The sequence below is a fragment of the Balaenoptera musculus genome, chromosome 14 (genome assembly GCF_009873245.2).
Source record: "Balaenoptera musculus isolate JJ_BM4_2016_0621 chromosome 14, mBalMus1.pri.v3, whole genome shotgun sequence".
NCBI classification, from domain to species: domain Eukaryota; kingdom Metazoa; phylum Chordata; class Mammalia; order Artiodactyla; family Balaenopteridae; genus Balaenoptera; species Balaenoptera musculus.
The window spans coordinates 77366617-77943332 of record NC_045798.1 but is presented as its reverse complement, the minus strand read 5'-3'; the positions used below and the strand labels follow the sequence as shown (position 1 = coordinate 77943332).

The following is a 576716-nucleotide window of genomic DNA, read 5'->3' as shown; positions in this document are numbered from 1 at the left end:
TTACTCATCCCCAAGGGGGATCCAATTCAGGGCACTGTCACTGAGAGAATTTCTTGATTATATCACTGTGGATCGAATTGTCATCAGACTTCTTATGTCATGATTGATCTTTCAAAGTGTAGATCCTGCCACCTGATTTTATTATAATCTCCTCGAGAAAAAAAACTACTGTGTAAACTTCCTATCTCAAGCATTCATCACAGCAGAGTTAATATGCTTACGTATAAACAAAAATGCATATATATGTACTAGCCATTATATAAATCCTATTTTGTAGGGACTTTCACATGCCCTCTCTCATTCCATCTTACATCAACCATGAGAAATAAGGTATTGTTATCCCTTCTTTATAGAAGAATAAACTACAGCCCATGAGATGTGAGGTCACACAGCCAAAAAGTAGCAAGACTGGCTGAGATCAATCCAGGGTCCTTCCCACTCTTGGCCCAGCCCTGGGCTCCTTCTGCAAGAACACAGCCCTGCAGCAGACTGGAAAAGCCCATGCTATCAGGCAATGGTCCATCTTCAGTATGCATCCTTTTCCACCTCAAAATACCACGTCATCATGTACTTGAATGCACGCCTCAGCCTTAAGATGAGAAGACTCTTCCACCTCAAGGAGATTTACACTCAAATCCCATAGTAATAGATGATGCTGACATTAACTACACTTGAAGGATGCTGGGAAAGTAACTAACTAAGAAGAAACTAGATATTCATGCCTTGGTATGAATTTTTTTAGTGAACCAGTTTTCCTTTTGGCAAATGAATGGAACCTTGAAAGAAGGGCAATTTTTGTGCACTGTTGAAGAAGTAAGGAGAAATAATTTTGGAGTTTGGGTGCCTCCCCCAAGGAAAGGGCAGACAGAAAAAAATGATTCCATTTATGTTGAACTCAAATTTCCACCACTTAACACCATCATTCCTTCACTAAGAAAACACCTATAAATGTAGTGAAAAGTTGATAAGAATTAGGATTTTATTATTTCCATTTCCCTCTGAATAACTAGATTATCTTCACCATTTTTCTACTGACCCTTTTTAAAAAATGGAAATAGTTGACATCCTGCTGGCATTGTGCTTGGCTGAAAGGCATCTCACCTTCATGGTGGAGCAAAGGACCAGAAATAAACCATAGCATCTAAGCATTTTAACTGTGACACGTGCAAAACAAGCTTTGGACCCAATCCACACATGTGAGCATCTGGTCCCAACAGACTAAAAATCTGAAAAGCTGGGCTGACTTTTTTCTTTTAAATGGAAAAGAATACCACCTCCCTTGTGTTGGGTTATTTCTTACCTTGGGATTGAGATTCCACCCAGAAGTTAATCTCTTACCTGGATTTTTCAGTGTCTTTCTGGAAAACAACCTTTTCAGTCGTCGTGTGTAAAATTGAATCACGCCATCTGAGTATTCCTGATAAATTGGAATAAATGGAAATAGTGAAATAAAATCATACTTACGCTAATAGTTAGGAGTGAGGCAGTCCTGAGAAGCCTAATGAGAAAGAAGTGTCTAGTCATTTACACTGGGTGCATGTGGTCTCTATGTATCCCCAATCTTAATTAGCCAGAGACATTTCAGTGGCTGTAGTGATAATTTAGGGTATAAAATGCTTATTCGTGGAGCAGTCCATCGTTAAAACGACACAAACCTTTCTTACCAGATTTGGACGTTCCATTTGTGGAGACATCACAAGACAAATAGCAAGTAACTTTAGAGACTTCGCTGTAAAATGCTTTATTTTTTTAAGTATTAGAACCCTGCTTAATGGTACAGAGTTTCTATTTACAGTGACGAACAATTTTGGAAATAGATAGGGTGATCATTACACAACATGAATGTAATTAATACTACTGAACTGTATACTTAGAAAAGGTCAAAATGACAATTTTTATGTTATAGATATTTTACCACGATTTTAAAAAATTTTAATGTAATATACCAAAACCATTGCTGTGTGCATTTTTAATAAGTGAGTTGTATGTTATATGAATTTATACTTCAATAAAGCTAGTTTAAAAAAAAAACAGCATATAAAATCTCGTTTCCATTTTAAGAGAATATACTAATTTTGGTCAAAGTACGCTACCCCCGTCATTTTTCTTTTTTTTTTTTTTTTTTTTTTTTGGCCATGCGGTGTGGCATGTGGGATCTTATTTCCCCAAGCAGGGCTCGAACCGGGCCACCATCAGGGACGTCCCCCTCCTCCCCCGCCCCTCACTAAGCCAGCCCTAACCCTCTGTATCCCACCTTTGCCATTGGTCAAGCCCCCTCGTGTTTATTGCTAAGTATGTGGCTCCCTCTAGTGGCGAGAGAGGAAACTGAAGCCCAGAGTCGGCGGCATCTTGCTCTAGGTATAAAGCCTTTAGCCACGGAGACAAGACTTGCGTCTTTTGGCTCCAAACGGAGTCTCCTTCGGCTACGCCGCTCGTCTTCTTAAATGAGTACAATTTCATAGGCAGGTGGCCTGATCGTGGCACAAAAGACGACTTTAGAGAAGTGCCTTGAGAGGGGAGGGAGGGACTAACGGGAAGAGGAGCCACATCAAGTGCATCTACCAGGCACCTTGATTGGGAAAGACTGTCAAGGTCAGAGAGAACACCGTTACCAAACCCAAACGTGCTCCGAAGAGGGTCACGTGACCCTCTTTCCCCTGCCCTATTCCACTCAGGGGACCTTCTAATGTGTTCAAGTTGAAAACTGGGAGGAGGGCAACAGAAGGCGTGGGAGAGAAAGAGGTGGGTCCTGGGCATCCCGTCATCACATCCTCCTGTCAGAGGTTTGTGTTCTAGACAGCAGGTGAGTAATCCAGCTCCTCGCTGATTTTTAAGTAGTAAGTTATATGGTAGCTTTAATCACCGGTCATGCCTAACTCACCGGATGGATTGGGAATTCCTGCTCTCCTTAAAGCCAGTTGGCAATACTCAGGCTGTAATCAGCTTTGATCCTGACTAATTTGGAGAGAAGCTGCCCGAAGTAGCACCTGAGCAGTCCACTCTCATCCTTTTAAGACTTGGCCTAATAATAGAAGAAATAAAACGTGATCTTACGACAAGAGTTAAAGCAGGTTGTCATTTCACTTGGTTACCACGTGGGCGAGCAAGCTGAGAAGAAGAGAGGGATGGATGGAGGGTGAGACGTGGTCCCCATCCTGGCTCCCACGTTGGGATCAAGATCATTCAGGAAATATATATCTGGGGGCTCCCCAATGCACACTATATTTTAGATCAGTGTGCCTTGTTTTTCTCTGTATTCAAAAAGATTCAAGAAAGAGATAATCTCTCCACCCTCTTTTTAAACTTCCTAACATCGAGGGATAGATATATAACCTGGAGAATATCTTTACTGCTCCTGGTATAAGACAACCCATAAAAGCCTTGTGTGTCAGTACAGATTTCAGCATGAAATAAAATAGGCAAAAGTGGAGAGAGAGAGTAAGGGGTCGCTGCTCCCCCTTCTCACGGCCCTTCATCCTCAACCATGCTCCATCCTGGGGACCCGTGACCTATAAACGTAGGTGAGCCCTGAGCCTATGAGCTAAGTTTCTTTATCCTGAGCAGAAGATACTAGATCATACTCTTTAGGAAACTAGCTTACGGACAAGCACTTATAAGATGCATAATCAGAAAGGAATTGTGGGTCGTTTGGGATTATTACTATGGATATTGCTGTTGAGGACAGCCAGGACCTAATGCTGGGGGTTAAGAACTGTGACCCAGTATAGGACAGCCCAGAGGAGACGTTTGTAAGGGGGGGCAGGAGTTCTTGGTGGCTCTCACCTGCAGAGCCAGAGACCCTGTTCTTTCTTTCTGCCCTTCCAGAGAGCTGTCAGCACGCCCTTCTTGTTCTTCTCCTTTCAGACAGGGACCCGGTTCTTTGCTTTCCTTTCGGGAAACTTCGTTGAAGTGTAGTACCTGCGTGAGAATGGTATGGGGTCTTTCAGACACTGCAAACAGCAGGAAGTCTGAACAGCTTCAGAAACATTTTTATCATGTGGCAATGACAATGATTACAGAGTCAAACAAAACACTCAACAACAGTTTAAAGAAAGGTGCATGTTTCCTTTGACTAGGGCTGTGAGGTGGAATGGAGAGGAAGTAAGTGGAATGCTACTCCCCTGGGACTGCATTTAAGAATGAATGTAACCAAACTAAAAGAATATCAAGGCAGCCAGAGCCACACGTGGCTATGAACCAGCCTGAATTGACTGTGAGTGTAAAATACACATCAGATTTTGAAGACTTAGTATGAAAAAAAAGAACATAAAATATCTCATTTAAATGTTTTAACTTATTACATGTTGATATGATAATATTTTGGAGCTACTGGGTTAAATAATATATATTATTAAAATTAGCCGCACCTATTTTTACTTCCTTAGTATAGCTACTAAAATATTTTTAATTACATATGTGGCTCAAATTATATTTGTGTTAGACTGTGCTGATCTAGAGTTTCAAATCAATCAAGCAAAAGACAAGTTATCCAGAGCTTTGCAGAAAGATGGAAGACAAGGGGGGGCCTCTGGCACCACTCAGCGTAGGTCTGCTGGCAGGTGACACCCAAGTGCCTACATCTGAAACCTGGCCTGCAGGATGCCAACCACAGTCTAGTCAAGTTTAGCTAATGGAATAACACATCAAATCAAAGTAAATGAATAAAGTAGAATGACCCTAAACACATTCTGCCTCAATCCAATAATTCACTCCTCCATATTAAGGACCACGGCTGTGTTCATACTTAACTTCTGCTCTCTGGGCTAGATCCAGGGAAGTGTAAAACCAGCCTCAGGAGCCTGTGGTTTACTGGGGTGTTGTTCTTGTCACTTTCATTCATTCATTCTGCAAATTTGTATTGGGTCACGCTATAAGCCAAGCTCTGTTCTAGGACAAAGAGTCCTGCCCTCCGGGCGATTACATTCTAGTGGGGGAGGCATAGAAAAACTATGTCGTTTTTCATAGTAATTAATTACTGCATGTGGCATGTTAGAAGGTGGAAAATGCCACATGGGAAAAGCAGCTAGGATAAGAAGGAATCTTACAATGTTGGGGGCCAGGATGCAGCCTTGGATTGAGAAATCAAAGTAAACCTCACTGGGAAGGTAAACCCTGATCAAAGTCCTGAAGGAGAAAGTAAGTTATAGATCAGTTACCTGGGGGAAGAACCATCAACAGGCAAAGGGAATGGAACACGGGCCCTAAAACAGGAGTGGGTGTGGATTTCCCAAGAGAGGAGGAGGGGGCAGTGTGGCTGGAGTGAGGGGAGGGGAGGGAGAGACAGAGTCACCAGGTTATCTGGAATTCAGGTCCCCGCTTCTCACGGGTCGTTGAAAGGACTTGGGCTTCTATCATTAGGGAAATGGGAAGTCCGGGTTTTGAGTTGATGGGAAACAGGATCTGACTTCGGTTTAAAGGATCTTTCTGGCACCTGGGTGGAGAACACTGTCAGTGGAAGCAGGGCCGCCCATTAGGAAGCGTATCCAGGTTAGAAGGGGCAGACCTCAGGGAGGTGGTGGGAAGTGCCAGAGTCCTGGATATATTTCAAAAGAAAAGCCAACAGGCCTTTCTCACAAAGTTGGTGTGAAGTGAGAGAGAAAGAAAGAAGTCAAGGAGGACACCAGGATCTTTAGTCGCTGGATGCACAACTGGTGCTTAACACATTTTTATGTAATGGAATGAGTGAGAGAGAAAACACATGCACATATTAAAAATTACTGGCAATATTGGTATCAATAACTATAGAGAGAAAAAAACACCAGACATGCAGGCAGAGACAGAGCAATGATGAGAACAGCTGTCCGACTGGTGAGGTGGGGGAGGGGGGGCGTCCTAAAGGAGGTGGAGGCTTAACTGAGCCTGGAAGGATGGTTGGATTGAAGAGGAAGCAGGGCAAGGAGATAAATGAAGGCTCCAGGGCGGACCCGGCTCCCAGCAAGCCCAGGGCGCCGTGGACAGCCAGGCCTGCCAACGAAGGATTGGGGTCTGACTCTGAGCGTGGACCTGGACCACTGGATCCGCACCTGGTCAATCTGACGTGCACTGTCACTTCTGGCCCCCAGGCGGACCATGCCAAGGGCAGCAGAGAGGCTCAGAGGACAGAAGAAGATGTTCGTATGATAATCATCTTTGCTGAGCTTTCAGAAAAGATCAAAGCAGAATTTGGTATTTGCTGCAATGAGAGAGTCCATTGTGAATCTGATGACAGTCTAAAGCAAACAAACAGAATGAGAGAGAGAAAATGATGATCAGAGCACAGTAGGTAAACAGTTCTCATTTTTAATTTTTTTCTAATTTTTTTAAAATTTATTTATTTTTGGCTGCGTTGGGTCCTCGTTGCTGCGCGCGGGCTTCTCATTGCAGTGGCTTCTCTTGTTGTGGAGCATGGGCTCTAGAGTGCAGCCTCAGTAGTTGTAGCGCATGGGCTTCGTTGCTCCGCGGCATGTGGGATCTTTCCGGACCAGGGCTCGAACCTGTGTCCCCTGCATTGGCAGGCGGATTCTTAACCACTGCGCCACCAGGGAAACCCCAGTTCTCATTTTAAATACCTGAGATGCAAGCATACGCAATCAGTCAATATGTTATTAAAAACTGGAATACTAAGGTCACCATCCTTCCGGTATTTAGACAGAGATGTTGATAGTGATATTGATTCAGATCGAGATCTATTTTCATTTAGTGGTGTGAATCAGTTTCCTAGGGCTGCCATAACAAATTATTACAAACTGGGAGTCTTAAACAACAAAAATGGATTGCCCCACAGTTTTGGAGGCCACAAATCCAAAATCAAGGTGTTGGCAGAACTGGTTCTTTCTGGAGGCTCTCAGGAAAAATCTGTTCCGTGCTTCTCTCCCAGCCACCCTTGGCAGCAGTGCTTGGCTTGAGAGGCATCGGTCTAATCTCTGCCTCCATCTTCACACGGTGTTCTTCCCTGTGTAGTGTGTGTGTGTGTGTCCAAATTTCTTTTTTCTTACAAGGGCACTCGTCATTGGTTTAAGGCCCACCCTAATCTACCACGATCTCATCTTAACTTGATTATATCTGCAAAGACCCTATTTCTAAATAAGGTCACATTCACAGGTACTGGGAATTAGGATTTAAACATATCTTTTGGGAAACACAATTCTACCCACTTTGTTGTAGAACTGCCTTTATTCAGGTAAATAAAGTCAAAGGCTACCATTTCCCCAAGGTCAAGTTAACCAAGGAATCGTCATTCCACCTCTTCCTTCTAAGTCTTTGCCTGTCCTCTCCCCTCCATGTCCTACGACTTTGGATATGGCCAGCCAGTTGTCCTGGGCCATGTCCTCTGTAACAGTCTCGCCTCCTTTTGACTCATTCCATATGCAACCTGCAAGCCGTGAGGCTCTGAAGTCAGTTATTGATGTTGTTCGAGAGATAATAAACCTTGAAAGATGTTGGAGGTTTACAAGTCATTAGGTTTAACACCTTCTCTTGACAGTGTAGAACCACAGGGAACAGTGAACCCAAGCAAGAGAGTGACTTGTTTAGGACAGATTCCTTGCCCCCCACCAATAATCTATTCCAGAAGCATCAAGAGAATCTTATGTAGCTCTCACCTTGGACCTAGCCCTCTCAAACGAGATGTCCTTTCTTTTATCTTTTTGCCTATGGATATTGTGACTTTCCAAGATGGAAATGTAAGCCCTCTTATTTGTGTTTTTATCACCAGACACAAGGTACATAGTAAGCATTAAGAAATCGTGTATTGACTTGAATGGTATGCACTGGCTTTAGCATCTTCCCAGTTAAGTATAGACCTTTTTAGTCTATAAAATCTGATTCAAAAAGATAACATTGGGTAACTTTTTAAAAATGTGCCAGACATGTATTTTTTATATGTTAGCTTTAATCCTACTCTGCAAGGTAGATATTATCACTCCCTTTTTACAGATGAGAAAAGTGAGTCATCAAAGCCCACTTGTACTTGGTCCAAATTAAGTGCTCTTTCTACTATATCTACTATTTCTACTTAGTTGCCCCTCAGTGTAGTATCGGCTGATCAAACACATGCCTGCTACATATGGGTACTTTCTCCCCTTGTTTAGCTTTTGGTCCAATTTTTTTGTTTTTTGGGGGTTTTTTTTTTGGCCACACCGCATGGCTTGTGGGATCTTAGTTCCCTGACCGGGGATGGAACCCAGGCCCCCACAGTGAAAGTGCCGAGTCCCAACCACTGGACCACCAGGGAATTCCTGCTTTCGGTCCATGTTTAATGTCTCTTTTTTTTTTTTATATGGCCAAATTTGTACATAACCATATTTCTCATTTTGTGCTGTTAAAACTAGGTTCAGGTAGGCGTTTTCCAAGAAACGTATGTCCTGGTGCATCTGGAAATTCAATAATGCCTCACACCTCAGGAAGATACACTTGTGTGTGTTGAAAAGTATCTTCACCTCCAACACATTCTGTCTATAACAACAGCTCATATTAACCATGTAGTAACAAGTCTACTAAGGAAGTAGAGAAATCAAATAAATTAAAAAATATTCGAGTTGAGGGGATTTCACAGGCTTTTGTGAAATCATAAAATTTTGGATAAACGATAGCCTAATATTTTTTTAAAGCCTTGGCTGTACAACCAAGGTTGATTGATATTTGATCAAAACCTTCAGTATCAAAGGAGGAGAAGGCCATGGACATTCTGGCTATTTATTCACTGCTATGAAAAGAAGACTTGAGACATACAATATTGAAGAAAAAAAGGGATTTGGATTAAAAGACAGAATGATCCCCACCCGGCGCTTTGCTCCCAGCTGTTTGCACACCCTCACCCTTGTTCCCTGGTGCAGATGTGCCCCTGGCATCAGAGTGGCAGGGTGTTTCTTTCTGGCACGACAATGCACAGACCTCAACAATTAGTACCCTACCTGCTTTAAAAAGAGCAGGATTGTTCATGCTTGCCAACTCCCTTCTTCTCAAGACTAAAAAAACTGAGTCCAGCAGAGGCGAGGTAACTTGTACACAGTGACACACTGGCCAAGAGAAAAGCAGAGCTAAGACCTCACCACGCCCGTCCCTGTTCTCTGCTGCATATACTGCTTTTTGCACTCATTTCTCATTTTAGAACTATCCTTACTCACTCTGTGAACTGCAGAGTGCCCCTCCCCCAAATTCTCTCTGCCCATTTGCGCATAAAGAACACGGAACCTGCACACAACTTTGTGAGCTTTGCGTGAGTTCCCTAACCTGGCTCCAATTACTATCATGGTCTCACGTTCGCTGAGTGATGACCTGGTTATACCACAGAGGCCGGTTCTAAGCTTCCAAGACAGACAATGTAGCTTCACACCCCCTCTCCTTCCAAGGGAGAGCTGAGAAGGATAGTAAGAGAAGAACCGCCTGAGAGCTGCTGCAGTGAATATCGTATGACTCTGTGCAAGCATCTAGAACAGGGAAATCCTTCCTGGCTTTATACAAAACTCTAAAATATGGAAAACATGAACATTGAATAAGTTGATTAAATGTTGTCTGGTAATCATCTTCTGAGGGTTGGGTTTTTTTTTTTTTTGAGTTTTTAAATTAGAAGCTGGCTAAATCTGACAGTCACCTAGTTATTCAATAAACAAACATTTATGAAGTTCTCCCACTGGCTTAGTCACTGCCTAAGAAAAGATTAAACTGAACAAGACATAGTCTCTGCCTTTGAGAAATCCACGCTCTATTAGCAGAGCAGATACTACGATCTTAGCAGCTACAGACAGAGAGTCTAAGGAAAGGAGAGGAGTAAGATATTAATTTATAAAATGAAGTAGAAAAGACAAAGGTGTATTACTCAGGAAGATGTTTTCAAACAGTGCTTATCAAAATGTAGTTATTCTAATAATACGGATTCAAGTAAACAATTTAAAAACATAACACTTTTAACATTTAAAACGTCTTAACACTGTTTTTATTCGTTAATGATAAGCTTTGATGGTCAGTAAGAGTCATGTTATGATATGTTGTTACAACAAAAAAAAATCAAATCAATTCAAATCAAGAAATTTAAGCTCAGTTTTCTTGTCTTTATCAAAAAAATCCCTTTACATCCATACTAATTTGAAAATGGCAAAGTCTATACCACACTTTCTAAATCTATTGGACTTACAAATAGGACCAGCTTAGCAAAAATCAGAAACGGTAGAGATCTAATCATCACAATACTACAATGTAACTGTAAGAGCTATTTTTCAGAGGTATGGAGCAAAATAACTTTCAGATTTTAAAAAATTGTGTGCACAAATATATTTATAGTCATACTTTATAATAGCCAAAACTCAGAAACAACATAAAGGTCCATCATCCATGGAATAAATAAAAAACTTGTGGTTTAGTCATAGGATGGAATATTTACACCAAAGACACTGAGTAAACTGTAGTCAACACATAATAACAGGGATCTCTCAGGCGTCCTGTGGAGTGAAAACTTTCCTACTGTATGATTCCATTTACATAAAGTTCCAAAACAGACGAAGCTAATCTGCGGTTTTAGAAGTCAGGCGAGTGGTTACCCTGCAGGGGGGTCGGGGGGGAACCATGGTTAGCAACGGATAGGGACGAGGGTGGGCCAGTAAACTGACTCTCCAAAAGGCAAAAGAATCTGTGATTTGAAGGGCTTGCCAATTTCTATTGTGTAAATAACCCCACTGTGGTCAATTTCAAACTACCAAAAAGATTTCACTGCACAGGGTGGGAAAAGGAAGAACAGAATCTGCTCTCATGAGCGGATGGGAGCCGGCCCGAGGACACCGCTGGGCCCAGGCATGAGGGAGGCGTCTAGGGAGCTGGAGATGTTCAATTTCTTGATCTGGGTGCTGATTATGCATTAAATTTACACTTATTTCTTATGCACTTTTATATATGTTTTATAATATATATGTTTTATAACTATATATTTACAGACATATACATATATTTTATTTTGTTTATATAGTCTTGATTTTTTAAATTGAAGTATAGTTGATTTACAATGTTGTGTTAGTTTCAGGTGTACAGCACAGTGATTCAATTATATATATATATATATATATATATATATTCTTTTTCAGGTTCTTTTCCCTTATAGGTTGTTACAAAATATTGAGTATAATTCCCTGTGCTATACAGTAAGTCCTTGTTGGTTGTCTATTTTATATATAGTAGTGTATATACATGTATTTAAAAAGTTAAATTGTGCAATTTGCAGAAACTTGGATAGACCTAGAGACTCTCATACAGAGTGAAGTAAGTCAGAAAGAGAAAAACATATGTCATATAATATTGCTTATATGTGGAATCTAGAAAAACAATACAGATGAACTTATTTGCAAAGCAGAAATAGAAACAGAGAGTAGAGAACAGACATATGGATACCAGGGGACGAAGGGGAGGTGGGATGAATTGGGAGATTGGGATTGACATGTATACACTGCTATGTATAAAATAGATAACTAATGAGAACCTACTGTATAGCACAGGGAACTCTACTCAGTGCTCTGTGGTGACCTAAATGGGAAGGAAATCCAAAAAAGAGGGGATATATGTATAGGTATAGCTGATTCACTTTGCTGTACAGCAGAAACTAACACAACATTTTAAAAAAACTATACTCCAATAAAAATTAATTTTTAAAACAACAATTTGATCCACTTAGATATAGATGCATTATATACAGGAAAAACAATGGAAGAAAATATGCTATGCAAAGGTTTGAGTAGATATCTCTTAGTTGTGGGATTATAGGTGATATTCATTTTCTTCTTTTTTTTCTGAATTTTCCAAATTATTTTATAATGAAAACATATTATTGTTATAATCATAAAAAATAAAATATGTGAGTTGAAAAAAATAAAATAAAATTTTTAGAAGTTGTATATAAGTTTTAAAAAGTTATATATAATTTTAAAAAGTTTAATATATAATTTATACATACAAATATAATTTTTATATATAAATTATATTTATGTATATATAATTTTTAAATATACTGTAGATGTATTACTAAGCATGGCAGTGAATTTTGAGGCATTGCAAGTTTGTGTTTAACACGAGAACTAAGATTACATTAAAAATTCAAGAGTAACTTCTCACAATGAAATTTGATTCCAGATCCAGTTAGGACCTGTTCCCTAAGTGTTAACAGGATGTACTTTACCTCTACTCTGGAAAGGATCCACCACACAAAGTTACTGTTTGGCTAAGTATAAATCTAAAGGCTGATTGCTAATGCAGGCTGCCTCTTAATAAGCTACAACTTGAAAAACTTGTACGTAAATTTACTGCAGTCATCATTATTTTCAGACTTGAAATAACCTTTTAAGAGGGAAAGGTGCCTCAAAAATCTATTCAGCTCAAGGAATTAGTACTACCTTCACCCACGATGACTTCGTAGTAATAGCTATCACTTCATTTGAGCCTACAATGTGCCTGGCATTTCATAAATGCTGTCTCTAGTTCTCAAGAAATCTTATAAGTTAGAAATTATCTTTATTTTACATCCAACCATTAAGTGATGCAGCTGGTGTGCAAACCGGTCAGTTTAGCCCAATTTCAACCTACTCCACCCTCTTTCCTCCTGTACCACATTGCCCTCGAGAGCAGATAACACTCCTGCTCTAAAAGGCCGCGCCCTGAGTGACCCGCCACACAGCTCTATGGCAGGAAGATACCTCCAGCAGGTATGTGTTTGTATTGATGTCTCTGACCAGTGTCTTGGGCTGCAGAAAGGACCACCCACTGTGGCGCGCCCATCCGGGCTGTTCTGAACTACCTCTCTGCCCATGGGCAACCCAGGCACCAGTTTGTCCTTCCAAGACTCCTGTGATCTACCCAGGAGTTCTGCTCTAGATTGAATATTTACCAGAAAATCTTTTCCACGTTGCATTGAAATCTATGCAAATGTATCATAAATATAGACTGGAATTGCAAGACTGCCAACACCTTATCCCAAATCGGGACTGACTTACATAATGTCATATTTACAGTCCCAATAGCACCTCCTGCCAGCCATAGCAATATAGGGAGGGGTTAATGGGCAATATTTATTCAGGAAAGAAAAGATATCACTTTGATATCAATAACAAATTATCATATTTTTACCTATAATACTTCCCAAGTAAGTGATTTGTTATTTAACCTCTAATGAGGTAAAAGATGAACTTTTATTCTCAAATTCACATTTATTGTACAGATGGCAGAATATCGGTAATGAGGTTCTACCACTTGTACAATAAATTTGGGGATTTTTGGTTTTGGTTTTTTGTTGTTTAATTTTTATTGAAATAGAGTTGATTTACAATGTTGTGTTAGTTTCAGGTGTACAGCAAAGTGATTCAGTTATACATATATACACATATCTATTCTTTTTTAGATTCTTTTCCATTATAGGTTATTACAAGATATTGACTATAGTTCCCTGTGCTATACAAGTACAACAAATTTGAATTTTGCTCTCACAATATTGACAAATCAGTTGCAATTATTTTTGCATGTGCTTTCTAATCTTGCAATCATATGTATATATGAAACACACTTATATTTGTTCATATATATATATAAGAAGCACACACGTTTGTATATTTGTTTCCCCTTATCACTCTGTCTGTTTTTGATATTTCTATCTTTGCTTCCAAAACATAATTCTCTTGAGGGTAGGTTCCATGTTTTTCATTCATCTTTGTATCCTGTCATAAAGAATGATGGCACATACGAGCACTTGATAAGTTTTTATGGATTTATTTGCTATCATTTGCTCCTTTTTCATTGTAAATAGTTCTAATGTTTGAAATATTAGATGATAGTTCAGTATTTCATATTAACTCTGTATACATTCTGCAGGCAGCTGTAATCAATAGAGATATTATACAGTAGAATTAACTTTTGATTAATTTCCTACTATGTTAGAAATTATTCACTTATTAAAATATGGTTTCCTTTAAAGTGAAAATGTAAAAGATTAGACTAAATAGATTTTCTAACAACCCAAAATATTCTGAGTGAAATTATTCTTACCTAGATAGTATAGAAAGAAAAAATTTATATCCCAAAATTATTTCATGTCTTATAATTTCCATAATTTCCAGAAAGCTATTAAAAACCCAAGAATGAAATTCCAAGTTCACAAAGATAGATGCTATTCTGCAGGAATAAGTCTAAAACCTGGTTATAATTAACTAAATGATAAACAATATCTGTAAACAAAGAAAAACTTATGAAAGATGCACTCAAAAGCATTTCCAACTTACATTGCAAAAGAGAAATCTAAACCCATATTATTTAAAATACAGATATTCTAAGTATTATACCATTTTATATTTCAGAAATAATAAAAAGATGAAATATAACCTGTCGAGTATATAAAGATAAAAAAAATTATTCAGACATCTACATTTTTAACAACTCAATCAGATACATCAGACATCTGACCAGGAGCTTGGAGGCTGAGGGAGGTGACAGATTCTGCTATATCCTAACAGGTATTGCCACATTTACAAACAATTCAAAACATCATAAAACAAATTGCTCTTTTTTAAAAGACATTTGGGGGGGATGAATTGGGAGGTGGGGATTGACATATATACACTATTGAAACTATGTATAAAATAGATAACTAATGGGAACCTACTGTATAGTACAGGGAACTCTACTCAATGCTCTATGGTGACCTAAATGGGAAGGAAAGCCAAAAAAGAGGGGATATATGTATACGTATAGCTGATTCACTTTGCTGTACAGCAGAAACTAACACAACATTGTAAAGCAACTATACTCCAATAAAGATTTTTAAAATGAATAAATAAATAAATGACATTTGACTTAATAAAAATAAATAAAAATTGCATAGCCTTTGGTTTCAATCAAGTCTCCTTTGGGTTTCTATCATTTAAAGTAAAATTCCAGTGCAATGTTCATCGCTAAAAATGATGCTAGGTAATGCTAACATTTACATTCTTGCCTTCAGAGTTGCTCCTAACAGCCGGCCAGGTAAGTTTCAATCTGTACCCTGTCAAGAACAGAAATATATGAACTCTGCCCCTCCCACAATGGCATTTTTCCAAGTGCTATTTTGGAATCCAGGGTAAAATTGTCACTGATGACAAAAAAAAAAAAGGAATGTGTGTCACATATTTTTAAACAAATTCTCATACTCTGTGCCTTCAACTAAATTAAATATTTAACTTACTATGTTTATGTTTTCTTTGATCTTTCCAACTGGGTCTCTTTATAGAAGGCTCATAGTAATATTTGACCCACACCTTTCAACCCAAATCCTTATACCAGATTAATAAAGATGCAAAGAACCATTTTACTTCATACCCATTGTCTTGCACTTTCTCTTATACTTGAATTTCTGTAGTTTATTCTAAACTTTTTTTGATTTATTACACAAGACTTGCAAAATGTGCTTTAAGCTATTTTCAAAGTTTTGGTGTTTTTTCCTGCAGCAGCCTTGGAGTGCGGGTTGGAGATTGCTATTTAATTTATTTAATTGATTTTATTTATTCCTGAAAGGACTTTAGAGCCCCAGATGCTCCCACATTCTTCCTTTTCTTTCTTCTTTCCTCCCTCCCTTCTTTCCTTCCTTTCTTTTTTTTCTTCCTTATCTGGCTCCCAATAAAGTGTTCATGAGACAAATATATTCCCACAACTGAAAAAACAAAAGTTTTAAAACTGAACCAAATAACTTCTGATGTTGTTCTAGTTCTAACGTTCCACCATCCTGATTTGTTTATGACCCTAAACATGGGGGTCAGTAAACAGGGCACAAAGGTTGTAGCTAGAAGAGAGTTAGGAACAGTGAAAACCTTGCAGTCAACATGAGTTAGAGTCAAAATAAATACTCCTTTATGGCTTGGTTCCTTTTTTGACAGCTTGTCTTCCTTTTCTAACTTCTTGTCAGACCACACTATTATGGGAGCTCCAATCCCACAAATATGATTATATTAGACATACGGACATTCAAAAGAAAACTTTTTAAAGTGAGGATATTGCCTTTAAGGAGAATATAAGCTGTTATATATACTCTGTGTGTATGTAAACTTATATGGAGAATACAAGCTACTTAAGCAGATGGTGTATAAATGAAACAAGTGAAAAACATTTTTAGAAGGTAAGATATAGACCAATGGAAATCAGTAGCTCAACATCGAGAGGGTGTCTGAATTCTCAATAGAAACGTAGAAAATAAATGTGCTGTTAATTTCCTTTTCTGTTTAATCCTTTGTAATAAGGATTGGTGAAAGTTCATTTAAGTGGTGAGACAGAGGGAGATAAAAGGTTCAGTCAGCAAGTCCGTAAAGTGAATGAGGTGAACTTACCTAGATAATAGTCAGCACTTTAAGAATACCTTTTAATGTGAGGTGATAGATACGTTCATTATCTTGATAGTGGTGATTATTTCACAGTGTATGCAGATATCAAAACATTTGTACACCTTAAATATACACAATTTTTACTTATCAATTATACCTCAGTAAAGTTGGGGAGAAAAAGAATACCTTTTATACCCAAATATAATTGGGCATATGAATTGTAGATCAGATCTACCATCCGTCTCTTGGCCATCCTTGGTTACTCAGTTATGCTTTGAATTGTCTTCACTTTTTCAATTAGAGTTTTTTTACGGTTTTTTTTCCTCTGTTTCCGCAAACTTCTAAAAACCATCATTTTTCAGTTGAGTTTGGTCATCGGTTACGATTGACAAGGGGTTGGAGAATTTTAACCTGTGAATCAATTACTATTTCGTTCCAGTTGGTCAATAACTACTTCCTGTGGTTTCTGTGCAACATTGCCGTGCAAAAAGGGTACGATTGACATTTAGAACAGGATGATTTTTTTTGCCTGGTTCCCTGGATTTCTGGTTGTCACGTTTGTTATTGTTGAGTCACATGAGTCAGGCACCCAGTCTGGGTGCCTGGGCAGATCCAATGTTTCTTTGAGTATCTTTCATCTAGGATTGCATCTGTTCATCCTTTCAAATAATCCAACGAAGGTCTGATTACAGATGACTGTGCCCTACAAGCCTAAAAAATTTGGTGTGGTATGATTGTTCAATCAATAATGATGAAACTCTCCACTGAATGTAGCTAAATATTAGGTATTAGATATTATTAGGTATTGTGATACATCACTAACGAGAGCGGGAGGATTCATTGAGCACCCACTGTGTGTCAAGCACCATTGGGAACTTTCCATACATAATTTCACTTGGATGACTGAAGAAGGTCAGTCTCTCTAATATCAGTAACTTACGGCATCAGAGAATTAGGCTAGAGTTTGAAGGAATTTTGGAGGTCCGTGCTATTCAAGGCAAGGTAAAGAAGTTTTTCTGTGTCAACAGGCTGTAAAAATTGGGTTAGACGACTCCACCTAGATACGTGAGGACTCATCGTGAGTTACGAGACAATCATTTAACCCTTCAATAACTAGTCTTTTTCTGCCTGGAATTTAAAATTCAGGGCTGCTAGAATGATTCGCTAGTCAAAGTCTTTGCCAGCTTGTGATGCAGAACAATAAGATTAAAATTATACTGTGTGGCAAAGGCGGTATTTTTGAAATATTGTAAAGGGGCTCTTCTTCCTCTGATTTTACATTACAGTACTGAGGAAATAAAATATGTTTATGGGGAAAATATCAGCATGGAGACCTTCGATCTAATGAAAAAATGTATCATTTATCTAAAGTAAATGGTTGATCTGATGTTCGTCATTTTATCCTCCAAATGTGAAAGCCTGGGTACTTATAAAATCCAAAGAAGAAAGAAAGTTCCATTAAAATGACAAAAAGCAATAATAATAAAGACAAAACATAATAAACTTATTTTAAAACTTGGAATCACCCTTAAGATATCATGACCCTTTCAATGAAAGACCTCAGTTCTCTCCGATCCAGAACTGAAGCTTCCAAGCTTGGAAACAATGCCAACTGCCTGTCCAATGGGACAGAAACACAGGGACCAAAGACAGCCACAGCCATGGGATGACACAGAATGCGTCACAGAAGGAGCAGTACATTTGCCATCAGAGGATCCAGATCCTGGTCTGAATCTTACTAGCCTGAGACCTGGAGCAAATACCTGTTGAACTTCAGTTTTCTCACCTATAAGAAAAATGGGAATAATAATATGGCTTTCCTTGCTCTAATGTGTTATACAAATGTTAGCATTATTATTATTATTAATAGAATTAGTACTACATAAACTTGTTTTATGTCTTATCCAATTCTATATGACATATATCTATTTCTTCTATAATTGTAAATTAGGGCAGGGAGGTCAGCTCGGTGCTCTGTGATGACCTAGATGGGTGGGATGGGGGAAGTGGGAGGGAGGTCCAAGAGGGAGGGGATATATGTATACATATAGCTGATTCACTTCGTTGTACAGCAGAAACTAACACAACATTGTAAAGTTACTCTACTCCAATAAAAAAATTTTTAATAAATTTTTTTTAGAAAAGGGGGCTTCATCCTTCAAATCAGGGTTCACAAACTATAGCCTGAAGGTCAAATCTGGCCCATTGCCTGTTTTTGTAAATAAAGTTTTATTGATACTCAGCCATGCCCATTCATTTACTGCTGTCTATGGCTGCTTTTGGAGCTACTGTGGCAGAGTTTAGCAGCTGTGAATCGACCACATGGCCTGCAAAACCAATAATATATACTACCTGGTCCTTCACTGAAAAGTTTGCTAATCCTTGCTTTAAATGGTGACACAGTATAATTTTTAAAGTCTACGAAAATTTTATATCCTTAGGTATATAACCTCTCCTTACATAGAACAAATGTAATAAAAAATATGCATCTTGGTTTGACCTTTACCCCAGGCAAAACTCTAAGCCCCTTGAGTATTGCAGTAAAATAATAATCCAGACATTTATTTGATGAATAACTATGTGTTGAGTACCTACTGTATGTCAGGCACTGGGTATACAATGAACAAGAGTGTGATTGTCCCTGCACGCATGACCCCTAGTGTGATAAGAGCTTACGATCCAGGCTGTATGACCTGTGTCTACATATAGTAAACATTCATGGGGGGCCTAACATGTAGCAGGCCCTTCCAGGCCCATTATCTCATTAAGTCCTTCCAAGAAGTCAGGGAGAGAGACATTATTATCCCAATGTGACAAATGAGAACACTAGGACCCAGGCAAGCTAAGTTGCTCACAGTCATGATGCTGGAAAATAGCCGGATGGTAACTTCAGCACCTCCCTGCCTCTCTGATCCCAAGAATAAAGATCTGCAACACATAGAGCTTCAATACCAAGACAACTAGCCCCAAAAGGCACCTCTACCATTAACAGCTTGTCCAGTCCTAGCACATACCTGGAAGCCAGTGAGGACTGTCTCCTGCTAAAGTTTTTGCTCTGAGGAAGTCAATTCAAGGTCATGCAGAGAAGGGAACAGCCAAGTCCTACAGCCTGTGGAAACTAGTAAGGATGGGTGTTAAGCAAGTAATTCTATGTCTTTTAAATAATGACCATGAATCAGAATAATTAACCTGTAAGACAGCAAGGGGAGACATGCATTTGTGGTCATTAGCTCAATTAATTTTAACTTAATTATCTCTAATTCTGTGTTATCACTCCTTTAGAACAGAACATCCCACTAACACAGCCTCTCTTTACACAGTATCCCACAGCATGTCATTTCCTGGAAACCAGAGGTTACAGAGGAAGACTTTATAAAGGGCTGCTAGAAAGCCTGGACTTTCTCTTTTTTTTATTATTATTGAAGTATAGTTGATTTATAATGTGTTAATTTCTGCTGTACAGAAAAGTGATTCAGTTATAGATATATAGATATATATGTATATATATACATTCTTTTTCATTTCTTTCCATTTTGTTTATCACAGGGTATTGAATATAGTTCCCTATACTATACAGTAGGACTTTGTTGTTTATCCATCCTATATATAATAGTTTGCATCTGCTAATCCCAAACTCCCAATCCATCCCTCTCCTACCCCCCTCCCCCTTGGCAACCACAAGTCTATTCTCTATGTCTGTGAGTCTGTTTCTGTTTTGTAGAAAAGTTCATTTATGTCATATTTTAGATTCCACATATAAGTGATCTCATGTGGTATTTGTCTTTCTCTTTCTGACTTACTTCACTTAGTATGATAATCTCTAAGTCCATCCATCTGTGTTGCTGCAGATGGCATTATTTCATTCTTTTTATGACTGAGTAGTATTCCATTGTATATATTACCACAACTTCTTTACAGGACTTTCTATCTCTGTTCCTTATTCTCCCTAAACACCTTACAGAGCACTTGAAGCACTGTGAGACCCCATGAGTTCATAGTTTGTAAGTGGAATATACAAAACCCAACAGGAATGATTTTCATATCTTATCCCAATCCACTCCCGGCAAATGAATTGAATGGTAACAAAACTCTATGGTCTCAACTAAGTGTGAAGCAAAGTAAAGTGTAGCTGAGACAGAAGTCAGGTATTAGAAACTATTTTCTCTATGCCTCTATGACCCACTCAGTTATAACTGCAACTCCACAGCTGTCTAGGACGAGTCACTGAACATCTTCACCAGTGCTTATTGTTTTCTTCTGGCATCTCAGACAAAACCTAACAGATGAACAAATTTTCTTCCCTCTTCCCTTATCTCCCTGGTTCCTTCTCTTTATCTCTGTCTTCCTCATCTGCTCATTCCCTATCCCTCAGTCAGTCCCACCCAAACCTTTTTCCCGTTGGCCTCTCTCTCTCTCTGTCTCTCTCTGTCTGTCTCTCTGAGTTAGGCTATTTCAGAGCAATGAATTCACTTGCACAACTCACCAGATATTACCTATCATCATATAGCAACGTTGACTCTTTTTCAAAACATGGTTCATATTTTAAGGAAACTAACACATCCTTGGAGGATTTATGAAATATTTAGAGGTCATTTAGTTCATTTTACAGCCTTATAGCAAAGCTATGCCATTGAATTTCCATAGAAAGCCTCTTCCTCTTCATGGAATTTCAGAACGGTACACTCAGTGTTCTGTAAAAACTCATCCCTGGGCCATGACTGAGTGAGAATCATAATTTGAGGAGCAAATACTGTCTGTATTATACCCAAAATGAAAACCTATCCCACTACAAAAGAAAACCCTACAGGTCTGTGAAATGTTAAAGTGCTGAGCTCTCACCTATAAACCAGAGAATCAGAGAATCTAAAGAAACTTAAAGTAGCATATAACTTGCAAATATGAAATTGGGTTTCCATAAGTCAGCCTTAATTCACAGAATAATAATATAACTAAGAACATAAATGTAAAAGCATTAAAAGTTTTGAATTAGGGAGATGGCCAGAAATTTTGAGTAGTATATTATAAATGAATTTTAAATAATACATGTCTTTTGAGAACATTAAAGATATTTAGTAATATAAATAAAAATAAAGATAATTATAAGCCCATCAAAATTCACAATTTCCTTTTTTCCCATATACTCTCTTTTTACATAGTTGAGCTCACACTACATTTGTACTTTTGCGTCCTGCTTTTTTTTCATTTAATATTTTGAGCTAAATATTTCTCCATATTTTAAAATTTTCTGTTCATAAGAATTACTTTTAACGGCTATGTGAATGTGCCATAAATTACTCATCCATTCCCTTATTAATTAAACATTTAGGTGGTTTCCAATTTATATAAATAGTGCTATTAAAAATCTTTGTTTTTAGCCTCTTTACTGGAATCTCAGATTTGTTCCTTAGCACAGAGATCTAGGTGTTGAATTAATGGATAACATTTATGAACATTTTTATGTTCAAATGTACTCCAGAGAAATCCCACCAGTGGTACAGATAAAGGGCTGCCTTTCCACTGTTACTTGCTAACCAGTTTTTCCTCTCCTAAAACCTAGTAACTAAACCTTCACTCTCCTAAGAAAGGTCCCTGAGAGAGGAATGAAAAAGGCCAACATTCGTCACACCTCCTCTTACATAAGTCACTACTCTGCACAACTAGATGGGTGACTATTTAGACCATCTATGATTCTTTAGAGTAGGTTTGGAGCCTTCTTCAACTAGTCTCTCACTGTGGGGCAGGGACAGGACAGGGTGTGACCACCTAATTTTTTGAGTATTATTAAGGGAACACCTTTCTCATATTTTTCCCTGTGACTCTGACCCTGCTGCAATTCTCTATGTCCAGGTATTAAGTTTCTCCAGTGACCCAGGAATGACTTACATACTCTATGCCAATAGGATATGCCATTGCAAAACTTAGAAGACAAGCCTCACAAACTTAATTTAGCTGGTCATATTAGAGATCAAAATTAGACTAACAATCAAAACTACCATGAGGTACCACCTCACGCTGGCCATAATGGCCATCATTAAAATGTCTACAAATAATAAATGCTGGAGAGGATGTGGAGAAAAGGGTACGCTCTTGCACTGTTGGTGGGAATGTAAAGTGGTACAGCCACTATGGAGAACAGTATGGAGCTTCCTCAGAAAACTAAAAATAGAGTTGCCATATGATCCAACAATCCCACTCCTGGGCATATATCCAGACAAAACTATAATTCAAAAAGATACATGCACCCCTATGTTCATAGCAGCACTATTCACAATAGTCAAGACATGGAAACAACCTAAATGTCCATCAACAGAGGAATGGATATAGAAGATGTGGTACATATATACAATGGAATACTACTCAGCCATAAAAAAGAATGAAATAATGCCATCTGCAGCTACATGGATGGACCTAGAGGTTATCATACTAAGTGAAGTAAGTCAGAGAAAAACAAATATCATATGATATCGCTTATATGTGGAATCTAAAAAAATAGATACAAATGAACTTATTTACAAAACAGAAATAGACTCACAGACATAGAAAACAAACTTATGTTTACCAAAGGGGAAAGTGGGGGGGTGGGAAGGGATAAATTAGGAGTTTGGGATTAAAATATATACACAATTATACATAAAATAGATAACCAACAAGGATCTCCTGTGTAGCACAGGGAACCATACTCAATATCTTGTAACAACCTATAATGGAAAAGAATGTAAAAAAGAATATATATCTGAATCACTTTGCTATACACCTGAAATTAACACAACATTGTAAATCAACTATATTTTAATTTAAAAATTTTTAATAATAAAATAAAATATTTTAAAAATTAGAGTAAAAAGAAATAGTGCACCTGAAGATTACCTGTGTGGCAAGTTACCCTGGCTAATGTCCAGCTGGTTCTCCCTTCTACCGTAAGTATTTCGAAGAGCATTCACTACACCACCATCTGTCTCCCGGTGTGCATGGGGAATGTAACTCGCTTTAGAAAAACCCTACACTAGATATTGGTCTGACTACTCAAGTAGAATGACAGGATTTTGCTGGTGTTTTATTTGAGAGTAGAAGAGGGGGGCCAGGTAAGAAGGTGGGGAGAATGGAGAGGACAGACATCAGTTCCTTGACCCAGCACAGAAAGGAAACAAAGTCTTTGGCATTGTCCCACATCCGTAGAACACCCCTCTCCCCATATCTGGAGATAATAGTGATTTAAATAAACAAACAAACATTGTGACATGCAGTGCTTCCTAGTGCTTGCTCAGCTTTGTTGAAGTGTAAACATTTTGTGCATCCTTTTTTATCAATATATATTTTTTTAAGAGCATTTTTAGGTTAACTGGAAAATTGCACAGGCAGTAAGCGCATGCTTTCTTGTTTCACACCTCCTTATCAGCTCTGATTGGGCCTTTGGCATGGCCTTGGCAGTGGTTGCTGATGACAATTATTGGAGCTCTTGAGAAGAGCCATGATCGTAAAGAGGAAACAATGCCAGGAGAGAGGAAACACCTCTGGTAAATGTGGAACCTTGGTTCTCTTTTTCACAGAGAGAACAAGTGGTAGTCCCAGCCATCCCAGGTGGGGATCCATAGTTTAAATACTGACCAGAAATGAAGGGGGAAATTTCAAGGATAATTCATTCCTATGAAATTTCATCCGGTTACCTTGGACTTTTGAGGAAAGAGTAAAGAACTACGTGCCAAGTCAGGGGATTTGCCTCATTTAATTTGTCTCAAGTGAACCTCTCTATTTCAGATATTATGAAGTTCCCAGGCAACATCCAGTAAAGCTAAAGGCACATGGTTATGCATAGAACCCCAAGAGCAAAAAATATATGCTTCAGTCCAATTTAATAACTATGCTCAAACTTAAGAGAGGTATCAGGATACTTGCAGAAATTTTCCTGCCAGACTTTCTCACTGTGTGAGATTTACCTAGTCAGTAAAACTTATTGACTCTCAGTTTCTTCACCAACACGTACTGAGCCTTTTGGATTCTTCAAAACCAGGTGATAAAAGAAATGTACAAAGTAGACAGTCAATACATGTCAACTCCGAATTTGGGCACCACCAAAAGAAGTGGGAACTGACAGTGGAATTTAGGGTGACAAAGTAGAGAGCCAGGAGTCAAAGCTGGTGACAAAGGGATCAGGGAAGACCACATCACTCTGTTTTGTCTATGATATAACGGGAGTCTAAACAATTGCCTTGCCAAAGCCAAGATACATTTGTCCTCTGTTCAGTAATTCAAGAAATCTGATCACAACAACAACAAAAAAAATTAGGGGGTGTTTTGGGGTTCTTTTTTTTAGTTCCATATTTGTTTATTTTTAAACCACTTTATTAAGGTATGATTGACATACAATTAGTTTTATCATCCAATTAGTTTTATTATATAATAAAGTTAAACATTGATAAAAGACAAATAATAATAGTACCAACTTTATAGAATTGATTTACAGGTTGAATGAAATCATGTGTGTACATAATGTACTCCACACTGTGCCTAGTGCCCAAGAGCTCTCAACAAAAAGTGGTTTTCTTAGTCCAGGGGAGATCAGGTTCTGTCTAATCTAACTAACCACCATTGGCTGGAATGGGTCAGTAATGGAAAGAGGTGAAAGTGTTAAGCCATCTATGCTTCCTTTGTGGGAGTAGAAAAAGGGGGAAGCCCCCAATTTCTCCTAACATTATTAATTTTTTTTAATTTGCCAAAAATGTTGGATACATGTATATCTATAACTGATTCACTTTGCTGTACACCTGAAACTAACACAACATTGTAAATCAACTGTACTCCAATAAATTTTGTTTTAAAAATTTTTTTAAATAAAATTCGCCAAAAATGGTAAAAATAGAATTGCCCTGTTTTAATTTGCATTTCTCTGATTAGTTATAAATTAGTCATCTGTTCAGTCATTGGCATTTATATTTTTTTCTGTTAAATGCATCTTTGTATCCATTGCACTTTTTAAGTATGAATTGTTTATATTTTCTTATTAATTTATAGATGCTCATTGGACGCTGTATATACATATTAACTCCATCTATTGTTTTTCCATTTCTGTTATTTGACCTTTAAATTTGATTGTTATTTCATTCAAAGTATAGTCATTTTTATTTCTTATTAAATCTTTTTTCTTTATGACTTCTAGGAAAACTTTTTCTTTTTTTTTTTCAACTTTTATTTGGAACTAATTTCAAACTTGCAGAAGGTTGCAAGAACGTTATAATACAGAGAATAACTACATAGTCTTTATTCAAATTTACTAATCACTAACATTTTGTCTAATTTGCTTTATAATTCCATCTCTACCCCACCCCTGCGTCTCTCTCTCTCTCTCTCGTATATACATATACATATATCATATATTCAGAAGTATTGGTAAATAGCTGCATACATCATGGCCCATTACCCCTAAATATTTTGTCATATATTTCCTAAGAAAAACGACATTCTCTTACATAACCAGAGTACAGTTATTGAAATCTGCAACTTTAACATTGATACAATCGTTAATCTACAGTTCACACTCCAAACTCACTAATTGCCCCCAAAATATCCTTTATAGCAATTTTTCCCAGTTCAGGATCCAATCCAGGAATACATGCTGCATTTAGCAGTCATATCTCTTTTGTCTTCTTATCTGGAACAGTTCCTCTGCCCTTCTTTGACTTTCATGGAATTGACATTTTGAAGAGCACAGGAGAATTATTTTGTAAAGTGTCCCTCAGTTTAATTTGTGGTTGTTGAAGTTTCCTCCTGATTAGATTCAAGTTATGCATTTTTACAAGGAACAATACCTAAGCAATATCATGCCCTTCTCAGGGCATCATATCAAAAGCACATGAAGTCCATTTGTCCTATTACTAGTGATTTTAACTTTGATCATTTGTTTGGGTGGTATTCTCTAGATTTCTTCATTGTAAAGTCACTATTGTCCTTTTTTTTTTTTTTTTTTTTTAATGGCTGTGTTGGGTCTTCATTTCTGTGCAAGGGCTTTCTCTACTTGCTGCAAGTGGGGGCCACTCTTCATCACGGTGCGCGGGCCTCTCACTATCGCGGCCTCTCTTGTTGCGGAGCACAGGCTCCAGACACGCAGGCTCAGTAATTGTGGCTCACGGGCCCAGCTGCTCCGCGGCATGTGGGGTCTTCCCAGACCATGGCTCGAACCCGTGTCCCCTGCATTGGCAGGCAGATTCTCAACCACTGCGCCACCAGGGAAGCCCAGACAAACTGTATTTTTAATTCTACTTAATTTACTAACAACCTATGGCTAGTAGCCATCATAATGGACAACATGGTTTCAGAATCTTAAAAAAAAAAACAAAACTCGTGAACTGAAATCTGAGCTTTAAAGGGTAAGCAAACTCAAAAAAAGGGAAATCGGATCCCTACTCGCACATTAACCTTTGGAACTCTGAAAGGCTGCTAGATCAATTATAGCTCAGTAGCACCTCCTGGCCCTCAGAAAAGGAAAATGCAAATCACTTGAGAATAAATGCCTCCAGTATTCCCACAGATTAATAACAACCAACTATGGTTTTACAATAAAAATCCCCAAACAGACAAAGAAATAAGCCACCACGAAAGAAGGTTGGCAGAAAAAGGAAAAAAAACAGATTTAGAGCCCAAGGTTTTCAGCTATTGGAATTATCGCATAGACAATATAAAATAGCCATGTAAATAAATAAACATGTGAAATGTTTTTAAAAAACAAAATAAAAGTTAGAGTCCCAAGAATGAACAAGTATATATGACCAGGCATATTTGAAAAGGAACCAAGCAGAAATTTTAGAGATGAAATATGCAAGTATTGAAATTAAAAACTGAATAGATGGTTAACAAATTAGACACAGCTGAAGAAAAAATTAATGAGATAAAAGATAGATATGAAGAATAGCCTAGAATGAAGTGTAAAGATGTAAGGAGATGGAACATATAAAAAAGAAGATTAATAGATGTGGAAAATAGAATAAAAGGATGTCTATTTTGAGCCCCAGGAGCAGAAAATGGATGAGAGGCAAATTGGAAGAGACAGTGGCTGGGAAATTACCAGAACCAATGAAATACTGGGTTGGCCAAAAAGTTCATTCGAGTTTTTCCATAACATCTTACGGAAAAACCCGAACGAACTCTTTGGCCAACCCAGTACGTGACTCTATAGATTCTGAAAGCACAACCTTATCAGCAGAACCAGAGCCAAACAAAATTATAAAATAGAAGGTTTTCTTCTGTGCCCTACCCATTCTTGGAGATGCCTTTCTCATTTTCAAGCATCCTCTGCCAGGCTTCCAAATGCCCATCTCCTCCACACTGTCCCCAGCCTATTCAAGCTCATTAGACACACATCCTCATCCAAACCAGCCCCTTCAAGATACCAGAGAATGATAAAGAAAGGATCAGATAAACCAGCCACTGCTTATATATTTTCAGAGCTATTGGGTTGCCTCTCCCAATTTGATAACACTTTAAAATAACTTCACATTACAGATGTGCCTTGAGGAATTATTGGAGTCCAAGGCACAGTGCCAGAAAGGGCTGGGAAAAGAAAGAAGCTCTGAGTGTCCTCAGTTAACCTCAGTTTGAGGGCCCTACCTTGCTGGATGACTAATAAGAGATATAAGTGCCTAACTCACCCACACATAAGATTAGCCCCCAGGTATGGTGGGTCCTTTGTCATGAAAGAGAACAGACTTCATATTTATTAACAAAATGAGGAGGGTGGAAATCAATGTCTGATGCTGTCTCTCGGATCACCTCCAGCCCTCTAAGTATTATATACAACCAATATCTAAGACAACCAACATACAGCATTCCTCTGGCCACGATTATTGGTGGCAGTGAATTTGTCTCTTGAACAATTACTTATTGAGCACTTGCTATGTGTCAGGCAGTGTTGTAGACATGGAGAAACAGCCCAAAGCAAAATGGACAAGAAGTCTGTCCTCGTGGCCCTTACACTGGGGTGAGAAGTAGCCAACTGTAAATAAACAAAATATTTACATACATTTCTTTACAAATATCTCTTCATACAAGAATATATATGTATACGTAGATGCATATGTGATATGTATGTATATATCACATATGTAGTATCTATATATGACTGCAATATGAACAAACGGAGGAAAAGAAAACCAGGAGGCGATTTAAGAGTCTGTTTCTATTATTCAGAGGATAGACATGGAGTTTGGATCAAGATAGTAGCAGCAGAGAAGTAGGTGAATTTGAGACATATCAGAACGTAGCGATTGGTTATGTGAGGTGAAGGTGGGAAACTTGTGGCAAATGATATGAGTCCAGTTTGGACCGCTGGGTGGATGGTGTGGTCATATACGAAGAAAGAGAACAGGAAAAGAGAAGGTGAATTCAGCGTGGGTCCTTAACTTGGTGTGTCTGTGGCACCTGTAGGTGTCCACGGGGCGGTTGGATATGCGGCTGGAACCCAGCAGGGAGACCTAGCAACTGAAGCCAGGGCACTGTATCAAAAACAAAATGGGGCCCCAGAATAAAACTCTAAGGATTTTTCACATTTAAGGGGCAGGCAGAGGGAAAGTTGCAGAGCGCTGTGTCTTCGAGGCAAGGGGAAGCAAGCACTTCAAGAACGTCCCCAGAAAAGCAGGGGCAGAAGGTCTAAGGCACTGCCTGAGTGGACGTGTCTTAAAAGCTACCACGACTAAGTTTGAGACCCTGAGCGGCACCGTTAGAGTGCGACAAACAGCGCCATCTAGTGGAAGGTAAGAGGAACAGACGAGAGAAGACCGATTTTCTTGTCTGTTGGAGTTGGAAGGAACTTTAGAAACAATATTGTACAGAGGAAACATAGGCCACAAGGGCTAAGTTTGATTTCCCCAAAATTTACGCCAGCTCTCCAGTGAGAGAGCTAGGACTAGTACGTGGCTTGTCAGATCCCAAGCCAGTAGCCTCTTTACACTGAACTGCCTCCAAAGGGTTTGCAGATGACAGAAAGCGCTCGCACCCGGACTAACCAGAACCAAGGAGTCCTGGGGTCTCTCAACCCCTTAAGACCTGCACAAGTTTTGGATCAAATCCGGGTTCCCTGCCCTGCGAAATGTCCAATGCCTTCCCAAGGCGTATATGAATTCTCAGACACCTCCGGTTCCAGAATCTTCCTCCAGTGAATTCCTATCCTCAACTCCACTTCATAGGGCTGTTCCTTTACCTCAGCCTTGGCATCAGTGCAGGCATGGAAACAAACCCTTTCCATGGGGCCAGGTTTGAGATAACAACCGAAATCAGCCTCACTCAGCAAAAATGAAAAACACCTCACCCAAGGCCAACACGGAGATGAAGAACTGGGCAATAGAAAGCTTTTTCTTGACAGTATTTTGACTATTCCATCACATTACATGGGTTTCCCTTATCTTTTCTGTCTTTGTTGACACTTTCAGAGCAGACAATTTTTTTCATACTATCTTTTATAGAAAGTGTGACCATATAGTTAATCTTCCAAACCAGACACTTTTGAAAGTGAAAAGGACACCAAAACTAATTAAAATACAGACATACATATATATATACATATATGAAATCTTTACCTGACAAACTGATTTTATTTCATTGGTGGGCTTTGCAAGATTTCTGTACAAAAACTATTTTCAAAAATAAAATGTTATTTTAAAATAACATGTGTCTGTGCACACAAGCAAAATAGGAGAAAGAAAAAACTTCCTAGAATCGATTATCTGAGCGTTAAAAAAAATAACATAAACATAAGCAGAATCATTATTGTTGTGTAGTTTAAGCATTGTCTTAATTATATTGGTCTCTAAATCGGTCACTAGTATTTCTCTGAAGATTGTAGTTTTTCAGTATGATGTATTTTTAACTCTTTCATAAAATTGCCAGAAATTATCTTCAAAGTTGCATTTGATGATTAATAAAATTTAAATTCTTGAGAAAATAGTCTCTCTCTAGGTGCTGAAGTACCTGTTAAGCTCAGAGCAAATTCTGCTACATGAGGAATAGTCTGAATTCAGACTTTATTGCAACGCTTAAATAATCCAGCTCCAGTATTGTCACAGGGACAGTCTCTGTGTCTCTATTCAGAGAACATTTATTCTACAAGCCAAAATGTGTCAAATAAGTTATCTCAGTTTATGAGTCTCTTGAATGTTTCATCAAATTTAGATTATGCAAAATTGACAGCCTCCACTTTATTCTATTTGATAAGAAATATAAATGTATCCAATTTTTAAAAAAACAAGTTCTATCAAAAGATAGTTTCCACAAGTGCAGTTACAGAATTTCAAAATTAAATCTTGTACACATTTGAGCACCTCTTGTTCTTAAACTTGTTCAGTTCCCCCTTTCTTTTTCAGGAATTAATTTAAATGTCTTCCTGTCAGCAAGTGTTGTTTTCAGTAATTACAATTAGCCAAAAGCACCAAAAGCTGAGGTTTGTGGGGAGGTCTGTTCCTTATATGCTTTGATTAGGCACTTCCCCCAATAGTGAACATAATGCAACCAAAAGGTAAAGGAGTCATTCTCCAAAACAAGGACAAAAGTTTTAGACTATTGTAGGACATGAGTTGGTTTACAACATAGTTCTTCAAAGATTCAAGTATTTCTAAAATCCAACTGATGGTGGATTTACAAAGAATTCTGTAGTTACTTTGTGTATACATTTAAAAATGTATACTTTTTACAACTGCGACTTCTGTTTTGGTAGAATAACACAGCATATTTGGACACAATTATGAATTTTATGAAGACCACAACCAATTTCAGCTCTACTGCTATTTCATTAGGGTGTTCTTAAATTTAGAAAAGAAAATTGTTTTCATCATACCATTGAGGTCACCAAAGTTTCTATTTGTTATCACTAGAAAAATAAATAAGTTTATCTTTAATGCTGAAACTTTTTAACTAAATTTATTATTGATTCATAATACTTCAGATGTTTTTCATGTGATAGATGGAAATTCCGAAAGCTTTATGAACCAGACAAAAGAAAAAGGGAACCACGACTGAAGTTACGATAAATGATTTTCTATTTGAAACAGCTCCTGACACTGATATAAAGCTGTCATCATTTAACTGTTCAGGGCATTTGTCTTCTAATGGAACTGAAACATCTACAGCTAGTGCTTCCTTGGCCTCTGTGCACACACACACACACACACACACACACACACACACAAAACCCTTGAAATTGAAAATGAGTTCATTAATTTAGAAGAATAGTCACATGATCTGAATGAAAAATGACACTTCCCAGGGTGCTGCATCAAAGTCCCTTCTCAATGTGGTGTATACATACAATGGAATATTATTCAGCCATAAAAAGAAAGAAATCCTGCCTTTTGTAACGTGGACGGACTGGAGAGCACTGTGCTGAGTGAAATAGACAGCTTCCATTCTCACGAGTCCCGCACGTACTTCCCGCCCAACAACCAGGCCTGAGGCCAGGCTGGTCTGCCCAGCATACGCTGTTCCCTCCCTTGTTTGCCTTAATAACGCCTGCTCGTCCTGGAAGACTCAGTTCAGATCCTGGAGTGTCCCTCAGACTGAGCTGGGCACCCTCCCTCTGTGCTCCAGTGCACGCTCTAATTCCCCCACCAATCCTACTATAGCTGATTGTTCATTTTCTTTCTTTTTGTTTTGTTGTGTTGTGTTGTGTTGTGTTTTTTTGACCACACTGCGCGGCATGCGGGATGTTAATTCCCCCACTAGGTGTCGAACCCATGCCCCCTGCAGTGGAAGCTCGGAGTCTTAACCACTGAACCGCCAGGGAAGTCCCTGATTGTTCATTCTCTGTATGACTGTGTGTCTTCTTAATGTTTTTCATCCCACACATTTTGGCCAGTGTCTAAGACAATAAATGTTTATCCAATGAATAAATGAACGAATGAGTCGATGAAAGTTTTCTTGATAACTTTGTGGATGACGATAGGACATGATAGTCTGGTCAGGTTGTTTCACAGTTAGGTGGGCAAACAGTTTTGCCTACTAGATAGATGCTCAACACAATTCTATTTAATGAAGAAATATTTCATTTTCGAGTCTGACATGCTTAAAATTATTGAAAAGAGAAGTGCAAATCTCATTCACTGCCTACTGTAACTCCATTCATAACTGGTGCCCGTGGTCCCACTGGGATGAATTTTATGGCAAAGAAAACCACACTCAGCAAGGTCTCACATTCGCCAGCTCAGACAGGCTGACTCTCCTGCAACTTCGCAATGATGCCTCCCCAGGGGTGGGAAAACCTGTTCTCTACCTGGAAAGCCATTGACCTAATTATCCTACTCATTCAGTTCCTGCTTTCCCCTAAGTCAACAAAGAAGAAGAATTAAGGACAAGGGAAAACAGCTCATTCCAGCTCCCTATAACCTGCCTTCAGTGTTGGATCAAACTCAGCCATCAACTCCAGGCTGTTGAGAAAGGAAAGAGCCCTGTTTATTTGGGTGCAGGACACAAAGTGCCCGACTCCCGCAGTGTCCAGAGAACTCCAATCTGTCTTTTGATTAAAAGCTTCTCCATCCATCACAGCTGGTGTCTGGTTTGGGTGCACTGACCACAGAGGAAAGGAAGCAGAGGGGGGCTTGACCATCACTTACCTACCTGGCTCTTCTGCTCCTCCCTACAGCACTTGACTCGTCGGGGCAAAGGAAGGAGGGAGAGGTAAGGAAGTAAGGACCTAACTTGACAGGTGAAGACGTAATCCAGGATCTCGTAGAAGAAGTGTCTGATAGTAACTCTTTCTCACAGGATGCTCTTCTGGGCTCTTTGCAGACCCCACACCTTCCCTGGGCCAACCGTCTGAGCAAAGTCTCAAAATAATCAAGCCTGGCTACCTGCACATCTCACTGTAACTGACAGCAAGCAGACTCCTCTCCCCCTGGAGACCTTTGCCCTTGCTCTGACTCAGGGATCCCTCCAGCCAGCATCTGTGCTTTAGGTAGAGCCCCAGGTTTCTGAACCTCGGTGCTATCTGCTCCTGTGAGTACCATTTGCTCTGGGGCCCTGTTCTGGGCATTGTAGGGGGTTCAGCAGCATTCCCGGGTCTATCCACTAGATGCCAGTAGCACCCCTCCCTCTAGTTGGGACACCAAAAATGTTCTCGGACATTGCAGAATAACCTCTAGGGGGCAGAATTGCTCCTGGTTGAAAACCACTGGCTGAGACTATCCCAGGCAAGAGTTAAGTCCAAATTTCAGTGCTCTCTGAATTCCAGGAGACAGGTTAAGTTCCCTGAACACTTACTTGGCTTAAAGAGGCACTAATCTCTCCTCTCCTCGAAACACTCACTAAGCTTTTGCACAATCATCCCACACCTTCTATTTCACAGCCTCGAGAAGGGGGATAACAAGCCAACAGTGGTAAAACCTGGCTTTGGCCACCCCCAGAAATCCCACACAAATGGTCTTTTCTTTTTAGAATGTGGAGGCATTTGTCACTTTTTGTACTCAACGTTTATTGCAAGGGGGGGGGGGGAACATTCTATCTGAGCACTCTGCAGAGACAGGAAAAGGGCTGTGTTGAATATTAGGTTCACAGATACCATAATTGATTCAAAACAAATGTACATGACATTGACCCAAAAAAAGTACTTAATAAGAAAACATTTTAGGCATATACAGCTTAACTTGATAAAATTACATTTTGAGGTAGGGCCCAAAGTGGGAAAGGCTGGAGAAAAGTTCCATGGCCTCCTACAAGGCCTCTGCTTTCATGATACAATTTTATGACATTGGGAGTCATTCTACCACTTCCCTGGTCCTTCCCTCCCCAGGATGAAAGGGGCTGGAAGGAGGAAGCAAGAGCTGGTGGGCAGGAAGGAAGACCAGGAAATAGGGGCAGTCATTATTCTTATCCCTTTCTATTCGACATCAATCCCCGTCCCCAAAGCATTTTGTCAATGGAGGGCTTGGTTCTATTTCAAAATGGTGAAAAAAGCAAGTCATGTAATTCAATAATATTTTATTTTCAACAGCATAAAAGAAATTCAATATTGAACCTTCGGAGTAAGAAGAAAGTTGAACCTATTTACAACAAAGCCAGAGGAGAAAGAGGGAAGGGCTGTCACCAGATCCAAATCTTCCATGCTGTCCTGTTTCTGTAGTGAATTAACACGTGAACTGGTGACATAAATAACTTCTCAGAAACATCTTTAAAAACTGCAATCGTTGTAGGTTCCCAACTAGCTGTCTACAGTAACTAAACCCATAGGCTTTGGAAAAATACGATTCACAGCAGTGTGAGCATATCAATAGCTTTTGTCACGTTTCCTAGCAGCGTGAAGTTCCTCCCCCTTTCCCACTATCACAGTACACAGAGAGACAAGTCCCTTCAACACTCGTAAAATTCTTTTATTGTCTACTGTGAAAGTCCCTGTGCATTTAAGCCCTGGTGGTCAGACATCCACAAGCCTGTGAGTCGGTTAGAATTCCCTTCCAGTGGTCTCTCGCCAACCCAACAACCAGGTAGGGGTTCTATCAAAAGTGAAAGTGAATTCTTAATAAGATCTGAACTTCCCCTTGAGGTGCTGCCCTTTGGTTACTACAGGTCCAACACTCCAAAATTTCAAAAAGTTATGAAAACAAAGTTTTTTCATAAGTAGGAGGCACACTGATTTGGCAGCAAAACCTGATACTTATGGGCTACCTGGAGTCTTTATTTTGTGCGGATATTCTACATTTTGTGGCAGAAATATTAAGGTGTTGATTTATAGGGTGCTGCTCCAGTCTCTGTCAATGGAGATCCACAACATACAGTATGTGCAACATATTATCTTTCTAAAATCCACAAAAATCAGAATTTGAAGGAAATATTTGTCCCGCAGGGTTTAATGTAAGGAGCTGTGGACGTACAGTAGCCTGAACGTATGTCCAAGTTTCATTGGTGCCAAGAAAGTTTTGCAGAGCCCATGTACCAGTTTCTTCAGTCTTTCAGGGAAAAGAAAATGTCTGGAACATTCTGTATCCCAGTGATGGAAGGCTAAGCTTTGTTAATAAAATCCTCCAGATTGTCCTTATAGGAATTTTCTTTGTGAAAGACTGTATTCCTGCCAAAAACCCTAGATAGTTTGACAAATGATGAATACATATTTTTTCTCTAAGGTGATTCCTTTTCATTAAAAGTATTGTCTTTTAAGGGGGTGGGAGGGAAAGAAGAACAAACAAACAAACAAAAAATTGGAAAAAAGGCCTATTAGTGTGAATACCAGCAGCTTCCTGTTAACAATTTATTGTATTTAGAAAATGATTCTCAGTTGCAGAGTTTACAGAGAAGTAGGGTGGGACTTAACCTGGGAACCTGGGCTCTGTCACTTAAGGAGAACAGAACTTGCCAAAGAAAATGATGTTTCGAGTTTTGTTGTGCCTGATGATGTAAATAAAGGGGTGGTCAGCATTGAATTCATCCTTGTGTTGCAGGATTCGTGATCCTGGCACCTCTATGGAATCCCCACCTTCTTCAGTTATTTCTAAGCACACTCTGTGAATGACATTTGAGAGGGCCACTCCCTTGGTCTCTGACATTCCAGAGAAATCAGATGCATTCTCATTAAAGATGTTTTTCAGCCCTAGGTTTTCCAGACTAGCCTTGGGATCAATCATCTTTTCCACCTTAAATTTTGGAATGGAGAGTTTGACTTTAGCATTGGCCATGGTGCTGGGATTGGTCCACTGCAATAGCGTCTCTGAGTTGAGTTGTTTTTCAACCTGAAGGACAAAAAGGAGAGGAAATTGTTTTTTTTTATTTCCAATTGTAAAAGATCCTCCTTGACTAAAAGCATAAAATGTCATTGTGAGCCCTATTTGGAAGCAGTACAGATGGTTCATCAAAGATGGAATCAGCCCTGCAGTTTTGGCATGTGACTAGGTTCTCTTAAAAATGGTCCACCCACATAGAGCTACCATATGACCCAACAATCCCACTCCTAGGCATATATCCAAAGAAAACCATAATTCAACAAAGATACATGCACCCCAATGTTCATAGTAGCACTGTTTACAATAGCCAGGACATGGAAGCAACCTAAATGTCCATCAATAGAAGAATGGATAAAGAAGATGTGGTACATATATACAACAGAATATTACTCAGCCATAAAAAAGAATGAAATAATGCCACTTGCAGCAACATGGATGGACCTGGAGACTGACATACTGAGTAAAGTAAGTCAGACAGAGAAAGATAAATATCATATGGTATCACTTATATGTGGAATCTGAAAAAAATGGTACAAATCAACTTATTTACAAAACAGAAATAGAGTCACAGATGTAGAAAACAAACTTATGGTTGCCACGGGGGAAAGCAGGGAATCAGGGGGAGGGATAAATTGGGAGATTGGGATTGACATATACACACTACTATATATATAATAGATAACTAATAAGAACCTACTATATAGCACAGGGAACTCTACTCAATACTCTGTAATGACCTATATGGGAAAAGAATCTAAAAAAGTGTGGGTATATCTATATGTATAACTGATTCACTTTGTTGTACAGCAGAAACGAACAAAACATTGTAAATCAACTATACTCCAATAAAAATTAATTAAAAATAAAAATGGTCTACCCAGCTACCTAGCATTGGTCTCCTCCGCTCACTCCACGACAATGGTCCCTTTGTTCTGAAATTTATGAGGGCATTTCTTTTAACTATAGAGTAGCTCTATAGAAATGAATGCATGGATTATGATGTTGCATGGATAATAGCGAAATAAATATAAAACTAGAAAAGTTTTTATGCATAATATTTACTGAATGCTTATTTTAATTTCTCTACTAGGAAATCTAGAATATTCGTGCCCTAGACATGGTATCAAATTTCATAACTCAAATTAAAGCTAAAGTTACTCTTTTTTAAAATGAGAATTTGAACTTTCTAGGATCATCCTTTAAGATCATGGGTGATGAATGCATCTATTTCAGTTGGCTATTTTTAAAATGAGAGATATGCAATGACACATAAAATGATTTAGTCATAAAATTCTTCATTGAGCAAATCTTAAATTGCTCCTTGCCCTTACAGTCTCCCCACTGGCTAGAGGAGAAATACACGTACAACAGACAATGATACTACCTTGACTATTACTACATGGGGCAATCCTGCACTGAAGTCACTCGTGTGAAACCTATAAAAATCAGGGAGATGACAAGGTCACAAGCTGGTCACAAGTTTTTTTAATGGGAGAGGGAACCATTGGATTCTCTTGCTAAGCTATGATAAGTATTTTTTCACGGATACTGTTTTATTTAAGACAAATTATTAAGACCAAAAGATTGTCATAGGTAACTAGAATTTTCGAGCCAAAAAGTATAGTCTCTTGGCCATTTACTACCTGAGAGTGAGAAGACAGAAGAAAATTCATCCATAAGTCAAAAGTCATTAAGAAGAAAAAATAAACTTTTTCCTCCATTGTATGGGTCAAATTGTGTCCGCCCCCGCTCCCTGCCAAAATTCATGTATTGAAGCCCTAACCCACAGTGCCTTGGAATATGACTTCATTTGGAAATAGGGTCCTTGTAGGTGTAATTAGTTAAGGTGAGATCATTAGGCCCTAACCTAATATGACTGGCGTCCTTTTTATAAGAAAGGAAATTCCGGACACAGATACAGACACACACTCACACAGGGAGAATGCCTTGGAAGATGAAGGCAGAGATTGAAGTGATGTGTCTACAACCAAGGAAAGCCAAAGATTGCCAGCAAATCTCCAGAAGCTAGGATGGACAGATTCTCCCTCACAGCCCTCTGAAGAAACCAACCTGCAGATACCTTGATCTTGGACTTTTAGCTTCCAAAAATGTGAGACATTAAATTTCTGTCGTTTAAACCACCCAGTTTGTGATACTTTGTTATGGCAGCCCTAGTAAACTAAGACGACTGTATCCTTGAATATACCTTCTGAGACTCAAAAGATCATCTTCTTTCGTTCTGTACTTCAATTTAAGAAAAAAAAACTGGTGTGAGGGTATTTGAAGGAAGTAAAGTGTGAGACAGCTGAATAATGGCTGCAAGAAGAAAATGAGACTAAGGCGTGAAGTGCAGTGAAAAAGAGAGAGAGGAGTGAACGGAAGAATGAAGATGGGAATTATGATTCAGTTAATAAAGTGATGGATAAAACATAGAATCAAAGTAGCAGGTAGGATGGGGACCAAGTTAGACTGTCCCCTGGAAAGTCAGGGAGTAACTGAGTTGTGACCGGAAATAAAGCAGGTGAATCCTGGGTTGGTCAAAGAACCCCTCCTTCTTCCTGGCAGAGGGTGGCCCAGGTGGAGGGAGCCAGGAAGCCCGGAGGGCAGGACTGAGGGAGAACAACGGGTCTTGGGGCTGCAGGGGGCTGACAGAGCAGAGGGGAAGCTAGAAAGTCATTCCCAGGCAGGTGAAACCTCTACTGTCAGTTAAGCCTTGTGTCTCTACCTGTATAAAAGCATAATAAAACCTTGTATACGTGTGTGCATTAAAAGAACTTTTCAAAAACCCATAGAATGTGCAACACAAAGCGCAAGCCCCAAAGTCAACTGTGGACTTGAGTGAATGTGTCAATTGTAACACATGCACCACACTAACGCAAGATGCTACCAGTAGGGGCTCTAGCCTGGAGTTAAGAGCACAGATTCCAACTTCCTGGGCTCACCTTCCGATTCTACACACCACCCACGAGTTCGTGAACCTGGACCAGCTACCCACCCTCTGTGCCTCCGGCCCCTCGTTGGTAAACGTGAGTACGGTAATATTATAGTTTCTAACTCCTGGGACTGCGGTGAGAATTCGATGAGCCAGTGCGCATGGGGAACTTACAGCTCCTGGCACGTTATAAGTACCAAATAAATATTAGCTGTTCTAACATTGAGGAGAAAGGCCCCCAAAGAACCGTGAAACCCTTAGAGACCACTGAGCAAGTGAATCGTTAAGGCAAGGCTGCCGCAGCCCCACAAGCACCGCCCGAGCAGCTCCTTGGCTCCGCTGCGCCTGCGCGCTGGACGCCCGCCTCCCTCCTCACCTGTTCCAGGCCCGTGGACCCGTGCTCCACATCCTTGGGTAGTAGGATTATCATGCTGAGGTGCTTGTTTTGAAAGGGAAGCTCTATGAGCTTACAGTTGATACCGTCGACGTTGCCCATACAGAACGTGGCCTCCAGGTGCATCATTTGCACTGGTTTGGTGTCCGTCTAAAAAAGGAGAAGAAATTTGCTCTGCTTGTTTTTCTCACACGCACCCACACACCCCTCTATACACACACATACTCATAAATTCGTTCCTGATATAGTTTTACATCATTATGGCTTAAAGAGGCAGGCAGGTAATCCACACCATCAGAGACTGTCCTGTCAAGAGTGTATGACTACCTTTGAAAAGTTATTCATGTGCTTCATAATTACAGGAACTATCCATAATATAATACTGTATTTGCATATATAAAACATTAAAAATAAGACAGGATGACTGGAAATACAGGCAAACTTTAACTTAGCCTTTATAGATGCCTATAATTACAAGATCTTTAAACCATTCCTGGTAGAGCTCACTTGAAAGTAAATTCCAGTGCAAACCCACGTATCCATTTATGTAGCTTTTCCTTATACAATGCCTAATATGGAAAAGTTAACGTATAGCAGAACAAAAACCATGCTTGTTTTGTTCTCCGTCCGCCTTCGGTTTTAGTCACCCCTCCCTCGGTCCCCTCTTCCTGCTCTGATCTGATTAGAGAGAAGAACCTTGGTTTTAGTCTCAAATGTGACATAAACATACTCTGTGACCTTCAGCAAGTCACTTAACCTCTCTGGGCCTCAGTTTCCTTGTCAGTGGAATGAGGGGATTGGAAATTTCAGAATGATGATTCCCTCTGGAGAGGAAGCAAGGAGATGGAGGGGTGGTGGGGCTACACAGGACAGTGCAATTCTTGCTATATTTTTTCTTTAAAATATCTGAAATAAGGCAAAATATAAAGATTTTACAAAGGTGGTTGTTGGTACATTGGTGTTTGTTATACTATTCTCTATAATTTTCTGTATGCTTGAAATATTTCATGATTTTAAAAATTAAGAATGATAACAAACAAAATTATCTCTAAGTCTCTTCCAGCTCCTATCACTCAGGCCTTTCTCTCCAGGCAGCATCCCAGGACTTTTCTTCTCCTCTATGTCCCCATTAATATCTGACCTTGTGTCTCTGCTACAGAGGTGACTCATTTTCTGAAGAAAAATTAATTCATACTAAGGAGTAAAAGACTGATAGTAATTTAGTGCAATTTATTGTCTTGGTTTATACCTCCCATGGGATATTTGCCTGTTAACCGAACCTCTTTGGGGGGAAATTTCAAACATTGTATCAGGTCTGCAGGAATAATATTACAGTAAAGCTTTTATCCGGGATCTTCAAACAGTAAACTGAACCTTACCCAACACTATCTTCAAGCAAAGCTAGACTTTACTTATTTTATTTTTTGTACATACCTCTATTTTAACACTTGTCACAATGTTAGAAAATGTATGTATGTGCCATCCCCCACCCCAACTAGCCTACAGTCAAAGCAGAAACCATTTCTTATTATCTTGGTATGTCCCAGCACATAGTAATTGCTCACTAAATATTTGGTTGATAAATAATTGAAGACTTTGACTCTATGTAAAACCAGAAACAAAATTATGATTTTAAAATAAACATACTACTTTTTAAATTAACTGGTAATTCTTCCATGTATTTCCCTCAAAGAAGTATAGATTTGTCTAAAAATCTCCATCAGGTTAGATTACTAATAGTTTCTGAATTCACAGAAGCTGTGACCACCAAAAACGGTCATCTATTTCATTTATCAGCACTGACTATGGATACAATAATCCCATTTTCTAAAACATAAATTAAGATGTATCTTCTGAAAACAGGACTAAGTAATGACCATCCCAGAAAATATTCAATACAGTGGGGGGGGGGGGGATGTGGGTGTGTGCGCGCGCACGTGAGTGTGTGTGTCCACCTTGTCAGGATAGGTACTGTACTAAACTTTTTTTTTTAATTTATTTTTGGCCACGTTGGATCTTTGTTGCTGCGTGCGGGCTTTCTCTAGTTGCGTCGAGCGGGGGCTACTCTTCCTTGTGGTGCATCTCATTGCGGTGGCTTCTCTTGTTGCGGAGCACAGGCTCTAGGCGCGTGGGCTTCAGTAGTTGTGGCACGCAGGCTCAGTAGTTGTGGCACACGGGCTCTAGAGCACAGGCTCAGTAGTTGTGGTGCATGGGCTTAGTTGCTCTGCGGCATGTGGGATCTTCCTGGACCAGGGCTCGAACCCGTGTCCCCTGCATTGGCAGGTGGATTCTTAACTACTGCGCCACCAGGGAAGCCCTGTACTAAACTTTTAATAATATAACTTCATCAATTTAGTCTAACCCTTAAAAGAGACACCAAAGGATATGAGAAAAGATTTAGTAATATCACCCCAAAAGTTCAGGAGCTGACAAAAGCAATTCAAAGGAAACAAAGGAAAAGTAAGAGCGCCTGCATTCAAAAGCAGGGTATATCCCCACGCAGCCTTGAATAGTGTTTTATTTTTTTGTTTGGTGAACCGCTGAGAGATCAATGTCATTTTAAATCCTTATTAATTCTCTTCCTAGAGTCTGAGTCTCCAGGACGTGATACGACCTAGCTTTATGATTTAACGACAAGGATAAAGGAATTGCACACATTCTTCCTCCCTTTATAAAAGACACCCATTAACATTTTCTTAAATGTAAAAGCCGCAGATCTGAGGGTGGTCAGCACAAAAGTCCATGGTGAACTCACTCACTGTTACCTGGTTCTAATGATGTTCTGGGCTGGCCCTGCAGCCGGTATGAGAAGCACCATGTTTCACGTTTCACTTAAACATTCTCAAGGCCCCTTTGCCAGCACTTCCCAGGGAGGAGAGCCAACCCTAACCGCTCTGGAGGGGACACTCCGTGTGAGGGTCACTGGGGCCAACACTTGGTCCCCGCTCACAGCACAGGCTATGTACAGTCACGTTCAACTTTAGCTCCAAATAAAAGGCAACACTAAGAAAGTCAAGAAGCCATGTTTAAAACTCAGGGACCCATATGTGAAAAATACAGAGTCTAAAGAAGTAATTGTTTGGTGCCTGGTGTCTGAGCCAGAGCCCTGTGTGCAGGGTCAGTCCTGGCCCTCGCAGGCAGCAATGAGAAGACCACTGTGACCTGGGAAGCCAAATGGGGGCAGAGCAAGTAGGTGGGGACCTGGCTCCCTCCCTAGGACCACGGAGGTTTCGAGTAGGTAAGGAGCACACTCGGCGATTACTGTCCTCTCCCAGTGAAAACGGCCCATGGGTCCTGCACAGGAACCCATGGTGGTCCCAAAAGCCAAAAAGGTTTTGTTTGCTATTGGCTGTTTAATCAAACTGATCCTTACAGATCGGTCATTCGTTCCACAAACATTTGCTGAGCACCTACTAATGTATCAAGGACTGGGCCAGGAATTATAGAAACTGAGATGGGCAAAACATTATCCCTGCCCTTAAAAGTCCATGCACTGGTAAGAGATCTAGATAAGTAAATAAATAATTAGATTTCAGTGTGGAAAACACAGCTGGGGCAGGGGATTTGGGAGGGGAGGGTGTGGCCTATGAATACAAACGCTGTGGGTACAAACAATAAGACATGGAAACCAGTCCAGCTAATTCAGGTATAGACTGTATCTTGAAGGTCTTTTCTTCCTGGGTTCTAGCACTACGAAAGTACAATGATAATATTTGGCAAAAACAAAAGTGATTAATGCTAAGTACTCTAGGTGCTGGGAGAGACCTGAAAATTAGAGTTGATGCATAAGAGTTACAGGGTAAATAAGCTTCCTTCCGAGATTGTGCTGACTGACGCACAGTTCAGAGTCTGCATCCTTAACACAAGCCAGATCTCATCAAATGAGACCAAATCACACCATCATATAGATTCCTGGGGTTTCCTAGGTCCTCTAACGAAATGGGTCAGTTTTCCAGTCTCAGTTCTTTGGTTTCGTTTATGGAGGAGGCACTTTACTTACTTATATGAATTATTTTTGGCGTGGGATATGGCTTCATTATTCACTCAGTAGTATCCATGAGACTTCCCTGCGATACAGGTTGCTATCGTAATTCTTCCCCATAATGAGTCCCAGCACTGCAGACGAGTAAGCTATGCTTTTTCCTTCACAGCCAATGAGTACCTCAAAGCAGCTTTTAAATTAAAATATCAGAACCATTTACTTCACTATTAACAGGTGAGAAATGAGATCACAGAGGAGCTCATTAACCTGGAACAAGATTCCCAAATGGTCAATGTTTCATGATGATCCAAAGGCCTCTAATGTTGGGATTTGGTTTGTTTCTTTTCTTTTCCTTTCCTACTAATGGTCCCAAACATCTGTAGTTGTTTTCTGGTTGGTGATTTAGCTTTACCCACTGTGTTAGAAGCTCTATAAACTCTCACTCAGATCAGACCCTGAGGACATTCTGGAAAAACAGTGAGAGTCTCTGGCTTATGGTTCTTTTTCTACACTTAAACAGTCCCTGCCCCTCCCCGCTGTTGTCTAAGGAAAAGCACACTACCTCCTGTGCCTTAATTTTCCTCATTGGAGTGAATTCCTAGGGTCCCTCGTGTTGCTATAATTTTTCAGATCTATAGTTGGGATCCTTTGACTGCAACACGCAGTCCACATACCTTACTGATTCTGAAAGGACATTCTTTGGTTTCTGATTCAGGAAATTTCTTCATCCACTTTCCAACAAAGTAGGCAGCATTAACCACAAGGATTTTGGTCTGGTCTGTTACACTGTTGTCAGCTAAAATGTTCTCAAAGCGTCCTGCAAACAATGTTAGGAAACCACAAAATTGCACGGGGTTATGCTTCCAAACCACCTCTGATGTCCCCATGCAAATCCACTGACTGGGCATTTAACCCTGGCTAGAGCCGCGCCATGTACAGCCTGGTAGTCCAGACCATCTCATTTAAGAAGGACCCCTTTTTCTCCTTGCATCTTGCCTCAACCAGACTTTCCAAAGAGACCTGGCGAGGAGAGTGAGGGGGAGAAGGGAGGGGGAAAAAGACGGAAGAGGAGCAAGAAGAAAAGCACAAGCTACCCCTGTGGAACGCCCATGCTGTCCAAGGCCATGTGCTAGACATGCACATGCACGGTACCATGCATTGCTCCCCACTTTACAGATGAGGAAGCTGAGACTCCAGGTTAAGTCCCTCGCCCAAGATGATGCATGAGCAAGGGTGAATTCAGGATTCAAAGCCAGGTCTTTGTGACTCCAGAGCCTGTGCTCAGGAAAGAAAACGCAAGAAAGCTTACTTTCCACCGGGCCCTGTGCTTGGAACTGTCACGTGTCTTATCTCACTTCCCTCATGATGATCCTGTAGGGCAAAGGTCATTATCCCCATCTCATAGTTGAGGCCACAGAGGCTCAGAGAGGCCAAGTGGCTTTCCCGGTTCACTCAGCTGCCAAGCACGTCTGAAGCCACCAGGTCAGTGCTCCCCTCTTTACCCCACAGCTCACTGCCCCCTCCCCAAATCACACTGTTCTGTTTGCATCCTGGTCAGCTGTAATTACCACCATAAGCTCCGTAACAATTGTAATGACCGTAGTGCTCAAATCCCCAACAGCCAAAACAGTTAGGTGGTGATAAACCCTTAATAAAATTAAGTCCTCGCCTTTGAATAGCATTGACTTTTTTGCTAAGGATATTTCATTTACCTAATCTCTCAGATCTTCATACCACTGCTCAGGCCCAGTTCCTGAGCCTGTGACTAGGTGTGAAGGGCCCTGCACTGGTTTCATGCTCTGCTGTCACCATCTTAAAATTCCTAATGCGGTTTTTAATATAAAGGGCCCTGTGTTTCCATTTTGCACTGGGACCCACAAACGATGTAATCTGTCCTGTCAGTGCTATATGCTGGGTCGAATACGTAAGAGCATCACTGAAGAAGTGGGGAGCTAGCAAGTGCTGGCTAACTTCAACCTCGAGCTTCTGGTTTCAAATTCAGAAGTCTTTTCACTAAACTACATTCTCCAGTAAAAAACTCAAATTTATGAAGATTTTTAAAGAGAGTCCCTTGGAGAGAAAATGCAATGCATTAACAATTGTAAAAGCAAAACTGGGGAGCTTCCCTAGCAGTCCAGTGGTTAAGACTCCGAGCTTCCACTGCAGGGGGCACGGGTTCGATCCCTGGTCAGGGAAATAAGATCCCGCATGCCATGTGGGCGGCCAAAAAAAAAAAAAAGCAAAACCGTCACACAGCAATTTAAATGGGAGCTGCCTTTCACGTATACATTTTAAAATTGTGCCTAACCTGGTATTAGTTAGACCAGATTTTTCTTTACATACGAAGCCAAATAAAATTCATTTCATTAATAAATATATATCGATGTACACATTTGAGTGTGCATACGTATCTATGGCTACCATATATTATTTTGGCTATCATATATTATTTGTTAGCATATATGATCTAATTTAATCCTCACAACAACCAGGTAAAAGTTAAATCAGGTAATATATGCCCCATTTTACAGCTCAGTAAACTGAGGCTCCACATCCCACTACCTCAGTTAACAAGTGGCAGTGTCTGGATTTGAATCTAGGTCTTGAACGACTCCCAGACCATGTTCTTTCCACGGCCTCACCCTGCATTTATAGCGGGGGCTCCGGCATTCCTGAGTCAGTGCGGCAAGAGGGCCGCCCTGGCATTCTCACAGGGAGTGTATCTCTCCTGCCGCAGCAGTATGTCCCTCCCCAGACTTCGGTGACTGCAGTGGCACCTGAAAAATCCAGTTTGCTCTTTCACAGTGAGGTGCTGTGTCCCAATAGCTGCCTCCCTATACAAATACTGTACAAATACGTCCCTTGGGAAGGGGGACATGAACACTGATTTGCAACCAAACTCAGCTCCAATTCCTTTCTAGCAAGGAGCGCACCTCACAGAGAATTTTAATGGAGGGAGGAGTCGGGAAAGGGAGAGGCCTGAGGGAAGCGCTGAGCAAGAGGCAGGGCCAGGTGGAAGCTGCAGAAGAGACCCCGGGCCCCGGGGCTATCAGAGGGCCAAGGGTAAGGAGAGTTGTGAGACCTGGGACAAGCTTCCACCATGGTTTGTTTGGTTCTGTTTTTTCTGCATGTGTATTTGATTATCTAAGACCTTTTGTCTTTTTTTTCCTTGACAAAGTTGTAGAATTTTTGAGCCAAAAGTGGCCTCAGGGATCATCAAGCTATAGTCCAAGCCCTTCATTTCCAGATTGAAAAACCAGCCTCGGAACTGGCCCAGAGCCGTACTTTGTTAGAGGCACATCCAAGCCTCCAGAAGGGCATGTGGCAGCCCATTTTAGCAGACTAAACCTGAAGTACTCAGAATTTCTGCCAACTGATGATATGATGCAGGAAATGCCCAGAAATCCAAGTGGTTGAAATGGCTTGATGGGCAAGAATTTAGCTTGTATACCGAAAACATTCAAGGAATCCTTCCAGATGTTCAATCTTATACTTAGCAGATTCATGAGATGATATGGTCTGTTTATTTAGTGATTTATAGCAGAATAAGTAAAGGATACTTGCCATCTGTGAGTTCCTTAACTGAGTTGTTGATCTGACCTTTTGTTTCTTCCAATTTATCTTTGAAATCAACAGTTTCCATTTCATTTGCATAGGGTCTCTTGGTAGACCTGATGAACTCCTGAAAAACATCCAGTTCATAAAATCACAAAGCCCTTAAAGTCTGTAGTTAAACCATAATGTTTGTACACAATTCTAGCACAGGACTTTTAAATCTCTATTACTATGGATACTCCTTCAAAATCTGTAACACTATATAAATTGAAACATTATGTAAAAATCAATGAATTTTCTTTGTATTGTTTCATTTGTTCAATTCTAAGACAATATCAATTATTAAATGCCTCCATCAATTTAGCATCAGTTTTGGGGGAGAAAAGAAACATTATGCTACATGCACACAACAATTATAATATGAATTTCAATTTCAGAAACATTAAAATGTACATACAGATAAAATGTAAATTTATATATGTATGTCTTAGAATGGAAGAAATGTACAGAAAAGAGAACTCTATGAGAAGAAAAATCTTATCCACACTGAAATAAATAAATATTCTAAAGATGCTTGCTACTCAAAGTGTGGTCCAAGGACCAAGACCTGCAGCATCACCTGGGACCTTGTTAAAATGCAGAATCTCAAGCCCCACCCCAGAATCAGAATCTGAATTTTTAACAAGATTCCCAGGTGATTCATCTGCATGTTAAAGTTTGAAACACAGTGCTGTAAGGAACAGAGCAGTTCTTCTAATTATAATGCTTGTTAAAAATGCAAAACCTGGGACTTCCCTGGTGGCACAGTGGTTAAGAATCTGCCTGCCAACGCGGGGGACACGGGTTCGAGCCCTGGTCCAGGAAGATCCCACATGCCTCGGAGCAAATAAGCCTGTGCGCCACAACTACTGAGCTTGTGCTCAAGAGCCCGTGAGCCACAACTACTGAGCCTACATGCCACAACTACTGAAGCCCGCGCACCTAGAGCCCGTGCTCCACAACAAGAGAAGTCACTGCAATGGGAAGCCCATGCACCGCAACAAAGAGCAACCCCCGCTCGCCGCAACTAGAGAAGCCCGCGCGCAGCAACGAAGACCCAACGCAGCCAAAAGAAATAAATTAAATAAATAATTTTTTTAAAAAAAGAAAAGGCATTAAAAAAAAAAGGAAAACCCTAAATCCAGTCCCTGGTGATCTTGATTCTAGTGAACCAAGGCCAGGAATTTGCACTTCTAACACCCAGGTAGTTCTGATACAGGTGGCCCTCCTCAGACCACACTTGTTTGTACTGTTACTAGTAAAATTATAGATGACATACAACCAACAGGAACAATGGAAACAGCCTTTTAAAAAATTCCTTGCAACTCCCGGTTTGAAATAATTCAAAATGTTGAGTGGAGGGGCTTCCCTGGTGGCGCAGTGGTTGAGAGTCTGCCTGCCAATGCAGGGGACACGAGTTCGAGCCCTGGTCTGGGAGGATCCCGCATGCCACGGAGCGGCTGGGCCCGTGAGCCACAATTGCTGAGCCTGCGCATCTGGAGCCTGTGCTCCGCAAAAAGAGAGGCCGCGATGGTGAGAGGCCCACGCACCGCGATGAAGAGTGGTCCCCACTTGCCACAACTAGAGAAAGCCCTCACACAGAAACTAAGACCCAACACAGTCATAAATAAATAAATAAATAAATAAAAGAACGTGAATTTCTTTAAAAAAAAAAAAATGTTGAGTGGAAAGTCAACCAAACTAAACACAGCTTGATTAAATGTCATGTCACTTCACTTCCTAAGCACAGGACTCCTTGGATTTTTTTCAGAACAACTACAGGCTTGCCCAGTTTGATTCTGTCCATTGCAACCCAACCTTGGGACTGAGTGTTACCATTTACTGACAGAACTAAGAACATTCCAGACACTCAGCAAGATGAAGGGCCTCCACCGTCTTCACTGCCAGCAACAAAATGCATTAAGCATCACTAAGGACCACCTAGGGAGTTTTTAAATTCTTTCCATGCCCAGGCCTCAACCCACATCTCAGTATTTCTTTAATTCCCCAGGTGATTGTTGGAAGAAGAATGGCTGCGTATATGTGTCTTTAAGAAGTAAGAATAAACTCACAACATCTAATGACTTATGTCCTCAAAAGATCCCCACCAGAAAAACAAATACCTATTGCTGAAAGTAGTAAAACTATGGCAAAATATTTAACTGGTAGTCTACCTTTTAGATTTGGAAAGCTTGAAATTCTGACCATCCAAACACAAATTGAATCAACTCGATATTACTACAGTAGAGAATGAACATCTATGCAGCCGAGGATGTTGGCTATGTGTTTCAAATACATATTTTTTAAAGTATTATGATATACTCTGGATCAAATTTAAGAATATATATGTGTTCTTTATATGATTCCTTCAAGAAATAGCTGAAATTACCACCTCTACCTTGTATAGATACCCACCTGAACAGCCTCATAAAACAAACAAAACCAGTTTATGACCGATGAAAACTTTTAATTCATACAGTTAGGATTTTTCTCACTGATTTTGAGAAATATCAGGAGAACATTGTGTGCATGAACAAATAAGGTAAAGAACTTAAAATGCTGTCCCAGGCTATATGCCCTGCTGTTCAAGAACAAAGATGTTTAAATCATGAGCTGTCTTGCATCTATAGAGACACATTTATTAGAGAGTAATAATCCCATTCTCCATTTCTTTCAGTGAGGAAGCTAAGAGGAAGGGTGGGATCTGTGAATGTTTTAGAGGGAAAAGGAAACTCACAGCTTCTCTATATTTTAAGTTAAAATATGTGACTGCAATTGATTCCCTCTAGATTCAACCTCTCCATTAGGACTAATTTATTTTAAATAAATCGTAAATGAGCATCCTAGGAATGATTTTCACTGACAAAAAGTTGTTGGTCTAACCATGAGAACGTGTCACCCCTGATAAACAGTTGAATCTTGCTAATTGCTCTGAACCACTTACCGTGGAAAGATTCAGAGATTTGTCTACATAGAGCCGTTTGATTAGTTTCAGGGAATAAAAGGAACTAAGTTTGTTGACATCCGATGTTACTGTTTGAAATCCAAAGGGCACATCTTTGACATTTTCAAAATGCAGGACCTGTGAAGAGAAAAAAATCCATTATCTGTGAAGCACTGCCTCTTCCCACTGCGGTGGACACATGGTCATGGTCAACCTCCTCGGGGTTGGTCTTGAGTATCTCCTGGCTCTGTTGTTCCCAGAAGCAAGGCTTCTCAACCTTAGCACTGCTGACAGTTCAGACTGGATAATTCTATGTTTGGGGACCGGCGGGGGCGGGCGCTGTCCTGGGCATCGCTGACCTACTAAGTGTCAGTAGCACTCCTTCTTCCATTTGTGACAACACAAATGTATCCAGACATTGTCCAATGTCCGGGAGAGGGGTGAGGGAGGGGAGGGGCAAATTGTTCCCAGTTGAGAAACACTGCCATAAAGATACACTTCTCTTGATTTAACTGTAAGGAAATTTCGCCCTTTCTTCAAAGTGATGCCTCCATGTTCTTTTCCAAACTTGGAAAAGAAGGAAGCTGGGTTATAATTTCTATCCAATTTAGAGATAAGAAGAGAGAAATTAATACCGAGAGACAATCATTAGGCAGGTATCAGATTCCAGGATAGAGGTGTCCCTAGCCAGAGCCTATCCAGTCCCTTTAGTTGCTCTAACAAGCGCCAAATGGGCTGATATGTCATTTATGGTAGGCAGCTGCCATGCCATCGATGGGCTACAGTTAGGTAGCCTTTGCATCCCACCGTGTACCTACTAGAAATGTCATCTTGCCCAGCTCTTCAGAGCTGTACTTTCCCCTCTGTAAAATGAACTGAGAACACCTACTCTTCTGAGAAGCTATGAGGATTACAGATATTATATGTTAAGACACCTAAAATATCGTATGGATTCAAAATGTTAATAAGTATTCTTATAGTAATACTCTTAAACCACTTAAAACTAGGATGCTATCTTCTGTAAGACCTAAATCCTTTTATTTTTTTCCTAACTTTTCTTTTGTTTCAACCAACAGCTCAGCATCTCCTCTGCTCCATGGTGCCCAAAACATGATGTCAGGATAAGGTGATTTTCTCCTCACTCCTAACTCATAAGAACCATGCCCTGATGCCACACCTCAGGTGATCACTAAATGGGCACATTGCACCATTGAGTCACACAGCCTCCGTAGTGCAGGGTCAAATTGGCTGGTCCGAGGCTGTACATAACCCTCATGCCTAATGACAGGCAAAAAGACCAGAAAATTAAAGAACCCACGTAACCACTGTGGGGAAACAATTGCATGTACTGAAAAGACCTTTGTTGTTATTACTGAGGAACAGACCCACTACCAGGAAGTCCTCTTTTCTATCTCTTCTCTAGTGGGAGATGAGAAATGAGGAGTGAGAGATGGGGTAGGGATTGTGGGGTGGAGCTGAAAGAGGAGGACAGATGAAAAGGTGCAGCTCCTCTTCCCACAAAGGAAGTTTCCTTCTCAAGTCCCACTCAGTTTCAAGCGTAAATTTGCCATCCTGACACAAATAACATTTTGTGGGTCATATTTTCTGGGGGTTTATAGATAAAAGATGTTCCCTTTTTAAATGCTTATGAGCTCATGAAAAGAGAGATTCTGTTGAACTGGAATGATCAATGGAAGAATAATAATGGAACGGAATTAGAAGGGTTTTCACCTATTATCTAAAGGTAAATGGCGAGGATTGGCGGGTAGGGGGTAAGAGGCTGAGCTGCTCGAAATGGGAAGGAGGTCAAAAGGTACAAACTTCCAGTTATAAAATAAGTCATGGGGATATAATGTACAGCATAGTGACTATAATTAATAATCCCGTATATTTGCAAGTTGCTAGGAGAGTAGATCTTAAAAGTTCTCATCATAAAAAAAAATTTTTTTTGTAACTGTATGGTGACAGACATTAACCAGACTTACTGTGGTGATCATTTTGCAAAATATACAAATATTGATCATTATACTGTACACCTGAAACTAATATAATGGTACATGTCAATCATACCTCAATTTTTTTTAAATAATAAAAGTAAATAAGGACTTAAAATGTAACAGTATAGAAAATCATCTCATTTGAAGGTCTAAGAACTTTACAAAGATAGTCAACCATAGCCAAAAAGGGATTCTTAAAAATTTTTTATTTATATGTGTACACATATATATACATACTCCTATATACGTGTGTGTGCGTGCGTATGTGTGTGTGTGTGTAAAACATCATCTTAGCCCATTCTTCTCAAATGGGATATTCAAATCCCAGGGAGTATTCTAAAACATAAGTACGCACAATCCATCTTCTTATTTATCCATGTTACTTAAAGGTAGATAATTTCAAACATTATTTCTGTATTGAAATAAACATGGATATATTCTATCTATCCAATAAGGATATAGAATAGGGTAGAATATATTATAGAGTAGAATATAGTTCAGGCTGCATTTTAATATAAAGGATGATGCTGTAAATAAATTTCGTGCGTAAGACGGGGGTGTAGATTTACACTCTTTCTGGTCAGGATATTTGCAGTGGAACATTTAACAAACATCATCTTGATTGATGCTTACAACATAACGGGTAGAAAGATGTCAGGTGACTTGCCAAAGGCCACTTGTTAGTGGAAAACTCGTGATTGCCTAGCAGATCCCCGCGTTCTCCACAACAACATAGTACCTGTTCTAAACATGGGTTGCAGGACAGATAAATGAGCTTTCACATTTAAAAATAGATTAAGAGAGTGCTGGAAATGGCAAAACTCTTATTCCTGAGCAATTCTGACCACAGAGCCTCATTCCTTTTTCCCCAGGCACCACCTGTGTGTTCTTATAACTTTGCTTCCACTCAAAGCAGAAACAAGGCATGGGGCTTACCTGTCCAATTTCGTTTGCTGTGTCACCTTTGGCGCCCACTTGAACAAGTGACAGAGAGGTGGAGAGACAGATTGGAGAGAAGAGGACATTGCCCGCTGGCTCCTTTTCACACAGTTGTTTGAACAGGTCAACTGCAAAAGCCGAATTTGCCAGTCGCAGGGCATCCATTGTGGGCCTAGAACAAAGGACAAGAATGAGGTTATTTCTAAATCATCCTTAAAGTGTTCTCAAGTGCATTTTGCCAACGCAGTAAGAATTCTAGTCAAACAAAGTCATGGTCTTGGGTAGAAGAGAGGAAGGAAGGAACTTTCAATAAATGCAAATTTAAAAGCCAGTGGTAAAGAAACTCCTGCACAAATGTCCTAAGATCTGAACACCCAACATGTGAGGTCCTCTGTGTGTACAGCTCTGCCCGGAATCTTCAAATTCGAGCCCACTTGGCTATGATGGCCTCTGCACGTGGTCAGAACAATGGACAGCACTGATCAAAATCAGTTGGTTTTATTTATCCATATTGTTTCAGTTAGGATTTAGGTTAAAGCATACAAAATTGACTTTTTTGTAGATCAAAAATAGTCAAATCACAGCAGTTTTGTGTGATTCAAGTTAATATTTAGTAAGTGTTATGGGCTGCATTGTGTCCCCCCAACCCCCCCCCCCCGCCCAAAAGGTAGGTTGAAGTCCCACCTCTGGGTAACTGTGAATGTGACCTTATTTGGAAATAGGATCTTTGCAGATTGAATCAAGTAGAGGTCATCAGGGTGGCCCTAACCCAATATGACTGGTGTCTGTTTAAGAACAGGGGAAAAGACACAAAGACAGACGTGCAGAGGGAAGATGATGTGAAGACACAAGGGAGAACACCATATGGCGACAGAGGTAGAGATTATTGGAGCAATGCTTCTACAAGCCAAGCACACCAAAGTTCACTGGCAACACCGGAAGCAAGAGAAAGGCACGGAACAGATTCTCCCCTAGAGCGTGCCGAGAGAGCAAGGCCCTGACAGCACCTTAATTTCAGAATTCTGGCCTCTAGAACTGTGGGAGTATAAATCTCCACTGTTTTAAGCCACCCAATTTGTGGTACTTTGTTACAGCAGCCCTACAAGATTAATAAAGTAAGTAATGCTTTAGTAGGGCACCCGGCACATAGCAATATTTAATAAATAATAGCTATTATTGTTTTTGTTGTTAGTACATTATCTACTATGTGGAAGACACTACGAAAAGTATTATAAGGATCACCTGAGTACCCCCTCCCTTTCTCTGAGTTTTCCACCTCTTTGGGCAGATATGTATACAAATAAGCAGAATGCCATGCCATGTGAACAGTGGAACAAGTAACATGGGAGCTAAAGAAAAGAGAGGGCAGCTTCATCTAAAAATACGGAGCCGGGTAAAGTGGAAATAGCAGCAGTGAGCCTCTGGTCTTGTCTGAGAACTCTCGTTCTCATTACCCCTAGAAGACGTGACACTGAAGGTCGTCAGGCAGGATGTGCTCCCCGGTGCCAGACAAAGCATCACCACTCAAGACAGAGGGCTTCCCTCAATCGGGACTCAAGGAGGTGTTAAAAGTCGAATGCATGAATAGGATCTCAATTTTGCACCTTATACCTGAACAGAAATTCAAAATGCAAAGACGTGAGAATAAGATCAAGGAATGGGCCCTTGATCTTCAAATAGTTCTTTGGAATTCTCCCTTTTATGGGACATGTGGCTTGTGTGTAGGATGGAATCAAAAAGATTATAATATATCTTGGAATCTGTAAATACAAGCTCATTAGCAAAAAAAAAAAAAAAAAAAAAAAAGTTTTGTTGACCCGTTCATGCTCACTGGTCATCTCCAATGGCTGCTTCCTCCTTTGTCCAAAAAGTACAGCTAAGTGAACTCAGTGTTCTCACTACGCACCTACAATAAGGTAACCTGAAGTCAGGGCAGGCATCTTACATTTCTTTAAGGCCTACTACCTTATGCTCTCTCATCTGGGGAGAGCTGGGGGCCATGAGATGAGAGTGAACTCTCAGGGGAAGCAGACCGGCACGAGGAAGGCAGAGGGCAATGAGACATAAACAGAAGCACGTGTCCACCACAGGGAAGTTAAAAGAAACTTCCTAAAAGTCTGTTTGGGAATCCCAAACAGACTTTCAGGACAAGAAAACTGGCTTTCTCCAGCAGCAAGTTTAACACTGATAATGCTGAGTTCATCTATGACTAAAATTCAACAGGAGCTATTTCTCTACCAAATAGAAAAGCCTAAATGAGGTATTTCTTCACCAAATAGAGAAACCTAAACCCAAACCCCTGCGAACTTCTCAAAGCTGCAACAACTCAAGGCCTAACCACACCAATGATAGTATGAAAACATACCAACTATGTTTTAACAAGCCCAAGTAGTTCTTCCCAGCCCATATTTCCAACCACCCAGGAGGAGAAATTAGAATAATTTTGCATCATTTATAACAAACTGTGAAGTTTGATGCCTTTTGTGTTTTTAAGGCCTTGGAGTAATCTGCTGAGGGAGTTTGACGGCAGACACCTAAAAGTGGATCCCAGAATTGGATCAAAGTGTGAGGAAATGCCATTTTGTTCCACTGAAGTATTATTCCTTCATTCATTATAGCATTTTGCAATGCGTTTCATCTAAATGGCTCTATGTGAATACAAGATCATGGTGGCTTTAAGTACAGTTAATTACACAATATAATTAACACTTTGTTGCAATTCAAGGCTTAGATTCAGTCCCTGTTGGAGAATGTAAATCAGGGAACACCTAACATCTGAGGTGTCTATAGGGGTAAATGATCACCAACTATGTAATCAATCAAATATTGCCTGGTAAATCTAATCAGTTGCTTGGTGATTAGTGGCAAGTGATCTAAAAACACTGTAAAGCTGATTTGGTCTGAGATAGTTCAAGGGATGATTTTGGCCACAGACAGTTGCCACCTCACTGTGGTGCAAGATGAAGCATTTAAACAAATCTCAGCAACTTTAGCAATACACACCCAGGAAAATGGGTCAGGTTCCTATGCAGACCATTTTGCACGAGCAAATGCTATAAAAATTGTGGGTACAAGAGTAGAGACTAGCAATTCCTGTGTAGTAAATTTACATATCTAATGACCTGTTCAGGGTGCTAAAATCGCTGCAGATTCTTTTCATTGTATTATTCCATTGTTACAGAGATAACTTCTTTCATTTTCATGAAAATCTTCTAATGATTAGAACAAGTAAGGAGAATTTCATTTACAGCATCAACATAGAAAACACCACATCTTTTATTGACTTAAATGTTTAAAAGCCACTTTTAATCAGGGAAACGTGAAATGAAAGTTTAAGTAGTAATAAACAAACAACAAAGAAATGCAACAAACAAACAACAAGAAGTTGTAAGAGTTTAATTGTAAAGTTGTCTGTTTTGTTTTTATTGTTTGCAATACATCCTAAAGCCATAAACCTTTAAAGGGGGACAAGACCTTGGATGGATGTAGTCTGGCCCCATCTCTTCAGTTTACGGGTGTGGAAAGGGAGGCACACAGAGACGAAGTGATTCTCCCAGGCCACCCACGCGGGGAGTGAGAGTGGTCAAACCAGACCTGGCACTCACTCTTCTATGTTCCAGCCTGGTAGCTCCTGACCACACGTATCACCTTCCTTCTTGGTAATTGTGTCTTTGCTGGCATTTGTTCTCTCAGGAGTCTTTAGAGTTCCAAAAATCCTACGTGTCCTGGATTGCCCCTTTAGAGATACCGAGATACCTTACATGTTTTCTTCTTTTTTTTTTCTTACATGTTTTCTTTTTTTTAAATCAACACAAAACCTTTTTTTTCCTGATTTTCCAACTGGCAGAAACTCATGTTCTCTTTCCACTCTCTGTGTTGCAAACTATCAATCTTATATTGCTTTCATTTCATAAGTATTAACTGAGTACCTAATAATGCGTGTCAGGCACCTGATCTAGACATGAACAAATCAAAGGTGAACATAGCATGGTTCCTGGCTCCGAAGAGCTGTCACCTAGTGGCATGATCTGTGCTGAAGGTGTGACAGGTGATTTGATGGGGGCGCAAGTTATCATGCCGCCCTTAGGGGAGACAGCGCACTCATAGTAGAAATCTCAGTGAGCTCTCCTCAGAGACAGTGACATCAAATAAGTCGCACTACAGGTGCGTCCTAAAGAATAAGGAGGAGTTAGCCATGCAAAAATGTGTGTCAGAGAACTGCTAGTTCAGAGACAGCAAGCAGTCCCCAGATGAATGCAGACATGTGCACTGGGGTGTGAGGAGGCGTGGGGAGGTCAATTCTCTCGACTCACAGGTGCTCACTGGCCCCTGCATCAAGATTTTCTAATGTTTTCTAATGCATCTAAGCCAATATTCCCCAAACTTTTCATCTGTAGACCATTTGGTGGAAACAATCCTTAGGCAACACCTTTGCCTATTACAACAACTACAATGGAATGTCTAAAAACACAGTCTGTGCTGCTCACTTTCTAACCTCACAAGGAAAAAAGTCAGAGGCAGATCAAGAAAATAGGAGATCCTGCAGCTTCTGCCATGTGAAAGAATAGCATGAGGATTAATGAGGTGATGAAATGAGTAAAGGTACATGAAAAGTGCTTTGTCAGCGGGAAAGGACAATGTGGCTCTTAGTAATAAGGTCAACTGCTTAATCTCCAATGGCAGGGGAGCCTCTGCTTTGCTCAGATATTCTGAGCCATCGTATCTGCTCCCATCTGGTTGGAAGCCTGATCTTGACCGCTGAGCCATCCCACCGCTGCCTAAAACAGTAAAACAGGGCCAGACTCACCATGCCAGGATGACCAAGATTGCTGAGACTTCATACCTTCAAAGTGAACCCACAACCCAGAGGGACTGAAGTGGCAGAATTCAGGTGCTAAGAAGCAAAGGTATAAACCCGCCGACTCACACGTAGAGAATCCTTTCTTCAGACAAGCTTCCATCTCTCCACCCATCCAGGAACCCACCAAACACCTGCATATATTGGTGGGGACTGAGGTTTTGACGCACCCAATTCTATTCAAAACCTCTTCAGTAATGTAGGGGTGACAAAGCTGTTAAGAAAACTCACGGTGACCTGGGAAAGTCCAGGAGCCGTGAGTTTGAAGACTTGGATTCCACTTCATCCCGCCCCATATAAGCCAGGGGACTTTGGACGCCCCTTCTCCTCCGTGAGCCTCCCCTCCTCCTCCACAAAATGGGGGGTGGGGGAGATGTGAGCCGAAGGACGTATAAGACCCCTCAGCTCTGTGAATCTGAACCTCATCTGATTACGAGCCTACAGAACAGCCTGGCCTGTTAAATTAATCTTTAGGGTGACACGCTTAAAGAAAGCCATCAAAACAGTAGCTTCTATGAGGAAGAAACTATGAGCCAACCTATTCGAAAAGTCGTCCAAGAACACACATTTGAAATCTGTAATTTGCTTCAACTATCTCGAAGCCCAGGAAGAGGGAGGGAGGATACTTCCTGCCTGGAAGAACGCAGTTGCAAGTAAATGGACACCCACTGGATGCTTTAAAATGCCAAAAAGAACAGCAGTTCTGAAGTCTGAATCTTGGCCCACAGTGCCAGCCCAAGAGGGTGAGCCCGACACTCCTGCGCGTCTCCCCTTTCTTCAGGTTTGGGGCACCGCACCCTTTCCGAAACCAGCTCCGCAAAACTCACTCTGAGTTCCAAGGTAGGGCTGGAAACGTCCTCGGAAATACTCTCTCCTCCGCGAATCACTGTGGGGCCCTCCCAACACCAAAACCTCCCGGCCATGCTGTTTCTTCATGCTCTTACCTTGTGCTTTTAAGTGATTTTGCTCCCTACACGGCATGCCTGGTTCCCAAAGGGCTGGGCGCTGGAAATGCTGCCCATGTAGGGGGCGACAGGCGTACCGAAGCTGACAGCCTACTCTTGAAAATAAGCCATTCTGCCCACCGTGTTCACCATCTCAAAGAACTATTTTCTTTTAAGACTTGCCAAAAAGAGGGAAATCACCACCTTGCTACCTGCACTTTGCTTACCTGAAGTTACAGCGATCGCACGGCCAGGGAAAAGGAAAACCAGATGCGGTAGGACCTCGATGTGGGGCAGAGGCAGGCTGCTTGCTCACCTGAACGCCGACCGGGGCCACGCCCACTGTGACCACGCCCTCCCTCCCCTCCCTCCGTCCCTCCCACTTCTGCCCTGGCCCTTACTCATGCCTCTTGGCAGCTTGTCCGTGATTGGAAAAAATGATTCACGCTGAAGTTGCTGTTGTCTGCACAGCTTCTAAAGGCCTGCAACATGCTCAGGCAGGACAGGGCTGTCGGCGGATCGTGCCTTAGGCTGAATACACGCATACATACAGAAGGGCAACCCTAGTAGCCCACGTGGGACCGGAAGGTGAAATATTATATAAAATAGAAGGAATATGTGATGGTCGTAATAATTCGTACTTTTCAAGTATGGTGGTGCCACAGAAAGCACCCTCACCTCCATGGCTCATTCTGCTAGATGCCGAAGAGGTAGCTAGCTACCTATTAAACAGAAAGGTGATCACAAAAGAAAGTAAAGAATATATAAATTAAATACATTATACTTAGCAGAATATGTAACACCAAATTGATGGGACAAATTGTTGATGGGGTTCCCAATAAAATATTGTGATTAGGATTACCCAGCTTTAGGGACTTCCCTGGCGGTCCAGTGGTTAAGACTTTGCCTTCCAATGCAGGGGGTGCAGGTTCTACCCCTGGTCGGGGAGCTAAGATCCCACATGCCTCTCGGCCAAAAAACCGAAACATAAAACAGAAACAATATTCAATAAAGACTAAACAAATTTGTTGTTAATAAATTAAAGACTTTAAAAATGGTCCACATCAAAAAAAAAAAAAAAAAAAAGCCTTTGAAAAATAAAGGATTATTTTGCCCTGGAATCTCTTTGTGAAGTCTGCTGTTTGCATATTCCAGAGTTTTCCTGCCTTCCTGCAGCTCCTTCTTTCGGTGGGAACTCCTTCCTTCCTACCGAATCTGTTCTCCGGAAAAGGACCTGAAACTGAGCCAATTACTTACCTGCTGTGCTCATTTAATATTCCCTGTTGTTCATTTCCCACATTGTCTCATAATAATCTATTTTATTGTACGATCTCCTCTATCTCACTACGAGAATCTTGAAGGTAAGGACCAAGCCTCATTCATTTTTGTAATGCCAACACTTGGTATGGTCTTGATAGACAATGTGCAGTCAATTAATGCTTGTTGACTAAATGAAAGGGAGCCACTCATTTTGCTAAACTAAGAGTGACTAATAGCTTCCCTTCTCTCCATGCCCTGGGTGTTTTATTATGAACCAGGATCAAAGTCATAAACTAAATGAGTTGAACTCCTAAAGTAGAATTTTAGGCATCAGGGGAGCAAGTAGAGGTAAGAAGGTCATAACAGGGTGATGTGGGCAGGATACCACTCGAAAATGACACTATCCAGCTGTGGTGTGGAAACGTGGGTTTAAATGGGCCGAATCATAAATTTAGAAACTGACTCTACAACTCACTGCTTGAGAAATCCTAGGCAAAGTGATTAACCTCGGTAGCCTCAGTTTCCTCATCTGTAAAATGAGACACATATATACACGAAGAGACAATGCACATAAAGTGTCTGGCCCATAGCATGTAGTTATTATCAGCATTTCGCCTATTCTCCAGGCAGGCGCAGGCTCAGGGAATAATCATAATGGCCAAAAGGCTGGTGCAGGATATTCACATTTAATTCACTGCCATATTTTATTGAACACCTGGTACCTGCTTGCTACTGTGTCCCAAAGATTTAAAGAGACTTGCACTTAAATCAGAAATCTTTGTCCACTCTCTCTTTTGATGTCTGAATTCCCTTTTCAACTCTCCTGTTCAGGGCTTGTCTAACCCGGGCAGAAACACTTCCAGAGACAGGAATTCAGCAATACCCAAGGAAGCCTGAACGTAACTCTGACTCTTGAAAATAAATGTTTCTTTAAAAATATTTAGTGGGAAATGACATAACTGTTTGTAGGAAGAAGCATTTGCTTTATAATTCCAAAACGAATCTATAATTGTCTTCTCTCTCTTTTATGTGCCACAAAAAAAAAAACCAAAACATGTTATTGACTTTGTATTTAAAAGAGTAGATTTTGTGTGTGGGAGGGATGAAATACAGCTCAAAAAATGAATTAGTCATTCATTCATCATACAGCTTTATCAAGCAATAATTTCCTCTAGATCAACAACAGTAATCATCAGCTCAAATATTTAATAACCTAGGAGACTGTTTTGTTTGTGTTTTTCTTTACCTGTAGGTTGAAATATTCCAAATGTTGTAACTTGATTGCTCAGCATTCTGGCGGCGGTGGCTTGGTACACCCAACCACTCCCAGAATGACTCAGAGGAGCTTTGTTACAGCACGCTTAGAGTGATTTTCTCCCTCTCTCTCTTCTCTTCCAAGAAGATGAATTTCAGCCGCAAATTCTTAAGCACCCTCCCCAAATACCTACAAGTCATCAAGTGGATTTTTTTCCCCACTGATCAGTGTTCTTCCCACCGACGCCTATGACAGCTCTCCCGTACAACAGAGGAATAACCCGAATCTTACACGTTTTCAACAAATTACAGAAATTGCACAATAAAGGCTCCCCTCTACTCACTGAGGACTATAATCTCCTTTCCGCACATGGAGAAACTGAGTCAGGAAAGATAAGGCAACTTCACCTTAGAGTTTCTGAGATAGAAAAAAAGTTTCCAAAACCCCAGATTTATAATCCTTAACCCTGACTATGTCCATTTCGAGAATCCAACAGCTTAACATGTTTTCATACTTCCTGTCTTATCATCATCTAGTGTTTGAGAAGCCTAAAATTCCATCTAGAAGAAATTTTATATTAAACAGCAACCTTTTCTGGAAAATAATTTACATGAATTCTGCTAATGTACATGAAATTTTACTAAGATGCAAACTTAAGGGGGAAAAAAGCTAAGTGAAAAAAATAAAGATCAGGAATCCAGAGATAAACCACAGACAACCAGATGGCATAAGTGGCATAATTTGCCTTTAAAATCCTTAATACTGTGTGTAAAGGCATAATCCAAGCAGAAAATTCACATCACTTAGATTTGGTTGATGGATGTAGAGAAAAGAGAGATGACAGTGTGGGAAAGAGAATGCATCTCGGAGTTGATTCTGAGCCACACTCCACTGCTCACTGGGTGTTAATCATCGGCAAAATATTTAACTTCTCTGGACCACGGAATCCTTCACATTAAAAGGGAGGGAGGGGTTGGACTCATTGTCCTTATGTTCCTTTAGGATGTAAAGGTCAAAGAGTGAAAGCCTGCCTTTACCTAACCAAACAGAGCTCAATTACTCTTGAAAATGGATAGTATGGAATACATTGGGATGTGACATAAAAATGAAATAAAAATTAAACATATTAGTTCATTAATGACTGGGTTTTAATTCATGAGGTAACAGAGCTATACGATCTGGTGACTTCACATTCAGCTGTTCAAATATTTGCATATATACACTATGTTACCATTTTCTTTTCTTATATAATTCTTATAGGACAAAAGGAACAAATAGAAGAATCAAAATGCAACCTTTCCAAAATATCCAGTAGAAATAAGAATTTCAATACAACTGGTAGGAATGTACATTGGTCAACTCTTCTTGGAAATAATTTAGCAATATGTTACCTTATTAGTAATCATCTCCTTCAACCCAATAATACAGCTTTTAGAAATCTGTCTTAAGGAAATAATTACAGATAAGGTCAGTGATTAATGTACAGAAATGTCCATGTTTGTATTATTAATAACAGAAAAACTAGAAACTAGCTGAATGTCCATCAATAAGCAAATAACTAAAAAAATGTTTTCTAAGACTAATACTCACAAAATTAAGTTGTCTAAGAGTAGGTTAAATATATATATATATTAAATATGTATATGGAAACTTTTGTTTCATGCCGTAATGCACTTAAGGTTGTATGATTTATATTAAGAAATTACGTGTGTGTGTGTACTTAGAGGGCAAAGAAAATGCATAAAATAATTTTAACAGTAGTTATTTCTGGCTAATGAAATTAAAGAGTATTTTTATTTTCTGTCTATAGTTTCCTGTATCTTCCAAATTTCCTACAGTCATCATATGTCATTTCTATGACTAAAAAGTTATGTTTCTTTTTTTTTGAATTTTTGAATTTTATTTATTTTTTATACAGCAGGTTCTTATTAGTTTTCTATTTTATACATATTAGTGTATATATGTCAAAGGTTATGTTTCTTGACAAGTTACTTTCCAAAAGCTGTCTGCCACAACTGGGCCTTCGCATAATAAATCTCCCATCAGCCAATTACAACAGATACCTTCTATTTTAGTTGTTAATAAAGGGATACACAGGTTTAAAAAAAAAAAAAAAGTTGTGCTTCTCAAGAAGTTAGCAATTCCAGAGTTTCCCTTGATGAGGTCTAGGACTGCTCAGTGGCCCCGCAGAAGCTGATGTCACACCCCAGACCAGCAAGCAACCCCGACCCTTTCAAGATGAGCCAGGTCAGGGAAGATGGAGCCCGAGGGTCTGGGGCACAGGATCCCCCAGCAGGAAGGGAGCACAGGTGGGGCACACCTGGCCCTCTTTCTCCTCCTTCTTCCTCCTCTTCCACAGCACCAGCCCACGTGCTGACTCAGTTGCCACTGTGATCTCTGCCTCACTACCTGATGCAATAAAGCATTCAAGGAGAAGCGATGGTCAACTCTGAAGGAAACCTGGCTGTGACCAAGTCCAAATCCCTGTCTCACTCAAATGTCCATCAACTGATGAACAGATGGATAAAATATGGTATATCCATACCATAGAATTTTTTCAGCCACAAAAAGAATGAATTACGGATACATGCTGCAATGTAGATGAACTTTGGAGATACTACACTAAGAGAAAGAAGCATAATATGCTTTTAAAAGGAAACGTCCAGAATAGGCAAATCTATAGAGATATAAGGTAGATTAGTAGTTGCCTAGACTCGGGGTGGAGACTAGGGGAAATAGGCAGTGTTGCTAAAGGGCATAAGGTTTCTTTCTGGGGTGATGAAAATGTTATAAAAATTAATCATGAGAATGGTTATTTCACAACTTTGTGAATATACTAAATATACTAAAAGTTAATTCACAATTTTGTGAATATACTAAAAGTCACTAAACTGTATGCTTTAAATGGATGAATTGTACAGTATGTGAACTATATCTCAATAAAGCTGTTACCAAAAAATAAATAGATAGAGAAATAAATAAATAAATAAATAACCAAATCCCTTGTCTGCACCTGGCGAAAACTAAGCCCACAGTGTCTGGTGTGCACATGTTTAAAAGCGATATGAGTAAGACCTTTAACTACACGCCTTGTCATAACCATTTTACATAAGTTCTATTTTTATTCCATTTTATAACTGAAAAGGAAAAAACTACAGAGGCACAGGGCTGGTGAGTAACTTCCCCCGGGTCCCAACGTTAGTAAATGGTGGAACCAGATTTAAATCCAGGCAGTGCTCTTAATAAGCACACTTGTATTAAACACCATAGTCCTGTGTTTAATTTGAGATTAAATGTACCCATTTAATGAGGAGTGTGGGCTATATTACATGGGATATAAGAAATACTCCTTCCTCTAATAAGCATTAGTCCTATGTGATGACAGGACCGCTTAAATTAGAAAGAGAATGTAAGAATTCACACGTCTCAAAAACATGAAGTCAACTAGCTTCACATGGAATGGGAGGAAATTCTCAAGGAGGCTTCCAAAGAATTTGGGGGAAGAGGAAGAAATGTATGAATCAACCTACACTTTGTAGTATGTAAGGCCCCATGACAGGCTCTTCAGATGAGAACTGTTAAGTCCTGGTCTCTACCTCCTAAGATGGGATTTAAGGGTGATTCCTTCCATCCAGTGTCCTCTTGTTCCCACACCTGGAGGACTCTGTGATTTGCTTGTTGTAGCTCCACATCCATTCATTGAAAAACTTGAGACCAGACATTTCTTCACTGTGCCCCGTTCTGTACTTGTACCCCTTCATACACACCCACTTCTTATGTGCATTTGAGCCTGGTCCCTCCCTAGACCCTAAGCCACATGGAGAGCAGGACCACGTTTTATTTATCTATACATCCCTTAGAACTCACGCAGTGCTTTGCACACTAAACATTAAATAAACGTCTTAAATTTGTAAAAGGACACGTGAGAGGATATCTAGTAGTAGAAGGCAATAAATTATTTATAACAATGGTGTGGTGCAGACAGTGATCATTATGAAAGGAAATAGTGTCCACTTCCAAGAAAGAAAGTTGCTGTTTGAATATTTAGGAACGTAAAGAATTAAAAATTATAGTAGGTAAATCAAAGTTTTCTTTTTTACCCAATTAGATCAAAATATTTATGCTACTGGTTCTTCAACATCATCGTGCCTCAGAATCACGTAGGGGTGGGGAGTGGGGAATCAGGAGAGGAAGTACGATCAGATTGCACATTCCCAGACCCAAATCCCTGGAGACTGTGATTCGATGGGTCTAGGCCCTGGAATCAGAAATCCTCCCAGTAGTTCAGAACTGGTTGTTCACAGCTTGTGCTTTCAAAATTACAGGCTTCTGGAAGATTACACACTGACAGAGGCCATCCAATAGCGTTGAGCAGTGCACAGCTGTGGGATCTTAGTTCCCTGACCAGAGATCAAACCCAAGCCCCCAGCAGTGGAAGTGCCAAGTCCTAAACACTGGACCATCAGGGAAGTCCCAGTAGTGTTGATTCTGACTTGAGACTGCCTGGTTCCCAGCTCTGCCATTTACCGACTCCATGGCCTTGAGCAAACTACTAAATCTCCCTTTGCCTCAGTCTCCTCATCTGTAAAATGGGGGTGACATTAGCAACTCCTCATGAGAATTAAATGAGATAATACATGTAAAGTGCTTAGAATAGTGCCTGCCACCAATAAATGTCCAGTAAATATTAACTATCATGATTTCTACTCTCTAAAAACTGTAGAGAAGTTATAAATCTCAGAGAGATTATTTTTCCCATATAGTAAACATAAGGAAAAAAGGGGTAGATTTTATTTTAATTGGAAGAAAAACTGATAGTCTTAAAACTTGAGAGAAATTAAGAATTGACTGTATCACACACATACAAGCACACACACATACATACATACACAATTCATGTGAAATTTCCACTTTCTACATTTAGGTCTGGGTGTCTTGTAAACAGCAAAGAGCAACAACAAAGGAATAAATATGAAAAACAAAAATAAAGGTGGAATTTACTAGTAGTGAGAGAGGAGGATGAAGACCTGGAAGAGGGGACTCTAATATTTCATATTAAATAATGGACATTTTTCATTACTATCACTATGACGACTTATATTTTGATGCTTTGCAGTTCATAGGTTTTTATTGCATACCCAGCCTTTTCCCCACAGAAATTGTATGTATACTATCTCTTTCAAAGTCAGTTATGGACTATAATTCCAATTTTACAAGTGAGGAAAGTGATATTTAAATTTAAATTTAAATATTTAAATGTAAATGTAAATGTAAATGGATTAAATGCTCTAACCAAAAGACACAGACTGGCTGAATGGATACAAAAACAAGAAATTTAAATAACAAATAGTAGGAGATAGAGTCCAGCTCACACCCAGATCTCAGACTCAAAACCTGTTCAAATACCACACTGCCCTCTAATGCTTAAAAAAATTTTCTTTTAAATAAATATGGAGTCAAGAATGGAAGAAAATTAATGAAACAAAGAAAATACCTTCCACTTTTATTATCAGTTTTCTTTTCAAAGGAGATTTTGAAGGGGAAGTGACAACTCACCACAAGCTGAGCCACCATCCTGCTCACCTGGTTAGAATCAAGCCCAGTCCTGCCCCTCGGTGCTCAGCGCCATTCACTGGCAGAGGGTCAAGGCTGTCCTCTGTGATAGTGACTCCCACACGTCCCTCTATTATGGAGCCAGGATTCTTGCACACCCCTAAACTGAATTATACTGTCAGCTACACCACTTGCTAGTATTGCAAAGATGCTGTATTCACTCTCCTTGTGTAACATAATGCGTCCTTGATATGTGTTTTACACCTATTTTTTTCAAGCTCTTAGTATTCCAGGATTCGATGAGCATACTAGTATTTACCTACTGTTACCAGTCATGGCTTCACAGGAAGAGACCATCAGCCAGAGAAGGAGGAGCCTGAGGAAAGTGGAGCAAGTCTTTGAGTAGATTTGGAGTAGAAGGAGGTTGTGTGAGAATGGCAAGATCCATCCTCTTTACCTGCCCAAAAGATTACAAGGATGCCTTTAATAGCTGAGCAGCCATAACAGCAAGGTTAGCTTTCAGTTAGGAAAAAGAAAACCTAAAAAGGAATGCAGTTCCTTTAAAAAAAAAAAAAATCAATAAATAGGATTATTGGCACATGAGTTGAGAATTAAGTAGAAAGAAGAAACATGAGGTGCAAATTAAACTGAGATTTCTTACCCGATAAATCAAACCTAGCATTTGATTCCTGAATTAAAAATCTACACAACACAGAAGGTATTAGCAGGTCTTTTCAAGGAGGAGATAAATTACCAAGTCATTATAAAGATCATGAGATGGGGGCTTCCCTGGTTACACAGTGGTTAGGAATACGCCTGCTAATGCGGGGGACATGGGTTCGAGCCCTGGTCTGGGAAGATCCCACATGCTACAGAGCAACTAAGCCCGTGCACCACAACTACTGAGCCTGCACTCTAGAGCCCGCGAGCCACAACTACTGAGCCCATGTGCCACAACTACTGAAGCCCACGCACCTAGAGCCCGTACTCTGCAACAAGAGAAGCCACCGCAATGAGAAGCCCGCACACTGCAATGAAGAGCAGCCCCTGCTCGCCGCAACTAGAGAAAGCTCGCACGCAGCAACAAAGACCCAACACAGCCAAAAACAAATAAATAAATATTTATTTAAAAAAAAAAAGATCATCAGATGGGTTTTAGGTTAGGAGGTGTTTTTAGGTGACTAATAAGACAAACCTAGTGTCAGAAAGAGGCTTCTGGATTTCTTCGTCTTGAAAAACACCTTATGTTGCTTTTCCCCTCACTCTCCCACCATAGACAGCAGTGTTTGTGCTAATGAGACAATCTTATCCAAGGTCTAAGCAATTATATAGGCTGTTGGGGCAATTAATGTGGGTGGAGAACACAAATTTTGTATGTTCCAGCTCCAAAGTGCTGGCATTATTTTTTTTTTTAATTTATTTATTTATTTATTTATTTTTGGCTGTGTTGAGTCTTCGTTTCTGTGCGAGGGCTTTCTCCAGTTGTGGCAAGCGGGGGCCACTCTTCATCGCGGTGCACGGGCCTCTCACTGTCGCGGCCTCTCTTGTTGCGGAGCACAGGCTCCAGACGCGCAGGCTCAGTAGTTGTGGCTCACGGGCCTAGCCGCTCTGCGGCATGTGGGATCTTCCCGGACCGGGGCACGAACCCGTGTCCCCTGCATTGGCAGGCAGATTCCTAGCCACTGCGCCACCAGGGAAGCCCCTGGCATTATTTTAACTTCAACATCTCTACCATGAAAAATCTGAGTGCCAACCCCAGAGTTAAGAAGACTCTTCCCGAGAATTATATCATCTCTTGTTTGATGGAGCCTCACAATTACATGTGATCTGTCAGCCTGAACGGAGCATATTCAAAGTTTAGTGCAAATACTATCTTTGCTTTATACAAGAAGTAATCAGCATACACTAAATACTTCTGACTTAGAGAAAAAACAACTGTCGTCTTCCAACTGCTGGTGTACAATCATTGAGGAGTTGGGATCTAGTGGAAAGCTTTCTGTCCTTGTCACACTATATGGATACCCATAGTGGCAAAGTGTGGCAAATTATTTGTTTTTAGTCGTCTGACAAATATTTGCTCATCACTTACCATCCGTCAGATATTACAACATCAAATGTTTCATTGATAATCCCCATGGCCCAGACTGTCCTCGAATCTCTGCACACTGCACAACTTATGGTGTCAGAATTGAGTCAGTGGTCTCTAGCTCCCCTTTTCTCTGACTCTCCTGGTATCTCTCTTCCTCGGCATGAAACTTTAAATTAAGCCATACACAAATTATATTCTCATCTTTCATGGTGATGCCCACTTAGCTTGGCGCAAGTTACTCTCATCTCTTCTTCAAGTCTTCATTTTCTTATCTTTAAAATGAAGTTAATAACATCTACTTCTTGGGGAAATGGGAGAAATAATTAGCCCTGAAATGCTTTGAAGACGAAAAGTACCACATTATTCTTTGTGCTAATTGTCTGGCAGAAGATGTGAATTTTCCATTTGCATTGACGTGTTCTTCAGGAAAACCAAAGATGAGACGGTACTAAAAGAGTTTGTATGGTTAATTCTTGGCAAATGAGCAAACACAGTCTATAGTTGCATTCTTCTTAAAGAATATACACTCTCCTAACCAACTGTTTTGATCACAGATGCAAAAGAGAAAGAACCCAACATTTATTTTGCCTTTCCTATGCAAATCTCAGATAACCAAATAGTTGGTAAAGAGTTTTCTCTTTATAGACGTATTCCAGCTAATGAATAAAGAAGAAATTATAAGACTGGAACACCATTTTATAACTCCTAATAAACTAACACATCTAGGTTATGATCATCAATGGTTGATACCATCACAAAAAAAGACTTAATCAGACATTGTGTATTTCTGGATGGAAGTTCACAGCATCACCTGCGAAGCAGTTTAACCAAAATGAGTAGAACTTGAATACGATCAAGCATCTAGATTTAACTACAAATTTCAGGAAATATAAGAAATAAAAGAGAACTTTATACCATAGAGATTCCATCAGCAAAATCCAGACTACAAGAAACTCTACGAGCACATGACTTATTTTCTTCAACAATTAAACTGCAAGGACAAAAAGAGTTCAAGGGGGAACCTATTAATTTGAAGAAATTGTCAAGTAATCACAATTATTTGGATCGTGCTTCACACAAATTGTAAATAATGATAGCGATAATAAGAGGAGATTTGGAGACTAATTAGATACTGATGATATTAAAAAAACAGATGTAATTTTTTCAGGTGTGATTATTATATCAGGGTTACAATTCTTTTAAATCCTTCTCAATCAGAGATACCATCTCATATTTTTACAGATAAAATGAGAGTTCATTATAGTATTTTCTCTACTTTTAAATACATTTGAAATATTCCATACTTAAGGTTTAAAAAGAAAGAGAGAGGAAGAATGTAAGAGTTAAAAAGGAAAGAAGTATACAGCCTCTGGATACAAGAAGCAGGGGAAACTGCTAGTTATAATGAGTTAATTTTGAAGACAGATCATTTTTCCAGTTCAGGAAAGATTTCAGGAATGAGTAGCATCAGAGTGATCAGAAGTAGGCAGGAGTGGAGACGGGCTTGGTGGCGGGGAGAGAACCAGAATTCAAGAGAAGCAGTTGGGCCAAAAGCTTGACCTCTCTGAGTCTGTTTCTTCATCTGTGAAATAGGAATGATAATAGTACCTACCTCATAGAGCTATTGTGAGGATGAAATGAATTAATACAAGTAAAGTGTTCATAGTTTAGCATATTGTTGATGTATGATAAAAGTTATTGTTATTATTTATAGATTTTTAAATCTAACCAGCTGATGCTCAATGTTATTGATGATAAGGGCAACATAAATTAAAACCATGAGATACCACTATACACTCTTAGAATTGCTTAACTTAAAACAAGTGGACACATCAATGTTGGCAAGGATGTGGAGGAACTGAAACTCTCATACATTGCTGATTGGAAGGTAAAATTACTTTAGAAAGCAATTTGGTTGTTTCTTATAAAAAAATATATACACTTAGCATATGACCCAGAAATTCCACTCAAGAGAAATGAAAACATATGTCTACATGAAGACTTGTTCAAAAATATTTGTAACATCTTTATTTGTCACCGCAAAACCAAAAGGAAACAACCCAAATATTCATCAGCCGATTAATAAACAAATATTAGAATAGCCATACAAAGGAATACTACTAAGCAATTTTTTAAATGAACAATGAAGACATGAAACGACATGGATGAATCTCAAAACATACGGAGCCAAAGAAGCTAGACATAAAAGTGTACATACTGTATAATTTCATTTGCACAAAACTATAGAAAAGATAAATCTAATCTATAATGACAGAGATTAGAAGTTGCCTGGGACCAGGAGCAGCAGATTGATGAGAAGAGGCAACCTTTTGTGGTGATGAAAATGTTCCATATCTTTATTGTAGTGGTGGATACTCAGAAGCATGCATTTATCAAAACTTATTGAACTATACATTTTAAAAAGTGAGTACATTGTATTATATACATTATATCTCAATAAAGGTAATTTATAAAAATCCAATCAGCTAATTGAATGGATGTGTGATTCTGTAATGGATCCTGAACCGGAAAAAAGAAGAAAGGAAGGAGGGAAGGAAGGAAGGAAGGGTGGAAGGACGAATGGAAAGAAAGAAGGAAGGAAGGGAGGGAGGAAGGAGGTGGGAAATATTTTTTTCTTGAGCTCTATAGGACATTATTGAGACTTTGAGACAATGGGAAATTTTTGTATGAGGTCCATGGATTAGGTAACTGTATTATATTAATGGTTATTCCCTGATATTGATAGTCGTACTATGGATATGTAAGAAAACGTCTTTGAGAAAATACACATTGAAATATTTAGAGGTAATGGGGCAACATGTCTGTGATTATTCTCAAGTGGGAAAGAGAGATGATGTAGCAATATGGTAAAATGGTAACATTTGGAGAACTTGGTGAAATATATAATGGAAGTCTTTGTATTATTATTGCAATTATTCCCTAAGGCTGAAAAGGTTAAAAACAATCTATTTGAGCAACTTTAAATAGGTAGAAATTTAAAATTTTAGTAGTGACTTTATTTCACTTATACAGTAAAACAATTAAATTGGGAACAACAAATCAGATATTGTGAAGCTGAGATAGAATATTCAAATAAGCAGAGCCCCAGAACTGGCCTAGAAAGAATTAGGAGGTCCCACCTGGGCAAGAAGAAACCAGGATGGTCCACTGGTCAGGGTCTGAAGAACTGTCCCTTCCAATGAACAAGAGTGTGGTGTGGCAAATCAGGGGCCGGTCGTTCCCACCCAAAGCCGAGCTCTGAAGGAATCAAGCTCCTTTTTCCAACCTCCCATCCCCCCTCCCTGCTCTCCTTACCCCACTGTAGTGCTAAAAGGAAGCTCTGGAACCAGGCTGTGATGATAAGGATGAGAGTAAACAACGCAATATAATTTTAGGTAGGTCAAGAGTAGCCACTCTTTATAGGATATTTCTGTTTTTCTCTTCATTGTCTTATATTTCCAATGTATTTCAATTAACATATACAGTTTTTATAATTTTTTAAGACCCCATAGCACAAGTGACAAGAAGAGAAACCAATACTTTTGGCTTTCAAGAAGATATTCTAGATAAAAATTTATGTGTTATAGTTACTAATTGCAATTTTAGTCAAAGTAATACCTAGATGTGTTATAACAATGGAAAAAATCATGTAAAGCTAGAACACAAACTTACAGGAGTCCTTTATGCATATGAAAATAAGTTTTTTCTAGCATTCTCTGAGACAAATGATTATATATGAGGTTGAATACATAGAGGAAACAAAATCTAGGTCTCATCTTTACAATGCTATAGTTTAAAATGTTTAACAGCTATGAAAGAGCTATTGATGTCATAAATCACTGTATTATAAACGTGTGTATGGAAAGGTGTAGGCAGTCACAGTGATTACCCATGGATTCTCAGTATCTTTTCTAATCTATAACACATTTGTCAATAACTAAAATCCAATTTGTATAAGCTGTGATTTTCACCTAAGTTGTGTAGTGCCTTTGGGTAATCTTACCTAGAGCCAAAATGTTTAGTAATTCATAGTACTAGAAAATGTTCAAGTGTGAAAGAAAATTTTAGAATGATGAAGAAAAACATTACATAGATATATGAACATTATATATATTATGTATATATACACATATATAGTCGGAATTGTCTGCCACACAGAGAAGCACTTGAGTTAACTAGCTGCTATGGACTGAATATTTATGCCTCCCTTTCCAAAAAATAATATGTTGAAACATAACGCCCAATGTGATGGTATTGGGAGGTGGTGCCCTTGGGAGTTGTTCAGGTCACGAGTGTGGAGCCCTCATGAATGGGATTAGTGCTCATACAAAAGAGGTCCCATAGAGTTCCCCAGCCCCTTCTACCATGTGAGGACACAGTGAAAAGACAGCCACCTATGAACCAGAAAGCAGTTCCTCTCACTGATACCATGTCTGTAGGCACCTTGATCCTGGACTTCCAGCCTCTGGAACTGTGAGGAACAAACTTCTATTGTTTATAAGCCTTAAAATCTTATGGAATTTGCCTTGCTAGATTTTGGACTAGCTTGGGACCCATCACCCTTTCTTCTTTCCTATATCTCCCTTTTGGAATGGGAATGTCTATCCTATGCCTGTTCCACCATTACATTTTGGAAGCACATTCCAAAATTTGTTTCACAAATTCATCAAATGGAGCAGCACCTTGCTCTTGAAGTTCTCAGCCTCCAGAACTGTGAAATACACATTTCTGTTGTTTAAATCACCCAGTTTATGTTATTTTGATAGGGTAATCTAAGCTGACTAATACAGGTACTAAGACAATTCAGTGGGGTAAAGAATAGTCTTTTTAACAAATGGTGCTGGGAGAGGTATACATCCACATGCAAAAGAATGAAGTTGGACTCCCTACCTCACACCACATACAAAAATTAACTCAAGATGGCTCATTGACCTAAATATTAGAGCAAATGTTGTAAAACACTTAGTAGAAAACATAAGAGTAAATCTTTGTGACCTTGGATTAAGCAGCAGTTTCTTAGCTATAACATCAAAAGTACAAGCAATAAAAGAAAAATAAATAAATAAATTGGACTCCATCACAATTTTGTGCTAGAAAGGACACCATCAAGAAAGCAAAAAAGACAGAACAAAAAATTCTTCCACAGAATGGGACTAAATATTTGCAAACCAGATAAGGGATTTGTATCCAGAATATACAGTAAGTCCCCTACATACAAATGAGTTCCGTTCCAAGAGCACATTCATAAATCCAATTTGCTCGTAAGTCCAACAAAGTTAGCCTAGGTACCCAACTAACACAATTGGCTATATAGTGCTGTACTGTAATAGGCTTATAATACTTTTCACACAAATAATACCTAAAAAACAAACACAAAAAATAAAGAAAACATTTTTAATCTTACAGTACAGTACCTTGAAAAGTACAGTAGTACAGTACAACAGCTGGCATATAGGGGCTGGCATCAAGTGAACAGGCAAGAAGAGTTACTGACTGGAGAAGGGAGAAGAGGTGGGAGATGGTAGAGCTGAAGCATCGTCAGCAGTAGGAGAGGGAGGAAGCTGCAATTTCACTCATGCCTGACATTGATGGCACAGGTTCCAGTTCCTTGCTGGATTCAATTCTATCTACCCTCTTGAAAAAACGATCCAGTGATGTCTGGGTAGTAGCTCTTTTTTTCTCGTCATAGATGACATGGAAGCATTGGATTGTGTTCTGAACAACTGCTGCAACCTTTGTGTACCGTTCTACATTTGGGTCCTTTGCCTCAAAAACTAACAGTTCTCCCTCAAATAAAGAAAATCCCCTTGCATTTCCTGCATCGAGAATCTCTTCGGTTCTTCAGTTACTTCTTCTTACTCTTGTCTCTCTTCGTCCTTTCTCTGGGACTCCAATTCCATCAGGTCCTCATTAGTAAGCTCCTCGTGTTGCACAGCAAGGAGTTCAATGAAGTCGTCCTCTTGCAGATCTAGCTTGAAATAGAGATACTGTACTACTGTACTCTATACAGTACTGTTCAGTAAAGTACACAAAAGCACAACCGCTTATAGAGGATGCACGCACGTGACAATGTACACCAGACGCATGAACTAACTTACACGATTGTACGTGCAAATGCACATTCGCATCTTTGAAAGTTTGCAACTCGAAGGTTCATATGTACGAGACTTACTGTATAAAGAATTTTTGCCTCTCAACAATAAAAAGACAAACTACCCAATTTTTAAAAATGGGCTAAGACTTTAAAAATATATGTATCTCCAGGGAAGTTATACTAATGGCCAATAAACACATGAAAAGATGCTCAACCTCATTAGTGTCTAGGGAAATGCAAACAAAAGCCACAAGATACTACTTCACACCCACTAAGACGGCTATAATCAAAAAGAAGAAAAATCAACGTGTTGAAGATGCAGAAAAATTGGAACACTCATACATTTCTAGTTGGAATGCTAAATGACATAGCTGCTTTGGAAAACAGTCTGACAGTTACTCAAATTGCTAAAGAAATGACCCAGCAATTAAGACCTCAGTATATACCCCCCCCAAAATGTGCACAAAAACTCACCCATGAGTGTCCATAGCAGCATTAATCATAAACACCAAAAATGAAAACAACCCAAATGTGCATCCACTGATGAATGGAGGGATAAGATGTGTTATATTCATACAATGGAGTATTATTCAGCCATGAAAGGAAATGAAGTACTGACACATGCCACAACATGGATGAACCTTGAAAACATGCTAAATGAAAGAAGTCGATCACAAAGGACTGTATATTGTATGATTCTCTGTATATGAGATGCCCAGAATAAGCGAACCTATAGAGACAGAAAGTCGATCAATAGTTGTCTAGGAAGAGGAGAGGAGAGGTTAGAGTGAAATGGGGAGTGACTGTTGAGAGGTACAGGGTTTCTTTTAGGGGTGATGACAATGTCTAAAATTAGGTAGTGGTGATGGTGGCACAACTCTGTGAATATCCTGAAAAAAATCACACACTGAATTGTACAATTTAAAGGAGTGAATTTTATAGCATGTGAATTATATCTCAATAAAGCTATTATTTTTAAAAAAGAATCCTATAGGGAAAGTCCGAGTGACACATAAATAATAGTATTAAGCCAGCTGAAGGCTAGAGGAAATCATGCTTTGCTGGACACTCCCTGATAGAATCGGTGGCTGTTTTAGAGGCTCTGGAGAGAAGATAAGAAATGGGACACGGTAGTGCTGAGACAATCACTAGAAGATAGAATGGGGGAGCCTGTGGGCAGCAGGATCAGCCGTTCAGCCCTCAGGTTGAAGTTGTCACCTCAGACCATGGGAAGGAGGAAAGAGAAATTACACTGGACATACAGGCATTGGGGGGTGGATTGGGTTGCAATTACACGTCATACAAAAATAGCACTTCTCAGTAACGTTCTAGTTATTTGGAGCACTATTCAAAAATCTAAAACCTAGAATATTCCTAGCTCTTGGAATAACCCCAGTCCCTCTTTCAAACTCAAAGTCTACATTCAAAATCAAAGTTTTTGTGTTGTGATGCACTAAGGAAAATGCACCTAATCAAAACTTATGTGGGTGCAGAAGATATACGAGTCCTATATTTAATTGAAAGGAGTATCCCATAGAGAGTCCCTCCCCTAATAGGTGACTTAAGGGAGCAATGGCTGGGGCAGTTAATGGCGGTGTCCAAAAAGCCCCAGGCTACTGGGAGCTCTTGGAGAGTAAGCATGAATCTGCCCAAAGTCAAGGCCAAGCCCCATTAGTCTGGCAGCCAGTGACATCACAGGCGAGGCAGAGGACGGGATGACGGCTATGGTCACACCCCTCCATAAAGGTTGTGTCAGAGCAGATGTGAAACACTGCAAAGGACGGGACAAGGGATTAAGTATTCTCTCTCCATTTTCGTGCATGAATTAATGTTCCACTGAGATTCAAAACAACTATGGACTGGAGAGAGCAAGTGGTAATTGTTCTAGGCAGCCCCTACCTGGGAAGAACTGACTGGCTTTCATGGAAGGGGGTCTCCAGCAAAAGTCACTGGTATGTCTGGGGGGAACAGACCTCACTCTCTTTCACATGGTCAAGATGCCTATAAGTCAGCAGTTGACTAGTGTTGTGTCCCATTGGTTAATCATTCATCACATTACATGCACACGACCCACTTAATCTTATAAAACATTATATATGCCTTATACAAAGACATTTTGGTCATCAGTTAATTTTAATTCCAAAATTGAATTAAACAAACTTGTTCTCATTTTTCCATAGCATCTCTCAGTGGAAGGAAGCAGCAAGATGTATTAGGAGAGATCTTTGGCCCCAGAATCCAATGCTGGTTCCAACACTCATAAGATATGTGTCCTCAGATTAATTATACAACTTTTCTGAGCCTTGGTTTTTTTCATCTATTAAATGGGAACTCAGAATAGTTGTGAGATATAAATAAACATCTTAAATTGTAAATAAATACCAAGCTCTCTGAGTATGCAGTCAAACGAGAACCTCTCCCTAGACATTCCTTGTTTAGCTGGGATCCTCCTCTTTCAAGCTACATGTTAGAATTACCTGGGAGTGTTTAACAAAGACAATTTCCTAGCTCTACCCCCGGAAAATCTGATGTAATTGATCCAGAAGTGGGGCCCTGGCATCAGTATTTTTTAGAAGTTCCCAGGCAATTCTAAATAGCAACCAGGGTTGAGAATCACTTCTCAAATTGTGTGCTAGGGGTCAGTTTTGACAGAATCACCAGGGTTGATTGTAAAATGAGGATTCCAGGGTGTGGCTCCACCATGTGCCTACTGAGTCAGAATTTGTGGGAGGAGCCCCCTAATCTCCATCTTTAACAACTTCCCCAGTTAACTAGAATGTATACTGAAATTCAGGACCAGAAGGGTTGGTGGGTAGCCAATGTTTTCCAAATCTGGTTGAAAAAACAGTTCTCTGAGCCTCACCCCTAGAAAAGATGATTTTCTGTTGTATCTTTTCAAGTGTTCTGAGGTCTGGGGATCACTTATGTAGATTTTCACCACTTCCATCATTCAGATAGAAAGGACCAACTGAATGATACTTGATCCAAAATCTGTATTCAGGATGAGGACATTCCTAAACCAATTTAACTATCACATTTCAACATGAAAGACTAGGTGGCAGACATTACATGAAATTTCTAAAAATCTTATATTTGTATTTGTATGGAAATATGTATGGAAATATGTTAATATAAATGTTTCAGACATTACATGAAATTTCTAAAAATCTTATATGTTCTGGTATAATGTTATAAGTAATAATCCTAGTTATTACTTTAAAATGTATATCTCAGAAATAACTAATTTTCTTGTCAACTGCATTATTATGAACTTTCATCAAATCTTTAACCGTGGTCATTTTTAAGTCTTTTGTCATTTACAGACAGTTCTGGGTGTACTCTGATGATTTTGCAAATATGTTCCTATAAAAGGGTTTCATCTTCAAGAAATTCATGGAAAAGACTCTGACAAGTACAGGTTTCTGGTAACTGACTGTACTGCTGAACTGAATGAATAAGCATTTTCAGAACTCTAATGAAAAACTGATGAACTCATAAAAGTGCTAACAAAAGATCAAGATGAAAAAAAAATTAATTACATGGGACTGAGTGAACTGATGAGGATGAGTATAATTTTTGTGACTTTCTGTCTGAATTTAAAAAAAAAAAAATCCCACAAGGACTCAGAGGCAAAGAATATACAAATCAATTTTCACTGCAAAGTAAAGGAGCTGTTACAGTGGAGGATTACTGGACTGAATGTCAATATTATGACATAGTATGAGTGTGTTTCATGTTTGGTAATTGCAATCATTGTTGCTTTTGTTGTGGTCATCCATGTACAATGCTTGGTGTCAGTCTATTTATGTCTTGTAAAAATAAAATACAGTGTGTGTGTGTGTGAATAAAAAAAAAAAATAAAATAAAATAAAGAAAGACTAGGTGGGAGACAGAGCTGCCTATTCAGTTGGGAAGGAATGTGAGTTAATAATATGTTGGGATTCCCTACCTTCCCTCTCTTTTGAACTTCTTCCGCCTCTCCAGCTCAAAGAGAGAAAAGACACAAAAGTAATATATTTATTCAAAAAGAATATATTCACCAACATAGCCATTAGAATTACATCTACATGTATACACACACACACATATATACATATACATACATATACATTCATATATACATACATATATATCATACATATATCTATTCATTGAACTTATTCAAGAATAATTATTAATTCCTTTAGTGAACTAATCCTGCATTGAATTGGTTTTCAGCAAGTTGACCTGGAGCCCCTCTTCTGGTCAAGGGGAATGCCCCATTCCCCAAATAAAACATTTATTTTCCTGCTTTTGTGCCATTTCCTTCAGTACACCAGGAAAATTTCATTTCCCCTTCCTCACCAGTGAACACCTACTCATCTTTAAGGTCTAGCTCACGGGAGAAGTCTTCTTTCTACAGTGCCTGGCCCAACAGTCTTCTTCCTTTCCCTCTCCCCACCAGAAGCAGAAGTCATTACCCTCTGCACACCCTCAGCCGGCGTTCAGCAGAAGATAACACAAGGAGTAATTGTTCGCCTGTGGTCAACAGTCTATGTATTACCTTCAGGAAATGCTGGTTCAGTTTTTACAAGCTACTCATGGGGGTGAACTAGGCATTTACAAGGCGCTCTTTCAGTTAACAAAATATTGTCTGATACATCTCCCAAAATACTGAGAGTAGACCTAGGGAATTACTAGAACCACAGAGCAAAAGCCCAGAAAGATTTCAAAAACTGGTACATGAACTTACTGATAATTGGACAATTCTGACTACAGTGAAAATTTTAGTTGGAAGCATTTTGCAGGACCAGGGCCATTGGAGGGTGTAGGAAAGCAACCAGACATTCAAAAAAGAAAAAGAAAAAACCAAGAACATTTTAAAAGAGTCAATAAACTCTAAGAAAAACAAGATGAGTTACAAGAAATATAATTATAGCATATATACTTGCTTCAGTTATGAACAATATTTGTATAGTTATAATAATGAAAGCAACAAGTGTAGATTTAACCAGGAATTGGGAAGATGTGGACAGGGAAATAAGGTGAGGACATAAGAGATTTAAAATTCTCATCTATTATAAAAGGAAGGCATTCAGTCTTGTGGGTTGAATTGTGTCCCCAAAAAAAGGTATGTTGAAGTTCTAACCCCCAGTAATTAAATGTGAACTTATTTGGAAATAGCATCTTTGCAGATGTAATCAAGTTAAGATGACATCTTTAGGATGGGCCTTAATCCAATATGACTGGTATCCTTATAAGACAAGGGAAGTTTGGACACAGAAACATGTACAGAGGGAAGATGATGGGAAGATAGTCCAGGATGTCGGCCATGTGACAATGGAGGCAAAAAGAGTTGATAGTGGTTGCTTCTGCGTAGTAACAACTTCCTTTAGTGAGTATGTGAATACAATTTGACTTTTTAAACTATGCCTGTATGTTATTTTGATAAAAATGAAAATTAAATTTCAAAAGTAAGCAATAAAATAGGTGGTCACATTGTGGAGGTCACAGCTACCATACCTATAAAGCAGATGAAAAAGCCTGTCAGTCATGTGAACAGGTCCTTGGGCTTGGAGTCCAGCTACCACTTCAAAATAATTCAGACAGACGTCTGTGTGACTCAGGAAGTGGCTCTAGTGATGAAGAGGACGTCAGTGTAAAGATCTGTGCAGGAATTTGAATAAAATCCTTTCCAAAATGTGTTTGGAAAAATGCGATATTTCTAAATTAATATGTTGTTTTGCATAACATATGATTTTAAATATATTTCAGTAATTAAATATAAATAGAAGAGAAAAAACCAGATAGACTGGACCAGCCACCACCTTCAAGTAGACAAAATCTTATTTTCCTTACTTTACAGATGAGGAAATTGAGATCCAAAGAAATCAAGCAGCTGTCCAAGTGCAGACAGCTCGACAATGGGGAAGGATGCCTGGATCTGACTCTCTTGCATCCCAGTATTTGCAATTCACCGTTTGCATAGTACCTTTCATGTGAAGACTTATTAAGCTCAGGACTCTTTGAGACAAGGGAGAAGCAAATTTTAATCTTCATGTTAAGTCAATGAAAGAAAAGAAAACACATAGTGTTACTACTAATGATAATAAGACCTGTATGTATGTAACACCTTTGCTGTGAGAAGGCTATGCTCTTAATCCACAATCCTCCCTCTTCATGAACCAAGCAGGCAGCAATTTGCCTCCCTATTTTACAGATGGGTTTACTGAGGCCAAGAGACTCTCTAGCCACAAATTTGATAACCTAGATGAAATAGACCAATTCCCAGAAAGATACAATCTGCCAAAACTCACACAAGAAGAAATAGACTATCTGAATACGTTTATATCTATTAAAGAAATTGAATCAATAATGAATAATCTTCCAAAACAGTATGCACCAAGCTCAAATGGGCTCACTGATTAATTCTACCAAATATTTAAGAAAGAAATTGTACCAAATTTCTACAATCTCTTCCAGAAGACAGAAGTAGAAGGAGTACTTGCTAACTCATTCTGTGAAGCAAACATTACTCTAATACCAAAACCATACAAAGATATTACAAGAAAGGAAAACTACAGACCAATTTCAGACAAAACTAAACATACTCTTACCATACAATCTAGCAATCATGCTTCTTGGTATTCTTGGTAAGATATGTCCACACAAAAATCTGCACATGAGGTTTATAGCGGCTTTGTTCACAATTGCCAAAACTTGGAAGCCACCAAGATGTTCTTCAGCAGGTGAATGGATAAATAAACTGTGGTACATCTGGACAATGGAATATTATTCAGGGCTAAAAAGAAATGAGCTATCAGGTCACAAAAAGACATGAAGGAAATTAAATGCAGATTAATAGGTGAAAGAAGCCAATCTGAAAAGGCTACATACAGTATGATTCTAACTATATGATATTCTGGAAAAGGCAAAACTGTGGACACAGTAAAAGGATCAGTGGTTTCCAGGGGGTGGGGGGACGGAGGACGAATGAAAGAATAGGCAGAGCACGGAGTATTTTTAGGACAGTGGGAATACCCTGTATGATATTATAATGATGGATACATGTCATTATACATTTGTCCAGACCCACAGAATGTACAACACTAAGAGTGAACCCTAAGGTAAAACTCTGGACTTTGGGGGATTACACTGTGTCAGTGTAGGTTCATCAGGTGTAACAAATGTCCCATTTCAGTGAAGGATGTTGATAATGAGGGAGGCTGTGCATGTGTGGGGACGGGGTATGTGGGAAATCTCTGCACCTTCCTCTCAATTTTGCTGTGAAACGAAAACCATTCTAAAAAATATTTTTTTAAATGGGCCTAACCAAGGGGTTAAAGTTAACATCAGCAGTAACGGGACAAACTGAAGTCCATGTACCACTTGGTGGGATGCACTGAGAAGAACACAGCATCACTTCTGTGATTCCTGCCAAAAAATAAGTCTGAATCCTATCATAAGGAAACATCAGACAAACCCAAGCTAAGAGACATTCCACCAGATAACTGGCTTGTCATCTTTAAAAGTGTCAAGGTCACAAAAATTAAGGAGGACCGAGGACCGTTTACACAGTGCAGGAGACCAAAGGGATTCGAAAGCGAAACGTGTGATGTGCCAGATTCACTGAAGGAAGAAGAAAATCTCAGGGAAGCGCTCCCCTTGGAAGCATGGGCTTCTGTTGAAATGCTTGCATTTCACATTTACAGACTGACATTTACCACATTACATTCCTATGGATTTTTTTCCCTGAACTTGTCAAGTTTCCCCATTCTCCACAGATCCCACAAACTTTATTTTCAGTGGGATAATGTTTTTGTTGCATTATAAAAGATTTAGTGGAACTGCACACATATTAGAACAACTAAAAGAAAATAATAGTGACAACATCAAATGCTGATGAGGATGGGGAAAAAGTAGATCTCTCATACACTGCTAACGGGAATCGAAAACGGTACAGCCACTCTGGAGAACAGTTTGGTAGTTTCTTCAAACACCAAAATTACACTTATATGAGTCGGCACTCCTGGTATCTGAGTCTGTTACCAACAGGGTATATGGAAAGGGGAACACCCCTCAAATGTCTTCAAAGACCTTAGAGCAGTTCTCATTTTGATTATTAGGCAATAATCACTTTCGTATTAGTAATAAGCCAAATAGCTCCACTGATTTTGACTTCACTAATTTGAAACTTATTCTCATGTAGATATGGTACTGTGATTATATTTGCTTAAAAGTTCAAAATAATTTTTTTATATTTAGCATGTATTAACATATGATGTAGGACTCCAAAAAGTCCATTTTTCATTTAGTTGACTACTAACCATAGGTATTTTAGTTTGTTATATATGGTGTTTCAAAACATTAAAGTATGTTTCAAGTATTCCATAATTCAGAATTTTCCCTATCCAAACTCAATTTTTTCTGGATAATTCTAAACCAGTGAGGATCTGCTCTTCTCTTTCTCCAAGTCTTCCTTCCTCTCTCTCACCCTGGTCAAATCCACCCCCTCTTCTGCTCCTATAAAAAGTCTAAGGGGTGGGATAGGGAGGGTGGGAGGGAGGGAGATGCAAGAGGGAAGAGATATGGGAACATATGTATATGTATAACTGATTCACTTTGTTATAAAGCAGAAACTAACACACCATTGTAAAGCAATTATACTCCAATAAAGATGTTTAAAAAAAAAAAAAAGTTTAGGAGACCTCATTCATTTCCTGATAAGACAAGATATTTGGCTTTGGGATGCAAGTGTGATCGGGCAGCTTTTCTGCCCAGGGACTGGGCACAGTTCCCAGTGAGGTTTGTTGCAATAAAGGATCGCCCCAGCAAGCCCCAGCAAGCCCCAGCAAGCCCCTACAAGAGAATCACCGGCTTCCAGTTTCTAGACATGACTGCATTTCTGTTACTCATTCAAAAAGAACGTTTCATCAGGGTGTGGGGCAAGCCTCTCTTTATTGAATCTTGGCTCAACACGATGAACTCACACTTTGAAGAAGGGCAGAGGAAGGAATTTGGGAATACATTTTAAAAACAGATCACATTTCAGGTCCCCAGCCACCCCAGGAATGAGGGTGCACCTTTGAGGAAGGAATGCTGAGAGCACAGACCCATCAGGACATTCACTCCACCTCAGGGATACATTTGTATGTGGTGATAAGAGAGAACGCATATACCTATTCATTTTTGGAGACATGTTTACATCTCAAGGAACTAGAAGCAGAGCAACGTGTTTCCCTGGGGACTCGTTTTTCTAACTTCCTGTCAGCCTCGATGACGGCCCCCATGAGCTCACTGCCAATGAGTGACATCATCGTCACCTCAGTCAGACAGCTCATTTCGGAGAGACATTCCCTCAACTTGACCCGCTCAGACATACTGGGGGTGTGTGCACATGTGTGTGTGTGTGTGTGTGTGTGAGAGAGAGAGAGGATATTTCTATAAGCTACCACATGCTTTTAATTTATTGCATTTTCAAGTGTCTAGGCATTTACTCAGGGTTAAAAGAAAGTAAGTTTTAATGCCCAAGAAATAATAAGCAATCTGTTTCCAACCACAACACTTTCTAAGTTAAATAAATGAAAAAGAAGAAGAAGAAATAAACTTTTAGAACCATGGGACAAATGGTCCATAAACGTAGGTTAAGTTCTGTCCACTCTGAATTGTCCTACCACGATGCTTCTCTTGACTCAGTTCCCCTCAGTTCCAACACCTGCCATCGCTGAGGGTGCAGATTTCTGCCCCTGTTTCTTCCCAGGCTGGCCTCTCTGTCCTGACTAGCTCCAGTGCTCCCCGAGACCCATGTCACCTGACCCGCCAGCCTACCACGCAGGGCCACTTCAGAAGCCCTATGCTTTGGTGAACAGAGGAGGGGAGGGGGAGATTTGCGAGATGTCATTGCATGTGGCTCCCACGCTCATGTGCATCTGTCATGTGCACTCCCTGGCCCTCCCACCAGCCCCAGCATGGCCTGAACTAGAGAACAAAGAGGTTGAAAGGAGTAAGGCAGAAAGGATGTGAAAATAGAAATCATAGAGCAGACCTAGTTCCCTTAGGCCCTACCCCTACTCCAGTAAAATGAAGACCCTCTCATTTGGGAGGAAGAAGGAGGGAGGTCAGGAAAGGAAGCAAGCAGGTCACGTTCAGCTTGGGAATCCCACAAGCCCTCTAGCCCGCGGCAGGTCGTTTGGAGGTAGAGGGAGATAAAGCCTCCCTCGAAGTTTCAGAATCCAGGATCAGGCAGGGCCGGGGCCTCAAACCCTGGAGGAGGCCCAGGGATACAGCAAGCTCCACAGAGAGGTTCTCCCTGGGGTTACCAGCTTGTGGCAGCCCTGCAGGGGAAACGGCAGTCCGAGAGTGTGTGTAGGCACAGGAGGGCATCTGAAGTGCCGTGGTCACCCTCTTCTGGGGACCTTACACAGCTGGGATACAAAACCATCTCAGCCTAATATCTATCCTGGGGAATGGAAGAGTGCCCAGGGTACTCCCTGCATGTGACTGAGTTTGTTCTGAGTGTCACAAAGTTTTAAATCAGTAACGTCCCCTCCAGATTACTGAATGTAGATGAATTGACTTATAAGAAGCCAGACTATTTTCTTTTCTCTATATTTAGAGCTAAATTCAGTTGTCAAAATAGTTACAATTTTAATGTCTGATTTTTGGAAATTCATCACATTACGTGCATAATTTACCCTGTATCTTCAAACATTTCCTTGTATGCCTGTTCTAGCTCCATACATTAAATTACTTGGAATTTGCCTTTTTCCCACTGACACCACATCCCTTATAATCTTCTCTAGTGGAAGGTGAATTTCCCCTGTTCTCCCTCGTGGGAAGAGGAAAATGGAAGGAAACGGTGGGCGGGGCCGAAGTTTCACAACAAACCATACACAACTTGGGTAACACCGACAAAACTGAAAAATAAATATAAAGAGGAACAGCATTCATCGGAACCTTCCTTTGAAAGCTGCATAATATCCATTATATGGAGATATATTGTTAAGTAATTGCCTATTGTTGAATAAGTTGTTTCCCTTTTTCCCTAATAACATCAGGCGTGTTGAACAGCTTCATCCAGGAGTCTCGGTGCACCTCTGACCACCTCCACTGGAAAAGCCATGCTCTTCCACTGTAACCCATGCCTCCTTCTAATCGGACCCACCAAAAATGCCCTTGAGGACAAAGACTTTCATAATCAATAGTAAATTTCATTAGTTTAATTATATACTTATTTTAATTAGTTAAATTATATACATTAATTCATCAGTTTAATTTTATGTATGCATCTTACTGTTCGCTAGCCCACCCAGCCTCACACCCCACAAGAAGGGGGAAGGAAAGCCAGCCAAGAGTGTGATGGCGGGCAGTCTCAAGGCTATTCCTGCGGGTCATGGGTAGAGCTCTACCACTGAGGGCTGCAGCCATCCTGAGAGCCCACAGAGACGTGCCAGATGGAAAGACAAAGAGCCATAGCAACTGTCCAGCAGGAACTTAATACCCAGGGCTGGCTTGTGCCCACATTCCCCTGCTACCATTCCCACAGGTGTGAACCCTGGTCTAGAAGTTCTGAATGTTTGAAAGCTCTGGATACATGATGTCAAACCACTATCCAGAGCCCTTTGTACCAAGTATCACCAACAACGATACAAAGAAAACATGAACCTCTAAGCTCTTGACAGCCAGTTTATTCATCTTTGACGTTCCTTTTCTAAACAGGTTTTGGACAGCTTGTGAGATGTCACCCTGAGCTATGAATTGTAAATTATGAAACAGCTAATATCTTATCTCTTGCGTTCCTGTCCTTGCTATTGGAGTTTCCCTGGTCCCATGCGGTCTAATTAACAACCACCAGCCCCACGGGGCTATGGAGCACCTGAAATGTGGCTAGTCCAAACTGGGATGTGCTACAGGTGGAAAGTACAGCCCAGATTTCAAAGAATTAAGTGCAACAAAAGAATGCAAAATAGCTCATTAATTTTTTATACGGATTACAAGCTGAAGTGATAACATTTTGGGTATATTGGGTTAAATAAAAATACATAATTAAAATGAATTTTACTTGGTTTGCTTTACTTCTTTTTTTAATGTGGCCACTAAGCAATTTAAAAATGAACACATGGCTCACACCTGTGGCTTTTGCAATATTTTCTACTGAAGAGCGTTATTCTATAGGGATGCATTTTTCATTTTCATTTTCATTTTTCAGAGAGCTGTAGGCCAAGATTTCCTTCACAGCTGGCTTCCTAATCAGTGCCTTTTCTTACTCCTGCCCTGAGGCTACTACCTCAGACAATTTTCGAGGGGGTTACAACAAAAGGTAAACTGCTTACTTTTGAATTCCTGTGTTAACAGCCGCATGGGTAGAGAGCTGTAGTTTCTGTGAGTAGCCAGTAGAGGGACCTCTTACCACACTTAGGACTGAAAAACCGGGAAATCTGTTTGGAGTATCAATTATTTTAACAGATTGCTAATTGATTAACAGATAGATCGGTTGAACTAAGAAACTTAATTAATTCATATTGAGTGGAAGAATTTGTTTAAAATTTGCAGATGGACCTCCCATTGGGGAACTGATTCCATAAACTCTTAGAATTACAATTTTAAAAATGATTTGAATTTCCCTTTCAGACCTCTGGATACTGAAGAGTAAAATTCTGAAATTTCCTGATGTAACTCCTTTATTTATAAAGGAGCTTTATCCTTTGTCATTTGTATAAAATATTTACAACAAAAGGGTGACCTGGTAGTCAATATTTAATGTCCTGACACAATTAATGTTCTTAATGGTAGTTACTCTTCTGAAGCTAATTGTCCCCGGATTCTGCTGCCCCTTGGAACCTTCCGGTAATGTTTGGATAATCAATTACTTTAATTTGATATTGCTATTACTCAGAGTTCTTGCTTGCAAACAAGAAAAACTGACTTTGTCTAGTTTTAAAAAAGGAGAGGGAATTAGGTGAAAGGATATAAGGACGATGACAGGACTGAAGGGAAGCCCAGAGAATTCAGCTCAGGAATTAAGCAGGAGCCAGAGGAGGCCAGAAACCTCCCCTACCTCCCCCGCTCACCCACCCGCTCACCCACCCACACACAGGGCCATTCACGCCACAGCTGGTTGTTTATGGAGTCCACCTCGCTGCTTTGGGCCACCTGCTTAGGATCCCAAACTCAGACAAGAAAGCCCAAGCTGAGTTTGTAAGTTCACATGCTCTGTCCACCAGGGAGGCTGTGCCCCTACCCGCCAGCCACCTCCACATGGAGGAGCACGGCCCTGCCCCCCCCTGCTGCTTGGACAATCTGGATGCTGTAGGTTAAATTTTGTCCTCCCGAAATAGATGTGTTCAAGTCCTAACCTTCAGTACCCATGAATGTGACCTTATTTGGAAATAGGGGCTTTACACATGTAATCAAATTAAGATGAGGTACACAGAAAAAAAAAAGTTGTAACTATGTGTGGTGATAAATGTTAACCATACTTATTGTGATGATCATTTCACAATATACACAAATATTAAATCATCATGTTGTGTGCCAGAAACTAGTATAATGTTATATGTCAATATATCTCAATTTTTTAAAAAAATTAAGATGAAGTCTTAATGGATTAGGATGGCCCCTAAATCCAAGATGGCTGGTCTTTATAAGAAAAGGAAAATTTGGGCACAGAGGTTCAGACATGAAGAGAACACGATGTAGGACCTCCCTGGTGGTGCAGTGGTTAAGAATCCGCCTGCCAGTGCAGGGGACGTGGGTTCGATCCCTGGTCCAAGAAGATCCCACATGCCGCGGAACAACTAAGCCCGTGCACCACAACTACTGAACCCGCGTGCCACAGCTACTGAAGCCCACGTGCCTAGAGCCCTGCTCCACGACAAGAGAAGCCACCACAATGAGAAGCCCGCACACCACAAAGAAGAGCAGCCCCCGCTCGCCACAACTAGAGAAAGCCCGCGTGCAGCAATGAAGACTCAACGCAGCCAAAATAAGTAAATAAATAAATATAAAATAAAAATAAAAAAGAGACAACGATGTGACAGCAGAGGCAGAGACTGGAGTGATTCACCTACCAACCAAGGAACGCCAAGGGTTACAGGCAACCACCAGAAACTAAGAGAGGCCAGAAAGCATCCTCCCCTGGAGCCTTCAGAGGCAGCATGGCTCTGCCAACACTTCGACTGGCGGCCACCAGCCTCCAAAATGGTGAGATAATAAATTTCTTTTGCTTGAAGCCACCAAGTCTGGGCTACTTTGTTACAGCAGCACCAGGACACTAAAACACTGGGAGCCCCTTAACGAGAAAGAGTAGCTTGGGAGCTGAATCGCCAGAAGCCCCAGAGACAATCTCCTGCTTTCTGTGCTTAGACATCTGACAAGGTTTCTTTAAAATTATTTTTTAACGTCTTCCAATCCATCACAGAAATATTCCAGAAATAACAAAGAGCCAGGAAATCTACAGATTTACTACATTTGGATTTATTCACATGAGTAGGAGAATTAATTAGTGAATAAGTTCTTACATAAAATGAATAAACTGTAGAGATAAATATGAGCCAACCCCACCCGTCGCATATGTATATTTATGTGCAGCAGAGGGAGAGGTGGCACCTCACATATACCAAGGCGCTGCTCTCTCCCAGTAACGTGTTCCATCTAAATTGTGCCACTAATCCTTGATGTTGGTTCTAACTGTTGAAGAAATTGGAATTTACATGGACATATCATCCGACCAAGTTCACGTATCCAGTACATGACACCCACTTTTCTTCCCTGTGTTAGGCTAAGAAGAATGTCCACAGCAGAGATGAGCTTATGAACTGATTGCGTAAGAAGAATCTTCTATGAAACTTCTGTGCACAAACCACGTGGTCGGCACCATCCTGCCCCCATGCCAGGCCCGGGCATCTCCTCTCCTCTCCCGCTGCAAAGGGCCAGCTCAAGAGTTTATGCGTCTCAGTAGGCAGCCCGGCCCAGCCCAGAGCAATCTCTTCTCGCGCCTGCAGCATCCGCTGCCTGTAACACTCAACTCACACTTGTGTCTCGGGACTGTCTACTCCTAATCTCCCCATACAGCAATGGATTATAAACTCTGAGAACAGGGATCGTGCCTTATACAGGGAGTTGCCAGTGAAAGCATCAAAACAAGTACAAATCAGTGCTTACTTATGAGAACCAACAAGAAGTCCCAGGTTCAAGAACAGAGAATGACAGATGCTCAAAAGTGGAATAAGTTAATTAATTCAAAGTTGATTCCAGAATCGAGCGTTACTGTGTAAAATGTGAAGGGTTTCTAACTTTGCACCTTACAAGGATCACTATTGCTCCAAACACGATGAAGGGAAGTGGCGAGGTTGGCAGAAACCTGCTTGCTGTTCTGTGTTTGCCTGCGAGAAAGAGGAAGCATCCAACAGTATCCAGATGTGGCTAAAATGTAGAAGCACAGAGCAGTGGTGAAGCAACATGTCAGGATTGGTGGCGAAAAATAGGAGCTTGAAAAGAATGATAAAGAAAAATGTCACGGTGAGAAGATTCATCCAGTCCACACTGTAGCCCTTTAAGTTAATTTGGGGCCTGCTGGAGCTAACTACCGGTGGAAACCATGGGCATTAAGTGTCAGAATTAACTGTAAGATCTGAGTAAAAGGTCTTACAGAGGTAACATCCAATACTTTTGTAAAGTAATGGACTCTTACTGGAGTCCATTAGTAAGTTTTCCTAAAATTTCATATCTGATCACCACCTCCATTACAAAAGATAGTATTATGCTGTCTACCACAAAGCTCCCCTAGAAACTGTAGATTGTTATGAAGTCTATTTTATTTTCCCACAGGAATAATGCTACACTTTGGCATAAAGTGGTTCACAGAGGTGAAGATAAAAAACACCACCACTTATTGAATGTCCACAATGGGCCAGACATTGTAGTTCATTATCTCTTACCTTTGCAGAGACCTTGTAAAGTAGGAATTATTAGTCCAGTTTTAAAGATAAGAAAACTAGGTTTCAGAGCAGTTAAGTGCCTGTCCTTGGGTCTCACCTCAAAATCTCTAATATTTAATGTTATATCACAGTGCCTCAACAATCTGGCATAAAAGCAAAGATACATCTCTAAGCATCCACAGTAATTTCGAGTAATTTGGTGAACAGAGGAGGGGAGGGGGAGATTTGCGAGGGTTGGTGCAAAGGGTTGGTGCAAAGCAATAAGAGATTTTAGAGATGATCTAGCTCGTCCTCGTCACAAACAAGCAAACTAAAAACAACAGAAGCTAATAATGACTTTCCTAAGGTCAAAAAGCAAGGGAGTTGCATAGCTGAGTATAGACCTGGGGTCTTCTGATTAAATCACACTGAGTTTCATCCAAACTCTTCTCTTAACTCTCTAAGAAAGGCCATGAAGCTGTTGAGTGGGAGAGTCAGGATTAGAACCTAGGACATCAAGACTTCAAGCCCAGAGGGAGCTCTTTCTACCGCACGACAGTGTGCAGACACTACACAGTAAAATTACAACATCTCTGTGGGCATTTCTCAAACACATTTGTGTCGTAATACCCATTACTTAGAAAATCAATGCACAATGCTGGCCTTTTTCATTAGGAAAATTTAGAAGGAGCTTGGAGGGTTAGATGCCTTTCACATAATAGTCAACTCAATTTAGATTTGTTGATTGACATATTGTCCACTTGGATCAATTACATGATACTTTACACTCTGGGGTCTTTGAAGAGAGCCAGCTTCTAAGTAAGTTAATGTCTCCATCTCTCTCCAAGGTATATATTTCCCCTGACCTGAATCTACTCCTTAGGGGCTCTTATAATATCCCTTTTCTGGAATTTCTCACTGGCACAATAAAAGCACTTTCTTTGGGGGTATTCCTTGCCTTGATAGGGGTATATACTTTCTCTTTTAAGAGGGAACCTGAACTTTTTGCTTCTACAGAGTCCCACCATTTTAAAAACAGGTCCTAAAACGAGAAGAATGAAAGCTGAACTTTCCAGTCTTTTCACATCTTTATTTGTAATTTCCCCTAGCTTGACATCTCTTACTCTAGTGTTTTAACAACCGGTAAATACCTGATCATAGCAATATGTGGGAGGTACTTGTCATTAATGCTACAACTTGCTGCTTTCTCCTATAATTTTTATAGACCTAAGTTGTCCCATTGTAAAGTCTATTACAAAATTGCTTTTCAGATTGCTACTAGTTGTCATTCATGTGTTACTGAGTGTCTTTTAAATAACTGTTTGGCCCAGCGCTTTGTTTCACTAGATTGGGTAAGTCTAGGAACCTTCCAAGAGTACCAGGGGTGGAGGATGGAATTTTGCAATGAAAAACACACCCATTTTGCAACTTCAAAAATATCATTGGCCAGGAGTTGCCCTTGGGAGTAGTTTGGCATAGAATAGCTTATTTTCCCAGCATGACCTTAGGATATAATTTGGTAATGAGATCATTTGGCAACCTTGAGCTTTAATACAGTGAAATTAAATAATTGAACTGGCTGTGGTTTTTAACCTATGCTTACTCTTCCAAGGTGGAATTTGGCCAAGATTATGAATAAACACTTGAGTTTTCAAGACTTCCATTTTGTAATTATAATTTGAATAATGAGAAAGGACAACCCTCCTCAGTAGCACAGTGTTTTTTATGAAAAAATGTAAATTCCTTCGTTGCTTCTAAAGTGTCCTCTCTAGGCACAGTTCAGACTCAACCTTTTCTATGATCACAGCAGTCAACATTTCTCACCACTTTTTTTTCACTCATAAGGTCTACATTGTATTTAGTATTCATTTTGCCCCGTGAAGACGGCTTTCTGATTGTAACTGCTCTGATTTTCCAACTATATTAGAAGTTTCGGGGAGAAAGGGTCATGTTTGACTTCTCATTTGGATTCATTGAAACATCAGATTCAGGTCTGACTACCTAATAGGAGCTCAATCAGTACCAGTTGGTTGAGTGATTGAAAAGTACTATTGGTTCAAGCATAGGTACGTCACCAATTCTATTGTTTCCTCTTAAAGTCCCAGGGTTTACATTTATTTACACATATAAATAAGAATTCCATCCCACACGCTTTAATTCCAAAGACCAACACAATTACAAATAGAGTAGAAACAGGAGTATTAAATGTCTTATCTAGTTAAAATATTGACCTCAATGTGCGTTGAAACAGAAGCTGCCAATAAAACATTTTTAGGTTTGGTGATTCTTGGTTTTTCATTTCACCATTGAAATGTATCCTTTTCAAATCTGTTTTTAATTACAGATAAATCACGAAGAAGAAAGTTGCCAGCTTATTTTGTCTTACAGTGGTCAGGTTGACCTTTTACTCAGGGGTCCCCAATCCTGCCTCAACACCCCCCTCTACCCAGAGTATTACTCTCATCATTACTCAGAAATTTACCATAGTGCCACTTACTGTTTAGCTAGTAATTAAATCATGACACGTACACAAAACCACAACCAATTCTTTTTTTCTGACACAATGATATCTCTTTGAAAATGTCTGCAGATGTAAGTCTACACACTTTGAAAAGGAAGATGGAAACAAAGCTTAAGGTCTCAACAGATTTGATAAAGTTGATAATAATGAGTTTATAAAGGAGTAAAGAGAGCATTACACTATTTTCAGAAGAAGAAAAAAAACACTACTAAACAGACATCATATTTGAGCCCTCTCCTGTAAAACACATAGTTGCTACTCTTATAGTGTATTCATTTTCTTTCTGCTTAATCTTGTTGTAGGGTTGACTTAATTTAGCAATCAAATGGGACAATGAACAACTAAATTAGACTGTAATTCTTGGGAAAATGTTGGCTTAGATAACAATAGGCAAAATTCCTTTGCTTATCTAGACAGTCATTACTTGATGTTGTTAATGTTGTTATTTGGGAGATCATGCTATCCCATGCTGGGTGTTATTAGAAATGGAACCTGAACTCTCCTAAATCCTTCTCCTAAAACTAGTCCATGAGAAGTACATGGAGGTTTATTTTTGAACTAAAAATGATTCCATCCCCACAATCTCACCCCCGATCTCTGTTGATTTGGTGGTAGCAATCTTGGGAGATTTTGCCTGCTAAAAAGACAACAGGAACGAGTCATTCTGGAGAAGGAGCTCTCAGTGGACAATAAGAGCTTCTATAGCTAAACCAATTTTACTGTTAGAATATGTATTGGTCAGCATCTCTGTAAGGTACGAAGAGGTGATTCCTCTTTCTAAACCAAATGCTCTACTCCATACAATTTTCCAAGCCAGCGATATTTCATGAAACCTTTATTTATATGCTTCTGTCTTTAGTCACTCCACTTTTTTTCTTTTTAGTTGAGATATAGTTGATTTACAGTATTATATTAGTTTCAGATGTACAACATAGTGACTCAAAAATTTTATAGATTACACTCTATTTAAAGTTATTATAAAATATTGACCATATTCCCTGTGCTGTACAATGTATCCCGGTAGTTTATTTATTTTATATGTAGTAATTTGTACCTCTTAATCCCCTTCCCCACCTTGCCCCTCCCCCTTCCCTCTTCCCACTAATAACTACTAGTTTGTTCTCTATATCTATGAGTCTGCTTCTGTTTTATTATATTCATTCATTTGTTCTATTTTTTAGATTCCATATATGTGATAAAATACAGTATTTTTCTTTCTGTCAGTCACTCCATTTTTCTAATTGCCTATTTTAATGAATGTAATACTTATCAAAGTCCTGTAAAACATAAATTAGATAGATAACCAACAAAAATTCTATATAGTATTTATAATATGAAATCTTACATATTTCTCTTATGTTAAAATATTAATTTTTCCTATCTCCCTTATAGAGATGTCTTGTAAAATATTACTGTGGTGGACATACTCTAAGGGACACCCAATGAGTCATACCCTTGTATAATCCCCTCCCCTTGAGTACAGACAGAAACTGTGACTTCCTTCAAACCAACAGAATATGGCAAAGGTGAAGGGATTTTGCAGATGTAATGAAGGTCCTACTAAGCTGACTTGGAGTTAATCAAAAGGAAGGTTATCCTGGGTGGTTCTGACTTAATCAGGAAAGCCCTTTAAAAAAGGGACTGAGGGACTTCCCAGGTGGTGCAGGGGTTAAGAATCTGCCTTCCAATGCAGGGGACAAGGGTTTGATCCCTGGTGGGGGAACTAAGATCCCGAACTAAGATCCCACATGCCTGGGGGCAATTAAGCCTGCACACCACAACTAGAGAAGCCTGCGTGCCGCATCGAAGAGCCTCACAGGCCAAAACAAAAAATTTCTAAAAGAGGGTCTGAGCCTTCCCTGGAGTCAGAGACTTGAAGCAGCCGAGACTCGTGTGTGTGTGTGTGTGTGTGTGTGTGTGTGTGTGTGTGTGTGTGTGTGTGTGTGTTCCTGGATTTGATGAAGTGAGCTATCATGAATTCTGCCAACAACTTCAGGGAGCTTCAAAGTAGTAGATCCTTCCCTAGCTGAGCTTCCAGATGAGAACACAGCCCAGGTTACATCTCAATTTCAGCCTTGTGAGACCCAGAGCAAAAGCCCAGGTAGGACATTCCTGGACTTCTGACCTATAGAAAGTGTGACATAATAAAAATGTGTTGTTTTAAGCTGCTGAGTTTGTGGTAATTTGTTACACAGCAATAGAAAACTTACACAATAACATTTTAAAATGATTATTTATGAAGCACTACTAGCATTTCCTTTAAAGTTAGGAAAAAGTCAAGGATGACTACTCTTGACACTTTCAACATTGTATGGGAAAGAGGCAAAGATATGGCTATTTGCAGATGCTGTCATTGTTTACCTAGAAACTCCAAGAGAATATATTGATAATCTATTAGAAACAACATGTCTGGCAATTTAACCTACATATAATCCCATGGTTTCCTACTTATAAACCATAACCAGCTAGAAAATCTGAGAAGAAAATACACTACTTATGATGGCAACAATAGCACAATAAAATACCTAGAAATAAGCCTAAAAGAAATGTTCAGAAACTATCTGAAGAAAAAAATGAAACTTTACTAAGAAGCATACAAGAAGACAAAAAAGACATCACATGTTTTTGAAACCTGAAGGAAATTCAATATTTTAAAGATCCCCATCTGCCTTAAACTAATCTATCAATTCAGTTACAAAATCAGTAAGCTTTTTAGGTGGACCTTGACAAAATGATACTAAAGGTAACCTGGAAAAGTAAATATGAGAAAGTCTTAACTATCTAGAAAAGTATTGATAGCTAACATTTAGTGGGTGTTAACCATGTTCCAAGCCCAGTTCTGCCATATGCTAGTTTTGTTTAATTCCCCCATTAGACAGGTAGTATTATTTCCACATTTTATAGATGCAAAAATAGCAGCTTAGAGAGACTAAGTAATTGCCTGACACTTGCTGGAGCCAAGATCTGAACCAAGCCTTCTAGCATCAGAGCCTGAGCCCTTGGCTAGTTTTCCATTCTGCTTAGAGTGAATCAGGCAGGCAGCTCCACAAGATACTGTATTACAAAGCTACTGTCATAAAAACAGTTTTGCTGGCATAAGAATAGGCGGTGAAAAGGAATATTTAAAAAAATCAAGATTTCAGACAAACAAATCCTTGTGAGAAATTGGTATATGATAAAGGTAGCCATTCAAATGAGTAGAGAAAAGAAGGATGTTCAGTAAATAACCCTGGGGGAACTGACCACCCATATGGAATAAATAAAAGTAAAACAACAAAACTAGACCCTGAGCTTAATTGTTACACCAAAATAAATTCCAGAGAGGTCAAAGATTTAAATGAAACAATGAAACCTTGAAAGTACGACGTGAAGAACACACAGTTGTACTGTGGTTTCAGATAACTTAGTAATGAGTAAGGTTTTTCTAAACATAGCAAAAAGAAAAAGAATGATAAATGTGACTATATTGAAACTTACATTCTCATACCAAAAACAGGTAATAACTGAAAGAATAAAATGGGAAAATATTTGCAACACATATCACAAAAGAGGAAATTCCTTAATATACAAAAGACTAATAAATCAGTAAGAGAAAGATGAAAAGATGCACACTACAGCAGAAAATTGGACAAAGAATTTAAATAGGAGTTCGACACAAATGTGAAATGCAATTTTTAAAAAATCTCTTGTGGAGAATTTTAAATATACAGAAAAGCAGAGAAATTGGTCCAGTGAACACCCCCTCACACTCTGCACTTATTCACAGCTACAACGGTCAACAAACCATCTCTTGTTTCACACATAACACACGCACACACACTCTCCCTCCCCCTCTCTCTCTCTCAACCTACCCACCGCTACACTGCATTTTTACGAAGCAAGTCATTTTATCTGTAAATACATCAGAGAGTATATCTAAGGCTATAAAATGCTGTTTCCTATTCTATTGGTAAAGATCAATTAATTGGAATTTGAGAAAGGGAGAAAGCTGAAAAAAATATAGCTCATACTCTGAGAGGGAAAAGGGAGTTTTGAGAAGAGATCAAATATTTTCCACCTTCCTTCAACAATTAGAACACTATCAGCCAAAATCACTTGAATACTGAATCCAGCACAAGAGCAAAGGAGACATTCTTGGAGAAAATGTTCAGGAAGAGACTTGGGTTGAGCAGGAGTGGGGTAAGTGTTCGAAATCCACTCTTGGTATATAAGTACATTATCTGTGGTCTAAGGACCCACAGTCTGGGGGATGATGACTTAGCTTGCAAACTTCTAGAGGGCAGGCACCTCACCTTTTCTTCTGAGCTGATGCCTTAGAGCATATTCACCTTAGATAATCCACGGTGAAGAATGGATGCCTCAGTCCACACGCCCATCCTCACAGGGCTGACTGACGTTAATGGGTCAGTTCCCACACCCACCTATCAATCCGGGACTCTCTGTGGCTTCATATGAATAAAAGGAACAGCAACAAGTGGGAAAGGGCTGGGCCTCCAGGTGACCAGCACATTCAGAAAGGTATGCTGCCTGATGTGGAGAACAGGTTTTCTGCCTGAGATCCCCAATGAGTCACTTCCTTCACATGATCAGCCCTGTCAGTGCTTTGCCTTCCTTACTGCTATGTCCCAGGTCAGGGAGGGAGCTGGTGACACAACAAGCAGAGACCTGACTCCTGAGTGGACACGAGCAGTTGCCCACTCATGCTGTAAGGCCTTCAATATTCCTTAAAGGAAATCAGCATTTCCTTTAAGATGGTCTGAGATGGATTTGGTCCTGGATGGGCTGGATGTGAGACGCTGTGGAAAGATTAATCCACAGGTGCCACCCACCAGCCAATGATCATTCACAAGGAGACTTCATTTTGTTTAACACACCTTGGCTCCTTAAGCACGTACTCTGTGTGTATATGTGGGGAGTGAGGGCATGGGGTGGGGGGAAGGGGTTATAAAAATGAATAAGATGAAGTCTTAGGCCTTGGTGACCTTACAGCCTAGAAAGAAGGAACACTATGCAGGCGAGGCTAACAATTTCTGAGTATCTGTTACGCTCCAGGCACCGTATCGGGCACTTAGCCTGCATTATCTCAGGACAATTCAAGGTCCCAAAGTGCTATGAGTTCAGAGAGGTTTTGAAGGTGTCTTGAGCAAGTGACATTGGAACAGGCACTAGAAGAATAGGTATGATTTTAATAGGTTGAATTGGTGAAAGCAATTGAGGGAAGGAGGATGTATTAATTAAAGCCCAAATTGCAGCTGTGCTTCAGGAATGGGGAATATGCTGTTTGGCTCTGCAGACTCTGTTTTCTAAAAGGTGAGACTGTCGCAGTAGCCTCCTGCTTGACCTTCCTGCCTCCTCTCTCTCCCTGGTCCCTCCTACAAAAACAACCGCGAGATTCATCTTCCTAAAACCAATACAGGTCTCCCCCGCTTTTTGAAAATTTGCTTTGTGTCACTTCGCTTTTACGAAAGACCTGAGTTAGTACCTGTTTTTGCTAACTGAAAGAAATCTGAAGAGGATTTTTGCTTTTACGGAAAAATCAGGAAGAAATATAGTTCAGTGTTTGTTTCGCAGTGAGTTACAGAGTTACCACCACGGAGAGTGGCCCCGCCAGACTCCTTCCCCGGAACTACACTCAGCATATCAGCATCGAGCCGCCATCGCTTTGAACTGTGTCTGTCAGCCCCTGTGCTTTATCTCGATTTATTCTCTGCGTCTGTTAGCAAGATGTGCTCTAAGGTGATGGTTTCTTTGCTTTACGCCGTGTCGGCTTATGAAGCTTTCATAGGAATACTCTTTGGAGAGCAGGGGAAACTTGTATCTGACCAAGTCAGGACTCTACTAGCTACTTTCTTCTAAAAGGAACAAAGTTAGGCAGGGAGGGAAGGAGGGACAAAGGGGGTGGGGACTTTTCAATGAATCCTTACTCCCTACAAAGTCCAGACTCCTTATCTCCAAAGCCTTGAACACCTGGCAGTGCCCACGGGTGCCTTTTTAGCTTCCTCTTCGGCCACTCCTTCCCCGCAGCTCCCCTGGCTCCCTACATTCCAGCCATCCCTCAAACACGTCATATACTCCACCCTTCCATGCCTTTATTCATGCTTTTCCTCTGCCTGAAACGGCCTAGCCTCTGTCAAAATCAGTTTTAAGATTTGAAGATTCAGTTTAACTGATACCTTTCCTAAGAAATTCCTAAGCACTCCTTCCAGGTTCAGCATTCTCCCTTCTGTGGCGCCACGGTGTGACCTGCCTCCGTTCCAGCACTTGTCACCGTTCATCTTCTGATACTGGACCCGAAGTCAGGTTCCCTTGGTTCAAACTCCAACTCTGCCAATTAAGAGCTGCATGGATTGGGGAACTTCTCTCTCTCTCAGGCTTGGTTTCCACATCTGTAAAAATGAGATACTTAAGATCTACTTCACAGAATTAGGAAATGAGAAAATATATGTGAAAATACTTTGTAAACCATTGAGAATATAACATTTTTACATTTACGTATTTAAACATGTTGCACTGGAAAAACTCAGTTCTTCCCTGCCAGGTCTTTCTTCCCTGCCTGTCTTTTTTACCTACACATGCCGTACTTCACTTCTGATACTTCTGGTTACCAAATACTCGAAGGCTTTTCCTCACACCAAGCAATCCTCTGTGACACCAGCTGGGTGTTTTGCAATTTGATTCAATTCTGACACTACCTGGAGACAGTGTCAGATCCCACAAGTTAAGGGCTCCGTCCCACAAGACTGCCACACACACACACACACACACACACACACACACACTCCTCGGATGCCAGTCACAAAACAGGGGTGCTAGCTGTGCTTCTGACCGACTGGCTATAGATCGGAGGTTACGATGACCCCCTCCTCAGGTTCAATTAATTTGCTAGAGCAGCTCACAGAACTCAGAAAAACATTTTACTTGCTCTTACCGGTTTATTATAAAAGGTTATGATAAAGGATACAGTTGAACATCCAGATAGAAGAGACGCATAGGGCAAGGTATTTGGGAAGTGGCGAGGAGCTTTCAGGCCCTCTCAGAGCCCATCACTCTCCCAGCACCTCTACGTTCACCAACCCAGAAGCTCCCTGAACCTCATACTTAGGGGGTTTTTATGGAGGATTCATCACATCATATAGGCATGATCAATCATTAACTCCATTTTCAGCCCTTCTGCCTTCTCAAGAGGATGGAGGTGGGGGGCTGAAAATTCCAAGTTTCTAATCATGGCTTGGACTTTGTGGTGATCAGTCCTCATCCAGGAGCCCACCCAGGGTCACCTCATTAGAACAAAAGACATTTCGATCACCCAGGAAATTCCAAGGGTTCAGGAGCTCTGTGCCAGGAACCAGGGGCACATTTCTCTCAAACATGTAAAAGGTAAAAAGTTTCTATTCCATTAGAAGGTAAACTCCCAAAGAACAGGACTTTTTAAAGAAGGATGTTATTTTAAAATAATATTTACAAAAGAGTTGCAAAGATATAGAGGATTCCCATATATGCTTCACCCAACATCCCCTACTGTTAACATCTTAAATAACTATGGTATACTTATCAAAACTAAGAAATTAGCACCGGTATAATACTATTAGCTAAAATACAGACTTTATTCAGATTTTATCAGTTTTTCCACTGTCTTGTTCTGTTCCAGGATCCAGTCCAGAATCCCATATTGCATTTAGTTGTCAGGCTCCTGCAATCTGTGACAAGTTTCTCAGTCTTTCCTTGTTTTTTCATGACTTTGACATTTTTGAAGTGCACTAGTTAGGTATTTTGTAGAAGTTAAAAAAAAACACCTCAATTTGTATTTGTATGGCACTTTCTCATGATGAGACTGAGGTTATAGATTTTTTAAAATACCGCAGGTGACACTCTCCTCATTGCATATCAGGGAGCACATGGTATCAACAGGACTTATTACTGTATTGGTGATAAAAGAGGAATTTTTGACTGTTTGGTTCATATCCAGCACCTAAAACAGCCTGGCACATGGTTGTACTCAACTGTGGTACTCAAATGAATTCTCTTTTCACTATTATATGTCTTGCCTTCCACTAAATTGTAAAATCCTAAATGGCAAAGACCACACCTTATTTGTCTTTGTAGGTTCCTAATGCCCAGTAGACTTGTCTTCAGTGGGTGTTCAGTAAACATTTAGGGATTGAATTGAAAGGTAAATTGGAATCTGATTGTATCTTCAGGCAAAATCAAGCTTGAAAGACATTAAGGAACCAGCAACTTATTTTAAGCAGCTCCGTTAAATAGTTTAATATATATTAAATGTCTATTATGTGCTGATGTTCTAAGGGCTGGAGTCCCTATAGTATTTTATCAGTAACTGGAAGGGGACAGTGTGGGAAGGAAGGAGAACTGATAGACACAGGCAGAGAGAGGGCTTTAGCTTTGAGCCTGCATGATGGAGATTTGGTGATATATTATTCTGAGGAGAGATCAGAGAAGGAAGTTTGGGGTATAAGATAATTAATTTGGCTTTTAACGTGTTGAATTTTTCTTGTGGGAAAACCCTATGGTTTTTTGGAGCTCTCTGGGAGGTAGCTATAAATGCTGGGCAGAGGACAGGGCAGGCCTAGAGATTTAAATTTGAAGCCATTTCTATTCTATTGCTACCTGGAGCCCAGGAAGGGGATAAGATGAGCATAGCTTGAGTAGTGAAAAAGAAGAGGATGTCAGACTCTTGAGGAAATTCTGCCCTTAAGAGTAAGAAGGAGAGAAAGTGAAGAGGTTAGAGAAAGGACATTAGGACACTATCCGGAAGAGATTGCAAGAACTGGGTAGTTGACGATACTAAGTAAGAAGCGAGGGAGGGAAGTTCTTTATTTAGAAGACACCAGATGTTTGGAAAGAATTAGGGAATGAGTGGGAAATAAAACGTTGGAGTGATTGAACATCTATTTCGCTTTCCTTTGAGAAGCTAAACTAAATGAAAGGAAGAAAAAAATGAGGACTGTGCCCGCAAACAACAGAATGCTGGAAAAAGGTCTTATTTTAGTTCTGCCAGTAATCCCTGACATCTGTGGTCTCGCATAAAGCACGCACCTGCTCAAGCCATTAACCTTCCCTGTAACGTTAACTGGAATAAATAATATCTGATCTAACAGTTTCACAAGACTTGTGTTCAGAAGCCTGCATCCCCACCAGACTGCCGTAAGCTCCTTGAGGGCAGCGCCATACATAACTTTTATTGAAATTCTCGGGGCTTCCTAGAGCCATGACAATAACCACTGGAAAATGCTTGCGGGATGAAGTGTACAAGTGTAGAGCTTGTTATTGCGCTAAGGCGTACAAGCGCTAAGGCGTAATGAGACCTTCCTGTTCGTTTATCACTGTGCAATGCGCCTAACCGCGCAGCACTAGCATTCTCCACAACCCTGAGATAGGTACTTTAATTACCTCCACTTTACACAGGAGTAAATCGTAACGGACCCAAAGTCACCAACCAGTGGGTCTTGGAGACGGGATACCTTTTTTCACACAAAAGCCATAGATTGACAGAGCACTCTCCATGCTCCGTCAAGCGAAAGAAGCCAGAACCAATAACTCATCTCAAAGGCTAAGACATCCGTAGAAGGAAGAAAAGGGAACGGTTCTCGACCCCGTGCGGTCCCACTGCCCGTAGGTCGGAGCCACAGTGCGCCTGCGCGCAGCCTGACTTCCGCCAGGCCTCGACGGGTTTAGTTCGGGACTGGGTGGCGCGCATGGTGATGACGAAAGCGGAAGTACTGAGGCTGGAGGCCGGACGAGAGCCCGGAGGGGCTCGGGGTTGCGGAAGTTTTGTGAAGCGGGGTGGGGGGGGGGGGTCCGCCGGCTGTTGGAGCGCAGTGTTGTTTTGGAACAAGTTCCGGAGAGGAGGCCGCCGCTTGAGGTCCAAGAGCCACCGGCCTGCGCACGTTTGGGGCAGCTCTGGGCTCGACTCGACGTTGCCACTGTAGGTTTCCTCTGCCCCCGTTCTTCCTCGAGGAACCGCCTCGTATCTCCGCCATGGCATCCACCTCGACCAACCTCCAGGTATCGCCATCCTCCCGCCCCCTGGAGAGCCCAAGCCAAGGGGAGGCGCTGGGCGTGGGGTGGGAAGTGGGGGGCGGGGAAGAGGGAGGAAGCGGCGGCGCGCCGGCCCAGAGGCAGGTGGGAGAGTCGGACGCTTTCCACCTGCTTCCGGGGTTTCCCAAGCCCACTGGCTTTGTGGGACTTTTGACTTTTGTTGAGGCTTTTGTTTTTGTTTTTTCCTTTTCAAACCAGCCGAGTTTGAACCGAGCTGGGCAGAGCTTTGAACAGAGGCACGAACGCTGCAGTCAGTGTAAGGGAGAGAGGAAGGAACATAATGTATCCAGTGCATTACGCTGGACCAGTTGTAAATAGGGTGGTTCGAGTTCTCTCCTAGTTCCTCAAGCTGGTGTAGCAAAGCCTTTCTTTTCGAGCTGTCAGGTGAATAGAAACGTGAGCACAGTCTCAGAATCTGAGGAATCCGTGAATTCATTGAGCTATACGTTCAGGTGCACGCTAATGGCTCCCAAAATATAGTATATAAATAAGATCATGGAGTTTTCTTAAACTCCTTTGTGACTTCTTTCCCACCCCTACCGCAGTGAGTTCAGTGTTTTGTTCATAAAGCATGTAATCCTGATACTTTAGACTTAATTGTTAGACCTCTGTGAAATGGAATTCATTTGAGATGAGAAATGTTTGAAACAGTGGCTCCCATCCCTAGAATGGACCTGGGGCTTCAGTGGAGTTTAGAATGTGACTTAACCTCGAGAGCTCCAGTGCACTAGTCAAGTTTGGGACAAAAGAGTAGCGTGAATCCCTATATTGAATCTTTGTCTTGATCTTGCAGTTGAAAAGGCTTTTGTTGAGTGCCTGGTACAGGCACCTGGGATAATTAATAGAGAATCTACTTAGCCCAGGATAATTGATCCTGAAGAAAAATCACTGAAAGTAGACTGATTCAAATCGAGATCAAATTTTCACCAAAAAGGAGGTGGGGCACTTGCTTGGGACTTTTATCGTGAAAATCGACCCAAAAGATTATGAAAATAAATGTTTTATGTCTTTCACAAAATATAATTACAACGTGACTTATTTCTTAGAATAAAGAATAAGTCATGTGTTGATTTATGTGTATTTTTTCCAACAAGATTTCATTAAACTAAGACGCAACAATCTTCACTTAACATTAGTGTTTTTGTAGCACCATTCAGAAGGGGTCTTTTTGGTAAATGTACTTGGAAAAAGTATTGGTCATTTGATAAAACTATTGTTCCTTTGAGGATCAAAGGTGATTTCTTTTGAAGTGCCTATCTTGTCTTCATCCTTGTTGGTTTGTCAGTTAACTGCATAGTTTTATTCGACCATCTTTTAAAAACGTTTTTATTGAAGTTTTATTGATTTACAGTATTATATTAGTTTCAGGTGTACAGCGTAGTGATTCAGTATTTCTACAGATTATACTCCATTAAAAGTTAATACAAGATAATGGCTGTAATTTCCTGTTCTATACAGTATATCCTTGTTGCTCATCTGTTTTATGCATAGTACACCAACTTTTCATTTGTCAAGAGTTTGCATGTGATTTGGGCATTCTACAATATAATTTTCATCTATTTACTGATTTTTAAATTTTGAAACATTTGCAGTTTCATTCTGTAATCCGTTGCATCATATTTGAATTGGATTGTGTATGTTCTTCAGTGAATCAGCTCGAGATTGACCCATATTAAAGGCATAATTGATAGTGTTAAACAGAGGGAGAGATAATGAGTTGTACTTTTATCAGTGGTTGGGTCACAGGTGTGCTTTCTCATTCAAGCTTTTCCACCTTCTAATGTAGGAAATTTGGATGAAGAATATTCAACTAACGAATAACTTTCCCACTGAACAAGGCAAAATCCCCATAGCCAGATGCTTATAATTAAATGGAGGAATGCAGATAATTAAAAATCAAAATAAAATAATGCAGTAATGCTATAATAGAATTAAAGGTTAGTGTGGGAGGGCAGAAAGGAAGGGCTTGTGTAACTCATCAAGGATAAATGAGAAATGTTCCACAGAGAAGATGATGTGAGCTTAGATAAGAGTGAAAGGTACTGACACTAATTGTCTGCCTGGTGTTTGATGTGATCTCATTTAGTCCTCAAAACAACTCTTCAAGGTATTACTCCAGTTTCACAGTATAAGAAACCAAAGCTTATTACGTTTATGATTTGCCCAGAGACATACAGTTAATTAGTATTGAAGACTTGGATTAGTTTTGAATCCAGGGCTTTCTGCTTATAAGTTTGTGCTTTTTCACTATGAAGTCATGCCTTCTTGGACAAGAAAGTGGGATGCATTCCAAGCAGAGAAAAACAACATATGCCTCAGCCTAGAAGTGTAACAAACCTCGGAGAGGGTTGGGAGAAACTGCAAGTTCATTGTGTATAGAACTCAAAGTTTACTCAGTCCTGAATATTTACTTTTCTGAGAGTCTACTATGCCATGCATTTTGCTACATGTTGGGGAATCATAAAAGAAATGTATCATCCTTGATTTCCAAGGGCTTATATTCTGATGTGAAAACATCAGACATATAAAGGGACTACTAGGATACTTCGTGACCTTTGGAAGGGTGTACGAGAGGCAGTGGGAATTTAGAGGAAGCATAGGCTAGGCCTCCTGGGGGTGCTGGGGAGGACTTTGCAGCTGGAGGACCACAATGACTGTGCTGAGTGTTGGAGAAGCTGGAGTTTTACAGGGAGACAATGGGATAGGGTATTCCAGGCGGAGAGCACACTGTACACAAAGGTACGAAGTCTGAGCCATCCAGGTTGTCCCTGTAGTTTGGTGTGACGGGAACGGAGTATGCCAGGTGAGAGGTCGAGCCTAGTTAAGCCACATGACAAGGAGCAGTGTGTGCTGCACAGAGGTGATTGGTCCCCATCCTGCTGTAGATGGGGAGTCAGAGGAGGCAGTAAGCTCAAGTTTTTGTTTTAGAATGAAACCATTGTGTGTGTACAGGGCACAGCTTGACATGGGGATTACAAGAAGAGGGGGCATATTTGGGGCCAGGGTGGTCCTGAACTTCTGGGGCTTGAAATGCTTGTGGGGACAGTCAGGTAGAACTGTCCATTGAGCAGCTGGGTATGTATGTCTAGAACTTAGGCTAGGCTGGCAATAAGGATTTGGGAGTTAACAGCATACGGATGGTAGCAGAGGTGTGGCCGTCTTGGAAAGTTTATAGAATGAGGAAAGACAAGGACCAAGGTACAGACCCAGTAGAATATCAGCGTTTAAGGAGAGAGAAAAGGGAGCCTGAAAAAGAATTGTGACATAGCCAAGAGTAAAACCTGGAGAGGATGGTGCCTTGATGGCCAAAGGAGGCCATGTGAGGTGTCTCTTACGAGGGCTAAGTGCTCACGTAGTTACCCATAACTAGATAAGTGAGAGATCTGGCAGTCAGGGAGCAGGAAGCATTGCCGTGGGAGGAATCAAGAAACCGAGATGAACTTCGGGTTCTCTTTGGGACTTTGCTGTGGATGTGAAGAGGTAAGTATTGAATAAGATGGTAGCTACATGGGAACCTTAGAATTGGGGAAAGCTGGTGTGTTTCTGTTGGTGTTTTGTAGCTATGAGCCTAAGATAGGACTTGCGTACATTTTTATGCTAAGGAATGCTCCCCAAAAAAGGGAAAGGTTAGGTTGGGGAGAACAGTTTAGTTGATATAATTGAGGGGACTGAATGTCTGAGGAGGAAGGTAGGAATGGGCTCCAGAGCACCAGGGAAAGAATCAGCCTTGAAAGACGGGGGCTGAGACATGTTTCCTCCTGAGATGGGTGGGTCTGGAATTTACCCAGTTTCCCAGGGTTTTCTAGCATGGACACATCATGGTCTCCTAATCTGAAAAGGACAGTCCCAGGTGTTCCCAGCCTTTGTGCCTCCATATTGATGACTGGATCCTGGCTGATCCTGAGATTCAGTTAATCTTGTGCCAGCCTCTTTGCAAGACTCCAGAATATAAAAAAGCCAGTACAACAGGCATGACTCCTTTCCTCATGGAGCCTACACTCTAGTGGGAGAGGACAGACCAAAACAGAACAAAACCCACATGCACAGAAACACCACTGGAAGGATTTTAAACAGAAGAGTGGTGTGTTTTAAAATTGAATAAATTTGGGAATCATCAGCCTAAAGATAATCAGCTTCAATCATTGAGAACAGCTCACATAGGGAGGGAGTAAACAGAAAGAAGCCCAAGCCCTGAGGAACCCTAATGTTTCAGGGTCAGTTGCAAGAAGAAGAATCAGCAAAGGAAACCGAGCAGGAGCTGTCAGAGGTGGGAGGAAAACGGGGAAAGTGGTGCTTGGGAGCTCAGCAGAGGGCAGTGTTCCAGAAGGGAAGTGATGCTGTCGTAGAATATTGTCGAGAGATCAGGATGTACGCAGAGCTGGTCTTTGGATCTGCACCACAGAGAACCCTGATATGAGCAGTTTTATTGATAAGATAAGGGACAGAAGCCCAGATTGGCAGCTGAAGGGTAAGTAGAAAAAAAGGAACTGGAAAGAGTAGAGACTGCTCTGGTGAGATTTGGGTTCTGAAGGTAGCAGAGAAACAGAAGCAAGCTGAAGGGGGTTTTAGTGTCAGGGATAGCTAAAGGAGGGCTGTTTGCGTGCCAGCGGTGGAAGTCCCCTTCCTTGTGGAGCTTCCCTGTATATTAAAGGAGATGGCCAATAAGTGAGTATACAGGGGAATAATGATAAACACAGCAGTGGGATAAAAGTGCAGAGTGAGGGGAGAGCTGAGATCAGGGGTGGGGTGCAGCCTTTGAAGTAGGAGATTAGGGAGGGCCTCTCTGAGGACTTGGCATGTGAACTGTGCCTGAAAACGAGACCATTGTGCATCCATCTGGGGAAAGAGCAGGGAAGAGTGTTGTGGGCAGAGGAGTCCTAGTCCGCAGGCTGCCTGAGTGAAGGGGAGCTAGAGGGTTTCAGGTGAGACCCAGACAGAGCCAGGGCCCAGGTAGATCACGGCCCAGCATTTGGGATTTATTGTTTGCAGTGGGAAGCCATCAAAGGGTGCCCTTCACTGGTGCTGCGTGGACTTCCGTATCAAGTGTGGAAGCAGGCTGGCCGCTTAGAGGAGGCTAGGCGGTAGGTTTGACAAATGTGATAGTGGATTGAGCTAGGGTGGTAGCGATGGAGACGGTCAGGATTATATTCTGAAAGAATAATTGGCACTCCCAAACCATGCAAGACACAGTTAATTTTGTTTCAAATGAAAAATGCTAACAGAAACAAGGGTGAAGTGGAGCATTCATCAGGGGAAAAACAGATGCATATCCTCCAATCATCATCTTTGATTAAAGGTTTAACATGTGCTGTCCAGTATGGTAGCCACACGTGGCAATTTAAATTTTACTTAAATAAAACTTAAAACTCTTCAGTCACATTAACCAAAAGTTTCAAAAGCCATATGCTCCGGTATTGGACAGTGCAAATACAGATGCATCCATCATCAGAGAAAAGGCTGCTTTAAAGTGATTGGTACCATATTTGGAGCTAGATTATTAAATACTGACTGTACGAGTTTTAACAAATGTCATTTTGGTTCCTAAAAGAGGGCTGACAGCAAATGAGGGGAATGCGTAGCTGAAGAGGTGAGTGGCACAGCAATTCAAAATAGCATAAGAAGGAAATTATAGCCAGAAAAAGGAAGGACTTACTTCTGCTGCGTGACTTAGCCTCTGAGCCTTCTGGATGCATTTTTATAAGACCAGGTACACCAAACCACCAGTTGACCAGGTGCTGTGACTCCGCCCTTTATATCCTGCTGAGTTTACCAAACTTGGAAATTTAGCTGGAAGTTCAGGCTATTTGAACTGTGAAACATGTACTGCTACATTTTATCAGTTCTGAGACACACCGTTTATTTTTCTTCCCTCCTGCCACAGCAGAGGGAAGGCCTGTTCCTCCCATTTATCCCATCTCTATGCAGCCCATGAGCAACTGCTTCAAAATATAATATTTTCAACATATGATTAGTTTTTGGATTATTTGAATAATTTCTTAATTGTATGCTTATTTTTAATATAGCATAACCATGATTATTTTTTTCTACTGGCTCTTATTTCTGTTGAATAGTTTTACTACCTAAATTAATCCAGGTGGTATGTTTCAGTAAACCATGCTTGTTCTTAATTTGTATGTGTGTGCGTATTTTAAAATATTAAAGATAGTTTTCTTAATGAAAATTTTATTTTGAGATGATTGTAGATTCACATGCAGTTGGGAGAAATAATACAGAGAGGGCCTGTGTACCCTTCACCCAGTTGTCCCCAGTGTCAGCATCTTGTAAAACTATAGTACAGTATCACAACCCGGATGTTGACATTGATATATTCCACTGTCTTACTCAGATTTCCCCAGTCTTAAGTGTGTGTGTGTGTCTGTGCACACAGAGTTCCGTCGAGTTAATTCCTGTATCCCCCGCCGTAGTCATGATACAGAAGAGTTCTCTCCAAAAGGATCCCTCTCATTGCCCTTTTATAACCACAGTTACTTCCCTTTCTCTTCCCCCCGCATTCCTGTCTCCTGACAATACTAAACGGTTCTTCACCTCTGGTTTTGTCATTTGAGGTTATGTGAATGGAATCATGCAGTACGTAACCTTTTGGGATTGGTTCTTTTCACCTAGCTTAATTCCCTCAAGATTCATCCAAGTTGTGTATATCGGTAGTTCATTCTTTTTTGTCACTGAGTAGTACTCCCTGGTCTGGGTGTACCACGGTTTAACCATGAAGGGCATCTGGAATGTTCAAGTACAAGTTTTTGTGTGAACGTAGTCTTATTTCTCTGAGATAAATGCCCAGGAGTGCAGTTGCTGATTCATGTGGTGGTTGCATGTTTAGATTTGTAAAAAAAACAAACCTGTTTCCCAGAGTGACTGTACCATTTTACATCTCAGCAATGTATAAGGGATCCAGTTCTCTGTATCCTCACCACTATTTGGCATTGTCACTATTTTTAATTTAAGCCATTCTGGTATGTGTTTAGTGATATCTCACTGTGGTTTTAATTTGCATTTCCCTAACGGCTAGTGATGTTGAACATCTTTTCATGTGCTTACTTGCCATCTGTATATCCTCTTTGGTGAAATGTCTATTTATGTCTTTAGCTTATTTTCTACTTCAGTTGTTTTTAAACTTGATTTTTGAGAGTTCTTTCTGTATTCTAAGTACTAGTCCTTTCCCAGACATGTGGTTTGCAAACATTTCTCCCACTCTTTGGCTTGTCTTTTCATCCTTTTAACAGGCTCTTTTACAGACCCAAAATTTTTAAGTTTGATGAGGTCCAATTTATCATTATTTTTTTTTCCTTTGAGGTGTAATTGATATATAACGTTATATTAGTTTCAGGTGTGCAACATGGTTCAATATTTGTTTATATTGTGAGGTGATCACCACAGTACATCTGGTTAACATCTGTCACCATACATGGTTACAAAATTTTTTTCTTGTGGCAACTTTCAAAAATACGTAATAGAGTATTATTAATTATAGTCACCATGCTACACATGACATCCCCATGACTGACTTACTTTATGCTGAAGTTTGTACCTTTGGACCCCCTTCACCCGTTTCGTCCACCCCCCACCTCTGGCAACCACCAGTCTGTCGTCTGTCTGTGAGCTCATTTCTTGTTTTTGTTTTTGGGGGTTTTTTTTTAGATTCCCCATATAAGTAAGATCATGTGGTATTTGTCTTTCTCGGTCTGACTTATTTCACTTAGCATAATGCCCTCAGGTTCCATCCATGTTTTTGCAAATGGCAAGATTTCCTTTTTTATGGCTGAATAATATTTGATATATATATTTTTTCTTTATCCAGTCATCCATTGGTGGGCACTTAGGTTGTTTCCATATCTTGGCTGTTGTAAATAATGCTGCAGTGAACATGGGGGTGCACATATCTTTTCAAGTTAATATTTTCATTTTCTTCAGATAAATACCCAGGAGTGGAATTGCTGGATCATATGGTAGTTCTGTTTTTAATTTTTTGACGAACCTCCGTACTATTTTCCATAGTAACGGCGCCAATTTATACTTCCATCAACAGTACACTAGAGTTCCCTGTTCTCTACATCCTCACCAACACTTTTTATTTCTTATCTCTTTGATAATAGCCATTCTGATGGGTGTGAGGTGATAGCGCATTGTTGTTTTGATCTGCATTTTCCTGATGATTAATGATGTTGAGCACCTTTTCATGTTGAGTACCTGTTGGCCAAATGTGTGTCTTCTTTGGAAAAATGTTTATTCAGATCCACTGCCCATTTTTTCAAATTGTTTTGGGTTTTGCTCTTGATTTGTATGAGTATTTTATATTTTTTGATATTAACCCCTTATCAGATATGTATGATTTGCAAGTATTTTCTCCCATTCAGTAGGTTACCTTTTCATTCTGTTGATTATTTCTTTTGCTGTGCAGAAGCTTTTTTGTTTGATGTAGTCACACTTATTTTTGCTTTTGTTGCCTTTGTGGCATCAAATCCAAAAAATTATCACCAAGACCAACGTCAAGGAGCTTATCATCTATGTTTTCTTCTAGGAGTTTTATGGTTTCAGGTCTTAATGTTCAAATCTTTAATCCATTTTGAGTTATTTTTGTGTATTGTATAAGATAGTATTCATTTTCATTCTTTTGCATTTGGCTGTCCAGTTTTCCCAGCATCATTTATTGAAGAGACTGTTCTTTCCCCATCATATGTTCTTTGCTCCTTTGTGGTAAATTAATTGAGAACATATGTGTTGGTTTATTCCTGGGCTCTTTCTTCTGTTCCATTGATCTGTCTTTTTTTATGCCAATATACTGTTTTTATTTTTTCTTTTTATATATTGTGCTTTTGGTGTCAAGTCTAAGAACTCTTTGCCTAGCCCTAGATGGTGAAGATACTCTTTGTTTTTTCTAAGAATTTTATAGTTTTACATTTTATATTTAAGTCCATGATCCATTTCAAGTTAATTTTTGTACAGAGTACAGGGTTTAGTTTGAGGTGTTCTCCCTCTCTCTTTTTTTTTGACTTATGGATGTTCATTTGCTCTGGAACCATTCCTTTAAAAGCCTATCTTTCTGCCATTAACTTGCCTTTCTATATCTTTGTCAAAATTCAGTTTGACGTAGCTGTATGGATCTATTTCTGGTAGTTTTTTTTTTTTTTTAAGTTATTTACAACTTTTGAACTTACAAAACAGAAACAGACTCACAGACTTAGAGAACGAACTTATGGTTGTGGGGGTGGGGGAGGGACAGTTAGGAAGTTTGGGATGACATGTCCACACTGCTGTATTTAAAATGGATCTGGGCTTCCCTGGTGACACAGTGCTTAAGAATCCGCCTGCCAGTTCAGGGGACGCGGGTTCCAGCCCTGGTCCGGGAAGATCCCACATGCTGCGGAGCAACTAAGCCCCTGCGCCACAACTACTGAGCCTGCGCTCTAGAGCCCGTGAGCCACAACTACTGAGCCCACACGCATCACAACTACTGAAGGCCCCAAGCCTAGAGCCTGTACTCCACAACAAGAGAAGCCACCGCAGTGAGAAGCCAGCGCACCGCAACGAAGAGTAGCCCCCGCTCGCCGCAACTAGAGAAAGCCCGCGCGCAGCAACAAAGACCCAACGCAGCCAAAAATTAAAAAATAAAATAAGTTTTAATAAAGTAAAATAAAGTGGATAACCAACCAGGACCTACTGTATAGCACAGGGAACTCTGCTCAATATTATATAGCAACCTAAATGGGAAAAGAACTTGAAAAAGAATAGATACGTGTATATGTACAACTGAATCACTTTGCTGCACACCTGAAACTAACGTGGTATTGCTAATCAACTCTACTCCAATATAAAATAAAAAGTTAAAAAAAAAATACTACAAAAGTTGCCCATTTCATTATGGAATTTCTGGAAGATGTGAAGAAGTAGAAAATGAAAAAAATTGAGTCTTATCAAAGATAAGCTTTGTGAAATTTCCTTCCCATCTTTCTTCTGTGCTTTTTAAAAGTTTATTTATTTGTTTGCCGTTGTTTCAAATACTTGATCTCATGCTATATGTAAAAATTGTATAATGCTTTTTAAAAACTTCCATTATTCATTTTTCCATATTATTACGAATATTGCTTAATATTATTTTAACAATTCTACTTTTTATATTGTGTGGCATCTTTTTGCTATTTAAAATTTAAGTTTTCAAGTTTTGTTTTTGTTTTTTTAAAAGACCTCTCTGGTTTGTCTTTGCTCAGTGAACCTTTTAGTTAATTACTGAGTTAAAAGATTTCGGTATTTTTCAGACTCTTGGTATTTCATTGCCCTATTGCTTCTGAAGGGGTTTTACCCCATTTAAATTTTACTGTTGTCATATGCTTTAGACATTTGATTTTTGAGAATTTCCATAAATGCTTTTAACTTGAATTTTCATGTTACTTGATTATTCCTTACTAGCCCTGAGCTTGACTTTTGTTGAGTGAAAAATTATGTGAGAATCTCAGTGATTGGTACTAGATAAAGAGGTGTTCAGATAGCATTTACCTGTAGAAGAAATGTAATTTGCATTTTATAAATAATTATAATTTATAATACAATGCAGTTGTGATTTAGAAAAAAAAGGTAGATTGTTATAAGGTTGCTTTCATTTTTAAAGAAAACATTCAACATGATTATTTATTTCAAACTTATGCTATGCTTTGATTTTGATGGTATGGTTTTGCCTCCCTTCAAACAGAAAGCGATAGATCTTGCTAGCAAAGCAGCCCAGGAAGACAAAGCTGGGAACTACGAGGAAGCCCTTCAACTCTACCAACACGCTGTACAGTATTTTCTCCATGTAGTTAAATGTAAGGTCATCATTTGTTGTTTTATTTAAAAACACTAAAAGAAAAGGTTATTCTATTTCATTTATAAAAATTGAAGTACAATGCCAGAAGATTATAAACCATCAATTTGCAAAAAAGTCCCACTAGCTTCTTAGTAGTTTTTAAGTACTCAGCCAACAGATGTGCACAGCTGTCATAGTTATTACTTTGTACACCTAAACATATTAAAATGCCATATAGTCAGTGGAAAAAAGTTTTCATTTTACTGGTTATGTACCCAGATTATGTAATCTGGACCTACTCATTTTCTAAACATCTCTTTGAAAATAGATGTTTTAAAAATAGGTTGGGGGACTTTCCTGGCGGTCCAGTGGTTAAGACTCCACGCTTCCACTGCAGGGGGCGCGGGTTCGATCCCTGGTGGGGAAACTAAGAGCCCACATGCTGTGCGGCGCAGCCAAAACAGAAACAAACAAAAACAGGTTGGGAGACATTTTGTGTATTTCCAAATATGTATTCAGTGTTTGCCACCGCCAGCTAGTGTTCTAGGCACTGGGTACAGCGGTGAGGAAGAGATGGGTAAAGACCCCTGCCTTCATGGATCTGAAACCGAATGCTGCGCATATGTGAAATAAGACAGTGCAAAAGTGTCTTTCTGGCAAACTTAGTTTCTTTTTTAAATAAAAATTTTAGCAGTTGGATAATTTAGGATTTTCTTTTGAGCTTCCCTATTTAATTTTGAGGTTTTTCTGTCACATTAAAGTGAAACTAAGAATGAATCATAACATATAAGATAGGTGGAGCTAATCCCATACACTGTGTATATTGCTGAAGTCTCCTTTTCAAACAGCTCTCACAGGGGCCTTTAGTAAAATTACTCTACTGGTGGTACTCATAATATATGGGATTTCTGTCACTTTTTATACTCTGAAATAAAGCTTATGTAGACATTGATGTAAATGGTTAATATTGCTTTACTTATATTTGTCTTATAATTGGTTTTGTATGAGATAAGCAGCTTTCAGCTGTCTGCACAGAATGTAAGGGAAGAGTATGAAGCCCACAGAATATTAAATAATTTATTATTATTATTTAACATTAACTTAAGATATCCTAGTGTCTTGCTCAGAACTCTTTCTGACTCACACTCACTGTTGGCCCCCAACCCTGCTGGGGGAAGGAGTAGAAAAGATTGATAATCATGGATTATGATGAGCTAGAGATGATCTTTTCTCTCTCCTCCAAAATAGATTTTCCTTGTTGGGAAAGTATGTCTAGGAGTTTATACCTGTCTGTAAAGAATACTAAAGGAAAAATCTCTCTCGTTTCCCTTCAATAGATGAAGCACAGGGTGATAAAGCCAAGCAAAGTATCAGGGCAAAGTGTACAGAGTATCTTGATAGAGCAGAAAAACTGAAGGAGTACCTGAAGAAGAAGGAGAAAAAACCACAGAAGCCAGTGAAAGAGGGCCAGCCAAGTCCAGCGGATGAGAAGGGGTATGTATTTTAGAGTGAGATTGTATTGTATCGAATTACAGGATAAAATTTAATTTGTGAAGTAAATTTCTTTTGTTTAAACTGGGTGTTGGCAAACCATGACTCACGGGCCAAATCTGACCTGCCGCCTGCTTTCGTAACTAAAGTTTTATTGGAACACGGCCTCATGCCTTCACTCACCTGTTGTCTGTGGCTGTTTTTGTGCTGTACCAGCAAAGCTGAGTAGTTGTGACAAGGGACCGTATGGCCTACAAAATCTAAAATACTTACTGTCTGGTCCTTTACAGAAAAAGTTTTTGGACCCCTAGTTTACCAAGCTTCTGGGGTGATATACCTCAAATTGCTCTCCTTGACGGCCTGGTAGTAGTAGAAAAAACATTTGGTAGGAATGCTACTCAATTCTTTACCCTCTGGCCATTATGTAATGAAGTTTAAAATTGTAGGAGTAATCTGTGAATTGAATCTTTGACTAGTAGTATTGACTTAGTACTAAGCACACGGACAAAATGAAAAACAACTGGTAATGTAAAACAAATTTTGGATATGTAAGTTTTTTGATGTGGATTTGCATCAGATTTGCTTTACTTTATCATTGTAAAGAAAGCAGCACAGCATAGGTTATAAACATCAAAACCCATTTTTGAAATGTCTTCCTAGATGGGGGATATATCACTTACAGATGCAGAATTTATATATTCCGCACCTAATGTGCACATGTCAGGCTCTGTGCTGAGCAGTGGGAACATACTCTACCCAGATCCTCTGGTCATTCTATTAATTGGTGCCAGAAGTGGTTCCAAGTGACAACATACTCTGAGAATACAGGACTCTGGAGTGGGGTTATCTGGCCTCGTTGGATATGAAGGCAGGAAATTCTGGTTAGCATTATAGGATGTAATACTTACAGTTCATGGTAAGCAGTGGTACAAGTTACTTAGATAATCCCTGTGGTCACCAGGCATGGAGTGCCTTGAAGGCAGTGCTTTGGGGGCTTTGTGGCTACTACAAAAGGCCATTTTAAGAACTAGAGTTGACAGCCTGCTTCAAACTACATGGGAGAGTTTGAAAAAACTTATAAGCTCAAGGTTTTATATTCTCTGTTCAAGACATGGTCGGGGAACCAGGGAGTTCCTTTGATACCCTGAGAATATTTTATCTTATAGCTCTAGCATTGGCATGACAGAAATTAGACCCCAGCTGATGTCGTAGCTTATTGGATTTCAAAATCAGTTGAACCTCACTGGGTTTCTTATGTGAAAGTTGGGGCATGTGTTGTAAGACTGGGACTCCAAATGAAAATGAAATGAAGACTGTTGGGAAGGATCAGTTGACCTCCAGTACCTGGACCCCCAGATCTCACTGAGACACCCTGGCCAGCAGAAACGTCCTCTCCGCTGGGAGTTGAGCCTCACCTGGTCTTGCTTGGAGACCGTGTAGTGTCCCTCCTAAGATGTCTGCCTAGCAGGGGGATGCCAGTTCTGTGTTGGATGGCGGGACCCACTTTAAGCTGAAATGGGGTAAAGCAAGGAAGCAATTACCTCTTGCTAATGGATGCACAAAAACAAATGGAGATAAAGCACAGATGCTGACAGACAAGTTCAAAGCTGTGGCACCTTGGTGCCGAGATGGAGTGTGATTCTCGGAAGGCGCTTGGTGGGGCCGCTCTCACCGCTCAGGGTGTGTGCTGCCTCATAAGAGCTCACTGCAAAACAAACGCTAAATGCTATTTTCGTTTTTTGCCTTTCTTCATAAAAGCAATAATCGTCTTTGGATATCTTTCAGTTACTGAAAACGGGTACTAATGTAGGTCTTCTGTAAAAGCAAAGTGGCATAAGGCAAACTTTGGGAAAGCAGGGATCCCTGTAGTGCATTCCCTTACAGAATTCGAGGGCCAGGGAGTCAAGTTTGGATTCCGTATGGCTAGGAGAAATGCCCCCTCCACCAGGGTAGTTCCAGCAGGGGTCCCACTGCTGCCAGCTCCCTTGCCCAGCATTCCGGTGCCGGGGAGTGGGCAGAGGGCCCTGCCACAGCGCCCTCAGCAAAGCAGTGCTTTCACCTACAGGCGTCTCCTCGCATGCAGCCCCTACCGCAGTTGCTTGCTTCTGCCTTCCAGGAGGACTTCGGTCTCCTGTGGAGCCTCAGCTGCAGGGGAGCCTGGGAAGGGCAGTTTTATAGCAAGTACAGTCTTTACTGTACAGGAAAGCGCAGTAGAAGAAGGTTGGAGTGAATGTCAAGGTGAATCAGTTTGCAGTCTCCACCTTACCCATAAATAACCCCACCATCCTGTGATAACCAAGCAAGCCCATTCTGAGATAAAACCTGTCAATCTTTTTATTCCCCTTTATGTCTTATATGTGAAAAATAATGTAATGCCATATTTTTTGCTTTGAAGATTGCAGTGTATTCTGTCACATGCTAATCCTTATAATTGAATATACATTATTTCTAATTTTTTCCCTATTGCAAACAATATGGGCATGATTATCCTTGTAGTCAAATCCTTGAACTCATTTAAAATTGTTCCCTCAGAATAAATCCCTAGATATGAAATGTGTGCATTGATCTCCTTGTTCTTTGGGGTCCGTTCATTTTCATCAAAAGCTTCATCCATCCTTTGGAACCCCCAGGCTAAGGGTTATGCACCTTTGTACCTTAAATAGTTGATATTTTGGGGGTTTTTTTCCCTCCTAGTTATGGCTTCTTGTTCTAATATATAGTTTGCCTGGTCCTGATTTTTTTTATTGTTAATTGTTTACAACACTCCTGTAATTCATCTTAAATCTTTTGTGGAATGAGGTGTGGGTCATGCATTTATGAATTAATATCAGTACATAAATAGGTATGTTGTGGGAATTTGGAGCTAGTTCCTGACTTCGTTCTGGTCTTTTTGTCCATTTCCTGTTCATGATTCCATTTTGATGGGTAATATGCCTGCTTACTATTTTGTTTAGTATATTCTGAAAAGTAACAAAATAAGCTTAACTTTTAATGTGAGTGTCTTATTTTGCCACTTAAATTACGGATATTTCAGGTTAATCTTTTCCTTTATTTTTTGCCTTAGTTTGATAGCAATGAGTGATCATTTGAATATATTAAATTCTTTTTATTAGGAATGACAGTGATGGGGAAGGAGAATCTGATGATCCTGAAAAAAAGAAACTACAGAGTCAACTTCAAGGTTGCTTTAGATTTCATTTTTAAATTTACTATTTTATTTTTTAAAAACTCATAGTGAATTGTCTATTTGAATTAGGTTTTTCCCCACCTGTATTTAAATGAGGTTCAAGAACTGGCTTTGGTTCCCAGTGGTCACATGCTGGCTTTGTTGAGACCATTTTTATAAGATTTGCTCTATAGGGTCTCTAATGGGTTGGGTTTTTTCCATGCAGTAAAAATATTGTTTCATTTTATATCTGCCTTAAAAAGCTTACTCTCTTTCATTTTTTCTTATTTGCCCCCTTTTAGAGAGGGTAGCAGTTATACTATTAGCTTACTATAAAATCTGATGGTATTGAAATTTCCTGTCAGAGGAACAGAATGCATTAGGACTCACACTTGGCTTTTATTGCTGTTGCTGTAGCTTATTCATTGATGCTATTTATTTCATGTTTCCTACCTGCTCTTCCTAATCTGCTTTTTTATCCTATTTCAGCTTTCCCATTTACATTTCCCTCTTTCCGCTTTCAGTTTTTTCCCTTCCACACCTATAAAAGCCCTTTCTCCTCTACTGTAGTGAAGTGGCCTTATCCACAGGGCATAGATTGTAGCTCCATTCACATCTGGATTCCACTCTGGGATCTGCTGCTTAAATCTGTCTAGTCTTGGGCAAGTTCCCTAACCTCTCAGAGTCTGAGACCCAACTCTAAAATGGAAGTTAAGAATATTTTCAGAGCAATTAAAAGGTTAATGACAATGTAAAAACTGCCTAATATTACATCTGACAGTACTAGGGACTCAATAAATAGTAGCTCTGTGTATCTAAAAAGGCATCTATTTAATTGCTGGCTTCTATAGTTACTGAGACTTGATTGTTCTTTGATATGTTATCTAATGATTTTTCAAGTTGAATTTTTGCTCAGTCATGGGTAACATGTATTTTATTCATTTGAATCTTGCTGAATAGAACACATATCTGGGAAAGATATCCATTATATAGGCTCAGCCCATATAATGATTGGTTAGTGATTGGTGAACTTACCTAGCTTGGCCAGACCTCTAATCTTGCTATTCTGATCTCCATTTTGGTAATATTTCTGTCTTACCAACCCCTCTGGGATGTATAGGGTAATACTATAAGGATAGTATTCTGAAAACACTACAGTTAACGAGGGTATTTTTACACGCCAGCTTCAGTGGTGGGTGTAGTCCAAGGGCAGTAACTGAGTTTCCACTGCCTCGAGCAGTGTGGTCATGCTTCATCCTCAGTGAGTATTTTTGGGCAACCCAGTGGTCCATGCCAAGTGGCTTTATTTTACTTGTAAGGCAAAAACCGTTTTTCTATCTGTTCTTTTGGTTTTGTTCCTCCTCTCTCTGGCTCTGCCCCACTGAAGTAAAAATTGGATTGTATCTTTAATTTTGAAAAAGATATAATTTTTAATAAGGAATTTTTTTTTTACATTTCCTTTGATAATAAGGCCCAGGGATGTATAAAAATACAGATGCTTAAAACATTTAAATGAGGAAATTTATTTGGAATTTCAGGATGAAATAGAATATGAAGGAGTCCTAGCCTTTTGTATCTGAGAGTCCTTTTTCTCCATCTTTTAGTTTCATGGTTTGCTGATGGATTTCATCATATAATATCCTTTTTTGAATCTTTCCTCATTTTTCCTGAAACAATTTTCCAAATCTTTTTACTTCTGTTTTAGGTTATCACATTAAGTGTAATATTTTATTATTAAAATTAAAGTTCATGATTTGAATTTTCTGTTAATTTTGATATTCAGTGACTTTGAGGTTAAATAACATATTAGTATAACAGTATAATCAAAAAATGGATAAATTTATACAATTGGGAATTATCAAATTATTTGGCTTTTATTTTCTAATAATCCCTCTCTTTTAATTTTAAAAATCATTAATCAGTGTCTAATAATTGATACTACTTTGGTCTAAATAGTCTTTTATCACTGACATTCCAAAGTCACCTAACTTGAACTTTTAAAGAGAAAAGTATTAGTTAAATGTGAAGAAAAATTATGACACATTTAGAAAATTCGTAACAAAAAATTTTAGTTGACCAGATAATGCTTATATATAAGTTTACTTTTGTTTAACTGACACAAAATCCTGTCAGATGATGTAATATTTTTCTCATGTAGGGTTACTAATCTGTATGGGACATAGAAAAGAAAAGGTGAATTGACTTTTTTTCTTAATTTATACTTGCTCTGAACTTTTAGAATGCTAAAAGTGTTTATGGTTGCATTTCATTATTTTTTTTCATAAACTTATTTATTTTCATCTGTATTGGGTCTTTGTTGCTGTGTGCGGGCTTTCTCTAGTTGTGGCGAGCGGGGGCTACTCCTCCTTGCTGTGCGCGGGCTTCTCATTGCGGTGGCTTTTTTTGTTCCAGAGCATGGGCTCTAGGTGTGCGGGCTCAGTAGTTGTGGCTCGTGGGCTCTAGAGCACAGGCTCTGTATTTGTGGCACACAGGCTTAGTTGCTCTGGGGCATGTGGGATCTTTCCGGACCAGGGCTCGAACCCATGTCCCCGGCATTGGCAGGTGGATTCTTAACCATTGCGCCACCAGGGAAGTCCCTCATTTCATTTTAATGTATAGTTAAAGATTTTCATAATTTAGGGAAGTAAGTTGCAGAGTATAGCATTCTTAGAATAACAGATGATCTTTCAAAACAAGAAAAAATACCCATAAAACTAATATCATAGGTAATCAGTAGATTATGTGAGTGCTGATATTATACTTAAAACAATTACACATCACCTTTGAACAGGCTACTTTGTAGTTTGTAGTTGAGCAATTTCTATATACTGAAAATTGGGAAAGATTTTGATAAAAGATCTGGAAAGTTTTGCCAGCACGCTATAGTAAGAGAAATCTTTTATAGACTCTTACTGATTTTTACTTCTCCTTACTGCAACAGTTTGTTATGGCTTTTGAATATAGTCCAAAAACTAAATCATTTGAATGACTTTGTTAATGTACAAAAATTGTAAATAGGTCTATTTAGAAGCCGAATAGAAAATTTGGCAAATCTTGGGAAAGTATTGCAAGTCTGTAAGAGTACACCTTCTCCTCTCCATTGTCCTTGTCCCTTCCTCGCCCCTCCCTTCCCCTCTCCCTCTATGTGTCTGTCCATCCATCCATCTGCCTGTCTATCTTCAGTTAAAGTTGTTAAGTATATTTTCTTTCTGTAGTTAAGGAGAGCATTAGATCACCATTCCTTTTGGTTAAAAGGAGAAATAGGAGATATTCCAGAATCAACGTACTCAAACATTACAACTACTTTTTGTAATGTTTGGTGCTTTTCCAAGCACTCTAATATTCATTACGTCATTTGATCTTTATACTAACCTGTCTAAGTAGTTTGGGCAGATGGTATTGTTTTTATTTCACCATGAGGAAGCGGAGATAGAAAAGTTAAGTGACTTTACCCCAGGTTATCTGGCTCCCCACCCCAGGCCCTGACTCCCTCTCACTACTCCCTAACAACTTCGTCCTCATCACACACTTTCAGAAGTGTTTTTAATACATAGAACTTTTCCAGACAAAGTTATAATGCATTTCTGTATTTCATCATTATTTCATGTTGTCTTCTAAGTTTGATGGAATAGTCCTCTTTAAAGATGACCTAATGTTTTGTAGGCGCCATTGTTATAGAGCGACCAAATGTGAAATGGAGCGATGTTGCCGGTCTCGAAGGCGCCAAAGAAGCACTGAAAGAGGCTGTGATATTGCCTATTAAATTTCCTCATCTCTTTACGGGTGAGATGACTTTTAAATAATTATTTTTGATGATTTTTTTAAAAAAAATGTGTTGATGACTGAAGTAAAGTATTGTGAATTCTTGTCATTATATCACAAGTTGTTACCTTAAATTCTGTTGTAAGGCAGTGATATACCTTTACACAGATACTTATTTCATATGCATATACATATTTGTAATATATTTATTGCAAAGAAACCTAAATGTCAAGCAGTAGGGCATAGGGTAAATCATGGACATACAGTAGAATACTGTGCACTCATTAGAATATAGGATACCATTTACATTAAGAAATTTAGATCTACATTATAATTGACATAGAAGAATGTCCACCTATATTGTAAAGATCAAAACGCAAGTTACATATTATGTATAGTATGATTCCACGTTGTTAAATAAATGTGTGTGCTGAGAAATAGGTGTAGAAAGCTTGACATTAAAATGTTAATATATGTCTAGGAGATGAGATTATGGGTGATTTTTACTTTCTCCTTTGACTTTCATCAGAATTTTTTTGCAGTGGACATGTACTAGTCTTATAAGAATATTTCCATTTCTTAAACAGAGGAGTTAAAATTATTTAACAGTTTCATATGAAAGGCGTATCCTCTAGTAGCTCTTTATCACTGCAAGGAGAATATTGCTAACCCACCATCTGGGTACAGTTGAAGTTACATCTCCAGCAGTAGGTGGTTTGTCTGTGCTGAACCGTTCCTTCACATTGTCCTTTTTGTGACTGATAGCCTGTGTTTGTGATATGGCTATACCCACAGTCTAACAGTGAAACAGAGGTTTTTCCTTTTAAAAACAAGCTGGTTTATGTAGAGAGCAAATCTGTGACATTGGCCTCAAACTGAACAGGTCCAGACAGTGATGTCGTATAGAGCAGTGATGAAGAGCAAGAACCCGTGGGCCACCCATTGTCCACCTAGCTTCGAGGTACGACTCACAACCTCACTTCAGGAATATGAAACTAACAGTGTAAAAGTTGACATCATAATCCTATAAAGGTACAAAAATACAGTTGAACTCATTTTATGTTGTGTTACTTATACCAGTGTTTCCCAAACATGAGTCCTATATGTACCATCTTCATGAATTTTTCCATATACGTGTACCATTATTTTTTAAATATTTTTCTTTAAATCACTCATATTTAGAGCAGACTTTTTATTAAACTGTAACATATACAAAGACATGCAGGAACCCATAAGTGTTCAGCTTCATAAATTATCAGAGTACACCTGTATAATCATCACCCAGATAAAAAAGTACTGCTGGTAACCTAGAAATCCCTCTCTGCCTCTTTCCTCCCCAGAGGTAATCACTCTTTTGACTTCTAATACCATAGATTGTTTTGCCCATATTTGACTTCTAATACTGTAGATTGTTCTGCTCACTTGTTTTTACTTAGTAACTTTATTTTAGAAGACTTCTTTGTATCTCTATAAATGGAAAATGTAGTGGTTTTATAGAGTGCATTTTAAAAATTACTTAATTGAAAAGTATTTGTATACCACCTAAAAGCATCTCATTGCCACCAATGGTATATGTACCACACTTAAGGGCACACTGATTTATAATTGCAGACATTTAAAATAGGCAAATAGAATTCAAGTAAAAGTTGAGGCTTTCATAACAATAAACATGATATTTAGTTTTGCCATCAGTCATCTGTATATCATTCTTTTAGAGACACCGTGTGTCCACCCACAGTTTACACCTAGTAGTTTTTTTTAATGTGTATTTGATATTTTGTTGCCAGTTGTAACCCAGCCTGGTTTATTTAAGGCAGCATTATAATTTCTCATTAGCAGAATTGAGATACAAAGAATTTACTTGTTCACTTGCTATTATGTTTTGGCAAAACTAGTATTTAAGGTAGAGTCCGCTTATCATTCCCCAAGCACTGGAATGGGAATCTGCCACCTGAAATAACCTGTGCTTCCTTGTGGAATCAGGAATTGAGTAGAACTTCACGAGTCATCCAAACTGTGTTAGTTTCACTCCTCCAAAGGTCATAAATATTTTTAAAAAAATATTTCCAGCTGCCCTTCCCCTGTGAGTATAGTTTCTCCTACAATATTCTGATGTTGAGCAGTGCACATAGTAGATGATCAGGAAATACCTTTTAACTGAATTCTTTTCTCTTTAATAGACTGGAAGGCCTTGGAAGGCAGAGATTCAGTTTGTATTCTGTATTCATAGTCCTCTGCCTACATGTCGTGGTTTCAATACGTAGTGGTTGAATGAGTGAGCAAGCAAATGAACTTCTTCTTAGAAGGATTATAGCTATATAAACACAGTTGGTTTTTTTTTTTTTTTTTTATAAACACAGTTTTGACAAAGTGGTCTCTAGAAAAAGCAAAGTACACTTAGGACATACTTACCTTAGATTGATTTATTTAAATTTTGTTTTATTCTACGGCTAGCTTTAGAGTGGAAACCTCTTCACGGTATTCTTCACTGTGGATGATGTCTCTGGTAACGGAAGTTAACAGTCTTGAAAGTCTCATGTTATTTTTCTAATGCAAATTTTAGGCAAGAGAACACCTTGGAGGGGAATCCTGTTATTTGGGCCACCTGGAACAGGAAAATCCTATTTAGCCAAAGCTGTAGCAACAGAAGCAAACAACTCAACATTTTTCTCAATATCTTCCTCTGACCTTGTTTCTAAGTGGCTAGGTGAAAGTGAAAAGTAAGTAGTAAATTGACTTTTTTTTTTTTTTAAGTTTTTCTTTGCCTGGTAGTCACTATTTCAGTCTATAAAGTGATAGGTTTCTTATATCATTAATAGACATTCAAAAAAAGTACTATTATAAATACAGGTGGTATTCATTTCTGTTAGATTAGTCCCTAGTTTGGAATTTATTTCGTAGGGAGAAGATAGCGTATATGATATGTGTATGGTTTAGTAAATCATAAAATGAATTATCCAAATGTAGTAATCTTATTTTATAGATCAAAACGTGATGATACTTTTTAATCTATAGAGTTCCTATAATATTGGTATATTGTTTTGTTTTAGTTTTTTCATTGTCATGTGTCATTGACTATTTTTTTTAGAAATTGAAACCTTTATTTATTTTTAGGCAAGTTAAGTACTTATTCCAACTTGCCAGAGAGAGTAAACCTTCCATTATCTTCATTGATGAAATTGATTCTCTGTGTGGTTCAAGAAGTGAAAATGAAAGTGAAGCTGCACGTAGAATTAAGACAGAGTTCCTAGTTCAAATGCAAGGTAGTGTTACTGATTTTTTAAAATAGTTTCTCTTTATTGTATAACCATTATTATGATAGTAATGGAAAAAATTTCAAGCAGAATTTCTCCGTTCTTATAGGCCAAGTCTTATGCCCGGTCTCATTCTGATCCATATGCATACATAAGTTTTACCCAGTTGTAATCATCTCGTTGGTATAAATAGTGAAGAGATTAATATATTCACTTATAACATGCCAGAAACAATATCAGTAAAAGGAATATGTAAACTTCAAACTAAATCTTTCAAGAAATATTTTGAAAAGAATATTAATAGTATTTTCCCACAGTTTAGGAGATTCTAGGGAATATTTGCATCATATTCTAGTAATAAGAAATGTGGTTAAGTACAGTTTTTGTCAGAGAGAAAGTCTCAAGATGAGGCATTTTAACATTAAAGTACCACATTCATAAGAGAACATGCAGATGATGTTCAAAGAACACTTGAAATGACAGATTATTTAAAACATTTCCTATTTTGATGCAGGGGTTGGTGTGGACAATGATGGAATTTTGGTTCTGGGAGCTACAAACATACCCTGGGTTCTGGATTCTGCCATTAGGCGAAGGTATGATGATACAGTAAATATCTTATTTCTAATTACAGTATAATAAGTGAATATTAATGCCCATTCTGTCTAGTTGAGGAGGCATTCTGATAACTTCAGAATGTTTTTTAATGTGCTCGAACCCTATTGACCCCTGCCTTGGGGAAGAGAGGCAGGCATTTGTTTGTTTGCCTCCTGTGTTCAAGATCCAAGATTTACACCTACTGGAATCTTTTGCATTGGAAAGTATGTTACTTAATGCTTACTTTAGTTCTAATTAAGTTTAGTAGGTGCACTGATGCTTCAGAAATTTACATATATAGCTTGATATTTCAATGGAAAAACCTTCCATTGAAGGTTTTTCCATTTTGCTAAATATAAAATTTTAGCAAAATGACAATTCTACAAGTTAAAGTATGCTAAGAAAGATATAGTTTCAGTTAAAAAAGTTCTGTCTATAATTTTTTAACTGAATATTAAACTTGAGCTACAGGAAAGGTATACAGACTCCTTACTTTTCACTGCTTCACAATTCCCTATCCCGTTGATTTAATTGTGCATGGTAAAAATGAACACTTCAGTTTTTGCTGCTTTTACCCCATTCACTTTATGGTTTGCCAGAATGTTAGATTACCAGCCAGTATCAAGAAAGGAAATGTGCTGATTATTTTTGAAAAATGGCCTAATTCTAAACCCATCTCTAGAGATGGTGGAAACTTTTAAAATTCTTCTTATTGCCACAGAGAATAATTACCTGGAGAAGAAAATGTCTTCACAGACCCATTTAAATTGTCCCTCATTGCTTCCTCCTTATCTCCAAATGCTGAAATTCTAAGAAGGCAAGCAAAATTATAAGATTCTGAGTAATTTTACTCTTTAGAATTTAGGTAATTCTTTTATCATCTCTTATTTCACACTTTTAATCATATTAATCCCTTGATCAGGAGTTCAGAGTGTCTTTCTACAGGAAATTGTAATCCTGAAGGACATGTCGTATCATGAATTCCAGACACGTAAACACTCTGGCCAAAATAATTCAAAAATCATGTGAGAAAAACTAAAGCACTCCAGACTGGTTCCCTGGCTATTTTGGTTTTATTTGTTTTTTGTTAATGTGTTCTGGATATTTTCCCTTTATTAACCTAAATATGCATCTGTTTAACTTGATGGATGTGGGCCCATTTATTTTATTCGGCTTAACTTTGTATAAATGAGAATATCTAAATATCTTGTTTCTTCTTGAAAAACTGATTTTTAATAGAAATTAAATATTATTATATAGTAATATTCTTGATGTAATTTTTCTTTTCATTTTAAGATTTGAGAAACGAATTTATATTCCTTTGCCTGAGGCCCACGCCCGAGCAGCAATGTTTAGACTGCACTTGGGGACCACTCAGAACAGTCTGACAGAAGCAGATGTCCGGGAACTTGGGAAGAAAACTGAAGGCTATTCAGGGGCAGACATAAGTGTCATTGTACGTGATGCACTTATGCAGCCAGTTAGGAAAGTACAGTCAGCTACTCATTTTAAAAAGGTAAGGAACTCTTATCCATCTTTTCATATATTTTTAAAATCAAGTTTTGAGACCATGATTGACTTGTCTTTGAAGAATTTTAGGAAGATTTCAGTTTTGTATAATAAGTAGATTTACATAAAAGATTACGTTTCCGTTTCATTGAAAATAAGTTCTCCCAAAGTGTTTTAAAACTTTGTATGCAGTGATTTTTGAAGTATTTATTATTTTGATGTAAGTATAGAAACTTAAATCTATGATTGTCTCTGATGTAACTAGAATATCCTCGAGCAGAATCTGGTACGTTTACACCTCATTAATAAAGTAAAAATAATAATAGCTAATATTGTTTAAATATTCACGTGCCCAGCACTGTGTTTGCTCCATCATCTTCCTATTTTATTTGGTCCTCACAGAAGCTCTACAAAAGGTACATATAGCCACCTGTTGATGGTTAGTCCTAGACTAACATGATTAAACTGGGACTTGGATGTTTTTAACACAGTTTGCCAAGGTACAGCTAGAGAGGATTGGAGGTGTGATTTTTCTCTAGGTAAGGTGTACTTCAGAAGCCTCAACCGTTCTTCTCTCCTGCTCCTCCCATGCACTGTTTGGTCTGCATGAATGACTTGAGTGTATATGGTTTGAGAGAGAATTTTGTGAAAAGACTGTGGTCTTGGGATATTCAATTTAATTAACAGTAGACTAGGTAATTTGGACCAGCTCTCTTGCTGAGGACAGCAGTCTCCAGTATGCTTATGAACGTAGATATGAAAATCCTGAAACACTGTTAGCAAACCTAATCCATCGATATATGACAAACTAATATGTCATGACTCTGATACACATATATGTCTGTTATATACCATAGTAAAATAATTTTTTTTAAAAAATGAGGCGCTTGAATTAAAACCTGAATTTGAAGCCTGACTCTACAATTTACTTGTTTTATCTCCTTGACCAAATTGAATTACCTTTTTAAGTCTCATTTTTTTATCATCTCTTAAGTAAGGATGATAATACTACTTTGAAATGCTCTTATGAAAATGAAATGAAGGAATATTCATAAAACAGCTGTCATGGTACCTGAATAGCCCAGTAAATATTACTCATCTCTTCTTCAGCCATTTCGTTACTGAGAGAAATATGGTTAGCTCAGAATCAAGTTTATGCCACAACCATTGTGTTTTTTCTTAAATTCTCTTGGCCATTTAGAAGGAACTCAGTTCTTCCATACTCAGAACTTTCCGTTCAGTTCTCTGTATAACTACTAGGGATGGCTTGTATGACCCTAAAGCCAGGCCCTTGTTAGGAGGATAAAGGTGAAGCAGCCAAATTTCGTTTTTCTTTCTCTCTTTCTTTCTCTTTTTGTTTTTTGGCTGTGCTGCACAGCTTGCAGGATCTTAGTTCCCAGACCAGGGATTGAACCCGGCAGTGAAAGCGGCGAGTCCTAACCACTGGACCGCTGGGGAATTCCCAGGCAAATCTCTTTTAACATCAGGCCTTTTGTGTCACCAACTATAGTAGATCTTTCTGTGGCTCCATCTTCTACTCCATTTTTCAATTAGCAAGAACAAGTTTGCCTGTGTATTTTATTTATTAAATGTATAAGTACTAATCTGGGCCCAGAGGTAAGTCAGAGTACAATAGTTAAAAAACACAAAAATCCCTGCCACTGAAATTGTTGTGAGCAAAGGCAGACAATAAAATACACGTAGTAAAGTGAAAATATTTATTTCTCTACCCCTGCCCCAATCCTGAGACAGTATTTAAGATCGATCATTGTAAAACAAGTGTTAAGTATGGAAGCAGTCCCTGGTTTGATACAAGTGTGTTGCCTTCTAAATATTATATGTGACTCTGTGTCACAAAGGTTCTTTTTCTGGATGTTATTAAAACTTTTTCTTTTAAATCAGTTATGAATTGTAAGATAGCACTGAAATTACATTTAGCATTTAATTTTGTACTTATATTTGAAGAAGGAGTTTCTGAGGGGAAAGACAGAAAGATTCAGTAATTTCACAGTAATAAACCTTCCAAAGATCACAGAAATTTCTCGGCTATGGAAAACAGAGTAACTTAAAGGAATTTTTAAGTAGGTCTTTTTTCTTTTTTTTTTTTTTTATATTGGAGTATAGTTGATTAACATTGCTGTGGTAGTTTCGTACAGCAAAGTGATTGTTATACATGTATCTATTCTTTTTTGAATTCTTTTCCCATTTAGGTTATTACAGAGTATTGAGCAGAGTTCCCTGTGTTATACAGTAGGTCCTTGTTGGTTATCTATTTTAAATATAGCAGTGTGTTAAGTAAGTCTATTTTTGGTCTCTAGGATTATGACCACTTAATAATCATTAGGAAAAAAAAAAAAGAAAATTTTAGCTACAGGTAATTGTTTCTTTACTTTATTTTAACTTATTTTCTCCCTATGATCATCTAAGTAATTTATTGTAGGAAATTTCAAATATAGAAAATCATCCAAGAAAAAAATTAAAATCAAGCAAAATCTATCCCATCACCCAGAGCTAATTGCACTTTTTGTTGTATACCCTTCTGTTTATTTTCAGAAGTAAGCATTTTAACAAAACATAAAATAATAGTACATTTTCAGATTTCCTGATAATGGTCTAAATCTTAATGTTTATTTAATTTGTTCTGTTGTTGTACTGTTTATTCCAGGTTCGCGGACCTTCACAAGCTGATCCTAACAACATAGTAGATGATCTGCTAACGCCCTGTTCTCCAGGTGATCCTGGTGCCATTGAGATGACGTGGATGGATGTCCCTGGGGATAAACTTTTGGAGCCAGTTGTTTGCATGGTTTGACATTTTGTTTGCTTTTAAGAAAAATTTTAAAACGTTATATTTTATGGGGACTTCCCTGGCAGTCCAGTGGTTAAGACTCCGTGCTTCCAGTGAAGGGGGCGTGGGTTCGAGTCCTGGTTGGGGAGCTAAACCTCCCGCATGCTGCACTGTGCAGCCAAAGAAAAATTATATTTTATAATTTGTCAGATAAAATTTTCAGTTTTGTAAAATTAGTTCAAAAAAGTTAATACTAACTACTTAAAAAGTTTTAAAGATTATTTGAATGTAAAATATAAAAAATAATTATCTTTAAAATGTTTTCTTGGGCTTCGAGGAAATTTTAAGTGAATAAGCTATTTTTAAAAACATACAGGTTTCTGACATTATAGTTCTTATAGCTGGGATATTATCACCAAAATGGTAGGATTGGTAAAAATTTTTTTCCCTGAATCTCAGATTTTGTAAAATATCCAGAAACGCGAATGCAAGAATCATAGTATTCATAATAGCATTTTTCTGTTTTACTTCTCAAAGCCTCATAGAAAGTTTAAATAATGCACTACTCTTTTAAAAAGTTCTGAAAAAACAAAATTTTTATTATAAAAAATTATATTTCTGTTTATATTAGAGGAATTAAAATATTCATAAAAATTACATTTCTGTAGTTTCTATTAGAAGAAATAAAATAATTCATAAGACTTTTTTATTTTGTAAGCCATATTAATTTTAGGGAACTTACTGTGATTGAAAATGTACGTTTATTATGTTTATGTTTTCTTATTGATGAACAGTCATTTTTTAAAATCTTCTGCTTTAGTTATAGATTTTTAACTATATGTCAAAATTAACAGTAACTTTCAAAGGGGAAACTTTCACATGATATGTAGACCTAGATATATAGACATATATGTACATATATGTATATAAGTTTATATGCATATAGAGAGAGAAATATATCTGTAAACATAGATATATTTATGTGTTAATCAACCACAATGCTTATCTGAGAAATTATTCAGAAATCCTTTTTTGTTGCAATCCTTGGTTTATTTTTTAAAGTTTTGGTTCTTTTGACTGTTTTCCATACTGTTTTACAGGAGACATGGCCTAGAAGTTAATTTTTTAATGAATCCTTGATATTTGTATATTTTCTTACCATTTTGATTGTAATTTTAACTAACAGTTAAACTTTTTTTTTTTTTTATAAAGCCTTGAAACTGCAGTCTTTTTTTTTTTTTTTTTTTTTTAAGAAATTCACGTTCTTTTATTTATTTATTTATTTATTTATGACTGTGTTGAGTCTTCGTTTCTGTGCGAGGGCTTTCTCTTGTTGCGGCAAGTGGGGACTACTCTTCATCGCGGTGCGCGGGCCTCTCACCATCGCGGCCTCTCTTGTTGCGGAGCACAGGCTCCAGATGCGCAGGCTCAGTAATTGTGGCTCACGGGCCCAGTTGCTCCGTGGCATGTGGGATCTTCCCAGACCAGGGCTGGAACCCGTGTCCCCTGCATTGGCAGGCAGACTCTCAACCACTGCGCCACCAGGGAAGCCCAACAGTTAAACTTTTTGATTAGTTGATTTTGATTAAATGGTATTATTCTGTTTCACGTAAGTATAAGTGAATGACTGTATTCCTTTTGAGTTGCACTTAGCGAACTGCTCTCTTGTTTAAGAATAAACAGATACAGCCAGAAAAGCGATCGGGAACTTAATTCTGGAGGCCTTGATCATCAGGCTAAGAGGACTGTACTTCCTTAGGGTGCTGAGGAGCCTTTGAAAGTTGTGATCGGGACAAGGCAAGCAACTGAAAGTTTATAAGCAAAGGAATAACTTAGTCAAAGATGTCCTTCAGGAAAACAAGAGAGTTTATTGTCAGTAGTTTATGGCACGATGCAGATTTTCAGATTTAACCTTAGGCAAAAGTTAGGAATGTTGATAAAGAAATGTTTTTTATTCCGTCAAATCTATTACAAATACTCCCCCCCTTCTTTTTCCTAACAGTCGGATATGTTACGGTCGCTATCTAGCACAAAGCCCACAGTCAATGAACACGACTTGTTGAAATTAAAGAAGTTTACAGAAGATTTTGGCCAAGAAGGCTAGACCAAAGACAAGGAAGACGTTTACCATGTGTGTTCTCTCTTTCATAGGTATTTTTGCCTTTCTTGGATGGCAGTCAGATTATCTCCAGTAAAACTCTCTTACTGCAGGAAAATAGAGGTCTCTCACTTCAGCATTCTTTTAAGTTTTATATGTACTTTTGCTCCATTACCAATTAAATCCTCCTGTTAACAAAAATTATAAAATAATGGGTTATAAGCAAATGAGTGACATAAATAGCAAAAACATAGAAATTACCTAGTAAAAAGAAGATTAAAATTGATTGAGATACAAATATTTTAAATTGTTATAAATAGTGGTCTTTGCAAAGAGCATTCATTTTTTATTTTTTAACTAAAATGAAATGGGGCTTATTTCATATTTTGAAAAAAAACTTAAGCATCATTCTCACCAGTGTAAAATTTATTTACTTTATTAAAAAAATTAAAAATGATTTACTCTCAGGGATGGGCAGTAAAACAGCAAAGAGCACTGACTGGGTTTGAAAGATTTTGAATTGTGTTCTAGCCAAGGCTCTCATTGGTTTTTTGATAGGTTGGCTTTTTTCTCCATGTAGATTTAAATAATTTCTATAAAAGCAGCAAGCTTTTTTATATTTAATTAAATAATACCTTTTACTGTGCAATCTCAAGAGAAAGACTCTCTAAATTAGGCATTGTCTCTATCTTGAAGAAGAAAATTGTCTATTTCAGTGTCTTTTTGTAGCAAGATTGACCAAAACAGGTGGTTAATAAATGTGTACTTTTTAAATAATTCTGCCATGAAATACTGTAATGGGAACCTTTGCTGAAAGGAACAGCCTCCCTTTGGATTATGGGAAGTTTCTTGTGTATGGTGGGGGGGGGGGGGGTGTGTGTACATACATATAAATTTTTTTTAATGTAGGTTAGCTAGAGTCTTGTCTTACCTTTTAAGTTCAGGGAACAGCTCGTCCTGGCCACACGTATGTTATCAGTGTAATGTTTCATGAAGCTTTAGAAATGAGCTGATGTCTCCTTAAATAATAAAATACAAACATGATATTGTGTTATTTTAATATCTTCAAATAAATAATCTGAGGGTGTGTGTTATATACTTGAGCACCAACACTAAGTTGTGCCTTGTACATTTGCATTGGCTCTACATGCAAAGGATTATTAAGTCAGCTAGAATGAGGTAGATTCCTTAATTTACTATAAAGTTCTGCCTTGAAAATGCTATAGAATAACTTGCCTTTTAAAGTATATTTGCACATTTTACATATTGTGCTATATGGTTGCCTTTGGGTTTTCTGTACAGATTGTTTTCGTTGATATTAAATGGAAGTCGTAGGCCTGAAATATGCTGTTCTTACGTGAAGTAAATTGATACAACCTACTATTGGCTATATTCTGTGTGTGCTTCTTTATTTTGGGATCTTCCATATAGGAGAAAATATTATCTAAGTTGATTAGATACAAAGAAATCATTAAAAATTATTAATTAAGGATGTATGCATGAAAAGTCTATTTTTCAGTAACTTCTGTGTGAGGGTTGGGAATTGGCACACCAACACTGAGTTCTTTGCGTATGTCTTACGAGACATTTTACTTTATCCACCTCAGAATCATACAGTATTGCTATTAATCATATCATTAGGAGAATTAACATAACTATATTATTATAACTATATAATAGCTGAAATCCAGATTTTTTTGTGAATCCAAAATTTGTTTTGAGGAAGTATTTTACTTAAATTGGCCAAGTAGTGTGTAAGTCCAGTGTTGATGATAAGTGGATACTTGATCCCTCAATTCTTACATGTGCTCTGAGAACCGTGCCTCAGTATCCATGTCACTTCTAGCCATAGCTCCATTTTCCACATTTCTGGTTTTAAAACTGTTTCTAGAATCTAATAATTTTAGACTTATTTTAGAATGGTAGAGCATAAGTCATTTCCATGTGTTCTTTATGGGCAGATAAATACTCAAGAGGAAACAATATTCAGGCTCTGTCTGGACCTTGGCCATTGTGATTTTGGGTAGATGTTTTCTGAGCCACCAAGTAAACCCTACTTGAGCAACTCTATGAGCTAGCTGTTCCTGGATGTTTAAGAACATTTTTTTGTCTCAGTCTGAAAACTCTATAGGGACCTTAATTATAAAAGTATTTCAGTAGGAAATTGGTTTTTGAGTTTACTGTCATCAACATGCAGAGAGACAGAATGAGTGTATTTGATTACTAATGTGAAGTATCATTTAGCCACTTGGCAGCGGCACAGGTAGGAAATGGAGGCACACCTCCCCAACACAGTGCTGGAAATGTTGCCCAGCTTTGTGAGCTCTCACGGGTACCGGGTGATTTCCTGCCTCCTTTCTTCTTTCCTCTGCTGGTCCAAATCCCGTGATTTCCATTAAGACCTAGCTTATGACCCATATAATCTCTTCCAGGAAGAATTCCTAAACTACCCCATCCAACCTTTGGATTTCTTTAGCACCGAGTTGTTGTGACTATCTTAAGATTTTTCTCCAAGTGTCAAGCACACTCTGTTAATTTTGTTTAGATCATTTAGATTGTAAGCTCTTCAAACAGTTATGTTTTCCTTTGCATTAGCATAGTGCTAGACACTGTTTATTAGGTACTTAATAAAGGCTTGAAAAAATTAAGGGAGTTATATCCATATTTTATCTACTTCCTAGATTGTCTGTGAGACTTTTAATAAAATAGGTAATTTGAAGTTGCTTTGTTCCTGCTGGTCTAGTGAAGTTGTGGTACATTTTCGTTACTGGGAACTGAAATCAGAGGTGTGCCAGAGCTGGCTCATACTGGCTCACAAGAACCATTTTTACACATTTCTGCCCACCTGTTCAGTCACCTCATTGGTAGCTTGAAACCTGCCATGGTGGAAGTGATTTACGCCACAGAAACCAGCAAGTTTCCATTTACATGCTGCAACGCAAAGCAAGGACTGTAGTTCAACATTGAAAAATTAATATTTACCACATTTACAGGAATAAAGGGAAAAAGTTAGCTTCATAGAGTCATAAAAAGCATTTAATAAAATCCAGCACCCGTTTGTGATTTTTCTTTTTTTAACTCAAACTAGGAATTGAAGAGAGCTTCTGAATTTAATAAAGAGCATCCACTAAAGAAACAAACAAATTCTAACAAACATCATACTTAATTGTGAATTATTGAAAACTTTAACTCCCCAGAGATCAGGAAGAAGACAAAGGTGCCTGCTGTCACCACTCCTTTTCAGTTTTGTGCAGGAGATTCTAGCCAGTGTTAAAAAGGAAGAAACAGAATTGTCATTCTCAGGTGACATGATTGTGTATGTAGAAAATCCAAATTAATAAACTTAGAATCTGAATATAAGAAGATTACAGGATACAGGCTAATAAATAAAAATAATTGTATTTCTATATTCTAGCAACAATTAGAAATTGAAATTAAAACAGTACTGATTGCAGTAACATCAGAAAGCATCAAATACCTTCAAATAAATCTGAAAGATGTGTAAGACCTCAGCATAGAAAATTATGAAACATTACCACAAGAAACTAAAGAAGACCTGAATAAATGGAGTGATGGGACCCATTCATGAGTTGGAAGGCTCTTATGAAAAATATCATTTCTGAGACTTCCCTGGTGGTCCAGTGGTTAAGACTCCGTGCTTCCACTGCCAGGGGCCTGGGTTCAGTCCCTGGTTGGGGAACTAAGGTCCCACAGGCCATAAATAAGTAAATAATTTTTGAAATATATGTATCATTTCTAACCAAATTGATTCTAGATTTAATGCAATCCCAAACCCACATCTGGGTGATATAGATATATGTATGTATATATGTATGTCTCCAGAAACAAAAATAGGTGCTTAATAAACAGATTATTGATGATTGAAAAGAAATCTTTTATAGTGTGAATTCATTTTTTGTAACAGTATATTTCTCCCAGCTGTATCTTTCTGTACATTCATCATAACCATTCATCCAGATATCTGTACATATACATAGAAAGATATCTGGAATTACTTTCACCTTACATTCATTATGTTATTTATGGGTAGTGAGATTTGGCTTGATTTTTTTCCTTTCTTCACCTCTTTCAGGTCCTTTAAGTTTATTGTCAGATTCCACTGAGACCTTCCCTGGTCATCCTATTTAAAATTGCAATTCGTCCTGACTCTCCTTATACCCCAATCCCTGCTTTATTTTTCTCTGTAGCACTTACCATCATCCAACATACTATATAATTTACTACTTTTCTTATTTGTAATTTTTCCTCCTAACATGTATATTCCATGAAAGCTGAGATTTTCTTGTCTGTTTTATTGTCTCCTGTACCTTCAGTGTCTGGAACAGTATTGGTGCCTGATGGGTGCTCAATAAATATTTATTGAGTGAATGAGTCTTTGTATTTTTTCTAAGTCTGAATACTTTACAATGAGCATGTATAGTTTTTGCCTCTCTCCCTGTTACCCTGCAATTTTTATTTCTTTTAAAAGAGAAGAAAATTAAGAATGAAGACAAATATATCAAGCAGTTAACAGTGGCTAAATCTGCATGATAGGAATATGGATACTTATTTTTTTCTTTGTTTTTATCTTTAAATACTTTAATTTCCAAAAATTAAAGTAAAAGTTTTTAAGTAAGAATTACAGTCAGCTTGACAGCTGATCACAGGAATTTGTCTCCTCTGGAACTCTATGAAATAACAGAAAAGGTTTTAAGAAGAGAAAGAAGAAAAAAGGACAGCATTTGCTTCCAATTCAGCCGACTGTGCTCTTTTCCCCTTGGGGGCCCAGGGTGCAGTAGCTGCAAACAGCAGCCTGTTGCCTGTACAGGTTACCCTAAGGTACCTTGAAGACAGCCCTTCCCAGTGGACATTCATGACTGACATGCTGTCCCCAATCTAGGCTCCAGACAGGTATGCACGGGGCCTTTGGAAAGCCCCAGGGCACAGGGGCCAGGGTCCACATTGGCCAAGTCATAATGTGCATCTGCACCAAGCTGCAGAACAAGGAGCATGTGATTGAGGCCCTCCACAGGGCCAAGTTCAAGTTCCCTGGCCACCAGAAGATCCACATCTCCAGGAAGCAGGGATATACTAAGTTTAATGTGGATGAATTTGAAAACATGGTTGCTGAAAAGCAGCTCATGACCCCGGAAGACTGTGGGGTCGAACACAGCCCTAGGCGTACCCCTGGACACATGGCGGGCCCTGCGCTCCTGAGCGCCTTGGCACCGTCCCCTCCTTACTCCTGCCCGCCGGTAAATCCTATTTCCCTGTCAAAAAGAAGAACAGAAAAGATACTCATCAAACAAATGTTCTTTGGAGGAATGTTCATCTAAATCGCCTACCTGGTTTTGGGACTGGCCCTGGCTTCCTGCTTTGGAACCAAAGTGGGGAGATCCTGCTTTTCTTCATTAGGTGGCAGACGTCATGTGGGCCCTTGGTTTATCAGGTGCTGCCACCCAGGTCCTTCAATCTTGAGCACCACAGAGATGGCAGGACATTAAAAACAGGATCGCAGCAGCATCAATAGCATCTACTGGATGGTGACACGGCTAATTACATTATTGCCTATGGTCTCATGGAATGAAGTGTCCAGTGAGGACAAGACATAGGGGAACTACTTTGCAGCTGCTGTACAACAAAATGAAGGCATGAGAACTTCAAGGACTGCTAATTGGAAACCCAGGGATCCGCCATGACTGTGCTAAAAGCAACATTTGTTGTATTCACCGTACTAAAGTAATCAAAAGCAAAACTCAGTATTTGATCCTGTAGGTTGCCAAATTATATCAGTGGAATTCACAGATTCACCAAGATTTTTTTTTATGTGAAGGTAAGGAAATTTAGTAAAGTAGGATCCATGCTATCGAAATATGTATATTTGTGAGAGCTTGGAGGGTTCTGAGTATCAGGCAGTATCTCGAGAACTATGTGTGGGAATGGATTATGTCGGTGATCATCCAAGAAAAGAGTCTGATTTCAGATATGATTGAATCTATCAGTATGGGTTCAGTCAACAGGTTCTGAATTTAGAATTTTGGTTTGAGCAGCCAAGAGTGATTTTAATTGTTTGCTTTACTGGTTGAAGAAACTGAACTTGACAGTCGACCACTCTGAACTCCAGTTAAGGTGATGTGAAAGAAAGAACCCAATATCTAGGAGGAGAAATGCTGGAGTGGATTTATCACATGAGAATCACTCACAAAGCCACAAGTTCCTGGAGAAGACCCACAACCCAGCCCCTTAACCAAGGCACTGATAGATGAAAGGAATGCATTCCAGAGTGTTTTTTGGGTCCTTGATTTCATTGGAGCTGGAAACGATCTTTCAGTTGCAGAAGCCAAGTAGTGGCAGTTAGCCAGCACAAGCCAGGTGGACTTGGTCACCACATTAGGCTGCAGGGCTGGCGTGATAATCAGGGTGGTCTTTCCTGCAGAGATCTTGACCAGTGGTTCAAGGGTGGCAGGGTCCTTAGGATCATCACTAAGGGCCGCTGTGTTGGTATAACCAACAAAAAGCTGGTAAGCAGAGGTCTGCCCATCATGATGGCGCACCCCACTCAATTTCCAGATCACAATCCGGTCATAGACTCTACAACCACTTGAAAGAAGTGGAGACTCTGTATTGTTGAGGAAGGATCCTACAGGAACATCTCAGGTGCACTGGGAGCTTCCCTTCAGCTTTCCCCAAAGGGTCTGACGCTGCTTAAGGCTACCGTGAAATAAAGAAAGGGAATACAGCATTACTGGACACTGGCTCTGAACTAATATTCTTTGTTTTTTGTGGTCTTTTTTTTTTTTTGGATGTGCCATGCGGCATGTGGGATCTTAGTTCCCAGACCAGGGATCAAACCCACGCCCCCTGCATTGGAAGCACGGAGTCTTAACCACTGGACCGCCAGGGAAGTTCCTGAGCTAATATTCTTTACCAGAGAATCAGAAAGTCATTGTGGTCCACTATTCAAGAGAGCCTTTATGGGAGGCCAGTGATAAGTGGGGTGGAGTTTTGACTGGAGTCTGCACCACAGCAGGCCCAGTGGCACTCTGCACAAGTATCCTCAGCAGTGGTCAGAGTCACCACAGCAGTTCCCTGGCCCAAGGAGTGAAGGTTGATAGGAAAAGAAGGGCCCCTGGAACTCCCCTCTCCTAAAAAAACAGTAAAGCAGTATTTACAAACCTAGGAGAAATCACACCAATTTGTGCCACTATTCAGAACATGGAAGATGCTGTGTGGTGTTATCTACCAGGGACCCATTTAACTCCTCAGGATGGACAGTGCAGAAAAGTGAGTTTTAGAGAGTATCAGGGCCTACATTTTATATGTTCTTCTGTTTGCCTAATATTTCATTAAGATACATCTGAGATCGTTGAGTATTGAAAGAGGTGTGTTAGAAAGGATATAGACAGGAATTCCCTGGTGATCCACTGGTTAGGACTCCGCACTTTCACTGCTGAGGGCCCGGGTTCAATCCGTGGTGAGGAGCTAAGATCCCACAAGCTGCGCAGGGCGGCCAAAAAAATAAAAATAAAATATTTTTTAAAAATAAAAGTTAAATCCTTTTCTTTTTAACATCTTTATTGGAGTATAATTGCTTTACAATGGTGTATTAGTTTCTGCTTTATAACAAAGTGAATCAGCTATACATATACATATATCCCCATATCTTAAATCCTTTTTTAAAAAAGGATGCAGACATTATATAAGCTTAATCTTAAAAAATGGAAGTAATGCAAGGTTTCAAAAATTGATGAAGAAATAGTGGTTTTAAAATATTAAAAGTTTCAAATGTAACCAATAAAAGAATTCTAAATGGTGATATTTACTATCAAAAATTGGGAGGGAGAAGAGAAGGGTTAATGTAAGTGAGCTAAGAGCTCATCTATCAAATACAAAACAGAATCATGTCTAAGGTCAATAAATCAAGATAACCAAGACAAAAACAGTTGCAGGATAAAAAAATTATAAATTATTATCTAAACTATGCAAGATATATGCATGAAGAAAAAACTGATAGTAGAAGTACGGCAGAAATCTAGTTTCACTAAGAACTTTGTGTGTATTTGAGTCTGAGCCTCCAATGTTCCTGCCCTCAAGAAACTTACAAGTCCAGGGAATTCCCTGGCAGTCCAGTGGTTAGGACTCCCCGCTTCCACTTCAGGGGACCTGGGTTCGATCCCCGGTTGGGGAACTAAGATCCCACATGCCACATGGCACAGCCAGAAAAGAAAAAAAATGAAACTTGCAGTCCAGTTAACAGGATAGACAGATGAATACAGTGCAACACTTGGAGTTCAGTGACAGAGCTATACATAGGTTGCCATGTGACTATGGAGGAGCGACATCTAAACAAGACCAGAGGAAAAGAATTGGAGAGAACCTGATTTATCATCTTTGGAGGTAAATATTACATCAACTTTTTATTCTGAAACTAATAACTAATGGGAAAGAGTAAGCATTTACCCTCATTCTTAGAAGGCACAGTACAGTTAGTTTATACCTAGTCAATGAGGGAAAGCTGGTGTTCTCCCCTCTCCCCCTGCTCACTCACTCTCTCAATAAAACAAGCCAGCTAATGAACGTAGAGAGAATAACATATTTTAAACTATCCTCTGGCAACCCCAATGACATGGTTGATCCAGGCAAGGATGATTGATGATGCTAAAACTATTGAATGAAAGAATATTTACATGAGATCTGTTTCCTATAAGACAAATCATTCAAAATCACAGTGCCTTAAAACACCGTCTATTATTTCTCATGACTGCAGTTTAGCAGAGCTCCCTGGAGAGGGCTTGCCTCTGCTGTACGTGGCGTTTGGCGAGGGCGGCTTGACCAAGGCGGAGGAATCCAGATGGCTCCACTCACGTCTGGTGCCTCCAGCTGGGCTGGCTGGGCTTCTCCCCTTCATGTGGTCCCTCATCATTCAGAGTCTACCCTGAGTTCCTTCACTTGGTGGCTTAATCCCGAGAGGGAAAAAAGAAGCTTCAAGGCCTCTTAAAGCCTAGGACCAGAAATAAAGAAATACCTCTTCTATCACATTATATTGGTCAAACCAAGTTACAAGGCCAATCCAGCTTCAAGGGATGAGAAATAGATTCTACCTCTTGTCGGGGGTAGAGGAATTGCAAACAGGAATGGGAGGAGTTGGTGGTGGCAATCTACCAACATTTCCAAGTGTCCCTCCCAGAGTACTTGCTCATTGCAGAGGGGAACATGATCTTTACCAGGAGATACATGGTTGTCACCACCTTACCCAAGAAATCAAATTGAGCGTGGGTAACCTGACTGCACTGCCTGGTGGGATGCAATACCAAATACACTTAGGAAGTGTTCCTACCAAAAATATGTAATCTGAATCCAATCAAACCATAGACCTAACTGCTGGTTACAGAAAATTCAGGGGAGAGGGAAATAAATAACATCATGAGGAACCAATCAGTCCAAAGAGAATGTGAACATCTGCTAGACAACTGGCCTGGTCTCTCCAAAAAGTCAATGTCATTAAACAAAAAATAAATAAAAGGTTGAAGGACTTCCCTGGATTAAAAGAAACTGAAGACACATAACCCAATAACTTAATGCAATATGAGAACCTTGATTTGAGGAAAAAACAGCTGTAAAAAAACAATTTGGATATAATTGAAGAAATATGAATACAAACTAGATATCAGATAATATGGAATTGCTATTGTCTTGGGTGTGATAATGGTATTGTGGTTATACTGGTGTTTCTGGGGCCCTTATTTTCAGGTGATACGTCCTGAATTACGGACATACAGGGATGAGAGACAAGAGTCCCATGATGTCTGCAACTTATTTTGAAATTGCACATACACACATTCACAGCCCCACAAAAAGCAAATGTGACTAAGTAAATAACTAGGACTGAAGGATTAAAGATCATTTCTGGAGGAGATGAAATTTAAGAGCCAACTTTAAAAACATGTAGTGGTAGAATCCATCACTGACTGATCTTGATATTTCCCAAGCACTTAACACAGACCCACGAATTATCTATGAACAAGGTCATGGAACCGTGCTTACTGTATACAAGTGATCACCATTCTGGCTGAAATGACAAAGCATTTGAATGTAGGTATTCTTGATATGGGAATAGTTGTATCTTGGAAAGTTGCCAAAACTCTTAAGCCTTATATCCTATTTTCCCAAAGACTTCTATAAAATTGTCAGTGGATTCTTAAAAGAATTATTTATGGCCTAAGACATCATACGTTGCAACATTAAAAGGCTTTCGTGTACTTAATTGCAATGCATGATGTCTTAGACCATAAATAATTCCTTTAAGAATCCACTGACAACTTTATAGAAGCCTTTAAACATTCCATATTAAAAAGTGATTACAAAGTATCAAAGGAACTCTAGGTTATGAAATAAAAACTTTAAAACTGAAAATGGAAGAAATTGGTAGCAGCCACATGAAAGTGGGAAGGGCGATGATAAAAATGGTTAACAACGGGTATATTGTGGGCACAGCCCTGGCCAATGAGTATGGCTGTCTGCTCTCAACAGCCGTTAATCTCCAAGGCGATATGTCTAGAATCTATATAAAAGTACACACACACACACACACACCCCTTTCCTCTAAGAGGCAGAACATTAGTTCTCACAGATTCCTTCTGCTATACGTTTGGCTACAAAGTAGAGAAAACACGTTGACAAATTTTCCTGTTACTTTAGGGGATGTTGCAATTATGGGAACTCGCTAATGGCGAGTCTAAATTTCCGTTCACAAACTCCAGTAGACTAAAATATCATATTTCTACATTATCATTAAATCAAACCTAAATCTACTGTGCTGTCAGGAAAATCACTGTTAGTCTTTATTAGACCTCTTCCTCCAAGGCTTGTTCTAAAGTCCAAAAGGCTTACACAGTGCTCAGAACAGGAGATAAATCTCCAGTCCAACAGTGTTGCTGACATTTTTATTATTCAAGTCCATAGACGTCCCACTGCTATCCCCTTCCGCACCAGTGACGCAGGAGAGAATCTTTGCTGAAACTGAAAATCTTAGTGCCACCCTGTTTGAAGTTTGGCCACTGGGGGGAGCCAGTCACTCCAACCCTCAGATGTGAGGTGAAAAATCTGTCCCCATTCCTGCCGGTAGCCTGCAAAATCTCCTTTTTCTCCCGTTGCTCTCAAAGGTATTTAGCTTAATCTCTTTAGTGACATGAGAGATTAGGATTTGTTGGTAGGGGGAGCCAGAAGAAAGGAAAATATTTTACAGGAGATTATGTTTTTGCCTGTTTACAAAATACGAAGAAAACCCACTATCTTCGAACAAGGGAAGAGAAAATAGAAAAAATTATCTTAATAACCCTGCCACATATTGTGAGGTCATCCCAAGAAGGTGTCCTGAGGAAAGTCTAGAGCTAAGAACAACTCTCTCTGAGTTGTAGAATTACTAATTAAACATTTTTTCTTTATTTTCTTATTTTCTAAGTTTTATGAAGTGAGCGTTTTTTTTATTGTGGTAAAATATACATAACATAAAATTTACCATTTTTTAATATTTTTAGGTGTACAATTCAGTGGCATTAAGTACATTCACAATGTTGCAGAACCATCAACACTATTTCCAGAACTTTCCACCCAAACAGACTCTCTGCCCATTAAATAATAACTCCCCATTCTCTCCTCCCTCCAGCCCCTGATAACCACTATTCTATTTTCTTTCTCTGTGAATTTGCCTATTCTAAGTATCTCATATAAATGGAATCTACAACATTTGCCCTTTAGTATCTAGCTTATTAATGCAGCATGTATTAAAACAAAACCTTCAAATAGCTTTGGTAAACATTATCCCTCATGAGTTGCATTGTTGATAACTCAACCTATAATACATTAGATAAGTTAACAAGAAAGAAGAAAGCTCATTTCTCACGATAAAAATGCTACATAGTGTGATTATAGGCATGTAATATGAGTCTGCTATTTCACTCAATTTTGTTATGAAAGCAAAATAATAGAAAGCTGCCAGTGTAATAGTGTTACAGTTATCTGTTACTTCTGTTACCAGTTATAACCCCACAACTCAGTGGTTCAAAACAACCGCAACCATTTATTCTGCTCATGAATCTGCCATACGGATAGGGCTCCATGCATTGTCACTGGGGGACGGAGGATACACTTTGAAAATGGCTTATTCACATGGCTGTCAAGTTGGCGTCAGCTACTGGCTGGGAGTCAACTGGACTGTGGGCCGGAGGCCTCAGTTCTTGTTTACATGGACCTATCCACAGACTGCTTGAGCTTACTCAAGGACAATGGATCAAATGCAAGGGCGACTGTCCCAAGAAAACCAGGGAGAAGCTACATGGCCTTTTCAAAGCTATAATTATAAGGCCCGCAGTGTCACCTCTGCCACAGTCCATTGGTCAAGGCGGTCGCAAAGGTCCACCCAGGTTCAAGGGAAGGGGACATAGACTCCACCACTCAGTGGAATGAGCATCAAGGTCACATTATAAAAGAACACATGGATTGGAGATATCATGGCAGCCATCTTTGGAAAATATAGTTTGTTGCAAAAATAATTCTCTGTATTAACCACTTTTATGCATACTTTCTTTTTTTAAATAATTTTTATAGATTTATTTATTTTTATTTATTTATTTTGGCTGCACTGGGTCTTCTGTTGCTGCTCGCAGGCTTTCTCTAGTTGTGGCGAGCGGGGGCTACTCTTCCATGCGGTGCGCATGCTTCTCATTGTTGCGGAGCATGGACTCCAGGCACACGGGCTTCAGTAGTTGTGGCTCACGGGCTCTAGAGCCCAGGCTCAGTAGTCGTGGCGCACGGGCTTTGTTGCTCCGCAGCACATGGGGGTCTTCCTTGACCAGGGCTCGAACCCGTGTCCCCTGCATTGGCAGGCAGACTCTCAACCCGGGGAAGTCCCTATGCATACTTTCTATGAACAGCCTATACAGTTGTGTCATTCTTTTTCTCTTTGTTTGTTCAGATAATATTTATTTAATGTATTTTTAAGTCTGTTGACTTTAATAGTAAATCGTTAAAGATTATATTTTGCATGTCTTTGTTTTGGTTTGTTTTCATTTCATTTTTCTAACTGGTTTGCAACAGAAAGGAAATAAAAAAGGAACCTGGACATTCAACACAATTTGAGAAGCACTGGTCTCAGCTAAGAGTGAAAAGGGCAGTACTGCCTGATGGTTGCCGATCGGTCCTGCATAACATGGGGAATTCTCGAGACTCGGAAAGAGCACTTGCTGTGGAAGGCAGCAGAGAACGTAATCATCATCTGTAAAGAGTGGTAGTGTTATTTTTCCCTCTGCCTTTTTAACTAACCTCTCATTAGGATAGTTTGTAGTATAGTTGTTTGCCTCTATAATTAGACCTTATTTAGCCCCATATCTGCTTCCTTTGATAGGATCTGTTAATCCTTCACCATAAGCAGCAATAAAATTTATATACTGCTTCCTTCCCAACTCACCTGATTTAAGTCAATAATATATTTCTGAATGTTTACCTTTATAGTGGTAAATATTTATACTTCTATTACTTGATTTGTCAATTTTAACCAGTATATTTGGACGTCAGGTATAAATGAGGCAATTAGTAAAGTCATCCTACCTTCCACGTGTTTCCTCCTTCCCCTCCCAAAACATGTTTCTTTTATTATTTCTACATTGTTAAGGTGTATAACATTTGTATACCATCTTTACCCTAGACCATACATTTGTTTTAGTCTTCGTTCTACAGTTAGACATATTCATTTGCCAAATTCTCAAAAGACAGTCCTTTTACTTTACTTTTCTCAGTCATCTTTTGACCAGTTGAAGTTCCTGCTATAAGCTGAATGTTTGTGTCTCCCAAACTCATGTGTTAAATCCTAAGGCCCAACATGATGGTATTTGAAGGTGGGGTCTTTGAGAGGTGATTATGGCCTCATGAACGGGATAAGGGCCCTCACTGAAGACACCCTAGAGAGCTCCCTTCCCCCTTCCTCCAGGTGAGGACACGGTGAAAAGACACATCTGTGAACCAGGAAGTGAACTCTTATCAAACACTCAATCTGCCAGTGCCTTGATCTTGGACTTGCCAGCCTCTAGAAATGTGAGAAATAGATTTCTGTTGTTTATAAGCCACCCAGTCTATGGTATTCTGTTATAGCTGCCCAAACAGACTAAGATAATAGCCTTAACACTTTTCTCAAGAAGCACTCATGGGAAAAATATTTCCTTAATTATTACATGTTCAACGGGTGAAATACAGATTAGCTGGATAGAAAACCTTGGCTCAACATTCCTTCCTTGAGGATCTTATAGATGTATTATTGTTCTCTCATGTTCAGTGTCACTGTGGAGAAATCTGAGACTAGCCTGGTTTCCTTTTTAAACAAAGGACCTGATTTTTTTTTTTTCCTGATTGACCAAAGTCTTCATTCTTTTAAATCCAGTGTTTTTTTTTCTATAGTTCTACATTTAAGTTCATGATCCCTTCTGTATTAGGGCTCTCCAGAGAAACAGAACAGATAGAAGATATGTATATACATGTACATGTATATAAAATATAAGAAGTTGGCTCCCGTGATTATGGAAGCTGGCAAATCCCAAGATCTGCATGGTAAGTTGGCAAGCTGGAGACCTAAGAAGAGCCAGTGTTTCAACTCAAGTCCAAAGGCAAGAAAAATAGGCAATGTTCCAGTTCAAAGGTCGTCAGACAGGAATAATGATCTCTTCCTTGGGGGAGGGTCAGCCTTTTGGTTCTATCTAGGCCTTCAATGGATTGGATGAGACCCACCCCCATTGGGGAGGGCCATCTGCTTTACTCAGTTTACTGATTTAAATGTTTGTCTCATTAAATACACTCTCCCAGAAGTTCCCAGAATAACTTTTGACCAAATATCTGGGCACCTGGTGGTCTAATCAAGCCAACATATAAAATTAACCATCACACCACCTGAGTTAATTTTTGCAGAAGCTGTAAAGTTGAGGTCGAGTTTCCTTTCTTTGTCGATGGATGTCCAATTTTCTCAGCACCATTACTTTTTTTTTTTTTTAATATCTTTATTGGAGTATAATTGCTTTACATTGTTGTGTTAGTTGTTGCTGTATAACAAAGTGAGTCAGCTATACATATACATATATCCCCATATCCCCTCCCTCTTGCGCCTCCCTCCCACCCTCCCTATCCCGCTCCTCTAGGTGGTCATAAAACACCGAGCTGATCTCCCTGCCAGCACTATTTCTTGAAAAGGCTACCTTTCCTCCATCAAACTGCTTTTGCACCTTTGTCAAAAACCAGTTGGGTGTATTAGTGTGGGTCTGTTTCTGGCTTCCATTGACCTATGTATATCTCCCTCTGCCAATACCACACTGTCTTTATTACTGTAGCTAAATAATAAGTCTTGAAATCAGGTAGACTGATTCCTCCCTCTTTTTTTTTTTTTTTTATGCTTTAGCTATTCTAGTTTCTTTACCTTTTAATATAAATTTTAGAATAAACTTGTCTATAGCTACAAAAAAAAATCTTGCTGGGATTTTGATAGGAAGTACATTGAGACAGTATACCAGTTTGGGGAGAACTGACTTTTTCCAAATTTTTTTATGGTGATAAAATACACATAACATGAAATTTACTACCAATCATTTTTAAGTGAACAGTTTGATGGTATGAAGTACATTCATATTGTTGTGCAACCATCACCATCTTCATTTCCAGAATTCTTTTAATCTTGCACAACTGAAACTCTGTACCCATGAAACCGTGACTCTCCATGACCTCCTCCCCCAGCCCCTGGAAACCACCATTCTACTGTCTCTCTTTTCTTTTTCTTTTTTTAAAAATTTTAATCTCCCCTTTCCCCCACATCCAGACTCCGGTAACCACCATTTTGCTCTCTGTTACTTTGAGTTTGGATTTTTTTTTTCTTTTAGGTTCCATGTATACGTGAGACCATGTAATATTTGTCTTTCTGCGTCGCAAAGTTTCTGTGAAATCCTTTCATATATCACTTAGTGTAATGTCCTCCAGGTTCATTCATGTTGTCACAACTGGCAGGATGCCCTTATTTTTTAAGACTGACTAATATTCCATTTTATACATTTACCACATTTTCTTTATCCATTCATTCACTGATGGACATTTAGGTGGTTCTAAAACCTGTTGGTGAAGTCCCAACACAGACTACAGTTCTACAGTTCGGGTGAGAGGCGATGGGGCTGCAGAGGTTGACAGAATTAAGGTGAAAGGTTGGATGAAAATTGGAATGTTGGGGCAGACTCTATGTAAAGTGGTTGTGTCTCCTTTACGTGAAGGTACTATGGGGATGGATTTTGTGTCTGATTGGGGAAAGCTTCCCCTACCTCGTACTGTAAATCAGAAGGCAGGTAAATCTGACCTTCAATATTGATTGACCAGGCTAAATGGGAACCAATACCATTGCCTGAGCCCACACAGGCTGTTAATTTTAAACAGTATGGGAAGAAATTCCCTGGCGGTCCAGTGTTTAGGACTCCATGCTTCTACTGCCGGTGGCCCAGGTTCGATCCCTGGTCTGGGAACTAAGATTCTACAAGCCGAGCGGGGCACACCCCCCTCAAAAAAAAAAAAAAAAAAAAAACCAGTATGGGATACCTGGTTGACAAAACATGTTGTAAGACTGGTGTCTACTTGGTTTATTTGAATTTTGGAGGTGCATATATTCCTCATCTGGAAATATTGCTAGATCTTATCCATAAAACCATTTGAAAGAAATCCTGGAATCTTTACTCAGACTGGGGCTTATGGCAAAAGGCTGTGAGCACCACCTGTCAATGGCTGCTGAGATTTTAGACCAGAGAATTGCCATTTAAGGGGCAATTACTAGCTTGCTATTGGACATTAATGGAAACTGCCCCAATGACAGAAGTACATAAAATAATCTTGAAACCTGAAATACACATGTTGTCTTGGGTGATGTTAAAGAAACACTCTAATGGAGAAGGCAGTGCCCAGAAGGGTTCCATAAGAAAATGGAACTGGTTTTGCAGGCACACGGACCAGGGGAATGTAAAGAGGTGCACATGTGTTCACAAGCAGGTAGACTCTTTCGCCCTAGGACCGACTTTGGAACCACTTGAGGAATGGCTGAACCTGTAGTTAGAAGGAGAAATGGTAGCCAAGGGGGAAAGGAATGAATAAACAGATTATGTGACAAGGAAAATCCAATGCTACATAAATGCCTTGAAGGAGGTTCATAGCAAGAGATGATACAGTCTCTGAAGAGAGCTCAATTAGAAGATGTCTGGATGGGTGAAGATCACTCCTGTTTTGGGAAACGCAGAGTCGAATGGAAACCTGCAAACCCGAGTGGCATTGCTTTGGGAGACATTTTGGTTGAATGATAGGCTAAGCTTGACCAGTTGTTGATGACTGAGTGGAACTCTAGCAAATGTGCTGCTATCTTTTGACTCTTATTTTTCAGGTTCTGTCTACTACTCACACCTCAATAAGATGCTAACACTGGCATTGTCTTAGCAGCAAGATTGCAATACTGATATTGATGGTCAAATCTGTTGGGAAATTGAATTAAGAACCTCCTACTCCACACTGCCTCCTTCAAATGTTAGGCATATATTTGTTTTGTGGTAGAAGAGCTTTGGATGTATGGCCTTGCCCCAGGAGAAGGTCTGGCCTTTGCCGTTGGCTTCTTGGAGGTATTCCATCTCAGACCTGCTAGAAGTGTCCTTGTTTAGATGAGGGCTGGCCAAACTGGATTTTAGGGTGGTCATGCCAGAAAGACCAGTCATGTGATTTAGGTGGAAGTCTCCTGTCATGCATTATCAGCTGACCTGGACTCTGCCTTTAGCCACATGGGCAATCAATCAATCATGCCTAATAATGAAGCCCCAGTATCAACTCTGAATGCCAGAGAAGCTGCCCTGGTGAGCTGCCCTGGTTGGCACCACTCCATGGACCCTGCCACACCCCAGTGCTGGGAGGCTCACAGCTGGAGCTCTCCAGACTTTGCCCTGTGCACTTCCTCCCTTGGCTGACACTCGTAAACCATAACCATGAGTAAAACAGCTCTCAGTGAGCTCTCTGAGTCCTAGCAAATTATCAAACCTGAGGGTGGCTTGGGAGCCCCTCCTCCAAACTTGCAATTGATGTCAGAAGCCTTGGGGACTGTGCCCTCAAATCTTGCAATCTGGCTAATTCTGGGCAATAAGTTAAGAAAGAAGGAAAACTCAGATCAATTCCTTTGTTCCCGAGCTCCTTAGGATTTCTAAAAATAACTTCAAAAAGGAAAAGCAAGCAAACAAAAATACGTGCCTTATGCAAACCAAAACCATAATGAAATGTCACTTTACACCCAGTAGGGAGGCTATCAAATGATAGCAAGTGTTGGTAGGGATGTGGAGAAACTGGAACCCTTATATACGGTTGGTGGGGACCGTAAAATTGTGCAGCTGCTTTGTTAGTCTGGCAGTTCTGGTAAAGCAGTTACTAGAAGATCCAGCGATTCCACTCCTAGGTATATACCCAAGAGAAATGAAAAACTTATACATGAATGTTTATGCTCACAGCAGCATTATTCATAGTAGCTAAAAAGCGGAAACAACCTAAAGGTCCACCAATTGATGAATGGATAAATGAAATGTGGTGTGTCCACAGAATGGAATATAAGTTGGTCACAAAACGCATGAAGTACTGATACATTGTACCACATGATGAACCTTGAAAACATTATGCTAAGTGAAAGAAACCAGACACAAAAGGCTACACATTCTATAATTCCACTTATATGAAATATCCAGGATAGGCAAATCTATAGAGACGGAAAGATTAGTGATTACCTAGGGCCGGGCCAGGATGGGGAGGAACTGGGGGTGACTGTGAATGGGTAAGGATTTGTGTGCGCGTTTGGGGGGTGTAACTAAATGTTCCAAAATTGACAGTGGTGACAGTTGCACAACCCTGACTATACCAAAACCCATTACCTATGCACTTTAAATGGGCGAATTGTCTGGTGTGCAAATTAGATCTCAAAAAGCTTTTTTTCTTTTTTAAACCCTGCCTTGGTAAAGAAGATGAACTCTGAGCTCAACGAAACTGAATGATCTGGGCGATTTAAAAAACTCCATGTTAAAGCTTTCCCGGTCCTCTGCAAAGCGAAAGTGGGCTGTGACCATTTTCTAAGTACGCCAAGAAAATATGAAATGGAGCCCGGGATTTCAGAGCTCGATCCCCGGCCTTCCATACACTAACGAGGTGCCGACATCCCGGAACCGGGGCTTAGAAAGCTCCGACCCGCCTCCTCCGGCCTCGGGCGGAGGGCACCCGGAGCCACAGCGCGGAGCGCGGTTCGGGAAGGCCCGGCGCCCGCTCTCCGCGGTCCTAAGAAGCACCCTCGCCACCAGCCGCGAGCGTCACCCAGAGGCGCGCCGGGGGGGCGCCGCCCGGGCCCCGTCCGCTGCGCGCTCGAGGCAGCCCATCTCGCCGGCGGAGGGTGCGGGACCCCGTCCCGACGCTGGGAGCTCGGGGACCCCAAGGGACCCTCCGCTCCATTGGGCGGCGGCCGCGGCCCTCTAGCCACTGGAAGCGCCGCCCCCCGCGGTCGCGCCCTTCGGAGGCTCCGCCTCTTCCCCTCTGGCCGCCGCCCCGCCCCGCGCCGCGAACCCAAACACCGGGCTCCCACTGCGCGCGGCCGCGCGTGATCGCCGGCGCAGCGGAGCCCTGCGCGCCTGTGCCTGCGCCGCCCGCCCCAGGCCCCGGCCTCGGCCGAGCGATGCTGCTGCTGGCGGCCGCCTTCCTCGTGGCGTTCGTGCTGCTGCTCTACATGGTGTCTCCGCTCATCAGCCCCAAGCCCCTCGCCCTGCCCGGGGCGCATGTGGTGGTGAGTGGCCTCCTGTTGCTGCCCCGCCGCCTCCCGGCCCGCTCGGCCGCCCCGAACCCCGGCGCGCCGGTCCGCGACTCAGGCCGGGCCGCCGACGTCCCCTTCCCCAAACGGAGGGTCACTTGCCGCCGTCCGCCCCGGCACTGTCTGTTCGGAGGGCCTCGGGGACCCGCCCTCCGCTGCGTCTGGCTCCTCCCGGGGCCGGAGAGCGGGGCGGCGCGGGCAGCGCCAGCGAGCTGGGTCCCCGCACTGCAGGGGCTCGGGAGGCGCTCGTTAATCCCCGGGGCGTCCCTGGGATCTGGATATTTTTGTCCTCGGGTTTCCCGATGAGTCAACTGAAGAACAGAGAGGCTGAGAAACTTTGCCAAGGACACCGCGGTCGGTGGCGACGCCCGGCGAGGCGCGCGGTCCCGGCGGGGTCGCAAGGAGGCGGGCAGCGGGGAACCGGGTCCCAGCCTCCAGGACCCGCCGAGGAAGCTGGGAACTGGAAGGTGGCCTGTGCGAGTGACAGTTGCCAAAGGAATCCAGGAAGTGACTCACCTGGGGGGGTGGGGTGGGATTGCTCTAAACCCGGTGGGCTGGCAGTCCTGGCTAGCGGTGTTGGGTCGCTTCTGTCCAGTCTACACTGCCTGTCTCTTGTGAGCTCAGCCTGGGTCGACTGACTGCTGTCCCAGTGCAATCCTCTGCCATCGTTTTGGAGTCAGAGGGGTGAGCCGAACGACCTGGCTAGTTAGTGCTTTAGGAATGAAGGGGATGTGGATGGATTTGGTTTGTTTCTTACCAGAAGCTCATGTCTTCAAGGATCCCTTTTCTGCAGGTGGGGCACCTTTCTTAAACAGAGGGAATGCCTTCTTACCTGCGCCCAGCACGTCACATTTTGCTGTGGCTTTCTGGTCCGTTTTCTTACTTGATTTTCTCACAACCCCCGGGGACATTGAGGCGGGAGGTTATGAATAAGCAAAATTAGTTACTAAGCTGGCAGTGCAAATCCTCCTGGTGCCAGAGGTGACATATGGGTGTCTCCGCTAAAATCCGAGCCTCTTCACTGAACTGGGATGGGATGGAATGGTCATTGCTTTTAGTGTGCTTTAAATCGGGACAGAGTTTGTGAATGGGGACATATATTTTCTTTAATTTCTCTCAGAAAACTATTAGTGTTTTTCTAACTCCTGCTATTTCTGATGTGGAAGATAGAGGAGGAAGTGAGTGTAAATTCATTAGAGAGGGAGAGAGGAGCAAAATTTTACAATCATGTTGAAGTCTGAAAGTGTCACATCTGCAAGAAGACTTCTGCCTCAAAAGCGTGGCTTTAGAAGTTGGATTTTTCAGAAGTGGTGTTTGCAGAGCATAGCTTGTAAAAATGGAAAGTCAAAGCAGTAATGAAAAATTTCATTCAGTGTTTATAAGGGACTTTCAGTTGATGTTGACTCTGGTCCTACCAGCCCCATCATGCTTCTGCAGGCCGTAGATAAGATAATAAACACATCTGCTGGGGTAGATCCCGAAGAATTTCTTATTTTCACCATCCCGTTTTAATATGCCACTATAAATAATGTGAGGATGGCATGAATAATTCACATGATGTCACCATCTGTCTTCTTTTTTAATGTCATAAAACGAGTGAAAGTGTAATTTTTTTTTCTTGAGATTTGTTACGACTAGACCAGTCGTGTTAGAAAAGGGGCCAGTGTTTAGAACGTCTTGCTGATGGGGAAGCATGAGCAGGCTTAGGTCATAACTTGTTATGTTTTTAGAACAATTCTGATAAACTAATGTTATCTCTCTAATTACAGTGGTAAACCTATTCAGCAAGTCTTACACAGTATATACTTATTTAAATCAGCTGTTTTTTTAAAAAAAAAGCTGTTTAATTGACTTGGTGAGAACTAGAAAATCAAGTCCTCCCTTTTGGAGCGGTGGGTGGGAGTAGCTGTCCTTGCAGCAAAGCACCCCTTCTGTTGCCCTCAGTAAGAGGTATATGGTGCGATTAAAGAGATAGTAACATTTAAAACAATATTTGCAATGAACAGTAAGAGGGAGTGACAAAGAAAGGAATTAAACTGTTATCCTTAGGGTCTCACATCTCAATTTACCAATGGCTGGGCAACTCAATACATATTCACCATTTTTCTCAGCCATTAGGAAAATCTCTTATGTTTTCTTATACCGTTCAAGAGTAACATACTCTAGATGGACTTATATATATTCTTAGATACCTTCCATGAATTAGCTGGCTTGGCCTAGAAGGTCAGTTTCCCATGAACCCTGACCCAAAAGTTGAAGTCTTATTCTTGTTTTTGTGGACAGATCTTATAAGGTTAACTCTGTTCTTTGCTGTGCAGTAATTTTACATAGCTCGCTTACCTATTACCGTCTAGAAAAAAGCCAGCAATAATCAGAATAGCTGGCATCTACATGGCACTTCAGAGCATATAAATTTTCTCAATAACCTCATCACTTCAGCTTCTATCAATTCATTGAATAACAAATAGGGAAATTTTACTTACAAGTTTTTTTTGGCATTGTATTTTTTTTCAGGGAAATGGCATCGTACACCATTTTGCAAATTAATGTAGGCAAGTATTTATTTAGCAACTGCTTATGCAGAGTGCTGTGCTAGGAATGAGGGCGATAACTTGGACTTGGTGCTTGTTGTTGGGGAACTTAGAGTCTGGCGAGGGAGCTAAGGCAGATACAGAAGTAACTGCATGAGGTAGAAAGTGACAGGCAAAGGACAGGACAGAGGGACAGAGTCCGGAAAAAATTCTTGGAGGAGGAGATGTTGGAACTGGCCTCTGCAAGTTAGGTAGGATTTGGAAATGCAGCTGTGTGGGAGATGTTGAGTGGAGGGACCTCTAGGCAGCAGGAACAACATCATGAAACAGCCAAGGACATTTTTAGGGATCTTGCTAATTACTATGGAATTGGAATATCTGGTGAAGATTAATAAGCCAAAACTACCCATGAAATATTTCAATAGCAAAGAGGTCCTCAGAGGCAACTGCTAGCTGGGGCAGCAGGTATATTTTTACAGTAACCGGTAGATAATTGGTTAATTTTCCCAAAGAAATCCCTTCATTAGTGAGAAGTTGAGGCTCAAGAGAAAGTAGGGGCGTCCCATGGACATAGGTACATTGTGTAGGAGGGTGTCATGATGATTTTAAAATCATGAGATCGATTGGTCGGAGATGTTCTTTACAGCATGATTTATATCTAACAGTAAAATATTCAAAATAATCTAAATGTCTAACTATAGGGAAATAGTTAAATATGTTTTGATACGACTGTTTAATGGAATATTGTAAAGCTTTTTAGTTTTTTAACCTCAGACATTACAATATAATGTTTTCTAGAGGAGGATGCAAAAGCGTGTAAGGACAGTTGCCTCTCTGACACTTGCTTTCCCCCCTCACCTGACAACTCCAGGCCCCCCACTCCCCTGGCCCATGTTATATGATGTGTATAGGGAAAATGACTAGAAAGATAATGTTATATTCGTATTATTAAATAAAATATATATTGAATCCTTCCTATATGCCAGGCACTGTACTAAGCGCTAGGAGTACAGTGGGGAGCCAAAATAGAGTTGGTATTTTTATGGAGTTTATGGGGTGGTAATGGAAGAGATGGTTGTGAATCAAATAATCACACAAGTAAAGGCATGGCTGTTTGATTATGGAGTGATGTAAAGCAAAGAAAAAAAGGATGCAGTGCTGAAAAGTGGGTTGCGGTGGGGTAGAGGGCAGTCCATGAAGGCTTTCCTGAGGTAGTGAGGTAGAGCTGAGATTTAATGGGTGAATCGATGCCAGTTAGATGAAAAGAGGGGAGGAGAGCATTCCTGGGAGGGAAAATAGAATGTGCAAAGGTCCTGTGGTTGGAGAGAGCATAGAACCAAAAGACAGCCAGTATGGCTGAGCTATAGATGGTGAGGGTTAGACTAGTGCAAGAAGAAAAGCTCTACTTTTCAGTATTTCCATGTGATCCTGTATTACTTTATAATAAGCAGTTATTTAAAATATCGTTAAGTATGTGCAAGTGATTATTCTTTTCATCTCCTGTAGAGCTGGTCATGCATAGGAGATGTGTAGTAAAGAAATGGTTCAGCTGGGTTTGGACTCAAAGGCAGACTAGTGCATTTTTTTTAATTTTTACTTTTTAATTTATTTTATTGAAGTATAGTTGACTTACGATGTTAATTTTTCCTGTACAGCAAAATTTTTCATGTTTTTTTCCATTACGGTTTATCACAGAATATTGAATATAGTTCCCTGTGCCACACAGTAGGGCCTTCTTGTTTATTCATTCTGTATATAATAGTTTGCACCTGCTAATCCCAAACTCCCAATCCATTCCTCCCCCACCCCCCTCCCCCTTGGCAACCACAGGTCTGTTCTCTGTGTTTGTGAGTCTGTTTCTGTTTCATAGATAGATGCATTTGTGTCATATTTTAGATTCCACATATAGCAATATCATATGATATTTGTTTTTCTCTGTCTGGCTTACTTCACTTAGTATGATAATCTCTGCGTCCATCCATGTTGCTGTAAATGGCATTCTTTCTTTCTTTTCTATGGCTGAGTAGTATTCCATTGTATATACATACCACATCTTCTTTATCCATTCATGGATGTTTAGGTTGTTTCCATGTCTTGGCTATTGTAAATAGTGCTGCTGTGAACATAGGGGTGCATGTGTCTTTTCGAATGATCAGACTAATGTATTGTTTATTAGCTAGATGTACAGGGCACTTTTCCCTCTCGTCCCCCCACCGCCACCACAGTGAACTCAGAAAAATACCTTAGGTGTGCAACTGATAGCTCAGTACTGGAAACAATGCAGGCCCCGCTGACAGTGTAATCTTTTCATGTTTGCACTTAAACTCCATTCATTAGGTCTGGGATGAAGATGCTATAATAGCTGAAGATTTAGTTCCTGTAGGTTGGGTTTTAGAGCCCATCACAGTTATTTTAAATAAACTTCCCACAGAAGGGAAATTTCAAGTGCTAAGATTTCTTAATTTCTGCTTTTAGGTTACAGGAGGCTCCAGTGGCATCGGAAAGTGCATTGCTATCGAGTGCTATAAACAAGGAGCTTTTATAACTCTGGTTGCACGAAATGAGGTAAGTCTTCTAGGTTCATTACTATTCACCTACTAATTCAACGTTACATTATTCACAGAGGCTATGCGACCGTCAGAGTGTTCACACCTGTGGGGAAATCGCTCACGTCTGTGGTTGGAGGTGTGATTCCTGAACCACTGGTTATTTCTTGTGTTTGGGACAAAGACTTCTTGGCTGAAGCCAGGTTAGATCCACAAATATTTTTTCAGTGCCAGCACCTCTTAGGCAACATCATGGACACTGCAGGTCTAGGAGCGGCCAAAACCTAGTTAAGCGCACACCTGGCCACAGGAAGCCGGGGGGCCGCCACCTCCCCGGAGGTGCTGACAGCAGCCATCGTGGGGCTGGTTCCTGAGTCCTGAAGGACAGCATGTAGATGTTTCTCTATAATTTGCTTATGACATGGTCTCCATCTCTAGTGAAACCCAGACCCTGCAGGGGAATCTCACTCTTCCCCAGGAGTTTAGCAAAACGTGTGTCTTTCTGTGCCGAGTCACAGGGTCTGTTTTTCTTTCTTTTTTTTTTTTTTTTAAGTGTCTGTTATTCTTGCCAGAGCCCAGAGCAGTGACACTGTATTCCCACGAGCAGTCATGGCGTCCCCTTGCTCTATGGGCGGGGGAAGGACCACGGCTGTCCTGCCCAGTGCTGTCGTTCTGTGCTTGGCCTAATTGCTTGGGTCATAGTGGCTGCTCCAGACATCTTTGTTGGATGAAGAAAGGAAGGGAGGGATGATGGAGAGAGTGGGCGCTCCAGGGCGGTATCGTTGATTGGGGGTTTTGGCTTCACCTGGGAACAAGGAGGGTGGTACTGCGGTGGCTGCCAGGTAGGGGTGCCCAGCTGAGCAGGGCCCAGTGGGGATGGCAGGTCACGGAGGGCCCGGGGGAGATGTGTAAATAATGACACAGAATTAGGCTTGGGTGTCCATCATTTCTTTTCAAAAGGAAGAAAGGCAGAATTAGCTACCTTTTATTTATCCCCTGACCCCTCCAACAACGCACCTGCTTTGGCATTGAAACCACCTTCCGTGACTGAAAACACGACTGTGATAAAATGGCATTTTGTGAGATTTAAACAATGCTGATATTTGACAAAAGGCAGATGAAAAACGAGGCGGGGAGGCCAGCATTTCAGGTGCTCAGAAGCTCATTCTGTGGTCCTGGCATTGCTGGAGGTGAATGAGCCTTCTGGCACTGAGAAAGTCTTTATTTTCTAATGTAATTTTCTCTTCTGATTTTGGCAAAGTCAGGTGGTGTACATCTTTATTAATAGAATAATATAATTTTATTATAGGCGCATTCTTGTTTATAAAACCCACTTGTCTTTCAGAAGGATTCCGCCCTCCTTTTGTTCTTCTCTGCTGTCATGATGTATTTAAATTTCAGCTTTTATAGCAAATTAAGGCACTGTAAACCGATCTCTGTCTTCTTGAAAATGACTAAAACAAGCAGCATTGACACCTTGGAAGAATTACACAATTACGTGGGTTAGCTTTGCTTGTCCTCAGAGTATCTTTGAAAGTATCCAGGCATAGGTTTACCTAGTCCCTCTAAAAACTGATTTTGACTATATTTGCTTTTTAGTAGAGGAGGAAAACATTGGACGATCTCGTAGGAAAGCATTCTTGGCATGGAATCACATGTACCCTTAAGTCTGGGAAGCACTGCATATCAGTATGGTTGTTCTTGTTTCATACCTAAGTGACGTCAAATTAAAACATTTATTAGAATTGATAGGGTGACCCTTAGCAATTAATACTGACAATAGGGATTTTGAGGTTCATTAATTTTTATTATTATCTTTCTCTGCAATGAATTTAAAGACTTGCTTTCACTTAGTCATAGCTTAGCATACGTTACAGCTGTGTGTCCACCATAGCTCTGCAATATGGGTGCTGTCCTGCGTGTTTTTCGGCATTTAATAAATCCTTGTACAAATAATTGCTTTTTCTCTCCTTTTAAACAAACAAGTGGACAAATAGACAATCAGTAGAATTAATTGTTCTCTGTTACTTTCAGGACAAACTGTTGCAGGCAAAGAAAGAAATCGAAAAACACTCTATTAATGATAAACAGGTAAAAATCACTGTCCTCATGACGCATTTTCTATACTAATCAACACAGGTGTGCAGAGGAAAAGAAGAGGTGCTTCAACTGTGAATAGTTCACTGAAAGCACGTAAGCTTTTCCTGATTAAAATACGTATTAGGCTGTCTTTAAAAAGACGAAATTATTTGAATTGTCTAGGATTTCATGTTATTACCAAAAACAATGTATAGACTCTAACACTACCAAAAACAATGTGTAGACTCTAACACACACACACACAAATGATCAAATAACAGAATGCTTTCCTAGAAAATGATTTCATTTCAATATTTAAATTAAGGGAAAGGAGGTATTAAAATTTTTTTTTTGGTTGTAGAATTTTTTGATGAATGAAATTGTATGTGTATATATACAATGTGTATTTTAGTATAAAACGTAATAATAAATTGATAGCCACACACTGATCGCCAGCTTAAGAAACGGCATTTACCAGGGCCCCCAAAGACTCCTGTGTCCCCTCATCAGCCTCATCTTCCTGTCGCATTCCTAGAAGCAGCCCCCAACTTGATTTTTGTGTTACTTCTTCCATTGCTTTTTAAAAATAATTTGACCATAAGTGCGTGTGACACTAAGAAGAGTATTGTTTACTTCTGCCTCTTTTTGAACTTTATGGCTTCATTCTTATTTTGATAGCTTTATTGAGATATAATTCACATACCATAAAATGCACTGATTTAAGGTGTACAGTTCAGTGGTTTTTAGCTTATCCACAGAGTTGCACAGTTATCACCAGAATCAATTGTAGAGTACTTTCATCGTCCCATAAAGAAAGTCCATATTCATTAACAGTCACTCCCAACCCACTCCTAGCCCTAGGCAATCACTAACCTACTTTCTCTCTCTAGGTTTCTATGACATCATTCTTTGTGTACTCTCATGCAACTTTATTTCTTCACCTGATACTGTTGTTCAGATTCCTCTCTGTTGCTGCATAAAGTAGTAGTTCATTCTTTTTTTTTTTTTTTCCTGCTGTCTGGTGTTTTCTTGTATGTATAGACTACCTTCCATTCATCAGTTCTACTGTTGGTGGATATTTAGGTTGTTTCCAGTTTTCTTGTTAGTTTGCTTTGTTTCTTGCTATTACTGAAGTTTATCTCTTTGTGCACTTGTGCAAGAATGGAATATACCTAGAAATGGAATTGCTGAGTTGAGCGTATGCATCACCGAAGTGTTTACACTCTCACCAGTAGTGGTCGTTGACTCTTTGCCAACGCTTGGCATTGGCAGACTTTCTAATTTTTGCCTTTCTGATGAGTTTTAAATGGTGTTTCACTGTAGTTTTAATTGCCTCTTTTCTTCCCACAAGAATATATTAGAGAACTTTGCATGTCAATATAAATAAGTCGGCCTCATCTTTTAAAACTGCTGTGGCATAATATTGAGTACCCCAGAGTTTATTTAATCTGTTGCCTCTTGTTGGCTACTTGTATTTTTTTTTTCTTTTGCATTCTATGCTGCACATAAAAATCTTCATCCACCTCTCTTTGTGCACGTATGTGAGTTTTTCTCTAGTACCGTGGCCTCTGCCTGTATCCCCTTCTCTGAAGCCCACAAACATTGGCAAGCTGCCAGCTCAGCAAATCTCCCCAGTTTTTTGTTTTTTTAAATATCCCTGTAACTTCTGATAGAGAATGAAACATCATCCAGGACCACAGATCTGAAATGTCCTGGCTGAAGGCCAGTCACGCCTGCTGCTAGCACCATCTCTGCTCTGGGCTTCTTCCTCATTATTCCCACTCCTTCATCTATCAGAACGCTTCAGGTCATGTGGAAAGTTCTTGACTTGCACATCAAGGAAGGCGAAGATCATCCGGCCTGGGCTGGGCAAGTGGGAGCGTGATCCTGCCACTGGGCCCAGAGCTGGCTTGTTACTCCTCTTAGCAAAAGCAGTGCCTTGGGGACATTCTTTTTCCTGGTAGTTTGTAAACATTTTTTTTGAAATGTCACTGACCTGTGGTATAGGTTTTATTCACAGTAAATGATCTAATACTGTATGAAAAGGCATGTTTAAAATTAATTGTATGATTCCTACTCTCTTTTTTAAAAAATGTCTTCTGTACGATGATGGGATAAAATTCAAGGACAAGCTCTCTAGTCTGGAATATTCCAGGTTACGTTTGCGAAGGGGCTTGTTTCCTTTTCACAGGAATTTAGACCATTAGGATGGGGTTCCTTCTTGCATTAAATACAACTTCCTGCCTGATGTATCGGTCCTAAGGCAACGGGGCTCTTTTTATCCAACCCTTTGGCCTCACTTCTCACATCGTGGCTTCTTAGAGCTGGAAGGGATCTTGCTCGGCACTAGCCTGTGACACTGTTACCGTACAGGTGAGACCACTGCAAACGACTCGGGTTCCGCTCAGCTGGTGAATGAAGGGACAGGATTCGAACCCTGGCTTCCCCAGTGCTGCACCTGTTCTTCCCACCGCATCACACGGCCTTGGACTTGCAACTGCACCTGGGTGCCTATTGTGGGTGTGTGCGCCCTTCCGTACACACATGCTCTGTCTGCCTCTTAGCTTGGCGGCCAGTCTCAACAGGGAGGAAACCATGGAAAGGCTGAGAAACTGCAAACACCCTTCTGCTTCTCTCAGTGACCTCCCTGGGAACATAGAACATTTCCTATGTCGGAGGCCTAAGCTCTGATTTGAAAACATTGTCTGAAAAGGAAAGTTATAACAGTAGCCCACTGTCCTCATTAGTGTTCTTAATTTCTATTTCATAAATTTCTATCAAAGTAAGCACTGAGGGACTTCCCTGGTGGTCCAGTGGCTAAGACTCCACACTCCCAATGCAGGGGGCCCGGGTTCAATCCCTGGTCAGGGAACTAGATCCCACATGCATGCTGTGACTAAAAAAGATCCCGCATGCCGCAACTAAGACCCAGTGCAGCCAAATAAATAAATAGATAGATAGATAAATACATACATACATACATACATACCCCAAACAAAGTAAGCACCGAGATACATGCTTTTTCCCCCTTTTCCCCTTCCTCCCTCCCTCCCTCCCTCTCTCCCCTCCTTCCCTCCCCTCCTTCCCTCCCTCCCTCCCCTCCTTCCCTCCCTCCCTCCCTTCCTTTTCAAAGACTAAATGGCTGTGCTCTTCCCACCATCCCTCTGTGCTGTGCATCCCTAAACATGGCCAGGTTTGTACTAGGTGGGCTTGGACTCAGCTTGGTGACCCCTCATCCAGAAAAATCTGTAAATGGCAGGTCAGTCCAGAGTCAGGGACCTCAAGCAAACCTCAGAGTGAACCAAATGTGACCTGGCTTCCCCTCGGCTCCCACAGGCCCAGATCTGCCCTTGTTCTAGTAAGATGATGCCGCCAGCCTAGCCTCCCAGCCCGGCTGGACTAAGGAGGCTTCTGGGAGTAGATCCTGTTGACTTATCTCTTTATTCCACCTACTGGTATTGAATCCCAAGAGGGCAGTGATAGCTCTCATATTGCTCCAAAAGGAATATTTTTTTAAACGTATTTATTGAGCTTGCTATTATTTTTTGACCACTTTACTGAGGTAGGATTTGTGTACAATAAACCACACCAATTTAAAGAGTTCAGTTGGATGGCTTTCGACCGATGTATCAATATATGCTTGTGAAACCACCCCTGAAATCCAGACACAGAGCATTTCCATCACCCCTGGAGTTTGCCCTGCCCCTCTGCACCCCGTTTCTCCCTCTACTCCTGGGTGCACGTGGCTTCTGATGTACTTTCTGTCACTATAGGCTAGTTGCATTTTAAGAGGAGAGTTTTTACATTTCTTTTCTGTTTCTAGCTTTACTGAGGCATACATAGACAAAAATTGTATACCTTTAAGGTCTGCAACATGACGATTTAATATACGTTTACACTGTGTAATAATGACTGCAAACAAGTGGATTAACACGGCCAACACCTCACGTAGTTACCGCTTTTGTGTGTGTGGTGAAAACACTTCAGGTCTACTCTCTTAGCAGATTACAGGTCTACATTTGATCCCCAGAACTTATTCATCTTCCACCTGAAAGTTTGTACCCTCCGACCCGCATTTCTTAAAACATTCTTTTGAGTTTGCTCAAAAGAGTTTTCTGCAAGAAAGTGCTCCCCCCACCCCATTTGCCTCTCCTAATTGCATTGTCAGCAGATTTCAAACCCTGCAATCTGTACCTCCAAAACTGGACTCCTTACCTATTGGAAAAATATTGCCTTTAATTAAAAAAAAAAAAAGTTCTTTTAAAGGTGGTTTCAGACCCCTGCATAGCTTTGATTATTTTTTTCTCTTTCTAACAGGTGGTGCTTTGTATATCAGTTGATGTATCTCAAGACTATAGCCAAGTAGAGAATGTCATAAAACAAGTAAGAGGTTGGGTTAATTGGAATTAATCCACTCGCCTTTTGATTGGTTTGCCGTTTTGGTGTGTGGCTTGGAGTTGACATATCTTCCCTGTAGATTTAATAGTTTTATAGATTTTATTTATTGGCATTGATTGGCTACTAAGGGATTCTTTTTTTCTCTTTCTTAATGCCCACTCTGATAAATTTTTCCAGGCACAGGAGAAACTGGGCCCAGTGGACATGCTTGTAAACTGTGCAGGAATGTCACTTGCAGGAAAATTTGAAGATCTTGAAGTTAGTACTTTTGAAGTAAGTAAAAATTTGTTTTTTCCTCATTGGGGTAGCCCATGCCCTGAAAGGGAGAACTCATTCATGGCTAAAGGCTTTATGAATGAAATAGGTGAAGTGCGTTCAGATTTAACAGAAGCTTTAGAAAACTAGAGGAAGGCTAGACAAGATTTTAGTCACAGTGACCATCCAGCCTTAGAAGTTTAGACAAGTCTCTGGACCTTGGTTTCCTCAGCTGTAAAATGGGAATGAAACCTCCAGCCTGACACAGATTACTGCGTTGATTCACTGAGGTCATATCATCAAGAGAGCTCTTTGTACGCCAAGAGATGCTGGATTTTCTTGTCAAGTATCAGTGTTTTTAACAATGAAAACCCAAAAAAGGTGAAGAGCAGACTCTAGAGTTTTGAAACCAAGAGACAAAAGATAATGCGTCATATTCATATTTATGTTTTTAAAAAGGTCAGCCAAAGAAACGCACATCAGATTTGAAGTCTTTCTTAGGTGCAAAACATGTTTTTCTTTTGTTGACATTGCGTCAACCATCTCTTTCTTACTGGTCTCTAGAGCCTTCCTGGTAGCCATGGGTTTTGAATGATTTGCTCTGTGAAGTTAAAATGCATCCCCCTTTTATGGACGAGGAGACTCCAGGAGCGGCAGTTTAGACATCTTGCTTCTGGCGGACTGTGGAAAAGCACCGTAAACTCTGTGATTAGGCGAGCTAGGCGAGTCCAGATGGAGATGGAAGCAGAGGGATGCCTTAGCGGGGACTCTAGTGTCTTAAGGCTCCTTTATCAACTCGGCATAAAAGCTAGTTGTCTTGACCTGTATGCCTTTATCTCTAAGTATTGACAGGGAGATTTTGAAGATTGTCTCAACAGCTGTGTAAAAAATCAGTTGGGGGAAATAGTTGTAGCCTAGACATGAAATGATGAGGGGAAAGACTTCAGAGGTGGCCAGTAAAAGAGGAGTATGTGTGTGTGTGTGCATGTGTGTGTGCATGTGTGTGCACATGCGTGTGCGTGTGTGTGCACATGCGTGTGTGTGTGTGTGCATGCATGCGTGTGTGCATGTGTGCGTGTGTGTGTGTGTGAAAGATGATATAGAGGGAGAATCAGCAGACTCACCTGGACTGGCTGTGGATGGCAAAGAGGATCGAGGTGTAAGTAGTTATGTGGCTGTAATAAATAAATACATAGTTGTAAAGCTAAGACCTCAGGAAGCGGGGTGTATCCAGGGGCAGAAGGGGAGGGATTGTTTCCATCTGTGTGTCTGATGGAAGTCCGAAGGTAATGGAGTGAATGATTTATGGGGATTTATAACTGAGAAGAACAGAAGGAACTAAGAGTATAAGACCAGGTGACTGTGTGGGACTTCCCTGGCAGTCCAGTAGTTAAGATTCCTCGCTTCCACTGCAGGGGGTGCGGGTTCGATCCCTGGTCAGGGAACTAAGATCCTGCATGCCACTCGGTATGGCCAAAAAAAAAGAAAGACCAGGTGACTGTGTGTGGGTATCAATGACAAGGAGAAAACATGAAGCAGGTGAGATGAAGAAAGAAGTAGGGCTTCCCTGGTGGCGCAGTGGTTGAGGGTCTGCCTGCCAATGCAGGGGACGCGGGTTCGAGCCCTGGTCTGGGAAGATCCCACATGCCGCGGAGCAACTAGGCCCGTGAGCCACAATTACTGAGCCTGCGCGTCTGGAGCCTGTGCTCCGCGGCGAGAGAGGCCGCGATGGTGAGAGGCCCGCGCACTGCGATGAAGAGTGGCCCCCACTTGCCGCAGCTAGAGAGGGCCCTTGCGCAGAAGCGAAGACCCAACACAGCCATACATACATACATACATACATAAAAAGAATGTAAGCAGACAAGAATAGAATTAAAAAAAAAAAAAGTTTGTTAATTAAAAAAAAAAAAAAGAAAGAAGTAAAATACATGTATTTTGAAGCATGCTGAAATATAAAAAAAAGCACAAATCTAATCTTTTTTAAAAAACTCACTTTATTCTCAACCTTCAGTCTCCATCACACTATCTCCTTCCTTCTGTCTCTCATTCTCTCTCTCTTTCGTTCAGAAAAATGATCGATTTCTTTCCCACCCACACCAGTACCCACTCACACAGACTATTTGTTGCTCTGTCCCCAGCAGCATGGGACAGTAGGAAAAAAGCTGGCCTTTGGCATCAGACTAAACCAGTTTTAAATCTTAGCACAACTGGTTTCAAGTCTAACCGTTTACTAACTGTGATCTCAGGCAAACTGTTCTTTTTCCTTCTGGCCTCAGGGTTTCCTCCATCCTCGGCCTCCATCTCTGTGAATGGGACGTACGGCTCCCAGGGCTATGAGGAGGAAGTAGCATAATTGGGTGCATAATGCTCAGCTCAGGGTAGCTGTGTGTAAATATTAACGTCCTTCGTCTTTTATTCATTCAACCCACAAATATTCGAGAAAGCCTCTAGTGAATCGAGTGTCATTCTAGGGCCCGGGGATGCTGTGGTGAGCAGGAGAATAAAGCCTTGGCCCAGCTAAGGTGGGACAGACCAGGCAGGATCCAGCGGATCAGCAGTGTGATTACAGACGCGCTAAGTATTGATACTCGGGGGAAAGGAAATGGGAAAGGAAAAGAGGAGGCTCTTTCACACGGTGTGGAAGGTGACCCGAAGGGCAGGTGCAGAGATGCCAAGAAGGAGATCCAGTCCGGAGAGCCAGTGGCTGCAGGGGCCCCGAGGTGGAGAGAGCCAGGCAAACTCCAGGAGCTTGACTAGGAGGCCAGGAGGCCAGAGGTTCCCGAGCCCTGGGCCTGTGGGATGGGGCCACTTTGGATTTCAGTTGAAAACCTCTGAACGGGTTTAAGCCAGGCTGGGGAGTAGTGAGATCTGCATCGCAGCTTTTAGAGGCCCTTTCTGCCTGCTGTGTCGGAGACTTTTAGGACTGTCAGGGTGATTAAGACAAGGGTTGGTGGTGTTGGGAAGTGGATGGAGGTGCCGGCGTGGGTCACCGTGGAGTGAGGGCGGTGAGAACAGAGGTCAGCACAGTACAGGGGCTTAAGCAGCTGACAGGGGATGTCGGAATTGGCCTCACCTCTGAAAGGACTGGGCTTTAAAGAGGAAGGCTGGTTAACCCCAAACCTGTTGCTCTATTCCAGTGACAGGGCCTCGTTCCAGGGATTGTTTGCCGTGGGCCCCGCCGTCTCTGGCCATCGCCCCTCTGCCCCTGGCTGCCCTGAGAGGAGGCAGGAGGCCACCGTGCTGCAGAGGGCGTCCCCTTCGCAGGCCATCACGCGCCCCTCTGCCCTCTCCCACCTCGGTCTGGTCACTTGCCTTGTTCTGGTCAAGTCCAGGTGTGGGCTTATCACCGACACGCCCTGTTAGAACACACACTACCACGTTTGATGCATTTTCTGAAGATAAGAGTTCCTTTTTCTTTAAGATGAATTCTATCTCAATTATGTTCTTTGGTTTGTTTGGAGTTTTTTTTCATTTTAATTTTACTGAAGTTCACATGCATGTAAATCGCAGGTACACAATAGTTTGTGCTGTCATGACTCATTGCCGGGGGGACTTAATTTAAGCACGTCCTGTGAGGCTCCACAGGGAGAGGACTCGTGGAAATGTGCTCCTGGTTTCCTCTGGACTTTGGCCGGTGTGCCCTTTGCCCCGGCTGGTCTGGCTTTGTGTCCTTTCACTGTGACAAGCCTCAGTCGTGAGCACAGCTGTGCGCAAAGTCCCGTGAGAACTTCCAGCGAATCGCCCACACTGGAGGTGGTCTTGGGGCGCACCAACACACTTCTCTTAATTTTCCTTCTCAGTGGTTTTCTCTGTGGGTTCTTGGAGCTGTATCTTGTTTTATCTATATGTAGATAACGATGAGAGTTTTTGTTTGTTTGTTTGTTTTTAACATCTTTATTGGAGTATCATTGCTTTACAATGGTGTGTTAGTTTCTGCTTTATGAGAGTTGTTTTTGATTGGGATTACACTGCTGCTATAGATCCATTTGGGGAGAACTGACATCTTAATCATGTTGAGTCTTCTAACCCTTACACCATAATATATATCTCCATTTATTTAGCTTAAGTTTTCTTTAATCTCTCAGCAGTGTTTTGTAATTTTCAGTGTATGGGTCTTGCACATTGTTTTTCAGTATTTCATATTTTTTGATGTTAGTGTAAATGGTTGTTTTCATTTCAATTTCTGAGTGTTCATTGCTAATATAGAAAAATACAATTGATTTTTGTGTACTGGTCGTGCAGTGTTGCCAAGCTCAACTGTTAATTCTAGCGCTCACTGGACTTTCTACATCCAAGGTCGTGTCATCTGCAAGTGTTACTTCTTCCATTCCCATCTGGATGCCCTTATTCCATGGGCTGGAACTTCCAGTACAGTGTTGAATAGAAGTTGGTGAAAGCAGACATTCTTGTCGTGTTCCTGACTTTAGGGAGAAAGCAGTCAGTCTTTTACTATTAAGTATGATGTTAGCTGTAGTTTGTTTTTGTTTTTTTTTTTTTTTTTTTTTTTTTTTTTTTTTTTTTTTTTTTTTTTTGGCTGCACTGCACAGCTTACGGGATCTCAGTTCCCTGACCAGGGGTGGAACCCAGGCCCACAGCAGTGAAAGCCCAGAATCCTAACCACTAGGCCACCAGGGAACTCCCTGTTTTTTGTTTTTGGTAGATGCCCTTTATCAAGTTTAGTAGTTTATCCTAGTTTGCAGAGAGTTTTTATAAGGAATGAATGTTGAATTTTGTCCGATGCTTTTTCTGCATCTATTGGGATGATCATAGAGTTCTTCTTTTTTAGTATGTTAATATGGTGAATTACACTGATTAGTTTCCAAATGTTTCCAACCTTGCATTCCTGGGATAAACACCACTTGGTTGTGATTATTATTATCCTTTCTTTGTTCTTGAGGGATATTAGCTGTAGTGTTTTGTAATGTTATTTTCTGGTTTTGTGTAAGGGTCAAGGTGGCCTTATAGCATGAGTAGGGGAATATTCCCTCCTTTTCAGTTCTCTGGAAGGATTTGTGTAGAATTGATTTATTCTTTTTTAAAGGTTTGGTAGAATTCACCAGTGAAGCCTGAGGTTTCCTTTGTGGGAAGGTTTCTAACTTTAGTTTCTTTAACAGATGTAGTAGGGCTACATGTATATCTTCTTATCTATTTCTTTTGGAGTGACCTTTGGTAGCTTGTCTCTTTTAAGGAATTTGTCCATTTCATCTACATCGTTGAATTTATTGACAAAAGTTATTCATCATATTCCCTTATTATTATTATTTTAACATCTGTAGAGTTTGTAGTGATGTCACCTCTCTCATTTTTGATATTGATAATTTGTGTTCTTTCTCTTTCCTGACCAGTATGACTACAGATTTATCAATTTTGTTCATCTTCTCAACAACCAGCTTTTGGCTTTATTGATTTTTCTGTTGTTTTTTTCTGTTTTCTATTTCATTTATTTCCTTGTATTTTTTTTTAAAGCTATTATTATTATTATTATTTTTTATTTTATTTAATTAATTTATTTATTTATGGCTGTGTTGGGTCTTCGTTTCTGTGCGAGGGCCTTCTCTAGTTGCGGCGAGTGGGGGCCACTCTTCATCGCGGTGCGCGGGCCTCTCACTATCGCGGCCTCTCTTGTTGCGGAGCACAGGCTCCAGACACGCAGGCTTCAGTAATTGTGGCTCACGGGCCTAGTTGCTCCGCGGCATGTGGGATCTTCCCAGACCAGGGCTCGAACCCGTGTCCCCTGCATTGGCAGGCAGATTCTCAACCACTGCGCCACCAGGGAAGCCCCTTGTATTTTTATTATTTCTTTTTTTTCTGCTTACTTTTGTTTTAAGTGGCTCTTCTTTTTATAGTTTCTTTAAGCAGAAGCTGAGGTCATCGATTTAAGGCTTTTTCCCTTTTCTAACACAGATATTTAGTGCTACGGATTTCCACCCAAGTTCTGCGTTAGCAGCATCCTACAGATTTTGATAAGTCGTATTTTCACTTTCATTCAGTTAAAAATATTGTATAATTTCCCTTTCCATTGTCACTTTGACCCTTGGGTTATTTAGAAGTGTGTTACTTAGTTTTTAAATATTTGGGGGATTTTCCAGAAATCTTTCTCTTTTTGATTTCCAATTGAATTCCGTTGTGGTCAGCAAACATACTTCGTATGAGTTGAATCCTTTTGAATTTATTGAGACTTGTTTTATAGCCCAGAATATAGTTTATCTTATAGCCATTCCATGTGCACTTGAAAAGAATATATAGGGTCAGCCCCCCATATCCGAGGATACAGACAGCTGACTGTACCGTGCCATTTTATATGAGGGACTTGAGCATTTGCAGATTTTGGTATCTGGGGGTGTCCTGAAACCAATCGTCCATGGATACCGAGGGTTGATGGTTTTCTGCTGTTTTGGGTGGAGTGTTCGATCAGTGTCGATTAGGTCCAGTTGGCTGATAACGTTGTTCAGGTCTTCTGTCTCCTTACTGTGTCTACTTGTTCTGTCAATTATTGAAAGTGGGGTACTGAAATCTCTGATTATGGCGGTGGGTGGGTTTGTCCATCTGACTTTTTTGAACAGACTCTTAGTCCACATTCCTGTCCTCCAGCCCCACGCCTGCCCTCCTGCCCCCAGAGGTACTTGGTGCTGCTGGAGCCTTTTGGGGCTTCTGTGGTTTAATCTTGCTTTTTAGTTTATCTGCTCCTCACCTCGCATTCAGCTTTCTGCCAGGTTAGTTCTCCCTCGTCATTCTTTTCAACTTCCAAAATGTCATTGCTGCTATTTTCTTTGCTCATGTGGATTCTTGCCTTGAAAAAAATCTCTATTGAGATTTTAGTGGGGTCTCCGAAGGGAGCTAAGGTTTACACATGGGTTCAGTATGCCTTCTTTTTTGTCAAACCAATATAATGATATTAAAAAACATTTGGGGGAAAAAATGGGAATCCCAGAATCCTAACATAGTCACTTACAATTTTCTACATTTCTTTGGTTTTGTACCTGTGCACATGTACTTTTATTTAATATTCAAAGTAGCTGCAGTCACAGTGTAAGTACCGTCTGCCCTCTGCTTTTTGTAAACTTCTAAGTATTTCCCCCTGGCCTGCTGGTTTTTCTGGTCATTGTTTCTAAAAGTTACTTAATGCTGTTGAGTTAACATTTCATGATGGACTTAAAGTTTCCCAATGAAGTGTTTGGTTTCACATGGCGATAGATCTAGTATTTTTACAAGACTTTTAATATAGAAACATTGTAAGGCAGTATCCTGAGACTTTCAGGTTGAAAATGTTAGGTTTTTAAGAGTTCCCAGGATGAGGGGGAAAGTAGATCTTGGTGGCCTCTGTGAGTTCTTACCCATCATAATATAAGAGCCGACATTTATTGAGTAATTGCTGTAGGTCAGGGGCTGTGCAGGCATCTTGCCTTGTGTTTCCTCTTTCAATCCTTGCTGCAGGCCTGGAGATCACACCCGTATTAACCCTGTTTTCACTGAGGAAATAGTAGAGTGTCTGACTTTTCTGTTCATCATCAATAGCAGTAAATGGTAGAAACCAGGCTTTACCACCCACAGTCCCTGCTGTCAACCCCGGTCCTCGTCTCTCTGTGATCTTTCTGTCACTTAGAACTATAGGGCTGGAAATACTAGAAGCTCTTTCCTCAAAAACTGTTTCTCGAAAAGTATTACCTGCAAACATGCAGTGTACTTTTTAATAAGGAGGAAGACCTAATTTTGACCAGTCTTCAGCAAAGATGTAAGTGCTGTCGTCGTGAGAATGTAACGCTAGATTGAAATAGGCTCCCAGTGGTAGGTCCTGTGTGTCACGGTCACTTACAGGATCATTAGGCCTTTATTCGTTCAGCAGGTCGGCTGAGCTCCCAGTCACTTGGGCTCCACTGACTAGCTCAGACTTGGTGAGAATGCAGGATGCCCGTGGGATGCAGCCTTGGGGCGCTGACCTTGCTTAGTTCTCATGGCCTCTTTGTTCCCTGCAGAGGTTAATGAGCGTCAACTACCTGGGCAGCGTGTACCCCAGCCGAGCGGTGATCACCACCATGAAGGAGCGCCGCGTGGGCAGGGTTGTCTTCGTGTCCTCCCAGGCGGGGCAGTTAGGCCTATTTGGTTTCACAGCCTACTCTTCGTCCAAGTTTGCCATCAGGGGATTGGCGGAAGCTTTGCAGATGGAGGTAAGAGCTGTCTTCAGTCAGCCCAGCAATACATGGTCCCCTTTAGCTGGTAACTTCCTTACACGTATCATTGTATTAAATTCGAGATTTGTAGATTTGGCATTAGTGAAGGAGAATTGACGCAACCCCTGAACTTTGCAGTTAACATGCTTTTCACTGCATAAAAATTTAATACACGGTTAGCACTACTAACATCTTCGCAGCATTACAGGCATACCTCAGAGATTTTGTGGGTTCGGTTCCGGACGCAATAAAGCGAATATCGCAATAAAGCGAGTCACGTGAATTGTTTGGTTTCCCAGTGCATATAAAAGCCATGTTTACACAGTACTGTGGTCTATTAAGAGTGCATAGCATTTTGTCTAAAGAAACAATGTACATTCATTCCTTAATTAAAAAATACTTTATTGCTAAAAAGCATTAACCATCATCTGGGCCTTTAGTGAGTCTTACTAATAACATCAAAGATCACTGATCTCAGATCACCATAACAGATATAATAATATTGAAAAAGTTTGCAATATTGGGAGAATTACCAAAATGTGTCTTAGAAACACGAAATGAGCAAACGCTGTTGGAAAAATGTTGCCAATAGACTTGCTCAAGGCAAGGTTGTCACAAACCTTCAATTTGTAAAAAATGCAATATCTGTAAAGCGCAGTAAAGCAAAGCATAATAAAATGAGGTGCGCTTTTACTGGCCTAATACTGTTTGAGTTTTTGTAAGATATTTTATTCTTTAACTTTTTGTTGTTGTTGTTCTTTAACGTTTTTAAAGATACTGCTTTAACAAAAAGATCTGTCCTTTATGACTGACTAAATAAAACTAATGTGTTTGAAGAAAGAGCTACTGTGTAGCTCTCAGTTTTTAGACAAATTCATTTAACTTGATCTCAGTTTCCTTGTTTGTAAAAATGAGAAACTAAAAATTGCAATTTGGCTTTCCTGATACTTATATTTTAATATCCTAAAGAAATGTTGATGAACGTGAGTGCGTTTTATCTTCACAGTGAATAGAACATCTTGTGGAAGGAGGATGTGGTTAGGATTAGCATAAAATAAGCACTTGTCAGATGTGTATAACCTTCCTCCTCAGCTTCGTGAAGTAGGCTTCTGTGTTGCTGTGACATGGGGATGCTTAGTGAGCATTGCACATATCTTTCCAAAATCACATACTTTAAGGTAAAATTCTTTCTATTTCTATATACAGTTGACCTTGAACATCACAAGTTTGAACTGCGCAGGCCCACTTATTTGTGGATTTCTTTCAATAAAGACTATAGTACCTCATGATCTGAGGTTGGTTGAATCCGTGGATGCAGCTCTGTGGGTACGGAGGGCCTCCTGGAAAGTTATACGTGGAATTTCGATTGCGCAGGGAGTCGGCGCCCCTGACCTCCACGTTGTTCAAGGGTCAGCTGTATACTGAAATATAACACTACGTCATGATGTCAAGAAGCCCACAGGAAACTTCACTGTGGCCAGTCCTCTTATAGTAAGAGTGCGATTTGAGAATCCCATTTAATGATTAAGATCAAGGGTGGATAAATTTTTTTCCTGTAAAGGGCCAGAGAGTAAATATTTTAGCCTTTGAGGGCTAGATGGTGCCTATTGCAGCTACTCACATCTCTTGGGATAGCAGGAAAGCAGCCTTGTGCAAGTGAACGAACGGGTGTGGCTATGTGCCAGTAAAAACACAGGCAAAGGGCCATAGCTTGCTGACCCCTGATTCAGAGAGCCCCCAGAAGAGCCCTTGATGGTACATGGCAGAGTGCCACGCTGCCCAGATATTGGATGAGCAACGCAGTGCAGACGTGTTCTCGGGTCAGTGACAGAATCCCGACCTGCCACTTAGGGACTGGTAGACTGTGCTGTTCTCATCCCAAAGGAACCAGCCACAAATTTCATTGTCATCAATGTCCTTGATACTCTTAATCAATAACAGGTCACTGTCATATATGCTCAGCCAGTGGGGCGCGTATGCCTGTGACATTTCCAACAAGAACACCGGTATTTCTTTTGTAGTTTTTACTTTGAGAAGTCCCTTTATGAATAACCATCTTATTTTTATAACAGTTTTGTGAAATATATGAGGCAGATGTTGTTATGCCACCTTCTAGGTAATAAAACTGAGTCTTCAGTAAAGCCATTGGGTTGCTCAGAGCCGCGTCATTACTTTGTGACAGAAATGGTAACAAAGTCCGTGCCTTCTGGTTCCGCCTTTTGGCTGCCTGTCTGCCTCTGTAACGTGTCTATAATTCAGGTCAGGGGTTGCCTCACCCCTTCACGTTGGTCTCAGAAACCCAGTAGGAGAAGGGATAGTTTGGAATTGCAAGGTCTGTGCACGAGGGCTTTTTGTCCCCGAGTCTTGTCTTGCAGAATGACTTCAGGATTCACTCATTTAGGGCAAAGTGTGTGATCTGGGTGGCCTGGTTTCATTTCGGGTAGAAAGAAGATGTTAATAAAGAAGAGGGAAAAGACAGGAGCTGCTAGCCCAGACAAGTTCCTGAAGCCTCCTAATGACACATGTGATTCACAGGCTGCAAGTGGCCGGTCTGGACTTGCTGGTCAGCTTGACTTCGCTCCGTATTTGGACTCCATTAAAAATGCCCTCACATAAACAAAAACTAAAGTAAACATGTACATGGAAAGTAGGTTTGAGGGGAAGTAAATTCAGTAATCAAAATCTAGTTTGTTCATAGCAGAACTTGCATCAAAACAATTGTTTCCTTACAAACTTATCCAAACTTATCCTGTGTTTTTGAAACCTGGATCATTTGGCCTGTTTGGCCAAGGTGATTTTTGTGTTTTTGTGAATGAAACCTTCTAGACTTAGTCAGACTCTAAGTGCTGTTGATCATTCTTTTTTGGTTTAATGAACTCTTAAATCTTCCTCTCCACCCCAGCCCTTGACCCTCAGACTAAAGTTGGACCTAGAAATGTTTTACATACAATCACTAAATTTGAAAGAATGCTTTGTTGGCTTTTTTTTTTTTTTTTTGGTCATCCTTTTTTGACTCAGTCTTTTAGGTACAAATACATCATTTAAAGATTTTAGAAGTTGATCTTTTTGGAAAGCAGACTTCTGAGGTGGGGTGTAGCCAAAGATGTGGTAGCAGAGACCAAGTAAAAGAAAACTAGGCGTCCCCCTTTCTATTTCCCTTGGCCTCATGCCCCGCCCCCCAATCCTGTCTTTTCCCGCCATGGCCCACAAGTAAGCCGAAGCTTAAGTTCTGGAGCTTCATGTCAACAGCTGTAATCCTGTTTCCAGCCCCCATGCCTTTGCTTTGATGGAATGAGGAACAACGCACCTTAGGTGAGATAATTTTGGTAATAAGCCAGTTCTTGAGCAAGTGGGTGTCTTTCTGACTGAGAACGAGGGCAGGTAGAAGGGAGGGAATGGTAACAGGATGGGACTAGGGCAGAGCAGTGGGGGAGACAGAACGGTCAGTGAGGAGAACACAGAAACGCAGACAGGGGCTACGTAAACGGGAATCAGTGAAGTCCTGGCTTATAAATTCTTAGCAGAAGTGGTCTTGAGGAGTCAGCACTTGTCTTAGCAAGAACCAGTGAAGCCAAACTAACCTCATTTCCTTTTCTGCTGGGGTTATGGGATTAGTCGATTAAAGGAAGGTTGTAGATATGGCTTATATAGGTTTTAACAAATTATTTGACCATGAGTTTCAGGGGACTGTAAGCTCCACGAGGGCATAGTAGTAATGCAGTAAGTATTTGTTGGATAAATAAATACAGCGGTTAGGTTACTAGCCACTGGAGGTATCCAGCCATAGGTTGAGAGAGGCATTTGGCTCCATGAGCGTAGGGAGGATACCAGTACCCAGAAAGGGATTGGACTGGTTTCTCCCAACCCTGACAATCTCTGCCCACCCCGGGAAAAAGCTGTTCTGGAAAGCTGTTTTAACCATTTGGAAGCTCGGCCATAACCTTGACTTGGGGAAGCACTGCTTTGACATCGTCTGAGCAGTCAGCTTCAGGCTTTGGGCGGGCTGTCTCATGACTGCGTATTGGCTTTTCTTTTTTGGTGGTGTTTCTCTCTGGTCTGTGCACAGCAAAGGGCAAGGCCGTGGGAGACAGTTTTTAAAGTCACCGTCTCAAAAACAAGTGGAAGAGGAATTGCTTACTCATCAGCCTGACTGCCGGCCCGAATCCAGAGCTATTTACCAGCACGGCCGGGCCTTGAAGCTGCATGCCCCGGCGACGTTGAGTGAACACACTCTCGCGCCCTAGGTGCCTGGAACCGAACCAGCAGGGACATCGTCCTCTGCTCTTGCACTTCCTGGGCTGGCTGGCCAGGCTCTTCTGCCCGCATGCTTCTCCTGCCCCTGCGGCTCCTCCACAGCCCTACCGTGCTGCACAGAAGGAAGTAGGGAGAAAAAAAGCCAAATGTAACACAGGACCCTGGGGTGCTGTCAGAGGCTGTTGCATGAGGAAGCAATATAGTATTGTCACTTGCAGCTTCCTTAAGACGCACAGCGGTCTTCCTCACGACCAGCTGCCTGTCTGCTGCCAACTCCCTCAGGCGTTTCCGTGCAGCTAAGCAGTGAGCCAAAAGCAAACAAAAGTCACGGCAGATATTTGATGGTTTAATCCATCCTGCTTAGCGTCACTAAGCATCAGGGCAAGATACGAGTGTGGAGCAGGGGCTCAGTGGGAAAGGTGTGTCCTGTCGGACCGGCAGGAGAATCTTCTAGAATTGTCGGGGGTGTGTTTATGAGTGAGGAGACCCAGCAGTGAGGTAAACAAGCCTAGGATTCTGTTCCAGAGAGAGCCAGGGGGCCTGGAAGAGAAGCTGGGAAGGAGTTTCCACATATAGATACGGAATGAGATGGTTCACAGGTGAGGTTGTCCTGGTCTGACTTGGGGGGTCCCTTCGGGGGAGCGTCCTGTTTGCTGGTTCTGTGGTGGAGGACGTGACCCCTGAGCCCCTCATTGGCAGGGGAGTTCCTGAACCAGCAGACTTCTCAGGGGGTGGATATAATTCTAGACCCGGGTCTGGGGTGGCACACGAAGGGCATTGGGGAAGGGATTTGAATGATCTCAACATATTTTGTAAATGAAATCAACATAACGAGGGTTTGAGAAGCAGCCGTGAAGGAAAACAAACTCGTTTTCCTTCCTGATGGCCGAGGAGTAGACCTGTCCCGTGGCCTCGGCCACCGAGCCCACGTGGTGTGCGGTGGGAGGGAGGACGAGCGGATTTCCCCTTAGCACCATCTGCTGTCCTCACGGGCAGCTCCCAGGCCCCTGGTCAGCGGGAGTGGAAGGAACTTAGAAGGAGGCGAATCTCCCCAGCTCAGGGCCAGCTGTTTTCTGGAATCGAGGTTGGGGTGAGCGTTTTGCCTTTACTCCTAAATGATCTTCAGGGCCAGGAGTTTCCTGATTCACCTGGTGGTAGTTTTCCTCTTACAGAATCACCCTGTTGGTCTCACCACCTTTTGAGAAAATCAGGGCCGTATTTAGAACATCTGCCTGGAAGCCAGTGCAGGTTGACGAGGGAGGATGCGAAATTGTATCCTGTTTACTGAAGGGGTCCATGTTGTCTCTGAAATGCAGGTGAAGCCCTATAATGTTTATGTCACAGTTGCCTACCCACCAGACACAGACACCCCCGGGTTTGCAGAAGAAAACAAAACCAAGGTAAGTATGCCTCGCCGTGCCCTGTTTCGAGTTTTGAACATAGGAAACCCCTTTTCCCATTTTCTGTCTTTCCACCCTTCGGCCTGGGGGCATTTTCATCCGTCAGAAAACTGAGTTCCTTTCAATTTATGTGCTTGCAAGAGGCCTCCGAACTTTCTGGAACTTTCATTTGGAATCTTGGAGGATGTAGCCCTATTTTCAAAGGCCATTTTTGCTAAGAATCTTCAAGCTTTATTTAATTAATAAGGTGTTTGTTTTCTGATTAACAGTACAGCTTGTATTTTAACTAACAAGATAATACTCTTTAAAAATAATAATTTCTCCCCTGGCCTTAAACACATTCAGACACCTGAAATGGTTGCCGATACATTGTCTCCACGCGGGGGTCCAATGGGCGCCTAAGACTTAACATTTCCAAAACAAAACTTGCGATTCCCTCTCCTTCCCGCCTTATTATTTTCCATCTCATTTCCCAGGCGCCCACCATTCCCCCAGCTGCTCAGGCTGGAAACCGCGAGGCCAGCCTCGATTCCTGCTCTCACACCACACATCCAGCTGACATGCACATCCTCTGGGCTCTGTTCTCAGAATTTATCCCAAATCGGACCTTTTTTTTTAAGCTGCAAATATCACTACCATCCCAGCAGTGAGAACCGCTGATATTTTTGCCTCAACTGCTCTCATGGTCTTCAGCCTGGTCTGCCTGCTCCTTTTCTTACCCCGCTGGAGTCTGTTCTTCATCAAGTAGCTAGTGATCCTTTTAAAGCCCAAGTCAGGTCTTGTCACTCCCCTGGTCAAACCCCTCTTGTGTAAAAAAAAAAAGCCAAAAAACAAAACTGAAAAAAAAAAAACCCCAAAAGATCAAAACCTCCTGTACAGCACAGTCCTGTAGAATGTTCTAGAATGGTGGAAATGGTCCTGCACGCTCCTGTATGGTAGTCACATTGTGGCTGTTGAACACTTGCAGTGCAGCTAGTGGGACCAAGGCACTGAATTTCTAATTTTATTTCATTTTAAGTAATTTAAAGTTAGAATTAAATAGCACATGTTGGTGTTGGCTGTGTATCAGAGAGTGCAGCTCCCCTAGCTCCCAGCGTGCCTGGAATACAATCCAGAAGCCTCGAGCCTTTTGGGTCCCGCACTGTCTGGACCTCGGCCACCTGCCCTCAGCATTTTCTCCTCTCCTTGGCCTTAGCCACACCGGAGCCCCGTCTATTCCTTGAGCTTGCCTGGCCTGTTCGCACCTGCGGGCTTTGCTCTTGCCATCCTCTCTCTGGATATTCAAATGGATCTTCCTCCTGTGCTTCTTTCCATCTCTGTACAGCCTTCACCTTGGAGAGGACTTCCCTGACCCTCTGTTATCTCAAGTATCCTTCCCGTGAGATGTGAATCCTCTTCCCTGTCCTTATTTTTCTCTATAGTGTTCATCACCCCTGGACATTAACATTAATACAGTGACTGTCAGTCATCCTGAGCTGAATGCCAGCTCTGCACTTTGTTCAGATGAACCTGCCTTGACACGTGGTAGGCACTCTCTGAGCAAACAAAGTGGGGGAGGAAGGAATCAATCAGAACTTATCCCCTTGAACTTGGTATTGATGTGTTTTCTTCTCTTTTATAGTGATGCTTAGTAAGTGTGAATCTGCACAGCATAAAAATTGGCACTTATGCTCCATGGGCTGTATATTTGCAAAAAGATGTTTATGATTTAGAAGCTTTTTCTCCTATTCATTTCTCCTTGGCGCTGCCTCTTAAAAATTACTACTATTTCAAAGAAGTAAATTTAAGCCAAATGCCCTGTTCTAGAATAAGGGGAATCTGCTAAGCAGATTTGCAACATTTGGTAAGTGGTCTTTTAGGCAGAAGCCAAAGCTGACAAAGGACGGTGATTTCCCCATGAAGATTTGATTTTGTTGTTAAATTGGGGTTTTTTGTTTTTCCTCCACTAAAATGTCGGGCTGACTTCTTTGGGTAAATAAAATTCTACCTTGATCTGCGGGTCCCGTAGGGGGCGCCATAGTGCCTTTAAATCTCCTGAGTATCTGGCCACACATGGTTATGTTAGCCTGGGGGTCTGGAAGAATCAAATGTTGGCACCTTCAAAAGGGCTTTTCTGTTAATTTAGGTTCATCAAAAAACACTTGACTTTTATGAGCACTATGCTATTCTATTTTAAGAAAATATGTTCTGGTTTTTATTTTATTTTATTTTTTCAAGCCTACATGGTAAATAAAATTTGTTTCATGCCATTTAAGGCTTAAGTTTTGAAACTTCTAACTGAAACTCCCTTCTAAAGAATTTTTGAGCACACGTGTTGCATGTCGCTCCAAAGAAGATTTTTTAAAAATGAAAATAAAGACAGGGCAGGGTATTTTTTTTTCATTTTTTAAACTTAAGCTCTGATGGTCCTCATTGGAACCGAGACACACATCCCACAGAGAGTAGCTGGGCCCTCCTTGTCTTGCTTCAGCTACTGGGCTGAATTTTATACAGTAACCAGTAATCAGTAAACTGATTTGAAATCTAGATAGAGCTAATTCTAAAAACAGGAATCAGTTCAAAGGTAGAAAACTGGATTATGTATAAATTGGAGGACGAGGGCTGTGAAATTATTTTTTAATTCGGTGGGCAGTAATAGTATTGATATGTCTATTTTTTTCACCTTTAGCCTTTGGAGACTCGTCTTATTTCAGAGACCACATCTGTTTGCAAACCAGAACAAGTGGCCAAACAAATTGTTAAAGATGCCATAGTAAGTAAAATCCTTGTTTCCTTTTATTAATAGTTAACAGTACTGTATTTACAAAAAGATATTCTTCTCAGGGCTTATTTCAAAATATAAATTATTGGGGTTATTTGGTCAGTTAAATTCATCATATCTAATATTAGATTGTACTTTTCTTCCCTTATTGATTCCATGTTGATTAGTAGGTTCTGGAAATTAGTAATATATCTTCATCTTAGGAACAGATTGATCAGTCTGAGAACTTTGGTTCTTTGAAAGGAAAATGAGACTTAACCTGTGATGTGTAAACGGTATGTACTATATACTGTATACGGCATGTTGTCCTCTTCTTTCCTGCAGTATTTTCAGTTTTAGATTATTTTAGGTGTCTTACTGCCAAACGTGTTGATTAAGGATTTTTCTTTCGCCTCCCTGCTTCCCAGTATCCTTTTCCCAAATGTTTACTAATAAGAAAGTGCCACAAGCCCACTGGGCCATCATCCTGTCCACTCAGCTAATGCACTTCCAGGCTACTGAGTTTATTCAGAGTCAAAAATGGTATTTTTAGAAACCAGGTGCTCTTCTGTAGGACAGCTGTATGTGCCACAAGCTTTTTGGCAACATTCCCGTTAACCCATATGCAGAAAAGTGTACATGTACAGGGGATGTCTGTAAACCTTAGGACCCGTTGAATTTAGGAAATTTGGGGACGATTGGAACGCGAAGCGTCAGGAGGCTGGGCCTTGGCCTGGAAGGAACGTCTGCGCCGTTGCATGTTCAGGCCAAACCGAGCAGAACACAGGAAGCATCGAAGGCTATTAAAGTATCTGCAGACGTGGGGAGAACTTTGCCCCGATTGTGTCCAAAGGCATAGAAAGAGGGCACCAGCGGGTTGGGCGGACTTTGTTTTTCCTGCTTATCTCAAGTCAAAGCAAACACACTCCATGTTTTTAATGATCTGAAGCAGCTCTTCGTATTTTGGCAGGATTCCTTTAATCTGGCGGTTCTCACGCTTTTTCATCTCTTGACTCTAAAGTTGTCGACAACCCCAGAGAACTTTTGTTTCCACGGGTTATACTTATCAATATTTGCCGTATCACAAATTGAAACTGCGTCATTTTAAAAATATGTATTCATTTAAAATAACAATGATAAATCCATTATATTTTAATGAACATTTTTTATAACAAAAATTATTTTTCGAAACAAAATTTAGTGAGAAGGGTGGCGTTGTTTTACATTTCGCTGGTTCTTTAATGTCTGTGTTAATAGAGGACAACTGGATTCTCATAGCTTCTGCATTCAGTCTGCTGTAACATGTTATTTTGAATGAAGGATATAAAGTAGATCTGGCCTTACAGAGACATATAGTTGGAAAAGGAAGGAATATGTTATAGGCTTCTCAGATAATTGTGCACATTCTTATTTATTTTTTGGGGGGGACATAAAACCTCAACTGGATGAATAGTAGTTTCTTAAAGGTTAGTTGCAATGTGAAATTGAAACTCTATCAATGAACTTCTTGTTCTCTGTTACATGAAAATCCATTGGTCTGCCTTGCACTTTGAATGTTTTGTACCCATTCATGGTTTTGTAACATTATGCATTAGTCATTTGGAAAATACGGATTCCCTGAGTTATCAAAAAACTGACATTCATTACTATCACTGCTGATCTTATTATAAAAGTCTTTCTGTATTGGGAAGCTGACAGTCTCAAAATGGCAGATATACATTTTCCCAATTCTTAATTTTTCCTTGAAATCTCAGATTTGAACATTGATCCCAAAAGCTGCCAGTTTTCCTTGACGTGACAGTCCTTTCATTCATTTTCTGTGAGGTATCTTCCAGATACCCGTGTTTGAGTAACCACAGATTGTCAGTCCATGGTTCTTGCATGTAAAAATAGTGTTCTGCAGAAAAAGCAGGACCTTTCCTGACTTACACGGTTGGAGGAGGGCTCTTCTTCAAGGCATCTGTCCCCTTCCATGTGGATTTGTCACACAGAATATTAAGACATGTCCTCAAGGGTTGAGATTTAACAAAACAATTAATTTTATTGCTTTATCAAGGGCATTTTTAAGCAAAACTGACATTTAAAAATTTTTTGGAGATTTAAACAATTTCTGTTTTCTTTGTGTATTTATTTATCACTGCAAGTGTGTGTGGCAGTGGAGAGGCACCACCAGTGTGGTCTGTGCTAATGAGACAGCAGTTTTGCCCGTCAGTGCAAGTGTCTCTGGGTGAAAAAGGCATTTAACGTCTTAGTATCATCATGACAATCATTTTGTCCTCGTGGAAGGGTCTCAGGACACTCAGGGTCCATGGACCCACGTTTTGAGAAGTGCCTGTCCAGCCGTCCCAGCCCATCTGCTGAGGCCACGTTCGTCTCTGAGCTGGGACATGTGCTTTGTTACCCTCTCCTCCTACCTGAAGTGAACAGACACACGTCATTGTTTCCAATGTGACTGAGTTGATTCCTTCCCATGTCGCTACTATTGCCTCTGTCTTTTCTTTTCCTTCTATTTTAGCAAGGAAATTTCAACAGTTCCATCGGCTCAGATGGGTACATGCTCTCATCCCTGACCTGTGGAATGGCTCCGGTAACTTCTATCACTGAAGGGCTCCAGCAGGTGAGCTGAGCTGTGTGCTTAGGCCTCCGGACAGATGGACACACAGACAGACAACAGGCACCTCTCAGTGAACCTCAATGAGAAAAGGCTAAAGGAAGACATAGCAACTTTACATGAGGATGTGAAGAATTTTTATTGAAGTATCACTTTTTTCTTCCTTTACCTGGGAGAAGTAAAAAGGAAGTAGGTTAAAGCTGTAACTTGAGGAATTTAGTCTGGGAAGAAGACTTTCATGCTGGGTACTGTGGATATAGAGAGAAAACACTGTCTCTGCTATTGGGGTGTTAATCTGGGTTCTCCTCTGAGAATCACTCATCTTCTGTGTTTGAAAAATGGAAATCTCTGTCACTAGGGGGATGGGGTGGACTTGCCTAAAAGTCCTAGGATGTTAGACTGGAACACTTTCCTGTGAGTCAGGCCACAGAAGCTTAGGGAGATAAGTCAGGGATTCAACGTAATCCCTGCCCTCACGGAAATTATAGTTTGTCCAGAACGCACACAAAAGTTAACTGCTCCTTGATGAGCCGGGTGCCGTGTTTGCTACTGGAGCATCAGAGGTAAGGCAACCTCTCTGACCTCAGGGGGCTTGCAGTCTAGAGGGAGAGACTGATAAGAATGGTGAGGCTAGTACAGTGCAGTGTAATGAGAGTTATAACAGAGGGATTGCTCTAGAAAGACCAAGCCGAGGATGATGGAGGGTAGGAGGAGGGCAGGGAGGGGTGGGAAGGCCACTGAGCAGGGACTGCCCCCACTAGTGGGCAGTTGATGACACAGCGCTACACGATGTGCAGTCGACCACGTCCAGGCGGAAAGTCCCCGGGACTTAGGTGTTGATTTTCCTCCCTCTTCTCTTCTCACTCTGATTCTCTCTTAAGAGTAGACGCTAGGGACTTCCCTGGCGTGGTTCCCTAGTGGTTAAGACTCTGCTCTTCCGCTGCAGGGGGTGCGGGTTCGATCCCTGGTCGGGGAACTAAGATCCTGCATACCGTGTGGCCAAAAAAAGAAAAAAAATTACGAGCCACTACATTTCTTTTAGATGTTTTCCCTGGGCTGTGACTTTACGTCTGAAGTTCAACAGGTCCACGGGAAGACTTTACAGTATTTTCCCCAGCGTCCTGCCCCCTGCCTTCCGTCACCAGCTCTGTGTTCCCTGTCCCCGTGATCAGTGTTCGCGTTCACTTCCGAGACCAACCAGAAGCGGGCGTGTCATTGCCCACCCAGCTTCTCCTGCCCCTCACGTCGGGGGGCCGCTCTGTCCCCCCGCCCTCTCGTCCTGGGTCGGCCCACTTTCCTGGCCCTGTCGCTGCTCCTGCAGCTCAGACCAGGACACTCCATGCTTGAGGCTCTGTGCACCAGAGGTTGTGAACTGGGGAGCCACATGCCTGTGAAACGTTCTGTTTGGTCCACCTGCTATGAGCCTGCGTGTGGAAATAGAATAGTTTCAAAATGAGATTTACGTTCAAAGTCGAGATTTCGGACTTCTCTTGGAGACCCAGCAGCCCAGGGTCTGCATTCTCACCTGGCGTCACCGGCTGGCACGGGTGCACAGGACACAGACTCCCAGCCCCTGTGGCACGGCCCTCTGACCTCCGGCCCTGTCACCCCCTCTTCCTTCTCCTCCTGCCCTTCCTCTTCTTTCTGCTGCTTTGTCTTTGTCCCTCCATCCCCACTTTCCTTTGACCAACTTCCAACCTTCCTTCAAGGTCTCATCTTAAACGTTGCTTTTTCCAGAAATCTCCATGACTGGGTTAAATGCCTTGGACTCACCCCTATTTTAGCCTCTTATTATGCTGTAGCATAATTGCTTTTTTGTGTGTTGTTTTTTTCATTCCCTTAAGTTTAAAAAAAAAAATAATTGACTTTGTTTTTTAGAGCAGTTTTAGGGTTATAGAAAATGTGAGCGGAAATTAGTGAGTTCCTGCAGACCCTCTCTTCCCCTCCCCCCCCATTATTAACGTCTTGCGTTAGTGTGGCGCACTGTTGCAATTGATGAGCCAGTATTGATACATTATTACCAACTGAAGCCCATAGTTTGCACTAGGGTTTATTCATGGCGTTATCCATCCATCCTGTGGGTTTTGACAAATGTAGAGTGACACGTATCCACCATTATAGTGTCATACAGACTATTCACTGCCCTGACATTCCCCTGTGTCCACCTATTCATCCCCCACTTCCTCCTTCTGAACCCCTGGCAACCATTGATCTTTTTACTGTCTCCAGAGTTTGACTTTTCCAGCTTCCCTTTGGTTTTTACATTTTTCAAAATTATCCTTGCGCACACTTCAGAGAATCAGATCGTTTTTAAGACTCATTATGAGAAACAGCAAACCCTCACCCCATATCCCGCGTTTCACCTTTCTCAGAAGCAGTCAGGCTGTCCTCTTAGCTGGACCTTCTGACCTTCACCTCCTTATCTCTAGGCAGATACTTACGCGGCTGCTTCCACTTGATTTCTCAGTTCGGGATCAGGTATTAGCTCTGCTCTGAAGGATGAGGATGGAGCGCTCCTTTCTTCACCCTGTTCACCTGCTCACACCCGCCTCTCCTCCATCCCCACCCTCCCTTTTTAGTGATATTGCGATTTTGGTTAGATCTGTATTGAGATAACCATCCTTAGGGCTATTTAAATGCTATTCACAGCTGAGCTCTGTAATGCACATAACTAATTTTCCTTTCTTATACAACCTTTTGTTTTCCCCGAAACTATTGTTGGCCTTTTTTATGTATTATTTCTGTGTATTAGTCATAATGACTGTCTTCATCTCCTCTCAGAAATATCAGATACCCTATCAGTTTCACCACCGGAAGGAATGCCTCCTGGTGCCTTCCGACCTGCCTGTTAGGACTGGCTGCCCCCAGTCAGGTGCTTAGCTGACCCCGGCCTCCCCGTCACGGTCATCCTGGGGGACCCCTCTGCCTCTCTTGGGTATTGGCTCTCCTGCCTTTTGCATCACAGGACATTGCCTTTCTTTGTTGACACCGCTCTCTTTGGCTGTTTACCTCTTCTGGGAGCTTCCTAAAAAAAGGGTGCTTGGGAGGCAAATATTTTGAGGCTTTGTGTATCTGAAAATATTTCTCTTTGTAGTTTTATGCCTTTTAAAATTTCCACTTACAGGTGCTGTAGTGAGAGTTCTTTAGTGGAGAGAGTGAAAATTAATGGATATGGTTAATTGCTGCCTTAACCCTGAGTAGTAGTTGCCTCTTTTCAGTTGGTTGTCTGCCCAGGTGTGGGGTGAGCTGGTGGAGGCCGGCACGGGTCTTTCTCACCACAGTGCTCTCAGCGCCTAGAGTAGGGTCTGCCTTTTCTGATCGGAACATAAGCTCTAAACCAAAAAGCCTTGATTGCAGTTTGGATATTTGAGGTGCTGCGCTGGATCTACCCTAGCTCAGAGAACCCCAAGACGACTAAGAATCCCTATTTTGTTCTTTGTATAATTTGCATATATCAACTGGACAAATGTTTTGTCGTTACCTGTCCGGCAGGCCCTGTGCTGTCCAGTGGCTCAGAGCAGACACCTTCTGTTCTCCGTGTTCTGCTGGCACTTACGAAGTTTTCATTATGCGTACTTATCCTTGGAGCAGATTGGAAGATGCGACTTAGAAACTATTTATCAGAGGCATGTCCTAAAATCCCTTGAAATGGGTGATTGTGTCGTCCTGTTGCAGGAGCTCAAAGGTCTCTTTGTCTTGCAGGTAGTCACCATGGGCCTCTTCCGTACGATTGCTTTGTTTTACCTTGGAAGCTTCGACAGTATAGTTCGTCGCTGCATGATGCAGAGAGCGAAATCTGAAATTGCAGACAAAACTGCCTAATTCTTATCCCTTGGAAAAAGACTTTCTAAATAATTTGACCAGCTTGCTGCTAAACAGGACGCAGTTTTTGGCCTGCAGACATTCATGTCTTGCTTTCAAATCTGTGAGATTGGACCAGTGCTCTTCAGAAACCTGGCTGCAAGCAGGGGGATAGACGTTCAACTCCAGAGAATATTATTAATACTATGCAAATTCGGAGCAGGAGACCACTTGATTCTCCAAGGCGGAGAAGTGATGGTAAGGGAATTCATAGCGTGTGAGCAGGGTAAAGGATAGGATTCCAGAGTGATCACTGAAATTTTTTTTCTATTTATTCTTTTTTTCCCCGGTAGAGATCAAGTCCAGAAATGTACTTTCCAAGCACTTTTTTAACCTTTCATGAGAGGCAGTTTGTGGGTTTCTGGGGCCTTTTTGTTTTCTTTTTTCTTTCTTTCTTTTTAACTTGGTGTATTTTATTCCAGATGCATTTTATACATTGCCACTGTGTCTGAGTGCATAGTAACGTCCCTCATTTACTCTGTTGCTGGTGGACTCTTGTGGCTTCTTTCTCTTTGATCCCATAAAACTACAAGGGGGATGGGAGAGGGCAATGCAGTGGAACAAAGGAGATAAATATTTTCCAGTCGGAAAAAAATAATGCTTTCTTGTGTTCTTTAGACTCAAATGCTTAGGGCACTGTGCATTTTTTGTTCACCGGGAAAGGCAGGCTCCTAAAATGTTTTCTGAAGCGAAGTCAAATCTTAGAAGCTTAAAAGTTTACAATTTCTTCAGTAGCCATGATGACCTGAAGCTCACCCATTCCATTGTAGCGTCTTACTCTTCCCATGTCTTCCTTTCCAATTTTGCTTATACTGCTATAATATTTTTGTAAAAAAAAAGAGAAGACCAGTTTTTTTTGACTTGACTTTTTAAATTAATGAATGAATTTATTAAAGCAAATGAAAAAATTAGAAAGCGTGACCTTCATCTCCTCGTAGCATATATGTAGCTTTTAAGAAAGGCTGATGATAGCATGTTTCAGTTTTATTCATTAAGAAAAAAAATGTAGGACGACAAGGCCGATGTTGAAGATACCGTTTTTGAAATAAAATGACCACCCTGTTCTTTCTGTGACTCTCCCACTGACCCTGAGGACATCCTCTTTGTACCACATGTTAAGAAAGCCCAGCCATCACTTTCACCGTAGAGACCTGGAAATCCTGTTGGTCCCCTGAGTGTTGTTTCGAGATGCCAGGCTCCGTTGTCCATTGGTTGGATTTCCACAGCAAGTGCCTCTGATGAGTTTTAGCCACCGCTACCTGCTTCGCTCTGTCATTGTATGTGTTCCTCTGACTTGAGGGCAGTCATCTCCATTGTAACGCTGTGTCCCCTCCCCTTTGCATACACAGTAAGTTTATACATTACCACCTTCCAGTTCCTTTTGGTGAGAAAAGACCACAGCTGTTGAAGAAGAAACTTTTTTTTATTGTTTAAAAAAAAACACAAAAGACTGTTTTGGTAACAATACAAAACAATACAATTCTACAAAAGATTAAAGACCTAAAAATTATAGCAAATCTTTTTTGCTTTTGAGTTTTTGAACTCTTGACTTTAAAATGACTTAATTTTTACAAAGTAAGATGTCTAATGGCTTTAATCCATGGTGTCTTTTTAAAAGACATGAGAATGGCACGTTTTCAAACACTGACAAAGACAGAAGAAATTATTATTTAATATATAAGTTGCTTGGGATGACTTCATTGCAGTTTATGGGGGTGGTTTGAACCCATAATGGTTTCATGAATCTTTCAGCCTTAGAGAGCCATCGTCTGCAAAGTTGAGTCATATCGGGCAGCCTCTAAAAGGGAGTAAAGGCTGTGTTTTCCTAATTCACGGATACAAATTAATAGCTGGGTGCTTCTCAATTTTATTCTTTTCTCATAAATGTTTCTTGAATGTTGGCACCTTCTACTGAAGGTCTATGTTAAAATCTAGTCCCAGGTGATGCCTCATTTAATAAAATTAACTATTTTGCAATAGTTATTTCAATATACCTTTCTCAAGGTATCCTCAGAGAGAGCACTGTGACTCCAGGTCATCTACTGCCTGAACAAATTTACAAGCCCCTGTTCCACGGCGGGGAGATATCCCCAACCCAGATGAAGCTCAGGCATGAGAGCAGATCTGTGGAGGTTATAGTATCAGGGAATGGGCTTCTTTGTCAGAGATGGCAAAGGTCTACATTCTTGTAACCAAAAAGCTTTGAAAACTGAGGTGTTCCTTTTTTTCTTCCTAAATTTGGTGCCATAATTCATTTGATAGCAAAACCTGACTTGAACTGACTTGAGATTATTATAGTTTTTACTTATGCCACTCCATGGGCTGTTTATTAATTTTGTCTGAAGACATACCAATGGGTTTGACTTACAGGGATTGCCCCAGACTCTGTGGAGATGTTTTGTAATATCCAGTATATGCCCCATATTACCTTTTTAAATGCAAAAAAAAAGATGAATTCTGAAACACATCTGGCCTGAAGGGGTTTGGATGAGGGATTGTAGACGCTTCAGCAGCATCACATAACGATCTGGCTTCATTCAAAACATGAAAATATTACAAGGCAAATTCTATTTTTTATCTTTTTTGGTTCAATTCTTGTACAACCTTTTTTTATACTGACTTGCTTTTTTGCTCAGGGGAAGAAGGGAAAGCCTGAGTCAGATTGTTAGGGAAACTATTGGCTTTTTTTTTTTTTTAAGGATTGCATTGATTCAACACTTTCTATTGTACCCAGAAGTGGGTATGTCTTACTTGTGGCAGAAGAAGTTCAATCATAATTCTTTTGAAATGTGGGTTCTCTGTATGTGAGACATAGGTTATTATGTGAGTTTCAGTTCCAAGTGTCTGCCTTTGCTAGGTTGGGGTGTACTGTTTTATTATAATGTATTTGTGAGTATATTTATTTTAAAATGCTTAACATTATTCAGCCTTAGAAATTCCAAAATATGTTCAAGGACCCTCTATCATTGAAAAAGGTATAAAAACAATTCTCATTTATTTTTACAAAAACAAAGTCAAGAGAGTTGTTCTTTATATTTTAAAATTTAATTTTCACACCTGAAAGGAGAAGAAATTAAAAATGCTGTTAGTGATGGCCCCTTTATACGAACACATATATGTTTAATTATGTCTCTATTTGGATCTGTTAAACCATATATTGTTGATTCTTAGAAGTAAAAATTTGAGAGACCATTTCTAATATTTAGATGACAAGAGCATTTTGATCATAGTTGCTTAGATGCAAAGAATTGTATGTCTTTGTCTTTCTAGAAGTCAATACCATAATAATTTTTTTTCTTACTGAATTGTATCATCAACAGATTTCATTTTATTATATCATATTCCAATTTAAACGTGTCTTAACTCACTTGAGGATACTTAAAAGGTTCATACTTTTGACATAAAATGTTTTGAATCTCTCATTTCCTTATCTTCTTAGTGACTCAGCTTTGAAAAAATACCTACTAACCATAACCTTCCGTATTCTGGACTAAATCTTGTTTAGTTCAGACCAGTGATGGCAGATTTGGTATTTTGAAGAGGAGGTAATAGCTATTATATTTTACACTTGCTTGATGTGACAACTCTAAAGACATTTTTCAACTGATAAGAGTGCATATGGCTATTTTGATATATATTAGAACCTGTGTTTGCTACTTTAGAAGCTTTTGTGGCAGAATTGTAACCTGATTTTCATATCTTGTATTTCTGAATCACAACAAGAAATAAATGGGGAACACGCTTTACAGATTCAAAAACTTCTTTTTTAGAAATGTCCATTTTTTTAAAGAGATGTTTAAACAAAACAGAAACCTCTTTCATAATGTTATCCTAACCTTGCATCTTAAACCCTTGACAAGGCTTGATTTATATCATTTTTTAGGAAGTAATATTTTCACGGTAAGTATTTCGTATTCTGGGCCCTTGTTTCAAATATGTTCAGTGTTTGACTCCAATGTGGGATATATGAGTGAAAGGGTAAGAAATGTGGAATTTAAGAAAATTTCTTCAGTAGTTATGTTTCATACACAAATAAATTGATTTCCCATACTTTAAACCTTCATATTCCAGCAATGAAATATCTCCTAGACTCTTGAAGGGCATGGAAGAGAGATATGGGAAAGAACACGCCTTAATATTTCTCCATCCTTAAACAGAAAAATTTTGGTCACATTGAGAAGAGATGCCTTGGATGTCTTGATTGGCAAACTTAACCTTTCTTTAAATTTGAGCAACTTATATATGTAAATGGCATAGGATATCACTTCTATAATTTTTTATGTTTGGACGTTTAAAAAGAAAAACATTTCCTGACTTCTGTTCCACTCCTGATTTTATACACCCCATTTTTCCTCCTTCAACACGTATTTATTGGGTGCCTGTGACGAGCTCGGTATCCAGGCGCCAGGGATATGACTTTGCATAAACAATCTGTCCCTCCCTCGTGGCGATTACATTTCTTGTTTATTTCCCTCCCGCCTTCTTCATCCCTCTGAAGGCTCTTACAAGTCTTAGGAGAGGAAGGGGAACCACTCCCCATTCCTTTCTTGAGGCCTCTGAATTTTATGCCACAATTATTTGAATGCCAGGCACTATTCTAGGCTGGGAATGCACAAAGGCAAATATGGTCCCTGCCCTCAATAGTTTATAACCTAGGGAGAAAAACACATGTCAGAAATTACATGGTGATCCAACAATAGCTATGATTAAGGTATCATAACATTTGAAAATGTAACCTGTGCTAGTCACTGTTGAGTGCTTTGCATTTAACTCATTTAAATCATCCACTAACCCTACCAGTGGTACCTTTATATCCCCATGTTATAAATGAGGGCACAGGCACAGAGCGGTTATAAGTAACTAGGTCAAGGTCGCAGCTGCAAAGCGATGAAGCCAGGATCCACACCAGTTTTCTGTCTTTGAAGCTCCTAACCTCCGTACGAAACCTCTTCTAATGGCATAACTGGAATCCTAGGACTGCCCAGGATAGTTGGGGATGATCTCACAGGGAGAAAGTTGTTGAGGTAAACCTTGGGGAATGAGTATGAATTTGCCACAGGAAAGTCGGGTTCCTTTCAGGGAGATGAGCAGATGTGCAAAGGCAAAAGGCATGTGAGATCTTGGCGTATTCCAGAAAGCACATGGAGGTGATGTAGCTCTAAGGAGGGAAAGTCGGGCTTCCCTGGTGGCGCAGTGGTTGAGAGTCTGCCTGCTAATGCAGGGAACACGGGTTCGAGCCCTGGTCTGGGAAGATCCCACATGCCGCGGAGCAACTAGGCCCGTGAGCCACAACTACTGAGCCTGCGCGTGTGGAGCCTGTCCTCCGCAACAAGAGAGGCCGCGATAGTGAGAGGCCCGCTAACCGCGATGAAGAGTGGCCCCCACTTGCTGCAAATAGAGAAAGCCCTCGCACAGAAACGAAGACCCAACACAGCCAAAAATAAATAAATAAATAAACAAACAAACAAACAAACAAAGGGAAAGTGGAAGGATTGGGTGGGTGTCCAGGGGGTGGGCTTGGGCCACATCATCCCATGCGCAGGAGTTGAGATTTCGGCCTCTGAAGAGCTTTGAGCAGAAATATGAAATGGCAAGATTTAGAAAGATCATGGTTCCCTTGGAAATTCAGGCGTTGCTGAGCCCTTGCACCTTGGAATAAACATTTCTCATTAGTTTGGAAAAAAACGTATTAAGATAGAAGATAAACATATTGTTATGGGTTGAATTGTGTGTCCTCAAAAGATGATGTCCTAATCAAAAGATTGATGTCCTAATCCCCAGTACCTGTGGATGTGACCTTATTTGGGAATGGGGTCTTCATAGATATAACCAAGTTAAGATGAGGTTATTAGGGTCCTAATCCAATGTGACTGGTGACCTCATAAAAACAGGAGAAAACAGACACACACAGGGAGAATGCCACGGGAGGACAGTGGTACAGATCGGAGTGAAGCAGCTGCAAGCCAAAGATTGCCAGCCCCCAACGAAAGCTAGAAAGGGGTAAGGAAAGATTTTTCCCTAGAGCCTTCAGAGGGAGCATGGCCCTACTGACACCTTGATTTTGGACTTTGAGCTTCCAGAACTGTGGGAGAATAAATTTCTGCTTTAAGCCACCCAGTTTGTGGTACTTTGTTACTGCTGCTCTAGATAACAAACATATTAACCTTGATTTTTCTAAATGTGTTCATCAAGAGTTAATGTCTGGGAGATGCTGTGCTCTGTGCTAAAGAGCATAAGAGAATAAACATTAGTTATTGAACATAAGAATGTATATTCTTTGCCTATTTCCCCTCAATACTATGGTGTTTCATGTCAATCCAACAAGAGCAGTAAACATTTGAAATGTATAAGACAAGTTCCTAATCTCAGTTGATTCACTTTAAATGCCAAGTCATTAATTTGAAAGGAAAAAATTGCCACGAGTGAGTTTATTGTGCTTTCCTTTGTACACCAAACGTAAACATTATTTGCTGGCTGTTAAACTTGCGCAACAGAATGACTTACCTGCACTTCCTTGCTTGGTTTCAAAAGTTGTTGCTTAATGATTCCAAACATTGTTTTGAGGCTTAGGACCCACCAAAAATTAGCCAGGTGGGTTTTTCAGTTAAACCAAGGCGTGTTGGTTTAGATTTGGTATAAGAGTTTCCTGATGAGGACAAAGATGGTTTGAGAGCACACAGTGGATTACTTGGATGCGATCACACAGAAGAGGGGCTCTGGAGCATAAATGAGTCAGGAACAGTATTACTGTTAGTATTACTAACTAATACTAATAGGGAATTAGTATTATAGTAATAACATTATTATATAATGTTTGCCAACAAAGTGTGTAAACCGTCTTAAAGCATATGGCCCTATTTAGCATAAGAGTTTCTAGTATTTAAGATACTTATGTCAAGTATATCTCAATAAAGTTGGAAACAATAATGTAGAAGATACTTGAAATTGGAAATTCGTGTTTTGGATTGCTTATCTAGGCCTGTGAGATGTTATTTTTTAAGCAGTTCCTTTTTCTCTTATGCAGGCTATCTGCTTGTTTTTACTCTCCCTAGTCAGTTCATTTTGTTGATGGATTTATTTTCACGTCAGTTTGCCTAAATGGTTTGGGGTCATGTTTTATATTTTTAACTCTTTCACCTTACCTATTAGTTGTCAATTCCCTCTCAGTAAACACTGTCTTTCTATCCTCGTTTTAAATAAAAATTTTAATAGTTGGGAAGATTTGATACATACCTATATTAAATATTAGTATTTATGTTCAGACTAGAATAATGTCCTTTTTGAATTTCATAAACTTCAGGAAGATTTATATTGGTGATGGATGAAGAGAACTTTCTGAATGATACTGTTAAACATCAACCAGTAGGTGGCAAAAACTGGCAATAAAAAGCTTTTTGTTTGGCAGATTGGAGAATAAAGAAGGGAAACACAGGCCTTTCAGACTCTTGGTACAGTCTCCATTCCCTGCATCTTGTTCTTTTCTCTTCCCGGTGCCACCCTACTGCTAGAAGCCAGCCAGGCAAAACCAGGAAAAGGACCATCCATTGGCTCTAAGTGGAAGACGTCTTGGGAAGTGAAAAGCCCACAGTGCCTACATTTTGAAGGTTATCGGAAGGTCTCTAGATTCACACCTAGGACTCCTGACTCAGACCGGTGCTCCCTCCACTAGCTCACCAATACTCACAGACAAATAGTTAAGTCACACACCTCCAAAGAATACTTGTCCTTACACTTTGGGTGGAATCTAATAAGCATGCAATATGAATGGAGGAACGGTTTCACTCTTTTGATTGAAAGAGTATCCAGAACATTCCTAGGGAATAGATAGCCTTAGTCAAGGAATAATGCAGACCTGTCTGGAGAATGTTTGGTTATGGTCAAGATGCCACTTAAGTGTGGAGGAATCTGTAAAGTGAGGCTCTGTGGAGTAAAGGAGAAAAAAAGGCAGCTTTCCTTTTTCTGGGAATGGGATATGTTTCCTTCTGGTCTCCGTCTTTGCAGAAGTACAGTCTTTTTTCCAGCTCTGGCCTCTCATTTCCTCACTGATGTGCTGGGTCTCAAGCACTAGGGCTTTGAATTCCTCAAGTAATTTTGGGGGGTTAGGACAAGGTTCTGAGAAGATCCCTAAACCATGATGTGTGGCATTAACACGGGCTTCTGCTATTCTGTGAAAACATATATCCAGGTCAGTCTTTACCCAGTGTCTCTCTCCAGGCCAGCACACCTCCCTGCCACTGCCATGGATAAAAGGGGACTTTGTTACAGCAGTTGGAAGGCAAGAAGGACCACCTTCCTTCATTCCCTCTTGCCTGGGTAAGACCTTTGTACTAGGCACCCATTCCTATATGCAAGAGGTTGGCATGTTGGCCGATTGTATTTGATAAAATGAAGAAATGAAAATAATCTGCCGTGCTTATTTTGCCACAGAATGAATGCTTTGATTTTAGACTAGGAATGAGACAAAATATAGTGAGAACATATTTGTACACATGGCAGTACTCACTTGTCATGTTTCTATGACCTCAACAGGCCAGTGTCCCTATATGTTTGTACTTGAGTCCTATTAGGTAAGCCGCCGTGCTATTTTTTTCCTGGCACTTTTTCTGTCAAAGACTCTTAGAGATAAAAATAAACACATGCAACTTGTTTGCCCTATGTGCTTTTCTCCTGGGAGCTATTCATCCTGGTGAATTTTTTTAAAAAAATGTGTACATATGTGTGTGTAATATATAGGTTTGTGTATGTATAGATAACTCGAGAAGGTGCGGACATCTAAGATTGGCTGCTAGACGACCGCGGAGGCCTTTAGAAACCCACCCACCCTGGCTGGGGGGCTGCGGGCCTGAAAGTTGCCCTGTAGCCCCCCGTGGCGTTCAGCCCTAACCCAGTGCCGAAATTGTTAGGAGCAGAGGAAAAACATTTACTTAACCACTCGAAAGCCCTTGGTAGCCCTCACTAATCCCTCGGCCGCGCCGCTGAGAGCTCTGTGTGGCCTCGGTCACGGATGGTGTCTCCAGAGTGTATGTTGTGCGTGGACACCTAGGAAGCAGCTTGAAAGTAAACACGATGCTTGGGGCTTCCCTCGCGGATGAACGTGCAGCGTCGCCTCTCTTGATGGGAGGGCAGCGCTGAGGTCCCTGGTAACACGATGTGTGGACACACACACACACACACACACGCACACACCGCGCGCGCGCACGGCTAGAAAGGGTCGAAATCCCTGGTAACACGATGTGTGGACGCGGACACACACACACACACACACACACCCCGCGCGCGCACGGCTAGGAAGGGTCGAAGCGATTCCCGGCGCTCTTCCAGCGCTTGTTTTGTCGGCGTCCCCCCAGCTCCTGGCCCCGGCAGCCGCTCGACCGGCCGCGTGCGGCTCCCCGGGCGCCCCCGGCCCCTCGCGGGCCCCGGAGACTCCGAGCGCGCGCCGGGCCCGCCGCAGGCCCGACGAGGCCCCTGGCACACCCACCGCGCCGCGGCCGCGCGGGAGGCCTGCGCCACCCACCGGCCGGGCCCAGCGGGCGGGCGCAGCGGGCGGGGGCCGTCCCGGGCGCTCCCTCCCCGGCCGCGGGCCTGCGCGCCATGAGTCCCCGGCGGGGCGCGCCACTCCCGGGCCGGCCGCGGCTCCTTTAACCCGGCAAGGGGAGCGGGGCGGAGGGGGCGGAGGGGGCGGCGGGGCGGCTCCGAGGAGGGCTCTTTCTTTCTTCTTTTTTTGAATGAACCGTGTGACGTACGTACAGGAAACCAGTCGGTTCGAGAGGAGAATGAAGAGGCCAGGCCCCCCCGCGCCGCGCCCGCCCCCTTCCTCCTCGCGCCCGCCCCCGCCCCCGCCCGCGCCCGCGCCCGCGCCCGCCGCGCTCCCGCCCGCCGCTCTCGGTTTCCCCGCCGAGCCGCCACCGCCGCCGCCGCCGCCGCCGCCGCCGCAGCCGCCAGCGAAGGTGCCGGGCGCCAGGCCCTCCCCGCCGGCGCGGCCGTCATCGCCCGGAGCGGGTGCGCGGCGGGAGCGCGGGGGAGGCGGGCGCCGCCAGCGCCGCCGCGCAGGAGCAGGAGGAGGAGAAAGGGTGCGCAGCCCGGAGGCGGGGTGCGCCGGTGGGGTGCAGCGGAAGAGGGGGTCCAGGGGGGAGAACTTCGTAGCAGTCATCCTTTTTAGGAAAAGAGGGAAAAAATAAAACCCTCCCCCACCACGTCCTTCTCCCCAGCCCTCGCCGCACCACACACAGCGCGGGCTTCTCGCGCTCGGCACCGGCGGGCCGGGCGCGTCCAGCCTTCATTTATCAAGCAGCTTTTCGGAAAATGCGTTCGCTGTTCGGAGTTTAATCAGAAGAGGATTCCTGCCCCCGTCCCCGGCTCGTCCACCGGCCCCCGGTCCCTGTCTCTCTCCCGTGGAGGCGTGAAGCGGTCCCGCGGACAGAGATCCATGTCTGTGCCCGCGCGTGTGTGTGCGCGTGTAAATTGCCGAGAGGGGGAAAATCACAGGACTTCTGCAAATACTGGACTGAAAATTGTAATTCATCTGCCGCCGCCGCTGCCTTTCTTTGCTCGTGCTCTTGAGATCTCCGGTTGGGATTCCTACGGATTGACATTTCTGTGAGGAGAAGTCTGGGAATCAAACTGGAAATTCTCCTAATTTTTACACCCTCCGCCCCCAACTCCTGATTCATTTGCAAGTTTCACAGCCTCTATAACTGGAGAGTTCTGAAGATTGATGGAATCTTTGCCTTATGCATTTGTTTTCACAGAAAAGGAAACTTGACAGAGGATCATGCTGTCCTGAAAAAATACAAGTAAGTTCTTTGCACAGGAAATGGGTTTCATGTAACTTTCAGTGGAAACAGTTGAGATTTTAACTTTAAGTGCATTCGAGTAAGTTTAATTTCCAGGCAGTTTATTATATTCTTTTTAGCTGTGTAACTTGTAGTGTGTGTGCCCTGCTTTCACCCAGTGTATAAAGGGAAATGCACCTGATTTTGACTGATTAGTTTTTTTAACCTTTCAGCATCACGGAAGAAGTAGACTGCTATTAACAATAACTAATAATGTGCCTCATGAAATAAAGATCCGAAAGGAATTTAAATAAAAATTTCCTGCATCTCATGCCAAGAGGGAAACACCAGAATCAAGTGTTCCGCGTGACTGAAGACACCCCCTCATCCAAGAATGCAAAGCACATCCAATAAAATAGCTGGATTATAACTATTCTTCTCCCGTGCGGGGCCGTGGGGCGGGAAGCGGGGGCGAGAGGTGCTGTTGGTACCCGGCTGCTTTTCCGTGGAGGAAGGATGGCGCACGCTGGGAGAACAGGGTATGATAACCGGGAGATAGTGATGAAGTACATCCACTATAAGCTGTCGCAGAGGGGCTACGAGTGGGATGCCGGAGACGCAGGCACCGCGTCCCCGGGGGCCGCCCCCGCGCCAGGCATCTTCTCCTCCCAGCCTGGGCGCACCCCAGCGCCATCCAGGACCTCCCCGCCGCCGCCCCAGACCGCCCCCGCCGCCCCCGCCGGGGGGCCTGCGCTCAGCCCCGTGCCACCTGTGGTCCACCTGACCCTGCGCCAGGCCGGTGATGATTTCTCTCGTCGCTACCGCCGCGACTTCGCCGAGATGTCCAGCCAGCTGCACCTGACGCCCTTCACCGCGAGGGGACGCTTTGCCACGGTGGTGGAGGAGCTCTTCAGGGATGGGGTGAACTGGGGGAGGATTGTGGCCTTCTTTGAGTTCGGTGGGGTCATGTGTGTGGAGAGCGTCAACCGGGAGATGTCCCCCCTGGTGGACAACATCGCCCTGTGGATGACTGAGTACCTGAACCGACACCTGCACACCTGGATCCAGGATAACGGAGGCTGGGTAGGTACATGTCTGGTTGAATGTGAGTCTGGGCTGGACCTCTCGGGTCTGAGATGCGGCGGTTGGAGTCTGGGTGGGCTACTGGGCCAAGGGAGGCCGATGAGCCAATGAAATAAAATCAGGGTTGTGGCTTCCCTCCCTCTTTCCCTGTACAGAGGTCTCCCTGCCAACCCAACTGTGATCATTGCTTCCCGGCAAAATTGTTTCCCTTGCTTGCCAGCCATTGAGGTTCAAAGATCCAGTCTTTGCTGTTCAGTAGGATCTTGGGGTAAATGGCATCCCTTCAGGGTTTCTCAAACTGGGGGTCCGAGGATCCCCCTCATCATGGTACCTGGCCTGAGTAGCCTGTTGAAATGGGACATTTCAGGGACAACTCGTAAACTAGATGCCAAGCTGGGTCCTGGCAATCCGCATCAGAAATAAGCTCCCCTGGGGGTTTCTTCTTTGTACTAAAATTTGAGAACCATCCAGTTGGAAGAGCAGACTCTCCCAGAGGACCAAGGGCATGCCTTTTCTGACTCACTTGGTAAGATCTACCCAAAGAGGAAAACCAGTGTAGCCCCTTTCCCCTGGAACACCTGGATGTTTGTAAAGAGGTAAGCTGTAAGTTGACTTTCCAAAAGTCCGGCAACTCCAGCCTCCAATGTGTGCCATATTCCTAGTGGGCATGATCTAGTGTCTTGAAGAAGACTCACCTCTGGGTGTTTATTTTGTCAGTGACAGAATTTGCATTGGCTGCGTACCTTGTGTTCTATAACTTGTGTGTGATTTTGAGGTTTACTGGAATTTTAGTATCTTCTACTTTTCACCACCTAGAATCCACGTGATTTGGTGGTCCCCTCTGCTGGCAAAACTTGCATCTAGAGTATCTATATAAAGTGTAGAAGAATTGATTCGTAGCTGTGGATTCTCGTGCTCTGACTTTAGCTGAAGTGATTGATGCCTGTATTTTTGAGGAACATCTGTGAACTGTTTTTTTCCTGGTACTGTTGTGCTAGATAGAGCCTCTATCATGTCACCGTAAAGTTTTTTTTGTGTGTGTGGTTCTTTGGGGGAGGGGTACAGATCCTAAGACTGAAGAAGTGTAATTGACATCTACACTTTATATCTGAAGTGATTAATTTGTGAAAAAGTGAAAGGGGAATAATTCTTGTCTTTTAATCTGAAGAACTGTCTTTGAAAAAGGATGCAATTCAGTGCTTCCTTTCACAGTCTCTAGGGAGAATTACTAATGTTATTATTTTATAGGACCTAACAGGAGCAAAAAGCTTAGAAGTCACTACAGGTGGATTCGATTTCAAGAAGCACATTACATATTTTACTACAGTTTACAAAGTGTGCTAATGGTAAGGGGCCAAAAAGAGAAAAGGCCAAGAAAAGTAGATGACTGACATGAACATCTGATCCTACTTGACCAAAGTTGACAAAATATTGATGCCACTGTTCAGTGTTTAAAAGTAAAACATCCCCATTTAATCTCTAACATTTAAATGTTTTTTGTGAATTGTTTGTTTTTCGAGATCTGGTATTATCAGATCTTTAGTAATTCTGGAAGAGTTCAGTGAAGTGTGTAAAGAATATTTTTGTTAAATGTTTGGTTAAGTAGGTGGTTTTATTTTTAACCACCATAACCAAAGAGGTAGGGACTTCCAGACGCCAAAAGGATCATTTTAAGACCAAAGTAAAACTAATATAACAACAGTTGACTATTACATATTTTTGTGAAAAAAATTTAAAAAATTTTCTTTCTAGTTGAAAGAAATCCATGGTGGTAACTGTCATGTGTCAAGTAATTTAATAAAAAGATGGGAAATGGAGACATATGTTTATGATAGAAATTAAGATATAATCTTGATCTTTATTGTCGAGTTGTGGTATATTAACATCTCATACAGTTGAATTTTCTTTTTAAGTGAAGGCTCACCTTTTCCTCCTTTCAAAATAGAGTTTTCTTAGTAGAGCCTATCTTTGTGGTCAACAGGTATCTGAGGTTGATAAATGTAGAGGCTACATTTTATGATGCCAAACCACAATGACATATCGTAGAACATGATAAACTTTTTTTTGACAAAACCTCTTATAGTAAAAATAAATCATATAGAAGCACAAATAGCTGATGGTAAAATGTGTAGCTTTCAGGACAACATATAGATGGATGACTAAATAGGAAAGCAGAGGACTTTGGCAAAAAAAAAAAGTATATATCAGGAAATGCAATCATAAATGGACACTTTGGAATAATAAAAGTGGTAGTACTTGAGAGCCTGATGTACTTATCCTTTCAAAGGTGCATTATGAACCTAAATTTTTATTTTAAGCATTTGGCATACAGACAGAGTTTCCTCCAAATTTGCACCAATCAGTGTTGCATCTCTAATAATATGTTGCGTCTTGCAGTGTAAAGGACTCAGTAAGGATGGTAAAATTTCAGAAGAGAGCTAGCACATTATTTTAACGTTGGACAATGACTTGTACTGTCTACAAGACTCGGTGGATCAGCTCGTCTACTGAATCTATTCTTATGGGGGCTTTAGATTCTAAGTCACATTTTTTTTCTTTGCTGCTGCTACTTCTGAGACCGAGGAAAAACAGTTTGCATTCCATGTTCCATAACTTGGAGAAAGCAGGGCCTTGGATGATAGGTGTCTGAGAGATGGTCCTAGAAGTCTACAAATTATATAAAGACTAAAGAAGAAGTTGGCTGTGGAGTGGAGTATGGCTTTATTCCTAAGTCTGAATAAGGCTTCCAGAGGGAGGCAGCAGTTCTAGGAGATGTCCGAGACCCTGCCGTTCCAAGTGTGGCTCAGGGACCAGCAGCCTGGGTGTCACCTGGGAGCTTCTTAGAGATGCAGAGTCTCAGGTCCCACCCCAGAGCTTCTGAGTCAGAATCTGTGGTTCGCCACATCTACAGGTGTTTGTGTGCACGTGAGAGTTAGAGATGCTGGCTGCCATCACTGACCATCGATTCTCGTGGACGCCTTTTAGGAAAAACGGCAACCTGGGATGGATCCTACAGTGTACCTTTCCAGTGGCCCCGCGGGTCCATAATATTACCTAGGATGCTGAATATTTCCCATGTATCCACTAGAGTGATCTGACCCTTGGAAGAAATAGACTGGAATGCAAGAGAGACAGGAGAGAAATTATTATAAGCTCCATCCTCTCAAGAATGTTTTGCGTGGTAGCTATACAATTTGTGTTGGCATTACAGACCCCATGAAAGTAAGATAGCTTTTCTACTCCAGTTAAAGACAGGAAATTTAGCTCTTTTAATAGCTCCATTCGGTATTGTTTGATCCCCTTGTAACACAGTTCAAATTCTGTAGATGAGTTCAGGGGCCCTGAGACCGCTTCACGACCAAGGGGCTCTTGCAAGCAGAGGGTTGAGATTTGGGCAAGTTGATGGTGAATGAACATTGATGGCGCCCTCCAAACTGAGAAACGTGACAACATTTCGCTTCATGTCTTAGGAGAGAGTGAGATGTTTGACAGCTGCAAGAATGCGATGCCGTAACTTGGATATTGGCTTCGTTCTGTTGATGACATGGTGGTGCGACTTTTTTTGTGTGTTTGTCATTTGGTCTTTGTGGTTTAGGAAGACAGGAACTTACTTCTCCACATCCAGTAGAGGGTGGCTTCCTTTTTATTAGTTGGTCAGCAAGCAGTTTCTCTTTTCTGTATGTAGTCCACATCTACCCAAACGTTTGCTTAACTGGAAAGCAATACTATTCTCAGGCCAGTGTACAAAATACATGAAAAAGCCTCAGTTTTCTAGTGGCTGAGTTTCAGCTGCTTATAGCCAATTTTGGCAGCAAAATGATAGGATTAAAAATAGCCTGAAGATGATCCAGTCTTAAATAATATATTTAATGATGAACTTTCCTTGGGAAAGTGCGTCTTTCTGCCTGCTAAGAATCACATGACCCCTTTCAGTAATTTATTTTGCAGAGAAAGATACATTATTGCTCCTAGAGTTTGCAGTTATGTGCTGTTGAGCGATTGCTTTTGGGGACTTTTGTAAAATTATATAGTTCACTCAGTTCTCTTTTCTGTTTTAGGGCCTTTGTTGCTGTTTAATGTCGGTCGAAAACATGGCTTTCTTCTGTGCATCCTGTTACTTTTAGCTGTGCTTTCTAGTGAGAACTGATTGATCTTTTTAGCAATCCTTGATTGAACCGGTACATTTCAGAATTGCTAAATGTTATTAGGCTACCCAGCACACCAGGTAACAGAAAGCCACAGATTTTTTTTTTTTTTTAAGCCAAACTCTTAAATAGTTTTTCTTTATCTCGACTCCCAGTCCTAGTCAGCTTTTTGGAGGATGACAAACCCACTCATAAAGCAGGTGTGTGGGTGCTGTGGGTATTATTGGTGGTCTCTCCCACTCAGCACGTCCCCGCACCCATTTCTGAGGTCATCCATCGTGTCTTCGCAAGACTTTAGCAAAGCAGTATTTCAGCAGAAGCGCATTTGTGCTGGAAAAACAACACTGTATTTGTAGTGTACAAGTAAAAAGGTTTTTTTTTTCCCCCAGAGATATATCGTATTTGAGGTGCAATTCAAACAAAATCAGTGCTTGACATCGAAACGCAGTTAACGATGAGAGTCAGCCAAGGACGGAGACAGTTATTCAACAGACATGACTGCAAGTCTTCTATGTGCCCGGCCCTGGGTTAGTTTGGGGGTCCAGGGAGGAAGGCTTTTCCCCTGCCCTGGATGCCCTCACAGACCAGGGCTGGAGATGTCGTTGTGAACTCAGTTGCCACACAGCCTGACAAGATGATTCTAAACTCTCAGATTTAGAGGGAAAAAGAAGAAACAAAACAAAACAAAACAAAACCCTAAGGATGTGTTATTTTGCATACACTTCAATCTTTGTCTGAAAAAGTTATTTCTAACCATATGGTTGTTCATGTGTGCATTAGGCCTGATTTAACTAGGAGGAGAAACATAGATGATTTAAAAAATACTATGTTACACGGACGTACGCTTAAGAGAACTGAAAGGCAGGGGGAGTTCCCTTGGTAAATATTTACCCATTAGGTGCTCTTTCTACATATTATGAAGACTTAATAAACACTAGCCTGCAGTTTTTAAAGTATTTCATTAATTTTTTTTTTTTTGGTAAAAGACACCCGAGACTCTGATGAGGTTGATTAGAATAGATTAATTTGAAGAACTATCTTTCTTAAATCATTCTGGTATGCAGACAAGTCCAAGTGGATTTGAACCAGAACAGGGGAGAGATTAAAACAAAAGCTTTTGTTTTGGTTTGGTTTTAGGTTCTAGCACTGTTCTGTTTATTAAGAGGCTTCTCTTCCAAAACGCTACTTATAGAAATTCCTAGTCCACTGTGACATTTGTGTTCCTGAAGAGCAGGTGTTTACCATCTAACATCTTTTACACGTGGTCCTCTTTCTTTAAATGGAGGTTGTAAAACTTTTGAAGTTACGACAAAGCCATTTTCATTTCTAAAAGTATTTTCGTAGATTGCTGCATGTTCTGATCTGTGCTCGATTTTGTAGTGCCAACACGATTTCTCTGCTCTTTATTTGCCAGACAAAAGATAAACCCAGCTGTCCTTCAGTGAGAATGATGACGGAATGATTGTTTCTCCAAAGCCGTGTGGGCTTTCTCATCGGGGACCCTCCCCTCTCCTGCCAGCCTCCATCACTGACCCCTACCTGCCCATCACCCCACCACAGGGAGACCTCCAAGGGGTAGCTCCTTGTCACCTTCCAACATGTGAAGGGTGGGATTCACCTGAAGGAAAGAGCATTATGTCTGGATAACCAGCAAGAGGGGGCAGAAAAGGGGTCTGCCCAAGGTGGAATATTATAACCCTTACTCCAATCTTGCTACAGGCAACCGGGCAAGGAAAAATTCTGTCATCAGATATGATGCTTTCCCTCCAGAGATCATAAATTCCAACCCTGTGCAGGGAAAACATAGAATCTGCTGGAAGAGTTTGTACTAGCTCTGATCTCTGCAATGTGAGAGTAGAGTGAGGGTTATACTCTAGCCTTAGATAAAGTTTGACTAACTAAACAACTAAAATAGCTTATACTAAAGAGTACTTCCCCAAACGCCGTCTTAAACATGTTAGAAAGAGAATCTCCCTGACATGCTGGCGTGGCCATTGGTAGCAGTTACAAAAGCACTAAGGACTACTTGGCTGATTTTCTTAGGCGATTGACCAGATTCTACGAGCAATTTCACTGGCATCAGTATTTCCATTCTGCTCCTTGTTTTGCCTTCAGAATTTCAGGGATGGAGCCATATTCCGTTTTTAGTTAATAATTGGCTAATCAGCTCTCTGCAGCGTCAACATAATGAGTCAGAAGCTTATGACTGACCCCACTCTCCTTTTTACTCTGTCTCCTGAAACCAGCCCAAGGACCCACTGTGTCAAGTGAAGCTTAAATTTTCCAAGGGAGATTTTACCATTGAGACCAATACATCTTTCTTGTGACAGTTCCAATTACTATATTTCTCTATTTTTAAAATGTCTTTTCTTAAGCTGTGAAAGAATATGGAGAGTTTATGACTTCTAATGCTTGGAGCACCAAACAAGGCATGAGTGTTGCAGGTTGTCTTTTCTTGACTTTTTCCAACTCTTCTTCACAAATACTAAGATTTCTTCTGCTTTACAGCACGATGAATGTCATACCTATGTATTACCTTTGAAATTCAATTGCAGCCGAATATTCTACTGAGATGCATTAGAATTTTCAAAGGGAATATGGGACAAAAACTTAGTCTTCTTAGTTCAATGCCTTCTTACAATGAGCATAGGAATAAAGTTAATTACAAATTATATCATCATCTTCAGATATTGATATTTTATCTCTTGGGAAAAAAAGAAAGTCTATAAAGGATGCCAGTTGGCACCTGTAAATCTAAAATTTCAGGGCTATCTCCTAGCTATTTTCTTTTTTTTTAACATCTTTATTGAAGTATAATTGCTTTACAATGGTGTGTTAGTTTCTGCTTTATAACAAAGTGAATCAGCTATACATATACATATATCCCCATATCTCCTCCCTATTGCATCTCCCTCCCACCCTCCCTATCCCACCCCTCTAGGTGGTCACAAAGCACCGAGCTGATCTCCCTGTGCTATGTGGCTGCTTTCTACTAGCTATCTATTTTACATTTGGTAGTGTATATATATCCATGCCACTCTCTTCATTCCAGCTTACCCTTCCCACTCCCTATGTCCTCAAGTCCATTCTCTGCGTCTGCATCTTTATTCCTGTCCTGCCCCTAGGTTCTTCAGAACCATTTTTTTTTTTTTTTAGATTCCATATATATGTGTTAGCATATGGTATTTGTTTTTCTCTTTCTGACTTACTTCACTCTGTATGACAGACTCTAGGTCCATCCACCTCACTATAGATAACTCAATTTCGTTTCTTTTTACACCTGAGTAATATTCCATTGTATATATGTGCCACATCTTCTTTATCCATTCATCTGTCGATGGACACTTAGGTTGCTTCCAAGACATGGCTATAATAAATAGAGCTGCAATAAACATTGTTGTACATGACTCTTTTTGAATTATGGTTTTCTCAGGGTATATGCCCAGTAGTGGGATTGCTGGGTCGTATGATAGTTCTATTTTTAGTTTTTCAAGGAACCTCCATACTGTTCTCCATAGTGGCTGTATCAATTTACATTCCCACCAACAGTGCAAGAGGGTTCCTTTTTCTCCACACCCTCTCCAGCATTTATTGTTTCTAGATTTTTTGATGATGGCCATTCTGACCGGTGTGAGGTGAACCTCATTATAGTTTTGATTTGCATTTCTCTAATGATTAGTGATGTTGAGCATCCTTTCAAGTGTTAGTTGGCACTCTGTATATCTTCTTTGGAGAAATGTCTATTTAAGTCTTCTGCCCATTTTTGGATTTGGTTGTTTGTTTTTTTGATATTGAGCTGCATAAGCTGCTTGTAAATTTTGGAGATTAATCCTTTGTCAGTTACTTCATTTGCAAATATTTTCTCTCATTCTGAGGGTTGTCTTTTCGTCTTGTTTATGGTTTCCTTTGCTGTGCAAAAGCTTTTAAGTTTCATTAGGTCCTATTTGTTTATTTTTATTTTTATTTCCATTTCTCTAGGAGGTAGGTCAAAAAGGATCTTGCTGTGATTTATGTCATAGAGTATTCTGCCTATGTTTTCCTCTAAGAGTTTGATAGTGTCTGGCCTTACATTTAGGTCTTTAATCCATTTTGAGTTTATTTTTGTGTATGGTGTTAGGGAGTGTTCTAATTTCATTCTTTTACATGTAGCTGTCCAGTTTTCCCAGCACCACTTGTTGAAGAGGCTGTCTTTTCTCTATTGTATATTCTTGCCTCCTTTTTCAAAGATAAGGGGACCATATGTGCGTGGGTTTATCTCTAGGCTTTCTATCCTGTTCCGTTGATCTATATTTCTGTTTTTGTGCCAGTACCATAATGTCTTGATTACTGTAGCTTTGTAGTATAGTCTGAAGTCAAGGAGCCTGACTCCTCCAGCTCTGTTTTCCTTTCTCAAGATTGCTTTGGCTATTCAGGGTCTTTTGTGTTTCCATACAAATTGTGAAATTTTTTGTTCTAGTTCTGTGAAAAATGCCATTGGTAGTTTGATAGGGATTGCATTGAATCTGTAGATTGCTTTGGGTAGTATAGTCATTTTCACAATATTGATTCTTCCAATCCGAGAACGTGGTATATCTCTCCGTCTGTTTGTATCATCTTTAATTTCTTTCATCAGTGTCTTATAATTTTTTGCATTCAAGCCTTTTGTCTCCTTAGGTAGGTTTATTCCTGGATATTTTATTCTTTTTGTTGCAGTGGTAAATGGGAGTGTTCCCTTAATTTCTCTTTCAGATTTTTCATCAGTAGTGTATAAGAATGCAAGAGATTTCTGTGCATTAATTTTGTATCCTGCTACTTTACCAAATTCATTGATTAGCTCTTGTACTTTTCTGGTAGCATCGTTAGGATTTTCTATGTATAGTATCATGTCATCTGCAAACAGTGACAGCTTTACTTCTTTTCCAATTTGGATTCCTTTTATTTCTTTTTCTTCTCTGATTGCTGTGGCTAAAACTTCCAAAAATATGTTGAATAATAATGGTGAGAGTGGACAGCCTTGTCTTGTTCCTGGTCTTAGGGGGAATGGTTTCAGGTTTTCACCATTGAGAACGATGTTGGCTGTGGGTTTGTCATATATGGCCTTTATTATATTCAGGTAAGTTCCCTCTATTCCTACTTTCTGGAGGGTTTTTATCATAAATGGATGTTGAATTTTGTCAAAAGCTTTTTCTGCATCTCTTGAGATGATCATATGGTTTTTCACCTTTAATTTGTTAATTTGGTGTATCACGTTGATTGATTTGCATATATTGAAGAATCCTTGCATTCCTGGGATAAACCTCCGCTTCATCATGGTGTATGATCCTTTTAATGTGCTGTTGGATTCTGTTTGCTAATATTTTGTTGAGGATTTTTGCATCTATGTTCATCAGTGATATTGCCCTGTAGTTTTCTTTCTTTGTGACATCTTTGTCTGGTTTTGGTATCAGAGTGATGATGGCCTCGTAGAATGAGTTTGAGAGTGTTCCTCCCTCTGCTATATTTTGAAAGAGTTTGAGAAGGATAGGTGTTAGCTCTTCTCTAAATGTTTGATAGAATTTGCCTGTGAAGCCATCTGGTCCTGGGCTTTTGTTTGTTAGAAGATATTTAATCACAGTCTCAATTTCAGTGCTTGTGATTGGTCTGTTCATATTTTCTGTTTATTCCTGGTTCAGCCTCGGAAGGTTGTGCTTTTCTAAGAATTTGTCCATTTCTTCCAGGTTGTCCATTTTATTGGCATAGAGTTGCTTGTAGTAATCTCTCATGATCCTTTGTATTTCTGCAGTGTCAGTTGTTACTTCTCCTTTTTTATTTCTAATTCTATTGATTTGAGTCTTCTCCCTTTTTTTGCTTGATGAGTTTGGCTAATAGTTTATCAATTTTGTTTTTCTTCTCAAAGAACCATCTTTTACTTTTATTGATCTTTGCTATTGTTTCCTTCATTTCTTTTTCATTTATCTCTTATCTGATCTTTGATTTCTTTCCTTCTGCTAACTTTGGGGTTTTTTTGTTCTTCTTTCTTTAATTGCTTTAGGTTGTTTATTTGAGATGTTTCTTGTTTCTTGAGGTAGGATTGTATTACTATAAACTTCCCTGTTAGAACTGCTTTTGCTGCATCCCATAGGTTTTGGGTCGTTGTGTTTTCATTGTCATTTGTTTCTGGGTATTTTTTTATTTTCTCTGATTTCTTCAGTGATCTCTTGGTTATTTAGTAGTGTATTGTTTAGCCTCCATGGGTTTGTAATTTTTACAGGTTTTTTCCTGTAATTGATATCTAGTCTCATAGCGTTGTGGTTGGAAAAGATACTTGATACGATTTCAATTTTCCCAAATTTACCAAGGCTTGATGTGTGACCCAAGATATGATCTATCCTGGAGAATGTTCCATGAGCACTTGAGAAGAAAGTGTATTCTGTTGTTTTTGGATGGAATGTCCTATAAATAGCAATTAAGTCCATCTTGTTTAATGTATCATTTAAAGCTTGTGTTTCCTTATTTATTTTCATTTTGGATGATCTGTCCATTGGTCAAAGTGGGGTGTTAAAGTTCCCTACTATGATTCTGTTACTGTCGATTTCCCCATTTATGGCTGTTAGCATTTGCCTTATGTATTGAGGTGCTCCTATGTTGGGTGCATAAATATTTACAATTGTTATATCTTCTTCTTGGATTGATCCCTTGATCATTATGTAGTGTCCTTCTTTGTCTCTTGTAATAGTCTTTATTTTAAACTCTGTTTTGTCTGATATGAGAATTGCTACTCCAGCTTTCTTTTGATTTCCATTGCATGCAATATCTTTTTCCATTCCCTCACTTTCAGTCTGTATGTGTCCCTATGTCTGAAGTGGGTCTCTTGTAGACAGCATATCTACGGGTCTTGTTTTTGTATCCATTTAGCCAGTCTATGTCTTTTGGTTGGAGCATTTAATCCATTTACATTTAAGGTAGTTATCGATATGTATGTTCCTATTACCATTTTCTTAATTGTTTTGGGTTTGTTATTTTAGGTCTTTTCCTTCTCTTGTGTTTCCTGCCTAGAGAAGTTTCTTTAGCATTTGTTGTAAAGCTGGTTTGGTGGTGCTGAATTCTCTTAGCTTTTGCTTGTCTGTAAAGGTTTTAATTTCTCTGTCAAATCTGAATGAGATCCTTGCTGGGTAGAGTAATCTTGGTTGTAGGTTTTTCCGTTTCCTCACTTTAAATATGTCCTGCCACTCCTTTCTGGCTTGCAGAGTTTCTGCTGAAAGATCAGCTGTTAACCTTATGGGGATTCGCTTGTATTTTATTTGTTGTTTTTCCCTTGCTGCTTTTAATATTTTTTCTTTGTAGTTGATTTTTGATAGTTTGATTAATATGTGTTTTGGCGTGTTTCTCCTTGGATTTATACTGTATTGGACTCTCTGCACTTCCTGGACTTGATATACTATTTCCTTTTCCATGTTAGGGAAGTTTTCAACTATAATCTCTTCAAATATTTTCTCAGTCTCTTTCTTCTTCTCTTCTTCTTCTGGGACCCCTATAATTCAAATGTTGGTGCATTTAATGTTGTCCCAGAGGTCTCTGAGACTGTCCTCAATTCTTTTCATTCTTTTTTCTTTATTCTGCTCTGTGGTAGTTATTTCCACTATTTTATCTTCCAGGTCACTTATCCGTTCTTCTGCCTCAGTTATTCTGCTATTGATTCCTTCTAGAGAATTTTTAATTTCACTTATTGTGTTTTTCATCACTGTTTGTTTGCTCTTTAGTTCTTCTTGGTCCTTGTTAAACGTTTCTTGTATTTTCTCCATTCTATTTCCAAGATTTTGGATCATCTTTACTATCATTACCCTGAATTCTTTTTCATCTGCTGTGTGTTTCCATGTCTTCTCATTGTGCTTAACTTACTGTGTTTGGGGTCTCCTTTTCACAGGCTGCAGGTTCGTAATTCCCACTGTTTTTGGTGTCTGCCCCCAGTGGCTAAGGTTGGTTCAGTGGGTTGTGTAGGCTTCCTGGTGGAGGGGACTGGTGCCTGTGTTCTGGTGGATGAGGCTGGATCTTGTCTTTCTGGTGGGCAGGACCGCGTCCAGTGGTGTGTTTTGGGGTGTCTGTGATCTTATTATGGTTTTTGGCAGCCTCTCTGCTGATGGGTGGGGTTTTGTTCCTGTCTTGCTAGTTGTTTGGCATAGGGTGTCTATTACTGTAGCTTGCTGGTCGTTGAGTGGAGCTGGGTCTCAGCATTGAGATGGCGATCTCTGGGAGAGCTTTCGCTGTTTGATATTATGTGGAGCTGGGAGGTCTCTTGTGGACCAGTATCCTAAACTCGGCTCTCCCACCTCAGAGGCACAGGCCTGCCACCCCGCCGGAGCACCAAGACCCTGTCAGCCACACGGCCAGGTACGTGGGGAGTTTCTTGCCTTTGGGAAGTCTGAGGTCTTCTGCCAGCATTTAGTAGGTGTTCTGTAGGAGTTGTTCCACATGTAGATGTATTTCTGATGTATTTGTGGGGAGGAAGGTGATCGCCACGTCTTATTCCTCCGCCATCTTGAAAGTCTCTCCTAGCTATTTTCTTTATGAATTCCTGCTGGGATATGTGTCTATCTACCTCTCTCTCTCTTTTTAAAGCTGAAAACTTTTAGAGGTGGTTTGGAGCTATTTTCTAACAAAATTTTAAGTATAATGATGCAGAGCCACTTACTAAATATTTAAATAACAGTATAAGAAGAAAACGATGTGATAAGAATCTGCCTGCCAGTGCAGGGGCCCAGGTTCGAGCCCTGGTTCGGGAAGATCCCACATGCCACGGAGCAACTAAGCCCGTGTGCCACAACTACCGAGCCTGTGCTCTAGAGCCCACGAGCCACAGCTACTGAGCCTGCATGCCACAAGTACTGAAGCCTGTGTGCCTAGAGCCTGTGCTCCACAAGAGAAGCCACCGCAATGAGAAGCCTGCGCACCGCAACGAAGAGTAGCCCCCGCTCACCTCAACTAGAGAAAGCCTGCACGCAGCAACGAAGACCCAATACAGCCATAAATAAATAAACAAACAAACAAATAAATAAATAATCCCTTAAAAAAAAAAAGGAGAAAACAATAAGAAGAAGTCTTAATCAAGGAAAATGAGCAGTTGTTTGCAAATCTTAACCCCAAGGAGTTCCTAGCAACCAGGGCAGTGATGGGAACGGAAAGTATTATAAAGATCTTGTTATTTTGTAGAGCATGCACACTACCTTTTTCCATTGAGAAAACGTTTATTGAGGGCCTACTATGTGCAAAGCTCTATGCCAGATGTTTCACTTGAGTGAGAAATGTGGACGATAACCTTTGCCTCTAAGGAACTTGCCTACCAATAGTGAGACTAAGACAAGTACTGTGTAAAGTGCTGTAATCCTTTACACACTTTAGTGGACAGAGCGATCCAGGCCAGGTAGAAGGGGATCTGGAAGAGCTTTATGCCGGAGATAATAGTTGGGAGATGTGGGGAGAGGGCATTCCAGGTAGCTGGGCTGGAGGATGCAGAGCGGGCAGGAATGCATGAGGCGTTGCTGGGGGATTGTAAAGAGTCTGAGAGATCTCTGGTGAGATAAGACTGGCCCTAAGTTGAGAGGTTGGTGTTTAACTTGGTAGATGTTAAAAGGATATCGAAAGGGTTCTGAGACAAGGCAGGATGTGTGGGCTTGTGGAAGATTGACAATGACTGAGGCTGGACAGTGGGAGGCCAGGCAGGAAGTTGGAACCATGGCAGTGGGGGAATGGGGACAGGTGTGGGGGGCTGGTGGAGAAGTGGACCCAAAGGACTGAGAAGAGATTGAACGTGAGAAATGAGGGAGGGAAAGAAGCAGAGGACACAAGTTCAAAACCCAGCTGGCTCAAAAAATGATATTGTCCTTCAGAGAGAAAGGAAAGATAAGAACAATGACTGTTTTGTGGGATACATGTGATGAACTTAATTTGGACATTTTCAACTTGAGCTCCCAATAGGATATCCAAGTGGAAATGCCCAGCAGCAGTTGGTCTTAAGGATCTAGAAGAGAGAAGTTGGGGCAGGAATACCCTATGCCTTTTCCCCAGACCATGTAGATTTCCCATTTTCCTCTTTATTTCCAAAAGTGGTCCTAGCTGCCCCCACTGATTCTACCTTCTTTTATTACTGCTGTTTCTACACTGCCTTTCCCCCAAAGTCCTCTGAGGACTTCTGTGGATTGAATGAAGGTGATTAACTTGAAGTTTTACTGTTCAGAGCTTGGTTCCCCACAACCAGTTTGCCTACTTAAAAGATAATTCACCTTGAGTCAGATGAGTGTCGTTTCAACCTCCTAATAGTGTCCTCCCTTTGTAGGGGTCTTAAACAGTCAAGGTGTTCTCCTTCACTGGCAATTCCTTACTTAATAAAATAGTCCTGGGACTTCCCTGACGGTCCAGTGGTAAAGACTCCGAGGTTCCACTGCAGGGGGCGTGGGTTCGATCCCTGGTCAGGGAACTAGGATCCCACATGCCGAGTGCCGCAGCCAAAAAATAAATAAATTAAAAAAAATAGTCCTCCTATTACATTTAACCTGCACCCAGCATAGTAGATAATAGGTGCACAGAATGATTGTTGATTGAATAAATGGATTTTGATCACTTTGGACATCAAAGTCACCCTAACCAACTAATGTCCCACCCCACTTATTAAATAGAGTATGTGTGTCCCACTCTATAACATCCCATTATAGGGACACATGTGTTCCAAATGTCCCATCCCACTGATCCATTAATATTTAGTAACAGTGAACAAAGAAAAATACCTAAAGTGTTTTGATTTCATCCTTCACCATTGAATTGAAAAAGTTTGTCATTCATACCTGAAAAGGAATCTTCTAGATGTTGCTTTATAATAAACATTCAACTTTCACGAAAGTCCTTAATGCTAATATTAGAGACTAGCCCATTGATTGTCACATTGTGTCTGTTTATACAAAAAATACGTGCACACAGTCTGCATATATGTGCACAGTTGCTCTCAATTCTCGTGTTTCTCGTCTCAGGCCCAGTTCAGACAGTCAAAGTCTTGACATCTAAAATTATTCATTATTTTTTTATCTTATCATTAAAAAAAGCAGGACTTGTTCATGGTTCTCACAGTGGGAACAAAGTGGTTTTTCCTCTCTTATTATTGTTGTAGTTAAAGTATAAAAGAACTGTAGCATAAAAGTCACAAGGATAAATGGTCCCCTAGTTATTCTCCCCTAAAAACAAGCAGCCAGTACAAGGTGGGAGTTGGTACAGCTCAGTGTTCCCAGAAGAAAGAGAACCTAGGATTTCATTTCTCCAGACACTGACCAACAAGAAGACCACCAAGGGTGGCACGGAGCAAACCACTGTCCTGGCAGCTTTGGGCTAAGTTCTCTGTTCTGGTTGAAGCAAGCATCACAGCCTTTTTGTGGTTTTTTAAGAACTGGTGGAATTTGCATTTTGAGAATCCTCGTTCCTTGGCATGAAGCAAACTCCAAAGCATCGTTGCTCATCATTTGTCATCTGTTGGAGAAAGATTGTATGATTTGTTTACTTGTAATGAAGCTTGACCATACTTCTCCAGGGGCTTTTTCAAAAGAGGGATGTGTCAGCTTACAGATCTGTCCCCATGAATGAAACCACAAGCAAATTCTCTTTTCCCCCACATCTTCCATTCTTCCCTCTCGTTTCTTCCGTGGCCATCTGTGCATTATGTTACCACTGCCAGACCCTCTTCAAGTGGCTTATCTATAAGTGAATTCAGAAACTTCAAATTATAAAGGACACCCAGATAATTGGCCCGTTCTCCAAAGTGTCTGTCCCCTATGCTGCTGCCAGATTCCTTCTTAATGAATCCGTCCAGTGACAGTGGGATTCTTGAGCTCCTCCGGATCCGTGAGAAAATGAGCTTCCCTGCTTTGTAACAGCTTGCGGCTCAGGGGGAAAAAAATGACAGCCATTGCACAAGTTTCCTTTGACTGTAGTTTTCTTTCCCATAAATGATACTTTGAGAATACACTTAAGGGGTTATTAGTTTTCTATTTCATGCTTGGCCTGTGTGTGAGAATAACACAAGCTGTCACTGCAACTCAGTAGCTAAACATGCTTTGTCCGGTTAATGTGAGCGTTTAATATTTGGCTCAATTAAAAATTAACTGATGAAAGTACATGTCAAATGGAATTTGAAAATACCTTTTGTAGGGAATATTGAAAGGGCATGGCCAGTGAGTAAATTAGTGGTTTTCAAATATGGAAACTTTGGGGAAATTTAATACGAGTTGAGACACTTGACTCTTCCTTCAAAGCTCTCTACCTGTTTGGCTCGGAATGAAGTTGAAAAAGATGTCCTCGTTCATATTAGGAAGGGCCCACTTGCATCTCTGTGTTTTCCGGAAAATAATTGCTCTGTGTGTGTGTGTGTGTTGGATCACACAGTTAAAGCAGACAGAACAGGAGATGGGTTATTCCTTTATCGTGCACAGTTTTTCCCCATTGGCTGCATGCTGTAGGCCAGCCTCGGGAGGTGAGAGCTGCACAGAGCTGGCTTGCAGTCTGGGGGGGTGGAGTTCATGAAACAGCAACTGCAGAAGAGCGGGGTTGGGGAGGGGGGAAGCTGGGGGGTGAAGAAATGCAACCCCAGTCGGGGCATTTATTAGAGTCAGGGAAGTTTTCCCAGGAAAGGGAGCTGAAGCCTGGAGGATGAGCTGGAAGAAACCTAGGGGTGTGGGGAGGAGGAGCAGAGATGGACAGCAGACAGAACCCCGAGAACAAAGGCCAGAGGCAAGAGAGCACGTGGGGAGTTGCAGGGGCGGAGGAGCCCAGCCTGGCTGGCATGAGGAGTGCCAGTGAGGCGGACCAGAAAGGTGAGGCTGGAGTTGTACCGCCATGGCGGGGTTTATTCTAGAAAGGTCACTCTGGCTCCACTTGATTAAGGAGATGGCGATGTTAGTGACAGGTGGGAGGTTGACTCAGTAAACGAGCAGACACCGTGTTCCTGGTGAAGAGGGACGGGTGGTGAGGAGCGCAGGGAATTGCTAGCTTTGAGCGATGATTAGGACTGGAGTGGAGAGGTTTTTAGGAAGATGTAGTGATTGACTGAATGCTTCAAAGCGTTGCTCATTTCTTCTTCAGTTACAGCGGTCTTTCTTCTCTCGTCGCTTTGAAAAGAATACGGTCAACGTTCTGTTTATAGAAGAGTATATTTTAAATTTGCCATTGTCTTAAATTAACGCTGCCTGGTTGAAAACTTAATTTTATTGGAATTCACATTGCAATAAATCTTCATTAACAATCAGTTAATAAAGGTGTGTTTGAAGAAAGAATTCAGTTATGAAAGGCAGTTTCCAGAGAATTATTTTCCAGGTGAAAACATTACAACAGTAGTCTCTTGCCTTGATGGAGGATTTTAAAGTTTCTGGAGGAATTCGGATCTGTTGGCCCATTTGATCTTCACAAAACTCTAGGTAAGGCTGGTATTATTGATATATTCCCACTTCTCTCTGCCTTCCTCTTCCCACATTCTTTTTGTTATTTGTTTATTCACACGTGAAGAGAAAACTTTGACTAACAAAGCTACATGAGAGCCAGTAAGTCAAGAGAAGCGGGAATTCAGTGCCAGCCTCCAGGATATTTCTTTATACTGTGGTGCTTCTCAGGGTGTGTTTTCATAAGGACACCGATTCCTCAATAGAAACCTAATCAAGTATATCTAATTTTGGAAAACAGTATCCACTGCTGCTCTTTATCTCAAACATTTTCAGGAAAATTAAAATGTAGTTTCACGTTTCAGGTTATTTTCCTTCCTTTGATACAGCTTTTGAGATGTGTTTCATGTTAACGGCAGAGGGACATCTAACTGTTTGCCATGTGATGCCCGTGGATGGGCTTGTGAGCTGGGCGCACTTGACCTTGAAATGCCTTCTAAGGGAACCGTAGTATGGTGGATGTGAGAATTTGCTAAAACTCAACGTGAGGGTTCTAGAAAACAGCCCCTTTCAGCAGGGGGCAAATGGAATTATATATAAACGATTGTTTCTGATTATTGGCATCTAACTAGCAATCTATGTTTTTATTTACTTTTAAGATCGGGCTCCTGTCTTTAGGTAACCAACATAAATTTGGTGAGTGAAGTGGTTTTTGAACTGAAAAAATGGTGGAGCTTTCATCAGTAGGATTTCCTCAGTTCCTAAAGGCCATGTGGCTTATGCATTAGTTCAGCTTCGTTCATTCAACAAATAATTGTAAGAGTGCTGGGGCTGTAACAGAAAACAGAACAGCTGTGGACTGTCTCTCATACCTCGTGTGAATCCAGCATTGTGGGGAGGTCAGAACAGTAAACAGGCAAATAATTAACAATGTAATATTGGGGCTACAACATAACAAAAACAGGGGAATTTAATACAGGAGTGCTGATGGGGCAATATTAACTTCGTATATTCGTTTTGAGGTTCTTCTAGTAGTATCGCAGTTTACCCGGAGGAGGTTGAAGGGCTTTTTAAAAATGAATAGCTGAAAACATAGTGTTCTGCCTTAAAATTAATATATTAGGATGATACAGCCCTTACATCAGTTTAAAATGGGTTACCATGCTCAATATAGGATTAAAGAAGACCTACTATTTGGGCTCAAATGTTTGGAGCACTTTCCCCATTACCCCTACTGACCCTGCCAGATCCCCATTCCCGTTTCCCACAATGTTGGTCATTGGCTCCGTCACTGACAGTCAGGAGGAAGGAAGGAAACTAACATTAATTGAACCCCAATATGTGCCACACTCTGGGTTTAACACTTTTATGGATAGAAGATTATTTAACCCCAGTAACCTCCCCCGAGGGTAGGAAGTGGAATTACGGATGAGGAAACAGGTTCTGCAAAATCAAGTCACCCTGCCTAGTAAGAGGCAAAACCAGATGCTTTTTTAGGCCATCCAAGTGGTCACTGATGTCCTCTGAAACTTGGAGAAATTTTTGAAAATTTAAAACAGAAACCTATGAAAAATAACAATTTGATGCATGTGACTTTTTGGTTTCTTTTGTGTCTCTTTAGGAAGCCAATTAGCCGTCTTTACTTTAGTAACTAGGAGGTGAAATCTTTCACTACATGGACTTTTTAAAGTTCTTTTATAGTTAAAAAGAAAAGAGAGAGACACACACACACAGAAACAAAATGTTTCTGTCTCTCTCCTCTTTGGCTCCAATAGTCTGTATAAATAGCCTTTGAAAAATAAGTAGTAATCACTGCTTCATACCAAGACTAGACACCTGATTCAGAAACTCTCCCCGGGGTCAGTGTGTGTGTTGGAATAACAAACCCACAGTGCTTTCCTGGTTCAAGAGAAATGAGCTCACTGTCCGATTGTAACCTGCCTAATGCCTTAATCAAAAGTGGGAAAAGTCTGCGGTTTTACCCCTGGTGTGATCCCCGGCCCTTCACTGTTCTTATTTTAGGCATGACCTCCGTGTTTTTTTCCAGGAGTCCAGAGGAGGAATGACATGTTACTCCAGTTTATACGATGACGGTGTATCTGTTTTTATATTTAGCTGTAAATTTTATTCTGCTCATAAACAAACCCACCTTCAGCAACCACGGTGCATCAAGGGGCCGTTCTTTCCATCCCCCTTGGTTTAATTTGGGTACATTTGGCCTAGAACAGCACAGTGTTTCCATCATAACATTTGACCAGGATCTGCAGGGCTCAGGGAGTGTCCTCATGGGCCAGGAAACTATTTTCTTAAAAGAAACTTAAACACCAAATTCTGACAAGATAGGAAACTCTTACTAGGCTCCTTATTAAGCAATCTCTTTTTTCCCCTGCAGTCTCTTTAATTTTTATATCTCTTGGTGTTATTAAACACATATAGATGGAATCTTTACTTTTAGGCTCATGTGCAGAATGAAGTAACTCAAATTCAGGAGGGAAAAAAAACTGTTTTAAGAGGTTTGTTTAATAAAGCATATATGAATTTAAAAATTAAACATTTCTCCCAGGCACAACATGTATAACTTTTAGAGTAGAACTTCATGGTGTTTCATAAGAACGCAAAAAAGGAAGGGGAATTATTATTCAGGCAGAGGGACAACAGTAACCTTTCACTAAGCGAGACAGAGTTCAACACCAAACTCCCCCAACCCTGGGTTCTGTGTTCACCGAACTGAAACCCCACCAGCTATACCCTCTCTCTTTTATGGACCAGACTGCTTTAAAAATATTGGTCCAATATAACCTAAACTGTTTCATTTATGAGCTATAACCCAACAGTATAATATTTAAAAGGATGCCTTATGTATCTTTTACAAATCCTAAAGATAATTAGGATCTTTGCTCTTCTCACAGCTAAGTACGTGACCCTGGGGTTTTCTGGCTTGATCTCAGGACAAGAGAAAGGTTTGGAATCTGTGCCCAGGATGGGCTGCTTGGTTTCCGGTGTGAAGAGAAAGCCCTCCTTTCCTCTGTCCCAGTTCTCCCTGGGATTATTCATAGTGTCCACATGGATATAAAGAGTACCCCTTTGTCACCAGCATTGTCATTTGTGAATAAAAGGCCTTTATGACCGCAAAGTCCATTAACGCCCTCAGAGATCTCTGTTTAAGCAATTCTGATGATCCTCAATCCAGCTAGGAACGAGGAAGTAATTTCAACCCCTGCTATGCAGAAGGATGTCACAAAGTTCACGTGCTAAATTAAAGGTCACATCCATTACTCATAAGAGCGTGGCCATCATTCTTAACAGGTTTGCTTTAAGTATATATATATATATATATATGTGTGTGTATCTAGTGATAGAACATATATAACTAAAATTTACCATTTTAACCATTTCCGAGTGCACAGTTCAGCGACATTAAGCACCTTCACATCACCATCCATGCCCAGAACTTCTTCATCAGCCTGAATTGAGACTCTGTACCCATTAAACAATAACTGCCCACTCTCTCCTCCTCCCAGGCCCTGGTAACCACCATTTTATTTTCTGTCTCTGTGAATTTGACTACTCTGGGTACCTCAAATAAGTGGAATCATACTTGTCCTTTTGTGTCTGGTTTATTTCACTTAATGTAACGTTTTCAAGGTTTATCCCTGTTACAGCGTGTGTGGGAATTTCATTTCTTTTTAAGGCTGAATAACTTTCCACCCGATTCAAAAAATACACTTCCTCACAAGATTAGTTATCATTTTTCCGCAGCCAGTAGAAACTGCAAATAGAGTTAATTAGTACTGAGCTGGCAGAGGAGGTCAGCAAATTATTAAAAAACTACTTGAAGCGTCTGATCATAAGAAATAGGATAACAGCGCTATTAAGGCTGGCCCGGGAACTAAAACACACAGCCATGTGAGGCCCCTCTGTGTGGGGCAGACAGGAATGAAGATCTCAGCCGCCCTCGAGGTTAGCAGTGGGGTGTAAGCAGGGGACAGTCTTACTTATTCCTAAGGATGCTGCTGACCCATCAAGACAGGCTTATTTTCTGTAGGAAGCGTTAACGAGTTCAGGGAAAGTGGGGAATAAGTTTCAGAAGCATCTCCATTCCAAATGGTTAAAATTTTTTTAAAAGTTTAGGCTTCAGTCATCTGAAAAATCCACTTAAGTGGAGTGACTCATTCCAGAGGATGAAAGAGAGGAAGCAAAGCAATAGTAGTGTGAAAAAAATGAAGTTAAAAATAGACCAAAAGACCTTAAATGATATTTACCTGTTACATTCCATTTCTTCTCCTACCTCACTTTTTTTTTTTAAAGTTTTTTAATTAATTAATTAATTAATTAATTAATTAATTTATGGCTGTGTTGGATCTTCGTTTCTGTGCGAGGGCTTTCTCTAGTTGCGGCAAGCGGGGGCCGCTCTTCATCGTGGTGCGCGGGCCTCTCACTATCGCGGCCTCTCTTGTTGCGGAGCACAGGCTCCAGACGCGCAGGCTCAGTAGTTGTGGCTCACGGGCCCAGTTGCTCCACAGCATGTGGGATCTTCCCAGACCAGGGCTCGAACCCGTGTCCCCTGCATCGGCAGGCAGATTCTCAACCACTGCGCCACCAGGGAAGCCCTAACTCACTTTTTTGAGTGGAGAATTAATAGGAACTTGACCCAAGTGGATATGGATATTGTGATTTCTGGGGGAATTTTTGCTGTATTGCTCTACCTAAATTTTCCTCACTGTGCACATATTACACTGTTTGCATATTTAGAGTAGCTGCGTGACACGCAGAGTGGCTCGTGTGAGGAGCTGCCTTACAATGCCTTAACTCTGAGCATCTGACTCAGGACTTCAATCTGAAGCCATCGTACAATAAAATGTGGTCCTTTGTTCATTTCACATTCTCTGTGCCTGCTAGGCATCTGGACGTGATTCTCTGGCCTTGTGGAGGGCAGTCTCCTGGGGAGACAGACACACAAACGAATATGATAATCCAGTGAGTTTTTTCCTGAGAAAGTTAAGGATGGCTTCACAGAGGAAGAGCCATTTGGCCTGGGTCTTGAAGGATAAGTAAGAGCTTGCTCCATGGACAATGGGAAAGGCTACCATGTGCAAATCAACAGAGTCAGGGAAGGTTGTGACAAGCTAGGCAGTGGTACAGAGGTCAGCGTGACCGGAATATAGGTGTTATGGGGTGGAGTGAAGGAGGTGAAGCTGAGGGCCAGTTGAGGCTGACTCACCAAGGCCCTGAGTGTCTCCCTAAGGAATTCAGATTTGATCTTTCATGCTGTGGAGAGCCGGTGAAGGTTTCTAGCAGGATGGGGGGGGTGGTGGTGGTGGTGTGTGTGTGTGTGTGTGTGTGTGTTGGGGGGAGGGCAGCAGGGAGGCAGATGGGAAGATGGGGCAGGTGTCCATCTTGGGATGGAGCTGGGCACCTGCCCCTGCACACCTGCCCCATCTTCCCACTGAGATGGGACAACCGCGCCAGTCATTTCAAAGGTAGAGTCAGCAAGGTTCATAGGAGTTGAGGAGTATGGATGCGACTGGACCATCACTGAATACTCAGGGCTTAGCCCAGGACGAGCACAGAGTAGGTGCCCAGTAATGCCAGCTGACTGATTGCATGGACAGCTGCCCGTGTGGGCCTACTACGCAGTACCAGCAGCATTAACGGGGCGCCCCAGCTATACTCGTGATAAAGCAGGTGTTCCTAGGATGCCTACTCCGTGCCAGACACTTGCTAAATGTTCTGTCTACATTAACGCATTTATTTCTTCTGACAGTCGGAGGAGGCTGGTGTGGTTTTGTCCTTTGCCTCGCAGATGAGGCTTGGAGAGGCGACTAATTACAGTTGCTTTGGTGGTTGAGCTGGGATTTTTTTTTTTAAATTTTTTTTTATTATTTATTTTATTTATTTATTTATTTATTTATGGCTGTGTTGGGTCTTTGTTTCTGTGCGAGGGCTTTCTCTAGTTGTGGCAAGCGGGGGCCACTCTTCATCGTGGTGCGCGGGCCTCTCATTATCACGGCCTCTCTTGTTGCGGAGCACAGGCTCCAGACGCGCAGGTTGAGCTGGGATTTGAACCCAGGTGTCCATGGAGTACTTGGTGCTCTTCCTCATGACTCCCTTCTTCTGCAGCTTCCAGAAAGCTGCTTCTATCACGGCCCCAGAAGTGATGATTCGGGGCAGACGTAACCCGCGGCAGGATGTGGAGAAGCCTGTTTAGCAAACCATTTATCTCCCGTAGACGTAGACATACCATCTGAGATGACCTTAGTAGAAGTAACAGTGCAATAATAGTGCCACAGTCTTTTCCCTGGCATAAGAAACCCTTTTTGTAATGAAAATGGAATTTCTCTGGGAAATCGTCCGAGAAAGAGATAGGCAGCTGAAATAAAATAACAGCAATGTTAAATAGTATCAAATTGTTTTCCGGGTGTTTTCCCCTCGACACTTGCCTGCCCAGTTGTGCCGTTTACTTTGTTCACTTGCCACCTGCAGCCTGGGCCCCTCGGTCCCAAAGGAAGAGAGACGGGTGTGTGCGTCCAGAGTCGCTCCTGTACCTCGAGGGTGCCCTCCACACACCTGGCTGAAGCGAGAACGGGACCACTGGGGTCAACGCTGCTCTCAGGGTGGCAGCCTGTGGTTTTCTGGAATGAAGGGTGGTGAGTTTGGTTTCCCCGGAGGCCCACGAGCCAGAGTCTGAGCTCCATGACGTTCAGGTGCGTGTGCCTGCCTGGATCAATACAACCCCAGCAGAGGCTGTGTTTTCAGGCCACAGGTCAGAGTCATAGAAAATAAACTCTTGTCATAACAAAGGAGGCAGCAGCCAGGTTACATCTCAGAGTTCCTTCACTCGCGTACCCCAGAGGACACTGATTTTCGTGGCAGTGTGGGGAAGGAGTCCATTTTTATGCTGATTCTAACTGGGGGTCTGTCTTGTTCTCCCACCCTCATAAATAGTGATAAAGCATGGTGGCCAGCGCAGTGTGGAGGAAGAGCACAGCCTGGAAAGCCAGCCAAGCTCTCTTGGCTCCAACTTTATGCAAATTTGCTTAACAGGATGCAAATGATTTCACAGGAATATGGGACCCAGGGATAAGTGCTCATCTGTTCTCAGCCCTCTGCCTGGGCTTTTAGTAGCGGCTGCTTTAGAGGCAAGGACAAGTCTGCAGTGAGGCTGGTTAGAGAGAGTTTGGGAAGCAGGGGCTCACAGCATCGGTAGAGACCTCGCCTGGCGTTTCGTCCTGAGCAGCAGCGTTCCCTCTGGCAGCCTGAGAACCAAGACTTCCACGTTGTGAGAACAGGAAAAGGTCAACACAGGCTAATGCCTTTTATTTATTTATCTTTTGGCCACACCACTCGGTATGCGGGATCTTAATTCCCCGACCAGGGATCGAACCCGGGTCCCTGGCAATGGAAGCGCGGAGTCCTAACCACTGGACTGCTAGGGGTTTCCCAGACTAATGCCTTTTAAAGCCCTTTATTCTTCTTCTCATCCCAAAGATGTTCCATGGTCCCAGTATACATCCCATCATTTATGCATCCCACACATTGACTAACTACAAGACAGTGTGCTAGGCACTGATCAAAGGCTCATGTGCACCATCAAAGTGTGGAACCCAAATGCCGTGTCTAAAATCTGCCCCTGTACCGTCCAGTTTGGTAGCACTAGCCACAGGTGGCTACGGGGCATGTGAAATGTGCCCAGTCCGAATTGAGATGTGATTGGAGTATAAAATACACAGCAGGTTTCAAAGACTTAGTATGAAAAGATGAATGCAAACTATTTATTAGTCATTTTTCTGTTAATTACGTGTTGAAATGATAATATTTTGGATATATTGGTTGGAATAAAATATATTCAGTGTGGCTACTAGTAAACTGAAAATGACATACGGAGCTCACATTATATTTTTATTGGACGCACTGGTCTAGACTGCTAACTGTTTATTACACAGTGTGGTCCCTTCTGATTCCCATATTTGGATGTTATCATAGAAGAGGGTAGAAAGACTTTTTCTTTTCCCACAGATGGAGTGCAGTATAGACCGTTTCGTGGCACATTGTGTAACTTCACCAAGTGCGTTCACACCCAGGTTCTAGTTGATCCCATTGTCAGTCCACTGAGGTAGGGAGGGAAGGCCTGGCCACGCTTATTTTATAGGTGAGTATTTTTCAAGTATAATTTCAATCAAGCATAATTTCAGACTTTTGACTTATAGTCCAATGCCGGTAAGAAATAAAATTACCCATGGAAATATTTACTTGTGTTTCTATACCAAAGATAATAGAATGGGGTCCGATTTAGAAGTAAATATGTGTGTGTCTGTGTATGTAAATGGACACAGGAATATCCTGCAGCCTAATATGATGTTTTAATCAGAGGTTGTAGCTGATATTCAATGGAAAGATTTGACTCATGTTGAATTTTTGCATCCATCAGGTCAAGGTCAGGGGAGGGTTAGGGCATGTTGTCATGACAAGGAGATCTTTTCTTCTGATGGAAGTCAGCTATTGTCATGTCAGATTCCTGTCAGCACGAAGCAGGGTTGGTGGATCTCACCAGTCAGGAAGGTCTGAGATTGAGTTCGGTCATTCACAGGATGGAAGGACAGTCATCCATGGGGTGGAAGGACAAAGCAGGACCCTGGACTAAAGAGGCAAGGGATGAGATCCAGGAAGTCACGTCTGAGGTATTTTACTCTCAACACTTCGAACAGCAAACATGTGGGGTTTTTCCTTACACCAGCAAGCCATTCTCCAAATCTCTGGACATCAGCGAGGCGTCCTGCACTTTAGTTCAATTTGGACACTGACTGCCTGGAGTTAGCATCAGATCCCACACGTTAAGGGCTCAGTCCCACAAGACTGCCCCGCTTCAGACACCAGTTGAAAGTCTGGGCCACCCAAGGGTTCCTATAACTCCTTCCTCGTGCTTGATAATTTGTTAGGATGGCTCACAGGACTCAAGAAGATACTTTACTTACTGTGACTGGTTGGTTATAAAAGATACAACTCAGGAACAGCCAAATGGAAGAGATGCATAGGGCAAGGTATGGAGGAAGGGCTGTGGACCTTCCATGCCCTCTCTGGCTGTGCCACCTGCCAGCGCCTCAGTACCCTCCCCAATCTGGAAATTCTCGGAACCCCGTAGTTTAGGGGTTTTAATGGAGGTTTCGTTATGTAGACGTGATTGATCAAATCATTGGCCATTGGCGATTAACTCCATCTCCAGCTCCTCCCCTTTCCCTGGGAGGTCGGGGGTTCCAACTCCCTAATCATGCCTTGGCCTTTCTGGTGACCAGCCTCCATCCTGAAGTGATCTAGGGGCCCCAGCCATCTCATTAGCAGACAAAAGACACTCATCACTGGAGATTCCAAGGGTCTTAGAAGCTCTTGTGTCAGGAACTGGGGACTAAGGCCAAATACTATAACAGAAGCTCCTCTCACCCCATCACTCAGGAAATGACAAGGATTTTAGGAGCTCTGTGCCAGGAACTGGAGACAAGACCAAATACCTATTTCTTATTATGTCACAATGTCACACACCCAATATGGACAAAGGATGGAGAGGTACACTTCTAGGGAAGAAAAGAGGAGCTGTCAAGGTCAGGAGCAGGAGGTGGGTATGGCCATTGAGATTAGTGCTGCAGTATTGAGGGCACTTAGGGCCAAGGGTCTTGCATTGTATCCTCCTGGTCTTCCCAGGAACCTGCTGTTTGTATGAGTCACACACTACTCTTGAGTTTCAGTTTCTTCATATGCAAACCAGGGAGTTGGGTTAGAGGGTCTGTCACTAAACTTTGGTGATTCTATGAGTTTTGAAGGCCAGAGAATCAGCAGGTATAATATTAACAAGCTATCCATCATAGCATAGGGGTTTGGTTTCTACCGCTGTTCTTCCTTTTGTCTAATATACTTGGGGCCACTGAGAGCCACGGCAAATACAGTCCTTGGTCTGGACCATTCCTTTGGTCCCGAATGAGACGGATTGAGTCTAGGGTTACCTTACAGCTGTGGCCAGTACACACGTTTTGTAGTGGAATAGCTAAAAACATGTATACTTATTTGTCTTTCTTGGCTCTCTGTGTTCTCCTCCTCCTGATACTTTCTGTGATTTATAGTTATTTCTCATCTCGTATCTTGAGAGTCTAGTATTACACAGGTAGCCGTTTTCCCACGTGGATCATAGGCTTTAGTTAATCACTGCTGTTTTCTGTCTGCAACTATTTTCTCTACCCTCTACTTCCTGTGAGTTAAAAAGCTTCTGGGCCACAGATGAACACCGTAAGAATTTAACTACCTTTTCTTCTCAAAGACGATATTCCAATTGCTTAGTAAGTGTGGGAGACAAAAGCCCTTGGGTCTTGAGATAGCTTTGTATTTTTTGAGCACGGCTCCAGGGGCACATATGCCCTCGGAGGGCCCCAGCCATCTCTCCCACCTCATCTACTCTGCTCAGCACTGAGAAGCCTGGCACGGTTTCTGTTGGAATGAAAAGATTGGCTGAGCCGCCCTAGACAACAGTCCCGCAAAACACTGTGGCAGAAGGTTTGGTCTACATACCAAGGCAGCCAGCGTATTAATTGCATTCTCTGTGATCACAAAAAAGGCGCTGAATTATTCTCTTCATGCTTTAAGAATGACAGGCTTTTGCTCTGCCAGCTCTAAGTATCACGGTATCACATGGAAAGGAGATGCTAGATTTGACTTAAAAAAAGTGTAGACCTGACGATCTCTGGGCAGCAGGCAGCTTGTTCTTAAGAAAGATGTAAAGTTGAACTGTTCCATAACTGGTACCTGTAGAAGGTCAGGAGCCCGGTGAGGAAGGGTCTCCATGAATTGACGTGAGCTACGAAAGCGTTTCCCATTTTGAAATCTTAGAATTCTGAAGTGGGACTTTTCGGGTTGCCTTGCTACAGTCGAATCCCATTTTCCTTTGTGCTTGTGTGTGAACAGAAGAAAAGTGATCCAGGTGGTTTCCGTGTGTACTTATCTTTCCCCAGGCCCTGTACAAACACGCTCGTGCGTGTTCCGAATCTCCAGGGTCCTCCAGACGCCGTGCTCTTACCTGCTGCGGCTCCTTTGAGCCCCGTGTCGCCTCTGCTGGGAGCATCGCCTTGTTCCCAGCCCGCACTCACGCCTCCGCCACCCCACGCCTGCGCGTTTTCTTCCTGGTCACTCCCATCTCTGAACCTGCCGAGGCTTTTTCGCTAAGACCTGTTTGTGATGACTGAACTCTGTTGGGAGGAGAGTAGAGAAAGCAGGTGTCAGCCCATGTAGTGGGGATTTTCCTACGCTGAAAATTGTTATTCTTTGCAGCACCCCGCCCTCCCTTCTCAACCCCCAAAAAAGAGAAGTAGAGCGCTGATGTTCGGGGTTTGAGTATGTTTTGGTTTAAAATGTTCAGTGGATCAGAGAATATTTCATTCTGGGCAGTGCAGCCCAGAGGAGTATTTTGATTTCCTCTGATTAAACTTTGCCTTCTCTTCCTTCCCATTTCTGCGGCTCATGTACTGTCTTGCAGGGCGGAGGGGGACGGCCACTGAGAGCCTGGCTTGGCCCTGATGGGAGGAGGGCTGGGTCCGAGCAGGGGCTGACGTCAGCTCGTGCGCATGTCACGTGTTCACGGGCGTCTTGGAGTTCAGCATGACTCTTCTTTTCGAAACTTCCCCGTCAGAGCATACCCCCAACCAAAGGGAGGCTCCAGCAGCCACCAGGTCGTGGTATGAGAGCCACTGTGGACATTACTTGTTACCTGCAACAGGAGGGAGATGCCCAGGGCCTGAGAGTCTTCTGTCTGGGGGCCCACTTGCCTACTGCATGCGGTAGAGCTTGCTCTTCTCTCCTAGTGCGTGGCGTGAGAGGGCGCTTCACTCAGTAGAACCTTCTGCAACAGAAACCTTTTCTGACAGTCCTTCTCCCCACCTACACACACCTCTTTCACTCACAGAATCACCCAGAACTTTTAAGCCAACCCTCAGTGGTGTGTCTTGTGGCTGAAGAACCATTCATTCAAGACATTGGTGAAAATGGTTCTGTCTTTGCTTTCTTTTAAAGACCATTCTATTTGCTGCCCAGGTACCGAGCACCTGCTGGGTGCCACACGTCTATGTGTGAGCCCTGCTCTTTATCATCAGACTGCAAATCCCAACCTAGAATTATATATGTAAGTGCAATATAGGAAGTCTGGATTATTTATTACATATATTGCACAATCTAGAATTTTCTAAAACTTGTTTGTTTGTTTCAATGTTCACCTTAACCTATTAGATTGCCATTCTTTCATATCTAGGAAGACCATAAAATTTATTGTCCAAGCTGAGATACTTCTGAGAGTGAAAAGAGGTATTAGGAATTATTACTCTGGGATATCAGGGTAAATTGGGATGGTCCCAGGCAAACTGGCACCTATAGTAATAACACTGGGCATATCCATCTTTTTAAGGATTGGACATGATTTATTTTTCCTGTTTTGTGCTGAGTCCTTCCAGCATTTTTCCGAAAACCAAATGAACTGTTTTATAGGTTTCTGCGTCCTTATAAATCACCTTCCAAACTTATTCACTGGAACTACCGGAGGTGATCTGTTCAGTCTTCTACTAGGTCTTATCTGGACACTGCATTTCCACCCTCACGATGCAGCCACCTCGCATTTTCCCACTGCATTGCTCCCCTGTGAGCTCAGCACTGCTTTAAAGTGGCTTCTAGCCTTCTTGGACTGTAATTGAACTTCCTTCCCATGGGATTCTTCTCTTATACAAATCCACTTCTTTGTTTAGGAGTCTAAGAATAGGAGGAAGAGACATAAGCTAGACTCTGTGTCTAACTGTTTCAGTAAGGTTGTCTTCCACCTTTCCTACATGAGAAAGGAATGCATCTGAAAAATCCTTTCAGCAGTTTTTTTCTGTTTTACTGAGGGGAAAAAAAGAATACTTTTGAGTACCCCAGGACCTTGTGAGTGTGACAAAAAGGGTTCCAAACATACTAAGTAGTTCCGAGACTGTTGGCGTGTCTTTGTGCTGTTGAACCTGCCCCTACTTGCACTTTTACGGGTTGGGATAGATATTCTTTGACTTAAATTGCAAACTCCAAGGGGCTCTGTTTGTTTCACTTTCTGTGGGTGATGCCCAGCGCAGGGCCCTGAATCCATGTCAGTGTTGGTTTCCAGTGCTAATGATGATCTGTTGAAGAGCGTCAGGCCCTGTGTGACAGTAGCTGCCCAACTAGGTAATGTTCCCATCAACACCGTTTTGTGAGTCTTTGATAAGAATGAGTGATGACTTTTTGAAAAATGTAGAAATTTTCTTTTGTAACCACAAACTTCCATCTGCCCAGTCAAAATAATAATACATTTAGGGAGCAATTCAGAGATTCTTTCAACAAATAGAGAAGAATGGAAACTAAACAAACATGCCTCAAGAATTTGATACTGGAAGAAAATCAGCTTCATCTTCCTAAGTAACTCTTGTGAAAACCTTATCCATTTTTTGCTTTTTTGCACTTTTCAATCTGCAGCTCAAGTAGGCCACAGGAAAAGGATGGCGTACCTTCAAAGAGCCAGTTGGGTTGGCTAGGTTCTTTGTATTCGTGGAAAACAGCTGTGGGTGCCGATGGTAGAAGTCAGGCTTCTGTTCCGCGCAAAGGTGGGAAGGTTTGCTCTTGAGACGCTTCACTGTTCTGTGGAGGAGGAGTTGGCAGATGTGGAGCTGCTTTATCAACATCTTCGAGGTGTTTGATATGTGTTGATAATTACCTGGGAAAGAGAGATGGGCGGGATGACAGTGGGAGGTGGAAAGAAACATTCATCCTACACGGTACTCTCACATCTTCTCTTGTTTTTGTGTCTGTGCTGTGGCAGATTAAATGAATTGGGGTATTTGTTTCCATTGCCTTCTACCAAGTAGAAGTACTGGTATAAGCCCTACGTTCCATTTTTTTCCCCGCTGACTGAAGCGTGAATGAAGTCTGCGAAAGGAGAGCTGTCCAGAGCAATGGGTTATATTTATTTCCCTCCTTCCCTCATGCTCTCTCAAGCGAAATGCCAGCAGTGGAGTTTAGCCTGAGCTTTGTCGTAAAGAACTGCAGCTCTCGCCCTTCTTATGAATGAGGTGTTGAGGTGTTTTCTTTATTTCAAGTTAAAAACGAGTTTTAGGAATTCTCTTTTGCTTTGAAAAACGTGTTCTGGAGGAAAATGTTGAGGAAATGGTTTGGAAGGTCCGTTCATACTGCTTACCTTGACACAGCTCTGTCTGTCAGTCTCTCTCTCTCTCTTTTTTCGACTCTTGCGAGGGACCTCCATCCCCGCAGCTTGAATATCACCCGTATGCAGCTGCTTCTCAGATGGGTATTTCCGCAAACTCCAGTTCTGCTCATATACTATTTTCCTGATGAACCTTTCCACCTGGATTTCCTGTTGGCAGCTCACATTTTACATGTAATCAAAATATTTAATTCAGGACTAAGCTCATCATGATCCCTCCAGCGCCTTTCTTGGGCTCAGTGATTCCTCTTCAGTTGACCACTGTTCTCCTGGTCTCCCAGGCGCAAAGCAGAGCCTGCATCTTCCTAATTCTTCTGCTTACTCGCTACGAAGTTCCTCGGTTCCTCACTCATCTTGCACCCCTAATTCGTACCCAGGCAATTCTGTTAACCCGCTTCAGTTTCTCCTTACTCCAGTTTATCTTATGCTTTGTAACAGATTTGATCAAAATTCTTCCCTGATTAAAAAAAAAAAAAAAAAAAGGCTCCTTCTCTCCTCCAAGATAAAGGATTCTGCTGCTTAAGAACCTTTTAATTGTGAAATTTCAGCATTCAGCAACCCCTGCTACTCCTGAGCAAGATTTCCTACTCCTTAAACCCATCCTGTCTTCTCTGCTCTGGGCATTATACTTTCCTGCTATTTTTACGTCCCAGAAGGCTCTGCTTCCACCCAAGTTTTCTGAAAGTCTCTATCCCTTCAGGCTCAGACCTCCTGGAGGAAGGTGACCCCACTGACTAATGCATCTCTACCTCCTTCCAGCCTTTGTTGTGACTCCCTTTAAAGCTCTGTGAGATGTTCTCTGATATGGCTTTGATATACAAACATTCGCTATCTTTTCTTTCTTCCTTGCTGAGGTTATAAACCTGTTGATGTCTTCTGCGTTTCTGTATCCACAATGTTGCCTAAAAATAGTCTCGTACCTGTAATGATATTTGCTGAACGAATGAATGAACAAATGAAGTATAGTAGCTTTGCCATCTCTTATTTAAGACCTGTTTACTTCTCTCTATGCTTCATTCATTCTTTCAACAATCATAAATTGAGAACCTGAGCAAAACAAAGATCCCCGCCCAGAAGTTGCTTACATTCTAGCGTCTTCCTAAAACAAGACATCCTTGAATTCACCCTCCTCATCTCTTGAAGAAACGGGAAGCAGTCATTTTAAGTGTGATTAACTTTATAGTTTGTTGTTCTGTGATTAAACTTGGTTTCCAAGAACATTATGCCTTCTTGGTTGTTTGCAGCTTTGAGGATCTGGTTCTTAAAATTGGTTCTATGTCCCAGTGGCTGTAAGGATGTTGAAAACTCTACTTCTTTTCCCCGCCTGCCTGGGAAATCGAGTCATTTTGCAAATTGCTCTGAAACAGTGACAAAGGTCTCCTAGATTTCAGTCTTACCTGCAGCACTGAAACTCTTGCTAGGCTGCTGCCGGTTGACTAGTAGCAAGTCGGTGCTCATCTTCCTTTGGTTATTTGCTACATCTTATAAAACAAAAGCAAAAATAAAACAGCAGTGAACTATATCCTGGCATCAATACAATGGAAAGCAACTGGTTTTCAAAGTTTGATCTGTATGTTATGGATGAGGAAGAAAAGACTGTTGTGTGAAAATATGGTAGTGTTAATGGCAAATGCATTAATGGAGGATGTGCCTAAAATCTGGATTGGATCAGGACAGCTCTCTATTTGTGATTTTGAATGACTGTGGGTCACACACTCACAAACTCAGACTACTCTAATGTGCGTTTTCATGTAGGACTTTATAGTCATGAGTTCTTTTTTTACTGTAACTGCAGTGAAACTGTATTTGTGGAGAGAGATTGCTTTCAATGCCAAACCCAACAGTTTGGTTTTCAAATTCCTGAAAACTAAAAAAAGAAATCCTGGTGACATCAATGTTCCAAATTCAAAATATCCACAAGTGGACTCATCAACTTCCTCCTTGAACCCGCTGCTCCGTCTCTGTTCTGTCTGGTTAATGACATCGCTGTCTACCCAGACAAAGCCCAAACCCTTAAGTCGTTTTCAGCTCAGTTTTCTCAACTGTTAGGTAGAGCTTTCCTGGAGGCAGATCTTTCTCTTAAGATCCCTTCCAGCTCTAAATCCCTGTACATCTGTAGTTCTGTGATTCCTTCTTTATACGTATGCTCCACGCTTTTGAATCCCACCTCTGAAATCTCTCTCACCTAAGTCCGCCCACCCACTCTTTTATTTTTTTTTTAAATCCTGCTACTGCTGTGACTCAACTTCTCATTACTTCTTGACTATTGTGTAATCTCTCAGCTGGTCTCCCTGTCATTTTTAAAAAAATAATTTTTAAATCGACATACAGTAAAATTCACTCTTGTGTACAGTTGGTGATTTTTGACAGGTGGATAGAGGCATGGCCACCACCATAAGCAGGACGCAGAACCGTTTCCTCACCCCTAAAAAAATTTTCTCATGCTGCCCCTTATAGTCAAACCCTCCCCCACCCTTAGCCCCTGGCAACCACTGACTCTTCTCCATCCCTTTTCCAAAATGTCATACAAATTGGTCTTTCTCTCTTTGAGCGCCTGTTGCCAGTCCTCCGTCCCTTCTTTTCATCAATGCCATATCTTCCTAAAACACATCTCTGCCCTAGACCTCGAGAAATCCTTAATTTCTCTGAGCTGCCATTTCCTCGTGACAGGGCAAGAGTATAAAATGATTAGCCTGAAGAATTCTAATACTTTCTATATGAAGGTTGGATCCTGAAGAAGACCCTTTGTCTTGCTAATTTTTTTTTTTTTTTTTTTTTTGGTGATAAACAGAACAAAAGTTTTCTTTTTATGGACACTCATGGAAAATCATATTGTCCTGCTAATTTGAGTGACTGATGTGGAGGCCAGAAACGCAGTTAAGTTGCTCTGAGTAAGAAATGGTGCCCTTGAGCTACTGGGGTAGAAGAAACAGAGGGACAGATGGAAGCAGCTACCCATAGGCAGCAGACCAGACCGTTGGGGGCAGTGATGTCTGCAGAGGAAGTTGAGGATAAGTGTCGTGGAGTGTGCAGGTCATCTCCCGGTGCCCTCAGGACCCCTTCGTTAGAGACTACATTGCCTCAAGTCCCCCAGAGCTGTCGGGGTGCCTTTGGAATGGGTCTTCATATTGAGAAGGGAGTCAGGGGACCCAGGTCTACAACGGGAACAATAACATCCACTGCACGGGGTTATCATGAAGGTATCAGGGTTTAGTGAGTGGGCACCGTGCCTGGCAGACTTTGGATGCTAAGGAAATGTTGACCCTCTTCCCACAGTTCTGTGCCATCTCCAACCTGTCCTGCCCTTCTTCCCCAAATTGCCCCAGATCCCAAATAACTCTTTAGCTTGGTGTACAGGGACCTCCTGGGCTGACCTCCTGGGCTGGCACCAGGTCTCCTCCCAGCTCACCTCTCTCTCCTCTGCTTTCTGCCCCGATCTCGTGCTCCAACTGCATTCACCTCCATTTTGTTGAATCCTCTCCCCCCCTTTAATCCGAATTAATCTCTCCTTTGTCTACGTTCTTTCTCTGTTTTTATAAAGTACATAGGTTTTGTATCATACTTATTCACCTATGTCTCTCTCCTCCCTCTTGAGCTGTGTAAAAGGGTCTCAATTCATGGCTGATGAAATGAAGTTAATTCCTAAATAATCACAGCAACTTTGAGAATAGTGAAAGGAAAGTACGGCATTTTTCCCCCCATCGCGCTCCCATTTTTATGTTCACGTAGCAGGCCTGTGATGGGGCAGGCTGTGCTCTTACAGATTCCCTGCAGTTGTGAGTACATCAGGCGGTGTGCTTTCAAAGAGCTGTCATACGGTCAGAGCTCCTCAGGTGACCCTTTAATGTGCCCAAGATTAGGACACAGTCCAGGTAGACCCAGAGAAATAAGGGTATCCTTGCACTGACAAAGCCAGGCAGGCTGCTCTTGCAGAAGGTTGGGGGAGAAGGCCCCCGTAGGGCTTTGGGAACCTGACACCACGGTCCCTGCCCCTACATCCCCATCCAGTCACGTGTGTGCTGTCAAATTTAAGCTGCCGGCAGAAAACACAGAGACGTGCTTGCTAAGGAAGTTGAGTGGGTGACCTTCCAGTATCTTCCAAGCCCATGCTGAGCTGCAGAGCACCCCCATACACACACACACTCGCCCTCCGTGTAAACTGGTACCACCTCCACTTCACTGTCTCCCCGGACACCATGAGCCTGTCTGTAAAACCCAAGCTCAGGATTCTGTTCCTGGGTAAGAGCCGTAGCACATGGCTGACATATGTGCAGTCTGCGGCCCACACAGGCCTCTAGAATACTTCTCCCATCCAGTGCCTCAGCATCAGTTACCCATCTTGTATTTGCATATGTTCCGTTTCCCAAGATTGTGGGGAGGATACAGTCTGCAGCTGCCTCCCACCCAGATCAGCTCCAGCGAAGGCCGTGCATCCCCGGGGAAGTGTCAGGGGAACCGCAAGGGCCTCTTCCCCTGCTCTGGGGCTCGATTCCAGAGGTCAGCCAGAGAAGGCAGCAAGACAGAGACCACCCCTCCCCGACATTTCTCTTCTCACCCCGCCCATCTCCAGGGCAATGGTCTCCAGTGGCGAAGGACAACCCTCCTTCCTTGCCAGGGGAGCTGAATACACACGGCTCTTGGACGAATGAGAAGTTCCCCTAATGATCTTTATTTTTCCATTTAAAAAGAATCCTTGCTCCAGCCTCCTTCCCTCCAGCAGCTCACAGAAGCCCCACCTCAGTCCCTGGGGTGGTATAGCTGCAGGTGAGCTGGCCGTGGTGGACCCTGAAAGACAGAGCGGGGTGGGGAGCCTGGGCTGAGAGACCTCTGGAGGCTCCTTCCTTAGGGATGTGCTGCAGCCTGTTGCCAGAAACACCTTTCCCTTTTTTCCTGACGTCTACACTCGCTGGAGTGGAGTCTGAGGGGAGCCAGCCCCTGTATCCTTCTAGGATTCTCATAGTCTGGAGCCGGAGCTGCTTAAACCTAACTTGGGCCTGGTGGGGGAGGAGGGTAGTTTTGAGTAAACACTCACATTTCTCCCCTCCTTCACCCGGAATACACTGCAACCAAAAATTTAATCAAGATGCCCCCATGCCATTCTGAAATAAGATGTTCAAACTACCAGGGAAGCACAGAGTTCTCTGCTCTGAAGTTTTATGCTCTTGAATCATGTATTTGAAGCTAGCTTTTTTGGATTTAAAATTTCAAAACGTTAAATACGGTCCCTGTGCATCGTTGGGAGCCCTGTGGGGTAAGCGTTGCAAAGGCTGAGTCTGTTGCAGGCATACAGGGCCCAGGGCCCAGCCTAGCAAAGACCACCTTGTTGTGAATGACCCTTGTGAAGGGCCTGAACATTTTTGGTACAACTCAGATCCTAGGGATGTCTACTTCTGGGGCCCCAAATAGGGGCGAGTGATGGGCACAACATTTGGATCCTTGCTCAAGAGCCCTGCAGGACTACTTGTGACCCCCTCCACCTGCCCCCGAGCCCCCACCCCCTGCGTTTGGGGGATTCTTGGCCTTCTTAGCCGGGAGGAAACCGTGGCTGATCATGGGATCCCCCCCTTCCCAGCAGCATCAGCTCAGCCCTGGTCTCATTCATCTCATAGGGTTTCCATGAGCTCTGTGCCCAGGGGGCACCCCCACTGGCCCATCCTACAGCTTATTTTTAAATGGCCTGTGACATCTTGACCACATTTTTGGTTGCTACAGACTGAACGTTTGTGTCCCCACCCCCGAATTCATATGTTGAAGCCTAACCCCCAATGTGATGGCATTAGGAGGTGGGGTCTTTGGGAGGTGATTAGGTCATGAGGGAGGACCCCTCGTGAATGGGATTAGTGCCCTTAGAAGAGAGGCCCCACAGAGCTCCCTCGCCCCTTCCCACACGGGAGGCACAGAAGATGGCTGTCTGTGCACCAGGAAGTGGGCTCTCCCCAGACGCTGAATTTGCTGGCTCCTTGATCTTGGACTTCCAGCCTCCAGAACTGTGAGAAATACATTTCTGTTGTTTATAAGTCACCCAGTCCGTGGTATTCTGTAATAGCAGCCCGAATGGAGTAAGACACAGGGGTTCTCAGCCCTGGCTGCACATTAGCACCACCCAGGGAACATTTAAAATCCCAATGTCCAGGCCACTTCTCACACCAATTTAGTCAGAACCCGGGGGGGTGGGCAGAGGAGTGGAGGGTGGGACCCAGGAATCAGCGTATTTTAAAGTTTCGAAGATGCTCCCCCAGGCAAGGCTGAACCGTCACCTTCATCAGGGCTCTCAAGTGGACATCGTACCCTTTTTGTTGACCTGCTGCAGTTCCTGTGACGACTGGGTTCTGGTTGCCCAGGAAAGTAAGGCTTCTTTTCTGTCACCGCAGAGTCTGAAGTCAGATTTTTCCACTGGGCTAGGAAACAAAAGCCAAGTTTATTTTAAAAGTACTCTTGATCTACCTAAAACTAGGAAGTATAAAAATCCTGTGGGAGCAGTTCTCACATTTGGATGTGTCTTTGCTTCCTCTGAACTAAGCCTTGTGGTTTTATCCATCACCAAAGGGGCTGTGAATTCCTAGGTCTATAATTGAACTGAAAATTCTGGAGTCGTGCATTGGGTGACTGGGAAAGTGATTGAAACAGTTTTTTTCACCAGACAGTGAACAGTAATTTGGAGAGACTACGGGTCCCTATAAACCGCATTCTTTTCTGTCGTGTTTCTAGATGGGGGATACTTGTCTCACAAGCAGAGGATTGTTCCTGGTTGATTATGTCCAGTGATTGTTTGTTTAAAACTTTAAAAGAAGAAGAGCAAATACAGTACACTGGCGCTCAGTTAAACACGCAAACATTTTTATGCTAAGAAAATAAACAACTAAATTGGTTGTTTGTTTTATTACCAAACTGGTCAAGTTGCAAAGGCAGGAAAGAGTCTAGCTCCCAGACTGGTAAAGGTTAAGTATTCTCGTCAAGGAAGACTGAAAACTCAAAAAGCTTTACTATTGGTTGAATTTCACTGAAATCAGAAAGTGATCCGTTTGATACCTACCGACCAAAGACCTTTACCAGTAACGTGGAATATTTTTAAGTCTGAGAGACGGGCTTTTCAGAACCCTGCAAATGACATTTGTTTTGGCGTTTGGCATTTTTGGTGCCATATTTATGGCCTTTAGGCCCTAGTGGGAGTAGTTTTCTGCTCCTAATTACCCAGAAGGCAAGAAAAACAAATCACTCCAATAGAAAAAAGGGGAGGGGAAATATGTCTTGAAAGTTTCATTAATTGCAAAGTGAAGTTAAATGGAGCATTCACTAAAAGTACTTCTCAGAACCTGTGGAGGGTTTCTCAGAAAGAACCCATTAAAGCTGGATCCTCTAAAGCAGTGGAAATCCCAGGAACAAAAGCCAAATGCCTGGGAATTGAGTTTCAGAAGAATTTCCGAATTGGTGCAGCTCAATAATTTACAAAATAGAATGGAATCACTGACTGTTCTAAAATCTGTTCAGCTAAAATGAGATAAGACATTTAGCTTACATGGACCATGCACATTCAACTCTTGCTATTATTATATATATATTTTTTTACTGCCATTTATTAAGCATTTTTCTGTGAGCCAGGGCCTGTGTTTTGACATTCATGATCTTACTTTTCGTGATTACAAAGATTCAGTGCCTTTCGTAGAAGTCATCATGGAAGGGTCCCAATGCCAACTCTTTGGTGTTTGGAGTTAAGTACAATCTGTAATATGATTCTGTAAAATCTGCCATCTGAAATATTATTTAGATGTATGTGAAAGCTAACCTTGAAAATCAGATTTCCATTCTATCGACCTGCTTTACAAATTGGACCTCCGTTCAGGAGGAAAAAAGAAAAATAAGTGAAGTCCACTTTCTTTTTAGCTTAAACCATGGGTTAAACTGGGTGTTTGGACAGATTATTTTCAAGGCCACTATAGGCTATAGCATGCAAATCTGGGGTTTTGAAGATTGGAAGCAATTCTGATAAACTTCCAGGGTAAATTCTGATCCTTCAGTACATGAGAAATAATTGCTAGCTGCATCTCATGGATTAGAATTGCAGTTTAAAGATAATCAGAATTGCAGTTAAATATCATCAAAGGGTGACTTGGAGCTTAACTCTTTTTTTTTTAAATTATTAATTTATTTATTTATTTTTGGCCGTGTTGGGTCTTTGTTTCTGTGTGAGGGCTTTCTCTAGTTGCGGCAAGCGGGGGCCACTCTTCATCGCGGTGCGCGGGCCTCTCAGTATGGCGGCCTCTCTTGTTGCAGAGCACAGGCTCCAGACGCGCAGGCTCAGTAGTTGTGGCTCACGGGCCTAGTTGCTCCGTGGCATGTGGGATCTTCCCAGATCAGGGCTCGAACCTGTGTCCCCTGCATTGGCAGGCAGATTCTCAACCACTGCGCCACCAGGGAAGCCCGGAGCTTAACTTTCTTAATCACATATAGCAAGACCTTGGGATACCAACCCTTATTGAATTGAGTGATTAAGTCAGGTAATATCAATGCCCTTTTACTCAACTATAATCTTTAATTTACCTGATCAGCATTGAACTCACCTTAGCTAATGAAGGCTACAATCAAAGTACAAATAGAATACTTAGGAAATCTGATAGCATTAGTTACTGCTACGGACTAATTTTAGTTCACACTTTACTGTAAGAAACTCATGTTGGTATTTATGTTGAGTATGGGATGGAATTAAAAAAAAAAAAAAAAGAAACTACTGACAGCCAAATAACGGTGAGCCCATGTGGATGTGCTGGCTTCTCTCTCTTGGGAATATGTTAAAGTTAACTTCTGGTTTGGGGACGTACCTTACAATAACAGTTGCTGCCATTTCTTTTTTTCATTTGCCCAAACAGAAACTCCGCACCCATTAAACACTAACTTCCCATCCTCCCCTCTCCCCCAACCCCTGGCAACTGCCATTCTACTTTCTGTCTCTTATGAATTGACTACTCTAGGTACCGCATATAAGTGGGATTATATTTGTGACTGGCTTATTTCACTTAGCATGTGTTCAAGGTTCATCCATGTTGTAGCCTGTGTCAGAGTTTCCTATTTAAGGCTGAATAATATCCCATTGTATTTATAGACCACGTTTCTGTTGGGTACCAATCAAATGGTAGAATTGTTGTAGATGTAATGCCGAACAGTTTTCCAAAATGTTTGAATTAGTTTACACTCCCACCAGATGTATGAGAGTTCCTGATATTTTGCTTACTCTCCAAACTTAGAATGGTCAGTCTCTTTATTTTAGCCTATCTGCTGTGTTTATAATGGTATCACAGTGTCATTTTGGTTTTGTTTTTGTTTTGCTCTTTGTGTTTTTCTTATTATCAATTACGGATTACTAATTGTTTTTCATATGTTTCTTGACTGTCCTCTTTTGTGACATGCCTATTCAGGTCTCTTAGCCATTTTTCAACTGTGTTGCCTTGTCTTTTTCTTGTGCATTTGTAAACGTTCTTTACATCTTCTGGACTGAACCTTTCACTAGTCGTATGGGTTGCAAATATCTTTCTCCCCCTCTGTGACTTACCTTTTTATGCTCTTAACAGCATCCTCTGATGAAAAGAAGTTCTTAATTTTAATGTAGCCTCATTGATCATCTTTTCCTTTATGGTTAGTGCTTGTTGTGTCCTGCTATCCCAAGGTCATGAAGATTTTTCTCTAATATTAACTTCTAAAAGTTGTATTGTTTTGCCACTTAAGTTTACATTTATATAGCACACCTAGAATTGAGTTACATGAAGGTTTTGAGCTGGGAGAGCAAAGTTTTCTTGTTTCCCACATGGTTAGCCAATCAACTCAGCCCCGTTTACTGGGGAAAGCATCTTTTCCTAATGCTCTGTGGTGTTAGATTTTTCAAAAATTCGGTGTCTCTGTATGTGTGGGTCTGTTGATGGGCTCTCTGTTCTGTTCCATTGGTCTGTTTGTTTCCACTTGTACCAGTGGCACACTCTCTTACTTGTTATAGCTTTATAAGTCTTGACATCCAGTAGAGTAAGTTCTTTGCCTCATTTTCTTTTTCTTAAGTGTATCGTGGCTGTCTCTGGCCTTTTGGCTTCCATATGACGTTCAAAGTCAGCTCATCAAGTTCCACAAAAATACCCATTGGGATTTTGATTTGAAGAGCATTACTTCCTGATAATTTCTGAATACAATTCATTTCAAAGAACAGGGGGGTCGAAAAATGAAGAAAAGAGTAAAGGAGGGCACACTTTGGCCATCACCAGTCAGGATCTAGCCCTCTTAAAATATCTTTCGGTTTGAGTTGCATTTATTGGGTATGGAATTGTAGAAGTTGGTTCTTTTTTGAGGGACTTTGGGCTCTTCGGGAATCAAACCTTTGCCTCCACAGTGTGTGTCTGTACAGTGGGTAGAGAGGATGGGCAGGATGTCCTGAAGATTAGGGGGGGTCCCCTTGTTAAGAGTCCATCCCATACAGCTTGTCCTGCAAAGATGGTTATTTAAAAGAATTTACCCCCCTCCTTTTCACTGGCTTCTTTCTCTTTTACTGCTCTTTGGCTAAGAAAAGGGTGCAGCATGAGAAACATGGCCAGTGGAAGAAAGAGCACATTTTGCAACACCGGTCATGGGAGGATTTGCTATTTCCCAGAGAATCTGAGCCCCTTGGTAGGACCAAACTTCAGTTTGTCTGTTTGTTCCTTTATTTGTCAACAGATGTTAATAAGTGCCTTCTCCGTGTCAGGCAGTGTTCTTGGTGCTGGGGAACAAGATAGACAGGTCCTTGGTCTCACAGACTTAGTTCTAGTAGCAGAGAAAGCCAATAAACGATGAAGGATAAAATTTAACGTCGAGCAATGATAAACTCTATAGAAGAAAAAGGAGAGTAAAGGGATGGTGGAAGGGAATGGAGGAAGGTAACCTTGAGGATGTCTGAGAGACACGCCTTCCAGGGAGGCCAAGGTGAAGTCCTAGGGCAGGAGCAGGGCACCTTCAGAGCCTAACAGAGGGGCTCAGAATGAGGGGAGAGGTGGTGCGAATTGGTCCCGGCCAGACCCAAACCCTGCTTTTCATAACAGATATTTAGTAACACTCCTTTTACTCTCCTGCAATGAAATTAGTGGAAAATACAACCTGTCCACCCACATAAATTACAAACCATCAATATAATGCCTTAACCGTACTATAAATACAAAAGGACAGTCACTTATAATAAGCATCTCAACATGTCAGCGGAGGCACGACTACATGGGAAGTCGTAACAGGTGGTCACATTTTTGCACGTCCTTGTAAGATCCCTGGGAACGTGGCAGCAATAAAGGCAGGGGCTGCAGATGTGTTATATCGCGATTCAGTGACAGTCAGTGTCACTATTAGTGACGTGATATTTCTGATATGGTGAATACTTCTTAGTCAAGTTCCCAACAAAACAAAGTATGTTGTTCCCTGTTGCATTCCTAGCATTTGGGTGTTCATGAAAATCGTGGACAAAACTCTTCACATTGACATGAAGTGTAAAATGGCGTTAAGAATGTCCAGGGGGCATCGGGAGCTCACAGGGGGCTTGGGGCGTTTCTGGGCTGTGTGGGACCATCCCATGCGTTTCAGGTTGTCCACCCCCAAAGCACCACTAATGACCCCGGTTGTCGTGTGACGTCCGGAACAGCCCCTACGGGTTCCCCCGGTGCCCCCAAAGGCGGTTCTGTTCCCATCGGGAACCACGGTAGGGCCTGGTAGACTCTGGCAGGGATTTGGATTTTGTTTTGTGTGTGATGCGAAGTCAGCGGACAGCTTTGAGCAGGGAAGTGAAGTGCTCTGGGTTTTAAAGGAAACTCCTGCAGAAGAGCAATCCGGGGAGACTGAGGTTTCAGAGTTTCTCGGCAAGAGCTCACCCCGCCCTTCACCCCCCAAGAGAGCTGCAGAGGTGCGAGCTGACCTTAGTCTTTCCCGCCCAGAGTCTGTTTGTCTGTCCCAGAGCATCTAAATCAACCATCCCAGGGCGTCCGTAAAGCATCTCAGCAGAACTCTGCTGTCCACTGCAGGGTGGCATCCCTGTGTGGTCCTCAGCCCCAGACCCTTTGTAAGTGCAGGTGTTGGCTGTCACCTCAAGCAGCTTTCAACAGCGTCACCCTCCCATACACACCCCTAATCCGTCTTCACTCCCCTTCCTACAGCAAAGACCAGATCCATGCAAAGTGGTTGGAAGTCGCTTTGTAGTTGAACTTCACACTTGGGTTGTTTTGCCAGGCAGCCTCTCCCTCCCAGCCGGACCCCGCCCGCCCCCCCCCCCCCCCCCCCCCCCCCGGCGCATACCCGCCCTCTGGCTGAGCTGCCATGTGCTCCAGGGTTTGCTTTGGGCCTGCGATTGCAGAAGCGTTTCCTGTAATTGGAATCCCCTGTGCCAGGCCTACCAGACAATAGGTAGATAATTGGATAAGTCCTAAACTGGAAACTGCAAACAATAACAAAGAAAACTACATGTACTGTAGTGTGTGCGCTTCTCCGAGCGGGGATGTTTGCATGTGAAACTACTTAAAACTTGTCCTTTATTTCTCAACAACAGGGAAACTCAATTAGTCGTGAAACCCAGGGCACTCTCACAAAGTGTTCTAGAAAAGTCAGGGCTGTATGGTATTTAGCACCAGAGTGGAAGGGCATGTTCCAAGTTCTCTTCCATCTTGTGGCCCCATGGGTTTTGGGTTGAAGGCCAGTAAGGGTAGTGCCCCTTGGAACCTGCCATGCTTGGGTGCAGGTGGGGCAGGGTTTGGGGGTCAAAGGACCCCACTGGGATGCCACCCTGCAGTGGACAGCAGAGTTTTCATGAAATCTAACATTATTGACCGTGGCCTCAGTAACTGAATGGTCTTCAGGTCACCCAAACTTTGGCCATCAAAAATTATTTCCCGATTTTTGGATGTAAAAGGATATTGGAGCCAGAGAGTGGATGTGTATACCATAGTAGTTGAATAAATACTTCCTTGAGGACCACACACGGACTTTCGAAGGCAGAACTTGTTTCTGTTCTTGAGTATATTGGTGAACGAACGTTTGGGTCCTAGAAGGTAATGATAGCAGGGCTACGCTCTTTACGGCTTGTGTGTAGCTGGACTTAGAATTTTCTGTTTTAAAAAATCAAGCATTTATTTAGATGTACCAATTAGGTTGACAAATACCTGGATTCAGCCAAGAGCCTGGAAGTTTCTTCTTTTGGGGCAAGGTGGGGCTTGTGGGAGAAATCTCTGCCGGCTCAGTACACAGGGCCTTCACTCATATGTGGCAGCTTGAAGAAAACTTTACTGCGCCAAAAATAAGGGTGGGAAGAATCCAGATATCAGCCTTTGTGGATGTCCAGTGTGGGAAAAGTGTTGTTTAAAATACCTTTACAGAAGGTCAAGTCCATGGTAGGTGGGCCTAGTCAACGTTTACCAGGAGGTCTCAGAAATCAGTGTATGAAATGATAGTCATGAAGAAATGATCCCCATTTGGCTAAATCAGAAGATAGTGAGAAAAAAATTCTCTGTCCATCTTTCCTGGTCCTGTGGGGGATGGGAAATAAGAAGAATCAGAGCCTCAGAAATCGGGACTGAGGGAGTAGAGTATGAAAACGTCCTCTTAGATCCCTTCTTGAAAAAAAAAAAAAAAAAGCCCAGAATTTCCAGAAGTGGCTTTGTCCTCCTCACAAATGTGTTTTTCTTCCTTTTGGAGGCATGTCATCTTAATCATCTTAGTTCATCCTTTGGACCCTCTCCTTACTATTCATCTGATTTGAGATGTTTGTAAATCCAAGAAACAGAAAGCATCTTGATCAGGAACGTTTAAGAAAGATCTCGTTTTCGTCTGCTACCATTGCTGCGGGGTCCAGAAAACCGTGGAGACCGAGCCTCAGAAGAGATGAGTCAGGCGAAAGGCTTGGGATGGGGGGGTCCGAGTGGGTGTGGGCACAGGCTTTGATCACAAACCGTGGACGGTTAGAGCTGGAAGGAACCTCAGTCACCTTGCCCAGATCCCTCACTTCATAGATAAGAAAAATAAGGTCTCAAGAGTGAAAGAGCCTGCCAGGGGTTGAGCCAGCTAATTGGTGGCCAAGCCAGCAATCTAAGGGCAGATTTTTGATGAGGAGCTTTCTGAAGATAGGCTCACATAACTGAAACGGAGACAGTAGAATGGACTTGAAGGATTTTTTTTTTAAGCGTAGGCTGATTTAATTCTTTATCATTGACAGTTTATTTTGGTTTGCCTTTGACCTTCACCACCCCAGCTGGGCAACGTAAATTGTGGTGGTTGATTTGCTCTCCTGGACAAGTTTGTGAAGGCCTCTCTTTTTAAGGAGTTAGCAGGGTTGAGAAGGGAAAAGTGTTTGCTGTACATTGCATACCTCTACTCTGTGATCCAGTCCAGAATGGCCTTGGAAGTTCTTAGTAGGCTGACACAAAGCAAAACCCGGACTCCGGTCTGCAAAAGTTTGCCTGATGCATCTCCATGTGCACTGGTTGATTGGTTTTGCAGGAGAATCTCACCAAGACAAAGCATTCTGACACTGGCATTAGCCTCGCTCTTTATGCATCCAATTTATATGCTCTACATTGTCTATAAAATTTACCGCTTGAAAAGAACTATCCTTTCATCGAAAGTGGACTTGATGTTTTAAAAATCTATAGCATTATGGAAATGTTGCTGCATTAGCAAACCCTCCTAAAAGGTTGGAAAGCTTACTTTTATTTGATCCCCATCTTTCCTGTGATTTGAGACTGGGTTGTAAACAAGCCATAATGCAAGGGCACTACCAGGAGACATACAGCAGAAGCAGGCTCAGAAATAGAAATTGAATTTATAGGCAGTGAAATAGGATAATTAGTTTTTATATTTAAAAATATCCTCAAACCAGCGGAGTCTGTTGTCTCAGATGGAGAAAAGAACTGAGTTTGAATCCAAATACTTCAAATAATAGCTTAGCGGAAACTGTCTGCTTTGTGTAAAATAGATACATAAATCTGTGTATGTGTGTATATATGTATGTAATACATGTATATTCCTCTCAAACACAGGAACTAAAGTGTCCGTTTAAATCCAAAAATTCAGATTGCACAAATCGTTTATACTTATAATTCCTGGCCTTAAATGTTGTTCATATAGCTGGTTACCCCACTATGTGCATTTTTTCCTCTGAGTAGTTACTTGGAGTTCCAAAATCAAACAAACAAAAACCTTTTCTGCTTTTTTGCCTGGAAAGCAGGAACTGTATCTGGTGTTTACTCAAAGTTTTATGTTTTTTTATCCAGCTGTTGTTCACTACAGAATGTACATTTAAAACCCTAGATGTAGGTAAAACAATAAAAGACGGGAGAGTATGAAGTGTTGGCTGATGTTAAATATGTATAACTTCAACATACCTTCTGTAAGGACAGTGTCTTAGCCACTGGTCTCTGTCGTTCTGAATTGGCAGAAACCAGATTCTGGTTTTGGATCTTGAACAGATTTTTTTTTCTTCAGGGTTGCATCACGACTTTGGGAGGGCATCCTGTCTGAAATGTGCTGTCTCCCCAGTCTGGGTCAATGGGGACAGAGAGAAATAGCATCTGTCAGCTGGGCTGAAGTCTCCCACATGTGGAGTCGGTCACTGGTTCTTTGCTGAGGGTTCAGCTAATGAAACTGCCACTGCTGTGGCATCCTTGTTTCCACAGAGAAAAGTCTAAGAATGGGATGAACTTGTAAACAAGACGAAACCGTGCCTCCTTCCTTACTTGGTCTCCCTTTGAGCAAAGAGAAGTCAGAAGCACAAGCCCCTTGGTACCTGCTCTGTGCATCATAAGAGGGTTTCATCAACCCTGCGATCTTCGTCTCTTTCTCTGCCTCCTGTCGTAAATCTCTGTTTCAAAGGAAAGAAGAGAGAGGGTTGTTAAAGCATAACCCTCTAGGTCAGCTCTTATTACATCAAACTCCAAGATGATGTCCAAAGCCTTTAGTTGAACTGAAATGGTAGATTGATTTGAAATGAACTGAGCCATCCGTTGCCTGGGGATAGGAAATCTTTCTGTTGTAAAAAGGTGGCTGGGTGGTTGGTGTGTGGGTGTGTTTGCCTATGTAGAAAGTGGGATGGGCTTTGGAATAGTATTTGCCTTGTGGGGACTGAACACAGGAAGCAGCAAAACCCCCCCCAAATGCACCTAAAAACCAGAGAAAGTTAGATAGGGGAGCTCGTTCATCTTTTTAGAGCAGTTTTCATTCAGGTACAATTTCTTTCACTTGCTTGAAGTTTTCAGTGTCAGATCAAGCTTTCTGTCTTGCACCCCGATACCTCATATGCTTGTTTGCCGTCTGTTCATTTCCATTGCAAACTGCTCTTCACACAATGTTACTCGGTGTTAATTAGAACATGTGTCTCTTTGTCATTCATCTGGGGAAGGGGTTAATGATGATTTATGTCCCTTTAATTGGTTTCCCTCCAAACTGCTATATGTCATTTATTATTTTATAAGAGCTCCAAGAGAATAGAAAGAGGAAGAACACCTCATTTTTATTCTTCATAGCATTATTTTAAAAACCCAATCTTGGCCTAAATGTTTTGGTGTTTAAAAAATATGGTCCTTCATGTTCGTATTAAGTAGTAATACATATGAGTGTGTATTTACTGCTTACCTGTGAACAATTTATTATTATTTATGTTTGTCAAATTACTTTTGAATAGGTAACATGTTCACATGGTTCAAAATTCAAAAGGTCCCAAAAGGGATTAGCAGATGCAAACTATTATATATAGAATGGATAAACAACAAGGTCCTACTGTATAGCATAGGGAACTATACTCAATATCCTGTAATAAACCATAATGGAAAAGAATATGAGAAAGAGTATATGTATGTAACTGAATCACTTTGCTGTACACCAGAAACTAACACAACATTGTAAATCAACTATACTTCAATAACAAATGAACAAACAAACAAAAACCCCAAAAGGTCCCTAAAGGTATGCAGGGGAGGGACTTCCACTTATTCCTCTGCCCAAGCACCTGGTTGCCTTTCCCAGAATCTCTGTTATCAGAGTCTTGTTATGTGTGTGTATATTTATATTTACGTATACACATATGCATCCGTATATATGGGTATACGTACATGTACACGTATGCATACGTATGTGAATATACTTGTTTTCCCCTTTCTTATATATGGCGAACATAAATGCTGTTCTGCGTATGGGCTTTTCACTTAAATACAGTCTGGAATTCAGTGCATATTAGTAAGATGAGCGAGCGTCCTCTTTCTTTGTTACTATGGCTTATTCACTAGTCCCTTACTGATAGATATTTAGGCTGTTTCCAATTTTTTCTGGGACAGATAATGATGCAGTGAATAGCTTTGTATTAAATTATTTTGTGTGTCTATAGAAAGAAATCCTAGAAGCAGAATTGCTGCAACCAAAAGTGAGTGTGTTTGGCATCTTGATTGGTTCTGTCAAATCACCCTCCATAGGAGTTAGCAGTTTACAGCCCCACCAGCTGTCTGACTAGTCGTCAGCCTTTTTTACATTTGTGAAAACAATAGGTGAAATAACTCAGTTTATGGTTTAATTTATCCTGTCCTTTCTCTTATTTTGAGTGATGTTGGGTATAGTGAACAATTTAAAGATAAACACTTGTGTGTGTGTATATATATATATATATATATGTATAAATTTCAAAGATGGAAACCTATTTGTGCATCCCGTCAAAACACCAATAAATTATATCTGGTTTCTAGTAAATTAGACAGCTAATTTCTATATTGCTGTGTGATTAACAGCAAATACTCTATGCATGTTGTAAGATACCTAATATTCTCCCTTATATGATTACCAAAGCACACTGCTGAAATCAGGTTTCCACTGAAATTATTTTTGAGCATGATGCATTTCAAACTAATCTAATCCAGGCTTTGGTTTAAGAGGGTACATTACCTGATATCTTTTAAGATACAGTATTTTAAGTCAATTAAACTCTGACATATTGCTTTTTACTAAAAGTACACAGATTCTAGGGAAATCACATTTTGACAGACATGATGGGAAAAAAACTCTCTTTAGATAAAAAATGGCCACTTTCTCCTGGTTGGTTTTCTTTGTGTTGAGCTCTGCATGAAATCTCTTGTGGCTGTTTGTGCTGTTGCCTTGCTATAATAACTGAATTCGTCTGGACGATCCCATGACTTCTATGGGAGAGAGAAGGCAGGTAGTCTGTTATCAGGTTAGGTCTCCTCGTTCATATTCCTGCCTTGTTCTCACAAGTCACATAAACCTCTATAAGTGGGAAAATACATTGTCCATTTCTTGGTAGACTGAACTATCTTGCATTTTAAAAAGGCAGGCCTATAATTTACATAGTTAAAGACTGAGTAGTCGTCCATGCCTTGCATGGCATTTTTCTCTCCCCTCAGAGTCCCTAGCTGTAGTTTCTTCAGGAGAAGAGGTGGCTTCTTTGGCCAAGTAGGAGTTTGAAAAGTGAGTGGCACTTGCTGAGTTATAACAGTTGGGGTTTCCCTTTGGGATAAGTATATGGGCCATTGCAACAGACTTGGTGAATGATAAAGTTGGAATATTTCTATTGTCCAGCCAGGAAATCAACTAATCTCTAAAACTGAAGTTGCCTTCAATGTTTAATGGCACGTTTGAATTGCTGAAATAGTCCACACTGTCATGAGACCAATTTCCATCCTCCCTCCAATCTAGACTTCGCAAAATTTTAGAGCCAGAAGGAGATTTGGAGGTGGTCTAGCAATTGACCCCGATTTTGTAGGTGAGGAGACCAGAGCTGAGGGAAGTTTAGGATCATGTGAACGGGTGAGTGAGTGAGTAACAAAGCTGGAAACTCCTGAATCCTGGCCCCAGGATCCTGCCTAACTTGTTCCAGAAATCTTGCTTAAACAAGATTTTACTTTTAGTAGAAAAGTAAAAAGAGCGTACTTTTAGTATGCTCTTTCAGAAGTCAGTTCTAACATCTCTTAGTAAAACCCTTTGGGAGGTGGTCTTTAAGCGGGGTTGGATTCACTGAAGCCCCTCAGGAGGAGAGAGAAACCGCAGAATGCCCTTTCTAAGAAACACCTAGACAGTGCAGCCGTTGAGACAGACACGTGGAAAGATAAGGTCTTCAGGGATGTTCCCCGTCACGTGGAGATGCGTCTATAGGACAGTGACAACTTTCTAGTGACTTCTGCTGTGTGTAAAGAGAGAAACAAGAGCAAGGCAGGAATGTTGGAAAAAATAAAGCCTTCATCACCAGTTAGCTGGGACTGTCAGAAGTGGGTTGCTTCACGTGAAGCATTTCAGGAAACCTCTTAGGAGAACTTTTTCCCATTTTTAGGAAGGAAGGAGGAGGGGGGAAGAGAGAAGAAGAGAGAGGAGGGAGTATAAGAAGGGAGAGAGGGAAGGAGAGCAGAAGAGAGGGATGGAGGGAGGAGCATGGGTCTTACCTGCATCACAGGTCATGTATCTTCTCAAAAGTCTCTTACTTGGACCAAAGGGACCGTTGCCATTTGGTGGCAGCTGCCTTAACCATAGTCCAGAGCCTTGAAGTATTACAGATTTGTCTGGTACCTCCCAAAGCTGTACGTGCAGCCAGAGTCCATCATCTGAGGTTTAGATGCCTGTAGCTAACCATGGATTACCTAGGAGACATTTGAACCTCAACAAACCTGGGACCTAACCTACCATCTTACCTCCACCCCCCAACCAGCTCCTTTTTCTGAACTCCTTTTCTCACTGAGTTGCGTCTTGGGCTTCCACATAAGCCAAGTCAGACCTTTGGGAATTATCCCTGGTTGCATCTTCTCCACCCTCTCCCCGGCCATGTCCACAAGCCAGGTGGATTTGGCTTCCTTTGTGTCTCCCGAATCCTTCCTCTCCTGCTTCCCCGCTGGCACCATTTTGGCTCACAGCCTCCCCATTTTTCTTGAGTTGCTGCAACAATGTTTAAGTGGCCTCTCTGCCACCCAGTTTGTGCCTCTCTCCAACTTGTCTTCCAGATGGTTGCCAGAGAACTCTTTCTAGGAAAGCCTGCCCAATCATGGAATTCCCCTGCCTGAAATGCTCTATTTGCTGCCTGTTCCCCACAGAGAAACTGTCTGGACTGGTCCACGCTCACTCCTTTAGCCCCGTCTCTCCGGTTCCCCCTCCCCTCCAGGATGCCCTCTGCACAGCAGTGTGCTTTCCTACCCCCTGACCTTTGCATGTGCTGTTCCTTCTGAGTGGCACATTCTGCTTCCCCCTGCTTCTGTCTTCCTGGTCTAATTCCTGTGGCTCTTTCTGGTCTCGGCTTACATGGTGCTTATTTAACAGACACTTGTGTACATTTGCTGTGTGCCAGGCACCGGTCTAAGGGCTTTATGTATATTCATTCATCTACTCCTCAAAAGCACAAGAGGAAGGAAGAAGTATCCCATTTTATGGATGAGGAAACTGAGACTTTGGTGAGGGAGCTTTTCTCACTAGCCCACTGGCTGCAAGGCTGGACCAGAAGCCAGCTTTTGCCACTGCTTGGCACTCGATTTTGATTTCTATGCAGTGTATCTCTATACGTGTGTGTGTGTATAACTTGTTTTTTGAATAGGCATAAGTACATGTTATTAAATTCAAAAGATACAAAGTATACAATGGCAAGGAAGTCTCCCTCCTACCCTTGTATTCCAGCCACCCACCAGCCTTCTCCCTGGAAGAACCTAGTGTAACAAGTCTCTTGTGTGTCTCTCCATGGGGTGCACAGAAATACAAATGTATACTCTATATAATTGTGTTTTGACATTTGTGATAGCATATTCTGCTTGCCATTTTTACTTTGCTTTGTTTGTTTAGCAGTATTCCTTGGGGCTTGTTCCATATCAGCACATGAAGAGCTTCCTCTCCTCTTTGATGTCTAAATAATAGGCCATTATAGGGAGATGCCATAATTTATTTAATCCGTCTCCTTTGGTTGGATATTTCGGTGGTTCTCAGACTTTGCCTGGTACAAACGTTGCTGCAAATATTGGCTTTCTATAGACATCATTTTGCATGTGTATGAGTTTATCTTCAGGATAAAATCCTGGAATTGGAATTTTGGGTCAGAGGGTAAAGACAGTTATAATTTTGATAGATAGCGCCAGATTGCCTTCGTAACGGATGTATCCATTTAGTCTCTCATTAGTAATTTATGAGAGCGCCTCTTTCCTCATATCCTCTCCAGCGCTTGTAGAATAAAACGTTTCAGTGTTCACTAATCCTAATATATTGTTCAGTCTGCATTTCTCTTATGAGTAAAGTTTAGTATCTTTTAATGTGTTTGTGAACTATTTTGATTTTCTTTTATATCAGCTGAATGTCCTTTTGGTCTTGTTGGATGTTTTCTTATTGATTTATAGGCATTCCTTATATATTAATGAAATTAGCCTTTGCCTATGATTTATGTTCCCAGTAGTTCTCTGGTTTGTCTTTTGTCTTTGTTTATGGTGTATTTTTCCCAGGCAGAAAATTTTTATTTTCATGTAATCAGATTTATCAGTTTTTTTCTTTTATAGCCTCTGGGGTCTGAGTCATAGTGAGGCCGGCCTGCCCCACACCTAGGTTATAAAATTCTCCTCCATGTGCATGCATGTATGTATAAAGTTCTGATTCTCAGAGAGATTCTCAGAGAGAGGATCAGTAGAGTATAGGAGCTTGGAAAACAAATTCTGGAGTCAAGACTGATCTGACTTTTAGCCCTGGTTTCATCTTTAACTAGTTCTGTAATCTTGGGTGACATCTTTAAATGGGTTATTAATATCTACATCCTAGGGTTACTATGACGATCAGATGCAACAACACAGGGAAGTGTCTTGTGTTTGATTACTGATGGCTGCCTTTATTGTGTTATTGTTTCTCTCTGAATTCCGTAATAGCTGCAGGAGGACAGAAGCCCTTGCTCCTCTTTCCTTTGCATTCCTCTGGCCCCGTCAAGCCCTGCCCTTACCCGCCCCACTCCCAGCCTGAGTCTGGGGCTCTGCTGGAAGCGCATGAGTGCTTGTTTGATTGCTTCAGTGTTTATTTTGATTCGAGTGGGAAAGGGCTGGAGTTCTGGCTGGAGCCACCTGGAGTGTCACAGGTGCTTCTCCATGGCGTCCCCACTTGTCACGCATCTGTTCTCCCAGCCCCGGCGCCTTGCTGTATCTTGAAGCTTTGTTTCTCTCTGTGGGTCATCAGTGAGAGTCCTGCTCTTCCTTTGAGCCACCTCGCGGCCCCTGCACTGTAGGTCCCTCGCCTCTGTGCCTTCCCCTCCGTGGACAGTCTTCCCCTGGCTGCGTACGCAGTCGCCCCCTCTCCCTTTGCTGTATCTCGGTGGGCTGGTGCCTCTCCCGTTCTCATTCACAGGCGGAGAGGACTTGATACAGTGCACTCCACATGCTACGTGCCCAGAAAAGACTGTGACTGAGTGGGTGGGAGAGTGTAGGTATTGATTGTAAGAGCCGTAAGCCACTTGGTGTGGTCTCCATTCCCATGGACCATATAGAAAGGATAATCCCAAGTAGTAAGGTTTTTAGTGGATGATGGCCCTAAAAATTTCCATAATGTCAGCTTCTGTTAATATTTACTAAAATTTTAGTTAGTTGTCACAGATGCTAGCTCCTAGATGCTAACTCTTTAAAAAAGGCTTGAGATTACGCAAGCTGTTCAAAGACACTGGTATTTTGGAGGCATAGCTGAGAATTAAGACTTAATTTCCTGACTTGCATCTCTGTCACTCTCTTTAATTCCTCCTTTGCCTCTTTAAGTACTTCCTTTGTGTACTTATTTTAACATTGTCCCCTTGACGTTCCAGTGGTAGGAGATGCAGCAAAGCAGTAAGATCATCTCATATTTGATTTTGCCATTATCCTTGCCATTAATAAAATAATGCTTGGAGTACAAGTGTCGAGTTTTACGGTGAGCTGTACCAAATTTTAGTCATGACTAATTGGAAGCATGCTGGTACACTGCCCGGGAGAGGGTTCAAGGGCAAAGTGCTGTGGGGGATAGATACCAAGGTGAGTAAGTCACAGCCCCTGAACTCAAAGGCAGGACCTACTGTGTGTAAGCACTTCACTTATAATTTTACTTCTGAGATTTTCCACAATCCTAAAAGACGGGCGTCTTTATTCCCAGTTTATGGGTAAGGAAGTTGAGTTGAAGACAAGTTGACACAGACTGCATGGTGGTCGCAGAGCTAGGATTTAGATGGTGACCCTGGTTTAAAGCCTGGGGTCTTCGTCCATTTTGCATTTCCTTCCAGGAACGTCCAGCCTGGTAAACGGGACAGAGGGACAAACAACAATGTGACTGTTTTCAGTGAAAAGTAAAAATAATGACATGAAAATAAGAGAAATCGACCGATACCCTCGTGTTCTCTTTCTGGTTGGCGACTTTGGCTCTAAATTCCATCGTGCAGCTTGTATGGTGAACATGCCAGAGAGAAAGGTCACTCATCCGCTGTCCTGCTCCCCAGCTCCCACCTTGATAAAAGAAGGCTCCTTACCACCTGACTTCCCTGCAGGTCACAAAACAGGTTTTTAAAATATGTACTAAAGAAGCCCTGCTTGTTCCTTCCTGGCAGTAATCCCGGTGGAAGTACAATTACACTGGCACTGCCTGGAACCCCGGGCTCAAGGAGTTAATTTTTAAAAAATGCTTGAGGTTCCTGGGTTCCCATGGTACGTTACTAGAATGTTCTGTAGCTTTAAGAACTCTCAGCGCTCATTTCCCCCCCACATATTAGGGGACAGGTCAGCTCACCATCTACACTGGATGCCCTTAAATGCTGACACTGGCTGTGCTTCTTCTTGGAAGGATATCAGCTCCTGTGTGAAAGATTTCAGTTATCTCCTCTCTTGCTTCCAGAAGTAGCTTCTTTACCCCAGCTGGGAAACTTGCTGTAGTCCTAAGTGTTTTGGAAACAAAATGTACAGTGGGAGAATTCCTGCTTTGTGAATACTGGATCACTTTGTTCCCTGGCACAAGAATCTCTCCTTTGTATTAAACATCTGAGAACAGAAGTTCTCAATAACATTTTTATATTCCCTGTTGATATGAGTTCTTTGTTTGGGGACAACAGTTTGGTGCTGATTCCTCTGTCAAGTTCTGATGTCCTTTCCCCTTCCTAAGTGACAAGGGTGCTCCAGACCCCCAGCCTGGAATTGCACTTGTGTCGTGGGGATGAGAGGGTGCCTCACCCCCTGGGACTTTCTTATTGCGTCTCTTCTGTATCCAGTGAGTGATCCGTGTCGTAGTGGGATGGATGGCTGGTCAGAGCAAAGGCACCGCATCTGCTGGCCTGACCTTGAGCTGAGTGGCTGAGCTAGCCAGGTACAAAGGGACCAGATGGGCAGACAGACCGAAATAGCCCCCCATCCACCTCCTGCCTGGAAATGCAGGAGGGCTACCCCAGAGGTCCAAGGAGGCCTAATTTGGTCCCAAAAAATCAGCACTTACCCTGAGCAGGAGGTTGAGTCGTGACCCTGGCGTGAGTTCCCGACCTGTAGCGTTTTATCGTCACCAGCTTCATTTGCACGTTCTCAGGTCCATCACCCAGATCAGCAACAACTAACTGGTAACAAATACCCTGAACAAGAAAGCACTTCTGATCATTTCCCTGTATTTTGTACTTGTACAGGGTACTTCTACTTTTACTCCAAAGAAGAGAAGTATGTGCTCTCCCGTCTTTAGGCAAACCCAACGTTATAAAAATTCAGTTTTGTAAGACAAAGTAGGATGGAGGTTCCTTAAAAAACTAAAAATAGAATTACCATACAACCCAGCACTCCCACTACTGGGCGTATACCCAGAGAAAACCATAATTCAAAAAGACACATGCACCCCAATGTTCATTGCAGCACTATTTACAATAGCCAGGTCATGGAAGCAACCTAAATGCCCATCGACAGACGCATGGATGAAGAAGATGGGGTACATATATACAATGGAATATTACTCAGACATAAAAAGGAACGAAATTGGGTCATTTGTAGAGATGTGGATGCATCCAGAGACTGTCATACAGAGTGAAGTAAATCAGAAAGAGAAAAACAAATATCGTATATTAACGCATATATGTGGAACCTAGAAAATGGTACAGATGATCCGGTTTGCAGAGCAGAAATTGAGACACAGAAGTAGAGAAGAAACATATGGACACCAAGGGGGGAAAGCGGCGGGGGGGTGTGGTGTGATGAATTGGGAGATTGGGATTGACATGTATACACTGATGTGGATAAAATGGATGACTAATAAGAAAAAAATAAATAAACATTAAAAAAAAGCAGTGTGAAATCTAAGGTATTGTGCATAGCTTAAGATATCTGATTACTTGTACATTATAAATTAAAAAAAAAGACAAAGTAGGACAGTTTGTTTTTCAGAAAATTTACCACCATGTTCAAAATGGTACAGATAGAATAATAAAAATATGATTTATTCCCCAAGAATGTTTACATTTCTGTGTAAGTTTCAAGGCTATCCCCTTTTCTTATTTATTGGACTAATACACGTTGAGTTGTCCTATGCAAGGCAGGTCTGCCCTGCGTGGCTGGTCTGTAGCTAATACAAGGAGCTCATTGGCTCTGGTATTTTATCTCTTTGGGTCAGAGATATCTTTCTTGCCCCTCATTTCTTCAGTAAATATGATTTTTGTGCTTCCTTTGGGCCAAGCACTGCACTGGTTTTCTCCGAGTCTGCCTTGTTCCTGTTGGGAGAGGTTGGAACAGCGGTGCAGTTTTCGCCCTTGGAGGAAGGGGCGATGTCTGGTCTAACCCACACCCTGGCAGCCGGTCCTTGGTACAGCCAGGAGGGCTCCTTGGAAGTTGATACACCCACAGAGGCCCCATGAGCCTTAAGCACTGGGATAGATTGTATTATCTTCTAAGTGAAAGACATTCTACTTCTCCTATTTAACCTTTCCTTGCAAACTAAAATGGGAAAATCACTCCCTGGACAGACCAGCTCAAGTGATAATAAAAAATATCCTTTGCTAGGCAGCCGGACAGTACCTGCATTAGTGTTTGGATAAGAACAAGCCCCTCGAGGGGGAACGGAGCCCTACTCTGGACCTTAATTGATATTTGCGTTTGTTCTGCTTCTTTCAATTCTTGGTGGAAAAGTGATTTGCAGTGCAAAGTGGCTTTCCATGTTATAGGCGCTGGATTATGTAATACCGTTCTTATCAAAAGATCATTTCTGCTTGTTTTGCCTTTTTTTTTTTGCTCCTGATCCAGCTCATGTTTGTTTTTCTTTTTTGTTTTATTTCTTCTTGTTTATACAATTATTGTTCCTCTTACTGCTCCCACTTCGTCAGTCCCCATCATCTGCCAGGGGGATGGGGAGAGAGAGGATGCACTTGGTCCTTTTTTTTTTTAATTTTAAAAGTCAATTGGCTGGACATCTTTAAGAAATCGTCACCTTTTCCCTAGTGAGTTTGTTACATAATGTGGAGCCTCATTAGTTATAAGTCTGACCCCCAAGAAGTTGGGTTATGTTCCTTCCTAGCGATTAAAGAAGCATCCTGGCTGGGTTGCCCCTTTGGGGTCTGTGCCATCATCTACCCCTGCTGACCAAGGTGAGCCTGGCTCATGAATGGGGCAGCTCCTTACAGAGGCACCCTGTAGTGTAAGAATAGGAGCTACCAAATTCTCTTTTTCGTAAAATGAGGTTGTGAAGCCCTCCGTTATGTGCCTCTTAAACAGTTTACCTAATAAAGCCAGAACCTGGTGATCCAAAGGGTATTGGCATATTTTCAGTTACGTTGCAAGGGAGCTCCACCTGTGTCCTCACGTGGTACGTTGCTGTGTGCGTGCGCGTCTGTGCACACATGTGTGCGTATGTATGGATTGAGCAAAAGGAGACAGTCCAATGTCAGGTGCTATAGGGCAAGACTTGTTAGGCTTACATCATAACTAAAATGACAACTTGTTTATGGCAGTATTGATGTGATCAAGAACAAAACAGATGAGAAGGAGCTAGACATGATCAAAGCACATCTAATAGCTCAGGTTTCTGGAACATGTGAGTCTCAGGGTTTGGTCTTTATTACGATATGTTGAGAGGTGATGTTTTAAAAGCAAGAAGGGGGGAAAGGCCAGCTGTGGAGAAGGGTAACTGAGACAGTGAGAAAGCACATGTGTACGCTTGAATGGAGCCCCTTCTAAATGCAGCCACACTCTCTTCTGTCTGTGGGGCCGGAGGGAGAGTTCCCTGAAAGCCCACATAATAAAAATCGAGCCAACCTGTTCCTTCTGTTCAGTATAGATTCACGCATGCAGTGGCTTTGCCAGTTGTGACTTGATTTCTCGTGGGCACGATTCACACCTGTCTTGGGAAGTCCTCTCGGGGTGACCTTGCCCCCTGCAACACGGAAAGAACAACAGCACTCGCTGAGTCTGGACGTCTGAAAGCCAGGAGGGCAGGGCAGGCAACCCCCTGGGTGGCTGGGAGGGGTCAGCCGGAAACTGAGTGCTGGGATGGAAATAAAAGCAAACACGTTCCCCCGGAGGCAGGGCATTGACCGTAGTCAGGATCCGAGTCCTGATAAAACGCCGCCCCTTGGCCTGATAAAACGCCGCCCCTTGGTTCCGCTCCCTGCGTGTTCGTCCATGGGGTGGCCGGTGGGTGTGTCATTCAGTGTTCATCACCTGGCGCGGCTTCAGCGCCAGCACATGGCGAGCTGCTCCCCAGCCGCCACGGGAGCCGCGTGCCCATGGGCGTGAGTGGAGACCTTTGGGGCACACACACCGTATTTGTCTTCTGCTTTGTGTCCCTCCCTGGGCGAGCTGGGAACACCGCCCCGCTGTCCTGCTCCTTCTGGGACGGGGGCTGGCGCCCTTGCACCGGGTTCCATGGTCATCAATAGGCCTATTCATGTGGGAGGTGACTACACACTTTTCCACAACATCACAGGCTGCTGGGCTCAATGTGACCGTTCTTCTTAGAGCGAACAGAGGGCATGGGACCTCTTCCGTCCCTCTGGGAAAGTCATTGCTCGCATCACAGATCCAAGGGACTTGATCCAGGCCACCGGGGAGCACTCGGCATTTCTTTTTGCGGGTTAAATAAAAGTTGATGAGCAAATGATTGTGATTAAGCTCCATTGTGAGGTCTTCCAATACTGTGTAGCGTAATCATGGAAATCTTTGTCAGGCATTGTTTTGCATGTTAATCTGAGAAGGAAGCCAGTGACAGGCTTTCTGAGGTTCTCTGTTTTCATTGTCGTCGAGTCTTAATCATCCAAGTCAATAGGGAAAATTACTGTCATTGATGATACAAACCCACAGAAAGTCCAGCAGTACTTGAGAGGGGGCCGGCAGGCGTGTGAGTGCACATGTGTGCAGACATTCAGCCGCTGTGCGTCCCTGAGGACAGACAGGGACGGTGTCCAGGGAGTGTCCACTGCAGGGGTGAGGACGGGGCCAGGGGATCGGGCGGAGGGGATGGTCATCAGTCCCCAGAGTATAGCATCGGCTGTGGAGAAAGCTGACCAGGTTTCGCTGGGATGCCATCCCAAGGCTATTTTATTTAGACTTTTTAAAGGTCAGAGTAACCCACCTACGGGGTTAAAAAGCCAAATATTGCTACAAAAGGCATTGGATACAAAGTAACGGCCCCTGTGCTGCTTCCTCTCCTGCTTTAGACCTGCTTCCCAGAGGCAATACCTTTTAAGCCTCCCACGCTTTTTAAAAGTTCTTAGGGTGATTACCTTCACTCTTTAAATAATATATGTATACCATGTGGACTAAGGTCCTAGGGCTGCTGTAACAAAGTACCACAGAGAGAGTGGCTTCAAGCAAGAGGAATTTATTCTCCCACAGTTCTGGAGGCTGGAAGTCCAAAATCAAGGTGTGGGCAGAGACATGTTCCCTCTGAAGGCCCCAGGGGAGAACTTTCCTTGTCCCTTCTGGCTTCTGGTGGCAGCTGGCCATCCTGGGCATTCCTTGGTAGGCACCTGCACCTCTCCGATCTCTGCCTCTGTGGTCACGTGCCTTCTCCCTCTGTCTGTCTGCACGTGGTGTTTCCCGCTTCTTGTGAGGACACCAGTCATTGGATTAGAGGCCACTCCAAGGACCTCATCTTAATTTGATTACATCTGCAAAGGCTCCATTTCCAAAAAAAGGTCACACTGGCAGGTACCAGGGTTAGGACTGGAATGTATCAAAAGGGGACACAATTCAACCCCTAACACCACTCTTTCCCAGTTTGTAAACATTGGGTTTTGTTAACTTCGTTCCAGGGTAAATGGCTTTTCTCTGCCTTCATCGGCCCCATTTCTCCCACCAGCGTCTTCCCTCCACAGTTATGTCATCCTTCCCAGTCCCTCACCTCAAAGGACAGTGCTTAACATTTCAAACACAGTCTTCATTTCTTATTCCATTAATCGTAGAGATTATCATTTAATGATCCATTAAAAAATGAGAACATTAGCTCTTCTGACTCCCTTCCCCTCTCCCACCTCCCAGCCTCCATCAACTAGTGCCAAGGTTGGTAAGACCTCGGTTCTTTTTGGTTAACTGAATGGTTAAATCCTTTGCCATCTGTCCCCAGATGCAGAATCGGTGTTTGTCTCTAGCTTCTATAGAGAGGATCTACAAGTGGAAAACCAGTAAACAGAGTTTTCATTCTTTATTATTATGCCTATGTCTGTTGGATTATATTGTCTTTGTATGCCCTCTGGGTTTTAATGAAAGTGCTTTCTACCTTTTGAAGAATGACAATGTAAGTGTATGTTTTATAGTACTTTAGAATCTACATTTCATTTGATTTTAGATGGCAGCATACTTTTCTAGCTTAGTTTGGAAACTCCATTAGTACAGCTTGAAATCCTTTTGCATTACAGGTTGAAATGAAGCTTTGTGCCTTATTAGGAAACATTTGATCACCTGAAATAATACCCACTCTTTATGGGTCTCTGCTCTTTAAGAGTTTCTAACAGCAGGTAACTCATTCCCAGGCAGAGCTAGCCAAACCTGCGGATTTCAAGTCTTTTTATTTTACTTTTTCTATTTAAGGGCCAATATAGAGGTGCTAACTTCTTATTTTGCCAAGTTGGGATATTAAGAAATCAGCTACTATTTACTCTCGCTGGTAAAATAAAGACTATTTAACACCAAAAATAGGAAGGGAGGGCATAATCTTAGAATAAATTACACTATTTTAAATGGAATGAATTTAACTTTAAAAAAAAATCACTACCTTCCCTATTTTCCCCATTTTGTTTAGACTGGTAAAACCAGACTGGATGGAGGGTATCGTAGATCAACCTTGTTTCGCAGACACACGTTTCGTTTTAATGGATGTTTGAACGTAACTGGTTTTTTTATATACATTTATTTATTTTATTTATTTATTTTTGTCTTCGTTGCTGCGCGCGGGCTTTCTCTAGTTGCGGTGAGGGGGCTTCCCATTGCGGTGGCTTCTCTTGTTGTGGAGCACAGGCTCTAGGCGTGCAGGCTTCAGTAGTTGCTGCGTGCGGGCTCAGTAGTTGTGGCTCGCGGGCTCTAGAGCGCGGGCTCAGTAGTTGTGGCGCACGGGCTTAGTTGCTCCGCGGCCTGTGGGATCTTCCCGGACCAGGGCTCGAACCTGTGTCCCCTGCATTGGCAGGCGGATTCTTAACCATTGCATCAGCGGGGAAGCCCCTGAACGTAACTGTTAATTTCTCCACTTATTCTTGGCTGCTTAGGCTGGTTCATCAGCACGTGCTATGAAAACACTCAGTTCCTAGGGACAGGCTCCATATGGGGTGAAAAGGTTGTGCTCCCTGTTCTGTGACCCCAAGCTAGAGATCAACCCCTGTATCCCCAGCTGTGTGCCCCTAGTCCAGGCCACCAGAGCCAGCTCACAAATGTGGGTGTTGAGCATGAGAGCAAACAGGTGGAAGGGATTCAAGTCCGCATACGCAGATCTAGCACTTGTATGCAGCCCTTGACTGAGTCACCCTCTAACCCTGCCTTAATTTCTTCTTCCATGAAGTGGTCACAAGACAGTATCTGCCCATCTGTGTTCTCCCGGTGTCATTTTGTAACTGAGGTTCTGTAACTGGCAAACTTAAGTATTCGATGGTTGCACAATGACAGCATTTTTATAGTATTCTTAAACTAAACTCAATCTAAAACAGAATGAGATGACCGGCTCTATTTGTCCCATTAAATAAATTTGATTAATTAACCATCTGATTAAGTTCTTTCTCTCCTTGAAGCACTTGTAGATTGAATATCACCGTTGCAAGGTTTTAGTATGTTCCCTTGCTACATACAATTGAATTTAGTTTTCGGAAGGTTAATGTTTTTTGTTTGTTTGTTTGTTTGTTTTTTAAATTTATGTATTTATTTATTTATGGCTGTGTTGGGTCTTCGTTTCTGTGCGAGGGCTTTCTCTAGTTACGGCAAGCGGGGGCCGCTCTTCATCGCGGTGCGCGGGCCTCTCACTATCGCGGCCTCTCTTGTTGCAGAGCACAGGCTCCAGACGCGCAGGCTCAGTAATTGTGGCTCACGGGCCCAGTTGCTCCGCGGCATGTGGGATCTTCCCAGACCAGGGCTCGAACACGTGTCCCCTGCATTGGCAGGCAGATTCTCAACCACTGCGCCACCAGGGAAGCCCAGGTTAATGTTTTTAATATGACATTTTGTGAAGTCCCTCAAATAAGAACAGAATTAATTTCTTGCTGTGATCTTTTTTGTTTTTGTTTTTCTTTTTGGTAAAAAATGTTGGTGTGTGTGCCCGTAACCGACCACAGACGATCATAGTGAGGGTAACGTATAGCACCTTGTGCTGCCCTAGGACCATGTGGTTTAGGACACTGATGAGGTGATCTTTACAACATCCCTGAGAAGTAGTTAGACATTGTCTTCCCACGTTTTTTACACAGGGGAAATCCAAGGTAGACCAAGGTTAAGACGCGAGTAGGCCAAGTTTACTCAACAAGTCAGCTGCAAAGTGAGAAAAGGAAGTCCATTCTCTTGAAACCACATGGCCCATCCTGGCTAGCAAGTGGTGTCTCTCTGAGTCCATATCCTCGACTTGCAGGATTCACACTAGACCATTTTGGTTTTTGAAGAACTGAACAACTGACAGTTGAATGAATGAATCAAGCATGGCTTTCCAAGTAGAAGCACAGAGTTGTGTCCCTGGAGGTTTCGGTGCTCCAAGAAACGGAGAGAGAGCTGGCTGTCGTGCTCCTGAGGGCAACCCAGCCCCCGTCGAGGGGGAAGGGGCTCTAAACTCGCTGCATCACCGAGCTTGGTCTGTTTATTAGGAGTAATGGCCTAGATCGAGCAGTCCTCATTACCACCCTGTTTCACTGGTGACCAGTACCAGATACTACGGAAAAGATCTGGCTATAATCTATGGAGCTGAAAAAGGTGACAGGCGCTGGCCTTACACTGCTCTAGCTCTGTGCCAGTTGGCTCTTTTGGACCTCAGCTGTGCCATCAGTAAAATGGGAAAGTGATGAAAATGATGAAAGCAGAGGATCAGACCAGAATTTCCCGCTGTATGTACTTTGATTCGTCCAAACTCCCCCAAGAGGAATCAGACTTGCAACCAAATGCTCTCCGGGTCTAAGCACTCAGCAGCCGGGGTCCTCAACCTGAGGACCAGATCCAGGTACAGGCAGGGCAAGCCTCAGTAGCTTCGCATTCTGCTCCTCTACGTTTCGTCTCTGCCCGAGTTCCCCGTGACCTTTGGAAGACCTCATCCCTCGCTGTCTTTTTGTTCCCATCGCACGGTTTTTGCTGAAATCCAGGGAATGTGCCACAGGTGTGCTGTCAGGATGGTGCCTTGTGTCAAGCTACCTGAAGATACGATTTTCACTGGAGTTGAAGTCAAATTCTTAGGGTGCAGAATGAAGACAGTGCAACTCAAAGGTTTGGAACACCTCATATTGCATCTTTTCCACAACCCATGTTTGGAATATATGTATTAACTCATAATACAAACATTGGGAAGTTTCACATAACATTGGACTATTAAACAAAAACAAACTGGCATTGATGATCCTGACCCCAATTATGAGATGTACTCATCAAAGAAAGATGGAATTCAGTGCAAGCAAATTTTGGTTTTTGTCCTGTCATGTTGTACGTGGGAATTGTTATAAAGTAGAAAAACCACCAGGCATCACTTTATCTCCGAAGCAAACATTCTAAATAGTTGGGAATTTGCTGCACATAAAAGGAAGCTTCCTCTCACGCCAAAGCTGGCCAAACCAATTGTAACTCCTAAAAGTAAAGCTCAAAGACAGAATAATTGAAACAAGCTTTCAGTGGGTGGAAAATAAACATTAACTTTATATGTATTTCGAAAATGTAAAAGACACAGGTGGGAAATGAATCCTCCTTGATAAGAAAGAAATGCTTAGTAGGGTAGAAAAAAAAAAGAAAACATTTCAGTAGTTTTTGGAACTGTGCAAGTCCAGACAGTTTCTTTCTTTCCTTTTTTTTTTTTTTTTTCTGGTTAGCTGCTCATAGCCACAAATATGTATATTATTTCCTTCTTGCCCACAATTATACTAAGAATCATCTTTCTAATATACTGGGGAATCCCAGATAAAAATCTCGTTTTCCTAAAAAACAGACAAGTGTTTAACTCTAGCAATTAAATTATTCAATTATTCACATCTAGAAGGTCAAAGAAATAATCAAATTGTTATAATAACAGAAGTCTCTAATGTTCACCTCAAATAGTTTTCTCCCCAAATTTCCACTGTAAATGGCTGATGTTCTTAGGGACGTTTGGTTTGCCCCCCGTCACTGATGTTTGGAAGTAGCACTTAGAAACCTCCTTCTCTCCAGTGATTGGGCTGACCCAGTTATGCGATGTAGTGGTAGAATCACAGACTATTTTAACCCTTTCTTGTATATATATTTTTATGTGGGACGTGATTATTAACTACTTTGAATGTACTTCTTATGCAGGCATGTCAGAATAGGAAACCCAGCTTAAGCTCCGTAGTTGGTGGCAGGTTTTAGCAACATGGACCCAAGACAGCCTGCCAGGATTCAAGCCTCAGCTCTGTCCTTTTCGACCCAGTTCTCGATGTTTCCTTTTGCTCACCTGCAAAGTGCCAATTATAATAATAACACCTCCTCATAAGTGCTGTTGTGAGTTAATGTGAGTCAAGAGCTTAGAACAGTGCCTGGCATGCCCTAAACCCTATGTCAGTGACAGCTATTGTTATTTTCACCATGAGGGAAACAAGGAACTGTGTTTTCCTCCAGGGATGATTCTATTTGCCATTAAAATATGTTTTTGTTTATAGAATTGGTAACTGTTGTCTATGCATTCATATAAAGAAAAACAGATCTGAAATAGCAGATGCTAGGAAGCTATTTATTTTGCCTGTTCTGCTTCCTTCTTAATTTCTACCTGCTATATCTCTTTTCTTCTAGAACTAGATCTGATAGATTTCCTAGGCAGAACTTCTCTGTGCCGGACCTACACAGAACTGACCCATTCAAAGTTACTTGGATATGGGAGGAAGTAAATACTACTTTTTAAAAAAATCAATTTATTTATTTGGCTGCACTGGGTCTTAGTTGCGGCACGCAGGATCCTTGACCTTCGTTGCAGCATGAGAACTCTTAGCTGCGGCATGCATGTGGGATCTAATTCCCTGACCAGGGATCGAACCCAGTCCCCCTGCATTGGGAGTGCAGAGCCTTAGCCACTGGACCACCAGGGAAGTCCCTAAATACTACTTTTTTTTTTTAAGTCTTTTTTTTTTTTATTTTTTTTTTTTTTTTTTGTTTTTGCCTGGCCTCCGTTGCGGCAGGCGGGCTCCTTAGTTGCGGCTCACGGGCTCCTTAGTTGCGGCTCACGGGCTCCTTAGTTGCGGCATGTGGTATAGGCGCTTTCCCACTAAGACATGAGGACTTGTGCATAAAGTGAATAAATAAAGCGCGTTTGGAATGTTAATGAAGCCAGTGATAGAGTAGGTGTTGTCAATTTGCTTGTAAGTAAATTTTCTGTCGATAAACTATGACATGAATGATCAAGATTTCACAAATTCTGATTCCTTGTAAATTTTTGCTTCTTATATCTAATAATCTTAGTGAACGAATATCTCATGGATGACTTTTTAGAGATATAAGAAAAACTAGCATTTTTCATATTTGAAGGATAAAAGATTGGTAGAGGCATAAATTCACTCTTGTAACTCATTTTTGTCTTTTTAAAAAATTTCCAGGTGCTAAACCTAATGAGTGCACTATCTAACACTGACTAAAAAACGTATCTTGACATTCAAGTATAAAATACCCTCCTTAGTCATTCTTTTTCTTAAGGTTACACAGTCATGGTTGACTTTTATGTGCAAAAATTAAAAATTTCCCCTTCCACCAATATTGAAACTCCACGTTATCCATAAGCTGAGTTGCACACTAATTATTATAAAGAGCAATATAAATCCTCCCAGGCCAGTATTTTGTCTAATTTGATTTTTTGTGGATTTGTGACTATTATTATTTGTTGTTAGTTTATTGTTGTCAGTTTTACTACTCGGACTTATGGACCACATGTTGCTTCAGAATCTCCCCCATAGACACTACTTCCACTAGTAAGTGGAAAACTCACTTATTAGTGTTCAAAATACCTCAAAAATGCAAATACAAAGTTTTTGAATTTTTAAATTTAGATTACTGAGAAATGAATATGAGAATGTACACTCGTATTTATCAGTTGATTATATCTGAAAGTCTTCTTTCTTCATTAAAACTATAAGAGTTTTGAAGAGTGTATGTTTTTGATATAAAATGAAAATATGTCACCACCACCATCATTATCATAGTAACTGGGCTTGTGCCCATCGTAGATTTCATGAAACATAACCAAACACTTAATGAGAGAAGCCAGTAACTTCTAACGTTAAGTGGTCATGCAAAACTTTGCAAATATATTATGTGTGATAGTCAATACTAGCAGAATGTAGTTCTCATTACTTGATTCAGTTGGTTCAATTTTCATTAATTAAAAAAATTTTCATTTCGTTAACAGTGAATTCAAAAATTCACTCTCTCCTTCACATTCACAAGTAATAGAGTCTTTTGATGGAACAAAGGCTTGCTGTGTGTTCTTTCTTCCTTGCAGCACTGGTCGTAGTCTCTGCCACTAATTTCAGATATGCAAATTCCTGGCTTCGTATGTAATTCCACATGCTTTTCTTGAGGGCCTCTTTGTGGAGGGAGTGGAATACACTAGCAGGAGGATGTGTTTTGGAGTCAGACTGTTCTTGGCTCAAATCCTGGCACAGTTGCTTGCTTACTGTGTGGCCTGGCCTCATCTTTCAAATACCTGACCCAGGAGCTGTTGAAACTTTTGAGACAGGACATGTTTTAAGAGTTAAGTGGGAGGATGGCAGTGTAAGTGTATGGCATTCGGAGGGTTCTCTAAGACTTCCCTGCTTCCCTCTCCTTCTCTCCCCCAGTGGGGACCCGCTGCTGTAAGCCCTGACTGCAGTGTACCTGGATGGCAGAGCACAGGTGCCTGAAACCACCCTTGCCTTTAGAGAGCCAAACTGTGTTGTACTGTGACATCTTTGGCTGGTCCCTTCACCGTAGGGGCCTTGGTTAACAGCTCTGTTAAATTCAGGGGTTGACCTTTACTTTGTGATTCTTTTCTAAGAGCACTTCCAGATCTGACCTTCTGTGAGTCGATGATATTATGAAGCAGTAGGTTAAAGAAGAGGGAACTCACAAGAGGGTGTTAAATGGGCAGAATCGACCACAATAACATATAGCGAAGGAAGAGTCAATTAGATTTAAGGACAGATGAGTTGTGATTAGACATGAATCAGAAATTGCTCTGAAGTCGAGTTCCCCAGTATGTCCTCTACAAAACACTAGTTTCTCAAGATGGTAACATGTATGAATTGAGAAAAGCTTTCTGAAAATCACATGGGAAATGCTGACTTAAACAGGTTTCTTGCCTGTAGGCCCTTTCTGAGTCTTTCAGATGCTCAAATGCTTTCTGATTCTGAAATGGGGGAATATAGTCTGAAGCTTTTCCAAAATGTATTTCATCATAAAATCAGAATTATTTTGCACCCAGGTAACCTCTTGCTGGACTAGTATTTCATGGGAGGTATTTTGCAAAACGCTGCTCTATGGTTTTAAACCAGGAATGTGGTAGAACACAGGTACCATTGACTCAACCTGCTGAGCTGAGTATATACTGAGTATATACTGAGTGTTGACCAATTGCAAGGCCCCGTGGAGGCCAGAGATGAGTAAGATCCCGTCACCGCAGCAAGCCTGGTGACCGGGCTTCAAGGGTGGCATTGGTGGCTGCTGCAGGAATGGCCTGAAAGACAGTATCCCAGCAGGTTGCTGATGCAGAATCAGCTGAGGCAGCATCCTGAGGGTGAAGAGTCCTGGTTTATGCCTTGTGTGTATTTTTCTCTTTCTCTAAAACTCTTATAATGGTATTTTTTATTCTGTTCACATAAGAGAAATTCCAAAGGGAGAATGAACGTTCGGTGCCCCACCTCAGGCAATGGGGTCAAACCAGTTGGAAGTTCATTCAGGAGATTTTACAGAATTGACTCTGAGCTTTTTGGAGGACAGTCATCCCTCGGGGGGATTGGTTTCAGGACCTCCCACGGAACCAAAATCAGAGGCTGTTCAAGTCCCTTATAGAAGATGGCCTAGTGTTTGTATATAACCTACCACATCCTCCTAAACACTTAAAATCCTCTCTAAATTACTTATAATACCTAATACAGTGTGAAGGCTGTGTAAACAGTTGTAAATACAGTGTAAATGCTGTGTACATAGTTGCCAGCCTACGGCAAATTCATGTTTTGCTTTTTGGAACTCTCTGGATCTTTTCTTCGGAATGTTTTCCACGTGCGGTTGGTGGAATCTCGGGTGTGAAACGCGCAGACACAGAGGCCACCGGTGCCCGGTTGTCACCATCACACTGACACTCGGCTCTCACGTCAAAATATAATCCGAGGAGAGGAGCCTATAAAAACAAACACCACACACACAGGCAACCGACTCCGTTATGCGAGGCGTGGTACTTAAATGGAGGTTGAACCTGCTGGCATAATCTGCATGTGCCTTTCTAATGGATGAAATACGAACTAGGGCCTCGGGGCGGATTTTACTGAGACGAACCTTTCAACCTGTCACAGTCGGATCTGTGGACTGTTGAACCGCTGGATTGTTCTGCCGGTCAGGCCTTAGGAAACAGTTTGGCAGGTTGTGCCGTTATTTTGCTCATGTTGTGAGTAGCGTTTCTCTTGACCTTTTGTTATTTACTGAAACAGTCCGGCCTGTTTTCTTTTAAGAGAAGCGTGAAATGAAGGGGAGTCAGCACAGGCTGACTTTGGTATCAGAAGACGGACTTCAGGCTGCTTGGCTTCAAGGAGACTTTTCAAGTGAAGGGGTCATTGGCCTCCTTGTTTCTTATTCCCACGATTTTGAGGGGTCTTTTGGGGGGAGTTTTTTTTCTCACTGAAGCAGATGCATGTAAAGTTACTCATTTATTTTAATGATTTCACCACCTCTAAAAACACAACCCTCTAAGAGTTTTCTTCTGACATCTTGCGCATGGTGGGGTGTCCAAAGCCTCTCCTGCTTTGAACAGGGGTGTGACGTGTTTCAGGGGAGGACAGCTCTGGACTCACTCCTGACCTCTCACGACTCTTGTGTCTCACGTGTTTCTCAGTATCTCACAGGGGTTCTTTCTCCCTTCTTTCTGCCTACATGTGCCCTCCACACCTGTCTCACTGGTACTTTTCTGCCTTGCCCCTGGTAGAGGACTCCCCATTCACTTCAGGTAAAGGAAGTACCAAGATCCCATTACATCACTGAAGACGAGAAAATGTGTGTGTGTGTGTGTGTGTGTGTGTGTGTGTGTGTTTAGGTACACATTTGTTCCTATCTCCCCATCTATTTACCAACTACTGGCCTCTTTCAGCCTCAGAGAGAAAATTCGATAGAAAATCATGTCTTTTCGTTGGGATCCCCATGGCTCTTGTAACTCAGCTGCTCACATTAAAAACATCAGTCACATTTTTGTCATGTTTATCCTCTTGGCCAAACAGACTGACCCTGACATCCGTAAATCAGCCTGAATGATTTCTGTGTCATTTTATAATGACCTGTGGGTTTGAGAATTGCCACAGTCTGAGAATGGGCCGTTGCTTTGGAGGTGTTTCATTCACCCTTCAGTCAACAAATACCCACTGTCCTTTCCTTGGTGTTGGGATTCACTGGTGAACAGAAGCCACAGGCTTCTCGTGGAGCTCATATGTGAAGGCAGAGATACAGATAATACATAAGTAAACTAGAAAGTTAGGAGCCGGTAGACATCAAAAGAGTAACGCCAGGTAAGTGGGGAGGGGTGAACTGGTTTAGATGGGAGCATCCCTGGAGATGTTGTTGGACCCCAGCCCTGTAAGATGAGGAGGGGCCCTAAACGTCCTGGGGGAAACTTCTGGAGACAGAAGGAAGAACAAAATCTTGGCCTGGTTCCACCCCTCTCCCCTCCCTCCCTGTTCCTCATCCGGTGACCTCAAGTGTATGTTTGCCGCTTGAGGCTACGACCTGATTGCTCTTTAAACCCCTGTGTCATTGGGAACATCCAGCAAACAACAGAAGGACGCTGTCTTATTGGAATCCTGGTCGTAATACACAACCTGCTGAATCCAGTATGAAGCTTTCAGAGACCTAGTTACCCCTCCCCACGCCCCCAGCTCTCTTATTCACACAGGCTGCAGATCAGAAGCTAGGTTGACTTCATTTCTTTTCTGTTGTGGTTATTGTTGAAGTATAGTTGATTTACAGTGTTGTGTTAGTTTCAGGTGTACAGCACAGTGATTCCGTTATACATACATATATACATATATATCATATATATGTATTCTCTTTCAGATTCTTTCCCCTTATAGGTTATTACAAAGTATTGAGTGTAGTTCTCTGTGCTATACAGTAGGCTTCTTAGAGAAAAGTCATAGGAAATCCTTTAAAACCCTCTGACTAGAAAAAGAAGCAGCCTAGAACTTCAAAAACAATTAGGCGAAGTTGCGCAAGCTACTGCCAGACAAACACGAACTTTCTCATGGCACTTTTTAAACTTTTTATTTTGCAGTAAATATAGACGCAAGAAGTTGCAAAAATAGCACAAAGAGGTCCCATGTACCCTTCACCTTGCTTCCCCCAATGGTAACATCTTGCATAACCATGGCATAGAGTATAATGTTTAGAGTATATACATTAGCAACACCAGGAAATTGACATTACTATAATCTCCAGACCTTATTCAGATTTCGCCAGTTTTTACACGTGCTTGTTTGTGTGTGTGTGCGTGTATGGGTACTTTACCGCATGTCCAGATTCCTGTAGCTACCACTGCCATCAGGATACAGAACTATTCCATCACCTCTAAGAAACACCCTTTGTCTCATGGCGCTTTCGTGTATGAGAAATCGCAGCAGATGTTGTCCTGCTTCTCGTCTGGATTATATTCTGGATGAATCTGCAGTGAGAGAGGTTGGGTAAATCTCTGAAATCTATCGCTTGGCTTGGCTGCCATGGAATCTGCATAATTGACTTATCAATGGCGATCCTTGGTCTGACTTGTAGGAAGAGCATGTATAAGCCCAGAACAAAAAACCACAGGTTTGAATAAATAACCCCAACCTTAGCAAGGAAGCCCGTTAGTTGATTTAAGAGGCTAAGACCAGTCATGTGACCTCAATAGTTTACTTCTAAGAATAAAACCCTTTTTGATGCCACGTAACTTTGGGGACTTAAGATATAGGGGACTTCTAGTACAATATTTCTTGAAGATGGCCGAGTAAGAAAACACACCGGTAGTGGGTATACAAGTTACCTCATGAGTGGGTGCATTCCTTATAGAAAAGAGAAGAAATTATAGAAAGATGCCTCTTTGCATGTGGAGGGAAGAAACCTTTAGGACGTGCAGCTAGAGAGAACTTGAGGTGCAGGCCGAAAGGGAAACAGCTATAAACAGATTGAGGGAGAGACAACGGATTTAAGGGAAAACATCTGCCTGCATCTGACATCCAAAAGCTGCATCTGTGGCCTAGGATCAATCTTGTAATGCTTAAAAAAGGAATGCGAGGGGGCCCGAAGCGGGCTCTGAAAGTTTCTTTTTTTTCCTCGAGATTCTCTGTTTGCTTTGCCCAGAATACTGCCAGGGTCTGATGAAATAACTCATATGGTCCCGTTTCTTGATGCTGCAGTAGCATTCCTTGGAAGCTAACTTTAGAATGATTGATTTAAAGGACATTTTACCTGGATTGTTCTAGACACACTAATCAGAGGAGCCCATTTACTTTGCTAAACAAAACCTCTGGAAATCTCCAGACGGAATCTTTAAAGATTTCGTATTTCAAGTAGAATTTTTCAGTGTTAAAGAAGCTGGAGACCAGAAGTAAGGGGCAGATAAGTTCTTGTGAAGCCTCAGAAGAGATGAAGAGCATCTCTCTCGATGCTAGATTGAACTTCAAATTTGTCAGATAAGTCCCTAACCTAAGTATTATTTTTTTCCCTTGAGTCACTTGTTTTTATCCTGTAGGCACAGCCCAAGAGGCTGGTTTAAAGGGAATAGAGACACAGATGTAGAGAACAAAAGTATGGGCACCAAGGGGGGAAAGTGGCGGGGGGTGGGGAGGGGTGGTGGTGTGCTGAATTGGGAGATTGGGATTGACATGTATACACTGATATGTATAAAATGGATAACTAATAAGAACCTGCTGTATAAAAAAAATAAATAAAATTCAAAAAAAAAAATGAACAAAGGGAATAGAGATCAAGTGTTCCCTGTAGGTAGGCCCGTTCTCCGTTTCTCTGAGTGGAAGCCAAAGAGGATTGTGAGTAAAGGGTCCTACTCTCCACTCTCACATGTCACCTTTCCTCGTCACCCAGTCTGCGCAGCAGGAGGCCGATACGTTTATGCTTCACGTTCCGAGATTTTTCCCCTGGGGGTGTCAGGGACCTGATCCATGCTACCGGAAGACTGTCATAACTGAGATGGAGGAGGTTGTCCTCCATTATTGTCAACAACCTTTTGGAAATTTCGCAGTAATTATCTTTACACTTCCCGCTCAGTGTCTCCTCCACGTGTTCCCTCTTTTTAACTCATCTTTATTTTTATGCATCTTACTCCCAGCCAAGATCGCAGTGAGCTTTGCATGTGCCACTGCCACATATGTTGTCAACAATTTGGAATTGTATCAAATAGAAATTAAGTTTGTATAAATGATATCACTTCCCGTGCGCGACGCTGTTCGCTAGAGCTCCATTCTGAATGACGATGACAGTGGCCTCAGTGTTTGGCAGCGGCGGGTGGGGGTGGGGATGTTGCAGTGAGAGTGACTGATAACAGGCCTGGTGGCTCTAGAGTGTTGCAGACAAGCAGTAAGTGATGATCACCTGCTCTCTGTGCTCAGAATCTGTGGCATATTCATTTTCCACTCTCCAACGCAAGCACGTAATAGACTCAACGCTTGCAGAAATAAATCGGGCCAGAAACAAGAGTATCCCCTGTTTCCCAGCTTTCTCCTCTATAAGGTGGATGTCCTAGCCCTGTGTTGAAAGTTAGGGCAAGTTCCAGTAACATCAGATCATTTGCCTCAAGTCACGTAGGCGACTTGAACTTGGTACGTGGTAGATTTGAACTCAGTATTTTGACCCCCACAATGGTACCTTCCATTTGCGAGTCAGAGGGTCTGATTTTCTTAAGGCACAGAGTCTTTCTACTTGTTTGGTCTGGGTGCTGAGGAGACACTTGGCATAAGGGAAAGGCTCCAATTTCATTTTTCTTTCTTTCAAGAAATCTCTAGAAGGGTACATGACACCCTGGCGATGACTGGTGCAGTCTGAAGATCCCCACCTGAGAGCAGCCCGTCTCATGGATTGTCAGCTGGGGGTGCTCATTTGTGTGTTGTTTGCTGTGCGTTTCCTCATACCTCGAAAAGTGCTAGTTGAATTTTTCCAAACCAAGCAATTGACCTTAGCACTTAGCATCCTTTGAGTTTACACCATAATTCAAATCCAAATCCTTTTTAAAAACACCCTATTGGGACTTCCCTGGCAGTCCAGTGGTGAGGACTCCGTGCTTCCACTGCAGGGGGCGCCGGTTCGATCCCTGGTTGGGGAACTAAGATCCTGCATGCTGTGTGGCCAAATAAATAAATAGATTGCAGATTAAAAAACAAAACAAAACTGTATCACACACAAAAGGTGGGCTGATAGTGAGGCAAAGAGTAATGACGGGCAGGGCACTCTCAAACCAGGCCGGGTGACATGCTGGACATCTTGTTTCCATCAGATTCTCGTAGCTGCCCCTACTACTCTGTGTGTTTGCCGGGCTTTTCAGATTCTGTTTTGCTCGTTGTAGCTGGATGTTTTCCAGAGGGTCATCAAGAGAAAGGCGTATCCTCTGCATTAATAACCTTTGGAAGGATTTTAGCAGTAAAATCAGAGACCAGATGATGTGGTGGAGAACAGGAATGGCGGGTTTGCTGGGGTTGGGGGGGGCATTTATTCCCCCTTCCAGGAAAGTGTCAAGTTCACCATGCCCCAGCACCAGACCCTTCACCCAGTAACTCTGAGATCTCATATCAAGTTTACTCAATAATCATGATGTAAATGGCAAAACTACTACCCTCATTTGGGGAATAAGAATTGTTCCTGTTAAAGGCGTACAATATACAAAATAAGTGACTCCAAGCTCTTACTTGGAGTAACAGCTAATTTCTGTATGTGCTTTCCTATTTTTTTGTTTTTTGTTTTTAATGAATGCATTAATGTGGAGTTCCAAAACAACTCTTGAATGTTTACATCTAATTATTGAAAAGTACAGGTGCCACATGAAAATTTAAAGTATATACTGAGATGTATGACAAAGATAAGCACCATAGATGAGGACTCAGAAAACTATGGCCTGTGGGCCAAATCTGGCTTGCCACTTGTTTTTGTAAATAAAGTTTTATTGGAATACAGCCATACTCATTTGCTTATAGATTATCTGTGGCTGTTTTCCTATTATAACAGCAGAGTGAGTAGTTACAATAGAGACCAGATGCCTTTGCTCTCTGGTCCTTTACTGAAAGTTTTCCAACCCATCAGAGACATCTCTATGATATTTATTTACTCACTCATTCATTTATTCATTTGTTCAGTGAACACCAACTTTGTTAAAGAAATGTGAGAAATGTAGAGATGAAGAAAGCAGGGGGAGGGCGGGTGGGGGAGGGGTGGATTGGGAGTTTGGGATTAGCGGATGCAAACCAGTATATATAGGACAGATAAACAACAAGATCCTACTGTATGACACAGGGAACTATATTCAATATCCTGTGATTAGCCGTAATGGAAAAGAATATGAAAAAGTATATATGTATAACTGAATCACTTTGCTATGCAGCAGAAATTAACACAACATTGTAAATCAACTATATTTGAGGAAAACAGATAAAAAAAAAAAACTAATGCACGTTGAACAGCGGTGGGGAGAACAGGCATTTCTTGTCTCTTTCCCAATCTCACATGAAATGGAACTGAACGATGCTCTTCATCAGATTCAAGCCGTTCTCTCCTAGTCCTGGTTGGCTAAGAGATTTTATAATAATGGGTGTTAGATTTTATAATGTTTTTGCATCTCTTGAAATAACCATATAATTTTTCTTTCATTCTGTTAAATGGTAAATTAGAATGATTGATTTTTAAATCAGTCACTTGTTTTAAATTAATCTTGCACTTCTGGAATACAAAAACTTATGAGGAATTAAAAAAAAAGAAAGAAAAGAAAGCAGTCCCTAATGTCCAAGAACTTACCATGTAACGGAGACGAGTCATGGGCCCAAATTACCACCTCTGGCAACATGTATGCGAGACGAGAAAGAACTAAATTGCTGTGTAGTTCAGAGATGGTGGAGGCCCTGGACAAAGGGAAGGAATTTGGGATAAGCAAAAGGATATCGCTTTCATAACTGTGGCTCCCCATGATTTCCCAGTGGGAACTTCATGAGAAATAAGAGTCATTTCCTTCATGGAATTTTATAAATTGTAGTATCCAAAGGGTGGAAATGATTTAGGATATTGCTTAGCGTCCAGATTTCTTTATCTGGAAGCATATTTCCTCTGTAACTATGAGGATAATCGTATTTCTAGAAAATTTTTAAAGACTTGAAGGAAGGCTTCCTTCTTCAGAGTGGGAAGACAGAGGGAATTCCTTTTCTTTTTTACTTTACTGTTCCCTGAAGAAAGTAATATTAAATGGTATGACTCTTAGGGGAGGGATCTTGGCAGGAAACCCCTCAAATATCAGATGGATTCAAAACAAGGTGCAACTGTAGACCCCCAGCCATCAATAAGCATGACTCAGTGACCCTCAGAAGGACACAGCCAACAAGTGTGAAGGGAGCTTTGGGTGAAGGTTCAGGTCAAATGCCACCTCACCCTGGAAGATTCCACGCGGGAAGCCTTCCCGAATCCTTCAGTTGGGGTTAATGTCTGCCTCTTCATTTGTGACCTGCTTGAGGGCAGGGTTCCCTTTCTGACTTCTGTATCACCAATAGCGCCCACTCCACTATTTCTGTTTCCCAAGGATCTGTTGAGTTAGAGCGAGTTGAATGCCGACTGACACTGTGTATTCAAAATCTAGGTGGCCGATTTGGGTAAAGGACCCAAGAATTGCGGGTTTATCTAAAAATGAAGCAAGTGATAATCTTTCCATTCTGCTGCCATCAGAGGATCAAAAACGTTGGCCACCCATTCTCTATATTCATGACAATAACGCTGCCACAGAGCGAGTGCAGCTTATTTAGGTTAGAACACAACCCTGGGACGTTTCACCCACTGAAATCATAATATTTTGACTGATAAAGTGAATAAAGCTTTCGGTGAGGAAGCTACTGAAAGAAAAATGATACTGGACCCCAACAGGTAATTTTAATCTTAGGAAGCACCAAGCCGAAATATTTCATATTTCCTCCCTCTGAGTCACAGGGCCCCTGAAGTTACTCCCCCCTCTGACAGCATCCCCTGGGGCTCTGGCCTCCCGTCACCAAGGAGCCCAAATCAGCCTTCCATGTCCTCAAGGGTTTCCTCAGTGCCCGGCTTTCACAGTAGCCTGGGTTCCAATTGACAGGGGTGTCCCCAGGTAAAGGCTAGAAGAGGGACACACGTTCCGTAAGCTCATCTTGCTTGTCCCCTCCTCTCCCTCAGCCCGAAGAGGAAAATGCAGCCTTGGCGTATGAAGAACACACTTTAGGGCATTTACTGGCAAATAGATAAAATCACTGCAGACACATGCGGGTGCTGTCTTCTATCAAAACCGTCTAAAAAAACACTGACTCTACTGTCTCCTTCAAGCCCCGCCGTGTATTTATGAATGGGATTGCTTCCTCATTTGCTTTTCGTGTCAGTAGCTGGGAAGTCAGAAGGCATTCCCTCTAAAATGGGGAAAGAACCCTGAATCCATACATTTGCAGCCAGCTGCGGCAGGAACCAGCACATAGAATCACTTCGCCCCGTCCCTACGGGATTTCTTCCTGAGCTTCTGATTGATAACGATCACTTTCGAAGGCCTAGAAATGCTTAGGTGAGATGAAATTACTGACTCTCCTAAAGTTCTGTTTGCACTGGAGTCCTTCCTGACGGCTGCTGGTTCTGTGCTGTTTAAAGCATTCGGTGGCGTGAATCCACGGTTTCTGCCCACATCACCGCATTCCTGGGATGCCTTTCACGGGCCTTCGAAAGATCATCTGACAGCCGCCTGTGAGGTCAATGAACTTTATACATAATTACACCTTCGCAGTTAGGAGAATTAATTTTTTTTTCTCCCTGGGAAGCGGAGAAACAGGACATGCTGTGTTGCCCTCTGTTACTGAGTAAAAGTTCTGTGGAGTCATCAGGCTAGTTTCACATGATTTAACGCTGAACCGAATAAGAAAGCGGTTGCATCCTCTACTGGGCCTCACAGAACAGTCACCACCCACACTGTTTATTCAGACTCGGATCTTGGCCATTTGGGGTTTCAGCCAGAGGAAGGGGGGAAAAAATCTAACCCTGGAATGAACGCTTTTGAAACTCTGTATTCTTGATGAAATGCGGCCAAGGATTCTTTAAAAAAATCTATTTAAAATCAATTACTGGGATCATATTTTCATTTACAGTGGATTGTTAGCAGCAGCTAATTTTCTCCGTTTCCATCCAGCTTTGGAGTCTAGGCTGGAATTGGAATCATCGGCCTGTTTTGCCTGGGTATCTGATGCCACCACCCAACTATGTGTGGGCAACTGGGCATCTCTGACCTTTGACCAGCTCTCCATAAAATAACAAGGAAAGGTGTGAGGAGGCAAGGAATCGAATGCAAACAAGCCTAAGGGATTGTAGCAAGTGTGCTCCCCCCGGGGGGGGGGAGGAAAATATACAGGAGGCGTCTGTCATATTGAGAGGAAAGAGAAAGCAAAGGGCAGGACCGGGTATGCCTGGGAAGATAGGCACCAGGACCATCTGGCAGGATTGCAAAAAAATCATCTCAGATATGTCGGATCGTCTCGGGTTTTTAAAGATCTCCAGAGGAGATTCTGGAACCTCCTTTGGTTACCCACCCTCCTCTTTGGCAATCTGTACCGTCAGGAAATTCTTTTATTATTTCCAGCCTAAAATGTGCACGTGGTGCTGCTTCAGAGGCTAAGTTGTTGGTGGGGACCACCGCATCTCCCCACAGCATACGTGACTCCGAGGGTGGGATGGGGCATATGAGTTGCTGCTAGGTTGAAGCCACAATCACTTTGACCTCCATGCCCATCGGTCCCCAGGGCTCAAGAGTGGAGCTGGGGCTGGTGGCAGGCAGGAGTAGCGCTACTGAGATGTCCAGATACCAGGTACTGTTACCCAGCATTTTGTGTACGTCACCAGGAAGAGAGGACATTGTCGTGACACGTCCAGGAATGAGCCTCACAACCATGTGTAAATATTAATACGAACCTTCTCTTTTGGATTTTAAGAGATCCAAGTTTTAAGGAAAAACTCCTTCAGGGAGACAGACTGTAGAATTTCACTGGCCTCAAGATGGTAGCTCAGCTCCTCAGTTTTATAAATAAGAAGAGCTGAAAGCCAGAGAGCATGAGGGACCAATCGCGGACCAGACTTCAGGTCTTATGCCCCCAGCCCAGCGAGATCCTGCCCTTCAGAGGCTGGTGCTCTGGGGGCGAAGTGATTCTGGCCCCGAGGTCACTTTTCTCACTTCCTCCAGCCCCTTCCTCCTCCTGGGCAGATGCACGGGCGATGGCCTCCACGAGTGAGTTGCAGATTCATTGAAAGGCTGTCAGATGACCTGGGCAGCCCGTCACCTTCCCTTTTTTATCGAGTTATGCCATTGCCCTACCTCAGGCTGCGGTTTGTTCCAGAAGGGAAGAGGTCGTCTTCCCCTTCATCTGCCCACCCTCATTTGCACTGAGTTCCAGTTCCCTGTGTGTATAGATTACTGAATGAGTGGCGTGAGCACTGCAATCTGATGAGGAGGGCTTTGAGCCCGCAGACAATAAGCCCTGTGCCCACCGCTCCCAGCCCTCCCTCACCTCTTCCTCTGTCAAGTGATCATAACACTTGCCCTACCTGCCTTAGGGGCACCTCCTAACAAATGATCATATCTATCGATATCTTTAAAATGCAAAACACGGGGTTCTTATACGGTGAAATAGTTCAAGCAAACAGGAAATATAGAGAATAAGATAGCAAGTGCATGTGTATGTACCATCGCTCTGTCATGTCTTTATGCCATATTTGCTTCAGATCTTCTTACCTACCTTTAAAAAGAGAGAGAGAGAGAGAGAGAAAGCACTTCCCCAGTCCCATTCCCCTTTTCTGTGAAGCATCAATTTAACTTTGATGTACATTATTACCATGCATGATTGCATCTTTTACACATATGTGTATCCATAGACATTTACATTTTTAAATGTTTTCAAACTTTATCTAAATGATATCACTGGCTTTGTGTTCTACATTATGTTGGTAAAATTCATCTGTTGTAAAACATGTACCTCTACTTCATCCATGCTGCATAGTATTCTACCAAAGGAAGGATGCTAAGGTTGTTTCTAACTTTTAAAATGTCTGTTTGAAGAATATTATAGCTGTTTCTAACTTTTTGGCATTACAGACAGTGCTACAACATGTACATGTTCTTTGCCCACATGTGGGAGACTTGAGCTTCTCTTGGAGATGTATCAATAGATAGACAGATAGATACATACATACATACACCCACGTACACATATATACACACACACACCCAATAGCAAAGTCATAAAGTTAGCACATCTTAAACTTCCCTACATGTTGCCAAATTGCTCTCCAAAGTGATGGTACCAGTTCACCACCACATGGTCTCTCAGCATGGGTCATCACCATATTTAAAATTATCTTATGCCCATCTGATGGCCGGGTAGGTTTTAGATGTGATTTCCTGATTACTAGCGAGGTTGAGTATCTTTTCACTTGCTTACTGAAGTTAGGTTTCCTCCTCTATGAATTCTCTCTTTTTATCCTTTGCCCATTTTTCTGTTGGTGTGTTTGTTTCCTTACTGATTTATTGGAGTATGTAACGTATTCTTGATACCAATCCCTTGTCTATTATAGGCATAGCATGTATCTTCTCTTGGTTTTGTAATTTTGTTTTGTTGATGATGTACTAAGAGTTTTTCGTTTTTCATTTTGTTTTATTCTTATAACAAGTTTGTGAGCTAAATCCTATCTCTATTCCTATTTTATGGATGAAGATACCGCCTTTTAGAGAGTTGAAGTAAATTGACTGAGGTCTCACAGCCCCAGTGGTGGGGCTGGAACAAGTCCACATCTAATTCCAGAGTGCTCTTGAAGACATAAGCACTGTGACTATCCCCATTTTACAGATGAGCACACTGAGGCCCAGAGAGGTTCAGTGATTTGCTCAGTGTCACACAGTGTAGTAGTGTTAGAACCAGGACTATGCTTCAGGTCTCCAGACTGCTAGCACAACTGTATACCTAGATAGAAAGATGGGGGAAACGGGCAAATGAATACCGCATCCACACATCCTTTTAAAATGTAACTTTAAAAAATGACGAACTATTTGAAATGCAAAAGAAAAAAGTCACAGAGAATAATACATCAACCAGTAGTCGCCCTCTACTCACAGTTAATAAATGTTGACATTTAGCCACATTTTTAAAAGTTTTTTTTTTTTTTTTTTTTTTTTTGCAGAAAATGTTACAGTTACAGCCTCTTTTTCTACCCCAGTGGGATCCCATTCCCCTACAGCTTTCCTAGAGGTAGCCAGTCTTCCAAAGTTGTGTTGTTACATACATGTTGTTGCATTTGGCTCCTGGCTATGTGTCATGAACAATAACTAGTATTATTTTGTGAGTTTAAAACATTTACCGTAGTGTTCTTACTCAGTAATCCATCTTTCTCCAACTTGCCTTATCACTCAAAATTATGTTTTTAGGATTTATCCTAATTAATTGATGTAGAGCAAGTTTCCTTACCTGCTATATTAATTCCTTTTAATGAATATATCATAATATATCCAATTCTCTAATTGATGGGAGTTTAGATTTTTTCCACCTTTTCATTTTACAGACAGAGCTGTTGTGTACTTCTTTTTGGGCTTGTTTCCACGTGGACATGTGAGCTTCTCAAAGGTATAGATGCAGACGTGGATTTCTGAGTCTTGGGGGACAAACATCATCCACTTTGGTAGATGTTGCTGAATTGCTCTCAATTTACACTACAGAACCGTGTATGAGAGTTCTTGTTGCTCTGCATTTTCTCCAGCTGTTGGCATTAACAGGCTTTTACATTTTGCTAATCTGTTAGATTGAAAGGTATCTTATTGTGGTATTGATTCATACTTCTCTGATTTCTAGTGATTTATGCTTTTCTTTCTCATGATTGTTGGTCATTTGGGTTTCTTTTTCTATGTATTGCCAGTTTATAGATTTTGCTCATTTTTTGTAGTGGGTTATTTGGTTTTTTTCCTTACAGTTACCAAATGTTCACTATATATCCTGGATACTTAAAAAAAACAAAAACAAAAACAAAACTACTGTCTCCATTTCTTGCCTTTAACCTTTGTTTTCTGGTGTCTTTTGTCACATAAGTTTTAAAATCAAATTGGTCAACATTTTTTTCTTTTTTTGCTTCATGGTTTGTGCTATTGTGTCATTGCCTAGTCTGCGATTATTAAAATAGTGTCTGTATTTTTTCCTAAATATTTTAAAGTTAACTGTAATTCTCTTGGAATTCATTTTTGGATATAGCATGAGTTAGAGATCTATTTTTTTTCCCCTGTAAATAACCAATTGTCCCAGGACCATTTAATAAATAGTTCAGTCATTTCCCACAGTTTTATAATGTCACATCCCAAGTTCCTATACGCAGAGGGACTCTCTCTATTACGCTGGTCTAGTAATCTATATCTGCACCAATTCTATTGTATCTTAATTATAAGGCTTTAATAAATGTCTTGATATCTGGTAGGACAAGTGTCCATCTTACATTTTTTCAATATTGTCTTGGCTGTTTTTTGACCTTAATTCTTTCATATGAATTTTAAAACCAGCTAAAAATGTTCATGAAAAACCTTTCTGGGACTTTAATATGAATTACATTCAATTTATGTATTAACTTAGGAGGAACTGATGTTGATGTTGAATCTTCTCATCTCTCAGCATGAGATATATCGCTGTTTATTTACGTCTTAGGACTTTCAGTGAACTTTTGTAATTTGCTTTCATTTAACTCTTGCACCTCTTTCTTTAGATTGAATCTAGGCTTGTCATAGTTTATTGCTATTGCTGATGGGATCTTTTAAAAATTACATTTTCTAATTGGTTGTTGCTGATAAGGACGCCATGGATATTTGTATATTAATCTTATCTCCAGCATTCTTACCAAACTCTCTTATGACTTGTAATTGTTTGTAGTTTCTCATGGATTCTCAATGTAGACAATCTTATGTGCACATAATTCTTTTGTTTCTCTATTCCAAATCCTTGTTTCTCTTACTCCTTTTCCTTTGTTTATTGTGGCAGCCAGATATCTCACACAATGATGAGTGGAGTGGTGATAGAAAAAAACATATTTGTCTATTTCCTGACTTTAAAGGAAATATATTCCTAAGGTTTATCATAGATCTTTAGTAGAAACTGCTTAGTAAAAACTTCCTTATATTCTGGGTTGGCTAGGTATTTTATTGTACTTTTAAATTGTGAATGGGTACTAAATTTGATAAATGTTTTTTCTGCATCTATTGTGATGATTAGTTTTTCTTTCTTAATCTGTAAGTGTGGTGAATTACAGTAAGACTTTCTAATGTTGAATCTTCCTTGAGCTTCTGGGATGAACCTTACTGGTCATCACAAACACACACACACACACAACACACACACGCACACCATATATTTACCATGTGATAAATATGATACATGCAATCATGATATATATGATACCTGAGGTATATATCAAAAAACGTGTTTTAAAATAAATATACATTTATACACACACTACACTGCTGGGTATGTTTGCTAATATTTTATTTAGGATTTTTGCATTGATGTTTTTAACTGAGATTGACCTATTGCTTTCCTTTTTTGTACTGTCTACTTCTAAAATATAGCTTTAGACTGAACTTATAAAAATATATTTTTATAAGTATTTATAAGTATTAAAGTATTAAATATAATAAGTATTAAATATAATTTTAATAAGTATTTATAAGTATTAAAAATACAAATACAGGAGCTTTTGTTCTTTTTCTGTTTTTTTGGTGTCAATTTTGGTAACATATTTTTCTAGGAGATTTTCCATTTCATCTGTTTTTAGTTTTACTGCTTTAAAGCAGAGAATCGAGTTCTCATGCTTAAAAAAAAAATCTTTAGTTATGGCTCCTTTTCATGCCTAATAGTGTTTATTTGTGCCTTCTTTTGTTTCTCTTCCTCATTCTTGTGGAATATCTACCTATTTTATTCATTTTTTTAAAGAATCCACATTTGTTTTGTCCCTATGTGTATTGTTTCTTTGTTTTTATTTTATTGATTTGTTATTATCTTTATTATTGCCTTCCTACTACTTTATCTTTATCCATTTGTGGAAAAAGAATTTTCTCCTATTGTCTTTGAGTTTACTTTATTGCTTAATTTTTTATTTTCTTAATCTAAAATTTTTTTTGTTTTCTGTTGTTGCATTTAATGCTAAACATTCCTTCTACTGATATCTAGGGTTTTAATTATTGTTCAGTTCCAAGTATTTTGTTACTTTAATTTTGATTTTATTTAATAATTTAACAGCATGTTTTTGAAATTTCAAGATGTACTGGGGTTTGGGGACTGTGGTTTTGTTATCGATTTCAACTTTTATTGTATTTTGGTTGATGAGTGTGGTCTGAATGTTAACACTTCTTTGAAATTTGTTGAGACTTGCTCTGTGGCGTAGAACCTGGTTAATTTTTGTAAACATTTCATGTTTATTCTTTATTGCGTGGAGGGTTTCTTCATAGACATTAAATGAAGTTAGTAATATGCATTATTTACATTTGTCCTATTTTTTTAGCTTGGTCTATTGATTTCATAGAGATATGTGCTAAAATCTCTCACTATACTTTTGAATTTGTTACCTTCATATAATTAAATCAGTTTTGCTGTATATATTTGACGCAGTGTGATTAGGTATATGGAAGGATTGCTGGTGAATGTATTTTTTTTTACTAAGCAGTGATCTTCTTTATCCCCCCAAATGCTTTTGGCTATTTTAAAGTCTATTTTATCCTATTAATTGAGTCATTCAATTAAAATCAATATTTATTGAGCATTTATTATTTGTAGGAACACTTATTATTTGAATACATTTTTTCATGTTTATCCTTCCTGTGACTTGTTTTAGGCTACTCTCTTATAAACAGCTGGAGTTTTACAAAATTCAGTCTGAGGATTTCTGCCTTTTAATGGGTTAGTTTAAGCCATTTACATTTATTATGATAAGTCATATATTTGGAATTCACGAGGAATCCGAATGTTTGCCATCTGCCATGCTTCTTCTTTACTTATTTTTTCTTCCTATCCTGTCTTCTGTTAGATTACTTGAGTTTTCCTGTTGATTTTGCTTCCTCTTCCCTATGCCCACTCCTTGCTCCTTGTGTGGCACTAGGCTCCCCAGCCATAGCCACGCCCGGGGCCCAAGCCCAGGTGGATATGTTTCACAAAGACCAGTGCAAAAGACAGAACCTACCTAGGAGCTATTTCCTCAGGAAGATTTTTGAGTTGGATGAATTTTTGAAGGAAACAGCTCTCAAGAAGCCAACCTGAGCTATCTGAAGGCTCTGTTGGACATCTTGGTGCCTGTTCAGTCCAGAAGATGGAAAAGGAGGAATGGAAGAAACAGCAGGAGAAGGAGGATAGGGATGAAAAGACAAAAGGGGAAGATGAAGGCAAAGGTCCTCCCAGTGGCCCTGTGAATGGCAAGGAGAGGATTGAAGTCCTCCTGCAAGGGCCTGAAGCTGGAGACCACGGATGTCACTGAGCAGTCCACAGGGTCACCACCTGGTTGCAGCTGCAGATACCTGAGACTGAAGATGGGAAAAGTTTTGAAGAAGGTGTTTGAGCTGATGAACACCCTTCACACCAAGCTGGAAGGCTCCCACAGTGAAGTAGAGTACCAGGACCCCACTGATGATCATGGAGACCCACAAAGCTTGTGCTGTGTTATATGATGTCATCCTGAAGAACTTCAAGAAGCTCAGGAAGCCCAGGGGAGAATCAAAGGAAATGATGTATTGAGACTCTCCTCTCATTCTGTGATGGGCTCAGTAGAGACCTCCCTGCCTCTTACTGGAGACTCCAGACCTCCCCCTACCTTTCTCCTGTTGAAGTTTCTCCTTCCTCTTGCCTCCCAAGCACAAAAATATAGTCATACTCTTAAGACAATGATTACTGTTTCCCTCTTGATTTGTAATGTATATGTTTTGTTCTGCATCTCAGCTGTTACCCTTAAACCTTAAAAATTATATTTGCGTTCACAGAGTATAAAATTAAAGTGTTATCTGTATCTCTTTGCTTCCCAGACAATGTAATACAGATTACTTAGAACACTTTAATCCAGCTTTTCTCTCTCACACATATTCTGTTATGACACCGTCAGCTATTTTATTATCATCTATCATTTTGTTTCTATCTGTTTTGTCCACATACAATTATTTTTTTTTACAAGTCTACTTTTTAAAATTTATCAAAATAGATGTCACTTTATTCACATTGTGGGTAAGACTATGAAATCCAGAACCAGACTGCCTTAATCTGAATCCCAATTTAATTATAAATCACTTAGAATGGTGCCTGGTACACGGTACAGAGTGAGCCCTCAATAAATGTTATTGATGTTGTTTCTTAGATTCCATTCCCCCTTTCTCAGTTCAAATTCCTTCTTACTGAAGTACATCTTTGAGTAGTTATTTCATCAAGGATTTGGGGATATGAAACTATCTCTGTCGGTCTCTTATCTGAAAATATCTTTGATTCATCCTTAGTCTTGAATAGTAATTTTCTAGGTATAGAATTTTACAGAAATATTTTCCCTCAGCATTTGAAAATATTATTTCATTGTCTTCCGATATCTGTTATTGATGAGGTGCAGTCAGCGTCAGTCTGTCTTTTGTTTAGAAGGTTTTTTTTTTCTTTTTTAGTGAAAAGAAATATCTTTGTTTTTCTTTTTGTTCCTGTCTTTGATGATCTGCAGTTTCACCACAGTCCTGTTAGGGATTCAGTATACTCTTGAATCTAAGGATTCCTGATATTCATTGATTCTGAAAAATACTGTCATAATCTCTGAATATTGTTCCTCCCAGCTCTCTTTATTATCTTTTTCTCAGTCCTCTGTTGTAGGTTATTAGATCTTGTTCTTCTCTTCTTCTTCATGTCTGCTAACCTGTGTTTTCATATTTCCCATATCTCTACTTTTCTGTGGTCTATTTCTTTTCAGTCTCCCCCTACCCTTTCCATTCCTGTCCTCCTAAGGTATATAAGGTTAACATCTGGTATGCATCCTTCCACATGTCTCTCCAAGCTCATATATAAACACACAAAAATCCAATAATACCTTGTGCATTACTTTACAACTTACTATCTCTCTTAATAGTACATTAAGGATATCTTCCAGATAAGTAATACAAATTTAACTAATTTTTTAAAAAAATAGCTAAGTAAGTTCCATGGTATGGCTATACTACAATTTATTCAGCTGTTCCACTATTGATGAACATTTAGGTTATTTTCAGTTTTATGTCGACACAAACATTGTATATAAAAACATCCTCATACATATTTACTTATGTGCTGGTTCCTTAATTTCTATGGGAACAACTTCTACCCCATCCTACTTCCCCTAACCCCCACTTCCCAAAGAACATCACTGTCTCTATTTTAGCTTTTTCTTCTGGCATTTCTAAATAATGTCTATGCTGTGATCTTTTATCAATTTTACTCATGATGTCTTAGCTTCCTATTATAGTAAATACAGATTTAGTTCTCTAACATAACCATATCCGCTGCTTTTCCAACCCCTTTCTCTCAATATAATTATATTGCAATATTGGGTTAAATCAGTTGTTAGTGTTTTCACTCTTTGGCCTATGGAAATAGTGTTAGCAGTTAAACTTTTTTATTTTTATGAAGTTAATATCTGCCTTTAAAAAAATTTTCATTGGAGTATAGTTGATTTACAATGTTGTGTTAGTTTCAGGTATACAGCAAAGTGAATCAGTTATACATATACAGACATCCACTCTTTTTTTAGATGCTTTTCCCATATAGGCCATTACAGAGTATGGAGTTGAGTTCCCTGTGCTATACAGCAGGTTCTTATTAGTTATCTATTTTATATATAGTAGTGTGTATATGTCAATCCCAATCTCCCAATTTCTCCCTCCCCCCTTATCCCCTGGTAACCACAAGTTTGTTTTCTACATCTGTGACTCTACTTGTGTTTTGTAACTAAGTTCATTTGTACCCTTTTTTAGATCACATATAAGTGATATCGTATGTTAATATCTGTCTTGTTTTTTTTTCTTAATTTCCTTAGTGTTCTTCGTCCTTGTAGGGAAAGATGTTCCCCCTATATCTTTCATAGTCTCCCTGTACACATTTCCACAAGGCCGATCACATCAGAAATCCATGAGTTCTTCTTTTCTTGGTAACATCCCTTTTTTTCTGGACTTTTCTTCAGGCCTGTTGCACAGCTGTCGTGCTGGGATTTCTCTTCCTTGTTATTCTAGAACTTTCCTTGGCCTTTCTTCTGAGCTGAATCCCCTATCGTGATCTGCTTCATTGAAGAAGCACATCCTCCAGCAGGATCAGAATTACAGCCTGGTGCCCTGGTGGTGGCTCTCACTATCTCTCTCTTGATCCACTGGTCCAGTCCTCTCCCTTCACTACATCGCCCCTCTGCTTTAGTCCTTTGTTGGATCACATACATTTCCTCTTTTTCCACTTACACATTTTTGTGGCTACCAATCTATAAGCAGCCTTTCCAAAATGGATCCAAGAGAGATAGATTCACACTTTGAATGTCCGAAATGTCTTTATTTTATCTTCTCACTGGAAGGCTTGTCCGTCTGGTACAAAGAATTCTAGGTCAAAACTAAATTTTCTTCCAAAGGGTGAAGCCATTGCCCTATTGCATGCTGCCTCTCAGTGTTGCTGCTAGAAGGCTAAAACCGTTCTGATTCTTGATGCTTTGTACCTGACCTTCTTTTTCCTTTCTCCTGGGACCTTGTAGAATCTTTTCTTTCCCCCAGTAGTCTAAACTTCACAATGACTTTCCTATGTGGGAGTCTGTTTACTTCTATTATACTGGGCAATCAGTGTGTTCTTTCAATCTGTTGAATGTGCTTCTGTTAGCTCGTCTTTCTTTCCAGAACTCCTATTATGTGGGTGTTGTACTTTCTAGACCAGTCCTCTAAATTCCTCCTATTTTTCTCTCCTGTTTTCCATCTCTTTATCGTTTGCTCTCTTTTGGGGCAATTTCTTCAACTTCAATTTCCAACCTGTCTATTGGGTTTGCAGTTCTGTTATTGTTTTAAATTTCCTCTTTTCATCTATAAATAGTTGGGTTTTTTTAAGCATTCTGTTCTGTTTTCATGTGTGTGACATTCTCTCAGCATTCTGAAAAAAAAAATTATTCTCTTTTGAAATTTTCTTCTCCATTCATGGCCTCTATTTCCTCCTTGTTGCCTTTTTCTGTTTGTTTTGAACTCTGTCTTCCCTTATAGAGGCTTTCCTGGCATGTCTGGTAATCCTTGAGTGTCTGGTCATGTTTAAGAGTGAAGAACTAATAAGTTTATTGGAAGCTCTCAGGATGTGCAGGGCTTGTTGACTTTGAGCATTATCATAGAATAACATGATAATGCCATTTGTTGGGGAACTCCTAATGTCAACCCCTAAAGTCTCCTACTAAGAGCCTACAGAGATGGTGAGATTCTCCAGGGAACACCCTTCCAAACTCTCCCCTGGACGGTGAAGCTCTGCCTGTTCCAGTGCTGAGAGCTGAGGTTAGGAATCAGACTGGAGAGGTCAGCGTTTAATATACATATTTTCTGCTTCGTTTGATGTGTGGCATCTCCCAATCCAGGAACCCTGTCTCCAGAGGCCATACCTCCAGTTTTACCCGTTGGGGTAGAGGCTGCTGCCCAGAAGGGTGGAGAAGAGGAGGGGATCTGGGGGTCTGGGGATATAACTGGTTCTTAAATGGCTTTCATCCCATCTCCTCATTTTAGTCACTCCTCCCTTCCCCTCCCTTCCCATTTCCAAAGGTAACTAGTGCCTTCTGTTCCTGGACCCTTTGAGCATCTGCTACTTGGTTCCTAACTCTCCTTATTCCTAGTTTAGAACTCTGCCTCTTCTGTTCTGCTGGTTCTCTTACCACTTGTCCAGCTGTTTTCCATCTTCCAAAATCTTACTGCTGTTACCCCTTCACTTGTTCTTCGTGTCCTTCTGGGTTTATGTCTTTTAAATGGTCACTTTCTCTAGTTTTAGTGAGGTTTCAGAGAGACCAATGTTAGATACGGTGTGTTCAGTTCTCTGTTTTTAATTGGAAGTCCCATGTTACATTTTGGTTGATTTCCTCAAATCTCTTTTTCCAGTTCACTAATTCTATATTTGTGTCACTCTACTGTCTAACTTTTCCATTGAGTTATTTTTAGTTCTATTTTGTTCTTTTTCAGGTCTGCTATTTTCTTTTTTTATTTACTCCTATTATTTCATTATGGTTTTTAGTCTTTCTTTTTATCACTTTAATGATTTTAAGAAATCTTATTTCGTAGTCTGTTTCAGATTGTAGTATTTTTCCAGTTCTTAGATTTTACCTTAAAAAATATTCTCTTTACAACTGTCCCTCATGGTAGTTAATTCCCTTATGTGTGTGTGTGTGTGTGTGTGTGTGTGTGTGTGTGTGTGTTGTCAAGTTCATCTTCATAGAGATTTCCCTTCTATGGGAATCTTGTAAGTCCTGAGTTGTGAAATCGTCCCTATGTAGTGGTCACGTATTTGTTTATTCTGGTGATCAAAGGCATTTCGATGGTCCTGGAATTGTGTTTATATTCATTGCTTGTTCCACCCCCCCACATACAGATAATGTAAATTCTGATCCTACAACTGAATGTGGTTCGTGTTTAGGGTTTTGATTTCTCAGAGGCTCCCTAAGCTCTGGATACAAGGCAATTGTCTGCTCTTCACCTGAGGCCAGCAGGCAGTGTTTTGGTCCCTTTTTCATGGATGGGTGACTTTAAGATTTATGAAAAGGGCTCCGTCCTGCCTCCCTCCTTCCACCTTATGCAGGACCAAGGCCATGTCTCTTCATAGGCATTAGAATCTAATCACTATCCCCAGATCCTCAAGGGCATTTGTGGGGTTCTGAAACTCCCTTGGACCCCACAGAGTCAACTTTTTGTGAAAGCTCTGGCTTCAATTTTTCTTCATTCCTGGAGCCTATGCTTTTCTCCCTTTCTTCTTTCCTTCTAGGCTCAGCATTGTGATTTTTCTTGAGAATTTCGTATCTTTGTAGTGGAAAGGAAGCCATCAGCCCAAAGTTTGCCATTTTGCTGGAAATAGCTCAACATCCACTATTGAGCTAAATCTAGAATAAATAAATAGATTCATTAAATTAAACTAAAACCTGGAATTGACTGTAAAGGGCCAGAGATTGAAAGGTTCTTAGAGATCTCTTCATCCAACCCTAGCATTTTATTTAAGGAAACTGAGGCTCAAAACTGATGAAACCACTTGCCCACAGACACATGGCCAGTTAGTGAAAAAGCTGAGGGTAGAAGTCAAGGTGGCCACTTTTTTCTCACCACATCACAGGGAGGAGCACTGTCGTCCAGCAGCCAGCACTCACCTGCTTGCGAGACACCCCAGTCTGATGATGGCTGTGCCTTAAATCATGGTGAGACTTTGGGAAGGACACATAGGCCATTTGTGTTGGTTTTGTCATTTTAAAATCTTCTGGACTGTAAAGTAATAGAGCTTATAGAATCACTTAAGTGGTTTATTCCTCTCCCAATTTTGTCTTTTGTTTTTTTTCAAAGAAAAATACCTTTTTCCCTCTCCTTTCTTCCTTTTTTTTTTTCCCTTTTAGGACCCAGTTCAGGTTCCATCATCTCCCAGAAACCTTCCCTGCATCCCATCGAGGGTTTTTTTTTCTTTCCCTTCTCTAGCTCCTTTTGAAATTGTCATTTGAGCCATGTGATTGGCACCATATTACGAATCTGTCCGACCCTGTTTAATTATCGAATGTGTATGTGCTTTGTCTCCTCAACTAAATCGTAAGTGCTAGTTTGCAGAAGCCATGCTTATGTATCTTTACCATTTCCCAAAGTGATTTTCGTGATTAATTGATGAGGAAACAACTTAGAGGAAATATGTTCCCTGAGATAGAGCCTGGGTTTGGTGTCAGGAAGCCTGGATTCTGCCCCTTTTCTTGGCGTCAGCTCCCTGGTGAATTTGAGCAAACCGTCTTACCTTGTATGGACAGGCCGCTGTGGTCCGACAGTACACGTGTAGATAGAGTGGTCATATAATTTATCGTTCAAATGGGGACAGTTATGAGAGTGAAGGGGGAGGCACTATTAATAATTTTGCAGGGACAACAGGTGTAAACCGGGACTCTTCCTGACAAGCAGGGACATATGGTCACCTTATGTCATAGATCACCTTGAGCTCTTCAGAAAACTTTGCACAGCTGCTGTCAAAATACCAGTCTTCAAATAAAAATATTATCATCCCTTGCAAGAGCTTTCCTCCACCAGCATGACTTCACAGGTAAGAGAACGTTTAGTTTTCCCAGACGTTCATGTTTTCTCAGCTAATTTCCTGGCCTTAAGTGCTTGTTATAACTGAAGTTAAGGTAAATGATGGGTTCGAGAATTAGTGCTGCTAACAGACAAATGCCTTTATTTTCCATATCAACCCATTCTCTGTCCTGGAAAAAAAGAACAGCCCCGATTTTGAGAGCTCTGAGCCTTGTTTTCTTGGGTACTTTTGAAACATAGGGTCTTACCTCTAGTACATCCAGTGATAGAGGGAAGGGTTATGAATGGCCGCTGGCCCTCAAGCCTGGATACGTCTTCATATAACGGTGTATTCGGTGGCTTAGCATAATAGGTGAGGTAGGTCTTTAAAAAGACACATTACAAACACCATGGCTCGCTAGCTGGCTTGCTTCTGCAGCTCCTGCCAGAGTGCTCTGTATAGAGTAGGTACTTCATAAGTGTTTGTTAGCTTGCAATTCCGAGGAACACTTGGGAGACAGTGGTGGCTAGTAAACTCACTTCCCAATGCTGGTAACTCCATTCCCGCTTGTGCTGAGGGAGTACTGTTGTGGTTGGGCCGTGGTGTTGGAATGCAAAGACAAACAGATACTATCTCCTTCCTCCAGGATTTTATATCTGGAGGCAGCCTTGGAGCTGTAAACAACTAAGTCTAAGAAAGTTCAGGAGAAAGAACAATCAGTTTTGACCTGGGGTAGTCAGGTGGCATGTGAGCTAGGTTTGAAAAGTAGGATTTTACCCGAGGACAGAGTTGGGTGAAGACCATTTCACAGAGAGGGAATGGCACAAACAGAAACCTGTAAGAGTCCAATTGCTTGGCGTGTATGGAGAATCAGAAGAAGTCCTGTGTGTCTGGAAGATACGTGTTAATAGTTGGGATGTCCTTTAATGTCAAACTAGGGAACTCGGGTTATATCATGCAGACAACAGGAATTACATAAAGTTTTGGATTCGTGCAGTGATATCAAGCAACTCATGTGTTAGAATGATAGCCTGGTTGCAGAGAGACCAGTAATGAAGAGGCTTTGGTGTTCAGGAGAGATACCAAGGCAGGGGAATAAAAAAGGAGGAGCCAGATAGGAGATAGAGAATTGGCAGTTGGTTGGATGTAGGGTTGAGGAGGAAAGAAGAACCAAACAGGACACCAAGGGACTGAGAAGATGGTGACCCCAGGACAAGACTATGGAAAGCTGGAGAAGAGCAGAGCTGGGCTGGGAGAGTGCCCTTGATTCCTAGGGAGGTTTGTGAGGAGATTATGTGAAATAGTACATGAAGAAACCTTGAAAGGTGCTTTGCATGAAATAAATGTTGGATAAACACTACATTGAAAGAAGGAGGCAAGGAAGGAAAGGAAGGGAGGAAGTTCTTCTTCTCTCCGCTCTGTGGGATATTTAGGGGTTTAGGAGATCCAACGGGAATCATGCACTGGGGCTCTTCCCATTAAAAAAACTTGCCAATTGTTTCATGTTAATTGAGCGTACAAACCAGGAGAGGACTCAGATAGAATGAAAGACCCGAATTGGTTGGTATCAGACTGAGGAGAGGTGGGCTTTGAGCCAGACTTGGAGGAAGAGAGGGCTGTGGGGTGATGAAGAGCCGCCGAGAAGGCAGGAAGGCGGAAGGGAACACACCACCCATATGGAGAACGGGAAGGATGCCCATTACCATCAGAGGTGGTCTCACAGGTGGAGAAATGTCCTGGGTCAGCGATGGGCAGCAGGGGGCGGCGTCTTCCGGGGGGCGGCTGGGCTGTGGCTTACTTTCTGACGAGCCCACCCCGAAACTCTATCGGGAGGACCCTGGTTCTCTGTGACAACCCGTCCAATCCCTCCCCAGTTTTTTCTGACCATTTGGAAAAACAGCAGGGCAGTCCTCTGTGTGATTAGAAACTAAGTCACATCGACTTTTCCTCTTGAGCCATTTCAGGATAACTCTCCATAAATCCTTTTATTGGAAGTACCGGCCAGTACTTTGTCTTACAAAATGCCTTTTGGTTTCTTTGCCTCGGTCTTTGATATTGGGTAAATATTTTAGTTTCATGATTACGTGGTGTTTAGATGGCAGTGCATGAATTGGCATTACTAAAATTGTTTGCCTTCAGTTATATTACATCTGCTTCAGGAATGCCAGAAAAACATAAACATGACTTATTTAGTAAACTACCTCAATTGGAACATCTGAGAGAGAGAAGGCACAAAATCTGGCAGTTGGCATGATGTCTCCTCTTGACTCAGAGACTCTTGAAGCTGGGAAGTCCTTTGGAAGCCTTCTACTACCACCTTCTCAAACATGGTGCCGCCCATCCTCTTCCTGAATACTTCGAATGAAGGGGAGTTCTCAGAATGTGCCAACTTTTAGAAAAAAGCAAACCACAATTGGATAAAAAATTTTAAATTAATTTCTCCTAACACATCAGAAACTTTTTAAGTTGGCTACAGTATAAAATGAATGCAAGCCAGAAGTTACCTGGGAATATTTTTATGTGATCTACAACATTCCAGTGTTTGTTGGATGCAGTGCTTGTCAATAGCTTGTCTTTTTTGGGTGGAGGAAAGCTTTTTACATCATCGTATCACATAATTTCTCTTTATCGACTATGGTTTCTACCACTTTGGTCTTTTCCCTTGGGTATTGTACCTTTCTTTGACATGGCTTGCAAGATGTGGCTGCATTTAGGGGCGTGATATTCACAATGGGTTGGTCTCTCTGTACAATTACAGTTGTCTGTAATTTTGGATTAAATCAGCCGACTGACATCTGGCTGTGTTTTTGCGGGCATCCATATAAACTTTACAAAGGGCCACTGAGATTAGCAGTTCTTCTTCATCAATGTTTCACTTATTCATCCCTTTATTTAGAAAACATCTGAGGCCCACTATGTACCTTTCCATTTCCGCCATTTCCTCTTAATTGAGGGCCATTATCAACTCTCACTGATACTACTCCTTCATAAATGGCTTTTAATCTCTGTCTTTGAGGACCACTGCATAATATCCTAAAACATCACTCATCATTAATCATTAAGTGACCCTTCCCACTTAAAAACTTTCATGGCATAATTTTTTAAATAATACATTTTTTTGTTCTGATTACAAAAGCAAGATATGGTTTTTGCAGAAAATCCAGAAAATAGAGAAAAGCAAAAAGAAGAAAAAAAATCACTCATAATCTACCACCAAAACAGCAGCCTGTTGTTACTATGTTGGTACACAGCCTATAAGTTGTTCTTTTGTCTTTCCTGTTACTGAGAGCCTTCCCAGTCTGGTCCCAGCTTGACGTTTCAGCCTTCTCTCTCTAGTTGCTTCCTCTCTGGGGACCTGTATTGCCTTGCATGGGACTTTTTATATTTCTCTCTCAATGAATTCTTCTGATTCTATATACAATACAGGTGGTTGTAAATATTTTTCAAAATATATATAAGAAGTAAAGTAAAAATTATATTTAAAAACATCTCAACACCCTGAAATAAAAACCATCGACATTTTGCAGACTATCTCATCATCTTCTGTTTATAGACGTGTGCCTGAGCACACACACATGATTTCCTATAAATGAGATCGTGGCATCCATGTGGTTTTTATGGTTGCTACCTTCTTTCATTTTCACTTATTTCTTTCCTCTCACTCCCTTCTTTCCTTCCACCCTAATCCCTCTCCCCCATGTTGCCAGTGTTATCAACCTTGTGTGTCATCCTTCTGTGTTTCACTCCACTTCACTCATATAATTATATCAAACATTTAGGTAGATAGATGGATAGGCACAGAAACATGTGATTTTGGTCATTACCTTATAAAAATCAGATCATATCATATGTCCCTCTCTGCATCTTGTTTTTTTCTCACTTCACAGGATATATCGTTGAAATTCCTCCGTTCTTTCTTTTTCATGACTGCATACTATTCCTTGGTTGACCATGGCATAACCTATCGAATGATTTTACTCCAAACAGTGCTGTGGTCATATGGGCATGAGATGACTTCATCAATGATGGTATTTTTGAATTTGGATAGATATTTCCAGATTGCTTGCTAAATGGTATAGCAATTTCTGTTTCCACTAGCAGTGTATGAAGTACCTTTTTTTTGCATCCTTCTATGTGGCTGTGACATTGTCACCACCAAGGAGCAGTACCCCTAAATTGCAGGGAAGGATGGGGGGACAGGGTCCCTCTGAAGTCCCAAACTTCAAGACAAACATGGGGCCACAATAAGACCATCACAGTAATATATATAAGAGAATTCATTAAGAGGAGATTATGGTTTTCTAGAATTGGGTTCTGGGGAAGAAATATTTATGGAAATGAATCTTATGGCCTGAAGTGTTATTTTATGTTTAGGATGATTTTTTTTTAACCTGACAACATTTGGTTAGCATGGCAGCTAGAAATTTTCCTCTTGGCTTTCATTTTTTCTTTACAGTTTTTGGCAGAATTCAAAAGGTGAAACACATCACACACAACTTCTGAACCTTTGTGTTCAAAATACGCAGATGGGGGACTTCCCTGGCAGTCCAGTGGTTAAGACTTCGCCTTCCAGTGGAGGGAGTGCGGGTTTGATCCCTGGTCTGGGAGCTAGGATCCCACATGCCTTGGGGCCAAAAAACCAAAACATAAAACAGAAGCAATATTATAACAAATTCAATAAAGACTTTAAAATGGTCCACATCAAAAAAATCTTAAAAAAAAAAAACAAACGCACATGGATGTATGGCAAGATGGGATCTGAGTGAGAGTTCTCATAACATGGTTTACATTTCCAATGCTTTAAAAATAACCGTCCATGTGGTGTTGGAAGTGCGCAAGCAGTGGGTGGGTTGGATCCTACAGACCATCTCCTGAGCTGGGCTGTTTGCTGTACCGGCTCTCCTCCAAGATGGCAGCTCAACCCCTCTCTTCCCTCCCCACTGCCTGTCTTCCTCTAAGTCTGGACTGTCTGGTGCTTTCTACTCTTATCCTGGATGCCAAGGTCTGCCACCAGTTCTGTTGTCCTTCTTGCTTTTCTTCTTCTTTTCCCTTCTGTCCCTCTCACTTTCCCACAAAGAGGCTTGGCATTTGCAGCCAATGCCTGCCGTTGAGATGGCGCTTTGAGGCCAGCAAGCCCCCCCTCCCGTGTCATTTTTGATGTAACCTCAAGGTCATTGGCCTGTGTTAGCTGTTTCCATCCCTAATTTTTCTGTTGATAGGCTCTCCACCTGACAGAAAAGTTTCTCCCAGCACCCCCCCTTTAATTTTTTATCTAACATCATTTTGGGACCTTGAGTCCCTGAGAGCCTGAGGCTTCCCTGTACTTCGAGGTAGAAATAGATTCTGTCTCCTAGAGAATTCTGACCAGCCTGTTCTGCAAAAGAATGTTGGCTCTTGGTGTCCCACCAAGAAAAGAACCTCTGGATTAATGTGGGTTATTAGAGTTGCATGGAGAACAAACGAGGTGATCTAGAATCCAGTTCTATCATTCTTCAGTATAGTCTCAATGTCAGGGAAAGTCTTGAGTAGGATTCTGGTTTTAACGTCTTAATTCTGAATTTACTCACCTTCGTGGATTAGACAGAGCATAAACATTATTTTGATAGTGTATGTTTGTGTGAGTGTGAGTGTGTGTGTATGTGTGTGTGTGTGTGGTTTAATATGTACAACTTGGCTGAACGCAGTAGGTCTGTGGTTTATCTTTTACTGAGAACTGCTTTCCCCCCCACCTTTTCTAAGAAAATGCTAGTTTCCTAAACTGAAGTCTTTCTTTTGAGTTTGTTAGCAGTGAGGGGTGTTGTGCGAGGCCCTGTCGGTGATACTAAGATCAAACAATCCCCCAATTCAGGTGACTTTCACACAAGTCATAGTGACTGAAATAGTATTGAGCATGTGATGCTGGTGTGTGACATGTGAATATTTGTCAAGAAAAGCACCCAAGTCACTACAACTGGCTGCAAGAGTAAGTGATTTGCCTGTTTTACTGTTTTTACATACATTTTTATTTGAGAATCTGAAACCAACCTGTATAGTTTGGGGAGGGAAAGTAACATATTCAGTCAGCATGAATCTGTTTACCTGCTTTTCCCTTTCACTGTGTGTAAGAATTCAGGTCACTTAGTCTTAATCAAGAGCAATGTATAAATTAAGGGACATGTATCTTAACAAGTTTGAATGTTCTATATGTTCTTTCTCTCTCCCACTCCCCCTTCCTGCAATTCCTTTCCACAGTTTTTCATCCTTTTTGTAAAGGTAGTAACCTATATTTGATAAGGCTTGGAATTCAGACCTGAGATACCTCGGTCCCAGTTGTGGCTTGTGGCTACTTATCACTATGAGACTCACTGTCTAGCCTTGCCTTTCTAATCTGTAAAATGGAACACCCTAATTCATGTGCCCATTGAAAGCATCATAACTTCCTTCCCTTTCCTCCTTTCCGTTGGAGAAACTCGGAATTTTCAAAACTATTAAATTCAGTATTTTTAGGGCCACTTAGAAGTTTCCTGTAACCATAGAGAGCAACTAGAAATGCAGTGTTCTACTCTCATAGTCATTAAAATCCCCCACCCCCAGAGCGAACTGGTTACGTTTCTGATAAAACCTGTGCAAGGACCAGGAGAATCAGAGATGGTCTGTCCCCTGATTTTCATGATGTAAGAGCTTCCCTCTGGTACCTCGTAGAAGGGCCTTTGCTTGGCGTGGCTCTGCTGTGTTGGCAAGGGCGTCCTTAGCCAGGGAGAGCCAGAGATTGCAGCTAAGTTAGAGTAACGCCAAGCGCCGTGATATTTTACATTCAGGAGAAGAAGACTATGCCTGTCACCAACACCTCTTACTGTCAGGTACCGATTTCACTGTATGTGTCTGAAGGACTAAAATCAGGCCCCATTCCCTAAAGTGTAGACAGTAAGGGGTTACCAAAACTACAGTGTTCCACCAAAGAGAATTTTAGCGAAGGATTGAGGTGACCACTTAAAAAGCAGAGCTGGCTTAAAACTGGAAATAAAGGATGCCACCCACAGAGACTCCCGTGGGCTCAGAAAACCAGAAGAGGAAGGTTTGGGTGGGGAGAACAGGCCCAGCCATACTCAAGAGGCCGTTTCCTGAGGCTCTGGGAGGATGCAGAGCAACTGCAGCCCACAGCGGGACGGCGGACACGCAGAGGACGGAGCAACGCTTGAGCCTGAGACTTGGTACTTGGGGCGAGGTGGAGAGAAGTAAAGAGAAGGGCCGGAGATTCAGAACCGGGTCAGGGAACAATCAGATCACGAGAGAGGACGGAGCTCGTGGGTTACAAGGAGTGACAGGCAAGGGCCCCGCCTTCAAAGTCGGGCTCAGCTCGAAGCAACTGGACTGATTCCGAGGAGTCCTGCAGGAGTGAATGGCAAGAAATAAGAACCCGCCACCCGGTCTGAATGGCAGGGAAAAAAATGAACTGAGGAAAGCAGGAGGCTTAAGGGCAAGATAAGCTCATTCCGAGACATATGACTGAACTGAAACCCAGATAAAATATTATCTGTTAATCCAGTATCTTTCATTAGTTAGAAGTTCAGTTTCTTTGTGTCTCATTCACAAAAGAGCAGTATGCATTTAGGGGAACACATTTGCTCCCGGAATCGCTGCTGGAAACTCCTTGCTGATGAGGATGTTACAGACTAAGGAAGTTTGAAGCAAACACACTGGGAAAGTGCGACACAGGAATGAAATCTGAAGCCAGCGATAAGATAATAAAGACTCAGTGCTAATGTTGCCTTCACTATTTTGTAAAAAATAAAAGACTGTTCTTCCTGGGCCCTGAGTCCACACTGCACCCCTCCCCTACCACCAAGGTTATAACCAGGGGGTGAGCCCCGAGGCCTCCATGAAGGACCTTCTGTACACTCACATCTGTCCTCTGCTCAATAGTCCAGGCCCTTCCAGGGCTCCTCAGCCTTCCAGAACCTTCCAGAATATTCCCCATCACCCCTTCACTGTCCACAAGTATACTCAGGGCATCCAAATCCTGGAAAACATTGCCTTTAACTCTGCTGCGCCTTTAGGACTACAATCATCTCTCCTCCCCATGTTTTTAAGCTTCTTAAAAGCTGGCTCGTCCGTCTCTAACTCCAGCCCTTCACCCCCTACTCCCCCTTCCCACCACCCCTCCCACCTCTCCAGTGGGTCTTCTGTTTCCATCGCTCTCCTGAAACAGCTGTCTTACAAGGGGATTACCAATTTCTGAGGACATCCAGAGCCATGCTGCTTTACTTTTCTGCAGCAGTTGGAACCCCAGGAAACATCCCTCTTGAAACACTAGACTTTCTTGCCTCTATTGCACAAGCCTCATTCTTCCTCCCACCTTGCCGAGCAGCCCATCTGACCAGCTCCCCAGCTTTTCTTCTTTTTTTTTTTTTTAATTTATTTATTTATTATTTTTGGCTGCATTGGGTCTTCGTTGCTGCGTGCAGGCTTTCTCTAGTTGTGGCGAGCGGGGGCTACTGTTCGTTGCGGTGCGCAGGCTTCTCATTGCGGTGGCTTCTCTTGTTGCGGAGCACGGGCCCCAGGCGCGTGGGCTTCAGTAGTTGTGGCACGTGGGCTCAGTAGTTGCAGCAGGCGGGCTCTAGAGCGCAGGCTCAGTAGTTGTGGTGCACGGGCTTAGTTGCTCCGCGGCATGTGGGATCTTTCCGGGCCAGGGCTCGAACCCGTGTCCCCTGCACTGGCAGGCGGATTCTTAACCACTGCACCACCAGGGAAGTCCTCCCCAGCTTTTCTTTCTCCTCCTACTCGGGTAAATCCAGACGTGCGGCCTGGTGTCGGCCTTCTGCTGTCGCCCTCTCTCAGATCGCGTCTCCTCCCGCTCAGCCTTTCTGCTTGTATGCAAATGGTTCCAAACCCCCTACCTCCCGACCTGACAGTCCTCCCGTTTCCGTCCCATATTTCCGACTCTCTGCTGGTCACGTCCACTGGATGATCCATCACCATTTCCAACGCAGCTCTGCCTCTTCCTCCCCCAAACTGCCCCCTCGCCCTGACGTTGCCAGTCTCTGGTCACGGGGGCACCTCGTCCTGGTCCCACGTCTCAGCCAAGTTTGGTTCCACCTTCTCTCTTTCTTCCACACCCAAACCCTCTCACCTCATTTCCTCCAATTCCAACTCTGTCCTCACGGTGTTGCTAGCTGTGAAATCCATGGACAGGCTACTAAATTCTTACTTGATCTGTATAAGCAGAACAGTTCTAGGTCAAGTGAACGTAAGTCAAACTTGAATCATAAAAACCGAAAGTCATGGCCCCTCAGTCAATTCGCAGACTTGGGCCAGTTTACAGACCCAGGGCCCCTTGAACGAAGGGGAGGCTGGTTCCCCTTGAGGAAGCACCCTGCTACACTGCCCCAAATTTATACTCTTAATCTTTCTCCCAGCTTTCCCCAAAGGGACCTACAGCCTTTCACCAGGGTGACGGCGTATTGGGGAAAAGGAAACACTAGACCTTTTGAGGACTGCTGGGCGTGGGCACTGAGCTGACACTAATTCCAGAAGACCCAAGGCCACCAGACTCTGGGCCACCAGTGAGACCAGCGGCTTATGGAATCAGGGGATCCCTGCGCTTTTAGCTCCGATGCCATTCCCACAGCACTTTGTGTTCCCCTCCCTCTCCTGGGTGCCGCCCAGGCACCACTGGGACCTTCCTGTTCCCTGGCTCAAACCTTCCGCTGGTGCCCACTTCTCTGGAAGAGGCCAGCCTTCCTCAGCTTGATCGTTAAAGGCCCTCCACGAAGAATCCCCCTCTCTCCCAGCCTTCGTGGCTGCAAGTCCTCAACCCAGTACCCTTCCCTGCATCCCCTCCGTCCTGACGTACAGTCCCCCAAGCACCGTGCACCTCCCTTCTTCTCGCTTTGCTCTTACACTGTTCCCTACACCTGGAATTTCTTTTCGGCTCCCATCTCTGGATTTGTGTGGTGCCTGTTTTTAGCACAAATATACCATGCCCCCTTTAAAACCTTTTTGCTCCACTTTCACTCGTAACAACCAGGGAAATGAGCTAAAAAGTGTGGATGGATTAATTCACCAGTGTTGGGGACAGGAGGAGTCCTTCTACGAGTGGGTTGTTAACTATCTTCATAAACAAAAGATTGCCTTCTTTGTACCTGTTCTTCGGAGTCAGCATTTCTTAAATCTGCTCAAGGTGAAAGGGAGTGCTTTGTGTTTCAAAAAAAAAAAATCATATGGGAAGCACGGAAATAAGAAATGTTCACTTTGTTTAATGCGTGAGTCTATTCCACGACAGGTGGCTTCTCGACGTGCACAAATAAAACAGAATTGGTCGGTTGAAACCTATCAGCAGCGCAGACAGGACAATGGCCAGGTGGCTGGCCCAGGAGCAGATGGGGAGTATTTACTTAGGTCTTCAGTTCTTCTTGTTAAGAGTCCCTCTAATCAAGTACCTTCCCTGGGATGTGAAATCAACTGCCAGCGTCTTCGAATACTAGTCTTTTTTTTTTCAAGGAAATTCCCATGCCAGTTTTTCTCTTTCCAAAGTCGAGGTTAGAGTAACCAGTGTCGGTGGAATCCATGCAAGCCTGAACATCCCAAGTTTCCTTTCAGACTTTTATTCAGTGTTTCCAGATCTCATCGTCAAAACTGAAACAGCACAGAAATTAAATTGAAAATATTATAAATCCCAGGGATTTTTTTTTGATGCCAAGTAAGGCAGCGCCACCCTGGGGAGTCTGTGCAGACTTTATGGTGAAGGCAGGACCTCCCGGTGATGGACTCACTCACCCAGCGCTCTGGGGGACCAGGCAGCCTGGAACCCTTGGTGTGCCCTTGGGTTTTCAGAAAATCATGTAATTCTCCACGCAGCATTAGCCCTTGACCATCTTTGAGTTATTCTTCTCCTTTGACTGATGTGACTTGGATCCGTTGCTGGTTTTCTTCCCGCTTCTCTGACCACTGCATTTCCCTTTCCCTCTCCAAACAGTTATGAAGCATTCATGGAGCACCTACGGGGTGGGAGGGGGAGGGGTGGGGGCAGAACCACGCCCACTTGCAGGGACGTCTACAAGGATGGATGAGACCGGCCCCGCCTCCGCCTCTGCTTCCTCCGTCCTAACGCTGAGCATGCGGAGTGATCCCCGCGCCCGTCCCTTTTTCTCCTTTCCTGTGCCTTCGCTCCTCCACAAAGGCTTTTGTTCTCATGGCTTCCATCATGAAACTATATCCCCAGTCCGAGTGTCTCATCTGAAGTTGAGTATTCTATTTCCTCTTGTTTTCTCCAAAATTCAGTGGGTCCTCAGGACAGCCCGCTCCCCATGAGCGCTCTCTGCCTCTGTCAGGAGTGGCATAGGTTTCCTTTTTTTTCCAGACCTGAAATCTGGAAAGCATCCTCCGTCATACATTTCTCCTCTGCACCCAGGAATCAGCATTCAGGCTTCCTCTGACCCACTCGTTGATTCTTTCCTCTTTGCCATTTCCACTGCCTCCCTCCTACCTGGTCCTGATGGCCGCCCAGCTGCCTGACCCGTCAGTGAGCTCTGCGCATCCAAGCCAACATTCCTTTCTTTAAATGCCATCTTATCAGTGTTCCTCTTGTTAAGTGGCAGAGATGATGTCTTACTCTTTTCTGTCTCTGACAGCATCTAACTCACCTCCTTGCACACAGCAGGCACATAAGCAACGCTTGTTGATCTCTTGTGGCAAAAGCATAGCTGCCTTTTAGTTTGTCAGCCTCAGCTTTCCGACCTTCTTTACCTTGTGGAACCTCCGAAGGATGATCCCCGCGGTGGCAGAGTCCCCATTGTCGTAGCTTTGGGGGAAATGCAACATGGCAGACAACAGTGAAATGGATCCACAAGTTGGGAGATGAAATCAGAGAGAGCAGTTGAGGAATTGGAATTATTTGATATGGGAGAAAGAGAGATGGTGAGAACTTACAGGGGGAAGATTTTGGTGCCCTGGCTCTCTTGAGACAGTGGTATACACACCAATTATGCGTGTCCTTTACTACTCAGCCCTGGACTGTCTGCCTTGTATTGCCCGTGTTATTCCTCTTATCTTGGCTTATGTTAGAGGAGCACAGACAGAGCGCCAGGGTCACCACGGGATGCTGTTGGAGGGCGCGGTCCAGGACGCCCGGGGGTTGGGATGGCCGTGACCGAGCACATCTGGAGGGGGAGATGTGGACACAGGGATGGAGGTGAGGTGACCCAGACCTCCTCCTCCAAGAGGTTAAGCTTTCATTGAGTCAGACCCGGAGACAGCAAACTGTAACAGAAGAGGCAGAGGGGAGGGGACAGGAGGGAAGTTACAGGTTCAAAGTAAGTGACGACTTCCAGGGAGAATTGTCAAGCCCCGAAACGAGTTACGGAGAAAGATGTGGCCTCCTCTTTCCTGGAAATGCTAGAGTCGGAACAGACAACCTCTTCACAGTGGCCTGAGCACCAACTTCTCCGGAGGCCTGAGGATGGGGAGGAGGACCTTCTGGCTCCACGTTCCCACAGCCCACTTATCTGGGTCGCTTGGCTGGCTTTGCAGAGTGAGCTGGCTACAGGCTGATGCTTACTCAACCACAGAAGTGAAATTTGTTACTGATGAGAAGTAATAAAAGATCTTTCTTTTTCTAGACTTCCTCTATGGGTGTTGTTGTTTTCTTTCTAAATGGGGGAGTTTCTTTTGCTTTTCTTCCTTTCGTGGCATTCAAATTTAGCTTTTGTGTATACCCTGCCCAGTAGTTCAGAGTAAGTCGATGAGAGAAGCCAACCCAAAATATGATGGATTCTCACCATTTTCTTCAAAGATGGTGTGTGGAGCGTGTGTATGGATGGGAGAAGTTAGGCTGAAGATGTTCGAGAACTCACCAGCATTAACAACGGAGACCTTTGGTGATGTCAGAAATGTTATCTATTTCTTTGACTCGACAACCATTTATGGAGTACTTACTCTGTGCCCTGCACGATGCTTGCCAGTTTCAGAAGAAACAAAAATGCATGAGACCTGATCCCTACTCTCAAGACACAACGCAGCAGGGAAGATAAACTGTGTTTACAAATCACCTTATGTATTACAAAGAGAGGATTATTCTGGTTCAAAGGAACGCTGTTGTAAGGGATGACATCATGGTAGAATTATAATAATCAATTTGAAATTCTACTTTTTCAACCTTTGTCATTTCTATCTTGGATTAGTCTGATTTTTTACCTTTTTTTAAAATACATTTATTTATTTATTTATTTTTGGCTGCGTTGGGTCTTCGTTGCTGCCCGCAGGCTTTCTCTAGTTGGGGCGAGTGGGGGCTACTTTTCCTTGCGGTGCGCGGGCTTCCCATTGCGGTGGCTTCTCTTGTTGTGCAGCACGGACTCTAGGGGTGCGGGCTTCAGTAGCTGTGGCTCACGGGCTTAGTTGCTCCGCGGCATGTGGGATCTTCCCAGACCAGGGCTCGAACCCGTGTCCCCTGCATTGGCAGGCGGATTCTTAACCACTGTGCCACCAGGGAAGTCCCTGATTTTTTACTTTTTAAAAAATATTATTTCTGAGTAAGTAATAGATTCACATGGTTCGTACATGGTTCGTACACTGAAACAATTTAGAAACATTTTTATTGATGAGTTTCACTCCCGCCGAGTCCCCATCTACCCCAGTTCACTACCCCCTAACTCCCTTGACACACGTAGTTATGTATGTTAATTTCTTGAGTACATATCCAGTGTCTCTTCATGCAAAATAAGTATATATACATATGTATTTAAAATTTTCCTTTTTCCTACATAAAAGGCAGCCTTGTTCTTCACTTGGCCTGTTAATTTATCTCTGTATCTTGGAGACTGTAGCATGTCAGTGCATCCTTTTTCTTTCTTCATGGGTAGGCTACTACCTTCATAGTATGTCACTGTTTGGGGAATATCATGGTGGTATTCATTATCTCTCACTGCATGACAAGCTGCTCCAGAACTTAGTGGCTTAAATTAAAACAATGGTTTTATTTATTCACAACTCTTTGGTGGGCTATTTGGACCGGGGTCAGCTGAGTGATTTTTCATGGATTTACTCATATGGATGAGGTCATCTGGGAGTTTGGCTGGGCCTAGATGGTCCAGGATGGCTTCACCCACATGTCGGTGGTAGATTCCACCACCGGCTGGATTAGGTGTCTGCAGGAGACTAGCCCAGGCTTCTTCCCATGGTGACTGGATTCCAAAAGCAGAGAGGGATTATGCCCCAGTAAAAAAGGGCTTATGAAGACTCTGCTTGCAGCATATTTGCTAATGTTCCATTACCCGAGCAGGTCACAGGCCCAGCCCAGCATCAGTGTGGAAGGATCTACCCAAGGGAGTGAACACCGGGAAGAGGGACTTGTTGGAGGTCATCATGTAACTATCTTCTCCACGTGTTTAATTAACCACCCCTAGTGATGGGCACCTGGTTATTTCCAATCGTTTGGTACTACAGATAATGCCTTAACAGATAACATTGTTCATCAGTCAATTCATATGTGAGCAGGACACATTACCAGAGTGTTGCTGCGGCAAAGGGTAGATGCTTTTTAAATCGTCTCTCTATTCTATTTCTGTGGTGTTATTTCTCTGGTTATTTTAAACTTGTATTCTTCTGTCACTTGTGTAGGAGCTTTGAAAATGTGAAGAGTTCAGATAGGAAATACGTATAAACTGAATTAATTAGAAACTCATTCCTAAAATAAGAAAAAGGACAAAAGCTAGACTACATATCAAATAATTTTGAATAGAGTAACATGTATTTGAATGAATATGTCTATTATTATAATACTGCTTTACATTTCTGTTGTGTTTACAGTATAGAAACGATTTGCTTATAGTGTCTCACTTAGTTCTCACAATTCTATGAGTTGAAAGCATAATTGGCCCCTATATATTATATCAATATATCATGTGTGTGTAGATATAACATACATATATATTTATATTTCTTTTCTTTTTTAAGACTCAGAGAAGTTACATGACTTGCCCCAGTAGCAGGTTATAGCCAGGATATGTATCCAGCCCTGTGACAAGAAACTTGACCTCTTCCCATGAACTACCTCTCTTTTTGTAGGGACTTGTGTCATGTCTTAGCTTAGCCTCAAATGACATTCGTTTGCTCCACTTGTTGATTGCCACATTAATACATCCCAATCACATGAGATGTCTTCTCAGGAGGCTCTTTTTTAAAACTTGGAAATAGGTCATTTCTAAGTTCTGAATACTTGGGAAACATCCCTCAAGTTTTCTCTTGTTTTGCATGTGACATCGTTAAGTTGAGAGCTGCGTTTCCTGATCTGAGTCACTACTAAATCTTGAAAGAGGAATTCTTTTTAAGCTCATGTGCTTGCTTTCAGCCTTCAGGAAAGAGGAGGGAGTTATTTTTAAATAAAACCTTGTCTTGGCCCTCCTGCAGCAGACATAGAAAGTAGACTGTTGAGGTTTGTTTTTTTTTTTTCATTCACACTCAGACGTTTTCATAGGGGCTTGGTCACGGCAAAGTGGGCCCCACGTACAAACCACCCACTTCCCTGAAGCTTGATTGATGAGCAAAGCTGTTCTGCCCAAGGGCAGCCTGTGTGCCGGAGCCTGGATGATGACAGGTCCGACATGCCCAGATTTTAACCCAGGTCTCTCGTCCCGGGGCTTCAGGCTGCGGGCCAGGACGTTTGTTCTTGAGGCAGGAGAGAGGAGGAAGGATCCACATCGGGGAGCAGGGCAAGCTGCATGGATCAGGAACCACCCCACATTCTAGAATTCCGGAAAACGTGGCAGCTCAGGCCGAGGTCATCGTTGTCGAGAGAACTCCTGCTGGTGCCGGGTGCCAGGAAAAAACCTGCGGAACTGTGATATGCAGGTGAGTGGACGGATGCTTAGGCCAGGCCTGTGCAGATAGGAGGGGGCCCCGTCTGACTAAGAATCTCTGCACATCAAAGAGAGGCATACACTTCAAGGAAGAAAGAAATTTGATCCCAAGTCAACGGAACCTATGACGGAAGTTTGGAAATACAGCCAAGCAATGACACTGTAAACAGGATGCGTCGGGACCGTGTCTTTGCACGTTTGCCTCCTTGTTGCGTCCAGCAGAGTGTCTGTTATAGAGTAGATTCCACATACGTGTGGAATCCCCAAATGCTAAGGTTCAAAGTAACCTTGGAAACCATCTTGCCCAGGCTCCCCATTTTAGAGACAAGTAAACTGAGGCGCACGAAGGTTTAGGTAAACGGCTTGGGGATGCTCGCCTGGTAGAGCCAGGTCTTCTAAATCTTAGTAAAGTTGCGGATTGTGCTGCCAACGTTCTAACGGAAGTTAAGGGAAGGAATGAGTAAATTAATTTCCTTTTAAAAGAAACTTACTTAAAAGTTACTCATGCATTCAAGTCACATAAAATGATCCACTTAATTTACCTAAACATCTGTTGACTGTAGAGATCACTCCAGCAGGTACATCCTGTCGGGGGTGGTGGGAAAAGGGGGGTTTAGAAGGATGAATTGGTTAGTGTCTTTTGTTTTTGTTTTGTTTTTTTATTTTTATTTTATATTGGAGCATAGTTGATTAATAATGTTGTGTTAGTTTCAGGTGTACAGCAAAGTGATTCAGTTATACATATACATGTATCTATTCTTTTTCCAATTCTTTTTCCATTTAGGTTATTGCAGAATATTGAGCAGAGTTCCCTGTGCTATACACAGGGAAGTAGGTCCTTGCTGGTTATCTATTTTAAATATAGCAGTGTGTACATGTCAATCCCAAACTCCCAATCTATCCCTCCCCCCTACCGTTTCCACCTGGTAACCATAAGTTTGTTCTCTATGTCTGTGAGTCTATTTCTGTTTTGTAAATAAGTTCATTTGTATTATGTTATTTAGATTCCACATATAAGTGATATCATATGATATTTGTCTTTCTCTGTCTGACTTATTTCACTTAGTATGATAATCTCCAGGTCCATCCATGTTGCTGCAAATGGCATTATTTCATTCTTTTAATGGTTGAATAATATTGCATTGTATATACGTACCACATCTTCTTTATCCATTCATCTGTCAGTGGACATTTAGGTTGCTCCCATGTCTTGGCTATTGTATACAGCACTGCAGTGAACATTGGGGTGCATGTATCCTTTAGAACCATGTTTTTCTCCAGATCCCACTCCTAGGCATATATCCGGTTAGTGTCTTTTGAAAGATCTTCAGGAATCTGGCTTTCAAGACATTTTGACCATCTTGTAGAAAGTCTTACATGTCAGTGTTAGGTGAAAAAAATGGACTTTGCTTAGAGTGATTTGTTATCCGCTCAAGGTGCAGCTTGCCTGGTGGGGAAAATTCAGCCCGAGGCTGAGCATTGGCTTTGTGCACCGTAGTGAACCGGGTATCAGTGTAGCAGGCGGAGCATCAGTCTTTAAGGAAGAGGCCCCGATCTTGCGCTTGATTCCTCTGCAGTGCGGCAGGCTCACTGCCCACTTCACGCAGAAGATGCCTGACTTGTTCCAAACCCCTGCTCGATGGGGCTCAGGGCTCAGCGGATTCAGACATTCAGGCGAACGCCACCCCTTCCTTCAAAGCTTGGCTTTTCTTCCATCACGTGGTACACTGTCAATTTTCTATCATCTTTGGCTCTTGACTGTCTGGGACGGCAGGGAGAAACTTTCGCAAGTGCCTTCACAGAGGCATCTGCCAGAATCTGTTGTCAGGAATAAATTCTGACACCTGACAAAAGAGTGACTAGACTAACTTTCCTCTACCAGGGGTATAAGGAGTAAGTCGTTATCTCCCTTCTTTGGCTATAAATCAGGTGTTGTTCTGCCAGCCATTGAGAACATTTTAGAAGCCCATTTATCAATATCTACAACACTGCCTCATATTTGGTTTCCTGTGTTGTAAAGAAAAACCTGCGAATAACTAAAAGTAGGGATTCCAAAGAAATGTGGGTTCTACTTCGCTAGATTTGGTGTGAGAGGCTGTGTAACTCTAAGAATACCGGTAGTGGTATCTATCTACATTCTAAGAATTAGGGAGGCGAGGTTTGTACCGAATTAAATCACCCTGTCATATCTGTGAGGCTTCCTGCAGAACGAAGGCAAAAAGAAACCCAAACAAACAAAACACGAACATATTTGAAAACAGTGAGATGTGTGCTTCCCGAGCAGTAAAGATCTTGAAACGGTCCTTGAAAATTTCCTTGCAGACCTGCTTGCTTGCTTGAAAGATGCTTTTTTGTGGCGGGAGGGTGTTGTTTTGTTGTTATGTTTTGGTTTTGGTTCTTACTACCATGTTTACCCCGTGTGCGGTTGCAGATGTCAGGGTTTTCTTGATAACAAGGGGAGGGGAGATAAGATGCCGCTGCCCGCAGCATGGGGTAGGTGGGACGAGCCCAGCTAGCCGTGTGCGTGTGTGTGTGTGTGTGTGTGTGTGTGTCTGTATGTGTCTATCTGTATGTATGTCTGTGTGTGTCTGCATGCGTCTCTGTCTTGGTGTGTATGTGTGTCCATGTGTCTCTGTGTTTGTGTGTATATGTATGTGTGCTTCTCTGCGTGTCTCTGTGTGTTTGTGTGTTCATGTGCCTGTCTGTGTGTATCTATGTGTGTCTGTGTGTGTCTGTGTGTGTTTGTGTGCCCGTGTGCCTGTCTGTGTGTGTTTGTGTGTCTGTCTGTGTGTCTCTGAATGTTTGTGTGTCCGTGTGTCTGACTGTGTGTGTCTGTGTGTGTTTGTGTGTCCGTGTGTGTCTGTGTGTGTGTTGGCACGGACACAGGTACCTAGGATTTTCAGGCTAAACCTTCCTTCAGCATCACTGTTCTCTTTTCCTCTAACTGAAACTACTTCACTTTGTTGTGAAAGCAAACACAGCGACTTCCTTACAAAATAAAGACCAAATAATCTGAAACGCTCAAATAAAATCTACCTTATGACCCAATATTAAAAACATAGACATTTTCCATGGAGAAATTCCCACCCCAGGCTGAGGAAGACAGGCCAGTTTAGCTTGAGTTTCTTGCTTGTTTGTGCTTCTTTTCCACCCCCTGCCCCCATTTGCCAACGAAAGATGCTGTCTCACCGACGACACATCCCACCTCTCCATATCTGCCCGGTAATGAACGGCTTTCATTTGAACTTAAAGTATGTGGTGGTGATGGGAGAAGGATGAGGATGAGAGCTTGAACGCGACATTATCTTATGGAAGCTTTCCTCCCTGCCTCCCTCCTCTCTCTCCATCGCTGTTCCTGTCGTTACCCTCGCTTCCCAGACGTGAGCTTGCAAAGGCCAACCCTAGCAGGGACCGTCAGCTCACAGGCGGTGTCCCTCTGAGGCAGCCCCCAGCCCCCCGCCCCCTGCTAGGAATTTCACAGAAAGTTTGGCAGTAGTTTGGCTTCCCAATGCATCCTGCCCGACTGCCGCAGAAGGTGGTACCACAAGAGCTCCCAGGTCCTGAGTTCTCACTAGATGATGGTCACAGTGCTAGGGCCTTGCCTTGCACTATCTGAGTCCGGAAAACCGCGGGCAGGTATGGGCATTTTCCTCATTTTCAGACGAGGGGGCCGAAGCTCAGAGAAGGTGAATGGTCTGCGGCCGATGGCACAGCTCCGAAGGGCCAGCCTGGGGCTTGAGCCCAGGGTAGACGCTGAAGGCCAGGCTCTCGTCACTGCAGCATCCTTGGAAGAAGCCAAGCACTTAGGAGCACGTTCAGGTCTATTTCAACCCTTATGAATTTGGCAGCCACGTGTCACCAAGCCATAACTTTCTTACCTGCTTCAGGAAAATGTTACTTTTTCTCACCTGGTTTGATACCGTCATCCTATTTCCTATTCTAAGAGATCAAAACAAGGGAAAGACAGATCTGAAGAATTGTTCTTGGCCACTTCTCGTTGTGAGGTGCAGTCTGGGAGATAGAGGTTAGATGCTAAAAGATTGGGATTATATGAATTATATATATTTATATTTATATATATATATATGTATAAATGATTAAGAAGAAAAGTTGGTGCAATGTGGAATTAAGAAATCCAAGAAGTACAGGAAATCCAAGCCAAGGGGAAGTCATAGCTATAATGCTTCAGGTTTATCTGTGCCCCAGCCTTCTGGAGGGGCGTTTGTATTTTACCCCGTGTGATAAAGGCCCATGTGATTCTTTCTTGCTGCCTGAGTTAACTAAGCATCTTAACGGTACAAAATGCTCAGCTCTCATTAGTTTTCCATTGGCTCACTTGACTTTGATGATTTCATTTGAAGGCCCCAAAAGACCATATAGAGGGAGAAACAATCACATTATTTCTCTTCCTCCAATATGTGTATTTCAACCCCTAATGATGCCTTTCAATCAGGAAAAAGGTTTTAGGAACCAAATGACTAAGTTACACAACTAAACTTTCCCCCTCCTCCTTCATTAATAATTATTATTGACTCTTTTCTCGGCTAAAACTCATTTCAAAATCTGCACAAATGAACTTTTTCCATAACTGAACCTTTTAAAGGATATATTTGAAATATCTTGAAGCCTAAGGGAATAGCTTCTAAACAAGTGACGCATTGATTTCCTCTTACCCTGAATTATTTCTCGCCTGATTTTCCTGAGGTTGTTCCTGAAACATTCTTTGTGGTTCATTAAACACAAAAAACAAGCCGTGTACCAGGTCTGGTGGGCAGTGGAGTGGAGGTAGTTCTAGGGGTTTTCATGGAGCGTAGCTTTTGTGGGGGAAATAAGACACTTGGACAAATAGCCGAAAGGTAACGTAGAGAATTGTCAAGTGCTGTCATTTTAAAGCTGATCGTTACAGACCTAAAAGCTGGTTAAATTACAGTTTTATTGAATGCTAATAACGAACTATTACTCCCCTCCTGCACAGAATTTCTTAAACTCTTTACTTTCTCTGGCTTATAATTACGGTGACCACTTTTTCCATACCAAAAATTAAGACACATGATCTGACAAAGGATTCTTGTACCACTTCTAGGTGTGAGACCACCCATAGTTAGATTTTTTTTTTTTTTAAGCAGGCTTTTTTAGGCCGGCTCTATAAAAAATAGAGGTTTGTTAAATAGGTGTGTTTTTAGACTTTTCATTAAAAACCCACCGTACAAACAGTATTTTATTTTGTGTCTGAATCAACATGTTATATCCTAAAGCACAATTTTACAGCCTAAGGGTATGTGTTAGCCTATTCATAAAAATATACTGCTGGATAGAGTAATAATACCTGCCATTATCCAGGTATAATAAAAAGGTCCCAAGGGGTCTGCTCCAGGTCTTTAATTTTCCTTTTGAAGATAAAGCTCCTTATTTCACTTTCAAGGTTCAATGTTTTTGAACCTTGCAAATGATTACCGTTGAGGCGTGCCAGATGTGAGCAATTGTGAGCAGTAGTTCTTGAAAAGAGGGTGAAGGAGTGACTTTTTCTTCCTTATTTGCTCCCCTATTATCATCTGTGGTTTCTGTACATGTAATTTTTCACAACAGCAGGGCCATGTGGAGGGATACCGGCCGGGCTGCCATAGTCCAGGCATGGGACTTTTGAACTTTCAGAGATAAAATAGGCCAGTGTTGATCATTTGAACTCAATGAAACCAAGGCCTGCTTGACCAAATATTAAACAACTTACCCGGAGCCACACAGCTTGTTGGTGGCAGACCCAGCTCCTTATCACCAGCTCTCAGACCGAGGTAGGTTTCTCTTCCCCAGGATGATGTTTTCTTCTGTTCGAGACTCACTCTGGTCAATTCCCAACCACTCTGATGTCGGGGCAGCCCCAGCCCTGGAGAGGCGATGACAGGAGAGGTGGCCTTGTGGGCACCCTCAGGCTGACCCTCAGCTACCTGGAAGTTGAGTTCAAGGCCAGTTATATATGGTGGTTCCCACTTTCCTGGGGACCATTGACCTGCTGATCCGGGAGCCCTTGGGACCAGACTTTTCCCATTGATTTGAGGTTGAAGTATCACAATAGATAGTTGAACAACTGCTCTCTTCCATAGATGATTTTGATCACTTATTCTGTAAGAAGGCTGCATTTGTAAGTTGATTGTCTGAATGCACTTTCAGAATACATCTCTTCCATCAAAAACATACCAGACAATTCAGCTATTAAGATAATTGACCTTTAAATTTAACCTTGTGTCACTGTAACCTCTCATTCATTCATTCAGTGACTATTTATTGAGCACCTACTGTAAGGCAAGCCTTCTTCTGGGTGTTGAAGATACAGCTCTGAACAGAGAAAAATTCCAGCCCTTTGCTTAAATGCCATTGGATGGTGTTAATAAATGTGCCCCCCAAAGTAAAACTCTTAGCTTGCTAAAAATGTGGATTACCATAGAAGCAGCACACTGAAGGAATAGTGAGCTGACAGTAATTGGGTATCTACAACTTTGCCATGTGCTGTGTTGGGTACTTTATCTCATATAATCATCATAACAACCCTGTGAAAGATGGATATGATTATTTTTTTACAGATGAGGAACCAAGGTTTAGGAATGTAATCTATCTTGCTCAAGGTCAGGCCAGTAAGGAAATAAATCTACATTGGTCTTCTCACTAACATGCTAGATGTGATCATATCATTTTAGAACCATGTATTTGATGTCTGGCCACCGTACTATCATCGAAAGATAGGTTGAAAAACCTTAGGGCACATTTTTGCCAATGTTAATAATATATATCTAGTAATGTTATTTCAGTGGACTCATTTGAAATATTTGAAATTTAGTTATTAAGTCCATGTTCCATTTATGTGCATTTATTTAAGTTTCTGAATAGCAGTAATCACTGTAATACCCTCTCCTTTCATAACAAGCATCTTCCCTAGAACACCTCACCCCAGATTAGCTGTTTGATGACCACAATGACATGTGCTTCTCAGATAACACATGACCTTGCATTCGGCTCAGAACTTAGTGGTTGACTGCTAAAAATAAGTCTTTAATGGTTGATTGGGACATTCATCATGGGGGGCTGATACTTGGGAGTTTTCTTCTTCATATCATGAAACATGTTTATGTATAGCTGCAGAATTGATGAACCTCGTTTCTTTGATGAAATGCATTAAGGATTTCAGAGATATTTTTGTCCCCAGAAGTAGTTAACAGAAGCATGGGATCTGCTAGTGCTTGGGGACCCAAATGCTTCTGTGTGTCTCAACGCAGAGAGGAGACTGGGGCCGTGTTTCTGGGGAGGATTGAGAGGCGGGATTATCTCTGGAAGTTGGGGCAGCGGCAGGGGGAAGGTCTTTTGCTGACTTTGGTCTTGACCAAACAAGGGTTGATGTCCTGGCCTGTGCTGTGGCCGTGGTGTCACAGGCTGATGTCATCCCAGGAACCCAGCTGCCCTCCGTGCTTCTCACTGATTGGGGGAGGGGTATCCAGAGACAGGGGCTCTTCAGCTGCCCCCTCTCCCCACTGTCTCTGGTCGTATCTCTAGTTTGGGGTCTTTGCAGAAGAGTTTTTTTTCAGTTCATCTGATCACCCCCAGTACTTCCCGTCACGCTTACGGTAATCCCCAAACTCCTCGTCCTGATTTACAAAGTGTTTCACCGCCTGACCCCTTCACAACTCTCAAGCCCGTGGCTCACGAGCCACGTGGGCTGATTGCTGATCCGTAACGCAGCAAGCTCCCCTCTTAGGGCCTTTGCTACCTGTGACTTCTGCCGGGATTATGGTCCTCCTAATTGTCCTGGGACTGCTCCTTCTGGCCTTTCAAGTCTCTGTTTAAATGTCACATCCTCAGAGAAGCTCCCCCTGACCACCCAGCCCTCCCCACTCCTATCACCCTACTTTCATCTTCTGCATATTTTCATATTATACAGTCAGTGCTTGGCATGTTTATTCTTTCAGCTCCTTGAAAGCAGGGGCCATGCGTGTCTTTTTCTCTACAACACCTCCCAGCACCCAGGGCAGCGGCACATAGTAGTTGATTGAACAGCTGTCAGATGAAGGAAGGAGGTCCTCAAACTGTAGGTGACTTAAATATCACAAGCTATGTTTTTAGGAGTTTTTTTTATTGGAGTATAGTTGATTTACAACGTTGTGTTACTTTCTGCTGTACAGCACAGTGAATCAGTTATATATATACATATATCCACTCTTTTTTAGACTCTTTTCCCATATAGGTCATTATGGAGTATTGAGTAGAGTTCCCTGTGCTATACAGTAGGTCCTTATTAGTCATCTATTTTATATCTAGCAGTGTGTGTATGTCAATCCCAATCTTCCAATGTATCCTTCCCCTCCTTACCCCCGGTAACCATAAGATTGTTTTCTACATCTGTAACTCTATTTTTGTTTTGTAAATAAGTTCATTTGTACCGTTTTTTTAGATTCCACATATAAGTGATATCATACGATATTTGTCCTGCTCTGTCTGACTTACGTCAGTCAGTATGACAATCTCTAGGTCCGTCCATGTTGCAGCAAATGGCATTATTTCATTCTTTTTTTTATGGCTGAGTAATATTGCATTGTGTATATGTACCACATCTTCTTTATCCATTCATCTGTCGATGGGCATTTAGGTTGCTTCCATGTCTTGGCTATAGTAAATAGTGCTGCAATGAACATTGGGGTGCATGTATCTTTTCAAATTATGGTTTTCTCCGGATATATGCCCAGGAGTGGGATTGCTGGATCATACAGTAGCTCTATTTTTAGTTTTTTTTAAGGAACCTCCATGCTGTTCTCCATAGTGGCTGTTTTAGGTTATTTTTTAAATAATGTGAAAGAAATAAAAGCCAGGTCCTTTTTTTCGAAATTTCATACTCACCTCAACATTTAGCTCCTTCTGATTGGTCAGAGATGAATCAGTCATATACAACGGCCTGTCCTAAGGGCATCCAAACACACTGCTCTTTCACGCTTTGCAAACAAACCATCTTAAAACCTTACTCCCTGGCACTGATTTCAGAATCTCCACTTAATGCATCAGGAAACTTTAGGGCTTATCCTGGACTTCAGGACTGGTTTCACTTCTTCTGCAAGCAGCTGCTCTGCACGGATACCCACAGTGAGTGATTTCCCTGAAACCTGCCTCAGATGCTCAAATAGAGTTTGATGGATTTCACACACACAAAAAGCATTTTTTCATTTTGAGTAAGTTAGTGGTGACACTATTGAATACAAATGATAAGTTCCTGAATATCCTGGAACCTCATGAACATTTTTCTGGCTAGAAAGTCGGATACAGTCAAAGATAGGCCTATCATAGACCTACCAAGGGGATTTATAGCTACTAAAAGACAGATTCTTAAAGTGGTTTCATTTGCTGGGACATCCTCATGGTTTCTAGAGCTTGAAAACCATCACCAGGGCCTTGACCTTCAGAAAGGGGGCTGGGAGAAGGCCTTCTTCCCTTGCAGGGGGAAGAGATGGTACAGGGGTTGTGGTCCTGCTTTCTGAAAAATGAAATGTGGTCTCTGGTGAGTAGAGACTTAACTCTCACAATACTGTTGGTGTCTGGCTTCTGATGCTTTATGGAACATGTCTTTGTGCTTGGAGGTGTAACCTTATTAATTTGGGGAGGAAATGTAGATTGAGTTTCAAAAATCTGACTTTTGCAAAACTTTTAGAAAATTAAAAAAAAATAAATGAGGGGCTACGTTTATATTAGCAAATCACAGAGAATATATACTGCGGCATAAAATCATTTAGTCAAGCTTTGCATCGAAACCAGTGACTTAATTACTCTAATCTCAGTGGTGTCCTGTTAACTGGGAGATCTTTATCAAGGGTGGATTTAACAAAGTTACTTGGGATATTCTGACTACAGGGAATGATGGGAAATAGCTCTTTTTCAAATTTTTTATCCTGGTTGGCAGGGTGGGTGGGGTGCCGTGGGCATCTATTCTTTTGCTCAGTTTGATGGTAAAGAAAAGAATGAGAACTTTTGATGGTGAGATCAGGGGTGAGTAACATGGTAAATTCCAGTTTGTCTGAAGTACAGTAAATGGCTCGCATTAGCTAGAAGAGGGAGGTGTTCTGGTTAATTCAACCCTCTGTTTAACCTAGACCACTTCTTTATGACTAGTTTTTACAGAATTTAATACAACAAAACACACCTAACCCCAAAACTACACCAGACACATATATATCTCTTTGAATGATTCAGAAGATATTTGAGGGTTTCCCCAAGCCTCGGGGTCATCAAGAAACACATCAGTTATGTTGGACGTGGCCGTTGGTAGGGATTTAGGGCTGAGAGAAGGCTGGCCTGTTACTGCTGGTTGGAAATAGCACTTGCATTTCCTTGGGGGAGGGATGGGGGAGAGGGAGGGACGTGGGGAGCTTTGAATCATCAGTGTCGTTGGTCAGAGGTGAAGGACAGTTCTTATTTTCCCAGATCTCATCAGGCAATCTGTGAGGCTTTTATTGGGCTTATAAATACTCACAAATACACAGACCCTAAAGTGAGATAATGTATGTAAAGTATTTAGTGCTGAGTTGAACACACAGAGAGACCCTCAGTCAAGGCAAGGTAACTTGAACATGTTTATCTGTGATTCGTTTGGTTAATTGTTGCTTTTTTCTTCTGGGTGTCGGAGAGCTCTTCCCACACCTCCTTCTTGGCTGGAGGAACTTTATTTGCCTGAGTGAGGACCGCTGGCATTATTTACATTTTTTTAAATGAAGCGTCTGCAGATGAGAACTGCAAGGAACTATCATGAATTTAAGGGTAAATAGTGAAATCAGTTAATATTATGATTTCAGATTGTACCTTCATCTCTGGGACAAGAGAGAGAATTAGGCAAGTGTGAAAAAGTCTAGGTTTCTTTTTCTTTTTTTTTTTTTTTTTTTTTTTCATACTGTTAGAGGAAGGGTAGAGTCTTATAAATTTTTTGGAGGGTAATTTGACCTTAATTTTGAAAATACTAAGTTTACGTTCCCTTTGATTCACCAATTTCACTTCTAGGAGGTTTTCCTGCATATATGTAAGGACATCCATTGTGGCATTATTTATTTTGTTTTTGCAGCAAAAGCCAAAAAACCAACAAGCAAACTGGGGGGAAAAAAGAAAAATATCTGTGTAGGGGACTGGCTAAATGATGGTAAATTGTTTCTATGAACTAAAATTCAGCTGTTAAAAACGTGATCAATAGACGTGAAGTCACATAGAAAGATGCCCAATTATTGTAGAGCGGAAAAGCTGAAGTCTCTATAGAGTATTTGATCTCATACATGAGGAAAAAAAATAGATACATGTATGTATGCATGTATACCCATAACATTTTCTGGAAGGATATACAGTATATTGTTCTGTTATTATAGTATAACTTAATAGTTATGAGTACTATGAGTTACAATGAATAATTATGACAAATCAATACAAATTAAGACTAGTTGATATACACCTATTGTTTATAGTAAAATGGGTACTATTAAATTACTTATAAGTTTGCTCTTTTATGTTCGTTAAGGATTTTCTAGTTTGCCTTCTAATTTGCTTATTCAGACCTTTATGCACGTCACGTACATAGTTAAACTTCAGTCCAGCTTAGGGTCATTCATAATTTCCAGAATGATGCTTTGATTATTTCTCTGACAGTGGAGGAGGTGGTGGTGATCACGCTGGTCATTACTTATCGAACGCCCACCTATGTGCCAAACACTTGTACTTATATTTTCTCTAGACCTCACAAAATTCTGAAAGATGATGAGGAAACAGAGACTCTACCAACTTAAGTTACTCGCCAGGAAGTTGGAGCCAGGAAGTTTGGGGACTAGCAGTCAAGCTGGGTCTAACTCCAAAGACCGTACTATTTCCATATGTCCTTCTGCCTGATATGTGGCACTGGTGACTTAATTTTTCAGAGAGTCTGTTTTGCTGTTGAAACAGATAATTTTGAAAAAAAAAATGAACAGAAAACATGCTTTAATTGTTCTTATTCTTGCTTTCTAGCACATTCCACTCATCATTGTTATTAACTATTTCTTCTGCGCTTCACATTTGTCTGAACTTGGAACATATGCTTACGAAGCTGTTGGAAACTTCCCAAGCCTATTTGATTCTGCTGATATTTCCATAGTGTGAACCAACCCGGCGTTTTCGGGGCCCAGTGCAGTGTGCCATCTGAGAACTTCTCCAGCCTTCAGGGTTGGACCTGATTCAGATGAGAATGCCATACCATTGTTTATTTTCTTGAAATAAAGAACAAAGAAAAATACAAGAGCGAAATCTGCTTTTGAAAACATTCAAGTAATGTAATTTTTATTAGTTGAACTAATTTTAGGCTTGGCCTGGTTTTGCTTCTAGAGATTTCCACAGTTCCATAGGGTTCACCCAGGGTGGCCATGTAGCAGTAACAATACCAGTCACAGGACAGTCCTTCCGAGCCCCCATCTCCCTTCTTGCTTTTCTGTTGTCTTTCATCCATTCTTTCCTTCAGCTCTTTCCTGAGATCTGGTCTTTATCTGAAGGTGATCCTGGCATTTTCAACCCAGTAAGATAAGTGGGGTTGGCATAGGGGGCTATGTCCATAAAATGGGCATCTGACCCAGTTTTAGGAAAGGCTTGTCATTTAGAGGAAATGATAATGATTCTGAGTCCTGAAAGAGAAATAATAGAGGCGTCCAGTTATCTAGGAAGAGAGATCAGAATGTGTAGAAGCCCCGAGGTTCTCCCAGAGAACTCGGTGTATCTGTGCAGCTGTGTCTCCAAGTGTCTGACCTTCTCTTTTGAATGAGGTTATTGACTACAGATTAGGTCCTTGACCTTGTTAAAGGCTCATATCATATCAGTGTGACTAGGGTACAAAAACATTCATGGAATAATTGACTTTTTTTCTAAAAACTCCTACAACATCATTACTGATAGTGTGAGTATTTATGACTCCTACATCTTCCGTATCTGTCCCATCTTCCTAAATTCACATTGGCAGATGACGTACTTGGTCAAGGAGAAAACTTTAGGGACTTGTGTAGAATGAAACGATAACTGCCGATTCTTGAAAAGGGATTGTTGGTGTGATACCTTTTTGCAAAAACAGGGAAATGCTTAAGGCTGGAGTTTCTGTTTTCAGTAATGAAGATGGATAGTCACAGGAGGAGAGGACAAAAGAAAACAGAATACCCCAGCCTTAGGCTATGCGTTTGGGCTTGCTTTGTCACTGATGGAAACATCAAATGGCAATTCTTCCTTCACTTCTCTCCCTGCGTCCAGCACTAAGGCATGCTTCTAAACCTTGCATTGTGTTAACTCCTGACACTGCATAAACCTGGTTTCCCAGTTTATATATGCCATAGTTTGGGCTCTCATCTACTCTCCAGCAATTCAAGGAAATCTTTCTTTGGAGTTCTTTTCCCTATTCCATTTCAACACCTAAATTTGGTTTTTTGCCCATGAATATGAAAACTGAAAGAGTGAAGATCAAATTTGAAAATGCATGTGTGCCAATGCACCAATCAGCCTGAAAAGATAAGAATATATATGTGTATATGTGTATATATATATATATATATTCTTCAGAAAGTCAGCTGAGAAAAAGAGGCAATTATATTACAGCTTTAAACTGACAGATCTATTCTGGTTCAAGGTCAGCCATAAGTGGAATTGTAAAGAAATGATAAAAAATAATATACAATTAATATTCAGGGACAGAATGGTCATATCATATACAAGATGAATTTAGCTAAAAGAGAAACAGTAAAATGCTATTCTTTTAATAGACAACAAATGTCCACTAATTATAAATTAAAGAGAATCAGTAGTTCCCTTAGATTAAAAAAAACCTAGTTGGAAACTGAGAATCCTGTAGTAAATACTAAGCATTGTAGGGTACATTAGTCACATGTGTATAATAAAGACAGTAAATCGACATAAGTATGGCTATGATGAAATGTGTATAAAGCACTTTGAACTCCACAGAAGTAAGCAAAGTATAAATAGATAGCATGCTCAGGCAGAGAGAAAATCAAGTGCTATTTTAGCACTTGGGCTAGTGATAATTTATTGTTCAGGCTCTTCGGTTGAGCCAATGTTTATATGGTGCTGTATATTAACTGAGACAAAAATAGTCTGTACACATTACTGTCCTGGACAGATTCCTGAGTGATCAGCAGAAACTGTTCCAACCGACCACTCCCTTACAAGCAAGGGATTTATAATATTTTAAATATTCATCCTAAAAATCCAAGCTGTTTTGACAATTTGTTTGGTAATATATCTGGTTCAAAGAGAAGCAGTGTGGCATAAGTAATGGAAAAAGACAAAGTGGTTAACATTACAAACTCAGGGCCCAGAATGCCTGGATTCAAAGCCCAGCTCTGTCACTTACTGGCTGTGTTGACCTTGGGCAAGTTACCTAACCTCTCTGTGCCTTGATTTGCTCATCAATAAATGGGGTTACTGACAGTACTGACCTCACTAGGTTGTTGGGTAAGTGAAATGACCTAATACAATGAAGCGTTTAGAACAGTGCCTGATGCGGAGAGAGTGTAAACTGTCCTCATGTCTTTTCTCATCCTTTCCCTTCCGTGTGGATATTTTTCAATGACCATTCCTTGAGCACTTCCCATGTGTCAAGCACTTTGTTCCCACCCCGCTTAGCCTTGCCTGTACCTTATGAAGTCACAGTCAAGCATTTGAACCCAAGTCTATTTGATTCAAGACCCATCCTTTTTATCATGACACTAAGCTGCTTTTCCTTAGAAATACCTCTTTCAGAAAGCCTTTTGAGTTCAACTCCACCCAATTCTGGCTCACTCCTCTATCCATTTGAGCTATATTTTTATTTGTGACATTGCATATGTTTGATCTTTTTAGTTTGTATCTCCCCAACTAAATCCTGTGTTCTTTGAGAGGAAGCGTCTCTCATAACTCCTTCTGGGCAACCTTTCTGACTGCCTTTCAGTCTGATTATATCAGAATCGGACATGGCTGAAGGATTAAACAGATCTGAATCTATATCAGCTGTGAAGTTTTCCATATACCTAAGGAGCGGAACAGATGCTCACTGCTTCCGCGGAAATCATGCACAGCATCCAAGCCCTGTAAAATGCAGGCCATTTCTGAATCTACATCGAGTCTTCACTCAAGAAAAAGTGTCGTAATCCAAGAAGTAGCCATGGAAGCCTTTCAGCTATCTGTTGGGCTGTCACCGTGGGGAGACTAAAAGTGTGACCTCCAGGAGACTCCCAAGGGTGGCATTACTGGCTGAATTCAGCACAGTCCAAGGTCTGAACTTCATCCTGGCAACTCGAAGATCTGATTTGTTCATTCCTCAAGGACAGATTCGTCTCTTAGGGACTGACTCCCATTAACAGCCCACTGGACAGGTGTTCAAACCAGAAGGCCAGTGTATTCATTTGTAATGAGACGTCGTGTGCTTACCTGCCCCAGGCCATGCTCTCTCTCTGGGCAGGTTTCCTTTGGAAGCCAGATAGGCTTCAGAGGTAGCTTGGTGAGCACAGAATCTGAACAAGGAAAGTTAGGAGACTGGGTTGGTTTCAAGATAATGGCACCAAGGGCTTCCCTGGTGGCGCAGTGGTTAAGAGTCCGCCTGCCAATGCAGGGGACATGGGTTCCAACCCTGGTGCGGGAAGATCCCACATGCTGCAGAGGAACTAAGCCCGTGCGCCACAACTACTGAGCCTGCGGTCTAGAGCTCACGAGCCACAACTGCTGAGCCCACATGCCACAACTACTGAAGCCCACGTGCCTAGAGCCCGTGCTCCGCCACAAGAGAAGCCACCGCAGTGAGAAGCCCGCGCACCACAATGAAGAGTAGCCCCCGTGCGCGGCAACTACAGAAAGCCCACGTGCAGCAACGAAGACCCAACGCAGCCAAAAATAAATAAATAAAATAAATAAATTGAAAAAAAAAAGATAATGCCACCAAGATGACGTCGCGTGCTTACTCCTAAGATTGCCTCGGTTAGTTGGCCAAGGCTGGCATGGAAAGGACCAAGGTTGGCCTCCCTGGCTCACTGACCAGCAATTGACAAGTCTCCGTTCTGATTGGCAGAGTCGTCTCCTACGTACACCCGTCGGGTTGGAGTCAAAGATTTCAGGATCGGATACGTTCGGTTTCTTTAAAGTGCCTTTACTTCTCCGTTCTGGCCGCCATGTATGCGTGCCTGTGTGGTCCTGGAGATGGTGCATATCTGAGGGCCAGGGCCCAGGGCAGCCTCTCTTCCCCGTGGAATGGAGTGTTGGTGCTCCTTGGCAAGCCGCCTTCCAATGCAGCTCATAGTGGGGCAAGAAGAGAGGGGTACAGTTATTCTTGCTAAAACAGATGACACCACTTAAAGTACACAAGAGATAGGAAGGAGAAGAGAGCAAAGGGATTCTCTCCAGGCAAATGTTTACTCTTCCAACTGTGTGATTACAGATGTCCATATCGAGTCCTCAGACACGTTTGCTCAAGCCCCCCAACCCTCATAAAAAAGGGTGATGTCACGACTTCCCCTTCCTCTGAACTCCTGCCGCACATGTCCCAATTCAGATGCCACCCCTCGTCTTCGGTCACCTTTTTCAGAGCTGGTTTAGTTCTTGATGTCTTTGAAACTCCTCTCATGTAGAAGCAAGAGAGCTTCAGCTCTCCGAGGTACCCATGGGCACAGCTGAGCTGGCGGCCACGAGGGGGGCCCCCTCTGCAGCTGTCTCTCACGAGGAACAGCTGTCCCGAGCCCACTGTCCCTAAGCATCTCTGTGCCCCCCGCCCCCCTTGCGGCAGTGGCTCAGCTAAAGTGGAGTCTCGTGGGGTCGGGGGCAGGTCCCACAACAGCAGGTCCTACAGGAGGCCCGATTTCCTCACCTGGGGGGCCTGAAGGAGCAGACACCCCACCTCTGCTCTTCTGTCCTCGATCTTGGCCCACAGCCCAGGAGAGGGGTGGGCGGAGGGGTCTTGCCCTGCTCTCCCTGGCGGCCCGCTCTCAGGGGAGGCCCTTGCCCCTTCTGCACTCTCATCTGCCAACTGGTCTTACTCCGTGGAAAGCCTCGTGCTTGTTATCCTTCCCCAGCACGTCCTGGTCTGTGGCAACTAGTGGGTTTGAGCCCACTATGGATATTCAGTATGACATGGACTTGCCCAGTCGCTGGTGACCTGCGTGCACCAGGCTTTGCACCACGCGCTGGAGATGTGACACATGCTCTCCGCGGCAGTGCCGTGACCTCACTGGGTCGCAGAAGCCTCCTAATGCTTTAGTGAGGCTCTGTTTCCAGCCCACTCATCCCTGATGGGCTGCAGTCCGTATTAGATGGGGAATCCTTTGCAATGAGTTATCCTTAGACAAATGACCAAAGTGGGAACATGAGATTGTGTTGGTCTGAAAGACTTCCTTAAGGAGATTGGTGCAGAGCAGAGCCCTGTGTAAGATTTCCTGTCCTTCTTGTGGGTCTGTGTAATGAAACTGGGCAGCTGGTTTGCAGAATGGGTGATCAAGCCAGTTTTATGGGCTTCTTTATGGTGTTGATCTCACCAGGAGAGAGTTTGCACAGCCACTCCTGTTCCAGGTTGTTTGATATGCAGGGAGGCCATGGTAGCTGTGCTTCTTCCCGTTACCCACCCCATGGCCTCCCCGGTCCCAAGGGAGCAGTGTATGTTCTCCCAGAGCCCCTCTGCAGAGACCAGACAAGGCACACTCTGCCCGTCTAGGGCTGGATCCTCTCCCCGTGTGGTCAGCTGGTGTAGTCGGGTGTTTTCTCGGCGGATGTGGCTGGAGTGTCACCTGAGGCCACCTCATGCTTCTTCATGGTGCTCAGTTTAAAACAGTGGCAGGTGGTCAGCCATGAGTGTGTTCAGGTGAGTTTCTGGATTCTGCAGGTTGTGCCTGGCAGCTTTCAATAAGGCTGGGCTCCTCCATCCTAGCCGCATGCTAGAATCACCCGGGAGTATTTAAAAGCCTGATGCCCAGGCTGCATCCTGAACAAATTCCTCCAGACTCTCTACAGGTGGGACCCGGAACTCCCTGAGTGACTGTGTGAGTGATTGTGTTAGCAAGACCTGGGACTCACTGCTGTAAGGAAAGGAGAGAGGGTGAAGGCAAAGCAAGATAAGAGGAAAGAAGGGGACCGAGAAGGAGAGAAGAAACAAAGGGCTGCCCAGGTGTGGTGGAGAGAGGTGGTCCCTAGCCAGCAAGGTCCCGATGCTCCCCACGAAAGGGCAGTGTGCCAGCCCAGACCCCAGCCCCCAGGACGTGAATGTGAGGAACCGAGGCCGTGCTGGAGTCCAGTTGTGGTCGAATGCGTCTGGTCTTACCATCACATGGAACTATTTACCAGCTGTGTATGCCTGGACACGGGGCTCCCCTGAGCCTCCCTGAGGTTCCAGGTCCTCTCATCCTCCCTGCGGGGCTGTGGGATGGGTTTGATGGTGAAGTTGGCACATGCCAGGCGTTCTGCAAGTGTAGCTTCATAATAAGCATTAGAAGAAATGTCTATTAATAGTTCAATAAAAATTTACCAACTCTTCTCATCAGTTATTTCTCTCTGCTCTCCTGAAAGGCAGCGGTTCTGAAATAATTGGTTTCGGAGCACTAATACAAAGTATAGAGGCCAGGCTCACAGAAGGACCTGTATTTTCACCAGCCCCCTGGGTGATTCTGATACAGCCAAAGCCGGGGAGCCTTTCTGAAAGGGGAAGCCGGGTCCTCACCCTCTGTAGTGAGGACACACAAGGATCGCATGGAGGCACCGGGGACGCTCTGTAACGGAGCTTCACCACCTTCTACTTGGTTTGCTCTCCCTCCTAGTTTCCTGAACTTTCTAATGATTTTGGTGAACCTCTGCCCCACCCCTACATAGAAAAGAGGGCCAGCAGGCACACAGCAGGGTAATCTTGGTGAGGTTCCACCTTTCATTTACAAGTCAAACTGAGACGGACTCTAAAACTGGCATCCTCCGAATTAGTAACCCCTCGCCAAACAAGGCAAAAGCCTTTTCATTTCTGACTGCAGAGGCAAGAATGAGTTGTCTCTCTCCCTTTTTGTACTTGACGGCCCTGAAAGCGTCTCATTCGTAGCCTTGGATCATCAGCTCTGAGAGTGCAAAGTGAAACAAAGCACCCTCTCAGCATTAATATTTATTTTTAAAGGCATGAGGAGCCCCTTGGACCACAGTGAATCAAAGGGTCAGTGCACTGACAAGTTTCCATGGGTGTCGTGAGAATGTCGGTCCGTGGGAGCCCACAAGGACCCTCAGTGGATTTTTTGCTTATTGTTTTTGTTGTAACTAAAATAGGAAAAAGGGTGTGTCTGCTCATAGGAGCAGCTACTGTAGGGGCCCTGCACCAAAGACTTGAGAGCTGGAGGGGCGTGGAGTGTTGCTGATGGAGCCCCGTAGCTAGAAGAGGGTCTATGGAGGATGGATGGGAGATCTACCTCCTCTCCTCTGTGGTCCCCGCTGCTTCTCCGAGGCAGAGTTCTCACTAAGAGCAGCCTGGCCACTTGGCTGGCTGGTAGCAAATCATTCACATGGCCCTGGTCGGCCTGGGAAAGTGGAAAACGCCATGGAGACTAAGCCCGATGGGGTGGGCTGACAGCCGCCTCCACCCCCGCTCCAGGGGAGTAAACGCTGCACTGTCTCACAGGGGAGCGGCCAGTGGTTCATTTTCCATTTCATGAAAGGGGGGGGCGGGGCGGGTAGGGATTCCTGCTGCAGTTTTTGCTTAAGGACAAGAATTCTTAGCAGCACCAAGGGCTTCTGCTTTATGGGCGGGATTTTAATCACTCTCCTGCTTTTCGCGATGTGGCCAGGGTCCTGGTGTTTGAAAAGCAACTTTATAAATGACATTTATCTTCCTACTACTGAAACTCATTTCCCATAATCTATCAGGGCTTAATAAAATATCTGCTAGGTATCTTTAGAGGATTTGGGAGAGAGAAGACGGGAAAAGAGAGAAGGAATGTTGCAGAAATGTAAGGCTTTAAAAATCATGTCAAAAATTGTGCTTAATTGATAGATAGCATAGATTGCCATATACTTAGTTAACGGGGAGATCCTGGAGTTCTTTCATAAATGAAGGGGGTATTAAACATTCATAAAAATAGCTTTTGATATGTGTCAAAATACAGTTCTCGTTGAATGAGAAAACAGAAAACTAAATGAATGAACAGTCAGAAAAATGGCACTCACGACAGTAATGAAATTTAATATCTACTGAGCACCTACTGTGTGCCGAGTTCCATTCAAAGCACCGCACATCTTCATAAGCATTCATTTCATCTCCGTAAGAACTCTAACCTATAAGGTAGATACTTTTATTATCCTCCTCTTAGAAAGGAGGATGAGCCAACTTGAAAAAAATCTCTGGACTCGAGTAGTCAAGGGATAGTTCTTCAATGTCAATATCCATGCAAAGACCAATGGTAATATTCAGACCTGGAAACGATCAGGCCCCTTGCTGAGATGTGCTTCCTTCCTAAGGTGGAGTTGGGGGCTCTCCCTCCCACACCCCAACACGTGGTTCTCTGGGAGACAAAGCTATGGGATTCGAACTTCTCTGGCATCATCCATCTTTCCTCACCTTTACAAATGGCACCAGGAGGGGACGTGTGGAAGGGCTCCTATATAGAGCCGGCGTGGGCTCTTCCAAAGACGTGGAACCACATGACAGACTCAGGGGCTCTGGGGGCATCCAGGGCTGCCTTCTGGAAAGCTAAGGTGTCCTGTGTGTCTGAGAATCTGGCAAGGCTGCCAAAGCAGGCAGCTTTCCTATAGCTGGTTTCCAGCTCTCTAGTCTCTTCTGCCCATGCCTTGAAAACTACAGTACTTTTTCTTTCCCCAACTGCAGCAACTTTGCTGAGCACCTCACTGGCTCTCAGGAAATGTTCTTTGGTTGGGGGACCATTCATTCTCGCTCTCCATTGCAGAATCTTTGTGTGTCAAGTGCAGGAAAGTAGGTAAAAACTGCTGCTCGGCACCCATGCTGTGCTTCAGGAAACCTGTTCCGAGGCTCCCAAGCTGGCTCAAGAATGAGCAGAGAGCAAGCCAGGATATCCTCGCTGCTTTACTTTAGTATTATTTTTAAATTACGGGCTTGTGCTTTTCCATTCGTTTTAATTGAGTCAAGTCCCATGACTTTTGTGATTCCCAAATCCTCCATAGATTCACATGCAACTGGCATTTTTCCCCCTTGAAACCCTCTCCCTTCCCTGCCTGGGAACCTGCCCTTTAAATTTGACATGGCTCGGATTTTAATCTCCCCTCAAAGGCACAGTGACAATTTCACAACAAAGCAGGGAGTTGGGTGGTGGGAGAGTTTTGTTTTCTGCTCCCATTAAGAGAGCAACTGTTCTCTCTTTGTCCCGTGGGGCCAGCTCTTGGCAGCAGGCTGGGGAGACCTCGAATTCGGTGTCGCAACATCCATCAGACCCAAGTGAGTCTGGGCTCCTCGAAGGTGAACTGCAGCTGCTTGGATAAAATTCTAAAATCTTGTTTGTGCGATTCTCAGCCCTTGTTTTACAATCGCTCTTCCTGGCAGAGAAACCAGGAAGTTTTACTTTCCCAGGATCCCAGGCAGGTAATTGTTTTCCCAAACCACATTTTAATCTTGGATGGAAATGGACATTCTTCGCCCTGAGAACCTTTGCCCATGTCTTTAAACCGTCTGTATTCTCCCGGTGCCTTGGATTCAACCCTGAGATGGGATTACAGATCATCCCTCCCTCCCCCTAGATGCATTTCCCTCTCTGGGTGTAATTGAAGGCCATTTACATTTCTAAACAACGGTTATGAGCCTTTTAGTCTCTTGGAATCTTGGAGTGCTTTCCTGTTAAGCGGCTGGCCGTAGCCAGGTGGCCTGTGATCTCCAGAGAGTAAGAATTGACAAAATCTGTTACGCGGCCGTGCCATTAAGTACCATAATCTGCCACTAGCTGGTAGTTTATGCCACAGCCAAGTGTTTTCATGGCCCCTGGTCTCCTGTTGATTTATCATGAGGCCCCTGGCTCAGGGGACACAACCCAGGAGGACCCCAGCGTCCCCAGTGCTCTTGCCGCCCTGCGACACTGGGTGCTTGGGGAAGCGGCTGATGACCAAACACTGCTTAGAGGTGTGTCCATCCTACACGGCCACGCCGGTGGGCTTGGTGGTGCTGTTCTTTGGAGGAAGAGGAGGGGCGGGTTCATTTTCCACTGCTGTCTCTTCCTGGCGGGGAGGGCATGCCCCTCCCTGGTGAATGGCCAACCTGCAGACGGGGAGGCTCGGAAGCTCGACCCCTCAGACACGTCTGGTGGCCCTTCTCCTCCAGCCCCTCTGCGAGCACATCACCACTGCTCACCCCAGAGCCCAGGGCTGTGTCCTGAGGGTCACTAAAAATGTGAAAGCCTAAACTCTTGAAGGGCAACTCTAACTGGCCAGAATGCCTTTGTTATTCATCAACAAACATCCATTCGTCAAGCCTGGCGCTAGTTTCTCCGACACTGGCCAACTCCCCGTCCAGTTTAGAAGGTGAGCCCGGGGAGGTGGGCGGTGAGAAGTGTGGCCAGGAGGGCCTCTCGGGCGACAGGAAAGTGGCCCGTGGTCTCCCGAGGTGGGCTGCTTAGGAGAGCAGTGAGGGAGAAGAAAGGGATTTGCAGGCTGAGTGGACAGCGTGATGGGGGAGGTTCAGGGTGGATACTCAGAGAAAGTGCAGGGAACCCTCTGGCATATCGTCCTGGAGGGGACCTGTGCCTGGAATCAGAGCCCCCAGGTTAGGTTTTGGTCTTTTAAGTGTTCTGTGTACTGTTCTTTATATTGTGGTAGAGGTGAAGGAGATGAGATATGCGAAGGTGTGGCTGAACAGTTAACCCTTCACCTGCCCTTAGCAAAGGCGTGTTTGGTACATTCTACCTGAGGGGGGGGGGTGGTCCCAGGAATTGACTGAAGTCTGGGTATTACTGCCCTTGCCCCTTACCACACACCTACCACTCACTCCCTCCTTCACTCACTTATTCACTAACTCATTCATTCATTATTTCAATTACTCATTCACTCACTCACTTACTCAACAAACATTTCCTGAGCAAGCGTTTACTGTGCACTGGACACTGCTAGGCCGACAAACTTCCTGTCACGAGCCAACAGTAGGAAGGTTTTCAAATCCCAGTCCTCAGAAGCCTGACCACCCGCATTGGCCTCCTAGGCCTCCGTCCACACACTCAGTGGGTTCCTAGAGTCAGAAAGGTGTGGCAAGAGGACCAGAGCCATTTCTCCGGCCAGGTCTCATCATTATGGAAAATACTGATTAGTCTGCAAGTGATTTTATCACCAGGGTTCTCAGGACACTGGTTTCCATTCCCGCCCCTGCTCCCTGTTTCAGTAGCACGATGTCCTGTTAGTGGACCGTGCAGAACGCTGACGGGCACAAACTGCACGGCTCGTCCGGGGGAGCACACACGCAGACGAGAGTGGCAGTAGCGCGAGCTGAGATCATTTCGTTAGACTTAGCTTTGCTGGAAAACGCCACCCACAGCTTTCCCCCGCCTTCCCATCATCCCACATCAACTTCATTCCCATCATCCAAGTCACCTTCATTCCCTTTAGCCTAAGTCAAATCTCTGGTGTGAGAACTTCCCTTGTGAGGCTTCAAGGATTCCAGTGAAGTGAGTGCTACTGGCCCAACCCCTGGTCACTCTGTTCTGAGGGGTGCAGGCCCCACAGAAACCTCGAGAACAGAGCTCCCCTGTCCCACAGGTTCTAAAAACGTGTCTAAATAGATCATCTCCTGTGTGGCCCCAATAGCTTCACGGTCCCACGTGGCATGGGCTCCAGGCAACCTAGTCTCCCTGGAAATATTTTTGGTCACGTGTCATGGGAAGAGGAGAGAGCAGGGGACAGAAAATCTGAATTTGAATCTTATCTCTACCATCAACTGGCTGACTGGTCCAGGCCACTTCTTAACATCTCTGAGCTCGGGTTTCCTCACCTTTGAGTTTCTTCTTAAACCCATTGGTAAAACAGTTTAGTACCAACAAGGGCCCTCAAATGAACTAAACAGGGCTGGAATTCATCTGGGATGCCCCAGCACAGCTGTGTACAGCCAGCTGAAGTCTATTCTGATTGGCTTGGGTGCACACCATGCTGGTTGTTAAATATTTTGATATGACTCCTGGAAATAATTTATGTGAAAGAGCTTGTAGACAGTACAGCACACGAATAGCTAGTTTGATGATGGCGTTTGGGTAGTCACCACTGCCAAGTTTAACTTTAAATATATATTTTTCTATATATATTTTTCCATCATCTGACAGATTAGTAATCTTCAAATTAGCCTCTACCTTTTAAGGTTCAACAAAGGAGAAGTAACACAACATTTAGGTTCAAACATTCTTACCTAGTATTTTTTCATGAGTCCTAAGAATTTGGCTTCCTGATTTTCCAGGGGATGAACCACTTCTGAGCCTCAGAGAGTGACGGAAGGACCACTCATGTTGGCCTTCTGAGTGAAGATTATATTTGAGCAAGGTGACTTTTGACAAAATATGATAGACTTCTCTAGAATGTCAGGACACTCCTTCACTTGATTGGTGGTTCAGCATGACATCTTAGGTGAAAGGGCAGACAATAAACATTTTAAAAAAGGGGTATGGGGACTTCCACTGCAGGCGGCATGGGTTCGATCCCTGGTCGGGGAACTAAGATCCCATATCCCTCGTGGGGGTGTGCTCTGTAGTTCTTAATGGAATGCCATGAAATTCAGCGTTTTGCTAGAGATGACAAGAGATGTGATTACATTTAAGGAGGGCCACAGAGACCCTCTTTAGGCCACTTATAATGGAAAATGATGTTCCATTTTTCAGTTGGGTCTCAGAAAAGAAATGCACAATTTGGTGCTTAATTTTAGACTAGAATATAATCAACGGGAGACACATCCATGTGCATCAGGAAAAGAAGAGTAGGGAGACAAAAATAAAAAGCAAACACGGCCATCCCCTTACTCCCGCCCCCCATCGTGCTGAGGCACTTGCTAGAAATTCTAAGTTCCAATCTTGTTTCTCAGTGAGTAATGTTTTGGGTTCATAGTCTTGTTTGGGTCCCTTAGCTTTCAGTGAAACAACTGCTACCCTAGAAAATAGGTAATCTGGCTTTCAGAATGAACTGTGCTACCATCTGACATATGACTCTGGACAGGTCATTTACCTCTGCTAGGCCTCAATTTATCACCTATAAAATGAGGGTCAAGTAATACTGACTCTATGGGGGTTTTATAAAGAATTAAATGAGTATATGTGAGTGTATGTACATGATTATATATATATATATGTATATATATATATATATATATATCTCCCTTGAGAATTAAACTAAAGCTATGTACCTTCTCCCCAGAAAAATTCACGAACACAGGAAACTTAGCCAACTATTTTCAGGGAATTTCTGGACTCCCTGAAGCCATAGGCATCCTAATAAAGGGTTCTGTTATCTAAGGGAAGAAACCCTGGATCGTATGTTCCTTTCTCTGCTAAAATTCTTATTATGTTTTTCTCACTTAAAAGGAAACTGTAAGTCAAATTTGACTGTAGTCCATATTCTACAATAAATATTTATGATCACTACCCCCTAAGATTTCTAAGCTCAGTTAAGAATACACCAAATGAGGGAATACCCTGGCAGTCCAGTGGTTAGGAGTCCGTGCTCTCATTGCCAAGGGCCCGGGTTCGATCGCTGGTCGGGGAGCTAAGGTCCCACGTGCCACTCAGCGCGGCCAAAAAGAAAAGAATATACCAAATGCTAAAAAGTCTGGTACAAAAAAAGCCTTTATATAATTATTATAGTTCATAGTAACAGGGTTTGATATATAATAACAGGAAGAACTTTTATATGGACATGTATTAATTTATTTCTAAGCTTAACTCAATATGAGGAATATTTTTTCATTCCTCACTTGCATAGGGTGGAGATGTGCTTTTTTCTTTCAGTTTGTTTTTCCACATCTATTTAGAGCAACCAAAATAGGAAAACCACTACACAGGTCCTAAAATTCACTTCCTCCATCCGTTTTCTGTACTCTGCTCCAGGTCTGATGAATATAACTTTTTAAACATGTCATTTATTTTTATTTTTATTTTAGTCTAAATGTCCCTTCAGAAACACCAGGGGGAAATATTTTTAGCTTAACTAAGAAAACAAACATGTTTAAACAAATAACACCCAAAATGTTCAGGTAGAGTTGGTATTTCTGGCGTTGGTGCATTTTAACAGTGAGCCCATAAGGTATACACTAGAACAGAATTTTTCTTCATCTTAGATGTGTTAATTTCATCCAGGAATAAGACAAAGAGAACAACTGAGCCCAACTTTTATACTGAAGCTAATGTAGCTTTGAAAGGTAATTTCAAGTTAGACAATATACTGCCATTTTTTCCCAGTTTTTTTTTTTTTCCCCAGTTTTTAAGTGCTATTTATAGACATCCTGTGCAGAGCCAGTGGAAATGCTGATAATGGTGCAAATGAGGAAAAAGATGAGCTAGAAGAGGAATGAATGCTGAGTTGAGCCCCGTTTGTGCAAAGATAGACTTTTCTGCCTTCATGACCTCCTAGGAGGCTTTTTACATTTTCAGGTAGGATTGATGGTTTAGGATTCATCACATTCAATTTTGATCCTTACTCTGAGAGCATGAGCCTTGGCTCCCTGCAGATCCCAGGTGGGAAAATGATTATCTTTTGCTTAAAAAGCAAGGTCCATGTCACCAGGACATGTCACCATGTTCAGGGCCAGCAGTCGCAGCAGCCTTCACGTCCACATTGTTCCTGCTCCGTAAACAGATACGTGAGGACTAATAAGAATGAATTAGTAGTTACCCAGGGAGGTGCTCCCCTGGCTTAAGAACGTGTTCATTCAGATTGCGTTCATTCGCCGGGTTTTTAACTGCATAGACCTTGAGGAAGCCCAGGGCTCTTCATCTTGGGGGTCAGTGGAAAAATCTGTGCCTTGGATGCCTTAGCCCAACTGCAGGTCAGAGTTGGAATCTCGGTTCTATTCATTTTACGTATTATCTCCATCTCCTAGAACTTGAAGCATGTTTATCATATATATTTGGCTAGCTTTCTTCCAGAAGGTTCTCCAGTTTCATTTTACCCGTTGCACTGTGTAGTGCTTTTGTGAATGCACTTAACTAGACTTGTACAAGAATAAATGACGTTATCAATCTGTTGGTTGCTGCCAGTAACATCCCTTCTCATCTCATGATTATAAGTGCTTTTCTTTTGCAAGCCTTCTGAACCCTACTGGGCCCCCAGTTGCTAAGCATTTTCATTACACTTTATCTGAATTTATCAGGATCTCCTAACCTCCCTAACCGGGGCAGTGAATTGGGCTCATTCACACTGTGCTTGTAGAATTGCAAGATGGACACTGTGAAATGTATTGGTGGACTATTTAAAGCCTTTCACTTCCTAAAAGGTTAAAAGGCCAGATCTTTGAAATTAAGGGGTTTTTTTTGTTGTTTTTTTTGTAACCCATTAGGCCAACATGGGGACTAAAACTTGAAAAGTACACATTAAACCATCGGCAGGGTGATAGCTCCACATCACACATGACTGTGAATATGTAGGCAAAAACATGGATTTTAGACTTATACAAAAAAGTTCACTTTGAATTCACAGTAGAAGAAAACATTGATTATAACAGAAAATCCCACAGAAACTCAGTTTGTAATATTTTATTAACATTATCTCAAAGATAAATTAACCCTTTTCCAATCTTCTCAAAAAAGTCTATTTACCAAGAATACCTAATGAAGGGTTGTCTTCTGATTCTCAGTTTTTGGAAGAAGGCACCTGATTGGTATAATTCTCTTTGTACCAATGCCCAGCCAACTGCCAGCAGCAACACAGTGACCTTCGATGACAAGCCTGATTGATTTCATACACCCTTTTCATGTTATCATTTGTACCTGTGTTTCCTTATGTGCAAAAGAGAAGTACAAGTGGATGAAGGTTTCAGAGGGTGCAGGCGGCTGCATGATTTGAAGACTCAAGTATAAAGAGAGGATGCGAGGGAAAACTTGTGGAAGGGCAGTGAAGCAGGGAAAAAGAACTCCAAAATGGGACCCAACTTACTGGTCATGTATCAGACTGTGACTCTGCATCTCACCGTGTTAGTGGAGGATTCCCCCTGACCTGGGGCTGGGGTCTGGGCCTTTTCTGAACACCAGGGATGGCAGAGAGGAAGCAAAATGTGGTGCCACAGAGCTCTGCAAGGATAAGACAAGGTCGAAAACAGCAGATCAAAATAGAAGTAGGTCCCCGCTGCCCAGGGTATAAATGACTAACACTGCACCCTTACTATGCATCAGGCACTGTTCCAAGCTCTTTGCTGTATTATTGTATCTCATCTAAAATCCAGATTCATGGGAATTCCCTGGAGGTCCAGAGGTTAGGACTCCGCGCTTCCACTATCGGGGACCGGGGTTCGACCCCTGGTTGGGGAACTAAAGATCCCACAAGCCTTGTGGTGTGGCCAAAAAATAAATAAATAAAATTAAATTAAAATCCAGATTCCTAGGGGCTTCCTTGGTGGCGCAGTGGTTGAGAATCTGCCTGCCAATGCAGGGAACACGGGTTCGAGCCCTGGTCTGGGAAGATCCCACATGCCGCGGAGCAATGAGGCCCGTGAGCCACAATTACTGAGCCTGCACGTCTGGAGCCTATGCTCCGCAACAAGAGAGGCCGCGATGGTGAGAGGGCCGCGCACCGCGATGAAGAGTGGCCCCCACTTGCCGCTACTAGAGAAAGCCCTCACACAGAAACGAAGACCCAACACAGCCATAAATAAATAAATAAATAAATAAATAAAATTAAAAAAAAAAAAAAAATCCAGATTCCTAGATGTTGCCCTGTCTGCTAGGTGTTGATTAGCTCCATGATTGATTCATTCTTAATACAATACTAGCTAACATACAGCACTTACCGTGTGCTGGGCCAGCACCGCTTTAAGCATATTACATACAATGACTCATTTAATCCTCACAAGAACTTAATGAGGCAGGTACTGTCATTATCCCCACTTTACAGATGAAGTAACTGAGGCCCAGAGATGCATTTAGCACCTTGCCCAAGATCGTGCCGTAGGAAGTGGCTGAGCCAGGATGAAACCCATGTTATGCTCTTAGCCACCATGTCAGGCTTCCTCTGAGGTGCTGATCACTGATTATAATCATAATCTGGCTATTGATTATATGAGTTTGGTCGTTGTAATCACAAAGAGGACATCGAAAAATGTAAAAGAATGTAAACAGGTCACCTTTGCTGTCCCCAAAAGATCAAATTTTAAATAGGGTTAAAATTACTTTGATGATGTCTGTTGGTATCTATCCCTAAAAGAAAAGGCAACTCTTTGTCTGCATTTAATTGAGAAAACAGGCCCGGTTCCTTTTGACAACTCCAAAGAAGTCCCCCATGGAATCAACTGGGGAACTCGTGTCACTAGACATTATTGGGTGTCTACGTTGCCTAGAGACCTGTGGAGCCCTTGTCAGACTTTAAGGATCAGGAGTTGCTGGAGTTCCTCCAAGACAGTAAACCAGAGCCTCAGAATCAGACCCGTTGATTCAGTGCTGTTAGGCCAATAAGCAGTTCTTATCAAAGATAGTTAAGACCCAAAGATAAAGACTCAAGCCCACTGAGGCTGCCAGTGTCAGGATGCCATGTTGTTTATGTTTAGCTGTTGAGGGTGACCAGCCCCTTTGGTTTGGATGCACTAGAGAAAGTGCAGTAACCACTGGCCAACAATGTCTCTAGATACCACCCTCGGATTTCCTTTCCTCTTCCCATGGATATGCAGACCACCTAAAAAGCCCTGCTATCCCAGGAAGACTTTATACTTAACAGAAGATGAGGGAACCTGTGGAAATTAATGCTACAGAGGCCAAATTAATTTACCAGGGAATGGAGCAGTCTCCATTTCCTTCCAACTGGAAACAGATCAGAAGCTTTAAGGCATTAGAAAATGCAAGCTACAGAACAAGATTCTGAGTCCAAGCATCTCATGGATTTTTGGCTCTTGATGTCAGCTAGGAATGATTGGAACCCAGGTGTGACTCTTAATGCAGAGTTGGCAGTCTTTATTAGAACAGCAGCCGGCTGCAACAGTGACCTCTAAGAATATGGAAACAGACCCTCCAGGGCTGCCATTTCTCAGCTCAGCTTTTGGCCTGGGCAGCCGGTCCCAGTGCTGAAAGGGTAGCAGCTGCTTATGGTCCAAGGACACTTAGGGGCTCTTGGCAACAGAGGAAACAAGGACATATAGGAGCCCTTGAAATGTCCTCTGGTCAGCCCGGCTGCCTTTAGGCAGGACCATCTAACCATTTCAGACAGTTGAGAAGAATCCTCTTTCAAAGACCTCTGGAGGAGGAACTCCAGACTCCCTTTGGCAACTTTCACTTTAGCAAAATGATCTTTGGTAGCTAGGCTGTCCCTGCAGCAAGGATAAGAGCCTGTCTTAGAAAGTTACATGATTTAAAATGTTATAGATGGATGGATGGATGGATGGATGGGTAGGTAGATAGATAGATAGATATAGATGATGGGTGGAGAGAGGTAGATAAATAGATGATGGAAGAAGGAAGAGAGAGAGGGAGAGACAGAAGAAGAGAAAGAGTGGGAATAGGTGATTGTGAAAGACAGCTAAACCCCTAGCAATGAGACCTAAGGGAAATATTTATTACAGAATTATTTGCCAGGGAGTCCACTAAAACCCATTCAAAGCAGATGCCACCTTCCGTCATGCTCCTGAAGCATTTCCCGCATGCCTCTATCATAGCACCTTACGGTGTTGCAACATTAGAACGGGGTAGCTGTTGGTCTCCCTAGCTGGAATGTGAGCCCTATAAGGCAGAGATCATATCTTATTCTTCTCGTTAGTCTCAGCATCTAGCCCAGTGCCTAGCTCCAAGGAAGGAGGGGAGGGAGGGAGGGAGGAAAGAAGGAAGGAAGGAATGAATGAAGGAATGAAGAAGAGACGGAGGTAGGTAGGTCAACCAATATGATACATAAACTTCTATCCTTTAAGGAGTGCGTCATTCCTAATGCTATAATCATCAACGTTTTCCTACCCGAACTTAACCTGATGGCCTGTTTCCCCTCAGTTAGCGGTTAGCTATCACGCTCAAAGTCAATACGATTATATATATAATCTGCCTGGTGTTGGAAGCGTTTGTTAATACTTAACCCCATTTAACACCTTTCTAAGGAATACCAATTCATTATGATAATGTTTCTCTCTGCAATAATTTCCTCCCAAATGTATTTCGTTAGAGCTCATTGTTTATATATGTATACGTTTTCCATAGTTCTGTTGTATGGTCTCAGCCAGGGAGAGCTGGTGTGACAAACGGTAAGGTATCCTCTCGGCCAGTGACTATGAGAGTACCTTCTACAAATGTCTTCAGCCAGTGAGTTTTGTCTGCGTTTTCTATTTTTGAGTATGTTCTGTTTTCTCTGACACTCTGCCTTTGACACACGATGGCTGACAAAAGGCATGGGAGTGAAAGGACCAGCTCCAAATGCTGGGAAGCACTTCCCACTTCGTGGGAAGTCGAGGGAAATGAAGCAAAGATCAGCTGGAAGTTCAGGTTTGCTGGGAAGTCCTGTGACCTGGCGAGGGACATCATCAGTACCATTGGAGCATGAAGGGAACTGAGGAAGAATCAGGGCTGGAGGTGTGGCATGACTTGGGGGGGTTCTAGGAGAATGGGAAGTGACAGTGTGATGGTGGGGACATCACTGTGACCCTATATGCCCGAGATCGTGTCGCCGAGCCAGTCAAGGATACGCATGTATGATCCCTCCCCCCCGAGGGCTCCTAGCAGCTAATCTGTCTGGGTGACTCTCCTTCCTTTTCCCCAAATCCAAACCCTCTCATCGTTCAAGACTCAATCCAGGGTTTGGTTGGCCAAGTTTCTCCTTCTCCGCGGAGTATCCTTCTCCTTCCCTTGGAGCTGTCTCTCCTCTCCTTAGCACCCCCTTATGTCCCTCTGTCCCAGTGACTGTCTGTCTGGGGCATCATACTGGGCAGTCTGTAAAGCCCTGAGTGGCTGTCACCCCATGGTCCCTTCTGGATAGGGCAGCCAGCAGCTTTCTCACACCCGGGGGCCAGGCTTTGTGTCTTGTGGGCCTGCAACCCTGACCATAACTGATACTGGATTAAGGCCCATGGTTTAACAAAAAGGCAACGGGCTTGCTCTAAGGTAGAGAGCATAGCTTGGCAGGAGATCTGGTACAAGAACTCTGCTCATTTGGGACATTGGTTTTTGATGATAACTGGTCCAATTAGACCTTCCCTGGGAGTCATCTCTATTTTTTAACCTTGTCTTATGGTTTGTTTGTTATTTGCACTTTCCCCTGGGCTGAGGTCTTTTTTATTCCTTTATTAGATCCAAAGGTCCTCGAGGACAGAGTCTTACCTAATCTTTCTTTTCTCCCCATCGGTACCTGGCTCTTGGCATTCGGTAAATGTTTGTCGAGCAGGTGAATGTGAAACACCTGGTCCTGATGCCTTCACCCAAGGAGTAAATTATTCCCGTGGTTTCTTTTCAGGGGTACAGCCCACAAGAATGAGAGGGTTTGGGGTCAGAAAGGTCTCCCAGCATTACTGGCCAGTGTGAACAAGGCCACTGAGCAGGGCAGTAGAGACAGGGGTAGCAGTTGGCGAGGATGTGGTTGGAGGGATAAACACAGATGGTGCCCTGTGGGCTACCCAGACCCGGGAGGTCTGAGGCTTGGGGCCTGGGAGATGGGGACAAAACTGTCCCAAAACAATGAATATAGAGCCAGAGACATAAAAAGTGACAGCGGCAAGTCCAGGGAGAGGGACAGACGGAGTTATACCAAATACATTCATCGCAACGAGACGACTTCTCCCCAGTACTGGTCAGCCCCGAACTCCTGTCTGTTCCGCTGGGTTGTAACTTCCTCATGAGCAGGGCTTAGAGTTTGTTCATCTTGGGATGCTCAGGGCCTCGCAGGGCCTACAAGGGACCTGGCACATAGCAGGCTCCCAGGAATGGTTTTTAACCGGAACTGAGTTGATGAAAGAGGATTTCACAGCCTGTTTTGACAGCATATCCAGCGGCTACCAAGTTTTCTATCACCTTGAATATTATGAAGTTCTCTCCTTAAATCTAACTGTGCTTTCCTGACACAGCTTAAGTCCATTTCCTCTCAAATAGCTTAAAATGCATGGGATGATTCTTCAGCCCTTTGGGAAGAAGGAATGCTGTGTATAAAGCCTGGATTCAATAAAACCAGATTTTTAAAAAATAGCTCTTAGCATCTTCTACTACAGACACTGGTCTGGGCAGGGCTTTTTATTTTATTGAATCCAGCTGAATAGCTTGACTACATTAATAATGGGGCTTCATTTCCAACCACTGGCTCACAATCTTTTCCCCTAAAAGCCTTATGGTACTTAAGCAACTGCTAATATATGAATAATTGCTGGTGGCATCATTTCCTGCTATGATTTGACCACCAGGATGAGGTTTTTCTTCTTGTGTCTAATCTGATGTTTTCAAGAATGCCATGTGTGGGTCTGCAAGGTCATATTTAAAATATAGTAAACAGATCTAACTGCAGCTATGATTTGGATTGTATTAGGTTTCTTTATGTTGAGAAATTAAGGATTTGGGAAGATGCTGTTGGGTGTATAGTAACATTGGTCTGAAGGGGATTCTACCTCAAGGTTGCCCAGAGGTTTGAACCTGTAATTTCTGCTGAGCATGGTCAGTGCCATTCCGCGGGGTTCCCCGGGAGGGACTGGCAGATTTTATACCCTTCACGTTAAAGATGCTATTTATTTAGCTCCCACATAGCCATACTTCTTTTTGAAGTTTCCGTGCAAGATGACATTTAACCATCAGTTCTGTTTATGTTGGACTTGAGTGGTGACAGTTTTTAGTATACCTAACTGGGACAAGATAGCCCTGTAGAAGATGGATACCTAAAACGCACCTGTTAATAGGAGTACAGCCTAGCACCTAAGAGCACAGCCTGGAGCCACATGACCTGAGTTTGAATCCAGCACTTTCTAACCATGTGGCTTTGGACAAGTTACCTATTCTGCCTCAGTCTCCTCCTGTGAGAAGTGGGGTTAATAACAGTACCTAGTGCATACAGCATGAGGTTCGGATGAATTGATGTTTGTCAGATGCTTAAACATAGTGCTCTGTGAATGCCTGTTATTGCCCATGTTTGTCATTTTGTTGAAAATTCAACAAAATATTTATTCCTCTCCACATAGCCTCCAACTAGGATGAACAGTAAAGTTTGTCTTTCAGCTGGCATGCAGTCACATTGAACAGAGAACTAAAAGTTTGGTAAGACCTTGCATACAACACCTTTTTGGCAAAAATAAAATATTTCTTCTAACTGGGAAGTTCACGTTGCCCATTGCCGTGGGGCTTGGTACTGTGGGGATAAATGGGAATAAGATATGTGATTCCCCTCCCCAAAGAATTTGCAGCCCAACTGGAGAAGCATGACTATCGTACATCACGTGGCAAAATAAAACTGGAGAGCAGACAAAATGAAATATGGGAGGAGTTGAGGAGACGTAGATGCTAAGACAGCGGGACTGGTCCAGTCGGACTCCCTGGAAGGTTTTCAGATGGGATGAGCTGAGGTTGAGGATGGGGTGGAGACTCGGGTGATGGAGGTAACAAGGTACCGTGGGGCGGGAGAGACGGAGGGTGGTGATGAAGGGTGTTGGGAGGTCAGAGGGAGTGGGTGAGGCTCTGGGGTGGGACCGATTCAGCTCATTGGAGAAGCAGTGAAGACACTCCCAGGCTGTAGCCGCGGATACATTGCACAGTTAACATAGACAGCACCGGAAAATAAAGTGAGAGAGGCCAGACTATGGAGGTCTTCACAAAGCAGGCAAATGAGTTTTTAGATTTGGTTTAATAGAAAAAAGGAAGTGAGAAGGAGGTAGGAACCACTATCTGGTGCGCTTGGCAGCTGTGTCACCCGACGTCCTTCCTGCGGCAGCAGTGTCCCCAAGCTGGGCCCTGCGCATTCTCCAGCGGCAGAGGAGTGAAGACAAGCTGGGGAAATTAAAACATTTTAATATATGTGAGTTATCCAGTCCAACCACAACACATCCCAGGAATGTTCTTCTGTTTTAGGAAGTGAAGCGGTGGGTTGTTTGGAGGTGGTGAGGGTGCGAGTTCTACTTCTTTACATCTGAACCTCCACTGGAACAGAAAGAGACACAGTAGTTTTTGTTTAGATGAATCCTCATTGTATTAGATTTTTATGAGTTTTTCTCAGAGCTCCTTGATCATCGACTCATACGAGAGAAATGTATTAGCTCGTTTGCCTGTCTCTTTCCTCCACTGGTCTTTTATTTTCTCTTGTTGGATGCTGTGCTTTGGTTCCTCCTCCTGGGCCCATTCCAGGCTTGAGTAAGGAGCAGGCGGTCCCCGGCAGCTCGTCTGTATCATCGCTCGGTCCCTGTGAAGTGGAGGGAAATAAACAGCACGTGGGAGGGGGGAAATCTGTGTTCTAAGAACTGCTTTGGTTTACACATCTATAGATACACTCAACCAGCACTGCGGGTCACATGGACCGGCTGTTGAAGCTGAGCATGAGTCACTTTTAAATTACTCATAGAGAAGGAAATATGTTTCTAAAAGCCAAGCACCGTTGGCTTACACACGAAGCCGGGGGAGTGAGCAGGCAGCCTCATAAAGCACTCAGGCCTCCTGTGACAGCTGGCCTGCACAGTGCATCTGGTGGGAAGAGTGGGTCCCGGGCCTGAGAGCTCTTTGCCGCGTATTGTATTTGGAGGTGAGAATCTTCATCAGTGGGAACCCCTGCATTGGGGCAGTGGGTGCTTGGGATCGACTTCCCATTGAGACAGTCTTTCTCTCACCGTCTCACTTGGTAATTGGCATGAGAACTCTTGATTAAGGCCTTCAGTAACACTGTCTAGTGGTGGAGACCAAGCCGTCTGAGCCTGAAATATGGAGAAGTATGTCAGTTCAGCGAAAGGTCAGGTAGGGCAGGGCCAAGGAGAGGAGGTCCAAGGGCACCATGGAGCACGTGAACTTCAGCTGAGTCTTGAAGGGCTTAGTTCCTCATGAAGGAGAAGGAATTCCATCCCAAGCAAGATGGAAAAACCATCTGAGCAAAAAGAAAGCATAAATGACAAAGGCTACCCCTTCATTTTATCCGTTGGGAGTCTAAACTTTTTTGACACACGAAAATAGAGAAGACAAGAGAACTATCACCAAGGGAGGCCAAAGCACTGCTTACTAAATTGGTCCAAAGGAGGGATTTCACCAAATGCAAATTGAACAAAGAACAATATGTGTGACTCAAAATATCCGTTATGCTCTTAATGTGAGAGGGTGTGCGGCAGGGAGGTGACCTTTGAAAGGTTTTAAAGTTGTAAACTTCTGTGACCACATTGTTTTGATTGCTGGAAGATTTAAGAAAGGATTACCTCGCGGCACCATCTTGGAAAAGTGATTAACAGGAAAAAAAAAAAAAAAAAGAAACTGCTTCCTACATAATGTTCCGGGACTTTTTTCATTCTGTTTTAGCTTTGAAGATGTACAGTTCAAATGTCCGTGAAGTAGCTCTACCTTTCCTGAGAAAACAGAAGTCTAGAGGTGCAGGCGTCTGCTGCATCTGGGCTTCTACTCCTGGCCCCTCTGCCAGAATTTTGGTTCCCTGGACCCAAAGGAAGCGCATTTGGCCTCGTTTCTCCCCCCAGCCCCGCCCCCGCCTTGCCAGGAGGGCGAAGGTCGTAGTAAAGTGGAGCCACCGTCCCTCACCCTGAATGTGTGCCTCTGGGCCAGACGTTCCCGGAAGGTCTCCTCGGAAATTTGGGAAACAGGAAATGTGAAGAAAATTTCTAATTTGCCTGGTCATGTGAACTCCTCTTTCGATGTTGCAATAGAATTTTGGAAAGGAGTGCTCTGAGCTGGGTTGAACCCTCCTCATCAGAGAGCCTTGGCTCCTTTGAGAATATGGTCGATTTGACTATCCCGCCTCAACTTCCCTCTTTCTAAACATGTAAACCCTGATGCCTTAAAGAACAAAACCAGAAAAGAAACCCACTGGGTCTTAGTTGCATGGTCAAGTTGCCAGCTGGGCTGCTGAGAGGGGCCCACGTGCTTGTCCCTGAAAAGCCCCTTGGCATTTACTACGAGCTCCCATCCCTGCAGACGTGTCTGTGCAGGCTCACGCAGCATCTTCGGAACCTTCACAACCTGTGTTTGCAGTAGATGATTGATGATGAGGCTTGCTTCCCACACATTTGGCTCTGATAATCTCCACGCTAAAACGTTCAGATGCAAATAATTTTAAAACAAAGTGGCTTCGAGGGATCTTTCTGGGAGGATGGAAAAGGTTCCATATCTTGAGAGGGGAGTGGGTTCCAGGAGTATTTGCTTTTGTCAAAATTCATCACACTGTACGCACACACAAAGTGTTCATTTTGCTGTCTGTAAATTAAACCCCCATGAACATTTTTTAAATAATAAAGTGGCTTGAGCTTGGGAAGAAACTAAAAGTGACTCCATTCAAGGGATTTAGAAACGTTAAGAGTCAGCCGGTAGAAACTAAGAAATATTCGTGAGCAGTCCCGCCATCCTCCGTACCGCCGTCCGGGAAATCTTTGCAAGGTGAGCAGATTCAGCCCAGCTTGTAGAAACTACAGCTGGTTCTGTGCATGCGTCTGTGTTTTCATATGTGGTGTTTTATCTTGATGTCCATTTTTGTTTGGCTTATTTCCCTGTTTAATTGGATTTTTTTTTCTACTTCCTGAATATGACTCCCCCATAGTCCCAAATATCGCAGGCCCTATAGAAAGTGAATGCCCAATAAATGTCCACCCATCCCCAGAGATGCAGTGCTTCCCCTTGCTCTGGAACATTCTACTGAAATTAGCCAGTGCATGTTGGCCTTAAATGCATATGTAAAAATGGAAAGTGAAAGGAGAAACATCCCTACTTGCACTAGTTTTCAGAAAATTCCCAGCTATGTCTGTTTCTAAAAAAAAAAAAAAAAATCCATTTCAGAACTTTGACTTTGGAAAAACTATTTTTGCCCCATAAGAAAAATAAAACATGTGCTCAGTAAGTAGTGCTATTTATTTTAAAGTAAGAAAACAGGGTTCATGATTCTGTCTGAATGTGGGTGAATGGGGGCAGAGCTTTCCTTTGCTTTCTCTCCCTCTTTCCTCCTCCTCATGGCCACTCAGAAGAACAGGTGTGGAAATTCCCGCAAGTGTAAACTGTGACCGTTTACACGTTTGTATACGGAGTTTCATGTTTTTTTTTTTTTTTTCTGACAAGTCAGTCTTTCTGTCATCATCTCATCTTGAAACTAGAGAGGAAGGGAATGGAAGAGCAAATTGCTAATATCAGAGGCTTCTGGAAATTCCCCTTTTATGGTACATGAGTCTTTCTTAAGAATAGTTCTCTTTCAGTTGTGTTTTTGCAATTTTGGTGAAAATCTCTTGCTCGGCCCTGCCTCTGGTTTGCTTAAGCCTGATCCCAGCTCTCTTTAGAGCAGAGGCTGGAGAAGGCGGTAGGAAGGATAACTTGATTTTCACCGCTTGGGAGAAAAAGAGCCCGACTGAGATACTTTTTTTTTTTTTAAGTAGATAACGTGAGTATAAATCGATAGTCACAGAATTTTAAATAATTAATTTCTCCAGTCTCTTTTATAAACGGATGAATCTCACGTGAACTAATGACTCACCACTGCCTGAATGGTATAAAATACTCCTGGCATTTTGTGTGTTAATGGATACCCTTCAGTTCCAGTTCCACCCTGGCTGAATGGAAGCTGACCGACCTGTTTTCAAGTCAGTACAATACAAGGTGATTCTCAAGCAAAAAAGCTTTTTTCCCACACTGCTTCAGAGGATGCCTTCTTGAAGATGGATGTAGGCCTTGGATCCTGGGGCTGGGACAGGCTTATGTCCCATGTGCCCGCAGGTGGAAGGGCCCCCGGAGGAAGGCAGATCTCACCGCAGCTTTGGGGACCAGCTGGCAGGCTGCCTGGGGGGCTCGGAGGGCCCGGCACAGACTGAGGCCTGGAATGTGGGAGAGTGTGTGACCGCCAGCCCCAAGGCCGGGCTAGAGGGACTATGCTAATTAGCGAGATGCCTGCTAGGGCCGGGTCACTGGGCGGCCAGGTAAACAGTACTGGGCTATCTCTGCATTGGCAGAGGGGGGCAGTGGCTCAGTGCCTTCACTGCCGAGTCGCTCTTGGCAGTTACTTATTAATCGCACCTCAAGGCACCGCTAGGTTAGACAAGAAAAATACCCCTCCAGGAGCCCTCTGCCTTTGTCACTCCCCCAGCATCCTTCCCATCCACTCCTGCAGCGTGGGAACCAGGGTGGGCCTCCTACCTGGGCACTTGTCTGGGGACAACTAGCTTCCCATGCCTCCGGGGGCCACAGCCTGTTCCCACCCCAATCACAGGAACCCTAGACTCTAGGCCAGGTGAGTTTAGACCCAGTCGGAGCTTTTCTTATGAAATGTCTTGACTTCTGAGTTTCTTTTTCCTGCTACGTTGAGCCCCGAATATGTTTGTTTTCTTTCTAATTTTGGCTTTTGAAAAAAAGAAAAAAGAATGTTTGGTAGAGTGTAAAAGTGTTCTCATATCCAGACTGGAAACTCCCCGGTCACCCTGAACCTGGGCAGGTGTCTCTTTGTCTCTCTGTCAATAAACAGTGCGTACTTGGCCTGGACAACCTCCGATGGCCATGGTGGGCCCGGGCCCGTCTCGGTATTCAAGGAGGGCCGAGCCGCCCTGAGTCAGAAGCCGGACCTGCCTCTTGCTCTTCTTTTTTTTCTATCTTCTGATAGAGACCACATAGTGTTCTCTTCACGGTATTTTGATGACATGTGACGTATAAGCCCAGGTGTGACGTTTACACCATGCATGGCCTTACAATTATAATAAGTGAGAGAAGATAAAGCCAGCTGGAGTTCAAGGTTAAAGCCAAAAGCAGCTGATACTAATTTTCACTGAAAACAGGGTCACAGAGCCGGGCATAGGTGCCCCTCTGGGGGACTCTCTTCCGTTGTCACTTGCGTTATTTTATAGACCAACCTCAGGCACAGGGTTTCCAAGAGAGAAGCCACCTCTCGAGGTACAGACGTACTGGTGACACACACTCTGAGGCCCTCCCTTCCCTGGGGCCACCCTCCACCTCATGAGGTGTCTGGTCCTGGCTTCCATGCTGGCTGACATTTCACTTCTCTGGGACTCAAGTTTCCTTGCTTAAAAAATAAAGGGACTTGGCCCCTTTTCCTTCATCTTCCTGCATTCTGGTTTTTCCAGATAGAGGACGCCAACCCCCGGTTGAGTACTTAGTTCCTCAGGAAAAAAAACTGTCCGACCCACAATTAACGTAATTGTTGATTTGTGTGAAGGCTTTCTTATTTAGCTCCCGGACTCGCTGTCTGCATGTGCTGGAGGGTGGCCCCGGGCTTGGGCTCACGTGAGTCGCTGCTGTGTCTTTTTCTCACAGAGCAGCCAGCTCAGGGGAGAGAAAATGGAGGAGAAGATGGAGGGCAGAGTCTCCACTGCTTTACTCCTCCAGCCCGGAGGGAGCTGCCTCTGGGCAAACGCTTTGACCCGCATCTCTGGTCACCCAAGAAATCGGGAGACCAGCCCTCCGGGTGCAGAGCCCCTTGGGGTTATGAAGTCCACTGATTTGCAGGTCCTGAGCAGAGCAGGAGAGGGGCCCCCCAGATCAGGACCTGGAAAGGGATTCCCTGGCCTCGTTTCTGTTTCTGAGCGGCAGGTGGACGGGTAGGCGGGCACGTAGCATCCTTGCAGCACTCAGGTCAGGGCGAGGTGCAGGGGAAGCACGGCTCCCGGCGTTTGGGTACAGCCTCCCAATGCTCTGAGGCAGGGCTTCGCGAGATGGGGCACAGTGGCAAGGTCTGGAGACGTTTCTGTTGTCCCAACTAGGCAGGGGTTTCCACTGGAATCCAGTGGGTGGAGGCCAGGGGTTCTGCTGAACATCCTACAGTGCCTCTCCCAACAAGGACATATCTGGGATGGTCTAAGTCCCGAAGCCTAGTCATAGTCTATAAATTGAAAACACTGGGCTGAGGTGAATGGGAAAAGTCATTTGCAGTTTTCCCCGCAAGGGACAATCCCTCTCTGCTGCCGGAGGGGGCTTGGTGTTAACTCTTGCTTCCTTCACCTCTTTGTGCCCCCCCCCCCTCGCCCCTGTCTTCTGCCCCCTCAGCGTTTCTTTTTTTTTTTCCCCTCAACAAACTACATGAATATTAACTGGGGCATTCAGGGCCAAAAGGGCTTCTGGTCTTACTTGGGGAATACCCTCAGGCAAGACAAGCAGTGAGACCCGGAGGCCCAAGAGTGCTAAACGCACCTTCCTCGGTCACACCAGTGGTCCACGCCAGGGTCCCGGGAGACCCAGGTGATGAACCTCCGACCTGCAAAGAGAAAATGGGGAGCGGGGAGCGAGGGCAGAAGAGAGAGGCTATGCCAAGCACTCCAGGGACAGAAAGGAGGAGAGGGCCCTGGTGGACCCTGGCAGGCCCTGCTCTCTTCCCCACCTCCACGGCCTGCCCCCCTTTCTTCCCTCCCCTCTCACCGGCTTGCCCTCCTCTCTCTGCCTCTCAGCCACCATCCTCCCCTTCCCTCTCCACACCAACAGGGGGCAGCAGAGAGCAGCAGACAGAGCCCACAAGCCACAGACCCGGTCTCCGAACCATCCCCTCACCTAGACTCCAGGGCGCCCTGAGGCTTCCATCCCAGCAGGTTGGGTCTCTGGGACCCTCCTCTTCCACCGGCGTCTCTCCTCACCCTCAACCCCCCGAGACGTCCCCCCCCACTCCGTGCATCGCACAGCCCACGCCAGCCTGGCTAGGGGCTGTTGTCGGCTTCATGACACGTCTGATAGTATCGACTCGCAGTATGGTTTCTCAGCTCTTCCAGCGGGGATACTGTGCCTCTTCAAGTTGAGCATCCGCCCCTTGAGGCAGGAGCTACGCTCTGCCCCCGCTGTTTCCCCACAGACCTCAGGGTCTGTGCTCAGTTCTGTTGATGCATGGAGAGGGCGCTGACGTCTGCTTCCTGCCCACGGCGCCCCCTCCGAGGGACCCTTGGCGAACGTTATCTCACGGCATTCTCACCCCAGCCCTTGCAGCCGATGCTGCCATCCCCCTCATTTTTTATAGATGAATAAACTGAGGCTCAAAGGGATTAGACATCTCAGCCAAGGTCTTAAAGCTATGAAATCCATCTCAAGACTCTAGACTGTACCGCACACTACGCTGCTTTCAACTCCAAACGGTCCTGAGACTCTTACAATGTGTCATGAGTCCATCTTCCTTGAGCATGGCACAATCTTTTTGGATTGTGTTGTTTAAATCATTTTGATTTCAATTTATTTACTTATTCACCCCACAAATGCTTACTCAGCTTTTACCCGCAGTGCCAGGCGCCGTTAGAACCTGGAAGACAAAGATGAAGATGACACAGGCCCTGCCATTGAGGAGAGGAAGCAGACGCGTAGTGGAGAGCTCAAGAGCGAGCAGAGATGTGCAGAATAAGAAACTGGTGTGGTGCGGAGGTGATGGGGCTTGGTCAAGAAGGGCTTCACAGAAGAGGTGGTGTTTGAGCAGAGTCTTGAGAGGCACCAGGATGTGGTGCGAGCCGGGGTCAGCTGGAGGTATGAGGTTTCAGGCTGATGCTGCCAGTAGCACAGGGAGTTGAAGGCAGGAGGTGGGCATGGGGAGCGGTGGCTCTGGAGGCATAGGTCAGAGCCAGTTCACCCTGTGGCCAATGGGAAAGCGCTCGGGGCATTGGAATGAGAGAGAAGGATGCAACTGCTCTGTTGTTTAAGAGGAAGCCCCTGGGAGCAGTGCCAAGGGCAGTCTGGAGTGCCAAGGGCAGTGCCAAGGGGAGGTAGGGAGATCAGCAGCGATGCAGAGGGGCAGAGGGATCTGGCAGCGGTGAGACTAGAAAGAGGAGACACCCATACGGCAGAGATGGCAGTGATGGCGCATGGGTGGGGAGGGAAGAGGGAGAAGTTGAGGGTCACGTCTGGGTTTCCAGCTGGGTTGTAGGTTATCAGGGGAGCTGATTGGGCTTTTAGAGAGATTTGGGGAAAGCTGAATGAGCTCCCTTTGGGGTGTGTTGAGTTTGAAGTACCTGAGTTACATGTGGATATATTTGATTCTAAATTAGGGTTGAAGGCTCATTAAGAGATTTGGGAACCAACAGCCTAAAAGCCCCTTAGCAAGGTTGTAGCTGAAGTCAGGAAGGGTGTGAGGTCTCTACTCCTTGGGGAGGTAGGTAGCCAATTCCATAAACATGTGTGGAATAGTATTGCATTATCTTTGTCCATAAACTAAACTTTGTCCCTAAACTCCAATAGCCCAGAGTTGGGAGGTTCAGGTATGTGATGAATAAGTGATTTTCATCCTTTCTGTGCACCGTTAAAGAGTTCATGAATATCTCCAGCATCTGCATTCAGGCTTCCCCTTTCCAGGGCCATACCTGACTTGTAAATATTACTGTCTTATGGAAGGTTCTTCTCCCCTTGACTGTGTCAGCTGTCCATCTCCCTCTGGACCTGCCATTGGCTTTTTGAAGTAGCCGGCTCTCATAGAATATTCCAGATGGGGACCTCATGGCTTAGTACAAGGTCAGAGGTTCTTTCTCTTGGGTTGGAAATCCCTTCCTGATGAGGACAGGCTCGCCCTTCTGCACCGAGGTCGTGAAGGAGTAGCTTCCGCTGCCTCCGGAACTCCTCCAGGCTTGCATCTGGTAGCTCAAAAGTATTGAGTCTGGTTGGAGTTGTTTTTTCAAGAACTTTCCTTGACTAATGATGTAAGTAAGTAAGATCCTCAAATCAAAAACTACAAATCCTGCAAAAAGAACTTTACCAGCTTCAAGCTTTTCACACCGCTATTTTCACATTTGCATTTCCTTTCACCTCCCAGAAAGGGAAGGGAAATTGAGATCTCTGACAGTTAAATGGAAAGATGAGTGAAAGGGAATCACAATGACTGATGCCAGTCCCTGCGCTGAACGCTTCACGGAAGTCATTTATTCTAATGACAACTCTAGAACTATTTTCTGTATTTTATGAACTAAGACATGGAGGCTCAGAGACATTGAAGACCTCATCTACTGACTTAGATTTAAGCATTCCAGGGAAAGAAAGGAGAACAACGAACTCATCCAACTCATTGACATAGCTGGGAATGTGCAGAGTTGAGGTTCCAACCCAGTTCTGTCTTTTTTTTTTTTTTTTTTTGGCTGCGTTGGATCTTTGTTGCTGTGTGCGGGCTTTCTCTAGTTGCGGCGAGCGGGGGCTACTCTTTGTTGCGGTGTGCAGGCTTCTCATTGCGGTGGCTTCACCTGTTATGAAGCATGGGCTCTAGGCAGGCAGGCTTCAGTAGTTATGGCACACAGGCTCAGTAGTTGTGGCGCACGGCTTAGTTGCTCCACGGCATGTGGGATCTTCCCGGACCAGGGCTCGAACCCACGTCCCCTGCATTGGCAGGCGGATTCTTAACCACCGCGCCACCAGGGAAGCCCCAACCCAGTTCTGTCTTATTCTAATGTTTGTGCTCCATCCTGTCCCTCAAGCTGCCTCCTGAAGGGGTGGAAGTGGAGTGGCAGAATCAGGGGCCAAGGGAAATCGTTTTTCAGGTGACGGAGAGTAGCAGGCAGTGGATCTTCATGCGAGCAAATTGGATGCCAGTTCTGAGCTGAGGCTATATGGGTATGCTAGCCTCCTGTATCCACTGCTGAAGGAGCCATGGTCAGATACATAGGTAGAAAATACCAAAATTGAAGACATGATGAGGCATTACCACCTGACTATCCACCATCCTGATGCAATGGGTATCTTGCAGTTTCACCAAACCCACATAATTATATCTTCCAATAAGAAAGTAGGTGCTGACAGTAGGCACGTGAGTTGTTATTATCTTTTTGCCTCCCAGGAACACTTTTTGCACTTCATTATTTAACAGTAAGAACATTTAAGAGTAGTGCTTTGTAGATAAGTTGCTCGGTTAGGTTGACAAAAGCTGATACACAAATGCTAGGAGATTAAAGAAGAGATTCGGTCATCATAATCCCTTCTGCCTTCACGTGACTTGACGGTAAAATCTCAGGCTTTTGGACTAATTTTGGGGAAGGTTTTGACAAATTAATGACAAAATCTATAATTTTAGAATTTCTTGAAAGAGGTATGTTTTTAAGTTTTCAAATACCTAAAACTGGGCACACAAAGTGTTGCCAAGTGGCAGCTCTGTTTAGCAAATAGTGACCACATCAAAACAGCAGGCTCAGTTTGGTGTGCTCTGTTTCTGCGCCCATGGCAGTTACATCGCTTTGGTGTCAAATGCGTGTTTTTAAAAATCTTGAACACTGTTTTCTCTTAGTTAGATAAACAAAGTCCTTGATGGCTATTTATAACTATTCGTTACTGAGTCTCCCCTAAGCTCTACAAAGCAGTTAGAACATGAAGGGGATGTTTTGCAGGTTGGCTGTGGAGTAAAGACCATCTGTTTTGATCAGTCTACCTCCCAGCCAAGCCCCTACTTGAAGTTCTAAATTCATGTTTCTCAGATTGTTGTCCGAAGCTGTGCGGCCAGCTGCTGTAGATGACATCCGCAGGGAGCAGCTACTGAGCCCCCTCTTTTCTGTGTAGGAGCCTGGCCTTGAGAATTCACCGATGGGCCCATTTCACTATGTTTTCTAGCTCGTTCATCCAAGGGCTCAAGGCACCACTGAAAACCTTCATATCACAGAGAGCCAGTGTTTGAGGGGTATTTGGTTTCAACTTGCTTGTGTGTGAACATTTATATTTATAATCATGCTAATCTCTAAGGCACTCAAATCACATTAAAAGCTTTAGCTAAGGCTGCCAAGGAAATGAGCACGTATCCACATGGCTGGGAAGGATGAGACATTGGGTTGGGCCTACAGAAATGGAATAGGCTCCGACGTTCATTTCAGTGATCTTTTCCATGAGATTTTGTTTGGAAAGCCCTGCAGCCAGGCGTTCCTCATGTACATGTGTCCCCTCCCCCTCCAGCTTGTGCTGTCACTCTCACCCTGGCCCCTCACTCACTACCGGCCACCTTGCCTGCATGAACTGTGCACCCCGTTCCATCTTTCTGGGAACCCTGCTCAAGGCGCATGTGTCTGTGCCATCCCCTCTGCCACCTAGGGCCTTGCTTCTTGTGTCACTCCCTCTTGGCTTCCCACATAAACTTGACTCCAACTAGAGCGAGAGGACGGGCGATTGTCTCCTGAGGCCACCCCAGAATTGAGGTCGTGCTAGTCACAGAGCTGATGCCCAGGAAATAACGCAGGACAGACGGCTAGTCTGGCAGGGGGTGGCTCGGTGTGGTGGGAGGCGGATGAGCCACGGGGGGAAGTAGCTTAGGGTCACGACAGACACCGTCGGTGTGGGGAAGGGAATTTTGGTGGAAAGTCTGAACAGGTTAATTTGACCCATCTCTTAGGCTAATTTATAGAAAAAGTACAAGAAGGGGGAAAATTCCCTTTGAGCAATGAGAGAGGTGAAAGCGAAGCAGGGAATGTCCCTTATTGCATTACAGAAGAGGAAACCCAGATGACTTCTCAAGTAGTTTATTGAAGCTACCATGAGAGCTCGGTGTAGTCAGGATGAAAGAGGCCCGTTTGCCTTCTCGGTGGACATATGGCTTAGGACTCTTTGAAGAGTGTTGCCTGTCAAATTGGAAGAATATGACAGGAGTCGCCCAGTGGAGGTTGGAGAATTCATCTCCATTCTCGCAATCTGGATAACTCCTTCCTAAGCAGTAAATGTTATGCCAGATTCCAACATTCCTAGAACGTTTACTGCCAGAAGTTCTCCAAAACGTTGTTCACTAAGCTTCAGCGTTTTTAGGACTCCCCATCTAAATCTACCTCTTTATCCCTACATGGAGACTGTTGGTGTATTAGCCTAAAACAGCTCACTAGAAGGCTGAGCAGAGTCTGGTTCTAGAATTTGTGCGAGGCTCTGGGAGTTCAGGAAAGGCTTGGTAATGATAGTTTCACAGCATAGGGAGACTATGCCTTGAGAGAAGATAGATGGGAGCAAAGACAAACGCTAAGAGAAAGTGGGAGGATAGCAAATTAAGAGGGATAAAGGAAGAAAAAAAAAGAGTAGATATACATAGCAATAAAAGAAGAAAAATCATTACAATGTGCAATGGACAGAAAAGTGACTTTTCTGTTTTTCTTTGGGCCCTCCTAGACCACCACTATTGCTAGAAGGTGAGAGCAGACGGCTTTCTGTGGAATCCACTCTTGAAAAGGAGAGAACCCTTAGGAATCTTTCTTCCAGATCTCCATGTCTTCCATTTTCAGGCTGACTCAAGCAAAGTGGGGAAAAATCACATCTGGACAAAGGAAACTTTTATTTCCTCAAATCTAAAAGACTTATGTCAAGAGAACCCTTACTGTAGAGAGCCATAGCGTTAAACACTGAATTTGATTCCAACCAGTAATTAGATAAAGGGTTAGAAATCAATATTTTGTGTGCCATCTCCTTCCTTCCTCACTGCTAACCCTCGGCCAGGCCACTATAATAACAGTATTATTTTTCATGCCTGAAAGGAAAAATCAGAGACTCCATCAAGAAAAGTCTTTTAAAGGAAGGCTGTGTTATTGCAATATTATTTGGACTCTCCCTCTGAAGATATGAATGATTCCAATTTCTCTTAATATGGGTTGAGGGGGGTGAATTAAATCTCGCTGGGTTAGAGAAGCAACTTAGAAACAAGTCAAAGGCCCCTAATGTCAGCCAACATTTATGTTATAAATGAGCTTCATTTTTTTTCCTCATAATTTTTACTTTTTTGAAGAGACAGAGCTGTTATAAATAAGCAAGTCATGGCTGTATTCAACTTATGACATCTTGGCTCTTTGCAAGCACGTTTAGCTGGGAGTCATAACTTCGTTCAGGGAGGCCGTGTGAGAGAGTGGAAGGGCAAGATGCTTTCTGTCAGGATTCTGGGTCTGAGTCCTGATTCCACCATCAGTTAACTATGTGTCCTTGGAAAAGTTACCTATTCTTGGGGTCATCTGTAAAGTGAGGGTGACAAGAGTCATGACTTATCTATGGCTTGTTGGGAGGATCAAACCAGTTGATAGATATGGAAGAATTTTATCAACTGCAGTGTGCCCCGTGAATATTCGTTTCCATTTTTTTTTTAAATAAATTTATTTATTTTATTTTATTTATTTTTGGCTGAGTTGGGTCTTCGTTGCTGCGCACGGGCTTTCTCCAGTTGCGGCGAGCAGGAGGCTACTCTTTGTTGTGGTGCATGGGCTTCCCATTGCGGTGGCTTCTCCTTGCAGAGCACGGGCTCTAGGCGCGTGGGCTTCAGCAGTTGTGGCACGTGGGCTTCAGTAGTTGTGGCTCGCGGGCTCTAGAGCGCAGGCTCAGTAGTTGCAGCACACGGGCTCAGTCGCTCCGCGCCATGTGGGATCCCCCCGGACCAGGGCTCGAACCCGTGTCCCCTGCATTGGCAGGCGGATTCTTAACCACTGCGCCACCAGGAAAGCCCTCGTTTCCATTTTTAATAGGTACCGTTATATTAATGGGAAAGAGACAGTTATGGTTTCATCCTCAATATACATTTGCTCTTTATTTAATAACACTTTTTATGTCCTACTGTGTTTCAGCCAGCAAACCAGAGACCAGGAGGATTCCATTGCCACTTCCTAGAATCACATTGCAATGGTGTGAGGTTTACTCCTTATCCAGCGCCAAATGATAATTTTTGGCCTTTAAAAATAAAGAGAAAAGGCCAAGAGCCAGAAAGATTAAGGATTAAGTTAATTTTTAAAATAACAAATCTTTTCTGTATATTCTCTTCTCCTTTATATGGTGCTGGTAATTTTTAAAATTAGATTTTCCTTTGGGCATTTCATACTAAAAATGATGAAGTTCCCTGTCCCTTATAATTGCATTTCTTTTGATTTTCTTTTATTATGACTTGCATATCACTGACACTTTTCCCCTGTAATGTTAAAAGTATACATCATCCGACTAAAAGGAAAAAATACTGTCTTAATAAAAATGGAAAAGACAGAGAAAGTGGAGATTCCTCTCTTTTGGTTCCAAGTAAGACAAAGCCTTCATTCCCTTATTCTTCATACATGCCAAGGTTGATGTCATGGAACCAAACCAGTTTTGAGTTATCTGAAATGAAAAAAAAAAAAAGCAGTTCAACAATCTTCTGGATTGAGAAATTTTCTACAGCCTGATAACCCAAAAATGACTTGAAGGCATTTGCTCTGTAACTTCTTGGTTCGGGGGTGGAGGGTGGGAAGACATTCTGGGAAAGACTTAAGGAGGAGAATTTCAGTTCAAGGGATGCTCTGGGAGATCCAAGAAGTGCTGGAGGGGCCACAAAGGAATAACATGGTAACCTTGAGTACCATAGGGATCTATAATCCACGGAAGAGGGATGAAAAAAGCCCGTATGATTCCTTTGGTTGATGTATTAACATATCATTGAAAGTTACCACTAATGAATGTTATTTATGAGTGATAAGCAGGATACATCCAGGGAAGGTGTCTGTTAGTTTTTCACAAAATCATCTTCGCGTTATTGAAATACGGCTTTCATTCTATTTGAACTGTAGTCCTAAATCGCTGTTGCACGGAGTCCTAAGCAGGAATGGATAGTGGGAACTTTAGGAACCCTGCCCGGGAGTCTCATTTCTGGTGCCTTGAAGGTCTGGGTGCTTGTTTCTGTTGATGCCTAGAATAGCAGGCACATTCCTAGCTTCCCTGTTAGGGCTGTGGCTTCCGGTTTCTTCCACTGTGACCAGCTGTAGGATTCAGGCCTCCATTGCCCCCAGAATAGATGGAATGGCAACTCTGGGACTTGTAATAAGAACCAAAAAGGCCCTAGTGGACTGTTTCTCCCAGTCTCCCAATTATGTAACCCCTTTCCTCCCTGCTTTTGATGCACAAACACAAAACGGAGTCCCCGAATCTACAAGTTAACGAACTTTAGGACCCAAAAGGGCCTTCAGAAGACAGGTGGGGGCTTTCTCTTCCTGTCACAAATGAGGCCCTTGAAACCTGGAGAGGTGACTCCCTTGGTGGCAAGGAGGAGGGCCTGAGCCTGGGGTAGCTGACACTCAGACCCCATAGCTTGCCCACTGTGTGGGTTGTCATGACAACAAGGATGGTGTGATGGGCTTCTGAGCCAAGGCACAGCTTCGCTCAGACTCTTGTCTTGGAAAGGGTGTGCTCCCTTGTCCAACATTAGAACTTGGAATTTCCTACTTTCTTACCAAAAGCCTTGTGGACTTGATGGCAGTGAAATTATATATTTTTTAACTGACATGATTCATGTAAAACATTATACTCATTGCAGGTGTACAGCAGTGATTATGTATATATTGCAAAATGAATACGTATATATTGCAACATGATCACCACGATGTCTATTAACAATTCATCCATCACCACACATAGTTATAACTTTTTTCTAGTGATGAGAACTTTTAAGATCTACTCTTTTAGCGACTTTCAAATATACTATACAGTATTATTAACTACAGTCACCATGCTGTACGTTACATCCCAGGACTTATGTTACATCTGGAAGTTTGTATAAAAGGTATTGTAGACATGATGGCAGTGACATTGTAATTTTTAACATTTAAAATGACCCTTAAGGGCTTCCCTGGTGGCGCAGTGGTTAGGAATCCGCCTGCCAATGCAGGGGACACGGGTTCGAGCCCCGCTCCGGGAAGATCCCACAGGCCACGGAGCAGCTAAGCCCGTGCGCCACAACTACTGAGCCTGCACTCTAGAGCCCACGAGCCACAACTACTGAAGCCCGCGCGCCTAGAGCCTGTGCTCCACAACAAGAGAAGCCACCCAATGAGAAGGCCGCTCACTGCAACGAAGAGTAGCCCCCGCTCGCCGCAACTAGAGGAAAGCCCGTGCACAGCACCAAAGACCCAAGGCAGCCAAAAATAAATAAATAAATAAATAAGTTTAAAAAATAATAATAATAAAATAAAATGACCCTTAATAAAATGACCTTTTCCAACTGATGTAACAAGTAGTAAAACTTACCTAATCAAATCTGTTAAGTCATCAACCATGAACTTATGCCCGGGGGTCAGATATCCTTGAAAAACCCTCCAAGTGTGAATGGAATAACCTTAATATTTTTTTTTGCCAGTTTTGGGGGTTGTTTTAATTGGTGAGGATTACCTCAAAAGACATTTAAGTGATGTTTCAGGTTCAAACGGAAATGAAAAGCAGGTAAAACTGTAAGACAAGAATTCCAAGAATTCGACAGAAGTGAAAACTCACAAAGAAAATATGCAATTAGATGTTTTTCATTCTGCCCGTTTATCCTACTCAAATCCCTCTCCAGTTGCCCCACCACTACCCCAGGCATTTAACCCTGCAGGGGTTAACAGATTCCAGCCAGGATCTCAGGCCCGGCCTCCTATCCAGCTGCCACGGTCGGAGGGCAACAGAGATGCCTCGCCTGACCCTGCACCATCTCCTGCAAGCTTCAGGCCCATTGGTGCCCACGACCAGGGTCGTTCCACCAGGTCACTCCATGGGAGGTCCCCATGCAGCCCTTCCCGTGGCTGCAGAGACCTCACCAAATAGCCCACGTGCAGCCCTCTACACATCCGAGAGGGTGGGGACTCACCGTCTCCCAGGAAACTCGGAGCAGGCGTGTCCCAGAGAAGGGCAGACAAAGGGAGACCAGGAACCAAAGCATTGGAACTAAGAAACGAACCTCAGCCGATAAAACGCAAGACAAGGAGAGAACAGCAAAGCCACACAAAAGACCAAGGCAAAGAAGAAAAACAGAAAGGGGACTGTGGGGGAAAGGGCTCTGGGACGGAAGGGGGGGGTGTCCTGCCTGGGTCGGTGGAGTCAGGCAGCCAGGCGGTGAGGCTCCGAGGACGAGCTCAGGCCCAGCGTCTCTAGCGCCCGTCCCTCGCGCCCCGCTGGTGGGAAGTCAGGTCCTGTGTGCTCAGGGGGGCTGAGCTCAGAGCCACCGCGTATACAAGCAACTCTTCCTCCACTTGCCCATCTTTAGCTTGGTGTGTTAGAGGCCTTGCCCTGAACATACACTCTCTCAGCTGCAACTCCTGAAACGTTTTTAAAAACAAAAAAAAGCCCATCTGACTAAGTTTGGCCTGACTGTGGCGATCACAAACTCACCTCGCAAACTTCCAGCTTTCCAGAAACAAACCGAACATGAAAGGATTAAATACCCAGCGAGCAGGTGGGTTTTGTAAAAAGCTCTGTGGGGAGGTTCCTAGGGATTTAAAGGCCTCTGGCTTTGTTGAGTTCTGAACAATGTCCAAGTTGAAGTCAGCAGAGAAAACTGTTAGCGGTCATGAGATGGAGTGGGTGATGCCTGGATCACACAGGCGCTCTCGGGCTGGGTCTGGACCTCACGGCTGGCTCTCCTTGCCTCTCTCTCCGCCCGAGACCGGGGTCAGGGGGGCGCTGCTGGGGACACTTTGATTCGGCAGGAACCCTTGAGCAGAGCCCTTGGAAGGGTCGAAATACACTCCCCACCATGGAGGCTCTGGAGTCTCCTATCTTAACATCCTAAATAGGCTTCTAGCTGGATTTGTTTTTGTGACGCAAGGAAACATTCTCCTTCACCTTCCAGATGTCCCGGCGAAGCAGCCCCATACGTAGGAGGGCTTTTCCCGAACACTGTGGAAGGAGTTTCTCCTTTGGGGTTCACGTCTCTGTCTACATGTCATTTTTAAATACTCTTGAGGTGACATGTGCAGGAGCAGCCACAGGGCCAAACCACACAGTGAGGGATTCCAGAAAGCCGCACACGCTCCTGGGGGATCCGGACTGCAGAGCAGCTGGGCTGGTGGGGGGCTCGGGACCTGCGTGTGCTCCCTGACCACGGGGGCTTCTTCCCTCCTCTCGGCCGCACCTGCACACACAAGCCTACCCGCCACGGTGTGGCCCCGACCCCGACCTGAATCCCTCGCCCTGAAACACCAGCACCTCTTTCCTCCCCTTATGCAAGTCCTTCAGGCTGGGCTCCTGTCTAACTTTGTCCCCTCCAGCCCACCTTAAAGACTGTTGACGGGTTTATCGAGCCTTCCCTGTCACCCTTCAGGACTTTCTGTTTAACCTGTCTGACTTACTGCTTGTCTCCTCAAAGCCTGGATCTCCTACTTCTTTTCTGTCTCCAACAGGAGAAGCAAAGTGAGTTGAAAAAGCTCATAACCAGGAGTTGCACAGTTCAAACTGCAGCTGTGTGACCTTGGGCAAGTCGTGTAACCTCTCTGACCCCAGTCTCTTCTGTGTAATATCGTTTACGAGAGCCGCCTCATGGGGGTGGGCACACAGTTAGTTCTCGCTCCTCATCCCGGAAGTAGACACTAAAGAAGTACTTGGATAAGTGGTTTGACTGTGGATGGATTGCTTGCTTCAGATGTGTCTGAAGGAGAGATCAAAGTGAGAGGAACCAGGGCCGTACTCGTGAAAAAGCCCCATGTGGTGCCACCAAGAGCCTTCCAAAGTGAGTGAGTGTGTGCCGAATTTATGGTGAAAAGCATGTTGCACGTGGATCCAAGGTTCATGCACTTGGCCAAGGGGTTCCCTCGGTGGAAATAACAATTTGTTAGAACTAAAGTCCCACCTGAAGGCTTCGCCAGCCCAAACTTGAACTTCTCCTTATGACCTCAAGGGTGAGCAGTGTTTCCAGTGGGACACTGCCATCTCTGAGTCATCCCAATGGGAGAGTGTTTGCTGAGTCCTTGATTTGAGGTTGGAGGAATTGGGTTGGAGGAATGCATTGTCATACAGACGCCGCGGTCCCCCGCGTTCTCCCTGGGCGCCGAGCGCAGTGCTGGGCACGGAGCAGGTGCCGGCTGCATGCCTGCGTCGTGGAGATCGGCTGCAGCTGCCCCGCTCCAAGGCATCAGTGACAGGAGGAGCTGTGAGGCCTGGCACGTGAACGGGGCACTGGCCGCCGACCTGCCGGGGCCACCTGGGGGTCCTGGGCTGGCCCCTCGCCAAGGAGGAGCCCATCCTAGGTCCAGCCAGCAGATGCCCAAGCGCCTCTGCGGGTGGGTCCCATGGGCTCCGCGCGGCAAGCTGCACGTGTGTCTGAGCACGTGACGGGAGTGCCAGTGGCCTGGGAAGTGGAGCCCCAGGGGCGTGGCCTCCCCCTCTCAGTGCCCACTGGCAACGACACTGCAGGCCTGTTCACGGCGCACACGTCACGTTGCTACCTTGCTGGTTTCCACAGCAGGCTTGCTTCACTGCGAGGGGCGTCCTTGTGTGGAGTCAGCAGTCCCCTGGAGGCTGTGCTGAGGGAAGATCCAGGGTTGCTTTCAGGATCTCTGTCTCTCTCTGTCTCTCCCTGTGAGTCTCTCTGTGTCTGTCTCTGTCTCTCTGTCTCCATCTCCCTCTCTCTGTAACTCTGTCTCTGTCTTGCGGTCTCTGTGACTATCTCTGTGTGTGTCTCTATCTCTGTCTCTGTCTTTCTCTGTCTCTCTGTGTATATGTCAGTCTCCTTCTCGCTCTGTCTCTGTGTGTCTGTCTCTGTCTCCCTCTTTCTCTGTTTCTGTCTCTCTCTTCTCTTTCTCTGTTTGTCTCTCCTCTCTGTCTCTCCCTATAAGTGTCCCTCTCTCTCTGTTTGTATATAAGGCCCTGAATCGTTCTGGCAACAGAGAGCACACACTGTCAGATGTCCTTCACCGTGAGCATCTATTTAGACGAGTGGCTGCACCAGCATATCTGGATCCCTGTTAATGAGCCTGAAACCAGAACCACAGTGCTGACCTTGCCCGGGTTTGTACATCTCAGCAATAACAGCTGCTGCCGTGAACGGAGACCTTGCGTTTTCCTTGTGATGGGGAGGTCTGCTGTCCTCCCTGGACGCAGGAAGACTGTCTGATGCGGAAGGAAGAGGGCTGTCAAAGAGCCAGGCCGTGCACCTTGAAATGCGTCTGTTTTTATTCCCACTGAGTCTTTCCAGGTGAACTGAACTCAATCATAAACTACAAAGTGAAAGCAGATTTTTCGTAGCACACCCATATGGAGCCGACGGAGCAAGCTCACCGCCATGCCCACCCCTGTCCCCAGGCGTGGAGGGCAGGCTTGCTGTTCTCTTACTGAGAGGTGGACGGATCCGTGGTGTGCGGGAGAGGCTTCTCTCATGGGCTGCTTGGGGATCCCCTTGTCATTCTCACCATCACACAGTGACTCAACGGGGCTGCAGAGCTGGGGAGCTGGGAACAAGGGTGCGGCTTATTATATCCCGAGGTGCTTTTCAGCAGGATGCAAGCTAGCGTCCTGGGAGGTTTAAGCAGAGCTGGCGACTCACTTGCTGCAGACTGAGAACACCAGGACCAGCAGCATCGCGGGGGGTGGGCTGGGGGCAGATGGGGTCCTGGACAGATGTCTAAGTCTGTCATCAAGGCAACGGCCAGTGTGGTGTGGAGCTTCCAGAAAAGATGCCCGTGCTGATTTCTTAACCGGTCCTGAAAGCAAGCGTCAGAGCAGGCACGGCTGGAGGCTGGCGGAGCCCTGCTCAGGATGGCACCCTCCCAACTCACTCTGCTTTGCTCTTTTCACTCTGACACACCCCCTTCAGGTCTGAGGCCACTTTCAGCAAGTTCCTATTAGGAAATGCGGGTTCTTTGTACTCTGCGCCACCACCATCCTCAGTCAACACTTGCTGATTTAAACAAGTGAGGATCAGACATTCGGCCCTCGACTCTGGTCCTCCACGATTAATAAATGAAGGACCCTCTTTCACCCCCTGTCCCCCAGCAGCAGTGTCCTGATGACAGCATTTAGGCCAAGCTGCAGAACTCAGCAAGCATCTGCTTTCAGTTCCCATTTTTGGTGTATGAATTAACTCTCGCAGCGGCAGGGAGAGGGGGAGAGGGGTAGGCACCTTGGCCATGCCCTGCGTTCACAGACCACGTGGCAGGCACAGCCCAGACAGTGACCTCCGGGGAGCGCAGGTGCTAACCTGCCGCCAAGCGCACAGGGATGAATTCATGCTCACATACAGGTAGGCCTGGACACTGGCAAGGGGGCCACACCTGTGAGCAAGGGTTACAGAACAAGCGAACCCTTCTGTCCAATTCCGCGTGGCATAAAAATAGTTTAGTGCCCTTCTTCATGTAGTTGTAAAAAATATAATTTTTTAAGAATAGTTGAGGTACCTTAAAATTGAGTTCAAAGTGGTTGACTTACTGGTTTTCGGTTTTTCTATTCATACGGTTGTACAATCATCACTGTTCCCTAATTCCAGAACTTTTTTATCACTCTGGAATAAAAAAGTCCTGTACACGTTAGCAGTCACTCTCCAGTCTTCTCTCTCCCCAGCCCCAGGCAACCACGAATCTACTCCTGTCACTATGGATTTGTCTATTTTGGACATTTCATAGAAATGGCATCATTACAATATGTGACCATTTATGCCTGGTTTCTTTCACTCAGCGTAATGTTTTCAAGGTTCACCCATGTTGTAGCTTGTATCAATGCTTCATTCCTTTCTATGGCTGAATAGTATTCCATGGTATGGATGGTACCACCCTTTGTTTATTTGTTCATTAGCTGATAGACATTTGGGTCATTTCCACTTTGGGCTATTATGAATAATGCCGATGTGAATATTTGTGTACAAATGTGAACATATATGTTTGTGTGAACATATATTTTCAGTTACCTTGGGCATATATCTAGGAGTAGAATTGCTGAGTCATGGGCTAACTGGTCAACCCTTTGAGGAACCACCACCGTTTTCCACAGAGGCTGCACCATTTTCTATTCCCACCAGCAACGTGCACAGTCTCCAGTTTCTCTTCCTCCTCGTCAACGCTGGCCATTGTCCACTTTTTACTTTAAAGCCATGCTAGTGGGTGTGAAGTGATATCTCATTGTGGTTTTCATTTGCATTTCCCTAATGATGGATGAATGTCTTTTCTTGAGCTTATTGGCCATTTGTATATCTTCTTTGGTGAAATATCTATTCAAATCTTTGCCCATTCTTTAATTAGGCTACTTGTCTTTTTATTGTTGAGTTGTAATAATTACAACTTTTTTGCTCAATGTACTTTCGTCCTAACAAAATATCATAAGATAATACTTCCCCCCAAACAGTGAAAATAGCATAAGCCCAAAGCAAGAAGAGGTCAAGCGCCAGAAAAGGCAGGGCACTCTAGCCAAAAGAAGGTAGTGGAATGAGGAAGGTCAGGAAGAAAAATGAAGTAACTTTGTTTTAAAGCCAAAACACTGCAAGGCGGTTTCCTGTGGCCTCTGTGCCTGTGAGGTCCTGTGGAAGGCACCCTTCAAACGAGGACAGCAGACTTGGTCTCCCCCCTCCTCCCCAGAGCGCTGCAGGGTATACGCACCTACACACACAAAGTGCTTTGAACGTGTTTAGAGAACTCTCAAGCTCACCAAAGCTGCTGTGAATGCGTGAGAATATCAAGGAGCAATTCTTACAAGGCAGGCCTGTGTCTTATTTAGATTTAAGACTCCTCAGCACCTTATAAAAAAATGTTTGGTTCCCGAATGCATCAGCAAGTCAAAGATGAGATTTCGAGGTCTCGTATAGATACGGCTTTATTCTCGTTTTGGTTTATTATCCGAACCTGATGAACCAAATGACCCAATCATTTAACATAGTTTTAGCACATTTTGCTATAGATGCATTACTTTTCCCAATTCCACAGACATCTTTTGAAGCTCTGGACTGGTCTCGCCTCCTGGCAGGAGGGACCTAAGCCCACAGGTGGCCAAGTCCCCACTCCCTGCAGTATTTGCATGGCTAGTGCAGCCAGGAATCTGCCACTGTACTTCTCTCCAGATAGCAGTGTGCCCCAGCCCCAGGGCGATTAGACTAGCAGAGCCTCCCGAGACTCCTTCAGCAGGTGGACAGGGCCAGCGGCCTTTGACCTGGCCCTGTGGCTGCAGGGTCCCCAGAGCAACAGACGCCTTTGCAGATTAGTTTCAAAGTGTGCCCTGCTCTAGAAGGGAAGGCACCCTTGGGGTTCTCATTTTTCTGCCCTCCCTCGCTCCCGAGGGCCCCTGCCTGATTTGCATCCTCAGCTCAATTTGCATCACAAAATACACCCAAACTTCCCTGGACCCGCTGTGGTAGGCAGGCAAGTTGTGTTTTTTTGTTTTGTTTGGGTTTTTCATCTCCTGCCATTTCTCTAGCAGGTTTCTGGTTACATCCAGATGACACTTGGATTAGGTTTCATTTTATGTCCTTGGCCTATGATTCAACTAGCGCTTCCCACTGGGCCAGAGTCCCTCCAAGATCAAGCCCCGTTCACTGGAGGGGGCTCAGGGGGCGGCCCCTGCAGGCCTCGTGGAAGCATCACCCTGCTTCTCACGTTCACTGGGCACCTTGATCTGCAGGCCAGGCAGCTGCGCGTCCTTCAGTTATATGCTCTGGGGTTGTTGGGGGTTTTTTTCTCCTTCCTTTTCCCCCAAACCCGGAATCAATATTTTGGGAGTAAAGGGGATGGGGAGGAGGGAGGAAGAGCCCCAGGGGACAGAAGTTTGCAACCGCCCAAAGCAGCTCTGTTCTCCAGAGGGAACCCTCCAGACTCATTCAGCACCAAGTGGCTGCAGAGGAAACCCTGCCGGGCCAATGATAAGGGGGAAATGGAGTCACTTCCTTACCAGCTGCTTTATTCAGGTAGAAACAGTCCTCACTTCCTCGCGTGTGCTGTGCTGGCCACCGCTCCCAGCGGCCTGGCCGCCTGCTTCCCCTTTTGATCTCAGCCACAGTGGGCGTCGGCGCACCACCGCCTCCGGGCTTTAGGGAGAGCCCTCCTCTCTGCTGTGTGTGCCCCCCTCTCTCCTGGGGCTTATATGTCAGTTGGCTCTGGGCGTTGGAAAACCATAGATCGTGTTTACTGGGAATGAGTCTCAGACTCCTTAGTAGAATCCAAGACTAGTGACCACCGGTGGTCTTTATTTTTTTAAATTTTATTTATTTATTTATTTATTTTTGGCTGTGTTGGGTCTTCGTTTCTGTGCGAGGGCTTTCTCTAGTTGCGGCGAGCGGGGGCCACTCTTCATCGCGGTGCGCGGGCCTCTCACCATCGCGGCCTCTCTTGTTGCGGAGCACAGGCTCCAGACGCGCAGGCTCAGTAGTTGTGGCTCACGGGCTTAGTTGCTCCGCGGCATGTGGGATCCTCCCAGACCAGGGCTCAAACCCGTGTCCCCTGAATTAGCAGGCAGACTCTCAACCACTGTGCTACCAGGGAAGCCCCACTACCGGCGGTCTTTATGTTCCCATGAAGGTCCAGGATCAACTTGGGGCCGCTGATCATCTCCCCTGTCTTGTACAACGGGCACCAATGCTGCCTCTCTTGTCGTGCCCAGGATTATTTTTTTTCATCTCTAGGCAGCATTTTCAGTCTTCATAACGTAGCTGGAATCTCCCTGACAGAGGGGTAAGTGGTCCAGTGAGTTTGGAAAATGCCCGACAGCTTATCCCCCCCTTGGAGACTCACAGGGCATACATGTGGGATGATATTCAAAATAGTTAGCGACCGATATGGCACAGACACTGACCAGTGAGATCCAACGCTGACCATTATGAACCATCTGAACATCACTTCCTCACAGGAAGACACTAGAGGCTGCTGCTGCAAAAAAAGGCAGCGGCTTTTGTTTAAGCCCATCATGTATTTGTCCTTTGAACATGCTCCTTTTAAAAAATATCGTCTCTTAAGATACATTTGGAAAACCTGTTCTCTAGTAAAAGAAATCAGTGTATTTCAGTTCCACAGACATTTGCTGAGTGCCGAATATGTGACAGACACATGCTCCAGGGATCCAAAGATAAATAAAACATGGTCCCTGCACCTCCAGGTGCTAATTATTGAATGGGGGAAGACAGACATGTAAACAGGGACTAGCTGAGGATTATTCAGCTCAACCCAGGGGCTTGGAGAAAGTTGCCTGCAAAACACGATTGCACTGAATTCCTGAATGAACTAAAATGAACTTACACGTGACAGAGCTGAGCAGGAAACTAGGTTGGGGCAGAGCATCGGGAGCCTTGGATGTCATGTTAAAGAATTTGGAGTTAAGCATGGAAGTGACAGATTTGATTCTGAATAGATCACTCTGCCTGCAGTAGCGAGAGGAGATTGAAGGGTAGGGCATTAGACTAAAGGCAGAGAGATCAGATGGGAAATCCTAGCAGTAATCCTGGGGAGAGAAATAGTTAGGTGGTGAAATCAGTGGTACATATACTGTCCTGTGGAATCCCTTTGCCCTTACCACTTCAGAGCTCTCTAGCTTGACCTCCAACTACAGGAGATACAGCATCTGGATCTCTTGCCCCAAGGGCTTTCTCTGGCCTCTAGAACCCACTTTACCTGTGCACCTGACTGGCCAGAAGTGCTGGGATATTGATACCTCCATAGGAGCAACCCTCAGCCAATGAATGGAAGGAGGTGGTGTATAAATACCCCAGCTCCCTAGCCGCTTACTGGAATAACGAAAGGTGTGTGTTCTGCGCTGACCCCCAGATTTCCCAGCAGGATTCAGTTCCAGTTGCCAGCAGCAGTAACTTGCTTGACAAGGTAACTCATGGCCACTTTCCCTTTTCTGTCTCACTTCCCCACTCTCCTGCTAGTGTTTCCTGGGATCACCTCCCACATAAACTGCTTACACTCCAGTCTTTTTCTTAGGGTCTGCTTCTGGGGGAACCCAACCTAAGACTGTGGGATTTACCTGTGAATGAATGGATGGGAGAGAAGAGGAAACATCTATCTAGGAGACTCTCAGGGTGTGGGTTTACTTGACAGCGTGGACACTGTAAAGGTGGGAAGAGAGGCCGGCTTGCTGGAGGGGCTTTGATGACTCCAGTCTGGACAGGCTGTATTGTAACTTCTGGTGGGTCATCTAAGAAGACGATTGGAATAGGAATCTGGCTGTCAGAGGAGCAAGTGGGGCTGGATATAAAGGTTTCAGAAACATCATCGGGGGTGGGGGGGGGGGGTTGTTTAAGACCATGAGAGTGAAGATTAGCTGAAGAGAGAGAAGACAGTCCAGGCTGCTCAGGGAGGATCAAGTACCCATCAGGGCAGACAGAAGAGGAGGTGCCCATGAAGAGATGGAGAAGAATTCTCCAGGAGGCAAAGATTTACAGTGATCTCAGCATCCAGTGTGTCAAAATGCTCAGTCAGGTATGATCTGAAAAGTATTCAGTGGATTTAGCCACATGGAGGGTATTGGTATTCTCGGGAGAGTGGTTTCAGAAGCGCAGTGGAGGACTTCCCTGGTGGCGCAGTGGTTAAGAATTGCCTGCCAATGCAGGGGACAAAGGTTCAAGCCCTGGTCCGGGAAGATCCCACATGCCGCAGAGCAACTAAGCCCGTGCGCCACAGTTACTGAGCCTATGCTCTAGAGCCCGCGAGCCACAACTACTGAGCCCAGGTGCCACAACTACTGAAGCCCACGCACCTAGAGCCGGTGCTCTGCAACAAGAGAAGCCACCACAATGAGGAGCCTGCGCACTGCAATGAAGAGTAGCCCCCGCTCGCCGCAGCTAGAGAAAGGTCACGCGCAGCAACAAAGACCCAACGCAGCTAAAAAAAAAATCAATTAATTAATTAATTTAAAAAAAAAAGTTTCTCTCTTTAAAAAAAAAAGAAAGGAAAAGCGCAGTGGAGGAAGTGGCCAGGCTGAGTGGATTAAAATGTGGTGGAAAAGCAGCTGATGAGAGTAGGTTAGCAGTTTGTCTTGGGGGGAAAGAAGAGAAAAGGTAATGTTTAGGGTGGAACCCAGCATCTGCGTGGACATTTTGAGGAAATCTGAATGTTTATATGCCAAGGAAATAAGAGACAGAAGGTGGATGAGGTTGACATCATAGTTGGGAGCTGGGGCAATTGACGGAGGAAGGTTCCAGAAGCAACAGGAGACAGTGGAATAAGGGAGTGGGGTGTAAAGAACAGGGGAGGACAGATAGGGATGTGAGTTAGTCGGTGCTCCCAGATAGGAAACTGGGGTGATTCTCACCCAATGGCCCGACTTTCTCAGAGAAGAAAGAGGTGACATCAGCTGTTAAACAGTGAGGGGACACATGAGAACAGTGGTGGCAGTTTGGAATAGTCATAGAAAGCAGCAGAGCCAAGCTCTGACCCAGGGTAAGGGAGTGCTCCGTGCTTTCTAGAACTCACTGAGTCTGGAGACCATGAATTTAGAGCAGCCCCCATCTGCCTGGCCAGACGACTTTCTTCAGCAACGCTTGGAAGGCCAGAGGTGACTGGGGGGCAGGATGGGGTCAAGGTTGGATGGGAGGAGCAGGGTGAGGGAGGCAGGGAGGGCGCAGGGAGACAGAGCCCAGTGCCTGCCAGGGTCCTCAGCCACTGAGCACAGGAGGCCGGGGATGCGAACGCAGCCTCTCGTCCTCCTCCGCCTCATAGCAGCTTATCAGCACACACTGTGAGTAATTTACTTTCCCAGTCTACATTTCATTTGCCTCATTTATATAAAGGGCGTTATCATTACTAGGTGTTACCACACCAGTGCAGGAGATCTGAACTTACTTGGAGGTAACTGCCCGCTCAGTTTTGAGTTACTATGGTTCGCCTTTTCCATTTTCTTTCTTTTTTATAAATTTATTTTATTTACTTATTTTCGGCTGCGTTGGGTCTTCGTTGCTGTGCGTGGGCTTTCTCTAGTTGCGGCGAGCGGGGGCTACTCTTCGTTGCGGTGCGTGGGATTCTCATTGCGGTGGCTTCTCTTGTTGCGGTGCACGGGCTCTAGGTGCACGGGCTTCAGTAGTTGTGGCTCGCAGGCTCAGTAGTTGTGGCTCACGGGCTTAGTTGCTCCGCGGCATGTGGGATCTTCCCGGACCAGGGCTCGAACCCGTGTCCCCTGCATTGGCAGGCGGATTCTTAACCACTGCACCACCAGGGAAGTCCATCGTCTTTTCTATCTTCTAACCCTTGCCCTCAGGTTGTCATGAGGGAGGCGATCCCCATGGAGACAAAATGATAAAGCCATGACAGATAGAAAATATGAAAGGCGTTTGATAGCAGTGTTCAGTTTCCTGTTAGCGCCATCTGATTTTCTTTTTATTCTGCCGACAGGACCTTCCGCTCTGTGCAGGGTAGAAAATGGCACACGCCTCGATTTAGTTTAGTTCAATGTGCACACAGAGGCATCCCCTCTCTGGATTGGAAGCTCTTTGAGGGCAGGATGACTTCCCCCCCTTAGGGTCTCCCATGATGATGTAATGTATCCACACAAGTCAGCTCAAAGACTGTGGAACGTAGCTGAAGTTCTGATTTGTCTGCAGCCAACCAAGACCACATTAAGTTTCGCCACGGTGCAAGGAGCAGTGAGAGCCAGCATGGAGTCAGGGGCCTGGACTTACAGACGCTGGTTTCATTGTTACCTGTTTCACTCAGTGTCATGTTGGGAACATCTCTCCTTGCCAATAAATACAGGGTATAGTTTTTAGTGACGGTCCCATATTCCATTATCATATTTTCATATATTTTTGTTGTTTTCGGGTTTTATTAATTTTTTCAAGATAAAGAACTAGAAGTAGAATTACTAACAAAACGACAATATTTTTAAAGCTTTTGCTACGCATTGCCAAATATGAAAGGTCTCTCCATTTACCTCTACCTGGGAGTCTATCAGTTGTGTAAGAGTATCTGGGGCTCCCACCCCCATCCCTACCCCATCCTTTTCAGCAGAACTCAGTATTCTTTTTCAGTTTCTACCAATCTGATTCGTTTTTAAATCTCGTTTTATTTGGAATCAGGTTTAAACGAAACTTTTTGAAGGATTCTGAAGGGGAAAGGAAAATTTTGGAGGGTGGGCTGCCTTGAGGGACCTGTATGTGTATGTCTGTGTCGGGGAGGGGGGGAGGAGAGAGAGAGAAATAGAGGAAGAGGGGAAAGGAAGGAAGGGAGGGAGGGAGGAAGAGGGAGAAGGGGGTGAGAGTGGTCCCAATGCAGGAGGGATGATACTTTTACCACCTCCCCCCAACTTTCCCTGGCTTAGGAGTCTTGAGTCTGGTCTGTTCCCATCCGTCTGTCCCGCCCACATCTCCCTGGCTTACTTCCAACCCTGCAGCCGGGGTCCGGGGTTGGGATGTTGGCCGCCCTGCCCCACTGATGCCAGCCCTGGGTGGAACTCAGACTCAGACCATCTGTGGCCTCTGAATTTGTAGTTTGTGGGGAAGCTGTCTGCAAAAGAGCACGCAGAGCTGGGGCACTGCCTGCCTTCTCTATGATGTGAGAGGCCAACAGGAGAAAGGACCCTTCCCTGGGGACTTGCTGTGCCCATCCCTGAGGTCAGGCAGAGCCCTTGCCAGTCCTGACATGAGCAAGGGCTGCCATGCCTTCTGAATATATAGGCTGGGATTTTGTCCGAATCACATGACAACGGCCCAGGTTTTCTTTTTCCCTCTTTGTTGCTTTTAATACATAAAATGAGCATGTGTTTATTTAAAACAGCTTTCAAACTTAAACAAATAATGACAGACTGTTCAAACAGACTTCGGAAATCACCCTAATCAGGATGTTTGAAAAAGCAAGAAGAGGACTCTCCATGAAAGTAGCTTTTAGGATCTTCAGTCCTGAAACAACAGGGTCTGCTCTGCACTTTAGAATCACAGATGGGCAAACCGTAGGAGCCAGATTCCATCTCGGGGGTTTAAAGAACGCCCCTCAGCCCTACAACCTGACTTAATAATTTACGAGGAAGTAGAGTTTGGCGTGTGTTATCACCAGAACACATGACGGGTACGTTTGAATTCACAATTTCTATAGAAATCACCAAGCATCTTCAGAACCAAAAGCTGACACCTTAGAGGGAGCTAGTAAATTGTTTCTGGAAATTAGCAGGCTCGGTAGACCATCTGGAGGGAAGGGCAGTTTTAGGAGGGATGTAGCAGGTTAGCAAGAGGACAGACCAGAGAACAAGGTACTGTTTCCACTAGTTCACACTCTGGGCCACATTTACAAATGGCCTCAGTCACCTATGTTTATCTTCACAACAACCAATTTTATGGGTGAAATAAATGAAGCTCAGGGTTGGGTAATTTGTTCAAGGTCATAAGCAATAAAATGTCAAAGCTGGGATTTCACCCAGACCCTCTCCCCCGAGTTCAGAGCTAACTCCCAGATCCCTGGGGCTGCGTCATCGTCTCTGTGCTCATTCTTTGGGTTAAGAGATGCTTCTTTAGCTCGTTCCACTTTAGAAATGATTTTTTTACTTTATAGTGCACATCAGAAATGGGCCATGAGGTCCGTTAGAAGCATAGTTATTAATGTGAGGGGCTGGGGCTTGGGAGAGGGAATTATTCTGGCCCTAGAGAGTTGGGGGTATTTGGAGAGGTTGTTTCTTCTCCTGCTGGTACTGTGCACCAGACAAAGCAGTCTGAGTTTGTCGCTGCTTCCTCCACTTTCCCAGGATGGCTCCTGGTCTGGAAAGGTCAGATGGCCTAGGCCTTAGTCTGTTTCATATTCTAACAAACACAGAAAACTCCATTGATAACTAAAGGGATGCTGGGTCCAACCACTGACCCTCTCAACATCAAGCCGAATTGCATACTGCCCTGTGCTGGTACTCTGAGGAATTTGGGGTGCCCTTTGGCTGGGCTCTTGTGGGTTCCAGCCTGCCCATCCCTCAGGGAGAACAGCACGGAGGGGAGGGCTGTTTGTTAGACGTTTGCTGTTGTGTCTGTGGGATCCTGGGATGTACTTTGCAAGAGGCAGTTTCTCTAAATAGATCCTGACCCCTTTCTGCCCCATTTATGCCACTTACATGTAGGGAAAGTAGGAGGTGTCTTGACAAACAGCCGTGATTGTTAGCTCAGCTTTGCGCTAAGGGCACTAAGCACATATTTCATTTATGTCTATTGCCTTGCTTGCTAAGGCTCAAACTTAGAAAATGTTAACAATAGATTAAGAAAGAAGAAAACCCTTGCGCCCTCTCCTGGTAAAAGTTAATCCAGTACATCTGAAGGTATAGCTCACTCACTTATGGGGAGCAGTTATCTGTCTAGACTAAGTAATCTTGTACTAATTTGACCAAAGCTATTGACACACTAGATGGACCACTGGGTCTTCCTTGGGCTGTGATTACAGAGTTTCTTCTAAACCTTTCTTCGCAGGGCTCCTCAGCCTCAGCGCTATCGGCGCTTTGGGGTGGATAATTCTTTGTGGTGAGGGCTGCCCGGTGCCTTGTGGATACTGAACAGCATCCCTGGCTTCTACCCATTAGATGCCAACAGCACACCCATCCCGGACCATGACTACCAAAAATGTTTCTAGGCATTGCCAAATGTCCCCTGGGGGGCAAGACCAGTGAGCCCCACTGCCCTAAACCCATGTCTGCCTTTTTTTTTTTTTCTTTTTTGGCCACACCTTGCAGCTTGCAGGATCCTAGTTCCCCGACCAGGGATTGAACCCACGTCCTCGGCAGTGAAGTGCCGGGTCCTACCCACTGGACCACCAGGGAATTCCCTCTTGTTTGCCTTTTGTAAAAGGTGCCACTGGTCACAGGGCAACCAGTGAGAGAGTGAGGATGGCTCAACACAAACCTTTCGTGACTGTGGGGAGCAATTTTGATGATTGGTCAAGTGAGTTCACCTCTGGGAATTTGTCTAAAAAAATCCAAACAAGTAGACAAGAGTTTATGTATAAAGCTGTATCATAATGTTGTTTATGAGATCAGAAGTTTAAAACAACCCAAATAAAGAATTGGTTAAATAAAGTACAGCATAGATATAGATATATAAACATATATGGTGGAATACTATGCAGTCATGAAAAATAATTGTGTAAGTTTATATTCAATAACATGGGACTTTTCCCTAATGATGCCTTAAACTCTCGAGACTACTGCAAGATGTCCAGTGGTTTTTGTATACAAAAGGAATAATTTCAAGAAGGCAGAGTAAGCATCTAGGTGAAGTATTAGGCCAAACACAGAATTCAAACCAATGTTTGACTTCAGAAAACTTTACTCTTTAATTGAACAAACATTTCTCAAACACCTACATGTACCAAGACCACACATAGCACTGGGGAGACAAAGATGATACCTGGTCCCTCTACTGCAATACTTGCCCCAAACAGACAAAAACACGGTAAACGTCGTCAGACCCTCCTCCCTACCGTGATGCTGGACGTCTCCGTATGTTACTGTCTCCCATCATGAAATCATGTGCTCTAATTCCAGGTTTGGGGGCCTAACCGGAGCTACATCTTGTTGTCCTCTTCATGCCTGATTAATCACACCAAGGGAACAACATTTCATTTACTGCTTTATATATTCAGATATATTTAGAGTTGTCCAAATACCCACTGGGTCCAAACATGGAATCTAATCTTCCCCAACAAATCTAAGAAATGAGCATTCAATGGTTTCAGCTTTTCTCCTACAGCACAGGAACAAAGAAAATGAATCCGTAAGATGGGTATGAAGAATAAATAAAATAATGCATGTCAGGCATTTGTTACAAGTGCCTGGCATATAGCAAGCACTCAATAAAGGAGTAGTTGGGTTTTTTTTAAAATTATTTTTACGAATGGTCATGCTAGCTAAAATTGCAAAGCCTGCCGTATTTCTAACTGCCTTTGCTGTTTTATCTTTTCCCTTAGCACCTACCACTCTCTAATACACTATATGAAACATGTAGTTTTGTTTACTGTCTATCCTACTCCACTGGGTCAAAGCTTTTGCGCTTTTAGCCTATTTCATTCACTGCTGTATCTCTACGGTGTCTGGTACATAAGTAGGGTCTCAAAAAATACTTCCTGAATGAAAGTGAAAAGAGTGGGTCTGACATCATTGCCCCCAAAGTGCGTTTGACCTTTCCCCTAACCCTCCTGAAGGTGCCCAGGCACTTCAGATGCCTTTCTCCCTGTCATCTGGCATTCCGTCCGTGCCCGCTCTAATATTCTTTTTCTTCCCTCCTCTCCCCACTGCAGGATGCCTTTGTGGAGCTGTATGGTCCCAGCATGCGGCCTCTGTTTGATTTCTCCTGGCTGTCTCTGAAGGCACTGCTCAGTCTGGCCCTGGTGGGAGCTTGCGTCACCCTGGGTGCCTATCTGGGCCATAAGTGAAGTCCACAGGCCTGCCACAAACACATATGCAAAAGGTTCACTAAAGCAGTAGAAATAATATGCATTGTCACTGATGTACCATGAAGCGAAGCTGTGGTCTCTTAAAAACAAAAACAAACCACCACCAACAACGAAAAAACAGCTTTCAGGCTCAACGTCGAATCAGCTACTTACTGCCAAAGGGAAATACAATTTATTTTTTACATTATTAAGAAAAATAAGATTTATTTATTTAAGACAGTCCCATTGAACCTCCTGTCTTTGGAAACCCTACCACTAATTACTAAGCCCCACCTGGATGGCTCCACCTGGTCTCCTGTGCCTATAAACACGGATTTCTGTTCCATGTTGTTGGCCCAACTGACTCACCATCTGAAAAGCAAACAAATTGACAAAGGACTTGACTGTTCCAGAAGCCGGGTTTCTGGCTGCTGGAGGTTAGGAAGAAGGTGTTCCCTTTCTTTGCCTCTTTTTGTTGTTGTTGTTGCCCTGGAGGCTGTGTTCTTAATAGAGGGAAGGTCCTTGGAGGGGAGACCATTCTTCCCTGGCCTGCAGAACACTTTGCATATGGTACACACCCGGTTGGAAGAAAACCATCGGGAACTTCAGATGGACTTGGTATTTGCCAAGATCTCCACCCCGAAGGACAGTGTTGGGAAAAATGCCCTTAAACCATAGGAAAGTATTTTTTTAAGCTACCAATTGTGCCGAGAAGCATTTTAGCAATTTATACAATATCATCCAGTACCTTAAGCCCTGACGTGTATATTCATATATTTTGGATACGCTCCCCCTCCAAATACTGGCTCTGTCTGTGTATGAAACAGAATCCTCTGGAATGCGAGGAAGTGAACGTTTCGGTGACTTCTTCGGCATCAGGAAGCACCAGGCCGCCACAAGTGCCTGCTTTTCCGCAAGAGGCCGCGGTCTGCTCTGCCTTGCCCCAGCTCGGAGACCTCGTCCTGGAACCCAGCCTGGGCACTCGCTGGCCTGCTCGAGGGGTTTTAAACAGAGCGGTGTGGTCTGCGAATGTCTGGAAGGTGACGGAGCTCAGAATCGCGCGGGCAAGGAAAGAAGGCAGGAGGCCTGGGCCTGCTACCCTGGGGCCCCCTGGTTAGGCGCCTCTCCACGTGGAGCGTGGAACCCGGGAGCCAAGGCTCTTCGGGCGTCTATCACTGCGGAGGGAAGGAAACAGGCACTGCGCCTTCGCTCCCGCCCCCCAAGGGAGACGCTTGCGTGCGCCTCGGCCACGCGGCTGCCAGCCTGCCCGTGCAGCTTAAAGCAAGATTTTAAAGGCTTTGGGGAGGGTCATAAATCCTAAGGGAAGCGTTAAAATGGATTAACTGACCTATGTCTGTGGAATTACGATGTAAAACATTATCTTGTCATTGTAGTTTGGTTTTATTTGAAAAACCTGACAGAGGGGGGGAAAAAAAGTTCCAGGTGTGGAATGTGGGGATTATCTGTACATCCTGGGGCGTTAAAAAAGAAAAAAGAAAAAAAAAAAAAATCAGTGCTGGAAAACGCTAGAGAAGTAGCAAAAGAAGTGAAATGTCCAGCTCATAAACTAGAAATATTTTTTCAAGTTTAGAATCAGCCTTGAGACATACGTGGAATAACTGTGGCATTATTGCATTATATACCATTTATCTGTATTAACTTTGGAATGTACTTATGTTCAATGTTGTGGTTGATATTTCGAAAGCTGCTTTAAAAACAAAAAAAGATTACATGCATCTCAGCATCTTTTTAAAAAATTGTATTTAGTTATGGCCTCTACACTATTTGTTACCAAAAATGATCATTTTTTCCATTTGAGATTTTTGGCTCTTAATTCTTTAAAAGCATTTCTGAGGAGGTGAGCTAAGCCCTGGGTCTCAGCTACCTGAGAAAGCCTGGAGCATGCCGGCCACCCAGCCACTTTGCTTGAACCGAGCTGCGTCCACTTCCATGTCAACAGAATTATTTATTGTGAGGGACGTATCTGTTGTCCCTTTGACCTTGTTGCTTAGGTTTACTTGTCCTTGGCCAAATCAGAATTTAACTCACATCATTTAGGATTGCATACATGTTTGGTTAAACCCATGAGGTTCATTCGGCTGGAAATCCAGATGGAAAATGACCAGGGGATTAAGTTCTGGCTCCGATGGTTTGCCCTTTAGAGATGGCGTCCGTGCCTGTTTCCACGGAGACCTGTCTGGAGCCCTCCCGCCCTCCTTCCATAGGGCCTTTCTCCGTGGCCGTCCTCAGGTCCTTCCTGAAATGCAGTGGCGCTTACGCCCTAGACGGAGAAAGCAAGAAACCCATGGTATGAAGCCAGACCTCCCTGGCGGGCCTCAGGGAACAGGACGATCAGACCTTTGAATGATTCTAATTTTTAAGCAAAATATTATCTTATGAAAGGTTTACATTGTCAAAAGTGATGAATATGGAATATCAAATTCTGTGCTGCTATCCTGCCAAGATCATTCTAATGGAGTCGGTTTGCAGTACACTCCAAGTGGCGAGATCCTCCAAGCTGCTTTAGAAGTAACCATGAAGAACACGGACATTTTTAATATAAAGCTTGTTTGTCTTTTGTTGTTGTTGTTGTTGTTGTTATTGTTATTGTTCAAGCTGGGATTTGCAGAGTGTTCTAAAAATGTATATATAAAAAAGGTCACAGGGGCTAATTTCTGACTGGTTTCCTTTTGCTGTGGGGTTACATTATCTGGTTTTAATGATAAATGTTCCCGGCCACCTGACCCCAGAACTGTACAGTATTGTGGCTACACTCTCTCTAAGAGTAGTTGAAGTTGCATTTTTCTTGTTGTTAAAAACATGTTAGAAGCAATGAATGTATATAAAAGCCTCGACTAGTCATTTTTTTCTCCTCCTTTTTTGCATTGTCTCAATTATTTTGCAGTTGGACAGCAGAGACCCATTCCTACCTAACAGGTGTGGAGGAGGGATTCACACCTGAATTACCATCAGCGTGGTGCACATGTTGGCCCAGGTCAGGGTTCAATAGAGCACGTGCACTTTCCAAACGGAGGTCGAGGGCTCTAAAAAAAGCCACAAGGAGAAAAGCACCCAAGAACCTCCTGGGTCCTCCCAGGCCCTCGCTGCACAGACAGCCCGAAAGAGAGATCAAAATGACAGCTCGCACCTTCCGCAGCAGACACTCATCTCAGATTCTGCAGGCTTCAGATGTGGCTTAAAGTCACATTTCGAATGAAGGAAGCACTTTGCTATAGTTCAAGCCAAAAACCAACAGCCTCTGCCCCAGCTCACTTATCTCTGTCTATTCCGATATGACCTTCCATTAAGATGTGACTTTATTTCATTAGTAAATGTTTATGCTTATCATCACTTAAAGACCTAGTCCTGGCCCAAGGTGGGAAATTAGGAAGTGATCATAAATCAAGAGGAGTTCTAATAATCGGGATTAGACTTAAATATGTAGGACAGTCCCAACACACGTCTGGGTTTTTCGCATCGAGGATCTATGGGATAAATAGAATTGCAAATTGTCTATATTGTAATTAAACTTCTGCTAAAATGATGAACTTATACATGTGAACTTAAATTCTAATTTCGACTGTACTTCTAAGGCAGCGGCTGTTTTTATACTTCCTTATCACTTATAGTTAGTAATGGACACCTCCTCTATCAGAAAAAAACAGGAAGGGCTTGAAATATAAGCCATTCTAAGGAAATTAGGGAGTCAGTTGAAATTCTATTCTGATCTTATTCTGTGGTGTCTTTTGCAGCCCAGACAAATGTGGTTATACACTTTTAAGAAATACAATTCTACATTGTTAAGCTTATGAAGGTTCCAATCAGATCTTTATTGTTATTCAATTTGAATCTTCCTAGGGATTTTTTTTTTTTTTAATTATTATGGGACAAAGAACATTTGTTGCAGGGTTGGGAGGAAGAATTTTCAAATGAGCAAAACATTCCCAAGATTGGATCAGGGTGTGGAGGCTTTCAGAATAGCCAGGACTGTAGGATGTGAAATGCAAACAAGTGAAAACTTCACTAGGATCAATGTGATGCCTCGGTGAAGGACCTTATGCAACAAACAAGAAACATTTTCAAGTTCTGTGGTATATTTAGCTTCTAGAGACAACAGAACAACTCAAAGTCCAGCTCTGTATGGCAGAGCAGATGAACCAAAACTCTTTTAAACATCTGCCATCAATGGTAATGGTATTAATTTCAAGCCTGGACATGTCTAATGGCTATTTAAACAATAAATTTGTAATTTTAACCAACAGGATATTTAATGAAAACCTTCTGGTTGGTAGGGACATCTATTTCTAAATACTTATTATGCACAATACAGGGAGAAAAAAAGTGAGACTGAACTGGGTAAGTAATAATACAAGTTCCTTATCCTTACCCAAAGAATCATTCTGTTCCATGTCTGTGCTCATAGGACTGGCCTTAGCCAACCATGAAATATGCATCCCACGGGGCACAAAGAAAACCAGATGGAGTATGAATGGTATTGCCCCAATTCATCATGACTACCCCAGAAAAATAACTGAAAGGCAATATATATCCTATTGATGACAAGGTTGTTTTGGGTCCCAAGGTAAGCTCAGCAGACAGAAACACTTGTGGAAGATGGAAAGGCTTAATCAAGAAATCCCGGGACTGTTACTAAATATGACTAGAGTATATTAGTAACTCCGTGTCCCTAAACCTTTTAGGGAATCTGCAGTGAGCCCTCCAGCCAGCTCATTTCATTAAGTTTTTGCCTCTGGGGTAGCATTTAAAGGAATGATAGCCGATCACATTTCTTTGGAGGAAGCTTGTGTTTATTATACTATCTTCTTAAGTTTTCAACCAAGTTTTGCTTTTGTTTTGAGTTACTGGGATTATTTTTGTTTTCAATAAAAATAAGTGTATAAAAAGTGGTTTTGTATTGAAAGCTTTTGTTATCAAGATGTTCACACTTCTCCCTTCCATGGGCTGTTTTTAAGACGGATACTTCTTAGGGGTGGCTGATATCCTGCAACACTGTACACACACAAAAAACTATATGATAAGTGTACTTTAGATAGTTAAGATAAAGTAAGTCTCTGGTTGGCAAGCATTAAATATAATGGCATTTTCTTTGTATTGTTGGGGAAAGCCCCACTGCCATTCAACTTTCTTTGTCTGTCCAGTTAATATTGTGAAGAAAAATAAAGTACAATGTGAGATATTGGTTGTACCCTGGAATTGTTTGTGATGCGGTGATGTGATTTTGCCCTGTCATTCAAAGACCTTCTTAACAAGCCAGTAGAGCCACCCCGGAGCCTGACTGGTTATGAAGCCCTGGGTGGGCCAGGCTATGGGATTGCTCAGCGGGTGAAGCCGCCTTAGAAGGAGGTTTTGTTTCCTCGTTACTAACCCTTCTGGTTGGGTTCAAGGTGGACCAGCCTTGAGTTCTACTCCCATTGTTGCTGCCCGGTGTGATCCCTCATACCAAGTGAAGATCCCAACCTCTGCTCCGTAAGATGAAAGATGGTATAAAAAGGAGAGAAAGAAGCTAAAAATTCTGGTTTGAAGTGAGCGTTTTAAGATAACCAAAGCAGTCACTTGTTTTGGAGCATAGACATCCTGAACAGCCGGGCACCTATGTTTCCCTCTTATACTGCTGCCCTAGGAAGGCATCAATCCTCCAAGGCTCTTCCCTTCAACTCAGTTAAAAGGACTCCGATAGCAGCATCTGCTAGCTGCCAGCCCCTGTACACGTAACACCACCAGTTCTTATTACCTTGGAAGGTGGGTACTGGCTTCTCCTGTTTTACAGGCGAAATCTGAGACTCATAAAAGTTAATATGCCCAAGTCCTCAAACCTCGTGAACTGCAGAGGCAGGATTTGAGCTTGTGGTCCGGCTGCCTCCCGGGCCCTTGCTTCTCTTCTATCAGTGGTCTTCAAAAGGCTGCACATGGAGCCTTGGGGCACCACATTTGCAAGGGGTAAGCAAGCTTGGGGTGTTTAAAGGAATCAACGTTCCTGGCATGCCAGGGATGCTCCGTCCTAAACTGTCCTCCGTGAGAACACTCCTGAGGTCAGGCCAGTTCTCATCTCCCACCTTCCCTTTCGCAATCATCTGTCACAGCTCACAAAACAGGGGCGCACACAGCCGTCCCTCCCGGAATCTGGCTGTGATTCCCTTGCCCTAGCCACGGGGGCCAATCACGCCTGTCTCTTCCCAACTCCAGTGAAGTCAAGTTTGGTAGCTTGAAATAGGCCCTGGTGGAAGTATTTACACCATGGAAATGAGCATAAGATACAAAATAGAGCTTTTTTCCCCCTCTTGTTTCTTTTTTTTTTTCCAGAGAGCCAATTCACCTGCACACCTCTGGGCACTGTCCTGGGGATTTAAAACCCTTCAGTTACCAAAAGGTATGATGTGAAATCCTTGGGCTGTATTAGACACTAATGCCTGGGAAACGAATCCTTTTGCAAATCACTTTTCCAATTGGTTGCTTTCAACAAAGGTGAAAGAACACCTAGTCAAGACGGCCACCTGTCAAGCTGGCAGGATGTGGGTTTTTTTTTTTTTTTTTAAATATGATTTCAGAATATAACTCAGAAATCCAGAGTTGTGTAACATTACTATACAAAACTCCTTCCACTCCCTCGTACTTGGTATGTGAACAGCTCTCCTCGAAGCTTACATCCATAAAAACAAAGAATGGGTTTGATGGTGAACCCTAGCTCTTTCTAGTAACAGGTCATTTCTATTTATAGATACTTGTCCTTCTTGGTGGGGAGGGGGAGGATGATAAACCAGCCCCATTTATCTCATTAACACTTGTATTTCCAATAAAATTAAAAATTTAGATTTAATAATGGTTTATCAAAATGTGTAATATATTTGTATATTTTTATTAGTTGGGTAATAATAATAATTGTAATTATTCAATTATTCAACCTAGGAACAAAAATGTAAAGCCTTACGGTCACAAAAATTCATAGTTTACTTTCGTTGTAGAAAGTTATGACAGGTTAACCAATTTTAAACTTTCAGTTGTAAGACATATCATATTAGGATAAAATGGAGGGTAGCAATATGAATTTTAGGGAAGAAAAGGAAAAACGTAAAACTTCCTGGGGTCCAAAAATAACTTGTTCCTGTTTTTTTCATGTAACTGACGCTGAGTATTATGCATGATTATTGTTATGGTATTCAGATTCCACTGTCTATAATGAAAAAGTGATGCAACAAAGTTATCTGTACAATGTCATTTGCTAAAATAACTTCTCAGACAAACTTGTTGTTAGTATGTGTCAAAATTCTATTTCAAACTGGCCTCAATTCAGGGATTGTCAGAGACAATCCAGAGGAAAAAAAAAGTGGTCCCCCACAACCAAAGAATGCCCAGAGCCTGACTGATGTGTCTTAAGATAGTGAATGGGGAAGCCTAACTTCTCAGGATTTCTTAATCCCATTAAAGTCTATCTGGAAATTACTCAAGCGTTTTATCAAGAATCATAATTCACGGAAAGGGTTATAAATTACATCATACAAAAAAAGTTCTGCCACAGATAGTTTCGGGACAATTTGCTTTCCCATACTATTCACAATACGTTGGCAAGAAAATCCTTTGCCACTATTTATATTTAAGTTTTAAAAGTTAAATGTCAACTTGAACATGTGGAAGGGTGGTAAATGCCTTTTCAAACTCCTTTTAATGGAACATTCGCAGCTGTTGGAAGACTCCTGCCCTGTCTGCCCCTCTAGGCACTCCCCCTGGACTTTACTGGAAGCCCCAAGGTGGATGGGGGAGGGGCAGAGGATACACGCCCTCCCCCCCAGGACCCAGCAGGTAATTGGGTAATGATAATTGTAATAAAATATTCATTCCAGGAACAAAGTAAATAAATAAAAACAAAGCCTTAGCGTCACAAAAATTCAATTAAATGCACAGGCTCACTACTGTCATAGAAAAGCATGAGAGGCTAGTCAATTTTAAATGTATTATTTTTGTTGCAAATCTGTGTTTTAAAATTCCTTTTTTTTTCTTTCGCATTAAAAAACCACAGACCTGCAGCTCATTGCCCACCTCACCCCACTTGTCATTTGTCTGTCTGTGTGTCCTTGGTTGCATGATCCTGTATCATTCTTAATCTATGCTGCTGAAATATCTGAGCCCACATCTACAAGGAAAGGCAAATCCCAAAGCAATCAGGGCCTGTTCTTTCCTTCTTTCTTTCCTCACCCCCTGGAGAACTCTGACCGGTCTCCCACAAGTTGATGAGTGGATCCAGTGGTCCAACAAACGTTTGTTGAGCTCTGCTCCTAGGACAGGTGTGGGACAGAGCTCTAGGATTTAGGAATTATTAAGACCCAGCCCTTAGCCTCAGGAACTCTCTATCTAGTGTCTTGTCTGTTTGGCTTTTTTTTTTCTTTTTTTCTTGATAAAATATTTATCAAGTCCAATTGAATAAGCTCCTTGTTTTCTGGGGTCATCTTACATCAATCAGGCTAACTTGCTATTTATACGACTATACATTCTCTTTCAAAGTGGGTTGTTTAGGTGCAGGTTCCCACCGACAAAAAAACGTAAACATTTCTCTCTTTCTAGCCAAGATTTGGAACTTTCTGTCTGAAACAACTGGCTTAGATGCTACATAGCTGTGGATTTTTTTTCTGCATTCTCTCTCTGTTTTTCCAAACTTTTGAGCCCACTTCATCTCAGAGGCCAGTAAGCAGGAGGGAGTAGAAGCTGCAAAGACCGTGAGGAGAATTCAACAGCAAATAGACCCAGGGCGGCTTTGATCTCTCCCAAGGGGGACATCATCTCCTGTGTCCATGTGGAACTCCTCAGCCAGGGTACAAAAGAAAGAAAAGGAGGAATAAAATATTTATAGGAAAATTATTTCTCACAAGCAAGCATTTGTTCTAAAAGTTTTTAGAAATATAATTATTTGTCTCCTTCTTGGGTTTTTCTGTTTTTAATATGAGATACTTTCAAGTCCCCTAGTTGAGTTTCCAGGAAGCAATAATCCATGTTGCCTTGGGTGGAGTTTAGGAAAGAAACTAGGTCTCAGGAGTGAAAATGTTTCCATTGAAATTGCCACATGGAACTCTTGCTGCTTCTTTAATGTTCTTGCATAATAAGGCCCCATTCCCCAGGGCAGCGTGGACCAGCTCTCCCCTGGCCCTCTGCTGCAGGACTCTCTGTCCTCTTTGAGACCCAGCTGGACTCCTGGCCTCACTTACCCTCACCTACCAAGTCTTATCCAAACGGGAAACCTCTGGACCAGTGCCATCCAACAGAAATAAAATGTGAGCCACATTTGTGATTTTTCATCTTCCAGTAGTCACATTAAAAATTAAAAATAGTACATGGAATTAATTTTAATAACATTTTATTTAACCCAATATATCAACATATAATCAATATGAAAATGACTGAGGTCATTTCCATCCTTTTTTATATGAAGTCTTTGAAATTGGTGTGGAATTGACAGTTGGAGCACATCTCAATTCAAATGAGCCAGATTTCAAGGGCTCAATCTCTGCATGGGGCCGGTGGCTACCATGTTGAATGGCACCACTCTAGACTCTGTGTACAGATGTTTTACCGCCCACACACGAACAACATGCCTGTAAAATGCCTTCCTCTGTCTGCCCCCATTTCCCCTACCCCCATGCTAATTAAGTTGGGAAGGCTGAAAAGCATCTTTCTCTCCGACTGCCTCTGTTAGGGGAACCACTGACGGAAACCGCCCGCCCTGGCCAGGCACAAAAGCAACCACTTGCATGAGTTACTTTACAACAGGAGCTCCTGGTAAGGAACGCGGAACTAACAAGCTACCACCAACAGAAGAATTTCAGAAAAGTCAAAAGGAGAGAGGACACGCCAGTCCATATGTCCTACCAACTCCCAGGATCTTCCTCGCTGGAATCCATCTTGGCTGAGCGATGTGCACGCCACCAGGAAGGACCCTGAGTCAAACTATGGGCCAAGCAAGATGACTGGCCAGAGACAACCCGGAAACGAACCCCATTACCATAAAACCTGAGACCGCGAGCCACGTGGCAGAGCAGTTCTCCTGGGTTCACTTACCCTGCTGCCCTCCGCCCAGGCGCCCCTTCCCAGTAAAGTCTCTTGCTTTGTCAGCACGTGTGTCTCCTCGGACAGTTCATTTCCGAGTGTTAGGCAAGAGCCCACTCTCAGGCAGGCCCTGGAAGGAGTCCCCCTTCCTGCAACACCTCAAACCCTCTTTTCCAGACTTTCCCAAAAGAATTCTTACTTTTGAAACATTTGCTGTTAGGTCAGAAGGGAAACAAGATTGCGGTATGTTCAATGAAAGTATTTCAAGCCCTAATGGTGGGCTTCCAACACTTGCTATCAGAAGATCTGGATTCAAATTGTGGCTGGCTAAAAGTATGAGCTTGGGTAAAGCATTCCACCTCTTTGAATCTTAGGTTTCTCCTCAGTTCAGCAGAACTGTACCGTTTGTCCTGTCATGTCCTACCAACCTGCTGAGGCAGTGGTGTGAAGATCCAAATGGTGAATGTGAAGGGGTTGAGGTGCCACCCAAAATAGAAAATCACATTATTTATTATTCCAAACTATTAAAAGCTGTGCAGCCACAGAAAATAACAGCCCGCAATATTTACAAAGACAGAGTAAGGATTTATATTAGGAAGCTGAATCAAAGAAGCAAATTCCTATAATTACCTACAAGGTCAACAATTTTCTTAATTATTTCCAAACCTTGACTTTTCATTTTTATTTACTGAGAGAGACACAGAAAGGGAGAGAATGATAAATGACCCCCAGGATAATAATCAACTGTGGTCCTTGGAGACAGGTACTCATCATGAGAATCCATCTTGATAATGCCTAGCTATAAACTTAGTAAGTATCTTGACAATGACACTGCAGAGAACATTGCACATGGACCTTATTTTCAAAGACCAACAATTTGAGACGTCTGTGGAGAGTTCCTGCAATATCTCTACCCCATAACCACCTGGATAGTTCCTTGCCCTGATAGCTTTCAGATTAGTAACATTAGCTTCTAACATTTCCTATGACACCACTTAAAACTTACCTTCTCATTGTTTTCTTTAAAATGAGATCCGTGTGCAGGGGACTAGGGAAATATGTTGTCTTCATTCCTAAATGGTTCTCTGCTCAGTGTTACTTAAAAACAAAATTCCAGTTTTGGACTTTTCCCATTTGCCTTCACTAATTACTTCCCCTGTGTTCCACCCAGCGGTACCACAACTAATTCAAGTTCGAACAGACTTTAGTCATTATGTCATCACACTCATCCCCTACTCGTGGGGAAGTCATGTACATACGCTCCACAAAGACAGAAACCAAGAAGGGTCTTGGGCTTCCCTCAGCCACAGTTGTTGTCACTCTCATCTGTCCACATGTGACCAAATTCATCCACGTCCATGTCCAGGAGCACAGAGCATGTTCTTACTCTGAAATCCACACCCGCCAGTTGCCTGCTTCACAGCCACACGGCTTGGTGACATTTTTCATTTGCCACTGTCACATTATCTGAGTGCCTTAGGTGCACCTACAGCCATTCAAATGCCACCAAGACCGTGGCTGTGCGGAGCTGGAATGCAGGACTTCAGTCACACGTCTGTGGGGCCCCAAAGCCTTCTGGGATAAAGGACTCAGAAGCATCTCCTTGGGTTCCGGCAATCCTAAAATGCTGTACCATAATTTCTAAGAAGAGATGCAGCCACTTCCAACCACGCCAAGTTGGCTTAGTACAGTGTAGTGGGTGTCCTTTAAGTCAGACGTGGGATCCAGCCCTGGCTCTCATAATACGACTTTATAAAACACATGATAAAACCATCTACGATTTACTTGACATCCACTTTGTCAAGTGCCTTAGATACATTGTCTTATTTAAACTGTCACAGCAGCCCTATGAGGTGGGTACCATTATCGTTGCATTTTATAGGTGCCACTGGGTTAAAATCAAGGTGTCGTCAGAGCCATGTTCCTTCTGGCAGCTCTAGGGGGACTCCACTTCCTTGCCTTCTCCAGCTTCTAGAAGCCTCCCACATCCTTGGCTCATGGCCCCTTCTTTGCATCATTCCAACCTCATCACACCCCTCTCTCACTCTCACTCTGACCTTCTTGCATTCTTCTCATAAGCACCCTATGATGACACTGGACCCGCCCAGACAACCCAGGATTCTCCCCATCTCAAGAGCCTTAACTTAATCACACCTGCAAAGTCCATTTTACCATATAAGGTGACATATTCATACATTCCAGAGATTAGGATGTGGACATCTCGGGAGGGTGGGAGGGTGTCATCATTCAGCCTACCACAGTAGAAACCAGGGTTCAGAGAGGTTAATTTATTTTCACAAAGCCTCACAGCTCGTAGTAGTGGAGCTGAGGTTTGAGTTTTCCAATTACATCAGACTTCCCTTTCTGAGTTCACCAGTAATGCCTTTGAGGCCAAACTCAGCACAGTGTCACATGTGAACAGTATAATCTTCACCCCTGCACTTCCCCAGTCATGCTGGTCCCCGTGACCACCAGCCCGCACAGTCAGCTCCCAGTCAACCACACGCCTTGATCCAGAAGCCCCGGCGTTCAGGGAGACCATCATCTGCAGGGTCAAGGTCTGGTGCCAGAGCTGCCCCTCTGCAAAGCTCAGCCTTTACTTCCCAGCCGCCGCCCAGCAGTTTCCTCTGGTTTCATTTCATCTTGCTGCCTGTGCATCTTCCATGCACGCCTCACTCCCACTCCAAGCCTTTAGGATTCTTCCCATGCTCTGTCCTCAGAGCACACAGGGATAATGCCTTTTCTACAGATGGTTCTCTCTCCATTTCCTCCTTGAAATACATCAGGAGTTAGGAAGAATATCTGGTTTAACTGATAATCATTTCCAAGGAGCACGGATGCACTAGCCCCTGGCTGGTCAGGGTGCTGCAGACTAGAAGACCCATTCCAAAGACCGCATAGCACATGTCCAGGCTGAGTCTGGGCAGGAGAAGGGCTCTTGACATTGCCACAAGGCCTTGCCTTCTGCGCCACTTTAACCCTCCTTCTTGACTATAAGAGAACTCAGGGAGCCCTTGCTCAGCCATGCCGGGCAGAATTACAGGAGACCAGAATACTACTGTTGGGTTTGCTAATCCTCCAACCTCTGGGCTCTGGCCCTTATTTGCCCCGCCCTGTGGTATTTGATGGATGTTCCGTGCCTCATCTGTTCTTCTTGGACTTGGTCTCCTGTTTTCTGAGTCCTCCCCAGTTGGTTTGCTATTCTGGGATGCACCTTCTTATCATGTAATTCACCCGGTACACTGGGCAGAAGTTCTTCCACTGTCCCAACACTCAGTGTCTGTTCGATAAAAATCACACCCAAGGGGCACATCAGCCTTTTATGGTGTCTTCGCCAACAAGTCTAAGCCCCAGAGTTAGAGAAGCACAACTCACTGTGACAAGAGAAGATGCCTTGCTGCTTTCTTTGGTGCTTCCTTTTTGCACGTGGGTAGGCAAGGGCTCGGTGGAACACAAGGAGAGCTATTCATTACAAAGAGGAAGTTAATAAGAGCCATGGTGAGCCCAGATTCTTTCTTTTATCTTCTCTCTATACCATGGTTTGGTTAGCTTTTGAAATAATTGCAGATCAATTTCACTTAATTAATAACTTAAAACAGTGGTCCAGAATCCCCTTTGATCTCCACTGGGATAAATTCCTTGTATCCAAGGGAGCCTAGCAGGCAAGGTGGATCTCAGAGGAGTTTCTGGGCCCCTCCTCTGGACGGACCTTCTTCAGGAGTCCCCAAGTCTTGAGTTCCCCATCTCTAGTGCTCTGTGGCTCTTTGCATTTGATCTCTGCACCTGAGCAAGGCTTCAGCCCTGCCACCCAAGGTGAATTCTGGTCCGCAGTGAGATCTCACACCAGGCACTGCATAAATCCTGGACACAGTTGAGTGAGAGAGACATTTATTGTCTGTTTTGGCTCTAAGTGAAGCTAAGAGTCTGCGAAGAACATTTGGGACACACATGTGTGGTAAGTCTCTAGCACTCTCTTCCCACCCTGAGTCTGACCAATGATGCTAACTGACCGTGGGTGTTACAGTGATGGGTCCTGTGACTCCCCGGCCTTCTCAGGTAATTGATTCCAGTTTTCCGAGTGTCTTTAGTAGCATAACAATATTACTAACACAATCCAGGATAGGGAATAAATAACGCAATGTTTCTCCAAAACTTAATCCAGACTTCCTTTTTTTTGTGAAATTCACAGGTCACTAAAAGCAGGAAAAATAATTTAAACATAATTAACTATAACAGGTTGAGCATCTCCAAAAAGAATCAGTGTTTTTATACCGCAAGACCATCGTTATATTAGATTCCTTTACTTGCAAAAATCAAATATGCATTTGATGTAGAAATTGTAAAAATCAAGATCGAAATATAGGATATCCTGAGGATTCCAAAACAGCCAAGAAATATATTTTTCATAAATTCCTGGGTATCCTTGGAAAAGTCATTTAACCTCTTTGGGTCTCAGTTTCTTAAAATTCAGCCAAGATGAAGTCCCTGTCTGGCTAATCTCTGAGGCAGCGCCGTTCAACAGAATTTTCTGTGATGACAGAATGTCCTATATCTGAACTGTCTGAAACAACAGCCACCTTGAGCACCTGAAATGCATCTAGTGTGACCTAGGAACTAAATTTTAAATTTCATTTAATTTTATTTCATTTAAATTTAAATAGCCACACGTGGCTAGTAGCTGTGCATTGGACAGGGCAACTCTAAGGGGTCCAGATTGACGTAGGGAAAATTACAAGTGGGGTGAAGGCTGATGTGCTGGGACTGAGTGGCCTTGGGTCTACGATTAGCTATTACGACTACAGGGCGCTATGCCTCTGCTCTCAGACACTTCCAGCTGAGGGAGGAAGGGAAGGCTGCAAGGCCCAGTAAACCACACGCTTGCTTTATGACGGGCGAGCCCACTTAGCATCCAGTGGAGAAAGGAGAGAGGAACTGGGTGAGCACTTTTCAGTTACCACTCGGTAGCTCATGACATCAGATGAGAAAGAACAGAGCAACTTCTTCCACGATCCGTTTGGCCTTCCTGGATGTTCTGGGTTTTTGGAGAGAAGGTGGGAACTTAGTCCAGTTAGATAAGAGAGCTGGCTCCCTGCCGCCAATCAATCAGAAAGCTTTTAAGACAGGAGTCTATGAAATATGTATTAGATGCAAAAAGAAAAAAGAAAAAAAAAACCAAATACAGTGAAGTTTTCAACTTAGAAGCACTCCTAAGAGCCAGAGACCTGGTTCTCAAAACATAAAACCTGCATTAAGACCTCATTCCATGTTGGACCCTAATCCACCTTTCCTAAGGGATCAGTGAGGTCCCTCAAGGTATTTCCCTTTTTCAGGGTAGGGGTCTGAAATATGGTACTTTTCTGCCCTCCCCCAGAGCTAATTTCCTTTCTGAAAGAAACAAAAGCAGCAGAAACACTCATTTGTGCCATTGTGTTTTGCACAATCACTCGCCTTTAAATTGCCACATGAAAAACACTTTCCAGGCCCCGTGGAGTTAGGTGATTACGTTTAATATAACCTTCTGGGTTTTGGCTTCATGCAAATCAACAAAGAATATGGAAACATGTAATTCCATACTGCCCAAAGTACTTCTACAGTTTGAGTCTCAATTAAAATGTTTGTTTACTTATCTGCTAATCTCATTATTTTTTCTCAAATCACCCTCCCGTGCTTGGGAGTTCAGAATCTGAAGTTCAGCCATTTCTGAAATATGACCAAAATGAAACCTGGAGAAAGAGAGTTTTATTCAACGAGGGAAAAGAAATACATAAACCCCAAATGAAAGGCCTGGAGTATCCTTTAACTTTTTCTAACAGAAAACCATTTTCTATGGAGAAGGTATGTGCACAAAGGGGTAACTTTTTAGAAATTTACCAGTGATTTTATCGTGGTAAGTTGAGCCACGATCCCAAGGAGAATACGTGCTATTATTGCTAGAAACGCATAGAGCCTGTATTTATTTTCAGAGGAGTTTGGTATCATTTTTATTAGTTGCTCTTCGCAAAAAAGCAAAACAGAAACCACCCCGAATGTCTGGGAGGTAGATCAGATTTTATCTCTTTTTTTTTTTTTCTTTCCAAATGAGGAAACCACACAAAGTGATTTGCCCTGGGGTCAGCCAGCCCATCGGTGGCTGGACTCGGGTTAGAAGATCTGGTCTCTAGATTCCCAACCTGCTGAATCGTCCCTGGAGCCAATCCTTCTGTCCCCAGTGGGGACTCGCCACGGGGCGCTGTGCAACCAGTAAGGAGGCCGACAGACGCGTCCTTCTCCCTAAATACCCCCCGGTTTCACCATCGTCCAGTCCCCGAGGGCTCAGAACTGCCGCACCAGTGAGACCTTCTCCCGCGCTTCTTCTGGCTCCTTTGTAACTAACACCACCTGGATGGAATCCAAGATCCTTCTTATTCTGAACTCTCTTCTATAGCAAAGAAGTCAGATGATTACTTTTACTGCGATCTGGCCGTAGCCCCCAGGCTGTTCTAAAGTCCCTGTTGGTTATCTCCCCCGAGGCAGAATGATATGTGGACAGAGCAGGGCTCTCCCACATCTACCAGCACACAGATGTGGTGGGGAGCTGGGGAGAGCCCTTCCCAAGGTTGGCACGGGCTTGCCACGCAGGGTAAGGTCAGCCCCGTCCTCAGGAAGCCTAGAGAAGGGCCGCTGCCCAGGTGAGCCCACTCCTGCCTGCTCTCCAGTCACACAGAGAGCAACCCCATGATCCCAAGGCTCCCTGAGCTGCAGACTCCAGGGAAGAGAATCCCAGCTTCTAGAAGGGGACAAAGCACGATTAAGAAAACAAAACAAACAAGAAAACTTAACAGGTCAGCGTAACAAGAGCCTTGGCTCTGCACCCGAATTTCCAGGTTGGTATGTTAACCCCGTTTCCCAAAGAGTGTTCTGTGGAACGCCAGCTCCACACTTTGAGAAATAAGTCAAATAAGTTCGAGAAATACCACGTTTTACATTCCCCTCTTGTCGAGTCACATCGGCATATCAAAGGCTATGAGAAGTTCCACGATGAAGACCCTTTACTTTGTTCCACCCAGAGCTCCTGAAGTTCAACCAGGTGTAGGTCCTTCCTTGCAGGGGACGCAGAACCCACTTTGGGAGATGCGGCCGTGGTGTCCCAGCCTGAAGTCATTTCTCACCTCCCGGGGGCCTCCCCTCCAGAAAGCTTCCTTTCTGCTCGTGGTGTCACCTCTCCAGGCACTTTTCCTCCGCCCAAGGCCTCTTCGATGGCCGAGTTCTGTCTCCTTCTGAGATGCCTTTCTGCTCGGCCCTTGCCTCTCTTTTGCTACCCTCTCCACCTCGGTTTGGGGCCACAGTGCCTTCTAAGTGTTCTCTCTGCCCTCTGGCATCTTCCAGCAACCCCCCCACCCCCCGCCGTTCATGTGTTCTAAACACACCATTGTCCACATCTCTCTGATGCTCAAAGGCCGGCCACAACTCCCTGTGGCATCCTGAAGTAAGACTGGGCTCTTCTGCTTCCTCTCCTGTCGCCAGTGTCCACACGGACCCCTCCATCCACCCACGTCTCCCCACTGAACTCTACACCCTCCACTTCCAACAGGCAGGTCTCACGAGCGGTGTGATTAAGAACAAAGGTTTGGAGATAGATGTGAGCTTGCATTCTATTTCTTTCCCTTAGGAACCCCGTGGCCCAAGCCTCTTTGAACCTTGGTTTTCTCATCTGCAAAACGAACATGATGATCAACTCTCAGGGCTGTTGTAACGATGGGGTGGGATAACGTGGGTAAACGTGTCACCTGGCAGGTGGGAAGCTCAACCAGTGTTAACCACTCTTCTTAGCCAATGTCCCCAGTTGACCCTGCTTCCAAACTTGCATTTGTTCTGACACACGTACACACACTTTCACACACACTGATACATACATACACCTTCTAGAATTCTTTCCCCTCCTGTCCATTACCCAGACCATCCTCATCCTTCTGGGGCCAAATCACACCCCCCGCCTTGTGAATCCTTCCCTGAAGACACCCGCGCAGCAGTCCTCCCTCCTGGATTTCTCCTGCGCTCGTGGCCTCAGTTGTCCTCTAATGTTTCCAAACACGTTCACCTGGTTCCCCAACAGGGCTGCAAATTCTTGAATGCTGGGGCCTCATCCTGCCATCTATGTGGTCCCATGGACCCCTGCTCTACAGAGATGGGGAGCTGACCGGGTCAAATAGTCACACTAGGATGAATCTAGTATCTTTTCCTCCAGGCCCTTTGAAAGCCCTGTTAGTTCTCAATTTCCTGTAACTTTTGAAACCTGACCTTGGTGGCATATTCCAGGGACAAAGAAAAAAACCCCAAAAACCTACTCTTTTTTTATATCCCAAATACCAGAAGGAAAAGCAGCGAGTTGATGTGGGGGACCATCATCTACATACACTCGGTGACCACCGTCTCTGTGCAGAGCACTCTCTGGGGCTCTGGTCAAACCTGTGCTAGAAGGAGCCTTAACCGTAAGGACCCAGGTTAGGGGACCTGAAATAAGCACCCAGACTTGTTCAACTAGCCTGTTCCCACCCCCATGCTCCCAGCATCCCCACCCTCTCCTGCCACACATGGGGAAACAAGCAAAGGGAACGTGGTCCAGTAATTCCACCTTAGGGGGCACTGGAGGTGCTGGAAAGCAAGGTGTGACCCCCTCAGCCCACTCACTTCTCCCCAGCTAAAGGCTTGTTTCACTGGTCTTGACCTCAGGCATCCTCTGTCTTTTTACTGTGTTGGTCCACTTAGAAAATGCTTCGCAGCTGATACCAAAGGGAAGTAACCCATTGGAAGATTCTCTTCATTTCAGGGGTCCCCCGGGACCTCTCAACCACCAGCCCTGCCCCTCAGGAGGTGGAGAGACTCCGTTCTTCCCTCACCAGGAGGCTCCCAAAGCCGCCGCCGTGTCTCTGCTGAAGCGGGCCTGGATGTGCCCCACTCAGAGGACTACCTGATTCTTCTGACCCTTTTCATGCAATAGGGGATTTTCTCCAAATTCTATTTTAAAACACAAGGTCTTTTCTAACCCCACTGGGGTCCCAGGGAATCCAAAGGAGCCTTCCTGAACCAGCTTCTAGTCCAAGCCAAAGGGTTTCTCCTTTTTTATTCTTAGCCTTGCACCCCTGCTCAGAAGAACTTTGTCTCCTGTCTCCTCCAGATCACTAACCAGCGTCTTTCGAAATAATGGCTCCGGCTCTCTCCAGCCACGTGGGGCTGCTCCCTTCTCCTTCTTCCTGGAGTATTCACACGCATGCACGCGCACACCTACACGCCCACACATGCACGCAGGCACACGCAGTCTCCCGCCACGTCCGCATTCCAATCTGTGACGCTGTCCTCCTTCCAGCTTTCATCGTGGGCGCAGACAACTTTGCGCAGCATAAACTGCAATGCCCAACAGAAAAGGCTGGGGTTTTCTTATCTATCTGTCAGCGCCTCTTCATTACCGCTGAGCTGATCTGAAACGAGGAGATTCTTTGCCTCCCACCTCCACACCCTAGGAGGATCTGTTTACACAGCAGATGTCCATCCACTCGCCCACCGTGTGGTGACAAGAAGCTGTGGCTTCCCAGGTGGGCACAGGCGAGCAAGCTCTGGGGGTGTCAGGAGACATGGTGAGGAGTGGAGACGCAGGGCAGGCAAAACACCCCCAGAGGAGCCACAAACGCTGGACAGAAAAAGATGTCATGATGATGGAGGGACCCCAGAACGACAAAGAGGTGCTTGGGCTTCGCTTCCAGTCCCAGGGCTTCCAGGGGACCTTGGACAAGTTATCCGTGAACTTTCATGATCAGCCTCTCTCCCTCGACCTTTCCTTCCCACTTGAATTCTTGGAATCATGCACAGCAGATAAACCGCTGGCACTTCGAGTCTCCTCACCAAATTATTGGTGAGCAACTGGTGTGGGGGAGAGGCAGTGAGACGAGAAAGGTGGATTGGGGGGTGGTGCTAGGGGTTGGATGTGCGCAGCAGAGCCCGGGGGGTCAGACTGGGGACGTGCCTTGCTGGACCACATCTGTGTAAATTCGGCAATGGCCAAACACAGAAGGCTCTCCGTACAGTGTGGGAAGAGGACGGGTCCCTCTGCTCCCCAGGGCTCCAGGCCCAGGAAAGAACGAGAATCAGGTGACCCCTGCAGAGAGGCTGCAGCAGGCAGTCAGGGACACTAGTTGGCTCACCTGTGGCCCCGGGTGAGATGCAGGGATAGCGTGAGTGCCATGTTTAGTTCACACGTGCACGCACCCCACGGAGGCTTGTTTTAAAGCATCCTCCGTTCCTCAGGGCCTTTATTCCAGTTGGGGCTTCAACGTCCTTGAATGTGCCACGTAACTGTCGAACCCAGTTTAGTTAGGGATTTGGAGCTTCAGCGAGCCTCCCCCTGATGTCAGGGGGCAGAGGTGAGGGGACCACGGGCCCAGGCTGCAGGGGTCGTGCCCTGTGGCACGAAGCCCGGCTGTCGGTCCCTCATAGCTGAGCACAGAGGAGCAGACAGCAGGGGACTTCGGGTCCCCCGAGCCGGTCATTCCTCTGTGCCCAGTCCCGGGGCAATGCCGGCAGTGCCCTCAGCAGACCTAGTGGAGAAGAGGGCCCCGGGGTCCACGCCCTGGCCGGCCGGCTCTCCTTGGTCTCAGCGCCCTCGGGCTGCCCTGCAGCAGGAGCTGCAGCATCAGGCTGAGCAAACCCTGGGCTGGGGTCGCCCCTGTGCAAACTTGGGTGGCACCTCCCCATGCTCCCCTCACTCCGGTTTCCCTCTCCTTTTCTCTCTCCTGTTCTCAGTCCCTTGAGGGTTTTTTTTTGTCTCTCCTATTCTTTTTCTTTTTTCTTGAGCCCTAGAACTTGTGTGATCACCTCTTTGGCTTATCCTACTTTGGAATTTAGAAAGAAGCTGCCGTGGGAATTCCCTGGCGATCCAGGGGTTAGAACTTGGTGCTTTCACTGCCTTGGGCCAGGGTTCCATCCCTGATCGGGGAACAAAGATCCCCACGAGCTGCATGGCGTGGCCGAGAAAAAGAAAAAGAACCTGCCGTGGATGGTCCTTGGGATGTACAGTCCCTCCACAGGTAAGACAGAAGCCCAGGATGGCATGGCTGAATTGGCTTATAATCAGGTCAAAACACATGTTTGCTAGCTTCGCTGCTTCCCTGACGTCTTACACTGGCCGCCCAGTCAGAGGGCTGTGACGGAGAGGAAATAACTGAACAGCAATTGCTCAGGAGCGAGGGGCGCTCGTGGAGTTCACCTGAAGGGAAGGCTAATCACTCTTCCACGGCGAGAGCTTCAGGGCGGGGTGAGGACCTGACTGGAGAGTCATTGGGTGGCAGTTTGGGGACGCAGCTGTCAGAAAGACTATTCCTCCCTGATGGAGCAAAAGCCTCTGTGAATCCACCAGACACGCGGCAGCGCCGAACTCACTGTCAGCCACGCGGCCGGGCTCACCCACTCTTCCCAAGTGGGACCTGCGGCCTGAGCCCTTCAGCGACAGCCCCGGACACATCTTGAACCAGGAAAGGAAGCCAGGGGCCCAGGCCAGACCCCAGGCTGATGCCTGAATGAGTGAAAGGGAAATCAGCCACCGTCCTCCCCCCACACAAAAATACAGCCACACCTAATTCAGACCAACTTGGAAACTAAAAATAGGTGATGGAGAGGAGATGGCGGAGAAGACAGCCCTCGAGGAAGTTTGGTTTTGACCAGAGGGGTTGGACAAGCCTCGTCTCTTCCCTCCGTTGGCAGAGCGGTTGATTGTGCAATGTGTGAGGAGCCCGCACCCTTATCTGGGCCGCCAGTTAAACTGGCGGAGGGGCTCTGCTCGCAGCGGGGCCGCTCTGAGCCGGCGGCCTGGGACGGGCCCTTCCGGGTGCCGGCTGTTGGCAGCAGTGCCCGCTGCCCCGGTGCTCCTCCAGTCCGGGCTCAGGGCTCCCGCCGCTCCCAGAGGCCCGGGAGGCCTGCTGGTACTCACGACCGCCACCCTGGCCCTGACCCTGACCCTAACCCGAGCGCCTGCGAGACTGCCGTGTAGTCCTTGGCTTCCCAGAGGGAATCAAAAGTCGAGTTAATAAGTTAACCGTTTACAGGCCACCGCTTACCCTTGAAAGATAAGGGAGCCCTCAGCCTGGGGATAAACACTGTCCAAGGTCAGAAGTCTGTGAGGCAGGTGTCTTTGGAAAATGCTGTTTCCTACCGTCAGCAGGGCCTGGGCCTTCCAGGCTTCCCGGACGGAAGCATAAAGAGCGGCCCTGGGCACCCGCTGGACAGCATGGGGCCGCGGGGTGCCCGCTGTGGGGATGCTCGCCCCTCAGGCTGGTCCTGAGTCTGTCTCCTGGCCGGCTTCCTGCTGCAGCCCTGCTCCAGGCCATGGCTCTCCCCTCTCTTGGCCCAGTTTCCCATGAACACTGGAAAGATTGTGGTGTCTGCATTCGTGCGCTTAAAAATAAAAATGATTCCACACCATCAGTTTAAGAATCCCAGAGTTCTGATTTTCTCTAACGATTACTTAAATAATAATGCCGTTGCTTCTTCCTCTTCCTTTTCTCTCCTTCTTCAAGTGTCAAATTCTTTCAAAACATTTATAACACTTGGTGTCCCTGCTTGGGACATGGCTAAGCTGAGCGTGGGCTTCATCTGCTGTTTGGTGCTGGTCCCATCCTGGCTTTCAGCAAACAGCTTCCAGCTGTGAGAAGTGCCCCTTGGTCACCAGGACCCAAACCAGTCACCAGGACGAATTCACCTATTCTAGCGATGCCAACAGTCCTTAAATTAAAGATATGGGTACAACTGGTCTACTTAGAATGAACTTGAGCCAGGAGCCCCGAGACCCAGGGACCAGTCCAGGCTCTGCCTCTAACGGGCTCTGTCTCTTTGGTCAAAGCACTGTCTGTCCCTGGACTCGGTTTCCTGAGTGGTAAAATGAAGACGCTTCCTCATCTGTACAGTGACTAGAAGATTGCCCAGGTCCCTTCCACCTACTGAAGACTGTGCCATCAACTGGATTCGGGCCCAAGCCTGGACAGTACGCAGCCCTCTCTCGGGGACACCTCTGTCTTTCCTGCCTTGCACTTAGTTTTTGTCTAGAAAGCTGTAAGAGTCGAGACCATGAGAGAAGGCTGAGTAGCCAGCCATTCATCCCCCAAATCAGGGGTTTGGATCAAGTTGAAGGGTGGAGGGTAAACTCAATGCCTAGACCTGACATGTTAACCACTGGATGAATTATTTTCACTTCTGTTAAAAAGTCTTCTGCTATCGCTTCACGGAGAAGCCTGCCGCATCTTAAAACCGCCAGTGTCACGAGCTGTCTTATGGAAAGTGGAAATGGGCAGGATGTGGTTTGAACTGACAAAAAAATGAGGCAGCCCATTCCTCATCGGGGAGCTTGAAGGCTCCTCGGTGGGGAGGCGAGAACAAGAGATTGTGTCTTTCTGACTTGGAGCCAACAGTCAAGCCTGGATCAGCAAACCAGTTGCTTAGTGCCGAGATGGTCAAACAGCCACAAAACACATACACACACAACCACCACAAAAAACAATCAACTAACAATATTTCTTGTTTTTGGTAGTAAAACTTTGCATCTTTAGAGCAACGTACACACTTCAAGACACGTTCACATACATGTGAGGCTTGCAGTCACTTACAGAGAAACGCACAGCTATGTCGATACTCCTATTTTCCAGATAAGAACACTGAAGTAGGGTCTGGTTATGAAGACCAGTTACAAAGCCGGCTCAGGAATCCAGGACTCCTGACACCTGATCCAAACCTAGTGTCCGGTGCTTCTGAATTTATGTGAACAGAGCCCCGTTTCAGAGAGAAAAGCAGGTTCCCAAGGCATGTGCCACCATAGCTTATACCAGCGGTCCCCAGCCTTTTTGGCACCAGGGACCGGTTTCGTGGAGGACAATGTTTCCACAGACGGAGGCGGGGATGGGGGAGGAGGGTTCAGGCGGTAATGCGAACGATGGGGAGCGATGGGGATCTACATGCTGTCCAGCAGTAGATGCAGCTTCGCTTGCTCGCCTGCCTCTCACCTCCTGCTGTGCCGCCCGCTTCCTAACAGACTGCGGACCAGCAGCGGACCGCCACCCAGGCGTTGGGGACCTGTGCCTTACACCATATCGCACTGCCCTGGCCGGGGGGCCTCATCCCCGCTTTACCACGTGCTCACGACACCTGTCACCTCACCAGCCCATTGAGTCACTCAGTGAAAGTCTGCAAACCCAACAATTGATTATAAATTATGAAAGCACACACTCAAAGGTCACTAATCTCCAGAGATTTAGATACAGAATTCTCTGAGCTACCACAGGATCTTGTGGTAAAAAGGTCTCTGCCGTGCCCCCCTGAGCCAGTTAGAGAGATGAAAAGCCTTTTTCTTCGCTTTCCTGGAAAGGAAAAGCGTTGATGTGAAAGGAACAGGAGTTCAGTGAGTACCTAGAAATCGATGGTGGTCCACAGTTCCCAGAACCGTACAAATCACCTGGCTAGATCACTTTCTAACCCAGGACCATTTCCACCAGATAGCACTGCGTCCCAGCTGCAGGGACCTTCCTGGTCAAGTGTTTGTGACACTTGATGTCTTTGTTGAGAGGAACCGTTTTGAAGAACGTGACAATCCCAGCACCTTTGTTGACTGGCTGGTTTAGCCACATTTTAGACTGTTGTCCTTCCAAACGATTTGGTGGGAAGCGACCTGAGGCCTCTGGGTGTGATTCCTCATCTCTAACATTGGGGTGGATGACAGCACCCACGTCGTGGGTGGTCCTGAGGATGAGCGACGTCGTCCTGTAGGTGCTCAGAGTGAGCGCCCTGGTGTCAAGTGAGCGCCCAGTATGGGGCAGCTACGGTCCCTCTCGAAGGGTTCTTGAAGCAGGTAAGCGTTTTTAAACCATAAAACCCCCGCCTGCATTTTTTCTTCCAAGACATTATCCAGAGCAACAGACCTCGTTTAATGTTTTCCTGGCTTCCTTCCCTCTGTTTGCAATCTCTGGGGAGGAAGGGGGGTGGGCAGAGGGAAAAGGAAGGATGTCCACATCTTGCAAACACCACCTCTGCAAACGCCTCCGATTCATCCACTGCACTCCCGCCCAAAGGACTTGTTATTTTTAGCACACGTAAGCATTTAATGTAAGATCAAGGTGACACCATGCATTGGTGGGGAAAGAAAGGACCAGGCCATAAATGAAGCTGGAACAACCAGCTAATTATATAGGAAAATGGACAGATCAGAAATTAATGCCCTCCCAAATCCAAAATCAAACAGATGTATTTCAGAATGAGGAATGCCTTTCTAAGCGTAAAAGTGAAAGAAAGACATACAGATTTGACCACATAAAATACAAGCCTGGGAAAGTCACAGAAATAAGGTTAAAGAGTAATTGTCACACCAGATTAGAATATTTATAACATATGTGAAAGCCCATTATTCCACTGGGTTACTTATCTTTTTATTCACTTTTAAGAGCTCTTTGTATATTAAGGAAATAAGCACTCCGCCTCATGTGTGTCATATGCCATTATCTATTTGTTTGTGGTCTTTCCTGTCTCTCAGAAATGTTAACTCCTATGCAGTTAAATTTGTAAATCTGCAGAAATTAATTATAAGCTGACTTCACTGTATATATATATCTATATAGTCACACTTGATGTCACCTGAGCTCTGTGCCTTGCCAAGAATAGTATAAACAGTGCCAAAGAGCTGTTTGTTGTTGTTAGTAGAGAGGGATTATACAGAATTTTGGATCTAGAGTCTCCTGCTGCCTTAAAAAAAAGGGAGGGCGGCAGCTGATCAATATTTTTGTTGGAATCTTGACATGAAGCTGCCATTCTTAAAGCCTGCAAGCCCTGTCTGTTTTCAATCCACGCCCTCATTTCTTTGTCTGAAATACCAACCAAGTTGCCAACTCTCACTGAATGTCTTCAGAGGCAGAAGCCAGAAAAGTTGTCGCATCCGTGAGTGATAACATGTGACAGGCTCCGTGCTGAGTGGCAGACACTGAATGTGCAAGCTCTCCCCCATCTGGGTAGGCTAGATGGCAATATACCCAATTCCTTGACTGGTTTCCATTCTGTTTTTCAAAGCTGGGCATGTGGAATTTCCCAGGAAGAACTAGAACAGGTAGGCATGGAATTCAACACTCCTGGTTTCATTAGGTGTCTCTAAATCTCCATGAAGTTTTTATTAGTTCTGGTAACCAAGAAAGAAAGAAAGGAAAAAAAACAGTCATTTGTTAAAGTCATAACGCTGCACTAAATGGATAAGGTCCTCTAACTGACCTCAAGGAAGCTCAGGGACACCACAGATCAGCTGCTAAATGACTCGAGATGTTTCGATTTAGAGAAGATGTCTGGCTCCCTAACAAATTTGTCTGCCCATAAATTTCTTGATTAGGCTAAAGGCCTCTGCCAACATAGCCAGATCTTCAATTCAGTACGTCCTTCACCTGAGTTAATATCGTGACTGAAAGAAAGCATGTTCGATCTGGGTGACACAATATTTAAATTTAAAATTGTGCTCATGGTTCATTTCCAAGAGATCCATTTATTAGTCTAGGTGGGAGATGGAAATCACGAAGGTTGGAGCCATGATGCTCTTGGAGGTTTATTAATGGGAACTGTGGGCCAGAGGCAGAAGCTCCTTCTGACTTCATACTGCCTGCCAAGGACGACTTGTCTCAAGTACATCAGTGCCCCTTGTGGGAAAATACTGTGCAACATTTATTTTTGATGGTCCAATTCAGGCTCCACAAGACACCACTGAAATGCCCAAAGTAAATTAGTATTAATCACTGGCATTGAAGATAATACAAGAACTTCTCACTGTATCTCAGTTGTCTGTTCAAAACCAGACAACTGGTTAAGAAGATGCGTGGAATTTGGGGCTTATTTACCAACTTTTCCACTCTTCAACTGTTGGAAGTAGAGATACATGGACAACATAGTCACTTTTGAATTGCTATGTTTCCCTTTCATTTTTTCTTTTTAACCCCTAATATTCTTTCCATCAAGAAAAACAAGCCGATAATAGTAGAAATGTGAAAACCCCACTGAGAAATGCTCTTTTAAAAAAGCAAACAAAAAAACCTCAAAATTTTTTGGTTTTCTAGAACTTTCTTTTCCCAAGAAAATAACCTATTTTCTTCTGGGTAGTTAATTTCCCCTACCAAGTATAACTAAAAGCTCTCTCACCCAGGAAGAGTCAGGACAAAAATAAATAAGTATAACCATGGATCCTGCTTTGGGATAAAATTACTTCTGCAGGTGATTCCTTAACAATGGTAATCAAAACCACTGACACTGGATCAAATACTCCGAGTGTCTTAAATTAATTGAACATTAAAGATATAAGACCCAGCTACTTGACTTCTACTTTTGTATCTAAACCTGAAATGGTATATTTAGACTCTCTCTTAGATCTTCTTGTGAAACAGTTACTCCCCGGGTGGGCTAGTGCTTGGAAGTATTGTTCTCTGGTAGCCTACAATTTGCAAACGAGTTGGTACTTTGATCTTCTTAGCATATTATGAAATGTCCTTCCTATTCCTTGCCCTCCCATCAGCTTTACAATCCCCTCAATACCATAGACAAAGGAAAGGTTGGCCCCTCTTGTAGCCAACTCGTAGAAGATCTAGAATTTCACTTCTGTGGGGCGAGCACACCCTATTTCTGCAAAGAACAAGCATACCGATCATCCCTCAGGTGATCTTCCCTGGCATAAATGGAGGAAATCCTTCTTCAAATTCCCCTGAGGTATAGATATTGCTTGTGTAGTGTGGACAATTCTCATTCCACAAACTCAGATATGCAAGAAATCACACATATCTTTATGTTATTGAAATGAAATTAAACAAGACTCTAAAACACCCTGACAGCAGGCTGGCAGAAAACTTCATCTCATTCTTGATTGGTAAGAGGAGTTCTCCCTTTCCCTAGAAGAATCCAGAAGGTTCTTGCCTAAAAATGGAGGATGAGCCAAGATCTCCAGTTCGTTGTGGCTGACAATGATGTCATTTCTCAGAGCCAAGGTGATCTCTTGAAGGCAAGTTACCCTACTGCTTCTGGGTCAGGCTTGGGCAGGGATCTTTGCCAAGACTGGGAGCCCCAGGGCCCAAGACTGAGCCTCATTTGGTGTCCCACAAGCTGTCTCCCCAGAAGTTCTGTGCTGTCACCAGGCACTGCCAGGGAGACAGAATTGGGTTCTGCTTCTCTCCCTTGAGGGAGACCACCATATTGCCCCCATATGACACAATATGTCTCCTTCCCTGTCTCAGTCTTGTTTTTTGCTTCACTCAGAGCCTAGCTTTAGACGAGCAAGTCTTCTTTTTGTTCTGTCTGGTGGTTTTCTCTAGTTCAAGAGCGGTACTCATCAGAGGACCTAGCTTGTATAGGTATCTCTGGTCTGACATTCCAGCTTGCAGTGGTCCTAGGCTCTACCCACTGCCATCAGGGCCGTAGCCTCTTAGAGTCCAAGATCTAGAACACCATGGATGGTGAATGCCTTGGGGTGAATGGCAGCTTTGATTTTCTCTTATATCCTTTCAGGGCTTTAATCCTTTCCCTTTACCTCAGCCATACATTTGTGAAGTTATCAAAGGGAGGTTTCTCCAGAACCTCAGCTGCCATATTACCCACATGATTTCTTACCATAGACTCTCTTTTTTGTTCCTACTATAGTCTCTCCCCACCCTTTTTTGTTTTGTTTTTGTTCTCTCAGTCCTTCCGGTACTTCTATAACCAAATATCTGTATTAAATCCTCTCCGTTTGACATACCTACTATAATTTCTGTTTTCCTGACTGGACCTCGGATACATACAGATGCAATTCCTGAGCCTGACTCAGCTCCTCGGCCCTGACCTCCACCTTCCTTCTCATCTCCCCACTTCAGGGACCAGTAACTGGGGCTGAAAAGCAGGTTGTGGATAAGAAAATACAAAGCTGGAATAAGCCCGAGTAACTTACACACATCAATTGCATAAATTAGTGTACGGGAAAGAAAAGGAGTTTGGGAGTCAGTACGAGGTTCAAATTTTCTCTGCACTTGCAGTGATACCTTAGGCAATATACTTCGCTGCTGTGCTCTACGCTGAACTGTGTCCTCCAAAAAGATATTTGAAGATCTAACCCCCAGAACCTCAGAATGTGACCTTATTTGGAAATAGGGTCATTGAGATGTAATTAGTTGAGATAAGGTCTTACTGGAGTAGGGTGGGTCCTTAATCCGATATGACTTTTACGAAAGAGGAGATGACACAGACACCAAGATACATATGGGGGAATGCATGGGATGACAGAGGCAGAGATCAAAGTGATGCAGCTGAAAAACAAAGCACCCAAGGATGGACAGCCACCAGGAGGAGGTAGAAGGAGGCAAGGAAGGGTTCTATCCAGAATCTCAGAGGGAGCACGGCCCTGCTGTCACCTTGAGCTCAGACTTCCAGCCTCCAGAACTGTGAGAGAATAAATTTCTGTTGGGTTAAGCCACCCAGTTTGTGGTACCTTGTTATAGCAGCCCTAGCAAATGAATACATTATCTGAGTCTAAGTTTCCTCATCTGTAAAAGTGGGATAGTAACACTTTTATAAAGTTGTTTTGAAGATTAAAGATAATGTATGCAAAGCATCTGGATGGTAGAAGGCAAACAAGACATAGTGACTTTAATCATTATTTTGCAACATTGAATGAGCTAGTTCAGAACCGCTTTCCTGTAAGCAATGCCTGCTTCCCACACACACACACACACACACACACACACACACACACACACACACACACACACTGTTCTGTGCATAGCCCTGTGCTATGTTGTAGCAAAGTCTGATGTGCTTTTGTCCACTTCAAAACCTCCAGGATGTTCCTTTCAGCCAGGCTTGACCTGTATAAAAGGGCTGGCCACGTGTGAAGGGATTTGAATTGGACGATGGTCCTGGATAGAGGTAGGACTGTTGAAGAACATCATATTCTTAGCTTGGCCCCTGCCCCACCTGGAAACATGGCTCCCTGTGGCTTTAACATCTGTGGCCTTAACTTACAACCACAAAGAGCTGAAGCTGAATGGAAAGTGTCCTTGCTTGCCAAGGCGTTTGCCTGTGATTGATAAAAATGCCCGTAACTTCCGTTCTTTTGGTGTGCCTTTCATTTAAAAAAGAAAAAGATTGCTGGCAATACCTCGAACTCAGACAGAGGGAGACAGCACAGCTTGGGTTGGGTCTGAACCTGCGTGGGGATCACGGGGAGAAGGGGAGCCTGCGGGACCTGATTCCCCACACAGTACTCCAGGTTGTCGCTTGCCAGTCTTACTGCCACTTAGGGACACTAAAAAATACGTTTTTAAAGGAAGTAGGTAACTTTCCCAAATGTCCATAGTGTGAATGAGTGACAGAGGGGCTTCAGCCTCACACGCATGGGCGAGGAGAGCCCCGCTGCCGAGAGAACGTAACGTGCCCGCCTCGGCGTCCCCTCGGTCCTGGCCACCAGCTGCTCAGAGCGGAAAGCGGAGCAGCCACAGGCCGGAGATGCTGCTGCAGATATGCGCGCGGAACCTCTCGCCAGCGCCAGCGCCCCTCCCTCTCCTCCAGATGCTGAGCAAATCAGGACTCCGGAAAAAAAAGCCGAACTCAGGACTGCCCTGCTCTCTACCTGAGCCATCTTTGAGCCGTGGTTGGATGGAGCTTCAGAGCCGTTAACGGCGCAGCTCTCCAACAATCACAGGGCCGCCCAGGAGAAGAAGTGCCTGGGAAAAACGCTGAAGAGCAATTAGGCAAAATCCTAAATTGCAGAGTTCTCGCTCCGCAGAGAAATGCAAATTATAATTTTGCCTCCTCCAAAAGCCCGCGGCCTGATTTCGCGCTCCATCTGCAAACTGCTTCCATCCTCCGAAGGGCCTTCCCCAGCAAGCTTTCCTGGACAAGCGGCAGGGGGGACTCGCGGGGGGTCGGCTCAGCGTGCGCGTGCAACCTGAGGCTGACCCAGAAGGACAAGCAGAACGTGAACGGGAGGCATGGGGAGAGGAAGAAGCGGCAGGGGGGAGCGCGGAGGGGGGAAGACAGCCAAGTCCCACCAGCGTGGCCACATGCGGCGAGAAGCCACCTTCCCTCGGCCTGGAGCAGCCCTCTGCCCTCTACGCTGCCCCAGGACCCCGGACCTGCAGACGTATGAACATCCCCCGTCCCTCAGGCCTCAGTCCAGACACTTCCCAGGTGGGTGGGCCACCACTCCCTCTGTGCCTCCCTGCGATGGGCCCGGTGTCCCGGAGATCCTGGGGGCAGGGGCTGTCCTTCCCCCTAACAAAGCGCCTGGGACACAAGGTCAAGGAGCTGAGTAAAGGAGGGCAGCATGGACAGAGCGTGAGCTCCTGGTGGGGCATCTGCCCACGTGTCGCCTCGTGTTCGGTTCAGTGGGCGCTTGGTGCTGTGACCAGGACCCCAGGGAGTCAGAGAAACGTCAGCTGGGGGGCCGCCCGGGCCCTTCTTCTGCTGTGCAGTGGGGTTCCCTGCCTTTATCGCATTTGTTGGGGCCCATCCCACTTGTCCCTGCAGATTTTGCTCCAGACCCAGTGAGCTCTCGACCCAGCAGGACATGGCAGGGTTTGGCGACAACCCTGTGATGTGACCACAGAGCCTGAAGGGTAGCAGCAGGGGGCTGGCCCCTCCTCCTGTGATCCCCCCGCAAGGCCAAGCCCTCAGCCAACCTCCCCTTCTCCTCCGGGCTCTTCGGACCCTGTTTCTCACCTTCTGGGTCGCAGGAATTTCTGGGCTCTGACCTACAGGGACCTGACTCTGCCACAGGCTGGGCTCTGGAGAGGAGCTCCCCGGGCAGGCATATCTGCACCGGGCCTACCAAGCAGGAGCCCGGGGCAGCGGAGGAGGGTGGGTGGCGGGATTGGGGGGTGGGGGGAGGGTGGCAGGACTCGCCTGGACCGCGCAGCCTGCCGGGCCTGCTGGGGGAAACGGGGGAAGGAGTCAGCTCTCGGAGGACCTTGAGCATGACCTTGAGAATTTACCCTGTGGTAAAGGAGAGCCCTTAATAAGTTTTCAGCAGAGGAGACACATGGTTAGATCTGTGTTTTGGAAAGATAGCCCCCAGCTTTGAAATTTTTAGCTATAAAGTGTTGCCTAGGTTAATGAATCACTTTTTACAGGCCTTGTTCTGTCTGTCCTCATCCATCAATACCCATCTCTAATCCAATATCCAGACACCCAGGGCACTCAGATTTATGGGGATGTGGGAGAGAGTCAAGTGTACAGTGGGAATTGGGGGAGAATTCTGAACAGGGAGCCTTTGAGGTCCCCCTGACCTGAGGTGTTCTATCACCCCTGTCCCAGGGTAAAATCTGATTTCTCCATAAGCCATTTGGATTTTTTACATCTATTTCATAACCCACCAGAACTAGGTTGCTATATACTTGTTCCAGGAGAGGATGTGTATAAATCATTTGATTATTACTGGGTAAATCAAGAGCATCTGTATGGGTAGAGAGTCTGAGGTCCGGTGTTGGTGATTTGCAGCACTATTAATACTATCTTCACCTGTGCGGCATCACAGAGCCAAGAGGCTCCCACCGACTGCTACCTCACTTGAGCCTTGTGACCACCAAGGCATGAGCTCCAAGGTCACCTGCCTGGATGGACCCCAGCCCTACCATTTACATGCTGTGCAACCTTGGGCAAAATACTCTACCCCTCTGTGCCCTCAGTCATCTCCTTTGTAAAATAGAAATTGTAGCAGAATCTACCCCATGGGGGGCGTTGTAAGGACTTAATGAGTCAATACACGCAAAGTGTTTAGAATAGTGTCTGGCACGAAGGGAGCAGACTCTAATAGAATATTAGATTATTCTTATTATAAGAATATAATATAATAAGAATATAATATTCTGATTATCATCCCCCCCGGCCATGGAGACGTGAGCAGAATTGGACCTATGTTTGTTACTTTCCCATAGACTCAATATGGAGTCATGGCCCGTCCACGTCCAAGCAAAGAGCCACTGGGTATGGTCCAGGGTCTGTGAACTTCCCATTGGTGCTTTTTTCCAGCTTGATTCCAGATCGCCTGCTTGTCTCCTTGGATTGTGTCAATCCCCATCTAATTAGTAATTAAAGATATTTGCAGGGATTTAGGATTGGGTGCCTGGCAGCGAATTACTCTAAGTACCTGTCTGATGGGAATTAAACCCGCGGCATTTGTATTCCAAGTTTCCAGAATATTCTAGGCACTCCACAATGTTTGGTGAATGAGTAAGTGACATGAAGGGCAACAACAGAAGGTACCATCTGGGCTAGTGCAGATTCATTATTCCATTGCGTACATCACACACTGAGTCAGCCCCTACTGTGAGTAGTTATAAAATGATCTCATTTAATTTACTAAGTGTAAACCTTAAATCATACTGTAAAGCTGAACACAGTCATGAAATCACATCAGTTAATTCTGGTCAACTGACCAGATACTCTGCCACTTGATAAACTTAAAATGCAGTGTTTATTGATGTAGATTAACCATGACTTAAGAAAACTAAATATACAGACTTACACAATTGGCAAATTAGAGGTTATTTGACTTACAAAACCATTCTTCAACTTTACAAAAAAAAATACCCATTGGAAGAATCTATAAATTTCAAACTCTCTGTGAGTAGTCAAAATATAATTCAATTTACTGAAATTCATTTTTTTCAGGAATATATCCACTGTACGAATAAATCCAGCTATAGGATATTGCTGCTGAACTTAGTAGAAATGGCCCAAAAGCAAATGTAGATGCTAATGAGTATATAGAACTTGTAAAAGAATAAAATGTAGAAATGTATTAAAGATGAAAGATGGGAAGAAGAACCAAAGATGACCAGGAAGGAAACCTAAGAAGAGGAAGAATGTCAGGAAGGCTAACAGCCAAATGGAATCAAGGCTTGTGGGGGGGTATCCTAAGGACAACAGAGGGAGTTTATGTTTTCACGCCTAGCTTAGAAGAACAAAGAAAGACCAGACCCGACAGGGCAGGCAGCAGAGTGTTAGCAGGTAGACAGAAAGAAGCTTCTTAACCCTCAAGCCGTCAAGTCCAGTGTCCGCTCAGGCAGAATCTTGGCCCTAAAGGGTAGACCCAGATGCCACAGGACTTTGATTTAAAACCCAGCTGCCACCGCTCATGAGCACCACTGACTGTCCTGGCCACCATGCTTGGGCTCTCCTTCTGGATCTTAGCTGGGAATGGGCTCAGCCTTTGATTCAACCTTTGTCTCTCATTCTTCAGCTGAATATTTTGGCCATTTTAAGACCTGAGATCCCATGTCTCTGAAGTCTCCCAGCCAACATGCACCTTGATTACTCTTGCACTCTTGGGCTCAGTTCTTAACTCTCTCCTCCTTGGACAGAGCTGATAGACTGGTAGCACAGAGGCATGCCGTAGACTTTATCTTGATTATAGCAGAGCACTTGATCAAGACTCTCATTTAAATCCTAGTGGAACCAATCGGAAACGCGCGTGCTCACGCTAATAGGATTCAGTCAGTGTTTCCCAAGAGTGTGTTATGAGACTCCACCAGATAATACTCCCCACACAGACACACGTAAAAGGGTATTCCACATTCTTAATGATTCACTGGGCATAATAATAAAAACTCAGAACATTTTCTTTTAAAGTAAACCTTATCAATATTTAAAGAAACAGTTCTTCCATCAGACATACTCTACAAAACCCTGCATCTGAGCTGATACACAGTTGGTTGAATAACTGTACTCAGAGACCACTGCTCAGTGTCAACTTGTGGAGACATTTCCAATCCAGATCGACAGGCTCTGTACTTGGCCCTGGTCAGTTCAACTTTTTTTTTTTTTAAGCAATGACTTGGAGTAAGGGATAAAATCCATGCTTATCAATTGTTGGTGGAAAGACAGTTAATAGAACAGAAGGCAAGGACAAAAGTCAAAATAATCTGAGCAATGACTACTCATTGTTCCTTTTTGGCAGCATTTATGTTTAAAGAATTAATTGCACAAGAGGGTAAAAGGGGAGAGCTGATTTAGCAACAGTTCATGCTTGGACCACAATCACAACCTGAGTCAACACCATAATGGTAATACAACCCAAAGCCACATGAATAGAAATTTGCTGTCTGGACCATGTCTGGAGTGTATATTCCATCCTAGATACTGCATTCTAAGAGGGCCACTTGAGACTAAATTATGTGTAGAAGAGGTTGGACAGGGGGAAAAATCTGAGTATATGATAACTATCTGAAGCCATTAAATATGCTTAGCTAGAATAAGAGAAAGCCAAGAGGCCAGGGCATTGATTTGTCTTCAACATATAAACAATTATCTTGTGTACATTGTGTAAGACTTGATCTGCGTGTTCAAAGTCTAGATAGTGAACCAAAGGGTAGAAGTCAAATTTCACTCAATATAAGACCTTTTTATATTTCATATGGTCCAATAATGGAATAGGCTGTCCTCATAAGTAGTGTCCCTTCATGGGAAGTGTTTAAACAGATGCCAAATGCCCAGGTGTCAGGGCTAAAGAAGAAGGGGTGACATTAAAGGACGCTTTCAGCTCAGGTTCTAAGATTTTTTTCTGGTCATTTAAATATTTAACTACCTCATTTTGGGGGGATGATAGTTGGGATTACCTAGCCTGTCCTCGACACAGTTCACAAAATCGTATCCCATGCCAAATCCTCTATGATGTTTCTGCCTTTAGTTCTCAGTTCAATCTGAAAAAGAAACACTAGCAACTGAGACCCCCAGCAGCCCTGGTGCAGCCCCTGCCCTTCTTAAACACTGTGTCCAGATCATTCTTTAATGCCGCAAGACATCTCCATATCTCTCCAACAAATTCCTCTTGCCCAATCTGGCATGACTTGGTTTCTATTCCTGACAAATTAAAGAACTTTAACTATGACCCCTAAAGTCTAAAGTCTAGTGCCTTTTACAGTCTTATCTCACCAGAGGATCGTTCAAGTTTATTGAAGCAGGAATTTTGGTCATAGTTTTATAATATACTTATTTCCCATCCTTACACCTTGGACACTGAACTCCACAAATATTAAAGCAACGGGACAGGGAATCTGTGATTTGCCTTATAGTAATTCACCCTCAAGTGTGTATGGTCTCTGGAAGAACCCAAAGAAGGCTGCCGTTAACAGATTTATTTACATTTTCATTATTAAAAAATACTTGTCCTGTAAGGCACATTTTTATTTGGAAGGCAGCCCTTCATTATGCAAATACCAATTTCTCTCTGAAATGTCTCCCTAATGGTGTAAGTTTTATACCAATCATTTCTGGCCTGGAACCAAGAAAATGGCACAGCCACTAAAAATTCACTCGTTACACAGCTGGTCTGACAGTTAATCAATGGGCTTTATTAGGCTGGAGGGCAGCAGGCCTCCCCAAGCCAAGTTTAGGATCCAGTTGGGTCTCAAAGGTTGGGGGCTTCGAATGAAGCTCTGACATCATGCTGTTAACCCCCAGGCTCTTGGCAGAGAAGAGGTTTCTGTTTTGAAAGTAATGGCCTCATGTCTCTCGTGAACAAGTCCTGGTAAAGATCAAAGCAATCTTTCATAACCTCATTTTGATGAGTTCAGGGAAAATGAACCAGAAACATGAGGATTAAATGTCCCTTAAAACTCCCCTTGGGATGTAAATACTGAGAAGAATGTGCTGGACCAAACCATGTATGGGATTTTATCAGACCCCAACCATGTGGGGGAAACAGAGCAAGGCTTCTGACAAATTGAGACACATCTGGGTTTGTCTCTACCTAACTGGTCTCTATTATGGTCCTTAAAGGGGGGGTCTCATCATGGAAAGGGCATCTGTGCTCTCCTGGCGGCGCTGCTCCCACCTACAAGGCTTGTTCTCTTCAAATGGACCAATTGTAACTCTCTAACATTTAGGTTGTTACTTTTGCTTTAAATCACTCATTACATGAAGCAATTCCGCCCAGTTAAAGATGTCTGGTAGGGCTCCAAGCTTATAAGGAAAAATGATTTTATGTGTTAATTTCTCACTAAAAACACAGTTCTTTCAAAGGGATTTCTATAACATATAACCAAAGAGGAATGCTAATTCGATCTGTCTCTTGTTTTGTTTTGTTTTCAAATATCTTTTTATCTAATCTAAACATTTATCCTGAAATTATTAACAACTCCTAGCCTACATTTAATCTAAAGAATACCCTTAAAAGATAAGAAAAAGGGGATGGTAGAGAAAAGAACATCTGTGAGAGGAAATAAAGGTTGGGAATAATCCCTTGCTTAAATGTGCAAGGGAATGTAAAACCATAGAGGGTTTTATTTGTTCATTTTTATTGAGGTGAAATTCACGTAACATAAAAATAACCATTTTAAAGTGAACAACTCAGTAGCATTTACTACAGTCACATGTTGTATAACCACCACCTCCATCTACTTGCAAAACATTTTCACTCCCTTAAAAGGAAACCCTGTCCCATTAAGCAGCTGCTCTCCAACCCTTCCTCTTCCCAGCCCCTGGCAACCACCAATCTGCTTTCTGTTTCTGTTGATTTAACTATTCTGGACATTTCATATCAATGGACTCACACAGTAAGTGACCTTTTGTGTCTGGCTTTCTTTCACTTAACATATTGGGTTGGCCAAAAAGTTCGTTCGGGGGTTTCCATAACCTCGTATGAAAAATCCGAACGAACTTTTTGGCCAACCCAATAATATTTTCGAGGTTCACCCGCCTTGTAACATGTATAGATACTTCATTCCTTTTTATGGCTGAATAATACTCCATTATATGTACCACATTTGTTTATTCATTCACCCATTGATGGACATTTGGGCTCTTTCCACCTTTTGGCTATTGTGAATGGTGCTGCTACGAGCATATGTACACATGTGTGCAGATGTATTTATTTGAACACCTGTTTTCAATTCTCTTGGGTATATACTAGGAGCGGAATTGCTAGATCATTTGATGCTAGAAAGCACTGTAGCTATACTCTGCATGTCTATTTTTTTTCAACACTGTAACACACACAGGTAACAATCCCCACCGCTCCTTTCATCTTCCACCATCACCAGTGGACCCACCGCCCATTCCCCTGAATTGGAACTAAACTGCTCCCTGGCATTTCAATGTCCGAGGCCACAAAGAGAATAAGAAAAGAGGGGAGGTCAGGGTGAGTGCTGCAGGGCTGGCGCTGGCTATCCAGGGGAGCTAAGAGAGCTACTACACTAAGAAGGAACAGTGTTCAAAGAAGCTGGGGGCTTCCCCCTAGGGTGTCTATTTGTACTTCCTGCCCCATGGTCAAGGTTAACAAAGGACTACATCAACTCCATATGGGCAGAATCACCAAGGAGTCACACTCCTCAAAACTAAAAGTTTGGATCATGTTATCAAGCAAAGAATCAACCAACTGAGGTGCTGGTAAAAGGCAAGGGAAGTATGGGGGTAGAATGGGTAGTTATTCGACCAACCTTATTCTTATGACCAGCTGCAGAAAAGCAGACTAACATCTTTAATAATGCCCTCCCTTTTTGTGTTTAGATAGAAGTTATACCCCTCAGTATATGCTCTCCAAAATGAAAACCTATGTCTACAAAAACTGGTACACTTATGTTCATAGCAGCATTATTCATAATAGGCAAAAATGGAAACAACCCAAATAGCCGTCAACTGATAATTGAATAGATTGTGGCTCTCCATACAATAGAATATTATTCAGCAACTGAAATAAATGAAGTACACTAGGAATGGAAAAATATGATATATCCCAGATGCCATAGAAATGAAAAAACTCATAAGGGAATCTGCTGCACAATTTTATGTCAATAAATTTGGAAATATAGATAAAATTCCTAATTTTCTAGAAAAATATATAACTTTCTGACACTGAAAAAGAAACAGAAAACTGAAGAAGGCAATTTTAGCATTAAAAAAGTTGATTTGACAAACGTTCCCACCTCCTGACCACCTTCCCCCTACAACACTAGTCTTAGATGATTTTAGTAGTGAATTTTACCAAATCTTCCAGGAAAAGATCATCATTATAAGCTCTTACAGACAATAGGACAGAATAGCAGGTCACTTGATTTGTAAAGCTAGTAGAGGCTTGACACCAAAATGAAACAAGGGCAGTACAAGAGGAAAAAACCAACAACTACAGGGTAATCTCTCTTATAAATGTAGATTAGAAGTCCTAAATAAATATAATTAACATATAATTCCCTCAAAACGGAAACACTCTTATAACAAAATATATCGTAAAGTTTGAGATTAAAAAAAGAAGAAACAGGCTTAGAGAAGATAGTTGCACGATCTATAACAACGGACCTGATAAATACATATTTTATTTTATCAGAGAATTTATATTTAATGGAGAAAGAACCTAAATAAATAAATAAACAAATAAGAAAATGAAAGCACTCCAATAGGAAAGTGGGGAAAAAATGAGAACAGGTAATTTTCAAAAGTGGAAATCCAAATACCTTTATTATATATATATGTATGTGTGTGTGTATATATATATTTCTTATTTAAAAGATTACTTAAATAAAATTATGGCATTCATATTTTATAAATTTTTTCACTCAAGGTAGGCATTTATGAGAATTCCACTACATCTTGAGAGTGAAAGTTTATAGAATATGAACACCATATTTCTATTTATAAAAAGTTTTTTAAATAGGATAAAGCAACACTATATCACTTACGAAAATATTAAAAATGTGAAAAAAAAGTGAGAAGATTGAAGCTTGCACAGGGAAGCTACGACAGTGACGTCCTTCAAGACAAGGCTGAGGGTGTCAAAGAACACCAAAGATTTACTTGTATTTTATTCCTGGGAAAAAAAAGATAAAGTGTTGGCAGTTGTTAATGGTTTGGTATGGATTCTTCTACTCCATTTCCCACACTTACACAGGAATTACAATTTTTTAAATGTTCCTCTTTTCCTTCTCTTTTATAAAACATGAGAAAGACAAACTCACCATTTGATCTATATGTTATAAGATGTTGCAATAACAACATGAGAAAAATAATGGAATTTTCTCTGTACAAAAATTACAGAGGGGAATCCCCATGCTGGATTCCTTCCAAAATAAGCTTTTTTAAAAAAATAAGTAAATTCCTTAGTTTTATTTTCAATTCAATTTTAAATCATACATGCACTTCCCTCTCATGAAATAAAGAGAAAAGACCATGAAGATTCACTTATAATGACTTTAGGTCTTAAAAAATAACTAACGGTTGTTTTTTTCTCCTGGCATCGCCATGTTCTTTGCAATGATTCTATACCTTTGTGTAGCTATGAATCTAAGCCTCCCAAGACCACAATTGTGACACACACTTGTCATTCACAGGCCAAGCCACAGGATGCCACTGTTGGTTTTGTGCTACAATGGACTTTTGCTTAAGCTGAGCTGAATGAAGAAAAAAAAAAAAATCTCTTTTTCATAAACAGACACATGACAACCATTTAAGATTTAAGATTCAAATCTTATGAGTTCTAATTTTAAAAATCCCTTTAAGTTGGATTTTGAACATCACATATTGAAATTATATGTCTTTTATTAATTGCATTCCAGAATCAAATCAAAACAAATTATTTTGGAGCAGTTTAAAAATGGAGCACCCACTCATGTTTAGAACAAAGCTCTCTGAGAGTTATACTCTCAAAATCCGTTTCTACGCCAGCTGTGTGAAGTCGACTGCTCCACTTATAGACTCCGAAGATCTCTGTGATATATCACTTGCTAAAACTAACAACATATTCACTAGTATTTAAACCTATCTAAAACTGTTTGTTTTTTTAATGGGGCCGATGTATGTTAAAAATCAAAATGTTGGGCAAATCAAATTGCAGTTTTCCTTTGACTTACCCAAAGATACTTTATTTGCATTTCTGAATTGAACCACGACTTATAGTTACACCTGGCACTTTAAAATTTCTTTCTGACCCTGTTCCAGACTCTAGCAAGTAATTAAAGGTTTATAAGTTAACAATTACAGGTCCCAGAGAAACTGATATTTAAAGGGAAGCATTCCTTTTGTCTTATGAGTAAATAAAATATACAATAAGGCATTCCCAAAGTAGAATACATCCTATTAAAAAGTGACTAGATTTATGAATATCTGGTCTATGCATGTGGGAAATAAACTGTAATCACTAAAAGAGACTGTAGCCTAATGAGGGACACATGACACATCCATATGAAAACACTGTCATTAGGAATATGACATGCCAAGATATTTTAAAGGGCCCAGCTCAGAAGAGGAGACTCCCCGAGGATTGCAGTGTCCAGGAAGAGCTTTGGAGGGGACAGCACCTGTGGCGAGACTGCAGGGTCAGTGTCACCTCCTTGTACAGTTTCACCATCCTGCACTTGGCCCAGCCAAGCCAGTCCCTTTCCTCTGCTGACTCAGTCAGCCCCTGTCTTCTGAAGTTTTTCATAGCTCTTTGAACATGTGTTAAGTTATAACTTTCAAAAATTGTTCATTTATTTAAAATACTAGGCACAAAGCCTACAACCAACATGGTATTGTCCCTGGCCCTGAAGCTTATGGTCTAATCCATGCATTGCAGTTTGCTCACTCGTCTCTCTCTTTCATGGGACTAAGAGCTGTGCAGTGTCCCCAGCGTGGAGGACAGAGCAGATTGTGAATAAATGTTGGCTAAATGAACGACGTGCCAGGATGCGGTGGAGGTAGGAAGATAGAATTCAGCAGTTGTCCAGCCAAGGGGTGCTGGGAGCTGGGATTAGAAGGATGCGGTGGTGACGGGAGAGAAGGGACAGTTAGAGAAGAAGATGAAAGAGCAAAGGGACGTGTTCCCCACAAGCAGTAGGGAGAGGGCAAAGCCAACATCCACTGCAAGGCTGGCTTTCCCAAGCGGGTTTGTTTGTGTGCTTGTTTTCTTCACTAACCCTTGGCACTGGCAAACCTTTTAAGTTACAGAATAAACCGTGTGCCCACCTAGTTTTTGTGCATAAGCTTGCCTCTTCGGCAGTAAACTGTCATCCTGCAATAAAGGCAAGGCTCCTTGAAAGGTCAACGTGGAGGTCCCCTGGGTGGGTTCTGGTCGGTGTGCTCAGCCAGGGGAGAGCAGGGCGCTCTGCACACATGAATCGTGGTGCGTTTGTCCCAGCCCTTCACAGGCACCCGAGCCACAGGTCTCAGTTAATGCAGAGTTAGAGGTGACTCTTAAGGGTCAGCGTGACTCACAGGAGTGGGACATGAGCACAGTGATGGGCTGACTGGTTGTAAGGTAATAAATTTTTAAACTTAACTAAAATACCCTGAGTCTGAATTCAGGATATTGGTTGCTTGAGCAACAGAGAGGTTAAAGCAGCAATAAATTATGGCTGGTCTAATCAAATAGAGCTGTTACCGCTTTACAACCGGGCACTAGCGCCCTCGGTGTTGGCTGCCAAACACAATTCAGTGTGGAGAAATGATGGGCAAACTCGAATCAAAGGAAAAGAGAAGACCATGGTCAAGGTCCAAGCTCCGAGCAGACCCTAATCGCAGTTTAGAAAAGAGAAGACCTAGGTCCTAATGTCTGCCCTTCCTGATCATGCGGCCTGTGGGGCGGCTCAGCTTGCCCCTGGGAACCGCAGACTGCCCGCTTCAAGCGAGAGATGTTGTAAGCCTCCAGGGAACACTCTTTTTTTTTTTTTGGCCGCACCGCACAGCTTGCAGGATCTTGGTTCCCAACCAGGGATGGAACCCAGGGCCCCTGCAGTAGAAGCACGGAGTCCTCACCACTGGACCGCCAGGGAATTCCCCAGGGAACACTCCACAGAAGGAAAACACTCTACAGGAAAGGTACTGCTATCTCTCATATGCCTTCCTCTCTGTCTTCCAGAGCACCACTGGGAGAAGTCAAACCCGTGTTAATCACTCGCACGTCTGAATAACCTCATTTACCAACGTTTTTAAAAATTCAGGTATAATAAACACAGAAAAATGCACAGATCTTAAGTGGTCTGTTAAGTTTTGACAATTGTATATACCCATGTAACCACCACTTCGATCGAAATATAGAACATTTCCATGATGCAGGAAAGTTTCCTTGTGCTCCTTTCCAGGCAATTCCCACCCTCATCCCCCAGAGGCAATCACTTTCTGATTTTTATCACTTTCTGTTTTTTACATTTCATATGAAAGGAGTCAAAAAATTTGCATTCTTTGGGTTCTGGCTTTTTTTTAGCTCAACATAATGTTTATCTATTAATATGTTGTTGCATGAATCAGTAGTTTGTTCTTCTTTATTACTGAGTAGAGTTCCATTGTATGAGGTACCAGAATTTGTTTATCCAACCTCCTGTTGATAAACATTTGAGTTGTTTCCCGTTGTTGTCTTTTACTAAAAAAGCTGTTGTGAAGAGTCATGCACAAATCTTTATGTGCCCACGTTTCCATTTCTCCTGCGGAAATACACAGGAATGGAACATCTGTATCATTGGGTTATATATATGTCTAACTTTATAAGAAACTGTCAATTAAGTTCCCCAAAAATATGATATCATTTTACGTTCCCACCAGCAATAGATGAGTGTTCCAGTTGCTTTACATTCTTTCCCAAGTTTGGTATTGTCCATTTTTTGGTTTCGTTTTGTTTTCAGCCAGTCTAGCAGATACAAGATGCTACCTCATTGTGGTTTTGACTTGCATGGTGACTGATGACAGGGGATGCTGAGCCCCTTTTCATGTCTTATAGCCATGAGTGCATCCTCTTCTGTGAAGCGACTGCTCAAGTCTTGCTCATTTTAAAACTGGGTTGTTCATCTTTTTATTGTTGATTTGTAAGTTTTTTATATATCCTGGATTCAAGTCCTTTGTCAGATATTTGTGCTGCAAATATTCCTTCCCAGGCTGTCCAGGATTATCTGTTCATTTTCTTAGCAGTGTCTTTTGATGCATAGAAATTTTTAATTTTGATAAAGACTAAGTTACCAAGTTTTTCTTTGGTGGTTAATGGTTTGGGGGTTCTGTCCAAGAAATCTTTGCCTACCACAGGATTATGAAGACAGAGTCCTATACTTTCTTCTAGAATTTTATGGTTCTGGATTTTATATTTAGGTTTGTAATTCAGCACAAATTAATTTTTATTCATGGAGTGAGGCAGAGATTGCGGTTCATTTTTTTCCATATGAGTATACATTTGTTCAGCAACATTTGTTTAAAAGACTTTCCTTTCCCTATTGGACTGACTTGGTACTTTGGTCAAAAATCAATCGACTATCTATGGGTGGGTCTATATCTGGAGTCACTAGAAATAATTTTTTAAGCAACACACTCACCTGGAGAGTAGGCTTTTCAAGACTTCCTAAATTTCAGTCTTTCCTTTAAAGGGAGTGATAGAGAATCCTTGGTTTTGAGAAAATAAAAGCACATGCTTGTTAAATTACAGTACTTTGGGGGACAATATTTTCAGACACCAAAAGGAAGCAACGTGTCAGGTATAAACCTTCCTCCACACAAAAAAAGAAGGACACATTTGTTTTATTTTTCTTGAACTAAAATTCAATCTGGGGCTTCCCTGGTGGCGCAGTGATTAAGAATCCACCTGCCAGTGCAGGGGACACGGGTTCGATCCCTGGTCCGGGAAGATCCCACATGCCCATGGAGCAACTAAGCCCATGTGCCACAACTACTGAGCCTGCACTCTACAGCCTGTGAGCCACAACTACTGAAGCTCGCGCACCTAGAGCCTGTGCTCCGCAACAAGAGAAGCCACCGCAATGAGAAACCCGCGCACCACAACGAAGAGTAGCCCCCGCTCGCCGCAACTAGAGAAATCCCGCGTGCAGCAACGAAGACCCAACGCAGCCAAAAATAAATAAAATAAAATAAATACATTTATTAAAAAAAAATTCAATCTGCCTTTAAGCCCTTATACCTCCGTGCTGGTAGGAAAATCAATCCAAGTCTATCTTAAGATTTCTCCCTCCCTGGGGTTGCAAGAGAATCTTTCTTTCAGCAGGCTGAAAAATTGTGGGGGGAGGGAAGGGCTAGGTGGGAGGTGGGGACTCTATTCTCTGGTCCTTAAAGGGAACAATTGACATCCTTAAGGATCAAGCCTGACCATTTCCTTGAAGGCAAGCTGGAGTGAAACAGAGGTTGAGGTTCATTTTTTTCCTATACGGGTATCCAATTTCCATGCGGTAGCCAGGGGCCATGCCAGGTGGAATACAGGGATCCCTGCACAGGCTGGGGGTCTCTGACCTTCCCCAGGCTGCCCCTGTAGCCACTCCCCTCGGATGAGTTTTCAACTCCTTGAGTGTCACCAGCTTCTATGGAATATGGCAGTGGATATTTGATATTTTTGTCTACCCAATACATTTCCCCTTCTTCCAGCAACAGCACTTCAATTTCTCTTTGGGAAACCATCCTCCCCATAAGTGACTGACTGAGCTCCTGACCCAAATTCTAAGCCAATCCAAAGCAAGGAAAGTCAGCCCCTGGGATTGCTCTCTGGGAAGCTCTGCCTGCTGGGCTTCAGCTCTGTGTGCTGAGGACTCCCTGCTTAGTGGGATTATCATACATGGAGAGAATCTGACTAAGAATGAAGCCAGCCCAGAGGGCAGCCAAGCCATGAGAGAGATCAGAAGAGACCAGTCCTCCCAAGCAACAGAATTCACCCATGCCTGAAGCTAGATCCACAATTACGTGAGCCATTAAATTCTCTTTAACAGTCAGCCTAAGTTGGATTCTGCAACTGCAATGAAAGGAGTCCTAATGGTCCATAACTTGGGCAGCCCAACAACCTCTGCCCTTCCCAATCTAGGGATATGTCTCTTCTTTTCCTCACAGCTTCTACATCTACTCCTCACTTCCAGAACAAGTCCCTCAAGAAAAACAGAAGTCAGGAAGAAGGCTGTCTTGAAAGAGCTCCCACTTCCTTACCTGCTTCCTACCTACTGGGAATAAGGGTAAGGAAAAGTCATAGTGAGGATAAACACAACTTAATATCGCAATATTTCAAACCTCTTTCTAGACCTCTGTCTGTCTCCTGCTTTCTTATCACTGACAAATTTTCTCTCCTTCCTTCCCTATCCATGTAATCCTCCTCCCCAGTACTCTTGCTTTTAAGCTGATAAATGCATGAATCACTTACTTTGGGCCCAATACTGTTTGGAATCATAAAACATGGTCTCGCCCCCTTGGAAAGCTCAGCTGTAATGGAGGAGAATTGGGAGCTAGGAGAGAATAAGTGAGTCCATTTTGAATTTGAAGAAACTGATGACGCCATTGAGAGACTCATTGCGGGAAGAGGAGGGGCTGGCAGACACGTAAGGTGGGGCTTAGCCGATGGTGGGACAATCAGAGGAGGAGACTAATAAGCATGGTATTCTGAAGGAGGAGATTTGAGAGTCCATTATATTAGACAACATTTCTGTCAAACAATACCTGAGAGATTATCTAATCTGACACAGATAGCTCCTTTTATTTAAGTAAAATTAAATCCAACCCTAAGACTCAATTTCACAGTGTAATCAATGAGATAACAAAGCCAATAGTTCCCACAATGTGCTAGAGTCAGGGTGCCACCCCGGCCATGTCCTACAGGGTCTACCAAACAGAGGAACTCAGCTCTTACCTGCTTTATTAGTTTGATTACTCATGTGATCTTATAAAACAATCTCTAAATACATTTGACAACCTAAGAATTAAATTCATTTCCCTGGCAGTGCTAACATAATTTCTTCCTTCTTTTGAGCCCGATCTGCTTCCCCAGATTTCCGCCTTTTATCCTATGGTCTCCTTTGCTGCCTTTAGGACATCAACTCACATTTCTGGGCAAAAAGCATCCAGGTCTGTCAGTTCAGCTGGACCTGTATTCTGCGCTTACGTCCAGAGTCTCTCGCTGCCAGGACACTCCACCTGGGTGCTCTGCTCACAGATCCTCCACTGGAAAGAGAAGAGAAGAAATTCAAATTACTCCACTAAGTGGCAGTGCCACGGTGCTAGTGGCTACGACGAGGCTCTTGGCTTATCTGATTTATGTTTTCCACGTTCCCTGATCCCCTGCATGATGGAGTGAGGGCCACTTCAACAGATGCATGAAATGACTGAGCCGCAGGTAGACAGCACTCCACACCTGCTCAGAAGCTGCAGCCGTCAGGCTCACAGCTGTGCACTGGGTGAAGATGGACATCCGCCTTCTGCTTCCCAAGACTCGGTAGAAAGTGGAAACAATCACCACGTGATTCGCGTGCAAGGACGATCCTTTACGGTGGGGCTCAAAACTGGAGCTGCATCACAGTCCCCTGGAGGGCTTGCTAAAACACAGAGTCCTAGGTTTTGCCTCCAGAACTTCTGATTCAGGAGGTCTGGAGTGCAGCCAAGAATCTGCATCTCTAGCGAATTCCTGGTGATGCGGCTACTATTGGTCCAGGCATCCCACTTTGAGACCCACTGCTGCAGACGAGGGTAGCATGACCTTTGCACTGGTTTTTCCTTCTGCCTGGAATACTCTTCTCCCAGGAGGCCCCATAAATCTCTCTCACTTCCGTTAGGTTTTTATTCAAATATTACCTTTGCAACGAGACCGTCCCAAGTACAATTTCAAACCTCCTCCTCTACTGGACATTCTCTCTCCTCCATCCCTACTTTCCCCACAGCACTTCTCACCTGGATGAGTTCCCTAAGGCTGCTGTGATAAATTCCCACAAACTGGGTGGCTCAGAACAACACATCTCTTCTCCCGCCGTTCTGGGGGTCAGAAATGCAAAATCAAGTGCTGGCATGGTGAATTCCTTACGGAAATTCTCAGGGAGAACCCTCTCATTCTCTCTCCCAGCTTCTGGTGGTTGCTGGCAGTCCTTGGTGTTCCTTGGCTTGTAGCTGCATCATTTCAACCTCCACTTCCTGGTTCACATGGCCTTCTTCCCTCTGTGTCTGTCTTCACATGGCCTTCTTTTTTTTTTTTTTTTTAATAAATTTATTTATTTATTTATTTATTTATTTTTAGCTGTGTTGGGTCTTCACTTCTGTGCGAGGGCTTTCTCCAGTTGCGGCGAGCGGGGGCCACTCTTCATTGCGGTGCGCGGGCCTCTCACTATCGCGGCCTCTCTTGTTGCGGAGCACAGGCTCCAGACGCGCAGGCTCAGTAGTTGTGGCTCACGGGCCTAGTTGCTCCGCGGCATGTGGGATCTTCCCAGACCAGGGCTCGAACCTGTGTCCCCTGCATTGGCAGGCAGATTCTCAACCACTGCGCCACCAGGGAAGCCCCCACATGGCCTTCTTATAAGGACACCAATCATTGAATATAGCACCTAATCCAGTATGACCTCTTCTTCAGTTAACTGCAAATACACTATTTCCAAATAACCTCACTTTCTGAAGTTCTGGGTGAGCATGAATTGTGGGGGGACCCTAGTTAATCCAGTACATCACCCTTTAACACAGGATATTTTAAATTTATCTTGCTTATTTTCTAAGCCCTCTTCCCATGCAACTGTTTAAGCACCATGAAGACTGGGGATTTTTTTCCTTTTCTTTTAAAAAAAATCATCAGTGACCAGAACAATGCTTGGCATTTAACAGATACCTAATAAATATGTATTGAATCAATAAATGAGTGCATCACAGAAAAACGGTATTTTAAGACAAAGCATGGCGTAAGGGCATCAAGACTAAGAATTCCAGGACCAAGCTCTGGAGAGCTCGGCCGTGGAGAAGTGAGGGAGATGGGGAGGGGCCACCTGGGGAGGAAGAGGAGAACCAGGACACTGCGCTTGCTGTTCTGATAACCAGGTGAAGAAAGTGCTTCAAGGAGGAGAGAGCATCATCCGTGTCTGATGGATCTGTCGAGTGGAATGAGGATTGAGACTTCAGCCACACGTAAGTCATTGTTGACCTTGACAAAAGCCATTTTGGTGGAGCGGTGGAGGAGAAAGATGGATCAATGCATAGAAAATCATCTGGTTGGAATCATACCAAGATAATCGTGGTTGTCACCTGAAGGCTAAAAATACTGCTGCCATTATTATCTTCTTTTTGCTTGATTATACCTCTTTTAATCTAGTGAATGTCAGCTGATTTTAGAAAAATAAAATAATCTTAAATCATAGATGATAAAATAGAAAAAAATTATCTGGAATTGTTTAAGGTTTAAATTTTTTCTGATTTACTTTTTTTTTTTTTTCTAAGCATACAAGTACATCCTATATTGAGTTCATATCTTGGGTATCTAATCAAAGTACTTTAATTTAAATTCCAACGGGAACATTTTAAATTTACTTTATAGCCTTGCTTACTGTTATTATTTCTTTTTTTTCTTTTAACATCTTTATTGGAGTATAATTGCTCTACAATGGTGTGCTAGTTTCTGCTTTATAACAAAGTGAGTCAGCCATACATATATATACCTGATTTACCTTTAACCTGCTTTGCTCATCTGCCAACGTGTTCATGAAATTTTAGAATCGGGCAAACTTGAATATTACCATTTTCAAAGTGTTTTGGCATAATGTAAAACACCTTTTATAATTTATTTAAGCAATCCACTATTGTTAGCCTTTTGAGTTGTTTCCAACTAAACTCCTATTGTTGGACATTTTGGTTGCTTCCAACTTGGCCCTAACAAACCAACACAAAGTCAGAATAACTGGATGAAAATAAATCGCAAATAGAGGAGGGGGGAAAGGAGGAAAACAACTGGAGAAATTCTGGAAAGACAGACCAAATTGTTTAAAGAAATAAAGTGTTTTAATAATGCCCCTTGGTGCACACAGTTTGCCCATATTTGTTGAAAGAAAGAAAAAGAGAGAGAGAGAAAAGAAAGAAAGAAAAAGGGAAGGAAGGAGGAAAGGAGGAAGGGAGGAAGAGAAGAAGGAAGGAAGAAACAAAACAACCAACAGTGATTAGAAATTATTCATTTTCAACCAAATTATAATTAATATTTTTAGAAATTATCGACTCAACTAAGTTGCTTTCAACAAAATCGTGTGTGCACGTCTCCTTCGGGTCAATGCTTATGTAGCCACTTGAAGAGCTGATAAGCATCCATGGTGTAAGCTGAAAGAGTGCTTGTTATCTTAATATTTGCAAGACTGTCTTCTAAAATCCAGGTCTTTCTTTCTTTTTTTTTAATAAATCTATTTATTTATTTATTCACTTTTGGCTGCGTTGGATCTTCATTGCTGCACACGGGTTTTCTCTGGTTGCGTCGAGCGGGGGCTACTCTTTTGTTGCGGTGTGCGGACTTCTCATTGCTGTGGCTTCTCTTGTTGCGGAGCACGGGCTCTAGGCACGCGGGCTTCAGTAGTTGTGGCTCACGGGCTCTCCAGCACAGGCTCAGTCGTTGTGGCGCACGGGCTTAGTTGCTCCGCGGCATGTGGGATCTTCCCGGACCAGGGCTCAAACCTGTGTCCCCTGCATTGGCAGGCGGATTCTTAACCACTGCGCCACCAGGGAAGTCCGCAGTGTCTTTCTTTCAAATCTCAAATCTGGTAGTGGCCCTGATATAGTCCTAACACAGTCGACTGGCAAAGCAACCAGAGGGTATTACCTCACACTTAGCACTCAAATCCAATATCTGACTTGGTCTCATTCCCAGTCCCGAGGGAGTGAATTCAATCCTTTCTCCTCCACATTGATCACAGGTCCCACGGTGGCCTGTGCAGAAAGGGAAGGCAGAGGAGTTGTCTGGGTTCCAGCATCCAAAGCTTGGCTGGTACATAAGAGAAATGGAGAGCCACTCTCAAAATAATTTGTTTCCTCCTGCTCCAAATCTACCCTCAAAATAGTAAGAGGATGCTTCATATTTTTCAAATGGAAGTGGTCTCAAAGTAGTCAGGGGCCACTGTCAAAGCATTCACGACGTTGGTCTTAAGTCTGACCAGCCTTAACCTGTCCTCTGAAACAGGGCCGATCCTCAGTTCAGACTGAGAAATAAAAACAAGGCTCAGCGGAATATTTGCCCATAAAGCCACAATACGAATTCTCGTTTCTAAGGAAGATGCATTCACTTCTGGCACCTAAAGTTGCTTATCTGGTTCTTCAGAGTTACAGAATTAAATTCATTCCCTGGTATGAATCAAGCCCAAACCATCAAGCATTTTTTATCTCAATCTACTGCCAGGAACCAAGGTGAGAAACCAGCCCAAGTGAATTCCTTAGAATACACTCTATCCCACAAGAAAACTGCAGCCTATTGTATCTCTTCTCTGGGCAACATATTATTTTTCTTTTACATATGTGTGCTTTAGCTGAACCATCCGATAGTAAGCTTCAGACATCATGACATTTACCCCTAAATACTTCAGCAAACATCCTGCGACTCAACCACAACCCTATTATCACACTGAAGAAAATTAACGTTAATTTAATAAGATCTAATGTACGGTTCGTATTCAAATTCCACAAGCGTCTTCAAAATGTCTTTTATGCCTTAAAACGTTTTATCATACCCTTGGGTTCGTAACTTGTTTCTGGTTTTCTTGTCTCTCTTAGCCTCAAAAAATTTTAACTTAGAAGAGTCCCCCCACCTTTTTGTTTTGTCTTATCTGTTTTATATTACTTGGATTTTTTTAAGTTCACACAAACTGTCTTATAGAATCTTCTACCTCTTGGGTTGTCTAATTTTTCCTTGGTGATTAGATTCAGGTTAAACATTTGGGGCCAGAATGTTATACAGTTGATGGGTGCACTTATTATATTTCATCAGAAAGCAGGTAACCTCGTGTACATTGTACCAGTGCTGTTTGATTACTCTGTAGCCAACTTATTTTTTAAAAAGAAAATGAACAAACCACACAGTGAACAAATCTATATTTTCGAATTGCCTCTATGTGCAATGAAAGCCCAGTGTATCTTTCAAAACAATCTTCAGGAGCATCAGCTTTTGAGATTTTTAAAAATTCCACCATAAGTAACAAGACTTCTCCATTACTGTAAAGGGGATGTTTAAAAAGCCTATGAACTAATGCTATGTACCTTTTGCAGAATCTGGAATTTCTTCTAACAAGACCAAAACCAAACCAAATGAAACAACACCTTGCAAAAACAGAAAAACCCAATCTTTACAAGCTGTGAGTTTTCAAGCCAAATTCCAAACTGTGCCAGATCGCTAAGGACAGGAGGCCGGGGGGTTGTAATGCTGCCTCTGCCCTTATTGGGGGATGGTGGTTGGTCACCTTGCCCAGGCCCACCTCACTCGCCTAATGGGAGTCCTGCACCCTCTGCCAGTCAAGTCCAACCAGGAGATCCCGGGCTGAGCTGCTGCTTACATTTGGAAACCACATCAACAAACATCATTGCTGCCAACTGGGAAACAAGGTAACCTCCAGCCCGAAAACAGGCTGGGGGCTTGGGCTGAGTATTCTTTATCTTGGGGTTCCTAGCCCATGGCTAATCACATGGCTCTACACAGGGGCTTGAGATGGATTTGTTGTGACTCCTCCATCACCCCAACATGACCCTTGTATGAGGTGTGATTTCTGGGGTTGGAAATGCCTTTTCTGTGTTCCCCAGATCTTTCTTGTCTGCTAGAGCTACAGAAAATCCTGATTTTGTGCTTCACCCATTCTTTTGAGAACAGTGATACAATATTTCTGTCCCTGAGAAGCCATTTACCTGATGAGCTAGGTCATAGCAAAGTGTGTAAGGGCCTTGAGGGAACCTTGGGGACAATAAATTCCACGTTGGCTGCCCTTCCTGAGAGCGACATTGGGGCTGGTTTATGGCTGCTTGAGCCATCTCCCTGACTATTGCCATCTTGTTAATTGTTTTCTGGATGTTTTGTACTTCCTTTGTTCCTTTCTTCCTTTCTTGCTATCTTCCTTTGTAAACTGATGATTTTCCACAGTGGTGTACTTGATTCCCTTCTCTTTATCTTGTGTGTACCTACCAAAGGGAAAGGGTATATATTTTATATATATCAAGGAAGCCTCAAAGCCTCCCTTTGAGGCTTCCTTGATATATATAAAATATAACAGTCTATGTTAAGCTGTTAATAACTGAACTTCCACTGCACACAAAAACTCTACCCATTCACTGACCCCACACACATTTTATGTGTTTGATGTCACGATTTCATCCTTTCAGATATGCATTAGCAAATTATTGTAACTATAGCTATTTTAGTCCTTTTTTCTTTTAACCTTTATACCAGAGTTAAGTGGTTAACACACTACTATATTACAGTATTAGAGTATTCTGAATCTATCTACTTACTTTTACCAGTGTGTTGTATATTTTCAGATGTTTTCATATTACTAATTAGTGTCCTTTCGTTTTAGCTTGAAGAGCTCCTTTCAGCCTTTCTTGTAAGGCAGGTCTAGTCATGATGAACTCCCTCAGCTTTTGTTTGTTCAGGAAGGTCTTTATCTCACCTTCATTTCTGAAGGACAAATTGGTTGCGTAAAGTATTCTTGGTTGGCAGTTTTTTTCTTTCAGCACTTTAAATAGATCATCTTCCTCTCTCCTGGCCTGAAGGTTTCTGCTGAGAAATCCACTGATAGCCTTATGGAGTTTCTTTGTATAAGAGAATTTTTTTTTCTCTTGCTGCTTTAAAAATCCCCCTTATCTTTGATTTTAAACAGTTTTATTACAATGTGTCTTGAGAAGATCATTTTGGATTGAAATTATGGGGTGATCTCCTAGTTTCATGAACTTGAATGTCCAACTCTCTCCCCAGGTTTGGGAAATTCTTGGCCATTATTTCTTTAAATAAGTTTTCTGCCTATTTCTCCCTCCCTTCTCATTCTGGGACTCCAGTGATGTGTACATTGTTTCTTTCAATGTTGCCCCATTAGTCCCGTAGACTTTCTCACTCCTTTTCATTCTTTTCTATTTGCTCCTCTGACAGGATAATTTCAAATGATTTGTCTTTAAGCTCAGTGATTCTTTCTTCTGCTTGGTTCAGTCTACTGTCGAAGCTCTCCACTGAATTCTTCAATTTGGTTATTGTATTCTTCAGTTCCAAAATTTCTGTTAGGTTCTTTTTTGTGTTTTCTATCTCTTAGTTGAACTCCTCACATGGTTATTGTATTGTTTCCCTGATTTCATTTAAATTGTTCATTGAGTTGTTTCTTCTGTAGCTCTCTGAGCATCTTTAGAACCATTATTTTGAATTCTTTGCTGGGTAATTCCTGAATCTCCATTTCTTGGGGGTCAGTTACCAGAAGTTTACTGTGTTCCTTTGGTGATGTCATGTTTCCCTGATTTTTTGTGATGCCTGTAGCCTTGTGCAGGTATCTGCTCGCTTGAAGAATCAGACGCCTCCTCCAGCGTTTATGGACTAACTTTGGTAAGCAAAGACCTTCACCTGCTGCAGGTGAAGGCATACTGGAATATGGTGTGCCCCTGGGTCTAGTGGTGAAGGGCACCAACTGCAAGGGTATGTGGTAGCTCTGGGTCCAGGGAGCATGATGTTTTGTTGGCTCAGGCCAACGGAGTCCACAGCACCAAAAACTGTGTGGTCCTTTGTGAGTACTGCAGCAGGTCCACAGTGGCTACAAGGCCTGTTAGGGTCCTCAGTGGCACCTCCAGGTCCAGCAGCTAAGGACCAGGGCAGGCAACTATGGTGGCCAGAGTCAGTGGTGTGCACCCACTCAGCTGCAGGGGCCTGTGTAGTGGCAGGGGCTGGCTGAAGACACACACACAGTGCTAGGGGTCAGGTTCAGCAGCAAAGGCCAGGGCCAACTGCAGGCGCACTGGCAGCTGTGAGGGCCCTGGCTGTCAGCATGCACTCCTGTGGCTACAGGGTCTCCCAACAGGTGTGCACAGGGCAGTGGAGGCCAGCAACAGGGATCGGGCCAGCGGGATGCAGGTACACAGCGGGAGGGGCTAGCCCCAAGTATGTTCACAATAGTGGGAGTCAGCCATAGGGGTCTAAGCTGGCGTCTTGCACTCATGCAGCCACAGAGACCTGGGCTGGCTGCTGGTGCAGATCCTGGGCTCGGGCAGGACAGGGCAGGGAGGGAGCAGGGAGGGATTCAGTCTTCTGGCATCTGCGAATGCAAATACCTGTGGGGTGAAAACCTGTGAAATCTGCAAAGGGTTCTTGACAGCTGTGCTGGGCACTGGTTTCTTCAGTGGCAAGTTGCTGGGTCCTCTGCAGAGCCGGTCACTGGGAACTGCAGCCACTCCCTGTAGCCCCTGCTCTTCTCCCTGATCCTAACCATCTCTGTAAGTCTCAGCTTTGCAGGTTTCTGGCTGGTGTGAAACCAAAGTAGATCATTGGTGCTGTGCCCTGAAAAGCTGGGAAGGCTGCCCACTCACCCACTCTCCTTTCCTGTCGAGGGGAACTCTTTCTAGTGGGGAGTTCCCTCTGGGCACTGAGCAGGGCTGGCCTAGAAGATGGATGATGCAGGCAAAATGAAGCTCTTTTTCTTCCCATTTTGCGCGGTTATCCTCAGGTGTTTTTCCTACTGTGTTGCTGAAGTTTCTTAAGTGGACTCCTGAGCTCTCCCAGAGCTGTTTCTGTCCATGGATAGCTGTCTAATTATTGATCTCTGTGAGGGGACCCAGGCTGGGATCTCCTACTTTGCCATCTTGGTCTTGCTGGGGTTTTCATCTTTGTGTTAGGAAGAATTGTGAGGTAAGGAAGGGAAAGGAGATTTTTTTTAACGTGCTTTGAAATGGTTAGAATCCTTTCCCTGCTGAAATTCCAGGCTTACAAAATGGTTTTCAGGAAGAGAAGTAATTTGTCTGAATAAGTTTGAGTGTGTGTCTTAGGATTTGGAATTTGATCAGAGCTTTATTATGATCAACTACATAGAGGAGATGGTTTCTGCTCGGGCGGCCTTTTCCAGACTTATAGCATCTTTCCCTAAATACAGACCTAGTTCCGTCACACTTGATGGATATTTCAGTCCACACAGCTCCTTCTCACCTCTTCTCATTTTGGGGAGATGCACTGCTGATAAGAAAATGGGCTGAACATTCAATCAATGATCGTGTCATAAATATCCTCAAGTTGTATAAATAAAACTGCTTTTAAGTGAACTATATTTTCAGCTTCTGGCAGCAGCAATCTTAGCAAATGCTCTTTGGGGAAATGCCCTCAATAAATATTAAATTTGAAAAGAGTTTTGTGAACTTGGACTCATACATGAAGTAACAGAAGACAGACCTTCTTTAAAATCTATTTGCATATGCCATTTCTGTTTTCAAGGTAATGAACTGTCGACTCATTGAACTTGAGATTCACCTTTCAGTTATGAATCCAATTGCAGAACCAAAGGATAGGCGGGTAAATGTGAAATGAAGAGCAGTCCTGGTGAAAGTGAGACATCCTTTGTTCTGTCATTTGTGGGCCCAAGAGCTTCATGTCCTTAGTAAAAAGCCCCCTGGCAGTGTCTGAGAACATACAAGCCTCAGAACATCTCAGGACTGTGCTTCGGAGAGAGAGAAAGACGAGAGGAAGGGAGGGAGAGAGATTCTTTTTACTGCATTTCCCCTTGTTTTCTCTCCACATGAGAAAAATGGTCTTCATGTGACAGAATGAATTGAAGAGGCCCGTGTTCATTGTCTCCGGTGTTGACTCTGAGGGAGGCTGCACGGAGTGGTGGTAAATAACTACATAACTGAAATCGCCTTCTCTGTATTACCTTAGGAGTGGCTTGCCTTGTAGATGCTTCAGATTTATGGAGACAGATTACACCTCCGTGTGTAAATCACTTTGTAAAAGTAAATCAGGCAGTTTTCCCTAATTCCTTTTGGCCTCTAGGGTACAATTTAATACACTAAGGCAGTAATTTACTATTAAGTGGGACCCTTGGGGCGACTTTTTCCTGGGGAATCATCTTCTCATTGGGAGACTCGTTCATTAGGCTACAGTAAAGAAGCATCCCTATTTTCTCTCTACCCTTGTCATTCTTTGTTTATGTGTCCAAAAGGGGAAAGTCCAGGCTCCAGGTTTGGAAGGTAGGTAGTCGGGTTTTGTGTTTCTGGCATGAGGAGGGGTTATCTGTTCTCAGGAAACACGAGGAGGCACCACAGTCAGGACAACGCCATCGGTCTTGGCCTTGGATCCCGCAGGATTTGCTGCCTTCAATCATCCGGGCTTTATTTGTCTGTTTGAAGAAAGGCCAGCCTCGGACCCTGGCACTCAGGTTCATTATAACATTGTGAATATCAAACACTATTTTCTCTAAGACATTTAACTTGCATTTTTGTTTAACTTAGGACGTGGCCGTCTTTTAAATGTTTTAAATCATATTTCCGATTTGCAAAAATATTAACAACCGATTGGTCGCTTAATCCTCAACGGCTAAAACGAAGAAGTAGAATCTGGAGGGATGATAGTTCAGTATAAAATTGTGCACTGAAATTAAAAAGACCCATTTAAGAATTGGTGGCTTAAGTTTATTTAAAATGTAATTACTGTTGGCCTTTGTAATTTTGCTCCTCTTTCATGGACGAAGAAAAGAATTCCACAAACAATACCAGTCAGTGGAACCTAATATTCAAGAGAGGATTTGGGTGGTTCAAGACGAAATTAAATCACATGCTTGGGGAGGCTGCATTATAAGCAACCTCCAAGCTTCATTCTCGATTTTCTAGTTCCTCATCTCCTGCAGCAGCATCAGCAGGGGTACCCCTCCTCCCCATCTCTAGCCACTGGTTTAATTGCCCCTCTGGTGACCAGTCTCCTAATAGCTCTGTAACCCTCCTCTTACATCTTACATTTTTCTATTTCATTATTAAGTCAACGGGATTTAGACCACCCTTCTCCTCTATAAGGGTCTCTTCTCACAGCTCTACTGATTTACTTTTGAATTTAATTTCTTCTCTCTGGTCATTTCTCACTATGTAATTCAAAGACAAAGGGGCAAGAAAAGACTACGCAGGATTGCACAGTCATATTCCCCATGAGATCAAGGTTCACACCCTTATTTCAAAGGGCTGGGGAACACTTCGTTAAGCCGCGGTAGAGAGGAAAGTTGGTTAGAGTTGTAAGTTGTCCTGAGTTGTTTTAGAAAATGAGGCTTGATTACAATGGAGATGTTTAAGAAGTAGCAAAAGGTCCAGAAAATTGTGACACAACCATGTGTAAATCAAGTTCTGATTTGCAAAGTTGTCAAAAATCATCCCTCTGCCCAGTTGGACCCGGGAAACCCTGCTCCATCCCATCCCCTTTTGGGAGCTGTGCAAACCTGGGACTGGCTATGGACAGAACACCTGGATGGGCTCTTGTCCCACCCCCTGCCCCCCTGGGCAGTTGTCTGCTTCTATTCAGCGTCCTGCAGAGGAGGTAAGAAGCCTGTCCTGTAGGTCTGAGCACCCACCCTACTATGCAGGGGGATTGTCCAAATCGTCCCATAAGTGACTCAAGCTCTTATTTCCCTTTGGCTCCCTGTGCGTGTAGAACCAGCACAAACATGACTTCAGCAGGGCGGACACACCTGGTGACACCGCTCTGTTCGTTGCTGTCAGCAGAGACTTTAGCTGAAGTTTGGTGGTGTTGCTGCATCAGGAAAATAAACCAGTGCTTTCCCACTTGGAGTACGCAGATCTGTGGACGTCTAAATTGCTTCTAGATCTTTGCAAACAGTTACTGCAAGCCTGGTATTTTTCAAATACCTAATAATACAGTAGCGCTTTACATAATTGTCTTCCCTAACATTCGTAGAAAACTATAAATAGTCCTCTTAATATGCACAGAAGTACTTTTATCCCAGATGTTCCCATGGTGAAAGGACTGGAGCTGTAATTTCCACCTATTTCAGAAGCACTGAGACATGGAAACTTTACAAGCACATTCTTTTCTTTGGCCTCCTACAGATTTCCACACCCCCATCCACGAAGCGAGTTCAAGACAACCTGATCTCCCTTCGTTGTGGTGCTCAAGGGTGCCTAGAGCGATTCTTGGGTATTTTTACTCCCTCTGAAATACACCTCAAGCAAAGTCCTTCTGGGAGAAGTGCTCTAACCTCTGCTCCAGGAAGGATGTGTTTCATGGGCCCTTTGCATCCTTGTTCTGTTTAAAAGACTGCTGGAGGCCAGTGGAGCTGTCTTCCCAGTGTTACTTTATTGGTTACTTTTCTTTACTGCTGGGTTTTCATGCCTACTTACAAAACCACTAATGTGTGAACCCAGCAAAGAATCTTTCTCCATAATTTGGATTAGAACTTTGACCAATAATTACTTGGAGCTTTTATTAGGCTGAACTAAAATCTGCAGTACAGATATACCTTGTTTTATTGTACTTCGCAGATACTCCATTTTCTACCAATTGAAGGTTTGCGGCAGCCCTGCGTGGAGCAAGTGTCTCAGTGCCATTTTCCCAATAGCATTTGCTCACTTTGTGTCTGTGTCACGTTTTGGTAATTCTTGCAATATTTCAAACTTTTTTCATTATCATTGTATTTGTCCTAGTGATCTGAGATTAATGATCTTTGATGTTATTACTACGACTCACGAAGGCTCAGGTGATGGTTTATTTTTTAGCAATGAAGCATTTTTTAATTAAGGTATGTACTTTCTTCTAGCCATAATGCTATTGCACACTTAATAGACAGTATAGTGTGAACATAACTTTCATATGCACTGGGAAACCAAAATATTTGTGTGACTTGCTTTATCTTGATATTCGCTTTTTTTTGCAGTAGCCTGGAACTGAACCCGCGATATCTCCGAGGTTCGCCTGTATTATTTCAGTAGACTCATTTTCTACTAGAATGAAAAATATATTTTAAATCATTTTGGTCCTAACTTGCACCCCTCAGTGCATTCTAAGTGCATCTTTAAAGGCACTACGGATCTGACTGTTGCCAACCCTGGGCGCATGGTTGGAGAGGGCGCAGGCTGAGTGGGCCTGGGGGAGGATCCGCAGCCCCTGGGCTCATCCATGAACTCTGCAGGATGACAGAAGGGCCGCCCTCTAGCCTTCTGGGTGTTAGGGACTCTGTCAGGAGGACCAGCATCAGGAAGACTCCCAAGGAAGCTGGGGATCTGCGGGGTGTATTTTACTAACCCAACTCTTTGTATCTCTCCTGAAAGTCTTTGGGTCCCCGCAGCAGTAGACACTCCAGAGTTGGGTTAATGCAAATAGATTTCCAGATTCCCAACTTCCGGGCACTCTGCCTGGTGCTAATCTTCTCTGAGAAAGGACCTGGTCTCCTTTGACAACCTCCTTTTCCAACTGTTTTTCTTCCTCCTTACAGAAGAAAAGCGTGCTTTTCATAGATGCCCCAGAATAAGAATTAGAGTTCCAAACCAAGGGCAATCTGACACACTGGTGCTTAATCGGGCATCATAAACTTGCCATCTACACATATTTCTGTTCAGGAGAAGCATAGCTTCAGAGGTGAGGTTTTCAGTCCAAGTCAGGTGTTCGGACTACTTTAAAGATCTCTCCTCTCATATCCCCTGACTACTGACAGAGCACTTGCCTCTGGAGGGAAAGCAAAGCAGGAACATAGGCAGTGGGGGCAGGCTCTATGCTTTCTTTCCGCTGCTCTCTGTGAAGTGAGAAGTTATCCTGGAGACACAGCTTATCACATTCACCTGAATTGAGAAAGGAAGGCAGACTCTTTCTTCTAACAGGAAGCCAAAGTTAATTTGGTTGACTGACTGGACAATAGAAGACTGACTTTGTTAATTCGTTTATATGGCAGCTGATTCCCATAAATTAAATGAACTAAATGATTGCTCCAGTGTCTTGAATAAAATAGATTTTAAAGTCCTGGATAACTACCATATTCCTGAGACTGTGCTAGGTACTAGCACAGATGCGCCACTTATGGTCCTTGCAATCACAGAAGCTGGAGGCTACATGGGAAAGAAAGACAACACGATGGTGCTCTAAAGATTACAATAACTTCATCAAACACCAACCTTTAGGTCAAAAATAAAAGCATACTTTTCTGGGAAAAAAAAAATAAAGTCCTTGATAATAGCATTTTATCAAAAATATCCTATTAGTAAAGGCATACTGAAATTAACAGAATTTAGATTTTCATAAATCTTTTCGTTAATATTGGGTGGAATAAAATGCTTAAGGGATAGATAATAAGTATAATTAATTGTCATTTACTAAGTCTCAATATAGCCTTCCTTTTTGGTTATATTTTCCCAAAATTGAGAAACTAAATAACTCCAATGACTGGATAACAAATCTCTTTGTAAATCAAATGGTTTCCTTGTGGGGTTTTTTTTTTTTTTTTTGGCTTTTAATAAAATTGAAGGAGGACCTAATTGAGTTGTCAGCTGATAGATTAATAATTTTTGAAGATGGATTAGTATGTGATTTTTGAAATATCTCTTGGAAGAAGTTCAAAGAACTGAGTGCCAATGCTGTAACAAAATGCCTGCTATTTATTTATGGGAACAGAGAGTTGTAGAACTTACATGTGTAAGAATGAAAACTAGGAAGAGAATTGAAGCTGAACTTTTGTCTTATTCTAGCAATCAGTAATATTCACCTATGGATGAATCCATCTCTTTAAGAGAGGCATCTCCAATAACATTTTACTGTTATATGTAACAATTATATATCAAATCAACATTTGCAATATATTTATATTGTTTTGATCAATTGTGAACTAATAATAATTATAGCAGTAACTCAATTTTATCCAGATAAAAGTGAATGCTTAGTGCCTTATGGTCACTGGAAAATTTAAACAGTTAAAAATTTCAATTCATACACATAGATCTGTGGCAGAGAAGCATAATCGGGTAATCAATTACTACTTTGAAGCACAGATTTTACATTGGGATAAAATTCTGTGGGAGAAATAGAATGGAAAGGTGAGTTTGAGAAGAAAAAGGGAGGACACAGACATCCCAAGGGTTAAACAAGAGTGGGGTTCACATCCTTTTTTAAATGAATGATGGAGGTTTTCATCTCTTGTGGTATTTAGACTCCATTATACATGTTTAAGCGTTCTGAGCCAGTTTGTTTTTCAAATGCCAATGTTTACAGCACGCTGGAAAGTACATCTTTTGTGACTATTGTAGCTTATGATGAAAAATTTAAATGTCAAACAAAAAACGTGTGAGGAGTATCTAGTTTTGTTTTGTTTTAATTATTATATAAGCTCCAAGAGAACACTTTGAAATCCACTGCTCCCAGAGACTCAGGTTTCTTGATATAAGACAGGACAGTTTTTCTCTCTCCTCCCCTTAGCTTCTGTTAACAAGCAACCTGCCTCCCAGGGGCCATGTGGGACTAAATGTCCCCTTTCCTGCTTCCTGCTTAAGCTTGAGCAACATTTGGACCCTTTTAAAGGGAAAATATTGTGTGGATCTCTGTGTTGGCTTAAATTATTTCCACAGTAATGTTACTTACTCCATATTTGATCCTTTATACTCATAGCCCTTATACACTGATTTATAATGACAAATTTACAATCAAAAACAAACGTCAAAACCAACAAAATTAAAACTTTAGTTAACACAACTGAAGCTAAACTGCTGCTCTCCGTGAGCATATAGCACTGATTGCTGGGGTCGCCAGTTTTGTTGTTGTGGCTTTCGTTCTGACGTTCCCTTATTCCTGGGGTCTGTAAAATGACTCATTGGCTGTCTCCCTTTTTCTCTGTTCGACTACTGTGAAACCCTTGTGGACAGTCAGCACAGGTGATGTCAGTAAGTGGTGTCCCTGGGCCTCACCCAGTAAGATCCCTCCTCTACCAGATCCCACTGTCCTGATCCAATAGCCCAGGACAATTATATGCTCCTGGGTGACAAAAAGATTTTAAACACGAATGCAGGCACCTCAGTACTAGAGCAGGATTTATTTTTTAAAGTGGTCATCAAATGACCCTGGGTTTACTTCCATTAAGATTTTTTTTTTAAAGTTACCAACCAAATGAAAATGTGAAATTAATAAAATACCTGTGGTAGAGAACTTATGGGCCCCTATCACATCCTCCGACCCTCAGAGTTCCATAGATCTCAGTTTGAGACACGAACACCGCAATCTCAGCTCTTACCTACAACCTGAACGGGTACAAATCTTACTAATTTAGGCAGGTCCAACAAGACATGTAGGGAAGAAAGATCATGGAAAGTTCTTTCCATCTAATCCACTGTAAGCAACCCAGAGCAAACACAGCTCCCAATTGCTCACCGTGCCTGGCAAAGTGCCTGGCCCTCGTGGTAAGACTCCATCATTTGTTAAAGTGATTTGAATAGAAGATCCAAGTTATTAAGTCATCCAGGATGGACCTCTGATGATTGGCTTTGTTTCTAAATACCTCAAGCATAGGTTACCTGGGCTTACGGCCTCTATCCATCCCAACTGGACCCACTACAACTAGATTGCTGTGGTTCCTATAAATATAAAATAATAGAAATAGTCTATGAGTTATATATAGTATATGTTACATGTTATGCAACACATAAAATTATACTATAATATATAATAAATGTAAAATAAAAATATGAAGAGACACTGGGGAGGGGTGGAGCTCTGGTAAACTCATCCTGAAGACTTGGAAACCCATCAGGAACACTTAGGTTGTGTGCTTCTGCTGAGTGGTTTCGGAGGGAGCCTATGGAGCCTGGAGTCACCATTACTAACCCTGATGGGATCCTAAATCTTTAGATGTTTTGCATGTTATTCTCTACCTTGTTCTTAAAACAGCAGCTTCCAGGACCAGGTTTTCCTTGGAGAAAGGAGTTTTCTCAGTCTCTTCTCCAAGTTTTTGATTAGTACATATTTTCCTTGTTAATAGAGGGTTTTCTCTTCAAGATGCATGATGCCATCTAATTCCAACTGAGTGAGAGGTTTTGTGGGTTTTTTTTAAAGTAAACTCACGTCTGCCCTATAATTTTTCAGCCCTATAAAAATCGTAATTACTTTATCCTTGGGATTATAAGTGGAATTTGCCTATTACTTTTATTTATTTATTTATTTTAAAAACATCTTTATTGGAGTATAATTGCTTTACAATGGTGTGTTAGTTTCTGCTTTATAACAAAGTGAGTCCGCTATACATATACATACATGTCCATATCTCCTCCCTCTTGAGTCTCCGTCACACCCTCCCTATCCCACCCCTCTAGGTGGTCATGAAGCACTGAGCTGATCTCCCTGTGCTATGCGGCTGCTTCCCACTAGCTAGCCATTTTATATTTGGTAGTGTATATGTGTCCATGCCACTCTCTCACTTCGTCCCAGCTTACCCTTCCCCCTCCCTGTGTCCTCAAGTCCATTCTCTATGTCTGCGTCTTTATTCCTGTCCTGCCCCTAGGTCTCTCATAACCTTTTTTTTTTTTTTTTTAAGATTCCATATATATGTGTTAGCACACGGTATTTGTTTTTCTCTTTGTGACTTACTTCACTCTGTATGACAGACTCTAGGTCCATCCACCTCACTACAAATAACTAAATTTCATTTTTATTTATGGCTGAGTAATATTCCATTGTATATATATGCCACATCTTCTTTATCCATTCATCTGTCGATGGACATGTAGGTTGCTTCCATGTCCTGACTATTGTAAATAGAGCTGTAATGAACATTGTGATACATGACTCTTTTTGAATTATGGTTTACTCAGGGTATATGCCCAGTAGTGGGATTGCTGTTTCGTATGGTAGTTCTATTGTTAGTTTTTTAAGGAAACTCCATAATGTTCTCAATAGGGGCTGTATCAATTTACATTCTCACCAACAGTGCAAGAGGGTTCCCTTTATCCACACCCTCTCCAGCATTTATTACTTGTAGATTTTTTGATGATGGCCATTCTGACCAGTGTGAGGTGATACCTCATTGTAGTTTTGATTTGCATTTCTCTAATGATTAGTGATGCTGAGCATCTTTTCATATGCTTTTTGGCCATCTGTATGTCTTCTTTGGAGAAATGTCTATTTAGGTCTTCGGCCCAGTTTTGGATTGGGTTGTTTTTTGATATTGAGCTGCATGAGCTGCTTGTAAATTTTGGAGATTAATCCTTTGTCAGTTGCTTTGTTTGCAAATATTTTCTCCCATTCTGAGGGTTGTCTTTCGTCTTGTTTATGGTTTCCTTTGTTGTGCAAAAGCTTTTAAGTTTCATTAGGTCCCATTTGTTTATTGTTTTTATTTCCATTTCTCTAGGAGGTGGGTCAAAAAGAATCTTGCTGTGATTTATGTCATAGAGTGTTCTGCCTATGTTTTCCTCAAAGTGTTTTATAGTGTCTGGCCTTACATTTAGGTTTTTAATCCATTTTCAGTTTATTTTTGTGTATGGTGTTAGGGAGTGTTCTAATTTTATTCTTTTACATGTAGCTGTCCAGTTTTCCCAGCACCACTTATTGAAGAGGCTGTCTTTTCTCCACTGTATATGCTTGCCTCCTTTATCAAAAATAAAGTGACCATATGTGCGTGGCTTTATCTCTGGGCTTTCTATCCTGTTCCATTGGTCTATATTTCTGTTTTTGTGCCAGTACCATACTGTCTTGATTACTGTAGCTTTGTAGTATAGTCTGAAGCAGGGAGCCTGATTCCTCCAGCTCTGTTTTTCTTTCTCAAGATTCTTTTGGCTATTCGGGGTCTTTTGTGTTTCCACACAAATTGCGAAATTTTTTGTTCTAGTTCTGTGAAAAATGCCATTGGTAGTTTGATAGGGATTGCACTGAATCTGTAGATTGCTTTGGGTAGTATAGTCATTTTCACAATGTTGCTTCCTCCAATCCAAGAACATGGTATATCTCTCCATCTGTTTGTATCACCTTTAATTTCTTTCATCAGTGTCTTATAGTTTTCTGCATTCAGGTCTTTTGTCTCCTTAGGTCGGTTTATTCCTAGGTATTTTATTCTTTTCGTTGCAATGGTAAATGGGAGTGTTTCCTTAATTTCTTTTTCAGATTTTTCATCATTAGTGTATAGGAATGCAAGAGATTTCTGTGCATTAATTTTGTCTCCTGCTACTTTACCAAATTCACTGATTAGCTCTAGTAGTTTTCTGGTAGCGTCTTTAGGATTCTCTATGTATAGTATCAGGTCATCTGCAAGCAGTGACAGCTTTACTTCTTCTTTTCCAATTTGGACTCCTTTTATTTCTTTTTCTTCTCCGATTGCTGTGGCTAAAACATCCAAAACTACGTTAAATAATAATGGTGAGAGTGGGCAACCTTGTCTTGTTCCTGATCTTAGTGGAAATGGTTTCAGTTTTTCACCATTGAGGACGATGTTGGCTCTGGGCTTGTCATATATGGCCTTTATTATGTTCAGGTAAGTTCCCTCTATGCCGACTTCCTGGAGTGTTTTTATCATAAATGGGTGTTGAATTTTGTCAGAAGCTTTTTCTGCATCAATTGAGATGATCACATGGTTTTTATACTTCAATTTGTTAATATGGTGTATCACATTGACTGATTTGCATGTATTGAAGAATCCTTGCATTCTTGGGATAAACCCCACTTGATCATGGTGTATGATCCTTTTAATGTGCTGTTGAATTCTGTTTGCTAGTATTTTGTTGAGGATTTCTGCATCTATGTTCATCAGTGATATTGGCCTGTAGTTTTCTTTCTTTGTGATATCTTTGTCTGGTTTTGGTATAAGGGTGATGGTGGCCTCATAAAATGAGTTTGGGAGTGTTCCTCCCTCTGCTATATTTTGGAAGAGTTTGAGAAGGATAGGTGTTAGCTCTTCTCTAAATGTTTGATAGAATTCGCTTGTGAAGCCATCTGGTTCTGGGCTTTTGTTTGTTGCAAGACTTTTAATCACAGTCACAATTTCAGTGCTTGTGATTGGTCTGTTTATATTTTCTCTTTCTTCCTGGTTCAGTCTCGGAAGGTTGTGCTTTTCTAAGAATTTGTCCATTTCTTCCAGGTTGTCCATTTTATTGGCATAGAGTTGCTTGTAGTAATCTCTCATGATCCTTTGTATTTCTGCAGTGTCAGTTGTTTGTTCTCATTTTTCGTTTCTAATTCTATTGATTTGAGTCTCCTCCCTTTTTTTCTTGATAAGTCTGGCTAATGGTTTATCAATTTTGTTTATCTTCTCAAAGAACCAGCTTTTAGTTTTATTGATCTTTGCTATCGTTTCCTTCATTTCTTTTTTATATATTTCTGATCTGATCTTTATGATTTCTTTCCTCCTGCTAACTTTGGGGTTTTTTTGTTCTTCTTTTTCTAATTGCTTTAGGTGTAAGGTTAGGTTGTTATTTGAGATGTTTCTTGTTCCTTGAGGTAGGATTGTATTGCTATAAACTTCCCTCTGAGAACTGCTTTTGCTGCATCCCATAGGTTTTGGGTCATCGTGTTTTCATTGTCCTTTGTTTCTAGGTGTTTTATGATTTCCTCTTTGATTTCTTCAGTGATCTCTTGGTTATTAAGTAGTGTATTGCTTAGCCTCCATGTGTTTGTATTTTTTACAGATTTTTTCCTGTAATTGATATCCAGTCTCATAGCATTGTGGACAGAAAAGATACTTGATACGATTTCAATTTTCTTAAATTTACCAAGGCTTGATTTGTGACCCAAGATATGATCTATCCTGGAGAATGTTCCATGAGCACTTGAGAAGAAAGTGTATTCTGCTGTTTTTGGATGGAATGTCCTATAAATAGCAATTAAGTCCATCTTGTTTAATGTATCATTTAAAACTTGTGTTTCCTTATTTATTTTCATTTTGGATGATCTGTCCATTGGTGAAAGTGGGGTGTTAAAGTCCCCTACTATGATTGTGTTACTGTCACTTTCCCCTTTTATGGCTGTTAGCATTTGCCTTATGTATTGAGGTGCTCCTATGTTGGGTGCATAAATATTTACAATTGTTATATCTTCTTCTTGGATTGATCCATTGATCATTATGTAGTATCCTTCTTTGTCTCTTGTAATAGTCTTTATTTTAAAGTCTATTTTGTCTGATATGAGAATTGTTACTCCAGCTTTCTTTTGATTTCCATTTGTATGGAATATCTTTTTCCAACCCCTCACTTTCAGTCTGTATGTGTCCCTAGGTCTGAAGTGGGCCTCTTGTAGACAGCATATATATGGGTCTTGTTTTTGTATCCATTCAGCCAGGCTATGTCTTTTGGTTGGGGCATTTAATCCATTTACATTTAAGGTAATTATCGATATGTATGTTCCTATTACCATTTTCTTAATCGTTTTGGGTTCGTTATTATAGGTCTTTTCCTTCTCTTGTGTTTCCTGCCTAGAGAAGTTCCTTTAGCATTTGTTGTAAAGCTGGTTTGGTGGTGCTGAATTCTCTTAGCTCTTAATTTCTCTGTTGAATCTGAATGAAATCCTTGCTGGGTAGAATAATCTTGGTTGTAGGTTTTTCCCTTTCATCACTTGAAATATGTCTTGCCACTCCCTTCTAGCTTGCAGAGTTTCTGGTGAAAGATCAGCTGTTAACCTTATGGGTATTCCCTTGTATGTTATTTGTTGTTTTTCTCTTGCTGCTTTTAATATTTTTTCTTTGTATTTAAATTTTGATAGTTTGATTAATATGTGTCTTGGCATGTTTCTCCTTGGATTTATGCTGTATGGGACTCTCTGCGCTTCCTGGACTTGATTGACTCTTTCCTTTCCCTTGTTAAAGAAGTTTTCAAGTATAATGTCTTCAAATATTTTCTCAGTCCCTTTATTTTTCTCTTCTTCTTCTGGGACCCCTATAATTTGAATGTTGGTGCATTTAATGTTGTCCCAGAAGTCTCTGAGACTGTCCTCAATTCTTTTCATTGTTTTTTCTTTATTTTGCTCTGCAGTAGTTATTTCCACTATTTTATCTTCCAGGTCACTTATCCGTTCTTCTGCCTCAGTTATTCTGCTATTGATTCCTTCTAGAGAATTTTAAATTTCATTTATTGTGTTGTTCACCATTTTTGTTTGCTCTTTAGTTCTTCTAGGTCCTTGTTAAACGTTTCTTGTATTTTCTCCATTCTCTTCACAAGATTTTGGATCATCTTTACTATCATTATTCTGAATTCTTTTTCAGGTAGACTGCCTATTTCCTCTTCATTTGTTTGGTCTGGTGGATTTTTGCCTTGCTCCTTTACCTGCTGTGTGTTTCTCTGTCTTCTCATTTTGCTTAACTTACTGTGTTTGGGGTCTCCTTTTTTGCAGGCTGCAGTTCCTGTTGTTTTTGGTGTCTGCCCCCCAGTGGGTAAGGCTGGTTCAGTGGGTTGTGTAGGCTTCCTGGTGGAGGGGACTGGTGCCTGTGTTCTGGTGCTTGAGGCTGGATCTTGTCTTTCTGGTGGGCAGGACCGCGTCCGGTGATGTGTTTTGGGGTGTCTGTGACCTTACTATGATTTTAGGCAGCCTTTCAGCTAATGGGTGGGGTTGTGCTCCTGTCTTGCTAGTTGTTTGGCATTGGGTGTCTAGCACTGTAGCTTGCTGGTCGTTGAGTGGAGCTGGGTCTTAGCATTGAGATGGAGATCTCTGGGAGAGCTTTTGTCATTTGAAATTATGTGGAGCCGGGAGGTCTCTGGTGGACCAATGTCCTGAACTCGGCTCTCCCACCTCAGAGGCACAGGCCTGACACCCAGCCGGAGCACCAAGACCCTGTCTGCCACATGGCTCAGAAGAAAAGGGAGAAAAAAAGAAAGAAAGAAAATAAATAAATAAATAAAATAAAATAAAGTTATTAAAATTAAAAAATAATTATTAAAAATTAAAAAAATTAAAAATCATAAAAGAAAAAGAAGAGAGCAGCCAAGCCAAAAACCAAAACCACCAATGATAACAAGTGCTAAAAACTACACACACACACAAAAAAAAACAAGAAACTGACAGACAGAAACCTAGGACAAATGGTAAAAGCAAAGCTGTATAGACAAAATCACACAAAGAAGCATATACATACACACTCACAAAAAGAGAAAAAGGAAAAATATATATATATTGTTGCTCCCAAAGTCCACTGCCTCAATTTTGGGACGATTCGTTGTCTATTCAGGTATTCCACAGATGCAGGTACATCAAGTTGACTGTGGAGATTTAATCCGTGGTTTCTGAGGCTGCTGGGAGAGATTTCCCTTTCTCTTCTTTGTTCGCACAGCTCCTGGTTCAGCTTTGGGTTTGGCCCGCCTCTGCGTGTAGGTCGCCTGAGGGCATCTGTTCTTCGCTCAGACAGGACGGGGTTAAAGGAGCAGCTGATTTGGGGGCTCTGGCTCACTCAGGCTGGGGGGAGGGAGGGGTACGGATGCGGGGCGAGCCTGCAGCGGCAGAGGCCAGCGTGACGTTGCACCAGCCTGAGGCGCGCCATGCGTTCTCCCGGGGAAGTTGTCCCCGGATCACGGGACCCTGGCAGTGGTGGGCTGCACAGGCTCCCGGGAGGGGAGGTGTGGATGGTGACCTGTGCTTGCTCACCAGCTTCTTGGTGGCGGCGGCAGCAGCCTTAGCATTTCATGCCCGTCTCTGGTATCCACGCTGATAGCCGTGGCTCGTGCGCGTCTCTGGAGCTCGTTTAGGCAGTGCTCCAAACACCCTCTCCTCGTGCACCCCGAAACAATGGTCTCTTGCCTCTTAGGCAGGTCCAGAATTTTTCCCGGACTCCCTCCTGGCTAGCTGTGGCGCATGAGTCCCCTTCAGGCTGTGTTCACGCAGCCAACCACAGTCCTCTCCCTGGGATCCACGGAAGCCCGAGCCTCAGCTCCCAGCCCCCGCCCGCCCCGGCGGGTGAGCAGACAAGCCTCCCGGGCTGGTGAGTGCTGGTTGGCACCGACCCTCTGTGCAGGAATCTCTCCGCTTTGCCCTCCGCACCCATGTGGCTGCGCTCTCTTCCATGGCTCCGAAGCTTCCCCCCTCCTCCACCCGCAGTCTCCGCCCGCGAAGGGGCTTCCTAGTGTGTGGAGACCTTTCCTCCTTCACAGCTCCCCCCAGTGGTGCAGGTCCCATCCCTATTCTTTTGTCTCTGTTTTTTCTTTTTTCTTTTGTCCTACCCAGGTACGTGGGGAGCTTCTTGCCTTTTGGGAAGTCTGAGGTCTTCTGCCAGCGTTCAGTAGGTGTTCTGCAGGAGTTGTTCCACATGTAGGTGTATTTCTGATGTATTTGTGGGGAGGAAGGTGATCTCCACGTCTTACTCCTCTGTCATCTTGAAGGTCTGGTCGCCTATCACTTTTAGAGTAATGGGGAGTTAGAACCTTGGAGTTCATGGAATCCATGCTCACATTTGATAGAAGAGGAAACTGAGGGCCAGAGTGGGGCAGTGGATTACCCAAGATCACATAGCCAGGTTGTGCAATGTTGAGGCACCCGTGTCTCCTGAGTTCAGTGCTCCTTCCTGTTCAACCCAGTTAGTATATTTTGAGCTTTCAATATCCCAACAACCTTAGTTTTCTTCCAGCTACATTATCAAGGTCCAACTCAAGTGCATCAGCAGCAAGCTTTCTTCTATGCCACATGGTCTAAGGACTAAACACACAGGCTTCAGAACTACATTAGCTTGGTTTACACCTCACCCTTACAACTTATTTGCTCTCTGGCTTGAGAGAGTCACCTAACCTTTCTGAGCCTTAGCTTTCTCATTTTCAAAATGGTTGTTAAGGGGATTAAGTGAGCCAACATGCATAAGGTTTTTTTTTTTTTTAATAAATTTATTTTATTTTTGTCTGCATTGGGTCTTTGTTGCTTCACGTGGGCTTTCTCTAGTTGCGGCGAGCAGCTACTCTTTGTTGCGGTGCACGGGCTTCTCATTGTGGTGGCTTCTCTTGTTGCAGAGCACAGGGTCTAGGCGCGCAGGCTCAGTAGTTGTGGCACACGGGCTTAGGTGCTCTGTGGCATGTGAGATCTTCCCGGACCAGGGCTCGAACCCATGTCCCCTGCATTGGCAGGCGGATTCTTAACCACTATGCCACCAGGGAAGCCTGCATAAGGTTTTTAGCACAATATCTGGCACAAAAGAAGCACTCAATAAATAATGGCTGTTCTCTTGTCATTACCTTCTAAAATATAAATTCACTCATGGCTTTGGGAATAAAGTTCTTTGAATGAGAATTCCAAAGCCATTATAAGATGTAATCCCTTTTCTGTAACTTAACTTCTTCCTGAATCCTTCCAGAACGCAGCATGGTATCAAATACACACATCCATGCATAGTCTCCTGAAACCAGAGCAGCAGGCTTCCCATCCTACAGTAATTCATAAAGCAGTCACGTTTTTGGTGTCACTTCTGCTCTTAAGAAATAAGGGATGGACACATCATTTGAAATAAGACGGAAGATTCTCTTGGAGTCAAGAGCTAACCTTACTCATTTGGGCTTTAGGACTTTCTGATATGCAAAACCTTGAGTTCTTTCATGCTTGACTAGTTTTTTCTTTTTTTTTCACTCTTAAGTGACAGAATCTACTTCTAAATTACAGCACTTCCAAATGATTCTGAATTGAAATCTCTGAACCCAAAGGGGACAAACTGGGTAGAACAAGAAGGAGCACTGAACTCAGGAGACATGGGTGTCTGAACACTGCACAGCCTGGCTGTGTGATCTTGGGAAACCCACTGCCCCACTCTGGCCCTCAGTTTCCTCTTCAATAAAATGAGAGGATGGATTCCATGAACTCCAAGGTTCTAACTTCCCGTTATTCTAAAAGTTATAGGCAAAGTCTACTAAAAATCCCCAGGGTAAAGCAATTCAAATGTTCATAGTGTTCTACAGTTTACAAAGCACTATCTCAACTGGTTCCTATAATAATGCTATGGGGTATTACCATTATTCCCATTTTATGGATGAGACTTTTGTAATATTGAGAAATGTAGTGACAACAAAGGCTACACAGTTACTGAGCTAAGTGGGGACCCACGACCTTCCTGCCTGGGATATTGGATTTCTAAATTTTCTCTAAACATGTTGCCATTTGATTAGAGGAGAAATTTCTTTACACTTCAAGTCCAGAAAATGCTCTTTATCCTCATGGCTACTTGCCCATTCACATGGCTGTGGATTTTACAGGTTACACCATTCATTCATTCGTTAACTCATTCAACCAGGATTCATTGGCCGTGTCACTCCGGCACTATTCAAAGTGCTATGTGGGGATTAGAAGCGAACGCATGAGTGTCAGTTGCTCACTGGCAGCTGGGAAAATGGCATACACTCTCCAGGTCTCTTTGTTCACTGCTCTAGTCCCAGAACTTAGAGCAGTGTCTAGAGCACGGTATAGGAGTGAACGAATGAATGAAACTGGCAGGTCCGACTCTGGCATCACGTAACCGTGACCAGCCTCTTCTAGGAAGGTTTCCTTTCAATGCACCACTGCAGACTCAAAGCTTCCTCTTCTCCACTCCCACTCTGGTAGCACTTACCACATTGTGCTTGTTTTCCTTTAGTTTTAAATTTTTTACCAAACTCGTGTTTACATAGAGTTAAGAATCAAATAGTGCCCCAAGGCTGGTAATAAATCACAGCAACCCTTCACCCCTCCTTGCTGCTTCCCCCCCCCCCCACTCTAGTTCTAATACCTGGAGGAACCACTTTGAACTCTTTTAGCTACTGCTTCTGGCAATTGCCTTCACGTTTTATGTAACATGCTTATATGGCTTGCTCTTGATTTATCCGTTTTTGATGGTATCTATTATCTGTTATGATAGATCACTATTTTAAATTAAATCATATTATTATGACTACGTGAATTTACATATTTTCTTTCAAGTGCTCCATCAGTTCTGCCATCTGTCCGTCTTTCATCTTACCCTAGTGATCTGTTATCTCAGGTATTCTAGGGAGCCCCTGTTTCTTTCAGGGTCTCCTTCCCCTGAACCCTCTGTCCTCCTGCTCCAGGTGAGTCTGCTGCTCTGCTGCCTTCCTGAAACTTCTCTTCACCCTTTTCCTGGGTTACATCCACTCTTTCCAGGGTCCTAGTTCATTGTCTTTCTTGCTTTACTCCATCTGACTAGAGCATAAACATCACTCACTTTCTATGACAAAATGAATGGAAGGTAGAGATTCTGAGTCCTAGGATGACTGAAAATCTATTTTGCCTCACACTCGAGTGAGTTTATCAGAGAGCCAAGCTCTAGATTGAGTTCATTTTTCTGAGGATTTAAAAGACATTGCTCCCCTATTTTCTGCATATAATGTTGAGAGGCCTGATGCTTTTTTTTTTTTCTCCTTAGGAGGATTTTAGGAACATTCATTTATCTCTGTTGTCCACAGCAGCTACCTGGGTATGAATCATTTCCCCATGGTCAGCTATTCAATCTGGAGACCTGAGTCCCAGCTCTAGAAAATGCTCAATAAATTTTTTCTTGTCCATTTTCTCTGTTCTCTCATTCTGGAACGCCTATTAGTCAGATGTTGGACATTCAGGAATAACCTTCCATGTCTCATCTTTTCTATCATACTTTCCATCTTTTTATCATTTGTATTAATTTATTCAACTTTACTTACTAACCCCCATGTTGAATATTTTTATTTTGGCTGTTGTATATGTTTTAATTTTCCAAGAGCTTATTCTTAATCTCTAATTGTTACCATTTTATAGAATTTTACTCTTTGCTTTAAAGCTGCAGTGTTTTCTTGTTTCTAAGGATATTATTTGGGGTTATTTACATTTTTTCTCTCTTCCCTGATTCATCCCATTTCCTCCAGCTTCTTTTTTGCAGTTGTTTGCTTGGGGCTTCTTTGTGTTAGTGGTTCTCCTTGTGTGTTTGAGGATCCTTGGTTATCCAGGATTAAAGGCCCATAAAAGGCTGATTTGAAGATCTGTATTGCAAGGGTGAGATTTGTCAATAGTTCCTCAGAAAGAACCAACTCTGCCAACACCTTGATCTTGAACTTCTAGCCCTAAGAACTGTGAGGCAATGAATTTCTGTTGTTTAAGCCACCCAGTTTATCTGGTATCCTATTACAGCATCCCTCGAAAATGAATACAGTGATTGTACATTTTAATCATATATATATATATATTCTATCATGTCTGTATTATATTAAATATTCAGAAGGGTGGAGAGTCCAAGAACTAGGCTTATGTCATAATCCAAATCCTCTGGATGACCTCATAGATGACCTTTCTGTCCTTTCCTGAACTCATTAATGAATTCTTTCAACAGGTAGTTCTTACGCTATCAGTCACAGATATTTGTTGAACACAAACTATGTGCTAAGAATTGCCTGGCCATAGCATTTAGCTGTGAATAAGAGAGACAGAATCTCCCCTCTTATGGACCTTGGAGAAAGAAACAAATGATTATGTCTAAAAGGCTTCAGTGACTAAATTGTTTAATACATAAGGACGATACTTCAGGGGAAGAACAGACTTATTCCCTAGATGTGATTATTGAAAGTATGATTCTATGATTTTTATTCAGAGCTTCCTGGCACTTGTAAGGAGCAGATCCATCTCTGAGCTGCGTGTTATGTTATTGTAAGATGGGCAGCATAGTGGAGCAGAAACACTCTGGAGTTTGAAAGCCCTGGGCTTGAATGGAGGAGCTAACCCAACCCCTGGGCCTTGATCTGTCACCTAACTTGTCTGGGCCTCAGGGTGCTCACCTGAAGAAAGGTGGAAGCATTCCAACCTCATGAATAGTCAGGAGAATCTCATGAGGGAACGCTTTTGTATGGCCATTTTTCTGGGCCACAATTCTTAAACCAGATATGGAAAAAGTCCCTGATATTAGCTATTAGATTAGATTTCCTTAGGAAAGCCTATTGAGAGGTCTGAAACCTGTGCTAGGTTTTTAGAAACACAGTTTTGAGAAATGATTTGTCTTGTTTCCCACTTACCCTGTGTCTACCCAGGGTTTCATCACAAATGTCTCTGTTGGGATTCCATGACCAAGAAGGAGGCTGCCACAAAATTGTGCTCTCAGTGGCTGCGGGCTTTGTGGTCTAGGCCCTGGGTCTTTCGCTCATATTACCTAGTGCTTGGTGTTTTAGAATCATACTCAAAATATAGCGTAAATTGATTACCCTGGGTGCTTGTGTTTTGGAATTTGTAAATGGCCTACTTGGTTCTAGGTCAAGCTTTATGTTGAGGTGCAGCTAATTAGAACTGAGCTGAAGATGGCATGAATAACTGGACACTCACTCCTGCAGGCCTGTTGCCTGTAATGCTCCAGTGACAGGTCTGACATCTATCAAATATTTCCTCCTGCTCATTCAGCACTGGCCCAAGGTGGAAATGAGGACACTGTGGAGAGTGTCAGCAGCAACAAGAAGAGGGACACCCAGGGTGGCAGTCACACCAAAGACGATGTCATACTTAATCTAAAACCTTACACATTTTCTGGGATGGCCAGAGCACCCTGTTTTATTTTTCTGCTTGGTTCCAGGTATCTGGGGACAAATGACTAATATTTGCTAGGTTGTACATATGTGTGCATAAATATCTTTTCCCCTCCAACCTTGAGCTTAAATATTAAAGATGACAACCTTATTATTGTCAGAAACTGTAAGTAAAATTCTCATTTTGTGCACTCAAGCAAAATGACTTCATCAATTTCTCCTTGACTTACACAAAGGGAATTTGAAGTTAAAGTTCATGCTTTAGGAGGCATTATGTAGGAGACTTTTTTTAATCCCACATTGCACATCAAACTGACTTTTTATTCAACCGTGAATGATATGGGGATAATTAAGATAAGCCTCTAAAACACTTTATGAAGACAAACAGAAATTTCCCTTATATAATTAAAAGAGAAATTTTCATAGTGTTTATTGTCAATGAATGGATTATATAATTGTATGTCATTATAATTATTGGCAGGCATTAAGTCTATATAGCACTTTTCAATTCACCCATTTCCCATAATACAGAGAAAATTGGTTCATCTAAACAGAACAAAACAAAAAACAAAAGAAAGAAAAAAGGGCTTGACTGTAGGTGTTCTCTTTTAGGAATGATGTCTTTTTAGTTGCAACTTGTAGTAAAATTAGAGGGTACTCATCTTGTTTTATGTTTTTTGTTCTGCTTCTTTCAAGGTTATTTCAGGTTTTGACTGATGAAACTTAGCTTTACTATATCTGGGTAGAATGGGAAGGATTTGGGAGTTTGGGAGTAACTGAAAAAAGGCAGCACAGACTGCAGGACAGAATCGGCCTAAAAAGACAGTAATGCTGGTGTATGAGACAATGATGCCTAAGGCCTTGCTACTCAAATATGGACCAGCACATCTACACCACTCAGGGGGTCTTGTTAGAAATGCAGATTCTCTGGCCAACAGGCATGTGAAAAGATGCTCAACATTGGTAATCATCAGAGAAATGCAGATCAAAACCACAATGAGATATCACCGCACACCTGTCAGAATGGCCATCATCAAAAAGACCACAAATAACAAATGTTGGCAAGAATGTAGAGAAAAGGGAACCCTCTGTTGGTGGGAATGTAGATTGGTGCAGCCACTGTGGAAAATAGTATGGAGGTTCCTCAAAAAACTAAATGTAGAACTACCATATGATCCAGCAATTCCACTCCTGGGTATATATCCAAAGAAAACAAAAACACCAATTCAAAGAGATACATGCACTGCAATGTTCACAGCAGGATTATTTACAATAGCCAAGATATGGAAGCAACCTAAGTGTCCATCAACAGATGAATGGATAAAGAAGATGTGGTGTATACATATAATGAAATACTGTCAGAAAAAAGAATGAAATTTTGCCATTTACAACAACATGGATGGACTTGCAAGATATTATGCTTAGTGAAATAAGTCACACAGAGAAAGACAAATACTGTATGATATCACTTATATGTGGAATCTAAAAAATAAACTAGTGAATATAACAAAAAAGAAACAGACTCACAGATACAGAGAACAAACTTTGGTTACCAGTGGGGAGAGGGAAAGGAGGAGGGGCAAGATAGGGGTAGAGAATTAAGAGGTACAAACTACTGTTTATAAAATAAATAAGCTACAAGGATATATTGTACAGCACAGGGAAAATCGCCAATATTTTACAACTATAAATGGAGTATAACCTGTAAAAATTGTGAAACACTGCGTTCTACACTTGAAACTTATAATATTGTACATCAATTATACAGCCAAAAAAAAAAGTTTGAGAAGCACTGGTTTAGATCAGAAGTCAACAAACAATAGCCCATGGGCCAAACCCAGCCCATCCCCTATTTTTGTATGGCTCATGTGCTAAAATGCTTTTTACATTTTTTAAATGGTTGAAAATTTCTTCAAAAAAAGAATATTATTTTATGACATGTGAAAATTATATGAAATTCACCTTTCAATATCCATAAATAAAGTTTAATTGAAACATGTTAAAAAAAAAGACAGCCATAAAGGCCAAAGCAATAGTTAAATACATGATAAAATTTTTTTTAAAAAAAGAATTCTTATGTAAATGCCATGGACTGTGTCTTCAAATATAATTTTGTTATTTAAAAAAACCCTAAGAATAGACTCACAGACATAGAAAACAAACTTATGGCTACCAAAGGGGAAAGGATGAGTACAAATTAGGAGTTTGGGACCAACAGATACACACTACTATATATAAAATAAATAAACACAGAAGGACCTACTGTATAGTACAGGGAACTATATTCAATATCTTGTAATAACCTACAATGGAAAACAATCTGAAAAGAATATATATATATTAAAAACTGAATCACTTTGCTGTACACCTGAAACTAACACAGCATTGTAAATCAACTACACTTCAATAAAAATAAGTAAGCAAATAAAACAAAACTCAGGAATAGGAAAAAAAGAAATGCAGATTTTCAGGCACCACCCAGACCTACTGAGTCAGAATCTGTATTTTCACAATATAGTCACTAACTAATGAGCAGCGCTGCTTTATGCTTTATGTTTGAGATCAGCTAGTTCAAACATTTTATCAAAGACGGAATGGCCTACCTAAGTCACTGACTGGTAACACGACCACTCACTGTTGCTTATAATATCCTCCAGTTATCTGTTTAAGGTCTGCATCACCTGTAGTTGTAATCGCCTTTTAAATTCTTATTGATGTTTATTCATGTTTGTTTTCTTTTTTCTTGATTAATATTGCTAGATATTTATTTTTTCCCCTCCCCCAAAACAACTTTGTCTTTGTTGATCCTCTCTAATATATATGTCCTATTTCATTAATTTCTACATTACCTTCATTATCTTTCTTATTTCTTTGGGCTTATGCTGCTATTTTTCCCCTAATTCTTAAGTTGGCTCTTTGGCTTATTAAGTTATTAGATTTTCTTATTTCCTAACATAAACATCTAAAGTTATAAGTTATTCTCTAAGTACCACTTTAGCTGCATCTGGAACATTTTGGTACATAATTTTTAGTTACTGTTTAGTTCTGAATATTTTCATTTCTATTGTGATTTTGTTTTTAATACATGATTACATTTAAAGTGTTTTATGTATGTTTCCAAAGACATGGGGTTTGGATTAAAAAGTTATCTTTTTATTTTTAATTTAATTGAATTGTGATTAAAGATTATGTCCTGTATGACATCAATCCTTTGAAATAGCTACCGGGCTTCCCCGGTGGTGCAGTGGTTGGGAGTCCACCTGCCAGTGCAGGGGACACGGGTTCTATCCCTGGTCCGGGAGGATCCCACATGCCGCGGAGCAACTAAGCTCATGTGCCACAACTGCTGAGCCTGTGCTCTAGAGCCTGTGAGCCAAAACTACTGAGCCTGCGTGCCGCAACTACTGAGGCCCGCGCGCCTGGAGCCCGTGCTCCGCAATGGGGGAGGCCGCTGCAGTGGGAGGCCTGTACACCGCGGCGGGGAGTGGCCTCCACTCGCCGCAGCTGGAGAGGGCCCGCGTGCAGCGGCGAAGACCCAGCACAGCCAAAGGTAAATAAATAAATAAATAAAATTAAACAAACAAACAAACAAAGAAATAGCTACCAAAATAGGTGTTAAAACTTCCCAGAGATATGGTGAATTTGGTAGTTTCTCCTGTAAAGCTGTCAATTTTTGTTTATGTATATTTGAGGTTCTGTTATTAGTTACATTTGGATTTAGAACTGTTATATATTTCTGGAAAATTGGACCTTTTATCATTTATTATGTCATGACCTTTATGTTTAGTAACACTTTTTATCTCAAAGCTTACTTAGTCTGATGTTAATATTACTACTTGATTTCTCTTTTGGTTAGTGTTTTCTTAGTATATGATTTTTTTCATCTTGACTTTCCATCCTGTGCCCTGTCCTGCACCCCTCCTATGCCCACCTGCCACCTGCACCCTCCCCATCAGGGCTGTCACAGCGTATTCTGCAAGTGCAATTTTTTTTGGTCTTTCTTTATGAAAACTCACATCCAGGAAGGACATGAGATCTGCAACAGAAATGAGTTCTATTAGAAACAGTTGCCCTTAGAAGTTTTGAAATGCACTGGAAACTCTAAGTACCAGATATTCCTCGAAGCGCCACTGTCATAATGAAAAGTCTGAAATAATTCTCAATGTCAAACAATAGGGAGTCGTTGAAAAGATGAAAGAGGTCACTACAAACGATGGCATGGATTGCTTTCAACTCTTTTCAAGCTCAAAACCAGTTTTTTATAGTAATAAATATTTTGTAATACCCCCCTTTTTATACTGAAATTGAATTCACAGGCAATATACCTACCCAAGTGCATAATTTTTTTTTTTTTAATTTATTTATTTATTTTTGGGTGTGTTGGGTCTTCATTTCTGTCAGAGCTTTCTCTAGTTGCGGCGAGCGGGGGCCACTCTTCATCGCGGTGCGCGGGCCTCTCACTGTCGTGGCCTCTCTTATTGCAGAGCACAGGCTCCAGACGCGCAGGCTCAGTAGTTGTGGCTCACGGGCCCAGTTGCTCCGCGGCATGTGGGATCCTCCCAGACCAGGGCCCGAACCCGTGTCCCCCGCATTGGCAGGCAGACTCTCAACCACTGCGCCACCAGGGAAGCCCCCAAGTGCATAATTTTTTTCAAAAAGGGATATAATGGCCTGACTATAATATTAAACAAGTCAAACAGAATACAATTTCTAAGCCTTTTTTATCCTTTCGTGTCTAATCAGGAAAACAAACCATTCTAGGTATTTCAAACAGAAGTTAAGTTAATCTAGGGAACTGGTTATAAAGGTTTGGGAAGGGCTGGAAGAGCACAGAGAGGAAGGTAGGGTTGTCCAGGGTTAGGAACTACAAGGAGTCACTGCTCCCTAGAACTGGAGAAGCAAAAGGGAAAACAGAGTTACCGGGAGCCTCCGACGGCCAAGCTGCTGCAGCTGCCACTGTGCACACTACACAACCCAGAAGCCCCGGGATAATAGCGTCTCCCTGATCTCCTCTTCCAACCTCCCCCAGTACCTCCCATTGGCAGACGCTCAAAGAAGCCAGATGGGAAGGAATCTGGAAGATATAACTTGGAGGTTTCCAACCTCAGAGATGGAGAGCAGGGCTTAGAAGGGGGTACAGAGCTGACAGATAACGGTTGCAATTTGCAAATTTTTAGGAGCAACTACATTTGAAGATATAATGAAGAAACCAGATGTTTGAATCTGCTTTTAAATAAGTTGGACTTAATAGAAGTAAGACAATTGTACTACAAGACGTTTGTAGATGCTTTCTGCATCTGACGTTTGGAAACAAAAGGCTGGTAAGTGTATTCCCATGTATGTACACTCATTCTAAATGCAATGACTACAATACAGATAGATCCAGGTGGCTATAACCTTGACTCAGAGGCTGGGAGTGGCTTTGCCGTTGCTGATGAGATTTTCCAAATGGTTGAGCTGACAATTCATAGTAAAAAGTGTAAACAAAACAAAACTCATTAGTTGCATTGTTATAAAATTCTGTGTATACTAAAACCATGCCAAAAAGCTTTGTGTTTATATGTAAAAAGGAGTTAGGTCTTAGGCTGAAGTTATTATAAATTTTTTTCCCACTGTTGTAAATATCCATCAGGATATTCAAAATCTGAGCTGGACTAAGCTTTGCAGAACACTTAATTTCCTGGTCCCTTGTCTTCTAAGTGCCAGCTGCACATCTCCCACCCACCCTCTCCTACTCTGCCATGATTGTGACAACTGAAAATGCCTTCATAGATCTTCAGTCCTCTCCTAAGTGGCAGTACTGCTCCTCTTAAGACCGCTGATGTAGTTGTATATTTTTGACATGGAAATATTATGAGATATTGAAAGAAAAGCAGGTTCTAGAACAGTATTATGGGATGATTGTCTTTCATTATTTTAGAAACTATACATACATATGAGAAAAGATTTGGCATATAGAAACCAAAATGTTAATGTTAATGATGTTGGGATTTGAGGAATACTTTTTTTCTTTTGTTTTACTGTATGTTTAAAATTTTCTAGTTGGGAAATTGTAAAATGCATTCGACGAAAAAAACCCAAAAACCAATAGGTCAGGCCAGGCAGACACATCAGTGAGGATCCTTCTTGGCCCAGAGGGTCAGTCAGACCTCAAATCTGTCAATAGCAGCCGGCAGCTTGACACGAGTACCTGATACAAGCATTTGCGCAAACTCTGGTCCTACCAGAAATGCCACCTCCTTCCTGCACGTAAACCACTCTTTGGTGCTCACTGTTCCTTACGGATGGTGGGCAGGGCATTTCCCTGGACAGGCACCGCTGGTCCAAAGTGGGTCATACTGTATTACTGGCTTTAGAGCACAGGGTTTTCTTTAGGCGTTGGAGCCCCCTCTGAACTAAGCACTTTGTGATGTACAAACAATTCACCCTCATGCCTGCACCATCAATCTCAGGTATAAATTCTCAAGCTGGGAGACCCAGTTCCAGGCTCAGACAACCACTTCCATCCACGGGCCAAGCCATGGTGGCAGCATCAGTGAGATGCCTCAAGGTAGGTGGGTTGCATGCTGGATGTCTGTGGCAGGCCTGGCACTGTGGGCCCTGCCAGAGAATCAAGGAAGGATGGTAGGATGGGAACACAAATGTGGTGCTGTTGGCAGGTAGCCCATTGGGATTTAACCCAACACACGGTCTCCAAACCCAGCCGCCAGTCCCCAAGACCTCTGCCCTACACGGGGCCTTGTGTGTGGGTCACCAGGCAGGGCGGGGTTGTACCTGACACACACACATCTCCTAAGCCTGAAGGCCTGGGCCAAGACTAGGGATAGTTTCCAGATATAGGCCTCACATCTGGGCCAGCCATCGGGAGGCTGCTTATTTGAACAAAGGCTGTAAGTACTCAAGGAGCCCCAAGGTCCAGAGAAGGCTGCCAAGACCTGGCGAGCAGATGAGTGCAGAACAGACCTTAATTTATGGTTCCAGGAGAGGAAGAAAGCCATGCTTTGTGGTCCACATCAATTCGTGTGAAGCAAGATCATCTGCTCTTACAGGATAGGCAATGGCTTCATTCACAGCATTAAAATGAGGAGCTTAGACTCCAGGAAGAGGAGAATTCTGGACTGAGGATGGGCTTCTGATTACAGCATCCCAGCTCTTGACCCCGCACCCCTTTCCACATCATCTCATAACCCGTGTTCTCTGGAAATGCTTTTGAAACACAGAATTTCACAACTTTATAGCGTGGCAGACCCCTTTAGCCCATCATATCCAGCAGACACATTTTCTTCTACACATAACCATGTGGCTGGAGAACCTCCCTGCTTGATAGGAAAAACCGAAATGAATAGGTGCTGTTAGCAGTCGTCTTTGGAAGAGGCCAAGGAGATGGCTGCGACTTGGAGCAAAATCTTACGCTCCTAGGAAAGAGGAGAAACGTGCTTCTCTGGCTGAGCTGTCGTGGGCTGAATTGTGTCCCCTCCCAAATCCATATGTTGAAGTCCTACCCCCAGCACCTCAGAATGAGACTGTATTTGGAAAGAGGTAATTAAGTTAAAATGAGGTGACGAGGGTGGCCCTGATCCAATCCAACTAGTGTCCACCTTAGAAGAGATGAGGACACAGACACACACAGGGGGAAGAACCTGTGAGGGCGCAGGGAGAAGACAGCATCAGCGGGCCAAGGAGAGGGGCCCCAGGAGGAACCAATGGTGCCACACCTTGACCTGGGCCTTCCAGCCTCCAGGAATGTGAGATAATAAATTTCTGGTTTTTAAGCCACCCAGTCTGCAGTATTTTGTTTTGGCAGCACTAGCAAACTACGACAGCGGGGGTGGGGGGATGCCTGGAGAGCACTGATGGCCGTGAACTTCCTGGCTCATGGCCAGGATGGTAGCGAGGCCGGGTGGTGCCATGAGGAGCCCTGGGTGAGGGTCTGAGCCTGAGGACTTCGTAATTCATTTCCCGCGCGTGCCTTCGTTATCCTCGCACTGTCAGTAAAGTTCCAGTCGATGTCACTGCCTGGCCTCTGCTCTGTGTGGGACCTTAAGGACAAGGTCCTCACTGAGGATAGAGCAGTTGGGGGTGAGGGCGCCTTCCTGGGGCCCCTGAGGTCAGTTATGCCCCAGGACGAGGGTCTTCAAGTCCAGACCCCGGAAAGGGCAGGAGTGTGCCCACTGGCAGGCGCAGCATCCCCGGGGACTCAAGAATAGCTCGTGGGTAGCTGGAGGAGTACTGGTTTCCTTCAGCCACGCTGGTGCACGTCTGTTGCACTCCCGTGTAGATCACACATCGAATATATATTTTACTAGCTGTGCTACATTAGAGAAGTTACTTAAACTATCTGGTCCTGTTTTTGGAGGGCGAAGCAGGGGATAAAAGTTGTTATAAGGATTAAATGAGGCAATGTATACAAAGGCTTGGCATTTTCTCTTACTTCTGGAGTACCTACTATGTGCCAGCTACCATCTTATAATTCGACGATATAATAGAAAACAAGAGAAAAAAATGTCTTCACCGCCACAGAACTTGTATTGTGGAGAGGGAGAAACTATGAAGGAAACGAACGTGGAAAGTGACCCTAGAAGGAAGAGGTGGTCCACAGGGTGCCAAGTGAGGAGACGGGAGGACCCACATGCAGGTGCCGAGCATTTAATTCACGGGGCCTGTGGCCTTCGGCCTGTGTGAGCCGCACACACACTAGACGTCGTAGGGCTGATGCTTCAGGGAGACGGGGCTGGAAAAATTCTGCTCATTGGCCCAGGGAAATGATTAGGAAGCTTATGCCCAGGGTCGTGAGGGAAAAAATCTCCTCTTTGAAAATAAAATGAGTTTGGCAGTCCCTCAAAATGTTAAACACAGAATTCCCATATTACCCAGCAACTCCACTCTGAGGTATAGACTCCAAAGAACTGAAAGCAGGGTCTCAGGCCCAATGTTCACAGCAGCACTATTCACAACATCCAGAGGTGGAAACAACCCAACTGTCCGTCAACAGATGAATGGATAAACAAAAGGTGGAATATGTATACAATGGAACATTACTGAACCTTCACAAGGAATGAAATTCTGATACACGTTAAATGGGATGAACCTTGAACACATTATGCTATATGAAATATGCCAGACATGAAAGGACACCTACTGTACGATTCCACTTACACGAGGTATGCAGAATAGTCAAATTCACGGACACCAAGTAGGCAGTGGTTACTAGGATCTGGGGGAAGGAGGAATGGAGAGTTCTTGTTTACTGAGAACGGAGTTTCTGTTTGAGATGATGAAAATGTTCTGGAAATGGATCATGGTGATGGTTGCACAATACTGTGAATACACTGAATGCCGCTGAACTGTACACTTGAAAATAGAACAAAGTGGTAAATTTTATGTTATGTATATTTTACCATAACAAAAACAAGAGAAATAAATAAAAATAAAGTGATTTACCCCAGGTCATAGAGCTACAGGAGTTGAGGTGCTGGGCCTGGAACCCTGAGGTCCGCTTCCCGGGCCCAGCTTTCTCCAGAAATAGAAACCACACTGCTAACAGTGGCGGGCAGTTACAGCAGGCGCAGGGGTGCCGGGAACCACTCATACAGGTTTCTTCCTTTATTTCTTTTTAACTGTCTTTCCCATCTTCCTTCTAAATGGTATTTTCTCCTCTTAGGTTTGGAGTTGTAATTAATTGAGGACACTCTGTGTACTGTCTAGGAGCCTGTGCCCTGGAGTCAGGCTGCCTAGGTTCAAAGCCCAGCTCTGCCACATACTAGGTGGGTAGTTTGGGGCAAGTTTCTTAAACTCTCTGTTCCTCCGTGTTCCCACCTGTGAGAAGTAGGCTAATGGTAGTGTCTCCAAGCCTGGCACCGCAGTGCTAAGTGGGTGTTTTCACTGTTAACGTTACAGGGCTGAAAGAGCTGCCTCAGAGGGAGGCTCTCTGGCTGGCACTAAAGCTTGCTGGACTCTTACAATCCTTTTGCACAATTCTTAAAGCCCCAGTACTCTTCTAGAATGTTGCATCAGAGGCAGGAGGAACGGCAAAGATGCACGTGAAACATGTTGCCCGTGCACACCCTTACTTACTCAGGGATGTCCAATGATTTCCCAGTTTCCGTAGAACATGGTTTATAATCTACTGGGCTGTTGGGCTGTGATGAGTGCAGTTTAAAAACACGTGAAGTGTGCACGGGAACGGTCTACACACACCATAAAGTGCATCTTCTTCCACTATCAGTGCTGCCCCTCTGGGCAGTCTGCGAACTGCAGCCCAAGTCACCCATTCAGGAGGGCTTGGGGGAGGGGGGCAGGCACAGGCCTGACGGTATGATGTTTCCCAGACATAAGCCCACTCCCGATTCTGTTCCCTCTGTTCTCTCTAAATGGATTTGTGAGATATTTACACCGCTCCTGTTCCCATGAAACGAGGTTTAACAAAAAGAAAAGAAAAAGGCAGCTTGCTTCTGAGAACCCAAGGAGCTGCAGTGCCATCTGGGCCTTGGGCGCTGGCCGTGGGCTCCTGGAGGCCTAAGATGTGCTCTCACCCACCCTCTTCCAACATGTGACTCAAAATCCAGAGGCACGGAGGATGAGACTAACATGTTCTACTACACTGTTTAAACCTTTTGCACGGAAAGGAAAAAAACCACCACTGTAGGCTAATTTTTTTTAAATGACAAATGTTAAAAAAAAAAAAATTCTTGCAATTCATATGACAAAACAGGGCTATAAGTTCCTAATACAAAAAGAGCACCTAGAAATAGTAACAAAAAGAGAGAGAGAACCCAATAGAAAATGTGGGCAGCATTGACAGAAAACACCCCTGAAATACACTTTCATCCACTGAATTGGCAAAAATCCTAATGTTTAATACCACACTCTGTTGGATAGGCTGTGGAGAGACAGGCACTGTGGAACATTGCTGGTGGGGATGTAAACTGGTATTTCCATTAGGGAGGGGAATGTGGCCTATCCATCAAAAATTACAAATACGTGGGGAATTCCCTGGGCGTCCAGTGGTTAGGACTCCATGCTTTCACTGCCGAGGGGCCCGGGTTCAAACCCTGGTCAGGGAACTAAGATTCCACAAGCCGCACGGCGCAGCAAAAAAAAAAAAAATTACAAAGACATGATCCCACTTCTGAGAATGTATTCTGTGGCATCAGGCATGCACAGAAGAGGACACATGCAGGAGATTGTTCACTGCAACCATGTTTGTGATAAAAAACAGTGGAAACAGCAGGTGGCTCTTTCCGGATTTGATGCTTCCCTGGGATGGACCACTTCACTGCTGAAACAGAGAGCAGGCTGTGCTCTCAGTACTGGTGTGGAAAGTGCTCTACTGTATCCCTTGAGAAAAATAAGCAAGGGGCAGGACAGTGCATATAATTTGCTACCTTTTGTATCAAAAGGGGCAGAAGATAAGAATTTATATTTGTATTTTCTTGGTTTTGCAAGACAAATCCGAATGGATACAGGAAAAAACTACCTAAAGAGGTTACTTGCCAGGTGGGGCACCTGGACAGAGAGGGTAAGGCTTGGAGACACACTTTCCATGTTCCCCTTTCTGTATTGACTGTTGAAAGGAAGAAGGGGTTACCAATTCAGACTTAAATAAATATATTCTTTTTTTTTTTTTTGGCCATGCCACGTGAGATCCTAGTTCCCTGACCAGGGATTGAACCCATGCCCCTGCAGTGGAAGCACGGAGCCCTAACCACTGGACCTCCAGGGAATTCCCTAAATAAATATATTCTAATGGGGCTGGGGGTAGGGAAGATACTCATACATCACAATGGGAGAATAAATAGTCCAACATTTCTGAAATGCAATTCAGCAAATTCAGCAATATGCATGCACACAAAAATTTCACTGGAAGGATCCTGATTATATGTTGTTCATAGGGAAAAATTCCAAATTTTTGGAAGACGGACATGTTAAATATCCAACATCAGCTCCCTCACCTGCAGCCCAGCGTCCCCTCCCCTCACCTGTCGGGCTCCTCGGCAGCTACTGCAGAGGATTCAGAGCCCAGTCGCCGAGGAGGAGGAGGAGGCTCCCAGTGCCTGCACACCATCCGCCACCTGGCTGGACACGGGCGAAGGAACGAGAATGTCGCCTCTGTAGCCTTCAGAGAAGACAAGGGCATTGCCGCTTCAGCTGCCACCGCCACCGTTTTCACCTGCAGCAGCTCACTGCCGTGAGGCTGACAGAGTCTTGGTGCTCCGGCCAGTGGTCAGGCCTGAGCCTCTGAGGTGGGAGACCCGAGCTCAGGACATGGGCCCACCAGAGACCTCCCGGCCCCACACAATATCAAACGGCAAAAGCTCTCCCAGAGACCTCCATCTCAACACTAAGACCCAGCTCCACTCAACAACCAGCAAGCTACAGTGCAGGACACCCCATGCCAAACAACTAGCAAGACAGGAACACAACCCCACCCGTTAACAGAGAGGCTGCCTAAAATCATAGTAAGGTCACAGACACTCCAAAACACACCACCGGACGCAGTCCTGCCCACCAGAAAGACAAGATCCAGCCTCATCCACCAGAACACAGGCACCAGTCCCCTCCACCAGGAAGCCTACACAACCCACTGAACCAACCTTAGCCACTGGGGGCAGACACCAAAAACAACGGGAACTACGAACCTGCAGCCTGCAAAAGGAGACGCCCAAACACAGTAAGTTAAGCAAAATGATAAGACAGAAAAACACACAACAGATAAAGGAGCAAGGTAAAAACCCACCAGACCAAACAAATGAAGAGGAAATAGGCAGTCTACCTGAAAAAGAATTCAGAATAATGATAGTAAAGGTGATCCAAAATCTTGGAAATAGAATGGAGAAAATACAAGAAATGTTTAACAAGGACCTAGAAGAACTAAAGAGCAAACAAACAATGATGAACAATACAATAAATGAAATTAAAAATTCTCTAGACGGAATCAACAGCAGAATAACTGAGGCAGAAGAACGGATAAGTGACCTGGAAGATAAAATAGTGGAAATAACTACTGCACAGCAGAATACAGAAAAAAGAATGAAAACAATTGTGGACAGTCTCAGAGACCTCTGGGACAACATTAAATGCACCAACATTCAAATTACAGGGGTCTCAGAACAAGAAGAGAAAAATAAAGAGACTGAGAAAATATTTGAAGAGATTACAGTTGAAAACTTCCTTAACAAGGGAAAGGAAAGAGTCAATCAAGTCCAGGAAGCACAGAGAGTCCAATACAGGATAACTCCAAGGAGAAACATGCCAAGACACATATTAATCAAAGTAGCAAAAATTAAATACAAAGAAAAAATATTAAAAGCAGCAAGGGAAAAGAAACAAATAACATAAAAGGGAATCCTCATAAGGTTAACAGCTGATTTCTCAGCAGAAACTGCAAGCCAGAAGGGTGTGGCAGGACATATTTCAAGTGATGAAAGGGAAAAACCTACAACCAAGATTACTCTACCCAGCAAGGATCTCATTCAGATTCAATAGAGAAATCAAAAGCTTTACAGAAAAGCAAAAGCTAAGAGAATTCAGCACCACCAAACCAGCTTTACAACAAATGCTAAAGAAACTTCTCTAGGCAGGAAACACAAGAGAAGGAAAAGACCTTCAATAACAAACCCAAATCAATTAAGAAAACGGTAATAGGAACATAAATACCGATAATTACCTTAAATGTAAATGGTTTAAATGCCCCAACCAAAAGACATAGCCTGGCTGAATGGATACAAAAACAAGACCCATATATATGCTGTCTACAAGAGACCCACTTCAGACCTAGGGACACATACAGACTGAAAGTGAGGGGTTGGAAAAAGATATTCCATACAAATGGAAATCAAAAGAAAGCTGGAGTAGCAATTCTCATATCAGACAAAATAGACTTTAAAATAAAGACTATTACAAGAGACAAAGAAGGATACTACATAATGATCAAGGGATCAATCCAAGAAGATATAACAATTGTAAATATTTATGCACCCAACACAGGAGCACCTCAATACATAAGGCAAATGCTAACAGCCATAAAAGAGGAAATCAACAGTAACACAATCATAGTGGGGAACTTTAACACCCCACTTTCACCAATGGACAGATCATCCAAAATGAAAATAAATAAGGAAACACAAGCTTTAAATGATACATTGAAGAAGATGGACTTAATTGATATTTATAAGACATTCCATCCAAAAACAACAGAATACACTTTCTTCTCAAGTGCTCATGGAACATTCTGCAGGATAGATCACATCTTGGGTCACAAATCAAGCCTTGATAAATTTAAGAAAATTGAAACTGTATCAAGTATCCTTTCTGTCCACAACGCTATGAGACTACATATCAATAACAGGAAAAATCTGTAAAAATACAAACACATGGAGGCTAAACAATACACTACTAAATAACCAGGAGATCACTGAAGAAATCAAAGAGGAAATTAAAAAATACCTAGAAACAAATGACAATGAAAACACGATGACCCAAAACCTATGGGATGCAGCAAAAGCAGTTCTAAGAGGGAAGTTTATAGCAATACAATGCAATACAATCCTACCTCAAGAAACAAGAAACATCTCAAATAAACAACCTAACCTTACACCTAAAGCAATTAGAGAAAGAAGGATAAAAAAACCCCAAAGTTAGCAGGAGGAAAGAAATCATAAAGATCAGATCAGAAATAAATGAAAAAGAAATGAAGAAAACGATAGCAAAGATCAATAAAACTAAAAGCTGGTTCTTTGAGAAGATAAACAAAATGGATAAACCATTAGCCAGACTCATCAAGAAAAAAAGGGAGAAGACTCAAACCAACAGAATTAGAGATGAAAAAGTAAAAGTAACAACTGACACTGCAGAAATACAAAGGATCATGAGAGATTACTACAAGCAACTCTATGCCAATAAAATGGACAACCTGGAAGAAATGCACAAATTCTTAGAAAAGCACAACCTTCCAAGACTGAACCAGGAAGAAACAGAAAATATAAACAGACCAATCACAAGCACTGAAATTGTGACTGTGATTAGAAGTCTTGCAACAAACAAAAGCCCAGGACCAGATGGTTTCACAGGCGAATTTTATCAAACATTTAGAGAAGAGCTAACACCTATCCTCTCAAACTCTTCCAAAATATAGCAGAGGGAGGAACACTCCCAAACTCATTCTACGAGGCCACCATCACCCTGATACCAAAACCAGATAAAGATGTCACAAAGAAAGAAAACTACAGGCCAATATCACTGATGAACATAGATGCAGAAATCCTCAACAAAATACTAGCAAACAGAATCCAACAGCACATTAAAAGGATCAGACACCATGATCAAGTGGGGTTTATCCCAGGAACGCAAGGATTCTTCAACATATGCAAATCAATCAATGTGATAAACCATATTAACAAACTGAAGGAGAAAAACCATATGATCATCTCAATAGATGCAGAAGAAGCTTTCGACAAAATTCAACATCCATTTATGATAAAAACCCTCCAGAAAGTAGGCATAGAGGGAACTTAGCTCAACATAATAAAGGCCATATATGACAAACCAACAGCCAACATCATTCTCAATGGTGAAAAACTGAAACCATTTCCACTAAGATCAGGAACAAGACAAGGTTGCCCAAGGTTGCCCACTCTCACCACTATTATTCAACATAGTTTTGGAAGTTTTAGCCACAGCAGTCAGAGAAGAAAAATAAATAAAAGGAATACAAATTGGAAAGAAGAAGTAAAACTGTCACTGTTTGCAGATGACATGATACTATACATAGAGAATCCTAAAGATGCTACCAGAAAACTACTAGAGCTAATCAATGAATTTGGTAAAGTAGCAGGATACAAAATTAATGCACAGAAATCTCTTGCATTCCTATATGCTAGTGATGAAAAATCTGAAAGAGAAATTAAGGAAACACTCCCATTTACCACTGCAACAAAAAGAATAAAATACCTAGGAATAAACCTACCTAAGGAGACAAAAGACCTGAATGCAGAAAACTATAAGACACTGATGAAAGAAATTAAAGATGATACAAACAGATGGAGAGATATACCATGTTCTTGGATTGGAGGAAGCAACATTGTGAAAATGACTATACTACCCAAAGCAATCTACAGATTCAATGCAATCCCTATCAAACTACCAATGTCATTTTTCAGAACTAGAACAAAAAATTTCACAATTTGTTTGGAAACACAAAAGTCCCCGAATAGCCAAAGCAATCTTGAGAAAGAAAAACGGAGCTGGAGGAATCAGGCTCCCTGACTTCAGACTATACTACAAAGCTACAGTAAGCTACAGTAATCAAGACAGTATGTTACTGGCACAAAAAGAGAAATATAGATCAATGGAACAGGATAGAAAGCCCAGAGATAAACCCACGCGCATATGGTCACCTTATTTTTGATAAAGGAGGGAAGAATATACAATGGAGAAAAGACAGCCTCTTCAATAAGTGGTGCTGGGAAAACTGGACAGCTACATGTAAAAGAATGAAATTAGAACACTCCCTAACACTATACACAAAAATAAACTCAAAATGGATTAAAGACCTAAATGTAAGGCCAGACACTATCAAACTCTTAGAGGAAAACTTAGGCAGAACACTCTATGACATAAATCACAGCAAGATCCTTTTTGACCAACCTCCTAGAGAAATGGAAATAAAAACAAAAATTAAAAAATGGGACCTAATGAAACTTAAAAGCTTTTGCACAGCAAAGGAAACCATAAACAAGACGAAAAGACAACCCTCAGAATGGGAGAAAATATTTGCAAACAAAGCAACTGACAAAGGATTAATCTCCAAAATTTACAAGCAGCTCATGCAGCTCAATATGAAAAAAACAAACAACCCAATCCAAAAATGGGCAGAAGACCTAAATAGACATTTCTCCAAAGAAGACATACAGATTGTCAACAAACACTTGAAAGGATGCCTAACATCACTAATCATTAGAGAAATACAAATCAAAATTACAATGAGGGGGGCTTCCCTGGTGGCGCAGTGGTTGAGAATCTGCCTGCCAATGCAGGGGACACGGGTTCGAGCTCTGGTCTGGGAAGATCCCACATGCCGTGGAGCAACTAGGCTTGTGAGCCACAGTTACTGAGCCTGCGCGTCTGGAGCCTGTGCTCCGCAACAAGAGAGGCCGCGATGGTGAGAGGCCCGTGCACCACGATGAAGAGTGGTCCCCGCTTGCCGCAACTAGAGAAAGCCCTCGCACAGAAACGAAGACCCAACACAGCCAAAAATAAATAAATAAATAAATTTTAAAATTAAAAAAAAAAATTACAATGAGGTATCACCTCACACGAGTCAGAATGGCCATCATCAAAAAATCTACAAACAATAAATTCTGGAGAGGATGTGGAGAAAAGGGAACCCTCTTGCACTGTTGGTGGGAATGTAAATTGATACAGCCCCTATGGAGAACAGTATGGAGGTTCCTTAAAAAACTAACAATAGAACTACCATACGAAACAGCAATCCCACTACTGGGCACATACCCTGAGAAAACCTTAATTCAAAAAGCGTCATGTACCAAAATGTTCACTGCAGCTCTATTTACAATAGCCAGGACATGGAAGCAACCTAAGGTTCTATTGACAGATGAATGGATAAAGAGGATGTGGCACATATATACAACGGAATATTACTCATCCATTAAAAAAAAAACGAAATTGAATTATTTGTAGTGAGGTGGATGGACCTAGAGACTGTCAAACAGAGTGAAGTAAGTCAGAAAGAGAAAAACAAATACCATATGCTAACACATATATATGGAATCTAAAAAAAAAAAAGGTTCTGAGGAACCTAGGGGCAGGACAGGAATAAAGACGCAGACGTAGAGAATGGACTTGAGGACACAGGCAGGGGGAAGGGTAAGCTGGGACGAAGTGAGAGAGTGGCATGGACATATATACACTACCAAATGTAAAACAGATAGCTAGTGGGAAGCAGCTGCATAGCACAGGGAGGTCAGCTCGGTGCTTTGTGTCCACCTAGAGGGGTGGGATAGGGAGGGTGGGAGGGAGACACAAGAGGGAGGGGATATGGGGATATATGTACACATATAGCCGATTCACTTTGTTATACAACAGAAACTAACACACCATTGTAAAGCATTATACTCAAATAAAGATGTTAAAAAAAAAAAGAGGGAGAGAAAAAATATATACATATCCAACAGCAGAGGATGGGTTGAATAAACTGTGATACAGTCATAGGACTGGACACTAAAAGCTAATTAAAATAGCATATAGTACAGCTGACCTTTAACAGTTGGGGGTTAGGGGCACTACCCCACATCCTGCAGTGAAAATCTGCTTATAACTTCATAGTCGGCCCTCCTATTTGTGGTTCTGCATCCAAGGATTCAACCAACTGTGGATCTTGTAATACTGTACTACCTATGTTTTGAAAAAATTCCATGCAGTTCGAACCCGTGTTGTTCAAGGGTCAGCTGTATATATATTGATATGGAGAGTTGGTCATATTATATCATGGAATGGAAAAGCAGGTTACATATTTGTTTGTATGCTCTGGTACAATATTTGTAAAAATGTAGATATAGATATAAATAAACTCTGTGAGGATAATACACCAAAATGTCATCAGTGGTTACAGCTACATAGTAGGTCATGATCAATTTAAATTGTTATCTTTTACTTATCTGACTTTTTTGATATTATGTATCAATATTGTAATTAAAGTTAATTTAAAATAATCTTCCAGATATATGTGTATATTTGAAAATACAGTTTTAAATGATGGAATCATTAGCATATATCCAGTTATACAATCTGCTTTTTTTCAGCTTGAGCATTCATTAATCAATACCTTTTCCTGTCAGTAAACATATCTTGGGGAAAATGAGAGGTGGGACTAAAAGGTTTTTATGTCTGTTTGTTTGTTTTAGTTTTTTCTCATTTGGATCTTCTGATTTTTCTACTCTCAACAGTCAGCAATTCATGTAATTAAGAAATAATAAACAATTTTAAAAAGAAATAGTAGGTGGTTTTCCAAGCTCTTTTTGGACTATTTGCACACAATTTGTGCAAAAGCAGGCAGGGCAATGATGACTCCATATGGAGAAACAGAGACTCGTGAGGTTAGGAGGTTTGCTGGGAGTTTCCGAGCCATTAAAGTGAAGCTGCGTCTGGACCACGTTTTCTAACACATGGCCCAGGGAAGCTCATTCTGCCTGTTGTGCACATTCCCAGAATCCTCCCAGACATCTGGAAGGCTTCGTCTCAATTCCTACTCCACTAGGAAAGTGTACAAGGTTGTCTGCAATGCCCAATAAAAATCCACAAAAGGAAGGGCTCACCAACATGAAGAAGCATCCCTCAGGAGACACTTGCTCCAGGGCCCCATGTTAAACTGCAATGAAATTCTCAAGAACTCTCTTTCCACTTTTCCCTGAATATGATTACCACTGAACGTGGGCAGACTCACAAATACTTCTAGAGGAAATGATTTCCATTAAAATAAAAAGAAAAAAAAGGTTATCCCCAGTTACAGATTTTTTAAAATGTTATTAAAGGGTAAATGTGTTGAGGGTAAACTCTTTATACCTCTGCATTTCAATGCTTAGTTCGCCCAGAAGCACTCAATCTTGGATGGTTGTGATAAATGAATGGATGGATGGAAGGATGATTGTTTGAGATGCATTAATTGAAAGAGGGAAGAAAGGAAAAGAAGGAAGGCAGGAAGGCAGGAAGGCAGGAAGAGAGGGAGGGAGGGAGGGGAGAGGGAGGGAAGGAGGCTGCTAGGCTTGGTTGGAAAGATGAATGGAAGCATGGTCGGGATGGAAGAAAGGATGGTTGGCTCCCTAGCTCGGTGGATGTGACAGAATAATGGGTGGGTGGACGTAAGGCTAGATTGATGGATGGATGGAATAAATGGATAAAGCTGAAGTTGGTATTAAAGTATAACAGGACTCTCATTCAAGTACTGTGGCCTGTTCCAGCTTAGGGACAGAGGAGTTGCTGACATAATTCTCTTCTAGGAAGGATGGAAATTTCACAGCTTCATATACTAGTCTCATTAACAGCTGCCGAGACCGAAGCAGGGCTCTCCACTGCGATCCTTCCTTTTCACAACCAGAAAATGGCCAAGAGAGTAAGAGTCTGAAATGAGGAGGTGCAAGAGGTAGCATCTTTATTTTACAGGTGAGGTCGCTAACTGAAACCCTCTTGCAAATAATGAATGTCCAAGCTATTAGAGACTTTATAAGATACCAGGCATTTAAAATAAAATTGTAGACCATAGAAACAAACAAAAGAAGAGAACAGAGTCATTAAAACCATTCAAAGGGATGGGGCAGGTCATCCCACTGTGGTTACCGCCAAGGCTAAATTGCAGTGTGTAATGCCATCTGCCCTGGTGTTCTTCCTGTCACTCCCAAAAACTTTTCATTCCACTTTATTTTAAGGGTGCCAAAAGGTGTGTTTCTAATTTTATTCCCCTCTAGTTCTTTTTATAGTACCCAAACCTGGGAAAATATCAGTAATATAAAAATGTGTCCTCTTTTTTTATTTTAAGTCAGCCAGAAGTTCAAGAACCCTGAATTTCCTGTTCTTTTGGAATGCATCACCTGCTGTTTGCAGTGCCAGCTGCACCTGCACGGTTTTCCGAGCACACATCTACCTGCTGGACTGCCTGCCAGGCTATTAGCAAAGCTGGTGGACAAAGCACACACTTGGGTGTTTTTAGATTCTGTCACTGTAATGAGAGTGAAAAGTTCCAGGCTTCCTGCAAGCCCTCCCAAAGTGTGCAAGAGAACTAGGAGCTGAAGGCAGCGTTCATTTAGAAAATGCCAGCGAGCAGCAGGAAGTTCCAAAGCACCTTTTACCTGGCCATGGCATTGAATTTGTTGGGGTCTTTTTATTTTCACCTATGAAAGAAGTGCATTCTCCAAAAGGCTTTGAATCAAGGTGCTACAGCAGATGCTGCCTGAGCCCTGTCCATACCCTTTTCTTTCCCCTTCAGCCCTGACAGGCTTGAATTCCAACTGCCAGCACCTCATTTTGTGACCTGAAGACTTTCTCTTGCCCTGGAGCCACCCCTTTGCCACCTGTGCAGCATGCCAGAGTGGCAGGGAATTGATACCCCTGGAGCAACCTCCCAACAACGGTGGACAGGAGTTGGTGTATAAATACCCCAGCTCCCCAGTCCCTCAGGCAGGACAACACTGAGGTGTGTGTTCTACATTGGCTTCCAGAGCTTTCTGAGCAGATGTAAGCTTCAGTCACCCACAGTGGTAGCCAGCTTGATATCACATGCCTTATGCTTTCTTGGCTGTCCTCCCTTCCCTGTCTTTCTTCTCCATGCCCCTGCCAGCATCTCCTGGGATCTTCTCCCAGATAAACTACTCCATCTGGAATCTTTGCCTTAGAGTCAGATTCAGAGAGAACCCAAACAAAGACAGGTGCCTACCTCTGCCAATGGGATATTGTTGTGGAGGAACAGTTACTGGCCAGCTGGGAGGTTCCCTCCCAAAATCAAAAAGTGTGGCTCCTTCTATATAGCCTGAGCTACAGTATACAGTTTGGGGGCCCTCTGATGCACTTTGGGGTCCCTTGGGCTGCTACCTTCTGTCCCAGGAGTGATGAGTTGATAGGGAACCCCAGCCAGAGGTGTTCAGAACACACATGTAGGTAGACGAAGACGGTGTGATGCTGGAATGGCAGTGTATTAGGAGGGCCTCTTACGTTCTCCTGCCATCGCCGTCTGTGAGCGTCCTCCTCGCCAGGCCCTCCTAACTGGGAAGTAGGAGGTGGAGGAATAATGACAGAGGAATGAGAATGGAGGGAGAAGGATGGCAGGGGAAAAGCAGAAGGCTTTCCTGCAGCCTACTCATTTCCTTTAGATTCAATTTATTTTGTTCCCTCTGAAGTATATTTCTTAGAGTTTCTTTTAGGGAGGATCTGCTAGGGGTAAACTTTCCATTTTTATTTGATTGAAGATGTCTTTATTGTATCCTTGCTCTTGAATAACTGTTTACCTAGATTTTGAAGTCCACCTTGGTACTTATTTTCTGTCAGCATGTGCCTCGTCTTCCAACTTCTCTTGTTGATATTGAGAAGGCGGTTTTCAGTTGGACTGTCGTTGCTTTGTAAGCAAGTCTGTTTGTTTGTTTTTTAATCTCTGGTTTCTTAATCCAGAGAGATTAAATCTCTTTTCCCTCTATGGTGTTCTGCAGTTTCATTTTCATCTGCTAGGTATGCCTTTATTTTTATTTATATTGCTCAGGACTCCCTACCACTTGAATCTGAAGAATCATGTTTTCTATTAATTCTTAAAGAAAAAAAAATCTCAGCCAGTATCTCTTTGAGGATTGCCACTCTCTCATTCTTTCTATTCTTGCCTGACATTCCTATCAAGGATATGACAGCTCTTGTTATTCTATCCTCCATGCCTCTTAAGCTTTCTTTAATATTTTCTACCTCCCCTTGGCTCCATCTTCCAATTTACAAACTCTCTTTAGCTGTGTCTAAGCTGCTGCTTAACTCCATCCACTCAGTGTTTCATTTAAATAATCCTATTTTTCCATTTCTAGAAGTTCTATTTGGCTCTTCTTCAAGTCCATCTGGTCATATTTAGTCTCTCTTCTGTGGTTTTTATGTTAAACATATTATTTTATACTCTCTATCTGAACATTCTATTATCTGAAAGCTACAATGTTTGGTATGGACACTTACTTTTATTCTTGGTGACTGTGTCCTTTAGCGTTTTATAAGTTTTCATTTTTACTGTAAGGCTGTCTTCCACAGGGATGGATGATCTTGTTTTGTTCTGTTTTTGTTTTCTGTGGGAATTCTGTGCAATTTGGAAAACAGAAGTGTCCCTCCACAGTGGTTTTGGTTTCGCTATTGCCTAGTGCCTTGGGGAGAGTCAGCTAAAAAATGACCACCTCTAAACAGCCTCCTTGGGTCCCTTTTCCTCAGCTGAGCCTTGGAACCTCTCCCTTCAGCTTGCATAGCTCCCTGTACACACTCCTATGGCACCTCAGACAACACTCTGTTTTCATGCCATGTGTCTGTTTCCTCAGTTCCTCTACAAGCCCCTCAACATTCATCAGATCTGGCACAGAGCTCATAAATGTCTGTTGACTGAATGAACTTGGAGAAATAAGCCTCAGAGCCTCAGCTTCTTTGAATGGGATGTTATCTTTCATCCTTACCTCACAGGATTTGGGGGATAGACCCTCAGGATCAAAGGGTGCTTTAATTAAACCCATAAGACCACTGCATCAAATGCTTAATTCCCTGCGTATGATAATTAACTAAAGGTCCCTTACAAGGTATGAGGCACCAACAGAGGTACATCACTGTGCTTTTCCACTGTGCCTGGCAATGGGGTCACCATACGTTATTATCTGCTTTCCTTGTGCTTTGTGAGTCAGAAATAGTTCCAATGTTAAAGATCCATCATGTAGTAACAATTTCAGACTTTTCTGAGACCAAGACTGTACCAGAGACAGATTTCCTTCAAAATCAAATGGCAGCAGCCAAAAAAAAGCAGCTCTAAATGTCCTCCTTTTTACCAGCTTGATCAAACACTCTTTAAGGACAGTGATCACTGCATATATGTACTTGTACACAAGCTGTAAGCATGGAGCTGAATAGTAGGTGTGACTGAATTTTGACTCATTGAATTCCAGTTAAAGGTAGTGTTCCATTTGATACTCAACACTCTAGCTATAAAATATAAACTACCTCCGAATACTAGAAACTCTTGAAAATGGTAAAGCCATTTCTGGTTTGTGCTATACTTTTTCTTTTTTTTACTCAAGCATTTTGTGGTGCGGAAAAAGGATTGGGATTGCAGTGGTTTTCAGTGGCTCCAAAGAGCTGGCTTCCTCTGCCCCCTAGTGGCCTCATGACAAATTGGAGGCCCCTCCACGTTGCCCTCAATCTATTCTGTTTTTATTATTGCTCATGAAAAAAGATTTTCTTAAACTTGCTACAACCTCAAAGTTTCCTATGCTAAAAATGAAATGAATGAAGTGCACTTTTACTAGAAACTACGCGTGCAGTCAGAGGCATCGTCCTAGACATGGAGAACCTAGAATTTAGGAAGCGATCCCCTCTCCTCCCCTTGCAGACTGCATCCTCGGCCATCCACCCTTGGTGTAAATATTTTCTGGGACAGTTGTTTGCCACTCTGGGACCCCCCTGCTCGACAGCTCCATCGAACATGAAATGTTCACCTCCTTCCCAGCTGCATTGTACGAGCCGGCACTTCCCACATCAGACCTAAGCCTGCCTTCACGAGATGCGGTCATTCCACGGACACCCTGGTCTCCTGTCCAGACCAAGAACAGCTCCCTCCTTCATTTGCCTTGGCTGCCAGCGCCCAACTCCTGCCTGTGCTCTGACATCACATCAGTGTAGTGGAGCCCCCAGGGAACCGGATCCTAGACTTGAACGTGATGTTCACGGTGTGGTCAGACCCGCACCAACCGCTGTTACTTCTGGTGAGGTATGACCATGCAAATGACGTCATTATTCATGCCACCGAGTCTGCACTACTTCCCTTATCAAACGCGGCATCCAACTGGCTCCTACTGAGCTTGGATCACCCTCACATCTCCATTGGCCAAGCCAGGCCTCTCTCATTCTGACCTCCTAACTGTGGCTAATTTTTTCAATATAATCATGGGAATTTTCTTTTCATCCCTGTTTTTTGCCAGGGGACTGGATCATAATGTGACCATAGAGGGAAATTCCAACCTGAGGGATTTTGACCATAGAGGAGAGAACTTCCTGACAGCAAAGAGTGATGGGACGTCCCAGGGGCCAAGAATCAAAAGTGCGGTCTTGGCCTCGACCCCCTCTGGCTCAATGGTGGCGTGGAATCTACCTCATCACACGCTTGGAAGGATTAAAGGAGGGGAAAGGGCTTTCCAGAGAGGAGATAGTATAACCTTGAATGGACAGCTGAAGGATACTATACAATCTTGGAAACTTCTTCCAAAAAATCACATGGATTTTCAGGAAATTAGCTCTCCTTTTGCCAACTAGTGGGAAACTTGGTTGACAAATCCAGGTGTGTAAGAAATATTGCCTTTCCCTATTCTCCTTAAATCCAATTCCGAATCTCTATATTAGTTTCCTAAGGCTGCTGTGACAATGTACCACAAGCTGGTACATTAAACAACAGAAATGTATTGTCTTAACACAACATTGTAAATCAACTATACTTGAAAAGAAAAGAAAAAGAAATGTATTGTCTCACAGCTCTGGAGTTCATGGTGTTCTCCCTGTGTGTATGTCTCTTTGTCCAAATTTCCCCTCTTATAAGACACCAGTCATAATGGATTAGGGCCCACCCTAGTGACCTCATTTTAACTTGATTACCTTTGTAAAGATCCTATTTCCAAATAAGGTCACGTTCTAAAGTACTAGGTTAGAACTTCAAAATATCTTTTGGGGGGACACAATTCAACCCACAATAATCTCCATCCTGCCAAATTAACAGGAAATCCCACCTTGACTACCATTAGCTACACATACACACACACACACACACACACACACACACTCTTACACACCCATATCCTCTATCCCAGGATTGAGCTTCTGATGTTTTGGGCCAACCCAAAGCACTTGGGAGACCCCTCTGTTCTTTTGTCTTTCCTGGCTGCTGCTGAGTGCCCATGCTTGCATGGTCTCTCCAAACCAATGGCCAGCCACCCATGCTTTGCTTGAGGGCTCCAAACTCTTTGTCACTGTTGGCAACTCTAGTCTCCAGGGCCCAGACAATATTGCACCCTACACAGGCATCCTTTTGGAGTGTTGCTACTTCACCAGGGACCTGGGTCTTGCTAGTCTTGACCCTACTAACTTTTTTCCTCTTCCCTCTTGAAGCCCCTAAAGGCAACTCCTCAAGCAATCCCGAAAGAAACAGAGCCACTGACATTAAGCAGACTTATCTTGAAACCTTCCCTGAGGAGAGGCCACTCAGAGCCTTTCTGAGTACATGAGATGGAGGGAGGGAAAAATATAAGATGAATAACAAAGTTTGTATATGAATGGATTACCCCACTAGGTTTCTAACTGTGTGCCCAAGGAATGAGCCATAAGCCAATTCTCTGACCAAAGCCAAGCTGGCTGGGGACCACAAACCTGAACACAGCCTCCCTCTTCTCTTCCACACTCAGCTCCAGGACACTCGCCTGCCTGAGCAGATGTTGCTGGGACCTGCAGGTGACCAAGTATGAGCGAGTTCTGCTGGGGTCCCTAAACTCAGAGTCATCTACTAGGAGTTGGACACAGAGCCCAGAGCAAGAACCAGAAGGAGACAGTTTAAGAGATGGGTGTTGAGGAGCCCACAGTGTCTCCTGAAGAAGAAAAAAGTGACCACATGTTTGGGCAGGGTCACTGTAGCATGATAAGAAATACAATCGTCACTTGGTATCCCTGGGGATTGGTTTCAGGATGCCCCCCTACTCCTCATGGATACCCAAATCTGTGGATGTTCAAGTCCCTTATATAAAATAGCACAGTATTTGCATGTAACCTGTGCACATCCCCTTGTATATTTTAAATCATCTCTAGGTTACTTATAACACCTAGTGCTATGTAAATAGTTGTTGGTGCATGGAAAATTCAGGTTTTGCTTTTTGGAACTTTCTGGAAAATTTTTTTTTTTTTGATCTATGATTGGTTGAATCCGTGGATGCAAAACCCACAGAGATGGAGGGCTGACTGTGGATATGGCCCTTGTCTCCAGTTCCTGGCACAGAGCTCCTAAAACCCTTGGCATTTCCTGAGTGCTCGGTGTGTCTTTTGTTATTCATAAAGAGCCCCTTAGATCACACCTGACTTTTGCTAATAAGGTAACTTAGGGTGGGGTCCCTGGATAGACTGAGGATGGGGACTGTCACTAGAAAGACCAAGTAATTAGAGAGTTGGGACTTCCAGCCCCACCCACACCCACCAGGAAGGGTAGGAGGGGCTGGAGTTTACGCTCTATAAAACCTCTTGATTTGAGAGATGTGATGAGCTTCTGGGTTGGTGAACACATCAAAGTACTCAGAGGGTGACACCCAGAGACCTCCGTGCCCTCCACCCCCATACCTTGTCCTGTACATCTCTTCCTTCTGGCGTTCCTGAGTTTCATCCTTTCTAATAAACTTGGTAAACCTAAGTAAAGTGTTTCCCTGAGTTCTGTGAGCCACTCTAGCAAATTATGGAACCTGAGGAGGGATCGTGGGAACTCCTGACCTATAGCTGGTTGGTCAGAAGTACAGGTGGCCAGGGACTTGTAACAGGTGTCTGAAGTGGGGCTTTGCAGGACTGAGCCCTTAGATCTGCAGAATCTGACACTAACTCCAGGTGGTTAGTGTTAGACCAGAATTCAACTGTAGGCCACTCAGTTGGTGTCCAGAGAGTTGGAGAAATCATTGTTAGGGTGGAAAACAACCTTTGTTATCAGAATGTTCTGAGTAAAAATAGCCCAGAGCCACCCCGACCCGAAAAGGCCAAGAGGAGTTGACCCTGCCCTTGAGGTAGAATATGAGGTAAGACCTGAGGGCAGGGAGGGTCCTTCCGGGGTCCCTCAGGGTCTGACAGCCCCGTCACTGAGGTCCACAGGGCCAGAGACTCCTTTGCCTTCACCAGCTGTGAGTCTAACAAAGGATGTTCAAGACTTTGCACTGAAAACTACAAAACATTATTGAAAAAAATTAAAGGAGACCTAAGTAATGGAGGGTTATGCAAAGTTTACAGAAAGGATACTTCAATATTGTAAAAATGTTGATCATTCAAAATTGGTTTATAGATTTAAAGTTATCCCAATCAAAATGTCAGGATTTTTTTTTAAACTGGCAAACTGATAATAAAAATTCATTGGGAGATGAACAAGCTCAAGAAGAGCCAAAATATTCTTTAAGGAAAAGAACAAAGCTAAAGGATCAACATCACCAGATATCAAGACTTGCTATATAACTCCACCTCTGTGTATCTACCCCAAAGAATCAAAAGTAGAAATTCAAGCAGATATTTGTATGTTCATGTTCATAGCGGTATTATTGACAATAGCCAAAAGATGGAAGCAACCCAGTGTCCATCAATGGATAAATGGATAAACAAAATGTGGTCTATACATACGATATTATTCAGCCTTGCAAAGGAAGGAAATTCCGACACCTGCTACAACATATAGGAGCCTTAAGGACATTATGCTAAGTGAAATAAGCCAGACACAAAAGGACAAACATTGTATGATTCCACTTATGTGAGGTGTTTAGCATAGTCAAATTAATAGAGATAAAAAGTAGAATAGAAGTTTCCAGGAACTGGGAACAAGGGAAAACAAGGAGCTGTTGTTTAATGGGTATAGAGTATCAGTTTCAGAAGATGAAAAAAGTTCTGGAGATCTGTTGCGCAACAATGTAAATATACATGGCACTATTGCACTGTACACTTAAAAATGGTTAAGATGGTACACTTTATGTTATATGTTTTACCACAATTTTAAACATGTTGAATTTTTAATTTTAATTTTTAATGTTTAAAATTTTAAAAATTCTGGATGTGTATGCTGGTGATGGTTGCACAACACTGTGAATGTACTTAATGCCACTGAACTGTATACTTAAAAAAGGTTAAAATGATGATATTTTATGTTATGTGTACTTTTTCACAATTAAAAAAAAAAAGATTTGTTATAAAGCTACAGCAACTAACACAGTTTGAGAAAGGCATAAGAACAGACAAATAAACCAATGAGACAGCATAGAAAGTCCAGACACAGACCCATACATATATGGTCACCTGACTGATGACAGTGATGACAACGCAGTACAATAAGGAAAGACCAATCTTTGTAATAAATTGCGTTGGATCTACTGGATAACCATGTGAGGGAAAAATGAACCTTGACACCTAATTCACACTATACACAGAAATAAATTCCAGATGGCTTGTATGACTAAATGTAAAAGATAAAATACTAAATCATCTAGAAAAACATAGAAGAATATCTAAAATGCACTAACTCTAAAAGAAGAGACTGGTCAACTAGACTTAATTGAAATTAGGGACTGTTATTCATCAAAGATAACATTAAGAAGGTGAAGAGGCAAGCCTCACAGTGTGGGAAGACATATGTAATACATATACCCAACAAATAAGTTATCTTCCAAATATGTAAAAAGTCCTAGAAGTCAATAAGAAAAAGACAGACAACCCAACAGAAAAATGAACAGAAGACTTGAGAAGTTATTTCACAAAAGAATATAACCAAATGACCAATAAACATACTAAAAGGTGCTCAACATTAAAATAAGACTATAGGGCTTCCCTGGTGGCGCAGTGGTTGAGAGTCTGCCTGCCAATGCAGGGGACACAGGTTCGAGCCCTGGTCTGGGAGGATCCCACATGCCGCGGAGTGGCTGGGCCTGTGAGCCACGGCTACTGAGCCTGCGCGTCTGGAGCCCGTGCTCCGCAACGAGAGAGGCCATGATGGTGAGAGGCCCGTGCACCACGATGAGGAGTGGCCTCCGCTTGCCGCAACTGGAGAGGGCCCTCGCACAGAGGCGAGGACCCAACACAGCCATAAATAAATAAATAAATAAATAAATAAATAAATAAATAAATAAATAAATAAAAATTAAAAAAATAAAATAAAATAAGACTATAATAAGACATCACCACAAAACTAAATTAAATTAAATTAAAAGACAGAGAGTACCAAGGGTTGATGAGATTTTGGAACAACTAATACTCATGTACTGATAATGGGAGCATACCGTGGTACAAATACTCCAGAAAATCAATCATCCATATCTACTAAGCTGAGAATATGCACACCTTATGACCCAGAAATTCCACTCCTAGGTATAAACCCCCACAGAAATTCAGCAAGAATGTTAATTGCAACACTATTCATAATAACCTCAAAGTGGAAAAAACTAAAATGTCCATTAACAGCAGAATGGATAAATAAATTGCAGTATAATCCAGGAAATGGAATACTATACAGCAATGAAAAAGAACAAACCACTGTTACACATGATATAATGGGTGAATTTCACAAACACAATGTTGAACAAAAGAAGGCAGATACAAAAGTGACCCCATTTATATATAGTCCAAAACTAGGCAAAAGTAGTCCATAGTATTCGCAGTCAGGAGGATAATGATCCCTTAGTAGGGCTGTGACTGGAAGGGACATAAAGGATACTTCTGGGGAAAATTTCAGCCTGTAGCCTCCAGTGCTGGGTCACCTCAGGCCAAACAACCAACAGAGAGAGAACTCAGCCCCACCCATGAGCAGACAAGCAGATTAAAGTTTTACTGAGCTCTGCCCACCAGAGCAACATCCAGCTCTACCCACTACCAGTCCCTCCCATCAGGAAGCTTGCACAAGCCTCTTACATAGCCTCATCTACCAGAGGGCAGACAGCAGAAGCAAGAAGAACTACAATCCTGCAGCCTGTGGAGTGAAAACCGCATTCACAGACAGATAGACAAGATGAAAAGGCAGAGGACTATGTACCAGATGAAGGAACAAGATAAAACGCCAGAAAAACAACTAAATGAAGAGGAGATAGGCAACCTTCCAGAAAAAGAATTCAGAATAATGATAGTGAAGATGATCCAGGACCTCAGAAAAAGAATGGAGGCAAAGATCGAGAAGATGCAAGAAATGTTTAACAAAGACCTAGAAGAATTAAAGGACAAACACCTCGAAGAATTAAAGAACAAACAAACAGAGATGAACAATACAATAACTGAAATGAAAAATACGCTAGAAGGAATCAATAGCAGAATACCTGAGGCAGAAGAACGGATAAGTGACCTGGAAGACAGAATGGTGGAATTCACTGCTGCAGAACAGAATAAAGAAAAAAGAATGAAAAGAAATGAAGACAGCCTAAGAGACCTCTGGGAAAACATTAAACACACCAACATTCGTATTATAGGGGTCCCAGAAGGAGAAGAGAGAGAGAAAGGACCAGAGAAAATATTTGAAGGGATTATCATCAAAAACTTCCCTAACACGGGAAAGGAAATAGCCACCCAAGTCCAAGAAGTGCAGAGTCCCAGGCAGGATAAACCCAAGGAGAAACACACCGAGACACATAGTAATCAAACTGACAAAAATTAAAAACAAAGAAAAATAATTAAAACAAGGGAAAAATGACAAAAAAAAAAATACAAGGGAACTCCCATAAGGCTAACAGCTGATTTCTCAGCAGAAACTCTACAAGCCAGATGGGAGTGGCATTATACATTTAAAGTGATGAAAGGGAAGAAACTAAAACCAAGATTACTCTACCCAGCAAGGATCTCATTCAGATTCGACGGAGAAATCAAAAACTTTACAGACAAGCAAAAGCTAAGAGAATTCAGCACCACCAAACCAGCTCTATAACAAATGCTAAAGGCATTTCTCTAAGTGGGAAACACAAGAGAAGAAAAGGACCTACAAAAACAAACCCAAAACAATAGAAAATGGTAACAGGAACATACATATCGATAATTACCTTAAATGTTAATGGATTAAATGCTCCAACCAAAAGACACAGACTGGCTGAATGAATACAAGAACAAGACCCATATATAAGATGTCTACAACAGACCCACTTCAGACCTAGGGACACATACAGACTGAAAGTGAGGGGATGGAAAAAGATATTCCATGCAAATGGAAGTCAAAAGAAAGCTGGAGTAGCAATACTCATATCAGATAAAATAGACTTTAAAATAAAGAATGTTACAACAGAAAGGAAGGACACTACATAACGATCAAGGGATCAATCCAAGAAGAAGATATAACAATTATAAATATATATGCCCCCAACATAGGAGCACCTCAATACATAAGGCAACTGCTAACAGCTATAAAAGAGGAAATCGACAGTAACAAAATAATAGAGGGGTACTTCAACACCACACTTACACCAATGGATAGATCATCCAGACAGAAAATAAATAAGGAAACACAAGCTTCAAATGACACAACAGACCAGATAGATTTAACTGATATTTATAGGACATTCCATCCAAAAACAGCAGATTACACTTTCTTCTCAAGTGCACAGGGAATATTCTCCAGAATGGATCATATCTTGGGTCACAAATCAAGCCTTGGTGAATTTAAGAAAACTGAAATCGTTTCAAGCACCTTTTCCAACCACAACGCTATGAGATTAGAAATCAACTACAGGGGATAAAATATATAAGACACAAACACATGGAGGCTAAACAATACCTTACTAAATGACTAAGAGATCACTGAAGAAATCAAAGAGGAACTCAGAAAATACCTAGAGACAAATGACAACAAAAATACGATGATCCAAAACCTATGGGATGCAGCAAAAGCAGTTCTAAGAGGGAAGTTTATAGCTATACAAGCCTACCTCAAGAGACAAGAAAAATCTCAAGTAAACAATCTAAACTTACACCTAAAGAAACTAGAGAAAGAAGAACAAACAAAACCCAAAGTTAGTAGAAGGAAAGAAATCATAAAGATCAGAGCAGAAATAAATGAAATAGAAACAAACAAAACAATAGCAAACAGCAAGAAAACCAAAAGCTGGTTCTTTGAGAAGATAAATAAAATTGATAAACCTCTAGCCAGACTCATCAAGAAAAAGAGGGACAGGACTCAAATCAATAATATTAGAAACGACAAAGGACAAGTTACAATGGACACTGCAGAAATACAAAGCATCATAAGAGACTACTAAAAGCTACTCTATGCCAACAAAATGGACAACCTGGAAGAAATGGACAAATTTTTAGAAAGGTATAACCTTCCAAGACAGAACCAGGAAGAAATACAAAACATGAACAGACCAATCACAAGTAATGAAATTGAAACTGTGATTAAAAATTTTCCAACAAACAAAAGTCCAGGACCAGATGGCTTCACAGGTGAATTCTATCAAACATTTAGAGAAGAGCTAACACCCATCCTTCTTGAACTCTTTCAAAAAATTGCAGAGGAAGGAACACTCTCAAACTCAGTCCACCACCACCCTGATACCAAAACCAGGCAAAGATACTACAAAAAAAGAAAATTACAGACCAGTATCACTGATAAATATAGATGCAAAAATCCTCAACAAAATACTAGCAAATAGAATCCAACAACACATTAAAAGAATCATATACCATGATCAAGTGGGATTTATCCCAGGGATGCAAAGATTCTTCAATATATGCAAATCAATCAATGTGATACACCATATTAACAGATTAAGGAATAAAAACCATATGATCATGTCAATAGATGCAGAAAAAGTTTTTGACAAACTTCAACACCCATTATGATAAAAACTCTCCAGAAAGTGGGCAGAGGGAACCTACCTCAATGTAATAAAGGCCATATATGACAAACCCACAGCAAACATCATTCTCAATGGTGAAAAACTGAAACCATTTCCTCTAAGATCAGGAACAAGACAAGGATGTCCACTCTCACCACTCCTATTCAACATAATTTTGGAAGTCCTAGCCATGGCAATCAGAGAAGAAAAAGAAATAAAAGGAATACAAACTGGAAAAGAAGAAGTAAAAGTGTCACTGTTTGCAGATGACATGACACTATACACAGATAATCCTAAAGCTGCCACCAGAAAACTACTAGAGCTAATCAATGAATTTGGTGAAGTTGCAGGATACAAAGTTAATGCACAGAAATCTCTCACATTCCTATACACTAACAACAAAAGATCAGAAAGAGAAATTAAGGATACAATCCCATTCACCATTGCAACAAAAAGAATAAAATACCTAGGAATAAAGCTACCTAAGGAGGTAAAAGACCTGTACTCAGAAAACTATAAGACACTGAAGAAAGAAATCACAGATGACACAAACAGATGGAAAGATATACCACGTTCTTGGACTGGAAGAATCAATAATGTGAAAATGACTATACTACCCAAAACAATCTACAGATTCAATGCAATCCCTATCTAATTACCAATGGCATTTTTTGCAGAACTAAAACAAAAAATCTTAAAATTTGTATGGAGACACAAAAGACCCCGAATAGCCAAAGCAATCTTGAGGGAAAAAAGCAGAGCTGGAGGAATCAGACTCCCTGACTTCAGACTATACTACAAAGCTACAGTAATCAAGACAATATGGTACTGGCAGAAAAACAGATATATAGATCAATGGAACAGGACAGAAAGCCCAGAGGTAAACCCACGCATATATGGTCACCTTATCTTTGATGAAGGAGGCAAGAATATACAATGGAGAAAAGAAAGCCTCTTCAATAAGTGGTGCTGGGAAAATTAGACAGCTACATGTAAAAGAATAAAATTAGAACACTTCTTAACACCATACACAAAAATAAACTAAAAATAGATTAAAGACCTAAATGTAAGGCCAGACACAATAAAACTCTTAGAGGAAAACTTAGGAAGAACACTCCATGACATAAATCACAGCAAGATCCTTTTTAACCCACCTCCTAGAGAAACGGAAATAAAAACAAAATAAACAAATGGGACCTAATGAAACTTAAAAGCTTTGCACAGCAGAGGAAACCATAAACAAGACGAAAAGACAACCCTCAGAATGGGAGAAAATATTTGCAAATGAAGCAACTGACAAAGGATTAAGCTCCAAAATTTACAAGCAGCTCATGCAGCTCAATATCAAAAAAACACAAACAACCCAATCCAAAAATGGGCAGACAACCTAAATAGACATTTCTCCAAAGAAGATATACAGATTGCCAACAAACACATGAAAAGATGCTCAACATCATTAATCATCAGAGAAATGCAAATCAAAACTATAATGAGGTATCACCTCACACCAGTTAGAATGGGCATCATCATCAGAAACTCTAGAAACAACAAATGCTGGAGAGGGCGTGGAGAAAAGGGAACCCTCTTGCACTGTTGGTGGGAATGTAAATTGATACAGCCACTATGGAGAACAGTATGGAGGTTCCTTGAAAAACTAAACATAGAACTACCATACAACCCAGCAATCCCACTACTGGGCATATACCTGGAGAAAAGCATAATTCAAAAAGACACATGAACCCCAATGTTCACTGCAGCACTATTTACAATAGCCAGGTCATGGAAGCAACCTAAATGCCCATCGACAGATGAATGGATAAAGAAGAGGTAGTACATATATACAATGGAATATTACTCAGCCATAAAAAGGAATGAAACTGGGTCATTTACAGAGACCTGGATGGACCTAGAGACTGTCATACAGAGTGATATAAGTCAGAAAGAGAAAAACAAATATCATATATTAATGCATATATGTGGAATCTAGAAAAATGGTACAGATGAACCGGTTTGCAAGGCAGAAATAGAGACACAGATGTAGAGAACAAACGTATGGACACCAAGGGGGGAAAGCAGTGGGGGCGGCTGTGGTGGTGGTGGGATGAATTGGGAGATTGGGATTGACATATATATGCTAATATGTATAAAACAGATACCTAAGAAGAACCTGCTGTATAAAAAAATAAAATTAAATTAAAAAAACAAAACAAAAAACAAAATTGTACTGGAGATAGCAGCCAATAAGCAAACAAAAGAAAGCAATTAGAGGCATAATAATTAGAAACAAAAAGCTAAAACTGAGGGCCAATTCCAAAGCTGAACCCCAGGAACTGTGTAAACAAAGAAGAGAAAGGGAAATTTCTCCCAGCAGCCTCAGGAGCAGTGTATTAAACCTCCAGAGACAACTTGATGTACCCTGCAGCTCTGGAATACCTGAATACACAACGAATCATCCCAAAATTGAGGCGGTGGACTTTCGGAGCAACTGTAGACTTGGGGTTTGCTTTCTGCATCTAATTTGTTTCTGGTTCTATGTTTATCTTAGTTTAGTATTAATAGTTTATTATCATTGGTAGATATGTTTATTGATTTGGTTGCTCTCTTCCTTTTATATATATATATATATATATTTCCTTTTTTCCCTTTTTGGGAGTGTGTTTGTGTATGCTTCTTTGTGTGAGTTTGTATAGTTTTGCTTTTACCATTTGTCCTAGGGTTCTGTCTGTCGTTTTTTTTTTTTTTTAGTATATTTCTTAGCACTTGTTATCATTGATGGATTTGTTTTTTGGTTGGGTTGCTCTCTTCTTTCTTTCTCTTTTTTTTATTACTTTCTAATTGTTTTATTTTTAAAAATTTTTTATTTTAATAACTTTATTTTATTTTATTTTATTTATTTATTTTCTTTCTTTCTTTCCTTTTTTCTCTCTTTTCTTCTGAGCCATGTGGTTGATAGGGTCTTGGTGCTCTGGCCAGATGTCAGACCTGTGCCCCTGAGGTGTGAGAGCTGGGTTCAGGACATTTGTCCACCAGAGACCTCCCGGCTCCACGTAATATCAAACGGCGAAAGCTCTCCCAGAGATCTCCACCTCAACGCTAAGTCCCAGCTCCACTCAACGACCAGCAAGCTACAGTGCTGGACACACTATGCCAAAAAACCAGCAAGACAGGAACACAACCCCACTCATTAGCAGAGAGGCTGCCTAAAACCATAAGGTCACAGACACCCCAAAACATATCACCGGACGCAGTCCTGCCCACCAGAAAGGCAAGATCCACCCTCATCCACCAGAACACAGGCACCAGTCCCCTCCACGAGGAAGCCTACACAATGCACTGAACCAACCTTACCCACTGGGGGCAGACACCAAAAACAATGGGAACTACAAACCTGAAGCCTGCAAAAGGAGACCCCAACACCGTAAGTTAAGCAAAATTAGAAGACAGAGAAACAGAGCATGAAGGAGCAAGGCAAAAACCCACCAGACCAAACAAATGAAGAGGAAATAGGCAGTCTACCTGAAAAAGAATTCAGAGTAATGATAGTAAAGATGATCCAAAATCTTAGAAATAGGAAGGAGAAAATACAAGGTATGTTTAACAAGGACCTAGAAGAACTAAAGAGCAAACAAACAATGACGAACAACACAATAAATGAAATTAAAAATTCTCTAGAAGGAATCAACAGCAGAATAACTGAGGCAGAAGAACGGATAAGTGACCTGGAAGATAAAATAGTGGAAATAACTACTGCAGAGCAAAATAAAGAAAAAAGAATGAAAAGAATTGAGGACAGTCTCAGAGACCTCTGGGACAACATTAAACGCACCAACATTCAAATTACAGGGGTCCCAGAAGAAGAAGAAAAAAAGAAAGGGACTGAGAAAATATTTGAGGAGATTACAGTTGAAAACTTCCTTAACATGGGAAAGGAAAGAGTCAGTCAAGTCCAGGAAGTGCAGAGAGTCCCATACAGGATAACTCCAAGGAGAAACATGCCAAGACACATATTAGTCAAAGTAACAAAAATTAAATACAAAGAAAAAATATTAAAAGCAGCAAGGGAAAAGAAACAAATAACATAAAAGGGAATCCCCATAAGGTTAACAGCTGATTTCTTAGCAGAAACTCTACAAGCCAGAAGGGTGTGGCAGGACATATTTCAAGTGATGAAAGGGAAAAACCTACAACAAAGATTACTCTATCCAGCAAGAATCTCATTCAAATTCAACAGAGAAATTAAAACCTTTACAAACAAGCAAAAGCTAAGAAAATTCAGCACCACCAAACCAGCTTTACAACAAATGCTAAAGGAACGTCTCTAGGCAGTAAACACAAGAGAAGGAAAAGACCTACAATGACAAACGCAAAACAATTAAGAAAATGGTAATAGGAACATACATATCGATAACAACCTTAAATGAAAATGGATTAAATGCTCCAACCAAAAGACACAGACTGGCTGAATGGATATAAAAACAAGATATGTTGTCTACAAGAGACCCACTTTAGACCTAGGGACACATACAGACTGAAAGTGAGGGGATGGAGAAAGATATTTCATGCAAATGGAAATCAAAAGACAGCTGGAGTACCAATTCTCATACCAGACAAATAGACTTTAAAATAAAGACTATTACAGGAGACAAAGAAGGACACTATATAATGATCAAGGGATCAATCCAAGAAGAAGATATAACAATTGTAAATATTTAGGCACCCAACATAGGAGCACCTCAATACATAAGGCAAATGCTAACAGCCATAAAAGGGGAAATGGACAGCAACACAATCATAGTAGGGGACTTTAACACCCCACTTCCACCAATGGACAGATCATCCAAAATGAAAATAAATAAGGAAACACAAGCTTTAAATGATACGTTAAACAGGATGGACTTAATTGATATTTATAGGACATTCCATCCAAAAACAACAGAGTACACTTTCTTCTCAAGTGCTCACAGGACATTCTGCAGGATAGATCATATCTTGGGTCACAAATCAAGCCTTGATAAATTTAAGAAAATTGAAATTGTATCAAGTATCTTTTCTGTCCACAACGCTATGAGACTAGATATCAATTACAGGAAAAATCTGTAAAGAATACAAACACATGGAGGCTAAACAATACACTACTAAATATCCAAGAGATCACTGAAGAAATCAAAGAGGAAATCAAAAAATACCTAGAAACAATGACAATGAAAGCACGATGACCCAAAACCTATGGGATGCAGCAAAAGCAGTTCTAAGAGGGAAGTTTATAGCAATACAATCCTACCTCAAGAATCATCTCAAATAAACAACCTAACCTTACACCTAAAGCAATTAGAGAAAGAAGAATAAAAAAACCCCCAAAGTTAGCAGGAGGAAAGAAATCATAAAGATCAGATCAGAAATAAATGAAAAAGAAATGAAGGAAACGATAGCAAAGATCAATAAAACTAAAAGCTGGTTCTTTGAGAAGATAAACAAAATTGATAAACCATTAGCCAGACTCATCAAGAAAAAAAGGGAGAAGACTCAAATCAACAGAATTAGAGATGAAAAAGTAAAAGTAACAACTGACACTGCAGAAATACAAAGGATCATGAGAGATTACTACAAGCAATTATATGCCAATAAAATGGACAACCTGGAAGAAATGGACAAATTCTTAGAAAAGCACAACCTTCCAAGACTGAACCAGGAAGAAACAGAAAATATAAACAGACCAATCACAAGCACTGACATTGAGATTGTGATTAAAAATCTTCTAACAAACAAAAGCCCAGGACCAGATGGCTTCACAGGCGAATTCTATCAAACATTTAGAGAAGAGCTAACACTTATCCTTCTCAAATGCTTCCAAAATATAGCAGAGGGAGGAACACTCTGAAACTCATTCTACAAGGCCACCATCACCCTATTACCAAAACCAGACAAAGATATCACAAAGAAAGAAAACAACAGGCCAATATCACTGACGAGCATAGATGCAAAAATCCTCAACAAAATACTAGCAAACAGAATCCAAGAGCACATTAAAAGGATCATACACCATGATCAAGTGGGGTTTACCCCAGGAATGCAAGGATTCTTCAGTATATGCAAATCAATCAATGGGATACACCATATTAACAAACTGAAGGAGAAAAACCATATGATCATCTCAATAGATGCAGAAAAAGCTTTCAACAAAATTCAGCACCCATTTATGATAAAAACCCTCCAGAAAGTAGGCATAGAGGGAACTTAGCTCAACATAATAAAGGCCATATATGACAAACCAACAGCCAACATCGTTCTCAGTGGTGAAAAACTGAAACCATTTCCACTAAGATCAGGTGGAGGACAAGGTTGCCCACTCTTACCACTATTATTCAACATAGTTTTGGAAGTTTTAGCAACAGCAATCAGAAAAGAAAAAGAAATAAAAGGAATCCAAATCGGAAAAGAAGTAACGCTGTCACTGTTTGCAGATGACATGATACTATACAGAGAGAATCCTAAAGATGCTACCAGAAAACTACTAGAGCTAATCAGTGAATTTGGTAAAGAAGCAGGATACAAAATTAATGCACAGAAATCTCTTGCATTCCTATACACTAATGATAAAAAATCTGAAAGAGAAATTAAGGAAACACTCCCATGTACCATTGCAACATAAAGAATAAAAATACCTACGAATAAACCTACCTAAGGAGACAAAAGACCTGAATGCAGAAAACTATAAGACACTGATGAAAGAAATTAAAGATGATACAAACAGATGGAGAGGTATACCATGTTCTTGGATTGGAAGAACCAACATTGTGAAAATGACTATACTACCCAAAGCAATCTACAGATTCAATGCATTCCCTATCAAACTACCAATGGCATTTTTCACAGACTAGAATAAAAAATTTCACAATTTGTAGGGAAATACAAAAGACCCCGAACAGCCAAAGCAATCTTGCGAAAGAAAAACGGAGCTGGAGTAATCAGGCTCCTGCACTTCAGACTATACTACAAAGTTACAGTAATCAAGACAGTATCATACTGGCACAAAAACAGAAATATAGATCAATGGAACAGGATAGAAAGCCCAGAGATAAACCCACACACATATGGTCACCTTATTTTTGATAAAGGAGGCAAGAATATACAATGGAGAAAAGACAGCCTCTTCAATAAGTGGTGCTGGGAAAACTGGACAGCTACATGTAAAAGAATGAAATTAGAACACACCCTAACACCATACACAAAAATAAACTCAAAATGGATTAAAGACCTAAATGTAAGGCCAGACACTATCAAACTCTTAGAGGAAAACATAGGCAGAACACTCTATGACATAAATCACAGCAAGATCCTTTTTGACCCACCTCCTAGAGAAACGGAAATAAAAACAAAAATAAACAAATGGGACCTAATGAAACTTAAAAGCTTTTGCACAGCAAGGGAAATCATAAACAAGATGAAAAGACAACCCTCAGAATGGGAGAAAATATTTGCAAATGAAGCAACTGACAAAGGATTAATCTCTGAAATTTACAAGCAGCTCATGCAACTCAATATCAAAAAAAACAAACAACCTAATCCAAAAATGGGCAGAAGACCTAAATAGACATTTCTCCAGAGAAGACATACAGATCACCAACAAACACATGAATGGATGCTCAACATCACTAATCCTTAGAGAAATGCAAATCAAAACTACAATGAGGTATCACCTCACACAGGTCAGAATGGCCATCATAAAAAATCTACAAACAAGAAATGCTGGAGAGGGTGTGGAGAAAAGGGAACCCTCTTGCACTGTTGGTGGGAATGTAAATTGACACAGACACTATGGAGAACAGTATGGAGGTTCCTTAAAATACTAAAAATAGAACTACCGTATGACCCAGCAATCCCACTACTGGGCATATACCCTGAGAAAACCGTAATTCAAGAAGAGTCATGTACCACATTGTTCATTGCAGCTCTATTTACAATAGCCAGGACATGAAAGTAAGCTAAGTGCCCATTGACAGATGAATGGATAAAGAAGATGTGGCACATACATACAATGGAATATAACTCTGTCATAAAAAGAAATGAAGTTGAGTTATTTGTAGTGAGGTGGATGGGCCTAGAGTCTGTCATACAGAGTGAAGTAAGTCAGAAAGAGAAAAACAAATACCGTATGCTAACACATATACATGGAATCTAAAAAAAACCAAAAAAACAAACAAAAAAAAACAATGGTTCTGAAGAACTTAGGGGCAGGACAGGAATAAAGACACAGACGTAGAGAATGGACTTGAGGACATGGGGAGGGGGAAGGGTAAGCTGGGACGAAGTGAGAGAGTGGCATTGACATATATACACTACCAAATGTAAAACAGATAGCTAGTGGGAAGCAGCCACATAGCACAGGGAGATCAGCTCCATACTTTGTGACCACCTAGAGGGGTGGGATAGGGAGGGTGGGAGGGAGACGCAAGAGGGAGGAGATATGGGGATATATGTATATGTATAGCTGATTCACGTTGTTATAAAGCAGAAACTAAAACACCATTGTAGAGCAATTATACTCCAATAAAGATGTTAAAAACAAAACAAAACAAACAAAGAAAAAAAGCTAAAACCTGGGAAACAAAAAATAATTAGTGAAAAAGCTACTACAAACAATAAGAAAATTCAGCAAAAATAACATAAAATTAGCTTATAAAAAATAATATTTCATATATTTAAACAGTGACCAATTATAAGATATAATGGAAGGGATTTATAATATCAAAATATTTTTAAATAAAATAGCTAGACATAAACCTAACATGAAATGTGTAAAACGTATATGAGAAAACTATAACATTCTCCTAAAAGTCACAAAAGTAGACTTGATGGAAACACATGTATATTTTGGGATATGACTCAGTGCCATAGAAATGTGAATCTCTCTAACTTATGTATAAATTCAGTGTGATATTGGGTGAGTGGGTGTGTGCGCACACATGTGTGTGCATGGATGCACTCTTTTGTTTTCTAGAGCTAGCCAAGTTGATTATAAAGGTCATATGGAAGAAAAAATCAAGCAGTAAGACAAGAAAGGGAATACTGTTTTTGAGGGTGAGATGATTATCTCAAAAAAGTGACAATAAAAGTGGAACTAATAGCAATTACAGCAAGGTTGCAAGGATACAAAGTTAGTACACAGGAGTCAATTGCTCTCCTATACACCAGCAATGAACAACTGGAATTTGAAATTAAAAACACAACATCATTTACATTAGCACCCCAAAATGAAATGCTTATGTATAAATCTAACAAAATATATGTAAAACCTATAAGAGAAAAACCATAAGACACTGACGAAAGAAATGAAATATCTAAATAAATGGAGAGATATTCCATGTTCATGGAAAGGAAGACTCAATATTGTTAAGATGCCATTTTTTCCCACCCTTATCTACAGATTCAATGTAATCCAAATCAAAATCTCAGCAAATTATCTTGTGGATGTCAACAAACTGATTCTAAAGTATGGAAAGGCAGAAGACCCCAAATAGCTGACACAACACTGAAGGATAAAGCCAGAGGACTGACACTACCTGACTTCAAGACTTACTTTGAAGCTACAGTAATCAATACAGTGGGGTACTGGTGAAAGAATAGACAACTAGATCAATGGAACAGAATACAGACCACAGAAATAGACCAACACAAATACAGGCAAATAATCAAAGCAATTCAGTGGAGAACATCTAGTCTCTTCAACAAATGGTGCCAGAACAACTGGATATCTACATGCAAAAAAAAAAAAAAAAAAAGAATCTAGACAATGACCTTAGACCTTCCATAAAACTTAATTCAAAATGGATCACAGACCTAAATGTAAAAGGCAAAACTATAAAATTTCTATAAAATAACATAGAAAATCTAGGTGACCTTGGGTTTAGTGATGAGTTTTTAGATTCAACACTAAAAACATGATTCATGAAAGAAAAAAATTGATAAGGTAGACTTTATTAAAATTAAAAACTTCTGCTCTGCAAAAGACACAGACAAGAGAATGAGAAGACAAGTCATAGAATGGGAGAAAATATTTGTGAAATACATATCTGATAAAGGACTTGTATCCAAAATATACAAACAAAATACTTAAACCTCAACAATAAAAAACCCAAACAATTCAACAAAAAAGTGGCCAAAGATCTGAACAGACACCTCACCAAAATGACATACAGATGGCAAATAAACATACGAAAAGATGCATTAACATCATATGCAATTGGGCAAATTTGCAAATTAAAGCAAGTAGATCTCACTACACACCTATTAGAACAACTAAAATCCAAAACACTGACAACGCCAAATGCTGGAGAGAACATGGAACAAAAGGAACTCCCATTTATTGCTGGTGGGAATGCAAACGGTACAGCCATTTTGGAAAATGGTTTGGCAGTTTCTTACAAAGCCAAACGTACTCTTACCATATAATCCAGCAATAGTGCACCTTGGTATTTACCCAAATGAGTTGAAAACTTATGGCCACACAAAAACCTGCATGTGATTATAGCAGCTTTAGTCATAAGTGCCAGAATGTGGATACAACCAAGATGTCTTTCAGAGGTGAATGGATAAATGAACCATGGCACATCCATACAAGGGACTATTATTCAGCAATAAAAATAAACTACCAAACTTTCCTTCACATTTTTTTCTGTTTGTTGCTTTAAGAACTAACCCTACTCGAGAATATTTTCTTTAGCTAGTTTAAAAAGAAAAAAAAATATTTTATTAAAAAACAAGTATGTGGCCAAATGCAGTGCTGAGGAGACAATCATATGGCTTTATAATTTTTTTCCTGCTTCTGAGTGTCATCCGACAAAGCCGATAGGCTTATTCTGCTGGGTTTCTGCTTTTGGGTATGGTTTGATTGCCTTGGTTTGTCACAGGGAAGAGACATTCTTAGATAGCTACCTCCATGTAAGTGAACTCCGGAGAAAGCGAGTTTGCCTTTCAATAAACTGTATTACCCAAACACACAAAAAACCTAAATGGGAAGGAAATCTAAAAAAGAGGGGATATATGTATATGTATAACTGATTCACTTTGCTGTAAGCAGAATCTAACACAACATTGTAAACTATACTCAATAAAAATTAATAAAAAAATAATAGTGTATCAATATTGGCTTATCAATTGTAGCAAATATATTGGCTTATCAGTTGTAACCCTAACCTAAGATGGTAATAATGGGAGAAACTGTGTATCAGGAGAGAGGGTATATGAGACTCTACTTTCTGCACAATTTTTCTGTAAACCTAAAACTGCTCTTGAAAATAAAGTCTATTAATTAAAAAAAAAATAAGCAAAGTCAAAGACAAAAAATATTTGCAACTTTTATCACAAAGGACAAATATCATGAATGTATAAAGGGTCAAAAATTGAAAAGAAAGGGACTAACAATACGAATGAAAAAAATGGCAAAAGATACAACAGCTAATTCACAAAAAATAAATGCAAATGTCCTTTAAACACATGAAGAGATCCTAGACTCCATTCAAGTAAAAGAGATGCAAATTAAAACTATCCTGTGATACTATTTCTCACCTATCAGATTGGTAAATATTCATAAATATGACAAGCACTCTGACCAGAGGCCGTGGGGAAGAGGCATTTGCATACACTGCTGTTAAAAACGCAAACCAGTACGACATCTAGGAAAGGGAATTTGCAATGCCTACTGAAATCCCACGTGCATTTTCCTTTGACTCAGTAATCCCACTTCTAGAAATCTATCCCAAAGAGACATTGGAAAGAAAAGCAAAACAGTGTTTGTGCAAGGCATGGTGGCCATTATGCGTGATAGCAAAACCTTGGAAACAACCCAAATATCCATCCACAGACTAAAACGAGGTGTACACCTTCATGAAGCACTATGTGTGGCACTGTAAAAAGTCACAAGGAAGATCTCTAAGTCTGGATATGGAGAGATCTCCTATATATTGTTGGGTGAAAAAAAAAAATCAAGGTGCAGAACAGTGTCTGTAGTACACCATCTTTGGGGCTTATCTTTTCAAAAAGAAACAATGGAAGGAAAAAGAAAATGAATATAAAAAGCTTGTCTGGGGGAAGGCGGGACTGGGTGAGTGAAACAAGAACAGAAGCTAGACTTCTTGAGATGTACCTTGTTTCATAGTTTTCACTTTGGGGTCATGTGAGTGTTTACATAAATAAACACAAAATTATTAACACGCATCCCCATATTCCTGGTTCCAGGTCACTGCACACTGCTGTGACAAACATCCTTACACGTCGGACCTTTCATTTCTATGGGATTCTAGAGGTCATGTGTTTTTTAACTTTACATTATGGAATTGTCAAGCATACAGACATAGAAAAAATGTATAACAAACCTAATGTACATTAAAACAGCTGGCAGAACCTCACACAGAAAGAATGACTCCGTGGCTTTTCAATGCAGTATTTTGACTGTGTATACCTGGTGGACTATGCCTTAAAGACAAGAAAGAACAACAAAATAATTGGAAACTGGCCACGGGAGCTAAAACCTGAAAGGGCTCCCGCTGATCCAAGTGGGAGCAATTTGAGCATTTAAAAGAATAATGAATGCAATGGATTGAAACCCATGAAATATATAAAATCCATGAATTCATAATTATACTGAAAAAAATTGGTCACCATTGGAGAGTATGAGGGTGTCATTTATTCTGTCTTTCCTATACAGACTGTATTCAGGAAAGCCAAAAAAGTTCATGAGGGAAAGTTTATTTTCCTAGAAGAATTCCAGCCAATCATTGCAGAAGGAATGACAGAGCTAGAAAATCACCATCTGTGACATCTAATGGAATGACGGCTCTAGGCCGTGTCATTAGTCCATGTTTAGACCATTCGGTGGAAGGCTGGTGGATGATTCCATCATGGAGTGATGACCGACACGCTCTGAACCCACTGGACGATATTAGCTCCCCCTGGGGTTTGCATATGTGGATTACGTGTCTGGGTGAACACACAGGCCTACGGAGGGTGTGCATATAGACAAGCCTGGGAAAAGACAACGCTGGGTCAGCAGGCTACTGGGTGGGGAATCTGGATGGGGCGGTCCCATTGTGCAAAGCTCTGTCATGTGTGCATGAAGAGAGGCGTAAGTCACCGGGGCACGTACCGTGGGCTCCGCTCAGAAAACTCCACGTGGAGAAGCCTCCCGTGTTCCCAGCACAGCCTCACCCCGAGGGCCCTGGCTGCACAGACCACGGGCTGAGTCCTGAGGCTCTACAACAGGAGGACAGGACGCCAATACAAATGGTTAATGCTTGGAGCAGATACGTTTCTGCAGGATTTTATTACAAAGTCTGGTTTACCAGGAACTGGCACCACACTCCTCCTCAGGAGGAGAGGAAAATCCCGGACAGACGGACCCCAGAGGGGGCCAGACCGGAGGAGGAGGGATGGGGGGGGCCAACTGAGTCAGCTCAGGCACTGGTCAATTACAAGGGCTCCTCAGGACCTATTGGGAATTATCCGAGTGCCCCGTAAGCCCTGATGGTAGGGTGCGTTCTTACCACATGTCTGCAGGGGTTAAATGCACAGGCTGGAGAAGGGAGGGCATAAAGGGAGCGGGGCTGCTCCTGGACGTAAGAAAATGACCACCCAGGGCCGTGTCTGCTCGGATGGGCCCTGGAAGACAGGTGCGTCTTGATTCAACACTATTCCTTAGAGTTTAGGTTCACAAGATGGCGGCTCTGATCTGAATTCCAGCAAAATGAGTTAGTTCCTTGAGCACCAAAAATCTCTCATTGCAAGGTGGTCTAGAGATGAGAAGCCCCTGTACCCAATAATGCAGAGATGGTACAAGGTCCAGATCTATTTACATCTGTCTTCAGAATTTAACGATTTGGCAAGATCATACATATGTAAGTGCTCCGTAAACTGCAGGGCACTGTACAAATATCGGCACCTCTGCTACAGGATGCCTTGGACTTTTAACTTGGTGAAAGAGACCGGCGTGAATAAAAACGCTGGTGCTTTCCTAATGTCAGACTCTAAGTTCCAGCCAGCTATGCCATTTTAGATGGCTGAAATTTAATTCAAGTGAACGTGAGATCAAGCCTGAAGGAAGGGTGCAGAGAGAGGAAACAGGGTGGGGAAGAGACCATGATGAGGGACCTCAGTGCTTTCCCGGAGGTGCTGAAATGGGAAATAATTAACCTCTGGAAAGCCTGCAGGGTGCCTTGGTATTTTCTGCCCCCGCCCCGCCGCCGAGGCTGGAAGGTTAATTAGTTTGCCCTGTACGGAAGCGCCAGGCCCAAAATTTAGCAGCACTGGCTGGACGCCTCACGTGCCCTCCTTCTGAGCAGAAGTCAGAGACGGGGGTGCTCTCTCCATGCGGGTGACCCACCCACAGGGGCAGCGCTCACCCCATCCCCGTCCTCATCCCCTACATTATCCCCGGGGGCCACCCGAGGGCGCTCCTGTGGTGTTTTGCCAGTGGTGCCTTCAGGGCCCTGCCAGGGGGCTCATCTGTCCTCCTGCCGCGGACATCAGTTGGTGCCACGCTGGGGCCAGTGCTATTTTCTGGCCACAGTCTCGTCAGTGTCACCACCCGCCCTTGCAGACACCCGAATTCTGAGAGGAAGCTGCCGTTTACCAGGGAAGAGGCCTTGCCCTCTGGGCCAGCTGGCTCCGCGACCTGGCAGCCCTGCCAGGATGCATTCTCCCCACTCCAAAGGAGGCTCCAGAGGTGAAGGAATCTGTCAGAACTTGTTTTTCTGTGATAATTAGTGCTCTAGTTTCCAGTTGTGTTAAATGGGGTACTTGAGTCCTTGCCTCACCCGGAGCTGGAAAAAGAACTCTCCATTTTCTCTGCTTGTCCTTCAACAACTATGATTTTCCACTCTGGAAGCAAAAGAGACACCTAGGGTGCTTTAAAAAATACTCATGGGGCTTCCCTGGTGGCACAGTGGTTGAGAGTCTGCCTGCCGATGCAGGGGACACGGGTTCGAGCCCTGGTCTGGGAAGATCCCACATGCCGCGGAGCAACTAAGACCGTGCGCCACAACTACTGAGCCTGCGCGTCTGGAGCCTGTGCTCCGCAACAAGAGAGGCCGCGATAGTGAGAGGCCCGCGCACCGCGATGAAGAGTGGCCCCCGCCTGCCACAGCTAGAGAAAGCCCTCGCACAGAAACGAAGACCCAACACAGCCAAAAATAAATAAATTAATTAAAAAAAAATACTCATGGAGGTCCCACCCCCAGGCCAATTAAATCAGAATTTCTCAGGGTGCGACGCTGGCATCAGTATTTTTTAATACACCCCAAGTATTCCCGTGTGGAGCCAGGGTTGAGAACCACTGTGGGGGAAAATACACCAACAGCCCTGATAACGCAGCGCCAGATGTGCGGTTCCAATACTTGTTTAGGACTCGTCAAGACTGCCCTTCATTTCCTGGAGTGGCTATTCTCAGGCTCCCAATTCTGCCTGACCTCTGACCCTCCCGGCACAAGATCCAGCCTCCAGGGCACTGAATCCAACTCCAGATGCCAGGCCAGCCCCGTCTCCGGACCCAACCTGTGGTCTGGTTTCTAGACTCCAGATCCATGGAAGAATGAGTTTCTGTTGTTTTAAGTCACCCGGTTTGTGATACTTTATCAGGGCAGGTCTAGGAAAGGAAGACAAGAGGTAAACTCAGGCCTGGTTTTTCAGTTTCTCCTCCGAGTGAGTTTCTACAGGTTAGGATGCTTGCACATGTAACAACCAAAACCCACTCTGACTGGTTTAGACAACAAAGGGGATTTATTCTATATATCCAGTTGCTTGATAAAGAGAGATCTGCATGCTGACAATATCATCAGATGAGCATATGAACACAGAGGATTACACAGGGGGACGTGTTACTGAGGTTGGGGTGTGGGTATAGCTTTATCATCTCAGACAGAAGACTCTTTCCTTTGAACATGTGCATTCAACTTACTTCATGGTTTTCCTAGAACAAAACCATTCTTTACATTTGTGGATTGGAAAGGGATTTAGTATTGGAGTCATCCTCAAAAATGACACACCGGCTGTAGCCTCTTGAGACAAAAGTCTCCCAGCAGGTTTTAGAATCCAGTATGTTCTACCAAGGTTTCAAAACTCTTAGAGCTGCCGAGCTCTACCCAGGTGGGACAGCAGCTGGAGGCAAAGCATTCCTCAGCATGAGCTCACCACAGGGCTGCAAACATGACAAATTCTCAGAAGTCCAGACACCGGATATCCCAGCCCTGCACACACTGCTGTCAGAGAGAGAACTACAGACTCTTGCTTGAGTTTCTCCAGCAAGGGAACAAAAGCCATAAAGAGTGCTGGACACTTCGCTCAATCCTGTGGGCACGTGTTATACGCTAATCGATGCTTTTGCCACCTGGCAGTGCGCTGTTTTGAGCAATTGTATGTCTATAGGAAATAATAAAGTGATTCATTTTTATCTTGAAAACGTCAATAGTTAACATACATTCTATCAATATTGCCTTTTGTCCCCAGCTTCTGCCTCCAATATTTAATTGTAATGTATTGTAGTTGCAACAAGTTGAATCAACTGAGATTGAAAAATGATATGTAAAAAAAAAAAAAAAAGGGGAAAAACATATCCTTTGTGGTCAATATTCATCTTGCAAAAAGGGTTTTTTTCTGTAAGGAAGCCTGCCAAGAGTGGGAAAGACAATGAAGATAGAAAGTGATTCACTGAATCAGCAGCTTCAGAGAGGTCAGAAGGAGACAGAACTGGCCCTTGTACTTGGCAAAGAGAAGAGAGTCAAGAGGTTGGCTGGAAGCCCCGGAAATGCATCCTGTGAGACGAAGAGAGGGCTGTGTGTGACCACGCAGTGGTCAGGAGGATGGGGTGGACGCCACACTGCCGGGGGAGGGAGAGGTGCCCCCAGCCGCCTAGGACATGACCTCCGCCCTCCCACACCTTGGCTCCCATCAGGGCCCCTTCCCTTTCCTGGAAGTCAATGTTCCCTTTATGTCAACAACCTCTCCATGACCTTAATACTCTCCACCCGCCAGGCTCCTGCTTGGGTTGTCCCAGAAGTGACCTTTCGGTCAGAACCTCCTCAGTAAGAAGACTGGATCCATGGGGTCACTCACCTGGGACCCCCAGCACTTAGCTCACCAGACTAAGAAAGCTCAGGCTGGAAGATGTTGTCAAACGAAATCTCCCTAGACTTTCTCCAGCAATCATGTCCTGGAATTATCCCAAGCATTTTTTTGTTTGTTTGTTTTTTGGCTGTGTTGGGTCTTCGTTGCTGCATGTGGGCTTTCTCTAGTTGTGGCGAGCAGGGGCTACTCTTCATTGCGGTGCGCGGGCTTCTCATTGCAGTGGCTTTTTTTGTTGTGAAGCAAGGGCTCTAGGTGCGTGGGCTTCAGTAGTTGTGGCTTGTAGGCTCAGTAGTTGTGGCTCATGGGCTCAGTGGTTGTGGCTCGTGGGCTCTAGAGTGCAGGCTCAGTAGTTGTGGCGCACAGGCTTAGTTGCTCCGCGGCTTGTGGGATCTTCCCGGCTTGTGGGATCTTCCCGGACCAGGGCTCGAACCCGTGCCCCCTGCATTGGCAGGCGGATTCTTAACCACTATGCCACCGGGGAAGTCCCCAAGCATTTTGTAATCCCACCTCGACCTTCCAAAAAGTCTCAGTGAAGGAGGAGGGGGTCATTTAAGTATCTGTTGGACATTTGTTATTGTCACCTGCCACCTGTGGGCCTGGTACTGTTGGTCGTCTTTGGGATACTCCATGAAGACAGGCAAGTTTCTACTCTCATGAAGCTTACAACATAATGAAGGGATGCTGAACAAAGAAATACACAAACGCGTTTCAGTTTTGACAAAGGATATGAAGAAATTGAAATGCAGCCATGCAGTACAGGGTGACTTCGAAGGGGCCACCTTAGTGTGGGTGGTCAAGAAGAGCCTTCTGAGGGGATGATATCTGAGCCAAGATCAGAACAGAGAAGGAGGCAGACATGAGACCATCTAAGGAAGAGGATATAATGGATCTAAGTGGGAAGATGCTCATCTTGTTCAGCAGGAAGGAAGCCAGTGTGAAGTGACTGGTGACTCTCAACAGAGGCGATTTTGCCCACCAGAGGATACTGGACAATTGTGTTGCCACACTGGCGGTGGGGGGGTGCTCCTGGCAGCTAGTAGGTAGGCCTGCAGATGACTCTAAACATCCTACAGTGCACAGGGCAGCCGCCCATGATGAAGAATTATCTGGACCAAAACGTCACTGGTGCTGAGGTTAGAGGGTAAGCTCGAGGGTGAGAGTGGCAAAGGTGGGCAGGGAAGTGATGGGGCCATATTGGGCTGTGCAGCCCTCATGAGAAGTTGGGGTCACTCTAGAATGATGGAGGCCACTGAAGACTGCTCCTCTGGAACCCGGCATGGTCTTCTCTATTTTGCACTGATGGTTCTGGTGGAAAACTGACAGGAATGGTACCACAACAGGCCCTCATACAGAAGCCCAAACGAGAGAGAAGGGTGGCTTGGACGAGCAGGGGAGATGCAGAGACATGGATGGTTTGGGATATGCTCTCAAGATGAAACAGACAGCTCTGTCGGTGAACTGGCTTGTGTGCAGCAGTGGGGGAAAGAGGAATCAAGCATGATTCCTGAGATGTTCGCTGGAGCAACTGGATGGTTACTTGTGACATTTTTGTAACGAGAAAGACTAAGAGAGGATTTGTTTGCGGTAAAAAACCAGAAGCTCTGTTTTTGAATGGGATGAGTTTGTGACACTTATTAAACATCCACATGCAGAGATACGGCAGACAGTGGGCTATCACCATATAGATGGTATTTAAAGTAGATAAGATACACTACAGTCCATCAATTGTGTGCCAGTTTATAGTAGACTACTTAAACAGTAATACTAACTTCAATATCAAAGGGGGAAAAAAAAGGAACATTTTTCCCTCTTGCAGTTTGCATAGAAAAAGTTGGTTAAGCTCTAATAATAGATGATTCTTGGAAGAATAATTTTTTTAAAAGAGGCAGGACAATGTGAACCAAGAAGATGTTGACAAACACAGAATGATCCAGCAAAAGTAGTTAAGAATCAGGGCTCAGAGAACTTGAACTTCTTTCTGGCACCCCAACTTCACTTTCCTGATTCAATCACTCCCCTGGTGGGGTTGCTGTTATCCCACTTCTCCGTGAACCACCTCCCAAGCATCCGCAAGGACCACTGAAGAAAGTGCCCCTCTGTGAAGCCATCTCTGTTCCTGACCCGAGTGGCTGCTCTTCTCTGTGCATTTGAGACACTTGAAATCCAGTCCTTCCCACAAGCCAGGCCTATGTTAATGTCATATCCTCTCATTGAGTGCTATGACTATGTACTATGAACCCCAGTTTGCAGACCAAGTAACTAAAGCACTGGGAGGTGAAATTGCCAAGGTCACCCAGCTAGTCAGAGGCAGAGTCAGGATTTGAACTCAAGGCTGTCTGCTCCAGAACTCCTGCTCCTGTTATTTTTTCAATGACTTTTTTCCTCCACTAGACTTTCGAGTCCTTAAAGAACAAATCAAGCCACACTGGGTTCACGGTGAATACCAAGTGTCCTAGGTTTGCAAAGTGCCCCATATTTGGAAGTAGTCTTGACATTTGAAATCCTATCGTGAAATCACAGCTACAAGTTTCAGTCTCTAGGCATTTACAACCCAGGCCACTGAAATCTGCTATAAACCACCAGTCACTAAAGGAACACTTTGCAGAGAGGAAAAGTAAAAATCTTGATTTTTCTTCTTGAAGCTGAGATGTTTATTTAAAAATCAGCCCAAAGCTGTATCAGAATTTTCTCTTTACTGAATTTCCTTTCTTTTTCCAGGAAGAAAAAAAATACATCACTTTCCCCTTTTGTAGCAGGTTCTATGGGGAATTCCCTGGTGGTCCAGTGGTTAGGACTTGGCACTTTCACTGCCAAGGCCCCGGGTTCGATCCCTGGTCAGGGAACTAAGATCCTGCAAGCCACACAGCATGGCCAAAAATAAAACATAATAATAATAAATAAATTGTAGCAGGTGCTCTGACCTCATCACTGTCCTCCCTCAGATAACACTGCCCCACACACTGACCTTCACCATCGTTATGGGGCTGCATTTACTCTACATCTGGAAACCAAGGCACATCTTCCTACACTACAGAGAGTAACAGCTTAGCTCCCTACCTCTTGCTCCAACTGTTCATAAATTTTAAGCAGGATAATAGCAAAGATGTTCACTGCAGTGTTATTTAAAACAGCAAAAAGCTAGAAACCATCCAAATGACCACCATTATTGATGTAGTTGATCAAATTGTGATACATTCACCTGACAGAATATTAGCAGCTTTTTAAAATGTTTACTAAGAATTTTTATTAACAAGGGAAGATGATCACCACATAATTGGAAAAAAAAGGATATTGAATATAACATAACCACAATGTGTATTAAAAAGTGGCACTTACAAGATTCCTGGAACACTGCCTTGTTACCTCACCACCATCCAATCAGAAGAAAGTCACACACCCTGCAGCCCTCACCCCAAATTTTGCCTATAAAAACTTTTCCCTAAAAACCAGCAGGGAGTTTGGGTTTTTTGAGCACAAGCCACCCATTTTCCTTGGTTGGCCCTGCAATAAACCTTTCTCTGCTCAGAAAAAGGAAAAAAAAAAAAAAGTGGTACATAGACAAAAGACTGGAAAGAAATAAAACAATGGCAATGTGTTAATGGGATCATGGCTCAGCTTTTTTCCTCATTAAGCTTCCTAACTTTTCCAGCTTTTTGTGTGCATTATCTTCTAGTCAGAAAAAGACATTATTGGTTATATTTTAAAATGTGTCTGTGGCTTCTGGGGTGAGAGAAGCCTTTGTTCCATTTCTGGCACCTTTCTAAAGACAGTTAGTCATTTCTAGTGCTGAAAAGGAAGGGTACCAATTAAAAAGCCCACAAGGTGTTTGCAAAGTTGGTGCATTCTTTTATGAATAAAAATGTGTTGAAAGAATATTATGTGCTAGGTGCAGGGCAAGTCCTGAGATACAGATATTAGTAAGGCAAGGTCTCCCCTTCAAGGAGCTTACAAGATGCCCATTTAAAATCTTAGAATGAGAAAAGAATGTGTAAAGAAAGGTAGACCCAAATCCTTAAAGATGAATACGTTTCTATTATCATCATTTAAAAAATCTATCTAGTGATTTAAACAATCAACCAAGTGTAAAAGAGTGACAACATAAATGGGGGTCCCAAATATTGATGTTTGTTGCAAATCTGTCCCCTAACCTTCCGAAGGTCTGGCTGTAATCCCCCCTTTCCCTCTCCAGTACCCTCCACAGGAAGGTAACGCGACACACCAGAAATTTCCCGAATATGGTTTGTGCTCAAGTCTTACCTCAGAGTTATATTTCCTCCTCCTATAAAAAGTAGCTCCCTATCCATAAATTGCATCGTACTCGACAGATCTTTCCTTTTTCAGTCATGAGACCTCTCCCATGCTGTCATCTAGTTTGTGACATCCTGGATCCTCCCCAAGTACAAACCAGCCTGCCCCCTTGCTCTCCTGGGCAGTCCCTCTTCACTAAGGCAGCGAGAACACAATTCTGTCTAGTGATAGATCCACAGACACATCCCCCCCCCCACAAGAAAACCCAACAACAACAACAACAACAAAACCCCAAAGCCCTCTTCCTTTTCTTTTTAAGCTAAATTTTGCAAGATCAGATCCATCTAGCATGAAAAGGTCCCAAACTATCCAAAGTGCTGACGATCCCTGAAGCACTCCCAGTGAGACAGGCAGTTAAATGCAATGGAAAACTGCTACTTGCCCTAAACTCAAACTTTTGTTTGATTAAGGAATAATCAGGGGGGGATTAATCTCCTGCCATAGTGCTGTCCTGGGAGCAGTGAATGACGGAGCTGGAAAGGACCCAAGGCTGCTGCGTCCACAGCCTTCCTGTTACAAACTGAGGTCCCCAGAGCCCAAGGGACTTGCCTGAATTCCCACTGTTGGGTCAGAGCCAGCAGGCACCTGGCTCTTATTCTCACAGAGGGCTCGGTCCCAGGGCTTTCAAACTTTTACTTCTCAGAGAAAAACAAAGCTGCAGCCTGCAGTATGTGTGTGTGTGCTTGTGCGTGCGCGTGTGTATTAATACATTACATACGTGTACCACATGGTGAAGATGGTCTCATCCACGAAATGGTTAAAAAATGGTGATAAGAGACAGTGGGGAGCCAGCCAGGCTGCTCTGACACCTCCTGGCGGTGACCTGACCCGGGGCTGATCCTTGGAACCCTCTGAGCCTCAGCTTCCTGCGTAAATGAGGATTATAATAGTCTTCACCTCCCAGGGCTACTGTCAAGATTAAGCCAACCACTAAAGTAAAGCAAGTGTCCAACGCCGTGTATGAATTTAACTCTCACAACTTTCAGAAATGCAAACAAACAAAAAGGGAAGTTCTGATATTTTCTTCCCACACCCAGTGGTTCCTCTGGCGCATCCCAGGGCTGAACACACGCCCCTGGGGAGACCACACTGTCCTCCGTGCTCCCTCCCCGGCTGGCACTGGCCAGAAGAAACCCACCTCCTCACAAGGCTTTGCGCTGATGGCGCTGGTGTCCCTCTGGCGCCAGCTTTGTCCACACACCTTCCCCTGGGGCCCAGCAGCGGTCCTAGTGCAATCTTATGCAACCAGGCCACAAGCATTTCATCTGCTGGGAAGAGTCCAGCTCCCTGAGAAAACCCCCGAACGGTGCCTGTTCGGCTCATGTCATGTGAAGAATGACATGAGAGCAGCAAGCGCCCAAGGCTGCTCACCGCGGTGACAATGGCTGAGATTCATTAAAGGCATAAATCAGCTCATTGTCCAGACTGCGGTTTCCACTTGGTTTTGGATAATTTACTTAATATTTATTGATCACGGAGGATGTGAAATGGCCTGTCCTGGGTCAAATCAGCAATTTAAAATAGAGAGATACAGGGGAATGCCTAACCACGGCCAAAGTCATCCGTCCCCAGGAAATTCACAGACACACCCTGGGCAGGTGACCCTGGAGTGGGTGGGTGGGAGCAGCTCACCAGGCATCTCTCACAGCGCCAAGAACTCTATTAAGTTCAACCAGAGGAAATGTGGGGATGCGGCCGATGTCTAGTCCGCCCAAACAGCTGAAAAGGGTTCCACCTCATACCTGTGCCAACGTGCTGCCGCTTGAAGGGCCAAAAGCAGGACTCAAACAGGGGAGGGGTCTCTCCGCACCGAAGGGAAGGGACTCTCTGCAGACCAGCGAAACCGTAGTGCCCCGCGCGACCTTGCAGCTCCTGCCAATAGCTGAATTAACACGAGTCACGTTCATCAATCCAGGGAGGAAAGTAACATTTTGCTGAGTATCAGAAACTCGTAGTTAGTTCTGGTTCTCACTCCGTCAGAGAGATCACCACGGCGGGCACCCCTGAATTTCTTTCTCACAACCCTGAGTGAAAGCGCTGCAAAATAGAAGCAGAGGAGAAAATAAATGAATCCACACGTCCAAAGCCACCCAGAGGAAGGCCGGATTTCGGCCCTGGCTTAAAAAGCTCTTCCCTCCTGCTCTCAGGTCCCCGGGGCCAGGTAGGAGTTGGCGGAGGCTGAGCGGACCTCCTGGGAGTCTCCTGGGGAGAGCGGGTGATAATCCTGAACTTCCGGTGATTCTCCTCCTCCCGCCGCCGCCCACACACCTCAGCCTCGGGGGCCTGGGGAAGAGCGACTCCCTGTCCAGTAAAGGCCGAGTCCCTGTGCTGCTCAAAAGCCACCCAGGCCAGTCCCGACTCAGGGACACAGCGCTGGGGCCACAAATTCCCAGTCAAAAACCCGGACCCCAAGCGTGACCAGTGTGAGAGGACTTACAGGAGGCAGTTTCCAAATGTTTGAAATCAGGCGAATTGGGATTTTCGTCCATTACTGGGTGGACATTTACGGTGATTGCATCGCACGGGAAATGCAGGGATGGGGCCCAGAGGCCGCGGCGCGAGGCGCGAGGCGCACAGCTGCGCGTCGGGGGCCGGAGGGCTCAGGCCGAGCGGACGGCGCCTGAGCGTGAGGACCCTTGAGAAACTGTTTAGTAAGCACCTGCCTTGCGCCAACCTCCTGGAAGACGAGATCTTCTCTCTCAGCCCCCTGGCCTTGGCCGAGGTCTGCGGCCTCATCTCACACCCTCCGGCCCTGGGTTCCCGAGCTCTAACCACGCCGCCAGCCTGAAGACGCCAGGCTTGCAGCCCCGGGACGCGTCTTGCAGGGCGGCGCCAGCGTTCCCTCGCGGGAGTCTGAGAGGACACACTGAGCATGCGCAGCCCGCGCCCCGCCCCCTCGGGAGCTGCGTTCTCAGCTTCCTCCCCGCCCCCAGGGGGCGCTCTCTGCCCCAGAGCCCTGAGGGCTTCCGCCTCCGCTTAGTGGCTGACTGCTGAGGGGGTTCCGTAGTCTGAAGTCCCCTCACCCAGTGACACAGCCCGCATTCTCCATTGTCAGCGTTAAGCAGTAAAGGTGACCTTTCTGCCCCTTCTGCTTATTGCTGTCTTATTTCGCCTTTGGTTCAGAGCCGGGGCAAGGAGGAGGGAAGCTGATAAGGGCCCCTCCCCTAATATCCCAACACTCGCGGTCCCCACCCCGGGGCTTTGACCTTGCAGTTTCCTCTGCTTGAAATTTTCTGCCTCCAGATCCTAATTGTCTTCCTTTCATCAGGTTTTAGGTCAAATATCATTCTTGATTCCATTTTCCTCTTCTGTTTTCTTCACTTTTTTTTTTTTTACATCTGAAATAATCATGTTCATTTTTAAAGATGTGCTTATTCACTGTCCATCTCCTCCACCAGGAGGGTTTAGGAAGTAGAACTGACAGGACTTGGTGACCGATGACAGGTTCTGCCAGCGTCGGGCTTGCAGGAGGTGCAGGTTTGAGGTACGTTGGGTTTGTGGCGCCTGAGTCCTGCGAGGGAGGTGTCCAGGAGGCCGTGTGGACATGGGCGGGGGTGGGGAGACGATGAGCGCCCCCGGGACGAGCCTTGAGTGAGAGTGAGAGGTGAAGGGAGGAGCGCGGAACCCATCTCGTAGGATCTGGCAGAAGAGCCTGCAAACTGTGGCGGAGAAGCAGCAGTTATAGCCGGCTCAGAGGCCAAGCAAGAGGGATGGGGGCCTAAGCGGAGAGGTTGAACAAGGCAGTGATCGGCTGTGGCAGCCGCTGCAACGTCCAGCCCCATCCTCCCTCCCGCCACGGTGACCGCGGTGAGCAGCAGCCAGACCAGGGCAGCTGAACGGCTGGGAGGGAGGGCGTGAATGGGGAGGAGACGCGAGGGGCGGAGGCCAGGACCGAAGGGATGGAGGCGGCTGGAAGTTGCAAACAGTAGGCAGGGCGCCATGTGCATGAACCAGTGGTTTTATTTCCGGCCCAGCTGGAAGCGAAAAGGGGGAGGGCTGGACTCATCTCTAGGACAGGCGCTTGGACACCTTGAGGCGGCTTGTAGCAGAAGCCCCGCTAAAGTAACAAGTCAGCGATTTCCAGTGGAGGCCAAGGGACCCATCTTCAACCCTGGATGTGGAGAGCCTTGTGCATCTGCAAGTGAGTGAGGCCCATCCTCAGTGTGCTGGAGTGGAGGGGAAAAGGCTGCAAACATTTTTTTTTTTTTTTAAACAAATGGGCGTGTGTATCTCAGGTATGGTACCAAGGGATGGGTTGCAGAAAAGGAATTAAACGTGAAGCAGAGGGAGCTCTGAGGTCAGCGTGCTAGAGACAGCTGCTGTGTCTATCTTCCACAGGTGTGTAGAATTCAAAGTTGCTCAAAATAAAACCCTGCCTATTGGAGAAAAACAGCTAGGAAATGGTTGTGATGGTGTTTGATGGGCAGAGCAAAGGAGCATTGGTCTTTCTGTTCTTTTCCGTCCCAAGAGTTTGAGTCTTCAGAGCTCTGTAAAAGCAGGCCCAGGGTCCATCTGCTCTGTCCTTGCACCCTCTGCGCTCAGCACACTTGGAAGAGGCTCTGTGGCAAGGCTCCTAGGGTGGAAGCGGTCAAGGTTATTACTGGCTCTCCATTGCAGGAAGGAATCCGAGCTCGGCGTTAATGAGGAGCAGCTGGTGGCAGGTGGGCCCTTCCCCCTTCTTTGTTCACTGGAGGTGGGAAGTCAGTATCATCCCTCAGGAAGTCACGGCAGGAACGTTTGAAGGCCGCTGGTGGACGGGAAGAACTCCTCACAGCGCTGGATCTCAGTGACCACCCTGCGGGGCTGGGATTTACAGACAATTCTGAGCTTGGGGTTGGCCCTTTGCGATCTCAGACCTGGAGACCCACCCCGTCTCCCTGCATTCTTGGTTATGTGGGTCTCTGCAGTAGTAGCGTCATCTTTTTTTAAAATTTATTTATTTATTTTTGGCTGCGTTGGGTCTTCGTTGCTGCGCACGGGCTTTCTCTAGTTGCGGCGAGCGGGGGCTACTCTTCGTTGCGGTGCGTGGGCTTCTCATTGCAGTGGCTTCTCTTGTTGCGGAGCACGGGCTCTAGGCGCGCGGGCTTCAGTAGTTGTGGCTCGTGGGCTCTAGAGTGCAGGCTCAGTAGTTGTGGCGCACGGGCTTAGTTGCTCCGCGGAATGTGGGATCTTCCCGGACCAGGGATCGAACCCGTGTCCCCCGCATTGGGAGGCGGATTCTTAACCACTGCACCACCAGGGAAGTCCAGTAGCGTCATCTTTTAAAACGTGCTTTATTTTTCATCCTTGTGGGCCTCTCACTGTGCTCCGCCCACCCTGGCACTTCTGCACAGAGTGGGGACTCAACTTCTGCCTGTAGGTGGTCAACAGTTTATGAAGGAGGTCAGAGAGCCTCTATCTTTGGAAAAAATAAAATTCCACTCAGCAGAGCAACAGTTTGGATTCTGCCTAGAAGTGGGCACTGGGTGAACTCTCGAGATCATTCCTGCCCCACGATGCTCAGAATGGATGGAAATGGACAGGAGAGGCGCCACTGTGGTCACACAGGTGGGCTAGGGCTTTCCTGCCCGTGGCCCTTTCTTTCCCCAACACGCAGCGTCTCATCCCTTAGAACATGTGTTGGTAACAGAAAAGGAGTGAAGACAAAACCCAACATGTTGTAATCTAAGGAATATCATGATGAGATTTTAAATTTGAAAGCTGGAGGACTCAAAAATGTTTACATGAAGGGTATATGCAAATTATTTGCAGACAGCATTGAAATACATGCCTAATGAAGTTTCCAGGAAAAAAGTCCCGTGGGTTTACCTGTGAGAGATGGTGGTTTCAGCTCCTGAGGAAACAGTGGGGGTGATTGTGCTTAGGATAAGCAGGGGTGGGCCACATTTCAATGAACTATCTTTAACCTACTGAAACGCTCTAGGAAAAGGAGTATTTGAGTAGTTCTTAAAATGCATTGTAGACCATCAAACAAACAAAAGACTTTATTTTGCGTGCATGATTTATTCCTGGCTTACAGGGCAATTTCTGTTAAGTGGAAAACTGACTTAAGAACCTCCAAATGGGACTTCCCTGGCGGTCCAGTGGTTAAGACTTTGCCTTCCAAAGCAGGGGGTGCGGGTTCGATCCCTGGTTGGGAAGCTAAGATCCCACACGCCTCGGGGCCAAAAAACCAAACCATAAAACAGAAGCAATACTGTAACAAATTCAATAAAGACTTTAAAAATGGTCCACATTAAAAAAAAAAAAAAAAGAGCCTCCAAACGTTAACTGCAAAACAGTTTTCTTAAAGACTCAGAAAGGCAAATGACCTGTAAATGAGTTCAGGAAAAGGCAACAGCTGGAGTTGCACCATTTAGGAAAATGATCTTAGTTGCCATTTCAACTTTCTTCCAATAGATAAGATTAGGAATTAGGGGGAAGTTCAGTTTATTGGAATAAGACCTAAGAAATAGTAATGACTAGAAAAGTACTTTAAATTTCAGTCTGAAGCCAGTTTTACTTCCACAGCTTTAGAAAAAGAGAGGAATGACAATGGGAGAAGTTCTAGTCATAAGCAGACGGGAGAAAATTCTCCACGTGTTCTGCCCTGCCCCCTTTGAACAGGATAGAACATTGTGTTTCTGATTTAGAAGAAAATGAAAGGACTAATGAACTGGAGCCCAACAAAAGCAGCACTTGTTTATGGGTCCTTAAATTCAGGGCAGGGGACAGCGTGGCTTTTTACTTTACCACACAGCCTGAAAAGTGGAAGGTGGCCTTGGGGACCCCTTGGCCCCTTTCCTCCTGTCAAGGTTCAACCTTAGTCTTCTAGAAGGCAGGGGGCAACATGTAGGGCCTGTAGTCTGCCCTCACCTGGCTGAGACCAAGACCTCAGGAGGTCAGCACAGCCACTGTGGCACCCAAGCCCCGCTGCATTTGTGGTCCTGGGCAGGGGCCCAGAGCTGAGCGGCGGCTCTGGCTGGTGCTTCCTAAACGCGTGGCGCGAACGGACATGGTGAATCGGGTGGGTGTGAGGTGGCTGTGAAGCTTGCTTCCTCTCACTCGCCCAAAGCTTTGTCTGCTAGATGTAGTTCCTGCTTTGTTACCGATCAGGGCACTGGATCTGCCAAGCTAAGTCTGAACTTGGTTGCGATTTTGCTAAGGGTGGGGTGAGGGGACAACCTTGAGAGCCATCTTTCAAAGACGCAGCAACAGGAATCAGTTCACAACAGGTGAACAACAATAGGGAAATAAAGTTTGCACAGATCCATTTGCACAAAATGCATTTTGGGGGGATGAACTGAAAGAAAATGAAATTCAATGGCAAGAAATGAGGAAAGCCTATTTTTTTCTACCATGACATCATCCCTCCCTCCTGTAACAGTTCCAACAGATGTTTCCTAGGAGTTTTTGTTTTTTTCCCTCTCTGGGAGTTTTTAATGTAAAAAACTACTTTTGCTGTGTTCCCAATTATTTTCTATCTGACCACCCTTAGTTCTTTACTTACAACAATGACAATACTTCCACTTACATAAGGCTTTACTATCTACAAATTACGTGGTTGGGAGGAAGGGAGGGCAGATACCACAACCCCACACTGTACAAAAATTCTGTTTCCTGACGTGTCAGAGTCAATTCAAAGTGCCTTCTGATGAGTGTTCGCGTGGGAATGGTTCTTTCTCCCCGTTGGGCAGTGCCAGCAATGAGCTGGTGTTGCCCTATCAGATCCAAGGCGTGTTAGGGGGGTTTATTTATTTTTCCCTGTGGGGAATGGAGAATTAGATGGATGTTGGAGACTGACTTCCTCTCTCCCAGGTCGATGCTATGATTCCGGCTACACATCTTGATATGTCTGCACGTCAGTGTCCCTAACATTTCTCTGACTACTTAACAGTGCTGGAGATTGCTTTCTGTCAGGTGTCTAGGAATGAAAGTAACTAAAACTTTCTTTTGGAAAAGGGGCAAGAGAAAGACCAAGAGTCATGCCCATTTCCACCCAAAATCTAATCTCACCAGCAGGTGGTGCTGTGACAAAAGCAATCTAGAGAAACCAGGTCAGATTGGGAGTCGGGGCTCCGGAGCCTGGCTCTGGTGCCCTCCGGAAAGCCACTATTCTGTGGGCACACACGTGGCAGCCTGTGGCTGATCCAACACCAAGCAACTTCCAGGGTCCTCGGTAGGGAGCTCTGAGTCTATTAGCAAGGCTGCGAGCCCCGTCAGAGCTTCCAACCTCTTACCCACCCACCCGCCAGCCCTTTCCCAATTCGCTGGCCTTCCCAGCAGGAAGGACAGAGTGTGGGGTGGGGCTGGGGGATGCCCTTCCCCCTCATACTCACCCTGGAGATCCCGTGGCTTTGAGGAATCTTCAATTAAGCACTTCACAGTTTTATAAGCAGTTCTGCGTACATTATTAGATGCTACCTTGCTGAGCAGAAGTGAAAAGAAACTCCTCAGGCAATAACTGGGAGGCTCCTAGGCAAGAGCAAGGAGGCCCAGTAGTAGGTCTCCGCGTCTTTAGCCGCTTCATATGTGCTCATCTCTTACTTGTCACCCACATGCCTATTTACCCCAAGCTCCCAAAGGGCAAAGTTTTGTCCTTTATCTCCATAGTACCTTATATGCGGCACGTGCTCAATGTGACTGAATGGTCTAAGAAACTGAGAAGCAAGCACTCACTGAACTGGCGGCCTTAGGAGAACAGCAGCGCCAGGCCTGTGCGCCTTCTCCCAGTCAGCCACACACGTTAGGACGTGAGGTGAGTCCCCACCTGGGACTCGCTGGGCCCAGCGGCTGCCCCTGGCACAAGCAGTTGCTGTGGGACCCATCGTGGACTCCTCAAATTGTTGCTGCCTCTGTTGGCCACGCTCAGGGCGGAAGTGTTGGCTCCTCTGGAAGGGAGCTGCCGTGGAATCGGAGCCACACTGACCGTCTGGGCAGGCCCCGCGCAAGGCAACCGGTGAGCCCTGTCCACAGGGGATTTAGGCACCGAGGAGGTCAGAGAGCCAGCCCAGATCTTCTGTAGTGACTAAGGCACTGGGGCGAAAACCCAGAGCCTCTCAAGTCTGCTCCGATCCGCCTGGAGCAGAGGGGCGACTGGGCAGCAAGGTGCTGGTGGGTGGGGCTGGGCGCAGGGATCCTGAGATGGTTTTGCTCCGGCTCTAGAGCAGAGAGCTCTGCCCGGGCTTGGGCAATCTCGTCCCTTGGTCACTGGGTCCCTTATGGGGCTGAGAGGAGCTCAATCTTCTTCCACAGCCTTAGTGGTTTTCAAAGTACACGGTGTACAAGTAGCCTGACACGGAATGAAGAACGGACGTCACCAAGACAAGAGGGGGGGGGTGTCCTCTGATCTGGCCACCTAGTCAGGGGACGGACAGCCCATTACCGAGTCTACAAGAAAGACTAGTTGCCATGTCCTGTCACTGAACCAGCCAGGTACCACTGGAGGGCAGATCTGAAGAAGGAAAACCATTCTACCTGGGAAGCTGGTCCACATGAGACAAGAGAGAAGACCTGCAGCATCTCCAAAACATGGTTCACAAGATGCAGGGTCGGCGGGGAGGGGTGGGGCACTAGAGTCTGTACATGGGGCCAGTAAGTCAGCTAGGAATACGGGATTTCCTAGTGGACCCCACTGCACTGACATTATTTCTGCTAGGGGTAGAGAGCGAGGCAACCAGCTCCGGTGTACATTGTTAATCAACTATACTCCAATTTTTATAAAAAGATCTATTAACATGTTCAGGTGACTGAGGGGGCCTTGAGAGAACTGGAAACCAATTTGGTTTTCTGGGAGTTTTCCAGGGATCTCCTCTATGCAACCTCATCTATTCCCCTTTTACCATCTACCCTACACAATAACAGGAAGAAACAGAAAGGCTGTAAGACCAGCTACGCGTATTGTTAACCACAGGGTTGATTTCACTACGTTCGTTCAATGTAGGTTAACCTGTTGGGTATTTTCCCTTCAAAAAAAATCAAAGTCGGAAATATCTGATGACCCCAAAGTTACATGCATTCATTCCAAACCCAAGCTGGGTGTCATCATCTGCAAGACACATCTGGCTCTTAAGACAAAAGCAGATGGGTCCAATACTTGTAAATTTTATATTTATTATAACAAAAATGACATGTTCATTTGTGCATTCTGCTTTAATATAACTCTTGGTATGTAAATGATCTAACTGAATTCTATACAATCATGCTGATTGTGGCAGCATTAAGGAACACAATTAAAAAGTGTCTGCAAAAGAGGCTGGGTGGGAACAGGAGAGGAAGAAAAAGGGTCCGAGGCCCCTCGGGTGCAGGTTCGTTTCCAGTGGCCTAAGGTCCACCTTATTTGAACAGCAATGCTCTTAGCAACGCTCAGGCTCATCATTCAGTGAATTAAAAAGGTGGGGGGAGGGGGGGTGTGGGCGGGAAGGTGTGTCAGAGGGGGAGGGGAGGGAAGTCAGTTGTTTAGTCCCTTATGCCAAAACTACAAAACATGTGAAGCATCACTATACAACACTGAGCTATTTACAATAGAAATTTTTCAATCAACTGTTCTCTCAGAGAAAATTAGTGAATCCCAGTGACTTAGGTCACCTGACAGAGTAAAGCAACTCCTAGGAGTTAGTCTCCATATTCTACAAATGTCTATCATTTTCAAGACAAAAAAAAAAAAGGCTTCCCCCCGCCTCCCGCAAAGAAATACAGAATTACAGTATTATTAAATCATTTAGCACTGGCAACCTGCCCTGCCTTCCAGACAAACAAAACAACACAAAGCCACTTTAAAAAGTATTAACATTAACTGTTTCTCTGTAATATATTAAACCTTTTGTTCTTTGTCTTTACACATCTGATATGTTAGGGGAAGAAGTTAACAAATTTAAATCATATTGGTACAGCATCACGAGAAGAAAAGTGGTAATTATTTTTTTAAAAAAATGACCAACAGAAGGGGACCCTACAGACTGGCTGCAAAGACAGGCTGGGAAAGCGTCTGGGAGAAGGGCGTGGAGTAAACCCCTGGTTTAATGGGAGCCCGGGAGGCTCTGGCAACTCAGCCTTTGTTGGTTAGTTTATTTTGAAGCAGCGCACGGTGGGTCATAGCGGCGTGTCACAGGAGTCCGGCAGCTGGTCCACCGGGCACTGCCGCGGCGGCGGCTGCACGTGGAGCTGTGAGGGCGGCGGCGGCTGCTGGTGTTTCATGATCTCTTTGACCTCCTCCTCCAGCTCCGGGGGAATGATGAACTGATCGTCAGGATCCGGCTGAGCCGGGGCTGCAAAATAGCCCCCCGGCTTGCGGAGAGGCGCGTCCGTGGCCACCTCTATCACGTTGTGGCTCCGTTCCTGGGGCGCCACGGAGCCGTTAGCCCGCCGGCGCCCCACGGTCCCCACGGCGGCACAGTCCGCCCTGCGGGGCAGGGCCGGCTCGTCCTCGTTGGCGCTGATGACGATGCCCTCGTCGCTGGCGTCGGCCGGCAGCTGCAGCAGGGGCTGCTGCCTCCCCTCCTCCTTGGCGCGGCCGCAGTGGACGTCCACCTCCACCTCCACCCGGCTGCCGTTGGTGAAGACGCCCTCGATGGGCTCTTCGTCGTCGCTGTCGAGGCCGTTGTCGGAGAAGGCGCTGGAGAAGGTGGCGCTGGACAGCTGGCGCTGGAAGGAGCTGGACGGGCAGGCGGGGTGCAGCGAGCAGCGCGGCTCGCTGGGGCAGGCGGGGCTGCTCTCGCTCAGGGCGCCCGGCGGGGGCTCGTCCGAGGCCGTGGACCCCACCTCGCTGCTCATCTCGGACGTGGACAGCTCGCTGCTCATCTCCGAGGCCAGGCCGCTGCTGGACGACGGCACGCCCAGCCCGTCGGCGGGCCGCTCCTTGATGGCCATGCTGACGGAGGGCGGGAAGGTGCCGGGGCTGGGCGGCGGCACGGGCCCGCCGGCGCCGAGCTCGCAGCAGCAGAAGCTGTCCTCGGGGACGCTGAGCTGCACCACCACGGCGCTGACGCTGTCGCGGCAGCCGTAGCTCTGCGCCAGCGTGCACAGCTTCTTGGCGGCGGCCAGGGCGTCGGGGACGTTGCGCACGGCCCCCACGGCCTCCTCGACGGACAGGCTGTCCCACAGGCCCTTGCTGCCCAGGAGGAAGAACTCGTCCTGCGGGGTCAGGGCCACGGACTGCACGTGGGGGCGGGGCACCACGCTGGGGTGCAGGAACGTGTAGCCCAGGATGCGCGTGGACTCGGTCACTCCGTTCACTTTGCCATCCTGGAAGAAGAGGGGTTTCCAAACAGATGTTACCATGGAGCACGCGGGGCGACATGCGGCTTCCCTGGGGCCTCCTGCCTGGGGGACCACCGGAGCGTGACACGTGGCCCACAGGGGGAGGGGCTGCCCACCCTCCTGGGAGTGGTTCATGCCCACCTGTCATCAGAACCCTGGGGCAGAAGCCCGGGGCAGGTAAGAAGCAGGAGGGACAAATGGAAAGTATCTCAGTTACTCCCTTTATTGGGACCCGTCTATCTCCAAAGCAGACCATCATCGGACACAGCAACATGGCTGATTAGCGCCTCCTGGAACCCACGGGGGTCCCGAGAGGAAGAGCCTTGCTGAATGAGCCAGTGCAGAGCAGCCCCTGAGGCAGGTGCGTTCCAGATAACGCCCGGAATCTTAGGTCACTCCCCAAAGCACATCAACCATCGGGGGCGGGAATGTCTGAAGGTCCAGAAGTGAGGGGAGAGGCACTGTTTTAAACGTAAGAAGGTTAAAAACAATTGGTGGGAAAATCTTGGGGTGACTAGCTGGGTACGACTGATCGCATTTGGAGAGGTAGATGCTTAAGGAGAAGTGCCAGCTCCTACCGCTTGCCTGAACTCGCTTTCCTGGCAGCAAATGGAGACGACAAAGTCTCCTGCTTCAGTCCAGCCGAGTTCACGCCACTATAAACCACAAACCAAAGTTTCAGACCACTTGCCAATAAAAAGCCTTTACTCTGAAGCTGGAGGAGAGGAGGGGAGATAACCCCAGGGTGTACCTGCTCTATTCTTTATTCTTCAAGTTTGAGGTTCTCGGGTCTAGGACGTGCCTCTACATGCCCCTATTTTTAACACCTTTTCCAGAGGAGGCTCCATTAGGACAACTTTTATGTGTGTCTGGGATGAGGGAATAGTGATGGTCTAACCATCTCCCTCGAAGCAAGTGTTTCTTCCGGAGAATACCCGCTCCCTTCCCAACCCTACCACGTTCCTTCATTTGGGAAGTGCGCCCCCCAGCTCGGCAGACAATCCCACCACGCATACAAGCAGGCAGCACAATTCGAAGTAAAATTACTAAAGCGGGGCTTCAAGCACAATTTTCAGCTCTTAATTCTCCTAATATATTTGTTCTTCCCCAAAATGTGGAATTTGTCAAAAATTACCCTCGCTGTTCTGCCCAACCCTTTAAGATCTCACCACATCAGAATCAATGATTTTGTCTGTGTGTGTGTGTGGGGGGGGGGGCATACCTCAAGGCAGGGAAATTTAAAAAACCAACACAGCGATACAGACAAAGCGAGGAAGAGGGAGGCAGAGAAAGCAGGAGAAACCTCTGAAGCACCAACTGTGACGCATTTATGTAGCAGAAATGGTTAATCTTTGCATCGTGTAATGCTGAACATTTAATTCAATACGTTTAATAGTTTCATTCAATCCCATCTGAGACTGTCTAGCGTCCATTTGAATCCTCTCTGCTCTCAGAACAAGCAGGGAACTACATTCTGCGCGCAGCCTCCCCTGCCAGCCCCGTGTGGTGGATCCCGTCTGCATCTTTCTCACGGCCCTTGTCACAGCCTGCCGGGAGTCAAAGTCCTTCTCTACCGAGCTGCAAACGCTCACCACCGTCTACCTGAGCCGCACATGCCTCCAGGGCTTTCATCCACACGACTGGACGCCTCCTGGGGGCAGACGTGTGTCTCCGGGGATCCCGCCTGTAGCCCACATCGCGTTTCTGGCGCACAGCAGGTGACCCACACTGTAGGATGAGCTAGTGAGTGGGGCACAGTTCCTCCAGCCCATTCTGGAAGCTGCGCTACAGGGACTCTTCTGTAATGAAGACTGACACCAGTGTTTCTCAACAGCGGCGCTCCTGACATTTTGGGCCGAATCATTCTTTGCTGTGGGGCTGTCCTGCGCACCGTAGCATGCCTAGCGGCATCCCTAGCTTCTCCCTGCTGCATGCCCCAAGCATTTCTGTTGTGACAACAACAGTGTCCTCGGACGTTAGCAAGTGTCCTGTCGGGGGGAAACAGCCCCTGGCGGAGAACCACTCACTGCCTTACTCAAGTGGAGCAGGAGGCATGAACCAAAGTCACTACTAGTTACATTTACACTGATACGCACACGAGCCTCGTAAGACAGGACAGATACACTGCCATGCCCACTTTACGGAGGAGGAGTCTGAGGCTTCAGGTTTAAAGGTCGTAGCCCGCAAGCAGCAGATCTAGGACAGGAGGACCAGCGGCGTGACTTCAGGGCTGGGGGCTTCAGCCCCCGCCGAAGTGCCTCCGAAGAGCGGCTGTGAGGATGAGATGGTATCACGGCACAGCCCTCGATGCGGAGAGGCCGTCGGTAACTATTTTATTACTCTGTATATTATAATGTCTTCAGACATATCACACACAGAGTTTGCTCTATGATACTACGGATTTGGAATTTTAACGTCAATGTTTAAAGAATGTTCTTTGGCGGGAAATGCTCCCTGGCTGATTCTGCCACGACCCTGGCCCTGTCCTCCCCCATCCTGAGGAAAATCCCTCTTCCTCACCTCCGTGATAATGGCCTTGTGCCGTTTGATTCTCTTCAGTTCTTCCTCACAGCTCATAACATATGATCTGGACAGAGGCAGCGGCTTCCCATTCCGACAGAGAACCGTTTGGCACTTGCCCACGTTAGCAGAGGTCAAGGTGAAGGGTCCTCCTGGGTCCACAGGGTCATGCTTGATATGACAAAGGACAGCAGCACCTCCAAGTTTCTGTCCAGCAGTTCCAAGCTTCCTGGAAAACGAAGAGATGGGGTAAAAACCCACACACACCCGTCACATGTAGTTTTGCCAGACTGTACCACTGGACGGGGCTAGGAGGAAAAACAGAACTTGGGGCTCCACCAGGCCTCTTTCACCAAAGCAGGCACTGCTCAACTCAGGAAAAGAGCCTGTGGAATCTGACACACACAGACACACACACGGAGAGGTGTCTGCTCACAACTGGGGCAGGTGTCACTTCACCACGAAAGACCCAAGGAGCTGCTGTGGAATAAAGGAGCCCTTATCCTGCTGCATCCAGACTGCCACTCCCGTATCGGCGTGCCCCAGAGACAGCGGGAATGACCGCTTCTCTCTTCATCCTCCTCTCTAAATCCCCTCTGCTCCCGAGAGAGGACAGCCGGAGTGACCACTTAACAGGAGCAGGTGTAAACACACTACACCCACTGACACTTCAGAATTACCTGACCACCCTCTCTCTTTATTAGGATGTTTGCTGGGACATGCTTTCAAGTGCTGCACCATTCATGTTCTTGTCCTATACAGTGCAGACTTTCTAGATGAGTGATGTCTATTCTAGAATGTTCACAGAAAGGACATTCTAGTAATGAAGCTCCAAAGTGCTTTTATTCACCATCAGTCCATACACGTATTGAATACACAAGACACCTGCAAGTTCTAACAATCAAAAGGAGGTAAGAACTCTTCTCAAAAGCCCCACAGATGGCAGTGCCTCCCAGATGGATCCTGGGTGGTACAAAAGGTTAAGATGGACAGACGCCCCCGTTTACAAAGGCAGACCCTGTCTAGGTTAGGCAAGGGGCACCACTAGCGATGGAAACCAGGGCTGCCTGTTCATATAAATTAGGATGTCAGGCACAGAGAACATACAGTTCTCCTGAGGACTGAAAAGATCACCACACACCCCACATCCTGTTAACCAACAGGGAAAGTAAGAGGCAAGCAAATGACCTAGAGATGGGCTGACAATCTGGGTCTCTAAACTCCAACTTCTGCACATCTACGACCAGACTGGACTTTAGGCCCTGCCAAGGCAGCACTGCTTTCTTCCTGTCAAAGGCACAAAGATTCCTCCCAGCAAAGCCAGAATTAGGATGGTATTTGTGAGAAGTACAGCTAGTAATCAGAGTCTGAGGCTCTTAAGTTCTTAATTCTCATCCAGTGTTTGAGGGTCTATAAAAAGTAGACCGCTTAGGAGTGTGTGAAGGGTGTGTGTGTGTGTTACGTGTGTCTGTATATATGAAATGTGTTGGCTTTTTTCCTAAAACAAGATGGTGGTCAAAACAGCAAAGTAGATAGATGTCCCTGTCTTATACCTTATGGCATTAAGGTATTTAGAACAATGACTGGTATATATTAAGGGCTCACTAAATATTAGCTGTTATCAGCATCAATTATTAACTGCACACGCCCACTAGAGGATCTGAAAGACAGGTGAGTCGAGCAGCAAAGAACCCCACTGGGCTTGCCTCTAATGAGCTCTTCAAGAGTATTCAGGACTTAGGGGAACTTTCAAGGCTTCTCTGGGCCAGCATTCCTTAGCAGACACTTTTTCTACTCCTGTTGCAAAGATACTTCCTCTGGCAGATTATCAAGGCAGGGAAAAGGGAGAGAAAGAGAAAAGATAGTCATTGTTCCCATGACCTTTAGAGCACTCTCCACTTCCTGGTCCCACAAGAGCAAGTGTTTGCAGTACAATATTAATAGGCAGTTCCTTTACAACCTACAAAGCCTTTAAAGTGACAAAAGAGCGAGCAATTCTTCGAATGTGGGAATGCTCATAACATGCAGCCCTCATAGTTAGAAACAACATTCCACAACTTCCACGGTGACCAAAAGCTCTAGGGAATGGCCTAGGATTCTACTAGTAACACTGAACATTTAATAAAGGGGGAAAAACAATATATGAAGAATGATTTAACTCCTGGCCTAAAATTTGACCATCTCAAGTTCTCGAAGGTTGGCACTTCTTGAATCAGTGACAGTGTTTCATAAGGGGGAACAAACCGAGATGGAAACAGTCCATTTCAAAGAGCAGTCCACACGCCAGAAGGTCTAAAGAGTGTCTGGCGCTCACATGATTTGGGGTGAGGGGAGTGTGTCGTAAACGATCTGGTGAAAATCTGGAATCACGACGGGCCTATGAGACCGGTTCTGGGAGAAACTGAATTCCTGTCACTGACTCGGCCTCCAACAAAGTTGTCTGAACATCAGTGTGTCTCAAACGGAACACAGTCCAGCCCGGATACTTGGGCAAAACCAAATCGCCTGAATGCATCTTGAATCACGCATATTCAACAACAGGCTTTGAGATTACTGGACACCTGTTTTTCTAACCAGATGGCAAACACTCAAAGAAGAGCAAGAAAACACAGGGCAGGTGATCTAAGTTTTACCTTTGCATAACAATGAACGTATTGACCATGTATTCTTCTTCGTTTTTTGTTTTCTGCAGCTCTTCCGCCAAAATGTCACTCATGGTACACTGGAGAAGGTAGGGCACCTCCACGTTCCGGTCTCCATCAAATACACCATACAGGGCCTCCCGGTTGTCACGGAAGTTATTCACCGACAGGGCTGCAACACACAACCTGCAAAGCAAGAATGCTTTGTGCTAAGTTGACTCATCATTCCTTCTCCATGCCCAAACCAACTGAGTTTTTTTCAGATTTGCTTAATCCAGTCTTGTCTCTTTCTTCTTGACTCCACATAGATTAAGAATAGGTAAACTAACCCCAGCTAATTTATATCAACTAATTTCTGTGAGTGAAGAAAAATGATAAGCACATATTTATTTATGCTTCATGGCTTTCCCCCACTCTCCTCTTCTGATGATTTTATTTTTAAATACTAGTGAAAGAAAGACAGTAGGAGGCATGGGAAATAACACCAGATTATGAATGCATATGTGCACATTCATTCACAAAACATTTATCAAGGAGAACTTCCACATGGAGCAAAAATGGAGTAACAACTAAAACACTAGGAAAAGTACAGGAAAAGTATATACTGGTGGGAGGAGAGCCGCACAGGGCGCTCTAGAGGCCTGCAGAGTCTCTCCACTTAATCAGACTGTTTCCAAGTAATGTAACTGTGTCCCATAAATTGTCCAAAATGAATAAAAGACTAGGAGAAAAATTGAAAGCCAGGGCATCAGTAAGTGGTGAGATGACTTCAAGCAGCCCATCGCACAGGGGATTGGAGTCTTCAAAAGAGAAGAGAGACAGACAGAAAAAAGTTTTGAAGAATCAATGGATGGAAATATTTCAAATCTGATGAAAACTATAACCTACAGATACAAGAAGCTCAACAAACAGTAAGTAAAAGCACGTAAAAAAACTTAACTGAGGCACATCAAAATCAAATTGCTGAAAACCAGGGATAAAGGCGGGGTTTGGGGAGTTGAGAACAACATATCCTACAGAGGAACAAAGGACGGATGACAGCAGAGTTCTCATCAGAAACAGTGCAGGAGACAGCGGAGCAACATCTTTAAAGTACTTATGGGAAGAAACTGTCAACCTGGATTTCTAAACCAGTGAAAACAGCTTTCAAAAGTAAAGGTGCAAAAAAGACATTTTCAGACACACAAATAAAAGACAACCACTACAAGAAATGTAAAAGGAACTACATGAAACAGAAGAAAATGATACTACCAGATGGAAATCTGGATCTACATAAAAGAATGAAGTGTATTGGAAATGACAAATAGGTGAGTAAATATAAACATTTTCTTTTTCTTATTTTAAAAATCACTTTAGAACAGTGGTTCTCAACGGGGGACATTTTGCCCCCAGGAGACATTTTGGCTTGTAACGATTGTGAGTGGTGGTAATATTGGCATTTAGTGGGTAGAGGCCAGAGGTGCTGCTAAATATACTACAATGCACAGGGCACCCCCCTCCTTCCCCTGCCCCAAAACAACAAAGAATTATCTGGCTCAAAATGTCAATAATACTGAAGTGGAGAAACACTACTTTAGAATAACTGTTTAAAGTAAAAATTTTAACAATGTATCCTGGGGTTTACAACAAAAGTAGAAGTAAAACATATGACAACAAGAGCACAAAGACTAGGAGAGGGGAAATGGAAGTACACAATGTAAGGTTCTTATAATATATGTGAAATGATGTATTACTTGAAGGTAAACCTTATTAATTAATAAGGTAAAGGTTATGCTATAAACCCTAAACAAACCACACACACACAAGTAGAACTAATAAGAATAAAGGAGATAAAATGGAATAAGAAATATTCAATCCGAAAGAATGAAGAAAAAGAGAAAGAGAGAATCAAGAACAGATGAGACAAGCAGAAAACAAATACTAGTAAATTGGCAGATTTAAACCTAACCATACCAATAACTTCATTAAATATAAAAATGGTCTAAACACCACCCAAAAAGACAGAAAGTCAGATTATATAAAAAAGCAAGATTTAACTAAATACTGCCTGTAAGAAATACACTTTAAATATAAAGAGACAGGGGCTTCCCTGGTGGCACAGTGGTTAAGAATCTGCCTGCCAATGCAGGGGACATGGGTTCGATCCCTGGTCTGGGAAGATCCCACATGCCATGGAGCAACTAAGCCCGTGCGCCACAACTACTGAGCCTGCGCTCTAGAGCCCGAGCTCTGCAACAAGAGAAGCCACCGCAATGAGAAACCCACGTACCGCAACAAAGAGTAGCCCCCGCTCGCTGCAACTAGAGAAAGCCCATGCAGCAACGAAGACACAACACAGCCTAAATAAATAAATAAACAAACAAATAAATAAATGAAATACACTTACTAAAAAAAAATATCTAGATTTATTAAAAAAATAAATAAAATAAAGAGACAAATAGCTTAAAAGCAAAAGGATAAAAAATGATATACAGTGGACCCTTGAACAATATGGGTTTAAGCTGTGCAGGTCCACTTATATGCTGATTTTTTTCCTCTAAATACTACTACAGTACTACACAATCTGTGGTTGGTTAAATCTGCGGATGTGGAACCTCGGATACAAAGGGCTGAATGTAAAGTTACGTGTGGACTTTTGACTGTGTTTTTTGACCCCCGTGTTGTTCAAGGGTCAACTATGCTAAACACTAATCAAAAGAAAGCTGGAATAGCTACATTAATATCAGACAAAATATATTTCAGCACAAAGAATATTACAGAAACAAAGAGTCATTTCATAATGTTAAAGGGGTCAGTTCATCACAATGCTATAACATTCTAAATGTTTATGCACCTAATAACAGAGCTTGGAAATACATGAAGCAAAAACTGAGAGAACTACAAGGAGAAACAGATAAAACTATAGTTATAGTCTCTCAGTCACTGATGGAAAAGTAGACAGAAAATCAGTAAGGATATTTAAGACTTGAACAACATTATCAACCAACTTGATCTAAATGATACCCTACCCAAGATTTTTTCCAAATGCACACAGAGTATTTACCAAGATAAACTATATTCTGGTCCAGAAAATGTCTCAGTAAGTTTAAAGGATTCAACTGATTCAGAGTATGACCTCCAACCATATTGGAAAAATTGCTTAGAAGGAAATTTATAGCTCTAAATGCATAGAATATTAATACCTTAAGCCCAAATCAATGACCTAAACTTCTACCTTAAGAAGCTAGAAAATTAAGAGCAAAACAAACCCAAAGCAAGCAGAAAGGAAATAATAAAAATAAAAGCAGAAGTCAATGAAATAGAAAACAGAAAACAACAGAAAAATCAATGAAACCAAAAGCTGGTTCTTTGAGAATATTAATAAAACTGATAAAACTCAAACCAATTTGATCAGGATAAACAGACAAATGACAAATATATCAGGAATGAGAGAGGGGAGAGACATCATCACTACAGATCCTATACACATTAAAAGGAGAATAATGGAATATTATGATCAAGTTTACACCAATAAATTTGAAAACTAGATGAAAATGCATAAATTCTCTGAAAGACATAAATTACCAAAGTTCATTCAAGAAGAAAGAGATAATTCTATATTAAAGAAATTGTATGTTTAGTTATAAACCAAAGAAAATTCCAGGCCCAGATGGGATTTATTAGTAAATGCTACCAAACATTTAAGGAAGAAATAATATAAATTCCAAACTCTTCCAGAAAACTGAAGAAGAGGAAATACTCCTCAACTCATTCTATGAGGCCAGCATCACCCTGATACCAAAACCAGACATAGACACCACAAGAAAGGAAAACTACAGGCTAATCTGTGAATACAGACATGCTCAACAAATTACCAGAAAACTGAATCCAGCAGCATATAAAAAAGGGTAATACATCATGACCATGGGGAATTTTTCCTGAAAATGCAAGGCTGATTCGACATTTTAAAATCAATGTAATTCACTACATCAACAGACTAAGAAAGAAAAAATATGATCATCTCAATTGATGCAGAAAAAGCCTATGACAAAATCTGATACACATTATAAAAACTCTTAGCAAACTAGGAATAGAAGCGAGTTGTCTTAACTTGATAAAGGAAGTCTACAAAAACACTTTTAACATCATATTTAATTGTGAAAGATTACATTCTCACCAAAGAAGATATAGGTATGGATGATAAGCATGTGAAAAGATGATCAACAATCATTAGTCACTAGGGAAATAAACATTAAAACCACAATGAAATATCACTATTAGAATGATCAAAACCACTACCACCACTGCCACCACCTGATCTTACAAGTACTGGTGAGAATGTGGAGCAACGAGAACTCTCGTTCATTGCTGCTGGGAATGCAAAATGGTACAGCCACTTTGGGAAACAGTTTGGCAGTTTATTATAAAATTAAATATATACTTACCATAACGACTCAGCAATCCTTCTCATAGGTATTCACCCAAGAGAAATGACAACATTTGTTCACCCAAAAACCCGTATGCAGGTTTATATGTTTATGGGATTTGTATTTGTATTTGCTAAAAAATAGAAACAATCTAAATAATTTATCCTTCAAGTTGTGTATGGATAAACAAACTGTAACATAGTCACGCAATGGAATAATACTCTGCAGTAACAAGGAACAAACTGCTAACACATGCAACATCACAAATGAATCTAAAATGCATGATGCTAAGTGAAAGAAGCTAGACTGAGAAGGCTATATACTGTATAATTCCATTTATATGACATTCTAGAAAAGGCAAAACTAATGGAACAAAAAACAGATCAGGAGTTGCCAGGGGCTGGGAGTGGGGAGAAGAATTTGCAACAGAGGGGCATGGAGGCATTTTGAGGAACTGTTCTATAATCTGATTATAATGGTGATTACACAATGATACTCTTTCATCAAAACTTGCAGAGCTGTACACTAAACAGGGTGAATTTTGTTGAATATAAATTATACCTTATTACTGTATATAAATTAATGAAAAGAAAAAAGTTATTAAGCACCTAATATGTATCATGGCTAGGTAACAGCGGTATGAACCTAAAAATATAATTCCTGATCTTAAGGAGTTTGGGGATAAATAACAATAGTAATAATCATTATCATTAATGATAATAATAACTAACATTTAAATAGAGTTTACTATATGGCACATGTTATTCTAAGTTCTTCACGCATGTAATCAGTGGATCCTTACAATAACCCTATAAGGACAAGTAGTATTTTTGACCAGGAAAGTAAGCTAAAGAGAGACTGAGTAACTGCTCAAGGTCACATAGCAAAAAAGTATAGAGCCCAGATTCAAAGCCAGGAAATCTGCCTCTTACCTCAGTACTTTGAAATTCTTGCCTCCATTTATTAAAGAAAAAAAAAGTCATCCCTAGTTATATGACAATTAGTGGCACAGTAAAATTTAATTATATAATATTAAATCATCTTATAATTCTGTCTTCCTCTGTAGGCTCCCCTTGCTAGAAAGAATCAGGCAGGGGGTATGAAAAAAATAACGTGTTTTAAAAGTACAGTGGTGATTTTTTTTTTCCGCTGAAGCTTCCTGTTTGTTTTTTAGTCTGAGGAAGAACCTAAATTATAGGATTGCAGCTCCCTGCTTGGATTTTCCCAAAGGATCTGAAATGACCTGATAGGGAGGCAACACAGCACCAGTACCCATAGGGGAAAGTGGGAGGGAGAGAAGAGAATAGATGTCTATTGAGATTTGGGGGCAGGGACAACTGCATATCTCTCCTTCCTTCAAAGCAGCAAGCTTCTTGCTTATATATCTACTTTATCCACAATTCAAAAAGAAAACTCTTGAGAAACTTCTGCTGGCAAAACCAAAGGGTAAAAAAGCAAAGGAAAATTAAGTGAGGGCCAGGGATGGCATGGGATTTATGAGGTGCTGGTAATGTTCTATTTTTCAATCTAGGTGCTGGTTCACTTAAGGACGATTCATAGAGTTGTATGCTTACCGTTTATCTTACACTTCAATATAGCAAAAATTTTTTTAAAAAGGAATTGTGGAAGGGGGATTTATGTAGGAAAAAATACCTAACTGGTCACTGCTTCATTAATATACATGAGTAGATAATACATTTTAATATCCAGAGAGGTTTAAAAACCAATCTTGGATTTCACATCAGTGTTCTGGAATTAGAGAGCAGTTTCACATACTGGTGTTTATAAGTAAGACAGAAGATCTTTTAATCTAAAAAAAGAAAGATCTCTAGGAAGGAACTTTGAGTGTTCCAAAGAATGTATAGTTTCTTCCTCTCTCCCCCAAATATAATGATATACAGTACAAAGTACATAGAAATAAGCAGTCAGAGCCCAGACACAACTGGTTATTCTGCCTGTTTTGGGGGGGGCAAATGGAACAGAGATGTTGAAATGGGGGCTACGTCTTCTCTAATATGCCAAAGCACAGTCTCAGGGAAAGAGGACAGGATCAATGCGTCAGACGCACAACGTGAGTTCATTCTGTTTTCTGACCCAAGGAAAAGCAGTCAGCATGGCAACCACAATTCCACCTTTTATTTTCCATGAAGGGTATTCAAGCTAGTCAGTGGTTCTCAATCCTGGATGCACATTAGAATCACCTGGGGGAGATTTTAAAGCATTCTGATTTAACGGGCCTAGGCTGGAAAATGGTCTTTAAAGTTCCTCACCTGACTGATTCTAACGTGCACCCAGGGTTGAATGCTGTTAGCTATTATGGGATCATCCTCCGCTTCCTGTCCTTCCCCTGCTCTCAATATTTTATGTTCTTATACCTTAGCTAATTAAATTATGACTATTCTAATTTATAGGATCCTTTGCTTTTCTAGTACTGATTATCAGCACCCCTTCATAAAAAGCAACCAAGCCTGAAGAGCTGGATTACAATTCTCAAGAAATCAACATCTGCATCTGAGACAGGGAAGGTTGGTGAAAATAGGGAAGAAAAAGAAATTAAGACGGACAAGACCTGATGGCAAGACAAGCAGCTGACATTACAGGGAATGGACATCAAACTCCTGACAAGGTAATTTAGACTGTAAAAAACAGCTCCACAGAAACAGTGACTGTCAATAACATAAGGGATCTCGAATATGGACAATCAAGGCTACTTCTACTCCTTTAATACTATCCCTGTTTTGCTTGGTAAACAGGCTTCAGAGAAAGATAAAGGGGCTTTTCAAAGGAGCAGGGATGCATTTCAATACTTCTGCCTTCTCCAAACACTGGAGTCTCACATAGATATAATGTGTCAGTTACACCGTATCCTAGCAACATCCTCACAAAGAGAGAGTATGTGATGCCAAGCAGGGCTTAGCCTAATGTTCCAGCCTAAGTCATGAGGTGGCCTCACTCTGGGGAAACATGCTGAAATGAATGTGACACGGGGAGAGTGTGTGCTAGCACTGGGCTTCCACCCCACTAAAGCAGGGAGGCGGGCGGGCGGCGGTTCTCACTCCAAAGTTTCACCCCACTTACTTGTTTTTCACCCCTGAAGCTTCGGTGTAGCCATGGCTCCATACAGCTGGGGCTCCAGATGCATCGCCTCCCGAAGGCTGATCGATCTTGAAACAGCGGATATTACTAACCGGAGAAACGGAGGGGCCGGGAATCAGTAAAACAGAACATGTGCAAATTGCTACCTTTACCTGAGAAATGAAAAACACCTAAGCACTCTGTACTTACCACTTGTGTTTAATGTGTCTGAAATATCTATCAGCAACAAGAACTAGCTACTCATCATAATGAAAACAAAGGGGCATATATACAGAGCATGAAAATTAGTTTTATCAGCATCAAATATCGGTTATTAGGCACTTTCACACACACACACACACCACCCCTAGATGGCTACCCTCTCCTGGGGATGAAAGGGACAGCTCTCAACCTTGGCATGAGAAAAGGAACTTTAACTATTAAGTTAGGTGTCTTCTCACAACATGAAGCCCAGATTTGAAAAGAATGAAACCCAAGCCACGACTGTACTGTGTTTGGATCATATGAGAGAGTTCTGCAACACTCACCCTCAAATCCGGTATCTGCCCACACCACCCCTTCAAATATGTCACAGATGCTACTGGGGACCTGCTGTCCCCTGAAGCTTCCAATTCTTTCCTCACCTGCACAACCATGCTGAGACCAATATCATAAAATTATGAAGTAAATGAGGGGTATTCAATAAATTACACATTAACTACATATAAATAAACTGGGAGACAAATTCTTATCTCACCTCAGCTCTCATATGCTATAACTGGTCCAAAAGGACCCAAAAACAGAAATATTAAAAGAGTAAACCTTCAAATGCAGTTCATTAAAAACCAGCCTACTAGAAAGCGTTCAGTGCTCACAAACAGTAAGTCATACAGATGTGAAGCAGGTTTTTAAAAGGCCGCCTACTACATGGTGAGATAAATCCCTATTTGTAAATTGCCACTAGTTTATTCCCCCCTTACTTAAACAAGAGAAACAGAATTATGTATATCTCTTAACACCTAAACAATTTTGTCCTGAGCCCAAGAATTTAAATTATCTGTTGGCATTCATTAACTCCAAAATATAATAAATACGGAATACCTTTCCTAAGAACCATTCAACTCAGAAGTAAATCAATGTCTAATAATATTCACTTTGATTCTAGAAATATTTGGTGGCAATTTCTTTTTAATTTAAAAATATTTCATTAAAGAAAAATTTCTACTCTTAATTACCAGAAAACATTCACCTTTTCCTTTATCCTAAAAAAGCTGAAAAACATAAAAATCATAGGTAGTGTCAACAGAAAACCTCAAAGTCAAATACCTCATTTTACAGCAGGGCGATATATCCTCCTTTCAAACCCATCAATAAAAGGTGTATTTAAAAAGATAGTCTGCTGTTGTTTGCTTTCCATATGACCTGGTACCAAATTTGATCCATGTACAATAGTAAGCAATGCAATGGGTTTCTTAAGGCATAAAGGTTCTCCCTACATTTTTCCTACCTTTCTGAGTTCTGGAGAAAAACGGAAGACTCCTTTCTAAAGACATTTATACTCTTTACAGAACAGGGAGCCTTCAAAGAAATAATTCCATTGCCTGGCCTGATTATTAAAGAAAAAAATAATCCTTAAACTCCCCCATAATCCTTTCTAGTGAAGCAGCAATCTCTCATTTCCGCCAAGCTGAACACAGTGTGACCGAGCAGCTGTCTGAAGTGACCTGGATGTTGACTCTCGTACATCTTGAAATTAGTCTGAGGGAATCTGGGAGCCGGAGCTCAGTCACACGGAAGAGTTGCCATATGGCCTAAGCCTGCCTCATGTAGAACAAATAGGCCAAGCCTCTAAAAGAGCAAGTAATACATTAGATGTGGAAACTCTCCCAAGTTATTAAGAAGCCACAACCTTCTAGATATTAAACAGAGGGTAACGTTTTTACCTAAGAGTGTTATGATTTCACTGTCTGTTACTAATTTTTTTTTTAATCTGAGAGCACACATGTGCTTCACTGTAGTAGCTCTGGCCACTCCAGTAACATATGTCCTTTGGTAGAGAATTTTAACAGATACTGTCTTATGCCTATATAATAATGGGGTCATTCTATTATATATATGGTTTTGCATCTTTTTTCTAATTACATCATGAACATTTCTCCATGTCATTTTATATTCATCCTAAATTTAATTAGAAATATCTTGATGACTATCTCTGTACCTAAAATAAATACCATATCTCTGATTAATTTTTAGAATAAATTTTTACCACAGAAAACCTTGGTCTAAGTATATGAATACTTTTAAAAGCTTGATACACAGGGCCAAAAGCTTTTTTAAAAAGTTATATCCATTTACAACCCTCCATCAACACCAATTTAAGGGAGAAAAATGTTATCATTTAAATATTTTATTTAATATTTCCTTGATACACTAATAAGGCTGAATATGATCTTTTCATGTAACTATCCATACTTTGTTTATTAAATGTTAATATCCTTCACTTATTTTCTGCTTGAGTGAGTACTTATCACTACTGACTCATAAGAACATTTTCTATTAAGAATATTAATGCTTTTATTTTTCTTATTTTTTGCCAACGTTTCTTCTCAGTTTATCATTTGCCTTTTAGATTTACCTTTGATAGCTTTTGGAACAGATATCTAAAACTTTTATGTAAAAAAAGTATTTTTATATAAAAATATACATCACATAAATATCAAAACCACTCTATACATATTGACTTCTTTTGTGATTTCCCCCATCCCCTTTTCTGGCCTAAAAAGTCCTTTTCTGGTTTGTAAATATATCCATATGATTTCTTCTTACTTTTAAAAATTATTTCATTTTACATATTTAACTCTTTAATTTAGCTGGAATTTATGTTGGTGTGCAATAAAAATTCAACTTTTATTTTTCTCCAAACAGCTACTTCCATTTATTAACAGATTTTTATATAATTATTTTTACCATAAAATTATGTCATATTTGTAAAAACTCAAAAAGTTACCCGTTATAAAGATGAAAACGGGTTTCAAACGGGTTTTGCTAATCCATGTATTCTTAGTTCTGGAAGTCCCTTAGACAGTGTGTAGGCCATCCTCCCTAAGAGATGAGAAAACTAAGGTCTGGACACACTGAGGGATTTGGGCCAAGGCTTTACATACTGATACACAGTGGAGAGAGCCTGGGTCCCTGTGGCTTCCCGAGGACACTGTACTTAGGCAATATTCTTCAACTAAATCAATTTTCTCATTAAGTACTTAAAATATCAACAAACAGGCACTAATTAAGCCAATTCCAACCAGGAATCACCTTAGGTGATTTTCAAATTTTGATATGTACTAAAGCCTAGGATAATAATAATGGACCACCAATTACTCTTCTTTCCAAAATTCTTCTCCTTTTCAGTTTTTTCTAAGATATTGGAAGATGACTTTCAGCAACAGATATTACAACAGGGTTTAAGCACAGATGGCATACACAATGTCTAATGTGTGTTGATGTCTAGGACTGTTACTTTAAGATACACTGCAAAAAACTCTGAAAATTCAGAAAAATTTAAAGAAGAAAGTAAAGACCATCCATAATTATATTATCCAGAGAACAGCATCATTTTAACATTTTGTTTTATATCCTTTTAGGAATTTTCTAGTTGTGCATGTGCACACACATGCACACATCCCCAAATGCACACAAATTTGTTACAAAAAGCGGGATTACACTATACAAATTTCTTTGTAAACTTTCTTTTCACCTAACGTCATATGCAGAGATCTTTCAAGTTAGTAATATAACTCCACATCATTGTTTTTAGTAGCTGTATAATATTTATTATGTGAAGCATAATTTAATTTTATTGATATTTAGAGTTCTGTGATGAACAGTTATAAAGACATCTTTTCTAACAAGGTTAACTTTAATGTTTTACATAGTGAACTCCAACCTGTTATTCTCCATCAACAGAAAACATGAGACAGTACCAATGAACTCTCTTCCCAAAACAGGAAGACAACTTAGCAAGATCTAACTACCCTACTCTCCCAGTTTTGTTTAAATAACCTGAATTTTAGTTCCAAATAGTTCATTTACCCCACATTATGAATCTCTTGCAAAATCCCTTTGTAACATTTGCATTAAGCATCACACCATATTATTCGTAAATGAGATGTATATTTATTTCTTGGTTGTTCACTGCTCTCTCCTGTGTCTTTAAATCCCCTTTTCCTCTTTGGTTTCATTATTCTCATCTCTTTTTGTCTGGACACTTTCTCAAAAACTTTCTGAAAGGACACGAGTAACCAATTATTTGAACATTTTTTTGGCCATTCGTCCATTTTGGTGAACTACAGACTCACAAATCACTTCACTTCAAATGTGTGAAGACAGGCCTAATAAGTCAACAGATGCTTCATATTCCATTTAATGTTTTGACTAAGTGATAAATGTCATTTTCAGTGAATAGCGATGGGGCTGCAGCGCTTCACAAAATACTTACTTCAGCAGCTCCAGGGTTTTGTGATCGAGGGCAAGTCGGGGGTTTCCAGTCAGGTCTAGTTCTTGCAGTTTTGGAGGCAGGTTTTCTGGTAAAGTGACTTCGCTTAGCTCATTACAGCTCAGGTCCACGCACTGAAGGAACAAGTGGAAACACAAGGAGATGGCCTGGAGAAGTTGTTAAGGTAGTTCTATGCCCCTACTCGTTGCAGGAATATCAGTGTGACCGTTCATTGTACTATGATGGCCAAATGCAGAAACTACGTTGGTCTGCTATTCTGCCATAAACATTTAAAACAGACTTTGCTAAATGTAATTAAAATTTTACTTTCTTTGAATAACACAAATTCCATGTTCTTCATACTCCCCAGCTTCATCCTTTTACATCATCTCTACATTTAAAAATTAAGCATTAACTGAAAAAGCCTAAAGATAGTGTCTCACTCACATTGTTCACAATATCTCCGCACTTGCTGTGGCCATGAGGGTTACAGTTACAACATCAAGATGGAACTTTAAAGGGCTTGTCTTTGGTTTTTAAGACAAACCAAAAAGCACGCAAAATGAGGAGAAGGCAGAGAACGAATATTCAAATGGGAAGATAATTCAAAAGAAGCTAAATAAGAAAGTGGCGAAAGACTAGCGGGTGGGCCTGCCTACTACATGCACGGGAAAAAGGCAGGAGTCAAATACAGACCCTGCACTCCAGGCATCCAATACCTGGACTCTCCAACAGCCCTGCCTAATCTCACTTGGAAAACTGCCACAAAAAGGTTCAGCATACCGATTAGAACAAAACTTATGTGTTATCTGTGAATGGGAATAACACCACCTTTCTTGCAAAATGTAAGGCTTAAATGAGCTAAGTCCCAAAAGGAGGTGCTGCATTTCTGTTATGGGAGCGGGGACCAGGGTAGAAGAAGGATCACATGCACAAGAGAGAACAGTTGGCAATTTTTCTGATAAGAGAATGTATAACCAACAATTTGGCAGAATGGGGAGAAAGCATTCAATTATCTGGCTTGAGCTGGTACCTTATTATAATTTTTTTAAATGCCTAAAGAGCATATTAAAAATCTTAAGGTGGACTGAAAGGCAAATTGTATCCAAGAATTTCAGTCTTAAAGTGGACAAATTCATCTTTATCTGGAAAATTTTTTAAAGAACTTAAATCTGTTATGGATTGGGGAGGGGTAGAGACTGGGTAAAATGAAAACCTCTATTTTTGGAGAAATATATCCTCAGTTGAATTCAAACAATACAATGTTTCCACACAAATTGTTTCATACCCTTGCTCTGAAACAGTAGCAATGATATACTGTAATTTTTTTTTATCATGAGAGCATTATAACCACATTATAAAAAGTTGGACAGAGATTAGAAAACTTACCGTTAAATTTAACACCTGAACACAACCAGTGTTAGAATTCTATTTTTGTTTCTTTTAGCCTTATTAATATAAAAAAACTTTTAAAACCCATAAATGTAGGTACAATTCCATTACATTTCACTTATTCTATATCTTCACTCCCAACACCTTTTATAGTCTTAATACTTTCAACAGAAGTACAAGAATTCACTTAACCTAAACGTTAACAACAGGGACATGGTCATCTCCTTTTTTTGTTTTTCCAAATATAAATAATGGTTGCGTGAATAGCCAACTGGACTTTAATGAAACACTGATAATACTGGTAGTATGGGCTATTCTGGCAGTATGGTCAGTATACATCAGTACAGATAAAACAACACATGGTGTCAATACAGTATCCTGGTGGTGATGAAACATGAGCTTAAGGGCTGACAGGTGTGGGCAACACAGAACGAAAGTGGTTGACACAAATGAATTCAGAGGTCAGAGCATGCATTACGGGGAAAGAGTAAAGACATTTTAGAACATTACTGAATTTTTTGAAATTGGTGAGCAATGTTTTCTAATGTTACCTCTAAAGATTTAAACTTTCACAGTTCTGTAGACGTAAAATTGCTCATTCTTTAAATTATCAAATTATGAGTTCAATAGGGTATTCATTTATAAAGATAATGCTGGCGATGGTAACGCAGATCTTAAGAGATGGTGCTTACGCACTGCCCCCACCCAGGCCCATTTCATCACCAAGTCTTTAATTCATGGCAGTCAGTTCCCGCAGTCCTGTTCTGACCCACATCACGTTTCCCCTGGAGGATTACAATGGCGTCCGAACTTTGCTTTCAGTCTCACTTCCCTCTGATGCATTCCCCACAATGCTGTCAGGGTGATTCTCTGATGTGGTTTGTTCTATCACATCACACTCCAGCTTCAGTCTTTCTGTTGCTCCCTACTACCCTTCAATCTGCCACCAAAGTGCTCAACATGTCAACTAAGGCCTTCACCCCACCTTTCACCACCTGCTTCCTCACACTCTATATTCAGCTGTGTCAAAGTTAACTCTTGCATGTGTCATGTTCTCATTTGTCTGTGCCTTTGCACATGCTATTCTCTGTGAATGGAACTCTTCAAGCTATCCTTGCCTTCTACCTGGTAATCTGCCTTATTCTTTTAAGACTCAACGCCACTACAATGTCACTCAATTCCACTACAGTGCCCGTTTCAATTAGATGTCCCCTGTTATAAGTATCTGCTTATTTATTTCTTTCACTAGACCATGAGCTCCTAGAGAGAAGGGACTGCTTCTTCTCCTCCTATATCGGAAGTGCAGTGCACTGCAAAGAACAGAGGCTCGATAGATGCCTTCACCGAAAGGAGGAACAAATAAACAATCGATTGCCTGGCACTTGGTAAACAATTATTTGTTGAATGAATAAATGAATCGATCTTACAAGAAGGTTCTTCAGTAATTAAATTTCTTAGGATGGGAACTGAGATACACATGTTTAGGTTAAATTCAGTCTAGAATAAGTAGCACTGCAAAGCAATTGATACGTTTTTAAATGCTATTGTTTCTGCATGAGAAGGAAACTCTTTTCTTTAAGGGCAGATAAGCGAAGAAACACCTTTATATAGTTCTGCACACTGAAGGAGGTTTATTCCTAAAAATTACAGGACACTGGTACTTGGTGCCAATCTACTGGTGTTAACGCAGATAGTGAGTGCTTTACTTACAAGTACTATCTCCTATTCTTTTAATAGTCCTCGACAAACACTTGTTGACTGAATAATTGTAACAGCGACCACCAAGAAAATAGAAAATGTGGAAGTGAGACCTAAGGAAAAAAATAGTACCCACATATTCTATGTTGTTTAATGTATATATTTATATTTAGTGCACTAAAATTTTCTTGGAAATACATTGTGAAATAGAATATTGAATCTAAAACGTTATCATCCCCTCTTTCAGGCCCATTCTTGGATATAGGTAACAAAAATCACTCTGCTATAATACAAAACTCTGGTAAGAATACTCAAAACAGAATTATCCAACCCTCAGAAAAAATGAGATAACTCATAGTTGAGAAGGAACTCATGATTTAGAGGAAATGACTGCTAATACAATTAGATATGAGTAAAGGAAAATAATCAGTGTATCTTAAAGAAAAGGGAATACAATGTGATGTATAGTTCAAGTGTAATTATCACAAAAGTTGCAATATCTTAATTATGATGATTCCTCACAAAACATTACTAAAGAAATAAACATATCAATTTTCACAGCAGTGTATTATTCATTATCTGCCAAATAATTGCCTGTGCTGCCCTGAATCAGCAACTTAACAGAGCTAGTGAGCTCTGAGGTTCTGCAACCCCCTTGCTTCTTCCTTCTTCAGACCACAGCTAGTCCCCCACCTCACCCATGCTGCTCAACGGCTCTGACAGCTCCAAATGGCGGGGCTCCCACTCACCTTCTGCACTCCCTAGTCCTCACAAGGTGAAAGCCGCTGATGTATAACATGTTCCCCCTCCGAACAGGTTCACTAATTTCCATTTTGAAGTCAAAAGAAGCAAATACATCCAAGTATTCAATCAAAATAACATTTATTTAGCATCTACTAAATGGCAGACACTAAGCCAGACATCAGGGACCTCGAGAGAAGGCAGACACAGTCCCCACCCCGAGGAACTCCCAGGCTAAAGGGGGAAATAAACACCACTACCTACCTCCAGCTGCTATGATCAACGATGTGTACAAGTGTGCGTGGCTGTGACAGTGAAGGGGCAGCTACTGAGACCACAGAGAGGGCTTTCCAGGGGAGGATTTTTGTGAAGAATCCAAATTAAAGATAAAGAGGCAGATGGGAACAGGAGGGCATCTAGCAAGCGCTGGCAGCACGTGCACCAGGCAGGAGACAGAGTGACGCACGGTATACCAGGACACGAAGCAAGAGTGGTTGGTGTGGTTGGAGGTGGTCGGGCCCGAGAGCAGGAGATGAGGCTGGAGAGGCAGGTAGGGGCCAAACGGTGAACTACAGATTGTGTCTCACGCTGAAGTCGTCTATACCACCTCCCTCTCTCAGAGTTCTATAGGAACCCGAACATTTTAGCTTTAGAGTAAAATACATGTACACACATGTGTAGTATTTCTCATTATATAACTTTAAGTCAAATTCTCTTTTAACACTTAAACTACTACATATTCTTGATGTTGCAAAAGGCTAAGTCATCATCACTGTAGGATGTTCACACATCTAAGTAAACCTATTAACTAAGAGAGCCAGTCTGAACCTTTTACTTTAAACACAGACCCTAAAGCCAAGGTTGAAGTTCGGTTTTTCTATGTCATAGTGTATTTGTCTATAATTATTCAGGAATGTATATTGTTTAAACCTCCCCACCTTTCAGGAAGCTGCAAAAGAAGAACTTTAATTTGTACAGACTCTTCCTTTTAAATTTATATACATTATCTGTGATTTTTCTCAACTGGATTTTAGATTTAGGAAACCTTATTGGCAACTACTTGACAAAAATGACAATCAGGGTAAAACTTTGTTTTAAAAAAATCCTCGATCCATCAAATAGTATTCCATTCCTCCAAACAGCGAATTCCCTTAAACACCAAAATAAATTATTTATAAAATCTGACTTTAAGAAGATGCATCCTTTAAAAACTAAGCAATTCCTTTACATCATTACCTCATAAAATTGGTTATGTGTGCCCTTGGGGAGACTCAGTGGTGTATCACAAAGTTACAGGACACCTGGCCCATGCTTCTGGGGGCTTCAGTGTTACTCAAAGATTACGGAGAGGAAGAGTCTTTACTTTGACATTAAAACTAAAAGAAATGGTAAAAAGTAGAACACAAAATTAGCATGTAATTTTAGATCAAAAAGGAGACTTCAAAGAAATTTATAGATGCTTCCAGGCTGTATTCCAGATTTGGGGGCATATGAGCTCACTTCTCTTTTTCCTTACCGACAGAAGACTCTGAAGAGCAGGATAGTGACCACTTCACAGCCAACTGCTTTGAGGACTCATGGTCACAAGTGCTCCTTTTTCCAGGAGCATCTCTAAAGGGATACTTTCAAAATGCACGAGCTCACAGAGGACCAGTTGTTTATCTGTATGTACACATAACCCACTTCATAAGATGCATGCAGTATTTCATTGTAAAAGGCATGGCTTTGTGTTTAAAAGGGCTGCTGAAATAATTTTTAAAACTCGAGTTAAAAAAACAAATTAGTCTGAGTTAATATATTATCCCAACTTTGAAAGACAGACACTATGCAGTCCTAGCTTCCTGCTGGTGAGTTGCTAGTGAGGCAGGGAGAAAAGTGGCTTAAATGGCCATGTCCTGGTAGACACTGCTTCATTCCTTTTTCCTTAGCTCTTGTCCCAAACAGGAATGGATGCCAGATTCCCCAAATGTTAGAAGAATTCCTAAATAACCATTACCCAGATTCCAGGACCATAATGACAATTGCTCCTGTTTCCTGGTTTTTGGATACTGCAGTTCCTAGATGACCTTTTAAGTCTAGTAGGTCAACTACTCTACCAAACTGACATCTAACTGGTCCCTGATCTGTCTTTATTTCCATTATCCTACTTTCCAAAGAATTAATGCCTTTTCTTTCATCCATGCTGACCTAGCCGTTTCCCCATGTTCTTTGTGTTCTATGACTGAGCTGGTTCTCTCGCTCTCGTTTCACTTTAGAAACAACAACATGGCTTGATTCCAAGGGAAATTCAACTTCCTGTAGCCATTGTTCTCAAGAGTGTGGCATATTAAAAATACTTCATACTCCATGAAGTGAAATAATAGTCCTAAAGATGAAGTCACTCAAATTATCCAAGTGGTTTATTACTGCATAGCACAAACATGAAAATAACCTTCTGAAGAGAATTTAAAACATTTTAAAAGATGCTGTTCACCCAGTAATCAGAATCAGGACACCACAGGGAAATGGAAAATTTGACAAAAGTTGCTGATATATGGTGTTTAAATTTCAAATTTCATTCATTGTATGTGTCACACATTTATTTCATCTGCTTAAACTACACTTCAAAAAAGGTAGGACTATGTCCCTAATTGGAAGTAACTCAACTAAAAGCTTTGGTGTTGTTGCAAAACTCCTGTATTATCAATGAGACTGCCATGTGGTTTGGCGAAGGGCCCCTGAGGAAGAGAAACCGAGTGCCACACCCGCGGCCACCCTGCTTTTTAGGTTCATCAGCTCTAGCAGCCTATGTAAGGACCTCGGCCTGGGACCAGCCAAGCCAAGTGTGGCTTATGTGGTGACTCTAGGATTAAGTTTTCCTCTCTAGCTGACTGAGAGCTGATCCGTACCCAGAGGGAGGTCTGTCTATTTTAGAATCAGAACAGAACATGACCTGCTCCAGGAACACAGGACTGGTGGCGGGGTTTGGAAGACTAATTTGAAGGCGCTAAACAAAGGTGAAGACAATAATATCAATACTAAGGAACCAAACTACTAGGACTTTGGGTGCACTTAAGCTCATCGAAAAGCTCTAAGAAATATACTTCTTTTCCTACGAATTTATATGACCTTCCTGCCCAAGTGCAGAACTTGACGCCTGATGATCACTTTAACAGATCTCACCGAATGCACCAAGATGAGAAAAGGCCAGGCCTAAATTTTATCCAAGAATAGGGGATGCATATAGTCTCTGATTTAGGGGTACATGAATAATGGCCTGATTTTACAAGTTTAAAAAACTACATTAAAAAAAAAAAAAGTAAAATAAAAAACTACATTTTAGCATATATATTTTAGTAAGAAAACTTGTTTACCCTTTAAATGATAATTGGTTTTAAAGCTTTGGTAACAAAGCAGTGAACAAGCACTTTTCTTTAATGTCTTAACAGATGAGACGGCTCACAGAGAACTCGCTAAATATACCAGGATATTAACCCTCTTTAAATTATCTGTTAATGTTTATAATTGCAATGATCTTCATACCTTCTATGAAATACTCTATAATTATTGTACTTTATTTTCAAGAAGCAATAAGAATACAATCTAGGATTATTAACTCAATGATAATATTTTAATAGCAGCTGGAGTATTTCAACTTAGGAAAAAAATGATTTCTTTTCCATTAGAAACATGCTTTAGGGCTCAGTTTGCAGTGAAGACTCTCATAGGTATTTTATCATCTGTTTACAGCAAATATTTTTACCAGGAATTTTCTTTTGGATGGTTTATTTATTTATTTATTTTTGGCCATACTGCACGGCATGTGGAATCTTAGTTCCCCAACCAGGGATCGAACCCGCGCCCCCCGCATTGCAAGCACGAAGTCTCAACCACTGGACCGCCAGGGAAGTCCTTGGATGGTTTAAATCTGCATAAATACTTATATAGCAACTGAAAATATTCTCATATGAAATAACACTAAAATATCAGTTCAGAGTTCTCAAACAATATTAACTACCACTTTTTTAATAACACTATCTGTCCAGGGCTGCAAAGTTTGTATTTTGTACATAAAGGAGACTTGATACTGCTCACCACCACCCCCTCCCCAAATAAAACCCCAGCAACAAAATATCTCTTGGTAATGGAAGAGCTGGGTCAGAAACACTGGACATTTTTAACATAAGGAAAATGCTAAGATACAATATCTGGGGTTAAAAATCAAAGAACAAAAGAAGAAAAACTGTAGAAAAAAAAAAAAAAAGTAATACCAAAAGTAAAATTTTAAAAGGAGCTGTAAAGCAGGGTACAGGAGAAGACAACAGGGGAAGGAATTAAATGGAAACACGAGGGCACCAATTTTAGAATCCAGGAATCCAAGCAAGGGTCTAAGAGAAGATCTGCTTTCATAGAGTAACATTCGTATTTTGCAAAATTTAGTCAAAACTTGAAAAGTTTAAACGTCTATCTGTATCTGTATTTTAAACCAGATACTTAAAAAAAAAAAAAAGAATCTACAATTCAGAGTTATATAACATTAAAAGACAGGTGCAGAAAGTAAGACCAGCAAACAGGAGGTTAATCTTGAGACCTCGGTGCACAGAGACCTGTTTGGTGAGGCCCCGTGACAGACACCACGACCCCCATCGAGTCATGGGCAGTGGAGCAGCCCCTGGAAAGCTTAGCTGTCAACATTGTTCCTGGGATAGAAGCAAAGAAGCATTTGCTTAAGTGACAGATTTCCTGGATTTTGTTGATCATCAGCCAAAACAGTTGCTCCATATAATCGACATCAGAGTTGAACCCTATCGAGGCCTTGTAACTAATTATAGTTAATATTTACAGAGTTCTTACCAGGTGCCACTTCTATTTCAAATGCTTTACATGTATTATTTTATTTCATCCTCACAGCAATACTGTAAAGGAAGCACTGTTCTTTCCCTCATTTTACATATGAGGAAACGGAGCGATTAAGCAGCTCTTAGTTGGGATCCACCTCTAGATCTGTCTTCCTTCAGAGCCCCACCTCTTACCTACTGTAAAAGGTATATAAAGTAAAAATGAAATATTTCTGCGAGTTAACAGTAAGTGTTCTAAAACGCCACGGTCAGGTATGAGGTGACAGTGCGCTCACAGTAAAATATCTCATGGCTTAAGCACACACACACACATGCACACACTTATCAAATGGCTTGTACACACCTCAACCATGTAAATGTACAAAAACTCCTGTGGTGAAAACTTATTCACGCTATTCAAAGTGTCTTCAAATAGGATGACTTTTGTTCCTTTTTAGGAGATTAGAATATGCTCCTAGCACAAAACTAATAATCAGAAATGCTAAAATGCAAGATGAAAGAACTTCTTACTCTTTGCTCCAAAAAAAAAAAAAAAAAGAATAAAAAGTTGTTAGATGGCTTTCATTCTAGCGAACTGGTTTCGCCCGATGAAACTGCCCTGAGTCAGGAGCCAGGAACTGCAGAATGTCTCTGCCACCAATTTGCCGTCTTCAGTTTATAGAAACCACTTCCTTTTCAGCACCTCAGTTTCCTCACCTACCAAATGGGAATACTATCTGCTCTGTCAGGTTTCATTAAATTGAAGTGAATGTTTGGTAATGGTAACAGTAATGAGATACATCTATATAGGGAATTATTACTAATTGGGTGCTGGGGTGGTGGATGCTATTTAATTAGGGGAGTTGGGGGGAGGGGTGTGCAGAGGTACTGTTAACTATTTCAAACTGCTATCAAACCTGATGCAGTCTCTGAGTCTCATAACCACCCTGGAAATAAGCAGGACAAGCATTGTTAGACAGATGGGAAAGAGTTAGGTGGCTATGTGGCTAGTTAGGGACAGAGCCCAGAATACAATTTTCCCTACTCCCAGTCCAGTGTTTTTTGATTACTGTTTTTTTTTTCCCTCTGCCGACTCAGAGGTGTAGCCCAGTGGTGAGGAAGGATGGAGCAAGGACAACAGAGAAGTCTTCATTCTGAGGAAATCCAACAAGGGTGCGAACATCCTGAACTGATGAATTAGAGAAAACAAGTCTCTTTGTGGACTTGAAGCTTGGAGTTTATGGAATCGACCCACGTACCTTGATTTCTGGGAGCTGCATAACTTCAGGAAAGACTTCGATGCAGTTGGAGTGAGCAATCGCCGTGTGCATGCGCCTGCAATTCATGATAGTTGTTGGGACGGCCTTCAGTTTATTCCCACTGATGTCAATTTCTTCAAGTTCCTCCAGCTTTGCCATTTTACTAAAAAAGAGAAAATCCAAGGGTGGGCAGGTCACAAAATAATTATAAGGAAATTTAGAAAGAAAATAATAGATAATGAGAACCAAAAGGTAATTTACTATGACTCTGAAGATTCTTTAAAGATTCACTTGCACTAGTCATTTTAACAGACAAGTTTTTCACTACTGTTTTTGAGTATCAAAGTATTTTGATACCTCCTCTCTTACTATAAAACGGAAACTCTTAACTTCAGCTCTCTGAATTGGCAACAAGAAGAAAAATGGACGTCCTTTTCCTATGAAAACTCTGTGTGAACTACGTTATCCTGACAACAATCACTTTACTATGTAGCTTAGTCTGAACTCCAGTGAAAATCCTACTCAAATGGGTCAAAAGTTAGCATTAATCGAATCTATGTGCTTTAAAAGAGCTTAGTGTGAGAGTATGATTTCTTTGTATTGGCACTGAAACCTCAAGGGAATATATAGAATAGAAAAGGGTATGGTTTATATGAAGATATGCGTTTTCCTGAAATCCCACTCCCCAAATTCCTTGGACATCACTTGTGATAACAAGGTGGTCATGAGGAGTAGGATGCTGAAAGGTCATCTGGATCATCTCTCGACCTTCTGGCAATGCCCAAAGTCAATCTGTACCCAAAAGAAATTTCTCTCAACTCCTGCTAAACAAAGAAAGAATCTTTCTGATCTTACCTTAATAACAAGTCCTAATATAACTGAACACTTTTGTTTAAGAATGTCTTTTATTGTTCAATCTTAACCTATAATGTAGAATTACTATTTAATTACATTAATCAATAATTACAGTAACCAAATAAAGAAAAACTCCAGAATTAGGGTTTCTTATATTTTCTGTAAATCTGGAGGGAAAAAACCCTCTGCCTCTACAAATCTATAATGCATCTATCACTCCTCTGGCCCTTTTTCCACCACTTGTGAAGGTGGAATCTAACAAGTACAGAATTCCCAGTGAGTGCAACTCAAACTTACAATCTGAATCATTTAGTTTAGAGTTACTGGTATCTCCTCTCCTTGCTGTGGTTTCATTTGTCACAATAAACCTTTTAAAAAATTTAGCAAGAAACACTTTATTGCTTTTCTGTTTTCTCTCAAAAATAAAGGTTACCTTATTTGCTTACTTGAAAATAAATATACGCCGAAGATACAAGAACTAAGTTTTTATCTTATGAAATCAGATCTTTTAATATATTAACATTCAACACGGTATTAGGATATGCTACAAACAACAGTGTATGCACAGACTGTGAAATAATCCATCTATGATAGCCTGAATTTGTAAGATTATTATTTGAATATGTTGTCATCATATTGTGAAAAGAAATGTGGAGAAATCAATGAGTAACAGGCACGAAAAAAGATTGAAAGTATAGACATCAGGTCCAAGAAAGAAAATATGTTAAAGAAGTTTCTATCCCTCGACATAGAAAGAAGGTGGTCAAAAAAAATTCTCTGTAGTTAGGGTGATTACTACTGGCATGGGTCTCTGGGGGATACCCTCAGAATTTGAGCTGATGATCATTTCTCCTGCTGGGCTTAGTCATTCACCATCAAATGAGGGCCATGAGCCCTTTCAGAGATATTACTGTTATGTGACTACTATGTTTTCTTCCAAAAATATCATCTCATTCCATAGTAAAAGAAAAGTACATTAAAAGAAAAAAAAGAAAGAAAAGCTTAATCAGTAACATCAAATGAGGGGAAAAAGTAAAGAAATAAATGTATACTACAAAAATAGAGTAATACTTGAAGTCAATGTATATTTGGGCCTCCCTCCTTTAGTAAGGGTTTCAACAGACTGGTATCCTTGATGCTAGCAGAGGAAGGCAGTCCCTATATTTTGCTTTGGCCCAATGCTAAGTCGCAGTTAGCAGCAGAATAACAGAGGGGCTAGTGTTTGCTTCTTTGATGTGTGGGCGTGAGTTCTAAGACCTAACTTGTTAAAGCTTCACTCAAAGCAAGATACAATGCCACTGCTCCCCAAAATTAGAAATTAAAATTAAAATAGACTTAAAAGTAGAATTTTCTAAGAGCCATAAATTATTTGTAATGTCAGTTTCTATGAATGCACAGGCCACCACTGCTTTTTATACCATAAGCATAAATACAAAAGCTATTAGCTAATTGAGAACCTTCAGGTTCCTAGTTTATGTTCTAATTCTCACACACCATACTAGGTTAATTTTTTTTTTTTTTTAATTTGACTGGTTAAAAGGAAGCAAAAGAAAAAATATACCTGCTAGATGACATGCCTTATTTCAAAATCATAAGAACATTCTAGCAATTGGGTCCTTGGATACATTCATATTAGAAAAATGAACACATTTCTCTTTAGGGGAATGCTGACAATGGCTTATATAAAAGACACTGTGAATAAGAATCAGTAGGAACAAGCTTTACATTATCTGAGAAATAAACATGTTAGTTTTTGCCTTTCCATCTATGAATCCATTTTCAGAAATGCAATGAAGGATGTCACTCTGTGATCTTTTACCTTGCTGGAAAACTTTGAAGTCGGTTATAGGCCATGTGAAGAATCTTCAGATGGGGGTGTCCTGTTAACAAGGGCACACATTTATCTGTGAGGTTGTTATTCGTCAAATACAACTCTTGTAAGACGCTGTTTGTCTCTTCAGAAAGTGTGGCTGGAGGAAGGGTTTCCAGTTTGTTTGCAGATGCATTCAGGAGTCTCAGGCTACAATGACAAAAATGCAACAGAATCCCACTGATAAGCCACAGGTCTAGTCCAGAATCCTCAACAAACCTAGAAGTTTTCTGATTGATACCTGGCATATTAGAAACTGGGTTTAGAAACATGAATTTAAAGATAGGTCTTGGCATGGAAGCAACCTAAATGTCCATCGACAGAGGAATGGATAAAGAAGATGTGGTACATATATATACAATGGAATATTACCCAGCCATAAAAAAGAATGAAATAATGCCATTTCCAGGAACATGGATGGACCTAGAGATTGTCATACTGAGTGAAGTAAGTCAGAGAGAGAAAGAGAAATATCGTATGATATCACTTATATGCGGAATCTAAAGAGAAATGATACAAATGAACGTATTTACAAAATAGAAACGGACTCACAGACTTAGAGAATGAACTTATGGTTACCGGGAGGAAGGATGAAGGGAAGGGATAGTTAGGGAGTTTGGGATTGACAATGTACACACTACTATATTTAAAAAGGATAACCAACAAGGACCTACTGTATAGCACAGGGAACTCTGCTCAGTGTTATGTGGCATCCTGGATGGGAGGGGAGTCTGGGGGAGAACAGATACATCTACATGTATGGCTGAGTCGCTTTGCTGTGCACCTGAAACTATCACAACATTGTTAATTGGCTATACTCCAATATAAAATAAAAAGTTAAAAAAAAAAAAAAGATAGGTCTTGGCTTTGGCAGGCATATAGATATGTGACTCCACTGTCTATAATGAACACAGTAGCTATCTGTATTAACTACAAAGAGAAATCAATTTTTATGGAAGCACAAAGGTGAGAGAAAGTGATTAATTTTATAGCTGGTGGGGAGTCGAAGGGATAGTGATAAGATAAAATTAATATTCTGTCTTAAGAAAGGGAAAAACAATTGCCTATTTTAAAATAAAAGAGCTCTTATAGTAATAAAATAATTAGACATTAGATCACAATACAACTAAATCACATAGTGACTAAGTCTTTTTCAGTATGATGCCCAAACCATATTTTACTGACATATATTCACAACTGCAAGGGATAATTTACTCCGTAGTAAAATAATGTAATACTATGTAGAAGTGAAAATGAAGAACAAGTACATGTATCAATAGGATGAATCTCACAAATATAATATTGAGTAAGAGAAGCCAGATACCAGAGGATACACTGCATGATTCCATAATTATCGAGTTCAAAATCAGGCAAAACTTATCTATGGTATTAGAAGTCAGGGAAGGGAAGCAGTGTGTAGGAGACAGCTTCTAATTTTTCCAATTTGATAACATTCTGGTTCTTGATCTGAGTGCTGGTCACATGAGTGTGTTCACTTTGAGAAAATTTATCAAGTGCTACACTTACGATATGGTCCCTTTTCTGTATCTATATTATACTTCAATAAAACTTACATTAAAACGAGATGTATATGCTACCAGTTATCCAAATGATAGCGTGAACAATAGCTGAACTATGAAGAATGTTTTTACACCTGAGATAACTAAAACTGTCAAAAACTGTAATTCCTTCCATAGTTACTGTGAAACACAGACAAATGCAAAATGCAAAGCTGGAGGACTGAAACAGAATCCTTGCTGTGATCAGTTCCAAATCCCTGGAAAGGGAAGAGAAGGACAGAGCAGGAACTGTGCCTGGCTCACGGGCAGACAGCCCTGCTGCTTCACAGTGGATCTCCACCACGTGTGCTCCACAGTGAAGCTGCAGGGACCCGAGCATGGAGAGCGTCCAGCCCACAGGACCCACCTGCCATAGTAACCAAGGTCAAAGCTGACTTGTCCCCCACCCCTTACCTAGAACTACCCTGTTAATGAACTGCGTTTCTCGTTTCAAAACCACCCAGGTTTGAAATGTTCAGCATTCAATTCAGGACTATTTTACCATATGTTAGTAAAAAAAGAATAAAATCTTCCTTAAATAGGAAGACTCTGGAATACCAGGTACAGTTATTTTTAATCTTGGATAAAAAGAAAGCTTTGTATTCGGGAGTCATCACCAAAACTGTCATCCCAAGCCCTCAGTCCACTAAGCTAATACTCTCCAATCTTGCGACCTCCACACACTTACACACACACAGTCCAACTCCACTACTTATCTAAGGAAAAGCAGCTTCCCCAAAATAGAACATTTTCCATTAAAGAAACACGTATTCCGTTGACATTAAAAAAAAAAAAAAGGGGGGGGGGAGTTAGAAAAAGGCTGTACAAAAAAAAAAAAGAAAAGAAAAAGGCTGCACAGACCATAAATAGTCATGGGAAATTATAGTCGTGTGTGCTACAGAGAAGAAAATAAAGGTCATTCATGCAGTTTCTGAAATGGTTTTGACATAGGAAGGAAACCCCTTCCAGCACCATAGTTCTTTAAAGTACTTTTAAGAGTCCCATTTGTATCACCTGACTTAAATACCCTGTTAAGATTTCTTCAGTGTAGAATTAGAAAAAATTAAAATGTATTGCCCTAAACCATCTTGGAATGGGGTTGGCTGGGAAACTCTGACAATCTCATTAAAATACAATTCTCTAGGAAATATGTAGTTATAGATACATGAAAAGAAAAGAAAGAAATTAACTCATGAATATTTGCGTATTTTTAGGCCAGAAAAAGAGGGAAAGTTGTTTTGAAAGGAAAAAAGACTGACTAGTGAATGCTCATCTAGAAAACTGCAAAAGGGACTTTAAAAACTCCTTACAACATCTGATGAAGGGAAGAGAGGGATTTCCAAAAAGACTTGTCCTCTCATCTTGTTGAAATTTGCCAGTATTGAAGTTTATACTCTTTATGGGAAACTGGGGGGGGGGGGGGGGGGGAATCCCGCACCCCTCCCTCCAGGACATGAAACTAAGTTGAAACTACACGGGCTGGTTCCAAAGGATTTAGTTTGAACTGAATAAAGCCTGATTGAATCATCGTGTTAGTTAACAGTCAAAGAGCAAACAACTGGGCTAAAAACATTTTTGATTATAATAGTCTCTGAGAAATTAAATTCAATACCCATCCTTTTAAAAATAAAATACCTGTCCCACAATCGCACGTTTCAGCAGGAGGCAAATTAAGTTGGTTTAATCTGGGTGTTGTATTTCCATCAGAATGAGCAACTACTTTAATTTTGTAAAATTTCTCCAGTATGGGTAATGGTTTTACTCAATAAATATGGTGTATAACCCCACCCCCTGCTTTCAAAGCCTCCCCAAAACTAAATTCCTAAAGCACTGAGTTTGGTCTCAACTCAATACGATATGAGAGAACTTCCTCAAGCTTCTCCCTTATAGATTTTTGTAATAACTCTATAAAAGACTTGTTTAATGTGCCATGAGAATTTCATCCATAGAACCCTCTTCACTATGCAACCCTCTTATAATCATTAGAGAAATGCAGTAACATATCACTTTTTCTCATTTGTAAAGTGCTCTCTAGAGACCACAGCTCTTTTCTATTTCCTGTTTCACTTGATTCTCCCAACATCCCAGAGATGCCCCCCTTATATTTCACAGAAGACAAACTGAAGCTGAGAAAAGTCAAATTACCTGGCTGTTGTTAAACAGTAATTAGTGTCAGAGCCAGAAATAAACCCAGATCTCACCAATCTTAAAGAGTCTACTATTTCCTAACACAATTCAACTGATAAAAACAGTAATAATAAAACTTTCCTGAGGACATTTTCAAAGGCCTTCTCCAAAAAAGCTGGAGGTCAAGCAGGGCACCTGCTGGGTAGTGTGAAGACCACATGTGCACAGCGCTTCAAACTCCATTCCTAAAATAACTTAATAAATAGCACAGTACTCAAAAACTTTTCTTAGCAGAAAGTGCAAAAGTTGTAGAGAAAAGACTTACATACGACTCCTGCCCTGAAGCATTTGGAAAGTTGCCCATGACAGCAGTGAGACAAATCCACTTCTTGCTTCTTGAGCAATTACTCTCTTCTTCCCTGGCACATTCTGTTCATCTGTTCTAGCTAATCTAGGTTTTTTTGTTTTGTTTTTGTTTTTCAGTAATTCCCAGCACACCCTTAAATTTTACAGCCAAATTCTGTCCTGAAACAAAGCACAGGATTTGGTACCACAACAGGTCTACCTATTTGCAGGCATACCAGGCATTCTGCATTCAAATGATTTTTCTGCAGATCAGTACTGGGACTTGTAAGTCTATTGAAAATGCAAAAGGTTAAGACCCTAAGCGCAGCAAAATTCTTTGACTTTTATATAACTCCCTGATTTCTGGCCCCCAAAATCTTCCAGAGGTGCCAAACAAAATGCTCTAAATTCCTTATCATTTGTCCATACAACACAACGCTTTTGACAATTTCATCTATTGATATCTTCAGAAGACTGATAGCTCTTAAAGCAGGGGCTCTCAAACTTTTCATTAATGGCAACCAAGAGTACAAAATACATTTTACATGACCACCCAGTACAGATGCGACATATACATGTGTAAATGAAACAAAAGTTTCTTGAAACAATACTTAACCTTACTCTATCTTACACTGATATTTTCTATGCCATTTTTTAAAGTGCTGGTAGAAACCCACTAAATTACTACACCTCACTTATCAGTTTGAAAAAAGGACGCCTATTATTCACTGTCTAGCAACATCACCTAATAGTGAGGATTGCATGTGAAGAGAAAGCGCGTACGTATAGCCTAACAGAACTCACACATTATTATTTTGAAAGATCTGAAAATCTGCCTGGCTTGGGCAGTAAAGATCATAAGCCTACAGAGCAAAGGAACAAAGGTTATACAGATGTATGAACTGCTGAACAAGAACTCGAAAAGAATTAATTTTAAAAATTAAGTATAATTAATTAAGAATTAGTTAACACTGATGTAACACTATAAATTAATCTAGAGATATCCTAATTTCATCAATTATATCACTGATGTTCTCTATCTGGTCCAGAATCCAATTTAGGATCGCACATTCCATTTCCTTATCATGCCTCATTTGTCTCCTCTAATCAGTCTTAATTTAGATTTGTTTGATGTTTTATCATCATTAGAATTTAGAATAACGTGATGCATTTCTGGCAAAAACACACAGAAGTGATGTTGTGCCTTTGTTCCAGAAGGTATGTGATTCTCAACTTCAACTCCCAGATATTCTTATTAAGTAGGTCAGCGTAAGTCTTCAAAAATCTATAGAATTAAGAATTCTGATGATTGGCCAAGTTGAGTCAGTAGAACTGAGATAAGGGCCAGAAATCTACATGTTTAGTAAGTAATCTAGGGGATTCTGAACACTCTGAGAAACACTATTTTATTTCACTACGGCTCTCAAAACATCAGAACTTCCCAAGATAGCTCTCTTCCCTTAGGAAAAATAGTGTAGGCAACTTAGCTCTTCAAAATGCCAGAAATATCTATCTTTGCCAAAAGGCACCAGTTGTCATGGTTAATCGATCACGCTCTCCCAAATTTTCTATTCCCTTTTAGTCCCCTTGATATTTACACATATTCTGTCTGAGTCACTAAAACTTATGGTCTGTAATGTGACTAATACTCTGGGGATATTTTAATAATTACCATGTACTTCATTTGTACATACACTCTCCCCATTCCTATCCCCTGAAAATACCTTGTTCTGTTCCAACCAGGGATAAAAACAGACTCTAATCCCCACCCACAATAGGAATCTATAACTCTCCTTTAAAGGGCCCATTGTGACTGACCTCATCAGGAGCAGCTCTCTGGCCACGACATGAGAGTGCATATGTGAAATGGACAGGGAACCAGCCATTGCCGAGATTTCAGAAAGGACAGAAGGATGGCAGTACCTCATCCATCCAACTTGGTGACCCATGGGGAATATCTACTCCCACTCTTGCCCATCTGTTGATGAAAACTGATTATCTGAAACTCTTTTGGGGGTTTCCATCAAGAAAATTCTCAACTCTAAGCAAAAAGGGATAAGACGAGAGATCTAGGCCGGTAGGATCCAGTTTAGAATACTTCCCAGTTCCCCAAACAGAACCAAATCCTGCCCTGACCACAAGGTACAAAATCACAGTCAACTTCTCAGCAAATATGGTCTAACATATTTTACATCTGTCTATAGTTTTTGAGCTGCCAGTCAAAAGAAACAAAACTCAAAGAAGAATATGGAGGGTAAACTCATAAACTTAAATTGTTGATTCAGGTCATAAGAATTTTAATAAAATCCGTCTGAAGTTTTCAGAGGAAGATAAAAATATCACTAAAAGTCATCTAATTTAAAGTAGATTCCCCTCTCTTATCTGGTTACCTGCTACCAGGTAAAGCAGATTAAAATACACCATTCTAAAGCTGTAATATCTCAGAGACAATATTATGTAATCAAAACCATGACACTGTGTTTTAGCAGAAAGATTCAGAGCTAAAGAAATCTCCTTAGAAAGAGAGTTTAAGTTCAGCCTTTTGTTGTGTCCAATAACACATGTTTTTCTGACAGTTCTCATGAAGCGTCCAAGCACAAGTTCTACTTAGAGAACAAACGAAACCATTTTTAACTTACGAAGACTTGTATTCAGGCCTTTTCCTCAGTTATATAACCAAACACAGAACTGGTAACAATAATTTACTACCACAAAAAAAAAAAAAAAAAAAAAAAAAAAAGAGAGCATCTATATATTTTTTAAGATTTGTATTATGGAGCAAGCTGAATGGAAGGAGAATTGAAGCAGTTTCATTACTGCCTGGAGCTATCTGCCAAACACAAAGCTCTGTATTATACAACAAAGTGCTGTTCTTCATACCAGGAGCCTAAATTAAAACCAATCCTATCATTTTCCTTCTCCTTTACCTTCTCAACCCCACCTTTTATTACAGTTTATTGTGCAGTTATTTTAAGCTCAGCATTAGGTTGTAAGCTCCTTGAGGGTAATACTGATGTTAGTCATTTTTCAATCCCCTGCAGTACCCAGCACAGTGACTTAAACTTACAAGGTCAGTAAGACATTGGCCATCCTGAACCATGTAAATGAAAACAAATCACAACAGAAACCACCTGCTAAGAGCTTGTGAAGATTCTTTCCTAAAAAACCCTCTTTTAATATTTTAAGCTTCATGTTTTCTAGGTTGACCTGCTCCCACAATAGTCAGTAGTAGTTTATTCCTTCCCCTCAAACTAATCAAACCAAATATACAGTAGCTCTACATTTTCCTGAATGTAAATTATGCCTCAATTAAAAAAATTTTTTTTAATTAGATAGAGAAAACCTCAGTTATTTAGGTTTTGGAAAGGGGATAAATAGAAAAAGTATTATCCCTTTAAGAAGCAGTAAATAGTTTGGTAAAGCATAGGGAATATAGTCAATATTTTTATCATAACTTTGTATGATGTGTAATCTATAAAAATATCAAATCACTATGTTGTGTACCTTAAATTAATATAATATTGTAAAAGTCAACTACATTTCAATTTTAAAAAGTTCTATTTTTCTTGTCTTCCAACGAGTGAAATAATACAAGAATGTTGTTCAAAAAAGATCTCATCGACTTTACCCCACCCTCTTTATAACCCTATCTGCCCAAGAGAACCAAACCTCTTAACCTTTCTGACTTAGAGTCATGACAACAACGTCAGTTGCTATACAAGGCTGGAGATGGGGCTATTGCATTGCTTGGAAAACAAAGGCACTGGAATATGCCTTCTTGGAAAAGTTTCTTACTTCTGCCTCTTTTGGTCATTTGCTTTTCTCTCATAAAATAAAAGCAGGATGCCTGCTCTTTCTAATTCACTCAGCCCCTTACTCCAGCACTTCCCTGTGCTGGAAGGGCATCTGGCACGGCCTGCCCTCCTCCCAAGGCTGCCTACTTCCCCCGCACCAGCCCCTATTTTCCAAAATGCAGCTGGCTCTGGATAGGCCCATTTATCCAGACTAGGGTATTTCTGCCTAAATGCCTTTAGCTTACACTGTAGGCTCAGCTTATTCTGCTCTCCTTGATAGCAATGTTCCCTTTCAGTGGCTCAATTCAGGTCCTAAATTTTCCATACTGCATGACTAGAAATATTCTAGTTCATACAGTCACCCCTTTTCCAACATACAGATTCCATCTGGGACTGTACAGAATAGACAACATGGGAAAACCTGTGCAGGGCCACAAAGTCAACAGTCCACGCAGCGGTTCTCGACCCTGGGAGTCAGCGGAATTGCCTATGGAACAATCTAAGTTAAAGTTGCCCCTCGCTACTGCTCATCTGAACATGAACACACAGTCTCCTGGACCACACTGTGAGTGACCTCAGGCACACATTGTCAGATCTGGCTGGCACCAGGGAGACTCAATGACTGCTTAGGGACACCTCTAGAGAATGAAAAACATATTCAAGTGCCCCTTTAAAATAAAATTCTCAGAAATGAATAAAGAATGATTATTATCTATTGGAGAGTTCCAGCACTATTTACCTACTCTACTAGTCATGATCTTATAAGACTCAGATTCAGAAATGGCTTTATCTCATTCAAAGACTCCTAAAACCCGAATCAATCTACCTTTTGGTTTCTACCGATTCAATGTAGATCCCCCAGGAGAACAAGTGGATTCTCATTATAAAACTGCACCCAAATTTTCCCTAGTCAGCCTTATGAAAGAAAACACAAGGCTACAACATGACATAGAATTCTCCGCAGGGGAAGAAACCAAATCCTATAGTACTCATAACAATAAGAAACACGTGGGGCTTCCCTGGTGGCGCAGTGGTTGAGTCTGCCTGCCAATGCAGGGGACACGGGTTCGAGCCCTGGTCTGGGAAGATCCCACATGCCGCGGACCAAGTGGGCCCGTGAGCCACAATTGCTGAGCCTGCGCGTCTGGAGCCTGTGCTCCGCAACAAGAGAGGCCGCGATAGTAAGAGGCCCGCGCACCACGATGAAGAGTGGCCCCCACTTGCCGCAACTAGAGAAAGCCCTCGCACAGAAACGAAGACCCAACACAGCCATAAATAAATAAATAAATAAATAAATAAAAGAAACACGTCTAGAGCTACCCATAGGCTGTGCATTGTCCTTTGATATGAATGCAAAAGCGAGAACAATTCTTTAACTTACCTTGAAATATTGTTCTTTTTGTCAGGGGAATGACATAGCACCAGTCAATTACAATGTAACAATCCCATTTCCCCACAATTCCATTATTTCTCAATAATTATACCAGTAGGAATTCATTGTAACTTACATTAAGTACAGAGACTAAATTTTTTTTAAATGAGGGAAACAGAAGAAAAGGAAAAGGAAAGGAATGCTGGACATGTTCTCTCTCTTCATCTGGGTGATGGTTATGAGGTACATATGTATGTAGAAGTTCACTGAGCAGTACGCTCAAGAGTTGTACACTTTTTGACTGTTAGTTACATCTTGATAAAAAGATTTTTTTGAAAAAGGAAAAGGAGAGAAAGAAAAAAATGCAAATCCAAGATCAAGGGTAGTATTTAAAATTCCTTAAATTTTTTACCTTTCATTAAACAAATATTTATTGAACATCTTAGAAAGGAACCCTCCTACACTGTTGATGGGAACAATTTCTTTAAATACTTAGTGAACAAGTTATTTAGAAAAATTCTCTTTGTTCAAAAAGAAAATAGTTTAAATGCAAGGGTAAACCTGTGGTAAAGATAAGACAATTGGTAAAAAAAAAAAAAAGTAAAACTCTAGGAAAATCTATCTCTGTCACCCAAAGTCATAAATATGTGAAAGCAAGAACAGAGAATCCTAAGGTAATTACACTAAGCCTAGAGCGGGCTGCACAAGTTTTGACCAGGCAGCAAACTTCCCACCCTTGTTTTATACCGACACCTCCACAGCTCACGCTTATGCACAACTCAACCCACTTAAGGAATCAAAATTAAAGAAGCAGAGAAATTAAGAAAGACTCTCTAGGATATTCCTGCCTTTATTTCCTACAAAATGGTGACAGAAGTGGCTGGCAATACCATTTTCTTCATCAATCTAGGACAGATAGATAGTCACAAAGTCCACTTTAAATGGTCTGAGATCACCTAAGATAAGAATGCTAATTAGGGGGCATCTTACAAGTCGATGAACAACCAAAACAAACAAGCAGCTTTACCTGTCGGCCTTCATCAGAAGGTTGGGTGGCAGCTCCAGGAGCTGGTTGTGCTGTACATCCAAGACCTCCACTGAGGTTCTTTCTAGCCTTTCGGGAAGCCTTGTCAGCTGGTTGTGTCCCGCCAGTAGTTTCCGGAGACTACTATTACAAAATAAACTGTGCAAACAGGGACAAAGACAGAAGGAAACTTACTGAGAGCTCATTTGGGATGAAGATTTCAAAATGAATACGAGTAGGAAAAGACTTAAAATTATCTCTCTAAGAAACCTAAATTCATTCAGAGCAAGTGCAAATTCATTTTAACATAAGCTCAAAGTTGGAGCTGTTCATATTTCGATACTTTCCATACTTAAAAAAAAAATAGGGTGGGAAAATCTATGAAAAGGAATATTTAACAAAGCAGCTCTACTTAGTGAAAAAGAAAACGAGTTTCATAGAAGACACCAAAGGCAGTAGCCTAGTCTTGTTACACTCACAAGGCAAACCGTGAAAGGCTGTAGGCTTCCCCAGGCAGGGATTACATCTGGTATCGCCCTGGAACGCTGGGGGTTTTACCCACAATAGAATCTGAATAAATACAGTTGAGCAATTTTTACTTACAAGGTCAACCTTCAGTAAGGATTCTTTTGGCCAGTTAAACTTTTACCAATGACAACTGAAAAAATGCTACATTTTCCTCAGTTGCATTTCACAATAATTATTTCTCCCTTTCCTCACTTCCCTAAATCTGTATATTTCTATTTTCTCTTTGGTTTAATCCTAGACCAAAGTAGAGACTCCCTCCTAAAGAGAATATAACTCACTCAATGCAGTATTTTCTTTTGAGCATCAAACAAGCTATTGGGAAGCTTGACTGTGTTTTTTTCTTTTACGGGTTATCAAAACTGCAACAAATGATGAATATGTGTTAATCTTATGTAAATCTGCTTTATGATCACTTAAGACCTCAACAGTCGTAGAGAATAAAGCAGGTCCTGGGTTAAACATAGAAATCTGGGGACTGTGGGAAAATGTTATAATTTGCATCCGGATCACATTGGAATGAGAACTCATTTACACTGCTGTCAAAGAATGAGGCTTCCTCACCCACCTCCTGTTTCCCACCATTCTGACCTCACTGACATCCAAAGTTCTTAAATCACTCTATATTACAGCTGTAACTTTATTCACTTTAAGTATCAAAACGAGATTCTTTGCTCACAAAGATGCTAGCAACCTGTCTCAACACTGTGACACCGTGGGCCCCCCTTAAAGATATACCTGACTTTGCAGGTTTAGATATTAATGTGACAAGACAATCTGTCCAGGACTGTCATTCAGTCACAGCTATCACAGGGGCCAGCCTCTGTAACGCTCACTTCAACCTAATAATTTGGGATTTGGTCCACCAATTTTACTGTCTTGCTGGGTCTGGTATACAATTTAGAATTCTTAGAGAGTAGAATGGGATTATTTCTCTCTCTCTCTCTCTCTCTCTCTCACACACACACACACTTCACCCTTACATAGATAGACAACTGAAAGACAGGTTACAAAATCTTTGTCTTCATTTTTCCAGATAAGAAAGGAGATTTGATAACTATAGGATGAGTATAAATGCGAGTAACTGGATTTGTTCAATTCTTTTGCATACTATGAATTAAAATAATTCAAATAGCTTCTTTTCCTTTCAGTACAGCTCCACTGCTAAACATGAATTTCTCTTTTCTCAGACCCTTCACACACATCACCTAGACAAACAAAGCTTGAATGTTAAACCAACTTCTAACCAATCACTGTCTTGGCCTGGATATTAGATCAAAGATAGGGCCGATACAAAGTTTGCAACTAAACAACACCATAAATGAGAAAACATGTATTGTTTTTGTCCCATGTGTTAAAAACACAGACATACACAAAAACAAACACTGTTTAAATTTTTTGACAAGACAGCATTTGGATTTGCTTTGAATAAGCATTTGTTTAGATCCCAAAAAAGCCTGTACTAATGCAGAGCAAATCAAAGATTAATTAACTCTGGGGAAAACTGGGTAAGATATCAGTTATCTTGTATTTATTTAATTGTTGGTTTATTTATATAATATCTTTGTTGTAGCATACAGTGACACAGAGGCCTTAGACTCCAACATGTTATATGTGTTAAATTGGGGAGGTCAAAGTAGGCAAGAGAAAAACAGACAGAAAGATAACAGTACCAGATTTTTTTTAAAAAAATTATTTTTCCTCATTAGTAGTAGCCTGTTTTCATTTTTGCTGTTTGTCTTCTAAAAGGGTCTCTCTCTCTCTCTCCCCCTCCTTCACACACACACACACACACATACATCTGTCCACGGGGCACATCACCAAAGTCCTTTTGATAATGGTGACGGGCTATACTGGGTCACCTAAATGCTCACTCAACATAAAACTCTAAAGCAAAAAGCATTTTCAAATGGATTGAATTTACAGGTATAACATATGGCTGAGAAACAAAGAAAAATCAACTGAGCTTTCCAGGGATTGAAAATGTAACTTGGACTTCTTCCACAAGAGCTAGACTCTAACACAATGTTATCCAACAGAAATACCATGCAAGCCACATACGTAATTTAAAATTTTTTAGTAGTCACATTTAAAAAAGTGAAAAGAAACAAGTAAATTAGTTTTTACAGTACACTTTTTATTTGACCCAATATATCCAAAATACTATTTTAGCATGTAATTAATATACAATATTATTGAGATATTTTGCATCCAGTGTATATTTTATACTTCAGCACTTCTCAGTTAGGACTAGTCACGTTTTAAGTGCTCAATAGCCCCTCAGCTAATGGCTACTGGCTGTCATAGTGGACAGCTGAACTCTGACACATTTACTGGGCTTACTAAGCAGGTGTATTTCATGATCCTTCTCCTTTACAAGAGAACAGAGGAATACGATCATAAACCTTTAAAGATCGTGTATCTAAGTTTACCCCAAAATAGTGATATATTTCTACAATTTTTCATTGATATTTTTTACTATATATGGTTAAAAATAAACGACTTACTCTGTTCAGTGACTGTCTGAGAATAGTGGAAATACCTAGACCTGAGTTGTGGCAGCCACTAGGCACAAGTGGCTATTTAAATTTAAATTAATTAAAATTAAATAAAATTTAAAATTCAGTTCCTCGGTCACACTGTCCACATTTCAAGTGCTCAACAGTCACATGTGGCTAGTGGACACTGTAGTGAAGAGCACAGATACAGACCATTTCAATCACCACAGAAAGTTCTTCAGGACAGCAGTGGGATAGACTACTCTTCCGGTTATTAATTGCATGGCTGGTCACTAACAGTCCAATAATATTTTATGCCACAATTAGCCAACCTGAAGATATTTGTCTAGATCTGTGGATACCAGATATCATCACGTGGCTGCTTTACAATCTTGCCATTAAAGTGAATACTATGAAATAAAAATAATAGCACGTTAAGAGAGAGAAGAGAAGGAAAGAGAAGTTCTTCGACCTTCTACTCCAAATTTCACACAAGAAAAACAGAATCTAGTTTGCTTTTTCTGGTTTAATGATCTAATAATCTTTTTTTTTTTTTTCAGGGTTACGTTATTTTTTTTTTCAGGGTTACGTTCAAATAAAGCCAAAAATTATTTGTTGGTAAGGTAGACATGTAATACAATGGACAGAAGGCAAAGATTCTGAAAGAATTAAGATTTCAGAGGTGAACAAATCATACTGTTTGCTGAGTCTCTGAACATTTCTTTTGGCTTATTTGAAAATTTCCACCAAGCATCAACCGCCACGTGGCTTTGCGAAGTCTGGCTCGGAGTCAAAGCCTTGGTCTACCCATCACTGCATGATGGAAGATTGTGCCTCGAAGATACCATGAGAGGTAAAAGATACTAAATAAGGTTTTATTATTATTTTTTTGGCCACGCGGTGTGGCATGTGGGATCTTATTAGTTCCCCAACCAGGATTGAACTCGTGCCCCCTGCATTGGGAGTGCAGACTCTTAACCACTGGACCGCCAGGGAAGTCCCTAAATAAGGTTTTAGAACAAACTCTTTCAGGGGTTCATAATAACAAATTAAACACTGAATCAGCAATTTTTTCCATTGCTCATCTAATTTGAGATTCTCTAACTTAATCTGTAATACTCACCGTGCAGGAAGTTCACATATTTGATTATGGCCAATATCCAAAACTTCTAGCTTTCGGCTTTCACATACCCACTCAGGCACGTTTTCTAAACGGTTCCTAAATATAAGAATATACAATTCTTTTTGATTGGAATTTGGCTTAAAATATGGTTCAAAAGTCAAAATAATTATATAGCACAAATAAAACTTCGAGTGAAATACCCAATTACAGTGAGTATCAATCAAAAGGACATGTGTATTCACTTTAATCTGAAGCAAGATGAACTGTGATAGGGAAGGAATAAGAAATAAAGAAAGAGTAGCAAAGAACACAGTCATATCATCTGCATCATCTCTAAAGTCGAAAAAAAAGTCTGGTTCCCAGAATTACCATCCCAAAATGTCTATAAACCCATGTAAGCTTAGGGAGAAGATGTCTTATATTGGAAAACAAACAAACAAACACATATACACACACTTCCAGTTAAGGTAAATAGTCAAATGGTATAAAATAGTTTTATTTTCCAATTTGCATTTTTACCCTGAACATGAAAAATTTTCCTAACTCCAGAAGGTACCATGAGAGCAGTGCCATAGACAAATGGAAAGAAATGGCAGCAATGAAAAGATACACTAACCCTTAAGTTCAGAATTAATTACTTGAAAACATTTACTTAGGCATTAGATAGTAATTATAATTACCAGAAACAAGTAGACTAAACCAATGGTAACTTAAATTGTTAAATGAATTGACCATGTCTCAGATAAACCTACTATATTTGAATGTCTCCTTAGTCACAGATGGTTAGCTTTTTACCTTCTTTTTAAAATATGTGAAATGACTAGGCACAAAAAATCTAACATGGTATGTATGTTATGACTACAATTCTTTAAAAACAGATGAACAAGTCTGTGAAAAGTATGATGCTTGGAACAAGGATTATATTAGAGTAAAAGTTTTTGCTATTATATCAACTTTTCAACTAAAACATAGAAAAGAAGGCATTATTTTCTGTTTAGTGTTTATATAGGTACACACGGTTCTGGCTTTGAAGCTCTACAGATTGACACACTTAATTACTTTATTGTACAGTAGTTAATCCCTAAAACATCTCAATACGATAGGTGAGTGAAAGTACCCTTCAGTATAAGCAACCTCACCATATAGCAATAAAATTCCTCTTAAGTGATAAAATAACCTAGAACTTTGAACTTGAGGAGCTCTAAGAACCTAGTAAACACTATAATGAGTAACAGCTCAGTTTCTTTAGAGAACGTAAGTACATAAGAGAGGGTGAAATACCCAGAGCTATGTGAGGGGAAGCAGAGGTTTTTCTAAGAGAATATCCTACGGTTTGGGAGGTGGATTAGGCAGAGCATGTTACAGTAAAGATTCTGGACATGCGAGTTAAAAAAAAGATGAATAGCATTTAAGTGCAGAATTCAGGGACTAGCATGACATAAGAGTTTCCAATTCAGTCTCACTTAGGGGTTTCAATGGGAACCATTTGCCAATTATATACTATAACTAAAAGAAAAATAGATTCACTCTATGGCCAATTCTCTCGAATAAATCTGTTCAAGATATTTATATGCACCCATGTATGCAAACCCCACTCCTGTACTCTTATTTAAATGCTGAAGATAGTAATATTCAAGGCTGACAGAAAAAAAAAAGAACTTAGGTAGTGTCTGACTTAAAATTCATTAAACAGAACTGTCTGACATGAGTTTAGTAGGAAATGTATGAAGCACTACTCATAAAGGATTTTATAATTATAAATGTCTAATAAAACTAACTGTAATCATTCTCACATCAGCTAAACTCTGACACATTCTGACATAATTATGATTGAGAATATTATTAAAATATCTAGGTTTGTGTACTTTCATGACTAAAGGCAAATTCTGCACCTGACAAATCACATATCAGTTGTATCAGATTTTACACACTGAAATGAGTTAACAGTTGTCACGTTGACAGGGCCACATGCTCCCATGTACTATGGTCATTCAGAAAAGTCTTGGTTATTACCTTTGGAATTAAGTTAAAAGTGAGTTTCAATTTAGTGTGTTGAGATTATGAAAGTCTAATTTGTGCAAATACATGCTTTGGGCCCTCAGGAAAAAGTCTACTACAATATTTGTGGGAACCAGAGTACACATGACACACTGTAGTAGTGAATTTGTGTAAAAGGTGTTCACAAGTGAGCTGAGAAAAGTGAGCAGGCTGTATGGAAACCTTACTTTGGTCGTCTCAGCCACCACTTTTTAAGAGTTCTTAGTAAGGAGATGTATGTACAAAACAGAGGCAAAAAATCAGAGAGCTATATAGCACAACATATATTTTTAACGAAATTAACAACATTTCAGGGAAAGACACGAAGATACGGTTAATATAATTAAAGAAGTACTGGACCTTCCAGCCATACAACCCTCAACTGACTAATCTTTCAAGCGTAAACCTGGCATTCAAACCGGTGTCCACATCAACATCTTGATCCTCCTGGTGTAAACTATAGTATACAAATGAAGTACATATTTTAACTGACAGATAGTTGCATGCATTTTTCAGAGGATAAGTATTCAACACTAGTGAATACCTTCAAGATACATAAAAAGTTCTTATGCCAAAGTTGAGACAGAATCTTCTAAATAATTTTCAAGCAGACCCCAGAGTGCTCTAGGACTTGCCTTCTTACCTTGAAACATCCATGTAGGACAGATAATTCGGAACTGGGTAAACGTCAAGTTGGACAAGTTCTAGGAAGCAGAAAACAAAAACATTACCATTCAAGTGACACTGAGACTCTTTTTATATGTAGAATATCATTCCTGTGCTTTATTCTCCATGGTTTGTTTAGGTTAGGAAATACATCCATTTGTTTAACTTTGAAACTATAGGAAAGTACAAAGAACTTCTAATTTAATCACAAGATCTTATTCAGAGACTGAAATAAATCACTCATTCTACTTTCCCACCTCTTTCTTATCCACTTACTGTGGCACTCCTCTTGTTATGCATGCTAAATTTTATCTGGAAGATTAACTGTATGAATACCATTTTTTGTTTTAAACATTCAGGGTTCCTTCCATAAAATCAAATGCACCCTGGCTTGTGCCTTTTTCACTCTACTGGAACAGCACTCCTGAGGGTCACAAATGACGTCCTCTACTCAAATCTGGAAGCCCTTCCTCAAAACTGTACGAAATGACACCTAGGGTTTTGTTTCTCAGATAGAGTAGTTTCAAGATGTCCTTCTGCTTCTCTAAACCCTTACCAAGTAAGTATTTCAGAGGTTCAGCTTCTCTCTGGTTTCCTACTCTGGCCCCAGCTAACTGTGAGGGTTTTGGCGGTCTACTTTTGGTACTGGGTCTCTTCTCTTTTCTAGTTACCTTACTTCCATGGTTTCAGGTACCACCTATGAGCAGATGTCTTAAATCAGCATCTGTAGTCCTGACTGCAGATTACTACTAGCTCACACAAAAACCACTGCAGTACCCTGGATTAGTGGAAGAGTGCATCATTCCACTCTTCTCCCATAAGTGCGCTCTGCACACTGCTTTCATGTTAACAGTCTTAATAGCATCATTTCCATCACATGCCTCCTCCACTAAGAATCTCCACTGGTTCTCTACAGCTTACTGTACTAGCTTCAAAGCTTCACCAAGCTTCACTCCAAGCCATGCATCCCATAAGTACTTCTCACCACTTTCCAGCAGGTACCTATGAGTTTAGAATTCCCTGTGTTTGGGCTTCCCTGGTGGCGCAGTGGTTGAGAATCTGCCTGCCAATGCAGGGGACAAGGGTTCGAGCCCTGGTCTGGGAAGATCCCACATGCCGCGGAGCAACTAGGCCCGTGAGCCACAACTACTGAGCCTGCGCGTCTGGAGCCTGTGCTCCGCAACAAGAGAGGCCGCGATAATGAGAGGCCCGCGCGCCGCGATGAAGAGTGGCCCCCGCTCTCTGCAACTAGAGAAAGCCCTCGCACAGAAACGAAGACCCAACACAGCCATAAATAAATAAATAAATAAATAAATAAATAAATAAATAAATAAAAAGAATTCCCTGTGTTCTTCCATCTGCCGAACAAACCACATTCAGATTCTTTCCTTTTCAACACCCACTTCATACCTCCCAGCTACCCATATCCTATAACCCTTTGGTGACCTGTAGCTATCTGAGGTTTGGTTTGTTTCTCCAGTGAGAAGACAGTAATCTCATTAAAAAAAAGAAAAGAGAAAAAAAAATCCCTATCCTCTAGCACTCTTGCACTACACTATGCATAAAACAAGTGCTTGACAAATATTTGTTCAGCACGTAGTAATAAGTACTTGTTTCCATTCAGTTGTCTGATGGGAGGGAATGGAAATCTTCACTTCAGCAAACATATGCCCATACGACCTTTTCTGTTTTAGAACTGCCATGATTTCCAAATTCTAAGGAGGAGACCTTATTAAACGAGTAAGACTCTTGCTTTGTGGTGTCCCTGTGGGTATATAATTTGGGTTTCTCTTAAGGTGAGCTCCTTTGTTGGTGGAGCGGGAAATCTGAGACCCTGAATGGAGTCCGTAACAGACCTCCCTTTCACTTTCATTCTCCAGATTTACTATCTTTTTTTCTTTTTAATTAATTAATTAATTTATTTATTTTTGGCTGTGTTGGGCCTTCATTTCTGTGCGAGGGCTTTCTCTAGTTGCGGCAAGCGGGGGCCACTCTTCAACACGGTGCGCTGGCCTTTCACTGTCGCGGCCTCTCTTGTTGCGGGGCACAGGCTCCAGACGCACAGGCTCAGTAGTTGTGGCTCACGGGCTTAGTTGCTCCGCGGTATGTGGGATCTTCCCAGACCAGGGCTCAAACCCGTGGACCCCTGCATTGGCAGGCAGATTCTCAACCACTGTGCCACCAGGGAAGCCCCCCAGATTTACTATCTTAACAAGGTAGCCCAATCAACAGTTCACCCCCCACCTTCCCCCCTGTCTGCCCTTCAAGGAGAAGAGCCAAATCACAAGTGGGAGTAACCTATCTAAATATCACGATATGAGAAAAACAAATTAGGAACTATAAAATCTTCCTTTTTGATTCCTTTAAATACCAAACCAGGATTCTTCTTTTATGATTTTTGTCTTAGCAAAATTGGAAAAACTTATTTTCCTAAATGGAAAGAAAAATCAAAGTTGAGGCAGAGAAGATGGCACTGAGTAAATTCTTAGAACCAAAAGAGAAACTCTGGGGACTTCCCTGGTGGCGCAGTGGTTAAGAATCCGCCTGCCAATGCAGGGGACACGGGTTCAAGCCCTGGTCCGGAAAGATCCCACATGCCGTGTAGCAACTAAGCCCGTGTGCCACAACTACTGAGCCCGCGTGCCTAGAGCCTGTGCTCTGCAACAAGAGAAGCCACTGCAATGAAAAGCCCGCACGCCGCAACTAGAGAAAGCCTGCATGCGGCAATGAAGACTCAACGCAGCCAAAAATAAATAAATTAAATAAATAAATTTAAAAAAAAAAACAAAAGAGAAAATCTGATGTGGTCTTTGTTACATACCATTAGAAGAGGTATACAGTGCTTTTAGGAAATAGCCACAGATGTTTAGTGTCACCAGTTGATTCCTTTCACAGTGTAAAACTTCAATGTTGTTGAAAACCATAGCATCTAGATCACCAAGCTTATTGTCGCGCAGATCAAGCTGAGTGACGTGAGGGAGAAAGTCCACTTCATCTGCTATTAGCTTCCTAATTAGGTTCAGTCTTGAGAGGAAAAGGACAAAAATAGAGACTATAATTAACTGCAGTGTTATAAATAAACAGTCACACCCTCACATGGTGACTAACAAGAAGGACTCAGGTCTCACTCTGTCACGGTCCTCCATGATTTCTTTAATCTCAGTATCTGGCTTTCCTTAACTAGCTACAATTCCATGAGGTCTTAACCTTGACAATATAATCTGAAACACAATTTAGATCATTAAGGCTGGAAGAGAGATATGCGTATTGATTTCACCTTAGTTCATTTCAACGGAGAAAAAAATCATTTGAATGTTTATTTCCAAAGAATCTGGTTGAAAGAACACGAGAAGCAAAACCCAGAATAACCCATTAAGCACATTACAACTACATGGATATTTCAGGAAAGAGAGAGGATGAGTGAGCAGGTAGATGAGCAGCCATAAAGGACAGAATTAATCGGTGAACTTGGAAAAAGAATAATGAATGGGAGCCAAATATACACCAGAGACAGGTGTGCAAATACATCTGAATTTTCAGTTGGTTCTGGACCAAAGATTAATTACCAAAACGATCTCCAATTTTAAAATACTACTTGAAAGAGCAAAGTGCAGAAAATACTGAAATTTGACACGTAGGATTCACTGAGAAATCATAAAACAAAGGACGATAATGGGGATCAACAAGTTCAGGGCACAGGGAAAAACTGGCAGAGCCTCAGTCATAAGAACTAGTTAGCTAATAGACTAAAGTTGCCATGAATGAGCTGCCAAGAAGATAAGTAAGTAGTAATGGGGACCAGGAATCAACGTAACAAAAACACATCTGGCTTCAAAGTGGAGAAAAACAGATGAAAATCTCAATTCCTAGTTTGCTAGGCTACGCCCAAATCCTTTACAAACAAACAAACAAACAACAGAACCTCCTGCTTCTCATTACAAAGCCAACAGAGTGCTGAGATCATGCACTTGGTTAGAAGAGCATTAATACAAAGGCAGGAGCTTAGAAAAAAGCCAAGTCTTCTCTGCAGTGATTTTCTGCCCTTTGAGAAAATAAAATAAAATGAGGGTAACTAAAATTTTACTAGCAGTATCATAAAGCCACTGAAACACAAGGAAGAGTGACCAGACAGCAAAGAGCTAGGACTTGTCAACCTGCAAGAACAGCATATTGCCTCTTCAAATGTCCCCAAGATGATTTTTTTTTTTTTTTGCTCCTTTTCTTTTCTATTCCAGGTTGTAAGATTAAAAAACTGGCCTCAACCCAGCAATTTGCCTATCTCCAAATGCTCACTAGATTACTAGAATATGTACACAGAATAAAAAGAAAAAAAACCCCAAATCTAATTTTGGATATAAGAGATTGCAGGAATTGAAAAAATGTCCCATGATCTCCCTAATCTACACTTTAAATTATCTTCACGTGGCACTATCATCTCCTCGCCCTCCCCCTCCACTGTATTAACACTAACGTAATTAAAGGGCTGGTTTAATGAGGAGACAAAAGAAAAGGGAGGTTAGTCCCACTATGCACTTTAAATTGCCAAGTCTTATCAGGATGCAAATATCAAAAGTTTTCAGGCTCACACAATAATACAACTACTTAGGGTGACCTTTTAAGAGGCAAAATGTGGTAAAAATTTTCTTCCAATAATCTCCTCAGTGAACACAGGCATTTTATTTATTTCATCAATACTCACTGAGCATTTACTATGTGTTGATCGGCAGCATGAAAATGTTCTAGTTCCAGTTTGCTGCTCAACACTTGCATGTGTGGCCTTGAGCAAGTCACCAAAGTCTCGGTTAAGTCTAATTCTAACCTGTAAAATGGGGATGACACCTTCCTTGTCCTACAAGGCAGCTGAGAAAATCAAATGAATGCATGTGCTGGTGCTCTGCGAACAAGGCACAGCCATGGTGATGATGATGACAGTAACCTATGGCTTTGCATCAATCCGAGGTGAATAAAGTAAGGTGCTTGTCAACAGATTTAGTCATTTAGTGAGGAAAACCAGATACGCTTTAAAATACGAAGTCTAAAGATACAAGTATGTGATAAATGTCATAAATGGCGTAAAATACAGAGAATGGTCAAAAAAGATGCTGTGCAAGAGGAGCCGTCTCATCTGAATCCCAAGGGCAGGCAGAATTCAACAGATGTAAATGGGAGAAGAAAGGAGTCCATGAGGAGTTGCTGAATGGCCTTTGGACTGAAGAGAAGAGCACAAGGTGAGTTTCACGCATGGGTGTAGGGGGTCCCTCAGGAGTGCAGGCTATGTGACAGGAGTGAGAATACGGCTACAAAGGTGAGTTAGTCGATTAATCTTTATCAAGTACTGTGCCTACTAAGCGCTAACACTGGGAACTCAAGGATACATAAATAAGAGCAGTGCTTCTCAAGTTATCTCGGGTGCAGGACCTATTTTCTGAACTTCTAATCCATCACAGACTGATGTGTAGTCATATGCACATACCAGGGCACAGCGCACCGCACAAGCAGTTCATCGCTGCAAGTTCGCCAACACCGAAACTAGTCTACTCCCTGTACCATGAGAAAGTCTGCTTACATGAGTCTACTTGGATATTGTGGCAATGTCAAGTCACTGTGCGTTTCTAAGATATTAAGTCTCAATTTCTATACATATCTCATTGCAGAAAAGTAGCAAATAGTAGGTTTGCTAGCACAGGCTGGAGGACCACACTATGAGCAGCTCTGAGCTAGATAGAGCCTCATCCTCAAGGGATTCACAGGCTAGTGGGTTGAAACCAGATGCAAGAGCTTGAATATCTTGAACTAGAGAACTGAAGGCTCTGAGCAAGGCTGTGCTTGCTTGAGAGGCTGTACAATGGCAGGAGACAGCTCAGCTAGGAGACAATAGCAGGAGTGAGAAGGCAAAGGAAGGGACAAGGAGTCAAACTAGTGTGCGAGAACTGATGGGTTCTGGTGGCAGACCAGAAAATAGAGTCAAAAATTTTGTGTCTGGATAACCAATGAAGCAGTGTCGCTAACAGCAAAATGAGGAATCCAGGGGAAAGAACTGGTTGAACAGAAAGAAACTAAACTCTGTTTCACATGTAATTTGGGTGAGTGTGTCAACAGGAGAAAGCAAGGTGAAATTATCCTGCTGGCAGCTGAAGTGGAATTAATCCCAAGAAGAGAAATAAGAGTTAGAGAAAAATTGAGGAATATTTACCATGGAGACGAAAGGTAAATGATGAAGTCCTGTGAGGACAGGCAACCAACCACCAAGGCACAAAACAGAAAGAGAGGTGATCGAGGAGAAAGACGTAATATCCCCATTTTGGACAGAGAAGAGGAGGAGAAATTATTACTGATGCCATAGAATGGTATCAGACTCAAAAATGTGAATATGAGAAAAAGAATAAGATTAAAAGAAAAATGACTACTTTTAATCTGATGTAATATTTCCATCTGAAGGAATAAAAATTCAATCAATAAAATCAGCCCTCTGCTTACAGAAACTAAGTGAAACTCCCCTTAAATCATTCCACTAGCTTCAGTTTAAGATATTAAGGCAGAACTATAAGCAAATCTGACCAGATTTCTGCCCCCTCAGCTCAGCGGTCTGAAAGGAAGCAGTTACCCACTCATGATCATTCCACATTTACATGAACAGAAGTCTATTCTGGTATTTAAATATCCTGTAACTAATCTCATCTAAAAAAGACCCAGTTAGAACTAGAAATCTGAAGAGTTTACAAAGCTCTTAATAAGAAGTTACTTCCAAACGTATTAGATTGATCTCGTTTGTAAGCTAATTCAGATCAAGAAAAATGATGCTTTCTTATCCATACCAGGTAACTTATAAATCCCCTCGTGCTTGCTACCTGAGGTCAAAACGACCATCGTTATACCTCTGGGTGGCTGAATTTAAAAAGGGCTCAAATTCTTGAGTATGAAGGTTTTCTAAACCCAAGTGACTCAGAGGCAAATAACGTTAACAATTTAGAAAGAAAGTTAACAAGACAAAGTGTTCAGTTCCCTATCCTGTCACACTCCAAAAAGTTCTCAAAGTCAGATAAATTATTACCATTTGAACTCCCTGAACTAAGAATTCTAGGTCTGCAAATTGCTAACACTTCCCCAGGTGCGACAGGCTTGATTCCTTTAGTCTGGGGAAAGGTAAAGCAAATCAACTCTTTGTGGGACTGGAATGAATGGGTTCCCCGGGGCCAAACGGGTAAGAATGGAGATGAGAGAGGAGCAAAAGGTGATGCTACTTTATACTGATGAACAGGCCTGAGTGAGGGTCTGGGGTTATCACCAGAGAGGAAAGTGGGTAGTAAAACAAGGAAAGAACCATCAAAGAGGTGAAAAGATGCCAAGACGGACAGCTGAGCACGTTCATGAGTACGAGATCTCAGCAGGTAATAATAACAATATGTAACATTTGCTGGGAGAGTGAGGCATTTACTCCATTCCTTCCAAAACTCTATGAATTAGATTCTGTTATTAACTGTAATCTAGAGATGAGAACACAGCTGCACAGAGACATTAAATATTTCACCCAAGATTTAATGTGGTCATCACTCCCTGGCTAATGGGAAAGTTAGTTTGGTTGAAAAAGTATCAAATTGGGCAAGTCAATATTAAGGCCTAAACCTAATAGGTTGCTTTGCAGGAACTCAAGCCCAATGACAGGCTCTTGTTTTTCCTTAAAAAAAGAGAAATTTAGAATGGCTTCCTCCTTGTGTATTGGTTCTTTGTGCATTAGAAAGTAAAACTGAAGTTTACATACAAAGGGATGATTACTGGGCATCTGTGATGTAGCAAGGCTTGTGTTAGTGTTTTCAGCTGGAGTTTAGTGCAATCAGGATTCAAAATGCAGGTTCCCTTGTTCTTGCAAGGGCTGAGAGTGGAGGTTCTGGCCAAACTTGGGCCTACCAAGAGATTATGAGTTTTACATTTTTGTAAAGAACTGTAAACTACGGGCAGACCCATCTGGATAGAGAGAGAGAGGAAATTAAAATAAGTAAATTAAATAAGTAATAAATTTAATTTAATGAATATATTATATTAAGGAAGCCAAGGAAGGGAAAAAAAATTAAGGAGAGATGCTCAATTGTGTCAACTGCCTCAAGCCACAGAAAAGTAGGAATAAGAGAGAAAAATATCCACTTGGCTCTTGATACGGTTTTCATTCACCATAAATAGCTCTCTCTGACTCGATGGGCCTACTGATTCACGCTAATTAAAACTGGGCTCAAACTTGCAAAACCAACTAAGACCTTCAAGATATGTGGTCACTCATCAGTGAGAAAAAAAAATTTAACAAGTTTCAGGCATGAGCAGACCCTACTACTAATCATTATACTTCCCTCTGGGCAAAAATAGCAAAGCGGGCCCTTATTGCAACTAACCAGCCTGCTTGCCTCGACAGAAGAATGCCACCAAAAGGGCTATAACCTACCCCCCAAATATAAGCCAACCACTCAAATGGGATATATATCTTTAAAATGGTTACCTTAGATCCACATGTTTAATGTGAGGCATTTTTCTTAAAGCCTGTAGCCTAAGAGTCTCCATACAGTTTCCAGACATACAAAGCTTATCCACAGCAGTCAATTTCTCCAATACCTCTGGAATGTCAGTGAATTCATTGAAAGAAAGACCAAGATAACTAAGCTGATGCATGTTCTCCAACTCAGCAGGAAGGGTCTGGAGAAAGTTTCCATCCAACAAAAATGTCTGTAAGCTATTAAAGAAAACATAAGAATTAGAAAGAGAATGTATAAATTTTACATCTTTATTATTAACATACGAGTTCCATAAGTACAGATCATAATACCAGAAAAAGAAAATACACTATCCTTTGCAAAATGCTAAGGACAGGGCCTGAGGCAATAATACACCAGAGAGAAATGATCAGAGATAAACATCTTAATCTTTTACTGAAAACGAAAATTATGACCAATTTTCCCAACTTGGATAGGCATAAATGAGAACAACACGAGCTGACTGCAGTGTGAATCAGCCCAAATACCCATCTTTCATTGTTATTCTAAAAAATTAACTTCTAGGTCTTAGAATTCAACGTAACTCAGGAAATGAGAAAGTAACCCCTCCTCCCATATTTAGACACGTTCACCTGTAGGGGTCTTCATTCTAAACAAGGGTATTTTAATTTTTTACAAGATTCTGAAAGAAGCTAACAAACGAACTCTACACAAGAGCATGATCTCTTGATTTGGGACCAAGAGACCAACATATGACCAACATAACAAGTTAACTAATCTCATGTGCTGCGACCCTGATGCAGCTTTCTCGGGGTTTCTGAGAGATACTTTGCAGCAGGGTTTGAAGGACATACTTGTGCATAACTCCGACGGCTGCTGGGACTGCTCGGAGGGCATTGCAGGACACATTCAGCTCGGCCAGGGTTGGAATATTGCAGACTGCTAATGGGAAGTCCCCTAAATGATTATTGGAAAGGTTAAGACTCTTCAACTTGCTGAACCTATTATAATAAAAGGAAAGAAAAGACAGATGTCATAGATGCATAACATCGCATGATTTTGGCATAGCCTTAGAGATAATCTAGTCCAACTCTAATTCAGCTGAGCAGAAAAAGGAGCCCTCAGAGGGTAAGCGAGCAGCAGAGCTGCAGAGCTGGAGTGCACATCTTCAGACTCTAAGGCCAGCGTTTTACCTAAAATATAAAGATGATATTTAAGAACAAACGTCACTCTAAAATAAGGTTGAATATTTGAGGCGGTGAGTTTGCTGGAGTGAGTTTTTTAGCTTCACCTTGGCTAGCTTAATTAACACCCGTGTGAATGACAACAGAGAGGAAGGAAAAGAACACCGATGTAGCTCTTTAGGATTTCTGTTACCCCAGACAAGTCAAAAACCTTTCTGCTTCCCTTCTCTCCAATCCAAACCTGAAATAACAAAAACTTCACAATTAATTGAAACTACACTGTCTCTAAGGGTACCAGTTTTGCAGTTCCAAATTGAAGAACCAATGACCATTCCTCAATCTCGATCCTATACTTGCTCCTGCTAACCACACACCCTTCCACGAAGAGCTCTTCTCATCTCACTCTAAGGACACTTTCTTCACCTAGCCTCTTCCTAGCTCTCTCCAACCTTTCCTCCTTTCCTCCTTTTTTCTTCCCCATCTCCTCTTTCCTACCCCACAGTTAGGTACTCCTCACAGATGTGCTCTTCGTTTCTTCTCTCTTTACACTGTCTTCCTTGGAAATCGTTTTACTACTCTGTGGACAACTCTCTCTAACCCTATCACACACCATCTCCTCTCTGTTGACCCACCCTACAACATTTCCAGTCCAAAACTGAACATACCATCTTTATCCCAGACCTGCACTTCCTCCTGCTCTATTTTTGTTAATGGCTCTTTCATTTTCTGTTGTCCAAGCAATTAAAGCAATTCAAGAAGTCACCTCTAAGTTTGAGGGCACTTCTCTGTGTACTCTCGCATTTGGCCCACTGCCAACCTCTACACGTTTTCTATTTTGAGATGAGAATCAGATGAGTTATTGCATTATGCTAATTATTTTATAA

At 42.3% G+C, this 576716-nt stretch overlaps 6 protein-coding genes, 1 long non-coding RNA gene, 1 other non-coding gene and 1 pseudogene across 16 annotated transcripts in view; 5 read left to right on the top strand and 4 right to left on the bottom strand.

The window, feature by feature from the left end:
• The window catches only part of SERPINB12 (serpin family B member 12), a 9376-nt gene extending 3185 nt beyond the window's left edge, over positions 1-6191 (bottom strand). Inside the window, 5 exon segments of the mRNA XM_036823240.1 lie at positions 1301-1390; positions 1393-1417; positions 2882-3022; positions 3784-3918; positions 6024-6191. Of these exon segments, the coding sequence (XP_036679135.1) occupies positions 1301-1390; positions 1393-1417; positions 2882-3022; positions 3784-3918; positions 6024-6191 (559 nt within the window).
• A 28035-nt stretch (positions 6192-34226) lies between these two features.
• Positions 34227-58892, bottom strand: SERPINB5 (serpin family B member 5). 4 transcript variants are annotated; one of them, XM_036823573.1, is made up of 7 exons: positions 58786-58892; positions 52754-52928; positions 49821-49958; positions 46847-46964; positions 43957-44099; positions 39283-39450; positions 34227-35983 (listed from the first exon to the last, which is right to left on the bottom strand). In XM_036823573.1, the coding sequence occupies exons 2-7, from the start codon at positions 52919-52921 to the stop codon at positions 35591-35593; spliced, it is 1128 nt and encodes a 375-aa protein (XP_036679468.1). In that variant the 5' UTR covers positions 52922-52928; positions 58786-58892; the 3' UTR covers positions 34227-35590. The 4 variants fall into 4 exon arrangements, with proteins under 4 accessions (XP_036679468.1, XP_036679469.1, XP_036679470.1 ...); XM_036823574.1 differs by lacking the exon at positions 58786-58892 and adding an exon at positions 58559-58754; XM_036823575.1 differs by lacking the exon at positions 58786-58892 and adding an exon at positions 56362-56386.
• Positions 58893-102944: 44052 nt separating this feature from the next.
• Positions 102945-134132, top strand: VPS4B (vacuolar protein sorting 4 homolog B). Its single transcript, XM_036823421.1, has 11 exons — positions 102945-103249; positions 113985-114096; positions 115415-115571; positions 118682-118749; positions 122398-122517; positions 125060-125216; positions 125611-125759; positions 126265-126346; positions 127644-127863; positions 130522-130662; positions 132647-134132. The coding sequence occupies exons 1-11, from the start codon at positions 103223-103225 to the stop codon at positions 132746-132748; spliced, it is 1335 nt and encodes a 444-aa protein (XP_036679316.1). The 5' UTR covers positions 102945-103222; the 3' UTR covers positions 132749-134132.
• Positions 134133-137484: 3352 nt separating this feature from the next.
• LOC118880457 lies at positions 137485-137598 on the top strand (annotated as a pseudogene).
• Positions 137599-152361: 14763 nt separating this feature from the next.
• KDSR (3-ketodihydrosphingosine reductase) lies at positions 152362-191203 on the top strand. 3 transcript variants are annotated; one of them, XM_036874992.1, is made up of 10 exons: positions 152364-152594; positions 157625-157714; positions 159730-159786; positions 164092-164157; positions 164350-164445; positions 172401-172592; positions 178166-178249; positions 180918-181001; positions 183505-183606; positions 187303-191203. In XM_036874992.1, exons 1-10 carry the CDS (start codon positions 152487-152489, stop codon positions 187420-187422), a joined length of 999 nt encoding a protein of 332 aa, XP_036730887.1. In that variant the 5' UTR covers positions 152364-152486; the 3' UTR covers positions 187423-191203. The 3 variants fall into 3 exon arrangements, with proteins under 3 accessions (XP_036730889.1, XP_036730888.1, XP_036730887.1); XM_036874994.1 differs by lacking the exon at positions 172401-172592 and having other exon boundaries at positions 152362-152594; XM_036874993.1 differs by lacking the exons at positions 183505-183606; positions 187303-191203 and adding an exon at positions 181214-182046 and having other exon boundaries at positions 152362-152594.
• Positions 191204-197483: 6280 nt separating this feature from the next.
• On the top strand, positions 197484-381505 carry BCL2 (BCL2 apoptosis regulator). 4 transcript variants are annotated; one of them, XM_036823413.1, is made up of 3 exons: positions 197484-198254; positions 198467-199316; positions 376176-381505. In XM_036823413.1, the coding sequence occupies exons 2-3, from the start codon at positions 198750-198752 to the stop codon at positions 376308-376310; spliced, it is 702 nt and encodes a 233-aa protein (XP_036679308.1). In that variant the 5' UTR covers positions 197484-198254; positions 198467-198749; the 3' UTR covers positions 376311-381505. The 4 variants fall into 4 exon arrangements, with proteins under 4 accessions (XP_036679308.1, XP_036679310.1, XP_036679311.1 ...); XM_036823415.1 differs by lacking the exon at positions 376176-381505 and adding an exon at positions 307952-308150; XM_036823416.1 differs by lacking the exon at positions 376176-381505 and adding an exon at positions 285133-285186.
• On the bottom strand, positions 356899-509890 carry LOC118880050. Its single transcript, XR_005016214.1, has 4 exons — positions 509535-509890; positions 508840-509134; positions 423109-423227; positions 356899-357393 (listed from the first exon to the last, which is right to left on the bottom strand). It is a non-coding gene; the product is annotated as an uncharacterized LOC118880050 (long non-coding RNA).
• On the top strand, positions 505560-505632 carry TRNAE-UUC. The gene has a single exon. It is a non-coding gene; the product is annotated as a tRNA-Glu (tRNA).
• Positions 509891-517872: 7982 nt separating the features above from the next.
• Positions 517873-576716, bottom strand: part of PHLPP1 (PH domain and leucine rich repeat protein phosphatase 1) — a 212986-nt gene continuing 154142 nt past the window's right edge. The window contains exons 5-17 of the mRNA XM_036822823.1: positions 575503-575649; positions 574657-574887; positions 568993-569195; positions 566149-566209; positions 563469-563564; positions 559326-559481; positions 549051-549251; positions 546377-546539; positions 536473-536603; positions 531981-532085; positions 524488-524682; positions 521855-522083; positions 517873-519319 (exon numbers count right to left, since the gene is read on the bottom strand). Coding sequence (XP_036678718.1) covers positions 518168-519319; positions 521855-522083; positions 524488-524682; positions 531981-532085; positions 536473-536603; positions 546377-546539; positions 549051-549251; positions 559326-559481; positions 563469-563564; positions 566149-566209; positions 568993-569195; positions 574657-574887; positions 575503-575649 — 3070 coding nt within the window. The 3' untranslated portion in view covers positions 517873-518167. The remainder of the gene's footprint in view (positions 519320-521854; positions 522084-524487; positions 524683-531980; positions 532086-536472; positions 536604-546376; positions 546540-549050; positions 549252-559325; positions 559482-563468; positions 563565-566148; positions 566210-568992; positions 569196-574656; positions 574888-575502; positions 575650-576716) is intronic.

What these genes read in the sequence shown, in the direction of transcription:
- VPS4B (XM_036823421.1), top strand. Translation starts at nt 103,223, where the DNA reads ATGGCATCCACCTCGACCAACCTCCAG. An exon ending in CCACCTCGACCAACCTCCAG is followed by an intron (nt 103,250 to 113,984) that starts GTATCGCCATCC and finishes CCCTTCAAACAG; the next exon opens with AAAGCGATAGATCTTGCTAG. An exon ending in CAGCTACTCATTTTAAAAAG is followed by an intron (nt 127,864 to 130,521) that starts GTAAGGAACTCT and finishes TGTTTATTCCAG; the next exon opens with GTTCGCGGACCTTCACAAGC.
- KDSR (XM_036874992.1), top strand. Translation starts at nt 152,487, where the DNA reads ATGCTGCTGCTGGCGGCCGCCTTCCTCGTGGCGTTCGTGCTGCTGCTC. An exon ending in ACTCTATTAATGATAAACAG is followed by an intron (nt 159,787 to 164,091) that starts GTAAAAATCACT and finishes TCTTTCTAACAG; the next exon opens with GTGGTGCTTTGTATATCAGT. An exon ending in TCACTGAAGGGCTCCAGCAG is followed by an intron (nt 183,607 to 187,302) that starts GTGAGCTGAGCT and finishes TTTGTCTTGCAG; the next exon opens with GTAGTCACCATGGGCCTCTT.
- BCL2 (XM_036823413.1), top strand. Translation starts at nt 198,750, where the DNA reads ATGGCGCACGCTGGGAGAACAGGGTATGATAACCGGGAGATAGTGATG. An exon ending in TCCAGGATAACGGAGGCTGG is followed by an intron (nt 199,317 to 376,175) that starts GTAGGTACATGT and finishes TCCCCACTGCAG; the next exon opens with GATGCCTTTGTGGAGCTGTA.
- SERPINB5 (XM_036823573.1), bottom strand. Translation starts at nt 52,921, where the DNA reads ATGGATGCCCTGCGACTGGCAAATTCGGCTTTTGCAGTTGACCTGTTC. An exon ending in GTCCTTTCAGAATCAGTAAG is followed by an intron (nt 39,451 to 43,956) that starts GTATGTGGACTG and finishes CTCCTTTTTTAG; the next exon opens with ACGGACACCAAACCAGTGCA. An exon ending in GGTCCACGGGCCTGGAACAG is followed by an intron (nt 35,984 to 39,282) that starts GTGAGGAGGGAG and finishes TTTGTCCTTCAG; the next exon opens with GTTGAAAAACAACTCAACTC.